This window comes from Dunckerocampus dactyliophorus, chromosome 9, assembly GCF_027744805.1.
Source record: "Dunckerocampus dactyliophorus isolate RoL2022-P2 chromosome 9, RoL_Ddac_1.1, whole genome shotgun sequence".
Lineage (NCBI taxonomy): Eukaryota > Metazoa > Chordata > Actinopteri > Syngnathiformes > Syngnathidae > Dunckerocampus > Dunckerocampus dactyliophorus.
This window is the reverse complement of record NC_072827.1, coordinates 16,562,441-17,047,553: the sequence shown is the minus strand read 5'-3', so window position 1 is coordinate 17,047,553 and position 485,113 is coordinate 16,562,441. Positions and strand designations below refer to the sequence as shown.

The 485,113-nt window shown below is 40.2% G+C and overlaps 10 protein-coding genes across 27 annotated transcripts; 5 read left to right on the top strand and 5 right to left on the bottom strand.

Annotated features, from left to right (window-relative positions):
• Positions 1-9,237: 9,237 nt before the first annotated feature.
• On the bottom strand, positions 9,238-48,119 carry ube2f (ubiquitin-conjugating enzyme E2F (putative)). 5 transcript variants are annotated; one of them, XR_008572494.1, is made up of 11 exons: positions 47,922-48,119; positions 43,945-44,116; positions 43,801-43,830; positions 39,388-39,453; positions 30,933-31,000; positions 29,799-29,869; positions 27,880-27,937; positions 24,578-24,610; positions 22,529-22,591; positions 9,545-9,633; positions 9,240-9,480 (listed from the first exon to the last, which is right to left on the bottom strand). XR_008572494.1 is itself a non-coding variant. In XM_054787808.1 (10 exons), exons 2-10 carry the CDS (start codon positions 44,057-44,059, stop codon positions 9,625-9,627), a joined length of 513 nt encoding a protein of 170 aa, XP_054643783.1. In that variant the 5' UTR covers positions 44,060-44,116; positions 47,922-48,119; the 3' UTR covers positions 9,238-9,624. The 5 variants fall into 5 exon arrangements, 4 of the variants coding, with proteins under 4 accessions (XP_054643783.1, XP_054643782.1, XP_054643784.1 ...); XM_054787808.1 differs by having other exon boundaries at positions 9,238-9,633; XM_054787807.1 differs by lacking the exons at positions 9,240-9,480; positions 9,545-9,633 and adding an exon at positions 9,701-12,295.
• Positions 48,120-50,562: 2,443 nt separating this feature from the next.
• LOC129187883 (creatine kinase, testis isozyme-like) lies at positions 50,563-58,017 on the bottom strand. 4 transcript variants are annotated; one of them, XM_054787663.1, is made up of 8 exons: positions 57,264-58,001; positions 54,349-54,542; positions 54,089-54,243; positions 53,869-54,001; positions 51,419-51,590; positions 51,218-51,341; positions 50,962-51,151; positions 50,571-50,885 (listed from the first exon to the last, which is right to left on the bottom strand). In XM_054787663.1, exons 2-8 carry the CDS (start codon positions 54,524-54,526, stop codon positions 50,707-50,709), a joined length of 1,131 nt encoding a protein of 376 aa, XP_054643638.1. In that variant the 5' UTR covers positions 54,527-54,542; positions 57,264-58,001; the 3' UTR covers positions 50,571-50,706. The 4 variants fall into 4 exon arrangements, with proteins under 4 accessions (XP_054643637.1, XP_054643635.1, XP_054643639.1 ...); XM_054787662.1 differs by having other exon boundaries at positions 50,563-50,885; positions 53,869-54,243; positions 54,349-54,533; positions 57,264-58,017; XM_054787660.1 differs by having other exon boundaries at positions 50,563-50,885; positions 53,869-54,243; positions 57,264-58,016.
• A 359-nt stretch (positions 58,018-58,376) lies between these two features.
• Positions 58,377-64,495, bottom strand: LOC129187884 (putative methyltransferase DDB_G0268948). Its single transcript, XM_054787665.1, has 7 exons — positions 64,472-64,495; positions 64,263-64,393; positions 63,881-64,041; positions 62,710-62,926; positions 62,423-62,526; positions 61,612-61,749; positions 58,377-60,158 (listed from the first exon to the last, which is right to left on the bottom strand). Exons 2-7 carry the CDS (start codon positions 64,371-64,373, stop codon positions 60,068-60,070), a joined length of 822 nt encoding a protein of 273 aa, XP_054643640.1. The 5' UTR covers positions 64,374-64,393; positions 64,472-64,495; the 3' UTR covers positions 58,377-60,067.
• Positions 64,496-69,566: 5,071 nt separating this feature from the next.
• On the top strand, positions 69,567-70,505 carry LOC129187615 (olfactory receptor 49-like). Its single transcript, XM_054787151.1, has one exon. The coding sequence runs from the start codon at positions 69,570-69,572 to the stop codon at positions 70,503-70,505; it is 936 nt and encodes a 311-aa protein (XP_054643126.1). The 5' UTR covers positions 69,567-69,569.
• A 1,265-nt stretch (positions 70,506-71,770) lies between these two features.
• On the top strand, positions 71,771-214,711 carry adarb1b (adenosine deaminase RNA specific B1b). 3 transcript variants are annotated; one of them, XM_054787923.1, is made up of 12 exons: positions 71,799-71,941; positions 110,355-110,407; positions 157,041-157,066; positions 186,548-186,622; positions 190,547-191,472; positions 194,264-194,378; positions 195,885-196,053; positions 196,196-196,347; positions 198,545-198,713; positions 201,570-201,751; positions 205,502-205,680; positions 206,077-214,711. In XM_054787923.1, the coding sequence occupies exons 4-12, from the start codon at positions 186,595-186,597 to the stop codon at positions 206,251-206,253; spliced, it is 2,097 nt and encodes a 698-aa protein (XP_054643898.1). In that variant the 5' UTR covers positions 71,799-71,941; positions 110,355-110,407; positions 157,041-157,066; positions 186,548-186,594; the 3' UTR covers positions 206,254-214,711. The 3 variants fall into 3 exon arrangements, with proteins under 3 accessions (XP_054643899.1, XP_054643898.1, XP_054643897.1); XM_054787924.1 differs by lacking the exon at positions 110,355-110,407 and having other exon boundaries at positions 71,771-71,941; XM_054787922.1 differs by lacking the exons at positions 71,799-71,941; positions 110,355-110,407; positions 157,041-157,066 and adding an exon at positions 158,987-159,256.
• A 9,997-nt stretch (positions 214,712-224,708) lies between these two features.
• On the bottom strand, positions 224,709-231,500 carry LOC129187800 (TRAF3-interacting protein 1-like). 3 transcript variants are annotated; one of them, XM_054787502.1, is made up of 12 exons: positions 231,247-231,500; positions 230,984-231,052; positions 230,747-230,908; positions 230,464-230,580; positions 228,877-229,291; positions 228,296-228,371; positions 227,130-227,222; positions 226,798-226,927; positions 226,698-226,734; positions 226,510-226,577; positions 225,214-225,431; positions 224,709-225,008 (listed from the first exon to the last, which is right to left on the bottom strand). In XM_054787502.1, the coding sequence occupies exons 1-12, from the start codon at positions 231,367-231,369 to the stop codon at positions 224,846-224,848; spliced, it is 1,671 nt and encodes a 556-aa protein (XP_054643477.1). In that variant the 5' UTR covers positions 231,370-231,500; the 3' UTR covers positions 224,709-224,845. The 3 variants fall into 3 exon arrangements, with proteins under 3 accessions (XP_054643477.1, XP_054643479.1, XP_054643478.1); XM_054787504.1 differs by lacking the exon at positions 228,877-229,291 and having other exon boundaries at positions 230,737-230,908; XM_054787503.1 differs by lacking the exon at positions 231,247-231,500 and having other exon boundaries at positions 230,737-230,908; positions 230,984-231,042.
• Positions 231,501-232,510: 1,010 nt separating this feature from the next.
• On the top strand, positions 232,511-250,687 carry traf3ip1 (TNF receptor-associated factor 3 interacting protein 1). Of its 4 annotated transcripts, none has more exons than XM_054787846.1 (17): positions 232,511-232,721; positions 234,614-234,682; positions 235,246-235,407; positions 237,706-237,837; positions 238,004-238,426; positions 238,501-238,563; positions 238,703-238,723; positions 238,917-238,940; positions 239,537-239,612; positions 239,828-239,848; positions 240,288-240,372; positions 240,677-240,766; positions 240,887-241,016; positions 241,088-241,124; positions 241,233-241,306; positions 246,633-246,850; positions 248,291-250,687. In XM_054787846.1, the coding sequence occupies exons 1-17, from the start codon at positions 232,599-232,601 to the stop codon at positions 248,451-248,453; spliced, it is 1,911 nt and encodes a 636-aa protein (XP_054643821.1). In that variant the 5' UTR covers positions 232,511-232,598; the 3' UTR covers positions 248,454-250,687. The 4 variants fall into 4 exon arrangements, with proteins under 4 accessions (XP_054643821.1, XP_054643820.1, XP_054643822.1 ...); XM_054787845.1 differs by having other exon boundaries at positions 240,674-240,766; XM_054787847.1 differs by lacking the exon at positions 238,703-238,723 and having other exon boundaries at positions 240,674-240,766.
• A 3,091-nt stretch (positions 250,688-253,778) lies between these two features.
• On the top strand, positions 253,779-261,445 carry asb1 (ankyrin repeat and SOCS box containing 1). Its single transcript, XM_054787220.1, has 5 exons — positions 253,779-254,012; positions 255,275-255,413; positions 257,107-257,409; positions 257,790-258,172; positions 259,499-261,445. The coding sequence occupies exons 1-5, from the start codon at positions 253,919-253,921 to the stop codon at positions 259,627-259,629; spliced, it is 1,050 nt and encodes a 349-aa protein (XP_054643195.1). The 5' UTR covers positions 253,779-253,918; the 3' UTR covers positions 259,630-261,445.
• A 60,227-nt stretch (positions 261,446-321,672) lies between these two features.
• On the top strand, positions 321,673-323,748 carry LOC129187664 (twist-related protein 2-like). The gene is made up of 2 exons (XM_054787244.1): positions 321,673-322,397; positions 323,180-323,748. The coding sequence occupies exon 1, from the start codon at positions 321,864-321,866 to the stop codon at positions 322,365-322,367; it is 504 nt and encodes a 167-aa protein (XP_054643219.1). The 5' UTR covers positions 321,673-321,863; the 3' UTR covers positions 322,368-322,397; positions 323,180-323,748.
• A 16,484-nt stretch (positions 323,749-340,232) lies between these two features.
• On the bottom strand, positions 340,233-483,182 carry hdac4 (histone deacetylase 4). 4 transcript variants are annotated; one of them, XM_054786207.1, is made up of 28 exons: positions 483,001-483,182; positions 478,889-479,129; positions 460,105-460,168; positions 408,393-408,581; positions 408,166-408,311; positions 405,955-406,105; positions 403,461-403,581; positions 400,071-400,189; positions 390,999-391,127; positions 390,712-390,812; positions 390,475-390,594; positions 388,502-388,715; positions 387,984-388,195; positions 382,717-382,959; positions 379,760-379,949; positions 379,385-379,518; positions 378,776-378,878; positions 376,906-376,952; positions 371,823-371,930; positions 367,736-367,791; positions 367,417-367,504; positions 365,075-365,194; positions 364,890-364,987; positions 358,452-358,570; positions 356,688-356,821; positions 344,646-344,730; positions 344,377-344,518; positions 340,233-342,998 (listed from the first exon to the last, which is right to left on the bottom strand). In XM_054786207.1, the coding sequence occupies exons 4-28, from the start codon at positions 408,517-408,519 to the stop codon at positions 342,959-342,961; spliced, it is 3,147 nt and encodes a 1,048-aa protein (XP_054642182.1). In that variant the 5' UTR covers positions 408,520-408,581; positions 460,105-460,168; positions 478,889-479,129; positions 483,001-483,182; the 3' UTR covers positions 340,233-342,958. The 4 variants fall into 4 exon arrangements, with proteins under 4 accessions (XP_054642182.1, XP_054642180.1, XP_054642183.1 ...); XM_054786205.1 differs by lacking the exon at positions 460,105-460,168; XM_054786208.1 differs by lacking the exon at positions 460,105-460,168 and having other exon boundaries at positions 483,013-483,178.
• Between the last annotated feature and the right edge of the window lie 1,931 nt (positions 483,183-485,113).

Here is a 485,113-nt window from a genome sequence, read left to right as displayed (position 1 = left end):
CCAAGTGCACGTGTGAACATGGTGTTTGTTATGGACAATCTGTGACGAGCACAGAAGTCCAGTAACAAAGCACTGTTCGGGTTCACATCCCAATCCCACCTTCCTGAAGGGAGACTACTCTCCTGTTCACCGGGATAAAACTCCAACATGCAATGTACTTCTCTAACTCCTGTACCAGCTCAGGCTCTTTCCCCACCAGAGAGGTCACATTCCACGCACCGAGAGCTAGCTTCTGCAGCCCAGGATTTCGGCTGCCACCCAACTCACTCTGCACCCAACCCCTTTGGCCTCTCCTATGAGTGGTGATCTCATTGGAAGGGGAACCCATGTTGCCTCTTTGGGCTTCCCTTTCTCTCTTCCATTGCAAGTGTCCACTCGCGACACAGGCCAGGTTTAAACCCTAAATATGCTCACACACTTATTAGCGCATTTAAAATATAAACTGTATAGGTACTCATCACTAACGGATGGAATCTGAATCACGGTGTAGCTTTTAACCTGGTCAGACTAGCGCTGGAGGTTAGCAGGCTAGGGAAGGGGTTTCTCTATTTTTTGGGTGCAGACAATATAAGCAGACATATTATTTAGAAACCACGTTGAAAAGTTAACTAAACCAGCATGACTCTTACCAAGCTGTCATGCTTTTATGTTTGAGTCATCAATTCAATGAGACAGACTACCAACCATCTACAAATAAGAAATAATTATACAACTGGACTGCACAACTGATCCCTGTGTGGATTCATTAGTGTAGGGGGGCATTGTTCACCCAGCAGGTTCTATGTATTGTAATATCTTTCCGGTTGACTTTGATGTCAAAGAGAATGAGTCAAAGATCTGAGGAACTGATGCTGGGGACCATATTAGTCATACAGATGTGTCAGCTTCGAATGACATAACAGAGGATCAGCAAAACACTAAATGCAATAACAGGACAATGTAACATTAAAAATGGCTTTCAAGAGGTGATTTCAAAGGTGACCTATATTGTCTCATAGAGGTTGTAGCATTGCCATGCGGGCAAAATCGCTCAAAGTTCGATTGCATTGTTAAGACTCGAAGATCCTCAACTGAGAAACCAAGGGGTCAATAATTCTGCTTTCCTCGCTTGCAGCCAGAAACAGATGGGAATCCAGAGTAATCCGAAAATGTCATTATTGATTCAAAAGTAAACATGGGGGCAAAGGAAAGTGTCATGGGACAATCTCATCTCAGAACATAATTGTGCAGACCTGCCAACATATACATATTTTTCGTACATGGCATGCATTTCGGTGAAGGCTATGGTTGGTCGGCTTGTTTAACATTATTTCCTGACTGCATACGATTCGTTCAGATGGCGGACAGCCCACCTCTGTGAACAGCTTTGCCTCCGATTTCGGATCTACTGACTATTGTCACGCATCGATTAGTTTCAGCTTCAAAAACACAAAATGTTTCTCTTGGATTTACATTGTTCGCTTACTACAAAGAACGCTAACAAGCGAACTAGTCGACGAGAGTTGTGGTTGCCCACAGAGGTGACACCACGTCACACACTCAACCCTGATGAAGCGCTATAAAAGCAGAGGTGTCCAAAGTGCGGCCGAGGGGCCATACTGTATGTGGCCCATACCGCATTTGTTATCGCCCCGTGGCATATTGTAGAAATTAATTAATTAAACTAAAAAAAAAGGGAAACCCCCCAAAAAGCATTATGTAACAAGTAAATGCTGAAATGCTGATACGAATAATTAATTACAACACAAAACAAATAAAATATCGACCAGTTTTCGAGCTCAGAGGCTCCAATAAATATTATAGCCAACATTCACTTTCGCAATGAAGGCGTTGACAGAACGAAGTGAGAATCGGAAGCATTTCATGAAGCATAGCTCTGTGGCATAAGAATCAACAGAGCAGTGCAAAATAACTTCATGTTTTTTATCTCAAAATTTGACTTACTTGAAAATGAATCTAAATAGGAACACACCTAAGCTCTGAGCTGCACCGATGTGCTGCACGGTTAAATTCATGCTGATAACTGTGAGAAATGTTGGGGTGGCAGAAGTAAGCTTTCAGATGCACTGATTTGAAATGCTTGGTGTGAAAATCCCACAGCTTCGGCTCTTTTTTCTTCCCTGTGCGAGGAGAATAACTTGGATCTAATATTAACAAGCCTACGGATATTTAGAAGCCTGCTGAGTCTCACAGTGACTGGTGAGCCAAATGTTTGAAAATGACAAACCATGTAAGCGTTCCGTGTGATCATTTTAAATGAACCGTGTTGGATTTTTTGTGTGTATTATTTCAAATATTCCATTCATCAGCATTGACCTCACATGAACAGGATGAGAGTCAAGGGGGAATAGACTTATTTTTTCAAGGTTGGCAGGTCTGTTATTGTCTTTATCCATGCTTGAATGATGCTCGTGCCAGGAATTCATACAGTGGTTTGTACAGACAAATACATATTCCAGGCTCTTGATATTTCAAATCGGGTTGGAAAAAAACATTGACTTTCACTTAATTCCTTTTTTCATTGCTTTTTTGGAAACCAATGGATGCTGTCGTTAAAGGCCCCATCACACTAAGTACGAATCAAGCACAACCAGTTGGAATGAAAGTTTCAAAATCCGCACCACATTCGGGAGAGGATTTGAAATTCCTAAGCTTGGCTCCTCTTTTCCTTGGCAGCCTGACGTGATGTGTCCGCGGTCGGTGGTGGAGCTTGGCTCCTTTTTTCCTTGGCAGCATTACATGATGTGAATTGGCGACGTGTCAATAGTGAGTGACATTTTCAGCGGGCTTCTTGGGTTTCAGCTTCGCTGCACTGTCCACGTCAGCAGCCGCTGGTGGAGTTAACTTGGCTCCTTTTTTCCTGGGTGTATGAAAGAATGTGAATAAGGCCATGCTTCATAGTGATGTTTCAGCTGCGTTTTTTTTTTTTTATTGCGGTCAAAATATTCAGACTGCTTTCGGAATAGCGTAAGAATATCTAGAATGCAGTCAGAGTGCAGTTAGAATACCTTGCAAATGTTGTTCAACATTTTCCCACTTTGAATCCACCTCAAAAGTTTGTAGCATTCCCAAAACATTCGGGCGGGAATGCAGTCAAAATGTTTTTAGAATGCACTTCGAACATCCAGCAATAAGCCACAAATTTTAATTCCGACAGCATTCTGGCTCATTCTACTTCTAGAGTGTCTGGGGTATAATGTTTGCTGATAGCAAATTATCATTTTGTAAGTGTACCATCCTAGATTTATGTAATGGTGTACTTCACATATGCAGCATGTGGGAGCTGTTCCTTTTACCTGCTTGTTCAAAAATGAAATTGCATTCATCTTCCATCATCATGCAAAACAAGGCATTGCCCTGAAAATGCTGTTGAAATTCAAATCGAGATTGCACACACTGTAACTGATGCTGACTCTCCAACAATGAAGTTGTCGTAATTTAACAAAACAAAATAACTGGTGTTAATAAAATGACGCCGTTTTGGTGTCTGCTTGTGTTTAAATTGACCTCACTAAATGTTTTTTGTGTTTGCAGGCTGCAAAGCTAATCTGGCTGCACAAGTAAAAGCCACCCACGGCCAGAGCGTGAGTGTGGGCAGCTTTTCAAGCAGAACAAAGCACATGGAGAGGCACTTACTGTTCAACTTGAAAATGTATATACATACAAGGACATGTGTGAGGTAGTGGATATCACCCCGCTAATTACACGCACACACACTACTATTAATACACAAGCTTAAAACGAAATGTAGCAAAATTTGCAATTTTAACGTGTGATTTGCTCGAACGTTTGACACATGAGTTAGAAAATAGTAAAAAAAAAAAAAAAAAAGATATTTTAAAGACAAAATACAGTACAGTAATTGCTCGCCACTTCGCACTTCGAATTCCACGGCTTTACTCTACCACGGTTTTTCAAAAATATATTAATCATTGCTTTTTCTTGTTTGAATACCAACTATTATGAGTAAAATAAAATGCATATTTAAGCAAATTTGATGTACTTTTGGCCTAAATTAAACATTTACGAGTATAAAAATGTCAAAATGATCTAAAATACAAATATAAGGCCTTCAGAAGACACATGCTGTGATATGTAATATTCTACACTGGTTACTCGGTGTACTGATGAGACAATAGCCACCGCAGGAAGTACTGTGCAGAAACTGGAAGTAAATAAAGGAACACGGACCTCTCAGTGCTAACGAATGAGTCTATATTATATGGTCTTAAATGGCTTATTTTCTCTTATGTCAGCTACATTGGGTAATACAAGTGTAAAGGTGATTATTGGGGTGTTATTTCATTACTAGAGGGCTCTAACAATGTTAAAAAAAAACATATTTAGAAGGTCGTAAACAGGTTTTCTATCCTCTAACTACAAAATAAGTAAACGATTTGGTTTACAAATAAGGAATCCTACTTTGCGGAAATTCACTTATCACGGTCACGTCTGATCGGAACAGATTAACCACAATAAATGAGAGATTGTTGTACCTGCACTGATAAAGCAATAGAGTTCTTTCAAACGGAGGGAGCCAGCAAGAAAGTAAAGTAAAATTAAGGCTGTTTTGATTTTTTTGATTAGAGCTCTTGCAGTCCTTAGATTGTGCAATTGTGTGCAATGTAAAGGAAGGTGTGTACTGTATATGCTACTATTTGGCTGCCATTTCCAATAAAAACATAGACATTCTCAACTCATTGGAAGATGAACCACACTGTACCACTGTAATTGTCAACCAGGACCTCATAAATCATCTGCCTCGGATAACAGGCATTATTGTAGCTTCTATAGTGAACCACTCTTGCAGAAATTGTTTCCAGGCTGGAAACAACAAGAATGCATCAGGGTGTCGAAATGAAGTTTGCACACAGCAGCGTGAGGGAAGACAACAAGACAGCGAGGCGGGCGAAGTACGAGTGGCGAACACCTAACGCCCACCAGGTCACCACAACAAACGCACAAACAAACAGACAGACACACAGCACGCGCACGAACGATATTGCGCATAAAGAGTAAAGATGAGGCTTTGACATGTGATTCATAGCTGACTGTCTGGCTTCAGGGCTGACTGACATTACTAATAATGTCTGATTTCCCCTACCATGCGCAACGTTCACTCAAATAGCCACCAGGTTGACATCCTCTGGTTGACAGTTGGCCCGATGAATTGTCTTATTACAGCCAGTGAACATACTGTATCGTTAGATGGTTAAAGGCAACATAATGAAAGCAAATATTATTTAATATATCCTTTATTGTTGTCATTTACTAATAATTATTTTATTACGTATTTTAATTGTTTGAAAACAAACAGAATGTGACCCTGAGGGACACTAAGATGATGTAATCAGACCAGGTAATTTGGTGGACAATATGAAAAAAATATGGAAAATGTATGCTGGTCGAGGCTATAAATAAATGTCAAATGAAGTCCCATTTCACATTATTTTAACTACTAATAAAACTCTTCTGACAAATATTTCAAAATAAGCAAACATCTTTTGTTTTTTAGATTAGACTACATTACATTACATTAGAGATCAGACCCATCAGATATGTTGTGTTAACAATAATTTAAAGTGCTCATGACACAAAAAAATGCTTGAAAAAAGCAATAAAAAAAATCCAAGTTGTCAATTCATCAGTTTTTGATGTCAACTATTTTGAGGACACTCATAATTGATTAATGCACAAATACATTTTTGATGATGTATTTTAGATTTTAGTTCATTGCCATGGCAACAGTGAATAACTTTCTGTAGTGGACCCTAAGAACTTCAATGTTCTGACAATCTGGAATTTCATCTATACTTAAGTCAGGTAAAATTTAAAAATTGCTTGTCCTCATACGGGTCACGGGTGAGCTGGAGCCTATCCCAGATGACTTTCGGCGAGATGCAGGGGACACCCTGGACTGGTTGCCAGCCAGTTGCAGAGCACCTATATACTCCTGACCAAAATGTTAAGACCAGTTGAAAAATTGCAAGAATTTACATTTTGCCGCATCTTAAGGAGGTTCTAAGTTGAGCTTCAAAATGCTAAAAGAAGAAATGGAGCAAGAAAAAACATTTTGGAATAAGCAATTTATTGCATATACAACCATTAAAGTTAAATAAGCTGTTCATCAACTGATGAAATGTTTTAGACCACAGCCTTATAAGCCAAAATTTGGTCAAAAATGTGAATTCAGTGTAATTTTCTGTCAAGTATTCTCTTCATGGCGAAGGCACAAAAGCTTCTCCCTGAGCGCGGTTGAGTTATTGAGCCTCATAAGCAAGGCCTCTCGCAGTGCGCCATTGTTGCTGAGGTTGGATGCATTAAGACAGTCATTTTAAACTTATTCAAAGAGCCTCAGGATTATGGAACAAGAGAGTCAAGTGGTAGACCGAAAAAAATGCTCAGAGTCGGAGGATCCGACAGACAGCTAGTCCGATGATTCTCGGACCAAATGAAGGTTGTTACTGGTGTCAAGTGCACCTGCGAGAAAAAACAAAAAACGTCTTCAAAGGCGACAAATTGCCCCTTTGGAATTTGCACAAGAGCACCAACATTGGACATCGAAAGGTGGAAGAAAATTGTATTCTTTGATGAGAAAAAATGTAACCTCGACAGTCCTGATGGCTTCCAACGTTACTGGCCTAACAAGAAGATCCCACCTGAACTGTTTTCGACACGGCACAGTGGAGTGAGCGCCATCATGATCTGGGGTGCTTGTTCCTTCAATGGAACAGTGGAGGTTCAGGTTGTGCAGGTGTGTCAAATGGCTGCTGGCTATGTGGAGATGTTGCAAGGGGCATCCCTCATGACTGAAGGCCCTCATCTGTGTGGTAATGACTGGGTTTTTCAACAAAGGACTTCTTCCAGAGGAATAATGTCACACTGTTGGACCATCCTGCGTGTTCCCCTGATTTAAATCCAATTGAAAACATGTGGGGATGGATGGTTATGATGGATCAGTTCCAGACAGTGGATGCCCTTTGTGAAGCCATTTTCACCATTCCCACAAGCCTTCTGGAAACACTACCCTAACCAATTTTTGAAGTGATTAACAAAAATGGCTCAGGCTGTCACAAGATCGCGTGTAACCACGGTCTTAAAATTTTCATCAGGAGTGTACTTGTCCAATGACATACAGTACAGCAAATGGTGACACTCATTCTAAATATCGCAATATTGGAAAATAATCTGTGCAGTTGAACACATTAACTAAATGATTTACTCCTTTGAACTACAAAAAAAGATATTTATTGAATTGATCTCCATTGAATGTATGTGTTTCTTTTCTTGTCCCTATTTGACAAATGAGCCATCATTTAAGCCCATTGATGTCTTCTTTGATGGGTATGACTGCTTTGCTGTCAACAAACATCCTTTGGAAGTTTCTCCAAATTTCTCACATCCTCACCTTTGGGTGTTAGACAGCAAACAGAAGAACACCTATATGCACAAAATTGATTTATTTTTTCTCACCGGACAAGTGTTTTTAATCAGGCCGGTGGGGGAAATGTAAAAATATGAAGTAGGCCTATACAGTTACCCATCTCATTACTTGACCACGGCTGTCAGCTGTGACTGCCACTGGGAAAATGTTCATGATTGTCTCCACCGATGTAATGACAGCCTGGATGACTGTCACAAAGGTGAGCGTTTGGCAGCTGCAGGGACAACCAAGCGTTTTCTATACCGCTGGAGCGTATTTCAGCTAAGAACAGTGATTTACTGTTTTTAACATTTAACGTTTTATTTTGACACCATAGTATTCATAAGAGGTCTTGTTATGTAGTAGTATTCTACTGCTTTTCATGTTTCTTTTGCTTCTTCTTTAGCTTATTTGACATTGCATATGCAATACACCTTGAGATGCAGCTATTCTTTCACAGTGGTTTACTTCTTGTCAAACTTGTGTGACAAGTAAGAATGCTTGTCCCCTTTTCCCTTTGCCAAACGTTAACTGTTAAATGTTTTTAACTTTTTCTTTGGCTTTTTTTTACACAATAGCATAGAGACCTCTCGTTATGCAGTTATTTGTGTTTTACAGTGGTTTTACACACTAGATAATGTTAACTTACCTTTGATGATTTTCCTTTAACAAGCAATGACAGAGCCTGGGAACATGTCGGCAACACACACAAGCTGCCAAAACAACTCCATAAAAACGCATGAGCATGTCTGAACCTCCTCTTCTTTTACAGGTTTTGTCTTTGTCAAGTGTTTTACCGTTTCAACATTTCTTTTGCTTTTTTGACATCATAGCACAGTGATTCTTAACTGGGTGGGTCACAGTCGCGAACAAGGAACCGACTGGCAGTTGAGAGTTGTTCGTTTGCAAGTCGTTTTGAACGATTCTTTTGAGTGAACAATGGGAACAGGCAAGCAGTTGCGAGTTGTCCATTTGCGAATGGTTTTCAACTACTGTAATTAAAGGGTTCTGGTTGGTCCCACAGCCCAACCGCCACTGTCATAGCAAAGTCAAGTCATTTCCTTATGTATTTACAGTGGAACCTTAGTTAGATAGATAGATACTTTATTCATCTACAAGAGAAATTCACGGTGTCATTAATTTGTTCCAGAAGGTCCAACTCTAACCTAAACGGATGCTAACAGAATAAATTTTTCCCATTAAAAGAAATCATGTAAAGGCAATTAATCCGTTCCAGAAAGCCAAAAATGTTAACAGAATTTTTTACCTTTTTATAGTTTTACATGCAAAAAACAAGTCCAAATGCATATAAATGATTGAAAGGATACATGATGTTTTAAAGTGATGTTTACCGTCATTGAAGACGTGACTCTTGACATGACTCTTCCCAAAGACACGATGTGGCAGTGAGATTAGAGCCTTCCTCTTCAATACCACCTTCCTGTTTTACTACACGTTAGGTTAATTGGTGACTCTAAATTGTCCCTAGGTACAGTATGAATGGGAGTGTGAATGGTTTTTTGTCTTTATGTGCCCTGCGATTGGCTGGCGACCAGTCCAGGGTGTACCCCGCCTGTCGTCCGAAGTCAGCTCAGATAGGCTCCAGCATACCCCGCGACCCTAATGAGGAGAAGCGGTATAGAAAATGGATGGATGGATTTCTTGAATTCAATAGTGTTTCTCACCTCAGTAGCCCGAAAGTGCCAGCGTATTGATCAAGGTGAGAAACGGCACACTCACTAGTTTAGAGTGTGTCCATGGCTGTTGAGGACACATATGGCTGTGGGGAAGAAACCATCCCTCCTTGTTTTTGTCCGAGCCTCGGCTGCTAGATACCACCTGCCAGAGGGCAGCAGTTGAAAGAGGTGGTGTCCTGGGTGCTAGCTGTCCAATATAATTGTCATTATCCCGTTGAGGAAGCGTGAGGTGGCAGACGATGATCTTTCTGCTGTCCTTACCACTCTGTGGAGACACTTCTAGTCTAGGGCACCCCGAGTACCACACAGTCAGGTTGTAGGAAAACAGATTCAATTTGAAGCAGCCTCCCCCTGAAAACTCTTAAATAAAATACAAAGTAGATAAAGGTAAGTGTGCATGATGAGTGTGAATGGTTGTGTGTACCTTGTGACAGGGGCTGGAAACCAGGGTGTACCCCGCCTCTGGATGTTGTGTATTTTCCTACACTTTAGCAAGTGCAGTAGTCAAATTACCTGTGGATGGAAGACTACGGCAGTTTAGACTGTGTTGTTCAATAAAAGTACATCACGCAACACACAGTAGGCTTTATATCCTCTTTAATACTTCTTTAAAAAATGCATATACAATCTGAGAGAGACGCAGTTGAGAATTTTAAGAACTGGCTTTCAATCTTAATTCTCACCTAGCCCAAATATGTGTGTGCCCATGCAGATTTCCCAAACAGCAGCCTTGGAAAAATAAATCACTCCACACCGCCAAAATAAAGGACATGCAATGCAACGTCAGTGTTAGTAAGGCTAAAATGAATACTGGGCAAACACCGCAACATCCTGCTCACATTGGCTTCGTTTACTCGTGTTGTCATACTTTTCAATCCTTTTATCTTGGCAAAGGTGCACGCCATCACATGTTCTGCCGTAACAATAATTCACACTTTTTGACTGTGGACTGCAATTCTCGACACAAAGAAAAAGAACGGGCTGGAGGGAGTCAAAGCATGCCACCAAGTCACATTACTTGAAAACACACAAACACACGCGCACTGAACGTCATCTTTCATCATCACATTTCCTCATGCCGACATGTAAACACAAAGAATGGAAGGAGAAAAGCAGTTCGGTGCTCAAAGGTAGGAGACAAATTGGTGGCTAGATGCAGATGTACAAAGTGTCGCTGGCTCAGCATGTGGCAGTCTGTATTCTCATCTCTCACATACATACGCAGCTGGTTTTCACTAGCCAATTCCCACAATGGCAAAGGCTCACTGGATGTGTTACTCAGCTTAGCAAAGGAGAATCACCACCAGCACGAAAGAACAAGTTGTCCTCGAGCAAAGCAGTCTGCACCTAAGACCACAAATGCTGCTTGATTTCCCAGCACTGCAGATACTACATGTAGTAGTAGGACATGACGTACCCATTACATTTTTTTTAAAAAAGCTAATAAAAAATAGTCAAACCTCGGTTTTCATCGAAAGTTTTGCCTTAATTTTCTAACGGTATGTAACTCACGCAGTGTGTTAACAACATGACAAAACGCACGCCAACCAGAAAATGTTCGCAAACCGAGGAAAAACTTTGAGCGAAAAAGACACTAACCGAGGCATACGCTAACTGAGGTTCCACTGCGGCATTCTGCAAAACGAAGTGCCCATCAACAATGAGTTCCATCCAGTCATACATGTAAACCTATAATTATTCTCTATAAAATTCATTTTGTAACATTTTTGGGTTTCTGCAACAAATAAATTACATTTACATTATTTCCTATGGGAAAAATTGCCGTACGTTTCATTTTTTGTCAAAAGCTTTACTGTAGAACAAATTGTACTTCAAAAATCAACAAAGTAGTCATTTTTAGGAATGCAGGATTATGCAACCAGCTTACCGTACATATATTTCATTTTTACGGTATTACTAAATTATATGTCCACGTACGGTCACATTAATTTGGAACTTTTTAATTTTCTTTTTACTGCGGTCTCATTGGTTGTACATTATGGTGTGTTCACTGTCTACACTCACTATAGCAAAGTGGTGAACGGTTTTACTGTACTGGCTCACACAGTAAAACATAACGTTAAAATATCATCACACTTTGAATTGTTGACTTTTTGATGCCATCTATCCACCGCTTGGACTCATTAGGATATACTGTATATGTGTTAAAATAGATCAGGTTTAAAAACCCCTGCAGCTTTTTAACTCTAAATCCAAATTGCTGGAGACCACAACCATACCTTATATTCTTAAATCAAATAAAACAATGCAATATTGCATTTAGGGGTCAAAAATGGTTTAAGTAAGGGCAAATGGGCGGTATTTTTCAACGTCTTTGGGCAAATTAGGAAGACAATATAGTTTTTTGTTCAGATCCATTGTGAAGGTACATGTGATTATGTGTGCGTTTTTGTGTGACACAATGACATCAGACAGATGAAAACAGACGGAACGACAATCAGCAGAAGACAAAATGTGTCAGTATGTCCAGTTGTAGTACAGTAGTCACTTCCTCTGCATATAAGAGGGAAACATACAAAGGTGATCAAAGTTATATGTGTGAACATGCAAGAGAATGACAACAAACAGACGATATGGTGCTAATCATTCAAATGCTGTCTTGTGAGCTGGGAGCTGTATGATTTGCAGCACGTGTACATGAGGACTACCGTAATAGCATAGCGCAACATGGAAAGAAACGTGTAAATGTGTTCATTTTCTCTTTCCCAACACGACCATTGCAGGCACTGGAACATCACAACTGTTGACACATATAAACCTTCTTATAGTTATTCATCTTTAAAACAAATACAGACGTTCATTGTGATTCATCACGTCGCAAGACATTGGCTGTTTTAGCATCAAGCCAGCAGCTTCATTCAGTGACTGCATCACACGGATCAGACACTGTCCTCCCCAAAACACTCCAAAATAAAGCATAGTGCTTTGTGTAGACGTGTCCCTCCTCAAAACTTGACTGTTCTGCTGTTTAAAAATGTTGAGGTTTATTGCAATCAGGTGAGCAGAGTAGAACGTTACGACGGCCAGCTACTGATTCGGTGTGAACCTGGCCGAGATAAGCTGAGGCAAATGTGGAGCAGTTTGGTGCAGCACGATGCGTTTATCATCTGGCGTAGTGCTGGATGTAATCTTGAACTTTATTACGGAAATCCTCCTGAAGGGAGACAGACAAAGTCAGGATACAGTGTTAGTGTTAATCGTAATAACACGGATGAGAATTTATGGAGGCAAGACACTTAATTTAATCACACATCGTACAGTGGAACCCGCTTAAGTCGATCCCGTTTATGTCGACAACCCGTCTATGTCAACCAACTCATGAAGTTCAGGTCTACCATGTTCTTATTTCTATAAAGTGCTGAAAGGTAAATGAGCAGAGGAAGGGTTTGAATGACTTAAGAATGCTAACAATGCTAACGTTGACAGGTTAACACCTAGCATGATAGGTGTGTCTGCTGAAGTTCATATTCATATTCATGAAAATCGTACGTATGCTAATGTTAGCATGCTAGCAATGCTAACATGCTAATGTTAGCATGCTAAAGCCTAGAAGAATAGTATCTACCTATAAAATTGACTAAACATGCTACTATGCAAATATTAGCATGATAGCAATGTCCACGAATTTCCCCCCCAAATGATGGGGTTTTCTTTTGTTGTGCTTTGAAATAATACACAACAGTAGTGCCTCATAAAATAATTAGAATACATGTAATCTTTTGATGGTGTTAATGTCATCATTAAGTTAAATGTTTTTGAAATATCCGTTTGGAATTACAGCAATCAATTTGACATAATTTCATCCCCGTTTTCAGTCATTGCGTCCACCTTTAAATGAAACAGACTTTGCTAAGATTATGTTCATCTAAAATGTGGTGTCAATTAGCAAAAATGTAGAAACATGTTCACAAAAAATGGAAATGGGTACGCCTTGATATCCGACCACTTTTTAAAAAACATTTTTTTAGTTCTACCACGGTGCACCACCTTCCACTGACACTTTTGACAGCGGACTCGCTCATCTTCCTCTTGTTATGCCACTGCTGTGTCCTCCAAGTATTATGTTTTAATGGGCCTCCAGCTCTCCAAATAGGATTTCCACCTAAGTTTCGGTGAAGTTGTGCTTCTTCGTCTTCGGCTTCTCAGCAGCCATGATTCATGAACTGAGCAAAACGCAATCAAGGGTGATTAAATATGGACGTTGCATTCATGAGCCACTTTGCTTTGACCATTTATAACGAATTGAAGGCATGGAGAAGGCGTGACGTGGGTTGGAGTTGCGTACGCACATTTACATTTACCATGTTGGCCACACAGTCAGGACACCTGGGTTCGAATCTCTGTTGGGCATCTCTGTGTGGAGTTTGCATGTTCTCCCCAGGCGTGCATGGGTTTTCTCTGGGTACTCCGGTTTCCTCCCACATTCCAAAAACATGCATGTTACGCTAATTGGTAACTCAAAATTATCCATAGGTATGAATGTGAGTGTGAATATTTGTCTATATGTGCATTGCGATTGACTGGCGACCAGTCCAGGGTGTACCCCGCCTCTCGCCCAAAGTCAGCTGGGATAGGCTCCAGCATATCCGCGACCCTAGTGAGGATAAGTGGCATAAAAAATGGATGGATAATAAACAGTCGAAAAATTGTGAAGAACTTGATAAGCCTGCGGGGCATTCACACAATAAATCATCGCTCTTTCGTAGTTGAATATAGCTTATTATTAGTCAAAACATATGCATATTCAAGCAAATTGTGCACATTGTTTGCCTAAATTAAGCATTTTCAAGCATAAAAAGGCCAAATGAAGTAAAACACAAATATTAGGCATTCAGAAGACACATTCTTATATGTAGTATTCTACTCTGGTCACTAAGTGTCAGTAATATTACATTGATGAGAATGTCTAATATGTCTTACAGTCTCTTATGTCTACTATATTGGGTAATACAAGTGTAAAAGTGACTATAGGGGTGTTATTTCATGCCTAGAGGGCTCCAATAATGTTACAAATCTTATTTAGAAGGTCGTAAACAGGTTGTCTATGCTTGTACTACAAAAATATTGCATTAATAAATAAGGAATCCTTCTTCGCGGAAATTAATTTATCACGGTCAGGTCTAGAACCAATTAACAACAATAAACGAGGGATTACTGTATGGACAAAGAGTATACAACTGCTCATAAGATTTTCTGGGATAAGACCGCCACCACGGCACAACGTCTCTGGGAAGCTCAATACAACACGGGCAAAGAAAGAGGAGTTCAGAACATTCAGACAGAGTTTCTCCTACCCCTTGATCATAACCCTACACACAAATGGAAACTGGACAGAGTGATGTTAACCAGGCTAGCAAAGTTAGCACATCAGCATCTCTGCACTACGTCAGTTGTGTTTACATTTGTTGGACTGCTACTAGCCTATGATCATGGTGACATGATCATATTTTTCCATAAGAACCAGTAAGCTTGAGGTCATTTATTTTGTTTGTGTTGAGAGTAGATTTAATGTGGAGACATTCAGTTGGGCCTCAGACTCGGATAGCTTTCTGTCTTCTATTCTGTTTTGTATTGTATTTACTGTTAAATTGTACAACGACTGTTAGAAGGATATTATAGAGAACAGTTAATGCTTGGACCAACCTCATTGACATTTCATTTATGGGTGGACAAATCAACTGTGCTCTTCACAGTAAAGGAATAATAATATAACATAGATATTCAAAGGAAATGGATTAGACATTATTGTTCTACACTTTTAGAAGGGTAAAAATGGCTTTCCATATTTCCCTCTCCTTTCCTAAGGTCAAGACCATTCATGAACGTACGCAAATACAGATGGTCCCTGATTTACAGAGTTCTGAGTTTTGGCATTTTGTGGTTACGCACATGCTCCCATAAATTAATTACAAATGTAGTTTGGTCCGTCAACAGGAGAGTCCCTCGAGAACTACAGAAGAAGAATACATTATGCATGGCTCACACGTAGCCATGCTAAGGGTGGTGGTCTATCAACAATCTCTCTATTGCAAAAACAAAACAGGTTATTGTTGTCCGACACACTCCAAATCAGCAAACTGGTTAAGTTGAGGAATTAACATTATTCTGTTAAGTTCTTGATGAAAGTGTCAAGCTTTGTGACATTAAAGGCAGAATAAATCAGAATGAAAACCCACCTGCCACGTCTGTCATGTCCTTTTAATTAGATTTGACTTTCATCAACTATATTTCCATCGTATTAACCTGCTCTTCTAGGGCTGATCCCTCCTAGTATTATCTGATCCTTGCAGGATACACAGGTATTTGGAACCCCCAAGCTTCTTCTTCATCTCATCATCACTGCTGCCATGATGTATTTTTTCCTCAACAACTCTTTGACAAAATTGCACATTTCTCATCGATCCAAAAAGTAATAATAATGGTTGTAGAATGCAGTGATGTATAACTTCAAATGCAAATCTGACAGTATCAAACAAAGTTGAAAATTATTATCTATGTAAAGACAGGTTTTTGAATGCATCCTGTGTCTTGGATCTCATTAGCTTATGCAGACGTGGCTTATATTGTTGACAGTCAATGTTTATGCATTAGTTTGTGTGTATGGGAGTGTTTGTACGTGTGCATGAGCAGAATTCAGAAAAGCCGCCGCTGAAAATGAGCAGTAGGGACAAGAGATTGAGTGTCCCCAGACAGATGATGGATAAATCCTACAGCTGATGAAGGATATGTCCCTCTAAGGCAGGGATGTCCAAAGTGCAGCCCGGAGGCCACTTGTGGCCCACGGCTGTTTAAAAAAAAAAAAAAAAAAATATAACAAGAAAACTTAAAAAAAAAAAAAAAAAAAACACAAAAAAACAGCAGTAATTTTACAAGAATAAAGTCAAAATATTTTTAAAAATCTGTGATTTTTAAAGTCATAATATGAGAAACAAACAAAGAAAAGTTGTAATTTTCAGAAAATTTTGTTGGGGAAAAGGTTATAATATTATGGGAATAAAGTCAAAATATTATGGTAATAAAGCCGTTATATTACAAAACGAAGAATTAAAGAAGAAAGTATGAGTAGTACACTATGAGTGTACTGTTGTGTGGTCTTTGGTAAGCAAATAGCTGAGCAGTTTTTTCTGATGGCTGGTTGCCAAAAGAATATACAGTACATCCGTGCAAACTTTTTCCCTGCATCCCACACTTTTTTGGATATGAAACTTGTTGTGCTCCCCGCCACCTCACACATATACAATACACTCAACAAAAATAAAAAAAAAACATGTTAATTTTTGCTTGCATCATTTATTAGCTGAACTTAAAAAGATATAAAACTTCTTCTATGTACACAAACGGCCTATTTGTCTCAAATATTGTTGAAAAATCTTTGTAAGTGAACACTTTTCCTTTGCCGAGATAATCCACCTCATAGGTGTGGCATATCAACATGCTAATTAGGCAGCATGATGATTGCACACGTGTGCCTTGGGCTGGCTACAATAAAAGGCCACTCCAAAGTGTGCATCACATGGCACAATGCCACAGTTGTTGCAAGTGTAACGAACGGTAAATTCGTAACAATTACTGTACATTTATAGTACGTGGTGGGCGCCATGATGGACTGAACGCCTTAGAAAAGGGGCGTTTTCAAAGTGACGTCGGCAAAGATTTATTTACTCTTAAGCAGAGTAAACAAACATGAGAGGAAGGACAAGACAGAAGATGTTTACAGTGATTATAGGAAATATTTGAGCGATGTGTCAATAGTTTTCAAGGAGGAAGAAACATCTGGAGATGAAATAGAGAACTTGCAGAACATGGAATTAAGACACTCGCGGTAATGCCACTCTTCTTCCGCGACGGAGCGCCACGGCCATCTTGTTTACGTATGTGTTCCACAGCGGAAGAAGATGAGTGCGTCTTCATCACATACACATGAATGCACGGGCGACAGTGCGCAGGGATACAGCAGGAGAAAAACATAACAGACCGTTTTGTGAGGTCTGATGTTAAATGCTCATTTATCTCTTTCAGTCGTAATTTATATACATTTTAAATTGTTTTCTGTATGTAAAACTATAATTGTAAAACTATAAAAACGTGTTTTGTATTAAAATTTATGGCTTTCTGGAACGGACTAACTGGATTGACATTATTTCTTAGAGGAAAAATGTATTTGGTCAGAGTACGTTTCGGTTATAGACGGACCTTCTGAAACAGATCAATGACACTAACCAAGGTTCCACTGTATTAGTATATTTTATTTTATGCATTTCAATAATGCCAAATTGCACATTTTATTTAACAATCTAAATAAATATAATAATAATACATCCTGCAATAACTTCAATACGTACTACTAGTACTTTTTCCCTGCAGTTTTCGCTGCACAAGTCATTTAAAAAAAAAGTCAAAGTTAACAACTTAGATGCCCAAAATGCTGACCAACCGAGAGTCACAACCTTCTGCTCACACATTGTATGTTCTGGAACACAAAACAGTGTATACAAACACACAGCAGCCGATGCTATTATTTATACAGGCCGTTGATCTACTTCGGCAACCCTCATCATTTCCCAATAATATGTTTGTGCAGATCCACATGCACAAACACGCCCTCCCTGTTTACAACTGACCTTTTCAAAGCAAATTGCGATTTAAAAAATATTTTCAGCTGTCGATGTTTTCATGCTTGTGTCTTAGCTTTTGTAAGTTAACAAATAATGAACATAATTAATTCACACCACACTTTGGAACCTCTGCAATAGTAGCCGACTGGTCGTCTAGGCTGATGTCAACAGGGAAACAGGGAAACAGGATGAAGAAATTCAGATGAATTAAGTCAAATAGTTGGAGTAGTAGTAAATTTTTTGGCCTAAGATCATGAAATCTTGAAATGAAAGTTAAATTCAGCTCACCAAAGTCAATAAAGAATGCCCAAGACCACTATTTAACCTAGATTTTTTTTAATCCTAAAAAAACGCACTAGTTGTGCATTCAATAACTTGAAGAATCTATGCAAACTCGGCAGTCTATTAAAAACTTTTAGACAACAACTTTTGGCAATATTCCACCCATCGAGGGCAATTAGCTCTACTCTCGCCTAATGATCTCTGCAGGTATTAAAAGCATCAAACGTGCATCGGGGGGGAAGGGAAAACAAATTAAAGCCTTTGGGGACAAAGTACAACAGCTGGTAAAAGGTAAACACTAAGCAAAGCACAGTCCAGGGATATACATATCAGATAAACAGGCTGAAAGCAAAAGGGCAGGAGTGAATGGAAAAAATAGAAAAGAAGCAAAAAAAGAGGGGAGGTGCAAAGGTGTGGGGAAGAAACAACACATTATGACACTGGGAATTCTGTCTGGTGAAAATGTCAGGGCATAAAATGAGCTTGTTTGATAGGCTGCGCACCGTGCCATGCCAGAAAAATGTGTGTTTTATTGTCTTTCTCTATGTCTCAGTTCAAACACAGAGTGTTTTTTTCAGCACCAGGTCAAGTAACATAGTTTTGTTGAGCACAGGTGGTGACAGGCAAAGAAGCTTGAGGACTAGTAAAAGGGTGAGCACCTGGATACTGCCATTTATTATCATAAACAACAGATGTAGATATAGATATACATGCACTGTATATAACGGTGGGACGAAATATTGATATTGATACTTTGCGATGAGTTGACTTTTGAATGTAATGTGAAATGTTCTGCATATTTAATGTGCAAAAAGTCTGTCTTCTTCTATTCCATTGGATTTGTCAGGGTATTATAGATGTTAATTTTTCCCAATATATTCATTATTGCGACAATACTAAGCAGTAAGTTTCATTGAATGCGACCAATAAGTTATTACTCAAACTACCTAAAGAAATTACACATTTATTGTGCAATTCAGTCAAAATTTTTATGAGTAATTTTACTTCCTGTAATTGGTTGTATTAAATTAATGTAAAATTTAAAAATAAATTTAAATGCAAAAAATTATTTATTTTTAGCACTATTTCTTCATTTCTTCACTCTTTACAGTGCACAAGCTGTAGTGTTATTTTTTAAAACTCCTACTCGGGTTAGGTACGAGTTCTGTTCCTAGACTGTGATGTTACAAGTAGTCGAGCTTTGGTGTAAGTCAGAATTTATCTAAATTAAATCCTACGTCACTCACACTGTACACAGAACACATGAAGGACATAAAATGCAGTAATACAACAGTAAATACAAGAATTAAATGAAACAGCAATAAACAAAAGCCAAAGCACTAGCAATCCTTTTCATATCAATAATAAGACCACTACGCTGCTAAGTTATTACTGTTGCTTTCAGAGGATTAGTGACCTGGCAGTTATGTGTACTTTTGTGATTTCCGACCATCTGTGAATGGTTATCTGCGTGCAAAGACAAAAGCAGGGTTTCCACTACACGTAATTGATCGTGGCGGCTGGCCACTAAAAAGTACAAGATACCACAGCTTAAAAATGTACTTGAAAACAATGTTAAGTAATATATTGTATGAATGTATATACTGCATATGCTATATAGATACATATATAGATTATTATTTGCGCACATATTGACCACAGTTAGTTTGAAAACAATTTAAAATATCATAAAAATGTTTCACTGTCCTTTATTTTGAAAAACATGCATCGGCATCGCCTCTCTGTCGTGCGGCACTTGCTCAGGTCGCGGCACTCGATGTAGCACTAGTGTCTTGTGTTGACGTTCACTGTGTTCCTTATTATGGTGCAAATAAAAAAAAATTGTGAAGTGGCTATCACATTCATGCTAACCTACGTTTTAAAGTGTCATTTAACACTTTTAAAAGTGTCACTTAACTATCTTGATCTCTTGTTATCATTATAATACTTAGGGCTTGTCAAAACACTCGATGTGTGTCTGAGTTGTTCAACAAACACGTAGTGTGTCCAGCTTTAGACAGTGATGCTATCATGCTCCTCTAGATGTCAAATCCCTGCCATTGAAAATGAAAAAAAACAAATTGAATGTGAAAACCAAGAAGTTGAAACTGAAAAACAACAACCCTTCTGAAAAACTAAGTCATTGGATAAAGAGTGCTACATCATTAGATGAAAAATATCCAAATCTAATGTCAATTTTATTTTTCAAGTGAATCTTTCTCAGTGCCATTACTTGTTTCCCAGTCAATACATCTTTTCCTACAATGCCAGTATTTCATGTCAGGGTTCTGGCTCCATACACCAGGCGTTTTGGTGAATTGTCAAGCTTGCTGTACACCCCAGAGGCAACGAGTTAGATGGTTGTGCAAGGACAAGACACTTTTTAAAACACCATCTGTCTGCTCCCAGCGTACATCTCAATGTAACACCACTCTTAAGTGACAAGCACATAAGGCTACTTGCCAAAGCCTGTAACACCTAGTGTGCAGCAGCAGTCACACAGCTGCAGCTGATATTAGCATTTAACACATATTACCCTTCTGTTAAGAAAAGATGAGAAATACAAATACTGGTGAGCAGTACTCCTTTCAAAAAATTATTTAGGATAGGGATGAGCATGGTAAACTGATTTAACTGAAAAATTGTCGAGCATGCAGAATTTGGTTAATGTAGAGTTCACATCATGAAAGATATGTCATGCAGTCGTTACCTGGCTCTTGAAACAATACAGGCATATTGGATTTCACTGAGGGTAAACTCACACAAGGGCAATTGTTCTGTGCTTGGTCCCACTTAACACCTAAAGCAAGGAATGCTGGGTAGCCTGTACTTACACTCCCCAACAGGAAGTTATTCAGCATGCTGGCATTGTTTTGTATGTAGGTATGTTTGCATGTGAGCATTTACTAGCCGCATAGTCCATGTGGTGCAGTTACATGGTGTTCACCGTGTTACTTGTTTTATCTTTGGTGGCATCATGAGTGAGGTAGGCATTTGGGTTGAAGACCACCTGTTGGTTTGTGTTGAGTGAGTAAGGTTGTAAATGTAAAGCTCAAGCACACTGACACAGCAGCATTTTTGTATGAGAGGGGTGAGCGCCCTCTAATGGTACAATCTATCTGAACTATTGAACTGTACAGTTGAGCAGTTACTAGAGTCGTGAAAGACAAACCAATACGACCGGATATCCTGTCTGACAAGGGGGATAAGACCGATAAGAATCAGCCATAAATCCTTAGATTAATCCATTTTAGAGGCATGTCCTGAGTATCATGAAATTGACAGTGCATCTCTTAAAAGAAAACATGAGCGCCTGACCTGGCCACGGACAGTTCCAGCACATGCTCCGTAGTTTACCATGACTGACGATGACAATGGAGCGGCAACATTTTTCAACATATCAAAAGCCAAATCGTGACCAGCGAGAATAACAGAGATGAGTATGGTACCCTTTTTTTTTTTTTAAGGGCTGCTGCTAACCTTTTTTAGTTTGTAACTTGTTTACTTTTAAATGTTGCACCTTTGTTACCTACCTTGAGTGTTCAAAACACTATGCTCCGGCTGCAGTGTTGCAAGGTTACTATTATTAGGGCCTTTCCAGTATGCATTTTCATTGCAGCCATGTGGCAAATAATGCTATTTACTTACCTTTGCTTGGACAAATTTTTGTCACTTTTAATTTTAGCTTTTTATTTAGCATTGAAATATTTATTCCTTTCTTTTTATTGATTGAACTGAAGGCTATGACTTCTGTTTTTTATTGATATATATTTATTTAATCCCATCAAACAAAAACATTTTAATTCAGCAAGTCTTTTTTTTTGGTCAGTGTCTAAAAATAAATATTTTTTACTTGTAATTGCGTTGTTGTTCGACTTTTGACTTTAATTTACCAGTGCCTTATAGCATGCTCGGGGATATGATGTGGTCTTTTACACATTTTAAACTACTGTACGGATGTCACTTTTCTAAAAATTGCCTTCTTTATATTGTAATGTAAGATTAATGTACAGTATACATCAATAAATGTTAACCGTAAAACCGAATTGTATCGCTTGTACACTGTATCAAATTGTTTTGTTTTACAAATATAGCATTTTTAAATCGTATCATAACCCATGAATCTAGAAGCATATCGAATCATCTGTCACAAAGAGATGTGCAACCCCAGTGGCAGCATTGTCAATCTAACTTACAGGTAAATTGTGCGTGCGTGCGTGCGTGTGTGTGTGGCAAAAGTGAAGCGAAATAATTTTCTTGTTCATGAATCATAACGATAAATTCATTAGAATTAACCTCCCCGGGGGGCACAAGTTTTTCTGGCCAAACTTCTTTTTCGGTTGTATGAAAACAGAAAGTAAACAGAAAAATATAGTAGATTGGTGACGGCTATTTTGAAAGTATGAAATATAAAACATTCTAATGAGCAAGTATTAATCACAAAATGTTCTTGACTGATTAGGAAACACAAAAAAGTGGCACAGACCCACCTTGTCTCTCAGATGATGTTCTGCCGCATCAATGTTCAATGGATCATCAAAATTTAACAAGTCCTGCAGGTGGTGAAGTGGAGGACATGAGGAAAAGGTATATTTAAAAAAAGGCAAACATAAAACATAACAACAGCACAACAGGAAGTGTTTTCTGGGTCCGAAATGTGTTTCACAATTAAAGGTTTCTGGTTTTAAACTACTGTAATTTCCGGTGTATAAGCTGCTACTTTTTTCTCAAGCTTTGAACCCTGCGGCTTGTACAGTGATGCGGCTAATTTATGGGTCAAACTACATTTCCCATGATGCTTAGCGTGCAGCTTCAAGAAGTAATGACATGGGCGAGTGACGTGGAAGCTAATATCACGTTTTGAAGTCTTATGCAGCAATCTCGGGAACATCTTAAGTAAGTTTGCCCAGGTGTAGAATTACTACAGCTTCTGTTTGGACTGCTCGGACCGCCAACCATCCACGATCACCAACGGGTTTCGAAAGGCTGGAATACTGTGTGATGGAGAAGATAGCTCAAGCTAAATGGCTAATTTGCCTCGAGACAAAAATGACAGGAGCGACAACAAAAGAGAGAGAGACAGAGAGACTGACAAAGTGTGCGACGAAGAAATTATGAGGCTGCTGAATTGTGACGCTGAAGAAGACGATTTCGGTTGTTTTAGTTCCCCGGAGGAAGAGGAAGACTGCAATGAATGACTTTTCTGGTAGGCTACTGTTTAACTAGCCATTTTACACACACTGTTTGGAAAAAAACATTTATTTAATCAAAAGTTTAAAAAAATCTTTGTGTGTAACATCTTCCTGTGTACTAAATATCCCACGTTATGGGACACCTGCGGCTTATAGACAGGTGCAGCTTATGTACAAATCTTGCTCTTTAGTGGGTGCGGCTTACATACTGGTGTGCTCTATAGTCTGAAAATTACAGCATATATTAGCATAATACACTGCTGCAACACTGAATTATGCAACAAGTACAAACAAAACATCAAGCAATTCAACAAACATCATGAAAGATTAAGGCTTGTTTTATGTGGGGTTTTGAGAGATAAAGACCTTTGTTTATGTTGTGTTTACGTTATGACCACAAGGCTAATGAGGGTAGTTACAAAAAATACACAATTACATTTTAAGACTAAGACTGACCATCCATGCGGTCATTTTTAATCACTTTTTGAGGCACGCATAATGAATTACAATTAAAACTTAAGAAGTCTAACAGGAGGTTGTAGCACGAGGTGACATGAGGCTGTTGAGACATTTCCACAAGCACAATATCTAATTTCATTTTCTTGTTTATACTGTATGTCGCTAACACCTCAAGGCACCCCCTATAATAACAAAGATTATTTCCCCCATGTCAAAATTGATAGCCTCATTACAGCCGTGAAGGGAGATGAGCAGTGACTCTCTAACTCAATTAGAGCTTGACTAACGTCACTGGTGTGACCTAAATAGATGAACTATTTCCACACTTAAATTGTGCGGCTCAACACGCTGATGGGGAAAACTCATGAAGCAATATGCTAATCTTAATAATGAACAAACCTAGGACCAATTGAACATATATTAGCACACATTTTGATCCAGTGACTATCAAATACACTCTCATGCGCACACATGCTCAAAATTGGAATGGAAAGTGTATACAACCTGAATATGCACTGTACGATTCTATGTAAAAATAGAAAACAATGACAGTAGTCATTATTTTCTATTTTTACAGTATTCAGTATTCAGTTCCAGTATTGAACCTTAACACAGGGTTACGGTGTTATGCAATTAACCGTAAACTATGGAAATACTGTAATGCAATAAATACAGTTGCCAATGTTTAGTCACATTTATCATGAACTTTTCACACTCTTCTGGTCACATATAGGCCATTTTGTGACCAGAAGTTTCAAGAGCCACGGAAATCGTAACTGGTTGCTGGTTAGGTGCTGATTTGCTTCACAATCACTTCCAAGTATAAATATACAGTACATTACATTTTAGGGACAATAGAAAAACCATAAAACTGAAAAAATAACTCACAGTGAACAACGAGTTCAATCCCCAGACCACATCCTAAAAAAACAAAAACAAAGAAAATCAAACTGTCACAAGTATTTCACATATACAGACCCTTTCCAAAAAATTTGAATGTCATGGAAAAGTTGTTTAATTTCCATAGTTCCATTCAAAAAGTTAAACTTTCATAGATTATAGATTCAGGGCCCACAATTTAAACAATTTCAAGTATTTATTTGTTTATTTTTACGTAATTTGGGCTTCCAGCTCATTAAACCCACGAAAACAGGAATTCAAAAAATTTGAATACTGTGAAGAAATCGGCCCAAATTTTGCAGGGCATGAATGTTTTAAACTGAGTGTCACACACTAATCATCTACTAAAGTCAAATCACCTGCACAGGCTTCCCCAGGTGTCATTAAATTGCTTCAGTTTGGTTCAATATGGGGAAGACTGCAGACATGACAACTGGCCAGAAGACCATCATTGATACCCTCCTTAGGATGGGTAAGCCACAAAAGTTCATAGCTAAGGAGGCTGGTTGTTCACAGAGTGCTGTGTCCAAGCATATCAATGGAAAGTCTAGAGGAAGGGCAAAATGTGGCAGGAGAAGATGCACCAGCAAAAGAGATGACCGTGGGCTTCAGCGGATTATCAAACAGAAGATTCAAGAATCTGGCAGAGATCCAGAAAGAGTGGAATGAGGCGGGAGTGACAGCTTCAAAAACCACCACATTCAGACGCATCCGGGAGATGGGCTACAACTGTCGGGTTCCTCGGGTCAAGCCACTTCTGAACCTGAGCCAACGTAGGAAGCGTCTCCACTCGGCCAAGGAGAAGGACTGGACTGTTGGCCAGTGGTCCAAGGTCCTCTTTTCCGATTAAAGTAAAGTGTGCCTTTCATTTGGGAATCAAGGTCCAAGGGTTTGGAGGAAGACGGGTGAGGAACAGAACCCAAGCTGCCTGAGGTCCAGTGTGAAATATCCACAGTCCGTCATGATTTGGGGTGCAATGTCCGGTGCAGGTGTTGGTAAACTCTGCTTTCTTAAATCCAAGGTCACAGCAACAGTCTACCAGAATGTTTTAGAGGACTTCATGATTCCTTCTGCTGAGGATCTGTATGGAGATGCAGATTTCATCTTCCAGCAGGACCTGGCCCCTGCCCATACGGCCAGAAGCACCAAAACCTGGTTTGATGCCCATGCCATCACAGTGCTTGACTGGCCAGCCAACTCACCGGACCTAAACCCCATGGAGAATCTAAGGGGTATTCTCAAGAGGAAAATGAGGGGCACCAGACCCAACAACAAAGAAGAGCTGACAGCAAGCATCAAGGAAATCTGGGCTTCCATAACTCCCAGGCAATGCCACAGGCTGATTGCTTCAATGCCACGTGGCATCGAGGCAGTGATTAAGGCAAAGGGATTCCCAACCAAGTATTGAAGATTGACATATCGTTTTGGAAGTACCATATTTTGATTGATTTGATGTGATCCTAATTTCTTTCTTTTTTTCCTGCAAAAACTGAGAAGTAAATGGTGATTTCTTCACAGTATTCTAATTTTTTGAATTCCTGTTTTCGTGGGTTTTATGAGCTGGAAGCCCAAATTACGTAAAAATAAACAAATAAACACTTGAAATCGTTTAAATTGTGGGCCCTGAATCTATAATCTATGAAAGTTTAACTTTTTGAATGGAATTATGGAAATTAAACAACTTTTCCATGACATTCTAATTTTTTGGAAAGGGTCTGTACATTGATTTATATGTACACATACATACATATTATATATGCATATACAATAAAATATTTGTGTCCACAGTGTGCCAAATTATTAAATGGTTTCATCCAGACGGGAAAGGCTCACTGGGTGAAAACAATGTACTACATAGAGCACACCTATGTGTGGCGCTGTAAACAGACACACATATGGAACCACGTGACGTACTATAGAAGAAGAAACAACACATGCGCATCAGACCATCGTCTTCAGTTTTCCAAGGCTCATCTAGACTTACGACAAAGTGAAATTACGTCTGGGAGTCACTTTGGAGTATAAGACAACAAAATAGGAGACTGTCGAATGGGGTCATCATGCCATTTGAAATATTCATATAGTCGTCAGTAGTCCTATACTACATCTCGGTTCACCTTTTGTGGCCTCGCTGTTTCACAGACTTTTTTTAGTGCAATTTTGCAAAAAATAAAGCTGACTACTTTCGCCTATTGCAGATTATTTTTAGAACCTAACCCCCGCAATAAACGAGGGACCACTGTATTATGTTGGCTTCTCGTCAAAGCTCGCTGGTGGTCACGTGACGGCAACGGGTCAGTGACAGCATTGTTTATGTAAAGCAGTGGTTCACTGGTCTACATGGAAATGACAAGCCGGTGTTTTCAGATTTTCCCACTATGGAAGCAGTTATCAAAAAATACCGTTTCAGGGCACCCAGAACGCCGTTTCCGTGTGGATGAAAGGCTGAAACGATCTAATACATTCTGTGTGGATTGCCCCTAATATTCTTGCTGGTTAATAAAAAACTGTCAAATGTCAGACCATATAATGGGTAAAATCACATGCAGGAACAAGATACAGGTACCATTGTAAAACAATTGAATCTTGAAAGGTTATCTCAAACAGGATTTCTTTTTCTTTAAACATGCTGGGGACGTGTAGATTACCTCCCCGAGTGTATGTAAACAGGTTGCAGAATGTTGTATGTACGTCATTAGGGACTTCAGCGATTTAATTTCAAATTTGCAAGTGCAAGCATTTTTTTAAATTTATGTATTATGTAGTATTTATTGATGTTTTAAGAACACAGTTGGACTCAAGCAGTGCATTAACACAAGACGTGCGCCATATTGTACAAAAACAGGGGCTAAATTTTTGGTTAACATCCAGTGTGTTACGACACTGTAGTAATGCACAGTAGTAAAAAGATTGCTTAGAGAGTTGTCTTCAGCAAACCTCAGCAGTAAGACCTCTAATTACTGTATTCTCCTGGGTTTTCAATTTCCACCACATGTTCACAGAAACATTCAGTTCATTAAGGTTGAACCTTCATGACATGAACATATGGCTGCCATTGTTCCAAGACAAAGAAGTTCACTACTTTATGGTTTCATCGTTGAGGCAGGAAAATACATCCCAAATTAAATCCAACCAATTGCTTTTCAACATGCAAGACCCTCAGGAATGTTGTTAAAATGTACTGTTGTACTCCACTTCACTCTGTTTTTGAGTGGGCAAATTGAAACGCAACCTTGGATTGATCAGTGATGCGTCACTAACATTTTCTGAAATATACATAATTTATTTACCTTTAATGTTCTGGTGGGAGCCCACCCTGTTCCATCGATAGAATGTTCACGTAAAAGGCTGCAGAAAAAGAAACAGTAGCTTTCATTTATGACATTTGCCCAATATTTTACACAGATATGGTATTAGTACTAACACCATTGTTAATCAATTCCTTCATGTTTTACTTGAATTGGAAAAAAACATGCAAAACCTCCAAAACCATGAATTGAATAGCCAAACCATGAAACAATAGCATAGATAGGATATGAAACCAAGTTACCAACAGAGGATCATGTGTGCTTCATGGACAACATAACCAGTCTGTGGGTGTCAAAACTCTTACTGGTTCGGCGGCAGTGGCTTGGGCTAGGTTCACACTGCAGGGTATGATGCCCAATTCATTTCAATTCGATTTTTAATGTGGATCACATTACCAAACAAATACGACCTGTTAATGTGAACGCAAAGTGTCGTGATAGTGACATGCATGCGCAAAAGCACGACATCACTCGCATTTCCGTGCAAAGATTGCTGCAGTGTGTGCTCTAGTGATGTGTGATACCATAGATTTAATTTCTGAGCTGATACTGGGTAAAATTCAGGTTGGTGTCGACAATACCGATCAGATACTATGTGCAAATTCACCAAATGAGTGTACATTTTGAAACGTAGTGTACAGTATTTTAAAAAAAATAATAATAATAAAATAAAGAATACAGGACAACATAGTAATGTACTGATTTATTTTAAACCCTGAAGTATACTGAGGTAGTAGAGTGATTTGCAATATAGCCAAGCTAATATACAACATCAGAAAAAACTAACAACAAAATCATATATCTGAAGTATCAAAAGTATCAATATTTTGATTTCAGAATCAACTTGAGAGCATGACGAGCTAGTATCACGAAGTACCGATCTACACATTACAAGTGTGCTCTCCTAAACACGTTTGTGGCAATTTCAAGGATTTTGTGCAACGGCAGTCAATATTTTGTCAACCAAATGATTCCGTGTAGGAGATTAAGACAAAAGAGGGCAAGAATTTTGGATGTGGCAGTTCGTAGACAACTTGCTGCCACGTCTGTTCCAAGATGCGTGTGGGTGTATGTCAGGAGTGGTGAGACATTGACCAGAGACGGATGAGAAGAAGAACTTTTTCCTCCATCTGTTAGTACTTTAATCCAAGTCTTGCACGATAAACCACGTCTTTCGATGACTGTGGTAACCCTAACCCAACATCGGTGAGTAGCTTTAAAATCTCGGTAAGCACGGCATTACACGCCTTTCGATGACGTATAGGTCGGATACATGCGACCTGCCCGTTTATACTGCATCGCATACATATCGGATTTATATTTACATACGAATGAGGCCTTAGTGGCCTTTGAAAAAATCGGAATTGTGCTGTTCACAAAGACATGAAAAAAATCAGATACAGGTCACATATGAGCAAAAAAATTGGAATTGACCTGCAGTGTGAACACAGCCCTTGATGGAAGAGCAGGTCACCCACAAAGAGGGTTGGCGGTTCGAACCCCACTTCCTCCAAAAACACTTAAACCACCTTGCCTCCAGTGGCACCCACACTGATTGTTTGGTGGTGGCCGTTTTCATCAGTCTAGACCAGGATAGTTGTGGATACATATGTAGATTACCACTACCGGTCCATGACTGCGGTGTGAATGAATAACGCAATCTATAAATCTAATCCATTATTATTGTTAAAAATATATTTTTTTTTCACTCAAACACAAATTCATTTATAATAAAATGATTACTGTTTTCTTAAAGAAATGTGTTGATATATTTCTGTGTTAAAATAAATCTCCCATAAAAGTCATGGACTGTTAATGTCTTTGTAATAAACCTTGTAAAATCAGAGCAGGGATTCAAATAATGATTTTCCCCACTGTATGTGTGGTGCTGAATGTCCTACCTCAGGCAGATTTCTCCATTCTCAGTGATATTTGGATGCCATATTCTAGTCAGACATCTCACTTTTGGAGGCTGGAAATGAACAGAGGGGAAAACAAACATATTCAACATTAAATTATCTGTTGTTTTTCACCTTATTTTTTACCATGTTAACCATGCATTGATTTATACATTTAGCAATTTAATGGGTGTACAAAATTGATACATTTGCCTTAATATGAGGCAGAAAATCAGTGGGTGTTCAAAATTGATACATTTGCCTTAATATGAGGCAGAAAATCAGTGTGGTATTTTTCTTAGCAAATCGGGGAACACAATTAATGATAATTATGGCACATTGAGAGTGAATTAAATATATCATTATATAATTTTTGTATTGAAATTTTTATAATTATTATTATAATATATAATTAAGTGAATTCAACATTTTAAACTCCAATCTTAATGGTTGCTGTGGCAACAAAAACACTTTTTTATAATAAAATAAAATAAGAAAAGTAAAATAAATATAATGCATCAATTTCAATTTAGTACAGTACAAGTCACACTTAAAAGCATGCTTGTGTGGCAACTGCTTAAAAAAAAAAATGCAACTAGCAAACCACTCCCAAGGCTTTTAACCCAAGTTATATCACGCATCTTGGATTGTGTACCTTTAATATTTAAGAGGGCTCTTGCCTTTGACATGGAAAACATAAAGAGAATATTTGAAGATCTATTTAGCATTGTGCCTGCATCTCGTGGAGGCCATCAAAGGCATATGAATGTCAGGCAATACAAAAGTAGTAGTAAGTGAAGGTCATGTGAAAATAAACATTCAAATATAGCAAATGAGATTTATATGTGCAAATGTTGTGATACCACTACACTGTAATAATTTTTCTTTTGTTATTGACTGGCATCACAGAAGAACACAACACATGCATTACATGCAACACACAAAATCTTTGCTTTTATAGCTCTTAACAGCAGAATTTGACTATTAAAGGCTATGGTCTTAAACATCGTCATTTTGCAATTTGATTCTGTACTTACAATCTGGTGGCAATTCACCAGTGCAAAAAAAAAAAATGGATTCATTTTGCACCAGTCTTAAGACTTTGTTCGGGAGCTCATGTGAAAAGTAAACACTCACCACCATGTTATAGGCTTCTGGGACATCTATTTCAAACTGAAACCTGCCACTTTGGTAGTAACCTTCATCTGGACAGTGGAACACAGAAAGAATCAGTAAATAGAAAGTAAAAAGTAAATATACAACAGTAAATAGTCAACACAGACAAAATACATGTGTTTCTGTGCAAATTTGAATGATAACCCCTAAAGCAATCACTGACAAGCCCAAAAGTGCTGTTAAAATATTTGAAAAAACTTTTATTGAATTATATAATATAGAGTGTTTCCCCCCACATTCATTTATTTGTGGCGGCCCGCCTTTATTTGCAGTGCTCCTTATTTGCAGCTATCAGCTTAACAAATACTCAGGGGCTATCCACACAGATATTTTTTCAGGTCAAAACGGCATAGTATTTTAGCGTTTCAGCCTCTCATCCACATGGGAACGGCGTTCTGGGTGACCTGAAACGGTATTTTTTTAAGGGCTTTCAGAGTTGGAAAATAAACTTTATTTTAAAAAATATATATATGTAACGTTTAAAATTCCTCTTGATGAAACAGAAAAAGATCATTCTTCCAATTCGCTTTAGGTTGTCTGTTGAACATAATTTTTGTCATTAATTGTTGTCATTACTGAAAAATACTGAACGCAAATTGTTACTTTATTTTTTGGTTTGTTTTTGTTGAGGCAATGTATTGTTTTTAGAGTGCACAACAGGCACAGTATTCCCTAACACGGGCTACAGTTTCGGCCGTAACACACACCAAGCTAAAACGCAACAATTAACCCCAATGTCATTTCCTGTCCGTCTCTCACTCAGGTCCCCATAGCGTCAGGACACATTGACAGCAACACACATGAGCACAAGTCTTATTTATGTCTTAAATGGCTTACTTTCTATTATTATGTCTAGAAGGTTTTAAACAGTTTTCCTATGGTGTAACTACAAAAATATTATATTTATAAATAAGGAATCTTACTTTGCGGAAAATCACTTATCACAGTCGGGTCTAGAACCAATTAAACCCGTTAAACAAGGGATTATTATACATTGAAGTCCTGTGGGAAACACTGTGTGATGAAGAAAAATACATATGTGTAGTAAAGCCATCATGTGTGGTATGAGAAATAGATGGTAAACTTGTACGATTATAATTATGAGGTCAAAAAGAAGTAGCAGGCTACAATCTCCAAACATTAGCACTAGTCTGCACCTGCACAGATTTAAATTGACCCAATGCAGTTCAGTAGCAGAGATATCAAACTCCTGAAGTGACTGCGGGACGGTCTCAGTGGAGTGAAAGGACCTTCCATACTAATCATACTGTGGTTTCAACATCACCCTGGACTCTCAATTTGACTTTTCCCCTTTTCCATTCTAAATAGTAAGTGACACCACTTGTAAATTTAGACACTTCTACATTACACGAACATTCACGATATACTGTAGTACACAGGTGTCAAACACAAGTCCCGGGGGCCAGATGTGGTCCGAGCACATCATTTTATGCGGCCCGCGAAACCCTTGGAATAATGCATGTCAATAATGCACTTCACCTTTGCCCTTCTAACTGTATTTGATTTTGACATTTTGACAGAAAAATTGCACTGCATGCGGTTCTTCCAAACGTCAGTATTATCTAATCATGCAGCAAGATATTCCAAGAATTTTTCAAAAACAAATACTTCAATGTCTGCTTGTCACCGTGACATTCTCACTTCACTTCTCATTTCTAAGCAAGTTATCCATCAATTTGTTAGTAAAAATATAATAATCTAATGCATGGGCAACTTTGTAATAATATTATGAGGTTATATTCATATTTAGATTCATAAAAACTGACAGTTACAAGTGGCCCTCTGAGGGCAGCCGTAACTGCGATGTGGCCCTCAATGAAAATGAGTTTGACACCCCTATTGTAGTATTACAATGCTGTAAAAAATGAATGATCCACTGACACGAGTACAACCCTGACATTTCAACAAACATTTTATTTACATTTATACTTTGTTTATATTAAGTTTATTTAATTAATAATAATTTATTAAATTAACAGTTTATTTTATAAACATTGTATGTTCTCATGTGACAATGCTATAAATAAAACTTGGACGTAGCTTAGTCAGCGTAGTCAGTGTATATCTTGTATAGTGGTATAGATTTACTATCAACACACAGCCACTATTGTCTAATAGCTGGCAATACAAGAGTACATGGTCACATCGCAGTAATGTCCAAATTGCACCCAAAGTGTCAGTGTTTTGTGTTGTTATCTAGCTTTAATCCTCTTGGGCATGGAATCCACTAGAGCTGCACAGTTTGTTATTGTAATCTTCCTCCACTCTTCCAGGATGACATCACTTTGAGCTCCAACACGTTCTGCTCGAGGATGCCCCAGAGGTGCTCAATTAGGCTCAGGTCTGGAGACATGCTCCATCACCTTTACCTTCCCTCTCAAGGCAGCTGTCATCTTGGGGAGTGTTTGTGGTCGTTATGATGAACCATGTAACCCAGTTTCCAAAAGGAGGGATAATGCTGTGCTTAAGAATGTCACAGTACATGTTGAATTTCAGATTCCCCCCCCCCCAATGTAGCTCTCCAGTGCCTGCAGCACTTATGCAGGCCCATATCATGATCCTACTGCCACCACCATATTTGACTGGAGGTAATACGCATTTATCTTGCTACATACTTGTGTTGCCAGCTATTCAGACAATAATGGCTTTGTGTGTGTGTGTGCCATTTTCAGTACTCTAAAGTATATCCACGTTTCCTTTCTATTGTACTGTACATTAAAAAGGAATTACATAACAGCCTACACTCATTCACTCTGAACAGTTAACTTGCAAGAGAAGTGCACCGTTCAGGTTAGCAAGGTTTCCCCCTGATGTGTCAAGTGGAAACAGCAGGTGGTGACAGGTTGATGGAAAAGCACAGTAAATAATGAAAATTCACTATTCAAAAATTGACAGCACCGTGTTCTCCACAATTGCAGAACAGATTTTTATCTATGTACACATAAATCTACAAACACTCTCCTACTGTACTAAGTGGTGTGTAACCAAACGTTTGTTCTGTCTATATTTTACATAATGTCTCATATTAGTGGAGAGAAGTATTTTATTTTGCACAACATGGACTGTTTTTGTGACAATAACTACTGTAGTTTCAAAATTGCATTTTGTGTTCTGGTGTGTTGTCATTGACTAATATTTAAATTTGTCTGATGATGTAAAACTCATGTATCGTCTCACATCATGAACTGAGTGTCTCGTGACACCGCTATTTACTTTTATGTAGAAGTAAAACGAGGACTACATCAATTGGGATTTAACAAGTTGGCAAATCTGTTTAAATAATGTACAATTCTTCCTTACATTATTACTACCTGCACAATCTCACAAGATCCCACACAGGAGCTGAATAAAAATACATTATAGGGATAATAAAGCTCAATTTGGTTGGCCACTGTCAAGACAGTATTAATTTAAAAATATGTTTGTGGTCTACAATTGCACAACAACATAATGGCAGCTGAATAATATTTAGACTCAGCTAAATGAGTCAGTATCAGCACTTGAGAGTCAGTAAACCAGAGCTCTTAAGCTCCAACAGTAAAGTGACAGAATCTAAAAAAAAAAGAAGTTTGAAATAAGTGCAATATATAAAGCAACAAGAAGATAAGGATGAAACAACCAGCTAATTAAAATTTACAAAACAAGGTGTCAATGTTTTTCAAAGGGGTTAAGAAAAAAAAGAAAAGAAAGCTACTGTCAAAAGAGAGAAGGAAGAGAAGTGGAAGAGCGATAAACTGCGCATAGAACATCACAGGACTAACAGCTGCAGTTAGTGGTCATAAATAAATCATTTATGCAGCACACTGGGGCAATCTGTGAGGACTTTTGTGAGACGCTCTGCTTCAACACACACATTTCTGAGTAGATCGGACTCTGACTAAACCAGTCAAGAATTGTGACCAGTAAAATATACTGGCACACAGTTTCATTCAACGACCATCACACAATATGCTGCTACAACAACAGCACAGTATTAATTCATGAGGGGAAATGAAATGTGCAATGGGTGAATCATGAAAGCTGTTACTGCACCCTAGTGGTCTTACAGAAATATTTTTCAAGCAGGGTGACATACTGTATTTCACATTATAGAAATATACCATCTACACAGTAGTTATATTATTTGTACAACCAAAACTCATGACTCACAAAATAGAGCCGCTCACAAAGTAGGGCTGCTCTGGATCAGCATGTACGACAGCGTGTTCCAGTTCCAGCAACAGCCGTTGAAGAGGAGTGGACCAACATTCTACAAGCCACAATTAACAACCTGATCAACTCTGCATAGGAGATGCGTTGCACTGGTGAGGCAAATGGTGGTCAAACCAGATACTGACTCGACACCCACCCACCCCAAATGCCCCCCCTACAGTAAAACTACACATTTTGGAGTGGCCTTTTATTGTGACCAGCCCAAGGTAGACTTGTGTACTAATCATGCTGTCTAATCAGCATCATGAAAGATAGGAGAGGAAGTGTTGCATTCATATTTTGGTTGAGTGGACAAGATGATTCTCCTGAACGGGGTACCATAAAGGGTGCCGTCACTTTGAGGGGCATGACGGACAGACTACAGTGATTTGAAACTATAACCATGTAAAATATACTGCAAACTGTCTATGTCAGCATGTGTGAGATCGCTCACGTTTAAATCTCATTCCGGAACTACAAGTGGCTATTACAACATCATCACAACATACTTTAAAGTGTCACTTAACAATCTTGCTCTCTGATCATTATAATACTAATGTCTTGTCTTCAAAACACTCGCTGTGTGCAACAGAAACATGTAGTGTGTAGAGCTCTAGACAGTCACGCTATCACAGGGGTCTCACCAGCTGATGTTGAGAAGTTCACCAAAGAATATTTGTTTCACCACGTAGTATTTTAAGTGTTCTATTCAAACATGACACCTGTATTTAACGACAAATGAGCACACTGAGTGGAGATGTGCTTTGTAAATACAATTTAAAACAATTTAAATGCTGGCAGTGCTCTCAGCATCTTTGCCATTAAGTTAACAGTTCTGAAATGTGAAACGCAGCAGCAGAACGACACAGCGGCAGCAGTAAGCCCTGCGATGCAGCCCACCACCACAGCTTCAAAATCCTAGGGAAAGCCCTGTCCATCCACTAGCTGTTTGTTACATGAAAGAAAAATCGCCATCGTTCTGGTCAGCCCAACAACACAGAAAATGGTAAGTTGTAGGAAAAAAAAAAAACTTCACAGAAAAAGCCTCACCATCATAAATTGTAATAAATACAGTAGGGTACACAATAGTGCACAATATCATTTTTTCATGACTGTTTATGTGTATGCACAGAATACACACACACACACACACACACACACACACACAGTATATAAATAAATGAAGCAGAGCATTATTTATATAAATGTTACCATTGAAATTTCAGTAAACAGTGCCATGCTGACATGAAATATACCAAAATATTTCATATACTATTAAATATATATTATTAAATATTTCATATATATTAGGAAGTTTTTCTTCATTAACTGAAAAGGAACAAGTGATACTTTATTTTAATATGCATATTGGTTATGAGAATGATCCGTGTACTGTATGTGTGTGTGTGTGTGTGTGTGTGTGTGTGTGTGTGTGTGTGTATGTGTGTGTGTGTGTGTGCATGCGTGTGCACGCGCGTGTGCATGTGAAACACTGGTTTTGAATAAATAAGCAAGTATTCCTCTGGGAACCCAGACTCCTTCTGAGGTTCACTTAACAAAAAATGACAGCAGCCCTTTGTTGTAATTGCTGAGCTTTTCTTCTCAGCACAGATTTTGCTTACAAAGGCCTTTGTGACACTAAGCTGGAGGTATACCAGCTATTCGGGTGAGAGGGAGACCGATGACTCACAGATATGCCACACATAACACATACACTTGTGTGTGGAAAAAAAAAGTTTTTTTTTTAAATACTATTGTTCAATTTAAAGTATTTTTGAGTTGCTGACATTTTGAAATTTCCTCCTAAACCGGGCACGCCTTCATATTTTGTTCTATTGTGCTTTTGTTATTAGCTGAGGATTTGAGCATAGCTAAAGGTTTGTTATTAAAAAAAAAATGATTATATTTGCCTTTTTCCATATTTATTTCAAAAAGAGAATGGCCTACTTTATTTTAATGGCTATTTTTAGAGAAGATTTTTTTAATGTGCATCTTGCATGAAGCTTTAAAGGGGACCTATTATGCTTTTTTGACCAATATGTTATCTTCTCATGTTTAAACGATGCCAATGAGGTTTGTGCATTTGAAAGTGAGACCTGAAAGCAGTTTTGAACGGCTTTTTTTTAACACCATTGATTCCATTGATGTCAATGCAACCCGGACTTCTTATATGGGCATGTCAAGGCAAATGCTGTAGGCCCGCCCTCCCCCTGCTCTGCCTCGCTCTGCTCGGTTCACAGTTAGCACATAGGGCACTCAGGAAATGTTTGTTCGGGTGTACCTAAAGAGGCAAGCATCAGGCACAAGTGGTTGGAGTTGCTGATTCTCGGTCAACGGCATTTCAGACGGGACTGTTTTGTGAACATGGGCCAATATGAAGCCGGACTGCTGAAGTCCGACACGTTTCCAACGTTAGTTGGTTGTGTTGAAAAGTCAGCAGAGCAAACTGTAAGTAACAATTTATCAGTGTCCTAAATGTTTATTTTTTGTAAGTAATCGGAAAAAAGGGGTTCGGGAGCACTTGGGAGTGTGACCAATCACAGCGGAGTGAGCTTGGCAGAAGGCGTACCTGGAGGAGGGCCGGGGGTGGAGTAAATTACACAGACCGTTTCGGCAGGAGGCAGGAAACACTGTAAAAAGAGGTGCAAAATCTGGAAGATCTAGAAAGCTGTCTGTGCTGGTCATCGTGTGTAGCTGCTCTAAGGCCCGAAAATTAGGATAATAGCTACCTATATATATAAAACTTAAAAAAACATCCTCTTGTTTAGTATTTATTTTAATAAAACAACTTGATACACATATTTGGCTTTGATTTAGTCTAAAGTCACTTTGCGGAAAAATATTGGGATATATACACACCGTATATCGATATTCAACCTAAAGATATCAGCATATCAGATATCAGTTTTGGTCCATATCGCTCAGCCCTACCTAAATCTAATAACTGTTTGGACCACCGTTAGCAGCAACAACTGCAATCAAGCCTTTGCAATAACTTGCAATGATATCGCAATATATCGCTGAGGAATTTTGGCACACTCATCTTTGTAGAATTGTGGTGATTCAGCCACACTGGAGAGTTTTCGAGCATGAAGCGCCTTTTTAAGGTCATGCCACAGCATCGCAATAGGATTCAGGTCAGGACTTTGACTAGGACACCCTTCAGCCATTCAGAGATGAACTTGCTAATGTGTTTTGGATTCTTGTCCTGCTGCAGAACCTAAGTTAGTTTCAGGTCCTGAAGCTGCAGCCCCAGATCATCACACTACCGCCACCATATATTACTGTTCGATATGATGTTCTTTTCTAAAATGTGGCGTTACTTTTACACCAGATGTTGTGGGACACACGCCTTCCAAAAAGTTGTCAGAACAGAGTATTTTCCCAAAGGTCTTGGGGATTATCAAGATGTTTTCTGGCAAAATTGAGACAAGCCGTAACATTCTTTTTGTCTAGTGGTGGCTTTCGTCTTGGAACTCTGCCATGCAGGCCATTTTTGCCCAGTGCCTTTCTTATGGTGAAGTCATGAACACTGACCTTAACTGAGGCAAGTGAGACCTGCAGTTCTTTGGATGTTGTTGTGGGGTATTTTTTGACCTCTTGTATGAGTTGTCGCTGCGCTCTTGGGTAATTTTGGTTGACCGGCCACTCCTGGAAATGACTCTCACTGTGGTTCGCTGGAGTCCCAAAGCTTTAGAAATGGCTTTATAACCTTTTTCCAGACTGATAGATCTCAATTAATCTCAGTTATGTTTTAACGGGGCCATTTTCACACATGGCCATATAGATTTGGATTTTTATTCTCACTTAATAAAAAGTTTCATTTAAAAACGGCATTTTGGGTTCAGCTGTGCTGTCATTGACTAATATTTAAATTTGTTTGATCTGTAACATTTAAGTGTGACAAACATGCATAAAAAATACACCATAAAAACTACACCATACTGTAGCTACACATACACATACTCTACGCTCTGGGACAACAGATGCCCAATTGAGCTACTCAAAGGTCAATAATAAGCAATGCTGATCACTGACTGGTCAGTGCAAATCATCAGTGCAAAATTTGTCAAAAATGTGAGTGCTATATAGGCGGTACTGTTTTTAACTGTTGTACAATAGTTTATTATTTAACAAGCAAAGTGACTGAGCTCTACATTTTCTGTAACAAATGTACAGGACTGATAAAGATGAACTATCTTACCAGGAGACACTGCCAACTGAAAATGGTGCAGCTTGTCCTCATCTGGGAAATTGGCTTTGCATGTACCTAAAATTAGAAGAGAAGGATGTTAAAAAGGTAAGAACAGCTATCATTGATTTTTGTCCCAAAAGAATGACACTGAAGTCTGTGTAACTTAATGACTTTTATCTTTTCTAAGATACATTACAAACAGAACATGTGCCTTGTAAAACATGGCGTCACACTACCCCCTGCTGTTCAATGACATTTACTTCACAAAACTACATTCAACAAAAATATTAATGCAACACTTGTTTTTGCTCCCATTTTGCTTGAGCTGAACTCACAGGGGGAAAGGCTTTTTCTCTGTACACAAAAGGCCTCTCTCTCTCAAATATTGTTCACAAATCTAATCTAATCTATACGCAGTTGTGGATAATCCTGGTATATCCACAACTCACATTTTGCATTTACCCATGCATTTCTTTCTAGTGTTCTCACATTATTAACCATTAATAACTGAAAACCTGAATGAAAAGCGCCTCATGTGGTCGTGGGGGACTGGTGCCCGCAGGCACCGCATTGGTGTCTCCAGCTCTAGCCACACCCAGGGCTGATTACTGCCACATCTGTTCACAATCAAGAAATAACTTAAATAGGACCTGCCTGACAAAGTGAAGTAGACCAAAAAATCCTCAAAAGCTAGACATCATGCCGAGATCTAAAGAAATGGAGGAACAAATGAGAAAGAAAGTACCATAATTTCCAGTGTATAAACCGCTACTTTGTTCTTAAATTTTGAACCCTGCGGTTTATACAGCGCTGGAGCTATTTTATGACCATGTTCTAATCTCATGACATCTCCTTTACTTCAGAATTACTATTAATTGATTAAATACCGTGCCACTCGCGAGTCAGTGAAGAAACGGTAGCTCTTTCTTTGGCAGGAGCCAATAATGAACTATAAGGGAACTCACGAGCTTGTCAACCCATGGGAAATTGCAGGAGGTCATGACCAAATGTAAGAGTCTGACTCACGATGTCATCTTAGAAGGCTAAAATCATCAGATAGCAACTTAACACTCAAAAGATAGCTAAGAAATATACAATACGTATGTTACAATACCAGTTTAAAATTAAAAAACAACTACATTAACTTCTTCCCATAATGCACACAGTTCACTCTCAATGGCTGCCGGAGGTCATGAGCCATTATCCACAAATGGCAAAAACATGAACCTTCCTAGGAATGGCCAGCCAACCAAAATTACCCTGAGAGAGTAGCAACGACTCATCCAAGAGGTCACAAAAGATCCCACAACAACATCACTTGCATCAGTTAAGGTCAGTGTTCATGATGCCATTATAAGAAAGAGACTGGGCAAAAATGGCCGGCATGGCAGAGTTCCAAGACCAAAAACCCTGCTGAACAAAAAGAACATTAAGACTTGTCTCAATTTTGCCAGGAAACATCTTGATGATCCCCAAGACCTTTGGGAAAATATTGTGTAGTCTGACCAGACAAAAGTTAAACTTTTTGGAAGGTGTGCGTCCCATTACATCTAGCGTAAAGTAACATTTCAGAAAAATAATGTCATACCAACAGTAAAATACGGTGGTGGTAGTGTGATGGTCTGGGGCTGTTTTGCTGCTTTAGGACCTGGAAGACTTGCTGTGATAAATGAAACCATGAATACTGCTGCCTACCAAAAACTCCTGAAGGAGAATGTCCAGCCATCTGTTCGTGACCTCAAGCTGAAATGAACTTGGGCTCTGTAGCAGTACAATGATCCAAAACACACCAGCAAGTCCACCTCTGAATGGCTGAAGAAAAACAATATGAAGACTTTGGAAGACCCTAGTTAAATTCCTGACCTGAATCCTATTGAGATGCCGTGGCATAACCTTAAAAAGGCAGTTCATGCACAAAAACCTTCCAATGTGGCTGAACAATTCTGCAAAGATGAGTGGGCCAAAATTCCTCCACAGCTTTGTCAGAGACTCACTGTAAGTTATCGCAAACCCTAGAGGAGTTGTTGCTGCTATGGGAGGGCCAACCAGTTATTAGATTTAGGGTGCAAATCACTTTTTCCACACAGGGCCATGTAGGTTTGGATTTTTTTTCCTGCTTTAATAATAAGTTTAATTTAAAACCGCCTTTGTGTTCAGTTGTGTTGTCACCGACTAATACTTACATTTGTTTGATTGTATGAAACATTTAAGTGTGACAAACATGCAAAAAAGTACGAAATCAGAAAGGGGGCAAACACTTTTTCATACCAGTGTTTTTTGCTTTGGACAAACTTCAGCTTGACACTTCAGCCCAATAATATATTTTTAAGATGACCAACACACTTCTGGCCTTCACAATAAAAGCGCTGCACGTTACATTCTGTCTGACTGCACCGAACACAAGTCTCAGAAAAGTAGCTTCCAACAACATCAAATTAAAACCACAAAATTAATACAGACTCACCACTGGTACGAGCCTGGAGTTTGTTTTCAAGAGAGAAGATTATTATGACATTGTTGTTTGATGTGGGTGTGCAAGCATGAATTAACTTGACACCAAACTAAATAAAAACATGAGCTCAACATAGAAATAATAACGTCATCAAAGCTCACCTTTATGCATTCACACAACATCAGTATTTTGAAACTATGCTGAATGGGGAAAAAAATAAGTATTTGTGGCAGCATCAGACTAAGTTATACGTAACTATCACTTTGTCTCGAAGCACACAACTATGCTGCATTCAAGGACCGTTGGGGAACACTCAATGAAACATCATGAAACAAAACAACATAAAACATGCAAAAACTATGGGCTTTTAACAGTATACTGTATTTGTTCCCAATAAAATAATATGATATGCAAATTGATATGCATTTACATACTATTTGATGTAGTTATTTATAAAAACTTTTTTTAAAACATGTCTTTTTTTTTTTTTTTAACTGCTTCTGAAAGTTCTCCACAGCCTGGTTCGACCCCGCCCATCACCGGTACTCTGCGCTCAACAAGTGTGATGGTGTTAGGTTAAGTGTGATGGCAAGCTGGTGGTTTCTGGTCTATAGTAAATACTGAAGAAGTCATCAATAATTCTGCACAACTGCCATAACATTTCATTTTAAGATGTATGTGATGCTACCAAAAGGGGCCTTCCAGAAGGTAGGGACAGAAAAAGGGTGGTTAGTAGGGGTGAGATTAAAACGGGACAAGATTCCTTGTTTAGAGAAAGGATGTATCGTGAGAACAGGGCAGCCAGACTGTGAACTATGGCATTGCTACTGTGAATGATAATACGGTAATAAGGAAGTGGCAGTGTGCAAGGCATTATTGGAAGCGCACATTAAGTGCTTTAGGCACACTTTAAACCCTGCAATGTAACCTACCTTGGTGTTCCTAGCGTCAGCAAGTGACGTGTGGCCATTTCCTCTATCTAAATGAAACAGCTGCTTCCTACTTGTTAATGTCCAAGCAGAAGCTATAATAATACTACATTTGATCAACTTTAAAGATTTGGCATATCAACTCACATAGATGTTCGGACTTGTCTGCACCCTTAATCACCAAGCGGGTCTATAGACGCTCATTGCATTCGGCTAAGCGCCAACTTTCACGAGTTCCATTTCAGAACACACCTCATACATAGAAGAGATCCATGTAGACGATTTAGCGAAATAGTCAATATATTTAGACAGCACATTTAAGTGTTTCTTGCATTTATTCTGTAATTAAACACAAGCCATCAACAAAGGTAAAGTATCCACCGAGAAGGCGCGCGGAAGTGAGCATCACCTCCATACCGCCATGCAATGCACGTCTGTTCTCCGTCACCTCGCAGCACCTCGCCTTCCTGGTGATACACGCATTGGTTTCCAACGTGTGGCGCCGGGGCCATTGTGGAACATGACTCATTGCAGAAATAAACAAAAACCCAGCAAATGTGGAAGAATAGAGCAGAAATGCATAATATCAGTAGAAAAAGCGAGATTGTTGATACAAATAACTAATAAAAACACAAAGTTTGGTCTGGATGGACAGTGAAAATTACAGGAAATGTGAATATTTACTTTGCAAGTCGATTTCGGTGTGCGCCCCTACATTTTCTGCTTGCGCTTCTAAAAAGTTAAGTTAGGGCCACTGTGCTCCAAGTAAAAAACATTAGTCTGAAGCTCTGCAGTATATTAGATTAGTATACACTACAATACTGTACATACTGATGACGTGATGAACGCGGTAAAGAATGCGCAGAGGGAAGGAGGTAGGATGCAAGTCACTCCGCATGAATACTACAATCAGTTCACTTTGCCCTAAAATTGTGGCTGGTTTCCACAAAATGTATGAACTTAAGGGTGTTCAGTACTTGAGCTTCCATTATGCTAGTTTTGCTGACACAAAATGTGTGTAGATATCTTCAGTTTACTTACTAGGAAGATTGGCTTCAAGTTCTGCAACTTCTGTAAAGAGAGCACAATGAACGGGAATACAGTGGAAATAAGTTAATACAGCATTTCACCAGTTTAATCATTATATAACACTGATGATTATTATTATAATTAAACAAAAGGTACCTTTGGTAAGGAGACGGTCCCTTATTGAGACCCTGTGAGTTGAGTCAGAGCCTCCTGAGGTACGGCTTGTCTGTGCTCCATCATTCCTTTTCAGCTTACTAGCCAATGTAAGCATGGCTACTCTGCAGCGCTCTGCTTTCGTCTGCCTTGCGCTGCACTGCTACTCAAATGCCTGATAATGACACACACAACATCATCAGTTTGGATGCTTTGAATCAGGGATTTCAACTCATTTTGATCCCCAGCCACATATAGCTGCCCTTCGATGGCTGGTTGTAAATCTGCAACTTTATATCGCAACATAATTGCCACTGCATTGGAAATGATTAGGCAGACTGAAAATTAGTGTATATGAAAATGAAAATAATTAAGTTTAGTTGCAAAGGTTATGTACAGTATATAGTGGGATATTAACAATTCATGGTTTGAAATGCATGCATTCCAATACACAGGTGGATGAAAGCACACTTAGAATGTAGTTGCTTCACCGGGTAGGGTGGCTAGTATCATGCTGACGAGGTACAATAAAAAAAAAATGTACAAAACAAAGTAACCTGGAACTTACAGTTGCATTTGGAACTATTAAATCCCCATTGAAATTGACACTTATTTTGAAAATTTACAAATTTTCAGTAGATGGTTGAGTTAAACAAAAAACAATAGTGGTTGTTAGGAATATTAGATGCAGTGAGGGCTTAATTTTGAGTGCAACTGTATGGTTCTGATCTACTTGCATTGATGATAAGTTTGCATGCATATTTAATCACATAACATCAATCACAAGCAAAAGGAAGGGAGACAACAATAGACCTAATTCAGAAGTGGACTGTGTTGCATTGCATTTGGGGCATCTTCACTGTGCTGCCTAATAAACATATCTTAATTATCAAGTCCATCCATCCATTTTCTATACCGCTTCTCCTCATTAGGGTCGCGGGGGTATGCTGGAGCCTATCTCAGCTGACTTCGGGCGAGAGGCGGGGTACACCCTGGACTGGTCGCCAGCCAATCGCAGGGCACATATAGACAAACAACCATTCACACTCACATTCATACCTATGGACAATTTAGAGAAACCGGAGTACCCGGAGAAAACCCACACACGCACGGGGAGAACATGCAAACTCCACACAGAAATGCCCCAGGGGAGAATCGAATCGAACCCAGCTCTTCCCGATCTCCAGACTGTGACTGTGTGGCCAACGTGCTAACCACTAGACCACCGTGCGACCCCCTTAATTATCAAGTGATGTCATAAAATATTGAAAAATAAAAAAAAAATATTCCGCTGTTCATCATGTATTTATTTCCTTCATATACTAATGTGTATATTCCTTTCCCCCTTTTAAAATCCATAGCCATGTACCCACTGTGGCCAAAGGGTGTGATCATATGGAAGGCGCAGTGTCAAAGTGTATCAGGTGTCAGTGACATCATAACATAACCCACCTGCCTCGTCTGTCAATCACTGCACCTATAGACAGTATACTGTTATTCAGGAGTACATGGAACAAGGTTCCTACAGGTTCTCAAGACAGGCTAACTGTCGCTAATGTTCAGACTTCAAATCTATTGAGCGTCAATGTCTAGCAGGAAAAACAAACACATTTAGACATACACACATTTTTGTTTCTTCCATTTCTTTAACACTGCAAAAGCATCTTCCTTTTTACACAAAATTTGAATGACAAAATGTAAGCAAATGAAATTGTAAGTGTCAACATGTAAAAGACATGGTGTGAATGTGTTATCACTTAGGGGTGTCACAAGATCAAGGGAGATTAAAATGTGACAATATTTCTTGTTTAAAATGAAAATTTACCTGCAGTGTGAAAATGAATGTTCAAACATGTAGTAATTCTACATTTGATCAAACTTACTTAAGATTTGTCAGATTAAAACATGATCGCTGTATGACTTGATGAAACGTGTGATACTATAGTAGAATCTACTTTAGAAATTCACTATTTCCTGGTTCCGCACTCCAAGCATCATGAGAACTGTAGTTCTTTTAACATAAATAAAACTACCATAATTTCTGGTGTATAAGATGCACGGGTGTGGAAGCCAAAAACACTACATTTAGAGAAGAAAAACAGATTTGTACATACATAAGCCACACCATACTATAAGACGCACATGTCCATGTCATAAAAAGACATATTGTGGCGCGCACAAGTCAGTGAGGATCAGGCAGCTCTTTGACAGGAGCCAAGCATGAGTTATGAGAAAACTCACAACGAGCTTATCAACCCATCGGAAATCGCAGGGGGGCATTACTCAATATAACAGTCTGAGTCATGGTATCAGCTTAGGTAGAAGGCTAAAATCATCACAGCAACTTAACACTCAAAAGGTAGCTAATAAATATACAATACAAGTACCAATATGAGTTTAAAATTAAAAAAAACAATTAATTTAACTTATTCCTACAATGCATTATTCCAGCAAAGCACTTCATTGGCCAATGGCTGTCATGGCTGCCTGCCACCCTTTTGAGTGTTAAGTTGCTGTGTGATGATTTTAGCCTTCTATCTTAGACGACACCATGAGTCAGACTGTTATATTGAGTAATGGCCTCCTGCGATTTTCGATGGGTTGACACGCTCATTGTGAGTTCCCTTATAGCTCGTGAATGGCTCCTGCCAAAGAAAGAGCTACCGTTTCCTCACTGACTCGTGAGCGGGACAGTATTTAAACGATTAGTAACAGTTCTGAAGTATCGGAGATGTCACAAGATTAGAAAATGGTCATGAATTAGCCTTCTGTATAAGCCACAGGGTTCAAAGTTTAAGAAAAAAGTAGCAGCTTATACACCAGAAATTATAGCAATCTACTTTCGTCTCTCTCATCAGTTTGGGTTTCAAAGTTTGCAGCTTCACAAAAGTAGATTAATAAATCATGCTGTTTTGTGGCCTTTTATTAGCCAATACATATGCATGTTTAAGCAAATGTTACATACTTTTGCCTATATTAAGTATTTTAAAACGTAAAAATGGCTAAATGAACTAAAATACAAATGGAAGGCATCCAGAATACACATTCAAACATGCTGATGAAATGTAGTACTCTACACTGGTCATTAGGTGTCAGTAATGTTACTCTAGTGCACAGTGAGAAACACAAGCAGCAGATTTGATCGCGGGAACAGGCTTTTCATGCTCTAAGTACAAAAATATTCAATTTATAAATCAGGAATCATACTTTGTAGAAACTCATTTATCACAGTCGGGTCTGGAATCAATTGACCGCAATAAACAGTGGATTACTGTACTGCAATCTACCGTCAACATAGATGATTAGCAGTATCAGCGACAACTACCGTCAATATTTTACATTTTATAATTTTGTTACTGGATTTTTTGTTTCCATTTGTAGAAAGATATTCTACAGTAAAAAGCATCATACTTTTGTCACACACGAAAAGTTATAAAACATTTCAAAATGTACCGGTATTGTTTTGCGACTGTTAAATAAATGTCTGTTTGTCCAATCATATATTTTATCAGTGTAGTTTTCTTAAGCGTCTCATCTCGTTCTTGTGAACCCAATATGGTGTATCGTCTCGTCTCGTGAGCTGAGTGGATCGTGACACCCCTAATTATCATTAATACACAGAGAACGGGTAGGATTAAATAAAATGCGCTTAATCCTACTCCTTTTCAGACATGTTGAATTGTGCAACTATAAACAAGTGGTGTTCCTTAATGTAACTTGTTAAACATGCCTGACACAAATACAACCATACCATACTGTAACCATAAATAATGTAACTAAAAGCTATGGCTTTAGGACAGCTAGCTAAAAATAAAATCCCTACGGATTTTCGTGTACAAAATTATCATTGGTCCTAATACGACAGCAGCAAGTGTCAGTTAAAATTACACAAACTTTAATTTGGTAAAACTGTGGTTAAAGTTGTTTTAAAACTATCTTGCTCGGCGAGTTAGCTTGTGTGTTATCAGGCTTTCCTTTACCTGTAATCTCCGAGCTAGCGCTCCGTGTTACACCATAATCAGCTGCCCTCCGGTCGCTGAAACTTCAGGCGGAGAGTGAGGCACTTGAGAGCGTAAATGGTGTTAAAAGGTGATTTTTGAGGTTTTGGGGTGGAAATGCACTGAGTGACGCCTCAGTTGTCAGAACTCCACTCCGGTATCACGGGGAACGGAAGTTAAATGGCGTCCTACCGTAATGTGTGTCCGTGCAGAAAGAGCAGCGGATAACAAAAGCTCCGCAAAGCCATCGTTGAAATTAAAAGCGGACTTGACTCACTCGTTCTCATTATTTTTGGTCCGTTTAAGCAAAAGAAATAGAGACGTTTTATGCCACTGGATCTTCAAAAATATGAAGTTTTATTATTTCCTGTTACTCTTATTGAACTGTATATATATATATATATATCGCCATCTTTTTGTAAACGGAAAATGTCATTGAACAAGAACTTTCATTGTCACAATGATATCGAAACCCACGTAGAGAATACGTATTAGAGAATACGCAACTCAAACTATGTTGAAATGCAAAAGTTCAACACACAGAAAAAAGAAATGCTGGTTCTAGCGTGAGGAGTGACTGACACTTCCGGCTAACTCAGCTTGCAAAGTGGTTGAAACCTGAAGGAATGTGCTGTATTAATCACAAATGTGCATGCTAACATATAATTCACAAATGAATAGATTTTTTTTAAAAGTACAAATTAAAAAAAGTGAATAGTCTTGAGAATGGAGGGGACCGTTTCACACAATGCAAGCCCTGCAAAATTGGTGATGTGCGGATCCATACTGAAATATCGATATTTACGATACCAGCGCTTCATGATACTTTTGATACTTCAGTCATTTGAGGTAATGTTTGTCTGTTGAAACGGAGCCATGTGTGACTTGTAAGTTTTTATTCTTGTGGTAGGTCTCAATAATTACTTATTTTTATGGCTTAATGATTGTACTTATTTTTTTATTGTTTAAAATACAATTTTCACATATTTTTTTCTGTTGTATATTAGTTTGGCTAGTATAAATCATAAATTCTAATTAAATAAATACATCACTTAATTTAACAATTCATTAATAATAATGTATTAAATATATTATAAATTAAATGTCTTGTATTCTTACAATTACAATTTTATTCCAACACATTTACATCCAAACCTTGACATGGCTCAAAATTAAGTAGAGTGGTCTGAATTGTTTATTGATAACGATTTTGAAATCAACTCCCACATATTTAGAGAGACTGTATGCAGCTGGCTCAAAATGACTTTGTTTTGCAACCAAAAAATATACCACCACCACCAATGGCTCGCATATGTTACCAATGGTGCTTTAAAAGAACAATATTTTGTACAATTACAAATTAAACTTAATAAAAAATGGTGTAATTTGGTCTTCTGCCCGAATAAGATGTCTGGTCACTCAGGACTGTCTGGCACTCATTTAAATTCCTGTAGCACGTGTACACATACACAAAAGCAGTCTCAGCGAAGTGATCTACAATTTACATTCATGATGTTGTTACAATAGGCTATACATTCAACGATAGCTAAACTTGGACAAATCGCTGTTATATAACTTTTCTGAAGATATAAACTAGAAAACGACTTGGCTCTTGCCGAGAAATATTTATTTAGGTCACCTTCAAACTACTTCAGTTATATCCTTAAAGAGCAAACTGCTAAAATCTAAGATGAGCGTTGACTGTGCTCTTTCTGTGTAAATAAAAATGCGTTTGGTTTGGGACAGCATCTTTTGGACCGACCTTAATTATCCAAATTTGAATCCCCTTTTTTCTCAAACTTTGAACCCTGCAGCCATTTTTTAAACTCGACATGCAGAACAATTAAATATTGTGCTGCTCAATATTCAGTGAGGAAGAGATAGCTCTCTTTGGCAGGAGCCAATCGTGAGCTACAAGGGAACTCACAATAAGGTTGTTCACCCATCGGAAATCGCAGATGGTCATTACGCAACATAGCAGTCATAAAAACTTGCTAAAATCAGCAACTTAACACGCAACAGGTTTGTAACAAGTATACAAGACACATACAATACTGGTGCAGAATAATGTGTGGTTAATATATGTGCAAATCTTAGTGCGTGCCGCTTATACACTGGACATCATGGTATGCTAATATACAGTGGTGTAAAACATTAGGGTGGCATGCTGGAGCCTATCCTAGCTGAGAGGCGGTGTACACCCTGGACTGGTCGTCAGCCAATCGCAGGTCACATAAAACATTCACACCTATTGACAAAAGAGTCACCAATTAACCTAGCATTCACGGTTTTGGAATGTGGGAGGAAACCGGACGACCCCGAGAAAACATGCAAACTCCACACAGATGTCCAACGGAGCTTCGAACCCAGACCTTCCCAATCTGACTGTGGCCATCATGCTAACCACTCGGCCACCGTGCAACAAATTAACATTACTGAGACCTTGTGACTTGTGTAGAATGCTGCATTTCATTAAATATGCTTAAATATTCACATTTTTGCCTCATGCCGTATTCAACCACAAAAGAGCATAGAAATTCAATATAAATCTGCTTTTTAATTGCAAAGTGTTTGTCATGAATATAACCTAACAACTCTCACTGTGGTGCTTGGTATGCAGTGTATTTATCAGCAATTAGGTGAAAAATAAAAAGTTAAAACTTCAATCCAGCCACATTTTATTTCAACTTTATAGAAGAGCTAGGACAGTACAGGGGTAGTAAGAGCTTTCCATAATTGAAATGTGGTGAGAGATTTCTAAGTGGTTCTACTTCTGATTGGGCATCAGCTCATCAATGGGCTCTTCCTTCTCCAAATTCTTTTCCATTTCCACCAGCAGCTTGACACCATCAACCACCATCTGCACCAGCTCCACCTCAGAGAAGCCCAGTCTATCAGCATTGGAAATGTCAAACACTCCATCCACAGCATCAGTGTCCACCCCACCTGGTGGACAAACCCGGTAATTACTAACAAGCAGGCCAGCAACATCAATTGGAGTACCGATGAAAGTCACCAGTACCTGTTCCACGTTTCTGGAGACGCAGCCTCTTGAGAATCTCCTCAAAATCAGGATGCTTGCTCAGGTTTGGCAGCTTGACGTGCACGCCTGCACGCAGGCCGGTGCCCAGGTTGGAGGGGCAGGTCAGAATGTAGCCCAGGTGCTCGTTCCACATGAAGACATGGCCTTTCTCCTTGAACCTGGCTTCCAGCTAAACAGGATCGCATAATTCCAAGTTTCCGCAATATTTTCTTTCAACAAAAAGCGGTCTACAAACCTCCGCGAGTCCAGTGCAGAAGCGGGTAAACACTTCCTTCAAGTTGCCTCCCTGCTGCATGGAGATCACACGCAGATGATCCTCCTCGTTCACCCACACCAGGAAGGTCTTGCTCTCATTGTGCCTTTCAAACGGATACATGCAGCGAATGGGATTTTCATTTCGGAATGAATTGACGAAATTCAAAAGGCTGCGTCTCACCAGATGCCCCTGCCATCGGGCCAGTCACGGGCCATCTTGGAGGCCAGCAGCAGAGGAGACACCGGCTTGTCAAACAGGAAGTGGTCGTCAATCAGCTGCTGCTGCTCTGCCTCAGACATAGTCTTCAGGGGGTAGTATTTCCCAGTCATGTCTCCAGTTAGGGACTCCAGAGCTACAGCAAGAGAAACAACTTTAAAGGGTGGCAGTGACTCCTCGGGTACAAACCTCCCTTCCTATAAGTCACTTGTTCTGTATCGAAAGTATCCTTAAAATTACTTTGTGGTCTGGTGCCATATAGTAGTATTATATTAACCATATACTATACTAAAATAGCAGGGAAACACTATGATCAAAATAATTTCACTATACTATGAACAGCATAGTTTTGACAATGCTGTATCACTTATAGCTTGGGTGTCGCTTACATATTATCCCATACCGGTGCCAAATCCGTGCTTTTGAAATGGTGCCGGTGCTTAAACCGTGTCCAAAAATAAAGAATGGCTTTTGGGGGGGAAATTATGTGACATGCAAGTTCAACAAAATTGTAATTTTGAAAAACATTTAAAGAACTAAATAAAATGCATTCTAATAAATTTGAACAGAATTGTAATTTAAAAAATGCATATACATACATTTTTTAATAAAATTATCATTAATTCACCCATGTGAAATAAAAATAACAAATTGAACTGAAAATCAAAACATGGGGAGTTTTTTTTTTTTTAAACAAAGTTGCGTGCACAAGCACTTGCTGCAGTCTACATCTTTTGTGGTAAAGTACAACCAAATTATCGAGTGGGTCGGCCTGTGTGCAGTCCCGGACAGCAAATCCTCTGCTGGCCTAACCATTACCAGAAGCACTGAAAGCATTTGTTGCATTAAATGACATCAATTTAGTCAATTATCATTTCGTAGTGTGTTTCTTGGCTGCAGTGCTTCCTGTAGTTTGTCAGATTTCAGCTTCTCTGTTGCCATATCAATGTAAACCGCCCAGGGCCGTCAGAATCAAGAGTGTGGCACCATTAACAATCGGGCTGGGTTTCTTTTTTTTCAGTCTTCTGATTCGCCTCTCCGGGCCAACTTGCAGGCCCCCAGTTCGGAATCCAAACAAAACTGTTAAACAAGCTAATGCCATTTCTGGTGAGTAGATGTATTTTACTTAAATGTACTGGAATGAGATATCGGTAATCCCCTCTCCAAACCAGAAGTGTCCAAAGTGTGGCCATTGGCGGCCTGCGGCTGTTTTATTGGCTCATGGCACACTAATATAATTTAGCAAATATGGAAGAATCACTAATTTTACAAGAATGCAGTCAACATAGACATGTTCAGAAAAAAGTTGTAATCTAATGAAAAAAAGACCTAATTTTATGAGAATGAGGCATTGAGGAAAAATGTCAATTGTAAGTTGAAATATTAAAAGAGCCATTATTTTTTAAAGTCGGGATTTTATGACATACAAACGTCAAAATTAAAGCGAGAAATTTACAAAAGATTGGAAATTAAAAAAACTGTAGAAATAATAAAACATCCATTTTTCAAGAGAATATATTAATTGTGTTATAACGAGAAAAAGTCAATTTAATGAGAAACTCATGAGAATAAACCCGCAATATGAGTAAAAATGTCACTTTAGAAGCATACCCTCACTCCATCACCAACTCGCTGTTTCGTGGATTTTTTTAGGCCAATTTTAGTGCTTTTACAGCATATAAACGCTTACAGGCAGAGCCTAGCCCTTTAAGAAGAATTGCATTGTTGGAAGTTTGAGTGTTGTAGTTCTGTGCTTTAGCACCAGGCGGCGTCTATATTCTCTGCACAGCCCATTGCCTTCTTTGTACTGATTGGCTGGAGACAGTTGTCAATCAATCTCGATGCCCTCTTGTTGTGGTCATGGCTAGTTAATTAGTTTTTTGTGTCCAAATTGTAGGTTTATCATTAAAATTTTAACAAAATTTCAACTTTTGAGTCTTTAAACAAGAAAGAAATGTGAGGCAATGTTAACGCCTGTCTGAGAAGTGTATAAAGTGTCTGGTGAGGGGTTTTACAGCATATATAATTGGAAAAAAAAGTAACAAAAGTTGGCTACTTTGCAGATTTCACTTATTGCGGGCTATTTTGGGAACATGTAGCCCGCGATAAACGAGGCAACATTGTATTGAAGAAAAACATTTTTAGTCATAATGGCCGCTGGAATAAGTTTGGACACCCCAGCTCTGAAAACCTGTATGGTGAAAAATTCCGGCCAGCCCACTAATGGCTCAGGTACCAAATGTACCGCCCGCAAACTGGAATTTCGGTAACCATTTTTCCACAAACGCCAGTGTGGTGTGCGTGTTCTTAGTGGATGGCAGCTTGACTGAGCTTAGACTGGTGACGCAGAACGACTGGATGGTGACTTCAGTCAACAGCCCTGAAAAGTCATCTCAGTCATTATGTGCTCTTACCTTCAATAGAGATCTTCTCTAAAGCGCGTCTCTCTCCTCTGCTGCAGTGTGGCGGCAGGCAGAAGCCGCGCAGGCTGCGGCCTGTTCGGACACGGGAACTCAAAACATAGTTGGGGTCCAAGTCGTCACCCCCCTTTAAGAACATGCAGAACATGCAGAACATGCATTGTTGTCTCCGTGATTCACATGTAAGTATTAGCTGCAACAGAATTTGCTGTACCATGAGGTTGTCTGGGTTGAGGTCAGTCTTGTGCGTGTCTGTGGGTTTGTATCCTCCGTGTCTGTCCTCAATCACAAGGTCAAACAGCTCTTTGTAGACCTCATAGGACTCCTCGTCTCCAGCCACGCAGCCCACTGTCATAATGTAAGGGTGACCTGCACGTGGAAATCGAGAAAGCAACACGCCAGCGGATGGAATAAAATTCACTGAATACAAGTCAAAGTGCTGTGTGAGGGCTTAATAGGAGAAGGTTACTGCACCAGGATTATCCACCCCGGTTTGAATGACACCATCAACGGTAAAGCCGCTGCGGGTGGACCTCGCCTTCAACGTGGTGTACAAGTCCAGAGTCAAGAACTTGGCCATGTGGTTCTTATGCTGACTCAGATCCGGGAACTCATCCTCGGCTGTCAGACCCCTCAACTTACGATTGGCCATGTCTTTGCTAAAGGAGCTAAACACATTCAGTTCACATTCACATACAGCAGACCCTGACACCATCCAGAAATGCCCATGTGTTTGGCTAACCTTAATACTTGCGAGTCACATGAAAACATCACTGACGTGATCGTGTTTATCACGTTATTTTCTAAACACCGCACTTTAATCGAGGCAGGGTCCATCAATGAATGGGAGGCACTAATTGCAGGGAAACACTTTCCCAAAGTTGTCAAAATGCGTCGGGCTAGCAACACTGACATAATCAACCCCAACTTTTTCCACGGATGGCCGCAAACAGGAAAAAATGACCAATAAAAATGCGCTGCAGGGGCCTCAAATGACCCTTGGGCCAGACTTTGGACACACCTGATTTAAGGGTAGTTTTTCTTATGGAGCAGCTTTTACAGTCCTCTACAGGGAAGAAAATGTCAGTACTGGTTAGTATGAGAGGTGACTCAATGCAGGCAGTCTAACAGTAACAGCAATGCAACCTTTCAACCAGGATTGAAGGGAAGCATGCATTTATCGCTTTCATTGACAGAGAAGTTCCAAGTTTCTTGCTTGGCACACACACCATATTGTACAAAATGTTACTTCAAGGCTAAATGTAGCGTTTTATACGTGTGGGTCGATCAATCCAAATAGACAGCGTTGCATTAATATTAGTGTGATTGCTATTTCTCAGTTATCTATGTTTAGTTTCACACTTTTGTGGCGCTCATATTCTTACAGTGTTGACATTGTTGTATTTATATATTGTTATTAAGTTTACAAACTTGGAAGTTCTTTTTAGTTATTTTGGACTAACAATAGTCTATTATCGTGGTCAATTGTTTTTGTAGTAAAAACCTGTTTCCTTCTAAATACGGTTTTTACCATTATTAGAGCCCTGAAGGCTTTAAAGTAACACCACAAATGCCATCTTTACACCTTGCCCAACTCTCATGGGATCCACGCAGGGCCACAAGACACGGCCACCACTTATACGTTAATCATACCAAGTTACCGAGCTAACTAGTTAGCCTTTCCAAATTATTCTAAACCTAAGGGCTTGAAAAAAATGTACCACTTGCACTCAAAGGGAAGAACACCAGTGTAGAATACTACACATCACTTTCAACATCTTTCAACATTTGGCTAATAGGCCAAAGTCAACCATAAACAGCTATCATTTATTTTTGGAAAACCATGATTGAGGGAGCGATGTCGAACCATGGCGAGGGACAACTTTTCGCTATTGACTTTATTTTGACCAACCAATATGCAATAAAATTCAATAGTCATCCCTTGCAATATCGCGGTTAGATATTCACTCCCTCACTATATTGCATTTTTCTTGGTGATATGTAGTATGGTCACTAGGTGGCAGTAAAGACACCAAACATTGATAAGACATTATATTACAAGTACATCAACCCAGCGTGAAGTCAGGAAGTCAGCCATGGCATGTCTGACATGAGTGGAAAAAAAACAAGTTCTCCCATTCCGTGTGGAAGTGGTTACGTTTTTGGCTGCGGCTAACTTGTTAGCTCACTAGCTTTCCATCTAGCGGCCGTCTCGAGTCTCCGCAGCATAGGAGTTGAGCTATGTTGTAAACAATTAATGTGAAAAGTGTAAAGGTGACTATAGGCGTGCTATTTCATGTCTACAGGGCTCTGATATTAAAAATCATATTTAAAAAGTCATAAACATGTTTTCTACTATGAAATTATTAATTTATTAACATTGAATTCGACATTATTCATTAATCACAGTAGGGTCTGCAAACAATTAACCGCTACAAAACGAGGGACCACTGTACTTATTTAAATTAAAATTTTTATTTTGTTTAAAGTTGTGTACTTATAAACGATTAAATTGTTCACAAAAACAAGTTTGTGGCTAACATTTTGTTTCCATAAAATATTTGCCATATTTCCACTTTTTAAATTCAGATTATCATCAACAAATTAAAGAAATCAAATTCATTTTTTTTATTATTATTTTTGATTGTTACATTGCCCTAAAATATTTGTCCATATTTTTATTCAGATTGTCATAAACAACAAATTAAAGAAAAAAATCACAAATAACATTTTGTAATTATTATTTTGATTGTTATTGTTGCATGTACATGTTAATTTACAAATAACTTTTTTTGATACTGTTACACTGTTACATGTACACACTAACTTGTTCACAAATAGCTTTGTTGATAAACATTTTTTGTCTATAATTTGTACCCTTTTATTCTGATTATAATCATGAACTACAAGCTAAAGGCTAAATCTCACTTATTGAATTAATGTATCGGCAATACTGCACGTCTACCGGTGTAGGCTCGAACCAACACCGCCTCCTAGCGTTCCATCACTTCAAGGCTTAATCAGCCATACACGCCAACACATCAAGGCCAAAGTCGCATATAAAGCGTAACAAAAAATAAAAATTTCTTCACGTACAATCATTTGACATTTATACCCCACTGAAAACAACACTACTGCAACTATGTACGACTATCTTTTAAATATCAATCCCAATATCAATCCCAAAGAGCCTTAGTTATGCTAACACTTTGATGAGTATCGTCGTATTAACTACAAAATGCCATTTACCGTCAAATCAACCGAATGTATTTCACGCCAGCAACAGAAAAAACATTCAACAGAAAAAACATTCAAGAGTATATTTTTCTGTCCCATGTTTGATTGTGACACCTTAGAATTCGACCACATTAAAAAACTGATTTCCTTACCTGATTGAGCAACTATGAGAACTGAAAGTGAACGTGCAGAGTTTTGCGCACAGAAAGTCTGTTCCTTGACAAATGCTCGCCTTATATAATATTTGTCCACACGTGTCACCGTTAGATGTTCCTTATTTGGCTTATACGCGTTGGTTGGACAGGCGTGACTTAAAGCCTACGTGGACGACAATTAAAAGGACAATGTGTGTAAAATTGGTTGTTTTGCGCCACGTACGCGTCAAACGTTTGTTGGCGTTGATTTTTTTGCTAGCAGTGACGTTCTTGTGACGCAATTTGACGCACGTTAAACTTTGAACATCAAAGTTTCATTGGAAATCGCTTTATGAGTTAAAAACAACAAAAAAACAACTTTCAAATGAAAGCCCTCCAAACACAAACACAGCAAATGTAACGTAGAGATGGGCGGATTAAGCTAAACCTTACAGGATTCCCTTCAAATTGTGCCGAACAGATGTGGAGCTTTGGTGCTGAAACGTTAGCGACATCTGGTGGAAAACTGAAGCAACGTATGTCACTAAATGGAGTGAAACACTGGCAGCAACTCATGTTATTTTCAGGCAATAAGAGTAAAATTAGATACGGTACCCATCGATGTATTACTTACATAATGGCCTGTTATTGTGAGATATGCATCCATATTGATTGATGTCCACATATCACGCTTACACAGTGGCGGGGCCAGACATTTTTCAATGGGGCGGCCAAAATGAGACCGTTACTCACATAGAGGTGGTAATAAGTCGATACCTGAAATGTCTAGATGGCCAGTGGGGTGGCCAGAGAGCGACCAGGGGGCCACCACGTAGCTTCCACTATTGGGCTTGCAGCTGATGCTAGCTTGACCTCATTCATAGCCTTTTCCCTGGTCATGCTGAACCTCGCCTGCACCTTTCCCCTTCGTGTTGGTACAGTGTAATTTGGATCGAGGATTTAAACAAAGTGTAAAAATCCTTTTACTGTCATAAAATGACAACTTTTCTTGTTAGATTACAACTCTTTTTGACTTTATCCCTGTAAAATTACTGCTGATTTTACCCTTTTTTGGTGTTAAATTCTATTTTTAGAATGAACCGACAAAACAGCCTCCGTACCACAAATGGCCCACGGGCCACACTTTGGGCACCCCTGTACAAGAATTAAAACAGAGACAGTCCAAAGACACTAGTCAAAAGATCCTCTATACAACAGTAGTGCTCTGCTGTTTTTTTTAAAGAGGAAAGTGCGACCTGTTGGCCATTTTCGGTCCACATGTCATTTGTTATTGGCCCTAAGCATATGCTAAAAATACAATTCTTTTGGAGATCGACTAATTTGCTTTGTCACCTATAAAACAAAGCTAAACTGTGGATGTTTTGTTTAGATAGCTGCGCATGCATCATCTGTGAGCTCAGTGCTTTGAGGTTGGGGCTCTGAAGTTCTTCCACACCAAACACATCCAAGCAAGCCTTTATGGACTTGGCTTTGTGCACTGCGGTGCTGCCGTACTTGACAGTTTCCACTCGAGCCAATAAGGTCCAAAGCGAGAGTGATCCAGCCTTTACAATCAACTTTCTTCTGCTACATTTTTTTTCTCGTAATTACGCCTTTATTCCCATAATAGTAGGACTTTTTCCCCCAACCTAATTTTAAAAAATTACAACTTTATTTTGTGTTGTTTTACCTTTAGTTGTGCCAGGCATTAAAATGGATCAGTAAACTGAAGAAAGGGTTGCCTAATATCATTTTTTCCTTGACTGTATATCACAAAGCTGAGATGCATTTTTTCCCTTGAAATATATATAACTTCTTAGCATATTAGAAAATATCAAAGTGGCCCTTGCATCCTTTCACTTTTCTGTGACCCTCAGTGGAGAAGGTTTGGACACCTCTGTCTAAATTGTTCACAAATAAGTTGTTGATAAAAACATGTGCGTTTGCCTCAATTTTTTGTCCTGTGTTTTAGTCAACAAATTAACAAATCAACAAATTAAAGGCAGAACCATGAACACATTAAATGATCTTGAAAAGTAAAAAGTATCTGAATCGGTATTGATTTCTTCAATACTGGCCCTGTACATCCATACCATCGATAGCAAAATTTGTAGTCATGTATCAGCCACCACTAGCATGGATTGTAGTCCATTCTGAGAGGGCCCTGCCTCACCATGCCTGTTCTAGTTCATCCCTATTGTCTTTGATGGGTTTCAATTTCCTCCACACCGAATTCATCCAAGCATGCTTCAAATGGACCCTGCTGTCATCAGCATGAAACTGTCCGAAAATAAAAATTCGAGGTGAGCCCAAGCCCTGATCGATTGATGAAAAAGTGTGTTTGAATTTGTTGTCTTTGTCGTGTATACCTCTGGCAGTGTTATTCGACTTGAGTGGCTCACTCATGTTTAATTTAATCACAGTTCGAAGTGTACAACAGAGTTTCTTTGTCACTGTTTTTATTTATTTCTACATAACCTAATACATCAGTGACAATTACAGTGTGCAACGGTCAAAAAAATACAATGATTCAATGGCGCCCTCTTGCGGCAGCTAACATTTTTAGGCTGGCAGCAGTAAAAACAACTATTTTACTACCGAGCTCCTGAAGTAGAATCAAATATGTTAACTGGTTCAACTACTTCAAAAGAAGCCATTTTCCAGAGACAACATTGGTGAATGGCTTACTCGAGTGTGGCCTTCATTTTTAAAAAGAAAAGAACCGTTTGGACCAGAAAACAACATATCAAATAACTTTTTCAAATGGTTGCACATGCACTCTTCACCGTTACATTTTAAAATTGTAATAAAAAATTGCTTCACTACAAATCATTTTCAGCTAATATGTAAAAATACCTCACACCCACCATTACTTCTGTCTCTGCAGACGTCACCTTCATTACAGACATCAACCTGGGGTCAGGAAGACAGGGAAATGTCTCAACATGTTACACTGAAACCTCATGTAACAGACTTATCATGCAATATGATCCATGGTAGGAGAAAAGCAAGCATATTAATTAAATAGAGCTGCAACACTTGATTAATCAATGATTAATCGATTATCCAGTTAATCAACAAATGTTTTGGTATGTGATTTTTTGTTTTTAATTTCCTTAGTCACACATCAACTTTGACCTTGGAAAACAGTGATCGACAATTTTGCCTCTTTTCTGATATGTTATGGACCAAACCATTAACTATTTGTGTTCATTTTGATTTGGTCCGTCTAGGGCAGGGATGTCCAAAGTACAGCCACTTTTTTTTTTATTGGCCTGCTGCACATTCTAAAAGTATAATTTAACAAGAAAAAAAAAGGAAAAAATAAGCAGTAATTTTACAAGAATAAAGTCAAAATATTAAGAGAAAAAAGTTGTAATCAAACAAAAAAGTTATAATTTTACTAGAATAACTTGGTAATATTATGAGAAAAAATAATGTCACTTTAGTAGCATAAAGTTGAAATGTAAAAGAAAAAGATTTAAATTTTTTTAAATGTTATAATTTATGAGAAAAACAAAACAAAGAATTAAAGAATACATTTTCGAAAATTTGGTTGGTGAAAATATAGTTATAATGTTAAATAAATAATAATGTGAAAATAAAGTGAAAATATCATGGGAATAAAATTCGAATTAATAGAAGAAAATTTACAAGATGAAAGTTTAAACAGCTTGGAAAAAAAATCTGAAAAAAACAACAAATTTTATGAGAATAAAGCCAAAATATATATTTTTTTAAGTACACACATTTTAACAAGAAAAAAGGTGCAATTTTACGAGAATAAACTCGTAATATTATGAGTACAGTTGAAATAGTAAAGAAAAAAGATGTACTTTTTAAAAAGTTGTAATATAAGTAAAAAACAAGACGAAATGAAAGGGAAGAGGAAAAGTTATATTATGGGAATAAAGTCAACACATTATGGGAATAGAGTTATAATGTTACAAAAATAAAATGTACAAAGATTAAGACAAAAGTTGAAATATTTGGAAAATTAAAAAAAACAAACAAACAGCAAAATGGGAGAAAAGAGTAAAGGCTAAGATCATACTATTAATATGCTTTTTCACCAATATATCACAAAGCGGAGATACAGTTTTGTCTTAAAACATACAGTATATATAACTTCTTAGCATATCAACGTGTTGGTTTACAAAATATCAAATTATCCCTTGCATCCTTTCGTTTTTGAGTATGTGGCACTCACTGGAAAAATTTGGACTCCCCTGGTCTAGGGCCTAACCGATTACTCGATTTAATCAAAACAAGTTTCAGATTAATCAAAAATAATCGTTAGTTGCAGCCCTACAGTATAATTGAGTCTTATGCAACACGACAGGTGAAAAGCAAGCACGTTACGTACCTTTGACAGATGTCATGTGAGAGTTTCATGGCCTTCTGGGGATCATCTCTGAGCATAGCCTGGTAGCTCGAGAAAGACTCTACCAAGCCAATGTAGCTGCACAGGGGCATGGGTCTTCTCACCCACACACATTCATGCCTGTCGTGGGTACAATAATTATAAAACAACATAGGGTACACATGCACAAAGAAAAAAAACAACAGTACAAGTGGAAAAGTGGCGGGGACATTGAACGAGTTCATGAAAGTTTCTGAAGTCTATTCCAGTCTGTTCTAGTCATGCACACATCCATGGCATGTCCGACATGATAAGAGGGAAAAAAAGCTGTGTAGAAGTGATAGGTTTTTGGCTTCTTACTTTGTCTTTCTTCCTGACATCCTTTCTCAAGTTTACAACAATTAAACTGGAGGCTAACTAGTTAGCTCGCTAGCTTGCTATATGCTATGACTGGCGGCCATCTTGTGTCCCTACAATGTGGCGTAAACAAAGAATGGGAGTGTAAAGGAGATTTATTGGGATTTTATTTCATGTCAGAGCTCTAATAATGGTGATTTTTTTTAGAAAGTTATGCTCTAACACTAAAAATTTTCAGTTTCTTACTATTATATCCTACTTCGCGAAAATTCACTATCGTGGTCGGGTCGGGAACCAATTAACCACAATGAATGAGGGATGACTGTAGTCCGTATTCAACCACAAAACAGCACGATTTACTGATTAAGATATTCTGAAAAACAGTGAGAGACGAGGGACAACTGTATTTCATAAAATAAAAAATTAGGGGAAAAAAAATGACGTTATTGTCACTTACCACTCTTTGTTAGCATAAGGAATAGATGCGTAGGCCTCTCGGTACAACTCAATAGAACTGGCACCAAGGTGAGGACTGCGGTAAGGCTGCAAGGCTGCATAAAACTGAAGATCACAAAAAAGAAACCATAGACCCTTTTTTTTTTTTTTTTACTTGAATTTTCGTCATCATGGGTGAAATAATGTACGGTAAGTGGTACTGGTGAGTTCACGATTACAGAGCATCTGTAACTGGAAATTGTTAATGATTTCTTTCCGTTTATAGCTTTAAATACGTTAAACAAACACCTCATGGCACACTTGGTTGAGTGACTGCAAGCAGCAATCGCGGTAGCTGAGCTCCATTTCAATTGTGTAGTTGAGCAGAGCTAAGCAGCCGTGAGGCTTCAGGACTCTGTGGACTTCCTGAAGAAAGCGTTGCCGGTCAAACCAGTGGAAAGCAGACATGGCTGTTATCAGGTCCACTGACCCGTCAGCAAACGGCAGCTCCTCAGCCACACACTGCCTAAAAGTGCAACGATAACAAAAGGATGAGTGAAATATTTTACAAACTGTACTTTATTTAACATTGAACAAACAGCTCTGTAGTCATTTCGTCAGTAACCCGTTTTTTATGTGATGTGTCGATGTGAGCTGCAAGAATTGATTGATGAGTCAATTATCCAATTCACTGACAACTACAGTGGTGTGAAAAAGTGTTTGCCCCCTCCCTGATTTCTTATTTTTTCCCATTAATAACAAAAGGTTTCATTTAAAAACTTTGTTTTCAGTTGTGTTGTCATGGACTAATATTTAAATTAGTTTGATGATCTGAAACATTTAAGTGTGACAAACATGAAAAGAAATTAGGAAGGGGACAAACACTTTTTCACACCACTGTACACTTGGTATTCGATTAATCATTTTGATTTAAAGACGTAAATATTACTGATTACCGCCAATCAAATGTGATTTTTTTTTTTATTTCCTTAGTCATCCATGAAAGCAGACCAATTATCTTTGTGTTTTAGGCTAAACAAGATATTCACACACAGGTCTTGTCACAAGCAAGACAGAGCCCCATCTGAGTGCTTTAGGAATGGGGTTGAGAAGAGCGTGAGGCAAGAGAGAAGTCTCCAAAATAAGTTCAGTCAGTCCAATAAAAGTTACATTTGTCACTAGTCACTTTGTTTGGAAAAACAGAATCTAGTGGGATCTAAATAAATGCTAACTATAACTAAGTTGCTAAGGCACCTCTGATCCCTCCTGTTACATCTTCTTATTCTCTGGCAGACTGGTTATGTATGAGGTGTGTACTGTACGGAGTTGGAACGACAACCTGCATTCACATCCATTAATGAGGGCCAACAGGTACAGTAGTGCCAAATCTATTTGTGGCGGACCAAATTTATTTGTGTCGGGCCACCACAAATAAATGAATACATGAGAAACACTGAATTCTCAGGAAGCTGATGCTTACCTATATGTAATGTTTGGCTCTTTAGCATGCTCCAAAGCCACCTGCAGCTGGGCAGGGCTAACGTCTGTTCCCACCACAGAAGCAAAGTATTTAGCCAGCTGCACGGTACCTTGCCCCGACCCGCAGCCCACGTCCACTGCAAGCTCTAATGGGCCACCTTTCTGCCAAAATGTTTGATATGTCGTAGGGGTAAGCAAACTATTCAAAACAAAACAATAGTATAAAAACACCTGCATTAATCAAATTATATTTCTAATATTCTGCACTTTTCGTCCAAACTACATGAAGGACTTTAAAATGCACATTTACAGTACAGCGAAAACAAGAACATTCTTGGTTTGAGAGAAGGAAGGGCACATTTGAGAGCACCCTCTTGTTTTACCTGTTTTTCCACAAAGTCAATCACATGCTTTATCAGGTGATCCGATGGAGATACCCTGTACTTCCAATAGCAGGCAGCATGCTCTTTGCCTTCAAACAGGCGGTGAGCCATAACTAGTTGAGAATGCACACCTGAACAGGAAAGATACAAAATAAAAAAATGAGTTCCTTTACATGTACTTTTTCACTGAAAAAGTCAACTGCACACACCCGTAAGTTGGACCCTATTGCCCCCCCCCCCCCCCCCCCCCCCCCGCGCCGGAATCACCCCCACCCTCCGCAATCCACCACCACACACATACAAAGAGGGAAACAAACAATGGGGCTCTTGTGAGATGGGAGGTCTCATCATGTTTGTTGGGATGTGGAATGTTTGGCAATGAGAACCTTTAAAGGAACAGCATCTTGTTTCAATGTATTTTTAACCTTAATGTACAAAAAAAAGAATTAAAGCTCAGCATGTTCCATCGTCATTTTAGAAAATAAAAAAAATGAATAAAAATAACAATTTAAATGAAATAATAAAAAGATCACTTAAATGCATATGTTTAACCGAGACAATGTCCACACGACTACAGATATTTTTAAAATGCATATTTGCTTTGGCCTCTCATCCACACACACACACACACACACACACACACACACACACACACACACAAGTATAGCACTAATCTATCTGCGGCAGTCCAAATTCATCTACGGTGGGTCTCCACAAATGCATGCATCTATGAGAATCACTGGGAACTGAGAACCTCCAGCATACCCGCGACCCTGGACAGGATAACCGGCAAAGAAAACAGATGGATGGATAGCTTTAGAGCGGACAAAAAACTCAAAGTCTTCCAAAATAATGAACATATTCAAGCACATAACATGCATAAAACATTGTATATGCAACACTGGAAATATAGCACAAATGTACACATAAGGCAGTCGTGCACCCCCCCCCCCCCCCCCAAGCGTATACAAGTGAAATTGCGTGCTGAGTACGACAAATTCATACATGTTGGTAGGTCTGCACTAATATTGAAGGTCCTCCCTGCCTCTCACGCCCACCCTGACAGTTCACCGCGCCCCACTATTTGAGAAGCACTGCTTGATCAGCACACATTCAATATACTTTAAATGAGCAGAGGCCGAGCCAAAAAGTGGTACAAAGCTCCTCAATATCAATCTCATTTCTCTCAAAATGCAACTCAAATACCTTCCTCACACTCTTCATATTATAGTCATTTTACCGTCCTTTAACAATGACAACATACTGGAATGGGGAAGAGAGATGATCACACAGATGACGTCGTGGTGTTTCCAACTGTGAACTCCAGAGCCAGTGTTCTCTGAGAGAAACAAGCGACTACCTCTCTCAAAACAAGCCCAAAACAACAGGGAACTTGGGAATTTAGAAGCTACTTTACGAAAATAACAAGCCCAAATTCATAGCGTACCTGGCAGCAATAGAAGCTACCGCGTGTTCCCCAGGTATGTGGGCGGAGACAAACGCAATCGATCACAGACTAATGGATCGGGATTACTGTGGATTCACCCATTTGTATGTGGAATTACGCCATAAAAAATGAAATAAGCAATATAAACGCATTTTCAAATATTCATTTTTTTAGGCCTGATAGATTCAAACTCTTATTTATTGTTGGAAGTTTTACTCTTCCAGCTGCCTAGAGGGCACCAACATTCGAACATACGACTAGACACATTATATCCCGCCTATTCCTCCTTTGAGTACGTAAGACGTAACATAATAATGATAGCGATGTGGCAAAGTTTACCTAGTAACGCTAGCTATCATTGAACGCGTCATAACCATAGACTCCAAACTGGCGGTTGCTTCTGTGAGAATTAATTAATGCACAGTGTAAATTACTTGTAGCATTAATTGTTCAGGAAGCAGTATCAATAATGGAATTGAAATTGAAATAAACCTGGCAACCCTGCTGCTGTATTTATGAATGATGTTACATGTTTTTTTTTAATACCAGAGGTTAAAACTAAAACTGCTGTTTTGCTCATAACGTCCATTCAGAAAAGAATGGACATTATGAGGTCCACGAGGTTCAGACCACTATGAAATGCATTGCAACAGATGTTTGCATTATCTGTTGTGTGATGCGACAAACAGACAGTAAGGGTGCAGTGTTAACTGAATGACAATTATTATTTTAGTCTTTGTATGACCATGACAAAAGAAAACCAGCGTCACCCTTGGCAAACCACTGGTTCAGAGTTTCCACAAATTGATGGATGTGAAGCTGAAGGAGATTTGTAATTCAAAAGATGAAATCGCACAGCATCAAAATACCTTCATGGGAGAATGAAACTGCCAAAAGTTGCGCACTGTAGCAGAAAGCAAAGACAGCAACACCACTTATCACACCGACTCTTATATAAAATAAACTTACGCACTTAATGTGTGTCAAAGGCAATACCTAGATACAATTTGTGAGTACATGCATCCCAGGAGCCCAGTCAACTAAAGGCCAATTATCTCTGTATTTCCAAACCACAACTGTTTATTATTTGTCGAAGTTTGTTGCTCAGTCGTCTCAACAATTTGCTACAGACAGCAAAACATGTTTGTTATCCCGGGTGGCCCCTGAGACTCCTGTGCTATTAATTGTTCTCAAGGGAGAACAAAGATAATGACCTGTTGACCATCCATTTTGTAGAGCACAGTATATGCAATGCTTGATTTTATATTTTCATCCAGAGACCGGTTTAAATAAACTAAATATCACAGTTGCATCACGGTTTGTCTTGTCGTGTCTTCTCAGCCCATGAGGTTAACTTACTATAAAATGATTAATGTAGAATACATTTTGTTGGTATCTTCGATTTATATGACACTGTTCTGTCTTTTTCTGCTTCGATTCAGTCCATCCATCCATTTTCTATGTCGCTTATCCTAATTAGGGACGCGGGGGTATGCTGGAGCCCATCCCAGCTGACTTTGGGCAAGAGGCGGGGTACACCCTGGACTGCTCGCCAGCCAACCGCAGGGCACATATAGACAAACAACCATTCACACTCACATTCATACCTATGGACAATTTAGAGTCATCTAATATGCATGTTTTTGGAATGTGTGAGGGAAACCGGAGTACCCGGAGAAAACCCACACACGGACGGGGGAGAACATGCAAACTCTTCGATTCAGTCATGCGCAAATTTTTGCCGGAATGTAACCCCAGCTCTTCTTACATGAGCTGTACAAATGAAAATCCTTCCATCCATCCATTTTGTATGCTGGAGCCTATCCCAGCTGACTTTGGGTGACAGGCGGGGTACACCCTGGACTGGTCGCCAGCCAATCGCAGTATTGAAAATCCTGCCTTTACAAAAAAATGTATGCAGTTTTATGTGTTTTATTTAGAACTGTAGTGCTGTGTTGCATTATACTAAAAGGTCGAATGAAATTCAACAACATTGTTTGAGTATGATTATGATTTGAGTATTGGGCCGCACGGTGGTCTAGTGGTTAGCACGTTGGCCAACACAGTAACAGTCTGGAAGACCTGGGTTCGTTCTCCCTTGGGCATTTCTGTGTGGAGTTTGCATGTTCTCCCCGTGTGCGTGTGGGTTTTCTCCGGGTACTCCGGCTTCCTCCCACATTCCAAAAACATGCAGGTGAGGTTAATTGGTGACTCTAAATTGTCCATAGGTGTGAATGTGAGTGTGAATGGTTGTTTGTCTATATGTGCCCTGCGATTGGCTGGCGACCAGTCCAGGGTGTACCCGCCTGTCGCCCGAAGTCAGCTGGGATAGGCTCCAGCATGCCCCCGCGACCCTAATGAGGAGAAGCGGTATAGAAAATGGATGGATGGATGTTTGAGTATGAGGTCGAAACGACCTCAAAAATTTGTGTAATAACTATAAAAATATTAGGACCAGTTTATGTTGACACTCCTTGGATGAGCTAACTGCTACTAATATTGTGAAAATTGTATTTTTTTCTCATAGAATTGCGACATTATGCTTTTTGGTCGTAATGTTACAATTTTTTAATATTAATATTATGACTTTATCCTAATATTTCTATCTTATTCTTGTAAAATGATTGTGCTTTTTCCATTTTTCTTGTTATTTTGGTTAGTTTTCTTGTTTAATTGTGCAGTTGTCCCTCCTTTATTGCGGTTAATTGGTTCCAGACCCAAAAGCCATAAGTGAATTTCCACAAAGTAAGATTCAATATTAATATTTTTGTACTTAGAGCATAGATAACCTGTTTATGACTTTCTAAATACAATTTTCACCATTATTATGGTCATGTACACATGAAATAACACCCCTATAGTCACCGTTATGCACCTATTATTCTTTGTTTACAACTCATTGCTCAACTGTAATGCGCAGGCTACGGGATCACTGCAGGGACACAAGAGACAGGCACCACTTTCAACATAGCATGCTACCCAGCTAACTAGATAGCCTCTAATTTATTTATTGAAAACTTAAGGGTTTCAAACTGAGTGAGGAAGAAGGGAAAAAAAAGGAAGTCAAAACCTTACCACTTCCACATCGAATGGGAGGATAACTTTTTTTCACTATGTCATGTCAGATATGTCATGGCTGACTCCATGCAGTGTGACGGTAATCTCATTTTATGTCATGTCTCATCAATGTAACATTACTGACATCTAGTAGCCAGAATACTACATATAACTTGTCTTTCAATATTTTTTGATGAATAATAGTCCGTAGTCAACCACAAAACAGCAGTCAATAATTAATTACGTTTTGAAAAACCACAATAGAGTGAGAGAGTGATGTTCAAATCACGATGTAGACACGATGATGACTTTTTCCACCTATATCACAAAGCTAAGATGCAGTTTTTTCTTGAAATATATAACTTCTCAGCATGGCGTATATCACAGCTATCATGAATCGCTGTTTTAATTTGTTTTAAAACCATTTTCATCAAGCGCCACATACAATTTATGAATTGTCTTCATCGTTTTTGTCTTCCAACAGTGATTTAGAGCATAAAACATTATTTTTATTTGACTGGCACCACCATGTCCCTCTTGGGCTCTCAGCGGAGAAGCATGATGTAAGACTGGGTTTAGCCAAACCTTGACTGAGGCCAACATCTGTTATGTCTTTTCACGTCAACATCCCGTGATTGGTCTGTTTGAATCCCAAAGGTCATTCTGTTTCATTGAAAAAGGTTTTACTGCAACTTGCTGTCTCTTCACATGCTCACTCTGTGAGGAGGATGCGCGTCTCACTAGAATATTGGTGTTGAGGGTAATTTTTTTATAGCATGATCCTTTTTAAATGTGTGTTTTATATGATGGAAAATGTTTCTGTTGTCACAATGTTTACCCTCTCTGGTTTAAAGTTTACATACGTGCAAAGGATGACCATTTTTCTGCTCACGTTACTATGGTATATTATAATCCTACTGAGCAATTTCACCATGATTGTTGTCATTGTTATCGACAAAAAACTGCATAAGCCAATGTATATATTCTTGTGTAATTTATGCATCAATGCTGTGTATGGATCTGTTGGCTTTTACCCCAAATTCCTTGTGGACCTTCTGTCATCTCATGTCATTTCTTATGCTGGATGCATGCTACAGGGTTATGTAATTCACTCATCATCTTGCTGTGATTTTTCCATCCTAGCTCTGATGGCTTTTGACAGGTATGTGGCTATATGTCGACCTCTGGTTTATCACTCGTTCATGAGCAAGCGGAGGGTTTCACTCTTTGTGTTTTTCTCCTGGTTCATACCTTTATTTTGTATGTTTATGAACACTGCCGTCCTGTTAGGAAGAAAGTTATGCGGCTCTCACATAAACAAGGTCTACTGTGTCAACTGGATGGTGACTAATCTGGCCTGCTCCCCGCCCACTGCCAGTGGTATCGTTACAGCGTTCAATATCGGGCTTTATTTTGGACATTTTTTGTTTATTTGTTGGTCTTACCTGTATCTGGTAAAAACGTGCATTTCGTCCACGGACATGTGGAAGAAGTTTATGCAGACATGCTTGCCACATTTAATCTGCCTCATCACATTTACAGTGACTGTGCTTTTGGATCTGTTCTACATGAGATTTGGTTCAGCTGCATTGTCTCAACATCTGCAAAATGTAATGTCGATGACATTTCTACTTGTTACTCCAGTTGTGAATCCACTCATCTATGGTTTGAACCTTACAAGCATTCGCAACAGGATGTTGAGTATTTTGTATACTAAAAAGAAGATAGGTATATTTTAAATGGAACCAGTGGTCCCGGAAAATGCCTTGTTTAAACCCATAATGCGAATATGTCCGACATGAAGTTTCTGAATGACGTTTTCACTTTAATGCTTAAAGATCACAATGTAATTACTTCTTACATCACATAGCTGGTTAAATTAGTTTCTGCTCTGTGTTTCTAGCCTTGCAATTTGTATATTTTACTGTATATGATATTGTATGTTTTGTCAATAATGTCTTTACCAGAGTAAAAGTTAAGACACAATTCTTTAATGAAGAATGGAAGACTTTGTTTTCATCATGAATGCACTTGAATGTGGACTTACCCTGACTTGCACGGCAAAGATAAATTCCATTTTATTTTTTAAATTTCAACAATTTCATTTTTACTTCCCATTGTTATATTTGTTCATTCTATAATTTGTTTTGGAAACATCTAAAGAATTGCCTAAAGTGCTTTAGGCTTTTTTGACGCAATCTTGCGTCAACTGTTGGCCTTAAATTAGTTTTACCCTGCGAACAAGCAAGTCTTTATCATCATTACTGGTTATCACATTATATTAATTGTTCATGTTTCTGTCAACTTTGACTTCATTATTGATTTAGCTATTTTTTTGGTTGCTATTTTATTAATTTTATTATTGAACAAGCTATCTACAAACTACTACTACTACGACTTTACTACTACACATTTTATGTTATGCTTTTCTTTTACTATTAAAAAAAGCTAACCTGGCATTTTATATAAATGTAAATTCTTTTCAATTATAGTATATATATATATATATATATATATATATATATATATATGTGTGTGTGTGTGTGTGTGTGTGTTTGTGTGTGTATAGTAGTTACTATATAGTAGTATATAGTAACTGCTGAGACATGAAGAAGTGGTAAGATTAAATAAACTTTCGTTCTTGCCACTACTTTTCGGACATGTTGAATTGTGCAAGTGTGATGTACTTCAATATACCTTTTTGTGTTGAAAATAAATTACAAACATTACTCAGTGATGTTTGTGTTTGGTTTTATTTGCTGTACCTTTGAATTAGGAAAGTGTTTGGTTTATGATCAGAAACAATTCTAATCCATTATAATCACACATCAATTTAAATTTAAGGAACTACTCATTTTCAGTAAGCGATGGGACAGACATTTTACTTTTAATACCGTCAGTACCTTCTGTGTGGAGCTCACGTCGACAATGGACTTTTTAGAGCGAACTCCAGCTCGCGAGGTGGCGTTAGTGTACTGCTGCGTCTGGCAAGCCTGACACAGCAACAAGAAGAAGGTCGTCAGTCTTGTGCACACTGCAGCACATACATACATGCCAGCGTACTACTGCTTCATCTCTTCTGCTTCCTTCCACGCCACCGTCGGACCACCGCAGACAGACAGACATCAAGTATCAAGAGGAACCGCCGTGAAGATTTAGCGATCTGTTTCCACCCGTGAGTAAGCTGCTCGTATGTTTCTTTTGGGGGCTGCGGAGGATGACAGAAACGCTTGCTAATAGTGTCTCTTTCTGCCTTTATGTAATACCACACGGGGAGTCATATTATAGAGTGAATCTCCAGGCTAAGTGGTTAAAATTCAGCATCGCTGGCCCGCCCAAAATGTTAACTTGTGTAATTTCGCAGTGGAATGGTGGTGCGTGGTTTTAAAAAAAAAGGAGACGGTCGGCTTTGTGGCTGTCATGTCACCTCAGCTTTACCCTGACAGTGCTGCCTGCTGAGGTCCGCTAGGGATACTGCATCACTCAGCTGATGAATCCTCGCACTCAAGCATTAACGTTGTGTTGTTGCAACACATTGGTGTGTTATGCAGGTGTGAGATGATGTCTCTATACATTGGGTTCTGGAGGCCTGGGAATACATTCAATGCTGCATGCCGGGGTGCATGGAGGGGTCTGAGGTCCCATGAAAAAACATGATGGTCGGTCCCATTTGGGGCGGGAGTAGCCCCAGTCCGTAAGGACTTTGGCTTCTGAACCGCAGGGAGAAAAATGGAAAAGAAATTGCAACTAGTTGTTGGGGAGACGCTCGTCTGCTTCCTGAATACTGTTGAGGGAGCCTTGAGCAAGGCACTGAATTGATTTTGCGCTCTCCGAACCTGCGGAGATCCTTACAAGGCTGTTCTACTTGAAGATGAAATTGCACACAAACCTGACATAAATATCGTGGATTTATTGAGTCGCTCTGATATGCGCTGTAAAATAATTTCCAGTGGAAGTCATTATTATTGATGTGCTGTGTGGCAAAAACACATAAAATTTCTGCTAATTCCAATAACAATGGTTACCTTTCCTGTCTGCTGCCATCTTGCACATTAATTAGGGTGGGAAGCGCCTGGAACGCCTTCTGTTTTGCTTCTAACACACACCAGCCGCAAAGCAAGAAGCTTGGTTATGGGGCCAAATGACTCCACGTGAGTGAAACGTTAAGTTAATTTTGCATTGCTGTCTAAAAATCATGTAGCGTCCAAGCATCCCGACGGTTATCACTGGCATATGTTTCAATGAATGCAAGCCACTATTTGCCGCAATTTTTCATGAAGTTAAAATTGTACAGTTATCTTTTTTTTTTTTACAGTTATGTTTTTACATGTTTCATATTCCTGCTTTATTTGCACACCTACATTACAGGCCAAAAGTTTGGACACACACAACACAACTGATGGTCCCAACCCCATTAATCAGGCAAGAAATTCCACTAAGTAACCCTGACAAGGCACACCTGCAAAGTGAAAACCATTTCAGGTGACTTTTGGAGATTTTGGAGAAAAAGACAACGAAATATAAGGAGAATGTCGAATGGGGTGAGTCATGTCCGTCGAAATATTCTGATATTATGTTTCCTTGTCGTCAAAGCTTACTTCTGGTCACGTGACAGCGACGGGGTGGCCGACAGATGGGTGAAGTCATCATTTCTGAAAAGCAGCGGTTTGCCTGTTTTATATGAAAACGACAAGCCAGCGTTCTAGATTTTCCCACTCTGGAATCACTCTGGAGTTAAAAAAAAAACCAAAACATTTCAGCACACCCAGAACGTCGTTTCTGTGTGGATGTGTGTTTAGTATCTGGTCAGACATACGCAAGTGCCAGCAAGACACGGTGCATGCTTATCAAAAGCGCAGTGAAACATTTTAATGACATTTTAAATTGTTTTCAAACTAATTGTGGTCAATATGTGCGTAAATAATAGATAGCTATGTATCTATCTATATCTGTATACATATAGTCTTTCTTACAGTATATTAATTAAAATTGTTTTCAAGTAAAAAAAAAAAATCCCTAATTTTTAAGGTGTGGCGGATTTTATTTTTTAGTGGCGGGCCGCCACGATCAGTTACATGAAGCGGAAACCCTGCATGTGCACATTGTTTTGAGACCAGCAAAATTATCTTTTTTATTTTAATTTATTGTGTGATTAATTAATTCATTTATTATCATCCTAGTGCCTAGAGACCACGAAAATCTTGTCACATTTTAATATTGCGAGATCTTGTGACACCCGTAGTTATTATAAATGTTTTCCCGACGGGACCTGAAATAGAGCCAGACAGGAAGTGATGTTGTGGGTTCAGAGTTGAGTCTCGGCTTTGCGTGGGTAACAGCCGCAAAAGTAGCCATTGTTTTTATTCTGGGTTTTTATGATAATTCAAACCTGCAATAAAAGTCTGTTGTCACGGTGTGTTTTGAATGCCTTACATTTGTCTTTGAGTTAATTTAGCCAATTTTATGCTTGAAAATGCTTGAATTAGCCAAAAAATATGTAACATTTGCTTAAATATGCATCATTTTTGACCTAATAATAAACCACAAAATAGCATGATTTATTAATTCATATTTTTGAAAAATGGTGATAGAGTGAAACCACGAAATTCAAAGCGCAAATTGGCAAGGGACGACTGAATATCAAAAAATGCTGCAGCATTGCTGTGCTTGCTGAGGTGACACATTTTAAGTGGATAAAACAGCTGAGGACAAGTCAAGGTGTGGTGTGTGTGTGTGTGTGTGTGTGTGCATGTGCGCGTGAGTGTTTACCTACATGAAAACTTTTGCCGAATTCAGCTGAACTTCCCCTGTCAAGAACGCTGCATGTGGCCATGAAAGTCCACTGGCTTTATGTTAGTAATCCCATGCAGCGGTAGTAAAAAGGCAGCTACTGCTCTTCCTGAGGCTAATATATTGTTGCTGACTGTAAGTGGAAGTCTCTAGTTATGTTACTGTGATGCATAACTGGAGGCAACAGGAACAGTAGCCATCACCTTCACTCAGCCATATGCTCCCTGCCTTGAAGACGTTGTTGTTTTAGCCTTGATGGATGCACCATTGCTACGTAACCCTCAGTCGAAACCCAATCCATTTCTTCACCGTTTGCGGGCTGATGGATGCAGATGAGGTTACATGTACAAAGCCAACCATAGGGAATTGGTGTCAGTTATTATTGTGACAAGGACTCAACCCAGCTGCTTAAAGGACTTTGCTCCCTTCTGCAGATAGAAATGTGTAGAATAGATGTAGAAAAAAAGCCCTGATGAAATTGGTACAAATATTTTATCTTATTATTGAAATCTCAACTGTAACATCCATTCTTTTTCTATGCCGCTTATCCTCATTAGGGTCACGGGGGTATGCTGGAGCCTATCCCAGCTGACTTCGGGTGAGAGGCAAGGAACATCCTGTACTGGTCGCCAGCCAATCACAGGGCACATATAGAGAAACAAACAACCTTTCACACTCACATTCATACCTATGGACAATTTAGAGTCACCAATTAACCTAACATGCATGTTTTTGGAATGTGGGAGGAAACCGGAGTACCTGGAGAGAACCCACGCACGCACGGGGAGAACATGCAAACTCCATAGAGAGATGCCCAAGCGTAGATTCAAACCCAGATCTTCCCGATCTCCTGACTGTGTGACCAACATGCTAACCACTTGTTTCTTTTATTAATGCTTGATTTGCACTTTGCGTGATTGTGTGATTTAAATAAATTATATATATGTACAGTATATATATGTGTGTGTGTGTGTGTGTGTGTGTGTGTGTGTATGTATATTGTTATGCTATATAAATTAATCCCAATGGGAGGATTTTCTGGGCCGCACGGTGGTCTAGTGTTTAGCATGTTGGCCACACAGTCACAGTCTGGAGATCGGGAAGACCTGGGTTCGATTCTACCTTGGGCATTTCTGTGTGGAGTTTGCATGTTCTCCCCGTGCGTGGGTTTTCTCTGGGTACTCCGGCTTCCTCCCACATTCCAAAAACATGCATGTTAGGTTAATTAGTGACTCTAAATTGTCCATAGGTATGAATGGTTGTTTGTCTATATATGCCCTGCGATTGGCTGGCGACCAGTCCAAGGTGTCCCCCTCCCCGTCGCCCGAAGTCAGCTGGGATAGGCTCCAGCATACCCCCGCGACCCTAATGAGGAGAAGCGGCATAGAAAATGGATGGATGGATGGATGGGAGGATTTTCTTATTCCACTACTGTAGTAGACTACTGTATCATTATGCTGCATGTATCACAGCACAAATAACCAATCCACACAAAAGCTGCCAAAGGAGAAATGTCAGAAATGGGTCAACACAGCAGGCACAGTTATGAGTTCTGTGCCTTGCTCAATGACAACTCGAGAGTGCTTAGGAAGAGGAAACCGATAAACAACCCTTTGCACTTTCCAGTGGTAATAAACAATGTAACAATTTGTTTGTACAGGGTCTGAAAACAAATTGTCCTATTCAAGGCTTGCTGTATTAAGTGCGGCATCCAAAAACAACCGTTAAGAAAAACAAAACAAACAAAAAAAAAAGAACAAGCTTCGAATGCATTTGCCCGCCCTATTTTACCAATTCATGCACTCTCAGCTTTTGTGTAGCACAAGGGAATAAGTCCTATTTTTTTTGCATGCCATTTACTGCTGAAACTGCTAAAAGGGCTTCATCAAACTAACTAGTCCATTCAAGCAAGAACCTTGAGCTAAAGAATCCTACATTTAATTTATACTGTTGGGTAAGGAGTCAAGATACTTTGGGTCCTCAGTTGTCCTATTCAGTGATGAGAGTAGTTTGGACAATGAGCTATGAATTTGGACGAGAGCAAGGGTTAGGGGTTAGCGCAAATAAAGCTGCATGACCCCAGCTTGCGTGACTGAAACATTCTTCGCTTCCCTAAGGGTCGCCACATCAATGCTGCTACATCACCCCTGCCATCAAATTATGGAGAGGAGTGAGCCGCAGGTTGTGGACATTATTCATGCGCTATACGTAAAGAGTGTGACACACTTGCTTATGAATAATGCACCACTCTGATTTTAGGGAAGACCTACAAAAAAACAAAGGTGTTCCTAGTCAAGTACATATTCTAAGCATGTGAACATCAGCTCACCCCATTTAAATGAAGGGGCAGTCTGCACCTATTTTAAGAAATATGGAGTTCTCTGTGAAAACACACGAGAGGGCAAATGCACATGCCAGACAATGTTAGCATCACAGCACAGATGTGACAGTGGAGTCAGTGTTGTACAGTCGCGTGATGAGGCACGCCAACACCTTCACAGTACAGTATACGTATTACAGTTGTTCCTTGCCACGTTGTATTTCGAATTTTGTGGCTTCACCCTATCATGGTATTTGAAAAATATATATTAATGAATAAATAATCATGTTTCTTGGTTGAATACAACCTATTAGTTTAAAAATATGCACATTGTAGCAAATTTTATTAAATATTTTCAAGCATATAAATGGCAAAATGAACTAAAATACATATGCCTCTATAAGGCAGTCAGAAGACACATTCAAAGATGTGAAGCAATGTCGTGTTCTGCACTGGTGACTATCTAACAATCGTACTTCCTTTTAGCGGTGTCGAAGCTACAAAGCAAATAATTGAGGTCGCGGGAGGACTAGATATGAGCTGGAAGAAAAGAACAGCAACGAAAATACTCAATTACCTCCAATACGGCTGTTCAATTGCCCCAAATCAATCCCGCATAAGACCCTCGCTCCCCCCGAACTAAACCTTTTCAACGCTTTGCACTCCCTTAAACCCGTCAACAAAAACAATCAACCATAAAACTTCAACATCCCGTATGACCCACAAAACTCCCACTCTATTCCCCCCCCAATTGTCCCCAAAAATAAGGAAAGGCAGTGTACAGTTCAAGCATTGGAGTGAAAGCCGCCCACTCACGAACGCGCATCCACTGGTGCGATCCACCTGGCGTAGATCCTTCTGTCCAGTACTCCATGGGCAAAAGGTAGTCCAGTCAAAAGGGAAAGTCAAAACTTTAGTTCATTAAGTAGTTTGTGAAAAGTTCTGACCCCATGGTCTAAACGCCAGCTCGCAGGATCCCAGGTTGACGTGTGACGTCACTCTTTCCACCTCTGGGTGATTATACATGGATATAGCCTGAAAATGTTCATACCGTATGTATTCACCTGATGATAGACAGTTTTCTTCCAGCTGAGACTGAATAGTGACGCACTTATGGCCATCTCTCAACTCAGCGATGGATTGATGTGGCCATTACAACTAGGTGTCAGTACTGTAATGTTACTGTAATGTTAAATGAGACATCCAAATACCAGACTTGATTTCTGGAACAACAGGCTTTTATTGCAGGTTTGAATTATCTCACAACAGTCACAGTGTTTCCTAATAAAAATACAAAAACCCAGGCTGCTGGTTCCGCACTCACCCATTCCAAGCTAAAACTCAACTTTGAACCCCCGACATCACTGCCTTTCCTCCTGCCGCTCAGCTCCCTTAGGGAAAAATACACAAAAATGAATCATATGTTTTAAATCAGTGGTCCCCAACCCCCAGGCCGCGGCCTGGTACCAGGCCGTGGGTCATTTGGTACTGGGCCGCACAGAAAGAAAAAATAATTTCCATTATTTCATTTTTTTTATGTTTTATTTTGAAAAGTGGCTGGATTCTCTCTGTTACATCCGTCTCACTTGACGCATGTCCAATTGTGCGTGTGCTAACTTTATCTAATGCCGCACAGATAGACTACTACTGTATTTTAAAAATTTTTCTTTTACCTCATATTTGGTCTCAAATGCTGATACTATGTGGGAATGCATAAAGGTAAGTTTTGATGACTTTTTGAGTGCTAATGTGGACATTTGTCTCAAGTTAATTCATGCTAGCGCACTGCCTTTTACCACACACGTCAAACAGCCATGTAATAATCTCTTTAGAAAAACTTGGTTGGAACTTGAAGTGGTAGATGGTGGGTCGGCATTCATTTTGTGGTTTTAATTTGATAAATTAGTTTTACACAATACATCATAAAAAAGATAAATTACATTGCTATAATGTACGACCCCCCCCCACTGCTCACTGTGGATTTTTATAAGGTATTTTTTCAGCATATTGTCACGTATTGCTGGATTGACAGAAGTGTTTTATTTTGGAGACAGGAAGTGTTTCACGACACTGTGACGGAGTGCTGCTCGCACCTGTTTCGCCACTGCTTTATGGTGACTTTCAACAAGTACTGTAGTCTTACATAAGATTTAGTCATTACTTGAATAGTACACACAGTAATAGCTGTAAGAAAATGTTGGCTAGGCATGGGCCGGATGAGATTCTGACGATATGATAAATTTAGGCAAAAATATCACGGTTTCACTGTTTCGTGGTATTATAATTACAGCTCTAAGATGTTATTTTGAAATATTTGTATTGAAAAGAAGAGAAAAAACTTTTCTGTTGAACAGTCATTTTAAACAATATAATAGAACATGATGAAAGTGGAGCGTATGTATTTAAAATAACAAAAAGTAACCGAATGATTTCTAAATAAATAAAATGCAGTTCTTAATGCAGTCTACTGTGGCTAATTCTGTAACTCATGTCACAAGACCATAACTATTTTCTTAGGAAACCAACAAAAACAATGGAAACTGCAAATAATGCAATCACTGGCTCAATCAGTGGCTCAACAAGATCATAACATGAAAAAAAAATCCTAATGTTACGTTATTTTATGGAATGGTGAATGTGCAGGTCACAACTTGTCACAAGTGCTTTGGAGTTGTTGGATTATGTATTAGCTGAGTTTTTATTCATTTGGTTGTGTCACCAAGTTGTGTGTGACAGTCAGAAGGCTAAGCTAATAGCCTGAAAAATAATTGAATTCATTGGACGAGATGACCAGCCTTTCTCAGCAGTGGAAGACACCGGATTCGCCGAATGCTCTCTCACTCACCTGGAAGTCCTGCTAGAGCTCCACCAATGTACTCTCACTTCCAAGTAAATGACACTTGGATCTTAAAAGTACAAGATTGGACATAACTTGCTTTAAACATGAATCATATCTGATTGATGTTAACATACTCTTTATTCTCAATGCAGGTTTAAGTTGGGCATTTGACGTTTGACATTTTATTTTGTCAACCACACGGAAAATGAGCAACCAGCTAAGTGACTAATCTTTGCTTTCAGAAGGTCAAGAATGGATTGCTACTAAAACCGTGTGTACGCACAGAAGTAAAACATCGTGTACACAAAATTCTGACTTACTGTATAAAAACATGTGTATATACACCAACATATGAATTGGGGTGTATCTTTTAAAATTGAAACAGGAGTGGAATAGTTACAGAACGATAAGCGTGCACTTGTATGAAAAGGGCTGTGCAGTAATCCCTCGTTTCCAGATCTGACCGTGAGAAGTGAATTTCCGCAAAGTAGGGTTCCTTATTTATAAATCAAATATGAATATATATTAATATATAATAAATAGAAATATAGTTAGAGCATAGAATACCTGTTTACGACTTCCTAAATATGTTTTTTAACATTGTTAGAGACCTCTAGGCATGAAATAGCACCCCTATAGTCACCTTTACGCTTTACGCTACCAAATATACAGTACAGACCAAAAGCAGCATTATCAAAAAACATAAAATATATAAATATAATATAAATAATATTATGTTTATATTCAACCACGAAACAACATGATTTATTAATAAATATATATTTGAAAAATCATGAACGATGTGGACTGTTGCTACAACTAAACATGGTTGATTGACTTTATAAAAGCACAAGTAACGTGACTAGTTTTGCGATGAAGTAGATAAATAATTTAGGTTTGGTACGAAGTGGAATTAAATGTGTGTGAGTCACCTGGCTTAATTTCATCATGTCTCTTTTTGAGTCTCCAGTTCTCACTGCATCCAAAATGTGCGTAGGCCAGTTCTAGAGTTTGTACGTAGGTATGCACATTCTCCTGCCAAGTCCATCCATCCATTTTCCTCCGCTTATACGGGTCCGGGTCGCGGAGGCAGCAGTCTCAGTAGGGAAGCCCAGACCTCCCGGTCCCTAGCAACCTCCTCCAGTTCCACCGGGAGGGGACACCAAGGCATTCCCAGGCCAGCTGTGAGACATAATCTCTACAGCGTGTCCTAAGTCTGCCCCGGGGCCTTCCCCTGGCTGGGCATGCCCGGAACACCTCACTAGGGAGGCTTCTGGGAGGCATCCGGACTAGATGCCCGAGTCACCTCAACTGGCTTCTCTCGATGTGAAGGAGCAGTGGCTCTACTCTGACTCCCTCCCTCCCCGAGCTCCTCACCCTATCTCTTAGGGTGAGTCCAGCCACCCTACAGAGGAAACTCATTTCAGCCGCTTGTATCTGCGATTTCGTTCTTTCGGTCACAACCCAAAGCTCATGATCATAGGTGAGGATGGGAACATGGATCGGCCGGTAAATTGAGAGCTTTGCCTTCCGGCTCAGCTCTTTCTTCATCACGACGGTCCGGTACAGCGACCGCATTACTGTAGATGCTGCGCCGATCCGCCTATCGACCTCACGCTCTAACCTTCCCTCACTCGTGAACAAGATGTCGAGATACTTGAACTCCTCCACCTGGAGCAATCCACCCTTGTCCGACTGAGAACCATGGCCTCGGATTTGGAAGTGCTGAGTTTCATCCCAGAAGCTTCACACTCAGATGCAAACCGTCCCAGTAAACGCTGAAGGTCCAGCCCGATGAGGCCATCAGGACCACATCGTCTGCAAATAGCAGAGACGAGATCCTAAGGCCACCGAACCGGACTTACTCGACGCCTTGGCTGCGGCTAGAAATTCGGTCCATGAAAATTATGAACCGAATCGGTGACAAAGGGCAGCTTTGACGGAGGCCAACGTTCACTGGAAACAGGCTGACCTTACTGCTGGCAATGCGAACCAGGCTGCTGCTCCAGTTGTACAAGGACCGAATGGCACGTAATAGCGCGCCACCAATCCCGTACTCCCGGAGCACACCCCACAGGACACCGCAAGGGACACGGTTGAATGCCTTTTCCAAGTCCACAAAGCACATGTAGACCGGTTGGACAAACTCCTAAGTACCCTCCAGTACCCTTGCAAGGGTGTAGAGCTGGTCCAGTGTCCCACGACCGGGACAAAAACCACGTTGCGCCTCCTGTAGCCAAGGTTCGACTAACGGTCGTACCCTTCTCTCCAGCACCCTAGAATAGATTTTCCCAGGGAGGTATGCTTGGCTTCTGCCAAGTTCTTATTCATAAATCACAATGTTGGCATACAAATGTGGATTGCGCCACTTTCAGGCCCTGTTTTGTACATGTGCAACCTTTTTATAAATGAGACCAGAAGACATTTGTTTCAATGCCATTGTATAGAGTAATGTTCCATGAAAAAAAAAAAAACAGGCTTTGTTGCAATCCTTTTTTTCTCTAACCAGCAAACTTGATGGTACTTTGGCAAAATTCCACACAATCTACAAAATTCCTCAGGAAACAATCAATCATCATATCAATTGTTTGTGCTTATCCCATGTGTGATGGTAGCGATAAAGGCTAACTGGTGAATGAGAACCTTTTGTGCACTTTTCAAGTAGAAATTGTACGAAATATGCCATTCCAAAGGTACTGATGAACGTCATGAGATTAAATTTGATGTCTATCCCTGTACCTTCCCCAACTGTTTCAGACAGCCTTTGGAACATATGCACCAGAGCAACCAAGCACAGAGGCTCCACGTTGTAGCAGCTCATGTGCATAAATCACCTCAATAACATGGAATTTGTCATGATGTAGCTGCAGACGTATTCACTGCGGATTAGCCTAAGCCCATCAATAATGCAGGCTGCATGGAGTAGCTGTGAAAACACGTCTGTCATTAAATAAGATCAACTCTGTTTCCTGAGTTGTTCCTGAAGGTAGAGTCAGACAATGACTAGATGCCAGCTTGTTTTTCTTTTGCGAAACTTTTTTAAGAGCCTCTTCTGAAGCTAAATGAATGAAGTGCTGAACCTTCACTTGGCTTTAATCCAGTACAACAGTCTCTTCTGTTATCTCATCCTCTCCTTTACATACACTCTTAAAGTTTGCACTGGACCTGTTGTGATACAGCTAGAAATAAAAGACAAATGAGTGGTGCATATTAAGAGAAATAGAGAGCCTTTCTTTCTGTCAGTATGGTCAGTGCTTGTTTCACATCAAGCCGCTTGTTTTGTCTGCGTTGGAGTAACTAAGGTCAAAGCATTCTTTAATAGCCTAATAGAAATCAGTTAACCGCATTGCCTTCTGGCTAAATGGAAAGGCACTTGCATGTGCATTTGTTATTTTAGTTTTCTATTACTTCACAGCCTATTCCTAAATTGTGTTTTTCTTGTCTCTTATGGCTGCATGCCATCAGTTTTTCTGCACGTGTAAGCCTCCTTTTCCTCGTTTTTTGTGGCCCCAGTATTTTAACAATGACGAGAAAGAGTTTCAGGAAATGTGCCACTAAGTGTATGATTGAAGAATTGGATTCAGCTTTCACGGTCAAACGTCTAGGTCAAATTGAACTCTGTCCCATTTTTATGAAAGCGGTTTAACTTGTGATCTTGAAAAGAATTCTATTAAGTCCGGCTGAAACTAGTTTCAGAAGCGCACTGGGGTAAAGGCAAGATCAGTGTAAAGGAACACATCAGTATCATGGCTCAGGTGGTAGAGTGGTTGTCTTTATGCCTTCCAGTTGCTGGTTCAATCCTCATTCCTCCCATGACCATATCAAAGTATCCTTGGCCAAGGTACTGAACCCCTAGTTGCTCCTGATGTTGTGTTGTCAATAGGTAAGTGTAGTAACCAAAGTGCTTTGAGTACCTTTTCAAGGCAGAAAAGCGCTATACAAGTCAGTCCATTTACCATTTGCCATCATGAACCCATGCAAATGCCTTATTAAAAAATAATTACATTATATTTTATAATGTAAATTACCTTATGTCCAAAAGAATGTCAGTCAGTGTCATCCTGATTTTCTGCATACTTTTTAAAAATTTGCTTAAGCTTTGGGCAAACTGTACAGTATGCTTGATCTTATACATTTTGTACTTTTGTAGGTAAATATGTATTTGATCTGTGCTAAAATAATGGGTGGGTTATATTTTCCTGTTTGGGAATTTCAGTGCTCGTGCTAATGTTGCAGCAGTTTGTTGCTCTTTGGTTTCCAGTATTTTTGCACCGCTCAGGGAGTGATTGTCTGTAATGATATAATAAACCAATCGTGGCTGATGCTTACTACTGTTGACAATGTTTGTTTTTCCAAATGTGCCAACAATGCTCATTGACTGGGGACATTTGCATCTTCTCTTGGCCAGCTATTAGCAGAGCTTATAGCTGCACTGAAGCTAAATATCATTTAGGGTCTTTGGGAGCAGAGTGGGGCAGATGCTGCAGTCTATGGGGGCATATTTGTGTACTGCGCTCACTCACTGGGAACATTTTAATTTAATCCCTATGTTTCTATAAAACAGGTCCAGATTTGTTCTACCCCTGGGCCATTTGCTTATACAGAAGCCACTGTGGTGGATCAGGATAGACGTGTTGCAGTAACAAATGTCAAAATGTGCATCCTCTTTGGAATTGTTTAATCATTTGTAGTATGAAATAGTTCTCTTCAGAGGTTTTTATACAAGTGGAATATAAATCAATACAAGGTAATTGGATTTCTCATACCAGGAACATGGTTATTACGTAGTCATTATAATTGAAACATACATGGAGATGGTTATTTTTTATAAGAATTTTGTATTTGTAGTAATTTGCTGAATTAAATCAGTTATAAATATTTCAAATTTAGGAAATGTACTATGTTGAAAGATTAGTAATACAACAAGTCTATCTTGGCAGTGCACATATACAGTAAGTAGTTATATTATCTTTATATTATCTTTAGTAATAGTAGTTGTTGTGGAAGTAATAGTAGTAGTAGTTGCAGATAAGGTTGGCACTAGGGATGTACTAATCCACATTTTTTCACTTCCAATCCTGATACCTGAATTTGGATATCTGCTGATACTGAAACAATTCCAATACCAGAGCTCTGTTTGCTTTCATATGCAACCCTGACAAAAGAATATCAGCAAATGTAGCGAGAAGAATATCAGCAACTGTAGCTGTCTCCACACATGCAGGGCACACACACACACACACACACACACACACACACACACACACACACACACACACACACACACACACACACACACACACACAAGCTGGCAGCCTTATGCATTCACGATTTCATGGACAGTCGGACAACACAGAATTCATCAGAACATCGCAAATTACTTCCGGGTCGCTACATTATCATTATTGTTGGTTTTATGTGAGGTTGTAATGAACTCCTCTCTCCAGGCAAGTATGACATTGTAGCGATTTGGGATCTCTCGATCCGATCTTCAGGATCGGGATCTGCTGCCCATCAGCTGTATTTTGAAGATCGGATAATATTGGCTTCCGCTACCAGATTGGACCGATCCGGTTGCCGTATAACGTTCATAACTCAATAATAATAATAGTGCAATAATGTACCTCAAAGCTGGTTGCCACTCAACTCCCGCCACCAGCAAGAAGAAGGAAACGCAACACCACAGTGTAGGGCAGGGCAATATGGACCAAAATTCATCCAGTGTGACTGTGAAATAAATACCTGGATACTGGACAGTGCAGGTGAAGTTTCCCGTTGTTTTTTGTAAGGGAATCAGTTATAAATAATAATGCTGACATACTTAAGAATAAATTATCAATGAGTACAAAAATTTGTTAAAAATGCAGTACAAAATCAGGATGGACAGAGGTTGGTATAGCTTGGTTTGTATAGTGTCGTGAGCACTTTAGGGTTACTACTACTTTGAAGGCGTGATTGTTGACAAAGACATGATGTAGTCATGTCGTAGTCAGATCAACACGGGCACCACCTTCGTTCTTTGTTGAATTCAATATGTTGTGTTGTTTCTCAATTTTGTAAAATCATATGGTGGCACTTGCAACTTTGTTTGGCTCCTTTTGTGTGTTGCTTTGAAGCCGTGATCAAAGGAAAAGCAAAGGTTAAGGTGAGAAACACTATTAAATTCAAGAAACAACAGATGGCAAAACACGAAGGTAGTGTCCGTGTTGATCTCGCTGCCACATTGTCTTTGTCAACAACACATCTTTATTGAAAGAAAAAGTAACCTTCAATGTTATTTGCATTTCAAATTGTTTTCTCTATGTAAAACTATAATTGTAAAACTATAAAAATGTGTTCTGTGTGAACATTTTTGGCTTTCTGGATCGGGTTAATTGGTGTGACGTGACAAATGTATTTGTTTAGCGTCTGTTTCAGTTAATCGGACATTCTGGAACATATTAACAACGCTAACCAAGGTTCCACTGTACACTTTCAAATAGTTTGTTGCCTGTTCAGCCATACACACACACAAAGTGATGACAGTGCACTTCCTTGCAGGGTGGTGGCACTTAGGACCCTCATATGGATGGACAGCATGAATGAAGTGACAACCCTGTGAGTGGGAAACCTGGTCTGCCTCCCGAGTCTCAGCTGCTCCATTATGAAACTTAGATGCACCTGTAAAAAGGGCATTCAACACCAATGATCACTGACATGATGGTACACCATGTGCCAGCGGGAAAAAAAGACCTTTTATTATTCATCAAAAGCATGACAAATGAAGTCTGGCTCCATTCTGCAATCCCTATGAAGGAAGCATTCATATCCCAGAGGATCCTCCCATCCTGACTGTTTACGACCAGCAGCCAAGCACAGTGCTGCAGACTCCAGTGAAATGCGGCAGCATCCAGCAGTACTAGTGTATTTTGGAAGGAAGATAAAGCAGCCCTATTACTCACCCTTTTTGAAGGGATAGTTCTGCGTTATGCCTCCCAGGGGTTCTGTTCACTCATCGGCGCACATTTTATGACCTTGTTCCGTGGAGGTGTGTGTGCGCGCACATGCTGCAGAGCCTTCAGCTCTTAACTGATGTGTTGCATGGAGATTTCTTCCTGCAGCTAGCCCGCTGTAGGAGGTGCATTTTTTTTGTGTATAAACTTTGAGAATTGCAGCTGTTTAAAATAAATAGTTGTTTGCCAAGGGGTCATTTATGCATATCTCGTTCTTTCTGCCCCAGCACTACTGCGGTTACATCAAACGCACATTTTATGGTTATCACCACAGTGGACAAAACAGGTTTTTTTCCCACAATTATTTGAGCAACATCTGGGCACAAGGCAAAGGGGAGGTGGAAGAGGAAGACTGTCCTGCAGGGCGTTTGGCTGTAATCGAACCGTAAATAAGACATGGCTCATGCGGGATGCTTGTGCAAGCAAGTGTGGGTTTGTGTGTGGGAGAGAGGCCATTTCACTGGAGTGTGCATCAGGGCAGGGGGGAGGGGAAGAGGTGGAATCTGCCATATGGATGAGAAAGACAAAAGGAGAAATTGAAGAGATGAGAAGGCCAACAAGGAAGGAGGGGAAGGAGACTCTGCGACCCACGTCAACTCACTTAACGCTCCCTACTGGCCTGAGGGATGCTGACAGCACAGTTTTGTTGATTCATACCCCCTCTTCTTCTAGTTCTCTCGTCTTTTGCAGTCGGCTTCTATTCCGGTTGACCTTGTGCGGTTTTATTTTTTATGCCTCCTAATCTGTCTTCTTGTCCTTTAGTTAACCTTTCAAATCCAGAAGCTTCCTTTTACGTTGCCAGGGTCTGCTGATGTATGCGACTAATCCCCAATATTTGGAGTATTCAGACCATGTCCATTCATGTCAAACACAGAATACAAGTGTTAAGTCAACAGCCACTAAGATAAAGGCTGCAGACGCCAACAGATAGATGGTTGCTTTTTGTCATTTTTATTGGCAGTTTCCTCATTTAAAACTTTGTAGATATTTCTGTGTTTGAGATAATTTTTAGAGCTCCAACAATTTATTGATTTATTACAATTAATCGACAACAATTTTGGTACTGGATGAATTGTTTTATTTAAAAACGTAGATATCTGATTTCAGCCTCTCGTATGTGAATATTTTTCAATTTCCTTGGTCATCCATGAAAGTAGATCCATTATATTTGTTTTTTGGGCAAAACAAGATATTCACATACATCAGCTTTGACACTGGAAAACAGTGATCAACATTTTTGCCTCTTTTCTGATATGTTACGGACCAAACCACTAACTGTTTGTGTTTGGTTCGTATTGATTTGGTCCGTCTAGGGCCTAACCGATTACTCGATTAATTGAAACAAGCTTCAGATTAATAGACTAAGAAAATAATTGTTAGTTGACTTTGTGGATTATTTTGGACGTACAGTATTTTCTATTGGATTCTATTACGAAAGGTGGTGGTAGTCAAATGTAACTGTCGAGGAGCAATCACAATACAGTCATCTTGCATGCGTGTGGCGTTTGTGTCGTAGAGCTTGGCCTTGTCAAGTGAAGACATTCCTTCAGCAGTAACAGTTATAAGATGTTGGTGGCTGTATGTACAGGTATATACACTCCTGGTCTAAATTTTAAGACCACTTGAAAAATTCCCGCATTTACATTTTGCACTGTTGGATCTTAAGGAGGTTCTAATTAGAGCTTCAAAATGCAAAAAGAAGAAATGGCAGTGAAACTAAGTGTTTTTCATTAAGCAGTTTATTGCAAATAACCATTAAAGTGAAATAGTCTATTCATTAGCTGATCAAAAGTTTAAGACCATAGCGCAAAAAAAACCCAAACCCTTCTAAAATAGAAATAACATTTTCAAAAAAGGACTCAGTAATAAGTAGCTGCACCATTCTTGTTAATCACCTCAAAAATTGGTTTGGGCATGCCGGTATTTTTAGGAGGCTAGTGAGAATGTTGCTCCAGGTGGTGAAGATGGCTTCATTGTAAACTTCCCTTGCTATCCATCCCCAAATGTTCTCAATTGGATTTAGATCAGGGGAACATGCAGGATGGTCCAAAAGAGTAATGCTATTCCTTTGGAAGAAGGTGTTTTTCAGGCAGGCATTGTGAACTGCAGCGTTGTCCTGTGGAAAATCCCAGTCATTACCACACAGATGACGGCCTCCAGTTATGAGGGATGCTCCCTGCAACATTTCCACATAAGCAGCAGCCGTTTGACGTCCCTGCACAACCTTAAGCTTATAGGAAAAGGCACCCCGGATCAGGATGGCGACCCCTCCACTGTGCCGTGTGGAAAACATCTCAGGTGGGATCTCCTTCTCATGAAGTAACATTTGAAGCCATCAGGACCGTTAAGGTTACATTTTTTTCCCCATCTGAGAATAAAACTTTCTTTCAATTTTGTGGCGTTGAAGGAGACAAGAAAAAAACAATCTCTTGAAATAAATCATTAACGACCCAAGGTTAAGGCATTCAAGCCCGAACTGCATGTTGACGGTGTATTAACTAGAACTTTGCCGCAAAGTGAAGGAAATATGTATTTGTTTGTTCATTTTCAAATAGCACCATCCTGTGAATGGACACTTGCAGTGGTGACTTATCATCAAAGAGTAAGTATGTGCTGTAGCGACTGCGAAGGCTGCCTTGTATCATTGAATTTCAAATGTGTTGCAGCAGCAGCATCTCTCAGGACACTAAGATTTGCAAATTATAACTCTGGCAAGTTCTAAATCAGAGCTGGCCGTTGCGTTTAAACACTGCATGTGGCAAAGCACTAGAGATTATTTCAACCACTGGATTTGATGAAGTGCCTCTCCTAGATTGGAGAGATCAACAACACAAAGATGATATAGTGGACTAGAGAGGGTGAATTATGCTTTCCCATTCAACAATTTCTCTCTCCGCCCACAACTGTTCTACGTATAGTTTGACAAATTGATACTAAATATCGCACAGCCCATGTATCAAAGGCATATGTTGCTTTTTGAGGACCTTGTGTTGGCAAATCTGGAATGAGTCTGAGTATCTTTATATGTGACTTTGGTAGGTTCCTGAAGCTTTTTTCCCCATTGCTTTGCTGCTGTGAGGTTGTGCAATGTCAAAATCATCCAGCTCATCCACTCGAGACAATGCGTATATTTTAAAAATCATTTCAGCTATTTCTTACTATTCGTCACGCTATTCGTTTCTAATTTCTTGCCCTTCCTGTATCTAAAGTAAAACCTGATTAACACCCTATTCATGACATCCGACCTTGTATTTAAAAAAAGGGGAACATTACAACGATATTAATTACACCACATCAAAATCCCCGGGATGGCTATCAAGCGGATGTGAAATGAAGATCCATTAAGAATGGAGACCTGGAGTGCATGAACAGCATCTCATACCCCAAATCTGATCATATTTCCTTTTTAAGGCAATTAGGAGGAAGCTGATATCCGATTCCTTAAGTAGCCACTGATTTTTGGTCTTGGTGCATACAAGTATGACTTAGGAATACTTGCCAACAGGCTGTGTTGTCAGTGGTAACCGCGGTGAATCGTGTCATGTAAGGACAACCAGATGGAGTTTTTTTATGGTCATCCTGGCAATCCTCACAGCATACATGGTAAGAGCTCTGTTCCATGTAGACTGAATGATCAGAGTGAACTTTAATGGTAACACAAATGTCAGGAGCCATAATGACAAACAACCGGTGGAAGTTCTCCAGTTCTTGTGTGTATGAAATGGTAAACTTTTCTGTAACTTGTCGTGTTAATCAAGATTGGAATTTTTTCTGTTTTAGCATACATCTTTTGACATACGGGTCTACAACAATAATTTAGCAAAGAGCATTGCTGTGACAGCCATTTCTACCAGTGGAAATATCGCCTGTTCCATTTTTCCTTCATGTGTTTATTGCTGCCTAGCAAGTTCATATACAAACTTTTCACACCCTGTAAATTACACCTTTTTCACATGGAGCCTTAGTCCTTATATAGATGTCAAGGACATCCTCCAGGAGCCTATTAACAACTTTGTTTATATATTTTGTCCATGTTTGTGCTTACTACACAAGTAGCTCAACATTGTGAAATCATTCGGTTCAACTCTCTATTTGTGTGTTTACTGTATGCATAATTATCATGCATTTAATTGTCTTAATAAGTAATATGACGACATCATTATTAGATCATTTGGATTGTGATGCTCCTGTGAATGTACAGTGCAAATGTGTTTAGATTATACCTGCTGTGTTATTGGTGAAAATACCTCAGCAGATGAATAATTTGGGCTTGTGGGACTTATGTAGGTGCTGACATGTACCAGCAGGCCAAGTGTTGTCCGGTGGTCGAAGCAAAAACCCGGGTGTTGGAAGATTTCAGTGAGGTCATGGAGCATGATTTTTGGTTCGCTTTGAAGAGATTTGGGCAAACCGCCTAACACCTCAGAAGGGGAAAACAGTGCCCTGTCCACACTTTTTACAGCGGGGATGGGGGTTTGCATAGAATACTTTGTTTCCCTTCTCAAGCACCTTCTGTATAGGAAGCAGAATCTGAGGACATGAACGCGGACATGTCCATCACTGTGGGTGAGGTCACTGAGCTAGTGAAAAAACTTCTTTGTGGCAAAGCTTCAGGGGTGCCTCGAAATCCTTAAGGCTCTGGATGTAGTGGGACTATCTTGATTGACACGTCTCTTCAACGTTGCATGGAAGTTGGGAACGTACTTCTTGATTGGCGGACAGGTGCCCGTATGTGTGTGACAGTCAGAATGCTAAGCAAATGACACAAAAAATAACTGAAAAATTGGGCGAGATGACCGGCCTTTGTCAGCGGTGGAAGACACAGGGTTCGCCCACTACTCTCTTACTTGGAGCCCAGCTACGTGCTACTGGAAGTCTTGCTAGAGCTCCACCAATGTACTCTGACATCCGAAGTCTCCTTAAAGAAGGCGTCTCATCCTCTGTAAGTTTCAGGTGATAAATGTTCTTTTGAAAAAGTAAGTCAAATATGTTTTTGTCTTTTCTGGTTCCTTTTTTCCTATACGTAATATAGCCAATAGCAGGGGTGCATCCAGGAATTCTGTGCCTCATGGGAAAAAAAAAAAAATCACATCAGCTCTGCAACCTTACTAGCGTAGTACTAGCTGGTCCAAAGGCATTTGACCATCTCCCTCGCGGTGCTGTGGGAGTATGGGGTTGGTGACATGCTACTATGTACCATTCGGTCCTTACGCTACAACCGTAGCGTGAGGCTGGTTTGCATTACCAGTAGTAAGTAACCAAGGCTGCCCTTTGTTACGGGTTCTGTTCATTTTTATGGACAGAATTTCTAGGTACAGCCAAGGCATTCAGCGTATCCAGTTTGGGGGGGGCCTTAGAATGTCATCTCTGCTATTTGCATTGATGTGGTCCCAATGGCCTCATCAGGCTGTGACCTTTTAACGTTTACGTGGGTCATTTGTAGCTGAGTATGAAGCTTCTTGGATGAGACTGGCATCTCCAAATATGAAGCCGTGGTGCTCAGCCAGAAAAACGTAGATTGCACCGTTCGGGTTGGGAGTGAGGTTTTTTTTTCCCAGGTGGAGAATTAAAGTATTTTTGGGTCACAAGTGTTCACAAGTGAGGGAAGGATGGAGTGTGTGTGCCAATCTCCGTACCAAAAAGCTCAGTTTTACGTGTTCATACACAAACACTGAAACCAAGAGTTTTTGAAAGTCTTCTTTCTGGGTGGATTTTTACAAAAGCTTAGTTTCACCTTTGTTCACATGTGTACAGAAGGCCAAAAGCAACATACAAAAATGTGGTTTTGAATATTCTTGTTCTTGTGGCCATAGTCGAAGTGAGTCTATCTAAAAAATTAATGCTAGCATACGGGTTAATGTTATGGCCCAATTCGGTTAGCTGCCACTTTGCAATTAGATTGACCTGCTGAGCACCAAATGTCAGAAATCTAATTGAAAGCCAGCGGTGTAAGATTTTTGTGTTAAATTTGCAGAAACGCTTTCTACCACGGCAATGCTCAACCTAGCGGTGATCGCTCCATAAATTCACATGTTTGACACTTCAAGTAGTTTCACAGTTGCAGTAAGTACGTACAGAAAACAGGAAAAAGAGCCGTCTGATTGAACAGTGCAGGGAATTTAACACTAGCTCCCGTCCAGATGTTGAATCGGTGGGCACGTTCAGACCTGACAATATTAATGACAGCTGGTCTGCTGTGAATGTACCGATAATGCACTGATATTTCATCACGCAAACCACATTTAGAATCGTGGCAATGCATGGACCCCTTTTTATCTAGTCATGGGAGAACAAAGAAGGTGTGGGCCACACTGGATAATCACCTAATCACATGATGTCCGCTGAGTTCACTCAAGTATGTATTAATGCTCAAGCCAAGTGCTTAGTAGTGTGGGGAAAACCCCATTGTGATATCTACATTATACTTTATGATGAATCTGAAGTCATTCATCGACAGAAGTGTTGTTTGCAGCAATTTGTGGAATCCAAATTGCTTTCCAATGTATTATTATTATTACTAAAATGAAGTCACTGGGGTTGCGTGTATGATTGAGCCTATCCAAGCTCTCTTCAGGCGAGAGGCGGGGACCTAAACATACACATTTATGTATATACATTTCAAATAATGACTACAACAATCACGCTTTTTTGTTTTTTTGTTTTCATGCCCCTTTCTCTTTTTTTCAATGGGGAAAAACACAAAACTTGTAATATTTTCCAAAACTGAGGTGCCAACTTGAATATTTACAAAGGTTATTACAGCCTTGACCAAAAACGGTCATAAGGGTAGCGAGTGTCAGCATATATGTAAAAAATATGCAAAAGAGGGGATTGGTGAATTTAAAAAGTTTCCAACAATTCACCTTAAAAATGAGTGATTTAGTTAGAATCCAAACGGTCAAAGAAGAAAAATGTCATGTTGCAAAATGTCCCGTGCGTGGGTTTTCTCCGGGTACTCCGGTTTCCTCCCACATCCAACAACATGCATGTTAGGTTAATTGGAGACTCTAAAATGTCCTTAGGTATGAATGTGAATGTGAATGGTTGTTTGTCTTTTTGTGCCCTGCGATTGGCTGGCGACCAGTCCAGGGTGTCACCCGCCTGTCGCCCAAAGTCAGCTCCAGCATGCCCCCGTGACCCTAATGAGGAGAAGCGGAATAGAAAATGGGTGGATGCTTAGTTGAACTGGCTTTAATGCAAGATGTTCTCCGCCTGTTTAAAATACTTGATAATAGTTCACGATAATAGTCAATATTTTTTATGTTTATGTATTCCAGACAATCATCTTTAAAGTCATTCTAATGTTTGTCCCATTTTGTAGTCACATGGGACATGACTTGGATGTTTGTTAATGGATATTACTTGTATAAGTATCTGGTTCTAGAGTGGTGGGTTCTCTGAGGGCTCTGTGGTATGTGTACTCTATATTACAGATGTATCGTAAGAGCCATCTACCCAGCCATCTTCTGTCTTCCATTACGATCATTACATCGAAAGTAAAATGAATTGAGTTTCCTTTTATCCAACTGATCATGATTCAATTGAAACTGCAGGGGCCATGGTTATTTTCCATCACTCTGTCCTGCCATTTTTACAGTTACTCCAACCGCCTCAAGGTCGTTCTTCCTTGTTTGTCCATGTGTCACAAGTGATATCTCACGCACGCTTCAGTGGACTCTTAAAGCACTTGAACGAATGATACATTTAGCGTTGCACGGTGGAAAACAGTAGAAGGCTTTAAACGTTAATTTATATGTTTGCGTTTATCTTTTTCAGCAGATGTCTTGTAATATGTAACACACTGGATGTCTTCAACTGCAAAGTCATTGATATGAACTGACATCACTTTGCCCTCACAATATACATTTTTATGTACGGGTTTTTGACGTGTGAGTAAAAAAGACAAAAAGGAAAAACCATAGCCAAAACGGTGGAACCTTGGTTTTCTTAAAAATGTGTTCCACAGGGTTTGTCCTAAACCGAAACATACGAAAACAATATTTTCCCATAGGAAACAATGTTTTTCCAGACACCTAGAAATGTTAACACAAAACACATTTTATATAGAGCAATCATAGTTGCATATGAAACCGATCCTATCCACAGATCTTATCTACATCTGCAAAGGTGCGTCTGCACAGTCACTCTTTGCACGGCCATGTTGTCACTCAGTGTACAGTACAGTGTTTCCTCGTTTATCATGGGGGATAGGTTCCCAAAATAGTCAGTGAAATCCGTGAATTAGCCAGCTTAATTTTTTTTTACAATGATTTAAGGCGGTAAAACCATATACTTTATATTTTTACATTTTACTTTATATATTTTTACATTTCCTCAGGCATTTTTTATCACATTTCTCTCTCGTTTAAACACTCTCAAAGAAGTTCAAACCTTCGTTTGAATTGTAATGATCAACCTACAGGTAGGACCCAAGAAATTATTAAGTCATTTGTGTATTTTTTTTCCTGTGATCGTGCCTTTTCGTTCTGGTGCCATTCCGTTTTTAATCCTTGTTAAATCATATTGCTGCAATCCTCCTCCTTCGAACCGAAGATTCATTTACAAGCTTGCAAGCATGCAAGCTAGTGATGACACAGGAGACATGCAATGGTTAACAGCCAATCAGGACGCAGAAAACAGTGGTGCGGTGCAGACAGACGAGCGACGGAAGAGAGACACTCAACTTCCCACAATGCAATTATTCTTAAAGGGCCAGCTCAGCCTGTAACAGGGTTCATACGCTTTAATAAAAAAAAAAAAAAAAAAGAAGCACTGAAAAAATTCTGTGAAAGGTGACCCGTGATAGAGCGAGAGAACACTGTATTACTCAGTAAAAGAAAAAGAGCAAAGGATCGCAGAGCAAAGGATCGCCGAAAGAAATGGTGGTGGGGTCTGGACAACACAATTTTCAGTACAATAAACCTCATTAGCCATTTAAGAAATCACCACACCGTTGAGTATGCAGCATTTGAAGCTGGCAATCAATCTAAGGCTAAAGCTAGTGGGCGCTAAGAGCCAGGCAGCGTCTGTTTCACTCGACAGTCGCCCCTCGTTAGTGGGCGGTTCACAAACCGCAACGAAACCGCAATTAATCACAAACAGCAACAGTAATCTACACTGGACACTAGGTGTTAGCAACGTTGCATTAATGAGACAATAGCCACTTCAGGAAGTCGTTATTCATGCTAACGTGTGAGTCTGTTATTTATTTCTAAGATGGCTTATTTTCTATAAGCTATACAGGGTTCTAATAATGGTAAAAAACAATATTTAGAAGGTCATAAACAGGTTTTCGATGCTCTAACTACGAAAATATTCCATTTATTAATGTTGAATCCTGCTTCGTGGAAATTCACTTATTGAGGTCGGGTCTGGGACCAATTAGCCGCAATAAACAAGGGACGACTGTAGCCCGTTATTTCACTATAAAGAGTGGATGGTTAGAGCTGTATATTTGCTCAGGGGCTCAGTTTCTTGTCATGCATGTCAGAGTTCAGACACTGGGGGGTACAAATTGAGAATGACAAATCAAAGCCTAAATTAGGGCTGCAACTAATAATTATTTTGTTAGTCCTTTAATCTGAAGCTTGTTGTTAATCGAGTGATTGGTTAGGACCTAGACAGACCAAATCAATATGAATCTAACACAAGCTGTTAGCGGTTTGGTTCGCAGCATATCAGAAAAGACGCAAAAATGTCGATCACTATTTTCCAAAGTCAAATCTCATTTGCGTGAATATCTTGTTGCGCTCAAAACACAAAAATAATAGGTCAGCTTTCATGGATGAGTAGAATATTTACATTTTAAAATAAAAAAAACATTGTTGCTGAATAATTAGATAATCGATAAATCATCGATTCATTGATTAATTGTTGCAGCTCTTATTGAAATATTGCACTGGGGATTGGCTAGTTCCGTGTTTGGACTGATACAATTGCAAAGTATAGACTGTTCTGTTGGAAATGTACCGTTAAATGACTTCTGTTGCGATCTGGCATGTATATGAAATAAAATAAAATGAACAAGGTGCAGAACGCCTCCCTAATATAATGGTAGAGGAAACACTTAAGTCTCTTTTTCACAGTTAAAAATACAGTTTTCTTCAAAAATAAAAAAAAAAAGGTCCCGCTCAATGGACCATTAAAAGACTTCAGGCTAAATGCACTTGTGTGACCTGGTTAGATGGGTATGGCACTATGTGGAGGGATGGCTGTAAACACATTATTTTCTATGAAATATGGGTGACATTTCCTTTTAAATCTTGGAATAATCCACCCTCTTTTCGGAATCACTTCAGCTCCAATTCATTGGTAAAAGATAATAACCGAGTCGAGCGCAACACTTAATTCACTACCACAATGTAGTGGATGGACACAATCCTCTCTCAGCAGCTGGCGACGCTGATATGCTGCAATACGTAACACACATACTTACACGTAAACACACATATGCACACGCGCTTATGTTCGCTGAACAAGGGAAGCTTTCTCTGCTTTGTGAATGAGTATCTACGGCTGAATGGTTAAGTTTGTCCTGTCTCTGTGAGGTCGACAGCCCAGGGAGGATTAGGCGGAGGAACATCAAATGAATGAAAAACGAAGAAAAGAGGAGAGCATTGGAAGAAAAAAAGCTGATGGCTCGGGAAAACCTGGTGTATAATGCTTGCTTTAAGTAAAAGGCTCATAATGATACTTCAGCGAATGGACATGCAGAATATCTTCAGGCCTAAATCACTCATTAAATTCAAAGCAGTCAGATCACCGGATCTTTTCTTTACTGCTGGATCATCCCCCTCCCCACTTCCCCTCTTGATCCCCTCTGACAGTGTGCGTTTATTTTTGTAGTGGTGTTTCTGCATTATTCATTATTAGGCAGTACTTTGGCACACCCCATGGGGTGGCCAACATGCACAGGTTATAATCTTACCGACCTGCCATTTATTTGAAAAGATGTGTTCAGTTTATTGAAAATAAAAAGCCTGAGTGTGGGGCACGAGCCATATGGATGTGTAATTACAAATTTTGCTCAGGTTAGGCAGTGGGTTATGTTGAAAATGTATTATTTAAAATAGTACGTTTCCCAGTCGAATCACCACAGCAAATTAACCCCTGTTAATCCCTTATCAAATTCTATATCTTGTTCTGGCACAATGCACAATATTCTTGGAAAGATGGCACCGAGGGTACCTCAATGCGTCAACAATCAGCACATATGCTTCTTAATTGGAATAACGAGCAAGTTCTCATTACTGCTTTTACTCGGTCAGCCAGCCAGTAGAAAAAAGGCCAAGGGGAAGCTAGAAATGTGCATCCTTCATAATTGGAAAGTAAATACAGGGAAACCTTCAAATCTGTTGATGCTGTTTGACCTCCAATTTGTTGTCAAAAAATCAAAGAAGCACTGTACGTTTAGAAGAATATGCTCCAAAACTCAAAACTGTTGGCATCATAAAACGTCAATTACCCGTACAAGCAATGTTTCATATAAAGTAACGCTTGTAAGTAGACATACGATGCGTTCTAGGGGTGCACAGATTACAACTTTCGGGACCATCAACGATCACGGTCTTTAACTCATTCAATCCCAGCCATTTTCCAAAAGACATCTCCCCTCCAGTACCGGCCATTTTAGACTATTTTGACTGATCTTTCCAAAAGAAAGATTAGACTCTCGTCTTTTGTCAGGAAAAAAAAGAGTTTGCTTCTACCTTTTTCCGTTCTTTAGTAATCAGCAGTACAACATAGGTAAGTTTCAGGAAAATATCTGTTCCCAACAAAAAAGGGAGAAAAACAGCTTTTTGTGAAAAGATACATTTCAAGCAAAGCTTTCACTTTGAAACAAGTATTTTTTTACTTTTGTCACAGCTCAAATATCTAAACAACTATACCAACATAAACAACACAAAAAAGGGGGTTGTTTTACATCAAAATAACAATGTATTTACAAATCTAATACTATGAACTATTTACAATTTGGAACTCAACTATGTGTATGCATGTGTGTGCGCGTTCAAATTTTCCTACAATGGTAACTTGCTGCACGCTACACTCCACTCCATGCTCTCCAACTTCCTCCTTCCTGTCTTCTGTGTTTCCTACGTCGTCATTAGCGCTGCCGAGCTCTTATCACAGGCACTTCTGCCACCTAGTGGCCGTTTTTATGACTTAAAATTGCTTTACTATTTTGTTACCAATAGTAAACAGCATATGACGTGCGGTGCTCTTATTTTGGAGGCCGGAAATGCGTTGTGTGTGTTGAGAAGGTCTCTTGACTATTGCTAAAGAGACGAGCTGTATACATGAACGACTCCTTTATTTACATCAAACTTCCACGACATCAGCAGATATCGCGAAACCCTCGGTTACAGTAGCTCTGTTCTTTTCAGTTCTCAAAAGCGCTAACAGTGGGCCGCTGCCTGGCTCTTTGCCCTGGCTCTTATCTTTAGGCTTGATTGCTAGCCATCAGTCTGGTAGAGCAAAAGGGGACAGTGGCTGGCTTTCAGACTTTTGCAGAAGTAGATAAGAATGGTGGATAAGAATGGTTTGTCTATATGTGCCCTGAGATTGACTGGAGACCAGTCCAGGGTGTATCCCGCCTCTCGCCCGAAGTCAGCTGGGATAGACTCCAGCATACGGATTGTAATATGTGTTAATATTTTCGGGTGCTTGGAACGGATTCATTCGATTTACATGATTTCTTCCGGGGAAAAATTGATTGTATGTATCGGTTTTTGTCTGACCTTTTAGAATGAGTTCATGGTGAAACCGAGGTTTCACTGTACTCTGTAACTGTGGACTAAAGTACTGGGACACTGCTGGAGTGAGTCACGGTAACTTCCAGTGCACATTCCTTTTCTTCTCCCCCGCCCTTTATCGAAACTGCTCCTCTTTAAGAAAAAAAACATTATTTTTGAGGTTTTGAGGTTTTGCGCTGCATGCTGACATCTCCTATTATAACGGTTCTATGTCGAAAATGTTCAACATTAAAGTATTGCACTTTGAGAATCCAGTTAAAATTCCACAGTATTGAAATTTTAAACAACAGCACAATTTAAACCATGACTCTCCAAGCAGTGCTGCTTTGTGTTCGTTCAAAAACAATTTTGGCATAGGTTGGACCATGGAGGCTATGCAGTTTTCCAAAAAAAGAAGGCTGCATTAGTCAGCTACTGAACAAGGAGCCTCAAAAATGAGTTATCCTACGGTTGTGATGTAATCGGTTTTGAAATAAAGCTTTTGAAGGAAGAAACTCCTCAATTGCAGCACACCGGGTTCTTTTTTTCATCTAGCCTTCCGTTCATAACTGTCCATCTGGCTGTGAAGTAACCTGATAATGGGACATGAGAAATATGTAGACATTATAAACAAAGGTGTTGGCGTGCTTACACACACATTATTACACAAAGAAAAGGAGGGAAACATGTAAAGAACGAGAAAGGCAGAGAAATGATCGTGTTATTAATCATACAGCATTTAAAGCATTACACAAGCATTATTACTCACACTCTTTTGCACACAGCTCCCTCACTGTCTCCTCACTGTTTGTTATTCTGCGACATTGTCCTCCTGTGACCTGCTCCGATACGACTGAAGGTTGTTGTAGGCTAGCTCAACAGTTTGTCAAGGTCGTTTTAAAACCAGTGTACAGTGAAACTTCAGTTACCAACATTAATTAGCTCCAGAAGGTCCGACTTAAAGCGAAACATACTCAAACCGAATCATTTTTCCCATAAGAAATAATGCAAATCCAATTAATCCGTTCCGGACACCCAAAAATGTTCACATGAAGCAGTTTTTAAAATAGTTTTACAAGCAGAAAACAATTTGAAATGCATATAATGGTGGAATGAAAGGGACAAAAGAACACTTTATGTCACTTGATTGAAGACTTGATTGTTGACAGCTATGAGGCAGAAGGAACGAGCTGATATCCACGCTGACAGACACCATCTGTGTTTTGCTAGGGGTTATTGTTTTTATTCAATCGTCTTCCTCACATTCTTTATCAAAATGCTGGCAACTTTAGCTCCGTGGCGGTTTATTTTGCAGCCATGATCAATAAGAAAAGCAGAGACCCATCTGTCTTAGTTAACAACGAACTACAATCAACCGCTGATGATGTCATAGACTGGTGAGGGAACAGTGGGACAATGACTTCTGGTTTCTCGTTACCATGCTAACACGCTGCTAACAGGGAGGTTTTGGAATAAAAATATGTTATGAGTAGGTGTGTCACGAGGCACCCAGCTCACGACACGAGACGATACACGTGATTGAGTCCACAAGAACGAGATGAGGCGAGATTTTAAGAAAAGTACGAAGAAAAAATATGACTGGAAAAACAAATCTTTTTATTTAGCCAAGTCCCAAAACCATGCAGAGGGGGTTTTGAAATGCTTATTGTCCCACTAATTGGTGTTAAACGATATTTTTTTACATTTTTTTTGACCAAATACACCACTGTTATAATATATTATAATAATAATAATAAATTATATTTCACTTTCACTCTGTAAAGTGGTGGAATTGCCATTTATTAAGTATTTTCTCAAAGGCAATTCATACTGTCTGTTATTCTTATCTTATTTTATATATCTAATGAGCCACGTCCCATAGATGGCCTCATGCGTGTTTCACCAGGAAGGCAGATGCTGCCAGCGTGTCTGTTTCACAATTAGAGGTACAGATCCTGCGCGGCGGATACATAACCTTTGTGGAACGCTTGTATTTAATTACCAAATAAATGCATAATGCAAGAAACACTTCCCTGCCTTTCACTTTTAATCTGCACCCCTACTTGCTAAATATAGTGACCATGGCACTAAATTGTCAACACGGATCTCCTCTACATATGAGGTGTTTTATGAAGTGGAGTTATGGTTGCCGCATCAGACACACACTGTGGGCAGCCCCGGTGGTCCTCCGAAGGTCAGGAGAACCAGAGTATAAAGCGGAGGGAGCCACTTGTTGTCACCGCCATGGTGCATATAGTCGGACACCTGCTCCGAGCAGACCCGGTGCTGCCATTATTAAAGTTGATGGTGATTCAAGGTAACTGTGATTGAGGGTGCAGACAAGTCCGAACATTTACGTGTTTTGATCTGATAAATCCAGTAACTTTCTCAAGTGTAGAATTACTACAGCATCTGTTTGGATATTAACATGCACGGCGGGTGTTCAACTTTGATGGGAAAGAAACATCCACACGTCACTCCCTGACACTGATGCGGAGAAACACCAAGGTATGTTGGATTGCAGGGTTTAAAGTGTGTGTAAAGCACTTAATGTACGCTTCCAATAATACCTTGCACGCTGCCACTTCCATATTACGTTTATTGTCAGTCATAGTAGCAATGCCATAGTGCAGTCTGATTGGCTTCTGGGTGCGCTGTTGTCACTAGACAGCTTTCCTCCAAACGAGAAATCTTGTCACGTTTTAATCTTGTGAGATCTTGTCACACAAGATCTTGTGACACCCCTAGTTAGGAGCACAGTTGGACTTAAGCAGTGTATTCATAACACGACAAGACGCGCCCCGTCTTGTACGTTAACTGGGAAATGTAGGCGAACCGAGGCAACATTTTTTGTGTAATTTTTCGACGTAAACAGAAAAATACGCTAACAAATGTTCCACTGTATACAATTAAAAATTAAGAAAGAGAAAAATGAAGAAATGCATGAAGGAATGAATTCAAATGGTGCTTTTTCTCTGTGCGGTTTCTATACCTTTTCAATTTGAAGTTTCTGGTATAAATTAGTTTGTTCCACAGATACCTACTTCATCAAATGTCCCTTCTGGCTGAAATAGCATTGGTTTGGCACTTTATGAACATGGTTTTTTATTGTGATTTATTTCTATCGTCCTTGTACAAATCATCACACCATCTGCCTGTGGCATCAGAGGCCAGGACCGACCACTTAGTGGTTGGCAGGTTAAACAAGGTACCATGATTCAAACGAGCGCGAGCAGGATATCGTTTTTGTTCTGGTTCACAAGGAAGTACAGTAATAGCTCTCTCAGACAACATGAACAGTCTGAGCCTGAATTGTAGGTCATGTAAGAGTTGAAGACAGGACCTCATTTGTTTGTTTACAGTACACAGTATGTTGCTAACAATGCAGGAGGAGGGAGTGCTAAACCCTTCAGGTTACAAAGGATGTGTGCTAATTGAACCCAACTGCTGTGTTTAGCATCCTGGCCTGTGAAACTGTCAACCAAATTGTAACATAACATCAACAACAGGCTTCAAAAGACTTCAAATTAGGGGTGTCACGAGACACCCAACTCAAAACACATTGCATGATATTGGGTTCACAAGAATGAGACAAGACTGACAAGATGTATTCATTCATTATATCATTCATTCATCTGCATTTATTCTTTCAATATTCAGTAAGCTATCTATTTATTATTACACATTCTTTACCCTTTTCTTTCCCTATTGGTGTGTGCAAGTCTAACCATAAAGCAGGTTAACCATTACCATTTTTTAACACACCCTTCCATAAATCCATACAGTGTTGCCCAAGGTGACAGGATTGGCTCACAATGTATGTGATGGGAGCAGTCAAACGCAAATGACCTCTTAATGTAGCCGCTCTGCTTATTCCTTCTCTAATGAGTGCTTGTGACTCATAATCTATACTGTGTACTAAAGCCAGAGGGTTAATCAGGGCTCAACATCAATGTTGGTTTTCCACTTGTCCAGCTGTGCAAATGGGTCAGAACTCAACTCTCAAAGTCATCTTTCCATTTTCTTCTGTACACTTTAACTTTCGCCTTGTCAACTACTACTCAAAACAGAATGTATACAAAAAAAAAACAAAAACTCACTTAGTATGTAGCTTAGGGAGAAAAAAATGCAGTGTTTTTAAGGACGAGATCCTAGCCTAACATGACATTTGACTTGCGGGAAACTATCAGGCAATCCTTGCATGTTAAGGCATAACGCGTGTGCACGTTTTATCGTGACACTCATGTCACAATTAATTATGTCATTTAGACGTTTACATTTGATGGGGACCAATTATTTATGTTGTCTCTACTGTCCCTTTAGCAATGAGCAATTAGCCATATGTGGTTAAGCCATTTAGTTCTTTTGTATCATGATACACCTCCAGGTTTAATAACATATGCTATTGCAGAACAGATTACAGTATGTTATGCCTTATTTATGTCTAATATGTATTGTTTCCTGTTATTATGGTTACTATATTAGGTAATACAAGTGTAAATATACTGTATATGCTCAAACTACAAAAATATCCCATTGAGGAGTATTCCAGTATTCCAATGAAGAATCCTAAGGAATGCTACTTTGTGGAAATTCACTCATCACGGTCAGCTGGGAACCAATAACCGTTATAAACGAGGGATTACTGCAAACAGTATGTACAGTCACGGCTGTAATGCTATGCTACTATGTCACATTTCTTATTTTTGTCCTCAGTTTTCCTATTGTTATTTCATTTTTTTTAAAGAAAAACAAAGTGAATTCAACTCCCAGCGGAGGTTTGTCTGACATGCTTCCATTGCTGCACTGTGCAAAGCTGTCAACAGAAGCATAACCCACTTACTCCTCACTTATTTTTCTTTCTTTTTTTAAAAAAAAAACTTTGTTCTCTCATTTCAGTTCAACTGTTTTGGTGTGTTACACTTTGACATTAGAGCGGTATGATTAGAAATCCTTTTTAAAATAAAAAGAGGGAGAACGTATATCAGCAGAAAAGTCAACCTCTTTCTTTTCTGCAATACATAACAAAATTTACAGGCTCCATTCAGTTGTTAGCTGCATTCAGTTGGCAAGAATGTTAATTCCCTAAAGATACCTTGGGAGAGTGCGAGTGAGTCATTCACTATGTGACTCCCATTCTAATCCCTGACTTCAATTTTCAGAAGCGAAAGCGTTTTGGAAGCCAACATACTCCCAAAGCCGTCAACTGTCATGCCGTCTGCATAATGATGTCGACTTATGCTGCAATCAAACAGTGTCAGAGCGTCATTTCACCTGTTGGTTACACCTGCTCCCGTACATTTGCCGTCATTTTCAAATACTACAATTGCTCATAAGATTCGGTTTTACAGTGCAGTGATGCAGTAGACAAAACAAACAACATCCATTGACCTTTTTGCAGTGGTCAAAAAGGATCACATTTGTCTGCTAACACCGTCCTCTATTGTTAATTGCGACTGAAGGCTGCTTTTTTTCGCCTCCCTCGATGACTCACTCGATATCACAATATCGTTGTTTCAAGGTCACTGGGGAGGCTTCGGTATCTGCTGTAGCCAGCATGCAACAAGATACCATAAACACAGCAGACAGTATCGATCTATTTGAAATACATTGAAAATCCTCAACCGTTATCATACGCATCTGCATGTGATTTATCTTCCAAAAGGTGTTTCTTGGCCGCTGTTGTTGCAGTAATATGTCAGTGACACATCTTAACTGCAGAGGTCTTAGAGTGCTCTTGACACGCATCTATCTAGGTAATACGGCTGTCTTGCATTATCATCTCTTTTTATGACAATACTGGACCATTTTGGTCCACTCTATCAGATTTTAATAAACTTCCCAACTGCAGTATTAATTACTGCAGTAAGTTCCCAGTATTAGACTCTTATTTATACTGTATATGGAGACTCTTTTGCCAGCTTGTATTTATTTTCAAGTCTATTTAGCCTTTGGGGAATGTCAGATGCCAAGGGAACTTAAAATATGGCTAATTGCCCAATGTTTAAATTTTAAATTAGCTCAGGGCACATTTGATTAACAGAAGGTCCCATTTATGAAATGTTCTTTTCTCACTGTTTCAGAAGCCGGCTGAAGCTCATTAGGGAATTAGCAACCTTTGGTACTTGGCTGATTCATTGGCAATAAATAACTGACCATTTGTTGCTGTTAATTATCACAACTGACATGTTTTTTTTAAAGTTTGGTTTACTCGTGTGCAACTGCAGTGTTTGTGCCTAAGAAGGCAGCCTTTGGCCAAAAACAACAGAATCGGGAGCCATGTTCTTGTAGTGTTTGCAATAGGCTTAGCATTTCAGTCACAATAGATGTCAGGATAAATCACATAATGCAAATTCCTTGCTACTGCTTGGAGTAGTTTCAGGGCTAGGTCAGGTCATCACACTCCATATCTGCAAATATGTGCTTTCTAATGCAGGATTATAATGTGACCCCCCTTTGTGGCAAGGCTGGAACAGACGTGGCACAAGCTCCAAAAGCGAATGCCTAGGTTGTTGAATGTTGTTCAACTCAAATTGACTAAAATTCACCACAATTAAAGGGGTCCCACACTACATTTCCAACTTTTGAGACTTATGTACATATGTTTCAAATGTTGTACTCAGACCCTCAACCTCTGGTCAGTCGCAAGAGAGTAGGCGTGGTAGGAAGAGCAGGCTGCGGAAGTTGTGCTGTATACAACTGGAGATTTGTGGAGTACAGTTGTCCCTCGTTTATCACGGGTAATTGGTTCCAGACCTGACCTTCAGGATTGGGATCGGCTGCCAACCTGCGGTATTTTGAAGACTGGATAATATTGGCTTCCGCTACATGATTGGGCCGACCCGGTTGCTGTATAAAGTTTGTAACTCTGAGCCGCACTCCAACATGGTAGGTGCGATAATGCACCTCAAAGCTGGTTGCCGCTCGACTCCCGCCACCCGCAAGAAGAAAACGCAGCAGCACCACGCAGACATGTCCGATGTACCGTGGTGAAATTAGTTGGATATTTGACTCCATAGCTACAGTGGTAGTTCCCCCTCACTGTTCCCGGACTGCTGTGTCATTGTGCGGGGAGCTCACACGGGAAGTGCTGCTCTAACCGCTGGCTGTTTGCACTGGGGACCGTCAATAAATTACTATTGTGTTGAAGAGAGTTTGTTAAAAAAATGTCATATTTCTAAATCACACCACAAATTGATCTACAGCCATGGCTAATGGTTAGTCCTAACCTTAAAGTATTTTGCATGCCCATTATTTCCAGTTTATCTTTTATTGGATGGACTTTTATTGGATCTTTTATTGGATTAGGGACCTAGCTTGTTACAAATGTAAAACAATATTGTTGGTCATGCTGAGTAATGAAAAAGTAAATTCAGCAATACTTTGGTTGCATTATTTTTAATGTTTTTCAAGAGGTGTTTTCATAACCATATTCAATTCCATAATTCATGTTTGTAAAAAAAAAAGCTTGTGACAGGATCGAATGGGATAGGATGGGCAAGAGTATAAAAAAAAAATTGATGGGATTGGAAGCCAAAAAATGTGGATCGGGACATCCCCATAAATAAGATATTCACACTTCAGCATTGATAGTGTACTTGCTGGTGGCTTGTCTCATCAATGTAACGTTAGTGAAACCTAGAGACCAGTGGAGAATACTACTCTACTGCCGCTCTTTGTGTTTTTATTTTCGTTCATTATGTTGTTTGTTTGTTGTTTAAAGTTTATTGCTTTTGATACGGTGTACTCGCTTTATTATGCCATACATTATCATTACATGAATGAAAAAATGGTCTCAAAATAATGTCGACAATATCGTTTATCTGCAATAATTTGTAGGACAATTATCGTCCAGAAAAATTTGTTACGGTGGAAGGCCTACTTTAGAGTAACCAGCCTACAGCTTGGATATCGGTATAGTTTGACTCAGACAGCCATTATCTAAATAGTTGTCAACGCATGTGCGTAGCAAGATAATTGTGTCTATGATGTCATCATGAAGGTGGGGAAGAGGATTCCAGTTGAATTCCAGCCCCACGAATATATAACAATGGTGCTCACGCAAAATATTAACAGTTTAAGCACAATTTGGGTATGTTCACTGTGAGGTGTACTCACTTGTCAGCTAACAGCAATGGCTGTGTGTGTTATTTTTGGAGGACAGTAAATCCATACTACTTTCCAAGCTGTACACCCACTAAGTTACGGTATATCCTGGTTTTCATTCATAGTATTGTCCCATGAGAAGATGACTTGGCTGTATGTTTTTGGCCATTTGGTTATGCTGAGAGACCCATCCACAACCCATCCGAAATTCTCGTCCAAGTTTCCATAGCACATGGGCTAATTATCGGCCTCTCAACGCCGTGAATTGTTCCTGCACCCTGAGCAGAGAACCTTTCCCCCCATGTTTGACAGTGGATATGGTGTCCCTGTCATATTTAGCATTTGTCTGTCAAAGTTGATGTCAAAGAGCTCCAACCACATCACACTCTCTAAAGCCTTCTCCGAGTCATTGATATTCATTGGCCATCTTCAGACGGGCCTGTACATGTGTCTTCTTGAGCAGGTCGACCTTGCGGGCACCTCAGGATCTCAATCCATTACAGCAAAGTGTGTTAACAAAGGTTTTGTTAGTGACTGTGGTCCCAACAGCCTTGACATCATTAATCACTTTTCATCCTTACCCCGTGAGGTGAGATAATACATGGATCTCCAGAGCGAGGAGCAATGAGTGTCGGCCGTGAGCGACCAATCGTTTTATTTGAGCCGAACTACAATTGATGCCAGTTTTTATGCAGTATAAATATACACATTTTTATGGACAGTCTGTTCTTTTAAACCACTTTTGGTAACATACGAGCTGGTGGTGGCGGTCTTATAGTTCTGGTTTGAAAAAAGATGTAATTTCGAGCCAGCTGCACTAAAGTCCCTTTAATATTTTAGATTCATATAACTCATTTTTCAGTACAATACAATATACAGCATATAAAACCTAAATGCTGCTTCAATAAAATGTTTGAAGTTGAAAGCAGTAGAATGGACATGACATGTTACATGCAAAAATATGTAAATTTACGCACACATTGAGGAGGTGATTCAAGAGTAAGAAATCCATATGGCAGCTCCAAGTGGTGTATTGGACCTCTGTGGAGGTCATGAATATAGATGAAGACACTCAGGGCAGGTAAGAACATGCAGAAGATGCCATATCTCTTTTATAGACTGCTGCCCATAAGCCCAGGTGTATAGTACGTGACTACACCATCAACATGAATTTAGATTTTCAATATTTTAAGGCATTTCGTGTATGGCACATGGCCATTTGTAGTAGTTTTTGGTGTTGGGCTAATTGCTGTTGAATCTCTTGGATTTATTTTGAAACACGGTTGTCAGAGCAGACCAGAACCCAGTTGGAGATATATCTCTATTTTGCAAAATCTCCATCTGTTTTTGTGCTTGTAAATGTTGAACCCCAGTGACTGCTCTGATTGGATGATGATGACTTGTAGTTTACTGCCTCTCTGTCATCAGAGCTGCAGTTGTGCAGCATTATTGCTGTTGATGCTGGATAGAGTCGAGCTGCCCGGGGCAGGAGCAGGAGGTTGGCCAGCATTTTGCTCTAACGCCATGGAGATCCAAGAAGATTTAATGATTTGTGCTGGTTCTTGGCTTGGTTCTGCTTTGGGTCTTTTTTTTAAAATAAAATCTCAATAAAACTCTTTCGAATGTGTCCCTACACCCGGCTTTTGAGAGGAAGCCATATTTCAGCACTACATCATTGCTGTATGAATTAAACTGACCTGTTGCCTGTTATTACATAACAGGGGTGTCCAAAGTGCAGCAGTGGCTGTTTTTTTATTGTCTCACGGCACGTTCTTACATACATTTTAACAAGAAAACTAAAAAAAAAAAACAACAAAACACAACAACAGCAAAATGGACACATTTTCAGTAATTTTACAAGAATAAAGTCAAAATATTAAAGGAAAACTGCACTTTTATGTGGAATTTTGCCCATCATCCACAATCCTTATGTGAGACATGAACACATACTGTTTGTCTTTCTTTTTTCTGTGCGTTCAAAAGATACTGTATAAAAACAGCTAAAAAGACACAGCTAAGGATGCACATAATGGGAAACACTTACTCTGCCAATAAAGCCTTCTGGGAAAAAAAAAAAATCCAAAAAGCGCCAACAACGCCTTTATTTACATTTAATGTGACGTGCATCTTAACTAAGCCACAGCAACATTATTATTGTTATCTACGTTGTTACTCCAAAGAACTACGTTACTGCCGTAGTGACACTTCGGCACACCACACCGGCTAGCTACTAGCCGGCGAGCAACTAGCTTCACCAAACACTCGCCCGCCGTACTTCAGCGCTGTGCTGAATAGAATAACATTTTAGAATAACACTATTAGTAGCATGAAGTTGAACTATTAAAGAAACATGTTCTTTTTTTAAAAGTCGTAATATTATTTAAAAAAACAACGAACAACGAAATTATATATAAAGATATATAGAATAAGGTTGGGGTAACAGTTATAATATTATGGGAATAAAATCCTAATATTCCAAGAAAAAAAATTACGAGAAAAAAAGAGGGAAAATAAAAAAAAGGGAAAAACACGGGGAAAAAGAGCAAATACGGAAGTTGATACTAATAATACACCTCTTCACCTATAGCACAAAATTGAGCATTTTTTTTCTTTAAATATACTGTACTGTATATAACTTGTAAGCATACTGTATGTTGCTGGTTTAGAAAACATGTGGCCCTCAGTGGACAAGTTTGGACACCCCTGTTATATAATAATAATAATAATATTAATAATAACACATTTCATTTAATACAAATAATTGCCATGTATGTTTTATAACAATATATTTATTTATTTTTTAACAGGTTGACTACAAAGGATTGGAAAACCAAGCTGCCGTCTCCCCAACTACGCCACTGTGAGTTGAGAATGTCCACGTTTCAGATGTTATTTTTATGCAGAGTGGGCCCACACAATATGACTTACAAATGAAGCAGTGGGATAATGAGCAGCTCAAATAACTTGCACGACTTGAGATATCTTTGGGACCGTTGCCATATATGAGAGGACAGAAGTGACTAATGAGTACCAAAACAAATCTGTAAAAATTGAGCGCACTGCAGGGTTTGTAGTGTTGTTGCAGATATGGGCGATATGGATCATTTTTTATTTGTTTTTATACTCACTTTGACATCAAGAGGAACATGAAACAGATTAAATCTTACTTTCATTATGTAAATTACGTTTTTTTAAGGCTGTTTTTTGCTGTAGTTTTCCCATGGCCAGGTTTTGGGCATTAATAATATTGAATGATCTAATAGTAATATTTGTACAAATGAAAAATTCCTTATTTTAATTTATTGTGGAATGTGTTTTTAAGATGCATTAGTATTTTATTTCATAAAAAGCACGTCAGCCTTTTGGAGGGACTTTTAAGTTTTCTTAAAACATTTTTTTTTATTACAGTCAGCACCAAGTTTTACCTTCCAAGCCCATGTCACATTGGAGCAACGGCTGATTCGTGATAAGTATTAGTTCACGCAAGACTACACACTGTATATTCAAGACAATAAATAATATCCTAAAAATAATTACCACTTGTCACTCGCTCTAGTGTTAAACATTGTTGGGAGAATGTCCTTGTAGAATAATCAGAAAAGTTGCTGTGTTTTCGTGACGGATGTGCGAGGAAAATGAAGATTTAACGCTAAGAAGTATGTGCGGACAAGTCACGACATGGCCTTCAGCAATATGCGGCATCGAGTGGCTAATTGGTTCCCTGTTACGTTGGCAGTGTGTTCACTTTGAGCAAATGCAAACTTACACGACTGTTAAGTTAACCACAGAGTAAAGTACACGGTAGAAATGAGACTTTTTAATTTCCTGAGTCATCCATGAAAGCGGACCTACTATCTTTGTGTTTTAGGCAAAACAAGATATTCAATCATAACAGCTTTGACTTTGGATAACAGTGAATGCCATTTTTATCTCTTTTCTGATAGGCTGCGGACCAAACCACTATTTGTGTTTGGTTGCTATTGATATGGTCCATCTATGGCCCAACTGATGACTCGATTAATCGAAACAAAAATCTTCAGATGTATTGACTAAGAAAATAATCGTTATTGCAGCCCTAAAAAAAAAAAGTAATTGTTTGACAGCCTTATTATACATTTGTTATAATAATTACTGTGTAATTCCCCCAGGAGAAATTCAGTTTTGGGTTCCGTGCCTTGCTCAAGGGCACTTCAACTGTAGTCCGGAGACAGAAGAGCATATCTTCAAGAACTAGTTGTTAATTCCTTTTCGTCTGCAGTGGTGCTCGAACTGGAACTCTCCGGTTCCGAAGCCTAAGAAGTCCTTACGGACTGAGATACGGTACTTCTAAAAAAATGTTTGATTTTCAAAAAAATGTTGCAGACCAAAGTTGACTGCAGTTGGAGACTCATGTGACCCATATAGTCAATGTTTTTTGTCCCCACTTGGTAGCAGGACCACTTTTACTGTATGTGTTCATTAATAGCTAGACTCAAGTAGAAAGCCATCGGGATTACACAGAGAGCAGAGAACTCATCCGTAGTTGAAATATATACTTTCAGTCTTACTTCTTAAACACTGCTATGCACCTTCACCTGTTGCAAAAGCCTTCATCTATTTTTTCCCTTCTCCCACCTTCACAATGTGCACTGCACTTATTTTTTCCCCCCTTCTGGATGGGTACATTTCGTAACTCTGCTTCAGCAAGGTTATTTTTAGAATGGCTAAAATATCAGGGGACCCTCAGGCTTCCCCGTCCCTTTTTGTCACTCTTCGCTTTGTTGCTCACTTGAATTCCAAACCCTCCACTCTACTTTGTCAGGATGAATTCTGCACCGTGGGAATCCATTTATCCATTTACTGTATGTAATCGTGTCACCGTTCTTTCCGCTTGCTTTTGACTCATTTACTTAGTTATTTGAGAAGGCTGTTTAATGGATGTTTAAGTGCGCACTCGGTGCACCCGAGAACAGTTCACTCACCATTTAGTCTTGCAACCCGTAAAAACACTTCTGCAGTGTGCTGCTCTGGAACAGCTTTCAAACATCTGAATACAATGATCCCGACTTTGTAATAATGTCATCAAGGGTCTTTCAACAAGGGAATTGAGATTTAAAGTGCATGCATAAAGTCTTAACTTGAACGACTCTCAGTAAAGAGTAGACTACCGGCAAGGCCAGCAATTTTCCAAGTCTGAGACGTTTGATTGTAAAATTATGACTGTTTGATACTATTCCCAAGCAAAGTTGGTTTTGTAACAAACAGCAATCATTTGACACAGCAACATCTGCTCTATCTAGTGGGTCACTGCCCCGCTAAGTCTCGATACAGACAGGGGGAAAAAAAAAAAACACTTATCCGCAAATGTATCCAGATATGCACCAGTACCTTTGCTGTAGGAACTTAAGTGTTTGCATTACCTAGCTAACTTCTATGACATAGTTGTTAAGGGTGTCCCGATACAGCTATTTCACCTCTGATACGATACCGATATTGCTGCCTTGAATATCGGCCAATACCAATGTCAATCTAATATCAGCACGATTCATACATACTTTTGTTACATAGTATTTTGGTTTGTGGAACGTTAGAAAATGCTTAATCAAGTGATACTACTCAAACAGAGAACAATAGTCAGCAACAGTAGGTATGAGGAAAAATTGGCCCATATGCATCTGGAGTAGGCTATAGATTTACTGATGATGTAGTGACGGTAGGCATAATATTGTGAGGTTCGAGGTGCTCAATTAAGCGTTTAAACTTTACATTACTCGTCATCGACAGGGGCTGGCTCTTTTCTGTTGTAGCTAATGACTTTTTGCCGTCCCGTGCTGCTTAAAATGTGCGACGAGGTCGGTCGTATTAAACTTCCCCGGTTCATGGGAAACTTGTGCATGACAAGTTTTATACTCTTTTTTTTTTGGACTTTAATGAACAATACTGCCATGTGGCTGACATCACTCGTCCTCCTTGCTAACACACTAGCACATGCTGCTGTTGTGATCATGTGGGCTCTACCTGGCCGCTGCTGAATAGACGTGCTGGGGCGGACTCTGGAATCGAGTAGGAGTGCCTATATCGGAGATTTTAGATGCAGGCCAATTATAATCTGATACTTTTTTTTTTTTTTTTTTTTAGATATATTGGCCCAATATCCAAAGTCAATTTTGTGGTTACATATGCGCTCCCATAAATTATTAATACTAGAAAAAGAAAAAGACAACAAGTTATGTGTACATGGCGAAAGAATACATATTTGTGTGTCGCTACACTGAGGAAGAACAATGCTGCTTTGGTTCTTTTTAAATAATTTTTTAACCCTTCATTATGTCCTCATTCCAAGCATGAGGTAGTGTGGAGAAGAAAAGGAAAGTGCAAATGAAAAGCGAAGTGAAATTAGACATTGCAAAATGCTCAGAAAGAGAAATGTCGACCAACGTTGGCTGCATGCCTGGTACAAGCCGCTCAAACGGCACGGCATATACATATGTGGTTATAGCCGGTAATCTGTGCTCTTGAAAATGTCGCCTGTGATATTTTGCCCTCCTTTCTCCACCTCTGCATTACTGGAATTACTTTTTAGTGCAATGTCGGCAAGCCAGGCAGCTCAACCATTTGGTTTGCTGTGCTGCCACAGAGACGTAGATTAAGGCAGGCTTGTCATGCTCACAGTTTACTTGAAAGTTAATTGGTGGTGGCTAGACATGGTTTCAAGAAAGCTCATTAGAAAAATATAGATCTCTCCAACATTCTCTTTTTATATGCACTTGACAGCATGGGCTAAATTCAAATACTGTAGGCTGTACTTGCTATGTCTAGAGGTAACAGATGGTACACTGCATAATGTCTGCAAATCACATACAAGTGACTGTGTCAGCGTTCACACTCAACACAAATCTATTGATACCATCAGTTGTTCTGTTTTCTCTGTTTTCCTACTTGGACATATGGAAACTCTTGGCTGTGTCTCAATTTGCTCACTTCCGTACTTACATTTAGTCTGAATGTTGCACTCAATATGGCCAAAATGATAAGTACACTTACTAAAATAGTCGCTAGCTTTGCTACGTAGCCGAAGTGGAGAGACTAACTTGAAATAGACGCTTATTCAGCTGCCGGCATGACTAGGAATCGTGGAAAGTAATGAACAGAAGAAGGAAGCGGATAAATATTGTAATTGTCATTTCTGGTTAGTGCACAATGACAGTAATTGATTTGGGACAGCACTGTCAAAATATGCGCCCTCAGGAACTAAGTACACAGTGTACACAGTATACTTATTGAAGTGGGCCGTTCGAAAAGCTCAGACAAAAACCAAACATACGAAAAGGAAAAAATAAAACAAAATCGTTCCCATAAGAAATAATGTAAGCCCGATGAATCTGGTCAAGACACCCAAAAATATTGACACAAAATGTATTTTTTTAGACATAAATATATTTTGCACTGCCTTTACAACTCATTTCTACAATAAGTGCAGTGAGTTTGCAACATTCGTTCGTGACAAAGTTCAAAGTATAAAAGATGCAATCATTTCCACAACACAAATAACTTTTCTGCAGTCAACTAGACACCTCGAGCTGACACATGTCACACCTGTCATCGACACAACAGTTGACGAGATCAACTGCAGTCTGAGTTCATCAAGGTGCTGCCTTGATGAGTTACCCACCAGATTTCTAAAGTCTGTGCTGAGCGGTTTGCTACCACAACTCACCCATCTAGCTAACATCTCACTTCAGACTGGAACTTTTCCAAAGGCCCTAAAAACTGCTGTCATTAAGCCTCTTCTGAAAAAGAGCAGTCTTGATGGCACAGCACTGAACAACTATCAGCCCATATGAAACCTGCCGTTCTTGGGAAAAGTCTTAGAAAAGGTTGTATACCAGGAGCTTACTGACTTTCTTCTCTCTAACTATGTGTTTGATACTTTCCAATCAGGCTTTAACACTAGAACTACCATGGCCCCTACCATGGCCCCTTCTTGGTAGTTCTGGTGTTAAACCCCACCACAGCACTGAGACAGCTCTGATCAAGGTGACAAATGATATCCGTCTGAACACAGATGCAGGCAAAGTCTCGCTTTTAGTTCTGATAGACCTGAGTGCTGCCTTTGACACAGTTACTGTAAACATGTGATTTTATTAGAGGTTAAAAAACTGGGTGGGAATCTCTGGTACTGCTCTAAACTGGTTCAAGTCCTATCTGGAGGACCGGAAGTACTTTGTTGGAATTGGTAACTGTGTTTCAGACCAAATGGCTGTGTCCTGTGGGGTTCCCCAGGGGTCAATTCTGGGACCCCTATTGTTCAATCTGTACATGTTCCTTTAGGCCAGCTTCCTTTCAGACAACACTATCTACGTGTCACTGACGGCTGGTGAACATGGTCTTGCGGATTTACTTTGTCACTGCATCAAACAGATCAGACTACTGTGGTTTTACCCTTCTTTTCTGTAAAGCACTTTGAATTACCTTGTGTATGAATTGTGCTCTATAAATAAACTTGCCCTGCCTTGCTTTGCCTAGAGAATAATTAGTTTTACATGCAGAAAACAAAGATGATTGTGTGAATGATGAGATAAATGGATAAATGAACATTTAACATCACTTTAGCCTTTATTGAGTGGACAGTTAGTGTTGTATACTTGCTCACTCGAACTTTATTGTAAACTTCAGCAGCAGGTTCCTTGAATTCAATAGTGTTTCTCACCTTTATCAAAGTTCCCATCTTAAATAAAATTTAAAAAAAATACACGGTGCATGTCTTTGCTGAAAAGGGGGAAGAAGCAGGCAGATACAGAGTTGTTCATCGTTTTGTTTGCGTTCTGTGAACAAATAAACTGCCCACACTCACATAATTAAGATGATCAAAGGATTTCCTGGCCGGAATCTGTCTGTCGTGTCCCAACTCGAAAAGGAACAACTATTCATTCTTCAGAGACTGAGTCACTCGACTAGTTTGTCAGGCACACCGTTTGGCCGTATGAAAACCTGAACATATTCGTAGCAGTCATTTTTGGCGCAAAGCAAATCCTACGAAAACTGAGGTACCACCGTATTTGATTGGAGACACAGCCATTTTCTTTTTCTTATGAAATATTCGGATTATGGTTTGTTTAGCAGTTAAGTGATGGTGCTACAATGAGAATCATTGGCAAAATATACTTTGTCATGTTTTTTTTGGCCCCTCTTTTCAGATTTTGAGTAGCTTATGTTTTGTGTCACCACCCAGTCAGTGTAGTTCACAGCACTGTCAGCACATAGTTTGTATTTATAGAATTTGCATGTTATTTCATGCTTGGCACCCACACTCTCTGCGCTACCCTTTTTATCAGCACTATCTGTCACAGCAAGTTCCTTGGTTCCATCCACTCATCCATCAAGCCGTCCCAGTGACCAGAAAGGACACAGATGGATCCACTATCAAAGCCCACATTTGTTTTGGAACCTGGATGTGGGAGTGGTGGCCAGATGCAAAAACAATGTCGTCATTCAGGCGAAGCTGTGTTGCAGCCTGCTGTCACTGACTGTGTAGATTCATTCCCAGTGGAGTCAGTCTACTTACTGTTTCCGTGACATCTGTTTTAACTGTGGAACCTGTAGGGTGATTAGTCACCGTATCAAAACAATAGCAAAGCTGTATTTAAGTGTCTGTTTTAATTACGGTTCTTAATGTTTCTTGAATAAATCACAACATTTTAGTGCTGACATGTTGTGTAGACAATTATAATAAAAATAATTGCATGGCAGACTGTTTTTTGGAATGTGCCAGTCATCGTGTAGGACAGGGGTGGGCAAACCTATTGACTCGCGGGCCGCATTGAGTTAACAAAATTGTCCGGGGGTCCAGAGTATATATTTGATACACGCAGAGTAGTTTAAGCTTATAATTCTAACAGTCCACATGGAATTATATAATAATTAATAATTAATCTGCTATACAGTATGTGCTTGTGTCCCTTTTTTCAGGAGCAATTTAAACATCAGACCACATCACATAACTAAATAGAATTTTACTTTTTACGTGGTGGCCATGGCCGTAGACATTTCAGTTATGAACTTATTGCCACCCCCGTATAAGTGATGGTCTCACCTTGGCCACCCCAATGAAAAATGTCTGGCTCCGCCGCTGAGGATGTGCGATAGACAATATGCACTATGAACGATAAAACATTGACTATTAAAGAGTATGTGAATGTCCCTCCTTTTTTACTTCCCAGACCGTGCAGTGGGTAGGTTAGGTTGTGTGTCACATATTTGTTGGCTAGTGTTTGTTTGGCACCATGGGTGAGGTAGTTGTCTGGATGGCAGCATGTGAAAAGCTACTTAAACCATCAAAAGGGTGTCTCAGATTGACCGACTCTGACTACTTGCAAGTCATTTTGCCAGCTTGTATGTTAAAAGTTTAAATTAAATATTTTGGCGGTCCGGATTCAAATGCTTGGCGGGTAGGATGTGGCCCCCGAGCCATGGTTTGCCCATCCCTGGTGTAGATAGAAGATTCTAGACAAAGCTGCTGCAAAACAGTAACAGCAAATACCTCCTCAACCAGCACAGGCCACATAATGATCCATTTCTTGCAACAGTTCTTGTCCAGGTTCAAATAATTGATCCTCATCTGAAGTTCAGACATTGTGGCAAAACAGTACATTTTTTTCAAACTGCAGTCCATCGGTCTGCTTATACAACTTGCTTATTTATCAAGTGAATAATTCACTTTCTCATAACAACAATCCTCAGATCAAATCAGCCAAATGTTGTGAAATATCCAAGGATAGTATACTTTAGAACTGGTTTAGGGGCTGAATTTATGCAAGTATCTTTGATACTTTTTGTCTCACGTACATGTCTTCTACTAATCAACTAACACACACAATTTTCCGCACAACCTCCCCACTGTCGCCGCCATTAATGAACAACCCTACCCCGTTCCTCCAGGCCAGTAGGAGAGAAAGGTTGTGATTTGATCTTTTTCACCTTGATCAGATTACGCTTTGGAATTAGTATAATTACAGCGTTTGCTGATTAATGGGCAGGCTATAATTAGCTCGTTGGATACAGGGGGAATGCGTGCGCGCGCGTGTGTGTGTGTGTGTGTGTGTGTGTGTGTGTGTGTGTGTGTGTGAGATGAAGAAAGAAGCGAGAGAAAAGAAAGACTATATTCTTATGTGGCTTCTCATAATTATGTTGAAGAATTGTAGTGGAATTGGTTTCTTGAAAATGCTAAAAAAAATAATAGTAATTAATGATTCTGTCAACATGATGTGCATACAGCGAACAGGAAGTAAAACAATAAAACATAAAAGGGGACAGTGTCATTTTTATTGTATTGCACTTTGGGTTATCAAATTATTAAAATTTTGAATCAGATTAGTCAGTTTTCAAGTAATTAATCATGATTAATCACCTGCATTATTTTAGCTGTTTGGAAATTTACTAAATCAGCAAATTTTAATATTTGGGATTTTAGAAATTTGTAGGGATTTGTATGTTGCCGCAGGGTGGTCTAGTGGTTAGCATGTTGGCCTGGGTTCGAATCTCCGTGGTTGGACATGATGCATATGCGTTAAATACACCCAAAAAAATTAACATAATTAATTCAATTAATTAATTACCTCCATTAAAGCCCTATTTTTGACAGCCCTAATGGTAATGTCCTTTCCCAAAATGGGTATAACATTACATTGTTTTTAAGATCTGTGCTTTCTTTCTAAGAACTTTTCAAAGATGGAGATAACAATGTTACTAAAATGATGCTTGTTCACACTGGCAAAAATGATTTAAAAACACTGTAATGTGCAAGCCAGGCTACCAGTTGGCAATGGCCATTTGTCAAGAAACACCAAATGTTTGTTCTCTTGTACAAAACCTTCTTTTAGTGTGAATGAAGACTCGAAGTAATGCGGTGCATGTGCACTTTGCACAAACTGCTGCAGCTCTGAACCATTTTCTGTGATTAAACGAGAAGGATTACGTAATCGTTTTGGAAAACCTATAAGGCAAACAAGCTTTTATGTGTTAACAAAAGCAGTAAGGTGCGGTCAGTAAACTGAACTGTTATTCATTTTCTGTATGATTATAATCTTTTTCCTGAAGATTTCTGAAGTAAAAATTGCTGAATTTGCACATTTCCAGATCAAATACAGGGTAGAAAGCGGAGATGAGCCTACGGCAAATATTTCCTCTCGGATTAAATGCGCGTGCTGAGCCTACCGTCTGAGTGCACTTCACTTAGTGCACTGGATAGCGGATGGTGCTTGGTGCTTGCAGTGGAAGATGTAAAGCTAAATAACAATGTAAAGCTAAAAACAAACAGAGCAGCTAGAGCTAGCAAATCAAATGCATTCAAGATATTTTTATGCTCTGCTGAACGAATTAATGAATTTTACTGTCAAGATGGAGGATCATATATCCAAGCTCAACAGAAGGTGATCAGACATTTACAACAAAGTATCAGAGCTTTTCCTGGAGAAGGATAGGGTGCATGTGCTTCATATGTAAATAAAAGGTAAACAAAAAAAACGATAATTAAAAAAAACAAAACAAATGGGACTAAGAAGTATTAGTTTTTAACAAAAGTGAATTATTTTCTTTTTCTCCTTATCCTCTTAATGAGCAATTTGCATTAACATCAAAATCTGTGTGCTTCACCAGCTGTAAACCTCACCCAGGGGCGTATTTAGTCATTTGGGGGCCCAAGCAAACCTAGTCACTGGGGCCCTCCACATTTTTAAAATTTTTTTATTTACATTTAAAAAAAATTTGAGGATGCAATTTTTCCTGCTTTTCAAATCTGTTACAGTTATCTGTCAGCTAAAGTTGCTAGTTACATAGCCACGTATACAGTATATACCCTCCCAAAAACAATTTGAAATATTGATGTTTAATTCTTCATCTTCTAACAAGTGTAAATCTGTGAAAATTCTAGCTCCTGAACTAGATAAAGTCCTTAAAATCCTCTTGGGGGCTTATTATTACCTACCAAGTCAATCATCTCAACGCTTTTACTGTAATTGGGAAGAACATGAAACGACATTTAGTGTAGTGTACCGCTGTAATACTCACATCTTTGTGAAGGAAATGCCACTTTCAGAGTCATCTCTATGCATTCTCCTCGGTTGACACCGACAGTAGCGGTGCTGCCGTGCTCGTGTCTACGTTTGTCGTGACTGTGAAAAAGGTTGACACCTTCGGTAGTTTAGATTTTTTTTCAAACTGTTTTCCGCTCTCCTTCGCCTCTTCTCCGCTCCACTCGCGGCAAGAAGTTTGCTTTTGCTTCACTCTCGTTTCCCACACATGCGCGGTAACATGGAATAGTCCATTGCACGCGAAGGGAGGGGCAGCGGTCGAAACACTTCAAGATTGAAGATGAACTTGATTGTCTCACAGAGAGAAATTTGTCTTGTGGTTTATAAATCTTTTGATTGATGGAAAAAAAAATCAGTTTTTATGAGACGTTTGGTGGCCCCTGGAAATCGCCTGTGTTTGCCTAATGGTACGTCCGCCCTTGACTTCACCACGTCACTGCAAGAACGGCACTAAACTGTTCCTCAGTGGTGCACAGTAGAATATTGAGGTGTTTTTGATTTAGAGTGACTTTTGTTTGTTTATTTTTCATCGAGTAGAATCAGACATATATCAGTTGTATCACTTTTTCTATGGCAATGAGAGGAAGAGAATACTTTTTATGTTATTGGTGTTGCCTACTTAAGGCCGACTAAAAAAATACAGGCTTATTATTTTCAGTCCATTTTAATTCAATTTTGAACACAACAATTCAGTTTTGGTGTGAATACGGCTTTTATGTTTCTACCCACCCGGGATGTGCTCAGGCGTCGTGTCACACATTAAAACCTTTTCTTCTAGGTTTTTATTTTATCCATATTTAACTCGCCTGGTTCAGCCAGTCCCGCGTTCCGCCCTGGGCTCGACCCAAGGTCAGCACAATGACAGTGAGAATGCTAAAAGCTCAGACTGTCAGGTGGTTCAGGCAGTGAGGTTTACCAACGCACATCTGCACAGCCACAGTGGCTGGCATCTGTTACACATCCATTTTTTATACCGCTTGTCCTCACTCGGGTCGTGGGTATGCTGGAGCCTATCCCAGCTGTCTTAGGGCGAGAGGCGGGTTACACTGGACTGGTCACCAACTAATTGCAGAGCACATATAGACATCCATTACACATAGAGTATACGTTAGAAATATTTACTTATTTCAGCTTCTGTAGCTTTAATTTGTCTTCTTCTTGGTGTAAACACTCCCCTTCCCGCTCGTTGTCCTCTTCCCTCGTGACTTAATGTTAATACTAGGGATGCTCCGATCAGGTTTTTATGCTGCCTTTACCGATATCGATCATACATGAGTGAAATCGTCCGATAATGTAGATTTAAGTGTGAATGATTAAATTTACTATTGGCTGTATAAGGGGTCACCAACGTGTTTTCTTGTGAGAGCTACTTTTACAAAATGAAAATGGCCAAGAAGATATATTTTCATCGCGTATTTCACAAACCGAACAAACCGAATATGCTTGTATTAGCAGAACCTCATGTGGTCGTGGGTCGTGGCACCACGTTGGTGACCCCTCGGCTATATGATATGAAAGGGGAACCATATTGGACTTTTTCAAATTCACTGGTGAAACTTGGAGGATCAGGTGTCTTCTTTAAGGAAACTCCGGATGCGCAAGCAGCTTGATGGCGCTCCAGCAGGAGTTAGGGACCCCAGGCAGTCAGCAAACTCGGTGTCCTCCACCCCCCCGCCGACGGCCGGCCATCCAGTCCGACGAATCCAAACACTTTTCGGGCTATCTGCCTTAGACCTCCGACTGCCACGCACACACGGGCTCGTGTCCCGCGTTTTGGCTAATTATCCGTCGCCCGAATTAGTATCACGTCACGAGCCGTGAAAACTCACCGCACCCTGCCGAGTGCCCGCCCCCCAAATGCTGCAACAAACTGAAGCTTTTTAAGGTGCTACCCCGACTAGATTTCGTGGCATATTTTGCAGGGTGCAAATTTTAGATCACTCTCACAATGACAGGGGGTCCCACACTGCAGACATGTTTGTTTTGGCTTTGTGAAGGGAAAGTGGGCGAGAGACGGCTGCTATAGGCTGGATGCTGATTGGCCAACGTGAACGGCGTTAAAAAAGCATGTATCGGTATATGCCGATACCGTGCTTTTTCGCGGAAATCGGCCGATACGGCGCCATGATCCCGCACGGAGACTGCTGCATCTATAGAAAGCCCGCACTGATTAAAATGCATCCATGTAAAGTTGATCTGGTTTCCAATAGCGTAGTCTCCATGTGATAATCCAATCCTAAAAAAGTTGATCACAGTCTCATTAAGGTGTTTAAACGTGCTGGTTTGAAACAAATTCATACAATAATTATTTCATTTTTTTAAGTAAACGTAGTGACTGAGCTACAGCGATTTTTATCTTGCTGTTTGGATGCCTGGTCAGGAACTCGGGTCTTGGTTCCATCGCTGTATGCATTTGATTAATATGACTGTTGGTCTCAACATGCAGCTTTGCATGGGAAAGTTCCGAATACCCAGAGAACAATCAGTAGCAATCCCACACAATGGTGAGGGGAAAAATAATCGTGGCGAACTTTACACCCTAAAAATGATTACCTCCCTTGAGAACGACTTGACCAACATGCACTGTAAAACAAATATTTGATTTAGATTGATTGAGTCTTGTGTTCACTCCTTTCTTTGACATGTAGTTGCCATGCATGTGCATTTTACCACCTAAGTGATCATTTTACAGCACATGCTGTCACTTTGGTATATTTCCAGGTGTTTGCATCGTTGCTGCATGGCCTTATGTTTGCTAATTGAATGTGACAGCATGTACTTTTGTATCAAAGTTCATGGATGGCTGGTTCGAAGGATTTTTTTTCATTCCTGCACGCCACATTACACATGCAAATCATACAAATATGTGCATTTACAATTTGGAGACCCTCGACAATTGCAGGAAAAATGATTTTGCAGTGCTTGGAATTGCATTTTTATGAGGCACTCGCTCATTTGCATAATAGCTGTGCTTCTAACCTGTGACGAAATGTACACATGCTCTCATTTGATGAAACACATTACAACCTAATCAGAATTGTGGAGTGAAACGGGTCTTAATAATTTGGCACTCGGGCACTCGTGGAAAGCATTTTCAAAAGGATGATGACAAATTCAAATATGACTCGTGGTGTTGGGTGTGAAAAGGGTGATAAGACATTGAACTGCAGTGTTTTAAATATTAATAGCAATATAGTGTATGGCAGTCATTGTGCATGCATGAGCTATTTTCGTGCTCTCAACAAACAGCAGTGAGCAGGGGTAGCCGAGCAGGATGGAAGAGCAAGCGGATGGACACAATGAATACGATTATACATCCTCTCTGACCACGTAGCACGACTGTTGTGTTTAAGCTTGGATAATCCCGATGCGAGGTGTAATATTGCTTCTTGAAGATGTGGGTGGCCCTGTTTCTTTCTTCTTCTCCCTTCCGAGCTCACTCCCACTTGAAGAACATATTTTGCTTTATACTTCAATTTTGAATAAAGCAAAGTATGTTCTTGATCAAAAATCACTCCACACTCTCTTACTGTTCTTCGGTATTACCATATCTCACGTATCGTGTGGAGATATGGGGCAATAATTCTAAAAGTAATCTTCATTCACTCACTGTAGTGCAAAAAGGATCGGTGAGGATAATTCATAATGCTGCGTACAGAGAACACACAAACCCTTCATTTTAAAATTTGCTGATTTAGTCCATTTTCAAACTGCTAAAATAATGCATAAAGTTAATAATAAATTGTTACCCAAAAACCTCATACGGTATTTCTCTGTCAGAGAGGAGAAATATGATCTTAGAGGAAAATTAAACCTAAAACATTTATATGCGAGAACTACGCTGAAAAGCCACAGCATTTCCGTATGTGGAATTAAACTATTGAATGGATTGAGCAAGGAACTCAAACAATGTACCGAGATGAGCAAATTCAAAAAACAATACAGGCAGTGGATGTTTACTAAACGCAAGGCAAAGGAGTCTTGATTATTACACTGATTGTTCTGTCATGCTTGTTTTTTTATAGTTATTATTTATTATTACACTGATTGCTATATCAAAACATGACATGGACTGCAAGAAGTGAATAATATGTACGGTACAAGATGTAGATTTGGATGGGGGGTAGGATTAAATAAGCTTGGCTTCTTCCTACTCCTTTTGGACATGTGGAACTGTGAAAGGGTGTTTCGTGAGATGTATTCCATTGTAACCTTCATGCATGTTCAAATAAAACTAGTAGTATACTCATTTTACTTGAAGAGATTTCATTTTGTTCTGATAAAGCACAAGCTTGTAAGAAGGGAAACAGCATTGCCACCATTGGTGGGGGGAAACCCGAATGTTTTGCAGCACTGATGTTAAGTTAACGGGTACATCACTGAAAGAGGAATGAGCCAAGGTGGGACTTGTCTTTTAAAGGAGATAACAAAATGGTTAAAGTCATCTTAGCCCTAAAATACAGCTAGGATTTTAATACAGACTATTGACCATTGCACCTCAATTTGCACTCATGAGATGGACATAGCTTATATGCACTCATGCACCCCCCATGCTATAGATCATTTGAAATAGGCCCCATCTTTGATTTGACAGCATGGTCTTCATGTCGTAGGTCCATGCGCTGAAGTCTCAGCCTCGTGTGAGCCATTGTCTTAATGAATTGCCACAAGTGACCGAGCATTACCTTGAAAGGATAATATCTGTAAATGAACCTTGACCTTGGAACCGAGCTAATCTGCCCGAAGCACGACACAGCCCTTTTTTTAAAGCATTTAATACACTCAGACACTTTGGACATTTTCCATTTGTTTTTTAAATTTTATTTTCCTTCTCTTTGTCGCCTTGTCATTTTGTCTAACCTCTACAATCTCTCCTCTCCTTCAACTAAACATTGTCTTCCTTCTTCTTCCTCCTTGTGGTTGACTTAAGCGATTCCTCAAGGCGGAAACAAAATCTTTGATTATTGTTTGTAATCGAGGTACTCGAATTACTGGAGGAACCTATAAAAGTCCATAAAAATGCACATCCCTGTGAATCATTTGTACTTTTTTCTGTTTTGCTAATCACACCGACTGAGCAGTCTTGTTTATTGTTGTAAGTTATCGCAGATGTTTACCTCAGCTCATTTTATTCGACTGTGTTGATAATCATGTGATGGTATGCAGAAGGCTGGTGCCAGCAAGTCATACAGTGGTTTGTACAGATAATTAAATAAACATCAGAGTCTCAATATATTTCACATGGAGAATCTGGGTGCGGAAAGTGCATCGGCAGAATGACAGAACACGCATAGCAGCGAACAGAGGTGGGTTGCTTGCATGCCCAACATTCTTACCTGACAAGTGTAAAAACAACCTACTGTGTGAATGCTGACAAACTGTGTACTCGCCCTAGTGATGACGTTATGGGAAACACATTGGGGAACATTAATGACGGACTCTTCACACTAAGAACAAAAAACCTTGACTGGTGTGTATTCTGTACTTTTATTTCTGTTATTCTTGACTTCCTGTTGCTATATCAATATTATTCTAAGCGGCCAGGCCTGAGGTGTGTGTGTGTCACGCTATGTCAGAATAAGTTCTATTTCCTCCCGTGTGGTCATCTTCACTGGTATCCTTCTGGGATGGCATCACAAAAAGGCAAATAAAAAGCAAAATATGTTTTAAGAACGTTTCGATTCTCACTGAGCTGCCTGTGTTAGGACTGCTACAAGTGTGGACTTGACTGGACTGTTTTATTAGATCCATTAAGCGGATCACATTCTTGATTTGTACTGATGTTTTCTTCCTGTGGCAGCGGGAAAATGCGTCATGGCAGGAATTTGGTGTGGCATTGTTTTTAAAAATGATCCCCACGATATAACTATATATTGTATACAACATGAGCAACAGAGTTCTCGATATATTTTGACCGTTTATAAACAAAGTATGTTCTTTTTGGATTAACGCAGTAATCCTTCGCCGTTTTGCACTTTGAATTTTGTAGCTTCACTCTTTCACGTTTTTGCCATAAATATATTAATTAATAAAACATCTCTTTTGCTTAAATATTGATGTTTTTTTTAACTAATAATAGGTCGTATCCAACCACAAAACAGCATGATTTATTAATATATTTTTGAAACACTGTGATAGAGTGAAGCCGTGAAATTCGAAGCGCAATGTGGCGAGGGATTACTGTACCGGACCGAAACCGGAAGTAAAAAAAAAAAAATAACAACAAGAACCTTCTCCCAGTGCTAACATATGAGTCTATATTATGTTTTCTATAGACCTTATGTCTTATTTTCTCATATTATATCTAATATATTGGGTAATACGAGTGAAAAGGCGACTATATGGGTGTTATTTCATGTCTAGGGGCCTCTAACAATGTTAAAAAACATTTTTAGAAGGTCATAAACAGGTTTTCTATGCTGTAAATACAAAAGAATTCAATTTATAAATAAGGATTCCTACTTTGCTGAAATTCACACATGATGGTTGGGTCTGGAACCAATTAGCCGTGATAAACTAAGGATTACTGTTAATGGCAAAGGTGACAAAATCTTGAATTGTCACACTTACTATGTTGATGAGTCAATCATATAATTGAATGCAAATGTTGGGTTTTCCAAAGATACCGTAAGTATATTGTATATTTTTACTGCTCACACAGCATCGCGGTTCTTCAACATGTTGGCGCCAACCTTCACACTGCTGTGCCATACTGTCTCAGCAAGGTATCCTCAAGCTGGCACAGTTAAAATTAGCAGTGATGAGTCACTCATTAGCAGCCGTGTGTATGTTGGCAGGCTGTTGTGAACTGCTTTTGCTTTTTCAGTTTAGCAAAGTTTTTCACAGTTTTCAGTTCTGTGATTTACTTGTGAAACTTGAAGACCAAAAAAAAAAAAAGGAGTAGAAGTTTGAGGTCATATTTCCATGATGAGCAGGAGGTTTAATTAAGGTCATAATTGTTTTTCACAGCTTGCAACATGCACCAAATCGTACACATGCAGTTTTTCATTAACCATCAGTGACATACTGAAAAACCTTTACATCTTTACAGAAGGTTTATCCAGACCGCCTTGTCCTTTTTTGTCAGAGGTCACTATGGCTTTTGTTAAATTAAACTTGAAACAGTTTTTGAGGACATATGATCAATTGGCTGTTTTTTGTCGCTGTGTATTTTGGCTTCTTTGCTCTTCTCTAAAAAACCCGGTGCACAATGCACAAACACGGCTGATGAGTTTGGCCACTCTAAGCCAAAACAAGTTCCACATTCATATAGCACAGAGAAAATGATATAATCTCCTGTACTTAATAGGGGTATATGTATTCATAATCATGTTTTTTGGTGAGCTCTTTCACGGTACATATTGAAAGAAGGACAGGAGGTTTAAGTACCCCAGTGATAATCAAATACAAATACATTGTACAAATACAGGGGGGGTTCGTACATTATAGCGATCTAATTTATCTTATCTCTGGAGTTTTTCCAGAGAGATTATTACGTCGCTGTTTGACGTGTGTGGTAAAAGGCAGTGCGCTAGCATGAATTAACTTGAGACAAATGTGCACATTAGCACTCAATAAATCATCAAAACCTACCTTTATGCATTCCCACATAGTATCAGCATTGGACATGCGTCAAGTGAGACGGATGTAACAGAGAGAATCCGGCCACTTTTCAAAATAAAACATAAAAAAAGTAAAAAAAATAATGGAAATTATTTTTTCTTTCTGTGCAGCCCGGTACCGAATGACGGGGGTTGGGGATCACTGCTCTACAGGACTATGCGGCTTTCTCTTTTCTGTGCGTTTATGAAGATAAAAAAAGTGAAAACCAGGCATCTAATTAAGACACCTAATGGGACACACCTGTCCCTCCTAAAAAGCTCGCCACTGAAAACCTCCAAAAACCTGCAACAGCATTTTTATGGTTTTATATCCATGCTGTAACCATGCAGAAACAGACACATTCATGATAACATGTAATACTTACAGTATTTTGCCGTACTTTCGGCATTTTAAGCATTACCGATTTCACATAGCAACATAGAAATGAGCGCTACACCTAGCATTAACGTCTCCAAACTCAAAAACACACAGCAGCAGTGGTGGCAGCTCCAATATGCAGCGTTACCTTTCGGTAGTGGCCTGAGCCGTTGTAAGCGAGCGTGTGGTGAAGCTAGTCGCTAGCCATCTAATAGGTAGCCAGTATGGTGTGGCAAGGTGTCGCTACGCCAGTGAAGTAGTTCTTCAGCATAAAAATGTTAAAACCAATGTCGCTGTAGCATTGTTAATATGCAGGTCACATTATGTAAATGGAGCGTTGTTTGTGGTTTTTAGGCTTTTGGCTTTTTCGGCGGAATATTTGCTTCCTATTATAAGCATTGCCAGCTGCTTTTGTTGGAGCTGTTTTTATATCTTTAGAACTCACAGAAAAGAGAAAGATGTGTTCATGTCTCATATCAGGATTGTGGATGCTGGGCAAAATTCCCCCAAAAAGTGCATTTTCCTTTAAATCATTATTAAAGAAAATACCAAACATCATCTAAGATTCATTTTATCATCACGGTACCTCAATGTAACAATCACAACCATTTCACCTACGACTAACTAAGAGAAGATACTTGTAAAGATCTCTGCGGGTTCGGAGAACGTGTCAAATATTCATAAAAATAAAAGTTTTTTATTTGAGAATTGCATTTACTGGAGAATTACCTGACTTAAAAAAAAAAAAAAAATTAATTAAAAAAAAAGCGGTTTACTCAAAAGCTAAGCAGTTTTATGCACTCCTAAAGACATAGAATGGTCTCAGTGAGCTGGTGAGGACCACCAGACCGCTGGTTTGCTATGCCTTTGTTCTTATCAGTGTTATTTCAAGCTGTGTCACAGCTATTTTGAGCAAAACACTCTAAATGCCCATTGTTTGTGATTGTCGAGCACACCAGACAAGATTTAGGCAATGTCCACACAAATACTGAGCTAAATACTGAGCTTTTTGGTTTGTGTCATAAGAAATGTGCGACATGAGCTCATGTTTTTAAAACTTATTTAACAGCAGAACATGAAGTTAACGAACTTGCAGGTGTTGGTTTTATTTCGTGCAGCGGTCGAATGCGTCGGCCGTATAACACGCACGGGTGGTTAAATAACATTCATGATGCTTCCCTAAAGCACACATCATTGTACATCTAATATGTCACTTTACTGATGGACAAATGCATTACAGCGTGTGATCAAGTCAGCTGTAGTCACTGTTTCATTGGCAGCAGGTGAATGTGTTTTTAAGTGGACAGACATTTTTTCAAAACTCCTTGTCTGGAAGGGCTTTTTTTTTTTTTTTTTTTGTACACCAGAGTGGAGGAAAAGTCCGCTTTTGAACATATCCTAAGACATAGCCTAAGATTTGACGTATTACTGTATCTAATGAAACAGATATTTCCTTCAGAGGTTGATAAAGATCAACACTAATCTCAGAGGGAGTAAGTCGCAATATTTGGTGAATGATGTAGTGCCGGTCTTCATTGAGTTAATTGGCTCTTGTTTGCCCATATGAACAATCTCTTAAAACAGCGGTCGCCAACCTGTCATTGTGAGCTACCAGTTGATCTTTGGGAGTTTGCCGGTGGATCCCGAGAACATTTGAAAAAAATGTATTATCACATCAGGGCCCTCACCTCCCGGAGAGCGACCTACAATCGCACATTTTGTCCACTGAACACGCCCGTACTCCTTGCTGCTATCCAGGCAGCAACTCGCAAGCCCCAGCAAGGAGCTCAGACCCCAAAACCCGGCCGGAGTACACTGGCTCGCCCCCTCGCCCTAGCAAAAAAGTCTAGCGAGAGAGGGAGGGAGTGACAGAACGCAGGTTCTTGCGCAGTTTCACGGCCGAGACTGGGGTTCTTGGTCTCAAAAAGGTTGGTGAGCACTGACTTAAAACAACAGTAATCAGTAAGTATAGTTCTTTTGTGATTATAATCATGAAATGTATTTTACTTTAAAGCCACTGTGGTTAATTTAAGGATTTCATTTGTTAATTGTCAAAAATACAACCAAAAACTAGTAAATCCAGGACAATGTACGTATGTAATAAACACCAGGGCTGTTTTTGACTAAGGATTTTCATAGCCGAATCAGATTTGTTAGATTTTGTCCGTAGTGTAATCATCGTTGTTGCTGTTGAGCCATGTTTCGGTGAAAATCATGACGTTGCAGTCCAAAAGTCTCTTACTGTGGGTGATGGTGAGTCGTAACTCCTCCATTTTATTCACCAGAGACCGCAGATTAGCAAAGAAAATGCTCGGTGAGGAGAGTCTGTGTGGTGTTAGATTGAGTTCAGCACGTATTCCTCCACGCCACCCTCACCTTTGTTTACGTTCTCAACGTCACCTGTGAGCACCTCTGCCCAGGTGGGTGGGGTGCGTAGACTCGGGTACTCTGGAGATCTCGGGGAAGAGTCGAAGCTCATTGATTAAAAACGTTCCGAATTCCAACGTCCAAAAGCTCTGGTCAGGTGTAAGATGTTAAACCAAAGCTGCTCTGTGAAAACAGATCCGATATTAGCAAAATAATAACTATAAAACTGCAACTCTGGAAGAGACGCTGGGCTTCGCTGTCTGTACGTGCTGCTGTTATTTTCAATTTTTATTAACACAAATGGGGCTGATTTTGTATCAAAATAGGCTATTTACGTATAAAAAGAAGAAACACAAAGACATTCTATGTAAAGATGTATGCTCAGCAGCTTCTGTGGGCACCCCCACGTAGTCAGAATGGTTCGATCTTGATGACTGATAGTCGAATCAGAATCCTCTGAATCGAATCGTCGTATAGTCGAATATTCTAAGACAATGGTTCTCAACTGGTGTGGCTGCAGGACCCACCATCGCCCTTTAATGACAAGCGGTGACCCAAATAGTGGATTTTTTTTCTATTCATATCTAACATTTATTAAAAAGGCATTTTGAATGAAGATACAATGTGCCAATTTTAATGATTTTGCCTCTTGCCGATGTCAAAAGGCATGCATGGTCCATTTTATTGTCCAGGGATCATCGGCCAAGATGATCTATGGAAAAGCCGGCTTGTACGGGTTAGTCGTTTGCCTAGCCCGGATCCCTCTGCTTCCTCTCACACTGCCTGCGGCGCCTCCTCTGCGGTTGCAGTGCAGTAGTGGGGGTTGAGGCTAAGGTGGGCCGCTGAAGGATGTCTAGCTTCTGTAGTTCCCTGGCGTCCTCGGGTTGTAAAGTCCATAAAGATCTGCTGCCAATGTGTAAAAGCAACTTCCAACAGCACACGTGTTTTGATGAATGCACAAACATTGAAACACATCGGGAGAGGGAGGGGGCGCTGTGTCCAGTCGCGCCGCTATCTTACCCCTGCAGAATAACTTAAAATAAAGATTATTTTTGTATGATTTCTTTGGCAAAGATCCGTGGCCCACCAGTTGAGAATAACTGTTCTAAGACAAACAAATCTGTGCTATATCAACGTAATTTTTGAGAAATAAGCATCATTTAGGAGAAGAACAGTGCTGGCACAAGCATAAATAGAACATGGAAACTGTTGCCTGACTTACCAATATTATGGTCCTGAGTTTCCATAGCGATCACAGAAACCAGTCTTCTTTATTACAAGCTAGTGTACTGTCAAAATAATTAGCGGTTCATTTTAGGCTAAGTCATTTTTACTCTTTGTTGAACCTAAATAAGATCTGTAGACTCTTGTGGTTATTGGTTTTAGCCATTCAAGTAGCCTCAAGCATGATGAGTTGAAGCACTACATTTAATACCATATGATGCCGTTTACAATGAAAGAGAGAAATGCCAATACATTTATGTCAGAATGCCGGTTTTTCCTTTAAGAGAAAACATCTAAAATATTAAAGAGCGTTTTTCCAGTGTATTCACCCTCTGGCCATTTTAGGTTTTGCTTTTTAAAACATATGTACTGTACTGCATGCATGGCGTGATGAGGTTGAGTCCTGGTGCATTCATGATGGCGCAGTCAATATCTGAAAAATTGATGGGGTACAACGACAAATGGCCTCTTCTTGAATGCTGCATGTGGAAAATGACAGCAATTTGATGGCATGTTTTAGTGCACTTCTAAGCAGTCAGATGGCATTATGTTCTGTCGGGTGACTGTTGACATGGTCATACATACTATAGAACCTGTGATGATGGATTTTTCTTGTTTATGACATAAAAAAAGGCCTTTTTTTTTTTTTTTGCCCGTTCAGTGCACCTTGTTTTTGTGTGTACTGTGCCAGGGTTGAAGTGTTTATCGCATCATGTTAAAATAAGTGGATGTTGATGCAGTGAAGGAAGGAAGGAAGGAAGGAAGAGACGTCCTTAGTTTGACTAGAGAACCAACAAACATCCCGGATGAAGCAGCTTTTTAGCAATACAGCTCAAGCTGTGTTGCATTATTTTCTTGTTACTGCCATGTGTTAGCGCTAACAAGAGCCAAAATCAGACCTGGCAGCTCGTGACCTCACTGTCTGCTCACGTCAAACATTTGCTTTTGCTTCCGTCTGCCGCTGCTCATCTTCTTAGACGCAAATTTGTCCCATTATGGGTTTGCAACTCTGCGATGTCCATCTCTCTGCTGCAGACATTTTTCTGTACGTGTGTTAGCAGTGCTCCTTTGTTGAGTGGCTGATCATTTACACTTTTTTTTTTTGTACTTTTTTATGCCTCTCTGCCTCTGTCTCTTTTGCTATTATGTCATCATTAGTATGTGTGTGTGTGTGTGTGTGTGTGTGTGTGACCCATTCCCATGTTAGAAAACTGGTTATATAAACATGCCTTGAGCACTGTAACACACCAGTGTCACAGACCTCAGTGTGGAGGCTCAGTGTAACCCCTGTGCTACCTTTCAGTTTCCATTCAGAATTGAGATGCTGTACAGAAAGCACAGAAGCCTGCTTTGCAACGTATATCATTTCTCTTTGCATTTTAACAAAAGTTTCGCATATAGATGACAGTTTTGTCACAATGTTCCATGTTACTACGGCCCTGAAAATCAATTGAAAACTAATATGCATGCTGGGCCAGTTGCAGGGGTAGGCTATACTGCAAATTTTTGTTTTGCCTTGAATTTGTTGATTATGATTGTAATTATAATAAAAGACAGGACAGGACAAACATGAAATAACACTCCTTAGTCACCTTTCCACTTGTGTCACCCAATATAGTTGACATAATTATAGAAAATAAGACATAATATAGACTCACGCATGTTGGCATTAGAGAAGTTCCGATTTCTGCACAGTTCTCCCTGCAGTGGCTACATACAGTACTGTCTCGTCAATGTAACATTACTGACACCTAGTGACCAGTGTAAAGTACTACATATCACAAAGTGTCTTTCAATGCGTTTTCTGAATGCCTTATATTTGTGTTTTGTTTTTTTAGCTAATTTTATCTTTTTTTTTCTTTGAAAATGCTTAATCTAGGCTAAAAATATGTAAACATTTGCTTAAGCATGCATAATACTATACACTGAGCGTAGTCCACCACGAAACAGCGATGATTTAATCATATATATTTTCTCAAACATTGATAGAGTGAAGCCATGAAATTCGAAGCACGATGTGGCAAGGGATGACTGTATATAAACATAATGATATCAACTATGTAACTTAATGAACAACACAACAAAATGAACGCACACAGAAGAAACAGAAGAAAACTGAAAAATATCGATCTCATCATGCAAGCATACTCCTCTCGGTGTCAATACTATCTACACTTGTGTCGATTTGCCCACCCGTAGCTAGTAGTCACCGATGTCATTCAATGTTGCAAACTCACTTAGATCCACAGTAGTTCAATTTGTATTTTCTGTAGCGAAGCCACACTTACACTGATGTCCAATTGTCCATCTGTCACATTTCGCCATTAGACATTAGCCATACGCCTGCTCAAGTTTAACGATGGCCAATTTATCCATCATGCCTAGTAACACATCAGCGTGTCTCTCAGGACTCCAAATTATCTTTTCACATCTGCTGCTGATCTCCACTGCTCCTGTGCGACACCCTTACACCACACACAGTGACAGTTGGACACAGCACAGCACAACAGGCTAAGACAGGCCTGTTTGGATTGATTATGTCGTAAATTAAACAATGATGCACTTAAAGAGCAATGATGGGGAAAGACTCGCTTTTCGATTGTTCTGTCATCCCAGTAAACGTGCTTTGCGTCCACAATCTGGATAACTTACTGCTGTTGCATTACATGCGTACATTTTTATGTAGGCGTTTACACCAAAAACGATCATTAAATAGGCTACACTTCACTGAAGTTCAGCAATTCAGGAACAATTTTTGACCGCATAGCACTTGCTCAGATGGCTTAAAATAACCACTTTTGATTAAGAAAGTTTACTTCCGCTCATGTATTATTCATCAAGAGTCTTAATCGCTTCAAAACATTTCACAATGGCTGTCCCAGTGTTTCACTACCATTATATTAGGGGGGTGCATCACCTTTCCCGACGGCACCCCTCTACCCATCAACAATGGCAATTATTTTATTTTATTTTAATTTGACTTTCTATATACAGCGGTTCCTCGGTTTTTGTTAATAATTGGTTCCAAAAGGTCTGACGGAAACTGAAATGTATGAAAACCAAAGCAATTTCCCCCACCTTGATCCCTTTCGGAACATTAGCTTCCAGGCTGGAACTTATTGTTAATGCGCAATTTGGTGCAACTGCCACACAAAATGTCTTCCTCTGAAGCAGTGAAGAAGTCCCACTCCACTGATGTCATGCTTGTTTATAAGTAAGCTGAGGTGAAGTTCCGACAAGGTGTTTACGGCACGTCACAGATAGGACAAAAGGAGCACTTGATTTACTCAACCTAACCCACCTTCAGCACAGTCCTGGAAATCTCGCCTCATTGGAATATTGTTTTTGATCGGTTTTTGCAGCTATTTTTTTTTTTATTGTTATCGTATTTATCGGTATGACATCAGAATTCCTTATATTTGTCTGATATTTATCTTGCACTCCTACTTACGGTCATACCGATAAATATGATAACAATAACAATAGCAGCGAAAACTGCTAAAAACCCCCCCAATATTCTAATATAAAATACCCATTGGTAAATTGACTTTTCAATGGGTATGATACAACACTTGCTTTATATTGAGACATTGTACGAGAATCGAGGCCACATTTTAGCGAAAAGTTTAGTCTAAAACTGATTAATAAGAAAATTGGAGCATTTGTAGGCCTGTGACGATTAAGTTTGCTACAAATTATTGTCGATAATTGATCTTATCGACACCATTATTTGAGACAATTTTTTCATTATTGCCACTAGAGGTGAAATTTACATTTGAGCCACTAGATGGTACTCAATTAGAGTGTACTTGTGTGAGCCACATTAGCGTGACACAGAAGTTGCCTCTATGTAGTTTAAGATTTATGCCATACAACTGTATTGAATGTTTCAATGGTTCTTTTTGAATGGTTCTTTTGCAATGTAGCGAGCAACACTGTCTGTTAGCGCGCACCATTTTGCACTGTTTTGTTTATATTTGCTGACCAAACACCTCAGTAAGTGTTTACTGTCGGGACGAAGGCTCCACTGCCCAAAGCACGTCCATCGGTAGTTTTTTTTTCTCAGTTGAGAAAACTGTCCGTGTCGGTAGTCGGTGTTAATGCGCTCACCTTGTTCATCGATTAGTCCCAGACCTAAGCATATGAAAACCAGGGTTCGACTGTACTGTAGCACCAGGTGACAGTGGAGGTCATTGAAGGATACCATTCTGTCCCTTCCGTGGCTTGCAATCTTTTTCTTTTGGAAATGCCCATTATATTTTTTGCCATTGGACATGGAGACACATTCCAGATCGGTACCGTTTTTTTTTCGTCAATTATCACGGGCACCATATCAAGAGCAGCGGGCAGTAATGAGGTGCTCTGCCATCGTGTGTCATTTCACAGAATGTCCAATTCTGTTTGCAGCCTTGCAGGAAGCTATCTGTGCTTTGTTGTTTACTCAGGCAGTTTTTTCTTTGAACTGCTTTTCCTGCTTTTGGTCTTCACCAAGTTTCCTCTTGGGGTAAGTCGTCTTTAAGTGTCTATTCAATTTATGAGGTTTCATCCTGTCTGCTGACAGTGTTTTGGGACATAACACACACAGAGAGGTTTTTATTGATCTCCTACCATATTCACTGTTAATCCAAACCACAGATATGCGTCATCGTATTTTCTCTTCTTGGATTTTGGTAGTGAATCATTGTTCACTTCAGCTTTTGGCTTGTTGGGTTCCGATACATCTCACAGTTTTCAGAAAGTTCTTCATTCTCCACACCTAAACATGTCACCATGGCAGTGTGGATTTGGGTTGTTGTATATCCCTAAAATTGATTTGGGTTACTGCGATACCAAAACTGTAGCTCCACCTGCTAATCTTTCTTTCTGACTGAAAGTCCCCACGACGCCCCAGGGGGCCACTCCACACAGTTGGTTACAGTGGTACCTCCGTTTTTGTTATTAATTTGTTCCCAAAGGTTGGACGACAACTGAAATTTATGAAAAACAAGGCAATTTTTACCATAGGACATAATCTAAATCCAATGAATTTGTTTCAGACAACCAAAAATATTAACAAAAAAATATATTTTATACAGAATAATTGCAATTTTACATGCAGAAAATAATGCAAAATAATAATAAAAATAAAATAATAAGTAAAGTTGGGGAAAAAGATCAGCAAAGAATTTGCCAACAATCCTGCATGTGAGATTTTTTGGGCATAAAGGTCTTTACCTTAGCTGCAATGTAAGCAGAGATCTTCTTTTTGGAGGTCTTTGAATCATGCAAATGGAAATACATTCATTCATTCTAAAATTGTCACCCTTATATAAGCCACAGGCCTGGTAAAAGGACATGTCAGAAGCGGTGGTGTAACATAATGGTTGTAAATCTTGTTCAGAGTGCAACAGCTAAATATACAGAACAGATAATGTGAGTGGAAGGACTTTTTTTGCCTGCAGTAATTTTTTTTCATGTCCTCCCACAAAGAGCTGAACATAGTATGACATGCTCAACTACTTTAATATTCCCAACTTATTCTCAGTTTTAATCATTTGAATAATTCAACTGTATGATGGGACAGCGCTGACATTCCATTGTATATAATGCCTCATTCAACATTAACACAAGCCCAATGTATTTTGCTCCTCATTTATTCTGAAAGGGATTCTGCCAAACTACTCAATTTTAATTCTAATTTAAAAAAAAAGCCCTGTAGCTAGTGTTTTGGACATTGTAGATGCAAATAAACATTTACATTTACTAGAATATCTTAATAAATTAGAATATTGTGTAAAATGTATTTGATTTCAGGAGTTCACTTCAGACAGAGACCAGTTAAAGGCTCAAGATGTTTTTGCAGATCCTTTTTTTTTTCAATATTGAACTTACAATATTGAAATTTTAAATGTTATGAGAAGTTGAATTTGGGGTTTTTATTAGCTGTAAATTATAAATCATCCAAATGATTGAATTAAGAAATATATCGTTTTAAATATTTTTTGAGTGAATCTATAGACTGATTATACTGAAATCAATTAGCTTTTACAAATAATTTATTGAGATGAGCAAGTATGTATATTATAAAGTAGTCACAGCGCCATCATCATGTTACACCATGTGCCTTTCAGTCATAAATCAAATTATGCATTTATTAGAAAAATATTTTGGGGAAAATGAAACGAAACTCCTCATATGATTGTTTTTGATATGTAATGCATGGAAGCCTGTAAATGTAATTAAATGTAAATATAGCATTTCATTCACATTATCAATTTCCGTGAGTGCACTATTTGATAGCTGTGTGTGTCATGTGCTACACGATCGATACTTTCTTCGTGCCTGTTGTGTATAAAACATGATCTAAGGCCAGCTGCACAAAAACAGGATTCAGACATCCAGGATAAATGACTGAGCTGAGATAAGGGATGAGATGAAATACATCCTGGACCTTAGCCTGGTCTGGAGCAGGCTAACTTCACAGACTAAATCTCCATGGTAACTTCTGTCAGAACATATTCCACTTTCCACTATCCCACTTTTGTGCAACCGGATCATGGATAAGTTGAGCCAGGATAACCAAGATATCTCTGCTTAATCCCTTATCCTAGTTTTGTGCAACTGATATCAATTTCAGCCTGTTTGTGCATTGTGATTTTGTGACATGAAAAAGTTTGTGACTAGGACAATTAAATAAATAATACAAAACGGTGGAACTCACGTTTCAGTGTTTCGCGAAGCATTACACCTCATTGTGCACCAAACGCATTTTGCTGTATCCAAAACATGTACTTTGACCAAACTCCAACAAAATGTTGGACCTCATTAAACGTAAACAGCATATTCCACACACTTTGCTAAAAGTGAATCAAGGAAGTGTATATGCAAATGAGCTGACGTCTGCATTGACACAAAATGTGTATTTTTGGGTCATTTCTCTGTGTTTTTTTTGGTCAATTTTCAGATAACAACGAAACGGACACCGATTCAAAATCTGGAATCTTGTGTTTTATTGTGATTTTTTTTTATTGAAGTGCAATTTTTTGCTAAAAGAGACTGAGACAAGTTGAAGTTGATTGCTTTTGATACGGTGTGCACATTACTATGCCATATATTATCATTACATTAATGAAAAAATGCTCTCAAAATAATGTTGACAATTATATCGTGTATCGGTAATAATTTGTAGGACAGATTATTGTCCAGCAAAATGTGTTAATCTAAGAAATGTGCTGACAAATGAGGTAACGGACTGTCTTTTGCCAAGTGCTTGTTAAGCAGTTGTATTGGTTCTCTAATGTACATCTTGCTGTTTTTGTTGAACTGAGCTGCATACGTAACAATCACTGTGCTTGCACACTCATGACTGATCCTCGGCGGACGAGCTTCTGCTTCGGTGTGTTGATACATGGAGGGATTTGGAGTTTGTCATAGATCCTCCTGAGTTTTTTGCATGCAAATGGCAATGTGGTACCATGTTGCTTTCCTTCTCTCTCTGATTTGTATCTTACTGCGGTTTTGATAAGGGCCTAGTTGGGGTAACCGCATGATTGAAGTGCTTCTCTGATGTGTTTGTGATCCCTCGTCTTCCCGTTTGTCCTTGTGTGCACATTGTGATCCTAATGATAACTCCCTGCTTGTGTTCCAGTGAGAGCTCGGAATAAAAGACCGTATCGATTTCTGTGTGTTTTTTCAGCATTCTTTATTGTTGATACTCCTATCATCTTTATTGTGCCCGCAAAGTCCAAGAAGGTCAAACCACTTCGTCTGACATCCTCCCTTGTGAACCTGATGTAGCTGTCCACTATTTCATGTCTTCTGAAGGCTTGTGTTGTGATTTTGACTCAGGCTATATCCGCATAGCTAAATCAATGGCTGGCAACTGTTCCTACTCCCGGGAGCTCTGGTTTCTACTGACGACTATAGGGGGATACTGGTGAGGCCAGAACACAGCAGTGACAGTTTCTGCACACACAAGCACGGCTGAGCTATGTCGACAGCAGAAAACAAATTTAGTTGAATTCTGGTTTGACTTTTAATGTATGTCACAAATGTTCCTGTCTTTGGATGGGAACTCGTGGGCTTCCGTTATTGTTGGTTTTCAACAGGGCTATACGCCATCATTTTATATCCCTGCGGCTTCTATGATCTACATAAATCAAACGCAAACTTGGAATACTTAAGGTATAATTACACACACACTCAAGCTGAAGAGATTTTGGTTGCAACCACAAACCTCTGCTGCTGGCCACCAAGAACAAAATATATCACCATGAATGGTTACATACAGAGCACCAAAAGGAAACAGCCATGTTGGATTGGGATGTGGGGGGTGCAGTATAGCAAATGAGAGAGTGAGGGGATGTAGGGCTTGGAGTACAGATGGGGGCCAGGATGCCGCAGGCACATCTGCACCATGCTTCAGTTCCCGTCTGTGGTTTCTGGCTCGGCACGTTGACACCAACACCAGCTAACAGCAAAGATGTCACTTTTTGTTTACACTGGAATTGTTGCATACCCGCAGTCCTCCAGAGTTAAAGGTTCTGCGATGAGTCCTGTTTCCTTCTTTGGGAAACGATACATCTTGCTATAAAAGTTGTTTCACAGTACTTTAGACTAGAAACTCAAACGTAGATCTAATGGAGTGGGGTGGCAATGCAGTTGTTCGAGACATTGTTAGAACTACAAAATATCTTCAAAATGAACTGGAATTCCAAGAAAATTCATCTGTGTTGTGAACTCTAGCCCAGACCATGGTTGAAACAAGGAATATGTCGTATGTGCAGCAGTATGACATGACCTTAATTCCATTACAAATCACCAGACAGTGTTTGTCATGCTAGCCCCCATTTGATGATCAGACTGGCGTATGAGTATCTCTCTGTTTGACTGCCCAACTGCTCCCCTCCCCATTATGAACCACTACCATAAAATTCACCTTGATGTTGGAGAAATTTGCTTGAGCAAAATTTTCGTCACAGTGTACAACCATGTAGAGCGGAACCTTGGCGTCTTTAATCTGTTCCAGAATGTGTGACTCAAACCAAGATGTACTCTAACCGAATCAATGTTTCCCATAAGAAATAATACAAATCCCATGAATTTGTTCCAGACACCCAAAAATGTTTTTTTTTTTTTTACTTACAATTACAGTTTTTCATGTGGAAAACTATTTGAAATGCATATACAGTGTTCAATCGTTTATCGCGGGGGATAGGTTCCCAAAATAGCCCGCAATAATTGGAAGTAGCCAACTTTACTTGTTTGCAATTATTACATATGTTTTAAGGCTATAAAACCCCTCACAATACACTTTATACAATTTTCTCAGACAGGCATTAACATTTTCTCACATTTCTTTCACAACACAGGTTACATTTTTGTTTGAATTTCAGTGATCAATCTAGTAGGTTGGACACAAGAAATTATTAAGTGACTCACGCATATTCACTCTGACCGTGCCTCGTTGTGGCGTCTTTTGGCTGTAGCGTTTTTGTGTCCTTAATAAAACATATTGCTCCTGCCGTCATCGTCCTCGTCCTACTCCTTGAACCGAAGATTCATTTAGCCGGTTAGCTTCTTCTTCATCTTCTGCTTCTTCTTCTTCTTGTATTGTTTATTGGCAGGTAGCAAGCATTTCACACAGTTAGCTAGTTTGCTAGTGACTGTAAACCACAACAAGAAACGACACAAAGATTGATTGACAATGGTCTACAGCCAATCAGGACACAGAACACAATGGGTGGGTTCTTCCTTAGCCATTAAGCACTGTTGTGGCTCTATATTTCGCCGGCTATTGTATACTGTGGTTTGTAAATATGCTCGTACAGGCACGTAAACACATACTGAGACAAGTGGAAAATCGGGAAATGTACGCAAACTGAGGCAAAATTTTACTAAAAAATGTGCTAACAGAGGTTCCACTGTACATTTGTATTCATCTTTCAGATTTTACTAACAAAAATAATCTAATCCAGTTGTCTCTTGGGTGTCTAGGGTCTTCATCCAATGATCTTGAGTCACTGTTAATACAGGCTTCCTTGTAGAGAGAGATGTCCTTTTCTATGCCTGAATTTCTTTTAGACACTACCCAACGCAAATGTAAAATTAGTCATTTAGAATTTTCTTGGCATGTTCTTCTTGTGACGCACGTCTGACAGTCCATTAGAAAAGACCCCGGGTTGTCTGAACGTCTGTAAAAGCTTCTGCCAAATACAGTGCTTTTCAGGTGGAAGCTTTATGACCTACTTTTCCAGATGCCTTTTTTTATTTTGGGCCATCTTGTACACACAGTATATGGATAACAATGAGAAATGTGAACACAATATGTCGTGGCCTAGTTCTGTGTACCTCGGTAGGAATCCTATTTTTGGCTTTTGAATAAACTAACAAAACTAACTGAATCCTCTAACTATTATGTGAGTGAATGGGGGGGTAGTTTCTTGCTTTCTTGATTAACTTCAACGTAACTGCCCCTAATAAATGAGACTCAACAATGTCTGATAACAGCCATGACAAAACTCAATACACACACAGTCTCTCCTCCAACTCCACTCCGGAGAGCATCATGAAGGCTCAGGTGTCAGCCCTGGAAGCCCGCTCTGGGCGGTGGCAGTGTTACCTGGTGCGGTAGTGTTCCTCTGTGAGCGTATTTTTGCCAGCTCTGACGGTCGTCTGCCCATTTTACTGATGCTTTTGCAAACTGCAGATGGTTGACACAGATAGAAAGTGAATGAGCAGACAGGAACACACATGCACTCTTACTTGGCTTGTTTTTAATCTACACAGAAACGATGTCCACAGTACGTTTTGACATTGCTTCGTGAGGTGAAATAACCTTCCTCATCAGGCAACAATTCAAACGCTTTAACTTCAAGTAAGTATGATTACTAATTGTACTTGTTGCTAACTCATACAGCGAGAAAAGTACCACTCTTAAAACTTGCGTTTTGCAACACAAACTAAAAAATGTGTCCTTTGTCGGTGGCAATGAAAATGGACAAAAATCCACAAGTTGATGCAAGTTGATGTCTCAAAGTAACCTTAAAAATGCCACATGCTAAAAAAAACCCAACTAATTATAGGGTCCGAGCAACAATAAGCTCTGTGTTTGTGTGAAAGAAAATGACTACCTCATTCCCTTCCAAAGAAACCAACTGAATAGAATGTTGTCATGATTAGTGATGACGATGATTAGTATTATTGTTATTATCACCGCAAAGCACAGTTCCGAGGTTTTGTTTTTGCCGGCGTTTATCTGTTTGTTTGTTTGTGTTCGCAAAGCTTCAAAAGTTCTGAATGGACTTGGGTGAAATTTTCAGGAATTGTCGAAAATGGGATATGGAAGAACTGATGAAATTTTGGGGGTGATCCGGATCACCATCTGGATCCAGGAGTTCTTTTAAAGGATTCTTTAACATTGCGAGATGGGACCATTTTCGGCATTTGTGCATATAACGCCACAAAAAATGGTCAGAGCACTTGGAAATATAATACAGGACAGGTGCCCAAGAGGTTCCACAAAATATCAAAGACTAATCCAAAAAATGTAGGACTATTATTTTGGTGTGAATCACAAGATGGGGAGAACAATGGCGCTTGGAGCAGGTCTGCGCTCTCCGAGTGCTTCTCTAGTTATTATATATTATTATAAAAGTGCTTTATGTGGTCTCAGAAAATGTTGACAATAACTTCTTTGAATGTCAGTTTTTTGGGACAAACATTTCAGAACGCACCTGCAGTCCAGTCATATTTTTTCATTGTACTTTTCTTCAAATTAATGTTCAAATCCCACCTGGTCTCTTTCTTGGGGACCCAATCTCGTGCAACATCTCATCTTATTAGCTGGGTGTCTCGTGACACCCCCGGAGAGACCCCTTCGGGTCTCAAATTTCATGTCGACAAAAGCGGTCAACCGTGCGCACTTTTTCACGGTGGACCAGGACTTGATGAGTGGGTCAGCTCATCAACTGGACCGACTTTAAACGGGTTGCAGTGTAGTTTATAAAATGTGATGACATAGGAATACCAAATGAGCACAGCAACAGCAGGACAGAAGGTCAAATTCTAACCAAAAAGTCATGCTGCATTGCAGTGCTGTGAAAAACCTGCGGCGACTGTGTCGTTTGGAACGTACGCTTCCACAGCATGCTTTCCACAGGCGCATACTTCATTATCCAATTATAGAAGTGACATGTAGTGTTTGTTGTAACTTGATTTATTTATTTTTTTCAATTCTAATCACGCTATATTATAATGCACATGCTTCTGTTTTGTACCAATTCATTATGCCACAAAATCCACCTTCAAGTGACTTCTCAGTTTTGTCCTTTTGGTGTATCTGCAAAGTGCAAGGTTGTATCATCAGCAAGGTCACACAGCAGCAGGGTAGAAAGATGAATTGTCTCGAGGGAGGAACATGCAGTGAGGACTAAGAACATTAATTAAATGAGATGAAATGTATGCTTTTATGGTTCAGTGCTGTGGAAATGTAGTTTATTATAATGGGGGGATTCTGCATGAGCATAATTTCTAATGCAGATGTTATTAAAGCGTCCTCCAGCATCTTTGGGAAGTATTTCTTAGCTTAATTGGGTCGTGTTTTATAAGATTTTATTTTTATTTGATTTTTTTTAGATGAGAGCATTTCAGTCATGCTTTAAAGTGAAACTTTGACAACACAAGTTACAAGGTCACCCATCTCTCCAGTGTTGCCATGGCTACAAAAGTATTACCTTAACACGGATGTAATAAAACACTCCCTGATGTTGTTTTGGCCACATCTCAACCGAAGCAGCCCAAAATGATTTTCACAAGTACTTCCAAACCTGAGCCTTCCCTATTTATGTACCATGGCCATGTTTGTATTGACATCACTCATTCCTACAGAAATGTACGGATTGAACTATTTAAAAAATCCATAAAGAATTCCATCTGGCACAGCATAAACGACTGTGCCGCCCTGCAGTGTGAGTATATGACCGTTATCCCACCCTTTCTTTAAGAGCTTTGGCGTGACCCTTAAGATATGCATCCTGCCAGAGACGTAACACAGAGTAAGCCATTGTTCCCGAGCATGTCTGAACACACACACACTCCAAATACTGTTGGTCAATTACCAACCAAACATCCAAATCCGCCCGTAATGAAACAGCTCTGTCCCAGGCCGACATGGAGAGGGGCCACACCCAGCAGAGGGGTTTGATGCAGGCCTTGTGAACCGAAGGAAACTCTCATCGGAAGAATTAAGTCATTCCTATTTTGACACACTCTCCATTTAGAACAGAAGCAGGCTTTTGTTTAGGACGAGAACTGTAACTAGGGGCAATTAGAGAATGTGAGCATTGGTAAGGTCGTTGACAAGGACAATTTGTCGTTTTGCGCATCCTCTTTTCAAATATACAAACGTTCAATAGATGGCCAATTAATAAAGACAGCGACCATTTGTAATGTTTGATCACATGTTGAGCTATTTACCGTATACTAGAAGTCACTTTTTTCATAGTTGTAGTTGGCCTGTGACTTATAGTCACTTGTGTATCAAAATATAAATATTTAACATGTTTTTAAATGTTAATTCATACTCACTAGCACAAACCAAGGAGTGAACATTACCACTGGCAACTGCGAGAGGGCGCGCTAGGCTTGTGACAGCTCTATGCTGCTTATGTGAAATTAGCTTTTTCAGCCTCCCTTGTATGTTCTTTGTTATTGTGTAGCTGAATAACTGTTTATTTTGTGTGTGTGGCATTGTGTAGTTGATTAAAGGCTGCATTATGCTCCGGCGCCAGCGTAAGTGGTGGCAACTGTCTACGTCCCCTGCAAAACCTCCGGCAGGCCTTGACGTGCACCTCCTAAAAATTCTAACCTCGCGCCAATGACAATGTGGACTGCAAAGCTGTGATTAGTCGGCTTTTCTTCATACATGAGTTCCTGCTTTCCCCTCTCGCGGAAGCAGCAAAAAGGCCGCCACAACAAAAGAAACGGAGCAAGTTGAGGAGCGCTCTTTGTAAGTTTTATTGCCAATGTTGGCGCCAACAGTCGCTCCAACAGAGTTAGCTCGCAAACACGTCTATTCCTCTCCACACTCGCAGCGACGTAACGAATAAGCGAGTTGCATTCACGAGCACCAGAAATCAGAACAGCAATGTTACTACACCAACAGGTCGTTACATTATGTTAGTTTTATGCGGATGTCGCTAGTCGCCATTATTTACTACTGCGCCAGAAGCTAGCTAGTCAAAGAGAAAAGAGAGTTGTGCTTGCTCACTCTCAAGCCTAGGCCACAACCGGACATACCATTTTTTTGGCATTTCCCGTATGTGAACGTAGTCGTGGTGACCATGAAGGAGTCAGATGGAGGTCGTACGAAGTATCTGAACGTGTGTTGGCTGCACTAATTACATATGTGGGGTGCACATGTGGCGCACGACACACGAATGGAGTCCGCAAGTGCGACGTATAAAAAAAAAAAAAACTGACATTTTGCCCAAACCTGACACCAGAAAATTGTACAGGAGACACATGCTGGTCACACTGACGATGCACGAAGATGTAAGAAGTGCGTAAGTTTGTCGTGAAACCTGAAAAAATGTAAACACCCGTCGAGTTTGTTTGACCGGACAAAGAACCTCTGCGGCTGGACAATCAGCATGTCACATGCACGCCCTCTGTGTGTTTTTTTGCACGTAGACCGGCTGTGACCTAGGCTTCAGGAAAACACAGCCCGTAGCGTTTTAGTGTAGAATAACACGCTATGTGCTCGCCCCAGGCCAGAGAGCAATAAATGAATCAAGATGCTAATTAATAAATAATTCAGCCTTAACTGTTAATGTGTTATGTTAACATACCAGACACGTATTCAGCCTGTTGTTCTGTGTGCTATTGCGTAGCTGCATAACTTGCCTTTCCGGATTAAATATCAGTTCTTGGTCTTGAATTTTGTGAAATGTGTTTCTAAATAAATACAACTTATAGTCTACTGCGCATGTGGCAAACTCGTTTCATGGAGGGCCGAAGACGCTGCAGGTTTTCTCTCCAACCAGTTTCTTCAGCAGGTGATGAGCTCCTTCCCTCAAATTGAAGGAGGTGTTGGTCATTACGATCACCTGGTTTAGTGACTTGCAGCGTCTCGGCCCTCCATGGCACGAGTTTGACACCCCTGGTCTGTACTTTCCTCTTCATGACTTCTGTGTGTGACTTATACAGTATTCTGGAGCAACTTAAAGGTATGGAAAATAGAGTAAATTCTTTTTTCTTCTTTTTGAATGTTTTTATGCACCACCTTGCAAACAATGGCAATGTTATAATGTTGCTTTGTGTGCATAATATACAAAGAGTTAAATCATTTTGACTGCATCATTACGGGTGGTCATGTGGCGGTACGCAGTTGTGCTGTGACAGGGAGAACATTGATGACCAATCTGAGGACCGATGAGTCCATTTTTGGAAGGGAGGGGCCCAAAGTCTCCCTAGCAGCACCGCTGGAGGTACGTATGCATAAAACGGGCCTTTTTTGGCCTCACTGTTGATAATGAATGTTGTTTATATAGCACTATTTACTGTATGAGCTAACATCTTCCCTCTCCTCCCGTCAGTTTTCATGAGTGTTAGTGCACTAACACATGGAGACACAAGCTGCTCCTACACGCCACTTAAGCACAACATGATGGTTCACACTGACTGTGTGAATGTGTACAAGTAGCCGACTCACATTCCACAGTTCAGATACTCCAACTGTCAAGTCAGTGCATATGTACAGTCGTAGCGAGGGCAAAGAAAAGTACTTAATTGAGCAGGTGTTTTTCTAATGTGGCACCACAGCAGCTACTTTGCTTTCCTTTAAGTGAAAAGTTAAAACATTTGACACAGAAGCTCCTAAAACTGTAATTCATCGTGTGTGCGTGTGTGTGTGTGTGTGTGTCCAGGATGTGACAAAGAGCCTTTTCCCCATTGTCAGCACTTTCTCTTTGTGAGTTTTGTGCTGGTGTAGTTCCCAAGTGTTTTTAGCTTTTTGCATATCCCCATGTGGCGCTGACCCGTTCTAACTTGTCAAGTTCAGAAAAAGAAAAACCTTTGCAAAAAAAAAAAAGCTTCAGTGCATTTTTGAAGTGGAAAAAGTTGCTTTTTATAGTTAATATTGTCACTTTCTTAAACTAATGGCCTAAGTCATATGTTCACGTTTTTTTTAAGTTTATGAACCACCCCTTCTGTTATTGCATCCACAAATTAAGCTGCTTTTTTTGTAAAATGCATTCTTGATCCTCTGCTGAATGGTGAAATGATGACCATCCCTTCATAACCTCGCACTGGCATTGAAGCAACTTAATTAAAAGGGAATATTGTAGCAGTGCTTCCCTCTGCTGGACATGTGTAAGTATAACAAAAACACTGGCGGTCATTTAGTCTGTACCATAAAGAATAATTGTTATTGAATTTCGTCTGCGTTAACACACACATGCGCCCCCATAGACGTGTGCACACGCAATCAATAACTAAAGAGTCACAAGTGCATTTAATAGAGCATGTTGTTAATTAAAATAGTGTCCCAGGGTGTGTCTGTGTGCAGAAATCTAGGTCAGCGTCAGAGGCATTGTTTAATGGCTTATTGGGACCCTTGTTAGCGGGTTTGTGTGCAGCCAGTGGTTACTGAGCCATTGGCCTAATTCACTACTGGAGTACCCGGGAGTGGAGTTTTGTAGTCATGCATCTCTATCACGCACAGGCTGACACTCTTTCTCCCCTAATCACACTCTCACTTCATTTCCTCTCTTCGGTTCAGTGTCTGAAATAGCTTTTTAGTCCTATAGTGTTTTCTTATCACCTCTGTCAAATTAAATGCTGCTCCCTCCCACTCTCATTCCACCTGCTGGGCTCGGCCCGGGTCTCCAAAGAGCTTCAAGAAGGTCAGGGCCAAGTAGACACCATCGAGTCCCACATAAATCAACACGTTATCTCTCAAAAGCTCTCAAGGGCTCTTTCCCCTTCTGTCTGGATTCATGTCTCTCTCACGCCGTCTCGCCGGACTCTACACGGGATGAGATGCAGCTAAGTGCTTTACAAACGTGACATCCTCACTTGGTAATTAAGCGGCCCTCATACTGAAGTATTTAGGCCACACAGGAAGCGATGATACTGCTGTAACGAGCTGGTTCTCCACCGTGACTGTCAACACACACCAAAGTGACATTTTTTTTTTTGTTGCTGTGTTTCAGAATGACATCACCACCTATGGAAGTATTGTGGCTTTTTTGTTGTTGTTGTTGTTACTGTCGTTTCATAGTGCGGATGTGTTAAAGGCGTGTGTATGTTTTGCGTTAAAGATTTTTGTGGTTTCCGACTGTCTGTAAACATGACCACCTCGTCATCCTTGCAACGTCCGGGGAGACAAAATGATTTTTGTCCTTAATGAGGGTCGTTATTTAGCCAGGAAAAATTATATAATAAAAAAAATATATACAATGACTACAGAACTGACTTATAAATACACTTCTGAGGTGGCTAACAATAATCACATCACAACAATCATTTTAATAGAGCACCAGATCAATATTGGAATATACAGTGGTGTGGAAAAGTGTTCCTTCCCTTCCTGATTTCTTATTTTCACACACACTTCACACTTAAATGTTTCCGATCATCATCATCAAATGTAAAGATTAGTCAATGGCAACACAGCTGAACACAAAAGGCATTTTTAAATGAAACTTTTTATTAGGAAGGGATAAAAAAAAAAAATCGAAGCCTACATGGCCCTGTGTGAAAGAGTGATTGTTTGCCCCCTAAGCCTGATAACTGGTTGGGCCTCCCTTAGCAGCAACAACTGCAATCAAGAGTTTGTGATAACTTGCAATGAGTCTCTTAAAGCGCTGTGGAGGAATTTTGGCCTACTCATCTTTGCAGAATTGTTGTAATTCAGTCACATTGGAGAGTTTTCGAGTATTTTTCCAAAGGTCTTGAGGATCATAAAGATGTTTTCTGACAAAATTGAGACGAGCGTTAATGTTCTATTTGTTCAGCAGTGGTTTTCGTCTTGGAACTCTACCATGCAGGCCGTTTTTGCCCAGTGTGTTTCTTATGGCGGAGTCATGAACACTGACCTTAACTGAGGGAAGTGAGGCCTGCAGTTCTTCGGATGTTGTTGTGGGGTCTTTTGTGACCTCTTGGATGAGTTGTTGCGGCACTCTTGGGGCAGTTTTGGTTGGCTGCCCACTCCTGGGAAGTTTCACCACTGTTCCATGTTTTTGCCATTTGTGGATAATGGCTCTCACTGTGGTACGTTGGAGTCCCAAAGCTTTAGAAATGGCTTTATTACCTTTTCCAGACTGATAGATTCATTAATTCCTTTCTTTCTCATTTCTTCCTGAATTTCTTTACATCTTGGCATGATGTCTAGCTTTTGAGGATCTTTTGGTCTACTTCACTTTGTCAGGCAGGTGTGTCAGTAATCAGGCCCGCAATCACTTTTTCACACAGGGCCATGGAGGTTTGAATATTTTTTTCCCCCCCCTTAATAACAAAAAGTTAAAAAAAAAACTGCATTTTGTGTTCAGTTGTGTTATCATTGAGTAATATTTACATTTGTTTGATGATCTGAAACATTTAAATGTGACGTACAACATACAAAAAAAAAATATCTGGAAGGGGGCAAGCACTTGTTCACACCACTGTACAGCACATACATACATAGCCTTTATTGTCATTGTAATGTTCACAAAACATACATTTTGAGTCCTATACAATCATCTCACACATGAAACACAATACAGCAATCCCTTAAAGTAGGATTCCTTATTTATAAATAAAACATTTTTGTAGTTGGAGCATATAAAATCTGTTGACGATATTCTAAATACAGGTTTTACATTAGAGCCCTCAAGACACCACTGTAGTCCCCTTTACACTCCTATTACCCAATATAGTAGACATAATAACAGAAAATATGCCATTTAAGACATGGATAACACTTTTTTGAGATAATTCAAACCTGCAATAAAATCCTGTTGTTCCGGCAATCAAGTCTGGTGCTTGTGTGTCTTCACCAAACAGTACAGTGACATTACTGACACCTGGTGACCAGTGTCCATTACTATACATATCATGTCTTTGAATGTATGAACATCTTCTGAATTCCTGGTATTTGTATTTTACCTCATTTAGCCTTGCTTGAAAAGGCTTAATTTAGTCACAAAATATGTAAAATGTTCTTTAATATGCATATTTTTCAACGTATTCATGTTTTTGAAAAAATATGATGGAGCGAAGTCGTGAAATTCCAAGAGCAAAGTGACAAGGGATCGCTGCAACGAACAACATATCAGTAATATCCATTTAAGGTGTACTGCTGCCCTCAATTTTTACCACTGACCTATGCCTTTTTTGTTTTTCCACCGCCAGTATTGTATTCATATTGTGAATTACTCCAGCTCTTACTCAAGTGGGAAAAAAAGAACTAACCACTGAGTCTATTTTTAGGATTTTGTGATTTTCTGGCAGTCGACTGAGTACCAACAGATGGGTTCCCCACCGCAGCCTTGGGTTCTTTGCCTGTGAGTGTTTTAGGCGGTTGTTTTTGTCAATGAGTCTGTTTTTTTGTCAAGCCTAAGAGTAGGGCATCTGGAGTTGAAATGTTATTTTGAGTCTTAAATCCCTGCTGTTTAAAACCTCAGCATGCTGCATTTTAGCAGTCCCTCTCTCTCCTCCTGCCTGTTCGGAGAATTGAAGCGGTGTAGAGGAGGTGACGTCTCTGCTGCGTGTGCTGTATCAGTGTGGGGCCACAGATATTCTTTAGCTTCTATTTGTAAACCCAAACAGTAAGGGAGAGAGGTTGTCCAAACCAAATGTTTCCACTGCAGCGATACTGGTGGTGCTTGGCCAGCCGTAGTTTTAATGGATTTCCGTCACTAGTATATCATTTTTTTCTTCCCTTTCTCGTACTCGTTTGCCTGTCGACTCTCGCTTAATTCAAGTTTGTGATCCCCCACCCCTTAAAGCCACATTTTCATAAACCTAAAGGGCCGGTAGCTGGACTTCAGTGCATAACAATGTTAATCTCTGACATTTAATTTATTTTACCAAATGTCTTTTCATTTGAAACAGAGTGAAACACCGTACATGCAATAAGCCTGGCAGTAGTACATCTTTTTCCATGGACAATAACTGAACATTAGAAAAACGCCGTTGGTAAAAGGGTTGTTACGCTTGTGCAGTTTATTACTGTTTTATATTCAGCGAGCAAAGTTTTTTTTCGGTGTTCAATCTCCGCCACACCATGAAAAACGTGTAAAAAGGTCACTGTACAATGTGAAGCGCATGAAAACTGGCGTCAAATCAAACCGTGCGCTCACAAATCGTTAATGTCCGTGATAACAGTCATGATGATTGGACACCACGGGATTTTTAGACATTAATACATAACGTTTTAGTCAGACGGAGTAATGTTCTTCATTAGTCACTATTCTTGCCTTGCAGCTGGTGTGTTCTAGAAGCAAAGCAGAGCGTTCAAGCCGCTTCACTCCGTAATTAACGCACGTGACGGCGGCGGACACAAAAAGTACCGATTGCTATTGGGTTTCCAGAGTTCCTGTACTTTTATCAATAGTATCTGCTCCGCAAAAATTGTGTGAGTATTTTGCAAACAGCACATGAATAATGATTTCCATTTCAAATCATTTGACATAGTGACACCGTGATACTTCTGTCATGATACTTCTGTCAGGATTTAGTGTCCTTGTTTTGTTTTTTTCCAATGCCCAGGATGAAATCATCAACGGAGAAAAGGTCAAACATTATCCAACATTTATTTTTACCATCACTGTACCTGAATAATGTAACAATTACTAGTTCACCTACGACTAACGACTTTCAAAATATGCCGGGACATGGAAAAGAAGGTCCTTGTGTACAGGAACATTCTCACTCACAAGTTTTTACTGTTTTCTTTTTTTGTTGTTGTTTTTTTTTCCTAATCCTGAAGAGAACCTCTCCTTTACATCTCTCTCTTATTAGATTCTCTCTCCTCAGTCAGTTATCCCGCCCGTATTACGTCGGTCTCCTGCTGCTATACTTTATACAAGCTACTTTTGCTTCTTTTTCTAGGGCGTCTTTCCAGCACCCTGCTGTAGACTTATGTTTATTTTTAGACACTTTCTCCGTCAGAGTCCTCCTTATGCTCTCTCTCTCTCTCTCTCTGTGTGTGTGTGTGTGTGTGTGTGTATGTGTAAAAGGGATGCTCCGATATTTTGGCCACCGATAAGTATCGGCCGATTTCCGTAAAAAACACGTAATTGGCATATGCCGATAAATGCCTTTCAAAGCCGATGGCTGTGCGGCAGCGACATGACAATTCATGTCATGACAACACAAACATGACATGCATGTGCATGTGTGCTGTGTCAGGTGGGGTTGACAACACCCGTATTGAGCCTACCGTTACGCACTTGGTCCCGTATCGCCTTTGAGGATCAACACTAGTCTGTAAAACCTCCATTGGTTTCACTTTGACATCTTGACGCAGGCTACGCCAATCGATGCCAGTGTGTTTGATCACTGCCTTGGGAAACCTATTGTGTTAGACTTCTCTTGCATCTTCCTTTACACGCTTTGGCGATCTCTTGACCGCCGCAGCTAGCTAGCTTCTCGTCTTTGGACTCCGAATGTGACGTTTTACTAGAGTGACATTTTGTTTCTAAAACAAACAAGCAATGCGGTAAGTTTGGAGCTTGTTTTTCTCCCACGGGACGCTGGATAGTACGTCCATCGAGTAAGTTTTCAAGTGTTTATTGTTGTCATTATTCTACAGTATACGTCTTCTCCTCCAAACACTATTTTTATGTTGTTTAATTAACATTGCCTATTTGCCAGGGGCCCTTGGAATTGTCCAATGGCGGCCCTGGACAATCCTGAATAAATGGAAAAATATACAGTTAATTCATGTGATCGGTATTGGCCGATTCCACTCATGGATGATTGGCATCGGAATCAGTTAACCCGGCCGCACGGTGGCTAAGTGCTTAGTAGCATGATGGCCACACAGTCAGGAGATCGGGAAGATATGCGTTTGAATCCCCGTTGGGCATTTCTGTGTGGAGTTTGCATGTTCTCCCCGTGCGTGGGTTCTCTCCGGGTACTCCGGTTTCCTCCCACATTCCAAAAACATGCATGTTAGGGTAATTGGAGACTCTAAATTGTCCATAGGTATGAATGTGAGTGTGAATGGTTGTTTGTCTATATGTGCCATGCGATTGGCTGGCGACCAGTCCAGGGTGTACCCCGTCTTTCGCCCGAAGTCAGCTGGGATAGGCTCCAGCATACCCGCGTGACCCTAGTTAGGACAAGCGGCATAGAAAATGGATGGATGCAAATCAAGTTAATGAATTGAATTAATGATGACACTCATTCGTTCTGTGCATCCTGTTTCATTGTCGTGCTGCAGAAGTAGAACACATTACAGTGTAACCCGTTTAAGTTGTCGTTGACATAAGCGAAACCAAAACTGGCCTTCGCTTGCGCAATACACAAGGAGAATGGGAAATAATAACCGGTGGCAGTATGTTGACGTTGTTTTCCTCCATTTGTGCATGGTGACGCCCCTCCTTTTTTAAGGTAGATGTGTCTAACAAAGGACAAGCTCCACTTGTGAATATTTAAGGTCTTGGTGACTGTTTCATCCGACAAACAATGCTTCATGCTCCATGCAGCAGAATGTGTGTGTGTGTGTGTGTGTGTGTGTGTGTGTGTGTGTGTGTGTGTGTGTGTGCGCGCACTAGTGCTGCAGCTGTTTATCAATGAATCAATGATTAATCGATTATCCAATAAATCGACAACTATTTTGGTATTCAACTTATTTTATTTCAAATATAAATATCCTTTGATTTCAGCCTCTCTAATGTGAATGTTTTGGAGTTTCCTTAGTCATCCATGGAAGCGTTGACTTTGGAAAATGGTGATTGACATTTTTGTCTGTTTTCTGTTTTCTTGTGGACCAAACCACAAACTGTGTGTGTTTGGTTCATATTGATTTTTGGTCTGGATAGCGCATGGGGGTCCAAATTGCAGCCCAGCTGCACATTCTAAAAATATGAATTAACATGAAGATTTTTTTTTTTAATTACAACAGCAAAAATGAAAAAAATCTGCTGTAATTTTCGAGAATGAAGTGAAAATATTAAGAGAAAAAATTCATATTGTAACGAGGAAAAGTCACCATTTCACTAGAATGAACTCAGGCAAAATTTCAATAATAAAAAAAAATGTATTTATTTTTCTTAAAGCTGTAATATTATGAGAAACAAACAGCAAAATCAAGCTGTCATTTTTGGGAAATTAGATTGTGGCGTCCTTTCATTCCTCGGTGGAAAAAGTTTGGACACCCCTGGTCTGGGGCCTAACCCAGGGGTGTCAAACCAGTTTTGACCGTTGTCCAACTCCCAGTTGTGTTTGGCCTGTATCTGTCAACCCATATAAATGCATACACGCCTCATGATGGTATTACACATTTGATGATTATTTATTTACATTATTGATTGAACTTACTTTCAAATCAGAAATCAAAGTGGCAAGCAGACTATTTTAACTCCAATTTCATGCAGTACAAATTTTCTGTCAAGTGACACAACATTTAGCAAGAAAGATTATCGCTCTTATTTTATTTTTTTTTACAATTATTTCTATGTAATATACACATTTAAATAATAATTGATCAAATAAAATTATTTCCTTTGCTTTTTTGACTTGTATTATTCCCATTATTTTGTATTATTTTCATGGGCCACATGAAACAACACGGCAGGCCTTGGAGTTGAGCTCCAGATGAATCAACTAAGAACATAATTGTTAGTTGCAGCCCGTTAGTGTGCACCGTGGAACGTCTCAGGCATGTTAGCAGGAAACGAGGTGCGGGTTTTTGTCGATGTCTTGGCTCTGATGCTCTCTCAGACTTCAAATGAAATGCATCATTTGCACAAACTTTGCTAGATTCTCACTAAGTTAAGGAATACTTTTTAAAGTAGACTTTAAAAAAAAAAAAAAAAAAAGCTCCAATCAAAGCCGCTAAGCGCCCTGCGCTCCAGCAAGAAAGTTTGCCTCCTGAGTGCTTTCAACTGCCAAAACAAAGTTTATAAAGGGGGAACTGTACAATGGCGTTGCAGAAAATGTCATAGCAGCGCAGGCTGTGCAGTGTTGTGACTGCTGAATATGACAGTTCAACCAATTAGACAAGCGGCAGGGGCAAAATATTGCCCATTTTTAGCCTGGATCAGTCTCTAAAATGTTTTGCTCTCATATGGGAAACGGTGTGCCTTGTATACAAACCAACAATCATGACTGTTTTATCCCCTCCAATAACCAGGCGTCACTGTCAGTCACCGTGATGGTGCAAATGACCTTGTTGGTGGGGTGTTATGTCAACTTCCAATAAGACGATGAAATATGATTTTTAAGGTCGTTATTAGTGATTGGCTGGCGACCAGTCGGGGGTGTACTCGGCCTCTCGCCCAAAGTTAGCTGGGATAGGCTCCAGCATACCCCTGCGACCCTGATGAGGATAAGCGGCATAGAAAAGGGATGGATGGAGGTAGTCATTAGAGTGCCATGTTTATGATTTGAATGCTTCTAAGTAGCCCGTAATGCTCTGGATTTTGCAGATGTGTACGGTTAAAACGGTACGGTTTACGACGGCGACCAGTCTCGTTGTAGTCCACCCACAATCCCGAGAAAGTGTTATTTCTATTACGTAAAGTGTTTTTGTATGTTGTAAGTTGTAAGAGAGAGGTAGTGTAATGTAATGTAATGTTATAAGACTTTTTGTTGAATAATATTGTGTTTTAAGAGAGAAACAATACAATTGTTAACTTGGAACAATGTTTCTGTCTCCATTAGGGTTTGCTGGTGCCGCAGCATTAAAGGTGAGTTTATTTTAGTTCTTGTTCTTCTTGTTCTTCTTGTTCTTGTTCTTCTTGTTCTTGTTGTTCTTCTTCTTCTTCTTACTTCTTCTTCTTACTACTCCTTACTACTTCTTGCTACTTCTTATTACTTCATACTTCTTTTTCCTGCACGACTGTTCATGAAGTCATGAAATGGTCAATTTTGTGAGGTATTTTCCACATTTTGCAAACACAGAACGTTTGTGATGCACACGGTTTTTACACTGTTGTAATCACCAGATTAAAATTGTTTTTCTAAATTAAAAAAAAAAACCTTTGATTATGCCAGCGAGAATTGCAAATGTTATTTTAAGAAAAATATTAATTTTGAATAATATTTGTACAAATGAGATTTATTTTCCCATAAAACCCCACCCATCCAACCATTAATTTTCTCTATCTGTTCAGGAACATATGTTAACGTATAAGTATATACTAGAAACATGTTAAAATATCCTTTAAAATGCCGCATAAGCACTGTTTCTTATCCTTGTTTGGCTGTGGCTGTAACTGCGACTTGCAGCCACTAGAGGGAGACAATGTATCGTGTATTGTCTGTTTAAATTCAACAGTCAGGGTGGACGGTACTGCACTTTTACTGAATACTATACTACAATGTAACCACATCAACAAAATAAGACTTTTTTTCCCTTTATTTTCTTTTATTACATACAATTGTTTTTATCAAAATGTCAGAAGAGCAGCGTAAGTACACATGAGCAAAAACTGCTATCGGCTGTCATTCAAATTGTTTGTTTGCACCTGAAGTCCATTTAATAAGTTAGTGAACAACATAACAATATATAAATATCACAATATCAACAATATAACAATATGAACACAGGAATTTGTGAAAACATACACAGAAGAGAACTGAAAAATATCAATCTCATCATGCATACTAATGAAGAAAAACACATCATAAATCCACATAATTGAGATAATATACGGCAATCAATTAAAGACTTAACCGTGTAACTGGACTGGTCCACCCCTGTGCACCTACTGCCATCTGTTACACTAGCATAGTATGTTAAATAGATTGTTCATCGGAGGTCTCGAACCAATATTGTGTTGCCTCCTATTTGGCATCAAAGTTTAATGTTAGTTTGGCCCGTGATCTTTAGTCTGACAAGAGGTGGTGTGAGGCACTTCAGCTTGCTTAAAGGAAGAGGCTCTTTAATTGGGCAAGCAATAGCAAACACTGAACTTGCAATTAGCTTGTCACACGGTGAAAAGAACACTGACTCCAATCACGGTGCACAAAAATGGTGCAAAATATAACAGGTAAGTAAACACACACAGGAGTACTTCTTCCATGGGGAAGGATAAACAAGTACGTTAACGGTAAACACGCAACCTTTTACAGAGCAAGTGTCGCAAGGCATGCCGGGAAGCCAGTTCTCCCAATGGCGCTGCAATGTTTTATATTTTTTTGGTATTGTGGAATACTTGATGCTGCCCAACCTCACCCAGGCTGAACCTCCAGGTTGTTTGTTTACACACCTTTGCGGATGAACGTGATTAATATGATATACATAAAAATGTCTGTGCTCCTCTGCAAAGCAAGCATGAGGTGTACCTTCTAACAGTCAAACTGAACCCCCTGAGGGGCATAGCTAGTTGTTGATTTGGAGCGCTTTTGAACTTCCTTAAAGTAAACTTCGGAGAATTGGGTGTTGTCTGAAAAGAGTCTTCACCCTTCCCTGCCTTTTCCATACACGCTACCTCCTCTCCTTTCTGATTTGTGATCAGACACACACAACGGTAACAGAGGAGACCTGAGAGCAGGAGGAAAGAGAGAGAGAGAGAGAGAGAGAGAGGGAGAGAGGGAGGGTCGGGAGGGAGGGAAAGTGAGCGCACATATTAGCAGAGATGGAGAGTAGACCCAAAGACATGCTTCAGGTGTGTGCAGTTGTCTGTTCCGAGCCGTGAACGTCATGTCGCGTCAGAGCCTGCATCATCAGCGATGAGGGTGTGAAGACCACATGCTCGTACCGGTGCTGATGTATGATATAGGTCCGGGTCAGTGCGGTGCCGTGTAGTCAGTGTGTTACGCGCAGAAAGCAGTCATGGCTCTTCTTACTAACGGCGCTCAGCATCTGGGCTCCTATTACTGCCTGATCCGACGCAGGTTCAAGAGGAGGCGCAAGAAACGCTCAGAACGCAAAGGTAACACTCAGAGTAGCCCTGCTACACAGCAACACTTCACAGTCCCGCTGTTGTTTGATTGATGTTTTGGTTTTGTTTTGTTTTTTAACCAAAAAGGAAATGTAATAGTTGCTACTTGGTGCTGGTTTGCTGGAAACTACTTAACTTCTCAGTCTGGCTGCAGGAGAATGGCTTTAAATCTTAAAGTTTCTTTCTTGTCTTGTCTGCCATAAGTGCATTGCTTTATTTGATATTTAAATATTGTTATTTTAAGTGAGGGAAAAGGTCAATGTATGTATGGATTGGTTAAACCATGAATTATATAACAACACGCAAAGAAATGATACGTGCGTGCGCATGTACTGTATCAAAACGTGTTTAAAAAATGGAGGATAGTATCTCAGACCGTCAAGTAATTCCCATGAGGAAATTTACATTATACCCGTATTTTTAAAACATAAAATGACATGGTGAAACACTTTAGACGTCTTCAAATGGGCATGATACAGCTTTGTGCTCGACTTTAACTCAGTGGGTTGCAGTTGGAAGTCTTTATAATGTTTACACTTGCACGCATTATGCCTCGGCATTGTGCCGCAATTTGCCATGGCAATGCATTTATTTATTTATGGCAGGTTCGAAAAGCGTAAGATCAGTTTGCTGTCTGCGTTGTGTGTACATATAATTTACACACGTGGCACGAAATATGTGACCAGAAATGGTGCGCGTTGGCATGAAATGGCCACACTCTCGCATGACCTAATTACACCTTGTCAAGGACTGTTTACGTCTCGTGCACGACAACAGGACGCGCAAACACACATTGTTCCTGCGTGGGTATGCATTTTCACCACCAGATCCCGCATCCGTGAAGCGGTGGTGGCATTATCTGGTCTCGCTGCATCCCGCGTGACGCCACGCAACAGCAGGCATCACTCCGAGCTTCGTTAATTTGTCTATTTGCAAGGAACCTACAAGATATTGAACTCCAGAGAAGAAGCTCTCATTGCAGAAAAGAAAGGCAAGTCTACATTTTGTCAGCTGCGAAAAAAGAATGGTCAAAGAGCAGGAAGGAGGCATAAACTAGAAAAAAAAGAAGCATGGACAGTGTGGAATAAGGAATTAACCCATTCATGTGAATGGGACATGCTTTGATACGCACCGTCCTCATTGTTTAGGGATGAGTTGCGGTGCGTTCACAGCGCTTTCACGATGCATTCACAACTAGTTCACGGAAATTATGCGTGCCACAAATTTTAAACATCTCAAAAATGCCACAGCCCCACACAATTTACACATACTTTACACCTGTTTACTCATTGACACGTCATTGGCACGCAAAATAGTATACCACTACAGGGACACAATGCGTGCAAGTGTAAGCGAGGCTTTAGCGTCAACATTTCTCTTTCTCGGAACATTAGACCTTTTTGCTAAATGTTTCAGTTTTTATTTTAGAGAGTTTTTATTTTATTTTATTTCTACAGTGTGCCATGAACCCATCAAAAACAAGCCAATGTCTGCAAATGGCCCCTCGGCCACACTTTGGACACCCCTCGTTTACTTATTTATATCGCTCGTCATGACTCCAGCCAGTGAAAGGCTGAGCTGCACGCTTGTGGAGTTGTCCTGCACGCTTGCACAGCTCGCCTTTCAGTGGTGGTAATGCACACTACAGTACTTGTGGAGGTACCCTGCATGACTGAATCTCCACTCCCTGCAACTTATACAGTACATCCATGTTTTAGCCTCAAAAGTGCTATGGAAAGCCTGACTTTCATATTTGTATTATTTGTGATGTATTTGTCACAATCACAAAAATAATGCTAAGAAGCCACTCAGTAAATGTCACTATTTCAATTATTTGTATGTTATTTTGTTCCATTCAAAGCACATTTGTGGTATTAAGCACAAAAAATGTCAAGTTATTTAAAAATAAGGAATACATTTACCTTGAACGCCCAGTGAAAGATCACAATTACACCTGTCACAATAATCGATTAATCGAGTGATTAAAAAAAATAAACAAAGTCGATAATTATGCCGGCCCGTGCATGTATGCCTGTTTAATTTTTTTGTCTCTCTGAACCACCCAGGCTGGATGACGAGAGGGTTCACTCTGCATCTGTGTGCGCATTGGTTCTATAGCGGAATGAACAGAGAGAGTGAACCCTCCTCTCATTCAGCCTCTTTGTGGAGGCGGGGCTTAGGCCTGTCACGATAACAAATTTTTCTGGTCGATAATTGTGCTATAATTTATTGACGATAATCGATAATTTCGGCTGATTTTTTGACCATATAATCATTAAGTTTATCATTCAATGATCACTGTCATGTCACATTTAAGCCACTAGATGGTACTCAAGTGCAGTGTATCTGTTTGAGGCTTGGGTACGCTGGGTATCGCGAGCTTGTGCTGCCCGGCACTATAGATTCACTTCGCCGATCAAATGCCCCAGCAAGCGCCAACCGCTGGTACGAATGCCCCACAGCACATCCACACTGGAACTGTGGCATTCGGCTTAGAAACTATCGCTTTTGTGCTTTCATTCATATTAGCGTTGGCTTGCTAAGTGCTAGCTAGCTCCCGCCTACACGCACTGTGACAAAGATGCTGAATAGCTAGGAGGCTCACTCTTTCCCTTAATTTGACTATACAACCAATGCGCTCAGACTTTTTGTTTACAGAGACTTGATACTCCATTTTATTTATATTGTATTTATTGTTGTGTGTGCTTTTTATTGGAGTGAAAGAGGTTTTTTTTTCTTGACAGAGACCGGGTCTATTTTTTAAATAGTTTTTGGTTATGAGTGTTTTTTTTTCCATCTTTTTTGTTTGTTTAATTTGTTCTTAATTTAATTTATTTTATTTTAAAGCTCTTGACATTCCAATTCCAATGGTAAATATTATAATTAATGAAAAAACAATAATGACAATAATTTGTAGGACAATTCTCGATGAGCAACAGCGACAGGCCTAATCATACATCTTTGACATTAATTTGTAGTATTTTGAAAAAAAAAACAAACATGCCGTACATCACCCATCGTTTTCCGTAAAGCAGAAATGCGTATGTGTTCTTATGTTCTAAAATGATTCTCGTTTGTTATAAAACAACAACAACAAAAAGTGTTATCCCTGTAAGCGTTTGGACTTTGTGCGTATAACATGATCACTCTAATATGGAAACAGGATGATGGGCGCTGCAGCAGTGACTCCTGAGTTTGCTACTCTCTGGTATAACTTAAGAGCAACGGTAGTACTTACTAAGGTGGCCACAGCTCACTGGCAACACTGGCCAGCCGCTTGCGCTGACAACCACCACCCTCCCTGACCCCCCCTTCGCCCAAGTAAATCCACCTCAGCTGATGTTGCATTTTAAGCTCTGGTTGCTGTGCGACTGACTACGTCCATCAGCATTACACAGCTTTGTTTTCCCACCTTCTCACCCTCCCTTATCGCAATGGGAGTGAAAGTGGCACTTTCTCAGCACACGAGAAGCGACGACTAAGCAAGGCTTCGGACCAATCTTGCCCCGCTCCCTTCCTCGGGCGCTTCTGAGCGCTTCAAGGGTTAGCACATAATGCTAGCAAGGGGCACAAGGTCACATACGAGGGAGTTTTAAAGTGTCACTGACTCTGAGAAGAAAATCTCTTCCCTTTAGTTTCCCGCACAGTGAGGTCAGAGTCAGTACCATGATAGTCCATCAATGTCTTCCTCAAGGATGCTTTGACATGCCAATGCAGGGTAGACGGGGGGTCAGCGCTGTGATGAACAATGTCTGAGGCCACTCTGGAGCCCGAAATAGAACACGTCAGCTCAATTTAAGAAAATACCATTTTCGCTTGCGTCTTTTCTGACAGTAATTTATTGGGTTTTAATGATGGAAAGATGACCAGTAGTGATACACTAATTCATTCAATTCTTCACACTTCGTAAATCGGGTCAAGTAAAACCAGACTCATTACCACTAATATTCGATTTTGTACTCACCTGCCTCAGAAGGTAAGTCGTTGTTATAATGCGTATGTTGCTACATTTAGTGTTTGTTGTTTGCTAAATTTGTAAGTCATGAAAAAACCATGAAAATCCCAGCCTGAATGCCACGGTAGGATCCAAGGGCCACTTTGGTATTTTGTAAAGCAACACATGTAGATATGCTGAGAAGTTATACATGTTTCAAGGAAAAACTGCACCTCAGCTTTGTGATATAGGTGAAAAAGCGTACTATTACTATGAACTTTTTCCAAATATTTCAACTTTCTTATCATATACTCTTTGGACATTTTCTTCCCGTAATATTTTGACTTTATTTCCGTAATAATAAAGCTTTCTCCCCAACCTAACCTAACCTAAACATGACAACTTTGTATTGTTTGTTCCCCTTAATATGACTTTGGACTTTAAAAATAAACATTTTTTCTTCAATATTTCAGCTATAAGCTATTAAAATGACATTTTTCCTCATAATATTAGTTTGTGTGATTACAAGATGTGACTTTTTTCTCTTAATATTTTGACCAAAAATTACAACTTCATTGTTTTGTTTTTCATACTTTAAAAATGTCTTTCTTTAGTATTTCAACTTTATGTTACTAAAATTAAAGCCTTGTTCTTGTAAAATTATCTTTTTTACAATATATGTTTTCTTCCACATATTTTCCTAATATTTTGAATTTAGTCTTTTAAAATTACTGCTTTATTATCGTTTTCCATTTTTGCTGTTGTATTTTTTTGCTATCATTTTTCCTGTTAAATTATATTTATTTTTATATTTTTAGAATATATAACGCAAATGGCCCCGGGACCACACTTTTAACGCCCCTTGGTCAATAACATAGCCAATGTATTTTTAGAGGGCTACACCCCATATGTACTGTACTGTACCCCATACTTTCTGTCACCTACAGTAAGAAAAGCACCGGGTTGGGGGTTTTAAAGTTGTCTCTCACACTACCATCAGTTACTACTACTGATGGTACTAATACTACTACTAATACTACTATCAACACTTTGATTACAACAAAAGAAAGCAATAAATAAATAATAACCCATACAAATAAACTTTTACAAGCTCAACAATTAATCATTAACATCCAGTTTAAGTTTCAAGCACATATTTGACTTTTTTCAGCATGTTTTTAAAAAATATATATACATATCTGTACAACCTTTTAAATCTTGTGGGTTGGGAATGGCATTTTACACCAACAACCGAAATACACATTTGTTTCAAAGTAGTCCGCCTAAAATAAAATGTTCTTCTATGATTTTCATCTTCTGAAATAAACACACGCGGCTTTTGCAGTTTTTCTGGAAAACTCTGTTTTTGACTTTGAACATAATTAGTAAAGTCTGGAGTTCTATTACCTCTAAGTTTCAATAACCCTGATTTAATAAATAAATTATTGGTATGTTCTCCAAATTGAACTTGGTGAATGATTGGGATTGCTCTTTCTGCAATAAGACCAAAGGCATCATACTGCTCATATGTATTACCTCGCACCACAATAACTCAAATAAGACAGTATTGGTGAGCAACACAACATTCTGATTGTTTTGCAATGTAAAACACACCTCAATATAAAAATGTTCTTTGACCATTTCTTTTTAAAATATGATACAGGTGATTTCCATGTCAAATTTTCATCCAGTGTGATTCCCAAAAACTCTGATACCCTCTCAATACTAACTCCATTACTGGACAATGAGACTTCATCTTTCCTTCTTTTTAGCAATAACTATTAACATTGGTTTCGTCAGATTTAACGATAACTTATTTATATCAAACCGAATTTGAAGTTTCTTTCAATATTTTTCAATGATGTTTTTACATTACATCCTGAACAGAAGAAATTTGTGTCATCTGCAAACAAAACAAACCGTAACAATTCAGAAACGTCACAGACGTCACAAAATGAACATGACAGACTCCTCCCTGGATGATGCAGGTTTTTGTAGTGACTTGACAGTTATCTACAGTATGTCAAAAGTCACCAATCAAACTCGTGATTTATGATTACCCCTGGGCACTAGCAGTATCCAAAAAAATGATGAATAAATATTTTACTAGGGATGTTGGATAATATTGGTAAGATTGTCATAAAAAGATTGTCATAAAAATGACGTATTGTTTTATCTGCAGATAATATCAGCTGGCGTGTGAGTGATGATGTCTCGTTTCATCATTTTCTCAGTCCCAAATAGTCTCCTACCAGTTGCGGCGTCTTGTCTTGTCTGAGTGCGTATGTGCGAGATCACATTACTTTTGTATTACATTTAATTTATTGTACATTGATATGTTCTGATTAGTTTATAAAGAAAATATGATTTCATGTTTAATTTTTCCGTATGTGTGCCTCGGTAATAAAAATGTGTCTAAATGAATAATTTACATGAACATACTGTATTTAAGTGCACTTAACCATCTTGTGACAATGTTATGGTTGTGATTTCTTATTGCTTTCAAATGAAATTACTGCAAAGCAGTCACTTTCAGAACACTGAACTTCAGCATATCCTCCAAATAAGTTCAATGCATCGCTCATAAGTGTGCCCAACCGTGACTCTTGAAGGCGAGCAATGCTTTCCAAAGAGCCTTATATTAAACATGGAGAATGGGGAACAGAGGGATTTTCTGCCATGCCAGCAAAATCTCGAAAATGAGCTTTTGCAGCTAGAAAGGTGGGAGTGGGCAGAGAGAGAACTACACTACCCGATGCTGACGCAATCTATTGCTGTGGGTTAAAGTTTCACACATAGCGTGGTGTGTGTGTGTGTGTGTGTGTGTGTGTGTGTGTGTATATATTAATATATATATATATATATATATATATATATATATATATATATATACATACGTTGATTTGGTTGACATTTTATTTGACTGAAAATTATTATTAGTAGTAGTAGTATTATATATGTTATGTTATATGTTCTCTCCTCTTGCATGTCTGCATGTGTGTAGTCTGGTTCTGTGCGGTGTGCACCACATTATATACATCAGCGTGTAAATTAAATTTCCTCTTGAGGGATTATAATCAGTGTAGTAAATTAAATAAGCAATACTAAATTAATTAATTGCTGTTATTCTATAAGATAGTCCTTCATTTAGCGGGTATTGGAGAAATATACAAGTTTGTGACAAGGTTGATTGTCGCTTGTATTTTGGACATTTTGTGTGAAGATGATCGGGGTTATGACGGGGGTTCTCGACATAAACGGGGTCGACTTGATAGGGTTCTAATTAGGGATGCAGTGCTACCATTAGGTCCACCCTGCACGTGATAATCCGACCTGATGGGCATGCACGTGCCTGTCCAGGCCGGTGAAAAGCCCTCCCCGGGGCGTAGTATCCCTTTTCTCACACTGTACATATTTCAAGCGAGGGACAGGCTGCCTAAAAGCGTTCGAAAAAATGAGGTATTGGGCGAAAGAGTATATGTACTGTATATATTTTTTCTTCTTTCTGCATCTTTCGCTTGGAGAAGAATAAAGTATCTATCTGCTGTATATATCAAAGCGTATAGTCGACAACAGCAGCGCGACCACGCCCATCCGTGTCTGCGATGCACAGAAGCGACACAGACCCAGTAGATACGTACTGGGCTACGTACCCGCCGGGCCCCCTGCCTCGTCGCCCAGACATCAAGGTGCAGTGCACCTGTTTTTGAAATCTGCCATCCATCGATCCATCCCGTCCATCTTCTTCCGCTTGTCACAGATCTGGTCGCGGGGGCAGCAGCCTAAGCAGGGAAGCCAAGACTTCCTTCTCCCTAGCTACTTGCTCCAACTCCTCCCGGCAGATCCCAAGGCCTTCCCAGGTCAGTTGAGAGACATAGTCTCTCCAACATGTCCTGGGTCTTCCCCGAGGCCTCCTATCAGTCGGACGTGCCCTGAACACCTCCCCAGGGAGGCGTCCGGGAGGCATCCCGACCAGATGCCCGAGCCACCTCATTTGGCTTCTCTCAATGAGGAGGAGCAGCGGTTCTACTCCGAGTTTCTCCCGGATGACAGTCACATTATCACTAAGGGAGACTCCAGCCTCCCTACGGAGAAAACTCATTTCAGCCGCTTGTACCCGTGATCTTGTCCTTTCGGTCACTACCCAAAGTTCATGACCATAGGGTAGGTAGGAACGGTAGGGTAGGAACGTAGATCGACCGGTAAATTGAGAGCTTCTGGGATTACCGCCATGGCAGGCACCGGCCACCTTACCGCCACAGCTCCGATCAGCCACCTTGACAATGGAGGCACGGAACATGGCCCACTCTGACTCAATGTCTGCTGCCTTCCTCGGAACATAGTCAAAGCTCCCCCGGTGGTGGGAGTTGAAAATCCTTCTGATAAGGGACTCTGTCAGATGTTCGCAGCAGACCCTCACAAGGCGTTTGGGCCTGCCAGGACTGACCGGAATCCTCGCCAACCGTCGGAGCCAACTCACCATCACGTGGTGATCAGTTGACAGCTGCACCCCTCTCTTCACTCGAGTGTCCAAAACCTGTGGCCACAAGTCCGACGACACAACCACAAAGTCAGTCATGGAACTGCGGCCCAGGGTGTCCTGTCCTGAACATCGTGTTCATTATGGACAATCTGTGACGAGCACAGAAGTCCAATAACAAAGCGCCGCTCGGGTTCAGATCAGGGGGGCCATTCCTCCCAATCATGCCTTTCCAGGTCTCACTGTTGCTGTCAACATGACCGTCGAAGTCGCCCAGCAGAACAAGGGAATCCCCCGAAGGAGTACTCTCCAGTACTGCCTCCAAGGACTCCATAAAGGGCGGGTATTATATGAACTACTGTTTGGCGCAAAGTGCAAACAACAGTCTGGACCTGTCCCCCCCCCGAAGGTGATGGGGAAACTACCCCACCACGGTGAACTCCAACGTACAGGCCCTGAGCCGGGGGGCAACAAGAATTGCTACCCTTGCCCGTTGCCTCTCACTCCCTCTCGAGAGGACTGGTTCCAGAGCCCTTGCTGTGCGTCGAGGTAAGTCCAACTATATCTAGTCGGAACTTCTCGACCTCATGCACCAGCTCAGGCTCCTTCCCCACCACAGAGGTGACATTCCACATGCGAAGAACTAGCTTCTGCAGCCGAGGATCGGACCGCCAAGGTTCCCGCCTTTGGCTGCCACCCACCTCGCTCTGCACCCGACCCCTTTGGCCTCTCCCACGAGTGGTGAGCTCATGGGAGGGGTACCCATGTTAGTTTTTGAACACTTCACATCCGTGAACGGACAAAGATGAGTGCATAAGGTGCAAACAACATGCTGCCATTGTTCAACGGTGCTGCACGCCGCAACTATTAAAACTTCACTTCTGGTAAGGAACTTGACTAAAAATAATAATAATCATCATCTTGTTCAAACTCTTACTGTTCCATTTGCACCTCCCTGAATAGAAACACTGAATGATGTTTAAAGTGCGGCTCAGGGGCCACTTTCGGCCTTGTTCTTTCTGTCTCATGAGCTATATTAATTGATATTACACTTGATTTGCTTTGTCAACACAAAGCTTATATAGCTTATACTACTACCATATACTTACCTACATTGGATTGGTTTTAGCATCTTTAGTTTCATTTTTCGGAAGTTCCTTTTTCAGGTGCTTCAATGGACGCTTGAGCATTGAGCACAGCAGTGATGCCAGTCTGTGAACTGCACATGGTCATACGAACTCACAAATTCACACATTGAACACACTCAGCCATATACCTGGATACCCAGAGGCACTTTCTTTTTAGCTGTGCCATAAATCTGAGCTGTCACATAGATTTTACAGTTCCTTGAGAAGTGAGAATTGGCAGGCACCCAGAAACCTTGAAACGAAGAAAGTAAAAGAGGAGTTTATTATTATTAGTAGTAGTAGTAGTACTAGTAGTAGTAGTAGTAGTACTATTATTATACAGCCACACAGTCTCCTTTGTACAATCAGATGTTTACTGTGTTTTTCACAAAATTGATTTTTTTCAATACAATGTTCATTTGCTTCCTGCAGTTGAAATGAAAGCCCACCACATAACTCAAGTACTGCTGAGACTGGCATTAGGGTTTGATTGCCTGCCTCGCTCACTTTTTGCTACGTGTCTGCGATTGTGATGGCTCGACAACTCTAATCACAGCTGGGTAAACTGTTTGTACCATGTAATGATTTAATCACTCTGTGCAGTTGTGTGGACATGCCGTGTTGCTCTGAATCGTCAGATGCGATGCAGGATTGAGCACAGTGAATAAAGTTGCCACACCAAGTGTGAGTTCAACACTTGCATCAGGAGTGGTTACACTTCTGGCTGTTACCAATTTCTGCTTTAAGATTCGGTTCATTTTCTACGCAGTATGCGAACAAAGTGCAAAACCTAAAAGGGTTTAGCTTTTTTTATAAACAGCTTTAATGATTTTTTAAACGAAACATAACAAAAACAGAAAACTGTTGGCGGGAAGTTCTCCAAAAAAATAGAATTCTCAAATGAAAAAATACAAATAATGAAAAAATCAATTAAATTAAATAGCATACAATAGTTTACAACATTTATTTTTAGAAAAGTGCAATGTTGCAGATAGAGCTGCAACGATTAATCGATGAATCGATTACTAATCGATTATCCAATTAATCAACAACAATTTTGTTAATCGATTCATCATTTCATTTAAAAATGTACTGTAAATATACTGAAATGAAGACTCTTTTTTCAATTTCCTTAGTAATTCATGAAAGCAGACCCTGTAATCTGTACAGCAAAACAGGATATTCACATCAGCTTTGAATTTGGAAAGAGAAATCGACATTTTTGCCTCTTTCAGATATCTTGCGAAGCAGACCCCTGCGGGGATGTGTATGTAGAGCATGAGTAAGAACATTCCCACGCAAATTTTTGCACAACTCTTACCATTCGTACACACAAAACCGAGCGGTAGAACAGTGAAACTACAAATAGCTATGGCTGTGCCTGTCTATAGTGCAGGCCATATCATCTTACTACGTGCTTCACAACTTGACCATCAAACAAGGCACCGTCCCTCCCCCCAGAGCAGACGAGCCGATGCCAAATACAAAGCCTGCCCCTAAAGTTTATTAATTTGTTATTTCTTATTTATTTATCGGTGATGCACATGTAGCAGTCTGTGCCAGTGTCTTGTTGATTTGCAGTAGAGTGTTTGTGATGTTTGTCAGTTCATTTTTTTATACTTTGCGACTTCAATTTCGGTGTCTGAGAAATTCCTATGATTTTGGAGAGGGACAAAGTCCATTTATGCGGTAGAAATTTAAAATGTGCTTTTTTTAAAAATCCGATCCATCGATTAATCGAAAAAATAATCGACCGATGAATTGATTATTAAAATAATCGTTAGTTGTAGCCCTAGTTGCAGGTAAGTGCAGCAGTAACAGTTTCAACAGAATTATAATTATTTTTAGTAAATTGAATTTCCTTATCACCTGAAGTGCAGAATTAATAGTTTGTAACGCCGCTTGTTGCCCCGTTTCTGATCTCGACTGAACAAGCATACTGCAAACTAAGAAAATATCATTGCCTTATTACGATGCTTAATAAATCAGTCAACTGTCGTGATGGTGTTACGCTTGACATAAGATTTTTTATTTTATTTTACTTAACGAGCTGTATCACCCAGGGTGTAACCCAGCTCTCACCCGTAGTCAGCTGGGATAGGCTCCAGCAATACCCCGCGACCCTAGTAAGGACATGCGGTGTAGAAAATGGATGGATTGATGGAGCTGCATCACAACAAAACGCTGACATTTTACTGAAATGTGACATGTTTTTGACTTGATGGATTCTTTTCAGTCTTTCTGTTTATTTCTATTTGGAAAAATTCTCCCATCAACTGTCCTTTCAGGACCTTCCGTGAAAAACAACAGAAGGACCATTGGAAGTTTCTTTAAAGCAGAACAAGACAATGAGGAGTCTTACAATATTGATAATAATAATAACGATAAGAATAATAAAAACACAGATTTTCTTTAAACATAACCACATGGTGCGTTCGTGTGACAAATTGACCCAGAGTGATCTCAATTCTAAGCAAGAAAATCTTGATTGACATTTTTTGCAGAATGGTGCAGCCCCAGCGCCAGGTGAGGTATACCAAGTGGCACACCACCGAGCACGGCACGAATACTTCACAGAAGTCAAACAATATGAACTTTAGCTGCCAAGTGGGCTTGAGCAAAGTAGAACTCTCTGTGTGCACTTAATTTGTGCTTAATAGCTTTTCTTTGAATTAAATAAGAGGTGATTCATAGTGTCACTCTTCTATTTGAGCTATTTTTTTAACGCATATTTTTATATTCAACAGTGTTTTAAGTGTTTTTATTGTCTCAGAAGTCTTCTTTAATGAAGTTCATGTACCTAGGTTTACGGTAGTGCTCATTCAGTTTATGAAAGGCCACCTCTTAAATTATGCGGGATGGAAGAAAGTATTATACATGGTGCAGTAGCGCTCGAGGGGCAAATCTTTTCTGGCAGCCTAATTCGCTCGTCATTAGAAGAGCTAAATTGAATAATAGACTGCGAGGTAAGTGCGCTTGTGTTCATGCGTGTGTGTGACAGGGTAGGCGATGGTGGGTGGCAGGACTCTGTGGTCCCTCTACCTTGGTCCATCAGTTTCAATCAGGCAGCAAGACAGGCTTTCCCCTTTTGCCGCGACCCTTCTCCATTAGGGTGCTGGGGCCCGCACATGTAGTCCATTATGGTGTATTACCCGATCAGCACCTGGATTCACCACCTGAGGACGCATGAGAGTAAAAGAGAAATGGGACTGTTCTGATTGTACAAAAAAAAAAAAATGCTCTCATTTCTACTCGTATTCAAATTATTTTTCTTTAATGGAGTAATCAATGTGCTGCCACAGCTTTATTGAGTAGTAATGGGTTTCTAGGAACTTGACAGTGGCACTCAATTATCTAACATCATACATTAACAATCATCCTTCACAGTGATTTCTTTCTTTACTTCTCAGTTTCCACTGGTTTATAATGTTCGCAGTGTATCTGGAGCATCTTGGCCTTCACATCTTACACTGTGTGCACAACTATTAGGCAAGTCAGTACTTTGACCAAGAACTGTAAAAGAACTGTAAAACATCTTTCATAGGGTTGAAATTGCAGAAATTGCCGAGATATTAGGGTGTGACCACAGAAGCATTAAATGTTTTGTTGCAAGTGCACAAATGGTTTGCAAGAAATGCGTCGAGAGAAAAACACGCAAATTAACTGCCAAATATTCTTCAAACGGGAGATTCTTCACCCACGGCCGTCACATCATGTTGCAGCATAATGATGCACGGCCCCATGTTGCAAGGATCTGTACACAATTCCTGAAGATGAAAACATGCATGGCCAGCATACTCACTGGACATGTCCCCTATTGAGCATCTTTGGCATGCTTTGGATTGGCGTATGCAGTATTTGAAGCAAATGGTGGTCACATCTGACTGGTTTTCATTTTAGTGGCGAAGACATGGAACAAAATTAAATTCAGCTCGCTGATTCTTTTGAAGAAATATGCTCAGGAGTAAAATGCATACACAACTTGCTAAATAGATACCAGTTATCCCACACTTTGTGTTATGGTATTGATTTCTACGGCAGCCTGTTTAGACCGCATGCTACTGTATAGCTCCGGTAGGTTCATGATGTCTTCTTCTTACCAGGCTGTTTGCTACCTTGAAATGAACACCAAAGTCCAAATCCACATTCTTTTATTTACAATTTTATTAAATAATTTCAGTATAAAGAACAGCTGTAGGAAATGCGGATGGACATACAATATTTCGGGATAAGGAAAGACTTACATTTTAGAAAGGACATTGGCATGATAACACTCCCCGGTGGGCCTATCAGTCTGTGTTAAGACTGCTGAGAGGGCTGTCTCATAAGCAGCCTCCCCTGCACAGACCATTTCCCTTGGTCATTTGTCTCTGTCCACTTTCTCTCTCGTTCCTCACCTTTTCTTTTTCCCCCGCTTTCATCTCCTTCACCATCACATTCAAGTCTTTATTGTGGACCATTTGGTCTTTTTTTTCTGGAATTTTTGCTGAGCTTATTTTAATTTCTTAATTAATTGTGTTGGTCAAACTCTCAAGGTTTAGGGATTCATGTTTTTTGAGAACAAATGCGCCAGTAGTTGTGTGTTAACACGATGCTCTTTAGAATTCCAAAGAGTTGATTCATGGTTAAACATGGTTGAACTTGAGTAAAACACATGCGGTTGTAATGGTACCTCTTGTTGGCAGCCTTGAAATACAGTGAGCAGATGAAATTATAGGAATGAGAAATGGAAAGAAATCTGTAGTTGGCCCCACCGTCTGCCATAGCACCTTCCCGTCTTCTGGGAAGACCTTTTACAAGATTTTGTAGTATGTCTGGGTGAATTTTGGGTGTAGTTACAGTTACCTTTATATGGGCTTATGGAGAAAAATCACATTGTTTAAGCCGCAAAGCTCATCCATAGGTCAAGCCCTGCACTACAGTAGACACAGCACAATACACGCTATAGTCGTGTTTACAACATTGTCAAGTGTTAGCTATTTTTTGGACTACAAATGTTAGTCTTACTTTTGTTTTTGTTTATTTAAATGAACAAGAATCCTCCTAGGTTTCGTACAGGTTGCTCAAAAATTGAATTTGCCACACAAGAAGGTTTGGTATTATTTCAGGCCATACTACAACAGACAAATGACACAATATTGGTAAATTATATAAATAAAGCAAGCATAGGCTATTGACAAATTTGATAAGCCAACAGTTCTGCTGTTATTTGTGTTTTCAGCTAAAGACTTAGTTGCAGACACTTGTCATGACCATCCATCCATCCATTTTCTTGAGCTTATGGCTCACGGGGAAGCATTCTCAGTATGGCAGGCCAGACTTCCTGCTCCCCGGCCACCTCTTCCAGTTCCAACAAGGGGACAGCAAGGCATTCCCAGGCCAGTTGTGAGACATTATCCCTCCATTGTGTCCTAGGTCTGCCTCAGGGCCTCTTCCCAATTGGGTATGTCCAGAACACTTTACCAGGGAGGTGTCCATGAGGCATCTGGACGAGATGCATGAGCCACTTCACTGGCTCCTCTTGATGTGAAGGATCAGTGGCTCAACTCTAACCTCCTCCTGGATGACCGAGGTCCTCCTCTGATCTCTTAGGGTGATCCCCAGTCATTCTACGGAGGAAACTCATTTCGGCCGCTTGTATCCGTGATCTTACTCTTTCAGTCACTACCCAAAGCTCATGACCATAGGTAAGGGTAGGAATGTAGATCGACCGGTTCATCAAAGGCTTGGCCTTCTGGCTCAGCTCTCTCTCCACTACAGCGGTCCAGCACAGCAACTGCATCTCACGCTCCATCTTTCCCTCCTTTATGAACAAGATCCCGAGATACTTGAACTCCTCCACCTGGGGCTGGACCTGGCTCCCAGTCTGAAGTGTTCAGTTGACCTTTTCCTAGCTAAGAACCATGGCCTCAGATTTGGAGGTGCGGAGTCTCATACCAGAAGCTTCACACTGCAAACTGTCCCAGAAAACGCAGAAGGCCACAGCCTGATGAAACCATCAGGACCATATAATCTGCAAATAGCAGAGATGAGTTCCAAACTGGACACTCAACACATTGGCTCTGCCTAAAGATTCTGTCCATAAAGATTCTGAACATAATTGGTAACAGGGGGCACCCTTGTCGGGTCAGCGTTCAGCGGCAACATGTTCGACTGATTGCCGGCAATGCAAACCATGTTCATGATCTCATTGAGGACCAAATGACACGTAGTAGCATGCCACCAACCTCGTACTTCCATAGGACACCATCTCCATTATCCTTGCAAGGGTGATGAGCTGGTCGGGTGTTCCACGACTAGGACAAAAACCACACTGTACCCCTTATAGCTGAGGTTCGATTAATGGTTGTCATGGCCATATACTGTATACCGCCAGATTTATAATTAACCCCATTGGGTTCACTCTTGTAGTACCTGAAAGACAGTGAAATGCAACATCTGCATTTGGAAACATTTTAATGAGCATGTATAAAAATCCAACAAAAAAGCACCCCATTGTATAATTATGTTTCAGAGCAAGAGAACACAACACAAAGTTAAATTTGTTAATTACAGTTTCCTCTAATAGTGCTTTCATGTGGTGGCCTTGATGCAGACACATCCGGTAAGACAGTGACCTAATCTGTTTGGCCTCCATTATTATTCATCAAGCTTCACATCATTTGCAACTTGCACAACATAAACCAGACCATATGAAGCCATTACAAGCAGATGTTTATCATTGGTTACCTAGGAGGTGGAAACTCTTGATGCCTCATCATTCCCCTCATGCTGTGTTGTTGCAGAGCAAATGCATCCATCTGTTTTTTAAACATAAAACTAACGTCTTCCTACAACCAAATAAAGTAAATACATGAACAGACATCTGGATCTATGCTTTTGGAGCAAAAAGCAAATGTCGTAATATCTTTCGGAAGAATGCCGTTGCTACTTTCTTGGGCAGTTGCTTATAGCTGTCTCGCACACGAAAATACACAGTCTGGCCAAAAAATAAAAAGTCACCAGCTGGATTTAACTACGCACATAGGGTTGGGGATTTGGAAGTTGGTCAGGTCTAGGTTCAGGTCCCCAAAAAATGAGGTCAGCTGACTACCTGAATGTACTGAATGACCAGATTATTGTTATATTATTATAAGATGACATTGCCAGGGTTCACTGGTCTCATATTGTGAAAGAGTGGTCCATGAGACATCATTTTATTTTAATATTTAATAGTTTGTTTTTTTTGGCCAGGCAGTGTATATTGTCTTGTTTTGAAATCAAATAGAAATATCTACACTACTGGACAGAATTTCACATGTGCTCATGCCCTTAATGATTAATTTGAACAGTTTTCCTTTTCCAGGATGGAGTGATAATACAATGATTTTTGAAAACAATAGCAATTTTGAATTTATGTAGGATTTTTTGTAATTTACACAAGGTCAACACAGATTAAAATATATACATACATAGATGCATTGCAAATTCCAAGATCATCATTTCAAACTATTGTACGTATTTGGATGTGTCACCACTTGGAGGTCTGGAAGAAGGCCTATACCTAACAATTTTCCACTGTAGTGAACCTTTGGCACAGGTACAGATATTTCTTAGTTCTTGAACGTTACCATAAAGCAGTGACCCAACACACTTCACTTGATTACCGATACCGATATCAACCAATACAGATATAGGCAACAGCTTGTGCAAATTAAGACAAATAATGCAATATGCAATTCAACTTATAGGAAAAGTCTCAAAATTCTGCATGTGACTATGAGTGATTCTTTTTGGGGTGTGATGTTAGATTTAGTAGTATTACTGCCCCCTCGTATAACGCTTTGTCATATTCGACATGGCAGGTTGGGCTTTAGTTTTGGTTGTCCTTAGTTTTCACGTTGTTTCCGGTTTTGTGCTCTAATTTTGGTTTTCTGTTTCCTGTTTTGCACGATGTGCTGGAAAACGCGTGCTGCGGTACCTGTTTCTCATTGCTAATCAGCGCTACTGTTTGGGTGGAGCCACATTATCCGCAAAGAGCTAAACGTAACACTTTTAAAGTTGTTGAAAATTGTACATTTATCGTCTGAAGGCGGAACTTGGAAATTAGAGCTGCAACAATTATTTGATGATTCATCGATTATCTAATTAATCATCAAATATTTTTGTATTCGATTGATCGTTTTTTGATTTGAAAATGCATGTGCAAATCTTATTTCCTTAATCATCCATGAAAGCAGAGCTGTTATCTTTGTGTTTTAGGCAAAACACATCGCACACATCGGCTTTAACTTTGGAACTGATTACTCAATTTGTCAAAACAACAAGCTTCAGATTAATCGACTAAGAAAATAATCATTAGTTTGCAGCCCTGTTGGAAATACTGAGCTTGTTGCAGTGTGGAGCACGGTGCAGTTTGATGAGGTCTCACTCACACACTGATATCATCATCGGCAGAAAAACATACGTATATGATCCGATATCTCATTTTTATGCGAATATCGGCCAACAATATTGGTCGGCCCATCTTATCAGGCATCCCTACTTGAAGATGTATGTTGTTTAATCATTCCACCCTCGGAAAAGAACAGCTCAAATTACTCATTAATGGCTCAGATGAATATGACATTCCTTCCTCTCAGCGTATGTAAACTTCTGACCACAACTGTATGCTGTATGACACTACATGATTTTAGCCTATGCAATTTAATATTGAGCGGTCAATGAAGAAGCGAGGCTACCCCTCGACGGTGACCCCTGGATCACAAGCCATTGCTCTCCACCCCCCTGACTCCCTTTGCTACCCGGGGCAATCACAGCCCCTCACTGATGATTTACGACCACATGTGAGCAGTCCAGGTTCCGTGTGCGCAAATATATAAATGGAAAACATTGAAAAAGTATGAATTTACAGTGAACCACTGAGGTTGAATGCCATCTGTTCCATGATGCTGGTTGACCTCAGATTTGGGCTGAATATTCTGCATAGGAAATAATGTAAGTAGAAAGTTCCAGGATCTCTCTGTCATATCATAAGACTGTTATTAAACGGGTAGCCAGCATTTAAAGTAAACATTCTTGACCGTTATACAAGTGAAAAAAGGAGTGAACCACCATTGACGAGAGGTAGATGTGGATGGGAAAGTGGAGAGCCTGAGAAGTGAGTTGCTTTACATCAAGCCTAATGGCAGCTCAGTATGTTGTTACATTCCATTGTTCTCCTTGTATTATTGTTGCTGATTTGTAGACATTGTACTGAGCAGCCTGGACTTAAAACAATACTAAAAACAACACGTGTTGTCATACTCTCTGATGAGTGATGGACGTGTATTGGGTAGTGTGTGGATAGCGAGAATACTACTTGGATGTTTTTAGACATAAGATGATGATTATACAGTGATGATTTACTTCGTGATTAGCATAAACAACTGTGCACAATGTGAAAGTATGTCTGGAGCAAAGGTGTTCTTTAGTGATCATGTGCAGGCACACCATTATCGCTCACCTGCCCTTTGTCTTGGTCTTTCGCTATCTCCTTGTCATGCTTCAGTGAACCTTGACTTCGCCAGCCTCCTGAAATGCAATCGCCCACAAAACCCATCAAATAAAAATTCATATTGATACTCAGGCTCGGCTTTCTCCACCTTTTCCCTTCTCTCACAATCAGTGGTCCACGATGATAAATGACCAACTGTCAGATATTAAAGTCTGGAACACAGAACAACACATTCCCTCTTTCTTTCCACACGACATCACCCCTGCAGTTCTAACGCATTTTCATATTTTAGAGACTTACTGTATGTGGCCACTGGATTTCCATGGGAAGCACTCGGTAGACTTTGCACAGTGCAAAGCAGCGAATAAACGACCGAGCTAAAATTCATCCCAACAGAGTAGGGTACAGCTATTTTTTTTTAGAGTTGCTAATCTGCATTGGGCAGACAATTCAATTACAATTCACCTGTCATCAATTTGAATACACAACAAATTTCATTGCATATCAGTTTTCTGTATAACTACACACGACTGCTGTTTCAGTAGCTAATACCAACCTCGGAAATTACCTTTTTGTTATGATTAATACAAATGTAAATTCTGAAAACCAGCTGTGATGTAGCAAACACAAAAACAACAGAATATCTACGGAATTACCTAGTTTATGAAGCTAGCTATTGTCTTGGCGTTTTTTACTGGAGTACAGTGGAACCTCAGTTTTTGTCATGAAACCTTCCAAAACCCTCCACCATGATGTCTTATAAATTCTACATTATATGGCCTTGGGCCAAAGTTGCATCTTTTGGTCAGAATTGTCAGTGCAAAATGGTGATCACTACAAATTATCAGCTGAATTTTACACTAAACAAGCCACCCATTGTCAGCCTGTGCGGAAGTTAGGAGCAAGCTGCCCTTAGAGCCTTATTTGGTGTTTTCAACCAAATAGTATTTTGTCTTTTAATATGCTATTAATGTGGTGAGGGTGACAGTAATAGATTCCACAGCTGGACCCCACATTAGGGGGCACTGCAGTGTGAAAAATGGTGGCGGACAAGGAGTACAGGGGGGAATTGAATACTGGTTTACAAAGCCCCAATTGGTCTATAACTCCACGTTAAGTTGATCCATCTGCATTTTAAATTTGTAGCTTCCTTAACAGCCTATGACAGCTGTTTCCAAAGAACCTCTTCAGTGAAGTGAAGTTTCAAAGTCTATGCACCTTCTCCAGTGGCCTTTTCATGAGTGGAACGCCGAAAGAAAAGGCCTAATTGTAGGTCACATAGTTGACTTTGATGTATACACTGCCAGTCAAAAGTTTTTGGATGCTGTCAAAGTTGTTTGTAAACCGAGTACAGTACGGCCTGTAAGTATTTGGCCAGTGACACTTTCTTTTAATGTTTCTGCCTTTACACTATGCACCACCGTACAAATAAAAAATCAATAAATAAATCAACATGTCATTGTGTAGACTGAGCATTAATTAAAGAGCTCTGACAAAAATATGTGATGGCATCATCTTAATTAATCTTAACATCTTAACATCTTAATAAAAAACACTCATTATTCACACTCCTACCGTCAGGCAGACGCTACAGGAGTTTGAAGTCCAGGACCACAAGGCTGGCAAACAGCTTTTACCCACAGGCCATCAGGCTCCTCAACGAAGCACTCGCACACGCCGCACGCAACACACGCACACACTCATAGCACTCTATTTATTTATTTATTTATTTATTTGTATTATTTACTTGTATTAATGTCTCTTCTGTTGTTGTTGCTTAATTTATTGGTATATATGTTTATGTGTTTATGTTTCTTATGTTCTTATTCTTTCATTTGTTTTCTTTCTTTTCTTGGGAGAATGAACAGAATAAGATTTTCATTGCATGGTATAACTGCTGTTTTACTATGCACATGACAATAAAACTCTCTTGAATCTTGAATCTTAATTAACTACAGGGAAATCTAAGACTTGAAACACATTGAAGTCAACAACACTTCAAGTATGCCAAATTCAGCAATATTTCATTTACTGATCACCACCAATAAGCTATTGTTAATTTTGCATACAGAATTTATGTATACATTTTGTGATTCAGTTAAAATTGTTACCGGAGTACAGTCGCCTCTTGTTTATCGCTGTTAATTGGTTTCAGACCTGACCGCGATGAGTGAATTTCCGCGAAGTAGGATTCAATATTAATAAACAGAATATTATTGTAGTTACTATTAGATCCCCATAGACATGACATAACACCCTATATTGACCTTTATTCTCCTATTATTCTTTGTTTACACCACATTGCGCAACACGCAGGCTACGGAATCACTGCAAGGACATGAGACGGCCGCTGCTTATAGCATATTGCATGCTAGTAAGCTAACTAGTTAGCCTCCGGTTTATTTTCATACTACATAAGGCTTGTCTTTCAGTATTTTTTGACTAATAAAAGGCCATAGTCAACCACTTTGCTTTCTTTTCACACAGGAAGTGAACAAAATGCAAATGACAAAGTGTAGGCAAAGTAAATATGAGTGTGAACGTGTAAAAGATATGGCGTGAATGGATTGTCATAAATAGAAATGGAGAAGGGGTTGGCTTAAATACGCACTCCTTTTCAGACATGTTGAATTAGATCTTTACCTCGGAAGTAGAAAGAGAAATACATTTTTGCATTTATGTTTTCACCATATATGCACGTCTTTTTGTTATATTTTTACAAGGTCTAAATTCACTTTGACAGCAATTGTGATATCCATCTGTGGCTTCGATTGGCAGTTATTTTTGAACCACTTGGAACCTTGCAGCGCGCCAAGGGCAGACCTTTTCAACGTCTTCTGTTTTTCAAGAGATAATGATATTCTTTTACTTGGAATAGGATTTTCGGTCTGTCTCATTTTCTCGCTTTTTTCCCTCACCTTCACCTTTCCATCGCTCTCAATACCTCAGTCCTTAACCCACCTTACCGCGTCTCGCCAGTCGGCCTCCGCTGGTGTTCCCTCCATGGTGGCGTCGCTCTATCGTGCCTTCACAGTGTGAGCGAGGGATGAGAGACAAATCAAAAACCACTGCATTTCCCCACAGTCCCTCTGACTGTGCCAGATTAAATTAGAGCTTTTTCATTTTCTTTCTCATCTTTCTCTTTTCCCTACCTCCTGTGGCTCAACTCAGAATTACCTGGAACCAAACTGTCTAGCAACCTGATGATGCAGTATCGTAAGTGCATTTAGAGTGATATTCTGCAGCTGTCAACATTGAATCGGTTAGCTCTTCTCGTTTTCTGTTATTTATGAAAGCGTTAACGGATCGGATTTCATATTCTATCTAATCTCGCCTTTAAAAATTGGTTAAATGTAATATACATGTAAATAAATCCTATGTGTTTCTTCATAATCTGCTTTAGGTCTTACTGTCATAGAGAGAAATAAAATTTAATTTTACTATGGAGCGAAACACACTATTTTATGTAAGCGCTACAATTTGTGACTCGCGTGTTGTTTTTTTGTTTGTTGTTTTTTGTTTTTCAAACGTAACCCCGACTGTTTGGAACGTACAATTGATGGCTTAGCTTCTTTAGTTTCCAGCCATGTGTTTGTCCATGTTTATGACAGTTAGTTTGCTAATAATAATGATTTGATGCGCTGCGAAGATGGTCTGATGTCTAAGTCTCCCAGCATGACAATGACCTAAAAGATACAACCAAGACAACAAAGGAGTGGCACATTGGGATGCTGGAGTGACCAAGCCAATCTTTGGACCTTAATCCCATAGAAAGAGGAGCTGAAATTTTCAGTTGCCAAGCAACAGCGTCATAACCTTTAGGATTTGGACAGTAACTGTAAAGAGGATTGGACCAAAATCCCTCCTGAGATGTGTTTAATCTTGTTGACCAATTGCAAGAAATGGCTGACTGTTTTTGCACTAAGTACACTGGAACCCAGGTTGGCGTCATTAATATGTTCCAGAAGGTCCGACTCTAACCGAAACGGACGCTAACTGAATCAATTTTTAACATACAAAATAATGTAAATACAATTCATCCATTTCAGGAAGCCCAAAATGTCAAAACAAAACACGTCTTTATAGAATACGAAATACAAAACCTATATAAATACATATAAATGATGCATGAAAGGGGTAAATGAACATGGACTGTTCCCAAAGGCACAATGTGGCAGCGAGAACTCTATCTCTAAAACACCACCTGTCATGTGTTATTTCTTCAATTCAGTAGTGAGTACGTTTACATGCAGTCAAATAACCCTATCATAACCAGAATATTAGCAATAACCCGGTTGCGCACGGCCATGTAAACACCAATAACCCGAATATTACCCCCCAAGACCTGAAGATCTACCTTCTATTATAAGCATAGAGAACATACTGTATTTATTTATAAATATGAGTATTTATGTACATTGTACATCTATGTCAGGGGCGCACACACACGCATGTCTTGCTTGTTTACAACATGTGTCTACAGCACATCACACGTGAGGAAAAGGAGCGCCCGATGTGCTCACGCTAACCCACCTACAGCACATCTCGCCTCATTGGAGCGTTATTTTTAATTTTTGGTATCGACACTATTTTTTAATGTTGTCTGATTTATCTGCGATTTAAAAAAAATTTAAAAAACACACAAAATAAATGTATTTAAAATACACATTACCAGCGTATTGACTTCTCAAGACACACACGCAAATTCAAATAATGAATCCTTTGTGAGATGCTCTCTCAAATGATTGCACCTGATTCTACACATTTATCACAAGGCAGCTTCATCCGAAAATTAAAACTGACAGGCACGTTTGCATTGCATGCTGATGAAACTACCTATGCAGCAGAGTGTGGACGAGGAAGGTGACATAAAAGGACGATCTAATGTCTGAAACTGATATGTACTATATTGGACCGAAGTTATGTATCTAGTGTTCAGCTACACACTTGTACAGGCATGTACAGTGGTGCCTTGGTTAACGTCATTGATTTGTTCTAGAAGGTTCAACTCAAACCAAAACGGACTCTAACCAAAGCAAATGTGCCCATAGAAAATAATTTTAATCCAATTAATCCTTTCCAGACACCCAAAAATCTTAACACAAAATATTTTATATACAATTAGTGTAGTTTTACATGCAGAAAGTGATGCAAAAATAATTACAAGTGACAAATGAATGGAAAACTGAACATTTAACATCACGTTTACCTAGTTTTGTTGGGGAAAAAAAACACAAAATCATCACTTACCAAAATGTAAGTAACATTTAGAATTTGAAAGTGAATGGTCAACATGTCTTGATTGAATTAACATTTGAGAAATGTGGAAGTAATAAGAATTGTGGGAATTTTGGAAACAGAAAATTGTGAAGCTAGGGAAGTGATGGGACTGTTTGGAATGTGAAAAACAATGGAATGGCAAAAATGGTCACAGTTAGCATGCTTGCACCTCAAACTACTGAATGCCATAAGTCAATTCTGTAGAGACTCTATATCATTTAGGCATATAATATTTCTGTTGCGCAAAATGGCTTTAATGCTAACATACTAACAAACATGCTAGCACCTAGCAAGATGTAAGTATCATAAAGTGTTGAGGCGGTTATTTTACCACATGCTTTGTTGTTATACTGTGTACCATTGCAAATGAACAGTTAACATGCTAATTCCTAGGGATGAGCCGGATACTCGTTTTAGAGGGGAATCCCTAACGGATTATGCATTTTTGCCGAGTACGAGCATGAAACGAGTACAGCTCGTCATTATCCGTAATCGTGAAGAAGGAAAATCCTCATTGGGTAACTACTTATAAATTCACTCTTCACGCTTTGTGATTGGCCAGTCACACACAGCGACCGCCCCTCCCTAGACAGACTCGCTACAGCCAGAGAGAGGAGCCGTGCCTCTCACTCTTTCACACACAGACACAATACAGACAGCGACTCTCTGATTGCTTGGCTCAACTCCAGCTCACATTCTCTATTTCACTCTATTTTGGTTTGTATGATATCTAAAGTTACTAAACTTGTTCCGTTACGTACGCGTTGCATTTGAAAAACCAGAGCTGTAAACGAATTTTTGTCACTGAAAATTGGGAAATTTTGGAATGTAAAAAATGCAACCCCGGGAGTCCTGAATGAGCTTGACATTTGAATGGCTTAAATCGTTTAAACTGCAGACGCTGAAAAGCTGTTTAAAAAAAAAAGAAAAACTTCCAAAATGATAGTAGTATATACAGCTAGTCTCGCCGTGTTGCTATGCGGAGTAGCTGGGGCAGTGCAAGGGTTAGGGACACCTGGCTACTGCTCAAATTAATCTTATGTCCCGCTCTGCTGGACCTTCTCCCTCCCATCTTTCCCCTCAACCCACCTTTTCATTTTCAATTATAGCGTGGAATGTGAATCTTTAATAGGGTGATAATTGTGCTAGCATATTTACTGTCACCCACCATTAGCCTAGATTAATTAGTCCATTTAGTTTAGCTTGGGAAAGTGGGTGAGGGATGGGCAATGAGTGCACTGATGGAAGGCGAAAAGAAAGTGAGTAGAATCAGCACAATCTGTTCCATATCATAATGTCATCTTTCTCACTCTTAGCGCTGTTCTTCTCGGTCTTTTCCTTTTTCTGCTGTCTTAACTTTCTGTTGCTGACTTTTGCTCTTCATCTGTTCCATCAGTCGGTACTCAGCAGTATTCTTTGTCTAAACCTTTCAAGTTGTTCAGCTAGAAGTTGGGGAATTCCTGCTGTCATAAACCTTCTCATACGGGATCTTTAGACTCTCTAATTAGCATCGTAGTCTATGCTACTTTTTCAGACAATAAAAAGTAGCTTCAGACGGCTATGAAGTGGTGATGAGTTCTTGAAAGGTTCAACTCGGGGAAGAAGGAAGTCAGGAAAGTCCTGCTCCCTGCAGTATTTCACCACCCTTTGACTTTGTTGTAGCTCGTTATTTTCCAATCCTGTACAGCTTATGATACCACGTAACAAAGTTAAAAGCTAACTAGCAAACACATCTGCTTTCTTTACGCTCAGGGTCCTCAATATTGTGGCTGTCTACAACAATGTCTTAAAGCCACTTAAACAACAATGAATATGTTGTTGTTTAAGTGGCTTTTAGTGGCTGTTTGTATTTGGTCGTATAGTTCTACACTACTGCAGAAGTGTTGGCACCACTATTGTATTTGATCTCACAAGAGTGTGCCAGTACAGTAATCTCTCGCCACTTCTTCTTCGAATTTCGGGTTTTTTCAAAATATATTAATTAATAAATCATGTCGTTTCGTGGTTGAATACGGCCTATGGTTAGTAAAAAAAAAAAAAAAGCATATTTACGCATATTTTAGGGTTGTTTTTCCTAAATTAAGCATCTTCAAGCATCGAAATGGTTAAAGGAACTAAAATACAAATATACACTAAGGCTATCAGAAGACTTATTCAAAGATGTTGCGATGAAATGTGGCATTCTACACCGGTTAAAAGGTGTCAGTTGTCAGAAGCGTCATACTTCACAGCGCATATTGACAGCTCGAAACTGCTGTCGTTGTGTTGGCTGTAACTTGTGTATATAATGACCTCCAAGCCATTGAATAATGTGGCCTTTTGTGCGTTCCTAATGGCAACCCAGCAGCTGGCATTGGGTGCTTTGACTTCACTCTTCCACCAGATGTCCCTAATGTTGCTGTTGCTAAAGCGCCAAAGCTCCAAATCTGTTGCAGCACAATTTTAAGGACAGCCTCAAAGCTTCATGAGGCTTCGCCCGCCCATCTCAACAACTAACAAAATGCACCAAATAAAAATGTGCACAAATACAGGAAAATAATGTCAACAAACTGCCATTTGTTCAAAAATCCTTTCTTATCACCCATTCTCATGTCTCTGGCAAAAGTCACGAGTCAATGTACAAGCAAATTGCCATTTACGGTTATGTCGACAACCACTTATGTCAATGTGTCAGCAAGTCCAATGGATGTTGATCTAGCGCCACTGTATTTTCTTTTCATGCTGGCATGAAAAGTAATGTGCAGTGTCAACCTGTCTTGGAAATACATGTATCTCGTCTTCATACCAATGGGTCCCCATCACTGCCTTAATGTCTAGTCAATGTGCATGGACACGCTGTTCCCTCTCCTCGATTGTGCATTATATATTTTGGGTACACCGCAAATCAGCATGGCTGTAGCTACTCAGTGGAAATTGCTACTTTGAATCAGTTTAAGTGAGCGTGTATCAAGTCAAGCTGTCCTCTTGTCTATTCTCTGATTTGCAGGTGCAGTGGCAGTCAGACTGCTCTCTGGTCAGAACAAACCCGTCGCCATGGATATGGATGAAGAGGAGAATATGAGTGAGTCTGCTAAGCTTTTTGTCCTTTGGCCTCTCTCTTTTGTTTGAGTTTTTGCTTGTTTCTGCTTTGAAATATATTGGCTTGCATGTCCTGGTGTTCCCTCATGTTGTTTTGAAGCGTAATCAGTACAAACTAAACTTAATAGTTCCACATTTTTGCTGCTTAAAGCAAATTTAAAAAATTAATCCAACTTTTCAGGTTTTCTGAAAAACTATTATGGTTCGTATGATTGTCCCTTTGTCAAATAATATTATCATCACTTGTCCTTACATGAACTGAATCTTACGCATACACACACGCTCAGATGTTCCTGAAAACTTTAAAGAGAAAAGTTAATCGTTACATCTGAAAGACTTCAGGTCCTATTACAGATCTGTCTTTCTTAAAACTTTCCCCTCGTAAAATCTTCTTTTCCTTAGCTCATTGAACTTTAATTAGACGTTCTGAGCTCAAACTGAGTAAGGGAGACTGAGAAGACCCACAAAAGAATGTACCATCACACATGTTTTCCCATATTTTAAAGAATAATCCCATTAGTGTCAACTTCATGAGAAGCATGTCTAGTTTTGCTTTAAGGGTCAAATGAAAACAGAGTTTCAAGATATAATTTACTCTTTTAAGGTCCAATATTGCATTTCTTTTTAAGAATTTTAATCTAGCCTTGGTAAAATGAGACAGTTTAAAAGTGCTTTTAGTAGCGTTGCTGGGTAAAGCTCCCACGTCTGTAGCTGACTGCCATAGTTGGTAAAACTCCATGCTTTATTTTAAGATGTGTAGCGAAGCCTGCTTTCTTACAACACTTTGCTCTGTGAAGTGCTTGGCATGTACACGGAACGAACTCATCTGGATAGACGTGGAGTCAGAGGCGGTATAATGTCCATGAGGAAGGAGGCTTTTATTTCATGACCCCGAAACTTCAAATGAGGGGGGTGATTTTATTTTATTTTTTCATGTTTGGTGGACACACATTACTGTTAGAATTAGGGATGCTCTGATCAGGGTTTTATGCGTTTCCAATACCAATCATCCATGAGTGAGCTCTACCGATGATACAAATACCGATCACATTCAATTTATAGTATTTATGATGAGCGCTATTGGGCTCCAAGTGAGAGAGCAGTTAGTGGAACCAAGTGTCTTCCACTGCTGAGAAAGACTGATCATCTAGTCTGATGAATGAAATTATTTTCTGGGTTATTTGCTTAGTCTTGTGACTGTCACGCACATACGGGCAAATGTTTACTAAGTTAGCTGCAGTTCGACTGACTGTTGCTGCATGTGAGCCTGAAAAAGTTAAGTGTTTGTTCTTCAAATGCCTTATTAAAGTAATTTAACATGCTGAGCAGTGTGAAGGAAAGGGGAAGGGGGTCACTACCCAAGACATTAGAGCAGGACCTGACAGTGCACACGGGGTTCTCTACAGCCTGCAGGCTGCAGTAGTACAAAAAGCCACAGGTGATAGCTTTTAGTAATTGGCATTGATAAGTATCACATGCTTTTCCACAGAAATCAGACGATACTGATCAGTGGCCGAGCGATTGGAGCATCACTAGTTAGAATATCATTTAAAAAAAGTAAATTTTCACAATAAAGTAGTTTTTAAAGGCAGCGCCATAATATGATCTAAACTCTTCCAAGCCCTAAGTATTAACATTAGGGACATTTCCTTGGTTGACATAGAAATATTTATCTTAAAACCAGTTTACACACAAAGCTAATCTGGCCGATTTTGATACCGATTCTCTCCTTCCAACCAAAGTCAACATAGGCCCCAATTACTGTGTCTGATTTTCCTGACCAATTATCTTGTGGTGCATGTTATGTTATCTTGTAGTGAGAGGTTTTCTCACTATTTTCTCAGAAAACGGTCAGAGACACATCCCTCACATCGACTAAGTCAGTTAAGATTTTTCTTTAAATCTCTGTGCGTTTACGAGGTCGTAATCCTTAAATTCTTTGTAAGCAAACACAAAGTAGTGAAGTACATGATTCTTGATCAATTCAATATTCAATTCACCAGTCGTTACATCCATGCCTACTTAACACTGAGGAAAGCAATTATTACTTTTACAACCTCATTGTGTTTAATCATACAAAATGATGAATGAGCAAGTTCCAGCGACACTAAGGTGACAGAGCCAGGTGTACTAAACATCCCTGTAGTGAATGCTGATTACACAAATTTGAGCATGAGTAATATCAACTGCATGTGCCTACCATATTTTAGTGCATGTACCATGGTTGATGCACTCTAGTTCAGATCTACCCTTAATGTCTCCATCATTCAACCAAAAGCTCATATTCTTCATTAAGTGTTGGTTAAGCCTCAAGAGAAAGCTGTGCAGACTTAATATTTATCAGTGTGAATCCACTTTACTGATTTTATTTGTGTCTGTTTGCATGGCAGTAATTTCATTGTGATTGTTGATTGCAGTGATCGAAAATATATCCATTGTAATATTAATGACTAGTCTTTCATCTCTGTGGAAATACGTTACACACCGATTTAAGACAAAAGTAGACCAATTGAGTCAACTCTGACTTCTTACTGAAATATAGTTTATAGCGTAATTCTTATTAATGTATTCAGTAGTACATGTTGAGCATTGCCCTTGGGACATGCTGTTATTATAACTATTTTTTTGTAAATAATCAAAGCTGAGGTATGTTTCCAGTGCAGATTAGGAGTTGAAGGTTAGATTGTGGTTTTATCCGAACCACCGCGAATACTGCCTTTATCTTTAACTCCTTTTTCTGAATAGCTCCTCTTTTTATCAATTTTATCTGCTTATTGAATACAACCATGACGAATGCATGTGTGCATAATGCATGTTTTCAGAGCTCAGAAACTGATGAATGTGCAGTTTGAATGATGACTGATTTTTTGGAGTAGTTTTTGTTTGGCTTGCCTTGACATGGCGATTATTCTATTCCGATGGTAACGGCATGTCAGTGCAATACTGATCTCTGATTGGGGTCTGGGCGGGGCGGTTGGCGGTTTCAGAGGCGCAGGGTCACAAGAATGGGCCCCTATTTGAAAATCTTCTTGGAATCTCAATTTTCTTCTTCCATCAACGATGACATGTCATTATTGTCAAATTTTCGTGGGGTTGATGTCACATTTTGAACTTGCACTCTTGTCACCAGCCGAGCTTTTCGGATCCAGCAGTAGGTGGAGTCTTCTCCTTCTACCTCTTTTGATGTGTTCTCCCGTTTGCCTGGTCCTCAGCTCTTCCCCTGCACTCCTCCCCTGCACTCCCTCAACCCAACCTACAGCCCCACTCATGCACACTGCGGCCTCTCTTTCTCCTGAGTACCGCAAGGAGTAACCTATCAAGCCTTTGCTGAAGGATGTTATAAATGAAAATTTTTGCCAATATTCCATCCGCTTTGTTTACTGGGTTCGGTGATATGTGTTCCCCAGCATATCTTGCAGGATTAATAGAAACTCAACACTTAAATTCTACCTTGCTTCAGTGTAGGTAACACAGGGACAACATTAATGAAACTAACGGTCCGTGTATGTGTGGAATTGTGTTGTGTGTACAATAATACATTGTGGACAGGATTTGAGGAGCTTTGTTTCACCCTGAAAGCCAGTTCCCAATTTCACCACAACCATAGGGCAGGATTAATGTACAAAAATGAAATAGGCCTAATAATGTTTCAGTTTAAAACATAATTAAAAACTAAATTTGAGATTTGTATTTACTTAGTTCTACATCAAAAACCGGTGAAGATTATTCTCTGATTCTGATCTGAGCTTAAAGACTTGGATCTTTTAGGAATTTTCTGTAAATCTGCCATATACAGGAACACAAATCATTGGTTCAGTTCCAAAGAGTGATAAAGGAATCTATAAATTTTGCATTTACAAGATCCTGCAACGAAGGCGTTGTAAGTTACTCTTTCTGGGCACCGCAGGTTCGAGCAGCACTGACGTTAAGGAAAACCGAAACCTGGACAACGTGTCCTGCAAAGAAGGGGTGGGTGTGGCTGAACAGCTCCCCAATGGAAGCGGCCTGGGCAGTCGAAAGCGCCCCCTTGAAGAAGGAAACAATGGTCACACACACTCCAAGTTTCGAGCCAAGAAGCGCAAGAAAACACCAGGACCGATCCTACCCAAGAATGCCCTGATGCAGCTCAATGAAATCAAACCAGGTCTTCAGTACAAACTCTTGTCCCAGACAGGACCGGTCCATGCACCAGTTTTTGTCATGACTGTAGAGGTCAATGGTCAGTCGTTTGAGGGCATGGGTCCAACTAAGAAGAAAGCCAAATTGAGCGCAGCAGAGAAAGCTCTACGTTCTTTTGTCCAGTTCCCCAATGCTTCTGAGGCCCACTTGGCCATGGGACGAACATTGACTGTAAACACAGACTTTACGTCAGACCAAGCTGACTTTCCAGACATGCTGTTCAATGGTTTTGAGACGCCAGCCGTGCCCGAAGAGTCCTTCTATGTCGGTTCCAATGGTAGCAGCTCACTAAACTCACTAGGGGAGTATCCACTGCCCACACCACCTGGCAGCAACCTTGTCCAGGCGCCACTGCCCCCACCATCAGCATTCACCTCCCCCTCCAGTGGCAAAAACCCTGTCATGATTCTCAATGAACTCAGGCCAGGCCTCAAATATGACTTTGTGTCAGAGAGTGGGGAGAGTCATGCCAAGAATTTTGTGATGTCAGTGACAGTTGATGCACAAACATTTGAAGGCTCAGGGCGTAACAAGAAGCTAGCTAAAGCCCGGGCAGCGCAGGCCGCTCTTTCAGCTCTCTTCAACATGCAACTAGACCAGACACCATCCAGACAGCCCATACCCAGAGAGGGACTCCAGCTTCATCTCCCACAGGTAAGACATCTTTCAATAAGAATATTCAATAAGAACTCCAATATGTTATTATTTTCTCAACAATGAAGCCTCCAATGTTGATGGAAATTTAGTGCTTTACAATTTCAGTTCATGACACATTTCTTCCAGTTGGAATTAGGCTTCGATTATAATAAAATCAGATATGAACTAGATACTTGCCATTATGAATGCAGACACATAGGGTATACCATATCTTCCGGACTACAAGTAGTAGGAGAATAAGTTGCATCAGTCAAAAAATGCATCATGAAAAGGAAAGAACATACTGTATATTAGTCACACAAGGCCATAAGTCACATTTATTTGGAAATTTATTTCACAAAATTCAAGACCAATAACATTTCATCTGGAAAGGAATGTTGTTCAATGACGCAATAGCACACAGGACAACAGGCTGAATAGGTGTCAGGTACATTAAGGTAACACATTAACAGTTATTCAGCTAAACAATAGCATAAAGAACATACCCGCGAGGCTGAATAGGCTAAAACAAGCCGGCGAGTCCAACAAGCAAGTTACCTGTAAGCAAGTTCATCAAGCTCCCTATCTCATTCCACATCACTGTTGTTGTCACAAGCCTTGAACGTCTTCTCACGGCTGTCAACCGTAATGTTCACTCCTTGGTTCATGTCAGTCAGTATGAATTAGCATTTAATATCTCTATATGTATACATAGTATGTAGTTGCACCTCACTATAAGCCACAGGACCAGCCAAACTATGGAAAAAACTGTGACTTATGGTCATTGTAAGCCGAACGGCATCAACGTACAAAAACAACCGCAATAAATCTAAATTATAGCCCAGTGGAATATTGATCACTAAATAGGGAAAACATTGCCCAAGATCATCCACCTTATGAGGTATGTAATGTCTAATACAGTACTTCTGCATTGATGCTGCCTTTGTATCAAAGTGTAGGTGTGGGGTATTTCAGTTCAGTGTTTTGTAATATTGCTTGGAAAAAGAAAAAGAAATATAGGTACTAAATTTGCCATTCAGAACTGCAGTGTAAATCTAACTAAGGTACTAAAGAAATTTCTTGCGAACCAGCAGTCTACAGCAGGGTAGGTTTGATTGCCTGGGCGTGAGCGGTGATTTGCTGTCACATAATATTAGAGAACGTTTGTTTTTATTTTCAGTTCACTGGGAAACTTGCCAAGTAAATGTAGTGAACCATTTAGCACTTTTATGGTAGTAGTAATTTACATTTTTGTACTCGTGCTTTTAATAAAACAGTCGTGGGAGGAAATAGCGCACGTTCTACAAATAAACAGATTGTGTTCGCTTGTTGTGATGGACACAGATGCAGTGGTACCTCGGCTTTTCTTATTAATCCCTTCTAAAGGGTCCGTTAGAGACCGAATCGTCTGAAAATTGAATACATTTTTCCCATTAGAAATAAAGTAAATCCCTTACAGACATCCAAAAATATGAACCTAAACACATTTTACATAGAATAATTCTAGTTTTACTTGCAGAAAACAATGTGAGATGCATATAACAAACATGACTCTTTTACCTTTCATTGGCTCTTGTTGGCACACACGGCGATGAGCGCTAAGGGAGGAGGGGAAGGGAGAGCCACACGGACGCTACCTTTTGTGTTTTGCGTACGACTTCTTTCTTGAATTCAAGTGTTTCTCACCTTCCTTATCAAAGTGTTTGTACTTGCAACTTTTTTGGCCCTATGGTGGCTTATTTTGCAGCCATACTCAATTAAAGAAAAAAGAGAGAGGGAGAGAGACTTGTGTAACTGTTGGTTAGCCGGTGGGAGTTTAGAGCATGCTAACAGTTATGTTTGTAATAGACAGGTTCCGAACACAGTTAGACTCCCGCACTGTACTAATAACATGACAAGTCTGAGTCGCCAACACATGGGATTCTATGTTTCGGCACGCTATTTCGTGGAATGATAAGCAAATGGCAAATGGACTAGATTGTTAGGTGCAATGTTTGGCCGTACGATTAATGAGATGACATATGAAAACTGAGACATATTTTTGGTCAAATTCAAACAATAATGTTTGTCAAACTGGGGCATCCAAAAACCGAGGAACATTTTCACTCTTGTCACCCAAATTCTTAATGCCACATTCTTTTAAGGCCCTAGCAAGTAAAAATGGTAGGTGACTCCTGGGAAAAACACTGATCTTATATGTCATGGCTTGTGTTTTATGAATTTCAAACTAAATTAACCCCTCTAAATCTTTAAACAAATGAGCAAATTATACACTACCATTCCTACATGCTCTCCTTTGGGTATATTGTGCCTTAAGAACTTTTTGTCGTATCTATCACATCTGCGACCTTGTCATTTCAAAGTTAAACGACCTGGCTATGAGTGGGTGAGTCCAAAGTAGCGGCAAAGTAATATTATAATAATCTCATTAATTTATGTCCATTCAGCCATAGTCATCTCTCTTCGTGGTTATCATCATTTTCTTGAGCAGGGTGCTATAGCAAGAGAAAGTGGCTGTCAAAGAACACATGATATATGTTCACTTAAACTTTTGCATCATTGAACTTGAGCTGCCTTAACTCTTCAGTTTACCCGGCTCTGTTTTACTTGAAAGCTATTTTGGAATCCCTTAAAAATGAACCACTTTTTGCTTTGTTGCTGCAACTTTCTGGCTCCTGTTAGGCACAGAAGGCAAACCCGGTGACAGGCATAGGTGCTGCGGGGCAGGATAACATCAGACGTGTTTTGTAAGACAGTGTATTTGACACTAGTTTATGCTTGTGTGTCATCTTTGCGCGTGTGGTCACAGGTTCTCGCCGACGCCGTCTCTCGACTGGTGGTGGATAAGTTCAGTGAGTTGACTGACAACTTCACCTCCCCCCATGCGCGACGGAAAGTCCTGGCAGGCGTTGTCATGACAACAGGTAGACATGGGGAAGATTTGCATGGTTGAATGTTTGAACACGTATAGACGAGTGTGCTTTTATTATTTCTATTTCCCTGACATATTTGTGATGTAAAACTGCTTTGGATTTGTTTTTGTTTCTATAACGTACATATCAGTGTTAATGAGCAGTTTAGTTCATTCCTAATAGTATAGCACAGGGGTCTCAAACTTAGCTTACCTGAGTCTCTGCTGAGTTAGGCTGGGCCGCATCAAGTATTCCTCAAAACAGTGCTGTTGATCCAGTCTTCTTTATTAATAAACGTTCAGAACATGAACGGCTTTACTTCCGGCATCCCAGCATACCTTGCAGAGTTAGTAGGTGTTCAGAATTAACTTAGTTGTTTATTATTCCCCATTGTAGTAGTAGCAGTAGTAGTAGTAGTAGTAGTAGTTGCCCTGTGTGTTTCTTACCTGTTACATATGGTGATGTCATTTTTATGTTGGCACCGTGATTGGAGTTTGTATTCTGACCCCTCCTTCATTTCACTGTGTGACAAGCGAAAGGGGGCTATTGCTTGCCCAATTAAAGAACCTCTTCCTTTAAAGGGATAGTTGGGATTTTTTGACATGAAGTTGTGTGACATGTCCATCAGCATTGGACTATTTCAACAGTGACTTACCCCTCTATTTGGTCCCGCTAGTCCAGTTCTGGTCGGATTTCAGTGACGAGGAGCGTAGTTCTGCTGAGTTGCTGGGCCATTTAAGTCAAGAGTTTGGCTTCTCAAAACAGTATTTGTTCAAAAGAGTAACTTTGCATCCTGAAATGCCTCCTCAAATCAGACCTCACAAATCGCTCGGCGTTATATTTGTCTCCCGCCGTGTGTTCTTCCGCTGTGGAACACACGTATACAAGATGGCTGCGTCGCTGCATCGCGGATAGAGTTGCGAGCGTCTTCATCACATACACACGAATGAAGAGGCGACAGTGCGCAGGGACACGGCGGGAGACAAATATAACGCTGAGCGATTTTTGAGGTCTGATTTTTTTTTTTGAGGAGGCATTTTTATGATGCAAATGTTAGCCTCAGGTTTGATGCTTGCAATGCTCTTTTGAACGGATATTGTTTGAGAAGCTAAACTCTTTACTTAAAAGACCCAGCAACTAAGCAGAACTACGTTCCTCGTCACAGAAATCCGACCAGACTGGACTCATGGGACCAAATGGAGGGGTAAGTCACTGTTGATATAGTCCACTGCTGATGGGCATGTCAAAAAATCCAAACTATCCCTTGAAGCAAATTGAAGTCTCTGGGACTTATGTTTGCCACAATATACTTAACAGGCCGCACTAATGCTAAACTTTGATGTCAAATAGAGGGCCACCAAATAAGGCAGTGAGTTTGAAACCCGTGGTATAGCATGTGAATTTTGCAACAAAACAAAAGAAAATGCAATCTCAAGTGTAAAAAGAACAAAATGAGCTTATGCAAGATTCTGCGCAGGTACACTGAACCCGTGTCTTTGATCTTCCTCCCCCTGACAGGAACAGATGTAAAAGAAGCACAGGTAATTTGTGTTTCTACAGGAACTAAATGCATCAACGGTGAGTACATGAGTGACCGTGGCCTGGCACTCAATGACTGCCACGCTGAGATTATCGCCCGACGCTCACTCATGAGATACCTGTACACCCAGCTGGAGTTCTTCCTCAGGTCAGTGGAGTTTCGTTAGAGTATACGTGGCATCTTCGCCAGATACCGCTACCATTTACAGCTTGTCTAAACATGTATCTGGATGCTCTTCAATCGCCACAGTAGGTTTTACTCGGTTGATAATTGCTGTCTGTTACCATAGCAACAGCAAAGAAGAGAATCAGAAGTCAATATTCATGCATTGTGACAAGGGAGGCTACAAGTTAAAGGACAACATTCAGTTCCATCTCTACATCAGCACCTCACCCTGTGGAGACGCCAGAATCTTCTCTCCGCACGAGGCTGGCGTGGAAGGTAAAACGCTCACCTATGGGCTACTCTCCTTGGGTAAACTGACATATTTATAATGCGGCCTTGTTTGCTAACAGTTTGCTGAATTAAATTCTTAAGATTTCCTCTTATGCATGCTTTAATTTAATTAGAAATTCACTGCTATGTCCAAATACACATCCGACACGTTGAAACAAGGCTCCATTAATTAGAGCTTTTGTTATTCTCTGTCTGTCCCTATCAGTCTTTTCCCTGCCCAGCCCACCATCTGACTGATTAACCTCCCTGGTATTTGTGTTTTCATTGCATGCTGCAGCCTAAATGGAAAACAGACACACTCAATTAGTCAATGAATAGATGCCTTCTGCTGCTGGACAAAGGGAAAACCTTGATAACACAATATGTTGTATATTTTCTTTTCTTTTCTCCAAGTCCTGAAATACCAGCTGACGCAATTTGTCCCTTTTTCACAAAGGGCTTTGTGGGCTTGCCAGGGCAATGTAAACATAAATGTCTCATAAATATGATAATATATATCACAATAATATTAATTCATTCATTCATACTGCTGATCCAGTTAAGGGTCATGGGTGAGCTGGAGCCTATCCCAGCTGCTGGAATACACTCTGGTTTGGTCACCATTCAAACACAGGGCACATAAAGACCATATATACTGTAGACATAACCATTCACATAAAATGGACAATTGTGAGTCTCCATTTAACCTAACATTCATGTTTTTGGACTACGGGAGAGAACCCACACTAGTATGGAGAGAACATGCAAAAACTTTGTTCTGGTTGAAGGGAGCTTTCAAACATGATTCTGTGCAAGTCATCATTTTTTCTGCAAGCATGAGGTACTGTCTAATTGGCTGTCAGTTTTTCACCCCTGCTGCAACAGGGTGCACCTCATACTCCTATCACAAATCAGTTGGTGGTGCGTTCATGTTTTCTGATATAATTTAATTGGACAGATCTGAACTGTCAAGGCGAAGCCATCGTTCTCGGTTATAGAAATGTAAAACCGCCAATGTTAAAGAGAGAAATGCAAAACTACCCTTGCAGAAGGCGTACTTTAGAAGAAGAAAGAGCCGGTTGGTGCCTGACTGATTTTGCATAAAATTTGACAGCTAATGAGAAAAAATAATCAGTAGGTTGAGTTGTGTAGATGATCTATTAATTAAAATCGATAAATGATATTATCTGCTGTTCCAAAGTGCTGATGAGATTATTAAACTGCAATTGTATTAACATTTGAGGTGATCCCATTGTATCCTATAGTGGGATTTTATTTGCCTCATTTATTTGGTACTGTATATTTAAGGACAGGGGTGTCCAAACTTTTTCCAGCGTGCACCACATGCTGAAAAATGAAAGGGTGCAAGGGCCACTTTCATATTTTGTAAACCAACACATGTAGATATGCGAAGAAGTTATATATATTTCATATATTTAAAGAAAAAAATGCATCTCAACTTTGTGATATAGGTGAAAAAGCGTATTAGTACGAACTTCGTTCTTTGCTCTTTTTTTCCCCATTTTTGCTGTCGTTTTTTTCTTTCTTCTCAATAATATTGGTAAATTTTCTACTCATAATATTTTGACTTTATTCCCAAAATAGTATAACTTTTTCCACAACCTAATTTTCCGCAAATGACAACTTTATTTTGTTTAGTTTTTTTCTTGTAATATTGCGACTTGTAATATTTCAACTCAATGCTCAATTATTTTTCCTCATAATATTACAAGTCTATTCTTCTAAAATTCAGACTTTTTTTCTCATTACAATATAACTTTTTTCTCTTTATTTTGTTTTATTTTTTTCATTTCTGCTGTTGCTTTTTTAAAATGTTCTAACTATTTCAACTTTAATTTTATAAATTTTTAAAATTCAAATTTTAGAAATTAACTTTTCGTTAATGATGACTTTATTCCCCTAATATTTTCACTTTATTGTCATACATTTTAACTTTTCCACAACCTAATTTTCCAAAAATTGCAACATTTATTTGTTGTTTGTTGTTTGTTTTTCATAATATTGTAATGTGCCGCAGGCCGATAAAAAAACAGCTGTGGGCTGCACTTTGGACAGTCGTGCAGCTCTAAATAAATAAACATGAACAAAAGGATGGCTGATTTTAGTTATACTAGTCTGATTGAGGGTTTAGGAAAGTTGCGTAAACGTGCAACCTTGTGTCTCCTCTTGTTTGCCGCCTCAGACCAAGGAGACAGACACCCTAACCGGAAAGCAAGGGGTCAGCTTCGGACGAAGATCGAATCTGGGGAGGGCACCATACCTGTGCGTTCCAGTAATACCATCCAAACCTGGGACGGGGTGCTTCAAGGAGAGAGGTTACTCACTATGTCCTGCAGTGACAAGATTGCAAGGTAATTTTTATATTAAATTAAAGAACCTTTACACTTCTCTTGTAGTATTACAGTTGCAAGTGACATCAGTTTTATTGTGTAATTGTCGTTATAGAACTACAGTGGTACCCCGGTTTTCAATAATAATTTGTTCCAAAAGGTTAGACAATAACTGAACCATAGAAAACCAATCGAATTCCTATAAAAAATAATTTAAGGATAAAATACAAGTTTGTTACATGCCATTGTACGATAACCAAGACAGTGTCCGATAACCAAATCATACAAAAACTGGGGCGTTCAAAACTGTGGTTTGACTGCACATACTCAAAGGTTCTCTTTTCACTTTTCACTGTGATTTTCTTCATGGCGTGTCAGGGACGGCCGTGTTGATGGATGGCCTGTCCTTGCAGTATATTTGCACACCGATCATCGTGTCTTTAGTCGCTGTCCATGTTCAAGGCAACAGTATGCCAACCCTGTGATGAAGGGAGGCCGCGTGTTAGCAACCAAACACTAAAACTTCTTCATAAACTGTAACTCTTCTCACTAGCTGGCCTCCTCTTCCTTCTTCTCCATGCCGGATGGTAGTACCTTGCCTCAGTGCACAAAATGAGTGGAGGCTTGATGAAGGACATGTCTGCTGTGCTCGCGACCACCTTGTTCTTGTTCTTTGCACAGTACGACTGCAGTGCTTGTCATAGTGGTCCTAGTCATGCACATTTCTCCTGTCTGTCCAAAGTGGACAGATCGAAGTCGGCAGAGTGCAAAATAGGTTTGTAACACTGTAATGATACCAGGAAAACCCAACACTCCAGTTGATGTCTAATGATGTCCTGAAATGGTTTTAGAAAGGGGCTATGGAGTTCCGTGGACATGGCCCTTTGCATTGAGCAGGTTTTAGTCCTCATCGCTACAAAATGCATCGGTTTATATCCTTTGTCGCCGAGTTCATTGCGATGTGTGAAGGGTGAATCACAGGCAACTTTCTGGCCTTCATTTTTTGAGTTTTTTACCTCAAGAAGAGCTGCTGCCAATATTGGCACTGGTTGATACCGGTATCGGTAATGAAGTGCTGAACAATAGTGGTATCAGATATTGGTAAGAAAGCCAATATCTGGAATGTTAGAACAGAATAAATGACTTCCCTCCTTTTGTTAGCCCTGCTGTATTAGGTGGAACTAACAGAAAGGTGTGTGCATGCAGGTCTGCATTTAGCGTTACGGCTTTGCAGGTCAGATGCAGTGATTGAATTTTTTTCCTCTGTCAGTTGTACATGCACTATCTTTCACGTGCACGTGGTGCGCACAGAGAACATTGCATTTTGTATCATCTGTCACTTCAGGTAGCCTCAGGTTTGATGCTTGCATATTCCACATTGTCCTCGCGCAATGCTGGCAATTTCACACATCCCCAGTTAGCCCCAAGTTAAAGATGCCATGTGATGAAGGAAAGCAGGCTGCTTATCAAATACAGAAATTCCTCACCACTTCACGCGTCACGGAGTTTCGCGGCTTCATTCTATCACGGTTTTTCCAAATTATATGAGTTAATTATATATTGATCATGTTTTTTTTTTTCGTGGTTGAATACAACCCCTTATTGGTAAAAAAAAAAAAGTTGCCTATTTAAGCATATGTTGTGGGGTTTTTTTGCCTAAATTAAGCATTTTCAAGCATAAACATGTTTAATGAACTAAAATACAAATATAAGGCATTCAGAAGACACAATCAACGATGCTGCGATGGTATGTAGTATTCTACACTGGTCACTCGGTGTCACCAATGTTACTGTAATGTTCGTGAGACACACAAGCACCAGACTTAATCACCGGAACAACAGGCTTTTATTGCAGCTTTGAATGATCCCACAACAGGCATAATAATTCCAAACAAGGGCTACTGTTGCGGCTGTAACCCAGGCCAGGCTAAAACTCAACTCTGAACCCCTGACGTCACTTCTTGTCCGACCCCCCGCTTAGCTCCCTTAGCACCCCAATACATTTACAGCAACACACACTAGCACAAGTCTTATTTATGTCTCAAATGGCTTGTTTTATCTTCTTTTTCTCTATATTGGTAGAGTGTAAAGGTGATTAGGCGTGTTATTTCATGTCTAAAGGGCTTTAGTAATGTTTAAAAAAAATATTTCGATGGTCGTATACAGATTTTCTATCTTCTAACTACGAAACTATAAGGAATCCTACTTCGTAAATTCACTTATCACAGTCGGGTCTGGAACCAATACAAATTATTGTAGTGTTTCACACAGCATATTATTAACCTCCATTTGAATCAGTTTGTTTACTGCGTTTAAAGTGACATCAGTTGTTAACTATTTCACTTTTTCAAAAGAATGAATTACATATAAAGGATAGCACATTATTCCTTACACCCTGCAACAATTCATTCTCTTCTTCAGTTCACATTTTAGTCCACACACACACTTTCCCCTCTGAGTGAGGTGGGAGTGTGATGCTTCGCAGAGCATGTCAATGGGAAAATGACTAGGGAGGGGATGGCTAATGATACAGCACAGAAATACACAGAAGTTTGGCAAAAAAGAAATTGCATCCCTCAGTAGAGTTGTGTGTGGCGTATTGCATTGGCTTGTGGCGTTTGATACTAATTTATCTTACATGCACCGCCATTCCATGGCCATCAATGCAGAGAACTAATGCCTATCTCCTCCCTACATATTTAACGTGTAATAGGGAACCTGACAGTCGTAGATGGCAAATGTCTTCCAATTTAGGTCATACATTTCAAGACAAAGCTTGTTTATTTAGGAGAGATGATGTCTGTTTGTATCTTTGTGGTTGTGAAGTCATTAAAAAGTGTGTAGCAACTTCATAATTATGTGTGTTGTCTCGTGCAGGTGGAATGTGGTGGGCATCCAGGGCTCCTTGATGAGCTACTTCACGGAGCCCATTTACTTCTCCAGCATCATCCTTGGAAGTCTATACCACGCCGACCACCTCTCCAGAGCCATGTACCAGCGCATCGCAGATATTGAGGACCTCCCCCAGCAGTTCACGCTCAACAGACCTCTTCTCAGTGGTGAGGCATTCCGGCAGCTCATTAGAGAAGTCATGCTATGCTTGTTTTCATCGCGCATGTTATTTAGAGGCTCTCCTTGTGATATTTACTGTCAAAGAGAGAGACTGGAATCCAAATCCGCAAACTCATTTGTTTACTTGACTGGTCAGGGTGCAGCAGGAAGATACGTATCGCCTCTCTCTCCTGCACTGAGCTGACATTTACCTTGGTCTTGTGGAATTTGAACAGCACATGCATTTTGAGCTATTGAACAACCCTTAAAATGCTTGTACGGACCATGAATGCTGCTTATATGATGGGTTTTTTCACTTAACATTTGTACATTATGGAAAATCTTTGGCTATTGACAAAACGGCTTTGTTTAAAAAAAAAAAAAAAACAATGTAAAAAAACCCAACATTTTAGGTTTTTTGACCTTCTATCACGTTGTTCTCTTTTAGTTTACAGTATTTCATTTTCAATTGAATTAGTACACATTATGCTAGGGCTCTACCAATATGGATTTTTGGGGGCCGATTCCGATATTAAGGAATAAAACATGTTTCAGTTAATATACCCGCTTAAAGGCCCTGTCACACCTTGACGATTTAGCCAGCGTACACCAACGTATGACAAATTTGGCCAATACGCTGGCGTATGTTGAATAAGTTATGGGTAAGTTTTATATAAATTAAGAGCACGCTAAAGCACGCCGCATACGTTGTAGTACGTCCAAGTCGTCGAAAAATTTTGTGCATGCACAAAACTTTTCGACATATGATTCATACGTCCCGCATACGCGGGCAATAAGTTATGCAATCGCTGACGCCTGTTCACACACGTTATTTGTGTGAGACAAAACTGTCTTCTTGGCTCTCTTCTTGGCAAGGATTGGCTGAGAGGAGATAGAGACCGCTGGGGAAGCAGCTTCCGATACCATTGACGATGCCTGAGAGGCTTTAGAACCTGCGTCATCTCCATCACAGTGAGAGTGGGAGGGGGAGGCTGTGGGTGGTGATGGATCCCTCCGTCACTGCCCTGATACTTCTTGGCAGCGGTATTCGAAATTTTGTTCGGCATGATGGCGATGTTGACACTGCGATGTCTAGTGAGGGTATGATTAGAGTCATGAGGTGGCAGCCTTTTTATAGGCTACGGCACGTGATTGTCGGCCATACGCTGCCGTGCGGTTTGCATAAGTTAGACTGGCGTTGGGCATAAGTTGTGAACGCCGGCAACACGCTACGCATTCGTTGGTATAAGTTGTCTATAAGTTATAGAAACGTTCTATATAAGTTACTAATACGTCATGTATACGTCCAACTTGTTATGAATACGCTAGGTATACGCCCAAAATTGAAAAAAACGTCCAATGTTAAACGTATGCCATCAAAATCATCACGTCGGGCATGCGCTGGCTAAATCGTCAAGGTGTGACAGGGCCTTAAGTGTAGCTCCAAACACTTGATAGATGTAAATCAAAGGGAGAACATTTTACCATTTTAAAATGTTATTAGCAGAAATTGTGTGGAACGTAAATTAAATCAAAAATATGATGTGCAAAAGGGCAATAAACCTCTGGGAAACAATGTAATCATACGTTTAGATGAATTCATCTTTACTTTTCACAGCAGAGGGAGACCATAGTGCAAGAAGTACAACTTTGTTTAAGGTAACATGAGCACCAATCCTATTGAAAATCTGTGGAGGGAGCTGAAACTTTGAGTTGCCAAGCGACGGCCTCAAATTCCGCTGTATGTAGATAAGGATTTGCAAAGCAAGACATATGAAAGGTGGGTGATAATGAGCGTGACGGGTCATAAATTCATTAATAGCGCGATTTTTGTCTGTAAACACGAGACTCGCTTGAGAACGAGTTGCAAGCGCAGCACAAGAGTGCGTCGTGTTCCTCGTGCTGAGCGGTCGAATACAGTGTGTGCCTGCTTAACCACACAGAGGAAGAATAGCCTCACATATTCGTTAACTTTTTACACTTCATTACGTTTGGCAAGCGCCAGTGCCATCACCACAGGAGTGAAAATGAACAACATAAAAAGCTCTTTTGGTCCAACAGCTCAACTGTCAGGACCATCATTACGGAAAAAGATTATTGAATGCTACAAGTGTCATGGAGTCAGTGCACTGTTACAACAACATCTGGCCGGGGACAATATTTTATGAAGGTAGAACCACAGAGATAAAAGTACGGCGTTATGATTGTGTTGTTTAACTTTTGTATTTAATGTAATTGTATTTAGTATAAATTGGATTTAATTTACTGTATTTGACATGTCCTTCACATGACTGCTGACATGGTAACTACAGAAAGTATTCTCCTTACTGCAACCCAGTATTATTTTAAAGTAAGCTTCCTACATACCAAAGACACTAGTATTGATTGGGACTGTCAACTCTGCCTCCACTTCCGTAGTATCCCCTGCGCAGGTTTGGCCGCCATGATGATGAGCAGAAGTCAGAAACATTGCATTGTAAGGATGTCCTCCGCACACTGCTCAGCCATTAATTGCTCTAATAGACGTCCCAAAAGACCAGATTTGTCATTTTTCAAGTTCCCCAAAAACAAGGACAGCTATGTGTTATAAAAACATTGTAGATTTATAACACTGGTTGTTGTAAATAAACAGAGAGACAAGACTCAGAATTGTGTTGGACTCCCACACAAAATAGCTTAAAGCTTCTTTTTTTTTAAATCTGGGTGATTAGCTAAATTTATGACAAGTTATAGTGTATCAAATGTATTAACAATGCCAATGTTGCATTGTGTAAATACTTCCAGTTAATTATCCATGTAATATAATAATAATTATTATTATTTTGTATGTTGATTGTTAAGCGTTGGTAATATTGTTCATATTTCTGCAGTAGAATGGATTTTTACACACACACACACACACACACTCACACACACACACACACACACGTATATGTCCATTGTGTTCAGTAAATAACATTCATCCATTTCATCAAAGTGTCCGCACAGCATATTACTTTATTTTTATGCTCAGCTCAGAGCTACTGAATACATTGTACGCTGTTGTCCATACTATTGGCGTACTACAGTACACTCTGTTCCATTCATTTGCAGCCGAGTCGACGGTGCAAATCCAATTCTAGTGTCCTTGGTAGATATGAAACAGTGGAAGTTGTAAAGGAGGAACACAAAACATTTATTTCCAATAGAAACGATCTGTTCCAAACTGTCCCCGTCATAAAACCTTTATTAACTGTACAGCGACAGCAGCTGTCCCTCACTGGATGCTCTCCAACTGGTGAGCGAAGGTGATAAAAAAAAATTTTTTAAAAGGTGAAATTAAAACCTTGTTCTGCTCTGCAGAGTTTGGAGCGGTAAGAGGCTGGCATGGGAGCCCCCGTGGCTTTCATATTGTTTAAATCATCCCCTCCACGTTCTGCCAGACTGAACCAAGGAGTTTAATATACTGAGTGCAAGACACGTGGATTTATTGCTGTTATATGTCCCCCATTTAGGCCTGTGAAATAGTGGAGGCCGGTGCCCTTCAGGCAGTGCTGTGTGGGTGGGTGGCCTCCGCTCACTGATGAAAGTATTTTCCAGAATATTCATATTAAGTTGTAGTAAAGTTGCATACTGGAATGGTGGTTGTTTACGACCTTTGTTAGTTTTTTTATGGGACATTTTGCACTCACTAATGAAGTTTCTGGTAAGTCTAGAGGAGCTGAGTACTTGGATGCGGTTGGTACTTTCCCATGAGGTCATCCATGTTTATTTTCCAGGTATAAGCAACGCAGAGGCCAGACAGCCAGGTAAAGCACCCAGCTTCAGCGTGAACTGGACGGTGGGTGACCAGGGCCTGGAGGTGATCAACGCCACCACCGGCAAGGACGACATGGGCCGAGCCTCACGCCTCTGCAAGCATGCCCTCTACAGCCGCTGGGTGCGCCTGCACTCCAAGGTACGCAGTCGAAGAGCACGCTACGTCTCAAAGACAGACAAAAACACAGTGGTAACTGAAGTACAGCCATTACTCGCCGCTTCACGCTTTGGATTTTCACGTTTTTTTTTTAATATATTAAATCGTGCTGTTTTGTGTTTGAATGCAACCTATTCATCAAAAAAATTATCTATATTTAAACACATTTTACTTAACCTTTACCTAACGTAAGCATTTTCAAATGAAGTAAAATATAAATGTAAGGCATTCAGAAGACTCATTAAAAGGTGTGATATGCAGTATGCTACACTGGTCACTAGGTGTCAGTAAACATTACATACTACACGCCCATGCATGCGACGACGCTGCCCCCATTGCTGACTGTCCTGTTCTGCCTCTCCCCTCCTACCTCATTAGCTGTCTTCCGTGTTGCGGATCAAGGTGCTGAAGCCCGCTTCCTACCACGACGCCAAACAGGCGGCCACAGAGTACCACTCCGCCAAGCAGGCGCTCATCAAGGCTTTCCACAAGGCCGGTCTGGGGGCTTGGGTCAAAAAGCCCATTGAGCAAGACCAGTTCACACTCACTTCCTGAGGGAGCAATTTTACCAAGAGATTCTGATCCCCCCCAAGTCCTCTTTTAGTCCTGTCCCCCCCACCGACCCAGGCCTGAAAGAAAGACAGACCCACGTTAGGAGCCCGCCCACGTAGAACTTTGCCTCCGTCCGTGTTTGCACGCACTTGCAGCTGTAACCTGTTATGGAAATAAATGTGCATCGTTTCTTCAAGCATCCTCATCTCATCGGAGTCATTCCTAAATGTCCATTTTCACGTTCTACTTATTTTTGGTTTGTTTTTTCCGACTGTGGGTAAAACTGGAATCTGTGGAAAGCATTTTCTCTGGTGAATTATACTTTTCTGTTGCAGACATTGAACCTGTTATGTTTTGTCTTTTTGCTGTTGGGTGATGCGTGTTGTCAGACGAGGGTGAAACGTAGCCTAGAGATGCTCAGGCTGAAGCGAATGATAACGTACCTAAAGATATACTTCATAATCATAATAATAATAATAATCATCACGATGAGAAAAAATGCGTCATCTGCAGGATGTAACCGTAGTGCTGGAAAAGAAATCGTAGTAAGTAGTAAAGTGTGAAATTCTGATCTTAGTATGTTTTATTAAAAATGCTAAAAGACACGTTGGCCTTTTTCTGCTCACTTTGGGAACAAAACAAGTCAGGTGTCACGGTAGATTTGTCTTACTCATATGTTGCTGGTGTATTTGTTGTGATGGTACCATTAAGGTGACAGGTGGGTGTCTTGTAGTCCCTGCCAGGGCCTTGTTTTCCTTATCAAAGCTGTGTGTGTGTGTGTGTGTTTGCATGGCGTGTGTGCGTGTGAGGAGCACATGCAGAGTGTGAATGAATGGCAGCGTCTTTCTCAATGGGCAGCTTTCAGTCTATTTTCTACATTTGTGCTTATTGTTTGGTCCAACTAGAAAAAGGGGCGCAGGGATTTTTGTTTTCTTAACGGTGGTCTTTTATAGATTATAAATTATACAGCAGTTAAAAATATATATATATATATAGTGATGGTTGATATTTTTGTATGTATGAAAGTACATACCTGCTGTCAGTAAAATGTATTTAAAAGTATTCACTATGCAAACATTGCCCGATATAGTTTATTTATCGTGTACTATTTACTACATTGTTGACAAATGAGCGTCCATTTTAATGTTGAAAGCTAATAATTAGTCAAGCTAATGTCACTTTAAAGCTAAACTCAGAGCATGTTCACACGAGAATTTGGAACAAAAACTATTTGTTATCGATTATCAAGGGTGAGCGATACTGCAAATGTTGATACTGATTCAATGCCAAGTCATGACAGGGCCAGTATTGATGATACTGATACCGATACTTGAATTTTTTTCACCCGTCATTGAATTTTGTGATTTTTGCCTTCAATTTGTTGATGGTGATTATGTTAAAAATCAAAAATATGAACGTCTAACAACAAACAATATAGCAAAGAATATAACAATTGTAATTATCCGATGGGATTCACTTCCAGAACCCTCCCCTTCTCTCTTCAGTTGCCACTGTTCACTCCCTACACAATCCAGGCTGAAGCCCTAAAAACAGTTTGCCTAAATGACACATTTTAAAATCTGAAACGTATACGTGCTCACCGCTAACCAATACTAATGTAAGATGATCAGTGAACAGATGGAGTCACAGTGTAGCCTTCAGCCTGGTTGTGAGGCTAGCAGACTGAATGCCGTTTATCGCAGGGGGTGTCCAAGCTTTTTCCACCGAGGGCCACATGCTGGAAAATGAAAGGATGCAAGGACCACTTCGATATTTCGTAAACCAACTCGTGGGGACATGCTGACAAGTTATATATATGTCAAGAAAAAATGCATCTCAGCTCTGTGATATACTGTAGATGAAAAAGCACATTATTAGTATGAACGTCTCCTTTTTTTGCCCCCCCCCCCCCCCCCCCCATTGTTTTTTTGTTATTTCCCAAAAATGTAAACTTTCTTCTTAAATCTTAGTAAATTTTCTTCTCGTAACATTATTCCCAAATTATTATAGCTTTTTCCCCCAACCACATGCCTTAAAATTACTTATGTATTACGTATAATTATTCATTTTGTTGTGTTTTTCTCAACTAACTACTACAAAAAAATTATTTAATATTTAAACTCTATGCTACTAAAATAAAATATTTTTTTCCTCATATTATGAGTTTATTCTCGTAAAATTGTGACTATTTTGTCCCCAATTAAATATAATTTTTCACACTTAATATTTTGACTTTATTCTCATAAAATTGCAGCTATTTTTTCCCATTTTGTTATTTTTTTCCCAACTATTTCAATGTTCTTCTTGTAAATTTTCCTCTCATAATTATGCCTTTATTCCCGTAATATTTTTTTTACTTAATTCTCATAACATTGTACATTTTTCCACAGCTTAATTTTCCAAAAATTACAACCTTGTTTTTTTGTTTCTGATAACATTACGACTTTAAATGTTTCAACGTTATGCTACTAAAGCGATGTCATCTTTCCTCAACATTATTCTCAGAAAATTACGACTTCCTTTATACTTTAATACTTATTTTAATTCTTTATTCTTGTAAAATGACTTCAGATTTTTCAATTTTTGCTGTTTCACTTTGGACACCCCTGTTTTATCGTAACAATTTACCGTCATATCTTAACTTGTCCTCACCTCGCTGTCACGCTGTCAAATCCTGTGCTTCCATAGCCAAACAAACATTTCCGTTTCGCCGCACAAAACTATGATGCGATGAGATGTGTTTTATGCGGACAAAAACCAGCCTTTTTTCTGAAAAAGAAAATCATTTTTTGCCGAAAAAGCCACGACTCTGCGGGGCCGTGACTACTGAATCGCAAACGTGTTGGGAAAATGAACAAAGAAGATGATGAAAAATATAAATCTCATGACTCTGACATCGAGCAAATATCGACATTTGGATCGGTCCATCCACCCTTGCCGATAGTAGAATATTGACAGGTTTTGTACACTTGGGTCATTGTTGTTCCACGTAAGTGTGGTGGTTTCAAGCTGTTGTAGATGTGGAAGATGTTTGGGTAAAAAAACAAAAACAACTAATTTGCGCAGCTTTTAGTGTGTGATAAAATACATTCAATGTCAGGTGCTTGACATTTATCATAATACCTCTTAAAAAAACAAAAAAAAAAGGCAACAGTGACAGCAAAGAAATTGTCGAGTCAGCACAATTGTTTACATTGCTGTGTGTCATCTTAGATCAGGGGTGTCCAAAGTGCGGCCCACGGCTGTTTTTTTTACAGGCCCTTGGCACAGTCTAAATTACAAGAAAAAAACAGCAAAAATGTGGAAAAAAGCTTTAACTTTACACGAATAAAGTTAAAATATTAGGAGAATAAAATCTGAATAATAAGACAAAAAAAGGTTGTCATTGTACCAGAATAAAGTCAAGCTATTAGGAGAATAAAGACATAAGACAAAAAAAAAGCTGTTATATTACAAGAAACAAAGTTGCAATTTTATCAGAAAAAGGTCAGAATATTTGGAAAATAGTCATATCATTAGAAAAAAGTTGTACATTTATAAAAAAAAAATAAAATTGTAATCTTATGGGAAAAAAGTCGTAATTTAATCAGAATAAAGTCACAATATTAGGAGAATAAAGTCATAATATGAAGACAAAAAAGTTGTAATCTTACGACTAAAATGTCATTTCGCGAGAATAAAGTCATAAGACAAAAAAAGTTGTAATCTTACAAGGAAAATGTAATTTCACGACAATAAAGTCATAAGACAAAAAAAGTTGTAATCTTACAAGGAAAATGTAATTTCACGACAATAAAGTCATAAGACAAAAAAAGTTGTAATCTTACAAGAAAAATGTAATTTCACGAGAATAAAGTCATAAGACAAAAAAAGTTGTAATCTTACGAGAAACAAAGTTGTAATTTTATCAGAATAAGTCATGAAAGTCATAATATCAAGAGAAAAAGTTGTAAATGTAATTTATTTAAATTACGTCAGAATAATAAGACAAAATGTTATAATAAGAAAAAAGTGGTAAAGTCATAATATCATAAAGTTGTCATCTTATGGGGGTTGGAATTTTACGAGAATAATTGTAATATAAGGGGGTGAAAGTCATTTTAAATTCATAATATTGAATAAAAGTCAAACTATGATGGGAATAAAGTCACAATATGACAGCAAACAATTCCGAGAATGAAAAAAATAGCAAATAAAGTAGCAAAAATAAATAAATCAAATGTACTGTAAGGAGAAAAAAAACGTTTTTTCTTGAAATCCTGTGTACGCTATATAACTTGTTAGCATGTCCACATGGGTTGGTTCAGAAAATGTCAAATTTCAAAGTGGCCTCCGCATCCGGTATGCCGCCCTCGGTGGAAAAACTTTGGACGCCCCTGTCCTAGATGGTGGTTGATGGTGGTTTACCCACGGTAGATCAGGGATCAGGGGTCGGGAACCTTTTTGGCCATGAAAGCCACATATTTTAACACGTGAGAGCCATATCATATTTTTCCACACCAAACACAACTAAACGCGTGCATTTTTAAGCAAGACCAACGATTTCAGAATATAATAAGTCTCTGACTTCATCCTTCTTAAGAACGTTGTTAGACTGAAGCTGACCGATAAGAAATAAAATACTTCCTACCATACCGAGCACTTCTGGTGCTGCATGGTTTTGCACGGCATTCCTCATCTTTCTTTCTTTTTTGCCATCTTCTTCGTCAAAAGGAACTAGCTAGCTGACTATTTGGTTATTTCTTGACATCTTTTTGATCCTAGAAGGCGACCGCATTATCCAGTAATAATCTTTGGCGTCTGACCCCGGAAAATATTGGAAGGACAGCTGCCATTGGCTCTGGCCGGTAGAAAATGGATGGATGGATTCAAATGTGTAATGTTTTATAATTCAAACATTTTTAACCCTGACTTCTGTAATGTTTTACTTAAAAATGTCAGCGGAAAAAAAAGTTAGAATGCGATAAAATAAGCATTTTATGTTGTCCGAGAGCCACATCTGGCTCGCGAGCCGTAGGTTCCCCACCCCTGCGTTAGAAGACCCTTGTGAGCGTACTTGACTCTTGTACTGATGAGGTCACATTCTCTTCCCAGTCAGAAACATTAGTGTGTGTGTGTGTGTGTGTGTGTGTGTGTGTGTGCGGGCTCAGGCTGCTTTAAGCATACTCTGGAATCTCCACCAAAGATGATGTCCCATGCGTGTGTCTTTTTTTGTTTGTTTGTTTATTCACAATCTGCTGAACCTTGTTTAAAAAAAAAAAACAAAAAAAAAACTATTTGAACCTTGTTTTGAAGCCGTGTGTCAGGTTTCTTTTGTGTCTGTTGTAACCCACCACCATGATTGCTGAATTATTTGTAAATAAGCAACAACGTCAATGACTAATTGTGTACTATCAGATCTTCCCACCCTGAACTGTTTGTCCTTTTTTTTTGCTGGAAATGTGAACATGTTTCTATTTCAGTGTAAGTATTAATGGTTCTCCAGTATGTGGGCACCATTAAGCATGGCACCAGCACTGCCGTGATTATTCCGGGCCTCACCGTCATTGTAGCCAACAACAAAAAAAAAACATTATGCACTGTATGTACAAAGCCTCAGCGTCTAGCGTCTGGCACGTGTGATGTCAGAAGCGTCTCTCAAGTGTCACCTTTGAATTGAGGATCTTCCAGAATTGAATGTCGAGAGAAAATTGGATGTTTAAAGAGGGGAAAAAAAAGACAAGAAAATAACAAGAATCCTGCACCAAAGTCCCATGCCACACCCCTCCTGTCTGCTGTGATGTCACGTCACTGCCACACCCCCACCTCCAGACTGAGCTCTTTTGTAGATTTGCCCTTAAAGACTTCCTGCTTGTACTTTTTTTTCTCCTTCCGACTGCACTGAAGATGTCAACTGATGATGTCACAATAAGAACCCGTCCCCTCGCCATGGAGACAAGAACTGAGCTGAATCGTCCTCGTCCCCCGACTCCCTCCCTGTAAATTCTCAAACGTTTCTCGGTGCCCCCACCCCCCATGTGTGAGATCTCAACAGTAAAACCTTGCATGTTATTTGCCAACACTGACGCTGCACCTCGCATGATTAACTTTTAAAGGACTCGTGTAGAGAAAAAAAAAAAAAAAAGACATAAAATGAACAAAAGAATAAAATACTTCTTAGTTTACTTCGGCGTGTGTGTTGGAATTGTTTCTTAATACCACATGTTCATTCTAGGTGAGATGTTCATCTTGTTGCACTGACAGAGGACGATGGTCGTCTTAACAGAAGGCTCGGATAGGATGATGGAGACGTGTGATCTCTCTAGTACCGTGGTACCTTGGTGTTTCGTTCGAAAAGGTCGAAATGGTCGAAAACCAAATCGGATGAAAAAAAAAATCCATTTTTCCCGTAAGAAATCCTTTAAATCCAATAAATCGGTAAATAAAACAGATTAATTGCGCCAGATCACTTTCCGTAATCTGTCTCCCTCTAGAACCTGTGTTAACTAAGGAACCGTTACGTTCAATCCCGTTGGAACAGACGCTACCTTTGCTACGACTTCTTCCTTGAATTCAGTAGTGTTTCTCACCGTGTTTGTCAAAGTTTTGTCACTTTTTTGGCCGCAGTCATACTGAATTTAAAAAAAACCCCAACAGACTTTAAACACTCAAATACGCAGTGCGCTTGAACACTCCATCAGCAAAGGGCGCACAGTGCTTATTAGGAGAGGAAGACGGGAGACAGATATAAACCTCCCACACACACATAATAAAGATGACTGAAGGATTCCCTGGCTGGAATCTGTCGATAGCAGTGGTCCCCAAACCCCTGGGCCGCAGCTCGGTACCGGGCCGTGGGTCATTTGCTACCGGGCCGCACAGAAAGAAAGAATTTCCATTAATTTTTTTTATGTTTTATTTTGAAAAGTGGCCGGATTCTCCGTCTCACTATCGCATGCCGCACAGATAGACGACTACTGTATTTTTACCATTTTTCTTTCACCTCATATTTGGTGTCAAATGCTGATACTATGTGGGAATGCATAAAGGTAAGTTTTGATGACTTATTGAGTGCTAATGTGCACATTTGTCTCAAGTTCATTCATGCTAGCGCACTGCCTTTTAGCAAACACGTCAAACAGCGATGTAATCATCTCTCTGGAAAAACTCCAGGCTTGAACTGGTGGATGGTGGGTCGGCATTCATTTTGTGCTTTTAATTTGATGTTGTTCATGTCTTAGATTTACACAACACATAATAAATAAGATACATTTGATCGCTATAATGTACGAAGCCCACGCCCCCTCTTATCCGTGGGAGGTTTGTGGGAACACAAGCCGGTCCGTGGGTCAAAAAGAGACTAAAAACAGACTATTTGTTAGTCACACTGTTCGGTCCTACGATAAACTGAAACCGAATCCAGCGTAACCCGGGGGCGTACGAAAACCAAGGTACCAGCGCCTTCTTGTGACGTCCACAAGAACAGCACCAGGCCATTGCTCATACGAAGATGCTCAACCCCCTCCCTCAAATCTTACATCAGGAGTGGAAGCTGCTATCAAGAGACCAAGAGAGATTATAAAAATATACTTTCACAAGAAAACAACAGCAAAAATGGGAAAATCTGCAGTCATTTTACAAGAATAAAGTCCAAATGTTAAGAAAAAATAATTTCAAATTAAAATTTTACAAGAATAACGTAATATTATGAGGGGAAAAAATAACATGTTAGTAGTATAATTTTGAAATATATTTACAAAAAATAGTCATTAAAAAAAATCTGAAACAAAACTAAATAAACTTGTAATTTTTGGAAAATTTGGCTGGGGAAAAAGTTTTAATAAAGGAATAAAGTCACAATATTACGAGAAGAAAGTTACAAGAAAGTGGAAACAGTTGGCAAATTTTGAAAAAACAGCAGAAATGAAAAAAAACGAGAATACATTTTAAGACAAAGTGAAAATATTAAGAGAAAAAAGTTTTGTTCAAATGAGAAAAAATGTTGCAATTTTACAAGGATAAATTCGTAATATTATGAGGAAAAATAATGCCATTTTAGTAGCATAGAATTGAAATATTTAAAAATTTTATTTTTTTTTAAATCAAATTCTGACAAAACAAAGGAAAATTAGGTTAGGGAACAAGTTTTAATATTAATAGTTTTAATATTATGGGAATAAAGTCAAAATACATAACATTCCGAAAAGGAAACTCACAAGAAGAAAGTTGAAATAGTTGGAAAATAACATAAAAATACAAAAACAGCGGAAATGGAAAAACAGCTGTAATTTTACGAGAATAAAGTCCAAATAATGAGAGCAAAAGGGTAAATAGTATTCTAATGGGGGGGAAAAGTGACAATTTTATGAGAACCAAACTTGAAAACTTCAACTCGTTTTGAGGGAAAATGATGTAATTTCAGTTGAAATCTTAAAAAAAAAAAAAAAAAATCTGATAAAGTTGTAATTTTCAGAAAATTAGGTTGTGGAAAAGGTTATAATGTTATGGGAATAAAGTCATAATATTACGAGAACAGAATTTACAAAGTTTATATAAGAAGAAAGTTGAAATATTTGGCAAATTTAAAAAAAAACAGCAAAAATGGTGAAAAAAAAGAGCAAAGCCTGACGTTTCCACTTTTCAGCTACAGTATATCACAAAGATGAGATGCAGTTTTTTCGTGAAATATATACTCAATATTACTGTAACGTCTTAGCATGGAATTAGCTCAAACGGTAGCGTGCGTGCTTTGCATGCGAGAGGTAGTTGGATCAATTTGTAAGTTCAGCAGAGGCGCACGGTGGCCTAATGGTTAGCATGTTGTTCTCCCCGTGTGTGTCTGGGGTTTTCTCCGGGTACTCCCGCTTCCTCCCACAGTCCTAATCCAATCCATTACATAGACCAGCCAGCCTGCTTCCAGTGATGTATAAGGTTTTCTCACAAGTTCTCTCCAAAGAATTTTGCAACCATTGGACCGAAATCAGCCCAGAGAAGCAGGCAGGCTTCAAGTGACTATGAAAATGGATTTCACCCCTTCAAGTTCACACCTCTGGAAAAAACCAAGGGGTGGATCCAGCCTACGTTTATTTCATTTGACCTGTACAGTGAAGCCACTGCCACTCGAAGGGGTCATAGGGAAAGCGAGAGGATGTAGCGGGAGAGACGAGAAAGACATCTCGCCAAAGCTCTTCACAGCCTGCCTACAAGATGTCCTAAAGAAGATCAGCGGAATGGTGAACATCTGTCACATCTCCTTCAAGCTGATGACATTTGTTCTAATTTGCAATCTGCAACTCAACAGAAGGAGTCCAACTCCTGCTTCAAGATATCCAGAAAGCCATAAAGCAGCTGGCCTGAACATGCATAGCGGAAAGAATAAAGTGATGTTTATCAAGCATGCAACAAATTATTCTTGATAGCAACAATCCAAATTGGTGGGAATCCTTCGGAAAAGTTTATAACATCATGAGAAGTCAAGAAGTTAGCCAAGAGGAATGTATTTTCGCTAAGTTGTTAGCTAATGAGGATTTTCCTCCATCAAGATTACAGATAATGACGAGCTGTACTCGTTTCATGCTCGTACTCGGCATAAATGCGTTATCCGTCATGAATACTCATCTAAAACGAGTATCCGACTCATTATCCCAGTATCATGCTTGGCATAACTTTGCAAGACATTGTGTATGTAGCGCGTATGCCTGGCAACAGGTGGATTCCACGAAAGCACGAAACCGGGATGCCCAAAACTGTGAAGGAGGGATGAACTCCCTGTACAATTTTGGGCAAGGCTGGAAAACATCACGGGGTTTCCACAAAACTTTTGAATTTTTCACGTCACAACTCCGGCGACCACTGCTCATTACTGTTGGCAGCCACAAAGTGTTTTTACAAATGTAAGAATTGTGTATCTAAACCAGAGTAAGGCAGTTCTTGGAAGATTGTGGACCTGACCAATTACAACAGAACTGGCATGGTCGGGGGAACAGGCTGCGGAATCCAAGCGTTTCGGCCAAGAGGAGAAGAATGCAGATTAATGCAGATACACAACTCAAGATTACGGAGTATTTCATGAAAATGAACGTACTATAGTGCCCGAATAGGATCCTATATCTTTTTAAAGACCCTAAAATGAGCAAGATAGTCATCTCACGGATGTGCCTCCACCCATCCCACTTAACCTTCCACAAAGCTAACTTCTCTAACATGCTCTCCAGTGAGGTCATGCATGATGGCAACTTGAATTTCAGACTTTTGTGTGACTTTTGAGGCGTACACCCCAAGAAATCAAGTAGAACTTGAACCTCAGGGACTTTTACACTTGACCAAGTCCGACTCTGGGGCCATTTTCAGCTTGTTTTTTATTGGCCTTCAGCATATTGTAGAAATAAAATGAATTCGTTATTATTGAGCTATATTATTAGATCCAACGCTAGTTTGCCTTGTCACCTGTAACACAAAGCTAAGGTGTGGATGTTTTGTTCAGAAAGCTTGAATACTGCATGTTGACCTAGAGTGTATTGGATTGGTTTCAGCATCTTTGATCTACAAAACGTAACAAAGTGCCCCCCATCCACCCGGGCAAAAAATATCAAAACAATCCTTGTGCAAGGTTTACATGCTGTAGTCAATAAAAGCTGTTTTAATAACACAATAAAGGCAATGTGCATACCAAGCCCATCCATACAATTGAGTTTCACTGTGGCTAAAATATCAATTGGGGAAAAAAAGAGTGTGTGGTTCTTTGTTGCCAACAGCCGAGTGGCTGTCACCTGAGAGAAAATGACAAATCATTAGCTTTGTCCGCCACTAAATGGGAGTTGCACTCTCGTTCAAGGCCCACATTTCCATTTCAATTTTCTGCTCAACAGACTTGATGTATGGTGAGAATCACATGGCAAGCTCAGTCTCCACCTCGCCATCCTGTTATTCACTGCTACAGTACCTCTGTGACCTTCTGTATGTGTGTGTGTGTGTGTGTGTAGCAACACTGTGTTCAAGGCAAATGGATGATTAAGGGAGTGAATCTCAAGGTAAAACTATGTTAAGGAGAATAAAGAGCACCCACTGAAGTCAACAGCATCTCATCCACACTGGCCTGCACACAACCTTTTGCTATACTATTTAAAATGCTATTATTGCACATCTACCATACAACATGTCCGAAAAGGAGAAGGAAGAAGCAGAATTTATTTAATCCTACCCCTATCTCCATGTTTCAGCAATTACTGATAATTTGTTCACTACATTTGTTCACACTTAAAATAACTTGTGTGTTTACCAATTTTATAAAGAAAAGAATAAAGTAGTAAATAGCTTATTGAATAGTGAATAAATACAGCAGTAAATACTGACAGAAACATTTTGCGCATAACGGTGGCTCAAAAGTACAAACCATTGCTGGCTTACTAGCCGCCGAAAGCCAGTATCTTCAGCCGGTCATCCAGCGCCATCATTTCCATGTAGTCAGATCGCTTTAGCCCTCAGGTCATCTCTATCAAACTTTGCACTTTTCAAACACTGAGGCGATAGGAACAAGCCCCGGGTATCGTAGCGATGCTGGCGTTTCTGGTGGCTTGGTGTGTTGAAGCTTGATGTTTAAGTCCCACGTGATCGACGCCATGTTTGTTTACAAGTGACTTCAGGGGAAGTTATGACAGGCTGTTTCTAACTCGTCACAGAAAAGGAGCACTTGATTTCGTCTTTAAATGTGATTTTCTCAGGAGGTTGTACTTCTAATTACTATTTTTTGCAGAATGATTAGTGATTGTGTGATGTGCTCCTATAATTATTTCCCCATATCGCCACACAATTAAAATATGTCAACACAGATTAGCGGCTCATTTTATCGTTTATTATGACGACTCGAAATTTGTTTCCAAACACCGTGTAAGCGGCTGCAGCAATCACTAGCTGGCCCAGTCTGGTACGGAGCTGGGCCTATATGTGACCCGCCTGGTTCAGCCTGCCCTGTATTCTGCCCTAGGCTCGAACCAAGGTCCGCTGATTTGAGAGGCATGTGCGCTAGCCATTTAGCTAAAAACCCAGACTGTCAACTTGATGCCCAGCATGACTTTTGAGGTGTCTGGGAGGGAGGTTTCTACACAGCCACACTATCTGACATCCGTTACATACAGTCAGTAAAGTATTTTCAATGAAGTTTTGACGGGGTGCATCTTTTTAGACCTTACGGTACTGATTGATCAGCTTCAAAAATCCACTGACCAATTGCATGTGAGTTAAGCCATTCCAAGTGATGCTACTCCACCAATCAAATCTGTGCATCGGCGCTAAACATTGCGACTGTAAATACGACAGAGGCAGATGAGAGAGGAGAGAACCCACAGAAGGAGTGAGACAGACAGGGAAAGAAGATATAAAAGGAGTGACAGATGCGGATAAAGACGACAGCGAGACGAGCGACAGTTACGAGGAAAGAAGAGGTACACGTTGAATATATTTCTGTATTTGAGTCTTTTCTGCTCCTACCAAATAACATTATTTTGGTTTTATTTAAGTTCGATGATAGTCTGGTTTTTATCAAACCACCTTTTTAATTAATTCATTTCCACTACGATTATTTTTTATTAACTCCTGTATGTTCATGTCATTTGCAAATAATGTAGAAAATAAACCGCTTTGGTTCTGATATTGACCCCTGAGGTATGCCGCCAACTCTTATCTAGACATGCAGATGTATCTCAACCTCACAGACTGCTTCCTGTTCGTTTAGTCGCTTTTCACCCGGTTGAAAACCACAACCAAACCAAACCATACCATACCAAGATTGCTCTTCATCTGTATTGTGAGTATGGAAGAAGCTGCCGCCTAACTAAAAAATAGTTAGTGCTGAGGAATGCACTAGAAATAACGTAGCTTGCACTCAGATGGGTGTTCTTTTGATGGGACAGACATTCATAATGAAGTGCACTGGCAAGTCGCTGAAATAGGATTCAGAAAATGCTTTTGAAGACAGCAGGAAATGTTAAACTATACATGAAATACAGTGTAGTTGAAAGCCTAATAGGTAATGACGAGCATGGAAATGACCACAGACGCTCTTCTTTGATATTTTTATACATATTAAACAAGACCTCTACAGATGTGTGTGTGTGTGTGTGTGTGTCAGAGAGAGAGAAGAAAGTGTCACAAGGAGACCTAGATGGAGCTTATCTGTAAACTCAGGCCTTCCTTTGTCACGGCAGCACCTCTCTGATGAAGACACTTCGCACCTGACAGAATAATTAGAATAGAAGGAGGAAAAGTTGACATTTGCATTGTGACCTTTGCGATTTACGCAGGGAAAATTGTTCTGCACTTCCCCTCCACAACGCATTATAATATCATTCCGCCCTTGTGTTTGTCTGCATGCGTGAGTCCGCATTTAAGCGTGTTTAAAGGGCGCAGGTGCACATAATTGCGCTCTATGCATTCAGACAATGTGAGGGAAGAATGAAGGAATACATTTATAGCACATTACTCAGCCATCTCTTCATTAATGAACTGTTTTCCAGCAAGCCGCCTGTGTTTGAATAGCTAAATTGTCAAAACAGTGTGCAAACCTCCACTAATAGCCAAGTGTCCTTGTCACTGACAGGACCCTGCCAAAGTCAATTTGAAAATCCATTTACTGTGTGTGTGTGTGTGTGTGTGTGTGTGTGTGTTAAGTCTGTAAGGAAAGAACATTTTAGAAGATCATCTGTAGTGTGGCCTAATATTTCTGCATAAAAAGGATGTTAATTCCTTTAGTCGTAGTGTAGTGGTTGCCAATGCCCATCACCTCCTTTGGGTTAAAACTAAAGGATTAACTGGAAGGAAGATACACTTTAGGAATCCATTTATTGTGCGTAGACAGTGTCATCTTTACTTTGTTTAATTCCGACTATCCAAGCTAGAGATAACGAGTTAATTAGTGAGCTTTGCAAGATGCCAACAGGGTGGATTTCAGATTAGACAGGTAGGCTGCCGCACGTTTTAAACCATAACGTTTAGCTAAGCTAATATTTACCTTACAGATAAGCAATACATGTTGACCATCTCATCTAATTCTGCACAGACTGCAAATACGCTCACTGTTTATAATGCACCCATTTCAACCGGGTGTGGTCTTATTTTAAAAAACACACATTCAATCCATTTTTATGTAGTTAAAATTGGGTGGTCAGTGAATTTGCATATCGAGTTGTAAACTGACAGACTGTCCTTCAGAGTGTGCATGCATGCAGTCTCAAAAAGTCCTTTGTTCAAGGTTATTTTATATATTTTTTAGACTTTTTTTTTGTCAGATACCTGCTTGCAGAATTTCTCAGAGATGGCACCAAAGAGCTGTAACTGGGTTGCTTCGGGCAAGGTGGTCCAAACCTTTTCCATTTTTAGGGCCACTTTGATATTTGACATGCGCAAAACAAATTGTCAATATTTCGGGCAACTAAAATGCCTTTTTGAGGGATTTAACAAGCTCGAAACTTACCTAATGTTGCGAGCATGCATGTCCTGGCAAACGTGGAACGGATAGTAGCCGGAGAGTGATAAATACCTGCCAGGGAATCTGGTCGATGAGAGAGCTGATGACTGTAAGACACACGGGTTGTCGGCCATTTGGGTTTGCTGGGTCCATTTTGAGGAGATTTGGCCCATTTCCATTTTTTCTTTGCTTTCTGTGTAAATTTGAAATGCAGGCCATTTGTCACATTCTGTGGTGTTGCTTTGCTGTTGCCTGCCTTGTCTTGCAGCGCACCGCTGGCCGGCAGGGGTGGAGCTGTCAGCGCACACCTGTTGCCAATTACCTCATCCGGTTCTAAAGCATGGCAGAAGCAACTCGTCGTTGCCAGATTGTACGTCCATGTTCACCTGCTCTCTGCTCTGCCTGGCCTTGTGGTGTGTCGTGTGTTGCTAGGTGTTTAGCTTTTTGCCTTTGTGCATCCTTGCCTCGTGCTTGACTGGTTCAGCAGTGTTTTTGAGTTAGTGCCACAGCTCGTTCTTTATGCTGATTTGCTTTTCCAGCAGCGCTTTCCTTTTTGCTGGAATTGGATTTTTTCCTTGCCAACCATTCTTCCTGGCAAGTGTTTTTTGTCTATCTTTGGGTTTTGTTGTCACTTTTTTTGGACTCTTTTGCTCTGCCTTCGTTGTATGTATTTTTACCTCCTCGTGAGGACACCTTTTGTTTTAAAGATCTTTTTGTTGTACTTCGACTGTGTCTCCTCGGCTTTTGGATCCAAACCCTCGCTATCGCCAGTACTGACACCATTTTTTATTTTATCTGCAGATCATGGGGCCGATAAAACAAGATTCTGGCCGTATTTTGGACACCGGCGGCTTAGAAGGTGCTAGGCGTTGGCTGCGAGAGCGCTCATGTGGAAAAAAAATCAACCAAACCTGCACAAATAAACAGATAAAGAGAGATTTCCGTATCAAAATGTGAGCACAGACCACCTTCAGTGATCAAATACCACAAAGGCCTCCAAATGTCAAACCACAGTGCTGCATAATATACAGTGGATCCCCCACACATTTGCATTTCAGCGTTCTTAGTCCTGCAAATTCACTGATTTTTGGTAAAAAAAAAAAAAAAATCTCAAATAGGCTGCACAAGAAAACACATCTTATTTACACAAACTCAAAAATGACAAATATGTGCTAATACGGGTCATACAAGTGCCACTGTTTAAAAAAAAAAACACCACAATCTTTACATAGTCTTCACTGCTTACGTTTTTTCATCAAGCGCTGAGATTTCGCACTTTGTTTGGCGGCCCTTGAACGCACCAGTTGTTGTGAGATGCAAAAATGAAACATACGAGTCAGCCTCGAGAGGGTGCCATCACTTTAAATGGCAGACTACGGTGATTTACGGCTATAAAAAATCTCTTCTGTCATACCTTTGGACAACTGACGCTCCAGACCTCCTAGCAACTTAATGCTCTTGTCATGTACTTATGTATAAAACAAAGAAAAGCAAATATTGCAAGAATGCTGACTCACCATTGGTAGCATTCTGGAGTTGGTTTTCCAGGGGAGAGTGACAGGCATGTATCATCCATTTTGAGTTTTCATTTGCTACTCGCCACTGCAGCCAAGTAATTGGACGGGAAGGGTAACAAGATCTTCAATGCAATAGTAGAAAGTTCTAAATAAGTTGAATCCAACGAGCTTCTGGCACAAGTGGTTTGGTGCAATACCACACCTGGAAGGCTGGCCTACTTTGACACAGAGGTGCAGTCAGAGTAAAATGAATTGATTGTATATTATTATGAAATAAAATAAACAGCAACCGCTCGCCCCTCCTCAGCGCGGCCTATGGGAATGCGGATGCATGAAAACATGTTTTTGTCATTGTTTTTTTGTTCGTTTTGTGCATTTAAAGGGATGACACCCTCCACACCCCCGCGGAATGTAATGACATCCACTGACTGTCATGACTGACACCGTTATGTACACACAATGTCTATTAGCGTTATATTTGTATTGCGGCTTGCAGTAGTGTTGGACTTCCCTGAATCACACAGAGAGCTGATGGATAAGAGTGTAACATTTTTAAAGGTTTGTGTCATTCGGATCATTCTTTTTGCATACCTTGCAAATCCATTTACTTCAATTCGAAGCTGTTTATTTGGGCCGGTTTCATGTCTTGTTTCTGCATAAGAGTAACGGCAAACAAAGACATGAAATGCTAAAAAGGAGTTTGGATAAAGTGCCTCACTCAGCGAGCCATGAAGCAGCAGCAATGTGCCAGATAGACAACTGTGAGAGGAAAAACAAGACATTTTTTATTAAACCCAGAGCCAGAGAAAGTAGGGGAAATATGGAAAATCCAGCTGGCGTACTAGAAAGGTTGGGGAGCTTCAAATAAAAAATATGCTGCAAAGTTTGAATAATTAAGAGCGAGATGAATGAAACTTTCTGACCCATATAAAATGCGCTGTTTTTCAGATTTTACCCAAGCAAAATATAAGCATCTTATTATTTTCGATGAGATGGAGAAAATATTGTATTATATTTATTTTTAATATATTTACAATCTCTGCTTCATCTTCGGGTAGAAAGGAACGCCACAAGAATGTTGACCAAAGCAGAGTCTAGGTCATTTATAAAACAAATCTTTTTTGTCATCTAATTTATCTGTATAAGGCAACGCCTTTTATTTACTTTAAAGTCGTATTTTGTTCGACTTTTTTATTTGATTGACGAGCGCATTCTGAACAGACAGTATGTTGCGCTGATAAACTGCCTCACAATGCGATCAGTCTTACTTGCACCTTAAATGCTTTCAATATATTAATCCGTTATATCATTTAAATAACAAAATCATACATAAATGAAAACCATCGAGCCAGCATGGGTAAGGTTTGATGATATTGGCATTGCTGTAATTGGCACACAGGATTTATACAAGATCTGTGTTATACAGCCACCTAGTGGCTTGAACTGTGCCGCTGTTAAAATGTTTTAATCAATTGTGACAACAAATGAATGTAAAACTTTTGTTCAAACAATCCATCCATTAATTTTCTATGCCGCTTAATCCTCACTAGGGTCGCTGGGGTATGCTGGAGCCTATCCCAGCTGACATTGGGCTAGAAGCGGGGTACATCCTGGACTGGTTGCCAGCCAATCGCAGGGCACATATAGACAAACAACCATTCACACTCACATTCATACCTATGGACAATTTAGAGTCGCCAATTCACCTAATATACGTGTTTTTGGAATGTGGGAAATATGAAAATATGTTATGGTGGACCTGGGTATATACAAATACTACTACAACCATAATAGGAATTTTAAAAGCTGTACGACAAAGTTGACATTTGGCCGTAAAAGGGCCTTTAAAGGTTAATTTTAATTGAATAATATTCCAGCCCACATATTGACCTTTTTAAATCAAATTGAAAATGTTGTCAAAGCAATTATATTATCAGGAAGTACTGTGGTACCTTGGTTTTCATTATTAATTCATTTCAAAAAGTCCCGAGTTTATCGCGGTTAATGGGTTCCAGACCCGACCGCGGTAAGTGAATTTCCGCAAAGTTGGATTCAATGTTAATAAATAGAATATTTTCGTAGTTACAGCACAGAAAACCTGTTTGTGACTGTCTATACGTTTGTTTGTTTTTTACCATTGTTAGAGCCCTGTAGACATGAAAGAACATCCCTAAAGTCACATTTACACTCCTATTAGTCTTTGTTTACATCACACCGCTAATGTGCAGGATCACTGCAGGGACACAAGAGGCAGCCGCGGCTACATAGCATGCTAGCGAGCTAACTAGTTAGCCTCCAATTTATTAATTCTAAACACAAGACAGGGTTTCAAATGCAGTGCCAAAAACTTACGACTTCCACACAGAATAGGAGGATAACTTCTTTTCACTCCATCATGTCGGACATGCAGCATGACGGTAATGTCATGCAAAGCCATGTCTCATCAATTGATTACTAGTGCATTGTGGCCAGAACTCTACATATAATTTATATTTCAATATTTTTTGACTAATAATGGGCCATAGTCATCCACAAAACAGTGATCATTTAGTATTTAATACATTTTTGAAAAAACGCGCTAAGCGTGAGGTGGCGGTATTTGAACCGCGATGTAGCGATGGATGACTGTATGTACTTTTCAGGTTTTGGAGGAGATAATTGCAGCCAACTTCTTCTGGATCTTCTCCTCATTCATCAGTATGTTGCACCTCATGGTACAAATTTTGTCCTGGTAATCTTTGATCATTTGGTCGAGCTCACCCAGTTCTGTTTTAAGAGGCTCCACCGCCTGGTCTGTTGCTCTGCAAAAGAATTGAACACACGCAAAATGCACCAACGAAAATGAATGCTGTGATTACAGTAGAGCCTCCAACTGAGAGACTTTAGTACTACAATTCGTATTTACAGTGCAGCAATCATAGCATGTGAATGAACCATCGTTCTGGCCCTGCAAAGTCATGAGGGGACACAGCATCTTCAGTGCATCTTGACATAGGTCACTCTCACCTCTGCTCCTGCAACAAAGCCTGTGCATGTTCCTTGTTCTCTTTCCGCCAGCTTTGCAGTTCTGCTTGCATTGCATCTATATCCTCCTGGACATAGTCCATGAGCTTGCCCAAAGGCAGTGCACTCTGACACACCGACTGGATGGATGCACGAAGACGCTCTATCTCCCGCATGACCAGATCCTGCTCTTTCTTCCAGGCTTCTTCTGACACCATTTTCTGAATATACGAGAAGATAATTCAATGGCTAAGGTCAAACTCACACTTTGATAAACGTACACAAGCAATCAACAAGATCAACAATCAATTCTGTTCTTTTATTGAGCAAATGCTGTCCATTTCTAAGACACTCTACGCCAATTTTTTAAAAATTATTTGGGTCATTCAAAATGCATTGATCAAGGCCAGAGCATATTTAGCTCCAGACATATTGATGTGTATCTAGCTTGTCAGGGTATTAGACCTTCAACAGCACAGTTTTGGGTCCCATTGAGGCATAATTACACCTCTACACACCATTTGTTGACATCGTTTTTGTGATAATAACCAGTGCTGCACAGCACATTTCAGAACCCTCTTAGTGATGTCTGATAGGATTCATTGATAGTCCTGCCACTGCCTCTGTCACACCTTAAAGCTCCCATTATGCAAAATGTAATAACAGTAATGTGCGACTACAGCCTGTTTTTGACCACCAAATGTGAGAAAAATGTCATATCATCTCTCTCGTGTCTTTGGGTCCACTGAGAGACGAGACACTCAAAAGCTGGATTTTTGAAGTTCTGTGGGGTTTATGACATCATAAACATTTTATGATATCCTTCACGTCCTCAAGGACATTATACCGCCTCTGACCTGCACCTTGCTAGATGAGCCCAACCCATGTATAAGCCCACCACTTCATAGGCAACAGATTTGTTAAAAAAAAAAAAAAAAAGAGGCGTCACTACACATTTTAAAATAAAGCCTGGAGCCCTGCCAACTGTTTGTCAGTCAGCTACAGCAGGGATTCTCAGACTGGAGTCTGGGGACCACCGGGGTCAGCCGAGCCATAGGTTGGGGGTCTGCAAAAATGTATGACGTATGGTTAAAAAGTGCTGTTACATTTTTTTTTTACACCTTCAGATTCAGTCTGTTAATGCAGAGCATTTTCAGTCTAGCAGCTTCTCACAGCCTTTTTGACACACACACACTCACATAGAACAATCACGAGCTGCGCAACAGTTACATATAACTAAAGGAAAACTACTGGCACCTTTAAATGTGGTAAAACACAAAATAAATGAGGTGTGCGTACCTCTTTAGATTTAATGGAGGACAATTCGTAGTCTTTTTTTGTCTCCAGAATCTTTTTTACAAGTCCACCTACAGTAAGAGAAACATGAATTAGAAAAGTGAGAGCTTGTTTTCCTGAAACAGCAAGTTGTCATTCTTTGGCTTTTTGAATGTATAGAAACTACAAGGAAAAAGAAAATATGACTGTACCATGTTTCTCTTCAACATTAAGGTCATGCGCCGATTCCTGCAGAGGAAACGCATGTTAAATGTTTATCTTTCTCATGTGTACATTGCTTTCTTTACTTACAAATGGCCTCTCAGGAGCATCTGCAGGCTCGGGGGCCGCCTCTGCCACAAGAAACTGCTCATCTTCATTGTCATCATCATCAGACAGCTTCTTTCCATCTATGATGACTGATGACTTGGCACTAGAAAGCCTACAAAACAAGAAATATGTTGTAAACGTAAAACGTAGTCCCAGAGTTGAATAGAGGGCAACTGGACTTCTTTTTGGTTGTCAAAATCTCACATTAGCAGCTATTTCCCATTGTTGCGTCCATATTTTGTCTGTTTAGGATTAGCATGACCTGGATGATCTACACAGACAATTCTTACACAAATAAGTTGTAGTGAGGTTACCTCTCAGATGGCACACCATCAGTGAAACTCTCCTGTGTCTTGACTCGAGGGGGAGCAGGACGAGCACTGCTGGGCCGCGCCGTTTGCTTGTCACTATTCAAGAAAAGGAGCATCAATTGAGGTAAAATAAGATGGCAAAGTAACCGCAAATAGGGTTGTAAAGCTGTGGCTCACTTAGCCTGATGTCTGTTATTGCGATAGCCAATTATTGGTACAAAAAACAAACACATTATCTGACTCTAAAACAGCTACAAACACTGCTTTGCAATCACCCATTTCAAAGCCATACAAACATTCTGATTCATGATAAAAATTGTCTGAATCAAAATTTTTATGTTCGTTTTTAACCAAGTACAGTGGAGCCTTGGTTAGCGTCTTTAATCTGTTCCAGAAGGTCCGACTCAAACTGAAACGTACTCTAATGAAATCAAGTTTCCTCATAAGAAGTCATGCAAATCCAATTAATCGGTTCCAGACACCCCACAAGTGTTAACACAAAACTACTAAAATAGGTCTACAATTGCAGTTTGCCATGCAGAAAACAATTCCAAATGCATATAAATGACGAATGAAAGGGATAAATGAACATTTAACGTCACTTTTACTTTGGATGAAGACTTGACTGGCTATGACGCAGTGGCGAGGGACGAGCAGCAGAGATCGACAACGTGTTATCACCTTCTTTATCAAAGTGCTGGCACTTGCAACTTTCTTTGTCTCCATTGTGGGTTATTTTGCAGCCGTGATCAATAAGAAAAGCAGAGACTTGGGGCGTAACTGTTGTCAGTTAGCAAAAAGCTACAGCGTCATCCATTGATGGCCGATGATAAAGGTACCATTGTACTGCTAAATGTGGTTGGAACCAGTCTGGTTCAGCCATCCCCGCGTTCCGGCTGGGCCCGAACCAGGGTCAACTCAATGTCCAGCGCAACTCAGCTGGCATTCGTTGCTCACCTACCTCTAACTCTCATCCGGGTCACGGCACAAATGTAACCTGCCTGGTCCAGTCAGCCCGTGGCTCAAACCCGTAAGGACACGTGGCTGGCTAGACCAGGTGGGTTTCATGGTTACTTTTCCGAATCCTCCTTTGCTGTTCCTTTTATTCTCAAGACAATTCCACAAAATGTTTACAAAGTGACAAACGATTCAGTACTCTCACTACAGACCTGGAGGCCATTTCAGATGAAAATGAGGAAGCTACAGTATCTCCACCTTCCTTGGAGAGAGGTTTCTGTGCAGCATCTGTGAAAGAAGAATGAGTCAGAGCAAGCCTCTCAGGTGACGCTTCATTAGATACACTTGCCTCCCCCACATGCAGAAACCCGCAGTAAACACCCCAGCATAAAGTAGTGCAGTCGTAGTTGCCAAACTGAGAATTATTTGTATAGGCAACACTTCTCAAATATTGAATAATGATTTATCATTGTCTAAAAGTTGGGATTGCGCCAGGTTTTCGACGAAGGAGTAGGAGCACCCAGTTATTAGAGTATGGCGTCAGCGAGACCAATACCCATCTTCAATATCAGAGTCATCTGTCAAGAAAAGAGACATTTTGGTTTCCATTTCGATAAAACTACAGAAATCATAACAAAGTTAAAAAAAAAAAAAACACTTGAAGGTTTAACTGCTTCCATTGCCAGCAATCCTAATGAGTCATTTCCTTCACCTCTAAGAGAAGAAATGACTGTAGAGAAAAACTTCAAATGAGATTATTACATATATTTTATGAAGGGAATGTAAAATATACCCCCTAAAGTGTGCTTCTTGCTTTGGTCATTGGCAGATGAGGACTGAGATAGACTTGATGGACAAGTGGGCTGTGAGGAAGAACACTTTGACCTTTCACTGGCTGTGTTTGGAACCTTCTCTTTTTCATTGTCTTTCGCCTTGATGTTTTCCCTTTCTTGATCTTTTGCCTGCTCTTTTTCCCTGCCCCTTGCTTTTCCTTGTCCGTTGTCTTTCTCTGTGTCTCCCTGCCGGTCACAGGCCTTGTCTTGGTCACAGTTTTTAGGCTGGTCCTGTTCGCGGCGGTGGTTCTTGCCAGAATGCTCCCTGTCATGGCGGTGATCTCTGTCACCCTCTCTACGTTGCCTTTCCTGCTCTCTGTGCTGTTCTGGGTCCTTCTCTTCCTTGCACTCGCTTTGCTCAATTTTCTTCTTCTCCTGGAATAGTTCATACCAACATATATTAATGAAAAGCAAACCAAAACCTTTCAAGTAGGCTGCATACCAAGGAGTGTAACATGTGTTTTTTCAATCACTGACAGAGACAGTAATTTGATTCATTATAAAAGTTCATAAGTGAAGTAAAAACATCACGTATCCAGCAGATGCAGCAACGTACAACAGATCACAGTTGCCAAGCAACAGTAACAAGGATTAAATAAACCCAACTGTCACAAACCCCAAAGGAAAGATTGACCAGTCATGGAAACAAGGCTTTTTGAATGGGAAACTTGGGTCTGATGGTGCGGCCCTGGATAGAGAGCTGGCGGGAATGGGAAGTCTGACAGACACTAAGGAAATAACTCCAAACAGCTCCAGAAGAATCATAAAACAATCTTATTTATTCCAGTCAGTTTCCCAATCTAACCACTCATCTTGAGTCTGAAATACTCCGGTACCAGGGGCAACGCGGCTATATTGCTGAAGTAATAATTATTGCTACTGAATGTCACTGTGCCTATGCTATACATCTACAAAACACCACGAACCTCAGCTAAGACCTCAGCAAAACCAATTCCAGGAAAAACCACAGGCGTTTAAATGGGCAACCACTCCAAGACCAGCCTGTGAATATTCTCATTTATCCAGGTCATTGTATTCTCAGAGTACGGAATCGATTGAAACTGGACTGTTCCGGTTGCTACGGAAGACGTTTCGCCTCTCATCCGAGCAGGCTTCACCAGTTCAGGCTCAATGACTAGGTAGGACAGCTCTATTCTGACTAAATAGGACAGCTCTAGTCTGAGGGTTTCACATGTGGACATGTGGGAGGAAACCGGAGTACCCGGAGACAACCCATGCACAGGGAGAACATGCAAACTCCGCATAGAGATGCCCAGCGGAGATTTAAACCCAGATCTTCCAGGTCTCCTGACTGTGTGGCCAACATCCTAACCACTAGGCCACCGTGCGGCCTTTTTCACTCTTTTGTGGTGCAAAAACAACAGCCGTTGAGATATAATGGAGTGGGACTTTTGTCAGCCCACGACCTTCGTCTGCACTCCAAGACTCCATCATTACTCTATCCTTGTTTTTGTCCATTATCTGGTATCACAGTATTAAGTCGTAGTATTAAGTTGTTGCACATCTGTCCAACATGTGACACTGACCTCTCTTTCCAGGTGAAGTTCGCATCTCTCCAGATTCTCCTTGAATGTGATGTCTTTGGCTATCATGTCTAACCTTTCTCCTGCAAGAACTCTCTTCACTGCGTCCCTGCTGGACATCTGCGGATAAAGTTAAGAATTTCTTTGACAGCAACAGCCAGTATGTTTTTCGTCCACTACATGATACACATTTTACATGAAGGTTTAAAAAAAAGTTAGCCATTCCAGTAACTATGAAGGGTCAACAGGGCTTCACTGAGCGGCTACTGCCACTACCTGGACAAACCTTGCTGAGACAGCACTTGGCAACAACTTGAAGCAGCTCATTGGTCTTCTCAGGCTCATGACCAGCAACAATGTGTGCTGGTTTTACTGCAAGGGGCTCCCCGGTCACCAGCGCAACGACATCTATTGCTTTCTGAAGAAATGCCATCTTCATTTCTTTGTCCTGTGAAAAGAATTGTAGACACTTTTACGTTTGTGCGGACGTTCATGTTACAGAGCAAACACATTTGGACCTTACCTTGATACACTCTGACCTCAATTCATTGTCTTTGTACAATCCTTTCATGAAACCAGTGGTCCTGATTACCTGAGGGTGTTGAGGAAAACAAATCACATTAAAATCAGTCTACTTCACGTGTTAAATGTTCTACTATCTTCATCACGAGATGGTTTATTTGTTTCAGACATGCTTAATTACATTGAGGAACGTCATGTGTTTGTAATGTTTACAAATCTTTTTCACTCCCTCACTCAATTAACTAGCTATATTTAATTTCTCACCTCAGAAAATATGTCGTGCAGGTATCGAAATGGAGGCTTGCTGAGCAGTTTCTCGGTTAGAAGTGGTTTCTTTATCACCTTTCCGAGCGAGCTTTGTGTCCGTTTCACAATTACACCGTTCATGGTGGACGTTTGTGTCCACACCGGGATGATTAAACGTCGAGAAGTATTAACAAAATCAACTTTTTGAAACTATTTTGTAAAGAATATAAAGCACAAACTACCAAGTACACTGGGGAGCTGCGCTTGGACTTTATGACGTCATCGATTGCAAGTGACGTCACACTGCACGGACATTGCGGGCATTATGCAGTGATCGTCACTGACATTAACAACCTCATGTAGGCTAAAATGGCTAAAGAGGCTCATTGCAAATACATAAAAAAGAGTTATTAATATTATTATACTGATCACACCATCAAGAGCATTTAACACGCAGCACAATATTTGCCAATGCATGACGCAATACAGTACAGCATTGAAGGAGCACAACATTTTCACCACTAGAGGGAGGCAGAGTACGGCTTTCACAAGCTATTGTCCCTGGTAGAAAACCTTTGCTCACTGGGTCACAGTGGGCGTACTCTTACCCCTGGGGTACTTGAAGGCACTCCAGGTGGTACCAATCCATACAAGTATATAGATATAGAGTGGGGATTCTGTAAGTTGAGCCCCATATAATAATATGAACAATACAGAACTTTTATGGTATGTTTATTGCAAATGAGAAAGACAGAATGTTTATAAAATCCTGAAAAAACAATATTAAATCAAATTTATAAATGTGTATTTGCATATAATAAAATTAGCATTTATTGTAACAAACGGGTTTATTATACAGTTGGGGAAAAGTTAGGACAATCTCCCTATATATATATATATATATATATATATATATATATAAAATAAATAAATTCATGTTGCCCAGAATTCCTGGCGGCACCCCTGCTTGTGGAGCTGCCCCCATCACCCTAAGGTACCATACCTGTCAAGGCCGTCTCTGCCTGCTTAAACACTAGAAGCAATTACCTACATCTACAACTTGAACCAGAGAATACTTAGTACTTACATACGGACATTTGTAATGTATAAATAAACAAATACATACAATGAAACGTGTCGCTGAGCTCCAATAAAAACGAATGTGAATGCTTGACTCACTTTTAGTGCTCAGTTTCTCCGGCAGATGGCAGTACCGCAGAATTGTGGATAACAACAGAAGAAGAAGAACACGACAGTTCTATCAAACCTCAGCAGCCGAACTCGCTAGTGCGCAAGCGCGAATTTAGCTTACCTCGTATTGAGAAGCGACACAGGTTGATTACCTTTTTCTCGCTTAAAAAACTGCCGCAATGAACGCAGCGGTGGTTAAAAAGACTCAAGACACCCTCGGAAAGGTGATAAAGAAGCCACCACTGACGGAAAAACTTCTCAGCAAACCACCGTTTCGATACCTGCACGACATCTTTAGTGAGGTGAGACTGATGTTCATGTTACTAAGAGCTACATGGCGTGTGCGAGGTGATACACTTTTTTGAAATAATGGTTAAATAGTTTGTTTTTTTTTTAACACACATAAGTGAGAGAGTCCATTCAGTAGTGTTAGAATGAGCTTAGCGAATGCATTAGTGAGTAGCAGAGCTGCTTAGAAGTGTAGACGCTAAAAGATACAGATTTTGTATAAGGACCTTTCCACACAAAGTGATAAACTATTCAAGAGTCATTTGGCCATTGGTTATGTAGTCCGTTGCCATTGACGCTGAGTAAACAAGTACAGCGTTGCTAGATGCGCTGAAGGGCTCAACAAACCCAACAGAACACCCTTTGCACTGGATAACCAACATCTATGTTCCCATGCAAATGAAATGTAATATATACCAGCTTGTTATGTCTGCTGTTGTACTTTGCGGTGGTGTACTACATCATGCTGTAGGTTTTCCCCATATTTTGGCCCTCTCATGTGTCACCCAACAATTGGTGACCAAAATAATCCTACACATTCACATTTTACCCAAGGAATAATTTATGACATTCCTGTCAGAATAACTACGTGTATTACTGGGCCTTGCACACGAGCTCACACCGTTCTATCCAACATGCTGTATTATCATTGGTGTTGGAAGGCTTGCATATAAGTGCTCAACTGCCATGAAGATCCTGACAGTCTTTATGCTAATCTCGGTGTTTCCCATACATTCATTAATTTGTAAATAAATTTGGACTGCCACAGATAGATTAGGTGCTACCTGTTCACCCTCACTCACACACACATTATAATAGGACTGTCTTTGTAGCTTGTTGTTACAACTCCGGACAGTAGATGGCATCATAACTCTGCTTCTTAACACACCTCAAATGCAAAAAAAAGGAGGGGGCGATACATAAAAGTGGAAATGATGCCTACATCAGCAGCCAAAGGAGGAGCCTAACCAGTAACCTCTTTTGAATTGTTTCTATTATAATTCATATGCCAAAGAATATATTGTGATATATATTGTTATCGCAAGAGGCTGCATTGCAATATGGATTTTAGGCCATATTGCCAATCCCAAGCACATACCAAAACTGACTTGGTCGCACATGGTGACACATTTGTTCATCAATATAGTGAAATATTAGATGTACAATGACGTGTATGTTATCGTTAAAGTCAGCACACACTTACATAGAGCCCAGGAAACATCATGAATGCTTTTTTTTATCATTGGTATGTGTTACAAGGCACACACACATCTTCTGCTGCACAAAATCAAACCAAGACACGTAAGTCAGTAACATCATGTACTGTTGTTGAGTAAGGTAAACAACAGATAGTGTCACACATTTCTTATGACACAAACCTAAAAGCTGTGTTGCTGTAAAAGCAGGGATGACCAAAGTGCAGCCCAGGGGCCATTTTGCAGCCAATGTCTTGTTTTTTTCTTGGCCCACTGCACAAATTAAACAAACAAATGGCAAAAGGCATAATGTAAAAAGAAAAATATGTATCATGTTAAAAAAAAACACGTTTATTTTATTATTAATGCCCCAATGTCCAGTGTTGGCAGATTTGCACTCAGTCACTCTAAAAAAATCATGTCCCTCATAGACTACGGTTGGCTGTCTGACTGTCAGTTTGAAAAGTTGTCCACTCTAAACTTGATATACTGTTTACAGTACGTTTCCATATGGCTATAATGAGTATTTTTATAACAATCTATCAAATGACAATATGTGGCCTCGTGGCGGTTTTGTTTAGTTTTTTTTTTTTTTTAGTTTATTGCTCAGCTGCCTAATCTGTTGCTTTTCTTCAGTTGCGGTCTACGGTGTGCAGGATTTTGTCAGAAGACTGGATATAAGACTAGATTTCTATTGACTGTACTTTCAGATCATCAGGACCACAGGCTTTATGAAGGGGCTGTACAAGGACAGCGAATTAAAGTCAGATAACGTGAAGGTAAGGTTGCTTTTCTTGATTGCATCTTTCTACCTTTTGGTGACATCACTGATGATGAGACGCCACAACTGATTTCCCTCACTTGCATGTGTCCCCTTGCCACAGTGAGTGTGTGCTAGCCCAGTGCATTTCAGTGATAAGTTTGGATGTAGGATGCACACTAAGTAGTGGTGAGTTAGTACAACCCAATCAAGCACGGTGCTTCTTCCACCATCATCAGCCAGATTTACATAAATGTTCTGAGGACTTTGTTGACGTGCAAAAGTAAAACACAATGCGCCACAGGAAGCTTTTAATTTCAGGAACTACAATTACCTATAACTAAGAGTTCCTGAACATTTGGTGGAAAAGGGGCTTTTCTAACAATTAACAAGCTTCTGGCATAATTCTGGCTGGATATTTGACCACTTTTATTGCCATGCACCTCGCTTTTTAGCAGTATACCACAAATATTGAGCAGGGTAAATATAGAAACGTTTATTGAAACATTGGTACTCCTCTGTCTTCTAATTTGATGTTGTTCTTTTCTGTTAATCACTATTGTTTGTTGTGTCTTTTATTAGGACAAAGAGAGTAAGATGGCCTTCCTTCAGAAAGCAATAGATGTAGTAGCATTGGTTAGTGGAGAGCCCCTTGCAGCAAAGCCAGCACGGATCGTGGCCGGTCACGAGCCTGAGAAGACCAACGAGCTGTTGCAGTGTATTGCCAAGTGCTGCCTCAACAAGGTTTGCTTATTTACGCCCCCCCCCCCCATTTATTACCGAGTTTATATACTGCTTGTGTATAAAAGTCACCTCAGGGGGAACTGTGAAATCTCTTAACTGAACCCAACAGTAGGTGGCCAATATATAAATACATATACATATAGTTCTCTGATATAAGTTGGTATATCTCATATATTGTTGTCATCAATGGCATATACAGTATGCTTACACACAGTATTTCAGTCTTTACAACAGACAACAGAAGGTACCGTAATTTCCTGTGTATAAGACGCAACAATGCCAATCTCGTTACTAACGTGAGATATTTTAATGATACCCTTATTTTGTTTACACAATTAGACAAATGTGACAAAGAGCGCTCTTATTTTGAAGGCCGGAATGTGTTGTGTGTGTGTTGAGCATGGCAATTGACGGTTGATACGCGGTGGGTGCAAGAATAAACGTGCCTCTCGTCTTTTTTCACTCTGAACCTCTGCGTCGTCAATGGGCATTGTAAAATCATCCTTACATTAAAGCATTAAAACACAACATGGTGAAAATATACTCACCCAGCCTTAGTCGCACGCACGCACGCACGCACGCACGCACGCACGCACGCACGCACGCACGCACGCACGCACGCACGCACGCACGCACGCACGCACGCACACACAGCTGCATTAGCTAAACTAAGCGAACCCCACTAGCTTCCCTTCACGCCCCATAACACAGGAGTTTCCAAGGTTTTTTGCCACCGTTTAGAGTGGCTCGTCCCGACACCATGACGTAGCACTCCGGGGGAACTACAGTGAGAGGGAACTACCGCTGTAGCTACGGAGCCGAATAGTCAACGTCCGACGTTCTTCACCACGGTATACCGCGGACATGTCTGCATGGTGGTGTTGCGTTTTCTTCTTGTAGGTGGTGCGAGTCGAGTGGCAACCAGGTTTGAGGCGCATTACAGCATCTACCATGTTGGAGTTACGAACGTGAAGCGGTTATTATCCGATCTTCACAAATACAGCGGATCGGCAGCCGATCCCGATCCTGAAGATCGGATCGGGACATCCCTAACAGCAACTTAACAGTCAAACATAGATAAGAAATATACAAAACAAGTACCAATATGAGTTTACAATAAAAAAAATGACAACTATTGTAACTTCTTCCCATCATGCATTGCTTCCCAGCAAAGCAGTTCATTGGCCACGGCTGCCGGGGCACTGCAATGATTCATTCAGCTGCCTGTGTCAACCAGAGGGAGCCAATCATGCCTCCTTCTGGTGGGCACAGGCAGGACACAGGCAGCTGAATGGCCAGCCACAGACAATGAACTGTTTTGCTGGGAAGCAATGCATGACGGGAAGAAGTTACAATAGTTGCTTTTTATTCTAAACTTATATTGGTACTTGTCTTGTATATTTCTTACCTACCTTTGAGTGTTAAGTGTGATGATTTTAGCGTTTCTTTCTTTCTAAGATGACACAGTGAGCCAGACTTTTAATATTGAGTAATGACCTCCTGCGATTTCCAGTGGGTTGACAAGCTTGTCGTAAGTTCCCTTACAGCCCATGATTGGCTCCTTCCAAAGAAAGAGCTAACATTCTGTATAGTACTTTTTTAATCCCACAGCAGGGAAATTCACTTGTTACAGCAGCAAGCAAGATACGCAAGTAAAGAATACATAGTGACATAGTGACTACAACATGGTTCAGGTGGTGCAGGTGTTGTAGAGCCTGACAGCGGTCGGTATGAAGGACCTGCGGAACCTCTCCTTCTTACACCGTGGGTGTAACAGTCTGCTGCTGAAGGAGCTGCTAAGGGAAACCACTTTCCTCACTCACTCACGAGCGGCACAGTATTTAAACAATTAGTAGTAGTTCTGAAGCAAAGGCGATGTCACAAGATTAGAACATGGCCATAAATTAGCTGTAGCGTTCGAAGTTTAAGAATTAGTAGTGGCTTATACACAGGAAATGATGGTCATTTATTTGAAAAAGTAAGCAAACGTTTGACCTATATCAAAACAGCAGTCATTCAAATTTCTCATTCTCCAGCACACAAACTCTAAGTGATCTTCTTTTAATGAGTTTTTTCCATTCCAAAGACATGTATTGTAAAGGAATACAATATGACCGCTTCTTCAATGTCAAAGGTGTAATCTACTTAATTTAATTTGACATTTTTAGCAGCTTCATAAACGTTCAGGGATTATAGCTCTATGTCAGAGAAAGAACAGTACTGATTTCAGTTGCTTCAGGTAACTGGGGTCAATGGCCATATCAGTAGGTGTCTTCATTTCCTTTACTTGATACACAGATGTCCAGTGAGGAGGCAGTGAAACGAGTGCTTTCTGGAGAAAAGGTGGATTTGAAGACCAAGGCCAGCACCTCCAAGTCTCAAGACAAAGAGAATCGAGACAGACGTGAACAGCAGTCATCAGACAGAGAGGTTAACATCTTTTTTTATTGTTCTCCTCTAATAAAAAAAAAATAAAAATTGAGCTGCAGCGATGCAGATTTATGTTATGGATTTGACCACTTTTATATCCTATTAATAATATGTAATATTTGTGTTGGCCAATTTATCTGTCATTGATATTGATTAACTAATCCAGGAGAAGAAGAAGATTGAGCACAGTGGGAGCAGAGAAGAAAAGGACTCAGATCAGCCCAGAGAACAGGAGAGACAACACAGAGATGGTGAGCGAGATCACCGCCACAACAAGGAGCGTTCTGGCAAGAATCACCGCCGTGAGCAGGACCACGCCAACGATGTTGAAAAGGACAAGAGCCGTGAGCGAGGACCAGACAAGGAAAAGGACAAAGGAAGAGGAAAAGACCAAGAACAGGAGAAAGACTCCAAAAAAGAAAAAAGTAGAGACAGAAACAAAGACAAAGAAAAAATAAGAGAAAGAGATTCCCAAAGAGACCATGAAAAAAACAAGGAAAAACTAAGAGAAAGAGACAAGGAGACAGAACGACACAAAGAAGAAGAAGACAAGAGTAGAAGTAAAGACGGACACTCTGGGAATAGCAAGGTATTCCAGTAAACCAAAACTGAGTTGCTAACATTACCAACAAATGTAATTTATCAAACAATTTCTGTGCCCAGGATAGAATATCAGAACTTCAACAAAAAAACCTTGATGACGATGCCAGGAAACCAGTGCCGGCTGTAAGTTATATCCTGTTTAATATTAATGTAAAATATGGCTGTGAGTATCTGAAATAACAATTTGCTAATTGGATATCAGTATTTTACATTATTAGTAAGACTTTTTTTTTTCTATTGCACCACCTTTTATTCTTGGAAGGACCCAGTGCCAGCTGACGAGGTATTCTGTCCACTAGAACAGCCTGTAAAAATGTAGGCCTGAATAATGTAGACTTTTTAGTGTCAGAAAGTAGCACCTTTACTTATGGCCTTTTAGGTATCTGGTGGTTGGTTGGTCAAGTCTAATTGGTACTTAACTGTTTTGTTGATAAATAGCACTGTTGCTCCTAATGCTGTGTTCTTTGCATGTACAGCCGGCAGAGAATGTTGAAAACCAGGTAACTGACTTTTATTCACAGTTGTGACTCTTGCAACACACAATTTTCTGTTTCATCTAGGGGCTGTACATCAGCCTCACAGTAATTGGGGATTATAAATTGTCCAAACATGTGAATGTGAATGGTTGGTTGTCAGCTGGTATGCTCCAGCTCACCCCAATGAAGACAAGCAGAATAGAGAATAAATGGGTGGGTAGTGTAAGACCAAGCTAGTCACAAACAATTTGCATAACTGGTTTTACATTGTGAAAGGAATATTATGTTGTAACAATGTTACAGCATGAACATTGCTATTGTAATGTAGGTTTCTGTGTTGACCATCCTTCAAAAGTCAGAATTGTTGAAAAATGGGACTAATAGTTGTGAAAATGTTATAGGTTAGCTACAAAACTCTTATTTGGACATGGAAGTGACATTTTAAAGATGCATGTAGGAAATGCACTGAATGTGCTGTGTTTTTACAGTTGGTTTAGGTACAGAGCTGTCACATTTCCCTGCGCCATTGACTTTTACAACACTTCTGCTGTCCTGGAATTGTTGCTAAATGCAAAACAACTTTACATTTAATAATCATTTTTCTGTTGACTACCTGACAGTCGGAAACTCCAGCACGACTGCCTAGACCTTCATCCGCCAAAGGGCAAAGGAGGAAGCCTAGAATTGACGGACGAGGTAAGCGCGCAACCCGTTCAAGAATCACTGAGTAATCTGACCTCCAGTTGAACCATCAATATAACATAATTGCTGGTGAAAAGGCCCTTGAAGTTTATCTCGTACTTATACCTACAGTATCTATTTAATGTTTAATATGTTTGTATTGTTATTTTGCTTCATTATGCCGTACTAGTTGTATCTAAATGGAAACAAACCCTTTTGTCTGTCTACAGATGCATCTGACAGTGAGGGAGGTAAGTGGTTCTTTTATGATGTATGAGGCCAACAATAGTGTGTTTCATTATCAGACATCAGGATTCACCTGGTAGTGATTATTCATTAATTATTACCAAATTACTTGAAAGTTAGATTCTTTACAGACTGAGAGGGATCTCGTAGAGGTTAAAGATTGTCCTTATTAAAGAATCTGGTCATCACACTTATACAGTTATTGTATCCTAGCACAAGAAAATGGATATTACTACCATTGCAAAAGGATAATGACACAAAGTGACACAAACAAATGACACAAACAGACCTTTTTTTAAAGACGCTAACTGTTGTGTAATCTTAATGGTGTGTGTGCACGTGCGTGCTTGCATAATTTTGGGCAAAACAAAGCCACTCAGTTTAAAAAAATGAATGCCAATTTTGCTTAGACATGTGATCTAAATACCAGTTGTTCCTACACAGATGCAGATGCTCAGGTGGCACAGGGACCAGCCCCCAAGGAAAGTGGTGATGCAGGTTCCTCATTTTCATCTGAAACGGCCGCCAGGTCTGTAGTGACAGCACTAAATCCTTTCAATCAAGTTTGGTTGACGCAATTTACACAGTAATACAGCGGTATTATCCTTCAAAGGTGAACAAAACAATAAATCCAAATGGACCAACCAAAATGATTAAGAAAACATTCAACACATAGTAGATGGCATGTTTTTTTCTGCGTCAGTATTGTTTATGTACCATATCAATTAAATGTTTGGTGTTGCTGTCACAAAGTTAGGAGTAGGTAAAATGAAGTACAAGTGGACCATGTTAATGAGTCAAGTGGAATGTATGCTCCTTTCACTGTATAGCAGTAAGCGAATGGTGCGGCCCAGCAGTGCTCGGCCTGCTCCCCCTCGAGTTAAGAAACTGGAAGATTTCAGTGAAGGGGTTCCAGCTGACAGGTGATTTCATTGCAGCTCATTTAATTCATTATTTTTGTTTTACATGGAATCACTATGTGCAAGGCATGTTTGGGTTTCTGTCCATTTAAACACATACACAAGTTATTGTCTGTTTTCCAGGGTTTCTAGTGCAAAGTCATCAGTCATCAGAGATGGAAAGAAGTTATCTGACGAGGAGGAGGAGGAAGATGAGCAGTTTATTGTGGCACAGGCGGCTCCTGAACCTGCAGATGCTCCTGATAAGGAGTTGGCAAGTGATGATAATGGGGAATTTTGCACATGCGACGTAGATGTTGACTTCATAATGTGTCTCTATTACAGGGATCTGCACAAGACTTTAACAGTGAAGAAAAACATGGTAGAGTCAGACATATTCTTTTCATGTGCTTCTTGTTGAATAACACAAATGTTTTAGTTTTAAGAAAGCAAGCTTTAAGTTCACTAAAAAATGTCTCTTTTACTCTAGGTGGACTTGTGAAAAAGATTCTGGAAACCAAAAAAGACTATGAGTCATTACCATCCTCCAGCAAATCGAAAGAGGTATGTTCACTTAAAATGTTGTAATATTATTGTGTCCACTAGAGGGCCCTCTTCAACACATTTTATGTGTGACACACAAGCAGAGGCAGGACTATCAATGAGTCCTATCAGTCCTGAATGGTAATTGTGTGGGTCACTTTGAAATGTTCCGTGCAGCGCTGGTTATTATCACAAAAAAAGATGTAAACAAATGGAGTGTAGAGGTGTAATTATGCTGCCTTGGAACCACAAAAATGTTCCCCTTCAGTGAAGCTGAAGGTCTAATACCCTGACAAGTTAGTGTGGCTTCTAACAGACCACACACAATTGATACACACATCAAGATGTCTGGAGCTAAAATATGCTCTGGCCTTCCTCAGTGCCTCTTAGAAAGGCCCACATAAAAAAACCCATAGACATCACTGGTTTGTGTATAATTTTGGAAGTATCTAGTTTTATAACGGATGTTTTAGATCAGTGGTTCTCAACTGGTTTGGCTGGGAGACCCACCATCATCCCTTAATGACAAGCGGCAACACAAGTTGTGAACATTTTTCAAATAAAATTTCTTAAATATCTTATATTCAATAAAAAGACAGTGCAGGTTGAATTTCAGCACAAAACAAGTTTAATGAACATTTCATGAAAAATAACTTTTTATTCACAAACTCAAAATCATTTTAACAAAATGTATCTGCAAAGGTTTTTTATTCTGCTCCCGTTGGTCTACTTGCCATCTCAGCAGACAGATTAACGGGTTCTAAATAAAGACTCCAGTTGAGTACCATTTTAGAGCCTGTACTTTGAGGAACGGTTAAACTAAACATACAGAAATAAAGCAAGTCACTTGGAACTTACATTAAACACAAACTAATTTCTATGTAACATTCAACTTAAACAAAATGCATTTAAACAAATGCGCTAGCTCAATGCTCATTTACATTGAGAATCCCATATATGCGCTAGCGATTAGCATTATCAATTTTACATTGCAATTTCAAACACATCCAAATATGACAATTAAATGGACAATTAAGATCTATATTTCACTTAAACAGCTGATACACACCAATCATAAAATACTCAACAAGAGACAGGCTGCACATTCAACATCTTAATGGCAACTGAATGCTAACAAGCTTTGTTGGTCTTCTATGACAACAGCTTTTCAAATAGCACTGCAGAGAATTGTCTCCACCTATAGAAGTATTAACCGACGACACCCAGCTGCATAACAAAATCCCTTTCAGAATAAAAGCGCAAGATTATTTTCATACTTAAAAACAAAAAAATGATGTGTCTATTTCTGCATCTTGACTGATGAATGACCCTATGTCAGCAGTCTTCCATTGTTGCTTTAAGTGTGAACTGCTGCGAGAGTTTTGTCTGTATTGTGGGGAGCAAGGCCATCTGCTTTGGGTGGTCCTCTCCATTGAGACACATTTTCCTTGCATTTTTTTCTCGCTGACCGCCCCAACACTAATATGTGCACTGTTTTGGACTGTCACTCATGTTGACAGTTATCCCCCAACCACGACATCTGACATCATCATAACGCTCAACTGAAGTTAGCCATCAGTGAGCTTCATACAGTACAGTAGAAATGTGATTTACTGTAATTTACACAAGCATGTTGTATTGGCAATTTTATTCACCTCAACCCTTCTTTTATAGGAAGTATTAATACAAATATAGTCTTTGTTAAATGTGAAAATAGCCTTGGTTTTTCTCAATTTTCCTAATTCAGACATCTCAGTTCTCAGAGAGTCTAAACAGATATTTCAGACAATCCTGTGGGGTGCAAAGATATATATTGGAGCACGTATGTCTGCACATAAGTTATGGTCTCGCCACCCCTCCCTTGTTACCAACCTTGCCTCGTCAGCTGCATAAATGACTTCCTTCCTGACATTAAAGTGTGGAGAGGTCAGTTTAATTGAGTCATTTTTCCCCCTTGTAATCATGGCAAAACGTGCTGGGTCAAAAATGTAAATATTGAACTTCCTCATTCCATGTGGTATGTCAGGTTTTAAATTTCACCTGCCACATTTCATTTTTTTTAACTTGGTTGTCTAAAACAAGTGAGTCACAGACCACTGTGACTTCTGAATCAGCGCAAAATGTTAACATTTCTACCATTTTGTTTCTCAAATGACACTGCAGCTATGCTGTCCGCAGCCAGCCAACTCCTTTTCATTACTGTTGTCTGTAAAGAAAGATATTGAATGATCAAAGTATATTATGTGTTTGTGGCATAAGAATCCTGCATATTTCGTGGGGATGGCCTGCTCCTGACCCCTTGGCTGCATTGTATATTTTTCCAAGATACTTCTTTTATTTACACAGAATTTGCCCCTTGCAGCAGCTGCGTTTTCATAAGATTTTTTTGTGTGTACTCCTTACTCCCCTCTTCGTTACCCCTTTCAAATTAGGCTTGATGAGGGTTTGTAATGTATAAATAAACCCCGTGGCACACAAATGGATGGCTGTTGAGTGAGACTCACAGAGAAGGGCCAGAATACGCAGTAGAATTGTCAAGAAAATAAATATTCTGCTCCATACCCTGTGTCTTCATAAACATCGAGGCCTTTTCTGTATTTGTGGACACATAAGGAAATAACCCTGACATTCAATTAATCATCTTAGTTCTGTAGATGCTTGTTGACATTGTTTGGTTAGATGTTGACGAGCTGCCAGTCCTCCTTCAACTGAAACAAATTGATAGATACAACCTACAAGTTTTTTTTCATTTGTTCAGGTTTTCATTGATCTATGATTTTGACAACATTTCTGGCATGCCAGGTAATTGGATTCTTCAGTCATCTTGCTGAGTAATGCACACTACTTTGTGCAAAATGGACGGACTAAACTAAACTAATTCTGCCATGGGTGGTGCATGTACTGTGTAGTATGCACTTGTATCTTTCTTTGACTTTTCAACACTGATCAAGGGAATGGCAAATAAGAAGCTCATTGCTTTACCCTTAATGTGTTTTTTTTTTAGTAGGGCTGTCAAATCATTAACATTTTTAAACTGGTTAATCACATTTTTCAAATTAATCAATCATGATTAATCACCATTTGCAACTATGGCTGAAATATATACATATATGAATATATGAATGTATTCCCAGCTCTACATGAACTGAAAATGTAAATCAAGAAAATTTTAAATCAAATCTCCTTGCCTAATACTAGTCTCGAGACACCACGTAATTTAAGTTGAATTCAAGTTGAGCGTATTTTGTGGGATTTCCGAGCATAATTAAATATAGTAAAATGTACTACAGCATTAAGATTTACTCAGTGTGCTTAAACACAATAATAGAGGTGTTGATCATGCCGTTGCTGTCCATACCTTTTGTGAGGACTTCAATCTGTTGCAGGTTTAAAACATGTACAGTAATCCCTCGTACATCACGGGTTGGTTCCAGACCCGACCGTGATAAGAGAAGTTTCTCAAAGTAAGATTTGTTATTCATAAATGGAATATTTTTGTAGTTGGAGCATAGAAAACCTGTTTATGATTGTCAAGATATGATTTTTAACATTATTAGAGCCCTCTAGACATAAAATAACACCCATTTTATTATAGGTTTAAATTGTCTCACAACAGGCACAATAATAATGGTATCATAATAATAATCATAACAATATGGGCTACTGTTGTGGCCGTAATCCAGGTAAAACTCAACTCTGAACCTCCAACGTCACTTCACGCGATATCACGTATCCGAAAGACATTTGTTACAACGAACAAATCTTATTTATGTTTTAAATGGCTTATTTTCTCTGATTGTTTCTCTTCTATTGGGTAATACAAATGGGTGTCTAGAGGGCTCTAATAATGTTAAAACCTGTATTTAGAAGGTTGTAAACATGTTTTCTATGCTCTAACTGTCAAAATATTCCATATATAAATAAGGAATTGTACTTCGTGGAAACTCACTGATCACGGTCGGGTCTGGAACCAATTAACTGTGATAAACGAGGTATTACTGTATTTGGAAATATACTGTATATATAAAGTATTTTTTGACTAATAATAGGCCGTAGTCAACTACGAAACCATGATGATTTATTAATATATTTGGAAAAAACGTGACAGAGTGAAGCCGTGAAATTCAAAGAGCGATGTGGCGAAGGACGACTGTACACTGTAAGTTGGAATTTAAAGCAAACACTTTTAACAATTGTGCAGTGTATGCCCAGCTTCAGACAGAGTACCAAGAACCGTGTTTTCACACTAGTCCGCCATCTAAAAGAGCTATACGTGTGTTAGTCAAGGGTCAGCAAATAGAATGTAAACATGGACATTGTCTACACTGTGCAGACCAAACCAAAAGCCTGAATGAACCACAGTGTTTGTGTAGCTGCAGGGTTCTCACCCAGTGGAAAGCCACCCACCTAGATGGGGGACCACAGACCTGAGGCTTTTCAACCCTCACACTCAGGAACCACCTCAAATGGCTCACAAAAAAGATGGAGAACACTCAGTCTTGATGACATGTGCTGCAATGTGGTCCCTCTGTCGTCAGGTTGTGTGTATTTACTGAACTATTTAGTTTACTGAAGTGGTGGCTCAGTAAAGTAAATATCATGCACCTCATCGACCACGCCCTCTTCCTGAGTGGGCTCTGAGGAGGTGCATGTTTGGAAGAAAAGCTGTCGTTTGGCTTGTTGCCACAAGCACCATGTCTGCTGCCTCTTCATGGCAGGTGTCTGCACAACCAAATGGCATTAACTTGTGCCTTGAGTTGAACTTGACAGGAGGACTAAGTGTGGCAGTTGTTATTTAATACTGTAGTAAAATAACCCTGCTGCCACAGCTTGTTACTAAAATAAATAAGAACTATGACTGCAGGTGCTTAGGCTGCGTGCGTGTTTGTGTAAATGAGTGTTTATGTCTGCATGGATATGTGTGGCTTCAGGGTTGTAGTACTTTATACACACATACAGTATATGCTCACTTTAGGCAATGATACCCAGCTGAGCAAACATCCTTGGGTTTGCAGCCTGTTAAGGGAGGTACCCCTGATTTTTGTCAACCAATCAGCGTACCTGAGGCCTTTGCCATCAAGCGAGCCAGCCCCCTGACTTCTACCAACGCAATTAAGCCATTCGTTTGATCTTTATATACACAACGAGGTTTGTTCCATTCCTGCCCAACATTTTTAGAAACCACGAAATGCCGCTTTCCCTGAACTCTAATGCCATTCATTTATTAAGGAAATTTGGTTTGGATTTGATATGATAACTTCTTATACATTTGAATAACTTAAAAGAAGCTTGTTCAGATGACTATCACTTTTAATGACATTTGATGAAATTGGGCTTCCATGTTCAGAAATTGGTGTCAGAAGAAGCCCGAAAGAAAGAGCAGGACCTGGTAACACGGGAGATAGAGCGGCTCCGTGCATCCATCCAGTCGGTTTGTCAAAGCGCGCTGCCTTTGGGTAAGATCATGGACTATGTCCAGGAGGATATAGATGCCATGCAAGCAGAACTGCAAAGCTGGCGGAAGGAGAACAAGGAGCATGCACAGGCTTTGCTGCAGGAGCAGAGGTGAGAGTGCTCGCACACAACACACACAATACGTACGTAATGAGTAAGACTTTGTTAATTTCTCTGTTGGTGTAATTGTGTGCTGCAGAGCATTCACACATATGCTAATATGTTATTCTGCACCGAAATTCTATTTATGATTGTTATTCCACAATGTTTTTTGATGCTAACTGCTTTATCAAGCGATTTCAAAATATTCCAACATCAAAATGTTCTGCTCCTTTGGGACATTTGAGCCATCGATTTAACACATTCTAAAAAAAATCCCACATTTTCTGTAATTTCACATTTTCCTTGACAAATTTCCATTTGAAAATGAATGGACAATTTTCACAAGTTCAAGCCGATCCAAGCCATTCCAACATGAAAATAATTAGCTCATTCGGGACATTTGCACTAGCAATTTTCCCCATACCAAAATTTCCAACATTTTCTGGAACACAAATTATTTTTTTATCTTGACAGCTTACTACTTCTTACTACTACTTACTCTTACTACTTACACATTTCTCAACTGATTCAAGCCATTCCCATGTCAAACTCATTCAGGTTATGTATTTTTGACATTGCAAAAAAAAATTTTTCCCTTGGAATTACACATTTTCCGTCCCAAAAATAGACATTTGAAATAATGGCTTTTTCCACATTTCTCAACCCATTGAAATCATACATCAGAATGGAGGGCCAAGACCCTGCAGGTTTTCTTTCCAGCCCGTCGCTAAAGCAGGTAATATTAATGATTAACACCTCCTTCAATTTGTGGGAAGGAGCTCATCAATTAAATCTTGTGCTGGAAAAACTGGTTGGAGAGAAAACCTGCAGTGTCTCGACCCTCCATGGCATGAGTTTGACACATGTAGATCATACAAACGTCATAGAGCATACATACATACAATACACTCAGGCTAAGAATTTTCCACATTCCAATAATTCCCTATTTTCCTGTAATTTACTTCTACTTTTTCCATGCTGCATTTCAGTTCAGCTTTAACTCTTCAGCATTTGAACGCAATTTCTATAGAAATTGCCTTTCCTAGTTAGTAAAGCTCTTGCAATCCATACCCCAACAATGAACCATCTAAATGGTAACTTTAAAGGTATTCATGTTTTCTTTTCTTCTTGGTCTGTGGTGTGGATGTCATTTTGGTTAAGTTTCCTATGATGGACATGAACATAGTGATACAATGTGGTCCACAGAATGGCATGTATGAAAATGTAATGAATATACAATGTGACCATCGATGGCTCCTGATCTCATTGAAAACCCACAGGAAGTTGTAGACCCAAACAGTTGGACGGTCTGTCCACTGTTCAAATCAATAATTGGAAAAGTAATTTGGTGCCCCTTCCAGGAGAGGCTTGTACAATCATATTCACTGAAGATGCTTTCTTTGGATTGACATTTTTTGTGGTTGTTTTTTTGTGTTCATTCTTGTACAGAGCGACAGACTGGGCGTTAGAACCTCTAAAGGCAGAACTTTATGAACTAGACCAAATGATCAAGGATTACCAGGACAAGATTTGTGCTTTGAGGTCCAACATACTGAGGAATGAAGAGAAGATCCAAAAGAAGTTGGCAGGAATCATCTCCTCTCCTACTTGAAGTGAGAAACTACAAGCATCTTGATAAATGCAGAGAAAATCTAATATTTAAAACAAAACTTTTTAGAATTTTTTCAATCAACTTGTGGGCTTAGATAGCACTATTTTTTGAAGATTTTTTTCTGAACATGTATTGGAAACCATTCAATACATGCCCAGTCAAACCAAGAAAGTAATAAAACAACAAATAATACATATCCTTCTAGTAGCTTGGAGGTTTAGCTCTATTCTGTTGGAATTGACCCACTTTCCATCAAGCAGCACAGTTCTTTTCAGTATGTAATATCTTGCATAGGGGACTAAAATTACTGATCTGCACTGCACCACCCTTCTATCATTCCACCCTTACATTGGGAAACCAGCCACAGTGGTAAGATACCAAAAGGGCACACAAAACGCTTCTATTTTTCTTGTTTTTGACCATGTTTTTACTGATTCCATGGCCTTGAGCATGCGTTTGGTTAGCAATTCGATATTGAAAATAAATGATCAGTGGCGCATAGCAACATAATATAGCAGGCTATGCCACTGGAAATCAATCTTTTTTTTCCTGTTTTGAATTTTTTTTTTAAAGAAAGTGTGATATTCCAACAGTTACAGCCTCGTTAAAACATTAGGGAATAATAAAAGTCGTTTGAGGGGAAAAATGTCAGTGTCTGGGATTAATTGGCCCTAGGCTGGTTGCTGTCACTTAGTGATGGTTAAAAATGATACCTCAACCCAAAGCTATTGACAAGTATTTAAAAATTCCTTCTTTCTGTTCAATCAACCATAACCTGTCTTTTTGTCCAATATTATTATTATCATATAGTATAATGATGCCTTTGAGTGCACACACCTTATGGTTTCTTCATCAAAAGTCTAGCATACCTCAAAATAAGCACTAATTAATATACAGTACCTATATATTTAACAGTTATTGGACCAGGTTTTGCTGTGGCACTCTATTTTGTTTTGAGTGTTGTCTGATGTTTATTTGTCCAAGATGTTAGATTGTTTGCGTTTACACTTGAACAGGAGCAGAAAACCAACAATGATGTTTACCAAAATGACAATAATACTGGATTTAACATTGCTCCCTTTCAACATATATTTTTCATGAAAAAAAACAAACATGTACCCTTCTCTTTAAGATACACTGCATATCCTCTTACTTCTTTTACAGCCTGCCCTATCTCTTTTCAACAATACTTGTTATATTATTTCATTCCTGCTGCTTCTCAGTCTCCTCAGCTGTGTTGCATGTGAATGGTGAAGGTACATGTTTGAATTAGAGTGATGTGTTTTTTTTGTAGAACATGTGGGAATCTGTTAATTCAGAACAATAAATAAGAGGAAGTTAAGATTAAGTAGGCCTCTAAAATGGCCCAACTCTCCAGTCTACCTGAGGATTTCTGCTGTTAATTGTGGTGTACAGAACTAATACCTTTTAAGGAAGGTGAGAAATAGCAAGTGTTGAATATTCTGCTGAAAAGGCACCAAACGGAACTTGAACATTTCCATGTGATTTCTGATGATATACAGTGTTTCATCGCTCTATCACGGTTCACCTTTCGCGGATTCGCTGTTTCGTGGAATTTTTTTTGTGGTTTTTAAAAAATTATTATTACAGCTTATGACTGTTACAGGCCGAGCCCGGCCCTTTAAGAAGAATTTTTATTGTAGGAAGCTGAGTGTGTTGTTTTCTGCGTCATGATTGGCCGTAGACCATTGTCAATCAATCTCCTTCATGCCACCCTGCCGTGTTTCCTGTGTCATTGCTATCTTGCTTGCTAGCTAGCTTGTAAATGAATCTTTGGTTTGAAGGAGGAGGACTGCAACAGGATGAGTACTGCAGCAATATGTTTTATCAAGGATTTAAAAACGCTACAGTACAGCGGAACAACCCTAGGAAGAAAAGGCACGGTCACAGGACTGTGCCTTTTCTTCACACGAAATACACACGAGTGACTTAAGAATTTCTTGTGTCCGACCTGTCGATTGATCATTAAAATTCAAAAGAAATGAGAGTGTTGAAACAAGAGAGAATGTGAGAAAATGTTATTGCCTGTCTGACAAAAATGTATGAGGTTTATGGTGAGGGGTTTTACAGCCTTGAAACATATATATTATTTGTAAAAAAAAAATGAAGTTGGCTACTTTGCAGATTTCACTTATTGCGGGCTATTTTGAGAACCTATCACCAGCGATAAACGAGGGAACACTGTAATACAGTCAGGTTGGCTACTTTTTTTTCCACTAAAGATTGCTTCTCCTCTTACAGTTATAGTAACTAGTCTAGGTTTTTGTATTTGTGAGAATATTTGCTAAAATATGTCATTTAAAGCAATAGTTTACTGATAATTGGTTAAGATTGGGGTTTCAGTTCGAGTTAGGGGTTACTTTTAGAATAAGGGGTTACAGTTAGGGATAGCGGTGAGAGGTACGGGTTAGATTTAGGGGTTTGGGTTGGGGTTACTGTTATGGTTAAGGGGTTAGAGTTTGGGATTATGGTAGGGAGTTAGAGTTCAGGGTTTGGGTAAAAGGTTTAGAGTTAGGGATTAGGGTCGGGGGTTAGGATTAAAGTTCAGAGTTTGGGTAAAGGATTAGAGTTCAGAGTTTGGGTAAAGGTTAGGATTAGCGGTTAGAGTTTGGGATTAGGGTTGGGGGTTAGATTTAGGGATTAGAGTTTAGGTTTTGACGAAGGGTTAGAGTTTCAGATTTGGTTAATGGGTTAGAGTTAGGTATTAGAGTTTGGGTTTTTTAATGAAGGGTTAGATTTTGGGGATTGGTAAATGGGTAATAGCTAGGAATTGGGGTCAGGGGGTTAGAGTCGGGTTCGGGTTTAAAATTCGGGCTTTGGGTAAAAGGTTAGAGTTAGGGATAGGGGTTATGGGGTTAGGGTTAGGAAAAGGGCTGGAGTTAGAGATTAAAATTAGGGATTAAGGGGTTAAGGGTAAATCAAAATAATCACTGTTCCTTCCTTTCTCAAAATTCAAATAATACCCTGTGCATTCTGTGCAAGGGGTTTAAGTTTGTTGCTGAATGTTTTTTTTTCTTTAATCAGAGCTCAACCACTGCTAATTGAAGTTTTCAGGGATAACAAATAGTTGTCCAGAGCACTTTTCAAGATTTTGTGCAAATGTATTAAATACACTCAGGTTACATATCCAAGTTTTATTTTATTTGTGGCAATTTATGTAAATTGTCCACTGCTCTTTGTGATACTTTAGTTTTCATGTTAAAGAACCATTTGTTATGGCATCCAAGTACCATCAATGAGAAACTGCCTCTCGTTTGTATATAAATACTCAAGACACTGCTGTCAAATATTGAATTACAACTATTTGTGTAATCATGACGTGCTACACTTTGTGGCCAAAAAAGGAGATGATCAGGTTATTTCTGTCTATAAAACTTTTGTTGTATTATTGTATTTTATCCCATCCCATATTTTCAATGTATTCAATACAGATGACTCAATTGGTGGGTGACAAAATCTCTGTCTAACATTTACATTTCACATGCTGTCTCACGGAAATAAGTTGTTTGTAGTTGTTTGGTGGTAGAAACAGTTTTGGGGTTTATAACCTACGCATTTATAAATTCAATATGAAGTGTTTGTGGCATGTGTTTTATGAAAGAACTATTCACACTATTAAATGTGTATAATGTATATGTGGAGATTGTATTATAGGTCTTATAAATCTATATTTTGTAGTAAAGTGAAATAAACTACTCTAATAAGTATCTCTCTTTTTGTATGACTCGGGGGGGGGGGGGGGGCACAGACTGTTAAAGCCACATTAAAGTCAAGTTCTCCCCCCCCCACCCCCACCCCCCCCACCCCCCGCTGAAACTATGAGTGGAACATTGTTTCTCCTGAGACCCTCAAGTACCATAAGGAACGACTTTCATCTCTGTAGTGAGTCATAAAACAGCTGCAATACACAAAACATATTGTAATGGCCCTTTAAATACTTTTAAATAAGATTCTGACAGAATTTGTGCTGCAAGTTAAGGATTTAGAGCTGAAGGCCCCTTGTGAGACGTGTAGACACCTGCTCTCAGCAAGCACACTGCACAGTCAACAGGTGGGTTGTCAAACATCACCAACCAAGAAGGTGGAGGCCAGCTCAATCGTCCTTAATCATTTTTGGGGGGTTGTACAACGAAGTGACCGTAAAGACATGGAAGCCTTTCTAATATCAAAAGCTGATTTGGCCTTTAAGATCTACAATGGTTCAGGTTTCCAGTGAATGACCTTTCACATCATTTTGCCTGTGGCAGCTAACTAATCTTGTAATCTGTCGACCTCAATTTCTACTCCAATCTCTGCTCCTGACTCTCACTTTGTCTAAAAGTAGTACAGGGCAAACAAAATGATCAAACATACAACTCCAACACCTTGTAGCTGATTGGTGGATATTTGGCAGAGTTCTAGGCTTTATTTTGAGACGTGTAGCAAAGCCTGCCTTTTTATATTTTTACAAAGCTGGCCTCTGTGAAGTGGTTGGTTTATACTCGGGACATCCATTAGGTTTTAATGACGTAATTAAAACCCATAACTTTAAAAGCGACTGTGGTTTTAATATTTTTGGTGTGGTCCCTTACACCATTCTGTTTACATCTTATCTAATGATTCACCAGAGAACTTTAAAATATATATATATGGTTGGTTTACCCGACTTGTACTAAGAAGTGTCAAAACACATCTCTAAAATATATATATTTAAAATGTTAAAATTAACTATGTGGTGTTATGCATCAATTTTGTCCCATATATATTATATTTACGTCAAGAGAAAGGCAAAATATAGCAGTTTAACATATTTCTTGCACTAGAATTACAATGCTTGTTTTTTGTCTTTTCCCTTTGTTCAAGCGAGGAATACCACCTCCAATGAAGCTGTAGATATTTTGATCAGTGGAAACAGGATGCACCCGAGCTCCATTTTGAGCTTCATGGCAAAGGTTGTGAATATTTATGCACATGTGATTTCTTTTGTTTTGTTTTTTGTAAATATGCAAACATTAAAAAAAAAAAACTTTGTTCAAATTGTCATTATGAGATGTAGAATTTTGAGGGGAAAAAGACTGATTCTATTTTGGAATAAGGCATGGCAAAATATGGAAATAGTGAAGCAACGCGAGTACTTTCCGGATTGTCTGGCGACCAGTCCAGGGTGTACCCTGCTTCTCAGTCAGCCGGGATAGGCTCCAGCATACCCCCGAGACTCTAATGTGGAGAGGCGGCATAGAAAATGGATTAATGGAAGCCCTTCTTGTTTATTAGAGTTCGTCATATTACATCGTACTGTCCCTTTAAAGGAACAGCTGATCTCAATCCGGAAGTAACTCACTGAGCTCCTCTGACACTCGTTCATGTTGTTAAATGAGTTTTCATGTTTCCTGTCTCATTTTTAGCTTCCTGTTTAGACCATCCACCCTCTAATTAGACTTGGAGGTCTTCTCCACAGCATAAAGATGGCCGAGGGTGCCGAGGCTGATGTTGACGAGCCGTCTCGTTGTTTGTTGCCTGTCATTACTGTCTCAGATCTGCCCAGTGCGACTGCAGCAGGTAACGCGAATGCATCATTGCCTCCATTTTTACATTCCCACTAAATGCACCATACCCTATGAACCATAGCTGAGACACATTTAAAGCTGTTACAGTGTGTATTACCTTTTCATTTGTAATTATGAAGTGTGGTGTGTGATACCCACAGTAGGGGATACTGCAGATTTTGTATTGATGCGATACTAAGCTAATATAGGGCTAGCTGACGATACCGACACGTTTTACTTGATTTTTCAAGATTATTTAATGATTTTGTGTTTTAGCCTTTAATTTGTTGATAAATATTATGCTCAGAATAAAACAGGTTAAAGATTTTAGTCATACAAAAGACTTGATCCACAAACTACAACAATATAAAACAATGTAACAATGTCATCCAAAAAGTAGAATCTTTCCCTTATTCCCTTTTTATTACATCAAATTAATTGAGCAAAATACAGTAAAGTCAATAGTGCAAAAATCGTCCAAATATACCAGTATATAAATGTAACAATATTAACAACTCAACAACAAAAACACAGATATTTCAGAAATGAAACAGAACTGAAAGCTATCCATTTTATCACGCTCGTATCGATCTGCTACGGCTGCCTTAGTATCGAGACTATCCATATTTTGACTGGTCTGCCCGCCCCTGTAATTGATATGCAATATACACTTTACAGCAGGGGTCTTAGACCCAACTTACCTCGGGTCCGCTGGAGGTAGAGTTTGAGTGGGGCTGGGCCGCATCAAGTATTCACTCTGAAATCACGTTTCAACAAAGTGATTAACTTGACAATAAACACCACCGGAAGCTGTCATGAGCCTGAGCTATGGTGGACCTTAAGTGATTTAAAACAAAAAAAAGAGAAACTATAACTATAAAAATATAATACTGTGGTGATCTTGAGTTGACTGGTTTTCGTCACTTCCAGGCACACTAAAGCGCCAAAGACAAACTAAAACACTAAACTCCGTGTGTCCGTTGTGTGCAGGCAGAAGTTTATTGTTCCGTCCTTTTGGATTAAAGTTAAAAGGACCGATCCAAAATTGACTCTTATTGAAGACATTATGGCAGTTACTGTTGTGGAAGAATGGATTTTTCAGCGTTTAAAGAGACGCTGCGGCTGTCGCTCACACATCAAACCACGCTATCGTCATCATCTCTGAGCTACAGTTTTTCTTTGTTTTACACACTGGTAAATGACAATTGCATTAGGTTGTGATAAAATCAATTCACTGTGGATTGTAATTTGGTTTAATCTGTGTGTCATCGCCAGGTCGTAACCTCAAAGAATGGCTCCAGGAGCAGTTCTGTGACAAACCTCTGGAGCAGGATGACATGCGACTTCACAATGCAGCCTATGTGGGGGATCTGGACACCCTGAGGAACCTACTACAGGAAGATGGCTTCAGAGAGTAAGGATGAGTGCTTTTTAAATGAATGGATTATGTATATATGATTAAATAAACAGGTGGGCTGACGGACTGTTGCGTGTGCTTGCAAAAGTGACAACTTAGTGAAACATCACAATGCTGTTGTCCCCTGCTGTATTTGGTGGAGATACTCTTGTTGGCAAGCCTGCATTCAAATACATAATATAAGTAAATGTATGCAGTAAAGCCAGAGTGCAGCCTCATGAATAAATAAAGCCAAGGATGGGTCATTCCAGTAAGTAGTTTTACTTCAGTTGTAGAATAAACACATGTACTTCTAATTCAGAATTATTGATCCATCTTCAAATTATTCTCCCATTTTCGGATAACTTGACTTTCAAAACTCTTCTGTAAAATTCAACCTGGGTTCCATCGACCACAGGTTGCAATCATAAATTCTCAGTCACAACTGCCCATCATTCACATCAATGTGTGTGAGAAAATAAAATAAAATAAATATCAGTTATCACTTCTGTTATAGTACCAGTGGTGTGTCGCTGATATGTTTTTTTTTCAACAAAATATAAATGATTAGAAAGACTTGTTTTTTTGTCACTCCTAAAATACTGTCCCATGTCATTATTTGATTAAAAAAATATATATATTCATGATGATTGATGATTGACGCTGGCCACCTCTGGTAAAATCGCATACATCTTCAGTTGAACAAATACAACATATAGTTGATACCAGAAGTTCACCTACACTGTGTAAGAAGACATAACCTCTCACTATGTGAAATTAAATCAGACTAAATTTTATTGTTTTAGGTCAGTTAGGATTACTAAAATTATTTGTATTTGCTAAATACCACAGTTATGAGAGAGAGAATATTTTAGAAAGGTTTTTTTTTATTTTTTATTACTATCTCCAAAGTCAAAAGTTTACTTCCACAAAGATAATGTCTTTTAAACAATGTGGGAAATCCCACATGATGATGACATGGCTTTGGAAGCTTCTGATAGGTTAACTGACAGCATTTGAGTTAGTTGGAGGTTGAAGAAAGCAATAAAAAAAACATAAAATATTAGATAAATAAAATATTCTTTCTTGTAATTGCAGCATTTAGCAAATAGAAATCATTTTGGTAATCCTAACTGACCTAAAACAGGAAAAGTTTAGTCAGATTTTAATATCAGATTGTGAGACCTTTTTTTGTGTGTTTTTAGATAGAAACTTCTTTTTAAGCTGTAATTGTCTTTGTTAGGGAGGGCCGCACGGTGGCCTAGTGGTTAGCATGATGTCCACATGTTGAATGTTGTCCACATTCCAAAAACATGCATGTTAGGTGAATTGGCGACTCTAAATTGTCCATAGGTATGAATGTGAGTGTGAATGGTTGTGCCCTGCTATTGGCTGGCGACCAGTCCAGGGTGTACCCCGCCTCTCACCCAAAGTCAGCTGGGATAGGCTCCAGCATACCCACGACCCTAGTGAGGCATAGAAGGCATAGTGGATGGATGGATGAATTAGGGAGATACAGTAGATAAGTCACAAATTAAATGTTTTTGTTTTTTCTTTTTCCTGAAAAACATGACAAAATAATCAATCACTACACACTTATTTGAGTATTTACCTATTTCTATACATTTGGCTCCAGTATTTTCCCTTTAAAAGTTAATTATTGTCACCAGTCAACCATAACAAGTAACTCCTGTCTTTCCTGTCGTTCCAGGCGTATCAATGAGAAATCTGTTTGGTGTTGTGGCTGTCTGCCCTGCACCCCGCTGCGGATTGCAGCCACAGCAGGGCACGTAACCTGCGTGGCTTACCTTATAGCTCAAGGGGCTGAGGTGGACCTCGTCGATGTCAAAGGCCAAACAGCGTTGTATGTCGCTGTGGTTAACGGTCACCTGGACTGTGTACGCGTCCTCCTTGAGGCTGGAGCCAACCCCAACGGGAGCCGTCACCACCGCAGTACACCACTTTACCATGCTGTACGTGTTGGTCGGCTGGATGTACTTCAGGAACTCATCCGGTGAGCCTTGGACAGGATTTATCTAAATCCTGGTTGTACTCAATTTGGGGATTTTATGATAATTTGAGGCAGTGATTTTCAAAAAACAGAATTGGGTGCAGAAGTTTGGATTTATTTGTGGTTTTTTTTCTAATTCACACAGGGTCAAAATTATGCATACAGTACATTCCTTTTGAATGTCTTTTAACTTGACAAGGTCAAGGTCTATTAACGTCTCGTTAGTGATCATGGTTGACTACAACTGTGCCACCATAAAAACAATGAACTCACATCTGCTCATTACTTGTTACAGTGTTTATGTTTGTTACACCGATATACAGTCATTAACCAGTATTTTTAATGACAACAGTAGCACAGGGACTGATGTTACTGTGTTTCAGGTTTAATGCTGACGTTGATATGGATCATCAGCTGGGTCCTCGGCTTCCCCTATGTGCCCGCACCCTCAGCACTTTGGTGGTGTGTCCGCTGTACATCAGCGCTGCCTACCACCACCTGCACTGCTTCCGGGCTCTGCTGGAGGCTGGTGCTCAGCCTGACTTCAACTACTCAGGGCCTGTTTGTCACGATGCTCTGACTCGCGGCCTGGCCTCCTGCCTTCTGGATGCCGTGCTACGACATGGATGCGAGGTGGCTTTTGTCCAACTGCTGCTGGACCACGGGGCCAACCCAGCCTATGTACCCTGGGATGAGGCTGAGATGGAGGCTCCCAACCGGAGAAAGGTCGATCCAGAAGCCCTTAGGGTCTTCCTGGAAGCGAGGAGTAAGTCAAATTGGAAAAATGACTTTTGACATTCTGTTATGGAGTTGGTCTTTGCTCGAATTGTTCCAGTAACCAAGGTGGATTGGTAGGCTTAATGGCATAGTTTAGCTTATTTCGCTTAAATATTCTATTATGAACTATAGCATCAACCTAGGCCGCTAATGTATACGATCCTGGAGATCCACATAATTATTATTACAGTAAGTGATTGGATTGATATCGTGCCGTTCACCAGAACATCCACAGCGCTTTACACTGAGAACCCGTTATTCACTCCACAGTCACAGTTTCTGGATGACCTGCTGTACCTCATAAGCCACTGCTGCCCGTGTATGTGTATGATTTATGTGCGTATGTGAATGAACAGACAGCTGTGTGATGTGGCATACCAGCCTGCAAAATAAGAATGATTAAGAATACAAAAAATGCTTTGGAAAAAAATACAATGTGCCCTTGCTATGGCCCTGATAGGAACAGTCCTTCAGCCATAAAGTACCAGGCTAAAATTGCAGTCACAGACTGCTGAGGCTGACTCAGTAACTGCGGAGTGCCAAACCTGCTTTGGAATTAAGATCGGCACAAAAACATGCAGCTAGGCGGCACTTGTGTACATGACCAAGCAGCTGCATGCTTTCCTTACATCACTGAGCACAGTAGCTGAGATGTAAAGCACATCACACATTAGAGCAATGAAAATAGGTTTTGTGGAAGAGTCTGGTTTGGGGCTGGGATTTGCCAAAGCAGTTTCATCATTCAAGTCAAGTTGAGTTCATGTAGAGAGGAACGATGCATGATTGCCCAAGCTCTCCATTACCAGTGGCTTCTGGACTGCTTGCGGTATTTTTCTTGACCACACATTTTGATCACGATCCGATCCTATTATTTACTGACATCCCTGGCTTGAACTTTGTTTGGTTTAAGATTAAACTCCTTGAAACCTACAAACACTTCTGGTCAGAAATATGAGGGAAATATTACAAAGATATGAACAGTCCAGAATTTTATGGTAAGTTTTTTGTGCAATGTTAAAACAAAAGCCAGAAAAAAATAACATTAAATAAAAGGTTTTAAATTAATTTGTATGTGATTGAGGGGAAATAAGTATTTGATGCCAAAGCAAAATTTGGCTTCGTACTTGGTGGAGAAACCCTTGTTGGCAAGCACAGAGATGCCCAATGGAGATTCAAACCCAGATCTTCCCGATCTCCTGACTGTGTGGCCAACATGCTAACCACTAGGCCACCGTGTGGCCCATATATCAACATATTTTACAAAGTGTTGTATCCGCATGAGGTCCGACTAACTGTTTCTGTTTGTCTTTGTCAGAATGCCCCTGCAGGTTGACCCACCTGTGTCGCATCAGGATACGCCGAGTCCTGGGGAAAAAACGTCTGCAGCATATACCATCACTGCCACTTCCTCAACCCATCAAGAACTTCCTGCTTCATCAGAACTAACAGCCCCGCCTCTTCACATTCACTTTCTTAAACCACAGCATTGTGGTTCTGGTGGACCCAATTTATTGAAAATTAATTATTATATTTTTCAAGTTAGTTCCACCAAGCTTTTGCTCTCCCTGTCAGGGTCTTATTGTTTTCTTTTAGTAACTGGGGCGGCATTGCTCAGGTGGTAGCGTAGTCGTCTTCCAACCTGAAGGTTGCAGGTTCGATCCTCTATCCTCCCATTATCATGTTGAATTATCCTTGGGCAGAATACTGAACCCCCAGTTGCTCCTCATGCTGCATCATCAGTAGGTAAATGTGGTAACTGTCAAAGCACTATGAGTACCTTAAAGGTAGGAAAGTCCATTTATTATTGCTTCTATCTTACTGTTTTTACTTTGTATTCTTTATGCAGTGGCACCCACTTAAGTTGACAACCCGTTTTTGTTGACCAATTCATCAAGCCCCGGTCTACCGTGTTATGTTGTTCTTATTACTAAAAAGTGCCTGCTGAAGTTGATGTCGACATAAAAGGACGTAAAATGTAAGACCCAAAGGGGTCATTTGTATGAAAAATTGGTCTGTTTATGTGGATGTGTTGTATTGTCAACTCCCTCGTTATCGCTAAGCAGCTTGGCATGACAACAGCAATATACAAATAAAAAACTACTGTTTACTTACATAGCATTAAAATGTGCACACAGAGACTTCCTGTTCAGTGCAAAGTAAGCTTCAAAAGAAAAGCGTGGTAGTATTAACCAGGATTCTGCAACAGCAACTACTGAAATGTACTTAAGTTGTTCTTGTTTAGATTGTTAGGAAGAAAGGTTTGCGCATGTGTGAAAGCTTAATTGTCACTGTAGTCAATACATACAATGAAATGACTGCAGCAGCTCTGTTAGAAGGGTCTAAAACAAATGGCCACGAGCTACTCATTTTTGTCGAAATTATTTTCATACCTTTTTTTAACCCAAAGAAATCAAATATGCTTGTTTTACCAGAACATTCACAAAATGCTGGTATCCACAACTCATATTTTATGTTTCAGAATACATTTCTTTCTAGTGTTCTCACATTATTAACTGAAAACCTGAATGAAAAGCAGGCCTGCGGGCACCTCATGTGGTCGTGGGGGGCTACCTGGTGCCCGCGGGCACTGTGTTGGTGACCCCTGGTCTAAAATATCATGAAAACAGAAGAATCCAAATTAAAATATACACAAATGGAGGATAAATGTCAACAAACTACTGTAGGTTCAAAAATCCTTTATGACAGCACATTCTCCTTATGTCGCTGACAATAGTCACAGCATTTACTAGTTTTGGTTTCTGGTAGGTCAACAACTAATTATGTCAATTTCAGACCGCGAGTCCGACGGTCGTCGACTTAAATGGGTTCTTCTCTATAAACCCTTCAGCCACAGTTAGTTACTACTCAATATGTCTACATTTAGTGTGTATTCATTCAGTACAGCTTAACCGACATTATAAGCGGTCAATAGCAATGCAATCATGAAAAAAGTGAATAAACACATTTCACGCCTTCTGTTTTTACTACAACAGGTGGCTAGGGAGAAGTTTACACTTGTGGCAGAATCAGAAATTCTGCATGTCTTACAAAACCTCATGCAACATTGTTATTGATTGAAAAACAAAAGAATACTATGCTGAATAGAGCAACTGTTGCTAATTGTGCTTTGACTGAATGTCTCTATGATACTCAAACTTGTCAGTTTTACTTTGTGTATCACACTTATTTATATTCAGTAAACCCATTTTAATCTTATATTATCTCCTGTATGTTTTTATTGGTTACTCTTCTACACGACGAGGTTGTGAAGACATTCTGTCAAGGTAAGTATTTTTTTTCTGCTTCTGCTCAACGTTTCCTAACCAATGTTGTGGAGAATTTACAGTTCGTTAGCAAAGACGGCCATCTCTCATCATACTATTCTTATCTGACTCTGCTCTTGTTAATATTACCATGAATGCATACTGGACTGCTTGCGGTATTTTTCCTGCCCATCAACAGGTTGTGTAAGAAATAATGCTCTGCTTCATTCTGCTCTTTTTCAGGCATGCTGAGCCATGCACATGTACAGTAACCATGTGATCAAGGCGGCCCCTGGCCAGATTAGGACCCAAAGCAAAATTTCATTTGGTAGTCAGGATCCAGGGCCAGGATCAAACACGTAGTCGCTGCCTTAAAAGGTAGCAGCTGTACCATTACACCACAAGGGACTGACAGGTGAGTTGGTGAATTCTGCCATTTTATTCTGCAGAGTTCTGTCAATGATTGTGGCAACAAGCGCGGTCTCAGATCACTCGTATCTTTTTTTTCCCTCTCCTGCTTGGTAGCGATGCGCACCCTTTGCACATTTTAAGAGAATGTGCCCCCTTTGCCCAAACTGGGCCTCCCCGTTGATTGTGATTGTGGAGACCCTGGACGTGATGTTCCTTAATCTAACTTGTTAAACATGTGTGAAGTAAATAAACCATTCCATAAAATCATAGATATCATTTTATTCATTTTGGAAATGAACAAATATTCTCCCTGTCACATTTAGTTAAAAACATATGTTATTCACTGGGTATTCGTATTAAGTATGTGGTTCACTGTTTTAATGAAGTTTTGTAAATATGTCTCAAGACACCCGCACTGTAGATTAAATAATCTGTATAGAGCAGGAGTGTCCTGCGGCTTGTTATTTTATTGGCCCTTGGAATATTATAAAAAGAAAAAAAAACGTCATTAATGAGATGTATTGTTTGATATTACACTAATTTGCTTTGGCATTGATAACAAAACTAAGATGTGGATGTTTTGTATTGTATATTGACGTACTTTGATTCGTTTTTAGTATATTTTAGTGTACAATATGGATCAAAAGGATTTTAAAAGTCTTGTCCAGAGTTGAAATACTGAATTTCCAACTGAGTGAACAAGGGCACACTTTATTATACTCTATTAATACATTGTCAGGTGATTACAAAAGAATATCTGAAAGTTACTTGTAACATTTGGGTTTTTTTCCCCCTTGTCTTTTCAAAAGCTGTTTCTGATCACGCTTGTTTTATGTGCTTGTGAAACAAATTGCCAAACTTGCCAAACATCTGTTGCAACAAGGTCTCTAGATGGCACTGTCCTCCTTTCAAGTGCTCACACATCTGCCTTTTTTTTGTTTGGTCTGCCACCGCTTCCTTCCCATCTCTCTTTCTGCTTGAAGGACTCAGCATCTGTCTATCAGAATAACAACTCTGCAGGAGTGCACAGTGAGTGATTAATAAACTACTTATTTATTAACTACTTATTATTAGTACTATAGAAAAATGTGTTTTCCTCAAAACTTTCTGGAGGGATGTCATGGGCCGAGGTCAATTTTGTTGTGTATGCAGAACAAGAAAATGAGTCAACTTTTTGCGCCAATTATCAAAATACCCCAACAATATATTGCTATGCAAGTAACCATTCTTGCTACCTTTTTCTTACCCTTATGGTTTGCTTTGAATATGTTGTTTGTGTTAGCTGCTTGCTTCTTATGAACGTTAAGCAGTTGAGCATTCATCTTTTCATTTGAATTAAATTGTGAGAATAATTGGTTAATGTTTGTGATTTTAGGATTATTTGCCGTGGTGTTGCCACGTAAGTCAACGTAAGTAGTCGACTGCTCTTGTTGACATAAAGTTCGAGAGAGAAAGAGGTCATTTCTAGGAAAAATCGGTCAGTTTATGTCAAAGCAGTGGATGCCAACTTATTTGCTCAATGGCTAGCGCTCTGGATGTTCATTCTGTGGACCCTGGTTTGTGTGCGGAAGGAACATGACATCAAGCTGACAGTCGAGGCTAGGTCTAGGTCATGGCTAGGGTTGGCCATCGAGTCTTGAGCACTGATGGGAACCGGGACTAACGTTCAAATTCTTCCGGGATTGTTCAAATGTTTTTATTTCGATTACTAGTTTCGATGCCCAATTCGCTGACTGGAAGAAATAGTCGCCAACACCAATGAAGAAGAAGCGGCTAAAAAGATTGGCTTAACTTCGTAAAAAAGAGTGGTCGTCTCAGTGCAACATTTGCAACACAATGATATCATGCAGGGCCACACAGTCACAGTCTGCAGATTGGGAAGACCTGGCATTTCTGTGTGGAGTTTGCATGTTCTCCCCGTGCGTGCATGGGTTTTCTCCGGTTTCTCCGTTCCCCCACATTCCGAAAACATGCATGTTAGGGTAACTGGCGACTCTAAATTGTCCATAGGTATGAATGTGAGTGTGAATGGTTGTTTGTCTATATGTGCCCTGCGATTGGCTGGCGACCAGTCCAGGGTGTACCCCGCCTGTCGCCCGTAGTCAGCTGGGATAGGCTGCAGCATACCCTCGCGACCCTAATGAGGTATGATGATATCATGCAAAGGAGGGTGCACGACCAACATGATTAAACACCTCCAGATGAATGGTGTAGAAATAACATAGTACTTCATCTTTGATGCGCCACGTCAGTCTTCTTCTAGACAAACAGAATTAGGGAAGTCAAACAATAAATGACATCTGTCTCACGCCAATGTAGCCGAGGGTTTCAGGATGCTAGCTGATGGGGAAGTTCGGTGTAATTAAAGGATGGGAGCTACGGGTAGGCAAGTTTATTCATTTGTACAGTCTATCTCTGTTAGCAACAGTCAAGGGACCTTCTCAGCTCACACAAGACACTTCCTGCCTTCAAAATAAGAATTCTTTGGGCTATATCCTGTTTACTTGTGTCAACAAAATAAGGGTGTCATAAAAAATACATGACACCAACACTACTTTTCAAAAGTTAACATCTTTTGTGAACGTGTACTCCTGTAAAAATAAACTTCAAAACATTCCTAATCAAGTTGAATAGTTTGATAATTCTATTGTGGTTGAAAATACCCGTGTAAGAAATTCATAGTATAGTTGATAAATAGTTAATATCATTGAACAATCCATGGAGAAGTTCAGACATTTCTTCCAAAAAGAATTCTGGTTGGCGCCGTCATTTAAACCATGCAAACTTTTATGGCCCCGCCTCTGGAAAGCATCGGAATAGAGAATCATTAGGAACCGGAATCAAAACGGGAAATCGAAACCGGAGTCGTTCAAATTCAAGCAACCATTCATTTGTGTCATTCCCAGATAAATGTCATTTTTTTAAGTTTATATCTAACAGGTTAAATGTTTTTTTTTTTAAATACTGAGGTCACAGAGTTATTGAAATACAGAATTTAGCTCACTCTCAAAACGTTTGGCCACGCCTGGTATTGTTAACCTCATCATGATCACTTATGTTTTTGCAAAAGCCGATTTGTGGTTATGTCAAAATCAAGAAATACAAAAAAGATCCTTTCCTCTTTCACAGCAGACTTCTCAGCTGAGCATATTTCAAACAATGTCAACAAACCGCCTTAGGTTAAAAAATCCTTTATCACCCATTCTCCTCCTGTCTTTGGCCAAAGTGACATGTTTATGCGAGTCAGCTAATACGAGGGATGGCGACTTGAATGGGTTGGATACTTTTACTTTTGTCCGATCGTGATACGAATATTGCATTATCTTTGTAGTACAGTACAGTACTGTACTATACACATGACATGTCAACTGAAAGTAAACTTACCAAACTAGGCCTTTACTTTAGTCCAGTGCAGCTCTCCTATTAAGATGTTGTAGCCCCAAGCTTTTTTTCTTTCAGAAATGTTGGAGTTTGTGCTGTCATGCGCTTCGACTTTGCTTATTACCCTTTAATAACTGTCATGTGCTTTAATTCGAATGATCTCATTCTGAAGGCGTTCCGGAACTCATAGTTTCCCCCGTTTGCAGCATCCTTAGAACATACACACGCATGCATGCAGGTATTCTGCAACTGACCTGCAGCAATTACGCCTTGAAGCCCCCCTTTTCATGCCACACATCAAGGTCGGTGGATTTTGTCTAAACAAATACAGAGCTCCCATTTGCGAAAATCATGACGACTCAAAACTGAGTTTGTCGTTAAGCGGTCCAAGAAAAATAGTCTCTTTCCGTTTTGAGCTTGTGTCAGGTCAGTTCAATGGGAAGGCTTGGGTGTGGATGAATGAGCCTGAAAATAATCCTCATTTTTCATTCTTGTGTCATCCTGTAACCTTGCGCATGAGGGTTACCACCTCACATCCAGATGCACTTTTCCTACATGGAGGGTGTCCCGCTCTATAAAGCACTTCGTCGGTGCTTCCTTCATCTTTATTGATCAAATTAAAGCGTACACTTGGAAATATTGAGACTTTCTAAAAATGTGCCTTAATTAAAAACCTCAAAGCGGCTTAATGAGACGTAATTTGACTGTTTTCCAAAGAAGCCGGTAATAGTGAAATGTGGCAGGAAGGATGTGAAGTGATTGCCTCTGTAATTACTCTTGCAGTCTGTTACATGGCTCTTATACACTTAATTGGTTCCCTCTCATTTGACTGATGTTTAGTTATTGTGTGTGTAATAAAGCCTGTCCGGTATGGCTTTGCCTCGCAGGAGTAATGATGCTTTATAAACAAAGAGAAAAGTGTTAGAAAACAGCTGCAGACAGGGTTATGCCTTTTAACAAGTGCTATATCAATGGTGTCAATGTCAACTACAGTACATTACAAGTAATGATCAGGCATGATGAATGAGTTAGGCTCCTGGGGTGGAAAACAAACCCAGAAAAACTGGTTCAAAGGTTCTGCTTTGGCTACTTTAATACCTCAATTAAAGTCAGAGAAGCGTTGCAGGTAGTATGGGCGTACAATAACTGTTGATTACATCAGACCGCGGACAAATCATACGCATATTGAGGAGCATGCCGTCAACCAGTCACATCAAAGTGTTCTTTAAGTCTCCAATTACCCTCACATTTATGGTCTGTGGTGGGAAGCCAGAGCACCTGGAGAGGAGCAGCTCCATGTGGAAAAGCCTCGACTGAATGTAGGTTTAAATCTACGTCGCTCTTCCTGGGAGGTCAAAGTGTCTCCGGCTTTGACTTGAGAGCACCATCAGAACTTCAGTTCACATACATTCCCTGGTTAGCGTACAATATGGCGCACGTGCCCGAGTCCAACACAGTGGTGTTTTGGCAGGCATCTTTGTTTTTGTCTTTTGAATGAAAATGTGTATTAGTTTTAGTCACATTTTAGTCATTTCTAGTACTTTTAGTCCACTTTTAGTCGACAAAAACTCAAAAAGGTTTATTTATAAAAATGTTTCACTGCACTTTATTTTGCTAAGCATGTCTAGCTTGCTGGCACTTGCACATGTGTGACCACAGACGCGACACGTCTTATGTTGACTTTCACTTTGTTTCTCGAAATATGAACAATAGTCTGTAAAATGTGTGGTCAATTGATGACAGTTTGTCACATGCTAAGCCTATCTATGCTGGCGTGTGTTTCAATCTCATTCCACTTCCTGGCATTTTTGTTTACATGCCTGGATGGCTCGTTTTTGTCCCACGGGCGAGCTACGAGCTATGATCATCATCACGACTTGCTTTTTTAAAGTGTCACGCAATAATCTTCCTCTCTCGTTATCATTGTAATACTTATGGCTTGTCTTGAAAACAATAGCTGTGTCTCGAAGTTGTTCAACAGAAACATGTAGTGTGTACAGCTTTAGACAGTGACGCAATCACAGGGGCCTCCAACAGTGTTTGTATTTAATGATAAATGAGCACACTGAGTGGAGATGTGCTTTGTAAATAAAGTGCAATTTAAATGTTGGCAGTGCTCTCAGCAACTTTGCCACTAAATTAACAGTTTTGTCATGTTCTCGATTCATGTTCTGCTAGTTGTTGAAAAAACGTACATAATTAAGTTAATGAAAACGTAACTCAGAAAATATTGCTGTTTGTCATTGAAAGAAATTGCAGACACACGTGGCAGTCCACCATCACAGCTTCATGGGGAAACCCTGTTAAGTTTGTTGTGTTTTTGTAACCCGTTCATCCCAGATTGTACAGTTACAGAAGCCAATTTTGCTCTTCATTTAGGCCAAATAGTGCCACTCGGGCACTATTTGCAGCCAGCGACTGCTTTTTTATTGGCCCGCCGCACGTTCTAAAAATATAATTCAACCAGAAAACTAAAAAAAAACCCAAGAAAACCCCCACAACAACAAAAGTGAAAAAGTCAGCAATAATTTTACATGAACAATTCAAAATATAAGGGAATAAAGCCGTAATTTCACGAGAATGTTGTAATATTAAGAGGAAAAATAGCGTCAATTTAGTAGCATAATGGTGAAATATAAGGGCCACACGGTGGTCTAGTGGTTAGCACGTTGGCCAATACAGGAACAGCCTGGAGATCGGGAAGACCTGGATTCGATTCTCCCCTGGGCATTTCTGTGTGGAGTTTGCATGTTCTCCCCGTGTGCGCGTGGGTTTTCTCCGGGTACTCCGGCTTCCTCCCACATTCCCAAAAACATGCAGGTGAGGTTAATTGGCGACTCTAAATTGTCCATAGGTATGAATGTGAGTGTGAATGGTTGTTTGCCAATATGTGCCCTGCGATTGGCTGGCGACCGGTCCAGGGTGTACCCCGCCTGTCGCCCGAAGTCAGCTGGGATAGGCTCCAGCATGCCCCCGCGACCCTAATGAGGAAGAAGCGGTATAGAAAATGGATGGATGGATGGATGGTGAAATATTAAAGAACAAAGTCGTATTATGAGAAACAAACAAAACAACTAATTAAGCTTTCATTTTTAGAAAATCAGGGTGCAGGAAAAGTTAGAATGTTATAAGAATAATGTCAAAATATCATGAGAATAAGCAAGTCCTGTGGAAATGTTCACTGCGTATGTGTTCTCTGCTTGTTAATAACGAGACTGAAGTGAAGTGCATAGTGAGTCTCTCCTTAACCACAACCAGCGGCAGTAGAGTAGTATTCTACACTGGTCTCTAGGTGTCAGTAACGTTACAGTGGTGAGACAATAGCCACCAGGAAGTATGCTGTCAATGCAAACATTTTCAGAAGGTCATAAACATGTTTTTATATGCTTTACGAAAATATTCCATTTACTAATGTTGAATCCTACTTAGCGGAAATCTATTTATTTCGTTAGACTCTGGAACCAATTAACCATGCTAAACAAGGGACGACTGCATTTCAAATTGTTTTCTGCATGTAAAACTATGATTGTAAAATTATAAAAAAAGCGTTTTGTGGCATTTCTGGGTGTCCAGAACAGATTAATTGGATTTGCATTATTTCTTGTGGGAAAACTTTATTCAGTTAGAGGACATTTTGGTTTGAGTCAGACCTTGATGGAATGGATTCATGACACTAACCGAGGTTCCACTGTATTATTCACACTTCTGCTCCCGAGGAAAATGGCTGTTCCTCCAAAGTCCAACGGACAACACAAACAAGGACATACAGTATGTTCGGTGAGCCTATAGGGATTAGTTAATGGCGTCATGACAATGTCCATTACACCAAACTACCCATGTTTAATTACTTCTGTGGACTACTCGTGGGAGGGATTTTCCATGACCAAGAAGATCCCGCAGTTAGGAGGGGGGAGTCGGGGCTAACTTGGATGTGGAACAAAGCCGTGGAGTTGCCATGCACAGTGCAGTCACAGGATCTTGGTGTTGAGGTGGGGCTGGGGTTCCTCGTCCTCCTCCTAATCCTTGCCCCCTTCTCAAAAAGAGCCAGTAACCATTCGGCAGATTCCCAAACCGCTGACAACATGGCCAAGCCGAAATCTCAGTTTAACAGAAGAGAGAAGAAGAGGAAGAGAGTCATTGACTGACCACCACTGTGGGAAGGCTGTAAACTGTGCTTTCCTGAGGGCTTGGGAATCCCACACCAGAGCTGAAACCTGCGGGCATGGAAAATGGGGTTCTGTCTTCACCCAAGAGACCAAACTTAAGTCTGAAAATAACATTTCATCACTTGATGAGAGGGAGTCGGCAGTGAAAATGTTATCAAGTGTGTTTAATCATTCAAGCATTTTATCTGGATGTTATTCCGTTAGAAACGTCTTCTTTGTTAGTCAGTACTCTTAACATTCCACCACATACCTCCAGATTTACACCCAGTTTCAAAATCCATGAACAATTTTAGAAAAATTGTGGAATTGCTACTCAGAAGATTATTTTCTAATCACTTTGAATAACCAGTGAAACAATACACACCCTCAAGCGAAACATGCATCCACCATGTGTAAGTAGGAGGAGAAGCCAGGTGGTCTGAAGGGAACCACAAATCAACTTGGACCACAAGCTTTACATTTGTGCCCCTGAGCATATGAATCTTCTTAGACCCAACGATCCCATTTGCTGTCCCACATGCAGGTCCCACTCCATCAGCAAGAGGAGCCCAGTCACTGCTCCAATGACACACACTGTGATGCTTGTATTATACGAAAGTAGTGTACATGAGACACACTACTGGTGCACACTGGAAATGCATGCTCGAGGTCAGAGACATTAATTCAGATGTTGATATTTCATCGAAAACATCCGAGGATTAATTGAAGAACATACCTGTCATATTCATAAAAACGTAATTGGCCTGTTGAAAGACCCCGGCATTATCAAACAGACTGGGGTCCTCAGTCAAGAGGGATATCTTATGCAACATCCTGTTCATACCACTGCACAACCTAAAACCTGATCTTGGTAAATGGTAAATGGTCTTTCACTTGTATAGCGCTTTTCCACCTCCAAGGCACTTAAAGCGCTTTGACGCTTCTTGCACATTTACCTCCTGATGACGCAGCATTAGGAGCAGCTGGGGGTTCAGTATCTCGCAACTGGGGGCTCAGTATCTTAAGCCCTTCTCTCGCAGATGCCAACTTATGATTATTGCAGCTTATTGTGGCAATAAGCATCGGTAAGAACCTAAATTTGTAACGAAGATTGGCACGTGTTTTTACGGCCAAGCCTGGTGGATCCTCCGACTAAACCCCAGTTCAAATGTGTTTGGGTCCACCACTCGACTTTTATGTCGCATAATCCTTTGGCTCTTTTAAGAAAGTATCATTTTCATGCAACTTGGGCAGCAATTCCTTGTTGCAGGAGGTTTTGCTTGCGCAGTTCAACAATCCTGCTACACGCAAAGACAGAAAGACAGAAAGCGTTTTTATCTTTTGCAGCAGCAGGGGTAAGTAAGAGCGTTAACAGAGATGAATACCCTTGAGTCCTGGTTCAGTCAAAAAAAAAACTGCAAGTTTTGAACGACTCAGTCAATACTCGACCATCTCTAGCTCTTTGCTAACTAACAGTTACACCAGAGTCTCTGCTTTTTTTTTTATTTGCTTATGGCTGCAAACTAACCCACTACGGGGCCACCAGAGAAACCTGCAAGTGCCAGTATTTTGATAAGAATGGGGAGAAACACAAATGAGTTCCAAAAAGAAGTCATAGCAAGACCGGAAGGTGGTGTTTGTGTGACCCGCCCTTCCCGTCTTCCCTAGTTGCTCATCGCCATTTTCGTCAACAAGAGTCTTCAATAAAGGTGAAAGTGATAAATGTTTATCCATTCATTCATTATCTGCATGTAAAAGTTTAATTTTTCTCTATAAAATGTGTTTGTTTTCATATTTTTGAATGTCTGGAACGAACTCATTTGATTACATTATTTCAGATTGGAAAAATGGATTTGTTCTTTTGTATGCTTCCTTTTTCGACAGACACTTTGGAAGGGTTGCACAAAACCCTTCCAGGGTTGCACAAAACAAAAAAATAATTTAACGATTTTGTGCAGGAAATAATGACTTAAAACTTAGTGTGCGAAATAGCTAATACTACCTGAGTAAATCCTAGTTAACAGCATCTAAGTTTGCTTGTGCATATTGCATATGATGGCCTTGTGGACACACACGCACACATTTCACACAATGAGGGTTTGTAGTCATCACACAATGCTGACAGACAAACAAGCATAGAATACATACTGTAACCTCATAATAGGGCTGAAGAGTGTGGGCTTGGCTAAATGCTGCATTGCATAAGTGTGAAGTCAACTTCCTGTTCTTGAATTCCACAGAGGAGGATGCGGCTCTTTTGGTTTTCTGATGTTTTTTTTCTGGAGGAATGTGTGTTTGTATACAGTACGCGTGAGGTTTATAGGACACCGTCAAGCTTTTCTGCGCCAGTAGTTGTATACAATTAAAGCATTGAGGTTTTTACAAGATAGCTGAGACAATCACGTACGTTGGATCTACGCCTCCAGAGATATGTTTAGTACATCTCCGCTACCCCACGCCCACTCAGGATATAGTTCACCTCTTCTCCAATGATTTCTGCATGCAGGAAATGATAGAGGACACTATCTACAGCGCACCACTAATAGGAGATACATATAGTATAGTTTGCAGCATGAATAAATCAATATATCTGAGATAGAGTACTATTTGCTCCTGCTGCCAGGTAGCAATTAGCTCAACCCATCTCTTTAATCAGCTGACTGGAGGAGATACCACACGATGCTTCCTCTCTCATTTTCTCACCCACTGCCACACCCACTCATGGTGGGGATTGTGAGGTTTGCTAAATCTGCTGCAAGTTGGTAACAGGTGGACAGGTGGTGGAGCGCAGTGCAGCCCCTCCAATGCGTTAACATGACTAAACGACATCCGATCGTGTTTGTGGAACAAACTCGCTTGCCTTCGTGCATGTTTTCGGTGAACGTACCCCAAGAAATATGTTTTATATTAGCAATTTAGTCAATATTTCCTGGGAAAAATTGGGCGTGACTAATTGTAATAATATGAGAAGATGAAAAGGAATTTGTGGCTCACTGCCCACCAGCATATCTGACAAAAACAATACTCTCCATTTTTAACAGTGTTATTTGCCGATGATGTTAAGCAAATGGATCACCATGAATCACGCATGGACCTGAAGCTTGTTGACATGGTTCAGTAAATGCAAGTTCAAACTGCATGCTTCTCACTCAACCACAATGAAGATGACAAGGACGTTGATTTAAAGCAGAGGTGAGTTTATTTGGATTTCCTTTTGGAATTAGCTGATTTGGCTGACTGAGGGGTGGGGGTTGGCACTTTAATATTCTTTGCTATGCTAAAACTATCTTGTATGATGTCTCTAATATATTTCATATGATACTGTATATTCTGTGAATCACCACCTTATTGTGGTGGAGTGTTTGAGTGCCCAAGTGATCGTAGGAGCTACGTTGTCTGGGGCTATATGCCCCTGGTAGGGTGTCCCAAGGCAAACAGGTCCTAGGTGACGGGCCAGAGAAAGAGTGGAGAAGACACAAACACAGAAGACCCTATGAGAAAAGACAAAAGGAGAGACCGCACATCGCCCAGATGTGGGACACTACTGCCCCGGGCCGTACTTCCTTCCACACTGTGCAGTGTGTGCCCTCACTGATGAGGCGTTCAAGCACATTGCGTATTTCCAAGTGTGTTTTTTTAAATTACGGCTGCAAAGTAAGAAAGTTGCAGTTGCCAGAACTTTGATAAAGAAAGTGAGAAACACTCTTGAATTCAAGAAAGAAGTCGTAGCAAAGTACGAAGGTAGCGTCTGTTACAATAGGATTGTTAATGTAAACGTTCGTTATTTACCACAGGTTGCAATGAGAACGGTTTAAGGGAGACACATTCCAGAAAGAGAGCCGAGCCCGTGTGTGTAATGATGATTGTACCTGCTGCTGAACTTTACAATAAAGTTAAAGTGAGCAAGTTTATAGCTTGAATAGTCCACTTAAAGTTAAGTTTGTAATGAACTAGAGTGGAACGGTGTCCGTATGGCTCTTTCGTCCCCTCCCCACCTCCCTCCATTCATCACTGTGTTCACTAACATGTCTTCAGTAAAGGTAAAGTTCATTTCTCCATTTCATTCATCATTTATATGTAGTTTGTATTATTTTCTGCATTTAAAATGGTAATTATTCTCTATAAAAATGTGTTTTTTAGTTCCTATATCTGGGTGTCTGGAATGGATTCATTGGATTTCCTATAGAAAAAATATTTTTGGTTTTCGTACGTTTCGGTTTTCATCTGACCGTTATAGAACAGATGAATGAAAAAAACTATGGTTCCACTCTTTTACGTATAAATGTTGGGCAGCAACACTTTCAACGTAACAGGGTGTGAGCCTCATTTGTTAAAATTCACCTTCCGGTTCCGGCTTTGCAGGATACACTTTCATGATTATGATAATACCTCAGAAGCCCTTAAAATAGGCAGGTCATCTTCATCACCTCAATTCTGTCTCTGACAGCAAAAAGCTTTTAAGGGCAATATAAAACGGGCTGCACTGTCACCATCATACCATTTTTTGATGTTGCTGAGGGTTTGAAATGGAATTTGGAAGCATACTGTATTTTTCTCAGAATCCTTTTGGGTTGTTGATTGGACAACCTCAGGGGCGATTGGCTTCGGAGGTTCCCCTTTTTTGACGTCGTTGTTATTACTATGAATGTAGCTTGTCCCAGAACATAGTAGAAGGTGATGCGAGTGTATATTATTGTGTGATTATGATGATGATGATGAACCTTACGATTCAAACTGCTTTTGTTTCATTTGGCGTTCGTAAGACCCACATCGGAAATAGGCCTGTTGTTTATTAGTACGCACTGTATAAACATTTCAGATCTTGATATTGTTTTATTTATCACATCCACTTGTCTACTTGACATGCGGTAATGGCGAACACATTTTCGGATGAAAGGGTCTGCTTGTGTTTGAGAGCACAGGAAGTTTATGGCAATGATGAAATGTGCGGGCATGCAGCGGTGTGTGTGCACAAATGGAGGATGGCAAGTGTTTTATAGGCATTAATCAGCCTTGCTGGGTGTGTGTCTGTGCGTGTGTGTCAAGCTAGGTGAAATGTGTCCCGCAGTGGGCCTTTCCCCACGAGCCTTTGTGCTTCGGCCCATCACTTCTGTATTGTTACTGCAACTTCCCTGGCTTTGTGGATTATTTCAAATAGTATTGTGAGTCGTTTTGATGATTCCTTTTCGACAACGTAGTGAGAGGAGTGATCTCTGTAATGAAATGACATGTATTTATTAGCATACAAATGTAGTCATGTGAGCGAGCATGCCGTGGATTTGACTTTTGAATTATTTTGAATCTTTGTATTTTATTTCTATTATAAAGTGTGTGTGTGTGTGTGTATATGTACAGTATATTACATACATACATATGTATATACATTTATTAAATATGTATATATGAGGGCTGTCAATCGATTAAAATATTTAATCGTGATTAATCACATTTTTGGCAACAGTTCTAATTAATCGCAGATAGAAATAAGTTTTTATTTATAATATGTGTACCAGCGTGACAGGTTTAGTGACTGTAGAAACGCTCTGGGGCACAGCTCGCCTTATCTCTTGGGGTTCCCTCCTGCCCAGGCTCTCAGTGCCCCCAGAGCTTTCCTCCTCGCCACGCCATGCCAAGGTGCAACTCCCTCCTCACGCTGTTACTGCGTGCCAGCTGATGGCTCAGACCACAAAGGTCCACGCTCAACGTCAGCATGACCAGCTCCTCCTAACCCTCCTCCTCCATTTCCCCGTTGCGTCCCACCAAGAGGAGGTCAGTTTTATTCCTGCACCTTGGCACACCATGCTTCATATTCACCTCGTGCCAGCTCCATGACTCCTTCAAGTCTGAATGCAGGGCTCGCTGCATTAATCCAGGATTCGCTGCAGCTGGCCAGAGACCACAGCCTGCTCACGTTCCTGCAAGTCAAGAAGCAGGGCTTTCTGCAACAATTGCACTGCACAGCTTGAGTCTCAGCACTCGCTGCAGCTGGCCAGAGACCACAGCTTGCTTCTGCTGCTGCTTCATTGCCGTCATGTCAGGTGGATGACACTCCAGCTCCTTCTGCTCCATGCCAGGCTGAGGACAAGTGGCCTTCTGCTCCTGTACAAGCGCCGTGGACCTGGCCGCGCCAGCCTCATTCACATCCTGTACCGGCTCCATGGCGACCCAAGGTGCTCTCTTGCTCTCCTGCGGCAGTGGCGCGCAACCTGCAGCTGCCCAACTCCAGTCCTTCAACCTTTGACAGCCAAGCAACCAGTGGGGTCCTCTCCATGCTGGTATGTTCCGTCCCGGCTGTCCGCCGGAGGGGTCCTGCCAGCTACGCCATGCATGCCATCCCAGCTGACCCTCGGAGGGGTCCTGCTGGTTTCGCCGGGCTCACCGTCCCGGCTGTCCCCCGGAGGGGTCCCACCAGCAACCCACCACCCGTCCCCCCACAACCCATCTGTCATTGTTGACTTTGGACTTTTTAGGACATCTGGGGGTGAGGGTACTGTCACGCTCTGTGAGCTAGCCAGCGTGACAGGTTGTTTAGGTTTATGTCTTATGCCTTAGTTCCTGTTTCCATACCCATATTTTGGTATTACTTCTGGTATTACTTCTGTTTCTGCTTCATTCATATCGGACAACCCTAATAAATTCCCTCACAAGCCTTTACTACCATGTCATTGAGAGCTGCATGTGTGCTCACTCACTTCCGCCTTTGTAAACACATATCAAGGTGACACAAGCCCTCAAAATAGCTGTCTTCTTCTATGCCTGCCAGTAACTACCAGCTCGTAACCCAAATTTTTGCTCGCAGTTCGTAGCAAAAAATCAGCCAAGAGACGGCTCGTATATAAAAAACACTCGTTAATTGGGACACTCGTAAATGACAATAAAAAAATACCTGCAGTGCTTAGGCAGTCTCTCCAGCTGGGTCCAGTTTGGCTCGCGGTGACAGTCTGCCAGGGCTATGTGTGTGTATACTGTATATACTGTATATATATATAGATATATATACATACAGTGTATAGTATACAGATGATTAAAAAGTAAATCCCTATTTAAAATACGTATAAATTATTTATTTATATTTGTAATAAAATTTTTAAATTGGTATTTTTTTTGTGATTGTTCTTTAATGTATTCGTGTTTAATCTGTAATTTTTTGTCAAATTGCTTCTCTTAGAAATTTGGAAGCACTACCTACAAATACGAGAATATGACAAGTTTTGTCGTCTATCCTGCAGTAATTCAGGATGACACAATTTTTGGGAGGTTTGAAGAGCTGGTATTGAATTCTGGTGCCCACATGGAATTTTAAATAACGCCCCGTGCTAAATGCTTTCCTCTCATTTCCATTTATTGTAAAAATAAATGAATAATTAATTGCTAAGTCCTTTAAAAGAAATATTTATTTTTTAATCACCCGGTATATATACTGTATGGCTGTAGAGTGTACACCAGTAATGGCTTTGTTGTGTTTTGATTGTGTTGCCTTAACAACATGGGAAAGATACAGTTTTGCCAACCATTTTATTAGGAAAAATATTAGGATTTTGTCTGGAATATTTGGCTGATATAGAGTTAAAATGAAGGACCAGGTCTGCCATGTGTAGGAGTTGATGAGAATCTAAAAATGATGGCGTGGGTGTTTTTTTGAAAAAGTTCAATGCTTTTCCCATCATCTCTCTACTAAATATGAATAACACCATTCGTCATTTTTTTAAAAGGTTGTTTGGTTCCTCGGTTACTCTTCCAGATACTTCACAATTCTAAAACATTCTAAATTAAGTCCTGGCCTTGAGTTTATGAATCCTGCATTCCACATATTTGCTTTGAGGATATTTATACTATTGTGTGGATCAAGAAACATATGAGGAGAAAACATGTAAAAACATAACTATCACCCAACAAACAAAAGTGGCTTTCTCGCTTTGTCGTGTCAGTGGCGCTCAAGACACTTTATCACCACAACTTTCATCATCACTCATCAGAGCTGAAAGAGACTCATCCAGCTGTGGTTTCTTGTTTTAAATTTACTGCCGCATCTGTACCCAAACAAGTCCTCTTCACTAGGAAGAAGACAGAAATGCATGTCAACAAGTACTTTAGGGCATTTTAACGTTCCCAGTTGCGGTTTCATACTGTGAGACATTCGTCAAATCATAGTATGACTAGCAATAATAAAATGATGCTGCGTGTGTGGAATTTGATCAGCTGTGGCGTGTATGTTTGTTTTTGTATTTGTTTAATGTCTGTGGCAGTATTTTGCTGTGTGGTCAGAGATTAACCCATGTCTGTGTGACATTTTATCATTATTGCCCATTATTTTATATATATATATATATATACATATATATGTGTATATACAGTATATTTATTATGGCAAAAATGTATTCGGATTTTGTATCATTTTTGTACCATCTGAAAACCGAGGTATCACTGTATTATTCCTAATACCTTTCAGCGAGTGTTCTAAGTGTGCCACTGGGCTCTTGTTCTTTGATTCCTTGACAGCAATCCCTCGCCACTTCATGCTTCAAATCTTGCGGCCTCGCTCTATCGCGGTTTTTCAAAAATATTTTATAATATAAATATAATGATGATATAAATAAATATTTACTGATCATGCTGTGGTTGAATATGGCCTGCTGGGCAAAAGATGTGTATGTTTAAGCAAATTGTACATATTTTTCAAGCATAAAAGGAGCTGAATGAACTAAAATACAAATGTAAGGCATTCAGAAGACGCATTCAAAGACGCTGTGATAATATGTAGTATTCTACAGTGGTCACTAGTAATGTTACTGTAATGTTAGGTGAGACACACAAGCACCGGACGTGATCACCTGAATAACAGGCTTTTATTGCGGCTTTGATTACCACACAACAGGCACGCATAATTCCTAACACGAGCTGTTGCGGCCATAACCCACGCCAAGCTAAAACTCAACTCTTCCTGTCATTACTTCCTATTCGAGCCACCGCAACACTTTTACAGCAAAACAAACAAGTCTTATTTACGTCTTATATGACTTATTTTTTGTTATTCTGTCTACTATGTTGGGTAATACTAGGGTAAAGGTGACTATAGGGGTGTTATTTATTATCTACATGGCTCTAATAACGTTATGCCATTTAGAAATAAGGAATCCTGCTTCACTTATCGGGTCTGGAATCAACCACGATAAAGGAGGGATTACGGTACCGAGAATTTGACATGGTATTTAGTCCAATTTGTTACGAACTGCACATACTGTACTTGGATGTCAGATAGTGACTCTATTAATATCTGATGATGTTGTATGAGAGTAACGCTGCAATATCCACTGCAATAATCACTATCTATGGATCATTGGAATGTTTTGTGGCAGTGTCGTCAAATTGAACTGAAATTAGTCATCTATTCCAACCTCTAGCGTTATTTGCTTTCTTTTACAGAAGCCAAAGTGTCCCTCTTGGGGGTGAGAGGCGGCGTTTGCTCTCATTTACTGACACAGGAGTTTGTTTTTGTGCGTGAGTTATGGACTTACTCAGCTGCTATGTTCGTTTGTGGAGATCACAAAGGCCCATACTCTGACTGGTAGACTTCCTCTGAACCGTCACACAACAACTTCTTTGTTTCAGAGAGACTTTAAGCAGACGACTCTTTACACAGTAAACAGGCCGTTTTCCCCACAGCATTGCGGAAACGCCAACATTTCAATCCCTTAAGACCCCGTGGCACCTTCGCTTAAAAACGAAAAGCTCTGAATCCAAACATCGTGGTCACCGAGATCTGGCATATGTATTTCTCACTTGAGCTGCTTTTTCAGAAAAAGTTGATTATTTTCTCACTTCGGGGAATTTCAGTTGTGATTCCTCCAGAGAGCTTTGTGGCCAAGGATGTTATGGTTTTTCATGCAAAATCCTGTTAGTCTTTGAAGTGTTTCAAAACACTCTGAGTTGTTCAAGTGTGAGAATACAGCGTTCTTTCTTTTATGACTGATGCGTTGTGGTGTACAATGGAAAACACAATGAAAAACTGGTCCGTTTGTGTTGACACGCAGGGCTGTTTCTAGATTTGTGGGGGCCGTAAGCGAGATACTGTCAGTCAACGGTGAAGAGATTCCTAACCTGTAGCTGGTCCACTCAGGGACAAGTTCAACTGCTAAAAAAAAACAGAATAAAGTGGCACTTTGGTTAGCGTAGGCCCCGGTTAGCATGCTTTTCAGTTGACATTGAAGATGTATGTCAAAATTTTGCCGCGTTTTGTGTACATTTGCCGATTAGCGTACCAATGCATATGGCGCGCATCTTGTTGGGTTATTAATACACTGTGCGAGTCCAACTGTGTTTTTTCCATCAGAAAACACCCTTGTTAGCAGCCTATTAGCTTGCTGATAAATGGAAACTGGAAACAGAAGTCAGCTCCGTCGCCCGTCTATGATGTCATCAGCAGTTGACGCTGTAGTTCTTACTAGCACAGTTACGCCACAAGTCTCTGCGGCTGCAAAATAACCCACAATGGAGCCAAAGGAAGTTGCAAGTGCCAGTAATTTGAAGTCAAGAAATAACTTTATTTTAATGCAAGGTCGTTTTTTTTATATGACAATATTATTCTTGCAAAAAAGTCAGATTTTTTTCTTGTTAGATTACAACTTCTTTCTCTAAATATTTTGTCTTTATTCTTGTAAATTTTACTGCTGATTTTTTCATTTTTGCTGTTGTTGTTTTTTTTTGTTTTCTTGTTTAATTATGTTTTTGAAATAGCCCTCGGGCCGCACTTTGGACACCGTTTAAGGGGTTAGTGTGGACACAAACCAGGACAACAGGACGAAGCAGGTCACAGTTGGACAAATCATACAGTGTAAGAGAAGTAATAAACACACGAGACAGCTGTGGGATAAGACGGGACATTTTCATTCTCCTCAGATGAGGCTGACAATGCAGCTTTGGGGTACGCAAATGAATGCGCACGATGTTGAACAGCAATCTCACCATTACTGGGCAAGACGTGTTTTGCTTGTTGTCTTGTATTAAAAAGAAGACACTGACATGAAGCGTTACGGTAAATTACAACACAAAAGTGCAATCTGACAGATTAGAATTATGGAGCAGACGCAGCTGTGTGAGCATATTGGCAGAAAGCAGGTGGAGGTGAACTACTTTGCGGAGGAGTGAGTAACACACACTGGGGGTTTGAATGGTGGAGCTGTGTATAAATCAAACAGCAGCACGTGCTGCTGATGAGCCGCATCATGAGATGCAGAAGTCAGGACTTTCTTCTTTCCTTCGCTCTCCTTTTATCCATCCGTCCCTCTCTGTGCTCAGCCCTGTCTGTCTTGACTTTGATTGCCTTTGTTTCATGCAAAGCCGTCATGTCCATAAGGAATAGATTTTCAGGACTTCTTTGATCCTCTTGTTATGATTCTTTTATTTTCGTCAGTCACATATCCTTCTCTCTGCAGAGCTCACCCGACAAGATGCTTTGAATTAAGCAGCAAGGCTATGGATGGGGAAAGGCGGCTGAGTGATGCTGGACATGCCGGTCCTTCACCATGACCCAGGGTGGAGAGGTGAGTGAGATGTTACAGGTGTGAACAACGTGCATCTGTAGCATCTGTCCTTCTTCTACCTGTTAGCTTGTCCAGATGCATCCACAGTAGACATGTATGCACCTTCTGAATTAAGAACAAAAGGATGCTGGAAACCTATTTGTTTTCATACAAATAGTTCTGATGTAATGTGTTGACATTGATTTTCATAGATTTTTACTAGGGATGTCCAATAATATCGTCCTACCAATCTTGGCCTAAAAATGAGACATCATGGAAATGTCTAATATCTCAGGCACAAAATTGCACAGCAATGTACAAACTGCAGAAGCTTTCGTCTCTAGATGTTAAAATGAACAATACCCTCAATCTTTTCTACTATTTACTGTTTTATTTAGTGTTGCGTCCATGGGTTTGTCAGTGTACAGTCACAGCCACAGTGAGAACAACCTCCTCTCCACATCAAAACACTGCCAAAAATAATAAAACTGAAGCTGAAAACCAGAAAATTTAAACTGAAAACCTGTGACACTTTAAAAAAAAAAAAAACTATGATGTAAAAAAGAAAAAAATCTGAAGATTAGCATTGAAACACATGCTGTAATACATAAAATATCCACAAAAAAGTATATATTTTTTAATGTCTGCACAGTAGATCATCTGTTATCGTACACCCCGGCAAGGTCGAAAATTTACGGCAAATTTTTGCTTCGGTTTGCATACATTTTCCAGTTAACATACAATATTGCACAGGTTATTAATACACTGTATGAGCTCAGCTGTGTTCTTAATGTCTTTTTATCACAAAAATGTCCTTGTTAGCTGCCTATTAGCTTGGTAATACAATGAAACATGAACCAGAAATCAGCTTCGTCGCCCGTCTATTATGTTGTCAGCAGGTGACTGTGTAGTTCTTTGCTAGCTAACGCAGTTACACCACAAGTCTCTACTTTTATTTTGATCACGGCTTCAAAATAACCCACAATTGAGCCAAAGAACGCCAGCACTTTGATAAAGAAGGTGAGAAACACTATTGAATTCAATAAATAACTCCCAGCAAAACAGGAAGGTGGAGTCTTCAATCAAGGAGTCTTCAATCAAGGTAATCAAAATGACATTAAATGTTCATTTGCCATTTTTATCTATTTACATGCATTTTGAATTGCTTTCTGCAGGTAAAACTGGAATTGTAAAACCATAACAATGTGTTTGTGTTACCATTTTTGTCTTTCTGGAATGGATTAATTGGATTTACATTATTTCTTATGGGAAATATTTATTGGTTTAGAGTACGCTTCAGTTAGAGTCAGACATTCTGGAATGGATTAATGATGCTAACCAAGGTTTTACTGTATTTTGTTTTTCAATGCCAATTTTTTTTTCAGTGTCAGCGCTATTTTTTCTGCGAAGCCAAGTTTTTTTCACTACCAAGACTTAATGTCAGTGTTCTGTTTCCATAGACAGTGACTCCCTGGTAGAGGTTGAGAGCAGGGCTGACAGGCACGTTACGAGCACAGTTGGACTCACGCAGTGTATTAATAACATGAGAAGACTGATTCACCAACCAGTATGATTTGTTTCTTTGGGCACTCGGACTAGTTTCTTGCAAGTAGGTGCAATGTTTGGCTGTACTATAACTGAGACAGTGTACAAAAACTGAGACATAGTTTTGCAATAATTTGAATTGAAAACCAGGGTGTACGAAAATCGTGACTAAAGTAAAGCTCGGGAAAGAATGGTTGGTATAGTGCAGTGGAAAAGTAGCACTAGTTGACAGATTTATCCATTGTTTGTCGGGGAAATATGATAATGTTTTCACAGTTAGTATATTTATTGTGTTTTCTTTCCATGTATAAGAGTATACTCAGCAATGGCTCACTCATCGCTTTCTGGCAGCAGACCTTGGGTGGCCGATGTCATGTGCGAATACGTGCGCCTGGTTTAAAAAAAAAAATAAAAAATCTGTCTTTTGTCTGAAGTTATCAACGTATGGTTTCTGGACCTCACAGAGTGCAACAAGTGAGAAACACAGAGGCTTTAGGAAAACCTCCGTTAAGGTCATCTATGGCAGCTGGCATTCAACACGGCCTAAAATAATACACAATCCATCCCTCCTGACGGCCATCAGTACACACTTGTACAGTCATGGCAGGGTAATAACACACGCTTGCGCTGACATCTCCAGACAGTGAAAAATAAACGGAAAGAAGGGAAAAAGAAGATACATAATGAATTCCAGTGCTCTGAGAGAAAGGAAAGCTGACCCGACCGACCATCATACACAACAACGTCCATGCACTGAGTATTATTGCGTAATAAAGGACTTGCGAGGCCTTCGAAGTTGAGGCCTCAGCATGTGCAGGCTCCCCGAGTGTCACTGGAGAGTTTGCGTCAGGACCCTGAAAGCAGCAGTCATTAAAATACCTTTGAGAATACGGGATGCTTATCAAATAATATGAACCACATTGCGCCATCACCCCCCCTTGGGTAAATGGGGAGTGGATTCAGGGATGGGGTGGATATCTGTGCTCTTTTTAAGCGTTCTTTGATGTCTGGACTTTGAAACATATTTCTGGGAAAATGGAAAACATATACTTTAAGCACGGGAGAGCTCTAGCTTCTGTATAGTTCATAACCTTGTCTACACAATGGATGGTTTGAATACGGCAACATTTTGCCAGTAGATACAACAAACCTCTCAGTGTTGTTGCAGGTCCTGATTAGACCTCAAGACAAAAGCAGCACTCTGTAAAAACACCAATCATCATTTCCTCATAATAAACTTAGAGACGGATGGTCAGGATGAGAAGTATTTTCCATTATGGTCTTTTTTTTCCAGCAACAGAAGGCGAGGGCATCAATTTATAAGACGGGAGCCAAGGTCATGCAACTCAGTTAATTCTTCGTGGTGGTGTAGCATGATATTTTCATTCTTTTACTTTGACTGCATTTGTGACATACAGTGCAGTAAATTGGAGATGATGGTGTAATTGGAAACACAAGACAGCGGGCTGAATTTGAAAGACGTCTCAAATTAATCAGCCTCCTTATTTTCATTCACAAGCTTCAGTAATTCTCTGAAAATGTTTCAGGTGCATTTTAGTCCGTTTTATTGTATCAACAATACTGATTCATGACTTGACACGACTTTTTAAAAAATACAACACACAGCAAACTTCTTCATGGTCATGTCACATGTTTGTGTGGTCACTTGTTGCTATGCAGAAGTTGTGGAGCAAAAATTTATTCCCCAAAACTGAAATTACAGTGGAGCCTTGGTTAGCGTATATCAAAAATTTAGTCAAGTTCTTAATGCATGACTCCAACTGTGTTCATAATGTATTTTTATCACGGAATGCCCCTGTTAGCAGCCTATTCACATGGAAACCGGAACCGGAAGTCTTTGTCCCCCAGGCCTGTCGCTCGTGGATGATGTCATCAGCGGTTGACTGTAGTTCTTTACTAACTAACACAGTTACGCCTCAAGTGTCTGCTTTTCTAATTGATCAAGGTAATCAATCAAGGTAATAGTGACATTAAATGTTAATTTACCCTTTTCATTTGTCATGTATATGCATTTTGTATTGTTTTCTGCATGTATTATTGTAAAACTATCAAAACATTTTTGCCTTTCTGGAACAGATTAATTGGATTTACATTGTTTCTTATGGGTAAAATTGATTCAGTTAGAGTACATTTCGGTTGTCAGACCTTCGGAATGGATTAATGACGCTAACCGAGATTCCACGGTAATGGCATATGTCAGCCATGTTTGAATTGCAAACTAGTTGGGGCTAGTCATGGACTAGGGCTGGGCGATACAACCTCAAATCAATATCACGATAAATTGGGCAGTTTTAACTCGATAACGATAAACCCCCGTTCACTATGTATCTTTGCCATCTGAAAACAATGGCAGGAAATGAAAATTAACTGCTTTTCGTTGATTTACTGACCAACTGGCACACATTACTCTCAATGAAATATAATGCACGTAATGGGACGCACCAATTCCGCATTGAAATCCACATCATCATTTCTATAGAGATGCTTTTAGAATGTTTTTATGATCTTGTTCTTTGTTTGTGAATTGTTAGTTTTGCATAATTGACCCTGACGTACATGTTCATTGTTTTTTTTGAAGGCTTTTAAAATCCATATATTTCAAGTGAAGTATTTGTGTATCATTCGGAGCGGCGTTACAATGAATACAAACAGGAAAGAAAAAGCATTTTTAGCGCATGATTGGGAAAGCACTATAGTACGTCACAGAGCGCAGTCATCTTTCCAGCAGCGCTCCAGTATCCAACTGATAACATTGCTAGTTAGCTACAACAGCGAGTGCAGCTTGTACGGCTGAGATGCTATGGCGCGTCAACGCCAATGTGAGCCAAGAAAAGTTGTCGGAGACTTGTAGATTTCTATACAGATGCGCCAAAATGTTACTCTACTTTGATTCACTTGACTTATTTCAGGAGCAAAATGCCAATGAAAGGGTTGAAAAACGTAGTCGCACGTGTCCTCCCTGTCTATTTTTTCTATTCGTCTATTTCTAGGCGCATAAGCGAGTGAAATGCTGGCACTGTACAGCCGCTTCTTCATTTCAACCATCACCCGTTCCCTCATCGTCTGTTTCCCTTTTCGTTCAGGCTGGATGGGTGGCGTCACGTGACTATACACGCAGTACCTCGTCTTAAAAGGGAATGAACATAGCATACCAGCACACACAGTCAAACAGACTTTTACTTTCTTTTTTATTAAAACACCAAATTTATCGACATGGGCAGAATGACGGTCGGTTATCGTAGTAAATTTCGGTAACGGTAAGTTTTGGGTTTATCGCCCAGGTCTATCATGGACTGAACATTTACTGGAAAAGGAAGTCAAACTGACACACACACAGAGTACAAATACATGAGAACAATCTGGAAAAATTGCACAAACCGTAAACACAAACTTGCATGGCATGTCTTATCTAATTTTTAAATCTATTTGCTGGATATTTGGGTTGATAATCTGAGTTATGGGAGTAATGTTTCTTCACTTCACTTGCTCACGTTATCAATCTTGAGATGAAACACGTGCAACAGCAGCTTAGTGTTCGTACCGGTCAAAAGCCCTTATTTTGACCTTCTTTCCTGACACCCTCCCGTTTTAATTGTTTCCTGTATTTCCATGAAAAAACATTTTAAAAATTCCTCTGCCGGAGGAGCATAGCTTCCCAACAAAGTCAGGCCTTCAAAATAAAAGCACCACAGTAAAATAACATGAACTGTTCCCCCGATGCGATGTACTTGTACACATGTGCACGTCCAATTTTGAAGTTTCAGTGTACAGACGAGGATTATACATTCTTAAAAACCTGGGCTTTTAGACACAATTTAAATGTTTATGTTCCTTCTCTCCAAGTCCCCATTAATACAGTGGAACCTGAGTTAGGGTCATTAAATCCGGTTCAGAATGTCCAACTCAAAATGAAACTCTAACTGAATAATTTTTCCCATAAAAAAATCATGTAAATCCAATCAATCCATTCCGGAGACTGAAAAATGTTAATACGAAACACATTGTTAGAGTTTTACAACATGCAACATGCAGAAAACAATTCAAAATGCATATAAATGAACATTTAACGTCACTTTTACTTTGATTAAAGACTTGATTGTTGACAAAAGACAGGTATGAGGCAGGGAGATCCACATGGACTCCACCTTTGTGTTTTACTATTTCTTGAATTCAGTAGCATTTCTCACTTTCTTAATCAAAGTGCTGGCACTTGCGACTGTCTTTGGCTCCACTGTCGTATACTTTGATCAATAAGAAAAGCAGAGACTTGTGGGGTAACTGTGTTAGTTGGCACATAGCTAATAAACGGGCAATGGAGCTCGGGGATAATGACTTCCAATTCTGGTTTAGCATTGCAACCCAATGCTAACAGGCATGTTTTGTGATTAAAAAAGACGTTACAAAAACAGCTGGACTCACGCGGTGTATTAATAACAAGATAAGATGCGCCATAGAGTACGCTACATGAGAAACGTATGCCAACCGAGGCAAACCTTTTGCGTACATTTTTGACGTAAACGGAAAAATACGCTAACTCGGCGTATGCTAATCGAGGTTCCAGTGTAAATGAAAAAAGTGGCCAAAACATTTTAGTTTGTCTTTAAACCTTCGGCCTTTAAGCCTAAAGACTTATTACTCCATACAGCACTTTTGGGAAGATGAGACAAGTTTTCACATTCCATTCAATTCAATAGTGAATATGCTGCTCTGTATTAAATATAAGCTACATATTAGGACAAGGGTGCTATGACCCTGCCCTGACAAGATAATGGAATGCTGGAGCTGCAATATACTCCAAAAGGTAATTGTTATGTTGTGTCGTATGTGACGTAACAGCAATGTTTCTGCATCACAAATAAGCATGTTGTTCGTGATGTTCTCCATTCTGAGCGTTGAAGCCTTTTGTTGGGCGCTTTAATCACGTATTGCATAAACTGGTCTGGAGTTCAGCAGCAGCCTGACAGTGCTGTCTGTCTTTGCCATTTCCCTCTGATGTTCTCAGTCACCCCGCCCTCAAATTCCTCTCACATGTCTCATTCCCTTTTGCTGTGGGCCAGGCTGGCTCCCCTGGGGCACATCTTCAGGAGGAAATTATTTTTCATTGCCACCAAAACACAGCGACTCTCCCCATTTTGGCCTTAGTCCCCGGGTTGGAAGGTCATATTTCCTCCTGCCCATGAGGGGGCAGCTATAAGAAACCCCCGGCTTCAACCGTCCACTGTCCTGTGGCTCCTGAGCCTTTGTTCACCCCGCAGAGCAACATTGGGTTGTACATCATTGTAAAGCTCCTCAATTGACTTTTTAAAAGCAGTAGGACTGTCTCATCCATCTTCACTGAAGCCACTGGTGTGTACGTTTTTCAACATAATCACCCTCAAATGTATTGTTTTTAGTATTAATACCGTTTAGGATTCTCTAATGAGCCATACATCTACTTTCTATCCCACTTTTCCTGTTCAGGGTTACAGCTGTGCTGAAGACTATCACAGATGACTCAAACTTGTTTTTTTCCCCTTTTCCCTTTTCATCTAATCGATTCGTGTCTAAATTTAAGATAAAAATGTATATGACTTTTGCTTTGGGAATGTAGTGACTCATTAAATTGCCGAAATTTGGGCTCTCATGTGTTCAGGTGACTCAGCAGAGACTCCACTGACTTCATTGATCATAGTTGCCACAGAATGTACACCAGAATAATTTGCCCATTGCTTAAAACACAAAACCAAACCAAAAAAAACAGATGTTTTCCTCATGTGCCTTTTGGGAACCACTTGTTTTAAGATACATGATGATTCTTAAAATGAGTGGTTCCCAAAAGGGTCATGGTAACCTTTGTTGGTTTTCATGAAAGATCTGTTTTTCAAACATGAGTCACACTGACTCATTGATTCCACGGGTCAAGTTAGGATTGTGGTGATTTTGAGTAGCACAGGAAATGGTCAGATGCACTTCGGCTTGCTCAAGGAAGTTTGCTCTTTTATTCTGAAGCGAGCAATAGCCAACAGAGCTCGAGAAGCTTGGCAACATCGACGAGTGGTCACTAAGCAAACCAGCAGTATTACTCACAGTGCAGCAGAATAACAACACATCCACACCAAGTTAACACCTAACATGCGTGAACTACTACGACGCGCGTAATAAACAACTGCTAAGCGCTAAAAACAAACATGTACACTTCAGCAGCTATTTACAAAATGCCGCAAGACATGCTGGGAAGTCCAGCATCAACTCCCTCAGACGCTACAGGTTTACATGACAAGCTACTGAAAATGTGTCTCTGAAAATATTTGTTTAAAGAATACAACATCTATACAAACCTAAAAAAAAACAGCATTTGGCGATGGCCCTTGTAAAGAAACACTGCGAAATGATCTTTCAAATACCATATTTTTTTTACTATAAGACTTGTGGCCTAATCGTGTTAGTTAGCGAAGAACTACAAAGTCAACCACTAAACACGTCATAGACGGGCGACAGAGCTGGGGGCAACGGCTTCTGGTATCAGTTTCCACTTCAGAGCATGCTAACAAGCTAACAGTTAGCCCATACGTTATGATCACAGTTGGACTAACGCAGTTTATCAATAACACGACATATTGTACACTAACGGTGAAATATATGTGAACCGAGGCCAATTGTTTTGTCATTTTTTAAATTAACTGAAAACTAAATGAACATGTTTTTAAATGCGTCTGTGTAGGCTTTCAGTTGTACAGGAGTTGTCCATCGAGGGAAAGGCTTCTTGAGACGTCATCTGTACTTCTGTGAAGAAGGTGTCGGACGTTTAATCGTTCATACCCAACTCAGGGAGCGACACTTCCCTTTTATCGGAGGTGTTAATAGCAGGAGAGGATTATACCACTACTCCGCCCAGGCTTAGTGTAAGGAACCAATAGGAGGAGGGTGTTGGCACACCAATTCCGCCCAGTCTTACTGTATTTAAGGCCTAGGCTACCAGCACTTATTAGTTCGCTGACGAAGCTCTTCGGATGAGGAGCGAAACGTCCGACACTTTCTTCACAGAAGTACAGATGACGTCTCAAGAAGCCTTTCCCTCGATGTTTTTAAATGTTAATTCATGCTGACTGAATGACATTAACCAAGGAGTGAACATTAGAGGGCGCTATAGGCTTATGATGACAACAGTAATGTGGCATGAGATCGGGAGCTTGGTGAACTTGCCTACTGGTCACTTGCTTGTTATGCTAATTTAGCCTGTTCAGTCTCCCAGGTATGTTCATTATGCTGTTGTGTAGCTGTACATGTTAATGTGTTACATTAACATACCGGACACCTTTTCAGCCTGTTGTTCTGTGTGCTATTGTGTGGTCGAATAACCTTTGCCATTTCAGTTTAAATGTAAATTTTGTGAAATCATTTTGTAAATAAATGTAATTTATAATCCAGTGCGATTTATATGTTTTTTTTTTTCCTTTTCATGACGCATATTTTGACTTATGCGACTTATAGTCCGGATGACTTATCGTCCAGAAAATACAATACCCTGTTTAGGCGTACGTGTTCTATGTTTCAAAGACGCACATTTTCAGCATTTACAAGGATATTATTATATAATATTTTCTTCCAAAAACTTCCACTTGGTGACCTGTTTTCAAACATACATATTGTCAAGCCATGTAAACCGACAGCAACAACAACAGCGCTGTTGTCGGTTTTGCGTTGAAAACCGTCTTACAGTCACAAACTACCTAATTCAAAGAAAACTTCGTAAAGTGTTTCCTGCAAAACCAAAGCCGTAGAATTTGAATACATGTTCTGTAGCTTGCATGGAATCTTCTGGACTCTACAAGGCTGGCCCCGGACTTCTTACTTTTTGTATCCTTCTCAGTTTCATTTTGCCTTACTCATTACACCCATCCACCCCTCCACCTTCCTCGACTAAATGTTGAATCACAATGAATCATTGACTCTCATTTTTCGCTCATGGATATTTTTTCCAGCTCCTGGGAATCTAATTTCCTGTTTCTGCTCCTGTCAACTGATTGATGTTTATGTTTAACAATCTGTTTCTGTTTTCCACTATTTAGTCCTTTTCTCCTCCAATCTACCTCTTTGTATCCCCCCCACCCCAGTTTTGCTTGCTATTGTCTTCATGAAATGTTCCAAGGTAGTGAAGGATAAGAGGGGGTTTAGGTTTTGGCAGCAGTTGAAGGAGTTATAAAATGGTAACACCTCCAGTATGCCTCTCTAAATCCAACACACACATCAGGTTGGAGGCTGTAAAGCCCTGGTTGATGAGCTGATTATTAGCTCTCTAAATTTCCATCTCATTTCCTATCATTTTTCATTTGACATGAAGCCATGATAATACTACGGCACAGTTCACACTAAAGACACGTGTCATACCATGTGTTTTGTGAGTTCATAGGTCAACCATATTTGCATAGACTCTCCTGGAGCCGCTTTGTTCTGCTCACTAAAAAGGAGACAAGGTGGACTCAGTTAACACTTTTGGTTTGGACATAATTCAATTATACCTCAAAAGCAACTACCTTCTTTCCTAATTTATGAGAAAGATTGGCAGGACGCAGGTATTGTGTACAGCGGTATTTTGGGTTTGTTATTCATTTGTTCCAAAAGGTTCAACAAAAACCGAGGCAATTTTTCCCATAGGTGTGATGTAAATTCAATTAATCCATTCACAAGGATACACACAAGGATATAATAAAAATATTATAGTTTTACATGTTGAAAACATTGCATGTGTGCAAGGGTTTTTTCTGGGTACTACGGTTTCCTCCCACATTCCGAAAACATGCATGTTAGGTTAATTGGCGACTCTAAATTGTCCATAGGTATGAATGTGAGTGTGAATGGTTGTTTGTCTATATGTGCCCTGCCATTGGCTGGCGACCAGTCCAGGGTGTTCAGGGAACGATACAGTACATGGCAAACAGGCTAGTTTGTTACATATAATACTGTACAAAAACCGAGGCAAAATTTTCAACAAAAACGGATTCATACGAACACTGGGGCATAAGAAAACTGTATTAGTAAACAGCACTCTTTATGATACACTTTCCCGTACCTTGACAGTGTACCAGCAGACCAGCAAAATTGCAATGTGTCAACACTGAAGCGTTTTTTTTGCCGAGTTGAATAAAAATTGTGTCCACACTGTGTCGGATGAGGAAATAGTTGCATCCAGACAAGAACAGTTCACTGGGTGAAAATGATGTAATACACAAGGTACACCTACGTGTGGCGCTGTAAACAGACACGCAGACGGACACGCGTGACACACCAAACTACAGGAGAAGAAAGAACGAATGCGCATAAGTGTGTCGTCTTCCGTTTCCAATGCTTATTTAGACTTATGACAAAGTGGGATTACATCTGCGAGTCATTTTTGAGTATACGACAACAACATATCAGGAGAATGACGACAGGGGTGAGTCGAAATATTCAGATATTATGTTGGTTTGTCGTCAAAACTCACTTCTGGTCACGTATGACGTCGTCTGATGGCAACAGGGTGGCGGTGGGTTGGTGACGTCATTGTTTCCTTGTTGGTTGTCTACACGAAAACGACAAGCTGGCGTTTTCAGATTTACCCACTCTGGAAGCCGTTTTAAAAAGTACCGTTTCCGAGCACCCAGAACGCGGTTTTCATGTGGATGAAAGGCTGAAACGATAAAATACTTTGCTGTTTTTTGACTTGAAAACGTTTCCGTGTGGATAGCCCCTTAGGATGACAATATTTTGAGTACTGAAAACCAGCGTTGCCAACTTGGCGACTCTGTCACCAAATCTGGCGACATTCTAAATCCTCTTGGCGACATATATTCTCAAAAGCGGCTAGCAACAAATCTAGCTACCTCTTCTGCCATTTTTGGAGAGTTTTGTGGTATTTGGGGACTTAAAAGTGAAAGCACGTATTGATCTGCGGTTTGTGTTCTCACTGAGCAGGAGCGAGTGCTGCTGAGACGTCCGCCCCACAACAGTCATAAGCCATCAGTGTCCTGTCAGGTCTCGCAGCACACTGAGAGCATAGTGGAGATCCACGCATCCATGAATCATGCATGAGTGAGGCGCAATGCCGCCGGGGTGGAGCTCGACGTGTTTTACGGAGCAGGATCAAAAAGGTAAATGTTTCTTCATTCCCTTTTCATGAAATTACTGCTCATTACACTCAAGCCTCATTCGGACTCGGTCACTTAGCTGTCAGTGTGTCAGAACGTGTGATGGAAGAACGTTGTGTGTAAGTTAAACAAGTAGTCCTCACTGGAGGCTGGAGGCGAGTCCGGATGTGATTATCACGCTGTCGAGACTTTGAGAGGCGCTGGCCGGGATCAAATATTAAAATTATTTTTATTTTTATGAAGGGATGGCCAATTTTAAATGAACAAACTAAGAATCAAGTATATTTATATTTCTAAACACAATTAGGATGTTTTTACTCACTTTTTGTCTCTCCTACAAGGTTATGTTTTTTTCCTAAAGCATCTCTTACAACATCATATTCAAATAATATGCAAATTAGCCAATGATGTCATCGAGTGACTTCTAGGACAGCCAATAGCCACTTTTCTTGTTGGCAACAGTGCGGAAAACAAGACACTCGCCTGGTAATACTCAAATGGCACTCGAAGTTTACTTAAAGATGCCTTTCATTACATTACATTTAAAATTACCGTAATTTCCTGTTTATAAACCACCACCTCTTTCTTAAACTGCTTATGCAGCAGTGCAGCTATTTTACCACCATATTCTAATCTAGTGACATCGCCTTTACTTCAGAACTACTACTAATCGTTCAAATACTGTGCCGCTCTCAAGTCAGTGGGGAAACGTTACCTCTTTCTTTGGCAGGAGCCAATCACAAGCTATAAGGGAACTCACAACAAGCTTGTCAACCCCTCTGAAATCGCAGGAGGTCATTACTCAACGTAACAGTGTGACTCACAGTGTCATCTTTGATAGGAGGCTAAAATCGTCACACAGTAACTTAACACTCACAAGGTAGCTAAGAAATATACAAGACAAGTGCCAATACGTGTTTAAAATAAAAAAAACAACTATTTTAACTTCTTCCCATTATGCATTTCTTCCCAGCAGAGTAGTTCATTGACCATGGCTGCTGGGAGCTCACGAGCTCCCTCCGGTGGACAAAGGCAGCTGAATGAAATTCCAAAGAAAGAACGTTCAAAAACCGACACAAAAATGATTCCAAAAATATAACCACACAGGAACCTCAGGTCCAATGCAAGTTAAATTTTTGGGAACAATGTGCCCTCTAAAGTCGCAAGAACTTGGGAATTTGAACCGCCGTTGGGCGTGATGTCCCCGGTTTTACAAGACTTCAACTTGGCAAGTGTCAGAAGATGAACTCTGTGCATGTTTTGCTTTTTCTTTGGCTTTTTTGCGGATTTTTGGCAACGCTCATTCAAAAAGCTGCGCAGACGGCAGCTTCTCAGGGATTACATCAGATGCAGCAGAGTACCCTAATACCGGTCAATTTAATGGTCCAATGAAAAACAACCAAAACCAGGACATTTTCTTCATGTTCTACAAAAAACAAACAAACAAAAAAATACAGGACAGCCTGGGAATTCAGGACATGTTCTAGGAAAACAGGAAGTTTGGTCACCCTGGTGTTACTGCTGTTCCACTTTCAGTTCAGCTCAATCCCAGAATAGTTAATTAAAACGTTTAATTAGAATACATGAGCAAAACGACAATTAACCAGAAAGTTACAGTGGAACCCGTTCAAGCAAACATCTCTCACATTGGCTGACTCACGTCGACATAAGCGGTTGTTGACATAACTTTTCATATGTCGAAATAGACATTTTGGCTCACAATCTCTGTTCATCCCGAAGTGCTTGATAGGGTTGAGGTCAGGGCTCTCCAATTTTCCCACATTAAACTTATGTAAACACTGGGGCACAGTCATGGGGGAGTACGGGGTCCCTTGATTGATTAGATAGTTGATTAAGTGGCATGAGTCAGTATTTTGTACAATTTTCTTTTAGCGCCATACATAGCATAAACACACAGAAAACGTTTAATCAATACCACAAACGTCACAGCACTTATTTTGCACTAAACTCACTCGAGCCTCATTGCTAATGTTGTCCAGTGGTATGTTTTGGTGGCGAAGGGGCAATTGGTGGGGGTGGGTGGCGCTCTCCCACTCCACTCCACTCATGGAAACCAGACGTTTAATTGTTCTCAGATGGCGAAGCGTTTGGTGCAAGACCCGAAGTGTGACTTAGCTGTGCTCTCAGGTCGGAGTTGTACAATATGCCAATAATTCAAAACGTGTGCACGTGTAAATAAGCGTGGCGGGACACCAGGCCGAGGGTCAGATACTCGTCACATGGATAACAAAGAACGTCTGGTGAACGTGTTGAATTTTTTTGAGGTGTTGTTGAGTGTTGGGCCGTCAGTCAAACAAACAAGAATGTTCAGATTTTATCGACCATGAACATGATCACTTATCTGCAGACTGCACCCTCGGCAAGATTTTATATGGCGCCCCCCCTCCATCGGCAATTTACATATGCTTAAAAAAGAAATGGAATGGCATTGTTTTTATAATTGTCTTTAATTTACATGCTTAACCAATGACCAATAAATACAAACATGTGAAATACAATATAAATAAAAGTTAATAAATAATAATAAAAGTAACAATCAACATCAAAAAAATGTAAATAACCACACATTAACTCTAGATATAAGCTTCATGTACACTATGCAATGACTACATACAAAATAAATTGAGAAAAAACAATATACAAAAGCTATATAAAATACCTACGATATACAGTAAACCCTAAATAAGTGAATTTCGGCGAAGTAGGATTTCTTATTTAAAAATGGAAAGTAGTTAGAGCATAGAAAACATTCGATCATGATGTTTAACATTATTAGAACCCTCTAGACATAAAATAATACCCCTGTAGTGACCTTTACACTCGTACCCAATATAGTGGACATATTACGGGAAAATAAGACATATTAGACATCAAAAAGACGTAACATAGACTCACATGTTAGTATTGGGAGAGTTCCTGTGCAGGCTATTGTTTCATCAGTGTAACATTACTGACACCAAGTGACCAGTGTAGAGTACTACATATCACACATTTGAAAGTGTCTTCTGAATGCCTTATATTTGTGTTTTCGTTCATTTAGCCATTTTTATTCTTGAGCATACTTAATTTATGGCTGTAACAGTATATAAAAGGTAGTTAAATAAGCATTTTTTAAAACTAATAATAGGGCTTAGTCAACCACAAAACAGCAATAATTTATTAAGTCATTCATTTGGAAAATTGCGATGGAGAATGCGAAGTGGCGAGGGACGACTGTACACAGTATGTCCAAAAATGACTTATGTTATAATTTGTAGTAACATAAATTGGGCATTGCTTTACATTTGAATCAATGTGAACTTTTACATTTTAAGAGTAATAACTACTTTTAATGTATTGAGGTGAATTTTTTCCCAATTTTTTTGGTGGCCATTGGAGACCATGGCACCCTTAGCATCTGCCTATATTGCCTCATGGGCCAGCTGGCTCTGCTTTTTTGCAGTGTTGCATCGACATCTTGCTCAATGAAGGATGTATAAATGCTTCGTAGATTGGTTATTGTTGACGTATAGGCAACGATGAAAACTTGCCTTGTACTTGTAGTATGCCTTATACAAGACAGTGGATTAGAATGGTGAGTATTACCAACAAATGTAGTGAACCATACTATTTTTTTAAGTATTTAATTAAGTATTATCTCTATGTAGTTTCTAACTGCTTTTATCAAATGACTTCGAAATGTCATGATCTAGTTTTCATCGCAAACAAAGGAGAAGCAGACAACAACAGCAACATCTTCTAGAATTCCTTCAACTTCATCAGGTTACTTATTCACTAGATAGTAATGAGAGTGTTATAATATCAAAAGTAATCCACACCTTGTCCATGACCCCCTTTGCTGCGTCAAGGATCCACCCCATCATAGACACATGGCATCTGTCACCAGAATGGACACATTCATCCACCGAGAAGAAAAGAGATGATTGGATTATCAGATAATCCCCCATTTAACCATAGAGGACGTTGAAAAAGTTCCCTTTGTTTTGTCTCTTTGGTCTGGCAGCACTCAACAATGTAATCACCATCTCTATCCCTTGTGCTCTATCCTCAATTCAGCCCCGGAAACTTTGTTCCATTGCCTCGATGTAGACGCCATATCCCATCCAGCACTCAGCCTGTGAATGCAGATGGTCGTCTAAAGTCTAAATGAAGGCAATCCTTTTCAGCGTGAAGTTCCATCTTGGACGGAGTTCTCTCAGTCCACAAGCAGAAAGGCTGAACTGGCTGAAGTTTTGTTTCCTATTCAAGTCGTTGCTCTGAATCAAAATGAGAAGCACCTTGATGACCCACAAAGAGAGATGAGACCATGACGGAGATAGCAGCTGGTCCTTTGGAGCCTCTGCAGTCATCTAAAACACCTTTGTGCACGTAAGTATCTGTGTGTGTGTGTGTGTGTGTGTGTGTGTGTGTGTGTGTGTGTGTGTGTGTGTGCTTGTCAGTGCCGATGTTTAAAGTAAAAATACCTACAGGCTCCACAGCTGAAATTCGAGATATTACCGTGGCTCCTCGGTTTTCGTAGGATTCGGTTTTTACTACTATTTTACTACTATTGCAAAAAATAGGTCTCGGTTATCGTACGGCCAAACAGTGTGCCTGACAAACTAGCTGCGGAATCGAGTGCCCAAACAAAACATCCACCCGTTAGTGAGTCAGTCTCTGTGAGTAATGGATCGTGGTTCTTTTAGAGTTGACACATTATAGGGAATCCTTTAATCATCCTTTATTATGTTTGTGTGTGTGGTTTATTTGTTCATAGAACACACACACCGCACGATGTTTCCTTTCGTCCTCCTAATAAGCAGTGTTCGCCGGGCGCTGAAGAGGCATTCGAGAGCATCGCGTATTTCTTTGTGAGTGTGAGGCTCAGAAAGTACGGCTGCGAAAAAGTTCCAGGCGCCAGAACTTTGATAAAGAACGAGAAACACTACTGAATTCTAGAAAGAAGTCGTAGCAAACTACTCAGGCAGCGTCTGTTAACGTCGGTTGCAGAGGGAATGGTTTAACGGGGACACATAACAGATAGTGAGCCGGGTCAGTGTGTGTAATGATGATAGTAGGTTTAAGTGAACAAGTATACAGATCTAACAGTCCACTATTTAATGTTAAGTTTGTAAAGGACTGGAATGGAACAGTGTCCACGTGGCTCTTCCGTCCCCTCCCCTCCTCCCTCCACTCATCACCATGTTCGCCGACATGTCTTCAATAAAGGTAAAAGTGATGTTAAATGTCTATTTATTCATTTCATTCGTCATTTATCTGTATTTATCCTGCATCTACAACTAGAATTATGTTCTATAAAATGTATTGTGGTAGCAGATGTTCGAGAATGCCTTGCACACCTGGCTGAATTATTCAAATTGAAGCGACCGTCATACGATTGGTTGTGAAAGCTGAACTCACACGTCTGATGTTTCCAGTGTTTTGTCAGAAAAAAAACAAAAACAAACTTAAATGAACATTTATCTTGCTTGTTTGGTGCGGCGCACATGATATTGTAGCCATGCGGCACAGAGCGAACTAAATGTTTTCATTTTCGTTTACTTATTTTATTAATTTTGTTGTTTTAATGAAATGAACTGACCATTCTTTTATCGTATGTTTAGATTCACTCTTTTGCCACCATATCGCTACATTAAGTACCCCAGCCAAATGTCACTGCCAAAACAAAAAATGCGTTTTATCAAAGCAAACTTGTTGTGCGTATGACGGTCATTAGAATGAAACATCTTCGTTTTGATGACTTTAACTGTTGAGTTAAAAGGTAAACGTACGATGTACACTTCACACGTGCCTGGGATGTAAATAACACCTGTTCTACATGTTATATATGTGGTTTTATCAAAGTGGGGACCACATTCAGCATTCAGCTCTTTTGCAAGCCCAGCGAGAGAGGCTGGTGCCCCCGGAGGGGTGTTTGCTTTGGGCCCACTTTACACTCATGATGCTTTTAGCAGACCTGCGCCTGAAATGCAGACAGGAATGAAAACAGTGCTGCTGCTTAACTTTAAGAAGAAGAATTTCTTTACATTTGATCATAGTCAACCTAAACCGTTGTCGGCCCCGTAAGCATGAGTGCAGGCAAATCACCACTGCCGTGCTGGCACTGAATCGAGGCATTTCCCACATGTTTTTCATGTAGTTAGATAGCACTCAGACCACAAGCGAGTCAATAAAGTGCTGTAATAGTAATAGTGCAGGTGATAATCTGAATCCTGATCTCCCGTATGGTCAAGGCTAACTTGTGCTCTGAGCTATCACTTCAATGTGCCGTGACACTCTGATGGCCGAGCGCGGATCAAAGAGCTGTTTGTGGCCTGAAGATTGCACTTGGCTGCTATGGATCTCGCACAGCTGCCAAGAAGGATCCCAGAGGCCTTCAGAAACACGATGATTATCATCCTTGTGCACAAACAAACAAGATGTGCATCACTGAACAGGCCCCCGGAATGAATTTGTTTTGTTGCTAGTGCAGTGAGGTCAAGAGGGCTATACTTTTACACACGCATGCGTGTGTCTTGGAGATAGTGCTCATAAACGCTGCAAATATTTTGGCAATTCTTAAGCAACTTACGCCCGCAACTTACGCTACCCAAAAACGCAAAACAATTCTTCTCAACAAGAGAGGAGAAATATGATCTGAGGGAAGAATTAAACCTAAAACACTCATCTGCGAGGAGAACACTAGAAACTTTTAGCATTTCTGTATGTGGAATCAAGCTGTGCAACGGATTGAGTAAGGAACTCAAACAAGGCACTAAAATGAGTGATTTCAAGAAACAGTACAAGCAGATGAACCACTGTGCACATGCAATGCTATGTCTAACCACTCTTACACTGACTACCAACTCTTCATTTCTGGTGAGTACATAGTCTGTAAGTCGGAGCTTATCACTATAGGATACCTATCAAGTCACTGACACTGTACACAGAAAAACATATAAAATACCATAATAAAAAGATTACAAGACTTAAATGAAACAGTAATAAATAAGAGACTTCTCTATCCCTGAGGTTGTCTTGCACACAGGAAGGGGCGTTACAAAGGAGGGAGAGACAGGTTTATTGCTTAGTTATCTATTTTATAGCAGTAGATCCTTTCATGTGTTCAAGGATACTATCTTCGTCCTTGATGATGATCGTGGCAGTTGAACTACTTAGCCCAAGTATGTTGATCGGGATTTCTCCCCTTTCACTTCACTTTTCTTTGAACCGCCGTCGTCATAAGAGGATGCCTTATGCTTGGGTAATGGCGATAATGACAATGATGGGCAAAAAGGGAACTAAAACACCAAAAGTGACGTTGTCGTGTCTCAGTGTGGCGACACACGACGACATATTCTTCGAGGACCGCCGAGCAAAGTGCGAAATCTCATGTATGCTGTACATTTTACCTGTATTATCACATATTTATAAATTATGACTGACTTATGGTGAGTTAGGCGGCCTGTTTTTGGAGAAAAAAACAAAAAAATACATCATTTTTTGACCAAAACTTTGCAAATTTTCGCTGGCTGCTGAAAAAACACATTACCTCTAGCAAGCAGCAGCATGAACTCCTTGATCATCCAAGGCGTTCTTGGCTTTATCTTATATTTCTATTGATGGAGAAGGTGAGGACCAAGCAACAGGACACATGTGTAGAGTTTATAACAGTTTATTGTACAAAAGCAGCCCCCCTGAGCTGATGAATTGTGGCGCAAACAATGAGGAGAGGCAAGCTGTGACAGGCCAATGCTAAGCGTCAGCTGGGAGGAAGATGGTTTTGGCAGTGAGGAGGCAGAAGGTTGTGGCAGGGAGGAGGACCCGCCTTTCAATGGTCCGGTCTGTCTGCTGCTCTTCATCACTTTTACAAAGCATGCAAACAGGGAAAGAGCCTTTAATGTGTCAAGCCTATAAAAAGCCCCTAATATTCTAATTTATAGAATGACAGATGGATTATTTGAACTTTTAATGACAAAATAGCTCCATTTAATTGTAACGCCGTTTTTGTTTTTGACTTTTGGGATCAAAGTGCATTAAAGCACAACTATGACACGTTATTCTATCGGTCGGCTGAACTAAAAGCAACCTATTTAGATCTCATTAAAAAAAAGTGAAGTACACTTAACAATTCAACATGTCCGAAAATGAGCAAGTATTAAAGATCATTTGTTCACTTCCTGAGTTTAACATTTACAATAAAAGAAAAGGAGGAAAAGTGTAATAGTAAACTTAATAAAGTTTGTAGATCGCAAATTCAATGTTTTTAAAAATTAATACAAATTAGTAAGACAACAAAAACACAAAATGAATAAAAAAAAATGCCTGCAAAATGTAAGCAAAAGTGTAAATATGTGATCAGGTTTGTCATTAGTGTCGACAGAATTCATGGAAACGGCTTCAGAGAATAAAAAAGAACGTAACTCAATAGTGTGGATATTAAACATATCTTTTCATGTGTTTATTTGAAACAGCAGGGACGTCAGTGTCATGTAGGAAGAATGCTGGTGTGATTATTGTTTACATGGTTCCATCATCAGCTTTTCATTCTTTGCACGCCCGCCGTCCTTTCATTTCTTGATCACAATTAGCAGAGATCATCTTAGACGTCCAATTGTGCCTTTTTATTGTCTGCATTGAGATTAAAAACCACACAGTTGCAACCCTGCCGTTTATTTTGTCTTACGTTTTGTCCCAAGTTTCACCTGTCTTTGTTTAGGTCAGCTGCTTCCGATGGAAAAAGAGCTTACTTTTCGTCTTTTTCTTTTTTTTAAACAGCAAGCAAACAGATTTGCTGTAAATTAGCATTGCGGAGGACTTTGTCAAATTGAAAACACTTGTGAGCAAACGTCCATCTTTGTTCAATTACACTTCATGCACACACAACCTCACATGCAGAATAAAGCATTTTATTTGCTGTAATTACTTGTAAATGTTTTGTATTTTAGATATTTACAAGTAGATGCTGGGAAACTAAATCTATATGAGTTGGAAGATCAGGATTATGTGGAACAAGTTCTGCAAGTTATGTTCGTTTATTTTTTTTTTGCATTTGGACACAATAGGGTTGGGTGATACTCGATACCAAGTACAGCAGATCCCTGCTTTTTGCGGGGGTTACGTTCTGGGACAACCAGGAAATGGCAAAAATCCGGAAGTAATTGAGATGCCCATAAAAATGTCTATTTTTGACACACGCCCCCCCCCTCTAAACCCTCCTGCTGGCTTGATGTTGACATTCTCCTCCTATTTTTGATCAACAGTTGCAATAAAATTGATTAGATTCTGCTCTAAAACCCTCCCCTTCTCTCTTCAATATGCCTCACACACATGTTAAATACATTTTAAAGTATAAAATGTATGGATGCCCACCACTAAGGCGTACAAGCTTTTTGCACAAAGGGCCACATGCTGACAAATGAAACGGTGCAAGGGCCACTTTGATATTTTGTCAACCAACACATGCAGATGTGCTAAAGGGTTACATTTCGAAAAAAAAACTCCATCTCAGCTTTGTGATATGGGTAAAAAAGTGCATTATTAGTATGAACTTTGGTCTTTTTTCCCCCCCATTTTTGCTGTTCATTTTTACATTTTTCAAATATTTCAACTTTATTCCTAAATAATGGCTGTACATTTTCTTCTCATAATATTATGACTTTATTCTTATAATATTTGAACTTTACTCCATTAATATTATAACTTTTTCCAAATTTTCCAAAAATTACAATTTTATTTTGTGTTGTTTCCCATAATATAAGGACTTTAAAAAAATAAAAGTTTCTTCTTTAACATTTCATTCTATGCTACTAAAATGACATTATTTTTCCTCATAATATTACAAGTTTATTCTTGTAAAATTGCAACTTTTTTTCTTCATATTTTGACTTTATTCTCGTAAAAATTACAACTGTTTTTTTTTTTACAATTTCTTTTACTGTTTTTTTCTAGATTAACCATTTAATAAACTCTTTTTATGAGCTACCCTCTTCATGTGAATTTTCTTCTCGCAATTCTGACTTTATTCCCATAATATTTTCACTTTATTCTCATAACATCATACCTTTTTCCACAACTACATTTTCCCAAAATTAAAACTTTATTCATTGTTTTTTTGTTTTTCATAATATTCAGAGTTAAAAAATGTTTTGTTTATTATTGACTTATTATTACTGTGTTATATTACTATATTATAATGTTATCATAAAATTACAACTTCTTCTCCTTATCTTACAGCTTTATTCTCTCAATATTTTCACTTCATTCTTGGAAAATTACATCTGATTTATTTTTTCCATTTTTGCTGTTTTTGTTTTTTATTTTTCCTATTAATTTATATTTTTAGAATGTGCCACGGACCAATAAAAAAACAGCCACGGGCCGCAAACGGCCCCCAGGCCGCACTTTGGGCACCCCTGTTTTAAGATGATCGATGAACATTGATGAAAAAATAATCACACAATTAAAGAAATGATAATAAATCAATAAATACAAATAAAATCATAATTAATACATAAAAATGATTAACGATGAACTACGTTGCAAAATTTCAATGCTTAAAGAAAATAGCAGTGAAGTATCAAGACATACACGTGCAAAGAAAAAAATGTGGGCTGTTTTTTTAACAGTTAACCCACGTGTGCTTTACATTTGACCTGTATTGTCACATATTTATAAATTATGACTGACTTGCATGCAGAAAAAAACTCCCTATTTTCCAAAAAAGTAAAAATGTTGTTACATTTTTTTTTTGCTGAATTGCGAATGTGTGACGATCCACTGTAAATACAGGACCAGTATTGGCAATACTGATTCAGATACTGATACTGATACTGATACCGATAGTTTTTACATGAAATAAAACATAATTTTGTTGATTAAGAATGAAAAACACAACAAAACAATTGAAAAAACAAGATAGTTGGTGAAAATAAACAGAAGAGAGCTGAAAAATACCGAGCTCATCACTCTTGTGTACTACTCATGGTATTGATACGAACTATACAGTATTTGGATCCATCCGCCCACTACTTCATTAGGTAAGCAAAGATCCAACACAAGAGCTGTATCATAAATTGTTGCATTGTCTAATGTAGTAGGCTATTTTATATAGTTTGTTCATAAAAAAATATGATGTTTAATTTGTTGATCATTAAAATCACAAATAGTCTTGAAAAAAATTCAAGTTAAAAAGTATCGGTATCAGTATAAAACTGGTCCTGTATTTCCTTGGTATTAGACTGATACCAACATTTGTAGTATCGCCCAACAATTAGTAACAACACTGCCCTTTGCCCTTATAAATGGAACAACCCAAATATTAGAAACACCTTTTAGTGTGACATAATACACTCACAATAATACACTTAATGCAGTCCTAATTATCTTTAAAACATGTTTTTTTGGTGTTTTTGTACTGCATTGTATGTAATTAGGGGTGAACAGTGCTGTGTAGCATTGTTAAGTAGATAGAATAAATTGATAGATGCAGTAGATTAATAACTAGAATGAATGCGCTACAATGAATATATACAACAGATGAATAAATACAATAAATGAATAGATGACATTAATACAATACAATTCATGGATAAAAACATACAAACATGCATTCACAGGCCTGCTGTGCCTTATAATGAGCCGCACTGTAAATAGTAAGTAAACAGAAAGTAAATTCTAAGTGTTTTTGTCAATATTAGCAGACTTGGAGCAAGGGGGTGGGGGTCTATAATTGGACACGTGTTTTCCCTTCTTTTTGTCATCTGGAGATCAAGATCCTTTTGTAATTGCTTTTTTACAGCAATGAGCGATCTGCAAGGAGGAGTAAAGAGTTCTTAAGAGGCTCCTTTCAGGCTTGAGAATAGAGCAGAAACATGGAGGCCCTGGAAGTATTTAATGTGCAGTTTGAGGCACATCACCACTTCTCCTCCGTCAACAACAAACCTGCTCCAGTGCGGACATCTACATTTAATGATGGAGGACGTGCTGTTTGATTTAGACCAAGATGGCACGACAGATTTTGCCTTTTGGGGTCAGATGGACCAGAACATTCAGTTCCAGACCCAGCTGGACACTTTCCTGCTGGACTGCACCGCAGCCAGCGACCAGCTGTCCCCCTGGTCCTCCCTGGGCTGTCAGTCCATGTTCCCGGAGGCCCAGCTCACCTTCACCGACCTCGACGTGCAGTCCCCCGCCGCGGGAGTCTGCGCCGATACGGACAGCTTCTCCGTGGACGACTCCGTGGATGTGGCCAAGCGTCACAGGGCGCGGAGGCTGGTGTCCCATCAGCCCTACAAGGTGCAGAGGCACGCCGCCAACATCCGGGAGAGAAAGAGGATGCTGAGCATCAATTCCGCCTTCGAGGAGCTCCGCTGTCACGTGCCGACCTTTCCCTACGAGAAGCGCCTGTCCAAGATAGACACCCTGAGGCTGGCCATCGCTTACATCGCCCTCCTCAGGGAGATCCTCATGTCGGGCTGCGACCCCAAATCCTACGTGGATGAATGCATGAAGAACGGATACAAGAACCAAACCAACGCCATTTGGAACACCAGCGGTGAGCCCAGCAATCAATCATTTTTCAGTTCGTTAATATCATAAAAATGCGCAATACAATAAGAGCTAATGCAGAAGTTATTCCTTTAAAATTAGCATTTTGATGAGCCGAGGCACATATTTTACATGAAGAAAATCTCACACATTATAAGCAAAAATGTTAAAAAGCATACACACAGATCAATAATTAATTATTTGTGTATTATTAATTACCCTGCATTCAATTGGTGTGCCTGTCACTGTAGTCGCTTGCATAGATGAACAAAGATTGCATTTGCAGGAAATTAATTATAATTTTCTGACCAAATTGGACAATTTACAATTGCAAATTAATCCAATTTACACGACCGCAAACTAAAAGGAAAATCCATGCATAACTTTGCAAAGAATGTATACACTTGTTGTGCTGGTTTGCAGTGGGTTGTGCAAATGGTCCACATGTTGTTGGCCCACCGCCTGGAAAAATGACAATGTTTGCCTTTTTATTAGAGTATCTAGAAAAACAGATAAAAAGCTTGAGCATTAGCAAAAACAAGCAGATCTGTCAATGTCAAATAAATTGGTAAGGGCTTTTATAAACAGAGTTAGCAGTATCACCAAGTCAAAGGTCATACATTTAGGAAAGGGAGAAAAAGGGCAGTTGACCCAGGGTCATAGACCAGGGGTCATCAATAGGTGGCCCGCGGGACACATAAGGTCCGTCAAAGCCAATGATTTGGCCCGCCAAACCACACGCAAATAAAGAAACCACTCAGTTTCACAAATACGTGCTCATGCATGCAATACTTCCTCTTTGAGAGGTTTGACAGCTCAGGCTTTTCGGACAAGGGGATGGAGCGTGAACACAATGGTTGGCCCATGGTTTGCCGAGACAAATTCTGGTGCTTGGACTAATGTCATCGAGGGCCCCTGGTTTCATGGGTGGAGGACACTGCAAACGTTCAGTATCTGTATTAATATTAGTATCATATATTTTACTTCAAAATTTTAAAGGCCGATGTTTTTTTTCTTTCTTTGCCTTTATTTTTTTTTTATTCTGATTGTAATCCAAATATAACACAGGACAAGGATATCAATATTTGTTTCACCAAGCTTCTATGAGAACTATTTAACAATACATATGAATGAATACATTTAATACAATGAAACTTTGGTAGCGTCCAGAAGGCCCGACTCTAACCAAAACGTTCCTCTAACCAAACCAATTTTTCCATAAAAAAATAATGTAAATCAAAATGTTCACACAAAAGACATTTTTATAGTTTTACATACAGAAAACTATTCAAAATTGAAATAAATACACATAAATGAGGAATAAAACTTTGACCTTCATTGAAGCCGTGATGGTTGGCAAAGACATGAGTGTCAGCAAGATCAACAAGGACACCACCTTCGTGTTTTGCCAGGAGTTATTCCTTGAATTCAGTTTCTCACCGGAAGCCTCTGCATTTCTTTTGATCACGGCTGCAAAATAACCCAAAGTGGAACCAAAAAAAACTTGCAAGTGCCGGCGTTTTGATAAAGAAGGCAAGAAACACTATTGAATTAAAAAAATAACTCACGAAGTAAAACACAAAGGTGGCGTTCGTGTTGATTTCGCTGCTGCACCATCTTTGTCAACAATTAGGTCTTTAAATACCTTTTCATTCATCATGTTTATGCTTTTGGAATTGTATGCATGTAAAACTATAAAAATGTGTTTTGTGTTAACATAGTTCAGCCTTGTAGTGTAACTGTGTTATGTAGCAAAGAACTACAGGCGATGACTCACCGGAGCTGACTTGCACTTCCTGTTTCCATGCAGCTCAGGTTTTAAACCAAAGGTTCAGTTTGAGCCTGCAGAGAAGTCTTGTATTGCTGCTTTTCAAAGCATTTGCCATTTCAAGCAATTTGCAGTGTATTTTCTGCACACTGTCACTTCCAGGTGTGTTTCCTTAGTTTATCCAAGCTCTTGTGTTCCTACTGCCTCCACCTACTTACCAAATTCTGCGGGGGTCTGGTCTGAAGTCTCTTCATGGGACTATTCAAGATGAAGTGGCTATTCTTAGGCCCATATAGAACTTGTTAAACAGTCATTAAAATGTATCAAAACTCATGTGTTTGTCCTGCTTTTGTGTCCCTCTGCCCCCAGATCTGACAGCCCGTCTCTCGTGGATAAAGTGGGATTAGTTCAGGAGCTTGGGGCACCCCCAATGAGGAAATCTCTCTCCATGTCAAAGGCAGGCGGGCCGCTGACATGATCGACATCTGCAGACTTCTCACTGGGTCGCACACCTCAGGCTCTCTCAAGGCCCAAGCACTCCTTTCGCCTCCGTGTCCTTGAATATTCTAATTTATTGTGGACTGGTCATTGACAGCTGTTGCCAGTGGGGCAGGGGAGGGAAGAGCGTCGGCATTGTTTTCCCAAATGGATGGCACTTGTCACCTTGGAGAGAGGGGCGCAGTGGCATGAGGCTGAATGACTTCCAGGGCTCCTGCATCCAGCGTTCAAGTGTTTTCCGCGCTCTCATTCACGAGCCTTCAAGTCCATGTGTGAGAAAGAGCCTTGATGATGTAAATGAGATGATGTGTTTTAGAATGTCAGGTGCAGTTTGCAATGACACCGATACGGCTGCTTGTGTACACTTTGTTATTTATTTATTTATGTATTTATTGAGCTGTAATCTTTACTTATTTATTCAAAAATGTCTCCGTCAGTAATTTATTATCACGTAAGTGACAGAATTATGTTTTGTGTCTGCAGTTTTCTATCATGATTTTTGCATAATTGCAAATGCTGATCCACTGACCAGAGATCTCATTATGGCTGCTTGCACAATCTAATGTGATCCAACACGAGAGCTGTATTAAAAATTCTGCCTTTGCAAAAGATAGATTGGCAGTCGGAGGGGTATTCATTTAACAATAGGTGCACAGTACAGGCCAAAAGTTTGGACACACAACACCACCCCATGTTCTCAACCCCATTAACGACAAGAAAGTAACCCTGAGAGAGGGTTACTGAGGTGGGGTACACCTTGGACTGGTCACACGGGGCACATATCGACAAACAAACATTTACGCTCACATTCATACCTATGGACAGTTTAGAGTCGGAATGTGGGAGGAAACCGGAGAACCCGGAGAAAACCCACGCACACACGGGGGGAACATGCAAACTCCACACAGAGATGCCCAACAGAGATTCAGCCCCTACTTACAGAACATCCAAAATAATTTAAAAAATTGTGTACCTAATTCTTTTCAGTAAAAGTAATCGAAGATGTACGTTGTATTATCATTCCATCTTGAAAAAAGAACCATTCATCCATTTTCTATACAAACAAGCGTTCACAACTATGGATAATTTATTTCTCCATCTCACCGAGTTTTTGGAGTGCGAAGGAAGCCTAAGCACCCAGAAAAAAAGCCCACGTGCACCACACAGACATTTCCAAACAGAAATTCGAACTCTTGATCTCCTGACGGTGAGACCAACATGTGTATGAATTAAACATTCAAGCCCACTCCTGACTGCAGCCGTATGTCAAATAGATTATTTTATGGCCAGCCTGCCTTGCTATCAACGCATATTCTAGCATGAGACAACAAGTGTATACCACAAACAATGGTGAGACGACAGAGTTGGTCAAATACTTTAGTAATATTGTAGTTTCCCTAACAGTGTGAGCTGTTTGTGCACCGGCCTGCAGGTGAACTAGTCTGATGTATAAAACAGACCAAGGGAGTGACCAACATACCCATTCTTTCTCATGCACGTGTCATTTTAGTGCCACTAATGGAGCCCTTTGGAAACATTTAAGAAGCAGCTCAGTTATGAAGCGTGGACTTAACATTGTTGATGTGTGATGTATAGCTGATGTATTCAAGCTTTGGTACTGTATATATATATTCTTCTCATTCAAGTTATTGTCAATATGTAATAGCATACTGTCAATCCATCCATTTTCTATAGCACTTGTTCTCATTAGGGTCGCTAGTAAGCTGGAGCTGGAGAGGGATTGTTCGCCAGCCAATCACAGGACACGAGTAAACAAACAAACTTTCACGGCCACATCCACGGCCTAACGTGCATGTTTTTGGGATGAATACCAAGTGAAAACCCATGAAAAAACTAGGGCTGGCAAATGATTAAAAATGTTAATCAGATTAATCACAGCTTTTAAATCAATTAATCATGATTAATCGCCATTAGCAACTATGTCTGAAATATGCCCATTTTTACTGTATTTAATGAACAGAAAGGTAAATGGCAGGACAGGATTATATATATTTGTATTTATTAAAAGCTCCAAATGAACTGAATATGTCAATCAAGGCAAAAGATATCACACAAGTCTAAAAATCAATTTGACTAACACTGGTCTCTTGAATAGTAGCAGAACATTTGAATCACACTTTATTATGAGCACTGAGGGGCTGCATTCAAGGGCATCACGTCATTTAAGGTAAATGTACTTGTTTTCAGTGTATTTTCCTGCATACTTAAATGTAGCAAATTGTACATCCGAATTAAGAGTTACGAAGTGAGTGATAAGAATATCCACTTCATGTTTCGTCCTCTCGGCTTAAGTGCACGAGCTGAGCCTAGCATCTGAGTGCACTTACTGGTAACGGATGGCAGTTTCTGTTTGTCAGCATCAGCGTTTGCAGAAACATTTATTATACACCATGACTTTCTACAGCCCATGTAATGTCTTTCATGTAAGCGTCACATCATTATTTTTGCTAATCTGTCAATAAAACACACAGAAATTTCATAGGAGGAGGCACTGCAGTACCCCCCCTCATCCTGAAGGTGTCTGCTGTCCTTCCAAAGAGAGGAAAAGCCAGCGCCAGCGGTTCTAAATACTGTACACAAACGGTAGCATCAGCTAGAGTTGGCAGCAAGTCAAATGCATTTAAAAACTTTTATGCTCTGCTGAATGAATCAATACAGCCACGATGGAGAATTATGCATATATACATATATATATATATATATATATATATATATATATATATATATATATATATAGTATGTATATATATATATATATATACATGTATATATATATATATACATGTATATATACATATATGTGTGCTCAACAGAGGGTGATCAGACTTTTACAACAAAGCATCATAACTTTTCCTGCAGAAGGATAGGGTGCACGTACTTCACATACAGATAAACAGTAAGGTCGCAAATGTTTTTTCATTTATAAAAAAATAATAATTATATATATATATATATATATATATATATATATATATATATTATATAATATATATACATGTCATTTTTTTTTTAACAAAAGTGAATTCTCTTCTTTCTTTGTTATACTTTTCATGAGCAACCTGTATTGCCATTTAAAAAAAAAATCCAAAGGAATCAGAGCCTCACCAGCCAAGTACTTCACTGGAAATGAAGTATTGTATTGTTTTTTTTGGCCAGATTAGGTACAGTGTGTATACAATAATGTGTAGCATTTTGAGCAGTTAATTTTAAATACTGTATTAACATACTTTACTTATAAATACTGTATATAAGCAAACTTAGTATATTAGAGAATAGACAGTAGACAATGACATGTATGTTTTGACTCCTGGCACCGCTCATTTTCTGACCGTCATTGTGATAATTCCACTGGATGAGATATAATTCATGCAGTCAAGAGGAAAATGTCGAAGGCCAGAATGAGTAAAATCCTTCCAATCTGTGGAGCGCATCAGGCTTCTTTTTTTCATTGAGTTAGTTTATTGATTTAACATCCGACAGACTTGTACTGACAAACACTGCAAGGCAGGTGTGTTTATCGTGTCAGGGTAACTCTGGAGTCTGCGCCCTGCACTTGTAAATACAATTAGTGCATCACATCCTGCTGGAACAATTTACGTGTCTGCTTGGAAAATATCTCAAACAGCCAAGCTGCCATAAGGTCACTTACTTCATATTTAGTGATGTATGTCGAGGTTTTCCATTGTAGTATGCTATTTTATGCTATTTAACTTGAGCTTGAATTTACTTTGATGCGTATTTTGAAGTAATACAAATACATGGGATCAATTATTTTTAATGGAATTAATGGAATACCAAAGAAAAGACGTGATCAAACCCACACCCCCTGCCTTAAAAGGCAGCAGCTGTACCATTACACCGCTAGAACTGACCGAAGAGGAGGTGAATTCTGCAATTTTATTCTCCTATTCTGCTGCCTATTGTCCATCATTTTTCCCCTCCTGCTTCGGGCTGATTTGGTGCTCTATGCCCTGCGGCAGCGATGCAAGTCATTTGCGCATTTGCAAAGAATGCGACCCCTTGCGGAAAATGGAGCCACTCGTGAATCATGGAAGCACTGAAGCAGCTGATCTGTCGTGGTGAAAATAACAATTACGCTATCACACTTTTGAGTCGACAATGACAAAAATGGAGGGTTTAAGGAACGCAAACCCACTTCAGGTGGCGTTTGCATGGTTTCCTTAGTGTTATGGCCTAAAATCAGTAAATTCTGCTTCTGCTTTACAGAAGTCCATATTCCTTTCAATCACATGAGGAAAAATGTGTCACTGAGGTCAGCCAATCTGGAAAGTATGTGATTAGCAGCAACATGAATATCAGTGTACGCCAATCACATGCACATTTACAGTGCTGGCAAGGTTTGACATATTTCAAATGATAAATCATCCCCCCCAAAGCACAAAAACAAAACCTTTCAGAGAGTCGATTTCGAAAAGAACGTGTGCCTCTCAGAAAGAAGAAAAACGCTGACTCGCTCAAACGCTTGCACCGAGCTCCCATCACCATGGTGACCCTCTGTGTTGGCACTTTAAAAGCTGTGAAACCCTTGTTAAAGAGCTCACCTGCTTTTCTCATTACAACTCCTCACAAGCATTTAGCCTCAGCGAGTGTGTGCGAGGGAAAAATGTGGTGTCGTCTTTACAATGTGTCTCCGGGGTCCGCATTCAAGGAGGTGGGGGGCGGGCATGCATTTGAAGCCTTCTCGGATGAGCACTGGGACATTGAATAATTCCCTCGGAGGATTAGAAACACAGGCCTCCTGGTGATGGGGGCAAACACATTACATGGAGAGAAGTAAACACTGTCAGCCTCCCAAGCTTCTATGAGGTGTGAGAAATGTGAGCTCACAGGGACGTCAGTCGGACTTTTAAACAGCTTGGATATTCAGTTCGGCCTCCCTTTTTTTTTTTTTTATATTAGGTAACACACACATAAATGTAAAATAACGAAAAAGTCTTCTCGCTGGAGTGTCACTGGCAAAAGTTTGAGAATTGTGCAGCCCTGTGCAAAATGTCTAGGGGTTTCCCTCACCCTAACTGCGTTCCACATTGTTTTGTGCATGTAAAACTCTGATTATTCTGTGCTGAAATGGTTTTGTCTTAACATTTTTGGGTGACTAGAACAAATAAATAGGATTCACATGATTCCCTATGGGAACATTTGTTTCAGTTTTTGTGCGATATGGTTTTCCATGTACCCTTTGGAACGGATTAGTAACAAAAACTGAGGTACCGCTGTATATCATGGACAGTTCCATTCAGACCACAGTGTACGGGTGTCCAAAGTGTGGCCCCGGGGCCATTTGTGGAGTTGACATTAATAACACAAATCTGACATTCAGGCTGTTTTTGTTTTTTTAAATACCGTACAGTCAAACCTCTGTTTTCAAACACTCCAGTTTTTGCCAAAATTATGCACCGTGTTTTGTACACTGTCTCGGTTACCATACAATCTAATCCGTTTTCCCTGTATTGTAATTGCTACGCTCCTCACCATCTACGCCAACTCCAATCTTCAATAACGGTAAAAGTATTGTTCAATTTTTGTTCGCCATTTAGAATTATTTCACATTCTTTTCTGCATGTAAAACTGTAATTATTCTCTACAAAATGTGTATTTTTAAAAATATTTTTGGGTTTCTGGAATGGATTAATTGGATTTACTTTATTCCCCTTGTGAAAATTTGCATCGCTTTTTCTTTGAAAACCCACATTATATAACTTTTTAGCAAACTGGATTAGTTTTTGCCTTTTTTACAGGTCGAAAATGATCAAAATGGCCTCCCACAGCCTTTGATTTTTCATTATGTTACCCTCAATGGAAAAAGCTTGGACACCCCTGCAATAGTGACTCACATTGTGTGACGACATTTCTTCAACCAAATTCTCACCAACATGAAATGGATTCATGGGAATCCGTGTTGTTGGGTTTTATTTTGCTATCCTGCAAACTGCATCCATCTGTATCCGTCCTTCTATGAGTCAAAATGTCCTTTAAAGCACTGTATTTAAAAAACAAGGTATTTTTGGTGACACAGGTGACCGTGAGTCAGTGACAGCGGACTGTAAAGGCCTCCCCTTTGTTGACATCCGCTGGTCTTCACCCTGCTTGTCCCCGAGCACAATCAGCAGAATCAACAATGCTGCTGTTTGTCTAGTCTTCTTCTTTTAGGCCTCTCCCCTCCCTCCAAAGGGTCTCAAGGCTCAGATTTACCTCACAGTAGCTCAACCCCACTCAGGCCACCTGGTTGATATGTCGCCATGTGAATGTGGACCCGACCGCAATGCTAACCTTGGCACCAGGGTCACAAGTGCACAACTAATTACACTCTGCTATTTGTGCAGGAGGCTCCACCAACAGCACCCAAGTGCACAGTCCCTTGTCATTTGTTCAACAAATTCACGCTGACCCCATCAACAAGTCCTGCACGCCTCCCTCCCCCATCCCTCGTTCTCTCCCTCCCTCCAGTTTGGCCTGGTTAAAGTTCAGATCCTGGAAGTAGTACATGCATAATGAATATAATTGCCTTAAAACCAACATAATTGCTCCAGGGACGCTGTTTTTTGTAACTGTCAAGTCAATAAAGTGTATTTGAGCTGAGATTGGCTCCAATGCATCTCGCTACAGATATTGCTATGGGTTGCTTTAGTATTTATTTATTTAACCTTTTATTTTTTTTTTTCATTTTGCCAGTCTCATTGTTTGTTTCTTAAAAATGTATTCATTTTTTTAGGTGACTTGTTGTGGATTCTCAATGGTGTTGATTCTCTTGTGTTGACCTTGGCTTTTACTGAGGAAAGTTGCATCCCACATCACGCGATGCCACCTCAAACTGCTCACAAAAGTAACAAGTCCCAAATGGGATGCTCGTTTTGTCTATGGTATGGTTTTGAATCGGTTGAGAAATGTGTGAAAAATGGAACTTTGAAAAATTGCCCAGACATTTTCAATTGGAAGAGTCTCACAGATGGAGATCCAGTCATGGCCAGAAATATTGGTATGCCAAAGATGCCAATGTTTTTGTTTAAATTAGGCTGATTTGGTTGTCTTCCACACAGGCATGGCCAAAAACATTGGCATCATTGGTATGCCAATATTTTTGGTCATGACTGTATGACCATACCTACCTTACCTGATGTTATTGACTGGGCTCCATGCAATCGACAAGGGTGTTATGGGGAGGGTCGTCGTATTACAATCTCGAACACCCTAACCCTAACCCCCAGCCCTAATTCTAACCATAGCTCCAAACACGAATTCCCTAATCCCAACCCTGGCCGTAACGCCTAACACGAACCCCCGAAACCGAACCCTAACTCAAACCCAAACCCTAGCCCATTACTCAGATATTCCTAATTGAAAGGATGTGGAATGTTTTGGGGCACCTTGTGTACTCAAACCGGATCTAATAAGAACTGCTCATTCGGCTAATGCTAATAGCAAGTCAGACAAGTTATATACAGTAGTTGTGGTATGTGGTATGTGGTATGTGGTACTGTATGTACGCCAGGCTTGAATTTCCAAGAGGACAGTTTTGGCCTGTTGTGTACAGTATTTGGGGATGGTGGTGCATGTCTATGCGTGTTTAGGAAATGGGGGATATTCGGCCCTATTCCCCCCTCCACCTTCACATATCAAAGTAAACACTGACAGTGGGGGTCCCTGGTATCCCGGGCCCCATTCCACACAGGAGACAAAGCAGCGAGCAGTGAGTCTGCATCACATTAAACAAAGCCTAAACGCTTCAAGCTGCTACACACTCCCAATTAAAGCTTTATGAAAGGGCCCCTAATGCGATTTCAGAAACACCTTGTCATCAGCCGCTAGCAGGGAAGTGTGGCTATGAATGAATGCTGCTCCCGCGGTGTACTGTAGCCGTCTACGGTTTTATTGGCCAACGTGTACCTGCCTTTGGTTTCATGCATTATAGAGACCTCTCCTCAATACAGAATCATTCATGAACTGACAGTTTTGCGAGTTCATATCAAAGGAAAGCTGGTTGCGCAGTTTATGAGCATACAATTAAAGACTGAAATACAGATTTTTGTTTTTAATCACGGCATTGTTCCTTCCACATGAGGTAATCCTTTTCACATCTTGCGTCAACTGATCTCAGAATTAGCTTTGCAATCAAGGCTGACGTGCGAGTTGTTGATCTGGACCGACTTGTGAGTCACACTTTACTGGAAACAAATGCTCAGTAAAAAAAAAAAAAACTACGTCTGTTTGGTTTTTGCTCACAAACCGATACCAAAATGCCTTTTGCTAACACGAAACACACAAAAAAAGCTAAGTCCAAAGGCTTTCTCTGTAAAACAGGAAGTACGCAATTAGTGTCTTGGCTAAAATTATTTAGAATTGACTTAAAATAAACAGCTTGACAAGAGTTTTTAAAACAAATGTCCATTTCTAACCTCAAAGAACACAGTAATGCCTTGCAACGAGCGCATTACCCTGATGACATGTACAGGCATACAATGAATTATCGTACCGAAATAAGCAAGTGCATCTTAGCATACCAAAAATCCGTAAGCGCTAAATGTTATCGCTGGTAGATATTTTAAAGTGCAATGTGTAGTATAATAATCATACATGTTTTCATGAAGTAAACTCAAGCACTTGGTTGTCATTGTCTAAGTTTTTAATAGTTTGTTTTTGAACATCAGTTTTTTACTGCATGTAAACATATTTTAACGATTTGTAGCATATAAAGTTGGACAACCAACAGTCAACGGCAATTCATTCCACCACTGAGTTTGCTAATTAGTCAGATGTGGGCTTACATTTATCTTGACTCTGGTCAGTGTGGGCTTTTTTTTTTTTTTTTTTTTTTTTTTAGTATTTGATCAATTGAAATTAAGTCACACGCCCGAGTAAGTAAGTCACGTCACGTATATCGTGCGTCTTCCTTGTTGGGTAAGATCATTTGTCCAGTTGCTTTTACCGGAGATATTTAACTTGCCTCCATGCTTGAAAGCAGACTTTCTATACTTTTAAAGTTTGCGCTCATTTTAAGGCTATTCTAACCAATTTTAGTATATTTTTTCTCGTTTGTGAAAGCTGACTTTTTGAAGGGTTTGTTTCCAGTGCGGTATAGATCTAAACACTTGCTCTAATAGCCTCCGTGGGGTCACAAGTAGCTTGAAAAGTGATAGACGGTGTATTCCGAACAATGAGAAGCAGCTGCAGGCTTCCTCTGCTGAACATGCTTGGTGCATCTTGAACCACTTACACACACACACATCGGAGAGGGCATGCATGAGGAGACAGGTGTAGATAATCAGGTGATAACGTATACAGCGCTCGGGCACACACATTTGCGAGAAGGCAGGCTTCAGATCCTCAGGCCAAGATCATTTGGGGTGAGCGCCACAAGCGTTTGCGGGGGTTGAAGTCCAAGTAGAATCAAAGATTACTGATCCTGGCGAGCACATGGACGGTAAGATTCCACTCATCACACTCTAACAAATCATCTCTTCCATAACGTCACTCACATATGCAGAAGCCTGTGTGTCAAGTTCAAAGCCTTTCCAGGATCGTCCTGCGTCCCTCTGCCCTCTCCGGCTTTTTTATCCTTCCTTTCTTTCTCTCCTCTCCATTTTCTCATCTTTCAACACCAGGTCTCAGGCTCCAGAGCATCTACGTCTGGACGTGTAGGATGGAAGTACAGCGTGCTCTGATATTTTTCATCTGACGGATGATTTATTCCGTGTCGGCCACCTGTGTCTTTAGCCTTCGGGTCTTTTTGGCTTACAGTCTCACTCATTTCCATATTTAAAAAAAAAAATAAAATAAAATTCCATCTCTATCAGGAGATTATCTGAGCCACAGAGACGAGCTTTTCTCTCTCCCAGCAACACGTGGATGAGGTACAGCACTGACGCCCATACGTGGGACGACTGGATGCTTTTCTGTGTTCTCGGGTAGAATTTTTCCAAAAGGTTAGACAAAAATTAAAACATGCAAAAACTGAGGCGATTTTCCCCATTTTTTTAAAATAATGTAAGTCCAAATCATCTATTCCACACACCCAAAAATTATTCAGCAGTCGCACGCAATAAAAAAATGCACCAACAGAGAGTCAGTGCTTTGTTTGGGCGCTCGATGACACAGCACAGCGCAGTAGAGGGTAGATAGTCTAGTTTGTTATGTGCGACACTGTGCAAAAACCCAGGCAAAAATTGGGCAACATTTTAGACGAAAACTGAATCATATGAGGGGCATGCAAGAACCGAAGTTTGACCGTAATGACAAGTAAATGTTTGAATGAGAAATGTATTGCAAACAAACATTACAGCGAAATAGGCTGTTCATCAGATGACCACAGCCTTTAAAAGCCAAAATCTTGGCAAAAATGTGGATTCTGTGTCATTTTCTGTCAGCTATTCACACTGTCATGATATCTTGATGGCAAAGGCAAAAAAACGTTCTGTCTTTGAGCTTCATGAGCAAGGCCTCTCGTGGCGTGCCGTTGCTGCTGACGTCGCACGCAGTAAGAAAAGCGTTTGAAATTTCTTAAAAGATCCTTTTTTGAACATTTTATTTCTGTTTTAAGTGGGGTTCCGGGTGGTTTGAGCTACGGTCTTAAACTTTTGATTAGCCTATTTCCGTTTAATGCTTCTTTGCTTACTCAAAACCTTTTTTGTCTCACTCCCATTTCTTCTTTTTGCATTTTCAAGCTCTGCTTCGAACCTCCCTCAGCTCAAACAGTACAAAATATTAAATATTGCAGTTTTTCCACTGGTCTTAACATTTTGATCAGGAGTGTATCTGATAATATCCGACATAAGAGCTACAGTACTACAGTACTACAGTACTACTACTATTTACTACTAATTCTGCCCTTAATACGTTTCTGTCAGAAACTGTCAGTGTAAATATTTTACTGTGGTTGTACTTTAGTAATACTTTGTAGTAAAGGTGGATGATACTGCAAACAATTCCCCTCCCCCATACTTGATACCCCCAAACCCCAACCCCCCCACACACGTACGCACGCACATTTACTCCCTCTGAGGAACGCCGGAAGATAAAACGAATACAACTCATAACAATAAAAAATGACAATAATAAAACACAGAGACACAGTAAGCGCTATGATTAAAAAGAGAGTAAAAATAATAATACAACAAAAATAATGTAACATCGTCCTGTTTTTTCCAGTACAGTACTTGTGCTATGGTAGGTCTTTTTATGGCATGCCTGTGTTTATCCTGTATGTTAATGGTTACCCGAATCTTGCTGGCTGCAAAACAAGTTTACCTTCGGGTACCAATAAAGTAACCTTTGAACCTTTGAGTGCAGCGGATATAAAAAGTTTTTACTTGAACTGAACTATCTCATCAACCTCGTATCCATCCGATACCGGTGGAAAGTAAAGGGACACAAGCACCTTTTGGAGCCTTGAACTGTGACATTGCCTGCTGTTCAAACCCTGAAGATTGCAGTCAGATCCCAATGGTTGAATTAGAGTAGGGATGCATTTCAATGAGCGTGGACATGAGGAAAGCTGTCATTCTCATTGTTCACAGCGGGCCTCTTTGAGTCACTCTTTGCTTGTCATTGCCGGCAGCGTGGATGGAAAAGTCCAGATTGGGGGCCCCTGCTCCCTCATTTTGTTCATGCGAAGCGTTGGATGTGAACGCAGTACCTCAGAGACACTGTGCAGAACCTCCCTCCCCATGGCACGCAGGGCCCCCTGTAGGTCTGCAAGCAGGCTTGAGTGCATAATCGTGGAAAGTTTATGTCCTCCGCTTTTCATGCAACGGACAAGCAACCGATGAGCTTTACTTTGGCGGCTGCATATGTGACACGTTCACACGCGGTCCAGTCAGCCCCGCATCCTGCCTTGCATTGAACCTGCATTCACACATCCCCGCCAACGAGCTTAAAGCCCGAGCTGTCGACTCGTTGTCCAGCGCTGCTCTTAAGGAGTCAGGGAGTGAGGTTTGCCAATGTACTTTTTCACAACTGCACCAGCTGGTACCCGTCACACGAAACATTACCTGCATGAAAATGTAGACCAGCAAACATGCAACCTCGGGTTGGGCTAAACCTGCAAAATTTGGTATTGAGCCGATCCCGAGTGAATACAGCGCCAGTGCTGCCGATACCGATACTGATACCTTTTTACATTACATTTTGCAACATCATTGAATGATTTTGTGATTTTGCTTTAAATTTGTTGACCATGATTAAAACACGGGATAAATATTTTCGGCAATAAAAACAAAGTATTTGTATTAAGTTATTTCTAAACAATTTAACAATACGTCGCTATGACAATATAAGACAATGTAACAATATCAATGAAATAATACGATTATTCCCTTTTAGTACATACAATTGTTTGAGCAAAATAGAGCAAAACTTTTTTAAAAAATAAAAAAAATAAAAAAAGGAAAACTTTTTTTTTGTCTTTAAAAGGCCTCCGGTGTCCCAGTTCTTGCCTGAGCTGAGTTTTGGTTTGTACAAAGACATGTTTAAAATGGATCAGGTCAAGCTAGAATCGCTCTGATACTGATACTGTCCTTTGCATCAATACTATTGCTATTTTGATGGCTCTATTTAATATGGAGATGCATTCAGGACCCGTATAAAACCTCTGGCTCAGACTTACAGAAGTTTGAGGCATCAGGTCTGCAAGCTCCAGGTCAGCAAACGGTAAAAAACGGTTTCAAAATGTACAGAGACCATCCTCCCTGGTAGTCTAGTGCCTATATCCACACATTATTGAGGTGGTTTAGTTGAACTGATGTGAAAAGTAGAGTGTAATTCATCTCAATTGCTTCCTAATGTGAACCAGCTTGATGAATGATTGACTTAATTAAAGACCTAATGAACACAGTGAAAATAACAATAAGAAACATTTGTATTCATTTCAACAGAAAACAGATGCTGTAATTTTCACATAATGTATCACACGCAAAAAAACAAAAAAACCAAAACCAGCAGTTAAATGACCACAGATTTGAGTTACTTCTCAGCATCGTATCGACAGTATTCCAAAACATGCACAAACCTCAAGAGTTCAGTCAGCTGATTCGGACAAAGTGTGCATATTGGCAGCAGATGAAGTCAGCCTTATATAATGTGAGCCATGTGTGCTGCTCTTTGCAGAAGAAACATGACATGTCAGATGAAGAGGTGGACCTCTGACAAACAGCATGGCTGCATGGACGCCATCCACTGGAGGTAAATCTGCAGACATGCACGCTCTCCTCAGTTAGTTTAAGGCCACTTCCTGTTTGACTTCCACGTTATAGGCACCCCGAGACCTGATAACAGCAGAGATCAAGCATCTCGATTTTCCTCTTGCCTCAAGAATGCATGTGGAAAAGAGCCTCATGGGTCTTTCACTCTTTTTAACAGCATTTCTTTACGTTACTTGCAAATTGTAATATTATTCACAATATTTCAATATAGGGAGAAGCGCGGCCTGCGTTGTGAAAATGCTACCCCTTTTCAAAGTGTGTCCAAAGTGTTCTTTTTTATTTTATAATTCAATATTTATACGTTTAATTTACGGGAGGCTAAAAGTAGGGGTGGGCCATCCTGCAAAATCTTGGTAGTGAGCCGATACTGAGTGAATATTTTGCAGATACCAATTCTTTTATTTTAAATTTTCAGTGTCGTTGATTGTTTTGTGATTTTGCCTTTAATTTGTTGATCTCGATAATAATCAGATTAATCAAGAACAAATATTTGAAGAAAACCAAAATCTTTTTATCAACAAACTTATTTGGGAACAATTAAATGTAATAATATATCAATGTAAAATATAATGATATATTCAACAATATAATATAATGTAACAATAATAAAAACAAACAGAATAACAAAAGTATTCACTTTTATTGCGTGTTTGAGCAAAAAATCTATCAACAAATGGCTCTCCTTCCAATCCTTTGGCTTTTTGCCCCTAAAGCGCTCCTGTGTCACGTGTTCCCTGAGTTTGTAAACAATATAACAGTATGTACATATGATCATGTCAGCAGTGTAACAAGATAAACAACACACAAGTACACTCATTTTTGGATTGAGGAGCCCAGTCCGAGCTAAAAGTCACTTTAAAAATATCCGTCAAATAACGACATGGTGTGAACACTAAAGTGGAACACATAATAGTTGTTTTTGACTTATAGCAGACACAACCAAAAAGGCGCACAAGCTCCCCCTCCAACCCCACAAAGCCCTCCCCTTCCACCCTCCACAAGTATTTAGCATCCCAAACCAGGATAAGGTTTCCAAAAAAATTGGGAAAAACTTCCTGCGAGAAGAGGAGAGGCATGCCAAGCTTCAGTTTGAAGTCAGTCTCCTTTTAAGCCAAGGCGCACTTCGAAGCGCGCACAGTCCTCCAGGTTCTTCTCCCATCTTGACGGATACTTTTTCTCACCACGGCTTCAAAGGTGGACACCGTTTTCTCCTCTCCGCCCTTGCATTTCTTCAAGAAAGAAATGGAGGAGGGCTCCAGCTCCCCGGTGTCCCCGGTGGACAGCCTGGGAAGCAGCGAGGAGGACATGGACCGCCAGCACAAGCGCTGCGCCAGGAAGAGGACACCCAGCAAAAAGTCCGCTGAGGACAGCAGCAGCAGCAGCGGCCTCAGTCCGGGGCCTGTGAAGCGGCCCAAGAAGCCGAGCCCGACCGGCACGCAGTCGTACGAGGAGCTCCAGAACCAGCGGGTGCTGGCCAACGTCCGGGAGCGTCAACGAACGCAGTCTCTCAACGAGGCCTTTGCGTCTTTACGCAAGATCATCCCCACTCTGCCGTCGGACAAACTGAGCAAGATCCAGACGCTGAAGCTCGCTTCCAGGTACATCGACTTCCTGTGTCAGGTGCTGCAGAGCGACGAGATGGACAACAAGATGTCCAGCTGCAGCTACGTGGCCCACGAAAGACTCAGCTACGCCTTCTCCGTGTGGAGGATGGAGGGTGCTTGGTCCATGTCTACCTCCCACTAACATCTGCACAGCTTCAAGGATGCCCAAGCGGTACGTTGCACGCAGATGACGATGGACACCAACACATACATCTAAACACTTTTTACTGCTTCTGACGTCATTTTAAACCTAAATAATATTAAAAAGCCAGGATGTAGAGTATTAGTGACTATCTGAGGCACCTTTATTACGTTGTGCACCCTTGACGAAATACTCTACACTTTCCTTTTTTTAACATTATAATCTATCAAGAATAATCGATTCCTATTTGGAGTAGATCGATAATAATAAAAATGCACACATTTCCCCAGACTATACAACCTACCAATCCTTGCTTTGCTTTTAATTTTTAATTCCCATTTTCTTCCGTAAATAACCCGGCTGCACCAAAATACCAAAAATGCAGCTGCGTTTTGCTGTGTGCACACCACAGGAATGGGCATGAAAGTGCTGGACAATAAAAAAACGCAGGCCCATATTAACAAGAAGGGGAAGATATTTTGGAGGATCTGTTTTTGTGTTTTGATTTTTAAAATACAGAATGCTGTGCCCAAAATGACAGAAAAAAATAGCTTTTTTTCCCTTAAAATAAAAAAATACTCAAATAAATATAATCGAAATTAAATCAATCAAAAAAACATTTAATTTGGTAGCAGACAAAAAATGACCAAAGGAAACATCCAATTTAACTTTGGAGGTTCCTCAATATAAGCTCTTTTTATTTTGTATAATAGGAAATAACATTTCTAAAAATGTAAATAAATCATGTTTTAAAAATCCATTGAATGCTATCACCAAAAGATTTTCTCATTTCATTTCTGCTTTTCTTGCAGACTGTCTGAACTCTCCAAAATCAAATGGATTATTGAGCAGCCCACGGACCTGAGTGGCATTGAGACGTAATGTGACACACACACACACACACACACACGCGCACGCGCGCACGTGTGCATTGAGGAGTGTGTGGCTGCAGACTGACCACACTGCCTCTGGAAGGCTGTTGTTGAGCTGTTGAAAGACGAAGAAGAAGAAAGCAAAGCGCTGTGGTTGAGGACGATAGCGCGGATATTCCAGCAAAATCTTCATGAAGGATATATATTTTGTTCCCCAAAGACTTTAAAACCAAAGTATATCTAAATGAATGCATATTGTACATACCTGTGTAAGTGTACCTATAGCCTGCAAAGGGACCAATGCATCATTCGCAGACATTCTTTGAGTCTCCAAACTCTTTTTGTACATTTTTGCTTATTTATTAAAACATATTTTTGAACAAAAAGTAGTGTTTTGTGTCTTCATCCGAGTAGCAGCTGAGGATTCGTAAGCACATGTCAACAAAATGTATTTATTTGCAGGGCTTTTTCGCATCTCCCTGATAGTTGGAGTGTTATTAGCTCCAAAATACCCGCATGGTTGTTTCCTGCAGCCTGTAGGAAAGTTGGGCAAAAAAAAAAAAAAAAAAGATCATAAAACTCGGCTTCATTAAGAGTGGAGGAAATTCGAGCCAGTTTCAAACTCGGCCATATAAAAAAAAAAAGCTTGTCTGCTTGAATAACCAGTAATCATTTCAAATGCCTGTGGGCCTTTTAATGAGCGGAGAGCCCCCAACAACCAAGATAAGAACAACAACACTGGCCTTGCAAATGACTTAAAAAAAGAACCCCAACTAAAGTAATGCCTAAACTCTTCAAACATTTTGTTTCCCAGACTTAGTTTGATGCAATCTAAAAACCGCTGTGAAAGAACTTCATTGTTGAGGTGAGGCCACTGGTGTGACTGAAAGTCTTTGCTTTCACAAACATCTCAGATCATTGAACTCTTTAAACCTTAAACGGGTTTCATTATGACCCAATCGCCAGCAGGGCAAGATGTGCACTTTTCACTCGATGGGACCGCTGCTCAGTGAAGGGGTGTCCAAAGGGCGGCGCACAGCTCGTATTTTATTTGTCCGCTGCACATTCTAAAAATACAGCTAAACAAGAAAACAACAGCAAAGGTTGGAAAAAAGACCAAAGAAGCGTAATGCAAAGAGAGAAAATTGAAATGTTAGTACTAATTTAATAAATATTGAATTTATAAAATAAATATATACATATATATTTTTGATAATTCCATTTGTTAATATTGAATTAATTTAAAAAGGTTTTGTCAGCTACAAAATACAGTAAAGCTGGAATGGACACTTAAAAAAAAATCTATATAATGTCTTAGCATATCTATTGTACATGGATTGGTTTTAGCCAATTTACAAGAATAAAAAAAATATTATATATAAAAACTAAAATAAAAAAATATATAAAAACATATAAAAATTCCCCCTAAATACCTTTTTTTAAAAAAAAAAAAAAAAAAAAGAACGCAATGGAAACATTTTGGACACCCCTAGCTTTATTTCCTCCAATATTGGTACACGTTGTACCATTGTTTTGCTGGTTCTGACATCAGACTTTGTTGCGGGTTTGTTGCAAATCCACATCAATAATAGTTGTGCTATATTTCCATTGCGGGTCACTTCTGTTGCGTTGTGGAGTTTGTGTTGTGGCCATTTGCCCGTCGGGCTTCCGCTTTACCTACGCTGCTGTGACTTCCGTATTTCTGCTCTCCTTCTCTTTCTCGGCCACCGTACAAAACCACCAAGATCTACCATTTTCCCCCAAAACTTTGGGTTATCCTATATTTGGTCTTATGTGAGTAGTATTAAAGTGTAAACAGTCCCGCAGGAACACACATTTCTATCGATGAATGTCGTAAGCGCTTCTTACGACGTGTGAAACATTTACACGCGAGACGATGTTCCAGTGTCGCGGGGGTCTAGGATGCCGCTGGACGCCCCGCTCATCCGTAGGAACCCGTTTGATACCCGCTCATTATCCCGAGCCCTCACAGCTGAGCAGCATACAATCACCCGGGGCCACTGCTCTGGTGGGGCGAGAGATCCAGATGTTTCCTGTAAAATCAGACGGAAAAAGCTACAAAACTTTAATTTGCAGTAAAAGGGAGAATAAAGTAAAGGTTTACATTCTGTGCCCCTCAAACATCACTCTGACTTCATCGGGATTACTCGCAAATATTACCTTTACACCAGGACATATTGGAGGCGTGCGTAGGGGAACGGCGTGGCTTTGCCAGCACATGGAAGGATTAAAACTATCATTACTTTGCATGACAAGGGCAGGGGTTTCGAAGTATGAACAAGTCACAATGGAAAGAACAATGACGCATCACAGTTCACTTTTGTAGCTTTTATGTCCTTATAACACTTGTCCAGTGAATTGCAATTGGTGCACATGCGAATAGTGTTTCTTTATGAAGGGACATTACCAACGGGCGACCCAGCATGCAGACTGCAACGTGTTCAATCGCTTTTGCAGGAAATGGAAGGAAAAGTTAATCCATCTTTTATGTAGACTGTGCACAGAGCCGTCAATCCGAGAATGGAAAGTGTCTTCCTGATCGACCTCTGAAGGTTTCCACGGCCTCAAACTCAGGAGGCCTTCATTTGTGTCTATACGGAGGAAACGTTGTTAGCATATTAGCAGGAGATCCAGCTCCAGCTCATTTGCGAGCTGAAAACGGATGGATTACGTTGTGAAGCAATACCTCCTGGCTTGTGTTGTACAGCACATCATTTGTTTTGAACACAACTACACACACGATGACGTGTGAAGGACTGGACAGCTACATAAAAGTACTTTATTTTCCATTACCATCACCCCTTTTATCCCTGAATGATAAATAGTCCCCCACTTTGGCGTACCTTTCACTTTATGTGTGAAAGATGCACGCTGTTGAAACTCCATGCCTCCCGATCCTGCACTCAAGCACTGCATTGCATTTTGACAGAATTAATCACAGACCTGATTTAATTCAACCTGTTAATTCATTCATTGTTAATTCAACCTGAAGTGTTGGTTGCACCGTATTCAAATAAAATGCTAATGCATTCGCCATTCATTGTTGTTTATTTGTTTGTTTACATCCACAATTAATTTACACCCGAGTCCCTTCCAAAAAACAGTGGGGATCTGGGAAACTTTATTATTTATTTCACAGTCAAACTGGTTGAATTACTGAATCGATTTAAAGTTATCGAATCGTTTCGGATCGTATCGTTCTAAATGAACCAATATCTTCCTCGAACCGTATCAGCAACCACGAATTGTGATACAAATCGAACTGTTATTAAAACGAACCGTTACAAACCCTAGCCATAGTGATAACAAATTAACAGAAAAAAAAACTGTCCAGGCCTGGGATCAAACCCACACCCTCTGCCATAAAAGGTAGCAGCTGTATCATTACACCGCCAATGGAGCTCATGCGTGTACCGAGCAAGAAGACTTTCAGTGCATGCATGAAGCATGTGGACACCTGTATGTTATCTCCAGGTGTCTCCTCTCTCTCTCACACACACACACACACACACAAATACTGAAATACTGAATGCTGTTTTTTTTTTACATTATTATATATGTTTTAACCATATACTTCACTATACACTTTATACAATTTTCTCAAACAGTTATTAACATTTTCTCACATTTCCACCATTTTTAAACACTCTCAAAAAACGTCCAAACCTTAGTTTGAACTGTAAAGATCAACAAGGTTGAGGTTACGAGGTTGGACACAAGAAATTATTAAGTGACTCACGCGTGTTTCACTCCTCTGACCTGGCACCGTTCTACTGTGCTGTAACGTTTTTGTATCCTTGTTAAAACATTTTTCTCCTGGTGTTTTTCTCCTCCTCATCCTCCTCCAACCGAAGATTCATTTATTCCTTAATGGTGCCCTACAGCCGCAACTTCTACCTTCCTTCAGCATGTCCAGGAGTCCAACGTTTTGTGCGATGGTTAGCATCCTCCTCTGCCTCCTGGGTGCGACCGCAGGTGCCTTTGACGGTGCGGAATGTTTCATCGCCATTGTGGGTGTTGTCGGGGATCAAACCTGCAAACATACAGCGTTCAGAGTCACACCGCTCGCGATCGAACATTGATGTAAATTTGGCAAGCCGAACGCATTCTGTACTGCACAGGAATGCACGGAGGAGACTGGCTGACAATGGTCTACAATCCGTTAGCCAATCAGGATGCAGAACACAATGCGTGGGTTGAACACAATGCACATTCATACGCTGTAAAAAAAAAAAAAAAGCACTATGAAAAACAGCGGGTGCTCGAAAGGTGGACCGCAACGTAGCACGGGAACAATGTAATCCCTCGTTTATCGCGGTTCAGTGGTTCCAAACTCGACCGCGATAAGTGAAGTAGGAGTCCTTAATTATAAATGGACCATTTTCATAGTTAGAGCACAGAAAATCTGTTTCCGACTTTCTAAATACGGTTTTTTAACATTATCAGTGCCCTCTAAACATGAAATAACACCCCTATAGTCACCTTTACCTCATTACTCACAAGTTCTTAATAATAATGACACATTTTATAATAGAAATAAAATACAAAGACTATCCAAAAGTCAAACACACTGCACGCTCACTCACCCACGACTACATTTGTGTGCATAAAGTGTAATTTAATTAATATGATCACTCCTCTCGTTAGCAATTAATGACAGACAACACCTGGCACCATAGAAATAGACAGATGGGAAATAGTCCACAAAGTCAGGAGAATTGCAGCAAACCAGCAGTAAAAAAGTGATGAGACAAGCAAACGGGCCAAAGCTTGAATGTTCGGTGCGAGCGTACGCCAGCGGGGGCCAGGAGAGTGAGGGGGAAGCACACCCAGGTCCAGCATGGTACGGTCCGCCCAAACTTAAACATCAGTGATGTTTGCTGAACAATAATTACAGTTTTGCGAGCATGGAGCCGAGATGACATCATCTCCACTGGGGAATATTTTCAAAGCTTGTTATAAAAGCAACAAGCCGTCAGTTGCATAAACAAAACAAAATCCTTGCGCTTTTAGGTCAAATTTGTGTCCGCTGGACAATTCATTTGTATTGTTATTTTTTTCAGTTTGATTCTTTTTGGCTGCAGAGCTTGTTTTCTGTCATTGGCGAGAAACCACTTCCCCTCAGCTCATTAGCAGCAGTGATGGCGCAGAGGTCAGCAGAGGTCACAAGGTCACACTAGCTCAGGAGCCGACCGGCTTTTGTTTTTACTTTTCCTTCCCTACCGTGTGAGACCACCCCACAGAGAAGGTGACAGGAAGTGAAGCCAAAAATAACATGCAGAGTTACTGAAGGAGATACAGTGCTTTAAAACGCAAATAGCAGGAAGCATCCACATACAATAGATGCACATAAATATTGGGACACGTCGTCCTCTGCCAGCAGGAAGTGAAGATAGAAGAAAGCGGACCTTCCCTTTGAGCCAATCAAATCAAACACAACAATGAGCAAAATCAACAAGGGTTTCTCCATCAAGTACGAAGTCAGCTTGGGGATCAAATACTTATTACACTCAGTCCAGTACAAATTAATTTATAACCTACATTTCATATTTTGTTCATGTTTATGGAAGTTTATGGACTTTTGGAAGGGGGTCGCCGTACAAAATCAGCCGGGATGAAATAATTCCTTCTCCCACTGTATAAAAAAGGAACGCAAAAGTTGCAGTGACAGCAAAAACGTACAAATGCATACGTGTAAATTGTCAGCAAGCGATGATCCTGAGCAGAGGACTGCGTCAGGAAGGGCATTTCGTGTAAAAACTGAGGCAGGGGTCTCAAACTCATGGCCCGCAGGCCATATTTGGTGACACCCTACGTGACATCAAAGATTAGTGTAAGGCTGAATCCCGATTCCACCCCGTCCCCCTTATCCCAAGGTTTTACGCATTCAAGAGACTCAAGTGGTTTCCCAGTTCTCCTTAAATCAAGGGGTAAGAGGTACGCGCTAAGGGGTGTACATCCCTAGAAACCAAGTGTGGTCGGTGACCAGACTCGAAATGAAGGGGTATGATTAGCTACAACACCCGCTGACAAGACGGCAGAGCGGAGACCAAATGAAGCACATAAATGTAAATAAGTAAGCACAATTATTGATTTTCATAGTAACATCACTCATTTTATTAAATATTCAATCATTTGCTACTCCACATAAATATTTGCCATGTTTTGAATTGTTGGTTGTCGCTAGTTACAGTGAGGGGAATCTATATTACTGGGCTGGACTGTGACGTTGGCGTTTTATATTATCACTCATGAAACGCTTTCAGCCCAATATTATTATACGATATTACTATTATTCCTTGCAATTAGATAATATTTGTAGCCCATCAATCGTGCATATGTGTCATTTTCCAGGAGATGCTGAGCCCACTGAAGTGAGTCCTCTGCTACACCACGCAGCACTCCGGGACCTTTCAAAAGCTGCAATCCCAGTATGGAAAAGTCAAATGCAACAAAATGCCATTCTGGACTTCCTTACAAAAGAATCTGAGAGAGAACATCAACAACAGGAGCAGAGTGAGGCCAAAACAGCAACGTTTTTAAACCTTGAAATGATGCTTGACAAGGTTTATATATTTGTTGAATGTTGTATGAAGTTTGTTGTATTGTTATTTCTATCTTTATAAATGTTGCTACACTGCTGGTTGTAAGCTGTTATTTATTAGGGTTGTTTGTTGCTTTGTTTGTAAAAATGTATGATTTTTATTTAAAAAAAAGGTGTCGTCAGGTAATCTATATGACATTGAAATGATGTAAAAATATATGCACCTTACTTTGTGGTAGGAAACCTTATTTTTCAGTAACGAGTAATCTAACGCGTTACTATTTCAAAACCAGTGATCTCATTGACGTTACTCTGCGTTACTATTTTTCAACAAATAGAAAACCATAATTGCCGCTGTGACGGTGGCGAGTGACGAGCATCAACAACAACGGCGGCAGGAGGGAGCTTGGCTTTTACTCGGTGGAAATAGAGTCACGACTTCGAGTCCGTGTCCGACGAAGATATGAATATTACGGTTCTTTGTACGCTCTGTCCCGGAGATAAACTGTTAATAAAACAACATCGAACTTGAAGAAACATTGGGACTCGCAGCACGGCACAGTCAAGCTCACGTCGAACGTTCCTACTGGCGTAGCGAAAAGGAGAGCTACGAGTGCAGCAGGTCCGACGCCACTCAAACAACAGAAACTGGACTTCGGTGGAAAATGAGCATAAACATAAGTAAGTAGAGGGGGGGTTGAAGAGGTTGATTGCCCCGCTAACTGTCATTGCCGAGCTTCCTCACAGAACGTCATTTTCATCCCCGCTGGAGGAGTATGCTGACATGGAACGTAATATCAAGACTGCTGATGAAAGATGTCGACTTTGTGTCAACTGCTGTTGATATTTGGATGGCGAATAACAGGGGTTGCACTATATGGGAGTGACGCGCCCCTGGATCAGTAGATCCTCTTTGGAGCGCAGTAAGGCTGCATTGGCGTGCAGGAGAATTCGCCGTAGGCATACTTATGATGTTACTGGTGCCGAAATTGAAAACATTCACTCTGCGTATGAACTGCTCAACAAAGTTGTTGCAAGAGTGACTGATAACGGATCCAACTTTGTCAAGGTGTTGAACGTTCATCAGCCTGTCCCGGCATCTCATGATGACAATGAAACGGGGGAGGTCGTGTCCAATCCTGATGACGACGACGACGATGTCACTTTTTTAGATGTGTCAAAAGGCCTCTCAGATGAGAATGAGAGTGACGGCCAGCTGTCTCTCCCCCCACACCACAGGTGTGCTTCTCACACAACCAACATCATCTCCACTTCGGATGCAGAGAAATGTTTGACATCTAACCCAGAAGCCGAGGCTGTGTGTAGGACTAGCATAGCAAAGTGCGCAGCTCTTTGGACCAAATCGAGATCATCTCTTGCATCCGAAACAGTGGAGGAAATCAGCAAAAGAAAACTCCTGGTACCTACATCCACAAGGTGGAACTCCTGTAAGGAGAATTACTGGCATCCCCATGACTGACCTGAATACCTGGATGCTTCAGAGATAAGGAGTACCAATTCCTGCATGAGTACTGCACCGCCATGAAGCCTCTGACAGCTGCACTCTACATTTTACAAGGTGACTGTCCTCATGGGACTTTACAACCAACACTTGAAGTTTTGATGCAGAGGACCCTCGCTGTGAAAGAATCCCTTTCCAGAACAACTGCTGGCCGACCAGATGCCACAGTGCTGGTATGTTCCGTCCTTAAGCTAGTTAAGGTTTATTTCATGATGCTTTTCATGATCGTTACTATTGAGTATCATAGGAAACACTCACAGTAAGTGTATATATAACATTAAACAAAAAGCACAAACAATATTAACTGCAAGCGTAGTGGCACCACAAACAAAGGGCAACTACTACTATAGGGAATAATAAGCAACGACTACGTTAACTCTAAGCCCCACAACTCTAGTGAGAATAAGCGGCATAGAAAATTAATGGATGGAAGTACCGCAAAGCACCCAGCATCACTCGCAATAGGTGATGCTGCCCAGCCTCACTGGACTCCACCTCCACCGGCACCATTTTATTATTCTATTATGTTTTTCTTAATCGCGACTATTCACAAATCAACTAATATTTCTAATAAACCACGCCTTACCTGAAAATGTTCACCTTTTTAGAACCCTGAAATTGGATACAGAGCCAGCTGGCCCATTAGGCAATATAAGCAGATTGCAGGGGCGCCATTGCTTCCAGGGGCTGCCAAAAATCATGTAAAAAATACTAAAAATGATAACAAAAAAGTCTCCCCGTGCCCAACATTTTTCTACATATTTTTGCATATAGTTGTACATACTGTAGGTATGTTCTATAGCTTGTTTATGTAGTTATTGTAGCTTATATATTGCGTTATTGTGTGCAAGCTGAGTATTGTATTATAATTACTGAATGATTATTTACAAGATTTTTATTTGGTGGTAAGGATATTTCTATTGTATTTAAGATTTGTGTTGTTTTTATTTGGAATTTGAGAAGCATGTAAATTGGTTGACATGTAATCTTACAAATGAAAGACGACGGTAAAAACAATGCCATTCCATTTCTTTTGTTAGCGCATGTAAAGCGCCGATGGAGGTGGGTGCCATGTAAAATCGCACCCAGGGTGACACTTTTCAGTACTCAATAAACATTGTTTTCACAAAAGTGGAGCAAAGAGCTTCTTTTGGCCGTGACAATTTCCACGCATCTTCAAAGGTTTGATGTCAGCGCACGTGTGAAACGCCAGACTAAACTCTAAAACAAGCGAACATGTGCAGTTTCTCAAACATACTATGGATCAGCAGCTGCAGGCAGACTGGCGGAATGCACGCTGGAAAGAACACCGCTGTCTGCAGACTGCCTCATGTCCTTCTCCGCTGTTTCGTTCAAAGTCTGGAAACAGAACATTAGCGTGTTATTTGCACATCTACGTGACTTGACTATTTTTATTCCAATATCCGTTCATACTCTCCGACAGTGTACCTTTTCCACGCCTCTCTGTTGATGATCCAAAAGTGATTGTAATGACTAATCTGTAATTAGTTTCGCTGGCCAAAGCAGCATCACTCATTTAGACACTGGAACCTGAAATTAAAATGTGCTGTGATGAGTCCAGCTGGGTAGATGCGGCCTCTCTATGCACACGTGTGGCTGCGTAATGATAGAGAGAACTGACAACGGCAGACGCTGTGAGAGGATGAGCGAGGAGAGATAGATGCCGCAGACCAGAATGTCACAGTGAGGAATCAAGAGGGGGAAAAAAAATAAGATAGGGAGGGGTTTTTTTGTACCGTAATTCACTCCTTCGTGACATTTCAGTCCTTTGTTGTGGGGACAAGGCCACCGTCTTTTGGGCAGACCTTCAGGAAGGAGGAAAGTTCAGCTGGCAGGGCTCCACCTTTTCTCTGACCTGACCTTGCGGTCGGGTCACGGGGTTACACGTCTCTACATGGTGGAGATGATGGATGCGTCCACACGTCTATGAACTAAAGGTCTGCTTGTCTAAAGCATACTGCAGCATTCTCCTGCACGGGGGGGCCATAAAGTCGGCACATTCTTCAACATCTTCCACCATTGGGAGCCTTTTCAGTGTCTGGATGAGTGCAAATAGAAAGTGTCTTTTTCTCTCAAAGGTCTCAAGCGTTTACACGGTGCAGTGTCCCCACCTGATTTACACCTGGGGGTGTCCAATGCAAAGTTTGTGTTTGTAAAGTTAAATCCAACATGTTGTAATGTTAAAATAAATAAAATAATTGAATTAACAAATAATTCCTGATTAATGTGATTTTTCTTTCCAGTAAATTGATTAATGATGTACTGCTATTTTTTTGACATGCAATTGTATTTAAATTCGTTTTTTAATATCCAAATTGAGGTCAATACTTTTTTTTTTCTTTTCAGTATGGCCCTGATCATCCTTCAAAATGATTTGATGTAGGCCGTATTTAATGTTTTTTTGTTTTTTTTTAAATACATTGCAGGCCAATAAAAAAAAAAAAAAAACTGCTGGCATGACACTTAAGCAAGCTAGCTGCAAAAAAAAAAACTAGCTGCGGGCCGCAAATGGTCCCCGTCCAGGATGGACTTCGGCTTTTGGATTGATTTACACAATCTTCGCAGTGGTACAATTGTTACTGTTACTCTCTTAATTCCCACTTCAGACAACAGAGCAGTGGAATGTGTGTTTATTTGAGAGGACGTAAGGCAGAATTTGGTTTTATTTGCTTTTGAAATGTTGTCTTTGCGTTAGTTCCGCCACCAACAGGGATTCTCGTCTGTTTGTTTGAGGACAAGCTCAAACCTTTGACCTTTCCAAATGGGTGGTTTGTCCCTGTTGAAGCTACTGAATGGCTACTGAATAGTTAGTTAGTTCTTATTATTTTTAAAAAGTATGAACACAAATGGTCAATATATGGTTCATCTATGTAATATATATATATTAGTGACTCTTAGTAAAAGACTTTGTGAGCATGCAGATGTTTCCATCGTCTTTATTCACCAAGACTGAGCTACGTAAAAACATATGCATTGCATGCAGCGCATGTGCAGATAATAATAAAACAACACAGTAAATGTAGTAAATGTAAATGTAAATGTAGTAAATGCAGTAATATTTGAAAGCAAACAACCATAAGCAGAGTGCAATGATGCATTCATCTAGAGCGCGCGGGGCATTTGTGGCCCACCAAGACACATTTTGTGGCCCGTGACTTGACATCAAAGATTACTGTAATTGCAGCCCGCAAGGTCTAAATTAAGCCAATGATGCTCATAGGGTGCAAGCATAAGGCACCACGAAAGTAAGAGTGAGAATGTCACATGGGGAAATTGATAGGGGGGTCATTAGACAGAACACTACCTATAATCGCGGTTCTAACACACACACACACAAAATGAGAGCACATGTAACAGGTCAGTAAATACACGACTACTACTATGGCGAATAATAAACACGTAACTTTCGCAACTTATTACAAACCATGTGCCACAATGCATGCTGGGAGTCGACATCACTCCCAAATACGTTTGTGACAAAACATCGACAGTACATATCCAGCTATCGCAATATTAAACATTATGATGGATTATCAATACCTTTTGTTGTGTATGTTTGTTTTTTTAATTCATCCATCCATCCATCTTCTATGCCGCGTATCCTCATTAGGGTCGCGGGTATGCTGCAGCCTATCCCAGCTGACTTCGGGCGAGAAGTCAGGGGTACACCCTGGACTGGTCGCTAGCCAATCGCATGGCACATATAGACAAACAACCATTCACACTCACATTCATACCTATGGACAATTTAGAGTCGCCAATTAACCTAACATGCATGTTTTTGGAATGTGGGAGGAAACCGGAGGACCTGGAGAAAACCCACGCACTCACGGGGAGATCATGCAAACTCCACACAGAGATGCCCAACGGAGATTCCAACCCAGATCTTCCCAATCACCTGACTGTGTGGCCAAAACGTGAACCACTAGGCCACCGTTGAGCCATTTTTAAAAATCAGTATTATTATTAAAATAGAGCTGCTATAAACTTCAATCATCGTTCCTGAGTCAAGTCACCATTTTACGTGTCATCTAGGAGGAGCTCCTCGCCAGAATGGCAGAAACTGGGTGGACGTCACAGAAGAAGAAGATAAACAAACGGCACGTAATCGTGAAGTTAAATGGATGTGCCAGCATAGTTCAAATCAAAAGTGCGGAGTCACTTTGGCTTTTATAGTGTGGACGAGACACCGCTGGGTAAAAACTTTGCAGTATGGAAGAAGTGTCTTGATGAAAATACGACAAATGGGCGTGCCACAGGCATAAACAGCCACCTCGTTCGCTACCATGCTCTGGAAGAAAACTTCCCTGAGGCGTCCTACCGGTCGGACGTGCCCTGAACACCTCCTCAGGGAGGCGTCCGGGTGGCATCCTGACCAGATGCCCAAGCCACCTCATCTGGCTCCTCTCAATGTGGAGAAGCAAAGGTTCTACTCCGACTTTCTCCTGGATGACATCGCTTCTCACCCTTCTGCTTAAAATATGCTGCAAAAATTCCATCCACTTTCTATTCCGCTTATCCTCATTGGGTCACGAGTAAGGCGGAGCCTATCCCAGCTGAATGCAGCAAAATATACACTATGCCATTATTTATTTATTATTTTAATTTGGTTCACCTTATCACCGTATTGAGATATTATTGTTATTGTGAGCCATGTATCACGTATATCGTATCGTATCGTATCGTATTGTGAGGTATCCCAACCCTACTCCCGATACGTAATGCGCTCCAGCCTCAGCCAGACTCTACCTCCCGCATAAAAAAGCACCATGGATATGACATATGAAAAAAAAAGGCTGATTATGTTGTAATTTCTCAACTTTTAATAACATTTTTTGGCAGTTGGGTGACGTATATTGCACATGCGTAGTAGTACAAATCGGCTTGCCCAACACGTGACTGCAGAAAAAGAGGCCGACCGTAGACGTGTTCTCCACAGGCGTAGAACCAAATGCGTTCCCGGTAAGGATTGAGTAATGACAACACCTGTTAATAATGTGACTGCTATTCAAGAAACTACTGCAACCAAAACGATTAAAGTTGTACTTCTGGATATTAACTCGTTTTCAAATCCACACACCAATGAATTGGTTGACTTAGACAGGTTGTTGACATAAACAACTCCCACTGTACGTGAATATGAGCCCTTTGTCTGTGTAATGTGTGGCCTTTTATTGTAGCCAGCCTATGCACACCTGTACAATAATGTATACATATAGTACAATAATACATACTGTACATATAATACAATAATAATGCTGCATAATCAGCATGACTATATGCCACACCCGTGAGGTGGATGGATTATCTCGGCAAAGGAGAAGTAATACTAATACAAGATAGTACAAGAGTAGTACACTGTGCAGCCAGGGCCTCTCCTCAGAAACAGGAAGAAAGAATGTAGAAAACACGATGGACAGAGCTGACAATACGGACTTTGAGTGCTTGATCTTTGTGCTGATATACGGCAGCGGAAGGACAGACAGGTACTGTAGATGTAGTGCATCCAGACATAAGGATCATGCAGAGAAAGATCTAGAATTAGTGCAGGCTGCCTACAAAAACAGGTCCAGGTCCTGTCTGGACTGAACTTCAAAAGGTCCACAACACAAAGATATGCTTCCTCATAATAAATGGAACTTATAAGAAAATGGAATGTAGCCATTTGTGTGTGTTTGGACATCGCTTTAAGATGAACAGCGGAGCCAAGCAGACAGTGTAGCCAGACAGTGCTAGTTTTGGCTCCACTGGAGAAAGTAAATCATTCAACAGTAGAAAACCCAAGTCTGCTGCTGTTACGATAACTGGCACTGCTGTGAAAAAGGTTCTGGGAATATCGTGGGATGGCTTACAAAAAAGCATCTCACTCAAGTGAGTTCATGTGTACACAAATGTCAGTGACTCCCAGTCCAGGTGATACCGAGGAGACCAAGTAGTGGTTTTCTGCAATGAGCTGGGCTAACAAGTAGTCCTGGACCTGGATCTAATGGTTGCCATCTTGACTACACAGCGGAAGGGGAGGGACTAACTTACAATTGGTCGCAATTCAGCATTAAAAAGGAGAGAAGAGGAAGAAGTGAATAAATATTGTGATAGTCCTTTCCTGTGAGTGTGCAACAACAGTAATGGGTTTGGGACAGTGCTACACTGCCATACTTTGTGCACTCAGGGACTAAGTACACAGTGTAGAACAGGGGTCTCAAACTCAACTTACCTGGCCGCTGGAGGTAGAATCTGGGTAATGCTGGGCCACATCAAGTATGCACTCCGGAATCCCGTTTCAACTAAGTGACTAAGTTGTCGATCATCACCGTCCAGCATTACTGTAAGCGATACAAATATGAAACATAAATATAAAAATAGAATATTTACGCACTCTTGAATTTCGCAAGTGATGGGAGTGATGCCAACTCCCAGCATGCCTTGCGGCACTTCCATCCATCCATATTATGTACCGGTCGTCCCCATTAGGGTCACAGGTATGCTGGAGCCTATCCCTGCTGTCTTCAGGCAAGAGGCAGGGTACACATATAGACAAACAACCTTTTATATTCACATTCAAACCTATGCACAATTAAACCAGCATGGATATGTCTGGAATGTGGGAGGAAGCCGGAGTACCGGGAGAGAATCCACGCAGGCACGGGGTGAACATGCAAGCTGAGATACGAACCCACGATCTCCTGACTGTGAGGCCAACATGCTAACCACTAGGACATTGTGCAGCCCGCCTTGTGGCACTTGTTTTGTAAAAAGTTGCTAAAATTACATGTTTAAAATAAATATAAATATTTCTCCATTGGTTGTTTTATGAATGTATTTTCTGTAGGGTTCCGATCATTTTGAACATTTTCTTAAGTCAAAATTGATGAATTTACACATTTCCTGATCAAATACAGGACAGAAACCCAAGATGAGTCTGCCATGAGTGTCTCTTCTCGGCCTAGTGCACAATCCCTGCCTACCATCTGTTGAGTTGGATCATGGTGCCTGCCAGTTTCTGTGTGTCAGCAGGTCACAGCCTGTGGAATGTCTTCAATATGAGCGTGACATCATTATTCTTGCTAATCAGATAATACATAGAAATGTCATATGCGGACTTGCCTCTTGCTGAAAAGGCGGGGGCAGGTGTGAGTTGGTGCTTGTCACTGCCATCCTTCCATACAAAGGAAATACCTGCATTTTTTTTGATAGCAAATGCTTTAAAGATATTAAAGATTTTGCTATGTTCTGCTGAATGAATGAAGTCATTTGACTTCCAAGATGGAGGATTATTTACCCAAACTCAACAGAAGGTGATCAGACTTTGACAACAAAGTGTCGGAACTTTTCCGAGAGAAAGATAGGGTGCATGTATTTCATGAACAAACAAAAGGTAAGACCATTAAGGTTTTTCAATTTATTAAAAAAATATATATAAATGGAACTGAGAAGTCCATCCATCCATACAAATGTCAAATTTTCCAAAAACAACTCCAGCTCTGTGCCTCACCAGCCATAAACCTCACTGCACGTTGCGTGTCGTGATGTCATTGATGAACATGAATTGGAGCTGCGAAGAATTCCGGAAGAATCCTCCCAGGAATACATGAAGGCGTGGCTGAGAAGGCTGGGAAAGTGCGTTAGACTCCGGGGGGATTTCTTCGAAGGGGAAAACTTGAAGTTTGGATTTGAAGTAAATCTTTTGTGACATCAGTCCTGCAACTTTTCTGACACACCTCGTACTGTTTAGTTGGCCTGGACTGACACGGTCACTGAGGTCTAAATGGAGGCAACCTTGGCATTCATTGTTTTGCTTATTTAATCATCTGTCCACCTCTACCATATTGAATTATCTGTTGATTCACATAGATTAATTTACCGTGGGTGCTTTTAATTCACACACACACTCCGATCGAGGGATGCTCGTAAAGCATGTGATGATCGAAAAGCATGTGATTGGAATATGCCTTTCAAGGCCGATCACAAAAGCCAATCACCCGTGGCTTTTACTATTGCAGCCTGTAGCGACCCCTGCGTGCAGTGTAGTGTCTTGCCCTAACTAACATCTTGGGTAGCGTCCTCCGCCCAGTTTTGTTCACACCGTGCAGGCGTGCCACAACAAAAACAAACACGTCTGCCATGTGGAACTTACCTGCCAACACATGCCACGAAAACTATCTCACAGGGGTAGCACGTTAAAAAGTTAATACGGCATTTGAAGAACAAACACTTGACGGGGCATGGCGGTCACGGTGTGATCATCAGACAAACGACAGCTTATTCAGCCAAGTAGCTGGAAATCACTCGGCCGTATGTGCGTGGCAGTCAGAAGACTACGCAAATAACCTGAAAAATAATTGTATTCATTGGACACGACGACCACCCTTCGTCACCTATGTGCTACCTGGAAGTCCTGCTAGAGCTCCACCAATGTACTCACATCCAAAGTCTCCTTAAAGAAGGGGTCTCATCCTCTGTAAGTTTCACAAGTGAAACTAAATTAAGGTGATTTTATGGTTCCCTTTTTCATATCAGCCAACAGCAGGGTTGCACCTTTCCCCCCCCTTTTTTTTTATTAATTAAAACATTTTATTAGTACTGGTAATTACCTATTTTTGGGTCCCCTAGCAGTTAGGGGACCTTGGAATTGTCCTGACCTTTGTCCCTTATCACAGCACCCCTGGCCAACAGCACTCATCATAAATAAATTGCAAAATTTATAATTAATCCATGCGACTGGTATCACTATCGGCCAAATTCACTCATGGATGATCGATGAATCGACAGCATAAAACCCTGATCGGAGCACCCCTAATATATACAGTATATATATATGGAACATAGAAATAGACATACTGTAAATTGTAAATCAAACAGCTTTACAAATCAAATGGTCAACAATGGCAATTGTAAAAATCAAATTTAATATTGTCTCAGGTTTCTGGAATTACTAAAATGTAACAGGTGCCATATAAAATGCATTTTCTTCTACAATCAAAAATCTACAGACAAAAACAGACAAGGACATTTGGAAAAGTACAAATACAGTAGATCCCTGCTTTTCGCAGGGGTTACCATCCGGCACCAGCAGAAAATGGCAAAAAAGTAACTAATACGGCCAGAAAAATGTCTTTTTTTATTTTTCTACCCTCCTGCTAGCTAGGTGTTGACGCTCCCTGCTCCTTTATTTGCAATAAAGCTGTCTGTTGTAATTATTAGATTCGGTTCAGCTACAGAATCCTCTGCCATTGTCACTCGGACGCTAACAAGCTAAATGCTCAATCCGGTATTAAACACATTTGAAATGATAAAATGTATCGGTACGCACCACTAATGAGGGATAATGATGCTTGATGATCGATAGAACAGACGGAATAGGAGTCGCAGCCAAGCATTTGGTTGTCAGACTAGCGCTTCAACAAGCTAATTCTGCTGAAGCCAGAAGACGTCACGTCCTTACGTCAGTTCAGAAAATATATTTTTTCCTGCAAATCTGTGGGGATCCACTGTATGTGTGTGAATATGCGAAGCAGGTCGGCAGGCAATGGCGACAAAGATCTGGTGCCACAGGAATGAATGTCTCCAACTTGTCATCATGGACCAAAAGACAGTTAATAAAAAGCACAATCAAACAACAAGCTGTAACCAAGGACTGCAAATGGTGCCTTCAGTAACAAAGCGCCAACTACACGTAAGAACACATTCATACTTGTTATAGAATATAATCGTTTCTTTTCATATATAACTCTACTATGAACAGACAGTAAATACACAATTGTATACAAAGTAGAAACATTTCCCACAGAAACCCTCAATCCAGAACAGCACGTTATTTCCAAATGTCGGAACCCTCATCTGTCGCATTGTAACAGACACCAAGAAGGCAATATGAACAAAATATACAAAATGATACAAAATACAAAACAAAGTCAGTCAACATCCCTGCAAAGACGGAGAAAAATGGAAAGAATGTCATTTGTCGTAAGCGCGTGGCAGGAACATTGAGGGCGATCGTGTCCAAACGTCCAGTAAACGACAACAAATTTCACAGTGTGTTTACTGACAATATTCGTTAAGCTGTGATGACACAGGAGAGAAAGTAGCTGCCCCCAAAAAATGGACTCTACAAATTAGCCACAAAAGACTGTTAGATAATAAAATAAAAAATAAATGAATTAAATTCCAAATTTGTTATATGATCTACTTTTCTTTCATTATAATTAATGCTAGCTTGATCAGTTTGATCAGTCTCAAAATCTCCAAATAAGGCAGTGTTTCCAATATTAGTGCACACCTGCCAACATGTGTGAGCTCAGTCTGTACAGTACAGATAAATAAACTGATATTATCAATGTCTCAACAGTATTTCCAATTTGGGGGCGGGGGCGAAAACATTTCTGCCCAGTGGGGGCATGACAGAAAATAATAGAGAACCACTGAAATAAGGCGACACGGGGTGGGTGTGGGGCGGTGGTGTGGGGTTTGGGGCAAAAAAAAAACCCTCCAAAAAACATTGGAAATGTGCGGTGAACTGCATAGATGTACACACACCTGCCACATGCTCTAACACCTGACATTTGGGGAGCAGATGTTCAAGCAGCTGCGCTCGTGCGGCCTTGATGCACCCCTCTGGAAACTCTCTGGTGGTTTGGTCCTTGTTATTGTGGAAACAATGTTGTCAAAAACACACGTTTCCATCCTCACATGTTTAAATATTCGCCGGGGTGTCTTTTTAAGAAAAGTGTTGTCATTCAGTGGATGGATAAGTGACATTCTACACAATGCAAAGACAAGAATGCAGTTTTCACAGGTCTTACAGTGCATGCTACTTCACGATCTCCCACTTAAATGTAGTTTTGAAATGTTAAGACTGAACGGATGGCTGGATCTCACCTTCCAAGATTAGATGCAAATGGAAATGAAAGGAGAGATAAGCTGCAGGGCATTAAAGGTAAACATGCTAAGTCTGTGCCACTAACATGCACACATTGGATGTGTCAGACATTAGCGTAGTTGGATTGGAGACCCTTTTAATTGAGCCTGTTTTAAGGCATATTGTACTCAAACTATCCATACTAGTTGAACAATAACAAAAATAAAGGCACACATTTCTTTCACGGTCAGTAATTCCGGTATGAGAACAACACTTGCAGACAAGGGATTGGAAAAATGTGGACAAATTGACTTCTTTGTTCCATTCTTTCCGTTAGCTAAGAAAAAAAGAGCACGGGTGATCCACCCTTGATGCAGGATCACAATCTGATGGATGAAAGCTTTAACACAAAAAAAAACAATCTAAAAAAGGGAACGCAAACTGTACATGTTTTTGACTGGCATTCTAAAACGTACCAAAGAATGTGGAATTAGTTTTCGAAAAGTACTGGCACTAAATTTTGTAATTATGGAATATGAAGGTAGTGCTGAATAGATAATGTCTCTTTTTTTTTGCTAACCGTGCTGCGCACAGTTAATCAGTGAATGCACCAACACAGCGTGTCCGCTCACCGTCGTCAGACAGCATCTTGACATGACAAGAGCGCAGTTGCAGTAGTGGCAATGAAATCAAGATCGTGCTGTGTGAGTGCACTCTCATACAAAGTCTCAGTGCTCGAAAGCCAATAAGGCCTCTTTACAGGGGGGCTTCCTCTTCCATTGGTTCCTCTTGAGCCCTAGAGAGGGGGAAACATACACATTAATATAACTCTTTGAGTATACTGTATAATATACACATATACAGTACCTCACGGAAGTGAGTAGACATCTAATAAAACTGTCCAGTGTGTGAATATTTAGTGTGGATAGCATTATCTTCCAACACTGGAGTTCACCAGCGCCACCTTGCGCTCCTCCACCTTCTGTTTGAAGATGCACCACAGATGCTCAGTGGGGTTTAGGTCCATCACCTTTACCCTCCGCATCTTGAACGAGGCAGCGGTCGCCTTGGAGGTGTGTCTGGGGTCCTTATCATGTTGGAAAACTGCCCTGTGGCTCAGTTTCCGAAAGCAAGGGATCGTGCTCTGCTTCAGTATGTTACACAGTACATACAGTATTGGCATTCATGTTTCCCTCAATGAACAGGAGCTCCCCAGTGCCGGCAGCACTCATGCAGCCCCAGACGGGGTTCCTACGGATTTGACATTTCGAAATTCCATACTTTTTTCAGACTCAGTAAACAGATGTGTATCATTAGAGCTACAACATTTAATTGACAAATTAATGATTACTTGATTAACCCCTTATTTGACAACTATTTTGGTATTCCAGGAATCGTTTTTTAAATGAAAATGAAACAGTGATCAACATTTTTGCCTCTTTTCTGAAATGTTGCGGACAAACCACTAACTGTTTGTGTTTGGTTCATATTGATTTCATCCGTCAAGGGCCTAACCGATTACTCGGGCTCACTGACAGACTAACCCCCGACCCCTTCAGCCTCTGCAGCAATGCTGGTAGCACTCATACATCTATTTTCCAAACACAGCCTCTGGATATGATGCTGAGCACATGCACTCAACTTCTTTGGTTGACCATGGCGAGACCTGCTCTGAGCGAAAGCTGTCCGTTTAAACTGCTGTATGGTCTTGGCCACCGTGCTGCAGTTCAGTTTCCGGGTGTTGGCAATCTTCTTATAGCCTAGAACATCTTCATGTAGAGCAACAATTATTCCTGCCACATCTTCAGAGAGCTCTTTGCCATGAGGTGCCATGTTGAACTTCCAGTGACCAGAAAGGGTGGGATCAATAACACCAAATTGAACACACCTGACCCCCATTCGCACCTGAGACTCTGTGACATGAACAGGTCACATGATACCAGGGAGGGAACATGGCCCAATTGGGCCCAATTTGCACATTTTCACTTTTGGGTGTAGTCACTTTTGTTGCCAGCAGTTTAGATATTAATGGCTGTGTGTTGACTCACTTTTGTGAGGTACTGTTATTTTGGTACTGTTTATTCGATAACTATCATCTTTAAAATGAACAATAAATAAAATAAATATACTTCATGCACATGCCAAGTCACTGTCTACCAGCTGGTACCACCTACTTCTCTCCAATGTGCTTGTTGGCAACAGATAGTGAAGCCATAGCAGAGACAGTCTCAGCCTCCTCAGCGTCACGCCTTAGGGATTCGCTCAAAGAGCATCCGAGCGTGGAGGCAGAGCGTTGTAATGAGCGCCAGTATTTACCTGCAACCAAGACAAGCAACTTTTGTGTTGGTCTGTAAGCCTGTTCGTACGTGTAGACTAGCTGCTTTAACATGTTTTCAATCAAGTACATTGGCAATGATGAAGGAAGGTGAAAACAATGACTCACTGTGAGCTTCAAGAACTTTCTCCATTGAGTGGACAGCATTGGTGTGTGGTCTTTGATGCAACACATCATCTGAGATGGGCTCCAACTGAAACAGAACAAATATCTACCGTAAATATTCCCGTGTAAGAGGTTTGTGCAAATCAGTTGTTGGTTTACTGGAGTTATTAGGGTCTGCTCAAACGTCCAATGATTGGGAGCACTGGCTATGTCCCGTGGGGGAAATAATTACTTGATCCCCTGCTGATTTTGTAAGTTTTCCCCCTGAAAACACATGAGCAGTCCATGACTTTTCGGGAGCTGTACTTTCACAGCGAGAGATCAACCAAAAAAAAATACAAAAATCAAGAAACAAACATTAAATAAAGATTATAAATGAATTTGAATTTGATATGTGATCTGCAAGCAAAACGTGACTTAGTACTTGGTGGAGAAACTCTGGCAAGCACTGAGGTCAGATGTTTCTTGTAGTACCAACGTTGTGCATATCTTAGGAAGGATGTTGGTCCGCTCATCTTTATAAATACTCTCCAAACCCTCAAGGTTTCAAGGCTGTTGGTAACTTGGCAAACAGAAGTTTCAGCACCGTCCACAGATCATCTGTGGGATTAAGGTATGAAGACTGACTAAGGCCAGAAGATTCTCATCCAAGATTCTGCTGACCGTGGCGTCGTTCATCACCCCCGTAATGCGGTGAAGTCTTCCTGCACGCTCAGTGGAGAAACATCCCAAAAGCAGAATGTTTGTGCCTCCGAGTTTGACAGTGTGGATGGTGTTGTTGTGGTCATATCCAACATTTCTCTGCCAAAGAGCTCAATTTTGGCCTCATCACATTCTCCCGCACGTTCACTGAATTATTCAGGTGTTCATTGAAAAACGTCAGACGGGACTGTACATGAGCCTTCTTGAGCACAAGGTGGGTGGTTGGTTGGTTTCCTTGGTGACGCCCGTGTAATTCTGGGCTAAAAGGTGAACTCTTGCACGGAGCTCCACAGTGAGGGTGCCGGAGTGTTATCTTGCACAGTATTTCTTCCATTTTTGAATGGTCGAGCGAAGAGGCAAAACTAATTTGTGTGCTTGTGTGACACAACAAGTCGGTGGGGGTCAGAATATTTGCTGGTTGGAATGAGATGAAATACTAATTTCACTCAAACACATACAAGTTAAACCTTCGTCAGCAGGGGATGAATTCATGATTTCCCTCATTCTAAGTGGATTGTTGCATGGCATTTTTTTTTTTTTTGACATTGTGCTAGATTCATTGTCATTCTGTATTTACAAACCAAAGTACCAACTAGTGACCTCAACTGAACTTTTAACTGTTGTCTCCAGGTCACCTTTGAATGTGAACCGCAGGCCAAGAGGTGGAGAACAAACTGAAATTGCTGACACAATCAAAAAATGGGCTGCAGTTTCACACCTCCTACCACTTTATGACAAAAACTACAATGCGGTCTTTGTGCTTTGACCCACCCCAAGGACACATGCACATGGAAACCGCCTGCACACACAAAGCATACATGAAAACTCGGGACCGCTCAAACACACACACACACACATACAGAGCACAGTTAAGCTAACAACACTATCCAAGCTGTAGGTCACACAGCCTTTTTCCCCAAAGTGCCTTCCCAACTCGGAATCATTTAATTTCCCCTTTGGCCGACTGCATACACAACACTTTTGTCACTCATTTCTTGTCATGCATCCCTTTTCTAATCAATCATGAACCCTAGTGACATAAAAATAAACCAACAGAAGCACACAAAGAAGTTGCTTGTGTGAATACTTGGAAGTAGGCAAGCCAGAGCCAAAAAAGAAGAGGGAAATGTCAAAGGCTTTCTTCAGCCAGGTCAGAATATTTCTTTTAATTTGAACAAATAACGTGTGGGAGGGGTCATTTGGGGAAGAAGGAAGAGGCAGTGCAGGGAGAAGGATACTTTAATCCTGCTGTGTCACGCCAAACTACATCATGCACACAGGCATAGACAGGGTACTGGACATTGGACACACATAATGTGCACAATTTCTATCCAATTATCAAATATTTCCCTGAAAATCTCACTCCGAGTTGAAAAGCTAAGCTAAGTTTGTTTGACTGTTTTAAAAAAAAATGGCAAGCTATACCAGCTGTTGCTTTGTTATCAAAAAGTGATGGGAGTGTTTATTACTAATTTGGTGCTGTTTTATTAAAAAAAACAAAAAACAATTAGATGCATGTTTTGCAGTACAATATTCCCTCGTCTATTGCTGTTAATTGGTTCCAGACTCAACCGTCGTAAGTTTTTCTTTTTTTAACATTATTAGTGCCCTCTTGAAATGAACACCCCTAAAGTTACCTTCACACTCATTTTACCTAATATAGTAGACATAATAACAGAAAATACCCCATTTAAGGCTTATGAGAGTTCCTTGTTGTTCTTGTTTTACTTCCTGTTCTAGACAGTAGTTTCTGCAGCAGCTATTGTCCCATCAATTTCACGTTAATGACACCTAGTGACCAGTGTAGAATGCTACAGATCACCACAACGTATTTGAATGCATCTTCTGAATGCCTTGTACTTAGTTCACATAGACACTTTTATGCTTGAATTTAGGCAAAAAAATATGTTCGGCCCTTTTCAATTCAATACGGCACGCATATATTTGTTTCTAAATACAGGACGATTGTGTTTTTTAAGGGACGGTTGGCAACCCTACCTGTGACTCCCCTGTCCTTAAAGCCTAGTGATGCCTCTGTTTTATCGCACAGACAGTTTGACAGGCAATAAAAGCCAACAATAACTGCAACAAGACAGATTCATTTACTAGTAAAAATTTGACTGCAATAACTTAGAATGATAGAGCAACGTATGTTCACAGGTGTGCAGAACAGGCGGTCTTAAATGACGATAATAGCATTTCGTAAAGTTAAAAATAGTCGTGTGTTATGTGAGGGAAATCATTATTGTGAGACGCCAGAGTACGGCATACTAGTTGGAACTCTAACTTCCAGTGCAAGTTTCTCTTCAAGAAGAAGCTGTCACTGTGCATCATCATCAACAGGAAAGCCTGTCTATCATACGTTCATGTCATCCATCAACGACTTGAGGCGTCCATACAGCCATCAGATGTCGTGCAACCTCATTTTTGAGCATTTCTGCCGAAAGTGCCACTGAAGACAAATTTCCCCAACCACCCGAGCGTTTCCCTAATGTTCTCTTTTCTGAGCCTTCAGGCAAAAGACAAAAATGACACACAAGCACCCCAGCCGGTGAAAGCCAGACTAACCCCGCTTGTCTGAGCTCTCCGTCAAAAGTGAGGTCAGGGGTTCTCCGGGGTTTTGTGGCGTTCACTTCAGAGAGAGGTTGCCTGTCTGCTTGATTGACAGCTGGGCCTCACGCTTATAAACTTTAATGGCTTATGTCAGGGTCCTCCAGGGGCCCCCACCTGGCAGGAATGGCAAACACATATCCGCCAACTATCGAGAAGCATACATTGTCTACGATGACATCAATGCATAGTTGATATGAACTGAAGTCGGAGTGGGGAACAATGGTTTTGCGCCACTATATGACATTATTCTCGCAGTGACTGATGTGACTGGCAAACAAAACTGAGACGTTACGGAAAGCCACGAGCTAAGAGGAGTGGACTTAAGAGGAATGTGTGCCGGTATAAACATTCCACAAGGAGGCTGAAACAAAAACAGTGGAAAGAGGTGGGATTCCACTTGTTCAGCAAAAGAAAGGTGCACAAGGCATCCATTGTTTACTGTTGTGGCGATGTACATATGTTACCAGTAACCAAAACCTGTTGATTATGTCATGCTAACTGAGCAAGGTAATGGTGTGTGTTGTGTAGACCCGCTGATGTTTTCCACTTGGGACGGAGCCTTGCGGCCGGGTTGTGGGGGCTGAGGTTGAATTGTCAGGTGAATTTAAGCGTCTTACAGTAACTGGAGTGAAAACATGCTGAAAAACCTCCTCAACAGCTGGCAACAATTAGCATATTAGCCTGTTGTTTATCAAATAATTGCTACGAACCGCGTATCTAAGGGGCCAACATCTGTTGGCTCGCAATCATTAATTAGTACTAAGTTCACAGTTGAATCTTGCCGTTGCCAATACATAATTTGTAAGCTATTTAGCTAGAGAAGCTTCACAATTACGCACCGCATTGTTGAGGGGGCAAGTAAAACAGCCCGCAAAGTCAATTCAGTGATTTTTCAAAAAACCTAATTCTGATTATAGCATGGCTTGCCTTAACTAACAATAAAAACACACGCACTGGAAGTACAAGTTATACAAGTAGTGTAAAGAGGTCATGGGACATGGTTATCTTTGTGGTCTTTACAAACTGAAATAGCAACAATAGTGGCAGAAGGGACTTCCAGTATTAGTGTTGTCCTGCTTCCGCTAACGCTTGGCTAGCTCAGCAGACAGATAACAGGTTCTCAGTAAAGACTCCAATTCCATTTCAGAACCTTTACTTTGAAGCACTATAAAACTCAACATACTGAAGTGAAGCATTGAAATTATTATTAAAAATTAACAATATTAATCATGACATCCAACATAAACGAAATACATTTAAACAAGCTCGATGCTCATTTACATTGGACATCCCATATACGCGCAAGTGGTTAGCATTAGCAATTTTCCATGGTGATTTCAAACACTTCCAAATATGACCAATGACTAATTAGACATTTAAATGTAAATTCCACTTAAACAGCTAATGCATAATAAGTGGGGGTGTCAAATGATTAAAAATTGTAATCAGATTAATCACACTTTTGAAATTAATTAATCATGATTAATCACCATTTGCGACTATGTCAGAAGTGTGCCGATTTTTACTGTACATTATAAAAGAAAGATACAAGACAGCACAGGCTTCTAATATATTTGCATGTATTAACAGCTCCAAATTAACTGAACGATTAAGTCAAGCTGGTGTCGAGGGAGTCCAGTTCGGGGGCACTAGGATCTCATCTCTGCTATTTGCAGACAATGTGGTCCTGATGGCCTCATCGGGCTGTGACCTGCAGCGTTAACTGGGACGGTTTGCATTTGAGTGGGAAGCTCCTGGGATGAGACTCAGCACCTCCAAATCCGAGGCCATGGTTCTCAGTCGGAAAAGGGTGGATTGCTCCCTCTGGGTTGGGAATGAGGTCCTGCCCCAGGTGGAGGAGTTCAAGTATCTCGGGGTCTTGTTCACGAGTGAGGGAAGGTTGGAGCGTGAGGTGGATAGGCGGATCGACGCAGCGTCTGCAGTAATGCGGTCGCTGTACCGGACCGTCGTGGTGAAGAGAGAGCTGAGCCGGAAGGCAAAGCTCTCAATTCACCGATCGATCTATGTTCCCACCCTCACCTATGGTCATAAGCTTTGGGTCATGACCAAAAGAACGAGATCGCGGATACAAGCGGCTGAAATGAGTTTTCTTCGTCGGGTAGCGGGACTCACCCTAAGAGATAGGGTGAGGAGCTCGGTTATCCGGGAGGAGCTCAGAGTAGAGCCGCTGCTCCTTCACATCGAGAGGAGCCAGCTGAGGTGGCTCGGGCATCTAGTCCGGATGCCTCCCGGACGCCTCCCTGGTGAGGTGTTTCGGGCATGCCCAGCCGGGAGAAGGCCCGGGGGAAGACCTAGGACACGCTGGAAGGATTATGTCTCACAACTGGCCTGGGAACGCCTTGGTGTCTTCCCGGTGGAGCTGGAGGAGGTGGTCGGGGACCGGGAAGTCTGGGCTTCCCTACTGAGACTGCTGCCCCCGCGACCCGGACCCGGATAAGCGGAGGAAAATGGAATGGAATGTCAAGCTGAAAAGCTTCATGTCTGAAAATCTTTTTACCTAACACTAGTTTCTTTAATAGTAGCAGAACATTTGGATCACACTTATGAGCACTGAGGGGGTGCATTCAAAGACACCACGTAACTTGAAATGAAATCACATGTTTTGAGTTCATTTTCCGGGATTTCTGAGCATACTTGCAGTAAATGCAGCAAATTGTATTTCCGCATTAAGAGATGCAAAGTGAGTGATGACAATATTAACTTATTGTTTTTCTTTGTATTTTGTTTATTTATCACACATATACGCATAATAAAGACGTTGTTGTGATGTTCGGAGTGTCCATAAATGCATCTCGTGGTAGTGGAGTGACAATGAGAAAGTGTTGTTCTGCTGTTGATGTGTTCATGTCAGAGTAAAGTTATAAAAGAGCGGCAGACTCTGCGTGACTCTGTGGGGAGCTCCACTGTGCCGCCATATCAGAGGCGTGGCTTGCCATCATGCGTATGCACTAATTACACAAAAACATGTAACGTAATTAATTAAATACATTAGCTACCGCCTTTAACGTGCTATTTTTGACAGCCCTAATATTAAGCATAACATACTTGCAGGCAAACATTTTGTACGGATCAACAAGAGACAGGACTAGCACACACACATTGGCAGTCAGACTGACGCAATATCCCAAGGACAAACTAAACGAAAAAGGATGCTTGCAAATGAGACTAAAAAATGTCTGTCCCCTAAGGGCGGCATGACAGAAAATAATGGAGAATGACTGATGTAATCTAATCTCATTTATCATTGAATCCGATTCATTCAATCTAATTATTGAGACTATTGCCAAACACCAAACCTCGAGTAGAGAACAAGCTTTAGACAATACATCTGGCTTGTTTGATTCAAAATCGTGACATGTAAGGCCGTTTTGTTGCGTTGAAGTGCTGCAGTTGAAGCGCCATCTATTGTATCTGGTTAGTCATTGACCCACTTGGCCCCAATGCTGGTGTACTGTCCCAGCAAAGTGTGTAAAAAAATATTGCACTTGCCAGAGGTAAAAAAAGAACCAGACCGCTAGCTCAATACACCATTGACGTTTTCCAGCTACATTCCACGTCCATTACGACCTTCACTGATATTATGATAAAGACGGCTTGCTTCCTGTTGTTTTGATATGATCAGGGACATTTCAGGCTCTCTTTGGTTGCCATCCGCTATCAAAGCTCCAGACAGCTGAACGATCTGCCTTTTATCATGGCTGACATCACTCGTTGGCTTGGAGTCAATTGGTGGAAGTCAATAGAGCTATGGGTTTTGGCAAGTTGACATTGGGTTAATTTGCGTTGGTCATGGTTTCACTTTTCTTAATCAATGTTTCTTAAAGATTCCACAGTATGTCTTCTGCTGCATACAGTATATGGCATCAGTGGAGAAACAATTGCACCTAATACAAAGTATGCAGCGAACCTTTTCAAAATCCTTTATACATTCTATAGACTAAAAATCAAATCACCTTTTCTTGCCAGACTTTTAAGATGTGAAAGGTACACAGGTCCTTCAATAGTTTCCCCTCTCTCTACTTCAAATGATTACCGCATTTCCCTGCACTATGTGATCCCCAGGCCCGGGCCGACCCCACTGAAAGAGGTGTGAGTGTAACTGTTTTCAGATGTGGACCGATGACGGGTCCCTGGGTGCACGGGTGAGTGTCCTGCAGGGCTGAGGCAATTGACGCTCAATGCCTCCTGCCTATTTTCGCATTTTCAGCACTCTGTGGCACTCATCCAACGACCTCCTTCAAAAACCCTGCCACGTCTGGTGCTCCTCAGGCTGCTGAAACCTTAGATGCACACCCCCTGATCCACTTCATTTGTTTTTGCGGCAGAGCAGTGGCACGGGAAGTCCTCTGTACGATTTTTAGGACAGCAAAAAGCCAATGCGCTGCACCATTGTCCTGGCAGATTACTGTCACCCTTTTTTTTGATGAAAGTTAAAATACGGGAAATTTACGAGAAACTATATAAACGGGAAAGCAATGGGAAAAAAGGTTTTCCCTGGATTGACAGGAATGGTAGGTAGAAAGATAAATGTATGGTCCTAGATGACACCCCTGTACTGCACATGTTCATGTACACACCATCAAAGTTGTTTAACAAGACAATCCAACCACCCAATGATTACTTACTTACGTATGTTTTGTATGAAATTTGATCGGTAAGTTAGTTATCATAAGTTTATCAATAAAATTGAAGAAAGAAGTTTTTGGCCCATGCTGAGTAAGGATGGTTCAATCTAATACTCAGCATTGGTATCTGGCCAACTTGAATTTTAACTTGAAGTTTCACTTTATTCAATTTTATTTTGAATCTTTGAAAGGGTGAAATAAAAGTTAGACGCATTTAAAGTAAAAAGCAGAAGCAGTGTGGCATCACTTGAGTCATGTTGTGACACACAGTATTTGTTAGAGTAGGATTCAATATTAATAATTGGAATATATTCATAGTTAGAGAGTAGAAAACGTGTTTTTTTTTAAACATTATTAGAGCCCTGTAAACATGAAATAACACCCCTGCAGTCACCTATATGCTCGTATTACGTAATATAGCAGACATGATAAGCAACAATAAGACATAATAACTGGGAAAGTTCCTTGTTGTCGTAGTATCTCCAACTTAATGTGGGTCAATCGCATGGCATTAAAAAAAAAAAAAGATCACCCTCAGCCTATCATCCAACCTCACTATGACGTTTGCCACTTGATTGATATATCCATGCCAGCCTGACATAAATCTGCCATACACAGATGTACACTCCGCGCACCGCTTGTCTCGGCATCTCTGAAGTGACAAAAGAGACGGCCGCTGCTTTAAACATAGCAATACTGTATACCAAGCTAACTAGTTAGCCTCCAATTTATTTTTCCGAAACGTAACAATGGATTTTAAACTGAAGAAGGAAGAAGGACAAAATAAACGCCTAAAATAAATGCCTAAAGAGGTACCACTTCCACACAGAATAAAAGGCTATAGTCAACCACGAAACAGCGATCATTTATGAACAATTTTTTTTAGAAAAGATAGAGGGAGCGATATTCGGACCGTGATGTAGCGAAGGATGACTGTAGCTGTAAAAAAATGTATACAGTATTTTACAGTATTGGCAATGTTGTACTTTCTCTTGCTGTAGATTCACTGATCACTTTTAGTTTGAAGTCATTATTCTTCCTCATCTAGCAGCAGTCAGTGATGACAACATAGCCGTGACACCTCGAGAAATAGGAAACCTGAAACGACACAGTGATCCAATGGAAAGCACTGCTGCCTCTTAGCAAGTTCTACTTACAGTAGGTCCTGAACCTGAGAAATGGCAATTCTCAATTGGCAATTGATGACAAGGGTTAGAGGTTTGATACAATTGCTGTCACAAGTATTCTCATGAAACCCGTGTGGTCCGCCCCTGCGCATGCCTGGGATCAAACAACAGTCCATCGAATGAGAGTCGAGAGCGCAGTCGCGTTTGGTGACATAATATGCTGTGTTTTGGTGCGGTAAGTGTTCACATTTGCACTCAAGTGAGGCGCACCAGATTCTACCTACAGACCGAGACCCATCTTCCGGGCTGTCTTGGTCAGCTTGTTTGATCCGGTCCTGGGTTTGTTGAACTGTACTACAGAGCAAACGGACCATACTTTGTTTTAACCGGACCGAAAATGAGCATAGAGGTTGGACTAGTTTCCATAGAGATGCTGGATCACCCTCTGAGCACCCACAATATATCAACATAGATATCAATATCTCTAAATCTATTAAAGTGACACCATTGTTTCCATGTGGGTCTTCAGTCTGTCTTCTACCACAGCACAGTAGTTATTGAACAAGAAAATAAGTTATTTTAGTTACATAATCTAGAGGGAGAACATGAGTCTCTGCAAGAAAGCAACCTCCAACCTCTCCATCAGCTTGAAGAAAAAGAGGAGGCGGCTTCAACAAGCAATTCTGCTGGGAGCTATGAATCATAAAGCACAGATGTTTGTTCAGATCCAGAGTCCAACCTACACACTCCCACAATTAACCTTCTGCCTGAGAGTGTGTGGAGGATAAGTGCGTGTACGTGTGGGTGGTGCTGACTTCCTGTCAGAGTGAAGAATTCGATATGTGTGTTTGACTCCAAGAAACGACTTTAAAGTTGTTCATTCTCTGTCTTTCACTTGCTGGGCAACATGTGGCTGGGTTAAGAAAAATGTAAAACCCACACATAAATATGACCACGTATGAATAATATCGGCTGACATTTGCATAAAAATTAGATATCGGTTCATGTTGGTATCGTTTTTCTGCTGATAATGATTATTGGCATGCAAGTAATGTTCGCAGTCTGGAATTGTTTCCAAGTTTTGCCTTCGGATTGTAAATATTCAATTTGCAATGATTGCAAAACGCTTTGAGGGGAGAGTAAGGCGTCTTCCTTTCTAAGATCACACCTCAGGAAGAATCAGGCAGCCACAGGCAGCTAGAGTACCTGCAGCAAATTAATAATCAATCGCAGACGATGAGGCCAGTTTATAATCGAATGAGGCTACTTTATAATTTCACTGACTGCATCAGTTCAGAATTTCATTCTTTGCATTTTGTTCTTACACAAATGTTTGTGTCACAAAGAAATGTGCAGCTTTCCATATTGTATCATTGCCAGCATTATTTAACTGGATTCTTACTTGTGAATGTATTAAGACTAACCTGTCTTACTTGTTGACAGTATGAGAGTTTGCTATTTTAAATGTATAAAATAAATATGGCACTTTTTCGACAAGGACCGAGGAGAATACACTTTGGCATGTTTAAATATATTGTGTGGCACACCACAGGGGTCAATACTGGGACCATAGCTGTTCAACCTACATATAAATGACAACTGTAAAGTTACAAAAGACTTAAAGCTAATATTACAGTACGAGCCAAAAGTTTGGACACACCTTCTCATTCAATGCGTTTTCTTTATTCTCATGACAATTTACATTGTAGATTTTCAAAACTATGAATGAAGAGATGTGGAATTATGTACATTAGGCGTATACATGACCCAATATTCCGGTTAGAAAAGGAGGAACCCAGGGGTAATAGTCGGAATATGAGCATATTCCGTTTTTTCAAAAGGGTTATTGGTGTTTACATGGCCGTGCGCAACCAGGTTATTGCTAATATTCCGGCTACGATGGGGTTATTTGACTGCATGTAAACGTACTCACAGATGAAATGACTATTCTAAAAAGATGTCATGATAAAAACAGATTATCCCTAAAGTAAACTAAGATAATGCTATTCGGTAATAGCAGAAAGGATACGTACGCACAAATACAAATTGATGGAGTGGACCTTGAAAGGGTGAGCAAAAATACATTTCTGGGGGTCATTATAGATGCAAAGATGAGCTGGAAATCTCACATTAAAAAACATACAACATAAAGTGTCGACAAATACATCAATGTTGAAAAAAATCAAAAATCACTCCATACTCTGTTGCTCTCTGGTATTACTCTGGTATTAATATTAACTTATTGTGTGGCGCTATGGGGAAATAACTATACAAGCAATCTCCATTCATATGAAGCAGTTAAGGCGACAAGAACTATGTCTACTATTTTACCACATTATTACATTACCGTACCATTTTCCTATGTATTTAAACCATCAAAGAGTGCAGGAAGTGAACAAATGTATTGCAATTGATGTAAAACGGATAGGGGGGTGGGGGGGGGGGGGGGGGGGGGGGGGAGGTAGGATTAAATATGCTTTGCTTCTTCCTACTCCTTTTGGACATGTGGAACTGTGAATTGCAATATGTGATGTATTCCAATGCAACTTGTATGCATGTTCAAATAGATTCAACCATAACCATAACGTACATTCCATATTGCAGTATTTGTCTTATTGTCTTATTTAGCAGCGTTTATTTGTAACAAGAAGCATAATGTGTTCATTACAAGACATTAGTTTGAAGGAAGAGCTGCTGCCCATATCGGTTCATATCGGTATCGGAAATGAAGTGCGGGAGGGATATATATATATAAATATCGAGCATCTCTACAAAGTATTATATTTAGTTATTTCATGAGGTACATGTAATGATAGTTTTGGTTAACGTCCATACTGAGAATGCGCACCATTTTTCATTTAGTGGGATCTACTACTACTACTACTACTACTACTGCTATTAGACAAAGTTGGTCTTAAGACAGTTTGTATATATTTTATGAGGCTCTTCTATCTTACCTCATTACCAAGCAGAGCAGAGACGCAGGCTTCAGACGCATCACATATGGCAGTGAGGTCATGACCTCCCTCCAGGGCAAGTACCAGACGACCGCCCGCCAGGCCCATCAGCTGCCTGGTCAGGTAGCCAAAGCCTGGACACACAGGAAATGACAGCAAAGAGAAGGGAAAGGAGGAAAATGTATAAGTCGGGGAGGGGTGCAGTGTTACCGTAGCTCTTACTTCCTTTTTGGATGTTGATCAAAGAAACAAGAAAGAAAAAGGGGGGTTGGGCATGGATTAAAAGAAGGGGTGACAATCAAGGAGAGGAAGAAAGGTGGTTTTATAGGGGGGGTAAAACATACCATAATATGAGGCAGGTTTAATGTTAATAGTTATATTAGGCCTTTTGTTACAGCTTTTGGTCACCTGCATTCATGAGAGGAATTTTAATATATGTACTTAGCCAAACATTCTACTCCCTCATCTGTACCCCATCCCGTGCTGCTGCAGTCCCCTTTATGCCATCGCATTTGAATAAGGGGCACTGCCATCAGATTAGAGCAAAATATGAAAAAAACACATATTTACACAGTTCAACGAAGACATTACATATCACACATGATGTACTTATTTATCACCACGGAATGTTTCTGTCAACTATTACTTGCCTATGCACTGTATTTCTTTATTGTAAATGACTGAATAAGTTATCTATAAACTCTTATTAACTTTAGTATTACAGCAATCCCTCGTTTATTGCGGTTAATTGGTTCCAGAGCCGTCTGTGATAGGTGAATTTCCGCAAAGTAGGATTCCTGATTTAATAAATGGAATTGTTGTAGTTAGAGCAGAGAAAACCTGTTGACGAGCTTCTAAATGTGTTTTTTTAAAACATTAGTAGAGCCTTCTAGTTATGAAATAACACCCCGATAGTCGTATTACCCAATATAGTAGACATGATCAGAGAATATGACTCATACTCGTGTGTGTTGCTGCAAATGTGTTCCGGTGTCGAACAGGAAGTGCGGGGTTCTTGACGTGGATTATGGCTGCAACAGTAGCGAGTGTTAAGGATTATTGTTATGCCTATTGTGAGATAATTCAAACCTGCAATAAAAGTCTGTTGTTCCGATAATCAAGTCTGTCGCTTGTAAGTCACACCAAACATTATAGTAACATTGCTGACACCTAGTGACCAGTGTAGAATACTGCATATCATCGTTAAATGCATTTTCTGAATACCTTATACTGTATTTGTATTTTGTTCATTTAGCCATTCTTATGCTTGAAAATGCTTATTTTAGGGCAAAAATACATACAATTACCTCAAATATGCATTTTTTTAATGAATAATAGGCCGTATTCAACCATGAAAAGGCATGATTTATTAATTCATATATTTTTGAAAAATGGTGATGAGAGTGAGCGCATGGGATTACTGTACACATTTTTACATATCTTTTTATTTTACTATTAACAAAATTGGTAACCTGAAACAAACTACCAGTAATTCCTGAGACATGGAGAAGGGGTCGTATTAAATAAACTATTCTTCTTCCGACTCCTTTTCAAACAAGTAGAATTGTACAAGTGTAAACACGCAATGTACTTCAATGTAACTTGGTTAGGCATGTTTAAAATAGATAGACAGGCACTTTATTGATTCTGAAGGAAATTCACAATATAAAATAAACCAAACCATTACCATTACCACACTAGAATAAGTAACTGATGTAAACAACTATCAAATTAGGTACATTTTGTTAATTGGTCAGTACTTACATTTGGCCGTCAGCTTGTATCCACCCAGTGGTGGAGCATGGCCCTCCACGGGATCAAAACCAGAAGATACCAGAACCACATCTGGTGCAAACTCATTGGCAATAGGCATCACTACAGTCCTACAAAAACAACAAGAAAATTGACAAAGCAAACAGATTTGCTGCTTATTACACTTGACACTTAACACTTGATCTGTAAATAAAGTATTGTGATTTCATATTGACGCAAAAGATAACCTGCCACGCAACATATAATGTGAATTGAAAGCGTAGAGAAAAGCCACCTTAAATAACGTTCAGCCAGATGAGAACTTTTTCTGTCAACTTTTCTCTTAGGTCGTATTTTTCCTCAGCATTTCATTAACAGTTATTTTTGGAGTTGGAGGATCTCTATTCATGTGAAAAGGCGGGCTGAGCGATACGGCTACTGACAAGGCCAAACATGAATTCTTCCAAGATATACAACATTTCCTGAGAAAACTGTCACTCCACCCTTTTCTAAGTGCAATCAAAACCACAAAATCCGGATCAGCAAATGATGAACAAAAAAAAAAAAAAAACAATTTATGATATGCCAATTTGATGGGGGGAAATTGTCTGGTATTTTAGAGTTGGTCACTCTGCCATAATTCTGTTATATAACTCTTGTCAATTGAGGTAAAAGTCACTGCTGAATACACTTAAGTGTAACAAGAAGCGAAACACACGCGTTGAGACGATAAAGGGCAGTCTCTCTCTCTCTCTTTTTATTACTTTTTTTTTTTTTACCACAAACACACACAAAATGAGCGTCTGTGAAGCATGATGTGCATGGTAGTGAAAGTTACCACATGCGTTTCTACAAATGGTCATTTAGAAAATTGGGAGGCAGTAATACAAGATCCTTAAGGAGAAACAGGACAGTTATAATTGTATGTGTGTAAAGTACAGGAGATACTTCTAAAAGTGGATGGGTGTGGTGAACGACAACTGTGTACAAACATGACATGCGGCTTGCTGAGCGGGACTGTATAATGTATACAGCAGGCGTGTCCAAAGTCCGGCCCCGGGGCCATTTGCCGATCATGGCTGTTTTTTTTTATTGGCCCATTCTGAAAGTATAAGTTGACAAGAAAACCAAAAAAAATGGCAAAAACTTGACAATCAGCAGTAATTTTACAAGAATAAAGTCAAAATATGAAGAAAAAAGTTGTAATCTAACAAGAAAAAGCTGTAATTTTGTGAAAATAACACCATAATATGTATGTGAATAAAGTCGTAATATATAATATTACAAAAGAAAATTTTTATTTCAGAATAAAATTATAAAAATGAAAAAAAAACCCCATCAAAAATGGGGAAAAAAAAGAGCAAAGACCAAGTTAATACTAATAATCCGCTTTTTCACCAATATCACAAAGCTGAGATGCAGTTTTTTCCTGAAATATATTGCCTGGCTGTCTGTTCCTTTTAGAATTAATTTTAAGATGTTATTGTTTTTTTTTAAGGCGTTGAATGGACTGTCCCCTAAATACATCCAGGACCTCATCCAAATTTAAACTCCTGCGCGCTCATTGAGGTCCGAAGGCCAGATCCAACTCGTGGTGCCTAAGACGAGACTTTTCTGTAGTCGGCCCTAAGCTGTGGAACACTCTCCCCCCTCATGTAAAAACGGCCCCCACAATTGAACGCTTAAAGTCGTATCTTAAAACACACTTTTATTTTCTGGAGTTGTGTGATCCTGTGTGTCTTATATTCTTTTCTTATAGTGTGGATTGATTTTACTTATCCGATTTTTTTCTTTTTAGCTATTTATTTTATTTATTACTTTTACTGTTTTTATCTTTGTTTGGAATGTTTTCATGTTTTAAATGTTCATGTTTTTATTTGATTTATTAATTTTTACAGCATTCCTTTGTAGTTTTACTTATTTCTTATTTTACTATATTGTGCGGCACTTTGGCAACTGTGTTTATAAAATGTGCTACATAAATAAAGTGGATTGGATAAATATTCCATAGGTATGAATGTGAGTGTGAATGGTTGTTTGTCTATATGTGCCCTGCCATTGGCTGGCGACCAGTCCAGGGTATACCCCGCCTGTCGCCCGAGGTCAGCTGGGATAGGCTCCAGCATACCCCCGCGACCCTAATGAGAAGAAGCGGTATAGAAAATGGATGGATGGATTTCTTTTCAGTATGTGGCCCTCGCTGGAAAAAGCTTGGACACCCCTGGCGTACAACACTGAGTGTTCAATCTGTAAAGCGCTGGGGTACGCAATATGGAAATGTATATGAACAGTGGAACCTCGTTTTTTGTCCTAAAATCAATTCCTTGGGCATGTGCCCTCAGGGAAACTGAGTGTGACCAAAATATACAAAAAAAGAGGCAATTTTTCCCATACGAAATAATGTAAAGCCAATTAATCTGTTCCAGACACCCAAAAGTATGACCAAAAATATACATTTCATAATTATTATAAATGACAAATGGATTGAACTTGTTGATGCGGAATTCACATACATATTGGTGAGATCTAATTCAATAATGATTCTCACCTTTTTTTTTTTTTTTTAAATCAAATTGCAAGCACTTGCACCTTTCTTTGGCCCCATGGCGGGTTATTTAGCAGTTTCACTTCATTAAAAAAATCACTGACAGTGAGAAAGTAACGTGTAGTGTGTTTTTTTGGGGGGCGTACCTGATTTCGCGTAACGACACAGTAGAGGGTGAAGAGATTACGTTGTTAAGTGCGTTATTGTACAAAAAACAAGACAGTGTATGAAAACCTTGGCAAAATTTTAAGCAAACATTTTGGACAAAATCTGAAAACGGATATGTACAAAAAACAGGGTTTGACTGTGTTAATAATGCATCTTAAAATTAGATCATGAATGTGAGAAGGTGTACTATTCTCGTGCTTAGAATAATGGTCAGACTAATTGTTAGACTTACACAAATGTTTTGAGGGCCTGGGAGCTTTAGGTGTTGTATGGTGGCAGGGAGTGAAGGAGCACCACAGGGTCGCAGTGCAAGTCCCCACGGTGATGGCTGCTATTTGTGGGTGAGACGCATGTTCTTACTCTGGGGGCAACTATTTTTTTGGTTGTTAACCACCAAATTATAACCCTTAACTGGGCACACCACACCCCCCAACACAACATAACATTCATATCTATATGCAGCGGTCTAAGGAAGGAAGGAGGTAGTATTTGAAACTTTCTGGATACAAAGATTGGGCACACTGTTGCATGTTTCCATGCATCTGGCAACATTACAAAAGAATGTCTAAAGAAGATTGAGGATTAGAATGGACGATTAGAGCAAAAAGACAGAAACGATACCACAAAGACAGACTTCCGTCAGCCGACTGATATTATGTGACAGCTACATCTGGGTTGCAGTACTGTTCGATTCAAAGTGCTGTTGAACCGAGACCAGCGTGTCAAACGCTTCGATACAGATACATGTATCGTTGCACCCCTAGTAAACAGCCATGATAACATTGTTTTTTCTTCTCAGACTAATATTTGCATTAATGTGTGAGTGTAAATGGCTAGAGTGATGTGCAATGCCACAAATAAACATAAGATGGTTCGTTAAACATGCCAAGTCATGACTGGATAGGGGTTAGGGTTAAGGTCAAGACCAACAATGGCTTTTAAAACATAATAAAAGGGCTCAATCCTTTGCAGGTAGACCCAGAGAAGGTCACTGGTCTAGGGAATAAAGTGCACAAATGGTTGACTGACCACTGGTGTCTAACCCAGCCCCGAACCCTCGGGTTCCCAATTTAAACTTCTACAAATTGACTGTATAATATGAAGAAATAATTATAATTTCCGAACCATTTTTCAGATACCCTTGCAAAATTGTAGTGTTAAAGGATCATGAAATATGATAAACCACAACCATCAGATATATCACAACCCTTGCGAATGGCTAATTCAAGATCCAATCAGGCCCACTTAATAAACTTTTGGAGGGTGCAGCGCACACCAAAACTAGCCCACAAAAAGTTAAATAGCAAGGCTTGAGGGCTTCCCCCTCCGTTCATAAAAAAGTAGAGGAGAACGGGAGACGAGAGAGGGAACGAGAGTTTAAAAAAAAAAAAAAACTCACACGCACACTTCAAAGCCATGTCATCTGGCTCTGAGGAGAGCTGTTTTGAATTAAGTTTAATTCTCCTCCCTTCTCCTTATGGTGAACGAGCAAGTGAAAGGAGGTGAATGAGAGAGAGAGAGAGAGAAAGAGACAGAGAAAGGGTGTATCTGGTATTCATTACAACCAATATTCTTATCTTTTTTCTCTGTGCTTTCTTGTGGCTCAAACTTGATCTCCTGCAAAAGCAACGTGGCACAGGCCAGCGGTAGAAGAAGAAGGCTCGGGCTGCAAGGTATGCATCCCAAAGAAGAGAGGGCAGGACGATAGTGAGGCAGGATTGCAACATAGATGAACAATAACGGAGAAAACAAACTGGACTTGGGCTTCAGAAATTGCAACTACTTGTCTGAAAGGAGTCGGAGCTTCCGGACTATAGGTCTCCAGACCACTGTATCAAACGCTTCATTATACAGTAGATACATGTACGGTTGCACGCCTAATAGACGCACTACTATTGAGTATCGGAGGCACTTGCATGCGATAGTAATGTGTGTGGAAGATCAATGACCTGTGAGAAAGGGTTGTTGCTGTCCTCCGAGGCCTATAAATTGTCCAATAATGCAACTGCCTCCAGAGAATAATGGGGTCTCGGCCCATACAAATCCAAATGATGTTGTCCCTCCCTGAATCTGGTTGGCCTTCTTCCAAATAACTTGTTACAGTAAGCAATCCAATAAACACGGTAAAAGTGCATCCATATGCTAATTCATTCAGATGTACAAATACTGACACAAAAGAAATCGGTTGCAGTTGTTTCATAATTGAGGATTTCTTTGACGTGCTGAATTAAATCAATGTGCTAGGGCACCAGTACACCTGCCCGATACGTCTTTGTTCATTGCATAAGGCTAATTTGTGCCTTTATGTGTAACATATGCTCTTGAATGCATAAATATGACCAAAATGTCTGCACATCTGCTTTTTGACAGTGGAATACGACGACTAATTTACTCCAACGCAGTACAGTACAGTACAGTACAACTGTGTAGGCGGGCAAGTGATGACTACATCAATGAGACACTATCTGTTTTTCCCATTCCATTTTAGTTGCTAAATGGAAATGACAACATCCACTCCACCACTGAGCAGACTGTGTTTTACCTCGTACCTAGATTCGGCATCGTACTACTCCCATAACGTATTGATATATTGATTCTTTTAAGTACGCTTTTTAACTTTAACCTCCATTATGGCTCCCAAGTGTGCGGCAGACTCTTCTGGTGGCAGTATGTGAAAGAAAAAGAATGTGAAAGTGAAAAGTGAAATTAAATTAGACGTCATAGAACGCCCTGAAAGTGGCGTCCGAAACAGCTGCTCAGAACATTGCACTACCATCGCACAGGGAAACGTGTTTCTTTACTGTGCGAATGACACTAAACACTTTGAATCTTGAATCGTTTCTACTATAAAATAGACAGTGATAAGCAGCATTGTGGCCTCATTATCAAGCCTGTATCTCCCTTCTTTGCAACACCCCTTTTTGATTACTCTTTCATATAATTCTCATATTTAATATTTGTATTATTGTATTTTATACGTCCTTTATGTGTTCTGTGTACAATGTGACTGACTTTGGTGTTCATTAAGGTCTATGTTCGTACTTACACGAAACATCAGGTTACATCACTGGCATATACGAAACTCATTCGTAACCCGAAAACCACCCGCATAGTGCAAGAGCATGGAACACCCCCAAACCAGTGTGAATAAATGGTTTCTGAGATTTTATGTCTCCGATTGTGCGAAATTGAATTTCTTAATAACCTGTGTGCATCATGATCAATGAATTTTTGGATACGGATTTTAGTGTTTGTAGTTTAATATTACATTTTATTCAAGCATTCGTAATAGGAACACATTCTCATCAAGAGGAGTGCGGAGGATGCACATGATTGAGAGAGAGAACACAAACGGGTCTGGCGTGCATTAAGAAGATATGCTGCGCTTCCGTGAGATAGCGTGCATAAAGCGGCTGAAAGACAACAGACTGGTGGTTGGATGTCTTTAGTTCTGGACAGATGGACACATTTGTGGACCAATGGCTCATTTTCAAAGAACCAAAATACTTTTAGACATTTGTATGCACTTTGTGTGTGTTTACGGTTATAAATAGCCTAAGACATAAGACCAAGCCTGCAGAGGAGAGTCCTTCCTTCTTAAAAAATGTACAACAGGAGGATCGAAACTGCTTGGGATGCGAGGATAATTATTCCCTCATGCTTTCTATGACAAGGAACCAATTCAACAACATTCACATTTTGGTCCAAATTGCTTTCTTTCTGAAAATGATTCTTACCTGAATGCTGCAAGGTACTCTGCATCACCCATGGGAGGTTCAAGTCCTCCAGTAAATGCCATGTTCACGTTGAAGCCTGCACCGGGGCCGCTGCCAACCTAAAGTAGCCAACAAACACTTCAGTCAACTAAATAATGGCTACATACATAAATGGCAGCCGGTGAACAAGTGTGTCAGACTGGCACCTCATCGGGGGCTCCACTTCCAGGGAAAAAATTACCGTCGTCGTATCGATGCAGTGACAGATAAAGAACACTGGGGTCAGTGTAGAAGGCCTGCTGGGTGCCGTTGCCATGGTGAACATCCTGGTTGTATCAAAAAAACAAAAAACATCAGGTTAATGTTTGTTCTCACCATATCAGCTCTCTGTTTTGTGTCATATTATAGCTTATTATATTATAATATGGCATTAAAAAATATAATGCAATATGGACACAGGACACAAGGTTGAACAGACAATATTGGGGGAACCGGCTGACAATGTTGACTTATCGCTAGAACTTTTTAAGGGGTAAACAGATCTACCTGTATATATGGGTCTTCAATCATTTAAGTCAACGTTTGTGTCAGCTGGTGTTACTTTACCCTACTATGTGCTCGATATCAGTTATTTACTGAGAAACTTCCGCTTGTCCTCACTAGGGTCGCAGGGGTATGCTGGACAAGAGGTGGGATACAGCCAGGACTGGTCGCCAGCCAATCGCAGGGCACATAAAACAACCATTCATACTCACATTCATACCTATGGACAATTTAGAGTCGCCAATTTACCTAACATGCATGTTTTTGGAATGTGGGAGGAAACCACAGTACCCGGAGAAAACATGCACATTCTAACCACGAAGGCCACCGAGCGGCCGACATCAAAGGTGCCACACATAATACAAAGTGGAATATAAACGCATTCTACAAGCAGAATTGAAACGAGAGTCGCACCCTGCCATGTGTGATCTATATATCGCCACTGGAAGAGGTACATGGAAATTCATGATATCCCTCATTGACGTCAAAACACTTGCCAAAGAACATAACAGGTGCTACAAATAATGGAATGTGGAATACGAATACATTCTCCAAGCAGGATTGAAGTGAGTGTCCAAGGCTAGCCACAACTTCTTATGAGTTCCAAAAAGTGATTGTCAACAATATGGTGCCTATTAAGACTTGTGTGTCTCTTTCACAAGAATGTTTTAATACACTTGAACCAAAATGTCCCCATTGTCTGGTGGCAGCGTGGCATGACAATGAGTTGGCGAACAACACTCCACAGACAGACAGGAAATGAAAAGGCCCTTCAAAGGCTCCTGAGAATAGCCATGACTGGCCAGGGACACGCTCCACCTAGACACAACCACGACTTTGTCATACACGCTTCAAAGCACTTTGCACGACATGTCCTTCAACTAGGTTGCGAAATATCTATTTATGATTTTTTTCCTATGGTGACACGCTAGACAGCAAACAAGGGATCGTTTAAAGACTTCTAAAACAGCACCAGTAGATTATCAGGTGACATGAACAGTGTTTTATTATAACAAAATATACCTGTTTATTTTTTTTTTAGATTGTTTGGACGTTTAAAAGTTGACTGCCAATAAATAATACCGACAGTATATAATAAATTATCATAACATTATTACAGTTATTTCTCGTTTATTGCAGTTAATTGGTTCCAGACAATGGTTCCACAACAGAAAACCCGTTTACAACCTTCTAAATACGGGCTTTAGCATTACTAGAACCCTCTAGACATGAAATTCCACCCTTCTAGACACATTTACATTAGTATTACCCAGAAAAGAAAATAAGCCATTTCCACATAAATATAGACTCAACACTTGTCAGCATTGGGAGAGTTCTTTGTCGCGGTTACTTCCTGTGGTGGCTATTGTGTCAGCAATGTAACATTACTGACACCTAATGACCAGTGTAAAATACTACATATCAACGACATGTTTTTGAATGCATCTTCTGAATGCCTTATAATTGAATTTTACTTTATTGAGCCATTTTTATGCCCCGCGATCCTAATGAGGAGAAGCGGCATAGAGAATGGATGGATGGATAGTCATTTTTATGGTTGAAATCGCTTCATTTAGGCTAGAAACATGTCAAATTTGCTTAAATAAGCATGTCAGCCATTCTCTTTGTCTCTGATGAAATGTGTAAGCAATGCCTTCCAATAAGAATTTAAAGAAGATGTGAGCTATGACAAAAGTAAAAGTCACCGGGGCTCAGGGAGAACAAAGGCTTAATAAAAATCCAGGTGGGGAAAACAAGATTATGTCAGATGATCAATTCATTAGTTTATATAGTTTGCACACATTCATGTTCAATAATGCAATAAAAAAGGAAACACGCGGTTCCAGTGACTCCTTGTTACATCATGATTCAATTGCACTTTGATGGTAATACTACAGCAAATATAAATAGACAAATACTGTCCAATTTTCACATTTTCGTTGTTCATGAATCATGGCTGGTGGTTTTGCAACACGCAGGCCACTGTGTTTTATGTGGAACTCACCCAGTCCACGATGAGGATCTTGCTGACACTGAGCCTCTGCTGCAGGAGCTTGGCCGCTATGGCCACCGAGTTAAAGTAACAGAATCCCCTGAGGACGGAGACAAGTGAGAGAATGATCACAATTCTATTAGATTTTTTTCTTCACTTCTATTGGCTTTCACACACATAATCAGCACTTTCTAGTGTTTCTTAACAACACGGTTAGCAGCAATACAGTATCAAGACAGTGAAACCTGCAAAGTCCATCGGCTTACAGCTTGGAGCAGCTGGAATGTTGTGGGACATGGGCTTGGTTATACTGTATTTGTGATGTACTTACATAGGAGTGCTCTCCTCTGCATGGTGTCCAGGTGGTCGCACCACCGCAAAACCATTCTGTCAGAGAACGCACGTTCTTCAAGTTATTTACACAATTAACTAGGACTCTGGCACACACATTATGCTTGCACACACACAGGGTTTTTAAAGGCGACTGTTTCGGGGGACTCCCACTGCTACATGGGGACATTAGATAAATGTCCAGTGTGATGTTAAGCGAGGCAAGATGGACTAATGATGTTGAGCCAGCTGCTGTGGATTAGTGGCCAGTCGGGAGATTACTGGAGAGACAACATCTACAGCTGCCTTTAAAGTAAACTGTAGAACATAGTATGGATATGGGTGTATAAAAGACACTGGTTACTGTGTGTATGCACTATATGTAGCGGGGAAATACCTATGCATTGGAATGCTGCTTGACAACAAGTAGAAAGCGAGTGGTAAGGCACAGCTGCAAGTGTGAAGAGGGACGATTTATGGCATCCTGTGGAGTTCACAGTTGTTGGTGCAGGTGGAATTTGGCTCTGGAGGATCTTCAGATCACCACGTGCATGTGTGTAAGTGTGTGTGTGTGTGTGTGTATATAGTATGTGTGCATGAATGTGTTAAGATGAAGTTAGGTCGAGGGCAAGTCCATAAACTGAACTTTCACCCTTGTCATGCAAATCTCTAATCCTGAGAGACTATTTTCTATTTTCCTACAACAGTAGCGTCTAAAGTGCGGGCATTCTAAAGCTATAATTTAACAAGAACATTTTTTGAAAACCACAGCAGCAAAAATGGAAAAATCAGCAGTAATTTTACAAGAATAAAGGCAAAATATTCCAAGGAAAAAGTTATAATTCAATAAAAGTCGTGATTTTACAAGAGTAACGTCGTAATATTATGAGTTTAAAAATATTTTTTTTAAAAACGCGTAATTTTTTCTAAAGTCATAATATTATGAGAAACAAACAAAATGAAGTTGTAATCTTTGGAAATTAGGTTGGAGAAAAAGTTACAATATTATGGGTATAAAGTCAAAGTATGGGCATAAAGTCACAATATTAAATTTTGAAGAGTAATATTGAAATTATTGGAAAAAACAAGATTATTATACAAAACAAGATTTATATTAAGATAATATAAAAAAGGTGTATTCTAACAAGGGAAAAAGGGGCAGTTTTACGAGAACAAGCCCGTAATATTATGAGAGAAAATAATGTCATTTCAGTAGCATAGAGTTGAAATATTAAAGCAAAGTTGCAATATTATGAGAAACAAGTTTACATTCTTGGTAAATTAGGTTGAGGAAAAACTTTGAATATTATGGGAATTAACTAAAAATATTATGTGAATAAAGTCATAATATTACGGAAAGAAAATTTACAAAGATTATTTAAGAAGAACGTTTAAATATTTTGAAAAAAAACAATAGCAAACATGGGAAAAAAGAGCAAAACTAGAAGTTCATACAAATAATAGACTTTTTCACCTACATCACAAAGCTGAGATGCAGTTTTTTTTGTGAAAAATATCAACGTGGCCCTTGAACTTTTTCACATTTCTGAATGTGGTTCTTAGTAGAAAAAGTTTGGACACCCTTGTCCTATAACAACTTTGTTGATTTCCTTTCTAAGCAAAGATGCTGTCCAATACGATACAATTCAGTGTGGAAGACCAGAGCATTATACCAGGAATCTATCTGGGCAGCATGGTGCACTACTGTTTCTTTGAGGAGAACAATTAGTCTGCCTTATGTGGGTGCTAAGCTAATGCTAAGTGCGAAGTCTGCTTTGCAGGTGGCTGCAGTGTCGGGCCAATAAAACTGGCCTGTTAGTCTGGACCCAAAGCGTCTGCAAGGGCCCTTGCAGCGTGGCAACCCGCTGGGTTCAAACAGTACAGCCACAGACAAAGGAAGGCTGGCTGGTAGGCACCACAGGACAGGGGTGGTTCTCGTAGAAGGTTGTATTATTTTTTCTTTGAGTTTATATGTACAGTAAATGCCACAGTCGCAGATCCTACCTCCAATGGTTTATGATGCTCCATATAAACAATGAATGTATTATAAAGCAATACAGATTTGCTTTCCTCTTACATAAACACTGATTGGTCACCTGTACAATCTGTCATACAGGGATTCATTTAACAATATGTTTATTATTGTGCTTGCATATATAGCTGTGGTGTACTGCATGACACTGCGTGCCTTCTGTACTATTTTTTTTAAAGGTTAGCAAAATATTAAGACACCTGTTCGTGAAGTGTAATTTACTTTTAAACCGATTATTTTTATGTAACTTTTATACTGCATAGAAGTGTAATATACTGTATTTATCTACTATTCCTTAATAATTTGCTTAATAATCGAGGAAAAGGCTTCTTGAGACGTCATCTGTACTTCTGTGTAGAAGGTGTCGGACGTTTCGCTCCTCATCCGAAGAGCTTCGTCAGCAAACTAATAAGTGCTGGTAGCTTAGGCCTTAAATACAGTAAGAGTGGGCGGAATTGGTGTGCCAACACCCTCCTCCTATTGGTTCGTTACACTAAGCCTGGGCGGAGCAGTGGTATAATCCTATCCTGTTATTCACACCTACGATAAAAGGGAAGTGTCGCTCCCTGAATTGGGTATGAACGACTCTGATACTGGCTTGTTAGCATCTATTGTTCTGGCTCGGCCCTGGCTCCACCTCATTTGCAAGACTAAGAGCTGTGGGTTTTGGTCTCAGTAACCTGCTGAACACAGGGTCCAAATTAAACCTCAAACCACCATTCCGATTCAATGATGGGTTCTGTTGTTTGACAAAAATAGCTTCCTTTACTCCTCTTTCAAACCATCTGTTTTCTTTGGCCAAAATCTTTACCTCGCTGTCCTGAAAAGAGTGATTGGTAGCTTTCAGGTGTAGATGTACTGCTGATTGAGGACCACTAGCATTGTCCCCTGTTGATAAAGCCTTTTTTGGAGCATTTGCTTAGTTTCCCCAATGTAGTGCTCTTTGCATTCCTCATCTTTACAGTGGATGGAATAGACCACATTGCTCTGTTTCTGGTTTGGAGCCTTGTCTTTAGGATGCACTAATTTTTGTCTCAGGGTATTTACTGGTTTGAAATAGGTAGGAATTTTGTGTTGCCATAAGATCCTCTGGAGTTTTTCGGAGACCCCCGCTACATAAGGGACTACCACTCCTCTCCTTTTTGCTTCTGTGGGCTTTTGGGTTTCTTTCCCTACTCTCTTCTTTTGACATTTGTTAAAAGCCCACCGTGGGTACCCACAGGTTGAGAGCGCTCTCTGGACATGTTGTGTCTCCTTTTTCTTTCCCTCAGCACTAGTTGGTATTTGTTCCGCTCTATGTTGGAGGGTCCCAATAACCCCTAGTTTATGTTGTAGTGGATGGTTTGATTCAAAAAGCAGGTATTGGTCAGTGTGTGTGGCCTTTCTAAAGACCTCTGTAATTAGCTGTCTGTCCTTTCCTATAATTACCTTGCAGTCTAAGAAGGCTAGTTGGTTTTCTTTAGTGTCCTCGCGAGTAAATTTGATATTGGTGTCCACCGCATTGATGTGATCTGTGAAAGACTGAATTTCTTGTTTTTTGATTATGACAAAGGTGTCATCCACGTATCTAAACCAGTGCCTTGGTTTTGTCCCTGAGAAGGATGTGAGAGCCTGTTTCTCCATCTCTTCCATGTACAGATTCGCCACTATGGGTGAGACTGGTGAGCCCATAGCACAACCATGAATTTGTCTGTAGAATTTCCCTCTAAACTGAAAATATGTGGTGTTGGCACACCAATTCCGCCCACTCTTACTGTATTTAAGGCCTAAGCTACCAGCACTTATTAGTTTGCTGACGAAGCTCTTCGGATGAGGAGCGAAACGTCCGACACCTTCTACACAGAAGTACAGATGACGTCTCAAGAAGCCTTTTCCTCGATGGACAACTCCTGTACGACTGAGAGCCTACACAGACGCTTTGCTTAATAATATCTACTCAGGAATAAGTAACATCCTTATTTTAAGCAATTTCAGGGTCCAAGATTGAAATAACAGACAAAAAATAGACTAAATAAGTCGGTCATAGTAAGTGTCTCCAGTGACTGAATGAATTAACCTTCAGTTCTCCTGATGCTACTTTGAAGACCAGCTCCACCACAGAACCAACTGCCAGGCGAGCAGCGCTGGATGAATGGACCTCATTCCAGATGGTGTCACTGTCCACCTGCAAACAAAAACACACAAGTGCCAATGAGAAGAGTTTTCTGTGTCGATTTGATAATTCATTAAGGATTATCTGATGATGATTCACAGTGGCGGGAGTTGTAAAACCAAGAGCACGATTGTCCTGATTTATTTCCATCCGACTTTTAGTGATTGTAGCTAATTGTATGATCCAGCTCTAGTCGACAGTATGTACACAAAACAAATTCAAATGTAAAATCCCCATAGTGAAAAATACATCAAAATAAATAAATATATATACAGTATATATATATATATTTTTTTTTTAAATGAAAAAGTTATAGTTGGATACTATTATAGCTACAAATTATATGTGATGAAATGAGAGCCGCATAAAAACTGGAACAAACCTGGAAAAAAAAAAAAACTCTCCCAAAAATTTTTACAGTCAAATTTTTATTTTCGATCAGCCCAGTTTACATGTGGTTCGATTTTTAAGAAAAATCTTCGCCAAAATTTTGCCTTTATTTTCATACACTGTCTCAGTTTTCGTACATTATTGCACGTAACAAACAAGTCCGTTTGCTTTGTACTGTATCATTCTGAATCGAGTGCACAAACAAAGCACCCTGAGTGTTGGTGACTCACTTTCTGTGTATTTTTTTTACTGTGTGGTAAATAACCTGACATGGGGCCAAATACAGTAGCAAGTACCAGCAATTTGATAAAAAAAAAAGTGAGCAACATGATTGAATTCAAGAAAGAACTCATTGCAAAGTACGAAGGCAATCTCCTTCCCCGGTCATCGCAATCTACGCCAGCAAGAGTCTTCAGTAAAGGTAAAAATGATGTTAAACGTTCATTTATCCATTTCATTTGTCACGTATATTTATTTTGCACCGTTTTCAGCATGTAAAATTCTAATTATCCTGTAAAAATATTTTTTTTCTGGTGTTTGGAACACATTAATTGGGTTTATAGTATTTCCTAGGCAAAAAAATTGCCTCGGTTTTTGTACGTTTCGGTTTTTGTCTGACCTTTTGGAACAAATGAATCAGGAAAACCGAGATACCATGCTATTTATTTAATGAACTAACATCAGCAGGTTCTGGTACGATAGGACATAGCACTTAAGCACTTTAGCACTCAACTACTTTAACACTTTAGCACTCAAGCACTTTCTCTCCCCAAACTCATTGTTCTGTCAAGTACACGTGATTTTATGCCTTTTGTTTTACAGTTTTTATTTATTCATTCTTCTCTTCTTTTATGTCAAATGTTATTGTTACTGTACTTAACATCAACCTGCCCTCTGGGACTAAAGATGGAAATTGGCCGCTGGCTAGAATCTTGCATTTGTTCACAAATCTATTTGCTACAAATGATGTATCCTTGTTCATCTATTGATGCCAGCGATGTACAGCGACGGGTAGAACAATTAAATGCTCCACTTGATGGCAGAAAGTACCTAATTATTCACCTTTGCATGCCCCCCAATGCCCCCACCCCCACCCTGTGTGGGGCCCTACACACAGCGAGTATTCTGCGTGTAGGGATATTTGTTTCAGTGGTTGACTCTGAATAACGCTGAAGCACGGGCAACCCTCAGCCCCAATCACAGCACCACAACACGTACACACCACATAGCCTTGACAGATTGTATACAGAGTGATGTACGTGATAATATACACAGCCTCCGCCAGGCGGGGCAGATAAACACAGAGAAGAGAAGCTGGCAGAGGAAAAGAAGAATGTGGAGGTATGTGTGTCATTGTGTTTGGACTGCGCACATGTGCCGTTGTTGATGCCAGGGTTCTGTTGCGGCTTTCAGAAGTAAACTCACGGCCCTTTGACTTCAAATATGAGAACTGTCGCATGCCAGCCTTGCTGGTCTCTCAGACGGCCGACCTTTTCGTATATATTTTTAAATATTTGACTAGCAGAGAGTCAGATTGCGCTCATCACCTTCAGTCAGTCCATTTAGTAAAAGATGTACCGTAATAGCTTTGCTTTTCTCTCTCCCCCTGCGGTTGGTGCTCCCCGCCTCCAGAGATACGGTAGACAAGGGCACCATTGCACCTTCACATTTACTGGATTTGCTCATTATTGGCGGTGATGCTGGAAGCAGACATTACCGTCGTCATGGGACCATTATTATAGTCGATACGGATGTTGTTGTTCCCTTCCCAGTCGTCAAACCTCTACTTAACCTTATGTCGCTCTACTATCTCTCTATCTCAAGCCCAACTGCTTGAGACAGTCAGCCACCCCACAGAGCCTGGGTTCTGATTGAGGTTTCTTCCCTAGAGGGAGTTTTTCCTTGCCTCCGTCGACAAGTGCTTGCTCATGAGGGGTTCCCTTTAATGTATGAGGAGCGTGGTCCGAGACCTGCTCCATGTCTAAAGCGCCTTGAAATAACTTCTGTTGTGAACTGGCACTATATGAATAAAAATGGACCTGACTTGACTTTCAGGCTACAACTAATGATTCATTTCTCAGTCGAATCATCTGAAGCTTGTTGTTTCAATTAATCGGGTCATCAGTTATGGCCTAGACCAGGGGTGTCCAAACCTTTTCCACCGAGGGCCACATACAGAAAAATGAAAGGACGCAAGGGCCACTTTCATACTTTGTACAAGAAAAAACTGCAACTCAGCTTTGTGATATACTGTAGGTGGACAAGTGTATTATTAGTATCAACTTTGCTCTTGGCTCTTTTTTTTATCATCTTTGCTGCTGTTGTTTGTTTTTTTTACTTTTCCAAATAATTGAACTTTCTTCTTAAATTATCTTCATAAATTTTCTTTTCAGAATATTTTGACTTTATTCCCATTATATTATAATTTTTTCCCCAACCTAATTTTCCAAAAATTTCAACTTTTTTTTGGTTCACATAATTGGTTCTCCGGGTACTCCGATTTCCTCCCACAAAAACATGCATGTTAGGTTAACTGGCGACTCTAAATTGTCCTTAGGTATGAATGTGAATGTGAATGGTTGTTTGTCTATATGTGCCCTGCCATTGGCTGGCGACCAGTCCAGGGCGTACCCCGCCTCTTGGCCGAAGTCAAGTGGGATAGGCTCCAGCATACCTCCGCAGCCCTAATTAGGATAAGCGTCATTGAAAACGCATGGATTGGTATTTCAACTACATGCTACTAAAATTATATTATTTCCCCTCATTATATTGCATATAATTTCATTATTGCATATAATTTCTATTTTCCTGGTTAGAATGACTTTTTTCTCCTAATATTTAGACTCTATTCTTGTAAAATTAGGAACAACAGGATTTTATTGCAGTTTTCAATTATCTTACAACAGACACAATAATCCCTAAAAGCTAAAACTCAACACTGAACCCCTGAAGTCACTTCTTGTCCCCTAGCATCGAACACACTGACAGCAACACTCATGAGTACACAACTTATTTATCTCTCAAATGGCTTATTTTCTGTAATTATGTCCATTTTCTTGGGTAACACTGGTGACTGTAGGGGTGTTATTTCATGTCTAGAGGGCTCTACTAATGTTAAAAACCGTATTTAGCAGGTTTTAAACAAGTTTTCTGTTCTCAAACTATGAAAATATTCCATTTACAACTAGGGAATCCTACTTCACTTACTATGGTCGGGTCTGGAATCAATTAACTGCGGTAAACAAGGGATTACTATACCTTGTTTTGCCAAAAACACAAAGACAATAAGGTCTGCTTTCAAGGATGACTAAGGAAATACTGTATAAAAATATTCACACATACAAAGTTGAGAGGCTGAAATCGGAGGATATTTACATTTTTAAATAAAATAATTATTAATCAAACACCAAAACGGTTGTTGATTAATTGGATAGTTGATGAATCATCTATTCATCAATTAATTGTTGCAGCACTATTTGACTTTGCCTTCAAAATTCCTCATCTTTCATCACAGGAAGGGTTAAGGCAGGAGCCTCCAAAGAGCCTAAGACACTAAACAGCACACGCATGTTGATTATATGCAGATCACATGGGTACATAGGAAACTGAATTGCATTCAAATCAGGTTGTTGAGCACCAACAGTATGAGAAGACTATTTGGACAAGTTAGTGTTATTTACACAAGTTTGTGTATCAGGTACAAAAAAATGTGGGTGCGTGTTGTATGATGGAATGATGGTTCTCCACAGGCTGACAGCTTAATTTCAGCCCCCTTCCTCTGTAAAGCGAGCGCATGCATTTTGTATGCATGGTATGACAGGAAGACAACAATTTTGGCCCATTTGCCATTATAAAGAGCAGAACTGAGCTCTGGCTCTTCTTGTTCCCACCAAAGCAGTCATAAAGGCCTACAGAAGGGAGGGGTGAAGGTTAGGAGAGAGGGGCTGAAAGTTCTGAAGTTGGGGATGAAGAAAGACTTGGTGCAAGTGGATGGGAGTACACACACACGTACAGTATTTACACAAACACATTCCTAAATACACAGACAGGTAGAAGCTATCACATAGAAAGTACTTTAAACTTTGAGCAATAAATCAAATCACTGCTAAAATAATATATCCACAAGACATGCACACAACCATGCTAATGTGAATACACACCCACACACGCACACACACACACACACACACAGCCCGTGTGCAGAAAACATCTGGTTACGATTCCAAATACAACGGAAAGGCAAGCAACAGCTTTTGTTGCCTCTGGTGCTTGAGGGGCGGTGTTTGTGTGTGCGTGCGAGTGTGGTAGGATTGTGTGCGACTGTTTGGTGGAACAAGAACAAATGGAAATATTATTCAGGCAGGGGACACAGAGTGAGTGGGTGCATAGAGCAGCAACTAAGTTTACTTGTGAACAAAAATATAAAGCAGAGTAGAGTCAGTTGGGTAGCCTATTGGTTAATTAGATGCTGTAAAAACATAGTTTTCCACTGAAAACACTGGTGTGACTAATGGTAATTGACTTGTAATGCCAGACAGACTAACACACTTAATTATGTAGCGCATCTTACTAAACGGACAGAAAAACAATGACTTACCCCAATGCCTCCGCACGGTAACCTCACAAACATCGGACTGGCAGAACCTGGCAAGGAAGCAGGAAGATGATAAGGATTAAAAGACCAGAGATGGTGCAAAAGAAATAGCAAAGTTAGTCAGATGAACGTCTCTCTTACATGCACGAATGGTTGCATGACCTCTAAAACTCTGTATTTGACTTTCTGACCTGTTCCAGTCGTAAAAGTATGTAAGGCCACTCCTTAATTGGGAAAGTTGAAGAGAGGAGGGGGTGAAGGGGGGACATCAATGATGTCTTTTGGACTTGTCATTTTAAGTGATCTGTTTAATCAGGGCCGCTTTCTTTGCGGTTGTTTACGGCCACAACCACTGGGGGTGTGGGGCACATGAGCAGAAAGGCCCTGACCGCCTCAAGTCAATTTGTACGTGGCACTGTTTATATTTTAAACATAGTCATATAGTCGCCACTTTACGCTTCAACTTTCACGGCTTCACTCTATCACGGTTTTTCCAAAATATATTTATATAGATCATTGCTGTTTCATGGTTGACTATGGCCTGTTATTCAAAGAAAATGCATAATTAAGCCAATTGTATGATTTTTTGGCCTAAATTAAATATTTACAAGCATAAAAATAGCTAAATGAACTAAAATACAAATATAAGGCATTCCATTGCACACATATCTACGTAGCATCATCATCGACCAAGTGGTAATACAGTATTTTCACATGTTACTGTTGTGTGGAGTATTATTACTATTAATATACATGCATGCAATAAGCGTATCAAATGAAACAGAGCCTATATGTTGTATTTGACACTGGTCACTAGGTGTCAGTAATGTGACATTGATGAGACAACAGCAACTGCAGGAAGTAGCAGAAACTGAGTTAAACAAAAAGGAACAAGGGACTCACCCACTGTTAATGTGTGAGTCTATAGCAAGGGTCACCAACGTTTTTCCTTCTGAGAGCTACTTTTACAAAATGAAAATGGCCAATAGCTTCTCATTTTTGTAACAATTATTTTCAGAGCTTATTTTAAACCCAAACAAAGTGAATATGCTTGTTTTACCAGAACATTAACAAAATGCTGGTGTCCACAACTCACATTTTGTATTTCAGAATGCATTTCTCTCTACTGTTCTTTCATTATTAACTGAAAACCTGAATGAAAAGCAGGCTTGCGGGCACCTCATGTGGTCGTGGGGGGCTACCTGGTGCCCGTGGGCACCACGTTGGTGACCCCCGGTCTATAGTATGTCTTATTTATGCCTTATATCTTTTCTTTTCCTGTGATTGGCTGACAACCAGTCCAGGGTGTACCCCTGCCTCTCACCCAAAGTCAGCTGGGATAGGCCCCAGCATACCTGCGACTCTAGTGAGGAAAGGTGATATAAAAATAAATGGATGGTGAGATGGATGTGTTCATGTCCACTATATTGGACACTAATACGAGTGTAAAAGTGATTATACAGGAGCTTATTTCATGTCTAGACCACTCTAAAATCATATTTAGAAGGTTCTAACCAGGTGTTCTATGCTTTAACTATGAAAATATTCAATTTATAAATAAGGAATCGGACTTCACGGAGATTCATTTATCTTGGTCTGGTCTGGAACCAGTTAACCAGGGATCAATGTATCGGCCGCCCCTAGTGGAAGCTAGGATGATCATTGTTGGCCTTTACAGTAGGTGTTCATCCAAATCCACCAGGCACCACTGACTCACCTTATGTCATATCTTAATTATGCTACATCTCTAAGCAACACCTGAGTATTGAAGATTTCCAAAAAAAAAAAAAAAAGACCAAACAGTCTGCATAGTCGCATAAAACTGAACCGCCTTTCTTTTGTGAACAATTGAATACACCACTGTGTTACGTACAGTCCAGCTTCTGACGGAGCGGGTTGGTTCCATACAGCAGAACATGGGGTTCAGAGTGGACTGTCTGGAGTTCCTCCAATGTGGCTTTCCTTCCCCGGATACACTGGACACACAAAGTGAGAAAAAAGTGAGAAAAAAGAAAAGACAACATAATATATCTGCGACAACCATCCATATAGTCTGTAATGAGAACTTTAGGAGAATATTACTAAGTATCCATCTTTGAGTAACCTTCATTAAAAAAATGTGAGGTCACACCAATGTTCAACAACACAGTATCTAGCAAAACACTGCCCCCTAATGGTAAAATCACCTCTTTGCTCACTGGATTTAAAGTCGAAAACATTTATTTCCGTCCATTTTAGTTGGTAATCAAAATTAGTAATCAAATAAATCACAACGTGAAAAAAACAAATAGAGAAGTATTAAGAATTATTAATAGTGACAGTTATTATTCTCAACATTTTACATAAAATAAAGTAATAAGGAATTTACCAAACCAAGTTTTTCAATGAGAGTGAAACAATATCTCATATACTTTATTATGTCGGTCTCCTTGCCAGTAATACTAAAATTCATACAGGCCACCTCTCTGAACTGTGGTCTTACCTCGCAGTGTCCCCTTAGGCCTGTTTCCTGTAGGCGGGACCAGATGCTCTGGATGCGACCTGCATGCTCTGGATGAGTGTTTGTGTTACCACACATACACTGATGCTTTTGCATCAAGGAGTCATACACCAGACCTGAACAATAGACACATGCACACAGAAAATTATCGTCTGCAGAATTTGTTTTATACTTTCTGACGAGAAGAACACTCGGTGAGTTCTTGCATGGTTGTAGGTTATTAATTTAATTCATATTTGTATTATTAAATTATTATTTAGTTGTTATTATTCAATATAGGTGCATGGAAATGTGTAAATTACACTGTGAATGTGTGTGTTGGTGGGTGGATGGTTTAGTTTTTTCCCCTCAACAAACCTGTAGTAAAACGTGGCTTGGCTGCCGGCTCCTGCACCATCATGGGGAAGGATGAGGAGGAGGCTGGAGATGACTGGGCCCGAGAGAGGGGGCGGTGGCCTGCAAAGCTCACTGACAATCCCGCCGCTTCCATTGAGGCCCGGTAGCTCCTCAACTGATGGATCCGCTGCTGCTCCAACAGTAGAGCCTGCTGCTTGGACACACACAAACACAATGTTAACATCGTGTGCAACAGTGGGCTTGCACCAAGTGTTTCTTGCCATAAGATGGCGCCGTGAGCACAGATTCACTAGCAGTGACAGCTTGTTTGCTGCTGCATATGGTTCAAAGGCACACACATTGATACAAGGCAAGGGAAAATAAAATTCATGTTATTTCCAATACAAGTACAGATAAGTGGTATACTGCGAAGCAAGTTTAATGGGTTAGCCAGGTGTGTTCATTGTAAAGCCAGGCTTTACGTGGGAGCAAGAATACGTAATTTGAGCAGCGCTATGACAGGAGTGGCTACTTTGAGATCACACTGATTAAATTCTCTATAAGAAATATCGATTTTCAGCCCAGGGAATCCACTACATTTGTTCACTTTTTGAGCCGCGCATCAGGAATAAAATGCAATATTAAATATTAACTTGGCCAATGTTCGGCAGCAGACCTTGCATGAGTACTCAGTGGGTGGGTCTTCTTATATTACAATATTTGCTGGAGGAATAAGCACTCCAAGGTATCAATCAACTGCAACAAAACACTTCTTTATTGTAAAGGCAATGCTGAGCATTGATAAACTAAAGGACTAGTAGGGTATAGTTAGCATAATAATCAGTGTTAACTTTCACATTTACATGCTCAGCATTATTCTGCCAGTGGTCCTCCCTTGTTCTATTGGCGTTCTATTGTATGAGAGAAACAATGGCCTGGACGAATGAGAATATTCACAGGCATACTGCTTATTCTGTTATGTGTCATAAAAGAGCACATGCTCTTTCGACTCCATGAGTGCATCGCTCTCGCCAAGCGAAGGTGTGTCTACTCACACTATGGGCGCCATGGTGACAGCGAGAGCAGTGTTTGATTGGCTGAAGACAGAAGAGATGGGCTAGACCAAACAGTTGAGGACCCAACGTTATGAGTACACTGTGGGAGTGCGAGTGTAAAGATTGAAACATTAATAAGTAATTATCTTTTGATCTATAAGCAAATACAGGAAAGTCGGAATAATCTGTTTGCACTGTCAACTGTTTCAGTGTTTCAATGAATGCATGTGAGGATGTCCATCTGGAGTCTGGTTCAGAAATAGTAGAGAGTGGGTAAACATGATTAAGCCGCGTGAGACATGATTAAGAACCAAAATATGAACAGTTGAACCCGTTTAAGTCAACAGCGACCTAAGTAGTTGTCAAAATAACCGAAAATAGCCATTGCTTGCACATTGGAGAGGAAGGCAGTTTGCTGACATTGTTTTCCCCAGTTTCTCCAAAAGCTAAATGAGCACATTTTGCTAGTTGTGGAAAGGGGGAAGAAATAACAGCTGAGAATTCGACCATAAAAGAAGAAAGATCCTATGCCATCGCTTTGAAAGTAAGTGGCAGTTCCTTTCCTGTTGCTTTCCTACCCTTCTTTGTTTGTTTTCATTTATTTTCACATTTAAAAAAACCTGTTTTGCAAAAACATGTAAGCAATAATAATGACTTTAACATTACTAGGACACGTCAACGTAAATGGACCAGAGGGAACTAGCACCAGCTCCAAGCCATATATTTTAACACACTTATCAGCAGAAAAAAACAATATCAATGTGAAGTGATAATCTGTTGGCCGATATTATCAGACAACCCTAGAAAAGAATTTTGAGACCAAATAAACCACTGTTATAACATATAATATTAATAATAATAATTATTATACTTTTACTCTGTAAAGTGTCGGAATTGGCGTTTGTAACATGTATTTTCTCAAAGGCAATTCATATTGTCTGTTCTTATTATTTTACAGTATTTAATTTCTGCAAAGAGCCATATCCCGCAGATGGCCCATGGGCCACACTTTGGACACCCATGTATGTTTCACCAGGAAGGCAGGGACTGCCAGTGTGTCTCACAATCATGTCGGACACACACTGTGGGCAGCGCCGGTGCTGCTCCGGAGGACAGGAGAACCAGAGTACTGTATAGAGCAGGGGGAGCCACTTGCTGTGGCCGCCATGGTGCTTATAGTTGGACACCTGCTCCGAGCAGGCCCGGTGCTGCCATTATTAATGTTGATGGTGATTAACGGTAACAGTGATTAAGGGTGCAGACAAGTCCAAACATTTACGTGCTTTGATCTGATAGATCTAGTGACTTTGTTAAAGTTTAGAATTAATACAGTGTCTGCTTGGATATTAACACGTGCAGCAGCTGTTCATCTTTGATGGAAAAAAAACATCCACACGTCACTCGCTGACGCTGGGAACACCAAGGCTTCTGGCTGCCCTGTTCTCACAGGACAGCTTTTCTCCAATCGAGAAATTTCATCACATTTTGATCTTGTGACACCCCTACTTTTTAGTAGTTAGAAGTACATGTTGGACCGGAGGTAATTTGGTCGATTTAGACGGGTTGTCAACATAAACGTGGTCAACTTAAACAAAGACTAAGGAGACACCGACCGGGCTACTGCATAATTTAACTGCAAATAAAATGGGCGAACAGTTAAATAGAGTAGGGTGAGAGCATCATGGTTTATTGTCCATCTGTCACTGCTCCCACTGACTTGCTTTAGAAATCCTTCCAGCATTTAGCAGTGAAAACATTTCCCTCAGTGCTTTAAAAGCGAGTGTGTTACATAACAAGGCAGAGTTAGTGAGATGGGATTTGTTGGGATACTTTGAAAAGCAGATTGAACTGCATTTCAACTCCCATCATACAATATGCCGCTTATCCCAATGTCTCTCAACATATCTCTCCACTTGTGCTTACCTGTCGGAACAGGAGCTCGTGTTCAGCCTGCCTCTCCCTCTGCTCCCTCTCCTCTTGCTCTTGAGGGTCAAGGGGCTCCTGCTTAATGGTCAAAGAGGAAGATGAGGAGGAGGAAGAGGATGAAAGACATTGGTGCTCCCTGAGTTCTTCTTCTGTCTCCTCCGGGTGACTCTGGTGCTGCCTGGATGACACATTTGTAGTGGAGCTGACAGCTGAGCCTTGATCACCGGGTTTAGACATCATCTATTAGAGGACAACACAAAAGGAGAACACTGAATATCTACTAAATTATGAATGAATGAAAGATTGAGAAATTAAGATGTATAAACAAATGTGATTGCAAAGGAGCGGTGATATTAGAGCAGGCTTAGTGTTTGCTGGAAACCTAAGGAAAACACGGATAATTAATTTTGTTATGCACAGTCTTAGGAATGGTTCTTAGGTACACTTCATCACACTGCATGTTGTTTTCTTGTTAAATTATATTTGTAGAATGTGCCGTGGGCCAATAAAAGAAACAGCCGCAGTCCAAAAGTAGCCCCCCAGGCCATACTTTGCACACCCCTGCCTTTGACCATCAGTGCCTTTTCCACTATACTTTATGGACAGTACTATGGCCACCCCTTCCTGAAGGAACCTCCTAAGAGATTGACGATAGAACACACCGCACCACGTCAGCACGTACCGGGTCATTGAAAATGTTTTTAAAAGCTAAATAGCTGTCTGGCTGCTTCCATGACAAACTATGGTAATGGTAACGGTGATGGTTTAATTTTATTTGAACATGCATGCAAGTTACAATGAAATACATCACATAATTCAATTCACTGTTCCACATGTCATCCTATGAACTGTCCACGTTCACCCTTTCAATGTCCACTCTGTCTATTTGTATTTGGTCATACGTGTCCTTTCTGCTATTACTAGCTAGCTATTAATAGCAATATTTTAGTTTTACTTAAGTTCAAGGATAATCTGTTTTTATCAAACCATCTTTTTAATATGGCCATTTCATCCATGGCTTTTTTAATTAGCTCTCGTGTGAGTATGATAAATATTTCGTACTAACCAAGTACCACTCGCTTAACGTTTCTGAATGGTTTGTGAACATCAAAAAACCCAACCTGTTCAAAGAACTTGTTTGCTTGAAAAAGTCCTAACAGAATCCCTGTACTCTATTCTAAATTAAGTATGGGTAACTTGTCCAGGCCTGTAAGAAAGAAAATGGAAAAACCCTTAGCAAATGATATGAGGGATTTAAAAAAAAAAACAAGAATTAGAGAAAAGAGTTTGTTTTTTTAAGAATCTCGATGGGATTGAGGTCTCTGTTCCTGTCATTGAAAAGCTTGCGTAGATCAGAATTGGACTGGATGACTGTTTATGCATGGAAGACACACACACACATGCACACAAAGACGCACACACTTGGCTGGCATATTGCCCAGGGAACAGTTCATTGACGTCAGAGAGCAGGCTCTTGCCTCATCCTAGTCCCTCTTTTCCAAACAAACTCAAAACAGCCATTCAGTCCTGCTACATTGGTTCTCACTCATCCTCGCTACCTCTGTTTTCTCTTTCTCTGCTCTCTCTTTCATCCACCTTTACACCACAGGCAATAGTGGCGGCTGCTAGAATGTTGACACTAAATGATGCAGTTAAACCAAAAAGAACCACAGCAAACTGGATCCTACGATGTTTATCAGGTTTATCAGGTTTTCTTCTTGAGACTTGTCTGGACAGTATAAAAGCAAAGCGGCTTAGTGTTAAACTATATAAATGCATGAAGTCAACAACAAGTAATTCAGTTACACACACACACACACAAATCCAAGCAAAGTGAAATAGGCTGATCAAAAGTTTACAACCACAGCCTTTAAAAGACAAAATCTTGGCAAAAGTGTGGATTTAGTGTCATTTTCTGGCAAAAAAGCTTTCTCTCTTTGAACACAGTCGGATTGGTGAGCTGTATAAGCAAGGCCTCTATCAGCGTGCCATTGCAGCTGGGGTTGGACGCTGTAAGAAGTCATTTTAAACTTCTTAAAAGATCTTGAGGGTTATGGTAGAAAAAAGTCAAGTGGTAGAGCCAAAAAAATTTCAATGGTCCGGAGCCAAAAGATCAGATTGGCTGTCCATCAAGACACGGGACAATTCTCTGCCCAAATGGTGCAGTCCAATAACCATCAGACGACATCTGCGAGAGAAGGGTTTTTAAAAACAAAAAAACGTCTTCAAAGGCTTCTCCTCCTTCAACGCCACCCAATTGCCTGTTTGGAATTTGCACAAGAGCACTAAACATAGAACATTGAAAGGTGGACGAGTGTTTTATTCTCTGATGAGAACAAATATGTCACCTTGATGGTCCTGATGGCTTCCAACGTTACTGGCATGACAAGGAGATCCCACCTGAGATGTTTTCCACCCGGCACAGTGCAGGGGGAGCCATCATAATCTGTGGTGTTTTTTTCCTCAATGAAACAATGGAGCTTCAGGTTGTGCAGGGGCGTCAAACACAAGTTTGCTATGAGGAGATGTTGCAGGGGACATGACTGAAGGCCCTCGTCTGTGTGGTAATGACTGGGTTTTTTAACAGGACAATGCTGCAGTTCACAATGCCCGCCTGACAAAGGACTCCAGAGGAATAACCTCTCTCTTTTGGACCACCCTGCCTGTTCTCCTGATCTACAGTATAGGCCAAAAGTTTGGACACCTTCTCATTCTACATTATGTGTTTTCTTTGTTTTCATGACTATTTACATTGTAGATTCTCACAACTATGAATGAACACGAGGAATTATGTACTTAACTAAAAAGTGTGAAATAACTAAATTTTAGACATATTTTATGTCTTTACATTTTTTTTTGATAGCACTGCAAACCCTTGGTGTTCTCTCAATGAGCTTCATGAGGTAGTCACCTGAAATGATTTTCACTTCACAGGTGTGCCTTGTCAGGATTATTTAGTGGAATTTCTTGCCTTAGTAATGGGGTTGGGACCATTAGTTGTGTTGTGTGTGTCCAAACCTTTGGCCTGTACTGTAAATCCAATTGAGAACATTTGGGATGGATGGCAAGGGAAGTTTACAAAAATCGACATATGTTCCAGACAGTTGATGCCCTCCGTGAAGCTATTTTCGACCACCTGGAGCAACATTTCCACTAGCCTCCTGGAAACACTGGCATCAAGCACGCCAAAATCAATTTTTGAGGTGATTCACAAGAATGGCGCAGCTTTTCTTTAGTCCTGAGTCTCCTTTTTTGAACATTTTTGATTTTTTTTTTTAGCTACGGTCTTAAACTTTTTATCAGCCTATTTCAGTTTAATAGTTGTGAGCAATAAATTGCTTACTCATTTTTTTGTCTCACTCCCATTTCTACTTTTTCTATTTTGAAGCTTTACTTAAAAGCTCCTTAAGCTCCAACAGTGCAAAAAATTGATTTCTTGCAATTTTTCAAATGGCCTTGCAATTCTGATCAGGAGTGTACATACACCACCACACACCCCCACAATGATTACTGTGAGTCACATTTCCTGGAAGACCATACACGGAGGCAGGTTCGTCAGGAGCACAGTTGCCATGGTGACAAAGAGAACACATACAAGAAATGCTAGGAGACTTTCTGATTGCAGGTCGATTCATTCTGCTACTGAAGGAAAGACAGGACTCACATTCATGATTGAACATAACTCACTTAAACTGGTTTTAAAGCCTAATTCAAGTTCATGCAACTTTTACAGGGTGTGTCTGTGCAACTGTTGTACATAGTTGGTCTCCAAGGTTGGATGAGAGGGCCCGGCTCATGTTGCAGCATGATAATGCACAGCCCCATGTTGCAAGGATGCTGGAAGCAAAAACATCCCAGTTCTTGCATGGCAAGCATACTCACCCGACACGTCACCCGCTGAACATGTTTGGGATGCTCCGGATCAGCATATACGACAACAACCCGATCAACTCCATGCGAAGATGATGTGTTGCACTACGTTAGGCAAATGCTGGTCACACCAGATACTGCCTAGTTTTGTGAAGCCCCCAGTATAGTAAATCACATGCACAATTTAAGTGGCCTTTTGTTGTAGCCAGCCTCTGGGCAATAATCATGCTGTTTAATCAGGATATGCCAAAGTGGATGGATTATATCGGCAGAGGAGAAGTGCTACCTAACATGTCCAGCATTTAAGGGACTTAGGCATTTTGTGTGTGTATATAGACTACTGGTCAAAAGTTTTAGAACACCCCAATTTTTCCAGTTATTTATTGAAATTCGAGTCGTTGGAAGTCCAGTGAATAGCTTGAAATGGTACAAAGGCAAGTGGTGACGTGCCAGAGGTTGAAAAAAGGTAAGGTCACCCAAAACTAAAAAATAATGTGTATTTCAGAATTATACAAAATTTCAGGGACCACAAAATGGGTCAACAATTTAAAGTTGTTCTGCAGAAATGGAGGTTGATCAAGCCAAGTTCTGGAGTATTTGCTACCTTCTTTCTCATTGTACTGGAGAAAGTAATTTGTTGTTCCAAAAAGGGTAAGAAAAAAGGGAATTAACAATGGAAGAGAGACAGACCATCTTAACACTTAAACATGAAGGTATTTCCTCCAGAGAAATTGGAGTGTTCTAAAACTTTTGTATATAGAGTCTTGCATTTTTTATCAGGGCTGTCAAAAAGAATGCGTAAACGGCGGTAACTAATTTATTTCATTAATTATGTTCATTTTTTTGTGTGTAATGAATGCATGCACACCAGAGCAAAAACACCTCTCTGTTATGACAGCAGACAGAAGCACAGTGGAGCGTCCCCACACAGACACACAGAGTCTAACGCTCTTTTATAACTTCATTCTGACATGAACACATCAACAGCAGTACAATTCCAACACCATATAGTGTATGTACAGCATCTCCAAATCCGTCTGTTCATCCTGGGAATGACACTTCCTCATTCTCATTACAAGAACGCAAGATGCATTCAGGGACACTCCGAACATCACAAAAACGCCTTTAAAATGTGTGCGTGGAAGATAAAGAAGAACATGGATATTCAAACACTGATATTCAAAAGTGTATATATATAATACACACAAATATATATAATCAGTCATTTATCTTTCTGTTAATTATATACAGAAAAAATTGGCATATTTCAGAAATAGTTGCTCATGGTGATTAATCATGATTAATTCATTTTGAAACTTTGATTAATCAGATTAACAATATTAATCATTTGACAACCCTAATATTTACATATGGAGTGACGAATGAAGCCATACCTTGTTGATGATGTGTTGCTGCTGCTGGAACTGTTGTTTGTGCTTTTCCAGGAACTGCTGGTGCTGCTGCTGGACCACCAGCTGCTGCAATGCCTGGGCTTGACCACATTGTTGTTGGGGCAGAGGGGCTGATTGGGTTCTACCCAGGGGGTGGTGGCCTCGCACGAGCTTAGAGATCGACGATGACGGTAGTGGGAGGCCGCTTAAGCCAACTAAACCCATTGGAGGAAGAGCAGAAAAAAGCAAAATGGTATTATTTGTGATATCTGACATTAGTGGTAGAGCAATAAGCTTGACATATAAGGATGTAGATGCAATTAAAAGTAAATGTCAAATGTCAAATGTGAAAAAGCACCAATAACAATCAAGCCTGCATTGAAATAATGTAAATGGAGACAAAACTATTTTATCTTGCAATGTAGAATGCTGTACAATAAACTGTAAAAAATTACATAATCAACTGTTGGGGTTGGGAGCAAGTCTAATTGTGTACATACAGTACTACAGTGAATACTGACCCATTGGACTGTGGCTCTGTTCCAACAGCACCATGTGTTGGAGAAGGGGAGCATGACCAGCTGTGCCTCCTCCAGCCCCCTCTCTGTCCAGACCTGAAGATGCCAAGTAGGGGGGCAAGTGGGCAGTAGGCAGGAAAGGGGAGGTTAAAGGAATGCTCTGCTGCAGCGCAGACAGTGCCAGGCAACTCTCAGGATCTTGATGTCCTGATATTGTCTAAAAAGATTTAGACACAAGGAGGAGAGAGGAAATATAAAGGCAGACATTGTTGAGATGCAAAGGAAGTCAAATCAGACATACCTAAGACCGAGAAGACTCAGACTGCTCTGCAAAAACTAGCCATGAATAACCCTGATCCACTCCAATTCACTTTATTTATATGGTGTATTTCATGAACACTGTTTCCAAAGTGCTGCAACAACTAGTAAAACAATAAATAATAAAAAGTAAAAATAGAAAATTAAGACAGTAAACTAATAAAACAAATGAAAACAAAACCATTTAAGACATTTAAAACAACAATAAAAAAAGAAATAGGAAAAAATAATAACAATAAAAATAAAAACTAGGACAAGCGAAACCAATACAAACTAAAAGAAAAGCATTAAGACACAGAGGACCACACAATTCACACCAAGTTAAAAGCCAGAAAATAAAAGTGGGTTTTAAGCCGAGCACACAACTGTGGGGGCTGGTTTTACATGAGTGGGAAGAGCGTTCCACAGCTTGGGGCCGATTACAGAAAAGGCCCGTTCTCCCCTGGTCTTAAGTTTCGTCTTGGGCCACTAGTTGGAGCTGGCCTTTGGACCTCAATGAGCATGCTGGAATATAAATTTACATGAGGTCCGGGATGTATTGAGGGACCAGTGCCTTCAATGCCTTAAAAACCAACAATAAAATCTTAAAATCAATTCTACAACGAACAGGCAGCCAGTGCAGGGAGGCTAGAGTTGAGGTGATATGCTCTCTTTTTTTGGTTCCTGTTAACAGCCGTGCCGCAGAGTACTGGTCAACTATAAGCGCAAAAGAGATTTGTGGCTTATTCCAGAGTAAAGTGCATTACAGTTTTTCCAGACGTGACAAAATAAAAGCGTGCATGACTTGCTCAAAATGACGCAAAGATAAAAATTTATTTGATTTTAGATAAAAGCCGAAGATGATAAAAACAGGATTTTACATCTGCGTTGATTTGTTTGTTGAGCTTAAGATCACTGTCAATTATGGCGCCAAGGCTGGTGGCTGCGGGACGTAAATGGTTGTGGAGGGGGCCCAAGTCCAACAGGGTACCGGTGTGATTTAGCAGGATCACCTCTGTCTTCCTCTCAAAGAGCTTTAAGCGGTTTTGAGCCAACCAAACCTTGATGTCACTTAAGCACTCGGGAAGGGGTGTCAGGGGGGCATGGTCATTTTTCGTAAGTGGTAAGTAAATTTGGCAGTTATCTGCATGAAAGTGATAGGCGATGCAATGTTTTCTGAACATTACACTAAGTGGGACCAGGTACAGAACAAATAGAATGGGCCCAAGAATTGATCCCTGGGGGACTCCACAGTCAAGGGGGGCGGTGGATGAGGTGGAGTCCCCAAGTCCCACAGTAAGGCCTGATAGGTGGGACCTAAACCACTCAAGGGCAGTCCTCCTGGCACCCACACAGTTTTCCAAGCGAGATGAAAGAATAGTGTAATCCACTGTGTCAAAAACAAGTCAAATCTAAAAGCACAGCTGAATCACCAGAGTCAGTCATTAATCATAGGTCATTAAAAACCTTTAAAAGTGCAGACTCAGTGCTATGGAAGGCTCTGTAACCTGACTGGACGGTTAAGAGTAAGTACAATAAGTTACTTTAGGATAAGTTACAATTCTGATAAGAATTGTTATTTTTATGTCCTGTGATAAATCCCATGTTTTTGAAATGAGAGGTGTGAGAAGGAATAATAACCGCTACTATTTATTTAATATAACATCAGGTGTACTTACATTGCTACCCGGGCATGTAGCTGGCAATCCCAGCGTAATGTTGGGCAGCGAAGGAGAGGTGTAAAGTGAGAGCTGGCTGACTGACCCATCCTTTGAAACCAACCGTTGAAGCAAGGACACCTGCATGGAGACACGCATGATTTTGGCACTCGTTAATACGATAAGCAGACCCTATGTATTTATACGCATACATTTGTACGCAAAGACAAAACAGATGGGCAGTCAAGATGGTGTTACCTCTCCTGGGCTGCTAGGGATGCCATTCTCATGGGGAATATTACTGGAGCTGGTGTTGGGGGAGCTGGGACCAGAGCCCGGTGCACTGCTGCATGCAGACTCTGGAAAGAAAAACACTTTGCTACCTTTCTAAATGGCTTTGATGCTACTTTTAATTTTAGTTATGCACCTCCCTTTGATAGGTATTGTGTATCCATATAGGGGTGGCATCAGGATTTTTAAATTCTTTCTAATGTCTCTAAATAAGCAACATCATCCAAGTCACATTCAAACTCAATGATGCTCACCAGCAATGTCCAGGGAGCGTTTCTTCGCAGCAGGGATGGGGCCGTCTTTCCTACGGAGGAGAGGGCTGCTACGACGCTCTGTCACCTTCTGCTTTAGTCTGGAACGAAGCTTCAGGTTGGGTTCAGATGCTGACCACACACATTTGAAAACAGAACCGGAGGGAGGAATTAACCACAGCCACTAAATGTGAATCAAACATGTGGCAAAAATGAGTGTAGGGCATTTGAAACTTAATTTTGGAAACCTTATTTGACAAATATCAATGTGTTAAACCCCCAATCAGATCCATGCCTGTCGACCAACTCATCAAGTTGAGTTTAGAAGCAGAGCTTATTAAATCCTACCGCTTCTCCATATCACAGCAGTCACTAATTCAGTTATAGATTTGTTCTCTGTCTGTGTCAATACAGACTAATTTGAAAAATCACAAAAAGGTGGGGACATCAGGCCACCAGGCGAGGTCCCAGGACAAAGCCAGCGCACACCATCACCTCCACGGGCCTACCCCCCCCCCCCCCCCCCCCCCCCCCCCATGATCCATGGGTGGACGAGCGGTTTCGATAATTGTTTGGTACTGTCATTCAACAGTCCTCTTCATCATTCCACCAACATGTCAACAACATGCCTTCAAAATGACACCTAATATCCAACCAACTGGACCTCATCATTGCGAGGCTCCAAACAGGATGCTCCCAGAAGAAGCATCCACCGAGCCCAGGCACCACAAGAGCCATCTGCAGGCCTTTGTGGCCCCAGCCTTTGTCAGAGAACAGCAAGCCGCGCAAGAGCACTGAAACGTCAAATACCCAGACACACACACCCAGAAGCCCAGGGAAGGCTAAGCCAAGCCTACCAGCAGAGGCCACAGCACACACCCATCCATCCTGACATTCCACCCAAAAGCCCAACACCCCTCATGATCTGCGCCTTGTCAATTCTTTTACCATAAAAAGAAAACAAAGTGAACAAACAATAATAGTTGCAGCATAGCTTGTACTAAATTCTTTAGTGTAGTTTGTATATCTGTGGCACGCAACAAGCAGTTATGCTCGCAAGTGCTCACAATTCAGTTTTATATTTACTCATGAGATTGTTTTTAAAATACATTTTTAAATCTATTTAGTGTATCACAAGTTTTCATTCAATATAATGACTCCTTCATTGAACATTCATCCATGTTTTATTTGCTCGTACCTTGGCTTTCATATGCACACAAGTCCCTCTTTCTTCATATTGACTGGCTCGAATCTGAAACATCTTCTGGGCACTTTCTGGGAGCATATTTTTATTTACTTTGAACATCATTTGTGCAGTATTATATTCAACAAGCTCATAAAATTTAAGGCTTTGTGAATTTAGGAACAGTTTGTTTGTTGGTTCTTGATAAGCAGCTTGTTTAATTGTCCTTATTACTCTCTTTTGTAACATGTAGACTAGTTTCCCAATTATTTTGCATGCATGTCTCCAAATTTCAATGCAATAAACAATGTATAGCTCAATAAAAGTTTGGTGTGGCTCCAGTATACCTGCAACCCTAGTGAGGATACGAGGCATAGAAGATGGATGGCTGGATGGATTGTTCTTTATATGGTTTATATGTAGTTTCCTGTTTACTTATTTTTTATTTGCTCTCATTTACTTGTTCTATTTCTGAATTATCATCACAATTTTTGGTGGTTTCAATTTTTTATGACATCCAAATATTCTATATTTACTTCGGAAACAAATTCAGAAAGCAGTAATGAGCCACAGTACCACATGAGAACACCAACTCTCATTTAGCACACAATAAAAGATAAATCTTCAATATTAAGCACTCGTATTGTACAGTTCAATCACTTCATTTGTTCCTATAACGCGCACAGAACAATGCACAACTTAGCATTTGTCTCCTTTGCTCCGTGTTGGAGTAGTGTTACTCGAAGCACTGGGCTCCCCGCGCTGTCCATGCGTTGTTGTGTTTCGGTGATGGTGCATTCAAGCACACTACATAATTCAGATTGAACTCTAGAGTGTTATGTGCTTTCAGACTCAAACGTAAAAAAAATGCGTACCTGAACAGCAGCAAAGCAAGTACAAAAATTGCATGCATGTTAGAAGGTCTGAAAATTGGGCCACTTATATTATGTGTGTGTCTATTTATCAAATTTATCGGCAGATGAAAACATGGAAAATCACTAGAGTGACCACACCAGAGGAATAAAAGTAAGAATTCACTCCAGTACCTATGTGCCCTCATCAGTGGGGGTTTGTTTGTGGGTATTTAGTCTGACTAATGAGCTCGTCCATACAGTAGGTTGTTCTCACAAGGGAGGTCAATCATCCTCACTCTGCAGGAGAAGCTTTGTTGACCCCAAACTTCTATGACAATGCTTCCAAGCAACTCTTGTAACAATTACATATACATTCAAATAACATGTATGTGTGGGTCTCCGTTGAGGTTCCATGTATGAATCCGGCTTGGGTTGTTAGCTGCAAATGGATCCCTCCAACTCGGATTTGCATTGTACTGTACAGCTGTAATGGTGGCCAGTCTTGTCATTGTCCAAGCCCAAACAGAAGAAGGTTTATGCGCTCCTCCACTGGCTTCTTTCTGCTTAATTACTTGAAGCTGGACTGTTCAAGACAGTTTGACCTTCAACTCTTCCCACAGTCTTGTATCTAACAGATCCACTTAAAGAGTTTGATCCATCCAAGACAAGTTTGTCCTGATGCTGAGAAGAACAGATGATTACTTTGTCCGCGGGGGTCATGACTATGTGTCTCTATGCTAAACAGCAACTAAACCCATGAAACCCAATTCTTCAGAACAAAGCCTCTCTCTAAGTTGAAATAGAAGACACAGTGTGTTAGCAGCAGTGGTGCTGGAAAAACTGGAATTCAGTATAAGTAGTATAAGTAAATGTACCGTGTTTCATTAAGTTGAATGAACTGGTGAATAATTAAAACAATCAAACAATACACAGCAATTTGCAAGAATCATTTTTGGTGCCTCTAAATGCAAACATTTTATTCACATGACACAATCAGATGGCTTGATTGATCCATGTTGATACGCGTTCTGTCACGATCCGTGAGTTAGCCAGCGGGACAGTTTGTTTATGGTCCCTTTTATGCCTCACTTCTTGTTAGATTCTTATTTTGTAATCATTTCCTGCCTTGCAATGTTTTCTGTTTCATATGCTTTACGTTAATCACTTGCACCTGTTTTTTGTTTGAGTCACTTCCCTATTGAGTTCAGGTGCGCCGTCCTTTGTTTGTGGAAGCATTTGTCAATGAACTGCTCTTGCTGTGTTCCTGCCGTTGCACTACAGCAAATAGAAGAAAACAACGCCACGTTAATTCCCATGGCGTGGGTGTACCCTGGTCCAGCTGAAGACACACCAGACCGTCTGCGATGCCGACGCCAGTCTCAGCCGGCTCCCACGAGGGCTTCACGGCGTCAAAAGGTGAAGTCACTCCGTTCCTCCTCTCCACACCACACCGAAGTGCTGCAGCTCCATCCGCACGCTGCTGCCGAGTGCCGGACCATTAAGCAGTTTCCGACGGCCTCCGCGACACGTCAGCACTCTGAACTCCAGCGCCCCCCTTCCGTATCTCCGTTGCAACACGAAGAGGAGTGCAGCACACCTTGTTTTCCCGCCCTCATCCTCTCTTGCCTTGCTTCCAGTGCAATGCCAAGAAAAGGGCTGCGTTCCACTTCCCTCGCCAAGGCGTTTCAAGTTCCCGCAGCCCTCCTCACCTCCCGTCTTGCTCCCAGTGCAAAGCCACACGGTCGGCCACGTTCCAGTTTCCTCGCCGCCAAGGCGTTTCAAGTTACTGCCGCCCTCCTCACCTCCTGTCTTGCTACCAGTGCAAAGCCAAGAGGTGGGCCGTGTTCCAATTCCCGCACCAAGGCGTTTTAAGCTCCCGCCGCCCTCCTCACCTCCTGTCTTGCTCCCAGTGCAAAGCCTAGAGGTGAGCCACGTTCCATTTCCCACGCCAAGGCACTCAAGCCAAAGCTGTCCTCTCCGGTTCCCACGTTGCCCCCTGTGCAACATCAAGAGGTCAGCTCTCCTCCCACTCCCGCATCTCCGCTCATCAAACCATTGAACCCCCCGCCTCCTCCCAGAGCCTGCCTCACGTCGCCTCAAGCCCGTCCCGGCATCATGTCTCAAGCTACCAGTAATCCCGGTCGGGGAGTCTAAGCGGGAGGAACCTGTGACCCTCCTCCTAGCCTCCCTCCTCCCTTCAATGCGCCATCTCATTCATCCAAGTACTCCCTGGCTAGCTAGTAAAGATCTTCAAAAGGTCTTAAAAAATAATGACCTCCTTGCTCACCTGACCTAAACCCTATTGAGTACTTGTGGGCCCTTAAATGTACGATTTACAGAGAGGAAAAAAGGTACACTTCTCTGAACCGTGTCTGGGAGGCTTTGGTTGCTTCTGCACAAAAAGTTTATGGAAGCAAACTTGGGGGTCGTGGGGGTGGGGTGAGGTGGGGGTGGGGGTGGAGGGGTGGGGGTGGGTGGGGTGGGCGGGGGCCTTGCACAGGTTCACGGCCGAAACCAAGGATCTTGGTCTTAAAAAGGTTGATGACCACTGGAGTATGTGTAACGATGGACTGGGAACCTGTGGAAATGTTGGAGATGCTTAGAATATGTTAGAAAGTTCAACCAGAGCATGCTGACTGATAGAAGAAGAGGAATGGACAGCAACAGTAAAATGGAGAAGGCAGAGTCAAGGTTTGATTTGTGCATCCTTAGCAATTAAGGAATGTCCAGACAGAAAATGGGAGTGTGGGGAAGGACAAACTACGTAGACAGAAAGCAAAGTGGAGGATTAAGGAGAGGTCAAGGGAGGCAGACTGATGAGGAAGGGGAGTGTGTGTGTGTGTGTGTGCGTGTGTGTGTGTGTGTGTGTGTGTGTGTGTTGGCCACTTGCATCCCTGAGTGTGTTCCTCTCAGGACACAGTGACTTTGACGGGTGTTAATGCCGACTGGGCAAAAGCACACCAGTGTGCACACGTGCAAACACACTCTCTACAGAGGGCCCAGACTGCTTTTACTGCTGACATTGGCACGATACTCACATCCATCGGTCTCCAGCTCTAATTCTCCACCTCCCCGTTGCCCTTGGCATAACTTTCTCTCCTCTTCATTTTTCAAAACTGTCTCAGCAGTACTTTTGCTAAAAAATTATTCATGAAGCAAATATGGAATTTTCCACATTATTCTCTTCTCCTTTTGAGTGCTTTATGGGATTGTTGCTAATGGGACTAAACATACATGATACAGGTACTAATTAATCCAGCTTTTAGTCTGAATGCAGACGAGGTGGTGCATGTAGCCAACTAATGTATGTTCTCCTACTATTGTGCCAATTATGCCTAATGTCACTCATTTGCATCACAGCGAAATCAATACATATCCTGTGTTATAGTCAAATGATCAATCCCCACTTAATTGATCATCTGCTGTGAAAAAGCTAATATATTTTATAGAATTGTAAATACATTTAGGTCAGTGCTTCTCAAATAGTGGCATGGGCTCTTTATTTACTACAAGGACAGGGTCTGTTAGTGTCTTTATTTACGGCTGAATGATTCTGGTGGCAGCAATTCAAACAATGGTTTGTACAGATAAATAAATAAATATTGTCAGCTTCTTAATAGTAAATCAGGAGGTGGTGTGAAAAAATATATGTCCCTTAGGGGGTCCATGACAGAAAATAATTGAAAACCACTGATTTAAGTGGTGTACAGTGGAACCTCGGTTTTTGCATGCCAGTATTCAGTTTTTGAGTAAAATTATTGCCACAATTATTGCCACAGATGACCCTCCGTTTTCGTACACTGTTTCGTACGGCCAAACAGTCTGCCTAACAAACTAGTCGAGTGCCCAAATAAAGCATCCACACGTTGGTGACTCAGTCTCTGTCAAGAGTGGATAGTGGTTCTTTTAAAGTTGGGGCACTGTAGATACATTCAGGTCAGGGAATCCTTTAATCATCTTTATTACGTGTGTGAGGATGGTTTATTTGTTCAAAGAACGCACACAGAATAATGAACAACTCGGTTTATGTCTCCTTCCTCCTTCCTAATGAGCACAGTGTGCCTACGGCTGATGAGGCATTCAGGTGCAGTGCATATTTCTGAGTGTTAGACAAATCTGTGCTTTTTTAATCAAATACGGCTAGATTAGAGAATATTTCAACGATGACAGGGGAACTCCTTCTATTATGCATAACATATTGATCAACTGCTTGTCCTCTTTGACAAATTGGAGCCCTGTGCTGCTTGAGTCATGTGGGATGAGTCATGCGGGTTTTTCAAGGAGGAAGATATGTAAAAATCAATAGTTTGCTGAAACTCATCAATGGACCTTCCCAGAAATATCAAATGCTCAACATCTTACACTGACATGGAGAGATAGGTGCAAATATTCATGTCATGCCATTCAAACCTTGTTGCTGTGTTACGTTTAGCAAAAGTGTGTTTTCCTTAAAGCTCACATGAACATATATAGTCGTCTCTCCTGTGGTTACATGTAATGGTTGTAAACAAAGCACTCCAAAAAGCTGGCTTGACATTTTCCCCCTGATAGTGACAGCTAAGTATGCTTTCTTGTGACCTGAGCTTGTTCAAATCAGTGGCATCCATTACTGGCTGTTTACAAAACCCATTGTGATAAACATGTGGTGGGTGGAGAAACAGGTGGCATTTTTCTCATTTGTATAATAAATATTTAAATACCGTGCACTATAAGCCAGAGCAGTCCATGAGTGGGCCATTGTGCCCATTTTGAAATCCATTATCACCAGTATTAAGAACGCCTACGCAAAAAAGCCAAAGGCTACGATAAGATATGATGCATAAAATGTTACAAATATGTTTCGTTTTGCGAGAGCACAAGTAAGGAAAAGCAACTGTCAAGGAAACAGGAGAAGGCAAATGTGGGTTCTGTGCATGATAAGTGCATATGTACACAGTCGATGTATCGAAGTGAGGGCCAATTGGATGTTTGTCCCTCACATTGAGGTAATACTGCAGCGGGTCTGCCGTCTATTACAGACAAAAGGTGCAATGGATTTCATCAATTAATGACATGCAAATGTCAAAAGTGTGCATGTGCGTCACTGTGACAGTGACCGAGAGAGTTGCGTTGGTCATACAGGCCAAACAGACTTCCTGTCGCTGCATTCAAAGTGGTTCTCTGTTTGCTCTGAACCATCATAGTGAAGCCTCTCAGCTGTGGACAATGCACGCCTGTTGTAGTTTGCTGCGTGTCTGAGCTCACTAGACAGGAAATAATTCTTAGCATATCTATAATTTACATGAACATGGCTAAAATGGGTCACCGTGGGCAAGAACGTCATGCATGATAGTGCCGCTCATCAGGGTACGACTGTAGTGGCCCCGATTCCTCACTTCCTGTTGAACGCGTTCATCATGGGCATGAATTCCACATTATTCTTGCGCCATTACAGATTATACAATGACTATACGACATACATCAGGGCTATTCAACTGGTGGCCCACGGGCCACTTCTACTGTAAAGCTTATTCATAATGAATTCGTTTAATTTTTAAACTATACCAAGAGCTGATAACGAGCTGTAGGCCAAAAATGGCCCCTGGGTTGCAATTTGGACACCATGATGCAGACAAGTGCAACAAAACGTTCCTTATTACCTGATGTGTCACATTAACAGTTCCACCTTCTAGCCTTAGTCCGCATATCGCTCCTGAACAATGCTTTCATTTTATCTATTTGTCTTTGTTGACATAGTTCACTGTGAAAGCCAAGTGTTCCAAAACAGGAGAAGAGGGTCTGGCTTCTCCTTGATTCTTGTGAGCCAAAGGCTGGGCTGCACTGCATTTGTTTTAGTAGTAGTAGACGCGTAACGCGAGGTATAACTATCCCTCAGTTTTGTATCAAATAATCCCATAACAAATAGGTGTGCCGTTACACCCCTAATAATTTGCATGAATGCTCCGTGCAGCTATAAATCAGTCTCAAACAAACAAAATACGCATAAGAGCTAGAAGATGTGAAGAAAAACATCAAAAACTCATATTGGAATTGGCACTCGATGCTGAAGAACAGTGCACCAAACCCATAAATGTTTCAGGTGGAAGCTTGGTTACACGTGTGTACAATTCAGTGTCTTGCGGAGCGTATCATCACTCACTAAACTACTCAAGGAAAAGGTCAATAATCCTTTGCATCACAGACACACTGATTCCTGAGATGAATTATATGCCTCAAAATTGCGATTGAACAAATCATCCCTGTAATCATGGTGCAGAGCACCGAGTTTGGCCTCTATCTGTTAAAATCGGGGAGCTTTGGTACTGAAACAGCTGCAGACAGTAAGTGAACAATCACAGCTTGGCTGCACTTAACATTGACAGACAGCTAAGAGCAGGAACTGTTTTGTAGAACAACTTTATCTGAGATATCTGTGAAGGACCGGACTGAATAGGTTCATCTATATCTTTGAATAAGTCTTAACATGAAAAGGAAAAAAAGTGTCAGTGACCTTTACATCCCTTCATTCATCCACTTATTGCATCAAAGCTTAGAGTCAAGAATGAATGGATTCACGCTACCAAAAAAAAAAAAGAGTCACACTAATAACCCACCAAATGCAAAAGCTTTTAACAGCACTTGACAGCATAGTCATTTCTCAGAAGATTAAAACTGAATCGGAGCAAAAATCTTTTTTTTTCAGTTTTTCCAGCACAGCTGAGAGAAACAATATTCAGTTCCAAAATAATGGCCTTTTTCTGCATGGTCACAATTTGGCGCTCATGTAAATGAATGCAAATGGACATGATGATACAACAACACTGCTGCGCATTCGCTGACTTAAGTGTTCTGCAGTGACAGCAGAGTATGGAGGGTGTGCACAGTATCGATTCTTACTTAAAAATCTTAATAATAAAGAATAAAACCATTCTGATGATGAAAAAAAAGATTGTGGTAATTAGTAAAATTAATTATGTTCATGAACAACTCTATTTTGCATTAAGACCAAAGCTTCCAAACTTAAAACTTAGAATGACAATGAAAGTAGTGATTAATTACCTGTTTTGCGTAATGGGAAGTCGTCCTTTGAGTCATATGTACCAAACACTGGGTGGTGGTATGCTGACAAAGCTGCTTGGGGAGGCGAGCTTTGATCCAAAGAGCTGTGTTGTGTTTTCCTAGCAAAAAAAATGAAAGGTCAATAAATCTGCAATCCTTGGATATGATTTCTCTGCTGGGGATACACATGGTATGCTATACTTTTTAAATAATAACAACAACAACGGTGGCCTAGTGGTTAGCATGTTGGCCACACAGTCAGGAGATCTGAAAGATCTGGGTTTGAATCTCAGTTGGACCTCTGCGTGGAGTTTGCATGTTCTCCCATGCGTGCGTGGGTTTTGTCCGGGTACTCCGGTTTCCTCCCACATTCCAAAAACATGCATGTTAGGTTAACTGGTGACTCTAAACTGTCCATAGCTGTGAGAGTGAAAGGTTGTTTTTCTATATGTGCCCTGTGATTGGCTGGCAAACAGTCCCAGGTGTACCTCGCCCCCTGCCCAAAGTCAGGTGGGATAGGCTCCAGCATACCCCCAGCGACCCTAATGAGGATTAAGCGTCATAGAAAATTAATAAATGAATAATGACAATTAATATATTTAAATAATGAAATGAGGGCCGCATGGTGGCCGAGTGGTTAGCATGTTGGCCACATAGTCAGGAGATCGGAAAGAATCCTCGCTTGGGCATCTCTGTGTGGAGTTTGCATGTTCTCCCCGTGCGTGCGTGTGTTTCTTTGGGTACTCCGGTTTCCTCCGACATCCAAAAACATGCATGTTAGGTTAACTGGTGACTCTAAACTGTCCATAGCTGTGAGAGTGAAAGGTTGTTTTTCTATATGTGCCCTGTGATTGGCTGGCAAACAGTCCCAGGTGTACCTCGCCCCCTGCCCAAAGTCAGGTGGGATAGGCTCCAGCATACCCCCAGCGACCCTAATGAGGATTAAGCGTCATAGAAAATTAATAAATGAATAATGACAATTAATATATTTAAATAATGAAATGAGGGCCGCATGGTGGCCGAGTGGTTAGCATGTTGGCCACATAGTCAGGAGATCGGAAAGAATCCTCGCTTGGGCATCTCTGTGTGGAGTTTGCATGTTCTCCCCGTGCGTGCGTGTGTTTCTTTGGGTACTCCGGTTTCCTCCGACATCCAAAAACATGCATGTTAGGTTAACTGGTGACTCTAAACTGTCCATAGCTGTGAGAGTGAAAGGTTGTTTTTCTATATGTGCCCTGCCATTGGCTGGCGATCAGTCCCGCCTCTCGCCCAAAGTCAGCTGGGATAGGCTCCAGCATACCCCCGCGACCCTAATGAGGATAAGCGGCATAGAAAATCAGTATACTCCTGATCAAAATTTGAACACCATTTGAAAAATTGCAATAATTTACATTTTGCACTGTTGGATCTAAAGGAGGTTTTAAGTAGAGCTTCAAAATACAAAAGCTTCTGATTAGCTGATGAACGGCACAATAAATTGCTTACTCATTTTTTTTTGTTGTCTTACTCCCATTTCTTACTTATTTAGAACGTCCTTAAAATTCAAAAGTGCAAGATGGAAATTCTTGCAATTTTTCAAATGGTCTTAAAATGGGGCCGCACGGTGGTCTAGTGGTTAGCATGTTGGCCACACAGTCACAGTCAGGAGTTTGGGAAGACCAGGTTTCAAATCTCTGTTGGGCATTTCTGTGTGGAGTTGGCGTGGGTGGGTTTTCTCCGGGTACTCCGGTTTCCTCCCACATTCCAAACACATGCATGTTAGGTTAATTGGTGACTCTGAATTGTCCATAGGTATGAATGTGAGTGTGAATGCTTGTTTGTCTATATGTGCAATTGGCTGGCGACCAGTCCAGGGTGTACCCTGCCTGTCGCCCAAAGTCAGCTGGGATAGGCTCCAGCATACCCCCACAATCCTAATGAGGAGAAGCGGCATAGGAAATGGATGGATGGATGGTCTTAAAATGTTGATAAGGAGTATATTTGATCCTCTAGCAAATACCCATTCAGATATTTGTTGTAGCTGGTCACCAGGCTTGCACACATCTCAGGATGCATTGTGGTCCACGCCTCTTTTCAGATACTCCCCAAATCCTAATGGTTGCAAGGTTGTTGGTTGGCAGCTCAAAGCCAAAAAACGTGGATTGGGACATCCCTCGTACATGGGCCCATTCATAGATCCCTCAAAGTGGTGAAGTCTTCTTGTAGCAGAGAAACAGTTCCTAATCAAGAGATTTTTAACCTCCATGTCTGACAGTTGCAGTTATTGGGGTCATAATCATCATTTCACTGTCTCTAAAAACACGGACTGAAGTTGATGCCAAAGAGCTCGAGATTAGTCTCCTCTAATCACATTCTTCTCTGAATCATTCAGGTGTTCATAGTCAAACTCTAAACAGGCCAAGACATGTGTCTTCTTGAGCACGGAGACCTTGCCAGCACTGCCGGATCTCAATACTTTACAATGAAGTGATTTACTAATCGGTTTCCTGGCGACTATGCTCCCAACTCCCTTGAGATCATTAACAAGTTCCCCCCATGTACTTCTAGGTTGATCTCTCAGCTTCATCCTTGCATGGAGGTCCAGAATGAGGGCAATTCAGTTATCTTGTATGTCTTTATTTCTTTCTAATGAAAGATAGCATTATGAACAACAATGCAGGTGGAACGGAGAAAGAGTTGAATAAAGGGAAGCAAATAAGACTGAATGCATTATTTGCTTCTGTTCACCAGCCAATGAAGTGAACTTCCTCGACCAATAAGTCACAGTAACCGAGAAGGGAAGGTATTGGAGCATTGTGAAGAGAATTGGGAGGACAAAAAGACAGATGAGGACTTTGTAATACCAGAGAAATGTTCTTAAATTCTGACACAGGCTTTGGATGGTTTCAAACAAAGAAGAGGTTTCTCAAACACTCGCACTCATGAAATGTGTTTAAAGAGAGTCAGCTGTCAATCATTGACAACAAAGAGATTCTCAAAGGCAATTGGTGAGGAATTTCCTTGAGGCAAATGTTGACGAGGAGAAGTTACGAAAACAAGGTTTTACTGTCCATACAAAGTACATCCAAGACACAGGTCCACACGGCAGGGGTTCAAACTGCAGGATGTGCCATGTTTGCAAAGTCATTCATCCCTGTAACTTTTATATTTAACATAATCCCTGCAGGGAAGGGAAGTTGCTTTGATAATGACAATAAAAGACAGTGCAGTGGACCACCTCGGCTGACTCATGTCCGTCAACATAAGCTGTTGCTGACATAACCACAACCCAAATAGCCATTTCTTGAACATTTACTTTTGACTTTCACCAGAAACATACGAGAATGGGTGACAATAAAACTTTTCACATACTGTTTGTATAAAATGTACATATTCAAGGGTGACACTCACCCATACCAGTAGCGTGGATCACTGGGCAGACAGTGGTTTAGGTTTCGCTGAGCCAAGGCTTTTTTCTTGTTCAGGACAAACTCTTGTAGTCGCATCTTTACCTCTGTGCTGGCAACCGCACCTGAGGGGGGAGAAAAGGGACCGATGATGCACTATTTACCCAAAACACTCACCAGATTTAATATATCATAGGGATGGGTCATTAAAAGTGTAATGCTTTGGAATCAACACCAGAAATGAAAAATCCCAGGCACTGAATAAGACAATAAAGAGTTGTCGTCGGTGATTTGTTTTGAAATATATTTTAAAAAGTTCCTGGTTGTTGTTAAGCGATGAAATCCATTCATGCCTTGGCTGCACTTTGGTATATTTTGTACATTAAAGATCCTAAAATCAATCCAGTGTAGGTCAATATATGCTAAGATATCTAAAGCGACACCTACATCTTAGCTTTGTGTTATACATAACAAAACAAATGAGTGTAAAAGATAACAATATATATAATTAATTATGAATTCAATTTATTTTTAGACTATGACAAGGGCAAAAAAAAAAAATAGCTGCAGGTCTAAATGGCCCTCGGGACAAACTTTTGACACCCCTGATCCAGATGAATAAAATTCCATATGAACGACGACATTATTAAGTCAAATTTTTCCCCAACAGATTTGTCTATGTGATCATGTACGAATATATATATATATATATTTTTTAAATCACTTTGACTCTAGCATCAGAAGGTTTTGCTCAACTTTCAAAACTCTCGCTACAAACCTCAACACAGATCATCAAAATCGACCATTTTTCAAAACTAAACACTCGTCAATTGCGTGTATACAATACACATTACATTTAAGTCATTTGTTTGCTGAACTTAAATCAAAATACAAATATGAATAACATCTTAACGCCAAACTGTTACTATTTCAAAACAGAATTGACCAAGTTTCCAGTGCGTCCTCATGACAACTTCAGATTGATTGCAGTTACTGATGATTGAGTTCACATTGTGGTAAGAGTATCTACAGTAGGTAAGGGTTTGCAAACATGAGCTTCAACACAGCGACGGCATGGAGCAGGCAGATCAGCTGACACGTCAAGCAGTAAGAAGGCGAGGACGCAGATGTGGAGGTGAGAGAGAAAGATTTGGTAGAGGACAAGGACGCCTTCATAGAGGTGGCCGTGGGTCTCGTCAGAGAGGGGTGGGTGGGAGAGGACAAGGCCAGGGACATAAATTTCACATTTTGGTCAATGATTCCACTGTCTGGATTGTTTAGAGCCACAAAAAGAACCTTATTGAAACACGCATCAAGTGTCTTTTGCAGTAATGTAAGGGATTGAAAAAACAACTTGGCAGTGAAGCTATTGCTATATCACATGTGGGTGATCTAAAGTCGTGTTCTTACTGTATTTCATGATAGCTGAGTCATTTGAACCGACGATTCACAAGCGCAAGATGTCTTCAGTGATATGAATACACAATACAAGGTTTTCAACAAATGGCTGAGTGCAAGTGCTTACATTTATGAGTGTTGCATCTAGAGTTTAAAAAATTGAGCAGAAACTTCTTAATGATTGTAAAAAACTGTGACTCTCCATACTGTCGGGCAGCAATAGTCCGGATTCCTCAATTGAATGAAGAAGCTAGAACCATTGATGTACTTAGCAGCAACCATTTTCACGACTGATTTGTTTTTCTTCCATCACAAGCTTACACTTGTAATTTAACAAGCTCACTTGTTTAAAAAAGCTCCCCAAAAAAAAGGACCAACAAGTGCAAATGTGCTGGACTAGTGTGCTTCAGATCATTTACCTTGATACATTATTTCAAGCCTGCAAATGATAAACATAGAAAGTACAGGAAAGCGTTACTAAATTATTGACAGAAGTTTAATGCAATACATTTGTATTGCATTTGAAATATAATATAATCGAATTAAATTTCAATAAAACAACAATAAATGCATTTAAAAATGAGTAATTCCTTTCGTAAATTACTTGAGTGCTCTTGCTACCCAATCCTTTCTTTGCTGTACTTCCTAAAGATGGAAATGTGGGTTTAGGCTGCTCTGGCTGCTGGGCCATAAAGATAGAAGGCAAGCAAAGGCCGACGCTCGATAACATGAGTCCGCATTTCGACACAATCATATATCTGCTGATGAAAACTTCACAACCATACCTTTTTGTGAATTACAAGCTAAGTTTCTGTGTGAGTTTTTTTTTCACCATCTGAAATACCATCCGTCCATCAATTGTCTATCGGGATTGTCCTCCTTGGGGTTATGGCTGAGCCGGCTGACTACGGACAAGATGTGGGGTAAACCCTGAACTGGTCGCCAGTGAATCACAGGGCACATATATACAAACAACCATTCTCACTCACATGCACATTTATGGACAATTTAGAGTCTCCAATGAACCAACATGCATATTTTTGGAATGTCGGAAGACATGAAACATGACAAATGAATCTTTGTTGAAGGTGTCTGCTCACTTTCTTGTCCCCTCTCCTTGTTTTTGAGCTGCTGTAGCTTGTGTTCCCGGTGCTGCTTCTCCAACTCCTGCTCATTACGCTGCCGCTCGATCTTCCTCTGGTGCTCCAACAGCTCTTGCTGGTGCTTCAATGCCAATAAATCCTGTTGATGCTGTTGGACAAAAAATGTAAATGAAGACAAATGGAGGTGGGCAACGTGGGCAACACAAATCAATGATTTTGAAGCTAATCGAGAGGACTTGACAGCACCAGCCTTGAGTGCAGTGCTAAATAACAAGCTCGGAATTGACCGCTACAGTGGAACCCGTTTCAGTCAACATCCCTTAGATTGGCCCAAGCTGTAAGCGGTTGGCGACATAACCGAAAATATTCATTGCGTCCACATTTAGTTGTGATTTTGAGACATGTGAGGAGAATGTGTGAGTGCATTTTCCTCCATGTGTGCAACATTTAAATTGTTTTATTTTGTTAAGCGCTGAAAGTGGGATAAAGAATAGCTGAGAATTCAAAGTGAGAAAGAAAGGACCTTTGATCCTAAGCTTTAAAGGTAAGTGTCAGTTCCTTTGTGTTGCCGCTCCCACCCTTTTTTGTCTTTTTTAATAATTTTGACATCAAAACAAATCTGCTTTTGCAAAAACACGTGAGCGATAATGATCAGGTTAACAATACTGCACAAATGTCAACATGAATGGACCGATTATCACAGAAATGACCACTTTGAGTCTCAAGCGGTCGACCATGTATGTTGACGCCGGCTTAAGCCAGCACTTTTTAGTAGGAGTGCCCCGATCTGATATTGATATTGGTACGATATCAGCACAAAAGCAAGTATCGGTTTATATCGGCCTGAATCTAAAATCTAAGCACTCTGACACAATTCCCATTCCAGACTCCGCACCAGCTCTTCTATCCAGCTGTGACCGTACATAGCCCACATGATCACGGTGTGTGCTAATGTGCTAATAAAGTAGCAAGTAGGGGTGATATCGGCCATGTGGTAGTGTTATTTGTTAAAGTCTGAAAAAGACGTTGCAGCTGAGTGCAAATCTAGCTTATGTTTAATATCACCAACCTCATAACAAAGCGGCGTCACAAAAAACTTTTCCAATCTGATACAGAGTTTCAGTAACTGTTACTGGCTACATTAGCACATGCATAGAGACTGTTACCACCACCAAGTATTACAGAAAATACCCTAACCAAAAACAGTGGATGAACTGTGATGTAAGGGCTAAGCTACGTGCTCGTTCGACTGCATTTGTCATGGGCACCGCTGATGACTACAAAAAGGCCAGATATGACCTGAGGAGGTCCATACGAGAGGCCAAGAGGCAGTACAGACAGAAGCTGGAGGGCTACTATTCCACCTCAGACCCTCGGCGCATGTGGGCGGGGCTCCAGCACATCACAGACTATCGACAGCAGAGTAGCGTAGCCACGGCACACATACGTCAGAATGCTATTTATAGACTATAGCTCTGCTTTTAATACAGTCAGCCCCCACAAACTCACAAATAAGCTCCTCACACTTGGCCTGTCTCCCTCCCTCTGTAACTGGGTGTTTAACTTTCTAACAGGCAGACCCCAGTCAGTCAGAGTCCACAATCGCACATCCAGCTCAAGAATTGTGAGCACTGGGACCCCACAGGGGTGTGTGCTGAGTCCGCTCCTCTACACGCTCTTCACCTACGATTGCATGGCCTCCCAGAACAACACCAGCATCATTAAATTTGCGGATGACACTACAGTCATCGGACTGATCACTGGTGGTGTTGAAACATCATACAGAAGAGAGGTGGCGGACCTCATAGTATATGCTACCAATAGTGGAGATAACAGATTAAACAAATAAATGTCTCTATTTGTCACAATTAGGAATTAAACTAAACAGGCTAAGGCTGACGTTCAGTCAATCATGGCTGTCTTGCGCAAATGCAATCTTTGAGAAGGTACAGATTTAAAATCGGGTGTTGAACCGGTGAAATTATACGCTTTCCCAAACACTGCTTTTATAACATAACGTTATCCTTTTGTTGCGTGCAGGTGTATTAGTGGGCTGTGGCTTACATGGTTGGACCAGGAAGAGGGCGGGATATAATGCTTGCAGCTCGTTCAAGCGCGATGAGCGCCCTCCAAACTGCTGCAAACAGCAGCTTTAAGCAAGCTAAAAAGGAGAGTGCTCTCTATCCACTCCGCCCGTCATTACCTCACCTTGATATGCTCATGCAGCTGGGCTTCATGTTGCCTCGACAGCTGTTCATGCTGCCTCTGAAACTCTGCGATAAGTAACTGTCTCTGGAGCTGCTGCTTTTGTTTCAGAGCCACCAGCTCCTGCTGCAGCTGCTGCGCTTGGTGATCTGCAGAAGGGTTCAAAAAAAGTACTTGTATGCCTTTTAACGACAAGACATGAGGTCAGATCAAGGATCTTCATCACTTACTAACGACTGGCCCATTGCCTGGCTCATCGGATGTGGGACAAGCGGTGGATGTGGGTGCTGTTGGTTGTGGTTGGGGAAGTAATCCATAAGGGGTCTGTTGGTGGTGGTCAACCAACCGCAGGTCCATAGGGAGGATAGATGTGGCGGTGGGGGGCACCTGCGTGGGCAGTGCTGCTGTACTCACGTCAACTAGGAGACAAAAAAAAGAAAATATTTTACAGCATTTATTTTTCCCATTGGAAGTCTTCTAATAATTCTATTCCTAAAATCACAATTATTAAAATTTGCTGATTTGGTAAACCTTCATGCGACAAAAATTATGTAAAAAGCAAACAATAACCTGCCAACCAAAAACGTAATACAATTCTTCTCAACAAGCGAGGAGAAATTAAATAAGCTTTGCTTCTTCCTACTCCTTTGTGGACATGTGGAACCGTGAATCCTACAATGTGATGTATTCCAACGTAACTTGTATGCATGTTCAAAATGAATTAAATGATTACCATTACCATTACCAATGTGGGGGATCTCAAATCTTACAATATTGCACTGGTTCTTAATTACATTCTGTCACACCCCCCGATTGAAATACGTACTATTGAGAACCTGCTAACATTTATTACCAGCATGGTTCAAGCATTAATAAAGACATGAACAGATCTGCCAACCTTGAAGAATTTTTACGAGTAGTTCCCCTGCCTCTCACGCCCCATAAGCACTGGCCTATTGTGTACAAATTCAGTCAGTCCTCCAAGAAAAACATGCTTGTTAAAGCTGGCAGGTTCCTTTTTTTGACTATGTAATATATCCCGCTAGTAAAGCTGTGTAACTCATATAATTTCCTAATTTCATATTATGCAAGTAACACTGCACCACTTAAAGGGATAGTTCAGGTCTTTTGACATGAAGTCGTATGCCATCCCCATCAGCAGAGTAGTGCATCAACGATGACTTTTCCCCCACTTCGTCCAACGAGCCGAAGTGCTCCGTTTTTGTTGTGGATGAAAGTAGTTCCGGCTCGTTGCTGGGGTCTCTAAAGTTCAGCATTTTGCTTAACAAAGGAGTACTCAAAAGAGTAATACATTTACAACCCAATCGCTCAGCATTATTTTCTCCCTGTTCGTATCACTGCGGCTTGCCGCTTGTCCATTGTTGTGTATGTGTTCCAGTGTTTACATCATCGCGGCGGTCTTCATCCATGCATGTAAACACTGCGTTTACCAACACATATTTGTTTTGAGAGAGACCCCAGCAACTAGGCGGAGGGAACTACTTTCCTCCACAGCTAAAACCGACCAGAACTCAGCTCACAGGATTAAGTGAGTGGTAAGTCACTGTTGATGCACTACACTGCTGATGGGGATGTCATGCAACTTCATGTCAAAAAATAAGTACTATCTCTGTAAGACTTTCTTCACTCAGGAGAAACAAATAAGAGACCTTAACTTCTAACTGCAGCTTAATGCCAACATTACGAGTCATACTTGTTGCTTGCAATGTTGACACACTCGGGAATTAACCCTGTTTTTAGAGTTCTACACATTGTGTAAGAGCATTAGCCACAAAAAAAGACTAACCAGAATGTGTGCTAGTGATTAACATAGGCATAGATCATCTGGTCTCTTCTTTGGTGGCAGAGAAACTGCGCTCACAAACATAAACCAGTGGTGTCCAAGTGCTTCCCGGGGGCCATTTGTTTTTTTATTATCCCACGGCACATTGGAAAAATATATTTTAACAAGTAAATTAACAACAAAAAAAAACAGCAGCAGCAGCAAAAATGGAAAAATTTGCAGAAATTTCACAAGAATAAAGTCAAAATTTTTAAAAATCATCACATCCCAGTCATTTTTCAAAAGACAACTCCTTCGGTATCGTCCATTTTAGACTATTTTGACTGATTTTTCAAGGCACACAGAATATTGTGTTCTATGGCTACATCAACATGGAAACTAGATTCGACTCCCATTTTTCATCAAAAAAAAAAAAAAGTTTTCTTTTTCCGTTCTTTAGTAATCAGCAGTAATACACAGGTACGTTTCAGGAAAATATCAGTTCCCGGCTAAAAAATAGGGAGAAAAACAGCTGTTTCACCTTGACACAAATCATTTTGCTTTTGTGACAGCTCAAATATCTAAACAACTATACCAACATAAACAACACGAAAAAAATTTTACATCAAAATAACAATCTATTTCCAGATATAACACCATGAACTATTTACAATTTTCGCACGTGTGTGCACGCCTGTGCGACCGCATGTGTGCGCGTGTGCATGCCCTAAAATTTCCCCACAATATGTCACCTTCTGCACGCTACACTCCTCCACACTCTCTCGCTTCCTCCTTCCTGTCATGTGTGATTATTCATTGAACTGATCCCTGCCGAGCGCTCATCAAATGCACTTCTGCCACCTTGTGGCCGTTTTTATGGCTCAAAAGTGCTCTGAAATGTTAGTGCATTAGTGCAAAGTTGCATCATCACCTTTTTTTGCCTCTCGCACAAAAAAACCTATAAGACGTATAAATATATCTTTGGGATCGGGCATTCGGGATAATGAAAACGTATAAATACGTATTTGGTGTTGAATGAGTTAAAAAAAAAAAGACAAAATCATAATTTTACAAGAATAATGTTGTTGTATTATGAGGAAAAATAACATCATCTAGTAGCATAAAGTTGAAATATTGAAGAAAAAAGTGTTATGCTTCGCCGGACAGGAAGGGTGACTTCCTATCTGGTGCTCTTATTTTGTGTGGTGCGCTGCCTGCCGGGTGTAGCGTGCAGTGCGCCCCAGTGCGCAGCTGTTTGCAATTCCAATCCGTGGGGTTCACAAGCCCAGCATCGTCACATGGACGCCGCTGGCTCATTACCTTTGTTATCCTCGCCCATGCTGTCACCTGAACGTGCTTCCTGCCTGTTGCTACTTTCCAGGACTACCTGTTGTGTTTTTGCAGAACCGTTTTCCTCTGTCGCTTTTTGTTGTTTGTTACTGCACAACTGTGAGTACCTGCACGCGTGGGTGCTTAGTAAAAGACATTGATCTGCACGCTGCCGCCTGTGTCTCTGCATACTGGGGGTCCAGCACTCGGCAGCTCCGCCGCAAATTGTAAGAAAAATACTTTTTTTTTTTTTTTTAAAGTCGGAATTTTTTTAGAAACAAACAAATTATAATGTTATGGGAATAAAGTCATAATATTATGAGAACATTTACAAGAAGAAGGTTTAACTAGTTGGAAAATGGAAAAAAAAACAAGCAGAAATTAAAGAAACAAAAGTAATTTAACGCAAATAAAGTACAAATATTACGTGAAACAAGTTGCATTCTAAAAATTGCATATTTATGACTATCAATTCGTAATATTATGAGGAAAAATAATGTCATTTTGGTAGCATAGAATAGAAGTATGAAAGAAGAAATGCGTTTCTTTAAGTCGTAATATGAGAGACAACTAAACAATGTTGTAATTTGTAGAAAACTAGATTGGGGAAAAAGTTACAATATTACGGTAATAAAGTGCAAAATATTATGTGAATAAAGTCATAATATTACAAGAACAACATGTATGAACATTACGAAGAAAGTTTCAATATTTGGAAATTTAAAAAACAGTAGTAAAAAGGATCAAAGACCATAGGACATATTAATAGCCACCCACATCACAAAGCTGATATAAATAACTTCTTATCATACCTCCACGTGTTGCTTTACAAAATATAAAAGTGGCCCTTGCATCATTTTTCAGTATGTGACCCTCGCTGGAAAGAGTTTGGACATCCCTGCTGTAAACACTCATTCATTTTCTCATCTACGCATACCAACTGAAAAAAAGGAAGCGACTGATCTGATGAAATACAGCAGCAGGGAGCAAGAACAATCCCCCTGTGACATGAGTTTTGCAGCAGAGATTTGCTGACACGCATACTGTATAGGCTTACTAAGTATGAATGTGTTTGTGTGGGTCTTTTCCATTTTTAGCGCAATACCAAGTGCACTGCGTGATTGTGTTCACGTTGTGAAGCACCTAAGCTTACTAGTATGGGTGCCTAAATAACAGCCAGGAACCCACTGTAGATCCACCAATATGTGAGACCACTAAAGCATGTGATCTGGGGCGCCCTGGTCACGAAAAGGATGCTATCCCGGCATACAATGCAAAATAATTGCAAGCTGTTATTTGAAGGTACAATTAGTGCATATTGTTTTCTGTTCTGTAGAAACACAGATGAGGTGTTGATTGATTCGGTTGGATGCTCAAATGTAGTACACATTTATACTGCATTGTCATTAACAATGACAATTTTCACATTAAAGATAGCGCCACTACAAATTTTGGCCTGGACTTTTCAATACATCTTCCCTATTGCAGATAAGATGGACGGTTTGCATTCTCAGTATTGAAGATCAACACTGCACATGATCATTTTTGGAGATGCTTGATAATGGCTTTCTTACCGATAGCTAATATATCGATATGGTCTAGCAGTTCATTTCTGATACCGATACCATCCGATACCTAAATTAAAGCCCTCAAGCTAACGTCATGTAATGAACACATTGTGCTTCTTTTACTATGATGTCACAAATAAAGGTTGTTTGTGCAAAGTAAGACAAGTACTGCGCTATGCAAGGTACGTTATAGAAAAAGTGCCATATTTATTTTAAACATTTTGTCTCAGCCCAAGTCATTAAAAGATTACGACCAATAGTCCGCTAAAATAACATGTCCTCCTATTATCAACAAAAAGACAGGTTAGTCTTAATAAACTGACAAATAAGAATCCAATTAAGTAATGCTGTCAACAGTACAATTTGAAAAGCTGCACATTTATATGTTGCACAAACATCCGTATAACAACAAAGGAGAGGTGTAACGATTCATCCACTACTTCAATACATCGATTTATATTCCTATGACTCAACTATATCGATCTGTGTTCAACACGTTTCCATTCCGGACGACATATCGATCGAACATCGCTTAAAAGGTAATCAATCGGTTGAATCAATACTAGGAACTAAACCATTGGATTTAAGCATGTTAGGCTTTATATGGCTGTGTGTTTCTTTAGCTCTTTTAATGAAAAATATGTCAAATGTTACTCGATTCAGTGTGCCTGTCTGTGATGTCACTGTCTTCCGGGTATGTGGCGGTCATGGGAGTTGTAATGGACCTGTGAAGTACAGCTGATTTGCTTCTTCTTTTGGTCAGTTGATTCACGTCATTCAGTATTCATATTTAACTCATCTCTCCTTACTTGAAACTCCTTTTAAAGGACATTTAATGGGGACAATATGAAAAGTAAGGACGTTCTGTACGCCTCTAGACCACATGCTGTCGATGGTAGTTTACGGTCCAGGGGCAGCGACACTTAGTGACGTCATCATCCAGCACGGCGTCTCCAGGTCAAAAAACAAAACTTCCCACTCACAGAGATTTACAATAGTTGCAAACTGCAATCGCAAAGGAAAAATGTGAAAATAATTACAGACCGTGGACAAACTGATCTAGCAAGCTTGCTCTGTGGAGCACACGGTCACTCACACACCATTTCATTATCAAAAACGATACCAATATACCAAATTTTAGGCCAATACCATGGAACAATATTATCGGACGTCCCTAATAATTTTTTTTATGTTTCTTAAATTCTGAAACGTGTATGTGTTCCTCTTCAAACTGTTTTTTTTATTATAATCGGGCAGCTAAAAGATTATCATCATATTATTTCTTTGTCAAAATGGTTGGCACCAAGATAATAAAACAATGTCGTCACTATTTCATTCAATATTTCTTCAAAAAACAATTTAACTCACATCAGCCTTCACACAAACCACAATGAATCCTAATATACATACATACCCTTGTGGAAAAAAGCAACACAAAATCAACAGGAAAACATAGGGTGTGCTATTTGCAATCGCTACATAGGTTTGTTACAACTAAACACAATTAGAGATTTTAAACTAATTTAAAAATAACTAATTTCAGAGTAGAGTTGAGGCAAACAGACTGAATTTTCGAATGAATGTGCCACCATAAATTCTGCATCTGTGCGAGATATCTGAACCTTCAGATAAAATCCTCCTGTGTATCGTTCAGTTTCTCCTGATCAGAATCTGATCCACAGAGAACCACTTTGTCTCGTGCCATGCCTGCTACCGGTCATCAATACCCCAAAACGACTGGCAAGCATCTCCGACCTATCCTGGATGTCGGAGCGCTCCAGTGACCAATGAGGTGGAAATTGAGTTGCAGTTACTTGCAGGGGTAGCCAATGGCATTGTTGGGACTGCACAGTATTTCAGGGAGGGAGGAAACTTGACACCCGGCAAGGAGAGAAGAAAGGGTGCGGCAGGACCAGACATGCTGGTGCATCAGTTTGTGTGTGCTATAAGGGTGTGTTTGAGATCTTGATACCAGGCGTAATTATTTTTTTCCGTTCGGTCCCTAAGTTTGAATGGGGTTTGTGTTTAATTGGATTTCTGGGGTTTACATGCTGGTTTGATAAATCAAACCATAAGACAAATAAATAACACTTGGCCCTACAAACACAGTGTCACATCAGGAGAAATCCATACATGATTGTGAAATATTCACTTATGTTGAAGAATTCCCAAACTTTTCTGTGGATTTTCACAGCCTAAATCCTAGATGCCCTCAAGAACTGATAACGCTGTGTTTTTTGATTGCACCAACTACGTAAATGTGACTTTATAGCTAAATGTGGGAGTTAAAACAAACACATGAAAGCCCAAACACATGAAACAATACATGCACAATTCAGAATTCAACAAACATCGGGACAAATACGATTGCAGAGATGTAGAAAACCTTAGAAGTTTGAACCACCATCATGAATGGCGTCATGTGATACATAAATTCAGATTATCGTAGAAAAAACCCTACATGGGTTTTGTTCTTTTGTGGGGCGTTTCTGCAAAACACATCCCAAAAGATGGACCTGCCTCAACAAGGGTGTTAAGAGAAGAAGAAGAACGTGAGAAGAGGCAAAGGTACCTTGCTACACTGCAGATCAAATTTTGCGGATTCACCCTATCACGGCTTTTTAAAAATAAATTAATTAATGAATCATGCTGTTTCGTGTATGAATATTGTACATTAGTAAAAAAAAAAAAAAAAAAAGCATGCATATGTATTTTATGTATTTTAAATTAAAAATTTTCGAGCATAAAAATGGCTAAATAAACTAAAATGCAAATCCTAGGCATCAAGAAAACTAGTAACCTACGCTGGTCATTAGGTGTCAGAAATGTTAGTTTAATGTTCGATGAGACAAGCACCAGACTTGATCGCCGGAACAACAGGCTTTTATTGCAGGTTTGAATTAACTCACAACAGGCAAGACAATAATAACATAACAATCGTAACACATATCAAGCTAAAATTCAACTCTGAACCTCTGAAGTCACTTCCTGTCCCCCACACATCCGGAACACATTTCCTGCGACACACATAAACACAAGTTTTATTTATGTCTTAAGTGGCTTATTTTCTCTGATTATAGTCTATGTACTGTGTTGGGTAATACTTGTACAAGTGTAAAGGTGAAGAGGGGTGTTCTTTCATGTCTAGAGGGCTCGGATAAATTGAAAATTTTCTATGCCGTAACAAAAATATTCCATTTATAAATAAGGAATCATACTTTGCGGAAATTCACTTATCACGGTCGGGTGTGGAACAAATGAACCGCGATAAATGAGGCACTATTGTACTGGCAATTCAAGCATTAAGATTACACTTTGCAAAGTTGAAGCAGAGTGTCGTTTGCGTTTGTGTTGGTTTTATAGTGATTAACTTCTTTTTACACATGTTGGGGACAGTCCATGGAAGAGCCACTCTGAAAAGAATTTTGCATGGCTCCGTGCATTTTGAACGGTTAATCGAAATGTAAATCAACACACGGTGGCACAGCCAAGAGGGATAGTGGCTAGACAACATGACAAAACCATTTGTTGTGACATCAAGTATGCTGCTCAGTGCAAAAGGAGTGAAGCTCCATCAAACTTAAGCTTAAACTTTGCAAAAGCGCTTCAATAAGCATCACCACCTGGAAGAAGACCCATACTGTTAGCCTGAGTGTCACTGTCCTCATGGACTGAGAGGGTGCTGGTCAAAAGGAAGGCCCTGCTCTAAAATCGAAAACTTCAAGCTAAACCAAAATTTGGAATCACAGAATTGGCCCAAAAAAATGGAATCTATTGTTAAATGTGGAATCTCGCGGAAATTGACATGGTGTGAATGAAATGCTGTTATTGTGAGGAGCAGGAACGTTTGTGTGGAGAATCAGTCCGCTCAATCGTGGTGGAATCTCATCCTCCCGAACTAAACATGTTGAAATGGTGACACGAGAAACCGGCAAAGGTTTGCGGAAAAAAAATCAAAATTCCTGTTTTACGGAGAGTGAATGGAAGCTAGCGGGGTTAGCTTAGTTTAGCGGAGCATGCCGGTGCGGCTGTGTGTGTGCAATCCAGGCTGTATGAGTGTGTTTTCACCGTGTTGTGTTTTACCACCTGTTAATGCAAACCATCATTTTACGATGACGTTGTGCAAGTTTTGTGTGAAATAAGGATGAGAGGCACGTTTATTCTTGCTCCCAGTTCATCTTCACCATCAATAGACATGCTCAACACACACTTCCGCTCTTCAACATACACCACATACTCTCTAACTGTGTAAGGGTGTCATAAAAAATAGCTTACATTAATAACACAGTTGGAATTGCATTTAATTAACGGACATTTTGGTTACTGTCACAGAAGTACACACTCTATGCTGGCAAAATAACTGTAAAAGGCAAAAAACAAAATTCAAAACAAATAAAATAGAAAAAAAAATGGAATTTGGAAAAAAATATAAAACAGAATTTGGGAAAAAAATCCAACGGATTTCATAGGGCCTAGACTTAACCTCCAAATTGTACAACCCAACCTCAAATGAACAGCTAGAGGGCTGACATTACCATGCATGCAAAACTACAACCGCAGCGACACCCCGCAAGGCATCCTGGGTAACCCTGCGGTAGCTAAAAATTACTACGAAGACTTGAAACATTATACTGTAACTCACAATGTCAGAATAAAGATGTGTCATTTCGTTAATGCAATCGCTCCACATGTAATAAAGCAGATGAGAAATTGTAAACACAACCACGTAGGCAGAAATGATATGCTGCCATGTAAACGCTCTATAGACCTGTTCTATAGAAAACCTACCCCTTTAATTACGTTTGTTGTGATCTGACGCTATAGAGAAAATAAAATCAACTTGACCATCTTGGGGGTGCGCAGTCCTCCTAATATACAGATCTCTATGGGTATTTTACCACAATGATGAGCAGCAAAGCATCTTCGAAGATGACTTCCAACACACGCGCCTAGATCCACCAAAGAGTGCAACTAGAACTTGGTTAACCAGGGGACAGGGTTTTATGGAAGTTTGTGAAATCTTACTGTAATGGCTACGCTGTGCGTGTGCATGTGCTGACAAGGCTCAAAATGATCACAGCTCTTGGAATAAGCATCCTGAGAAGCGTGTTTGCAGTAAACAAAGCTGTGTGTATGCAGCAGACAAACAGGAGGACGTACTGTGGAGCGCACAGCAGCATGCAGTCACCTGTGAGGTAATTAGTCGAGCTTACAAGGATGTCGCCGTGTGAGTGAACGCTGAGCGAATGTATTGTGTGGAGCCAACGGGGGAGGAGGTGGTTGCATAAGAGTACTCCATGGGCATCACTAGTGTAGACATGATAACAAACACAGTGGCAACAAACATTACCAGAGAAGGCCTGAGCCATGAGTTTAAGTTTATTTTTAATCCAAAACACAATTAAAAATCAAATGAGATACATTTGTAATTTTAAACTTTTTTTTTTTATTTTAAACTGATTCCTTGCGTCCTTATAGCTTTGACACTCATGTGACTTTGCAGCATTCCACAACAGCATGTTGTCATTCTTTAGCTTGTGATCATGTCTTGGTCAGTGTTTACCACTGCCAATTTGTATTCATTGCAATTGCTTAACAGTAAAGTAAACAGCAACAGGGAACATGTTGGAGCAGAAAAAGTCATCCAAAGGTATTGGGATGCATCCAGTCACCACAAGATATCAACCACTAAACATCACAATGATGTGTTGTTCGAAATGTTTGGTCTCATGAGCAAAAAAAAAACAAGTCAAACTTTCCTTGTGAACATCAGCACTGCTACAGTACTGCAGTTATACAAGCTAGCTTTTATTTATTGCTGCCAAACCTTGGCAGGAATAAAAAATAACTGTTTTTAACCGCGGCACAGTTGATGCAGTCCACGGCAAAAAGGTTACTGGGTTTGAATATGGTGTGCATATTAGTTTGTCTTGATTTTTTTTTTTTTTTAAATACAGCTAATTAAATCATCTCAAACATTATAAATTAACTACAGGAAAGCTGCCTTTGCTCTCGTACACAGTCATCGTATAATATTGCGTGTACCAAACTGTGTTATTTTACCCTTTGGCAAGTGGTATTAATAAAGATGTCGACAGATGAGATTACCAGCATATTTGGATTTAACACTTATATATAGCATTTAAATTTGTATTATTTGGGGATTTTTTTATTCAAGTTCACACTGCAGGTCAATTCCGATTTTTTGGCTCATAAGTGATCCGTATCTGATTTTTTTCATGTCAGTGTGAAGCAGATTTTTTCAAATGCGACTCAAGCTTCATTCGATTGTAGCTATAAATCTAACATGTATCCGAGCTACTGCAGTCTGAATGGTGAGTTCCAGATATCCAACCGATATATCATCGAAAGGCGCATTTTGCCGTGCAAGACTCACAGGTACTCACAGATATAGGTAAAAGTTCTTGACAACCGAAAATGATTTCAATGTCTCACCCCTCCTGGCTATGACATTAACCCACACGCTCTTCGGAACAGACGTCGCAAAAAATTCTCCACGAACTACCATAGCCAAAAGTCTTGCCCTCTTTCTTATTAATCTCCTACGCAAAGTCATTTGGTTCAGAAAATGTTGACTCTCATTGCACAAAATGCTTGAAATTGCCACAAAACGCGCCAAGGAGAGCACAAATTCAGGCAATGTTTACTTCCGTAAGCACACGGCAACACGTGTGACGTCATGCTTTTGTGCATGCATGTCGCTTCCTGGATGCTTTGCGTTCACATTGACTAGTCGCATTTTTTGGCAATGTGAACGACCGAATAAAAGGTAGAGTTTTAACAAATTGGGTATCCCACCCAGCAGTGTGAACATATAGCCTTAGATTCGCCATTTTAATTTCGACCTCATATGTGAGGAAAATGAACTAAATATTCAAAATATATCGGCAGGAAGTGTGAATTTTAAAAATTCGGCACGCCATGCTATCTTAGATCACTCGTGATACTTAGTTTACACAATACTATAAGGCACATTCATTTGGCAAACTCAAATGAGAATGTCACACTATAAATTACATCCCGGTAAAGAAAGAAAAAATCAAGGAAGCTAATGTTGCAAAAGCGGTAAAGGTGTTAACAAAATCGTCACAAAGGATGGAAGATGTTGAGAAGCTGTTGTTGTTTTGCATCCCCTCCTCTCGCTCCCCTCCCATCCTCCCTCTCCGCTCCTTGCAGTCTTTAAAGGAGATGTTAAATGCTTATTTATCCATTTCATTCGGCATGTATAATTATTTTGCATTGTTTTCCGCATGTAAAAATTGTATTATTCTCTATATAGTGGTGTGGAAAAAAGTGTTCCTTCCTGATTTTTTTTTTGTGCATGTTTGTCACACTTAAATGTTTGAGATCATCAAACAAATTGAAATATTAGTCAATGACAACCCAACTGAACACAAAATGCAGTTTTTAAATAACTGTTTTTGTTATTAATGAAGAAAAAAAAATCCGAACCTATATGGGCCCTGTGAGGTCACAAAAGACCCCACAACAACATCCAAAGAACTGCAGGCCTCACTTGCCTCAGTTAAGGTCAGTGTTCATTATTCTACCACAAGAAAGACACTGGGCAAAAATGGCCTGGATGGCAGAGTTCCATGAAAAAAAACCCCAACAGCTGAACAAAAAGAACATTAACGCTGGTCTCAATTTTGCCAGAAAATGATGATCCCCAAGACCTTTCGGAAATACAAGACAAAAGTTGAACTTTTTGGAAGTGCGTCCCATTACATGGGGTGTAAAAGTAACACCGCATTTCAGAAAAAGAACATCATACCACCAGTAAAATATGGTGGTGGTAGTGTGATGGCCTGGGACGGTTTTGCTGCTTCAGGACCTGGAAGACCTGCTGTGATAAATGGAACCATGAATTCTGCTGTCTACCAAAAAATCTTGAAGGAGAATGTCCGGCCATCTGTTTGTGACCTCAAGCTAAAACAAACTTGGTTACTGCAGCAGGACAATGATCCAAAACACACCACAAATCCACCTCTGAATGGCTGAAGAAAAAAACTTTGGAGTGGCCTAGTCAAAGTCCTGACCTGAATCCTATTGAGATGCTGTGGCATGACCTTAAAAAGGTGGTTCATGCTGGAAAATCCCCCAGTGTGGCTGAATTACAACAATTCTGCAAAGATGAGTGGGTAAAAATTCCTCCACAACACTGTAAAAGACCCAATGCACGTTATCCCAAACGCTTGATTGCAGTTGTCGCTGCTAATGGTGGCCCAACCAATCAGGTTTAGGGGGCAATCACTTTTTCACACAGGGCCATGTAGGATTTTGTTTCTCCCTTAATAATAAAACATTTTATTTGAAAGCCGCATTTTGTGTTCAGTTGTGTTGTCATTGACTAATATCTAAATTTGATTGATGATCCGAAACATTTAAGTGTGACAAACATGCAAAAAAAATAGAAATCAGGAAGGGGACAAACACTTTTTCACACAGCTGTAAAATGTATTTTTTTGAGTGTTTTGGGTGTCTGGAATGGATTAAGTGGATTCACATGATTTCCTACGAGGAAAATTGCTTCAGTTTTGTACGTTTCAGTTGTCGTCTGACCTTTTGGAACAAAAACAATGAAATCTGAGGTACCACTGCATATACAGTAAGTGAGTGGAAACCATAGAGAGTAGCTACTTGGCACCCATACCAGTTTTTATGTGTGTTTCATGTGGTTTGATACGTTTTTTTACCTATTTATTCTTGAGTCATGTTAAATGTAGCTTTAAAACAACGTCAACCAGTGTGATCTATTTTATTCTGTTCATTCTGTTCAGTGCAGAATGAAACAAGGACATAATGCACACCAAAACTCAACACAAACTAAACCATGGAATAAACAATTCATGTCGAAAATGAATCCAGCAGCAAATACTTCCAAATTGGACCTCACGCTTCACTAAAAATAAAACAATATAAACACGTTTCTTTAAAATTATCAACTAGTTTGTGCAAATTACACCAAACACAGACATTTTCCTGACTTATTTATAAACCAAAACTTCTGCATGCACACACATCGGGGCATTCATTACCCGAGCAAACACACATGAACACAATAAGCTTCAGGGAGGGACAGATGCAACCTCAGCCATCTGTTCCATTCAGTTAAATGCTGGACATCAGTACCATTCAATAAACACTGTCACAACTCAAGGCTGCACACCCACGCTGCACATTAACATGTACACACAGAAACTTGTCAACAGAACACAGCTACACGGCAACACCAAACATGCGTAGAAAATCAGTGTACACAACGATCCTCCATTTGCCCAGACACACTACAAACAAATGCGAGTCTTTCAAACAGTTTCCTGAGGAGGAGCACAGTTCCATATGTAACAACAAGAGCCTCTTACCCATCAGTTGTGCTTTGCTGTCCGATTGGAGCAATCTGTGTTTGTGGAAGAGTACAGTATCTGAGGCAAAAGTGTAACTCACAACTCAAGTCTGCTGCAGCCCAAAGCACAGCAGACAAATCTTGTTTTCCTAGTGGGAAGAGAGCTCTTTCCCACTCTGTCTCTCTTTGGTCTGCCCTCCGGCTGCCTCTCCCCTCCCTCTGCTGCTCCGTTCCCTCCCACTCTCCCTTTCTCCCACTCTCTCTCTCTCTTTTGCACTTGCAAATCATCAGAGGGCAGTATCAGCCATGGAGAGTATGTTGGCACATTTGGCGACACTGCAAATTGTTGGTATCAATCTCATACCAAAGAAATACACGGGCAGTATTGCCAATACCGATACTAATACAGATACGTGAAATTCCCCAAGATCCTTGAACAATTTTCAGATTTTTTTTCTTTAATTTGCACATTGTCATTATAATGACAATAAAACCCAGGACAGAGATTTTACGCAAACAAAAAAATGTCCAAAAAATTTAAAAAAAAGACCCTTATTTCCTTTTATTACATACAATGTTTTTGTGTACAATGTTTTCAATCCCATTCAAATACCATTACTATGAACCTCGTGTACACATATTTTAATTACAGCAAATGACTGTTTTTCAAACGCAGTTACAAATAAAAGCAGACAATTTGATTATGAGAACGTTCATATTATGGAAAATGGTATAAGAAGACTATTTCCCAGAATGCTTTCCTTTATCCAAGTATTCAAATTGGAGGGAATTTTGGTTTAATTTTCATTCCTTGGCTGTAAGTCATTTCTTTGAATTACAATGAATTTATTGACAGTTTATCTAATTCCAATTCAAATTCCAGTTCTTCAAATTAATTTAATTGATTTTTTTTTTTTTTGTATATTTGCACAAGCCTGGTGAGTGGTGTAAAACACGGAAGCATAAGCTAAAACTACGATCGCCTCTCATTCAAATCTATTGTTTTGGGTTGGTTTTTTTACTCCTAAAGCCCTCCTATGTGCAGCAACTTATTCCCCTGATACAATCGATATTTGGATCAATCCGCCCATCGGTGTTTTCAAAGAAACATTCCTTGTGTCAGATTTTACCCACATTCTCATTTTATCAGGCAGACAGTGTTTCTACCCACCTTTTTATTTGGGGACTGAGACACTGAATGCTGTACAGACTCACACTTGGTGTGTGTCATTTATTCCACACACACACACACACACACACACACACACACACACATTTCTGGCTATCTAAAGCCCTCCTACTCACCAGCAGTGCAACAGTACAGGCAGTTTTTGTGAAGCCAACTTGATGAGAATGGCACTGCCTGGCCTTTCGACTTCGTAACCATGTTTTTTTTTCATTCTTTTTAAATGAAACGATGAAGGAGAAATCTGTATCTGGCAACTGCAAACACAAGAGACTCATGTTTCTGCATGGCATGTACAGTGGCACAGAAGGTCCGACTCAAACCAAAACGAAGCACATTTTCCCGTAGAAAATCACGTAAATCCAATGAATTCGTTCCATGCACCCAAAAATGTTGACACAAAACACATTTTACAGACAATAAATAGAGTTTTACATGCAGAAAATGATATATTATATTCAGAGAGAGCAATTTCTCAACTACCAAAGGTAGTATAGATTTTGTATCTATTGTGTGCTTATTTACATGTGTGCTTGGGACAAAGCGCATGCAGGCTTGTGTTTTCACAGCTATTTTTGAACTCCTGCATAGAAACTGGGAAGCCGTGTTTTCTACGATCAGTAAACACATCCAAACACCTGGCATCGATAAAAAGAACTTGTTATCAGTATGTTGTATGGCACTGACGTCAAAGTCTTACCTAAGTTCCGTGATAAGAGCCAACGCTATTTAACACGAGCCAAAATCACACACAAACCCCTCTTCATTTTTAGAACAGGGAGGCTAACATCAAGAAGTGCAATGACCCCACAGACACAGCAGCACCAAAGCAACTGTGTGGGTAAACACTCACGCACGTCTATTAGGAAGCACAGAACGTGATCAAAGATCACTGTTGATCTTCCAGTCACTTTATCACGGCACCAAGAGGTAACCGGGGAATGCAACAGAGACGCACTCATCCACAGTTATACCAGAATGGCACCCAGAAGAGTGCAAACACTCCTAAATATTTCTGTTTGATTGAAAAATCACGACGTGTCAGACAACACTGTTCCACTCTGTGTTGTGTTCTCTGGGATGTGGTAACGCAACAACAGCAAGCTCCTTTCAGAGTAGCTCCATCTGCTGGATCTGATGGGCCATTATCCCAACACAGACTGATACTAATTGTGGAAAATGGAGATTAATATTCGAATCAACACAAAACACAAGTCTTTGGACCTCTTTAGTAACAGATTTATGTATCAGTAAGTCATACATTATCTGTCACCTTACATGATTTACACTGGAAAAAGCCCATTAAAGCTGTAAGATATACATTATTGTTTTATTGTGAAAACAGTTCTGCTAATAATGATTTGTATGTTTTGGTATCCTAGTCGGGCCAGTCAAAGTGGCATGTGCCAGCAGCCCACCTGCCAAACTTGAAGAAATTGTATGAGAATCTATGTAAAAGGACTTTGTTTTTCGGAAAAAAGACGAACAGAACAGGTTTTAACCACAGATCTCGACTATAATTGCAGATCTGTTTACTCACACCACTAGTTTATATACCGTAAAGCGTGAGAAAATAACTAATAAGTGCTGACAATTGCGAACAAGACAAGCGAATTGTTGCTGATGTCTGATCTTCAAAAGGTGTTGATTACCAATGTTAGCGATGTCGACAAAAAGGGTTTCTGTTTCAGCTGAAAGAAGGGGAAAAAAAGTGGGGAAAAAATTGCAAATGACAAATGTCGGAAAGTGAAATAGTGTAAGTGTCAACAAGTAAAAGTTATGATATGAATGAATTATCAGTAATAAACATGAAGGTGTAGCATTAAATACTGCATATATAACCTCTGCTTCTTCCTACTCCTTTTCAGACATGTTGAATTGTGCAAATGTAACCATGTGATGTTCCTTCATGTAACTTGTTACGCATGTCTGAAACAAAGAAATATCCAACAACAAAGCTTTGTGTTATTATTAGTTATCAGTATGAACATTTCAGCTTTTTCTTTTTACATCATGCCTTTTTATCCATTTTTGCAGGGTTTTAAAAATGTATTTTATTTTTACAATGTGCCACAAGCTAAAAAAAAAACATAGCCGCGGGTCGCAAATGGCCCTTGGGCTGCACTTTGGACACACTTGCTTTTATAGCTCTCCGTTGCGTGTGACGTGACATCAATTCTGTGAATAACCTGAGCTTTCGTTGACTATTTAGCTTGTTAGCTTCCCGTTGTGAGCGAACAATGGTAATGCTAGAGACAAGGGGAGTGTTATTGCAGCTGGAACTAACCAATGCATGTCTGTAGATCCGAAATCAGAAGGAGAAGGTGTTCACGCAGGTGCGCTATCCGCCCTTTGTACGAGTCGTACACAAACAGGAAATAATGTACAACAAATCATAGCCTTAACGGTCAGCGGCGCTGCACGTCAGGCTTTGTACAGAGACTGAAACCTTCGTTCTGCTTCAGCGTCACGTCGACTGGCTGAACAAGGAAAACTGACACCAGTGAAATGTACCTAAAGGCGTACCTGAGAGCAGCGATGCGTCAAAATGTCAAAGGTCAAAATGTGTGCGGTATACAAAAAATGCGTCCATGTTGGCAGGTCTGCAACATAATTAAAATCGTATAAAAAGACACAAACATGACCAAAAAAAGGAAAACAAACCATGTCATCGACTACTATCCGTCACAGGCATTCGTCCTCGCTTCTTATTAAGGAGCGTCAGCGTCAGCATTGGAAGTGCTGCTGTCATTCATTCATGTCATCCATAAATCCATACAACTTTAAGATTCCGATAATATCAAATGCTGATCATGAATACAAGACTAAATATCAGAAATAGCATTAATGCACCTTTTAGTGATCATTCCAAGACCAAAGACCTGTCAACGGACCTCAGGGACAAGATCGGACACGGCTACAAGACCATCAGCAAGAAGCTTGATGAAAAAGAAACCAATACTGGTGCAATCATTTGGAAACGGAAGAAATACAAGCTAACAGTCAATCGCCCTCTCTCTGGAGCTCCATGCAAGATCTCATGGGATAATGATGTTTGTGCCAAAAGTAGGGGACCAACCCAGAGGAGCTGGAGCTGGATAATGATCTCAAAGGAGTTGGGACCACGGTAAAACAAGATATTCACACACATCAGCTTTGACTTTAAAAAACAGTGATCAACATTTTTGCCTCTTTTCTGATATGTTGCGTTCCAAAGCACTAACTGTTTGTTTTTGGTTCATATTGAGTTGGTCGAACCAATTACTCAATTAATCAAAACAACAAGCTTCAGATTAATCGTTAGTTGCAGTCCTAGTATCACGTAAATAAATTAAGGAATCAATAGTTTGTTTTCATTATTCTGAATATATATGCCATGATGTCACTATATAATTTCCAGGCGATTACAGCTAGGTAATGTAGATCATACAAAGGGTTGGAGGAGGATAAGAGCAGCGGGCTGGCCATTCTCAACTTGCCAATCTTCCCAAATGTTTTCCGGGATGCGTCTGTACACTGTGTGCGCTCACACAAACATCTTAGCTGTCCGAGCAAGCGCCTTCGAAAACCAGATAGATCAAGTTCTTTTCTTTTTATTTATTTATTTTTTAAACAGAACCGTGGTAACAGTCTTGGAAACATCAATATTTTTCCATACTTCCATTTTCCATACTTTTCCAAACCTGGAAATTAATCAAATCCAATACCATACATTCCAAACTTGCGTAGGAACACTGTATAATTTCTCTTTATAAAATGTATTTTTTGTTCATATTTTTGGGTGTAGCTTAATTGGACTTACATTATTTCTAACGGGGACATTTTTGGGAGATTTCGGTTTTCGGACATTTTGGAACAAATTAATAAAGAAAACGGAGGTTTTGATCATGATATAAAAACGTATTTGAGCGCATGTATGAGAACTTGCGGTTGGGGTTATGAAGGTGAAAAATGTGTACGTGAAAGACGTCTTGTGCCATTATTTGCGTCAGTAAGCAAGAGAACCAGACACGGCGATAAGTGAACATATCCAAGATAAATATCTCATGTCGCTATCTGCATGAGAGCCAGTGTGCGTGCGTACGCATTCAATAATGCATGTGGCATAATGATTGCAAGGCATGCCGAAGTACACAGTGTGGCAGCTAGGCAGACAGGACTGATGAATAAATAATGCACGGTATCTGCTTCATAATGTACACACATATAAACACACAGGCAAACCACAAGTTAGCTCCTCTGCTGAAAATGGGGAAAAATAGACAACCTATATTTTGAGCCTCCATACAGACAGGGAAAAAGGGTGGGATGATTTTTTTTTCTCTCTCCATCTCCCCTGAGAATCACCGACTGAGATTCCAAAACTGTGAGACACAGTGTCATTTATTATTGATTTGGGTTATTTATAATACACATTCACTCTCTTTACAACACCCCCGCCAGCTCCTCCTCCACTCTTTGCACATTGTCCCATCGACTTGCCAATGTTTTTCTTCCATAGGTAAAACAAAACACTTGATCTAAATAATCAGCTGCTGTCTGTTCTAAATAGATGTTGAACATGTTTTAGAAATATACTTCATATAAATAAAAATGGATCGAAACAGTTTATTTAAAAGACAGACACAATTTCAACGAAGACGGTGCTTTGCCGAGGAGCTCCCTTCATTCATATTTTACATCTTCTTCAGTCTCAATGGTAATGCCTTCCGGGCTTGTGCCGAGCTTGCAGCACACAGAGAGAGCCATTAGCTGTCATCGATGCTATACTTAAATATGTTGGCATACCCCATTTCTTCATATGCACTTAAACTCATATGGGTGCCCTTGCACACCCATTTGAGCTGGAGCACTACAGCTCCAGTATACGTCAAAAGACACAGAAAGCAATCTTTCTCAAATGGGCGTAGGCTACAAACAGAAGGCGTACTGTGAAAAGCAAACGCACAAACACATACACGCATCTAAAATAAAAACCTACAGTCGGACCTTTTTTAGCGTACTTTTCGAAAATGTACCCGCAAATTTTGCCTCGGTTCTCGTACATTTGTCGGTTAGGGTACAAGTTTTTGTGTTAACATTTTTTGGTGTCGAGAACAAATGCAGAAGTGTTTTACTTCCAAAATAATCATGTAGTCATCCTTTGTTTATCACAGTTAATTGGTTCAGGGCCAAGTGGATTCAATATATATAAATGTAATATTTTTGTAGTTAGAGCATGGAAAACCTGTTTAGGACTTTTTAAATACGTTTTTTGCCGTTATTAGAGCCCTACAGACATGAAATAACACCCCTATAGTCACCTTTACCCTCCTATTATTCTTTGTTTACAACACATGGCTCAACATTTCATGCTACCAAGCTAACTAGTTAGCCTCCAATTTATTTATTCTAACCTTAAGAAAGGGTTTCAAACTAAGTGGGGAAGAAGGACAAAGTAAGAAGCCAAAACCTTACCACTTCCACACCGAAGGGGAGGAGAACTTTTTTTTCACTCTATCATGTTGGACATGTCATGGCTGACTCCATTCAGTGTGAATCTAATCTAAAGTCATGTCTCAATGTAACATGACTTATGCCTAATAGCCAGAATACTACTTATAAATTATCTTTCAATTCTTTTTTGACTACAAAAAGTCCATAGTGAACCACGGCACAGTGATAATTTAATAATTAATGGATTTTTGAAAAACCACAAGAGAGTGAAGGAGCGATGTTCAAACTGCAATGAAGTAAGGGACGACTGTATTCATGTAAATCAATTAGTTTTTCCAGTCCAATATTGTAAAGAGGGAAATGGCGCATTAAACACATCAGCATGAACGAGACTTGCTAACAAATAGCAACAATGGACAAGAACAAAGGTTTCTTTTATAGCAAGTGGCTGTAAACCACTGTTTATGCTTTCAAATCAAGATTGCAGTGTTCAGAGCGAAGGCACAGTACCAGCATAAGGGAAAGCCAATGTTAGCATCTGTGCTTATTTTGATTTATTTATAGCTGTCTATCCTTAAACCTTACAGTAATTTTGCAGTGACACATATGCTGGATCCAGCCATTTTCATCACCCATAGTATCAGCTCAGCACATTAGCTCAGGTAGTACCTGCTTTTGCTGGCTGAAATAGGTCAAACTAGAGCTCAAGGGTGGGAGGTATTGGATTATGCCCAAAAAACAAAAAAAACAAAAAAAAACAATACACAACCTATTTCCATGAAATAATCTGGAAGGGTGGCACATGTTCCAAGCCAGAACCCATTCAATTTTGGATCCAAACAAAGGTCCAAACACCATTTAAGAAGTGTTCAATTGGCAAGTAATAATAACTAGAGAACAGCTGACTGTAACCAGCAGACGTGATCTTTTGATTGGTTTTCTGGTAATAGTGACATTTGTGTGCCACAAGCCAGCAACACCCACAGCGTAAAGCAAAGGTCTAAACCCAGAAGTGGTCATTCATTATACATGGCTTCCAGTAGACTGCTCGGTATCCATATGGTTCTGCTTGGGCTTTTAAAAGCCTTTACAAAACACGCCTGTGCATTAACAAGTGAGAGGAAGTGAAAGGGTCAGGAATGTCTGGAGTCAAATGTACACAATATACCTCGGAAAGTGTTGAGCTAACATTTGCACATGGGGAAGAGAAACTAACCTGCAGACCCACTGCATGAGGTGATCCTGATTATACAGAATAATAACCTGTAGCAATTTCACCTTTGACCTAATTAACCTCAAACCATCCTGGATCAACTAATAATTCAATAGAAACAAAAAATTGTACACTTCAAATGTGTTTAATCAGTGTGTGAGGCATACTTAACCTGGATTGTGTCGCAAGTTAACAATGGCAATTGAAAAGAGAAGGAGGGGTGGTTCTGGAGCTGAATCCAATCGAATGAATCCTTTTATTGCAAATGTTAATACAAAATCAGAGGGCGGTCAAAAACACAGTAGACTTTTTTATGAGTGTATCAATTACTCATGGTTTTTCACTATTCACTGGCGGTCACGCTATGTAACCCTTGCGAATATGAAGGATCAAAAATATTGCTGAGTAGACAAACATATTAGTAGAACCGGTGTGGTACTGAAAATACTAAATCACAAATAGTAAGTCATCGTTCCTGAAAATGTACGTCAATACTCCCAGACTCCTGCTAATGGAAATCTGATCAAGTCAACCGATTTTAGTTTTTACCACTCTTATCCTGCCAGTGAGGCTGGTAGACATTTGGACTAATTATTGGGACATATGGCATGGTCCCGCCTCCCCCCATTCAGTTGATTTTTTTGATAGAAGTTCAGTATATCAATTGAATCTTGAACAGCATCTTGAAGCATTAGGAAATTAAATAATTAATCCTTAAATCCTCTTTGTTTTTATTAGAATATGTAGAAGTTCCTCCCATCACAAACACACGCACACACACACACACACGCACACACACCCCCCCCCACACACACACACACACACACACACACACACACACACACACACAGCTAGTAAAAATGAGTGTTCAGAGTCAGACTTGTTTGTGTCTTCCAGCAGAGCAGACAGTGTTTCAGCCTACTTTGCTCCAATTCCATTTTTCTGACAGCTGTGAGTGTGTGTGAGTGTGTGTGTGTGTGTGTGTGTGTGTGTGTGTGTTCTCTTTAACAAGGTTAACATGAAGGCCACAACCTCCAGCTATAATTTGGTACTGATAAAACAGTTTTTTTTTTCAATTTTATACTCCCATTATCGGCCAAATCTGTCGGTCTCTCTCAGTAGTAATGCACAATAATTATTTCAAAATGCGTATTTCAGTTGTCCTGCAGTAAAAAGGTGGACAAAAGACACATTCAAAGAGATAAGTAAAGCTAAAAAGCTGAGGCCACCTTTGGAAACATACCCTCGGCGCTGACATTGAAATGTAATACTGAATACATAAATAGTGTGTGTGAACCTTATGTGAGCTGTGCAGAAAAGAGGTAGCTGCAACTGACTGCTGCCTACATCAAACTGGCAGAGGACATGGAGCTCCATGCCAGGTCAGGGAGTGTGTGGGTGTGGTAGTGGGCTTTGTGGGCCCATCTGGGGATCTGGCAAGCAGGCCTGAGGCCAATGTGGGCTCCCTGTTGAGCGTATGTGTACTAAACAGGTTGTGTCATCCTCAAAATCAGAAGCGCCAGAAGCGTGTCATCCTCAAAAGGTGTATAAGTGATGCAGGTGCTGCAAGAGGTAACTGGAGGCTGTATGGCTGGACTCTGTCCACACAAATACGCTTTCTTTAAAAAGCGAAGATGGAGCTTTTGGCTTGCTGCCGACAGATGACGTAACAATTATGTGCCGTTATTTCCACGTTATCCATCCATCGTCTATACCGCTTGTCCTCACTAGGGTCGCGGGTATGCTGGGGTCTATCGCAGCTGACTTCGGGTGAGAGGCGGGATACAAATAGACAAACAACCATTCACACTCACATTCATACCTATGGACAATTTAGAGTCGCCAATTAACCTAACATGCATGTTTTTAGAATGTGGGAGGAAACCGGAGTACCCGGAGAAAACCCATGCACGCACGGGGAGAACATGCAAGGCGGGGAGAGCTGCTTCGCCCGCACATTGAAAGCTTACCTGTTAAATATGCCTGTCTTGTGCTGCATAACTATTGTTGTGAAGGCAATTAAATGAGGACAATTTGCCAGACACAGAATTATTTCAGCAACGATAGCGTCACAGCCGATGGAATCCTTTTTTGACTGATAAAATGAACTACACGTCACAGCACTGTTGTGATAATCAACATCTGCAAAATTTTAATAAATATGTTTCATCCATTTTCAGTTTTATAGTTAATAAATTTTGCTGAAAAATGTGAAATAAACTACTGAAAAGTAACGCTACTTCGCTAGCAGTCCACATGTACCTTCTCCTGTGAATTGCCATGTTTGTTATGGTGCGTCTACGGAAATGACTGGTAATTCTGATATTATAGGATCATAGTGGGATTACAGTAATACAGTATATGGATGTTTTTATTGTGGTAATTTAAACACAATATAAAGACAATTAAATAGATAACTTTTTAATTAACAGGTTGAAGTATTTGTTGTGTAAAGGTTTGGGTGTGGTGGTGGGAGCATGAAAGGTGGAGGTACCACAGACACCACTTGAACAAACAGCGCTAAAATTGATCTTTCAAAATATTAATTTCTCATAATGTAAGAATTATATGTTGATTTCATTTCTGAAAAATGCCACAGTCCCAAAACACAATGGCTTTAAAGATAACCCTCCTTTAGTATTTTTACAACAAACATAACACAACAATGAAAAACAATTAAAAAAAAAACATTAGATTACATCAACAATAAGGTAATCTTCAGTACTTCATAGAATGTCCCTTTCTTTTTCTCCTTTTTCCATTCTACATGGTCTGTATTATTTAATGTCCGATACCGATACTGCAAAGTTGTACATCTGCCGATACCGCTAAAAAATATATTTTCACCTTCGTTATTATAGTAACACATTTATTTGCTTCATACAAAAAAATAATAATAATTAAAAAAAAACACCATGTTCAAACTGTGGAAGAAATATTCAAATATTCTCCTCCCCCTGAAGAAAGAAATCAAATTGCCCACGGTCTGACTCAAGTCATTACATTTTGGCGGAAAGTGTACCTGAAGGAGGGCCGGAGTAAATTACATAGACCGTTTGGGCTGGAGGCAGGAAACCCAAGGAAACACTGTAGCAAGAGTTGCAGAGTCTGGAAGCTTTCTGTGTGGGTTATCGTGTGTAGCTGGTCTATAGGAGTCCAGGACCCAATACAAAGGCCTGAAAATGAGTCTACAGTAATAGGTCCCCTTAAAAGACTTTTAATAGCTCCTCCTGCCTCTGCATTCTGTGGTGCACACACCATAACAGAAGGAACGGGTCAGAGGAATGGACCACGCAGAGCAGGATCCTGTAAGGAAGACACTGTACAGCCAAGCGCAGCGCCTCGGGAAACAAGAGGAGCAGCTCAACGCAATGGGAACGTGCCTCCAGGATCTGTCAGGAAGGATGGAGAGCTTGGGCTCCCGCGTCAACACGCTGCTTGCGGCACTCCCTCCAGACAAAAGATCCGCGTTAGCCAGCCAGCCCACACCGCCAGCCGAAGTGACTCCTTCCTCCGGCCCACAGCTGTCAAGACCGGAGAGGATCTCCGGATATTCGGGTGACGTACGCCCCTTCCTCACTCAATGCGATCTTTACTGCGAGCTGCCTGCCGCCACATTCCCCACTGAACGAGCGAAAGTTGCCTTCCTCATCTCCCACCTTACTGCCAGAGCCGGAACTTGGGCTACTGTGGAATGGAATCGCCGTGCCCCAACTAGGGTGACATATGCAGCTTTCGCCAAAGCACTTGAAACAAGTGTTGCAGCGCAGCTCACCGGGCAGAGAGGCAGCTCAGGCCCTCTTCTTGTTGCGCCAAGTCTACAACTATGCTATCAAGTTCCGCACACTGGCATCTGAGAGTGACTGGAACACGGCCGCCCTCCTGGACATTTTTTTCCGAGGGCTGGCTGACCACATCCGAGTCCACGTGATTCTGCTGGCACTACCATCCACCTTCCACGATCGATGCTGCAGGCTCACCGTTGTGGAGAGAGAGACAACGGCGTTTGAGCCTAGGAATCTACTGCGGCGAGGCTGACTACTCCATCTCCTGCTGTCCTATTCGACCCTGCCAGGCTCCTCTACGCTGCTTCCGCCCGCGTTCGCCATGTGGTTCCCCTAACAAGGGCGGTCGTCTTCGCTCCCTGCAACCACCAGGATGCAGCTGCAAGGTACTCTAAGGTAATCTGGCCTATCTATGCTCGCACAGAGACTCAACCCCCCTCAAGCCAGGTGGGCCCTGTTCTTCACCCGCTTTAATTTTATCATCACCTTCTGTCCTGAGTCAAGCCGGGTGCCCTGTCCCACATCTATGCCCCTCCCGCTGAGCCAACCTATCAAGAACCCACCATTTCTGGTTCCCGCATCCTCGGGGGTCTCCAGTGGGACATTGAGAGGCGGGTCACGGAGTCCCTCCAGTCAGTTCCATCTCTCAAGGGGTGCCCTCCAAGATTTTTGTCATCCCCCAGCTCTGCTCTGATGTGCTGTGCTGCGATCATGGGTCTAGGCTGGCCTGTCAGCCTGGCGTGAACCACACCTTCTACCTCCTTAGCCAGCGCTTTTGGTGGCCAACCCTCCGAGCGGACGCCAAGATGTTTGTGACCACCTGCTCTGCGCCCGGAACAAGGCATCTCACCAGGCCCCGGATGGGCTCCTTCACCCCCCTGCCAATCCCATCCTGGCTGTGGTCCCACATAGCCCTGGATTTTGTCAATGGCTTGCCTCCCTCCCAGGGTAACACAACTATTCTCACGTCAGATCGCGTCTCCAAGTTGTCGCAGTTCATCACCCTCCCTAAGCTGCCGTCATCCTTGGAGACTGCCCAGTTGATGGTCCACCATGCTTTCCGACTCCACAGCAATCCCACAGAGGTGGTGTCAGACAGCGGACCCCAGTTTTCTTCCGCAGCGTGGGGAACCTTTTGCAAGACCCTCAGGGCATCTCCTCGCTTCTCGTCCAGCTATCACCCTATGGACAGACTGAGAGGACCAACCAAGAACTGGAGGCCACCATTCGGTGGGTATGCTACCAACAGCCCACAATGTGGTCAGTGGAGCTCCCGTGGATTGAGTACTCCTCCAACTCCCTGGTCAGTTCCTCCACAGGCATGTCCCCTTTTAACGCAGCCTAAGGGTTTCAGCCACCAGCGTTCCCCTAGCAAGAGTCGGACTCCGCGGTTCCATCTTTGACAGCCCATCATTAGATCCCAACACTAGAGCTGCCCTCTCCAGAACAGCCGAGCAGAACCAGCAGGTGGCCAATAATCATAGCACACCTGTACCTTGCTACCAGTTGGGACAGAAAGTGTGGTTGTCCTCCGAGACCTGCTACTTGCTGTAGATTCCAAGAAGCTGTCCCCCATTTTGTTGGCCCCTACCCCATAACCAAGATCATCAACGCGTTACTGTCAAATTGCGCTTCCCCAATTCCCTCCAATGCAACACAGTTTTACATGTTTCCCGCATCAAGCCTATCACACTCAGCTCTCTTAGCGCCCCTAGCGAGCTGTTCTGATCGCCTGCTGCTGTGCCGCGTTGTGCTCGCTCTCTGTCTTTCTCTGCTACAGTTGGGCACTTGGAGCGGGGACAACTGGACACACCTGCACCTAATCTAGGCTGCCTTCTACTAAGGAGGAGTCGGGGCAGCTGTGAGACACAGGTTCCTCACCTTGCACTCCTGCATGCAGACCTAGTCTACGTTTCGTCTGCATTCCTGCCAGCTGTCATCACTCGCAAGCTTCTCCTGCACTTTTCCAAGCCGGTGTCTCCACAGCTGGGTATAGCCCAGTTGCCCCTGTCCTCCTTGCCAAAAAGACTTTTTGTATAGTTAACCTTTTCCTGGTGTGCTGCTAGCCACGGCCTCCAGCGCCCTTAGTTCCCCTTTTGTCGCTTATCTCTGTTTTCTCTTGTCACTGGCGACATTAAAAGATTTCTCCTCCTGCCTCTACATTTTGTGGTCCACCACGCACACACCGTAACACTTGTTTTTTGCATAAGATACGAAAAACATGAGAATGATGTTCTGACATCTACACTTAGTGCTTAGCAAAGGTTTCTGCACATGTGCGAGCAGGAAGAGGGTGGGATATAACGCGTGCAACACATTCGAAAGTTAGAGCCCTCTAGGCCGCTGTGTAATCGTTGCAAACAGTCCCTGTAAATATAAGATATTTGAGATTTGAGTTGAAAAATCACAAACACATGATTTTAAAAGACTCCAGTGAGGCAGGAGGGCAGTATCGGGGGTCATGTCAGTGGTCTTAATGTGGTCTGGGTGACCTACAGTATATAACCCACCACAGATTCTTATTATAATTATAGCAAAGATATAACCAATATAACCAACGGGATTCATTCATTGTCTTGGATAGAGGGATGTTCTTGTTGATCAAATTCCAATTAACCTGGAATATACTTTGGTTGTTGATAGGTTCTATAAATCCTGTCAGAGTCGCTCAGACGGCACCCATAAGTTTGCAAAGGAATTCCTTCGCTTGTTCCATTTGCAGGTTGCGTCACTTAAAATAATTCCAAATATTGACATACTCTGCAGCTGTGAGCGGCACTGACATACACATGCAGAAGAACCTTTCTGCTCTGCTCCACTCTGTGGTCTGGGATGCTTGCCAGCTGTTAGTTAAGTTAGCGTTGTTTCTTTTGAGTGTTTTTGCCGACAGATATCCTCGTTTGTTCCGTTTGGTTTGGCTCTGGTAATCAGTCCAACTTGCAGAGTTAAATTCTTGTCAAAGAGCACAGTTTGTGTGTAACTAACTGCATCACAAGCTCAACTCAATGCATTACTGCTGCCATTAGGTGTCGCCAAAAAAGTCATACCTGACGCAGGACCGGCCAAATTCTAAAAAAAAATATGGCATATAGTCCTGAAAATATGGTATGTACGGTTGGAAAAGAAAGCTGGCCACTACTAAAGTGAAATGACTCCAGCCCCAAAACATTCACTGACTTTTTTTGCTGATATATACAGAAAAAAACAAGACAAATATGGAAAGTGAATACATTTGTAAATAATAATAAAAATTCACAAATATCCATCTATTTTTTCTATCATTATTGACGGACCAGGGAGAATATTCAGTTTTATGTCACTTGTTTTTTGTTTTTTTAAATGTGGACACTGTCTGCCTCTAGTTTACCAACCTGGCTTCCAAACACAATCTGCCCGCTCGTCTAATTTCTTCTCTCACCTTCCCAGTCTTCCTCCTCACTCCCTGCAGCGTCTGTGCTCTGATAGTTATGTGTCAGTGTAGTGTGGGCTGCTGCTAATTTGTGCAGAGTGGGAGAAAGCTTTTTTGGCATGTGGTGAAAAAGTGTATTTTAAGCTCAAGATTCAGATTCTCACAGGAAGGTGGGCACACACAAACATACACATTTGTCTGCTCTCCCATGTTCACATTGTGTCCTAATGTCATGTGTGCTTTCACCTAAACAAACAGATGCTCCAACCCACATTCACATTTAAGACACATTCTGAAAGGTGACGACTTCTGTTTCCCTAAGCAATACGTCCTCCTGCGTATGAATGTAGTCATCCTCATTAATATGCATACGAATCTGTCTCCTTTACCAAGTGTTCCAATAATAATAACACAAAATTTGATCAACTGATCAATTAAATTAAACACACCTTCACACACTCACACTGGCTGGCAGCTACAATGATGTAAAAATAGAATTCTGATATGACAGAGGCACACAGAAAAGGTTTGACGAGGACGTACCTATTGCTTCTGAGGAATACTGCAGATGACAGTCGGAACGTGTCAAGGTTAAAACTCCAAACATACCTAAAGAAAGTTGTCTGAAAGGTTATGAATAGAGCACCATTGTTTTCTATAGGAATAATCACTTAGAAATCTGGAGAAATCCAGTGACCAGCATCCCGGAAGAGATAGTGGTTGACTTTACATGTTCCACTGTAGCTATTTGCACATACTGTAAAATGAATCCCAAAATCCTAGTTTGTCCAAGAATAATTGGAATTTCATCAAACTTGAGTGTACACCTACCCAACACTGTCAAAGAGCCACTAATTAAAGGTGGAATGAACATGTATTTATAATCAGAGTTGGCCACCGTCAGAGACCTGAGATGTGAAATTCAGCAACTGCTTCGTCTGCTGACCAGCACTGCCAGCATCATTCTGTTGTACCAGATCGCAGTTTCATGCAAAGGTGACATGTAAGAAGATTTGCCTGGGGTGGAAGCATCCAACGTGCAGCTCTTCCAATTCATTGTTTATTTTCTTCGAAGTAAACAACTGAAAGACCTGGAGGGCCAGGGGATGGTTCGTTTGCTTGCTTTTCATGATCTTACCGATGAACTGCATGTGCCACATGCAATTGAAAATCGGAATGAGGCATCTATTGAATGATGTTTCAGAGATTGAACCAGTAGTAGTACTGTAGTAGTCGTAGTAGTAGTAGTAGTAGTACCAGTGATATGTAAGTTTCCACCAATGCCAAGAGGTCAAACTGACTGATGTCACAGCATTTTTGCCTGGAAGAGAATACAGGATTCATGGTGGTCAAATTTCTGATTCAGATTCTGACTTAAGTTTCAACAGTCAGTGTAAACAGATTGATGAAGGGCTAGCTGAAATATTATATTATAAATGTTCATTAAAACCCTCTTCCGTCATTAAAGTTTATTGTTTGGGAACACTCGGCATTTCCGGTGCAATACATAAACGGACAAAGACAAGTGGATAAGACGAAAGCAGTGTGCCGGCATTGTTCAGTAGAGATGGGCCTACAAGGTGCACCTCAGCCCATAAGAAACTTTAATTTGCGAAAAATAAAATACAAAATTCAGAGTGTTCAAATTGTTGCTGTTGCACGTATGCATTGTTGAGATTTCCTCATTGCAGAATTACCTGCCACCGGTTTTATGTTAAAAATCATTCAAACTGTTTACATAACAGCAAAGCAATTTCAAGCTTTGTGTTTTATTCCCTTATTGTGCTGAAAATTAACCCAACCGTGACTTTATAACTGAGGTACGTACCAAAACGAGATTCTGGCGTACTGTTACGCTCCTACTAATTCATATGTGCTTATTTGCACTTTTGATCCAGCAGTTTCTGATCAGTCAGTAAGCACGTAATTCATCAGGTTTGATTTGAATACAATACAACATTACATGCTGGAGTATTTAAGATTTGTAAATCTTCAAAGTGAAACATATTTGCTGGTCATTAGAGAGAAGCAGGTCAATCCATGGTCGGGCTCAACTGCCAAAGCAAAACCACAGCAGACTTTCATCCATACTGTGCATACAGTATGTTCTCGATGCATAGCTTTCTTAATGTGGTTGCATGTAATGAAGGCAATGAAACATGTTTTGAACAGTAACCATGAGAATTTGTTACATCAATACTCTCTCACTATTTCATGCCACCATATGGGACAAACATACCACACGTGGGTTGATGGCATGCTTATCAGGCAGCATCATCCCACATTCCTCCCGTGAAGAGCATTGCCTTGTTTCACTCGTGTGTACGCTGTGATTCCTTCAATTACACAGGATTAAAGACATTACAACATTTTCAAGAAGCACATGTTGACTTGAGTGGACTCTTAAGCCATGCTAGTCTTCTCAAAAATCCTTACTGACAGTCACACTCGGACCTACTGGGAACCACCATTATAAAATATTACCCGCATTGGAACGAGACTACATTAAGCATGTAGTGAGTACTCAACTTATCGAAGCTAGTAAATATCTAAAATTGTATTATTTAAAGGAAAACTGCACTTTTTTGGGAATTTTTCCCATCAACCACAATCCATATGTGAGACAAGAGCACGCATCTTTTCTGTACATTCTAGATAGCCGCCGTGTTTTCCACTAAGAACGGACGTAATTAGGATTCGCCTATTCTGCCTGTAAAGCCCTAGAAAAAAACTCCAAAAACCAATAACAATGCTTCATTTACATGCCATGATCTGCATATTAACCAAGCTATCGCGACATTGTTATAACACAGAGGAGCTACTTTTCTGGCACAGATCGACTGTGTATATAGCTGTGATGTCAAGCACTATGTGCTCCATATGTCAGAATCAATATAATGCTGACTTCCTCAATGAACAGTTGCCCGACTGGTCCAGCTGGCCTGGGCCGTCTTTTCCATTGATTGCAGTAGTCAATGCAAATAATTGTTTGTTCAAGGCACGATTTTCAAAATTAATGTGTTAATCCAGAATTATTCATTCGCATGAATAAACCAATTGCATGAATCTGAACCACTACATTTTTGAGTATATAAGAACAAGATGCAATAAATAAGTTCTTCAAATCAGATTCTCAGCTGGTAAAACAGGGTCCACCCATTTTCAGTGTGAGTTATGGAAAATTGCAACGACCCGATGTCCATGAAAACACCTTGCCCTGTTCTTATCTGTGCTACTCGCTTGTGATGCTGCCACGAAGTGCATGCCATGTGCTTCTGGGTCCCTTGTCAAGCTTGAGCGGGAAGGGTGGGGACTTATTGTGCCCTCTGTGGCTCAGGAAATGGCGGTGTGGCGTGAACAGGACAGGGACACAGCTGCAGATATCTGCAACAGAAGAGCGTGCCATGCTGCAACTCACATTGTGTTGCATGGGGGAATTCCGCTCACAATGAAGACTACCAGGTACGACACTGAGGTGGGCTGGGAGGTGTTTCACGGCTAATTTGAACTGTTGGCCCAGGCTTGGTGATGGTCTACAGAAGAAATGGCTTTCCTGAATCGTGAACTGAACTCGCTTGATTTTTTTTTTAAAGACGTTTCACCCCTCATTTAGGTAAAAAAGTAAGAGCCGATGACCTTATTGAGTGCTAATGTGGATATTTGTGGTACACAACCTCTCTGAAACATAAGGTCCAGGCTCATACTGGTGGATGGTGGTTCTGTATTCATTTTTGTATTCATTGTGCTTTTAATTGTATGTTGTTGCTGTGACTACCGAGCTAGCTCATGCTATTTAGATCAATTGTCATTGACACTAGCCCCCAAATTGCTGCCATCGGCTATGCCGGTAACTTGCAGCTCCTAGCCCAAATTTTAGCTAGCAGTTCAAAGCAAAGAAATCTGTCGAGAGACGGCTCGCATCTAAAAAAACACTCATTAGTTGGGACACTTGTATGCCAAGGTACCATTGTATAAATAAAATTTAAAAAATACCTGCAGTGCGCCAGTAACGTCTCTCTTCCCCCAGAGGGGACGTACTTCGTGGCAACTCAGTCACAGCGACACAAATAACTTTGGTCTTGTCAAGAGAGCCACCTGCCAGGGTTTTGAAGCTAAACTTACCATTCAAAATAAAATACCCTTTTCTTTGCACATTTCTAATCAATGTTTGTTCCCGCTTCTAGCTCTACAACAGCTGCTGCTGCCGTGGTTCCTGAAGCTACGGCGTCGGCTGAGGGTCAAACAGGATGCACACACGTTAGTCGTGCTTAAAAAAAAAAATAATACCCTTAAAAGGAAACTTCCATTAACGTGTGTTGACATCCCTAATTTTTAGACTTTGACATGGGCCAGTTAAAAATGGATGGCTGGATGGTTGTTTTTTTTTTTATTTTCCAAAAATATCAACATTCTTCTTAAATAATCTTCTACAACTTTTGTCCCATAATATTTTGACTTTATTTTGTTTTGCGTCTGTGTAGGCTCTCAGTTGTACAGGAGTTGTCCAACGAGGGAAAGGCTTCTTGAGACGTCATCTGTACTTCTGTGAAGAAGGTGTCGGACGTTTCGCTCCTCATCCGAAGAGCTTCGTCAGCGAACTAACAAGTGCTAGTAGCCTAAGTGCTGGCACACCAATTCCGCCCACTCTTACTGTATTTAAGGCCTAGGCTACCAGCACTTGTTAGTTCGCTGACGAAGCTCTTCGGATGAGGAGCGAAATGTCCGACACCTTCTTCACAGAAGTACAGATGACATCTCAAGAAGCCTTTCCCTCGTTTATTTTGTTTTGTTTGTTTCTCAGATTATGCCTTTTAAAAATAACCTAAATTTTCTTTAATATTTCAACTCTATGCTACTAAAACGACATTGTTTTTCCTCATATTATTGCAATATTATTATTGTAAATTGCAAATTTTGTTCTTGTTAAAATACGACTTTTTTCTCTGAATATTTTGACTTTATTCTCATAAAATTACAGCTGTTTTTTTTTTCCATTTCTCCTGTTGTTTCAACGTTCTTCTTGTAAATGTTCTTCTTATAATTCTTCCCATAATATTTTGACTTTATTTTTGTAACATAACTTTTTCCACAATCTAATTTTCCAAAAATTACAATTTTATTTGTTGTTTTATTTTTGTCTTAATATCTGGACTTTATACTACAATAAAGTACTGCTGTTTTTTTTGTTTTGTTGTTGTTGTAGTTGGGTTATATTTAAATTATATTTTTAGAATGTGCAGGCCAATAAAAAAAAAAAAAAAACAGCTGTGGGCCTCAAATGGCCCTCAGATGGCACTTTGGAAACCCCGGCTTATTAAACACATGTATAGTTCTATTTTTGTAAACATTAGCACACAATGACACACTATGTGTTAGAATGTATCATCTGTAATGCCACAAATTGAGCTTGAACTTTCATTAACGTTATCTAGAGATTGGTGCAGAATACTTTACAGATTACGTACAAAACATAACAATTTTCTGTCTGAAATTTGAGGAAAACACTTTGAAAGGTGAACATGTGTTTTGCAAACACAATCGCCTCTTTTGCCAGCATCCCACTCAAGTCAAGTCAAACTGGGTGTGGAGAGAGGGAAAATATGAGGAGTAACCATGTGCTGTGTCACACATGAACACGCAGCAGACCGTAAAATACACACATATACTACAAATCTTGTTTTTCTGGGTTGCTAGGTGCTATTTTCAGCCTAAGCAGACTGCGCAATGATTAATACATGACAGAAGGAGGGACTGGATTAAAAATTCAAATCTTACAGATCAACACACCAAATGTGCAAGTCTGAATTTCACATTCAAAGCAAAGCCTGATTCCTTTGTTTCTGAGTCAAAGCTAGGATTTCATACCAACATACAACACAAAACCAGAAGTAATGCCTTAATAATAATTTGCTATAAGAAATTGGACCCCGTATGTGCCATCACTGCATGTGAGTACGCACTTTAGTGGGGTAGCAGGCTAGCAGCACATGATAGACATGACAGAAATACTTGATAGAAAGGAGGTAGTAGAACCACACACACTCACATACACAAACGCATTCATAGTATTGACATAGTATAATAGACACAGTAGGTATTCTGCATTGTCACCAAATTGCAAATTTCCAGTGATATATGGGTCATTACGGCAATCCAATTGCGTCACAACAGCTCTGAGAAGATGAGGCTTTAATATAAAGCAGAGTCGGTGTTTATTTAGCGCCAGTCTATGACGAAGAGGGAGGGAGAAGAAAGCTTTATATGACAAAGTTCTGCAGAAAAGTGATATCGTATTGGACATTTGGTTGTTTTTACCAATTGTTTTCCTGTTTCACTGTGCTGTTTGATAGCAAACATGTCGGGGGAGGTCGTTCGGGAGGTAAACATAACGGACTATGCATACATGTGCTCATGTATTGGTAGGGAAAACATACTGTATCTCACAGACACCAGACAGGTTTATAGGTTGTCCACTCAAATGCCGTTGACGCCTGGGAAGGAAGACAGGTCAAGAGCTCTCCACCATGTCATACAGGAGTGGGAGGAAATCTCCATGGCAACCACAACAAATTATAAATAAATAGAGCACAAACTTGAAAGCGTTACCAGTCTGTGCGCTTAAAACTATGTGCATGCTAAAATATTATAATACACAATCAAGAGAAACTCCAATCAAATCTCTGAGGTTTACATTAGACAGACACCTCCTACAATAGCCCTGGAACAACGTTCTAATCATTCAGGTGCTCTTTATGTGGCGCACCTGAATCAAATTTTCAAGCACTAATAAAAGGGTGTCTTATTTTTTTTATTATTAATAATTTAGTTTATTTAAAAAATCCATCCCCATATCATCTACTGCTTATCAATGTCAGGCTTAGGCAGCAGCCTAAGCAGAGAAGCCCAGACTTCCCTCTCCCCGGACACGTCGTCCAGCTCCTCCCGGCAGATGCTGAGGAGTTCCCTGGCTAGTTGAGTCTCTTTATTTTTAAAATAAAAAAATTAATATTCCTCTAGCTGGATTTGTTTACTTGTAATGGCTTAATCTCTAATACAGTGGTCCCTCGTTTATTGTGGTTAATTGCTTCCAGACCCGACCGTGATAAGTGAATTTCCGCAAAGTATGATTCCTTTTTTATAAAGTAGAATATTTTCATAGTTAGAGCATACAAAAACGTGTTTACAACCTTCTAAATACAGTTTTAACATGATTAGAGCCCTCTAGACATGAATAAACAACCCTATTGTCACTGTTACACTCGTATTACACAATATAGTAGACCTAATAAGATACATAAGGCACAAATAAGACATACACTCACACTTGTTAGCATTAGGGGAGTTCCTTCTTGCTTTTTTACTTCTGGGTTTTGTACAGTACTTCCTGCAGTGGCTATCGCTGTAACATTACTGACACCTAGTGACCAGTGTAGAATCCTAAATACTGTGTAACAACATCTTTGGCTGCGCCTTCTGAATGCCTTATATTTGTATCGTAGTTCATTTAGCATTTATTATGCTTCAAAGTGCTTAACTTAGGCAAAAATATGTAAAATATGCAAATTTTAATGACATTTTTTACTTATAGGCCATGTTGAACCATGAAACAGCAGGATTTATGAATTTGTATATTTTTTAAAAAAAACGATAGAGTGAAGCAGTGAAATTCGAAGGGCGAAGTGGGGAGAGCTTACTGTGTTATTAAAATGAAGTTGAAATTTCAATGCGAAATAAATGATTTCATGGGATGCGCTATTTTTTTCCCACTTTATCTGTGGATAAAAATAACATTTATATAAGCTGAGCTATATCAACAGACTTGCTTGTGGACAGACATACGTGATCGCCACATGGAAAAGGAAGAGAGTAAATGCCAAGTTAGTGATGGCTGGCAAGAGGACAACTTGGCTGAGAAGCAGGAAGCAGACATGACTGCTCCTGTCAATACACGCCCAGAATAAGTCATTACAAGCGCTCCACAAGAAAGGAAAGAGTTATAAAAGAATTAATAAATCCAAAGAAATACTGTTTTGTTAAACAAACAGGCACAGATCATTTCTCTGAAGGTGCAGAGTCACCCTGTTTGAGGCCACATGACAACCATTCACTGTGACAGTGTGCCAGCCGATGCAACCTGTCTAGTTCAAGACAACCCAGTCTGGTGTATTCTGAGACTCCATTATCTGCTACTCTATACTGTGCCAACTGTGCCATCCTGTCTGCTAAGTCTCCTCCAAAATTGCCCTTCTGCTACAAGTAAATCGAGCCAGTGTGAGAAGGTGCCAGCCACACTGACCTATCATCACCACTTTCAACCACAAATCACTCACTGCTGCCAAAACACGGGAGATCATCGTCAAGCCGTTGGCATGATCCCGTACGTATTTAATAACATTGTTTACATTGCTGGCTTTGTATTTCTATTTCTGTTCTACTCTTCCAGGTGACACATTTTCCACAATTGCACCGGTGTGTCTTGTATCGTGATTTTGTTCCACAGGAGCAGACAAGTGCATCACTGTGGTGCAGTGAGGCAGCAGCCCGGGCCACATATGCAGGAGGAAATGTATTTTGCCTTGTTGCTTATTTGTTTGTCATTTTTTTCACTTTTAATGGTTGCTTAAGCATTTTTTTTAGCTGTTTGCAAATACTCTGTGTCTCCAGATAAAACGTTCCATTTAGCTAGTAAATATGACTAATTGATATTGCTAAGATGTTTTTGTGAATAAGCCTTCTATAAACACATTATGTATTAGTTTAAAAACACCTCAGCAAAGCAAAGAACACTACACATTTGTGGCAACACCTAAAAGTAAATCACAAAGAGGCATGTCCTTATGTTGACAGTGTTACTAATTAAAGTTGCTAATTTTAATTTAGTAGTCTTCTGCTTCTTTGTGTTGAATCATATTTTGGGTACTACAGGAAATGATGTTCATATACAGGATACAGTGGTGTGGAAATGTGTTTGCCCCCTTGCCGATTTCTTATTTTTTTGCATTTTTGTCACACTTAAATGTTTCAGAACATCAAACAAATTTAAATATTAGTCAATGACAACACAACTGAACACAAAATGCAGTTTTTAAATGAAACTTTGTATTATTAAAGAAGCAAAAAAATCCAAACCTACATGGTCCTGTGTGAAAAACAGATTTCCCCGCTTGTTAAAACATAAACTTAAACCTAAACAGAGATTAATTGCGATCTATCAGTCTGAAAAAGGTTATAAAACCATTTCTAAAGCTTTGGGACTCCAGCGAACCACAGTCAGAGCCATTATCCACAAATGGTGAAAACATGGAACAGTGGTCAACCTTCCCAGGAGTGGCCGGATCCGCTGGATAGTTAAATCTCTGATTCAGGAGGACCAGTGTGTTTTTCATCCGGGTCATGGACCTGTGGACCAATTCTACACTCTCAACAGGGTCTTTGAGGGTGCATGGGAGTTTGCCCAGTCCACATGTGTTTTGTGGGAAGGCATTCAACCGTGTTCCTCGAGGAATCCTGTGGGAAGTACTCCGGGAGTATGGGGTACCGGACCACCAGGTGGTTCGGCTCCCTGTATGACCGCTGACAAAGCTTGGTCCGCATTGCCGCATTCGTTTCCAGTGAGGGTTGGACTTCGCCAGGGTTTTGAGGGGATCCAGTTTGGTGGCTGCAGGATTGGGTCTCTGCTTTTTTCAGATTTTGTGGTCATGCTGCCTTCATCGGGCCGTGATCTGTAACTCTCACTGGATCGGTTCGCAGCCGAGTGTTAAGCAGCTGGGATAAGAATCAGCACCCCCAAGTCTGAGTCCATGGTTCTCGCCCGGTAAAGGGTGGAAGAGTGTCATCTCCAGGTTGGGGATGAGACCCTGATGAGTTTAAGTACCTCAGGGTCTTGTTCACGAGTGAGGGAAAAATGGAACCTGAGCTCGATTAGGTGAATTGGTGAGAAGTCTACAGTGATGCGGACTCTGCATTGGTCCGCTGTGGTGAAGAGGGAGCTGAGCTGAAAGGCAAAGCTCTCAATTTACCAGTCAATCTACATTCCTACCCTCACCTATGGTCATGAGCTTTGGGTAGTGACAGAAAAGACAAGATCGTGGTTACAAGCGGCTGAATGAGTTTTCTCCATACAGCTGCTGGGCTCTCCCTTGGAGATAACGTGAGAAGCACTGTCATCCGGGAGAAACTCGGACTAGAACTGTTGCTCCTCCACATTGAGAGGAGCCAGATGAGGTTGCTCAGGCATCTGATCAGAATGCCTCCCGGACGCCTCCCTGGGGAGGTGTTCAGGGCACGTTCGACCTGTGGGAGGCCTCGGGGAAGACCCAGGACAAGTTGGAGAGACGATGTCTCTCCTGTCAATAGTCAAAATTTAGTCAAACTTCAGAATTTGACAAACATTTCCAAGCTCAATAGCTAAAGCAGAAAACGTCTAAAAAGGAATACCAAAAATCTAAACCTATTATTTTTATAAGTTATAAGTAACGCTTTATCATGGCTTATATATTTTGACTAAATAATGTATTCCACTTATTAATTATGTGGTCATGCGGTCTGGGAGCCAGCAGGGAACATGAGTTAAGTCTATGTGGTAACACAAGACCTCGAAGATACCTCTAAGCTGGAAATGTGAGTATGAATGTTTGAGTGTCTAAAGGGAAGTCAACAAATATGGCCCAAGACCTCTGTGAAGTGAAGGGGTCACTGGGAAAAGAGAAGGGCCTCTCGGTTTGGAAGAGCAACGCACATGTGGACATCACATGGCAGATTCCTGTGTGGCGACGTATATCATTAACTTTGTATTTACAAATATGTACAAGTCTAAACATACAGGCTAGAGCCCGGCCGATATATCGGCGGGCCGATTAATCGATATCAGTGAATATGTAACCAATATATGGCCTTTTTTTTTGCTGCGTGGAGAGTGCCTCTCCCTGCCTGTGTCTCTCTCTGCTGTCTGCACCCTGCCTGAGTACCTGGCCCTCCCCCCTCACACACAAACAGCAGTGCTCTCTCTTACTCAGTCCGCTGTAGGGGGAGACGAATGGGAAAAGAAACTGCTCAACTATAGTATCAGATTCTAGGCTCATTACCAAAATGCACTAAATGTATACAGTATGTTTTCATTTGACAGGCAGAGGGGAAGAGTAAGGTGTGGAGGCGTTACGTTGGATGCAACATGTGCAGTGTGCAGGTTAGCCAGGGCTCCAGCACCAGCAAAGCAAATGACACTACACATTTGTGGCAACACCTAAAAGTAAATGACAAAGAGGCATGTCCTTATGTTGACATCCTTATTTTCATTTGGTAGTCTTCTGCTTCTTTGTGTTGAATCATATTTTGGGTATTATAGGAATTTCTGTTAATGCACTGTATATAAACTTTGTATATCAATGCTCTTATTTCATATATTGGCCATTTATGGGTTATTATGTGATATATTGGATATCGGCTTTTTTTCAGCCCCCAAACCAGTATCGGCATCGGCCCCAAAAATGTGGTTGTCTATCTTGTTGTCTCACTCTGTGATTGACTGGCTGCCAGTTCAGGGTGTAGTCTGCCTTTCCCCAACAGTCATTGGGGGTATGCTCCATCCTCCCTGCAACTCTGAATGGGATAAGTTGTAGAAAATGGATCAATGGCAACAGTGTGACCCTAGAGTGGTTTACGCCGTTCTGAGTTTCCTCGTTTCGTGGGCACTCCCATTAATTAAATACGGAACTTTGGCTTGTAAACACCAACTATCGTTAGCATAAAGATCATATTGTCAATATGATCATATCATATGTCTACCCGGACATTGTAAGGATGATGAGGACGTGGTCAATCAACAATCTCTTTATCACAAACAGGCTACTGTGGGCCGAACCACGGGAAAACAACATCAGCAAACTCAACTGTCCTCTCTGCACGGAGCCAGTATACAGTCAGGCGACATGTCATGTTCAACGCCAGTCGGAAATCACAAAACTCTCTTCCAATACACACAACTGCCTGGCCGCTAGAGTATCTTCGAGCAGCTATTCCTACGAAAGTGAAAATAATAACAAAATTAGATTTGTTTTTCAAAAGGTTGCTAGTCCTTTGCCTTTTATTTTTTATTACATTTTATTTTTTATTATATTGTATAACTTTATTCCTGATTAATTTAATTCTTGTATTTTTTGTTATATTACTGTATTTTATGTCCTTCACATGCAAGATCCGACTTAAATCACAGAGTAGGAACAGAACTCCAGTATTTCCATTTTTAAAAACTTTTGGTAACAGTTCAACCTTGGCAGAGGCATGTATTCTATAAAGGTAACATTGGAATTATGTATAATTATTATAGCATTTTTTAAAACAACTAATCTAATAGTGGCCCAGGACTTTTACACACTATTGTACAGTGCAAAATTGTTGCTTTTTAGCATGATGACGCACAATGTCTGCATCATTAAGTCAGCCTTTCGTGCGATGTCTTGACAGCTAGACCTCATAGTTGGACTTTGCGGAGAGTCACCCTAGTTGTAAATGTCAACATACCTCGCCGGTTTAATTGCCATAGGCTTTCTGAAATAGTTTAAGTCTGATTCCTAAGTCTGGCACATAACTTAATGTTTGCTGAATGGTCAAGTCTGAGGTCTGTGGTTCAATTACCAATGCATACCTGCAAGTGGTAAAATGTGCACCGCAGGTCAAGATCAAACACCACGTACCACTGAAAACTGAGCCAACACTGTTTTGCCTAAAGTTGCTGCATGCATAGGTACTTGGCTTTGCTCATTTCATTCATACAGGGAAAATGCGTACATCTTACGTCAACATACACTGTTAGTGCCATTTCTGCGTCTGTTTATTTGTTTGTTTGTCTTTTCTTTGCTTGCTACAAGCCCATTGATATGCATTTTCATTGATGAGGAGCTTCACACTGACCCTCAAGCAAGAGATAGCCAATAACTAGCTTGACCACCCAATGCAAATAGACAGAACATCAACCTTACTCATGGTAAAAATAAAATATGAATAAAATAAGCAACTACCATTCTAGGTTACTACGACTAAATGCTAATAACAAAAACATAACTTATTTAATTACTATTTAAGTGCCCGCAAGGTATGTTGGGTGATATGCACATTTTTAATAAGAATCTGGAAGAATCTGCCGCAGCGCTTTTATAAATGAGAACTCTTACTTGGTTAGTCCCAGTACTTTTCTGAGAGTATGGACAAAACGCACCTTTACCGCATGAACACAGGTTCCACATCCTGTCTCTCCCAAAGCTTTTCAGAGGGACGCCGCTGTCTTCTGATATAACCTCTTGTTACTTACTGCATAGCCTTGGTAAATTTGACTTTGGCTTAACCTTCATGACGCAACGTTAGGTTACCTAAACAAGCAAATAACCATGGCTTTGTGAAAGGAAGAATGTCGCATGGTCACCATGATAAGGTCATTAAAAACAGTTACAGTGTATCGAGTGAACAGTGACCCCTTTTTAAATGTAAATGTAAGATAGAAATGATTTTCTTAAATAGGTAACCACTTGTGCTGAACAGGATAATACGGATAACAAAAAATTCTTGTCACAGTCAGTCACAAACTGTTAAAATTGAATGATGCCTAAAGCCCCTTTAACATATTTTACAACACCACTAAGTCAGTTTTTTTTAAGTTTTCAAAGAATGAATACATTTCGCAGATGAAACAAAGTATGAAATTAGGAACCTCATTTTAGACGAACATGAACTTCAACAGCTTTCATACAATAAGCCAGAGCATCCACAGTAATTAGGCAGGAATTTCTTACATGTGGCTCCCTCTGACGTCAATCCTGTGCCCTCTCAAAGTTTGCCCACTCTCCCCCAAACCTGCAAATGTTTTGCATTAGGTTACTTTTGGCAAAGCTCCTCGACCTACAGTAGGTGCTGGGTGACGTTTGGAGGGGTGGATGGGGTTTCTTTGCTTGTTTAAAATGCGAGCATGTGCCAACATGATAATCTCATTTTCAGCATTTGGATCTTTTGTGCATCTGCACTTCACTGATGAATGCTATTTTGCCTTGTTTGTGTACATTTTCCGGTTGGAATAATATAGTATAAATAGTCTAATATGGTGTGTGTCTTGTGTTATTACTACACTGCGTAAGTCCAACTGTGTTCTTAATATATTTTTAGCACAAAACATCCTTGCAGCCTACTAGCTTGCTAATACATGGAAACAGGATTCGGAAGTCAGCTCCGTCGCCCGTCTGTGACGTCATCAGCGATTGGCTCTATTTCTTTGCTAACTAACAGAGTTATGCCACAAGTCTCTGCTTTTTGTACGAAGTACGGCTGCAAAATAACCCACAGAGGAGTGAATGAATAATGGGTTCACTTCACTGTGAAACACTTTGGGTATTTTGAAAAGCGCTATATAAAATCTAATCCACCATTAGAGCCCAAGCACTCTCCGCGCCTAAAATCGCCCGTTTGGGGTAGTAAACATGCACAAAAAGTCACCAAAATTTGCAGAGGAATCAGGAAAAATTTAATATTTTGGTGGTCCGGAACCCTCAGCTCCAAAACTCACTCGGAACTGGGCCATATTCACTTTTGCTACATTTGCCCCTGTAACTTGCCACCAGTTTGACGGATTTACTGTCATGATGGGATGAACACAAAAGTCAGCTTAGCCTGTGTTCTAAAACGCACAGGAAGACAGCTATTTGAGTTAGAACCGGCTGCAGGCCAGGGCTCGTATTCTGACAAACTCACCCTATAGACTTTGACTAAATGAGCCCAAATCGGAACCATGGATACGAGACAGACGGCCGATGATACCTGCAAACAGATTTGGGCTGTGCCATGCTATGTGGGATCTCACTCTGACATGTTTATAAGCAGGTCCACAAGTCAGATTTCAATAAATCAGGGATGCTCCCATCAGGGTTTTATGCTGCCAATTCCAATAACGATCATCCATGAGTGAGATGGGCCGATAACGATACCGATCACATGGATTAACTGTACATTTTTAAATTTATTTATGATGGCCGTGGCCAATAGATAATTATTTAAAATAAACTTTTGGGAAGATATTTTTATTTTTGCCTTTATTTGTGTGAAACAATTTTTCTACTATTTCAAACAAACCTGAATTTTATTTGCGTGTTTTGGCGTAAGATGACTACATGGGAAATAAATTGTTCAATCGTTTATTTTTTACTTCAAGATAACAAATTTAACATAAAAAATAATACAAATAAATATCCTTATTAAACAGAAATTTGCTTAACTTAACTCCTGCTTAACTTAAAACAGAATAAATTCAGTGTCCAGGTTGCAGGGGTCTCCAACGTTCATCACTATTAGAGCTGTCAGCTACTTGTGTTTTATTTATGACTGGCAACATTCAAATTGTATGCTACTTTATTTACTGAGCAGATCTCCACTCGAACAGTGTGTGGCCCTCGTCTTTATGCTATTTTGTGGTCATTTGTCATTATATAGAGGCATAAAGTCTGAATTCATTGTTGAATTTCTGATATTCTTTGCCCCTTTGTGAGCTACTCAAAATCTTGTCTTAAATCAAAAGCTTGGAGACCTTTGTGATACTGTCACTATCATAAGGCTGGACAACACCATGTGTTTATGTTAATTAAACAGCGACACACAGATAGTGTTTTGAGGATCAGACTTAATTAGCATAACGACAACAAGAGAGCAAAATTGTCCAGTGACACTTGAAAAAGTTAGTAGGCCTACGTATCCTACGAACGTGATATCCACTTCCACGTGGGACATAAACGAGCTTCAAATGAACTGCATTGCTTGTTTGTTTCAAAAACAGAACGTTGCTGTCGTAAAAAGTCACATTTGGAGTCCGAAAGCAAGATGGAGAACGAGTTGGATAACTCAAGATAGATAGATAGCTGCCGCCAATGACAGCTAGCATGGATGGATGGATGGATGGATGGATGGATGGATGGACGGACGGACGGACGGATGGATGGCTGCCGCCAATGACAGCTAGGCAAAGTGTGTAAACAAAGATGCAAGAAAAGTGGAACACCAATAGGTTTGACGATATGCCGATCACGTGTTTTTTATGGAAATCGTGCGAAATTAATTGTGGTGGCGGATCGATCGGAGCATCCCTACAATAAATCAGTTGCCTATGATGAGCATGATGAAGACAAGTCTGCATAGTACTATACACGTACTGAAAGGACTACTTCTAAACTGTACAACAGTCTGCAATTATGTGATGTAAGTAAAGATTTGTCTTGTGCTTACCAATAAGCTAAAACACTCTTAGTAGCATAACACGCAGCAACCATCTGCTCTGCGCTGACAACTCAACGGCTGCCGAGAGCGATATAGAGTGATATAATAACTGAGATACAGCCAGTGTAGTTCTGTGTTGACCAACATGTCACAAAAATAAGACCCTGGGATTATCTGTACTAATACTGAGTCACTCCAGCTGAAGCATAAGTTTACTGTGGCATTACAAGCAAGCGGGAGTGGATTGTGCTGTCATTATGATTGTTAAAATAGTCCATCATAGTGGACTATTGTGTTTTATGCCTTTACCACGTGTCCTGTTTACCAGTATTACATGAAAAATATTTTTAAAAAATGTTATGAATGAGACAAGACAAGCAATGAATAGGTTGTGCATTACCTCTTAAATAACAAACACATATTTAAAATCACATTGAAGTCCATTTTACTCAAGTTTACCTTTTTTGCCACCTAATAACTGAAGGGGTCATCATGTTTTAGTGCAACTTTAGAGGCGTACTGGTTGAATTTTAAACTGTACAACTATTATGACTAATCTTTACCTAGCATGACTGATGATAATTAATAAATTGATCACTTTTTTGGGATTGATGAGAAATTTTCACAAAAAAAAACATTATTCTTGGAACTATTCCTCCATCTGCAAGGTAACATGAGGGGATACTTGCTTTGGGTTTAGTTTATTTGTTTTTCCCTCTCTGTACGTGCCCGCTGTGGGTCTGCCTGGGTCTGAGCTTCTTTTCTGAGCCCAGCGAGTAGATTCATAGTTCCCATGCCATCTGATGTCAACAAGCTTCATCAGCAGCCCTAATCCACTCCAGAAGTAGCCCAGATCTGGCATCTTTCAGCAGAACAGCAAAACGCTAATGCAAATTAGTTACGGAGAAATAGGTCTTTCTTTACTCGTACTTAGGTTTTGTTGAGTGACAAAGCAGTCTGTTGTTCTGGGAAAATGATGGTATTTCTATTTCAGACCATTCATGATACAAACTGTTACATTTCATTAATATTTCAAGACTCCATGATGCTTTGTTTTTGTTTGCAAGTGTTCACATTTTCAATTTCAAAAATTTGTTAGTTTTCTAGCAGAAATTTCTAGCAGAAAATGTCATTCACCCTAAGTCTCAGTTTTTCGCTCTGGGTATGTGCTGATAGTCCCGGAATGCACCTTGCCTGAAAAGCGTATCTATATATGTATCTATATAATTTTTTTTTCTTACATTTTTTTTAATCAACTGTTTTATAACATTTAATTTTATAAACTAACATGGAGTTAACGGTAAACATAGAAATATTGTAAAAATCATACTAAAACAAAATACAGCCCCAGTCCTGGGAAAGGCCACGTGTGTGGCGTACGTGTGTGTCCTGAAATGACACAACTGTCAACATGTTGCTGTGACGAGCCAGTGTACTGCCATTACTTTCATGTGAGGATGGGTTAATTGTAAGATTTGGTTTCTAATATGGAGGCTTTTAGAGGAAGAGAAGCGCTTATAACCAGCAATTAGAGATAAATCATTTGACTCAGACAACAGCAGATACTGTAAGTGGAGTAGGGGTGAGCTTTGGGTTGGGTTGGTTTAAAAGAGAATGTAACATCACTTGGTAAAAGTAGGATGATGACTTTAAAGTATGCGTAAGAGTCCCGACGTTGACATGTAATTCATAGTAATTTTCCTTATCACACAAACAATTTTGGATTTGTCGAGTTCATCGTGTGCAGATGACATATCATAGCCTAGGGCCACATTCCGATGTTTTAAAAACCGTTCAAAAAGCAAGCCTTATTAAAACAAAACTTGCAGTCCTATTTCGCTGAGCTGCTATTAAAAGAGAGAAAAATGACACGAGTCAGGCTAATGAGGCAGGGATCAAATAAAATAGAACAATCGCCCCAGGAGCAGCTAATCTAACGAACGGCTTAATTTATGCGTTAAATGCAAGACTCAACTACATTATTTAAGCTTGTGACAGAAACAATTAAAATGCCTTTTCATGTGTCACCTCACAAATTGTGAGGATTTTTTAAAAATAAATATACCACCTGACACTCACAATTTACTCTTGTTGAATCACACGACTCTTACCCTGACTGAAATGTGGGCACGTTGCCTGAGAGCAATAATCAGCAACCGTGCTAAGTGAAATTTTTTTTGTCACAGCAAGCGCCAATTGCTGTAGTTTCCCTATGATATGGTCTACTCGGTTTTAGTGAAAGGCCTCTGTTTATTTGCTGTAAACAAAAGAGATTAGGGGCCCCTTTAGATCCGTGCTTACAACAAAACGCTCTTTGTTCGCTGAATTAATGTGTGAATACATCGGTGAGAAAGGAAAATACAGGGACGTGTCTATTAATAGCGTCTGGACATAGAGGGGGTATACCGCGGTGCGAGTTTAGTGGGTTAGCAAGTTGTGTTGAGTGTAAAGCCAGCCTTGCCTGTTCAGCAAAGGTACCTCTCTCTTAAAGCGGCTGTATCACCACCATGGTGACTTTGGTGAAACTCATAGACTTTAATCTTAAAATCAGCTATGAAAGCGCCACTGGTTCACTGTTTGACTAATTCGGAGATGGTGTCACCATTTATTGAGAACCCGGTGGACTTGGGAGCAAGAACAATTTAAAAAAGTCTTCATTGTCTTTGCACAGAGACAGTAGATTTGCGTGTTCATCCCGACACAGTAAAAAAAAAAAAAATAGCCTGCGCACCCTCAGCTTCGCTTTTAATAAAACACACACGCACACACACACACACACACAGACACCAGTAAAACAATATAGACATCATTCAAAAATGAAAAGACAGTTGTCCTCCCTCGCTCTATTGGCGGCGACAGTTGCTTTTTGGCAATGATAATCTTTTTGAACTCCTCATAACACTCCATGATAATTACTTGCTCATCCTGTGTAAAATACACCGGTTGGGATTGCTTCATTTTGCGCGGAAGTAGAATAATATGGCATAAAACGTCCCCTTTTATGTGAACGCGCACTGAGCACAAAGAAAAGAACCGAACTAAGCTGATATCCACCGTTGCGGTATCGTTTAGTTCTGTTTGGGGATTTTAGGTTTTGTTGGGCCGCATCTTGAGCACAGATAGCTATTTTTCATTATTATTTGCTTGGGTGAAATTATGATACAATTTAAAAACAAAAAATAAAAAAAAACAAGAATTACAGTAGGTGCGCAAGTTTGAATTTATTTATTTTCTCACAGGCTCAAAATTATACAGGTTCAAATATATCAATACATAACCAACGCTGAGTTAAAGTGCTCGTGGCACCAAAAAATGTTGAAAAAAAAGCAATAACAAAATAGAAGTACTCCCTTAATAAAATGTTTTTGTCATACTGCTGTCATGCTGCCAGTCAACAACTATAAAATACGAGTGAAATGAAGTTGTGATTATCAAACGCCTCCTAGCGTGTTTTCTGAACTGCTGCCATCTTGGCTGTGACGTTACGCCGGGAACGCTTTCTGGCAACCACACTCATCAAAACAGCCGTGGACGCAGAGCAAAGCAACGAAATATTCACAATAAGACAATAATAGAGGGTTTCCCCGAGGAAGCTGTGGTGGTGGGCTGCATGGGAGGGGGATTTAATATCTAAATTTACTGTCCGTAATAATGTCAACATCAGGGTCATTTTCACAGGCTTGAACAAGAAATGCATTGATTAACTTTAAATATCTTTCCCTTTGCCTTTTCTAACAGGGAAGACAAGTGATTCCGGTGCACGTTTATCAAAATAAAGCGTAGTTTTTATATTTGATATTGTTATTTGATATTTTGTTTCAAACTAATTGTGGTCAATATGTAAATAATAGGCTATACACGTATGTATCTATATAGCACAGGGGTGCTCACATTTTATCAGCCTGTGGGCTGCTTTTAATATGATCATGTCCCAAAGATCTACTTCCTGTCTGACGTAACCTTAATAAAATACAGTGTGTCATAGTGTGTCGATGTCTTTCACATTCCTATGTGGGTATCTTGTGAGGTACACCGAGGATGTGTGTAATATGCCTGACATCTTGTCTGGAAAGAAGCGTTTGTGTAAATGGAAGCCATATTTTTCTCAAAATATTTGGTTGAATTACAAATTGTACGACCCGACTTTTAAGGTTCCACTGGCAAATGATTAAATATTACCATCCATCCATTTTCTATGCCGCTTATCCTCATTAGGGTCGCAGGGGTATGCGAGAGTACACCCTGGACTGGTCGCCAGCCAGTCGCAGCGCACATATAGACAAACAACCATTCACACTCACATTCATACCTATGGACAATTTAGAGCCTAATTTTGGAATGTGGGAGGAAACCCGAGTACCCGGAGAGAACCCACGCACGCACGGGGAGAACATGCAAACGCCACACAGAGATGCCCAAGCGGAGATCTTCCCGATCTCCTGACTGTGTGGCCAACATGCTAATCACTCGGCCACCGTGCGGCCCCTGATTAAATATTGCATTTGATAAAATTAGGTACTATTTTTCATCATATGCATGTACTGTATATCCGTTGACGTGTCCATGATGTCTGTTAAAGTGTATCTGAGTGAGTTTCAGAGGAATTCCACAATAACATTTTATTCTGCATAATGTCCATGAGAGTGAATAACCCTTATTAAACCCATCCAGTCTTTATTTAACTTGGGTTATAAAAGAACTCCAATCAGCGCTGAGTGGCCGAGTGTTACTTTATGCACCCTCTGCGCTTGCTGTTTCAGTTCGAACACTTCTGTAAGAAGGCATCTTTGTCAGGTCAAATAAACATTCCCACGGATGGCCCGGCGTTTGCGTGTACTACACAGTGTGTCAGCATCTTCAATTACATTTCCATGCGGGAAATGCTTGGTGTGCGGCTTGTCATTGCACGGACGCTCATTAGAGTGTTAGCCCCCAGTGCAATCATGTGAGAATGACAATGAGCCTGATAGATGCCGACACAAGACTTTTTGGAGACTGAGTGCAAGGGTGACAAAGAGGAGACACGTTAGTACTAACACATCACCCATCACTATGCACTGTACATACTGTACAGTTGATCCCCGCCTATTTGCGGTTCAGCATTCGCAGCCATGCATCGCTTATCAAAAATTGCATTTTATTTGTGTGAAAATCCACCCATTTGTGCTTTTTTTCTCCAAAAATAGGCCTTTTTTTTCAACAGAAACCCATCTCATTCAGCCTGAGTCGGTAATAATTTATACACCAAAGCATCAAATGTACAGCATAACAATACACTACTGCTATTGCTACACACATGCTTTGCATTTAATGCTGTTTTTTACCATTAAAACCCTCTAATGAATGAAACGTTTTAAACTTGTATTTATGTTTATTAAGCAGGCAGCCTTTTCCAGAAGGACTTCAAATTGCATATATTCACACTCACAAGACGCCAAGTAAAACCACAGGAGCCTGCCATTGGCAGCTGAGAAGTGCCAGTGAGGCAGCAAGTGTTCAAGTTATACACAGCTCGGGGAAAGCTACTGTGTATGAAATGTTAACAATGCACACGTCCCCGGCTGATCATGAGGTATAGGTTTGTATTAGGGGCGCAACGATACAGAAAATTCACTCTTTGGTTTCCGATACAGAAAACAATTCATGTCTTTTGATTTAACTTGCATTTTATCATAAAATAAGAGCAACAATAAGGTGTAGAAAAACATATTTCCGTAATGGAGTTCAGGGAGCCCAGGGAGTAATTTACTTTGTTAAGGCTTTGCATGGAACTACACACCACAAATGTAATGAGGACTTTTACAATAAATATAGTCGTCCCTCGCTACATCGCGGTTTGGACATCACTCCCTCACTCTATCGTGTTGTTTCAAAAATTAATTAAGAAATGATCACTGTTTTGTGGTTGAATAAGGCCTATTATTTGTGAGAACATATGCATATATAAGCAAATTGTATGTATTGTTGGCCCAAATTAAGCATTTTCAATCATAAAAATGGTTAAATGAACGAAAATGCAAATATAAGGCATTTAGAAGATGTTATATGTACAATAGCGACGTTGTGTGCACCTTTAAAAGGCGGGGCCTGGGAAGTGGAGCTACTGTAGAGTTGCTGAGTGTTAGCATTGGTTAAAAGTGTGGAGAGTGCTAGTGAGTGCCGTGAGTTGTGGCTGACAGCAGCTCCTGTGTGAATGTTCACTGCGCTACTGCAGTAGTATTCTACTACGCTGGCCACTAGGTGTCAGGAATGTTACACTGATGAGACAATAGCCACCGGGTATCCTGCAATGCTAACGTATGAGTCTCAAATGTCTTATTTTCTATTACTATGACAGCTATATTGGTTAATACAAGTGTAAAAGTGCCTATAGGAGTGTTAGGTCATGCCTAAAGGGCTCTAATAATGCAAAAAAAACATATTTAAAAGGTCATAAACAAGTTTTCTATGCTCTAAGTACAAAAAAATTCAATTTATAAATAAGGAATCCTACTTTGTGAAAATTCACTGATTGCGGTCAGGTCTGACACCAATTAACCGCGATAAACGAGGGCCGACTCTATGCATCTTACCGCTCAGTTATTTTATCCAGAATTCTGGTAACAAAGATGAAACATTTACTTTTGCATGGAGCTTGAGATGCCGTCTGCTGCCATCCACATCAGGAGCTGCTGATTACTTCCACCTGCCATAAATAATCACAGCTGAGCCCACAATGTTGATACAGCATTCTCTCCATCAAGTAACTCACAATACCAACAATCTTTAAATAGCTCACAGGATGTTTTCAATTGAACACAATTACGTACAAGTTTAGGGAAAGTGTGTTTTTATGTTTGTTATTCCAAGGGCAAAATGAGGAAAATAATTTTGAATTCCAACAAACAAAACAAAGGACTAACGACCTACTGTAGGAGTGTCCAAACTTTTTCCACCGAGGGCTGCATACTGACAAATCAAAAGATGCAGGGGGCCATTTTGATATTTTTATTTAAAGAAAATGTGTGATTAGGTATTAGTATCAACATTTTAGCTTTTTCTCTTCATATTTTACCTTTTTGCTCTATTTTTGCTGTTTTTTTCTTGAATTTTAATTCTACATTGTGCTGCTGGCCAATAAAAAACAAGCCGAGGGCCGCAAATGGCACCCAAGGTCGCACTTTGTACACCCTGACCTACTGAAACAGTCTTGATCAATCAATTTTCAGTGTACGTATTCTGAATGTTATGTTATTTTTTTAAATTACCTAACAACACTGAAACTGAATGTAAAAAGATGCCAATCAACAATAGTTACTTGGGCTAGTACATCCATTTTTAGTAAACACATCACACCAGAACCTCAATATCAAGGTTTATTCAAAGATTAGTGCCTGAAAAACTTCATTCTACCTTTGGAGACCCAGGGTGCACTAAGCCCTGCTAAAGTGGATTGTGTAACTGCTGGGAACTTTGGATTTTGTTTTTTGTTATTGAAGCGGTGGGATTACATCCTCATAGACCCACCTGACGGGGCTCCCTTTTCTCTGCTGTCCCCTGTTGAACCCATCTCCAAGGCAGATGTTAAATACAGATGCGCTTACATCATCACACACCGGACCCCAACCACCAACACACTGCAAAGGCCACGTAACAGTTGTTTTCAAAAATGAATGAAAGTGAACCTGACCTCTTGCTTTTCACTAATGCTGTAATCTTTGTAGCAGATGTCAATCCTTATGGCTTAATCTTCAAGGTTTTGCGTGATCTTGATCTCTCTTTTGCAACGAACATCTCTAGACTAGTTTGAGAGCTGCAAGAACAAGTCGAATGACAAACAACGCAGTGACGACGAGCGTGTAGGCGACACATCATGAATACTATCATTTAGAAAGGGAATGATGCAACACTTACAATACACGTAACTCCTTTCCTTAAATGACATTAATTATTATTATTAAAAAGGCTGGTCTTTCAGAGCAAAACACCCAAAGATATTTCAGTGCAACAGCACAGCCTGTAAGTGAGAAAAAGGCCAAAAGGGTTAAGATTCCTTTTTGAAGATTATGCTTCAGTTCCCAATGGCATTGGCCCAGACACCAGTCAATCTCTTCTAATCAAGCACTACAGGGCTTTGATAGCTCTCACTGTGACTTCTTACTGCGGTCACTGAATACAACTGAGACAGAAACAGAACAGGAGTGGCATAAGGGAAGAAAGGCCACACAAAAAGAGTTTGTTGAACAAAACTGAGAATTTTGCCGTTTAGTTACTGACTTGAGTCAGATTAATTTCATATTTCATTAATTTCATATTCTACTGACAGTCATTTGAACAAAAACAGGTCAGAATGTATTTCAGATAAGGAAATAATAAAGAACTGGCTTTATTCATAGGGATGTTTTTCAGTTTGTTGTGTTTTCCTTCAAACCCTTTTCACATGTTTTATACTACCAGCAGATTTACTGTGTGTGTTTTTAGGTTTTTGTGTGTGTTATTCAGCATCCAAATAAGAAAAGGCAAACTTTTAAATCACATGCAATGCAGTTTAATGGCAACTACCACAATATTTAATACTCTGTTTTTATTTTATTTATCTCTCTGAGCAACAGTCATTTTGTAAAGTTAGACGTTTTGATACATCTATCGTCTATCTCTTTAGGCCGCAAATACAGTGGAACCTCGGTTAGTGTCCGCCTCGATTAGCATGTTTTTTGGTTAATGTAGAAAATTTCCGGCAAAATTCTGCCTCGGTTTGCATACATTTACTTGTTAGTGTACAATACAGTATGTTGTGCGTCTTGTTGTGTTATTAATACACTGCATGAGTCTAACTGTGTTCTTAATGTATTTTTATCGCAAATCGTCTGTGTTAGCATCCCTGGCTTGCTAACAAAATGGCGACCGGGACCGGAAGTCAGCTATGTCGCTCATCTCTGATGTCATCACCAGGTTGACTATAAAACACATTTTTATAGTTTTACAATTATAGTTTTACATTAGTATAACACTTCTAAATGCATATAACTGAAGAATGGCATAAAAAAATCATTTACGGTTATCTTTTTATATAAGGTTATTTTTTGACATGAAGACATGAACACACATGTAAACTAGATGGCTGCGGCGCTCCGTCGCGGAACAAAATGCGGGCGTCTTCGTCACATACACAAGAATGGACAGGCAATAGTGTCACTTGTGTAACCACAGCGACTACCTGGAACTACCTTCTTCGTCACCGAAATCCGACCAGAACTGGACTTAGGGGACCAAGTGGGGGGTAAGTCGCTGTTGATAGACTACACTGCTGATGGGGATTTCATACAACTTAATGTAAAAAAATCCCAACTATCCCTTTAAATGTAGAAATTTTGTACTTCCACAGTAAGAGTTACGAGAAATAAGAACACCCACTTTGTTTTTCTTTGTCTTTCTGTTTATTTAGACCACACATACACACATAATAAAGAGGTTACGGTGATTTTCGGAGTGTACATGAATGCATCTCGCGGTCGGCTTGTGACAATGAGGAAGTGTCGTTCCCAGGACGAGCGGACTAGAGATGTGTTTATGAGCTGGAGATACATACTGTCTACGGTGTTGGAATTGCACTGCTGTTCATGTTTTCAGGTCAGAATAAAGGTATTAAAGAGCAGCACACTCAGATACAGCAGATATGTGGCTTGACATGATGCGCATGCGTTAATCACGGTAACAATTGTAACGTAATTAACTAAATAAACTAGTTACCGCTGTTAACACACTATTTTTGGCAGCCCTAATTTTTTGCTAATATTTCGTAGGGATGAGTTACGGATAATGCATTTTTGCCGAATACGAGCATGAAAAGAGTACAGCTCGTCATTATCCGTAATTGTGATGACGGAAAATCCTCATTATGTATTCACTCGTCACGCTCTGTGATTGGCCAGTCACACACAGCGACCGGCTCTCCCCAGACATATACAAAAATGCACAGCAACATAACGTCTCAGCTATCAGCAGTACACTAAACACATCAAAGTAGCATGCTTCCACTGTAATGAATTGGTGGCAATGTTGACGAGGCTCGGCAGTTAGTGACCAGCTCGGCGGGTGGATGCTTAAGGCACACAACGCATACAATATCACGGTGCAAACAGCGTCGAGCATTGACTGTATGAGAAATAACCAGGTTAGTCACGTTAAAAACAACGTCCATGTTACGACAACAACTCTCAAAGCTCCGCTGCTGCCCTGGTGCATTCATGCGCCCATCTCGCGTCGTAATCGGGAGCTACGATTAATCGCATGTTAACTTAAAGGAACAAAAGAGAATGGGTGATTTAAACGAGATCAGCAACCGACAAAATGTGATGCAGCTCGCAGGTAAGTGGTGCTATTTGATCTATCTTTAGAACAGGCTGGCAAGCGACTCGTGCAGTCCTTAGTGACCACCTGGTACCGTGTTTGTGACCCAATTTAGACCACACATACACACATGATAAAGACATTAATGTGATGTTCGGAGTGTCCGTGAATGCATCTCGCGGTTTGTCTTGTGACAACGAGGAAGTGTCGCTGCAATGACGAATGGACTAGAGACGTTTACTTAGTTTGTTTAGAGTTGGAAATACACACTGTATATGGTGTTTGAATTGCACTGCTGTTGATGTATTCAGGTCAGAGTAAAGTTATAAAAGAGCGACAGACTCTCTGGGGAGTTACATTGTGCCGCTGCCTGTCGTGATAACAGAGAGCCGAAGCTTGCCATGATGCGTATGCGTTAATTACACTAAAGAATTGAATGGAATTAATGAAATAAATTAGTTACCGCCATTAATGCGCTCTTTTTTTCACCTAAAAACTAAGGTGCATACATTACTAAAGTGTTACATCACTTACACATACACAGTACACAAATAGCTGAATAATAAACAATAAATATAGCAACTTCTGATAAATCCATGTCAATTTCAGCCTTAATATAATGTACTGATTTAAGCCCCACCTATTTCTGGTTAAACCACGCCCACTTACAGTTTATGCCCCGCCCATTCCGAGTACAGATACAGATACAGATAATTTAGATGGGTTAACAGATACAGATACAGATACAGATACAGATACAGATACAGATACAGATACAGATACAGATACAGATGCAGATACAGATGCAGATACAGATACAGACAGTGGTGTACTCACACATTCCTAATATTTTGGGTGTGTGGAATGAATTATCTGATTTAACATTAATACTGTATGGCAAAAATTGTCTCGGTTTTTCTATATTTTGTTTTTTTGGCCAACCGTTTGGAATGAATTAACAATGTCAACTCAGGTACCGCTGTATCTGTATTTAAGCATGAATGAGAGGACCACTGAAAATCAGTCATTAAAAGATGTACGTGACAACACAGTCCAGCGCCATGTGTGTACTTGCATACTTGGAAGCCCACACACTTGTGATCAGCTCACTCAAGACAAAATTTAATGACAGCCCTCTCAATTTATTCACCTCTTTTTCTGAGACTAAACAAACCCTGGGATAAAACCTACACATCCCTGCACAGCTCCCAAATCTTCACATGAATAATTCAGAACCACCTGTCATGGATCACTGTTCTGTATAAGACTGCAAAAAGTTCCTTTTTCCCTCTATTTTATTTTTTTTTTTTGCTTTCACACTGCCTGAGCTGCTGCAGCCACTGGAGGAGTCTTTAACACACGTGCACACATTTTAATCTAAACGCCTGCAAGTTAAAGCTGTTCCCTTATTATCGGCATGCATAATAATGTTGGTAACTCACTGGACCTCTAACTCATCCAATTAATACAACATATTTAAAATCCTCAAAACAAAAATGAGCTTGTGGCTAACGCTGTTCACCTTAACTCTCAATTAGTGGGTTTATGTGGTCGCTAGTTCGAGCCTGTTGTGTGCAGGGCTGGACTGCAGGCATGACCACTGTTAATACTTTTTTTCTAATTACTACTTTTCAGAACATGTTAAGTTCTTGTTTCAAAAATGTCTCTCAACGTTTTTTGTTCTTTCTCGCCACATATCAAGCATATAAGTAAACCAGCATCGTTGGCAGACAAGACAAAGGAATCTGTCCCTGCAGAATTAAAAAGTCTATCTTCTTCTCAAATGTTTCCTTTTGGAGGGGGATATATTAATGGTTAGGGGAAAGACGTCGCTGTCACGTCTCCATGAACACTGGCAGGCAAACACCGCCTCCACCTCCCTTCCTCCAGCTCATCAAATCATCAGTCAGAACTCAGCCAGGATGCATTCACGGTCCAACAGTAAGTTGGATATTTTTAACTCTTTTCAAAAATGCACATTTTCCCCACTTGGGTGTTCAAGAAATATTAGCAGCATTGCGAAGGGAGCCACAACAAGGAGGCTGAAGAGCAGGCTGCGGAGCCACTAAATTGCTCTAAATTGTCCATAACTGTGAATGTGGGTGTGAATGGTTGTTCGTCTATATGTGCCCCGTGATTGGCTGGCAACCAGTCCAGGGAGTACCCCACTTCTCACCCAAAGTCAGCTGTGATAGGGGTATTTAGGGTAACTTACTACATACAGGCTTTTGTGCTGCAACACACCGCTGATGGCGTAAAATTGAACTGATTCCTTCGTGTCCTGTGACCACAGACCAGAAAAGCGTTAACCCCTGCGGAGTCGACTCGCATAACAAACGCACTTTGTGTTAACGTGCATTAACGAGTATTAAACTACTGATATTTCAAGCACAAATCGCATATTACTCTATTTTCACACTGTGCAACCTACTTTTTTTATACATACGTTTTGCTCATAACTACCATTTCAAAATGTTAACCTTCATGAACTGAAGTTCTTCAACAGATATGAAAAATATGATTTTTGAAGAGGACATTTATGTCCGGTCATGGTAACAATTCAACTATTTTGGTTGCCTTGCGCAAAAGTAAAGTATTGCAATCTGTTATAACTAATATGCTGTGAAAAATAAACATTGAAGTTGTTACATGGCCAATTAGGGGTGGGAATCGCTGGCCACCTCACGATTCGACGTGAGTACGATTCAGAAGCCTGCGATGCGATGATAAAACGATTATCGATTATCTTGATGCATCTTTTTTTGTGATCAACAGTTTGTCACTTTTTTCATGCATATTTTTTTTGTATATATTATTTCTTTTTATTCACAGTCCATCCATCTTCTACGCCGCTTATCCTCACTCGGGTCGGGGGCATGCTGGAGCCTATCCCAGCCGACTTTGGGCGAGAGGCGGGGTACACCCTGGACTGGTTGCCAGCCAATTGCAGGGTACATATAGACAAAACAACCATTCACACTCACATTCATACCTATGGACAATTTAGAGTCACCAATTAACCTAACATGCATGTTTTTGGAATGTGGGAGGAAACCAGAGTACCCGGAGAAAACCCATGCACGCACGGGGAGAACATGCAAACTCCACATAGAAATGCCCAGCGAACCCAGATCTTCTCGATCTCCTGACTGTGTGGTCAACATGCTAACCACTAGGCCACCGTGCGGCCCTTCTTATTCACTGTGTACTACTAAAACAAAGCATATTTGTAATGATCCACAATTAAAATAAACATTAAAGATTCATTTTCTTCCATTATCTTTTAATAATTGGAAGGTTACATCTACCAACATATTTCCCATTTCACAGAACCAGCAGGACAAGTAAAGTGCGCCAGTAGCAGCATGTATAAAAACCATGTAACCAACATAAAAAAATCTGCCATTATTCACAAATAAATAATAGACTTCTGAATTCAAACTAAAATCCCAAGCATAGAATCTCCTACAGAATAATATTTGTTGCTGTATAGCAAAGTCCAGAACAGCTTTCATACAAAATATAGATTTCTGTACCAGCGTCTCTCATACAAGAATACTTGCAGATGTCAGTATGTTATGATTTACTAAAAAACTAGGCTTCCCTTATTCACAGTTGCAGTGTCAGTGAAATAACGTTGCGATGGGACGTTGTATCTGGGTTCCAAAGTGCGCAACAAAGCACGAAAGCCCTGATTCTTCACAATCGAATGCGGTCACAAATCCTCGACTTCGTGATTCGCTACGCCTTTTCCCAGTTGGGTGGAAAATGGGTTATCACCTGCTTGATGGTTCTCTGGTTGGCAGCAACTTCAGTGGCAGCAACTTCAGCTGGCTGTTTTCCCTGGTTCAGGTGGAAACGCGCTATGTGGTTTCTCATATTTGTCGTGTTCCCAAAATATTTTGAGCTTGTTTACGCTCAGCCATTTTGGTAGCGTCTTACACTTAGGTGCATCACCATAAACTCTCGGGGCGGCACTTCCGCTTTCCGTCTTTTTGTTCTGTTTTTTTTTTTTACAAAAAAATTATGAATCGATTAATAATCTTCAATGTCTGCATCGCGATGCATTTAAGAATCTATTATTTCCCCGAGCCATAGCATAGAATAGGATCATCTAATTACAGTAACCAAGCATGCCTGCTCCCCTTTGCCCAGACTTAGAAGCCAGAACACGCTACACAAGGCTTCTCTCTCTCTGGTCAGGCAGAGGCGTCACGCTGCATCACTATTTATTGACGCAAGATCCCCTTTGGCCAAGACCCACAACCCATTACTGCTCCTGGCACAAGGAGGGGAATGAGAGAGTTTGTGTGTGTTCTAACTCTGGCATCCAAGGTCATAAACATAGTTCCTAAATGCCAAGTAGCATTTCAACATGCCAGCCGTTGCCACCCAAGTTTAAGGCACACAAAAGACCTTTCAGTGCTATTAAAATGGCAGTTGAGAAAGGGAAATGGTGATCTGTCATGTCTGGCTGTATGAAGAGGGGTTTAAGTATAGCTTTTTGTAAAAAAAAAAAAAAAAAAACAACCAAAAACTGGAGGGCAACGTCGGAAATGAGGAGCTAACTGGATCAGTGTATTACATGAATTAAAGATTAAAAGCTTCATGTTTCATTTTAGACCTATACAAGGTAGAGGAAAGTCTGGCAGTATAATTGTTTACTCGAGCTTGCATTTAAATAAAAGAAAGAAATAAAAACTAAACTACCACTTTAAGTTGAACAAGGGCTATCAAATGACATGGTGTGATACATCCAGTCAAAAGTCGCAGTTTTGTTCAATTTAGACCACAGCTTGATTGTTACAAAAAAAAAAAATGGCGATACATTTCCAGTTTATCTTACTTACATTACTTAGCAATCTGAGTTGTGGTTTGGTTTATTCTTTCAGTAGATTACCAAACATGTTGGACCTACATTTATGTTACCGGCCTTGGCTCAGCAGTAAATTGATTACAATCTGTCAAACATTAGTAACTCTATTATTCCACAATGCCGCAGTAATCAAGTTGCCATACTGTGAATTACAGATGCATGAGTTGGATTTAATGAAGTGAATGCATCTGAGCAGACTGCGCAGATGCAACGTACATACATTGCTTCAGGCAATGTGCATCAATAATGACATGGTCAGATGCTTTCATAATAATGTAATGTGTTGAAATAAAATGTATTTTTTATCAATTATTTGTACGAGTAGGATGACCACTTTTTGAGAGTATGGGACAAGATTGTCTTTTGTTCTGAGAGCTACTTTTACAATATACACACACTCAATTCATTACGTTAACTTTATTTATAATAACTTTATTCTGACGTGACCACATCAACAGCAGTGCAATTCCAACACCATACATGTATCTCCAACTCACAAACACGTCTCCAGTCCACCTCGGAACGACACTTCCTCACTGTGACTCGACTACAGCAAGATGCATTCAGGGACACTCCGAACATCACAGCAACGCCTTTATGATGCGTGTATGTGTGGACTAAATAAATAGAAAGACAAAAAAAAAAAAAAAAAAAAAAAAACTGAGTGGATATTATTATCACTCACTAGCATAATTCTTACTGCAAAATAACAAGTGTGATTCAAATGTTTGAGATTGTTGCTGATTATCAGACGTGTGGTATATTTTAGCATGATTTAGATTTTACGTTCATTTAGAGCTGTTAATATATGCAAATACATACAGTTATCCCTCATTTATTGCGGTTAATTGGTTCCAGACCCACCCGTGATTAGTAAATTTCCGTGAAGTAGGATTAAATATTAATAAATGGAATATTTTCATAGTTATGGCATAGAAAACCTGTTTACAATGTTCTAAATACGGTTTTTAACATTATTAGAGCCCACCAGCCATGAAATAACACTCCCATAGGCACCTGTACATTTGTATTACCCAGTATAGTAGATAATCAGAAAAAACAAGACATATTAGACATAAATAAGATAACAGACTCACACGTTAGCAGTTTCATCTTGTTTTTTCTGTACAGTTCTGTACAATATTACCCTGTGCAGTAACCAAATTAACCAAAAGAGTAAATAAGCCATGTAACACGTATATAAAACTCCTGCTCGAGCAGCGTCACAGTAAATGTGTTCCCTGGGGAACCTTAGTGAGGAGTCCAGTGCCAGTCTCACCAAAAACCGACACCAAGTGGCCAATGTAGAATACAGTATCCATTTATCAATTTCATTCATTTTTCAAACTGTTTTCTTTTAAAACTATAATTATATCCATCCATCCATCCATTTTCTATACCGCTTCTCCTCTTTGGGGTCGCGGGGGCATGCTGGAGCCTATCCCAGCTGAAACCTGTTCTGTGTTCACATTTTTGAGACTTGTGGCATAACTGTGTTAGTTAGTAAAGAACTACAGACTAAACCGCTGATGACATCAGAGACGGGCGATGGACAGCTGGACTCAAGTAGTGTATTAACAACACAATAAGACACGCGCCGTATTGTACGCTATAGAGGGTACGTGAATAAAACTTATAAATGGCTTGACTACATTAGTGCCGAACACTGAAATTTACAAAATGCACTTGAACGCCTCATGTGAACAGCCACAGTCGGTAGTACAGTGCAGAAGAAAGGTGACAGCCTGAAGTCGTTCATTGTTCTGTGTGCATTAGATGAACAAATAAGTAAGTTTGACGATGACGTTGTGCATTAAAAGTGTTTAATCTTGAAGGTTTTTCAAGATCATTTATATTGTGTGCTAAATGAGAGCTGGTCTTCTTACGTGGTGCTGTGACGAATTAGTGCATTTTCTGAGCTGTATGAGCCTGTCATTTGTTTGTTGACTGGATGCACTGACTAAGTTAGAAAGCCCCCAATTTTGCACACATAAGTAAATTTATGCTTTCACGAGTAATGTGTTGTCTTTGGGCGTTGCGACCTGTCCTTAAACACCCCGAGTGTGACAGATTGAAACTTATGTGAATGAGCTTCTCCGACTTCTTCCCTTCATCTCGTCCTTGTTCACAAATGTTAATATGTGCAAATGCACAGAAGTTGTGCTGTGCATTTTTGCTTGGTGCATAAACTCTATATGCTCATACAGTATGTTCATTTGAAACAGTAATAAGCCTCATATTTACACATTTACGTGTTACATGAGTTGCATTGTACTGATTATGTCCATGTTGTTGCAGACCAAAGCACAGTAAAAGAGCATAAAGATCAGTTCACCACATCTTACCACAGCTTCTCATCACGTTATAAATTCACCAAACAGAAGACAAACCTGCCAGGAGATATCTTACGCCTCTAAAACCCTCTTCGTTTGAAATTCGTAGCCTGTGTGCAGGTGAAAAATAAGGCGCATGAATTTTTAATATAATGTCATAATATATAATATCCATCCACCTGTTTTGTATACCGCTTGTCCTCATTAGGGTCGCGGGTAATATATAATATATTTAATAATATATCAAGATGTTTCATTGTGTGTTTGTTTTTTTAAGTGTGCAGGAGTAGGGGGTACAGGACTTCCAGTCAGATGTCTGAAGGTGTCTGAGACTGTGAAAAGTTTGGGTACCGATTCCAGTGAGCAAGTACTAGTATAGCGCTCAAAGCCCGTAATTTTTGTGACATCTCTTTCCATTATGGGTGTATGTGTAAACTCCTGACCTCAACAACGCAGTATATCCTAACCAACAAAATGTAGTGTCACAGCTGAGGGCAGATTTCATTTGTTTAGTTTATTACATTAAACTAAACCATGCACTGGAAATGTAGTGCTTCACTTTTTACTCACACCCAAATTTAATTTTGGGGGGAATCAATAACTCTGTGGTATAGTTAACAAGTAGAAGTGACGTGCATGAGACACACTGATGAAAATGTGAAATACTTCTCGTTTGATGATCTCTCAACCATGAAGTGTCAGAGACAAACGTCAGTGTTGATCTGATGGGAACTGTGTTAATCTCCGATCCCGTCACCTAAAGTATGTTTCACAATAGTCATGCATGCCAGTCCTGAGGTATTTCATCACTCCTTTTCTTTGTTTGCCTCACAGTCAAAAAAGTAAACCCCGCGAGTGTCAGCTGGCGCGGTGTGGTGGGTTGCCTTGCTGCTCGCCCGTTTGCCCGCCATTTGCTGGCTTTCCTCCTCACCTGCTCCTCTGTCTGCCTTGCTGGGGGGGCTGGGGTTTTCTTGCTCCCTAGAGTGGTCCACGTTCCCCGTGGCTCAGGATCTGGGTTGTGGGTCCTCTACTCCGCTGCGCCTCAGGTCCCCTGCGCGGGGTGTCTTGGTTTATTTATTGGTTTATTTATTTACTTTTTATCTATTTATTTATTTATTTCATTTATTTTCCTTTTTAATTTTTCATTAAACAGGGAGACACGGGGGTTTGCTCCGTGGCGGCAAGTGCTGAGTGTTACATCTCTGCTATCCAGGCCTCCGTGGGGTGGTGGGACGGTCCCTGTATTGGTGGTCGGGCATGGAGTGGCCCGGGGCGGGCCGGGCTCCGCTTCCTGTGGGTGGAGGTTGGCTGGTGCTCCCGCCAGTGGCGGGCTCCTTTCCAGTTCCGGGCCTGCTGGTGTGCGGTGTTTCTGATCGGGGTTGCCTCTCTCGGCCCCTTGCTGGTCTTCTGGGGTGGGCTTTGTGGTCTGGCTCTTGGGGGGCTGGTCTTCGTTCTGCCCGCCCCTGTGGGCCTGGTGGCTCTCTGGGGGTGGGGGCTCGGCCTGGCTGTGTGAGGCAGAGCCTCTCCTTTCATGCATTCTCAGTGACAATTACACGTTCACACATTTGCATACATGAAGACATGCACACATACAGAGATACCTGCACACACGTACATGTACACGCTCAGAGTACATAAGTACTTCCCCACATAACTCACTGATTTAACCAGTGTGTTATGTTGTTGGTTTTATTACTGTGATGGTGATGTCGGCAATATGATTATCACAATTGTGTGCATTACAGTTATTGTCATTCTGTTCACTATCATAGTTAATAATATCATTACTACTATTACTACTAATATGTATGACTGTTTCAATGCAGTTTTATCATTGTGGTTGTTGATGTTATTTTGTCCTCTCCATCATGGTCTTTATAGCCGTCACAGATATTTGCTGATGTAGTCCTGTTTGTTTCTGTTGCTTTGTTATTGTTGTCGCAATTGTTGTTGGTGCTGTTGTCCTTGTCTCTCTCTGTATTGTCCTCCTCTTGTCCCCGCACCCCCCCTCTCTGTTTTCTTTTCCTCTGGGCCGCACTTTGGACACCCCTGTTTTTGTAGCAACAGAGCTTTTTGGTTCGTGCCATAAGAAGTGTGCGACATTATCTCCTGTTTTAAAGCTTTATTTAACAACAGAACATGAAGTTATTGACTTACGGGTCTTGGTTTCATTTTGTATGGACGTGTGCGTGTGCCTTATAGCGCTCATGGGTGATTTAGAAAAAAAATCATGATGGTTCCAAGGTTCCATGTAAGCGAGTGCTGATTCTAAAGATCATATACACATCATTGTATATAATAAATACTAATATAACACTAGAGTAATTCTTCATTTAATTAATTAAGTTACTGTAATTGGTTCCAGACTTGACCGTGATAAGTGAATTCCCACAAAATAGGATTCTGATTTATGAATCAAATATTTTCATAGTTACAGCATAGAAAAACTGTTTAGGACCTTCTAAATATGGTTTTTAACATTATTGTAGCCCTCTAGACTTGAAATATCACCCCATAGTCACCTTTACACACATATTAACCAATATAGCAAACACAGTAAGACAAAATAAGCCATTTAAGACATAAATAATATTCATGCTCTTGTGTGTTGCTGCAAATATGTTGCGGTGGTAGAGTAGCTGAGTGGGGGGCAGACAGGAAGTAACGTCGGGGGTTTAGAGTTTTTGTTGGGTGTGGGTTACGGCCTCAACAACTCATGTTAGCGATTACTGGGCCTGTAGTGAGATAATTCAAACTTGCAATAAAAGGTCTGGTGCTTGTGTGTCTCACGGAACATTACAGTAACATTAATGACACCTGCTGACCAGTGCAGAATACTACATATCGCCACAGCGTCTTTCAATGAGTCTTCTGAATGCCTTAGGTTTGTATTTTCTTTATGCTTGAAAATGCTTAAATTAGGCAAAAAATGTGGACGATTTGTTAAATATACATTATCGAGTAATAGGCCGTATTCAACCACGAAACAGCATGATTTATTAAATTGTATATTTTTGAAAAAACGTGATAAAGTGAAGCTGTGTGGAGCATCAAGTGGTGAGGGATTAATGTATATTATTCAACATAGGTGTTATAATGCGCGACCAAGTCAGCTGTGGTTGATGTTTGAAGCTTCCGATTGGTCAAAATGTTCATGACAGCTGGTGAATGTGATTTTTTTAACACCAGAGTCGAGGTGTGGTGCTTTTTTGAAAATATCCATGTTTTTGTGGATATAGTTTAATCTTGCTAGCTCCCTGTCGCAAGCGAACAATGGTAATTTGAGGGCACCTATTATGCTTTTCCTCTTTTCTGACCTATACTGTAAATGTTGTTACAATGTTGTTCTCGTGTTAAACGATGCCAACGCATCAGATAATGAGGTTTGCGCCTTTGGAAGTGAGCCCTGACAGCAGTTTTGGACGGCTCTGCTGAGTTTTTTTTAACACCGAGTTCCATTGACATCAATGCAACCCAGACTTCCTTATATGGGCATGCCCAGTACTCTCGCTCTGCATTGTTCTGTTCACTGTGTTAGCACGTCGAGTAATAGGAAATGTGTGTTTGGGTGTGCCCAAAGAGGCAAGCACCAGGCAGAAGTCACACTGGACTGTTTTGTGAACATGGGCCAATACAAAGCTGGACTATCTGCAAAACTGTTGCTGAAGTCCGACGCCTTTCCATTGTTACTTGGTCATTTTGAAGAGTCAGAAGAGCAAGCTGTATCATCAGTGTCCTAACTATGTTTATTTTGTGTAAGTAATCGCACAAAAGGGGTTCAGCAGCTTTCCGGAAGTCCTCGGGAACGCTTGGGAGTGCGACCAATGACAGTGGAGTGGACTCGGCTGGGGGTGTACCTGGAGGAGGGCCGGGGGTGGAGTAAATTACACAGACCGTTTGGGCGCGAGGCAGGAAACAGTGCAGGAAGAGGTGCAGAGTCTGGAAGATGTAGAAAGCTTTCTGTGTGGGTTACCGTGTGTAACTGCTCTATAGGAGTTACAAAGTCCGAAAAATTTGTATAATAGGTCCCCTTTAAAGAGAGAAGGGGAGTGTTACTGCAGCTGGTACTAATCAAGGAAGCTGAATGCAGTGAAATGCAACAAAATGCTGAAGAGCAGCGAAGCGTATAAGTGTATTTAAGAGTCAAAATGCTGTGTACAAAAACTTCGTACACGTTCTGTAACCGATGTCATTTCCCAAGCACAAGCACGCGTGCAGCATAATCACAATGGCATAAAAATAACATGCGGCTGAAAGGCTAGCAGTAAACAACAATTAAGAACCTCCTTGGATAACTCATGAAGTAAATCATTGAAAATGCACTTGTGCCATGAAGACAGCCCCAGGTTCTCTGCTGTAATTGACTATGAATAATTCAGCTAGCACTATCAGTTCATTTCTCACTGGCATGTTCTTGAGTTTTTTGTCCTTGGTAATAGCTGAGCTGTGGAGCATTTAATCTTTTTTTTATTCAATGTTCATTTTAGTTAAGAAAGAAGAACTGAAAATCTGGAAAAGTATAATTTTATCTACATGGAATTGGAGCTACAGTAACTGGGTCATAACAAAATGTATGTTTATGATGTAAACAAAATCAATTATTAAATAATGTAATGTAATGCTGGCCCTGTAGTGAGAAAATGACATACCTCAATGCAGGATCATCCGACGAGCTAAATAAATCAAACTAGGACTGTGCCGTATAATACCGTCCACGATAATGCAAGCAAAATTTGTGACAATACAAAAATGCCATGTCAGCATTCAATACAACCACCAGGTGCGGAATCGAGTCACAGACGAGTCACAATTTTGATGACTTTGGACTGTAATTACAGCTCCACATGGACTTAGTGACTCAGGACTTGACTCAAACTTCAGTCTGATGACGTGAAAATACTTGTGATATTCAGGGGGTGTCCAAACTTTTTCCACAAAAGGGACACACTAAAAAACAAAAGGATGCAAGGGCCACTTTGATATTTTGTAAACCAACACATGCACAGCTTTGTGACAGTGAAAAAAACTATTATTTGTATGACCTTCGGTGTTTGTGCTCTTTTTTCTTATGTTTGTTATTGTTAGCTTTTTTTGTTGTTGTGTGTGTGATGAAGACGCAGCCACCGTGACGTCACAGCCATCTTGTTTACGGATGTGTTCCGCAGCGGATGAAGAAGCGAAGGTCACAGCCATTTTCATAACATACACAACAATGGACAGCCGATAGCACGCATTAATGTGATGTCAGAGAAAGTAAAGCCGAGTCATTTGTGAGGTCTGATTTTTTCGAGGAGGAATTTTTGTCATGCAAATGTATTACTCTTTCGAACACATATTGTTTTGAGAAGCCAAACTCTTAAGTCGCTGTTGATGGACTACACTGCTGACGGGGATGTCATACAAATTCATGTCATAAAAACCAAACTATCCCTTTAATTTTGACTGACAGCAGCCAGAGGAGTGAGCACAGTTTTTTTTTTTTCCCCCCCCCCCATTTCCTATGTTCCGACAAGTCACGGAGATTCAAGTGGAGACACTGGTCACAGCAGACATGAAGTCGCTTCAGGAACGAATTACTTCACAGCAGTTCAACTCTACAGCTATTGTCTCACTTTGTACACACTACATTGTAAGTAAACTACAAAAATCCCAGCGTTAGAGTTTTGTTCGTTTGTTGGTTCATGAAATCACATCACCGTTGTGGGAGTAGCTTGCTAGTTAACCCAAACACAATGGCAGCAGACAGCCTGGCTAAAAGCATATTAAATATATGTCGGACACCAATGATCTTCCCCTATTTCAAAAACCAGCAGCCACCACTGGATGATACAGCTCTAGTTGCGCTCTAGTTGCAAAATATAGGAAGCAAGTCTCGGATAATGATTCACAGCCACAAACTCATTGGGTCAACACAAGGATTCATCAAGCCTCAAATCATATTAGTTGAGGTTGAGCGATTGTGTATAGTTGCCCATTAAATGCTTGATGTCCTTTTCACTGCTTTGAATCTTTCTCTTGTCTACATTTACTGCTCCTCGAGCCCCTTGGCCAGGAATCGGCCTTCTTTCTTTTATCATTATAAAATAACAGGAATCTTAAAGGGATAGCTCAGATTTTTTGACATGAAGTTGGATGGCATCTCCATCAGCAGTGGACTATTTTAACAGTGACGTACCCCAAATTTGGTCCCGCGAGTCCAGTTCTGGTTGGATTTCTGTGACGAGGAACGTAATTCTGCTTAGTTGCTGAGTCATTTAAGTAAAGAGTCAGACCTCAAAAATCACTCAGCGTTATATTTGTCTCCCGCCATGTCCCTGCGTACTGCCGCCTCTCCATTCGTGTGTATGTGATGAAGACGCTCGCATCCTCATCCGCTGTGGAACACACGTAAAAAAGATGGCCGCGGGGCTCCGTCGCGGATGAAGATGTGACCATCTTCTTTACATACAAACCACATACACACACTGCTGATGGGGATGTCATCCAACATCATGTCAAAAAATCCGAACTATCCCTTTAATGACAGGAGAAGTACCTGGGTAATGATGGATAAACAATGAACACACACTCTAAAAGTATAAATGCAACACTTTTGGTTTTGCTCCCATCTTTCATGAGCTGAAACTTTTTCTACATAGACATGTGACGGAGTGAAAAGAACCCCTCTGTCCCTTTAAGATGCCGCGCTGCTCGCTCTCTCTGGCCAACGGAGTGCACACACGCTGGAAGCGTTTCACTGGAAGACTTTCACTTTCACTGACTATTCCCTGCACGCCCACAAACGTCTCCCTGTGTCCGGACACTCTGTTCCCCATGTGTGGACATTCGAGGGTGCACACTCTATAAGTCCACACAACGCACACATGCCTCACGTTACACATTACGACACACACATCAAAGACTCTCCTCGTTGGACCGCATGGCTGTCACGCCTCCCGCTGGCGCACAAGCCAAACTTAGCACTTCTAAAGTGCTCCTTAAGAAGCACAAATATGTGCGCTTGCAATGGTCAGGTGACCAGGGACTGAACCAAGATGCCAGGTTTAAATTAAAATGTGTTTGTGCGCCCATTTTTGGGTGCTTTCGGAGGGCTATCATGTTTATTATGTTGTTCATTGGGTGATTATGTTGCTCATTGTGTCATGTTCATATGCGTTATAGTACAACACCCCTGTTAATGTTTGTTGGTACGCCCGAGGGAGGAGCTAGGGGGGTATTTAAAGGGAAGGTTTCTCCCCAGTTAGGGTGGGAGTAGGTTGGATTGAAGGCATTTGGAGTGAGAGAAGTTACGTTGCTGGTCACGTGCGCATGTATTTGTGAGTTTTTTTGTTTGGTACTTTTGGGACATTTTTGTTGTATATTTTTATTTAAAGTTTGTCCTGTAAATATTTTCGACGAGCTGCGTGCCGAAAATGTGCCCCGGGCCGCAAGTTGGACACCCCTGATGTAGTGTAAAGTCAACCTAATTGTATGCAGTGGTACTAGATATGTTTCACTTAAAAGTAAATGTAAACAAACACCCACAGACCTGCGAAGTAAATCCTGCTTTTCTTTACAATTTATCCAATTTTACAATACATTGATTTCTTGACAATACGAATACATTTCTTGTCCGGTAACAGTTGAAAAGAGAGAACTGTTTTGTTTTTCTGTCATGCTGCCAAAATCATTTTAACAAGCAACAACAACAACAACATAAGCTCATCTCTTGGCAGTGTAAACATAACCTCGTGTTGGACTTGGCCAAGGAAAACACAAGTCAATATACAGTACAGTACTGTAAATAAGCAAGAGGACAACCCCACTCAGATGAAGACATAAACCCCCTGGCAGTACAAGAGTGATAATTGGGAAAAACATGTCTCACCTCTGCAATTGTCTGGATCCAAGTTGCAGGAATTTTCTTTGAGGAACAGCTTGTAGAGGTGAAGCGGGAATAGTTTCCTCAAGTGGGGGGAATGAGGGAATGGGGTCACACATTTGGAGCACTTCTGTCACTGATGTTGCTCCCGTGCGTTTGCACATGAAGACACAACTTTACAACCAATGTTGTGGCAGTGATGGTTCCGAGTCAGCAGAAACCTCCATCACACAAACGGCAGCTCCCCCTAAACACACAACACACACCACATTAGGCTAAATTCACACTGCAGGGTATGAAGCCCAATTTGGATTTTTTTGTTAAGTCCGATATTTTTACGCAGCCGTTCACTTTGTGTGTAATCTGAATGGAATGTATCTGTGAAGCGATGCGCACGCCCAGAAAACATGATGTCACAGGCCATGCTCCACAACAGGGGTAGGGAACCTATGGCTCGGGAGCCAGATGTGGCTCTTTTGATGCCTGCATCTGGCTCTCAAACATGTCTTAACACGATAAAAATGTATTTTTGTTTTTTTGTTCGCTGACCTTTTATTGTACATTACAGAAATCACAGTGTTAAAAATAACACTCAAAATATAAAACTTTGTTATGCATTTTAGTCCATCAATCCATTTTCTACCACAATGCGGGTGGCCAGAGCCAGTGCCAGCTGTCCTTCCAATATTTTCCGGGTCAAACACCAAAATTCGATTATCGCTGGATAATGCGGTAGCCTATTCGCGGTAGCCTATTCGCATGAACTTCCCTTCCTTAAATCAAATAGTCAGATCGCTAATTCTGGAAAAAGAAAAAGATACGGAGTACGGTGCAAAAGCACGCAGCACCAGAAGTCGCATTAATGGTAAGAAGTAATTTATTTATTATTGGATTGCTTCAGTGTAACAATGTTAATAAAAAGAATAACTTTAGAGGTCCTCCTTAAAAATGCCCACATTTACTTGTATTCAATAGTAAAAAATATTATATGGCTCTCAAGGAAATCCATTTTAAAATATGTGGCTTTTATGGCTCTCTTAGCCAAAAAGGTTCCCGACCACTGCTCCACAAGAATCCTGAGTTGCTTCTACAGATGTGTCCTTACCGCCTCCATCACTGTTTGGTACGGTAACTGTACAACACGTGATAGGAAGGCACTCCAGCGGGTGATTAAGACCTCACAGAACATTGTTGGGGCAGCCCTCCCCTCACTGCAAGACATTTATAAATCTAGAGTCCTACGAAGAACACACAACCTCATCAAGGACAGCACACATCCACAACTCATTATTCACACTCCTACCGTCAGGCAGACGCTACAGGAGTTTGAAGTCCAGGACCACAAGGCTGGTGAACAGCTTTTACCCACAGGCCATCAGGCTTCTCAACAAAGCACTCACACACGCCGCACGCAACACACGCACACACTCATAGCACTTTTATTTATTTATTTGTATTAATGTCTCTTCTGTTGTTGTTGCTTAATTTGTTGGTATTTATGTTTTTGATGTTCATATTCTTTTTCTTGTGTTTTTCTTTCCTCTTTTTTTGGACGAATGAACAGAACAAGAATTTCATTGCATAGCAGAACTACCTGTTTTACTGTGCATATGACAATCAAACTCTTGAATCTTGAATGCTGTGTAAACATGACAATTTCAAAGATTTTGTGCACGCCGAGTCCACATATTTTTAACTGCACGATTTTGCGTAGGAGATTAAGAGTGGAGAGGGCAAGAATTTTGGCTCTGGCAGCTTGTGGTGTGACGTCTGTTCCAAGGAGCGTGTGGGTGGATGTCGAAGCCAGCAGTGGTGGGACACTGATGCGAGTAATCAGTTCCGAAACACTCTGTTTTTGCTCCTTCGGCCACCATTTTAAGATCCTCTCTGGTCTAGCCCCACCCTGTTTATCAGACCTTCTTACCTTGTACAAGCCTGACTGGAACCTTCGGTCCTCATCCAAGGCCTTGCTGGTTGTCCCTCAATCCAGGCCAAGGACCAAAGGTGACAGGGATTTCAGTATTAGAGCCTTGACTCTCTGGAAGTCCCTCTGTGATTTCTTCTTATTTATCTACGGTATACTGTTTTGCATTTTATTTTTGTCATTTTAATCCTCTTGTTTTGAAACCTAGCTTTTGTCCTGTAAAGCACTTTGTGACTTTGTTTGGAAAAGTGCTAAACAAAGTTTTATTATTATTATTATTATTATTATTTATTATTTCTCTTTCTATTTTGTTGACGAATTGTTGCGTTTGTCTCCTTTCAATGACGTGTAGGTCGGATATGCGAGACCTGGATGTTCAGACTGCACATTCAGTCAATTTGGCTTTTTTGAAAATGTATTGTTAAAAATAAGCATCACATGACTTGCCAGTGTACGCCTATTCATCAATTGACTTGTTTGATACCTATGTGACATACTTATGACATGCTTTATATGATGCTAGGTGGTTGTGCAGAGTAAATAATTGGTCAATTTAGTGGACAACGAAGAGACACCACGCCTTAAATGGTTGTGACGAGATAAGACTGGAGCGACCACTAGTATGTACAGTATGGACCAACTGGTCTTGTACCAAAGTTACAACTGCGTTTAGTCTTGAGTAGTAATTTGATGCTATTCCCCGTTGATTCAAAGGTTATCAAGCTAGCCTGACAAGCTCCTGTAAATAGCTGAAATAAAACGCACAAAAATCTCCTGGAATCAAGTTAATAAAGCGTCCTCAACAATCAAGTGCAGGCTGGCTTAAGCACAAAAGAACTTGACAGTAGCATCGGATACATATCTGATTTACTGTATGTCTACTTTAAGAAAGATGCCTGAGTAGCATTTGAAAAAAATCTCCGTTGTACTGTACTGTTCACACTGACATGGAAAAGTCAGATATATGAGCTTCGCATACAGTATGAGCAAAAAAAAAAAAAAAATCGGAATTGACCTGCATGTAGCCTTAGTGGACCGTAGATTGTGCAAAAACTTTTGAGAGTTACGAAATCAAAAGATGCAGGGGCCTTTTTTTTTTTAATTATAAAATACACTATATATATATATATATATATATATACATATATATCCATCCATCCATTTTCTATACCGCTTCATCCTCATTAGGGTCACGGGGGCATGCTGGAGCCTATCCCAGCTGACTTCGGGCGACAGGCGGGGTACACCGCCTGTCGGTGTATAGACAAACAAGCATTCACACTCACATTCATACCTATGGACAATTTAGAGTCGCCAATTAACCTCACCTGCATGTTTTTGGGAATGTGGGAGGAAGCCGGAGTACCCGGAGAAAACCCACGCGCACACGGGGAGAACATGCTAACCACTAGACCACCGTGCGGCCCATATATATATATATATATATATATATATATATATATATATATATATATATATATATATATATATATACACATACATATACACACACACATATACATACATATACACACATGCATACATACATACATACATACGCACACACAGTATATACTGTATATTTAAAGCACAATTTTGCTGTTTTTTCTCGTTACATTATGCCTCTTTTTTTTCTGTATTTTTCATTTTTATTTTTAGAATGTGACACAAAACAAGCTGCAGGCAGCAAATTTTGACCAAAAAAAAAGTAAAGGCTAAAACCAATCTAGGGTAGAGTCAGCTTTGCGTCATAGGCCACAAAGTGTATCATGATTAGTAGTACTAGTTGTAGTAGTATCAGCTTTTATTATGTTATGCCTTTTTGTTATGTTTTGTTTTCTATGATGTGCCTTGGGGGACATTAAAAAAACGACCTGTGGCCGCAAATCCCCCCTGGGCCACACTATGGACACCCCTGCCATTATTTTATCAAAATGATAACATTTCAGCAGGCAATGTTACTGTACTGGAACCCAAAAACAGCACAATCAAACACAAACAAAAGCATTTTTGGTTGTTATTTATGTATGTAATATCGTGTAATAGCATTACCACACTATTGTTATTTCATATGATTTAATTTGACATGAAATAAGCGATGGACCTTCTGTGTCAAAAGTACTGACAGACAGGAAATCCAAAACCATCAGACTTGGTTTCTTCGTGTTTTGGAAGCACAGCAAAGAAACATTACCTCAGTTTGTACCTTTACGATGCTGCTCGTCTGCCATTCTCTCGGAACATCCCCACGACGTTTAAGGAGATATGGAAGCGCTTGACTCAGTTAATTCGCTTCTCGGACCTCCACGCCATACACGCTCGCCTGTGTCACATAAAAGTGTGTTTCCGCGGTGGGCGGGGCCTGGCTGTGGGAGAGGATGATCGACAGCTGGAAGCAACAACGTCAGCAAGTCAATAACGTGCAGTCATTCATACACGTGTACTGCAATAACAAATAAATCAATAAATATGATCAAAATATTTTTTTAAAAATGACACGTGCAATGTAATAAAAAATACATATACTGATAGTGAAAAACCTGAAACCACCCGGAGTGGAAATAGTGTTTGCACTGACGTCATAGTAGTGGATAAAACACAAAAAATGTATTAATGGATAAATCATGTTTCGTGTTCGAATATGACCTATTATTAGTCGCAAAAAAATGCTTTTGAACCAAATATTATGTTGTTTTTTGCCTAAATTAAGCGTTTTCAAACATAAAAATGAGTAAATAAATTCAAATACAAATATAAGGCCTTCTGAAGACTCAAAAACGTAGTAGTATTGTACAGTGGTCACTAGGTGTCAGTAATCTTACTGTAATGCTTGGTGGAACACACAAACGCCAGACGTGATTGCCACAAAAACAGGCTTTTACGGCAGGTTTGAATTTTCTCACAACAGGCACAGTAATCCCTAACATGGGCTGCTACTGTTGCGGATGCCAAGCTAAAACTCAACTCTGAACCCCCAACAGTGGCGGTTCTAGCAATGGGCCATATGGGCAACTGCCCACGGCGGCATTCTATTGGGGGGGGGCTGTGCTGAGCTGTGCTCATCGAGTCAGGATGTGTGGCAGATGGGCGCCCTCTACAGGCGGCATACTCGCTCCCCCATGCTGCTCAGACGTCATTAAATGTCCACCACGTGACCAAAACAAACAGTATGGGGGACTCACTTCATCACTGTGCAGGTTAACTATACGATTAATTAACAGTAATTGTTCCAAAATAAAACATACTATAATACTTAATACTATATCATATTCATTATATCGCAGACCAAGAGTCTGAAACATGTTATCTCTCTACTAAAATGTGAAATAAAAAGGAAAGAATTGTGAGTCAATATGAGTTGGAATAGCCTTGACTGCTGAGTGACGGTGGGAGTTGACGATTAAGTGCCGTTATTTTTGTCAACAAAACATAAAAAAGAGAAAATTAAAGCCATCAGGTACACAATTTAAAAAGAGGAGACACAGGGGCCAAAGACAACAGCATAACTTAATACAATTACAAAAAATATTTTCTTACTGTTGCTCATTTGCACAACTGTCCATGTACGCCTCAGAAGCTGTTCTGTTTGCACCTTCATCGCCGATGTCCGGTGACGTCAAAGAACCAGCTTCCCGTTGTTCACTTCAAAGAGTCGGCTCTGAGATCTGTTTCGTTTGCGACCGTAACATCACTGCTCACCTTCAGCCAAATGCTACAAAGCAAGACAAGACAAGACAGTGCTTCACAGCACAGATGGATGATGACTGGAAACATACTGCGAAAGCAACTCAAGGCTTTTCAAGGTAAACAAATGCAATATTCTTCCATGCACAAGTCAGGTACCTGATATCCTGCTGGTTCCTCTTCCAAAACAGTGGATTAAATGACTAATTTCCATATTAAATTTCAATATTAAATTCAACCCATCACTCAAACACATCCCGGAACACAAATATGTCGCAATTATATGCGGCATCATAAAGTGATCTAGTAAAATGTGTTGTAAATGCAGCACAGACTGCTTCCAGGCCTAAAAAAAAAAATCAAATACAGCCCGAAATGGAGCAGAAATACCAAGTATGAGCAAAAGCAAAAAAAATAAATAAAAATGGAAAAGTAAGAACAGCCCAGTGGAGCAGTTCCCTAAAAGACACTGACAGCACAATAACTATCCACTCAAAGTGACCTGTCCACATGTGCAAGGAACCGAAGCTTATTTGAACATAGATCGGACAGCTTAACCCAGCCACACACTTCTGTGCTCTTCTCTTCAGGGATGCAAGTGACAACATAATAAGTATCCTTTC

Excerpts from the sequence above, each read along its gene's own strand:
- ube2f (XM_054787807.1), bottom strand. The coding sequence starts at position 44,059 with ATGCTTACATTGGCTAGTAAGCTGAAAAGGAATGATGGAGCACAGACA. Across the intron at positions 43,831-43,944 it reads GGACCGTCTCCTTACCAAAG|AAGTTGCAGAACTTGAAGCC; the intron begins GTACCTTTTGTT and ends CTCTCTTTACAG. Across the intron at positions 12,296-22,528 it reads AACATCATCTGAGAGACAAG|GAGGATTTCCGTAATAAAGT; the intron begins GTGGGTCTGTGC and ends GTCTCCCTTCAG.
- LOC129187883 (XM_054787662.1), bottom strand. The coding sequence starts at position 54,526 with ATGGCCAATCGTAAGTTGAGGGGTCTGACAGCCGAGGATGAGTTCCCG. Across the intron at positions 51,591-53,868 it reads AGAGAAGATCTCTATTGAAG|CTCTGGAGTCCCTAACTGGA; the intron begins GTAAGAGCACAT and ends CTCTTGCTGTAG. Across the intron at positions 50,886-50,961 it reads TCTCCAGAAACGTGGAACAG|GTGGGGTGGACACTGATGCT; the intron begins GTACTGGTGACT and ends TTTGTCCACCAG.
- LOC129187884 (XM_054787665.1), bottom strand. The coding sequence starts at position 64,373 with ATGGCTCACCGCCTGTTTGAAGGCAAAGAGCATGCTGCCTGCTATTGG. Across the intron at positions 64,042-64,262 it reads TTGACTTTGTGGAAAAACAG|AAAGGTGGCCCATTAGAGCT; the intron begins GTAAAACAAGAG and ends ACATTTTGGCAG. Across the intron at positions 60,159-61,611 it reads TCACATGACATCTGTCAAAG|GTTGATGTCTGTAATGAAGG; the intron begins GTACGTAACGTG and ends TCCTGACCCCAG.
- LOC129187615 (XM_054787151.1), top strand. The coding sequence starts at position 69,570 with ATGATGGAAAATGTTTCTGTTGTCACAATGTTTACCCTCTCTGGTTTA.
- adarb1b (XM_054787922.1), top strand. The coding sequence starts at position 159,157 with ATGGCTCTTCTTACTAACGGCGCTCAGCATCTGGGCTCCTATTACTGC. Across the intron at positions 196,054-196,195 it reads CAGCTGGAGTTCTTCCTCAG|CAACAGCAAAGAAGAGAATC; the intron begins GTCAGTGGAGTT and ends CTGTTACCATAG. Across the intron at positions 205,681-206,076 it reads GGGTGCGCCTGCACTCCAAG|CTGTCTTCCGTGTTGCGGAT; the intron begins GTACGCAGTCGA and ends CTACCTCATTAG.
- LOC129187800 (XM_054787502.1), bottom strand. The coding sequence starts at position 231,369 with ATGAACGGTGTAATTGTGAAACGGACACAAAGCTCGCTCGGAAAGGTG. Across the intron at positions 229,292-230,463 it reads AACTTCACCTGGAAAGAGAG|GAGAAGAAGAAAATTGAGCA; the intron begins GTCAGTGTCACA and ends GAACTATTCCAG. Across the intron at positions 226,578-226,697 it reads TAATGTTGAAGAGAAACATG|GTGGACTTGTAAAAAAGATT; the intron begins GTACAGTCATAT and ends CTCTTACTGTAG.
- traf3ip1 (XM_054787845.1), top strand. The coding sequence starts at position 232,599 with ATGAACGCAGCGGTGGTTAAAAAGACTCAAGACACCCTCGGAAAGGTG. Across the intron at positions 234,683-235,245 it reads TAAAGTCAGATAACGTGAAG|GACAAAGAGAGTAAGATGGC; the intron begins GTAAGGTTGCTT and ends GTCTTTTATTAG. Across the intron at positions 238,941-239,536 it reads CAGAGAATGTTGAAAACCAG|TCGGAAACTCCAGCACGACT; the intron begins GTAACTGACTTT and ends ACTACCTGACAG.
- asb1 (XM_054787220.1), top strand. The coding sequence starts at position 253,919 with ATGGCCGAGGGTGCCGAGGCTGATGTTGACGAGCCGTCTCGTTGTTTG. Across the intron at positions 255,414-257,106 it reads CAGGAAGATGGCTTCAGAGA|GCGTATCAATGAGAAATCTG; the intron begins GTAAGGATGAGT and ends CTGTCGTTCCAG. Across the intron at positions 257,410-257,789 it reads GTACTTCAGGAACTCATCCG|GTTTAATGCTGACGTTGATA; the intron begins GTGAGCCTTGGA and ends ACTGTGTTTCAG.
- LOC129187664 (XM_054787244.1), top strand. The coding sequence starts at position 321,864 with ATGGAGGAGGGCTCCAGCTCCCCGGTGTCCCCGGTGGACAGCCTGGGA.
- hdac4 (XM_054786204.1), bottom strand. Across the intron at positions 406,106-408,165 it reads AGCTGCATGAGCATATCAAG|CATCAACAGGATTTATTGGC; the intron begins GTGAGGTAATGA and ends TTTGTCCAACAG. Across the intron at positions 358,571-364,889 it reads GAGTACCTTGCAGCATTCAG|GACTGTAGTGATGCCTATTG; the intron begins GTAAGAATCATT and ends TTGTTTTTGTAG.